Source organism: Callionymus lyra, chromosome 1, assembly GCF_982586985.1.
Source record: "Callionymus lyra chromosome 1, fCalLyr1.hap1.1, whole genome shotgun sequence".
NCBI lineage: Eukaryota > Metazoa > Chordata > Actinopteri > Syngnathiformes > Callionymidae > Callionymus > Callionymus lyra.
The window spans coordinates 31,512,338-32,041,985 of NC_141818.1; the positions used below are offsets into that span (position 1 = coordinate 31,512,338).

The 529,648-nt window shown below is 43.0% G+C and overlaps 51 protein-coding genes, 1 long non-coding RNA gene, 1 other non-coding gene and 2 pseudogenes across 74 annotated transcripts in view; 25 read left to right on the top strand and 30 right to left on the bottom strand.

The window, feature by feature from the left end:
• Positions 1 to 5,091: 5,091 nt before the first annotated feature.
• LOC148088984 (homeobox protein OTX1-like) lies at positions 5,092 to 8,717 on the bottom strand. Its single transcript, XM_087782958.1, has 4 exons — positions 8,678 to 8,717; positions 7,057 to 7,220; positions 5,955 to 6,106; positions 5,092 to 5,896 (listed from the first exon to the last, which is right to left on the bottom strand). The coding sequence occupies exons 2-4, from the start codon at positions 7,151 to 7,153 to the stop codon at positions 5,228 to 5,230; spliced, it is 918 nt and encodes a 305-aa protein (XP_087639084.1). The 5' UTR covers positions 7,154 to 7,220; positions 8,678 to 8,717; the 3' UTR covers positions 5,092 to 5,227.
• Positions 8,718 to 21,731: 13,014 nt separating this feature from the next.
• On the bottom strand, positions 21,732 to 26,069 carry LOC148088985 (uncharacterized). The gene is made up of 13 exons (XM_087783105.1): positions 25,998 to 26,069; positions 25,907 to 25,937; positions 24,942 to 25,480; positions 24,579 to 24,879; positions 24,310 to 24,348; positions 24,146 to 24,246; positions 24,008 to 24,069; positions 23,668 to 23,828; positions 23,361 to 23,516; positions 22,935 to 23,288; positions 22,108 to 22,127; positions 21,942 to 22,051; positions 21,732 to 21,867 (listed from the first exon to the last, which is right to left on the bottom strand). Exons 1-13 carry the CDS (start codon positions 26,067 to 26,069, stop codon positions 21,732 to 21,734), a joined length of 2,082 nt encoding a protein of 693 aa, XP_087639231.1.
• Positions 26,070 to 26,363: 294 nt separating this feature from the next.
• b3gnt2a (UDP-GlcNAc:betaGal beta-1,3-N-acetylglucosaminyltransferase 2a) lies at positions 26,364 to 29,808 on the bottom strand. 2 transcript variants are annotated; one of them, XM_087801927.1, is made up of 2 exons: positions 29,692 to 29,808; positions 26,364 to 28,019 (listed from the first exon to the last, which is right to left on the bottom strand). In XM_087801927.1, exon 2 carries the CDS (start codon positions 27,999 to 28,001, stop codon positions 26,832 to 26,834), a length of 1,170 nt encoding a protein of 389 aa, XP_087658053.1. In that variant the 5' UTR covers positions 28,002 to 28,019; positions 29,692 to 29,808; the 3' UTR covers positions 26,364 to 26,831. The 2 variants fall into 2 exon arrangements, with proteins under 2 accessions (XP_087658053.1, XP_087658052.1); XM_087801926.1 differs by having other exon boundaries at positions 26,364 to 28,054.
• A 102-nt stretch (positions 29,809 to 29,910) lies between these two features.
• commd1 (copper metabolism (Murr1) domain containing 1) lies at positions 29,911 to 33,409 on the bottom strand. The gene is made up of 3 exons (XM_087801928.1): positions 33,223 to 33,409; positions 31,361 to 31,645; positions 29,911 to 30,382 (listed from the first exon to the last, which is right to left on the bottom strand). The coding sequence occupies exons 1-3, from the start codon at positions 33,394 to 33,396 to the stop codon at positions 30,278 to 30,280; spliced, it is 564 nt and encodes a 187-aa protein (XP_087658054.1). The 5' UTR covers positions 33,397 to 33,409; the 3' UTR covers positions 29,911 to 30,277.
• Positions 33,410 to 38,467: 5,058 nt separating this feature from the next.
• LOC148088988 (uncharacterized) lies at positions 38,468 to 40,038 on the bottom strand (annotated as a pseudogene).
• Positions 40,039 to 40,112: 74 nt separating this feature from the next.
• On the bottom strand, positions 40,113 to 40,782 carry LOC148088989 (uncharacterized). The gene is made up of 2 exons (XR_015710458.1): positions 40,237 to 40,782; positions 40,113 to 40,172 (listed from the first exon to the last, which is right to left on the bottom strand). It is a non-coding gene; the product is annotated as an uncharacterized LOC148088989 (long non-coding RNA).
• Positions 40,783 to 42,271: 1,489 nt separating this feature from the next.
• On the bottom strand, positions 42,272 to 49,576 carry LOC148088990 (uncharacterized). Its single transcript, XM_087801929.1, has 4 exons — positions 49,369 to 49,576; positions 49,198 to 49,304; positions 49,053 to 49,079; positions 42,272 to 42,857 (listed from the first exon to the last, which is right to left on the bottom strand). The coding sequence occupies exons 2-4, from the start codon at positions 49,302 to 49,304 to the stop codon at positions 42,287 to 42,289; spliced, it is 705 nt and encodes a 234-aa protein (XP_087658055.1). The 5' UTR covers positions 49,369 to 49,576; the 3' UTR covers positions 42,272 to 42,286.
• Positions 49,577 to 69,340: 19,764 nt separating this feature from the next.
• Positions 69,341 to 73,624, bottom strand: LOC148088991 (uncharacterized; annotated as a pseudogene). Its single transcript, XR_015712962.1, has 4 exons — positions 73,032 to 73,624; positions 72,861 to 72,967; positions 72,492 to 72,518; positions 69,341 to 71,322 (listed from the first exon to the last, which is right to left on the bottom strand). The product of XR_015712962.1 is annotated as an uncharacterized LOC148088991 (transcript).
• A 1,405-nt stretch (positions 73,625 to 75,029) lies between these two features.
• LOC148088992 (uncharacterized) lies at positions 75,030 to 82,822 on the bottom strand. Its single transcript, XM_087801930.1, has 4 exons — positions 82,745 to 82,822; positions 82,571 to 82,677; positions 82,424 to 82,450; positions 75,030 to 75,695 (listed from the first exon to the last, which is right to left on the bottom strand). Exons 1-4 carry the CDS (start codon positions 82,772 to 82,774, stop codon positions 75,086 to 75,088), a joined length of 774 nt encoding a protein of 257 aa, XP_087658056.1. The 5' UTR covers positions 82,775 to 82,822; the 3' UTR covers positions 75,030 to 75,085.
• Positions 82,823 to 85,249: 2,427 nt separating this feature from the next.
• Positions 85,250 to 117,640, bottom strand: usp34 (ubiquitin specific peptidase 34). The gene is made up of 76 exons (XM_087801932.1): positions 117,139 to 117,640; positions 112,375 to 112,465; positions 111,159 to 111,669; positions 110,719 to 110,769; positions 110,490 to 110,639; positions 110,358 to 110,425; positions 109,730 to 109,922; positions 109,602 to 109,663; positions 109,413 to 109,494; positions 109,262 to 109,354; positions 109,068 to 109,193; positions 108,569 to 108,698; positions 107,339 to 107,469; positions 106,540 to 107,264; positions 106,257 to 106,468; positions 106,080 to 106,198; positions 105,895 to 106,022; positions 105,741 to 105,830; positions 105,366 to 105,461; positions 104,891 to 104,973; positions 104,674 to 104,828; positions 104,314 to 104,427; positions 102,450 to 102,549; positions 102,227 to 102,389; positions 102,042 to 102,168; positions 101,825 to 101,975; positions 101,658 to 101,758; positions 101,335 to 101,550; positions 100,445 to 100,570; positions 99,822 to 99,944; positions 99,291 to 99,374; positions 99,096 to 99,182; positions 98,835 to 99,035; positions 98,682 to 98,764; positions 98,574 to 98,614; positions 98,388 to 98,512; positions 98,175 to 98,327; positions 97,934 to 98,038; positions 97,768 to 97,853; positions 97,396 to 97,700; positions 97,160 to 97,323; positions 97,012 to 97,077; positions 96,015 to 96,161; positions 95,851 to 95,907; positions 95,708 to 95,785; positions 95,080 to 95,174; positions 94,843 to 95,015; positions 94,567 to 94,790; positions 94,451 to 94,504; positions 94,300 to 94,389; positions 93,683 to 93,747; positions 93,527 to 93,602; positions 93,408 to 93,455; positions 93,229 to 93,294; positions 93,044 to 93,124; positions 92,884 to 92,969; positions 92,639 to 92,807; positions 92,506 to 92,580; positions 91,496 to 91,801; positions 91,389 to 91,433; positions 91,057 to 91,161; positions 90,843 to 90,990; positions 90,466 to 90,770; positions 89,754 to 90,083; positions 89,530 to 89,687; positions 89,387 to 89,465; positions 89,199 to 89,325; positions 89,034 to 89,141; positions 88,869 to 88,973; positions 88,130 to 88,254; positions 87,941 to 88,064; positions 87,801 to 87,880; positions 87,589 to 87,729; positions 87,382 to 87,522; positions 86,499 to 86,655; positions 85,250 to 86,423 (listed from the first exon to the last, which is right to left on the bottom strand). Exons 1-76 carry the CDS (start codon positions 117,179 to 117,181, stop codon positions 85,846 to 85,848), a joined length of 10,806 nt encoding a protein of 3,601 aa, XP_087658058.1. The 5' UTR covers positions 117,182 to 117,640; the 3' UTR covers positions 85,250 to 85,845.
• Positions 117,641 to 118,092: 452 nt separating this feature from the next.
• xpo1a (exportin 1 (CRM1 homolog, yeast) a) lies at positions 118,093 to 127,024 on the bottom strand. The gene is made up of 26 exons (XM_087801933.1): positions 126,734 to 127,024; positions 126,513 to 126,554; positions 125,558 to 125,688; positions 124,450 to 124,551; positions 124,296 to 124,368; positions 124,174 to 124,235; positions 124,052 to 124,096; positions 123,770 to 123,951; positions 123,572 to 123,620; positions 123,391 to 123,510; positions 123,173 to 123,301; positions 122,948 to 123,106; positions 122,465 to 122,647; positions 122,255 to 122,393; positions 121,874 to 122,055; positions 121,643 to 121,799; positions 121,128 to 121,291; positions 120,932 to 121,066; positions 120,680 to 120,863; positions 120,513 to 120,619; positions 120,132 to 120,326; positions 119,865 to 120,033; positions 119,665 to 119,799; positions 119,433 to 119,592; positions 119,275 to 119,371; positions 118,093 to 118,610 (listed from the first exon to the last, which is right to left on the bottom strand). Exons 3-26 carry the CDS (start codon positions 125,681 to 125,683, stop codon positions 118,464 to 118,466), a joined length of 3,201 nt encoding a protein of 1,066 aa, XP_087658059.1. The 5' UTR covers positions 125,684 to 125,688; positions 126,513 to 126,554; positions 126,734 to 127,024; the 3' UTR covers positions 118,093 to 118,463.
• A 694-nt stretch (positions 127,025 to 127,718) lies between these two features.
• Positions 127,719 to 131,534, bottom strand: fam161a (FAM161 centrosomal protein A). The gene is made up of 7 exons (XM_087782973.1): positions 131,342 to 131,534; positions 130,344 to 130,588; positions 129,056 to 130,273; positions 128,723 to 128,890; positions 128,495 to 128,594; positions 128,262 to 128,383; positions 127,719 to 127,972 (listed from the first exon to the last, which is right to left on the bottom strand). Exons 1-7 carry the CDS (start codon positions 131,495 to 131,497, stop codon positions 127,750 to 127,752), a joined length of 2,232 nt encoding a protein of 743 aa, XP_087639099.1. The 5' UTR covers positions 131,498 to 131,534; the 3' UTR covers positions 127,719 to 127,749.
• Positions 131,535 to 133,874: 2,340 nt separating this feature from the next.
• Positions 133,875 to 138,433, bottom strand: cct4 (chaperonin containing TCP1, subunit 4 (delta)). Its single transcript, XM_087801937.1, has 13 exons — positions 138,163 to 138,433; positions 137,300 to 137,352; positions 136,954 to 137,043; positions 136,777 to 136,885; positions 136,195 to 136,459; positions 135,790 to 135,922; positions 135,513 to 135,652; positions 135,353 to 135,449; positions 134,875 to 134,985; positions 134,687 to 134,817; positions 134,217 to 134,451; positions 134,040 to 134,153; positions 133,875 to 133,965 (listed from the first exon to the last, which is right to left on the bottom strand). The coding sequence occupies exons 1-13, from the start codon at positions 138,272 to 138,274 to the stop codon at positions 133,951 to 133,953; spliced, it is 1,605 nt and encodes a 534-aa protein (XP_087658063.1). The 5' UTR covers positions 138,275 to 138,433; the 3' UTR covers positions 133,875 to 133,950.
• Positions 138,434 to 138,593: 160 nt separating this feature from the next.
• On the top strand, positions 138,594 to 143,091 carry pus10 (pseudouridine synthase 10). 3 transcript variants are annotated; one of them, XM_087801934.1, is made up of 18 exons: positions 138,594 to 138,677; positions 139,314 to 139,449; positions 140,017 to 140,247; positions 140,326 to 140,412; positions 140,475 to 140,509; positions 140,566 to 140,680; positions 140,745 to 140,806; positions 140,873 to 140,918; positions 140,999 to 141,081; positions 141,142 to 141,227; positions 141,295 to 141,420; positions 141,485 to 141,541; positions 142,169 to 142,245; positions 142,306 to 142,361; positions 142,415 to 142,532; positions 142,591 to 142,733; positions 142,816 to 142,915; positions 142,976 to 143,091. In XM_087801934.1, the coding sequence occupies exons 1-18, from the start codon at positions 138,616 to 138,618 to the stop codon at positions 143,027 to 143,029; spliced, it is 1,674 nt and encodes a 557-aa protein (XP_087658060.1). In that variant the 5' UTR covers positions 138,594 to 138,615; the 3' UTR covers positions 143,030 to 143,091. The 3 variants fall into 3 exon arrangements, with proteins under 3 accessions (XP_087658060.1, XP_087658061.1, XP_087658062.1); XM_087801935.1 differs by having other exon boundaries at positions 141,017 to 141,081; XM_087801936.1 differs by lacking the exon at positions 138,594 to 138,677 and adding an exon at positions 138,724 to 138,746.
• An 876-nt stretch (positions 143,092 to 143,967) lies between these two features.
• akt3b (AKT serine/threonine kinase 3b) lies at positions 143,968 to 157,243 on the bottom strand. Its single transcript, XM_087801938.1, has 14 exons — positions 156,717 to 157,243; positions 150,562 to 150,871; positions 149,558 to 149,683; positions 149,312 to 149,423; positions 148,931 to 149,075; positions 148,735 to 148,866; positions 147,632 to 147,697; positions 147,496 to 147,564; positions 147,303 to 147,425; positions 147,106 to 147,234; positions 146,819 to 147,033; positions 146,432 to 146,519; positions 146,256 to 146,358; positions 143,968 to 146,028 (listed from the first exon to the last, which is right to left on the bottom strand). Exons 2-14 carry the CDS (start codon positions 150,605 to 150,607, stop codon positions 145,943 to 145,945), a joined length of 1,440 nt encoding a protein of 479 aa, XP_087658064.1. The 5' UTR covers positions 150,608 to 150,871; positions 156,717 to 157,243; the 3' UTR covers positions 143,968 to 145,942.
• Positions 157,244 to 167,557: 10,314 nt separating this feature from the next.
• On the top strand, positions 167,558 to 172,385 carry LOC148088999 (uncharacterized). The gene is made up of 6 exons (XM_087782982.1): positions 167,558 to 167,610; positions 170,078 to 170,243; positions 170,317 to 171,713; positions 171,776 to 171,968; positions 172,034 to 172,094; positions 172,264 to 172,385. The coding sequence occupies exons 2-6, from the start codon at positions 170,084 to 170,086 to the stop codon at positions 172,319 to 172,321; spliced, it is 1,869 nt and encodes a 622-aa protein (XP_087639108.1). The 5' UTR covers positions 167,558 to 167,610; positions 170,078 to 170,083; the 3' UTR covers positions 172,322 to 172,385.
• Positions 172,386 to 173,850: 1,465 nt separating this feature from the next.
• LOC148089000 (sperm acrosome-associated protein 5-like) lies at positions 173,851 to 176,159 on the top strand. Its single transcript, XM_087783345.1, has 4 exons — positions 173,851 to 174,031; positions 174,734 to 174,898; positions 174,971 to 175,034; positions 176,096 to 176,159. Exons 1-4 carry the CDS (start codon positions 173,851 to 173,853, stop codon positions 176,157 to 176,159), a joined length of 474 nt encoding a protein of 157 aa, XP_087639471.1.
• A 761-nt stretch (positions 176,160 to 176,920) lies between these two features.
• Positions 176,921 to 179,165, bottom strand: LOC148089001 (small integral membrane protein 28). Its single transcript, XM_087782990.1, has 2 exons — positions 179,005 to 179,165; positions 176,921 to 177,345 (listed from the first exon to the last, which is right to left on the bottom strand). Exons 1-2 carry the CDS (start codon positions 179,101 to 179,103, stop codon positions 176,938 to 176,940), a joined length of 507 nt encoding a protein of 168 aa, XP_087639116.1. The 5' UTR covers positions 179,104 to 179,165; the 3' UTR covers positions 176,921 to 176,937.
• Positions 179,166 to 181,076: 1,911 nt separating this feature from the next.
• On the top strand, positions 181,077 to 197,306 carry LOC148089002 (uncharacterized). The gene is made up of 10 exons (XM_087801939.1): positions 181,077 to 181,215; positions 182,123 to 182,267; positions 182,643 to 182,803; positions 182,867 to 183,021; positions 185,157 to 185,334; positions 185,398 to 185,522; positions 185,638 to 185,766; positions 196,365 to 196,499; positions 196,581 to 196,700; positions 196,868 to 197,306. Exons 1-10 carry the CDS (start codon positions 181,155 to 181,157, stop codon positions 197,093 to 197,095), a joined length of 1,437 nt encoding a protein of 478 aa, XP_087658065.1. The 5' UTR covers positions 181,077 to 181,154; the 3' UTR covers positions 197,096 to 197,306.
• A 177-nt stretch (positions 197,307 to 197,483) lies between these two features.
• On the bottom strand, positions 197,484 to 202,182 carry ltv1 (LTV1 ribosome biogenesis factor). Its single transcript, XM_087801945.1, has 11 exons — positions 202,029 to 202,182; positions 200,098 to 200,229; positions 199,608 to 199,787; positions 199,456 to 199,543; positions 199,256 to 199,382; positions 198,499 to 198,715; positions 198,312 to 198,439; positions 198,102 to 198,253; positions 197,967 to 198,019; positions 197,706 to 197,906; positions 197,484 to 197,646 (listed from the first exon to the last, which is right to left on the bottom strand). The coding sequence occupies exons 1-11, from the start codon at positions 202,029 to 202,031 to the stop codon at positions 197,533 to 197,535; spliced, it is 1,395 nt and encodes a 464-aa protein (XP_087658071.1). The 5' UTR covers positions 202,032 to 202,182; the 3' UTR covers positions 197,484 to 197,532.
• A 748-nt stretch (positions 202,183 to 202,930) lies between these two features.
• capn9 (calpain 9) lies at positions 202,931 to 209,361 on the bottom strand. Of its 2 annotated transcripts, XM_087801965.1 has the most exons (20): positions 209,071 to 209,360; positions 208,392 to 208,461; positions 208,209 to 208,327; positions 207,229 to 207,362; positions 206,984 to 207,152; positions 206,837 to 206,920; positions 206,681 to 206,766; positions 206,551 to 206,625; positions 206,333 to 206,493; positions 205,681 to 205,838; positions 205,346 to 205,554; positions 205,086 to 205,122; positions 204,946 to 205,026; positions 204,462 to 204,519; positions 204,171 to 204,235; positions 203,703 to 203,771; positions 203,558 to 203,636; positions 203,317 to 203,433; positions 203,182 to 203,246; positions 202,931 to 203,115 (listed from the first exon to the last, which is right to left on the bottom strand). In XM_087801965.1, the coding sequence occupies exons 1-20, from the start codon at positions 209,275 to 209,277 to the stop codon at positions 203,089 to 203,091; spliced, it is 2,070 nt and encodes a 689-aa protein (XP_087658091.1). In that variant the 5' UTR covers positions 209,278 to 209,360; the 3' UTR covers positions 202,931 to 203,088. The 2 variants fall into 2 exon arrangements, with proteins under 2 accessions (XP_087658091.1, XP_087658082.1); XM_087801956.1 differs by having other exon boundaries at positions 206,837 to 207,152; positions 209,071 to 209,361.
• Positions 209,362 to 210,820: 1,459 nt separating this feature from the next.
• taf5l (TAF5-like RNA polymerase II, p300/CBP-associated factor (PCAF)-associated factor) lies at positions 210,821 to 216,893 on the bottom strand. Its single transcript, XM_087801978.1, has 5 exons — positions 216,775 to 216,893; positions 216,197 to 216,338; positions 214,211 to 214,315; positions 213,289 to 214,043; positions 210,821 to 212,264 (listed from the first exon to the last, which is right to left on the bottom strand). The coding sequence occupies exons 2-5, from the start codon at positions 216,333 to 216,335 to the stop codon at positions 211,467 to 211,469; spliced, it is 1,797 nt and encodes a 598-aa protein (XP_087658104.1). The 5' UTR covers positions 216,336 to 216,338; positions 216,775 to 216,893; the 3' UTR covers positions 210,821 to 211,466.
• Positions 216,894 to 219,434: 2,541 nt separating this feature from the next.
• Positions 219,435 to 228,323, top strand: nup133 (nucleoporin 133). Its single transcript, XM_087801991.1, has 25 exons — positions 219,435 to 219,703; positions 220,848 to 220,963; positions 221,182 to 221,285; positions 221,357 to 221,590; positions 222,097 to 222,267; positions 222,322 to 222,477; positions 222,535 to 222,605; positions 222,671 to 222,818; positions 224,075 to 224,225; positions 224,285 to 224,439; positions 224,496 to 224,587; positions 224,652 to 224,803; positions 224,861 to 224,955; positions 225,610 to 225,834; positions 225,892 to 226,014; positions 226,071 to 226,170; positions 226,238 to 226,489; positions 226,773 to 226,906; positions 226,980 to 227,138; positions 227,198 to 227,333; positions 227,392 to 227,510; positions 227,592 to 227,672; positions 227,749 to 227,813; positions 227,950 to 228,038; positions 228,123 to 228,323. Exons 1-25 carry the CDS (start codon positions 219,573 to 219,575, stop codon positions 228,257 to 228,259), a joined length of 3,396 nt encoding a protein of 1,131 aa, XP_087658117.1. The 5' UTR covers positions 219,435 to 219,572; the 3' UTR covers positions 228,260 to 228,323.
• Positions 228,324 to 228,418: 95 nt separating this feature from the next.
• Positions 228,419 to 231,164, top strand: ccsapa (centriole, cilia and spindle-associated protein a). 2 transcript variants are annotated; one of them, XM_087783001.1, is made up of 4 exons: positions 228,419 to 228,499; positions 229,162 to 229,496; positions 229,853 to 230,136; positions 230,269 to 231,163. In XM_087783001.1, the coding sequence occupies exons 2-4, from the start codon at positions 229,169 to 229,171 to the stop codon at positions 230,407 to 230,409; spliced, it is 753 nt and encodes a 250-aa protein (XP_087639127.1). In that variant the 5' UTR covers positions 228,419 to 228,499; positions 229,162 to 229,168; the 3' UTR covers positions 230,410 to 231,163. The 2 variants fall into 2 exon arrangements, with proteins under 2 accessions (XP_087639127.1, XP_087639134.1); XM_087783008.1 differs by lacking the exon at positions 228,419 to 228,499 and adding an exon at positions 228,522 to 228,564 and having other exon boundaries at positions 230,269 to 231,164.
• A 105-nt stretch (positions 231,165 to 231,269) lies between these two features.
• Positions 231,270 to 234,544, bottom strand: cdc6 (cell division cycle 6 homolog (S. cerevisiae)). Its single transcript, XM_087782996.1, has 12 exons — positions 234,484 to 234,544; positions 233,430 to 233,720; positions 233,162 to 233,362; positions 232,899 to 233,098; positions 232,686 to 232,834; positions 232,459 to 232,565; positions 232,253 to 232,392; positions 232,096 to 232,196; positions 231,952 to 232,013; positions 231,697 to 231,875; positions 231,495 to 231,635; positions 231,270 to 231,407 (listed from the first exon to the last, which is right to left on the bottom strand). Exons 2-12 carry the CDS (start codon positions 233,710 to 233,712, stop codon positions 231,318 to 231,320), a joined length of 1,653 nt encoding a protein of 550 aa, XP_087639122.1. The 5' UTR covers positions 233,713 to 233,720; positions 234,484 to 234,544; the 3' UTR covers positions 231,270 to 231,317.
• A 774-nt stretch (positions 234,545 to 235,318) lies between these two features.
• wipf2a (WAS/WASL interacting protein family, member 2a) lies at positions 235,319 to 245,176 on the bottom strand. Its single transcript, XM_087802003.1, has 8 exons — positions 244,742 to 245,176; positions 240,119 to 240,241; positions 239,087 to 239,219; positions 238,724 to 238,879; positions 237,852 to 238,475; positions 237,082 to 237,318; positions 236,917 to 237,018; positions 235,319 to 236,835 (listed from the first exon to the last, which is right to left on the bottom strand). Exons 2-8 carry the CDS (start codon positions 240,173 to 240,175, stop codon positions 236,792 to 236,794), a joined length of 1,353 nt encoding a protein of 450 aa, XP_087658129.1. The 5' UTR covers positions 240,176 to 240,241; positions 244,742 to 245,176; the 3' UTR covers positions 235,319 to 236,791.
• A 735-nt stretch (positions 245,177 to 245,911) lies between these two features.
• Positions 245,912 to 246,589, top strand: mrpl21 (mitochondrial ribosomal protein L21). The gene has a single exon (XM_087783017.1). The coding sequence runs from the start codon at positions 245,917 to 245,919 to the stop codon at positions 246,484 to 246,486; it is 570 nt and encodes a 189-aa protein (XP_087639143.1). The 5' UTR covers positions 245,912 to 245,916; the 3' UTR covers positions 246,487 to 246,589.
• An 885-nt stretch (positions 246,590 to 247,474) lies between these two features.
• On the bottom strand, positions 247,475 to 249,383 carry c1h6orf120 (chromosome 1 C6orf120 homolog). Its single transcript, XM_087783027.1, has 2 exons — positions 249,315 to 249,383; positions 247,475 to 248,181 (listed from the first exon to the last, which is right to left on the bottom strand). Exon 2 carries the CDS (start codon positions 248,131 to 248,133, stop codon positions 247,588 to 247,590), a length of 546 nt encoding a protein of 181 aa, XP_087639153.1. The 5' UTR covers positions 248,134 to 248,181; positions 249,315 to 249,383; the 3' UTR covers positions 247,475 to 247,587.
• Positions 249,384 to 249,903: 520 nt separating this feature from the next.
• On the bottom strand, positions 249,904 to 259,921 carry npepps (aminopeptidase puromycin sensitive). The gene is made up of 23 exons (XM_087802013.1): positions 259,606 to 259,921; positions 257,972 to 258,056; positions 257,822 to 257,899; positions 257,642 to 257,763; positions 257,461 to 257,568; positions 257,182 to 257,382; positions 257,020 to 257,116; positions 256,912 to 256,945; positions 256,317 to 256,431; positions 256,071 to 256,235; positions 255,329 to 255,433; positions 255,201 to 255,261; positions 255,034 to 255,143; positions 254,903 to 254,966; positions 254,705 to 254,844; positions 254,503 to 254,637; positions 254,203 to 254,422; positions 253,263 to 253,405; positions 253,138 to 253,194; positions 252,533 to 252,640; positions 252,291 to 252,446; positions 252,152 to 252,199; positions 249,904 to 250,724 (listed from the first exon to the last, which is right to left on the bottom strand). Exons 1-23 carry the CDS (start codon positions 259,879 to 259,881, stop codon positions 250,578 to 250,580), a joined length of 2,775 nt encoding a protein of 924 aa, XP_087658139.1. The 5' UTR covers positions 259,882 to 259,921; the 3' UTR covers positions 249,904 to 250,577.
• Positions 259,922 to 260,442: 521 nt separating this feature from the next.
• mrpl45 (mitochondrial ribosomal protein L45) lies at positions 260,443 to 263,766 on the top strand. Its single transcript, XM_087783036.1, has 8 exons — positions 260,443 to 260,525; positions 261,869 to 262,055; positions 262,119 to 262,236; positions 262,684 to 262,782; positions 262,867 to 262,915; positions 262,994 to 263,143; positions 263,214 to 263,387; positions 263,547 to 263,766. The coding sequence occupies exons 1-8, from the start codon at positions 260,466 to 260,468 to the stop codon at positions 263,634 to 263,636; spliced, it is 927 nt and encodes a 308-aa protein (XP_087639162.1). The 5' UTR covers positions 260,443 to 260,465; the 3' UTR covers positions 263,637 to 263,766.
• Positions 263,767 to 264,002: 236 nt separating this feature from the next.
• Positions 264,003 to 276,340, bottom strand: gpr179 (G protein-coupled receptor 179). The gene is made up of 11 exons (XM_087783469.1): positions 275,487 to 276,340; positions 273,741 to 273,849; positions 271,750 to 271,846; positions 271,427 to 271,632; positions 270,802 to 270,870; positions 269,086 to 269,195; positions 268,786 to 269,024; positions 268,533 to 268,671; positions 268,370 to 268,472; positions 268,163 to 268,303; positions 264,003 to 267,788 (listed from the first exon to the last, which is right to left on the bottom strand). Exons 1-11 carry the CDS (start codon positions 276,338 to 276,340, stop codon positions 264,633 to 264,635), a joined length of 5,223 nt encoding a protein of 1,740 aa, XP_087639595.1. The 3' UTR covers positions 264,003 to 264,632.
• A 7,969-nt stretch (positions 276,341 to 284,309) lies between these two features.
• socs7 (suppressor of cytokine signaling 7) lies at positions 284,310 to 296,578 on the top strand. Of its 3 annotated transcripts, none has more exons than XM_087802046.1 (10): positions 284,310 to 286,105; positions 288,092 to 288,159; positions 289,034 to 289,138; positions 289,332 to 289,466; positions 289,560 to 289,705; positions 289,806 to 289,974; positions 293,681 to 293,809; positions 294,704 to 294,839; positions 294,914 to 295,079; positions 296,098 to 296,578. In XM_087802046.1, the coding sequence occupies exons 1-9, from the start codon at positions 284,652 to 284,654 to the stop codon at positions 295,032 to 295,034; spliced, it is 2,463 nt and encodes an 820-aa protein (XP_087658172.1). In that variant the 5' UTR covers positions 284,310 to 284,651; the 3' UTR covers positions 295,035 to 295,079; positions 296,098 to 296,578. The 3 variants fall into 3 exon arrangements, with proteins under 3 accessions (XP_087658172.1, XP_087658182.1, XP_087658191.1); XM_087802056.1 differs by having other exon boundaries at positions 294,914 to 295,056; XM_087802065.1 differs by lacking the exon at positions 289,332 to 289,466 and having other exon boundaries at positions 284,311 to 286,105.
• A 412-nt stretch (positions 296,579 to 296,990) lies between these two features.
• On the top strand, positions 296,991 to 297,062 carry trnaw-cca (transfer RNA tryptophan (anticodon CCA)). The gene has a single exon. It is a non-coding gene; the product is annotated as a tRNA-Trp (tRNA).
• A 362-nt stretch (positions 297,063 to 297,424) lies between these two features.
• Positions 297,425 to 305,936, top strand: sp2 (sp2 transcription factor). Of its 2 annotated transcripts, XM_087802077.1 has the most exons (9): positions 297,425 to 297,500; positions 298,818 to 298,894; positions 299,338 to 299,382; positions 299,452 to 300,180; positions 300,305 to 300,523; positions 302,742 to 303,039; positions 303,170 to 303,347; positions 304,131 to 304,324; positions 304,451 to 305,936. In XM_087802077.1, the coding sequence occupies exons 1-9, from the start codon at positions 297,494 to 297,496 to the stop codon at positions 304,549 to 304,551; spliced, it is 1,848 nt and encodes a 615-aa protein (XP_087658203.1). In that variant the 5' UTR covers positions 297,425 to 297,493; the 3' UTR covers positions 304,552 to 305,936. The 2 variants fall into 2 exon arrangements, with proteins under 2 accessions (XP_087658203.1, XP_087658211.1); XM_087802085.1 differs by lacking the exon at positions 299,338 to 299,382.
• A 1,058-nt stretch (positions 305,937 to 306,994) lies between these two features.
• abcc10 (ATP binding cassette subfamily C member 10) lies at positions 306,995 to 318,762 on the top strand. Of its 2 annotated transcripts, XM_087802026.1 has the most exons (22): positions 306,995 to 307,245; positions 308,043 to 308,242; positions 308,297 to 309,623; positions 310,964 to 311,191; positions 311,266 to 311,422; positions 313,384 to 313,538; positions 313,591 to 313,670; positions 313,732 to 313,903; positions 313,966 to 314,064; positions 314,185 to 314,374; positions 314,436 to 314,513; positions 314,885 to 315,043; positions 315,109 to 315,232; positions 315,333 to 315,519; positions 315,587 to 315,930; positions 316,670 to 316,839; positions 316,899 to 317,059; positions 317,146 to 317,399; positions 317,472 to 317,617; positions 317,686 to 317,783; positions 318,306 to 318,418; positions 318,493 to 318,762. In XM_087802026.1, exons 2-22 carry the CDS (start codon positions 308,067 to 308,069, stop codon positions 318,629 to 318,631), a joined length of 4,557 nt encoding a protein of 1,518 aa, XP_087658152.1. In that variant the 5' UTR covers positions 306,995 to 307,245; positions 308,043 to 308,066; the 3' UTR covers positions 318,632 to 318,762. The 2 variants fall into 2 exon arrangements, with proteins under 2 accessions (XP_087658152.1, XP_087658161.1); XM_087802035.1 differs by lacking the exon at positions 306,995 to 307,245 and having other exon boundaries at positions 307,598 to 308,242.
• Positions 318,763 to 319,263: 501 nt separating this feature from the next.
• aplf (aprataxin and PNKP like factor) lies at positions 319,264 to 326,287 on the top strand. 2 transcript variants are annotated; one of them, XM_087802098.1, is made up of 10 exons: positions 319,264 to 319,464; positions 319,760 to 319,831; positions 319,961 to 320,118; positions 320,199 to 320,367; positions 320,434 to 320,545; positions 321,163 to 321,308; positions 321,384 to 321,613; positions 321,739 to 321,858; positions 321,923 to 321,969; positions 325,848 to 326,287. In XM_087802098.1, exons 1-10 carry the CDS (start codon positions 319,372 to 319,374, stop codon positions 326,030 to 326,032), a joined length of 1,332 nt encoding a protein of 443 aa, XP_087658224.1. In that variant the 5' UTR covers positions 319,264 to 319,371; the 3' UTR covers positions 326,033 to 326,287. The 2 variants fall into 2 exon arrangements, with proteins under 2 accessions (XP_087658224.1, XP_087658233.1); XM_087802107.1 differs by having other exon boundaries at positions 319,396 to 319,464; positions 319,961 to 320,098.
• LOC148089020 (prokineticin receptor 1-like) lies at positions 326,281 to 329,340 on the bottom strand. The gene is made up of 2 exons (XM_087783597.1): positions 328,913 to 329,340; positions 326,281 to 327,012 (listed from the first exon to the last, which is right to left on the bottom strand). Exons 1-2 carry the CDS (start codon positions 329,338 to 329,340, stop codon positions 326,316 to 326,318), a joined length of 1,125 nt encoding a protein of 374 aa, XP_087639723.1. The 3' UTR covers positions 326,281 to 326,315.
• Positions 329,341 to 331,576: 2,236 nt separating this feature from the next.
• Positions 331,577 to 333,633, top strand: snrpb2 (small nuclear ribonucleoprotein polypeptide B2). Its single transcript, XM_087783043.1, has 7 exons — positions 331,577 to 331,637; positions 332,465 to 332,544; positions 332,611 to 332,783; positions 332,850 to 332,981; positions 333,070 to 333,105; positions 333,183 to 333,271; positions 333,333 to 333,633. The coding sequence occupies exons 2-7, from the start codon at positions 332,481 to 332,483 to the stop codon at positions 333,490 to 333,492; spliced, it is 654 nt and encodes a 217-aa protein (XP_087639169.1). The 5' UTR covers positions 331,577 to 331,637; positions 332,465 to 332,480; the 3' UTR covers positions 333,493 to 333,633.
• Positions 333,634 to 334,469: 836 nt separating this feature from the next.
• kif16ba (kinesin family member 16Ba) lies at positions 334,470 to 347,224 on the top strand. Of its 4 annotated transcripts, XM_087802120.1 has the most exons (28): positions 334,470 to 334,707; positions 335,790 to 335,859; positions 335,924 to 336,037; positions 336,128 to 336,244; positions 336,496 to 336,593; positions 336,828 to 336,937; positions 337,005 to 337,147; positions 337,322 to 337,490; positions 337,557 to 337,685; positions 337,976 to 338,151; positions 338,220 to 338,285; positions 338,363 to 338,422; positions 338,478 to 338,597; positions 338,956 to 339,007; positions 339,116 to 339,253; positions 339,925 to 340,007; positions 340,072 to 340,160; positions 340,354 to 340,386; positions 340,567 to 340,620; positions 340,774 to 342,045; positions 342,105 to 342,239; positions 342,299 to 342,404; positions 342,514 to 342,558; positions 342,721 to 342,768; positions 345,196 to 345,318; positions 345,521 to 345,610; positions 346,056 to 346,139; positions 346,858 to 347,224. In XM_087802120.1, exons 1-28 carry the CDS (start codon positions 334,661 to 334,663, stop codon positions 347,014 to 347,016), a joined length of 3,930 nt encoding a protein of 1,309 aa, XP_087658246.1. In that variant the 5' UTR covers positions 334,470 to 334,660; the 3' UTR covers positions 347,017 to 347,224. The 4 variants fall into 4 exon arrangements, with proteins under 4 accessions (XP_087658246.1, XP_087658263.1, XP_087658254.1 ...); XM_087802137.1 differs by lacking the exon at positions 342,514 to 342,558; XM_087802128.1 differs by lacking the exon at positions 340,354 to 340,386.
• LOC148089023 (uncharacterized) lies at positions 342,775 to 345,285 on the top strand. Its single transcript, XM_087802160.1, has one exon. It carries the CDS (start codon positions 343,337 to 343,339, stop codon positions 344,798 to 344,800), a length of 1,464 nt encoding a protein of 487 aa, XP_087658286.1. The 5' UTR covers positions 342,775 to 343,336; the 3' UTR covers positions 344,801 to 345,285.
• Positions 347,225 to 348,262: 1,038 nt separating the features above from the next.
• On the top strand, positions 348,263 to 356,076 carry LOC148089024 (uncharacterized). The gene is made up of 5 exons (XM_087802172.1): positions 348,263 to 348,353; positions 349,699 to 349,740; positions 349,814 to 349,913; positions 349,993 to 350,171; positions 350,240 to 356,076. The coding sequence occupies exons 2-5, from the start codon at positions 349,738 to 349,740 to the stop codon at positions 355,514 to 355,516; spliced, it is 5,559 nt and encodes a 1,852-aa protein (XP_087658298.1). The 5' UTR covers positions 348,263 to 348,353; positions 349,699 to 349,737; the 3' UTR covers positions 355,517 to 356,076.
• Positions 356,077 to 357,064: 988 nt separating this feature from the next.
• Positions 357,065 to 359,903, top strand: mrpl4 (mitochondrial ribosomal protein L4). The gene is made up of 9 exons (XM_087802208.1): positions 357,065 to 357,262; positions 357,885 to 357,966; positions 358,126 to 358,297; positions 358,825 to 358,876; positions 358,969 to 359,086; positions 359,162 to 359,268; positions 359,337 to 359,446; positions 359,504 to 359,577; positions 359,713 to 359,903. The coding sequence occupies exons 1-9, from the start codon at positions 357,215 to 357,217 to the stop codon at positions 359,856 to 359,858; spliced, it is 909 nt and encodes a 302-aa protein (XP_087658334.1). The 5' UTR covers positions 357,065 to 357,214; the 3' UTR covers positions 359,859 to 359,903.
• On the bottom strand, positions 359,879 to 368,237 carry hyls1 (HYLS1 centriolar and ciliogenesis associated). Its single transcript, XM_087802195.1, has 12 exons — positions 368,113 to 368,237; positions 365,166 to 365,276; positions 364,992 to 365,081; positions 364,791 to 364,852; positions 364,461 to 364,642; positions 364,339 to 364,394; positions 361,500 to 361,654; positions 361,385 to 361,430; positions 361,268 to 361,319; positions 360,360 to 360,441; positions 360,270 to 360,296; positions 359,879 to 360,081 (listed from the first exon to the last, which is right to left on the bottom strand). The coding sequence occupies exons 2-12, from the start codon at positions 365,263 to 365,265 to the stop codon at positions 359,953 to 359,955; spliced, it is 981 nt and encodes a 326-aa protein (XP_087658321.1). The 5' UTR covers positions 365,266 to 365,276; positions 368,113 to 368,237; the 3' UTR covers positions 359,879 to 359,952.
• LOC148089027 (uncharacterized) lies at positions 361,663 to 364,296 on the bottom strand. Its single transcript, XM_087802184.1, has one exon. It carries the CDS (start codon positions 364,060 to 364,062, stop codon positions 361,723 to 361,725), a length of 2,340 nt encoding a protein of 779 aa, XP_087658310.1. The 5' UTR covers positions 364,063 to 364,296; the 3' UTR covers positions 361,663 to 361,722.
• A 1,195-nt stretch (positions 368,238 to 369,432) lies between the features above and the next one.
• Positions 369,433 to 381,183, top strand: col9a1a (collagen, type IX, alpha 1a). The gene is made up of 32 exons (XM_087783053.1): positions 369,433 to 369,613; positions 369,886 to 369,960; positions 371,304 to 371,342; positions 371,404 to 371,466; positions 371,813 to 371,866; positions 371,935 to 371,970; positions 372,307 to 372,330; positions 372,409 to 372,462; positions 372,628 to 372,681; positions 372,777 to 372,809; positions 372,997 to 373,053; positions 373,951 to 374,004; positions 374,209 to 374,262; positions 374,351 to 374,404; positions 374,529 to 374,582; positions 374,650 to 374,703; positions 374,775 to 374,828; positions 374,887 to 374,940; positions 374,999 to 375,052; positions 375,118 to 375,162; positions 375,620 to 375,673; positions 375,770 to 375,823; positions 376,168 to 376,221; positions 377,436 to 377,507; positions 377,566 to 377,601; positions 377,673 to 377,717; positions 378,981 to 379,013; positions 379,314 to 379,460; positions 379,529 to 379,583; positions 379,918 to 380,106; positions 380,548 to 380,625; positions 380,702 to 381,183. Exons 1-32 carry the CDS (start codon positions 369,539 to 369,541, stop codon positions 380,905 to 380,907), a joined length of 2,064 nt encoding a protein of 687 aa, XP_087639179.1. The 5' UTR covers positions 369,433 to 369,538; the 3' UTR covers positions 380,908 to 381,183.
• Positions 381,184 to 381,547: 364 nt separating this feature from the next.
• On the bottom strand, positions 381,548 to 386,595 carry ptp4a1 (protein tyrosine phosphatase 4A1). The gene is made up of 6 exons (XM_087802222.1): positions 386,430 to 386,595; positions 383,746 to 384,397; positions 383,589 to 383,681; positions 382,891 to 383,021; positions 382,552 to 382,626; positions 381,548 to 382,467 (listed from the first exon to the last, which is right to left on the bottom strand). Exons 2-6 carry the CDS (start codon positions 383,848 to 383,850, stop codon positions 382,350 to 382,352), a joined length of 522 nt encoding a protein of 173 aa, XP_087658348.1. The 5' UTR covers positions 383,851 to 384,397; positions 386,430 to 386,595; the 3' UTR covers positions 381,548 to 382,349.
• A 1,669-nt stretch (positions 386,596 to 388,264) lies between these two features.
• Positions 388,265 to 390,814, top strand: lgsn (lengsin, lens protein with glutamine synthetase domain). The gene is made up of 4 exons (XM_087802247.1): positions 388,265 to 388,290; positions 388,353 to 388,989; positions 389,057 to 389,223; positions 389,621 to 390,814. The coding sequence occupies exons 1-4, from the start codon at positions 388,273 to 388,275 to the stop codon at positions 390,812 to 390,814; spliced, it is 2,016 nt and encodes a 671-aa protein (XP_087658373.1). The 5' UTR covers positions 388,265 to 388,272.
• A 10-nt stretch (positions 390,815 to 390,824) lies between these two features.
• LOC148089031 (uncharacterized) lies at positions 390,825 to 399,763 on the bottom strand. The gene is made up of 5 exons (XM_087802234.1): positions 399,673 to 399,763; positions 397,252 to 397,736; positions 395,916 to 396,080; positions 394,456 to 394,580; positions 390,825 to 393,795 (listed from the first exon to the last, which is right to left on the bottom strand). The coding sequence occupies exons 2-5, from the start codon at positions 397,687 to 397,689 to the stop codon at positions 391,791 to 391,793; spliced, it is 2,733 nt and encodes a 910-aa protein (XP_087658360.1). The 5' UTR covers positions 397,690 to 397,736; positions 399,673 to 399,763; the 3' UTR covers positions 390,825 to 391,790.
• Positions 399,764 to 399,840: 77 nt separating this feature from the next.
• On the bottom strand, positions 399,841 to 416,978 carry myom2a (myomesin 2a). 5 transcript variants are annotated; one of them, XM_087802255.1, is made up of 37 exons: positions 416,842 to 416,978; positions 416,101 to 416,217; positions 413,984 to 414,076; positions 412,865 to 413,000; positions 412,638 to 412,792; positions 412,484 to 412,576; positions 411,288 to 411,376; positions 411,184 to 411,222; positions 410,944 to 411,108; positions 410,676 to 410,837; positions 410,441 to 410,582; positions 409,400 to 409,599; positions 409,280 to 409,333; positions 408,584 to 408,711; positions 407,020 to 407,203; positions 405,408 to 405,582; positions 405,133 to 405,254; positions 404,686 to 404,873; positions 404,485 to 404,611; positions 404,004 to 404,182; positions 403,824 to 403,938; positions 403,600 to 403,759; positions 403,422 to 403,528; positions 403,262 to 403,306; positions 403,061 to 403,197; positions 402,844 to 402,988; positions 402,717 to 402,776; positions 402,316 to 402,383; positions 402,122 to 402,235; positions 401,956 to 402,043; positions 401,852 to 401,890; positions 401,590 to 401,695; positions 401,370 to 401,533; positions 401,268 to 401,304; positions 401,180 to 401,202; positions 401,057 to 401,112; positions 399,841 to 400,766 (listed from the first exon to the last, which is right to left on the bottom strand). In XM_087802255.1, the coding sequence occupies exons 2-37, from the start codon at positions 416,199 to 416,201 to the stop codon at positions 400,113 to 400,115; spliced, it is 4,650 nt and encodes a 1,549-aa protein (XP_087658381.1). In that variant the 5' UTR covers positions 416,202 to 416,217; positions 416,842 to 416,978; the 3' UTR covers positions 399,841 to 400,112. The 5 variants fall into 5 exon arrangements, with proteins under 5 accessions (XP_087658381.1, XP_087658389.1, XP_087658398.1 ...); XM_087802263.1 differs by lacking the exon at positions 416,842 to 416,978 and adding an exon at positions 416,544 to 416,671; XM_087802272.1 differs by lacking the exon at positions 416,101 to 416,217 and having other exon boundaries at positions 416,842 to 416,918.
• Positions 416,979 to 422,372: 5,394 nt separating this feature from the next.
• Positions 422,373 to 439,052, top strand: LOC148089033 (hexokinase-1-like). The gene is made up of 18 exons (XM_087802300.1): positions 422,373 to 422,603; positions 424,782 to 424,944; positions 429,579 to 429,727; positions 430,257 to 430,376; positions 430,460 to 430,555; positions 430,616 to 430,715; positions 431,713 to 431,896; positions 431,973 to 432,128; positions 432,205 to 432,438; positions 432,519 to 432,823; positions 433,030 to 433,178; positions 433,253 to 433,372; positions 433,628 to 433,723; positions 436,001 to 436,100; positions 436,411 to 436,594; positions 436,665 to 436,820; positions 437,795 to 438,028; positions 438,092 to 439,052. Exons 1-18 carry the CDS (start codon positions 422,541 to 422,543, stop codon positions 438,240 to 438,242), a joined length of 2,760 nt encoding a protein of 919 aa, XP_087658426.1. The 5' UTR covers positions 422,373 to 422,540; the 3' UTR covers positions 438,243 to 439,052.
• A 5,389-nt stretch (positions 439,053 to 444,441) lies between these two features.
• On the top strand, positions 444,442 to 453,993 carry zbtb45 (zinc finger and BTB domain containing 45). The gene is made up of 6 exons (XM_087802312.1): positions 444,442 to 444,645; positions 446,876 to 448,109; positions 448,425 to 448,559; positions 449,150 to 449,290; positions 449,348 to 449,621; positions 449,713 to 453,993. The coding sequence occupies exons 2-6, from the start codon at positions 447,075 to 447,077 to the stop codon at positions 450,126 to 450,128; spliced, it is 2,001 nt and encodes a 666-aa protein (XP_087658438.1). The 5' UTR covers positions 444,442 to 444,645; positions 446,876 to 447,074; the 3' UTR covers positions 450,129 to 453,993.
• A 2,582-nt stretch (positions 453,994 to 456,575) lies between these two features.
• Positions 456,576 to 462,223, bottom strand: dla (deltaA). The gene is made up of 11 exons (XM_087802325.1): positions 462,024 to 462,223; positions 461,643 to 461,945; positions 460,975 to 461,035; positions 460,647 to 460,904; positions 460,096 to 460,156; positions 459,885 to 460,015; positions 458,960 to 459,129; positions 458,653 to 458,869; positions 457,770 to 458,550; positions 457,599 to 457,704; positions 456,576 to 457,371 (listed from the first exon to the last, which is right to left on the bottom strand). Exons 1-11 carry the CDS (start codon positions 462,093 to 462,095, stop codon positions 457,366 to 457,368), a joined length of 2,166 nt encoding a protein of 721 aa, XP_087658451.1. The 5' UTR covers positions 462,096 to 462,223; the 3' UTR covers positions 456,576 to 457,365.
• An 11,321-nt stretch (positions 462,224 to 473,544) lies between these two features.
• Positions 473,545 to 475,758, top strand: LOC148089036 (cdc42 homolog). Its single transcript, XM_087783064.1, has 3 exons — positions 473,545 to 473,836; positions 473,965 to 474,023; positions 474,824 to 475,758. The coding sequence occupies exons 1-3, from the start codon at positions 473,569 to 473,571 to the stop codon at positions 475,304 to 475,306; spliced, it is 810 nt and encodes a 269-aa protein (XP_087639190.1). The 5' UTR covers positions 473,545 to 473,568; the 3' UTR covers positions 475,307 to 475,758.
• Positions 475,759 to 477,500: 1,742 nt separating this feature from the next.
• On the top strand, positions 477,501 to 485,661 carry arhgap19 (Rho GTPase activating protein 19). 4 transcript variants are annotated; one of them, XM_087802336.1, is made up of 11 exons: positions 477,501 to 477,556; positions 478,708 to 478,985; positions 479,288 to 479,368; positions 479,673 to 479,882; positions 479,946 to 480,172; positions 480,238 to 480,390; positions 480,463 to 480,660; positions 480,725 to 480,826; positions 482,402 to 482,515; positions 482,635 to 482,736; positions 483,517 to 485,661. In XM_087802336.1, exons 1-11 carry the CDS (start codon positions 477,513 to 477,515, stop codon positions 483,571 to 483,573), a joined length of 1,566 nt encoding a protein of 521 aa, XP_087658462.1. In that variant the 5' UTR covers positions 477,501 to 477,512; the 3' UTR covers positions 483,574 to 485,661. The 4 variants fall into 4 exon arrangements, with proteins under 4 accessions (XP_087658462.1, XP_087658471.1, XP_087658481.1 ...); XM_087802345.1 differs by having other exon boundaries at positions 482,635 to 482,727; XM_087802355.1 differs by having other exon boundaries at positions 482,407 to 482,515.
• Positions 485,662 to 490,632: 4,971 nt separating this feature from the next.
• The window catches only part of LOC148089038 (slit homolog 1 protein-like), a 48,562-nt gene continuing 9,546 nt past the window's right edge, over positions 490,633 to 529,648 (top strand). Inside the window, exons 1-26 of the mRNA XM_087783719.1 lie at positions 490,633 to 490,832; positions 511,092 to 511,163; positions 511,452 to 511,523; positions 511,846 to 511,917; positions 518,784 to 518,855; positions 519,580 to 519,651; positions 519,719 to 519,790; positions 519,848 to 520,011; positions 520,075 to 520,222; positions 520,276 to 520,347; positions 520,664 to 520,735; positions 520,894 to 520,965; positions 521,049 to 521,192; positions 522,688 to 522,851; positions 522,925 to 522,948; positions 523,100 to 523,244; positions 523,832 to 523,906; positions 524,221 to 524,364; positions 524,443 to 524,586; positions 525,365 to 525,531; positions 525,595 to 525,733; positions 525,856 to 525,924; positions 527,402 to 527,473; positions 527,538 to 527,609; positions 528,774 to 528,845; positions 529,283 to 529,446. Of these exons, the coding sequence (XP_087639845.1) occupies positions 490,633 to 490,832; positions 511,092 to 511,163; positions 511,452 to 511,523; positions 511,846 to 511,917; positions 518,784 to 518,855; positions 519,580 to 519,651; positions 519,719 to 519,790; positions 519,848 to 520,011; positions 520,075 to 520,222; positions 520,276 to 520,347; positions 520,664 to 520,735; positions 520,894 to 520,965; positions 521,049 to 521,192; positions 522,688 to 522,851; positions 522,925 to 522,948; positions 523,100 to 523,244; positions 523,832 to 523,906; positions 524,221 to 524,364; positions 524,443 to 524,586; positions 525,365 to 525,531; positions 525,595 to 525,733; positions 525,856 to 525,924; positions 527,402 to 527,473; positions 527,538 to 527,609; positions 528,774 to 528,845; positions 529,283 to 529,446 (2,755 nt within the window). The remainder of the gene's footprint in view (positions 490,833 to 511,091; positions 511,164 to 511,451; positions 511,524 to 511,845; positions 511,918 to 518,783; positions 518,856 to 519,579; positions 519,652 to 519,718; positions 519,791 to 519,847; positions 520,012 to 520,074; positions 520,223 to 520,275; positions 520,348 to 520,663; positions 520,736 to 520,893; positions 520,966 to 521,048; positions 521,193 to 522,687; positions 522,852 to 522,924; positions 522,949 to 523,099; positions 523,245 to 523,831; positions 523,907 to 524,220; positions 524,365 to 524,442; positions 524,587 to 525,364; positions 525,532 to 525,594; positions 525,734 to 525,855; positions 525,925 to 527,401; positions 527,474 to 527,537; positions 527,610 to 528,773; positions 528,846 to 529,282; positions 529,447 to 529,648) is intronic.

A 529,648-nucleotide genomic window follows, 5' to 3' on the forward strand; every position in this document is an offset into this window, starting at 1 on the left:
TACTGCTCTTTTTTCATTGTACCGCTCACTGTGATGAGGTTCTCAGCACCAACAGTGGGGATGGTGTTCCTCAGGTTGAAGGCCTCTCCTTTTTTACGTCTCATGATGGCTACATCATTGTGACCAAACAATTCCATTTTCATTTAGTCTGATAATAAAACAGATGACGAGAAATGTTCTTCGTCCACATGAGCCTTTGCAAAGGCTGAGCAGGCTTTTGTGGACCTTATCTGGAGAAGTTGTGTCCTCCTTAGTCTGCCTCGAGATGTTGCCACCAGCAGAGCTCAGCTTCCCCAGGATGGCCTTGGTGCTGATGCTTGTTCCTTTTCAACTCTCTCTCAATCCTCCTGGACAGCACAGGTGTCACTTTTGGCTTCCGTCCTTTCAACAGTGAGGTGTCTTATTTTTTAATAATACTTTTCACTGTGGCTACTGGAACTTGAGAATATTTAGATACAGCCTGTTAGCCCTTTCCTGACTTGTGAGTAGCCACAGTAAATGGGTGTAGGTCCTCAGAGAGCTCCTTTGTTTTAGCCATGGTTGTCTCCAAACCAACTGAAGAGAGCTGCTTTTTTCCTCTTGAGTTAATTAAAACGGCTGTTGGATCTTTATAATTTGCATATCATTTTGGACATCCCACTTTTTGTTTAAATGTTAATAAAAGATGAGAAATAGTTTAATAATGCCTCTTGCACATGGTCTTTTTTATCTATAAAACCTCCAAAATAATTTTCGGATCATAGAGAAACTGTTCTTGCAAAAACTCAATGTAGAAGACTAAAATGGTTTTAATTAACAACTCTCACTGCTGCCACTGTCACTGTGGATTTTGTGTGTAAGAAAAAAATGATGAGAAACAGATCCTCTTTTTAGTCATGGTAACACAACACAATGCCACAAACAAACCTAATTGGTTAACAAAGATGAAGTTCATAAAAACATTGACTCTACAAAGTTTTGGAATTCAAACTAATACTTTCGACTTCACCAGCCTGTCAGAACCTGCAGCCTCTTTGTGTGTTAGTGCTTGTGTGTGTGCGAGTATGCATGTGTGTGTTTCAGAGGGACTGTGTGTTATAATTGCCCAGAATCAACAGTTCTGGTTCCGCAGGTAACTGTCAGGATGAATTTAATCTAATTTGCAGGTTTGAAAAAAACAGAAAAAACATTGTAATTTTAATGTCAGTTACTTGCTATGAGTGGCTCCGCTCTGGCTCGGGAACATCTCAGAGGGAAGACCCTCAAGAGGCCTTGTTGTCCGAGACAACGTGCCACTTTCCATCTCATGTCTACTGACAGAAAACGTATCATCTCTGGAAGCTTCCATCAGCAGGTGACTGAACATCACAGCTTGTCTGTCACTCTGCTCGTCAGATGTTCTCTTCTGATCTCTAGGAATGTAGCATGTCTCAGTCAGATCCTACAGTGTCTCCTCGGTCATCCAGGAGTGACTCAGGGTAGAAACAAAGCTCCGTCCGTACAAGAGAACAAGTGAGTAATGAAGCTGAGACACTTGTCCTGGCCCCCCCGCTAAGTTCCAGTCCACTCATCCTCTGAGAGTTGTCCGCTCACCCGTGCAGATTGCAGAGGAGGAGCATGAAAGAGAAGAGGTGGGGGAGGGAGGTCTTCAAACGATTTCCCCCTCCTCTTCACTTAGGACTCACCAGGGGTCAAATTATATACATGGCAGCAACAACTTAAAAAAAATGGGGTGCACACACACACACACACACACACACAAAGCAACAATCACATATGTTTACACAGTTGTTCGCATCACGTTATTAACATTATAAATTTTGTCATTTCATTTCGTTACCACTGATTATCAACTAAATAAAATGTCAGAACATTTAAAAAATACTAATAAAACGATTGCACTCACTGACATGGATCTGCTCCGCGTCAACCCATCCATCTTTTCTATCCTCAAGAAGACCTCCGTGTCTCAGTTGTACATCTGATCTTTAGGTCGAAAAATGAGTCATTTCTATCACTTCTTCTTCTTCAGTCATGGTGTACAATTGTTTGTTTCCTTACCTACAGGACGCGACTCAAACATGTCAATGCACTGAAGAAATCGCAGGACACATAAATCTGACGTCAATCAAAATAAAAATGAATCATCCTAACAAGAAAGACAGTGTTTAGTCTCAAATAGGAACGATGACTGAATGTAGATGGGCAGCTCTTGCTGATAGAAAAAGGTTATTTTATTTTGTAGATGATACGAATGCATGGAGGGAGAATTAGCAGACTTCATGTGTAAGTGAATAATTCTGTTGTTCAGTCTTTCTCATGCACATGCAGATGTCAGGTTCAGGTTGGATATGAGGTCAACCTCAGGTGTGACCCCCGATTCTGATTAAAGGTCATTCCGGCTGTCTTCTGACCCAGAAACGGTCCTGCGGCTTGTTTACGCCCGATTGACTCTAATCCCAGGTCCACCTGTCAGTCCCGCCTGTCACAGCAGCACCGAAGGGTCCGGATGCAAGTCTTGACTTGGTTGAGAACGTCAGCGAAGGCCTGAGAGCCCGAGGAGCGAAACTCTAGCCTCAGACCCTCAGAGGGTCATGTGACCTCCTCCACAATTGGCCTTCTCCGAAACAAGACAGTTCAGTAGCACACAGAAAATAAATACAGTAAAACAAACCATCTATATATTCAGCTCATGATAAGATTCTATACGATATATTCGGCTCATGATACGATTCGATATATTCGGTTCATGATACGAGACGATATATTCGGCTTATGATACGATTTGAAATTATATATTCGACTCATGATACGATTCGATACAATATATTCAGCTCATGATACGATTCGATATATTCGGTTCATGATACGAGACGATATATTCGGCTTATGATACGATTTGAAATGATATATTCGACTCATGATACGATTCGATACAATATATTCAGCTCATGATACAATTCAATACAATATATTCAGCTCATGATACGATTCGATATATTCGGTTCATGATACGAGACGATATATTCGGCTTATGATACGATTTGAAATTATATATTCGACTCATGATACGATTAAGTACAATATATTCAGCTCATGATACGATTCAATACAATATATTCGGCTCATGATACGATTCAATACAATATATTCAGCTTACAAATTATAAAGTACTGTTGATTATTGGTACAGGGATGTGAAAAATATACAGATTTATATCGGTATATGATTTTTTTTTTCTTTTTTCGTCACTACCCAATTACACATGATTGAGTGCAAAAAAAGACCAACAAATTAAAGTAGATTCTCCTATTTACATGTAGAAACACAAACAAAGCAACAAAACACAACACCCATGTATGAGATGTACATACACAACACACTTGGGAATAGGACACACTAGTGTTAGTCGCCGTGGCAACTTTTGACGTTTGGGATTAAAACCTTTATAGATAAAAAACTTTTGTTGTCACAGTGAGAACCAAACTTCAAAGAGTCACAATCTTCCTTTTGATGACACACACCCTGTGTGTATGTGTGTGTGTGTGTCTGTATGTGTGTGTGTGTGTGCAGCAGGAGTCTCGGACATGTCGGAGTTGTTGTCAGTCTGCGCGAAGGATTAGCTTTGGCGGCAGCGCCGACATGGCGATCGCTAATCCCTTGCCACATGCTAATCTATTTACTCTCATTGCGGCGAACGACACATGAAAGAGCGAGAGAAGATTCCACTGAGCAGTCTAACACACTTTTGTTTTACACACTCACATTTGCCTTCATTTGCTGTGAGCGACAATCACAAAACTGCTGTTGAATACAACAACTTTAGCCTAAAGCTAATGCTAACAAAACAGCAGTCTCATAAACGTTGACCATAAGGGAGCGACACAGCTCATTTTGTATATGTGCGTGTGTGTTGTGAGTCAATTGTTTCTATGCCGAAACACAGACACACGAAGAAACCAAAAAAGTGATGTATGCTTTTTAAGTGGAAAATGAAAAATCCACAAATATGTTAACACAACATGACTTTCTTAGGTAAAAACAAAAGAAATACACAATAAACAAAAACACCAAAGACACTGACTACTACTCACAACTACACACACATTCACTCACTCACAACACACAGATTTGTTTGACTTAAATTTCCCTCCTGACTTCTTCATTTCTGCTGGTTTATTCTAGTTTTTTTTTGTTAACTGAAATCACAGAAGCCTCCATTTTGTTTCTGGTTTAGAGCCTTAGGGCCGCACTTGTCCTTAAACTCACTTCCTGTTTGAATCTGCATCAAGCTGCTGCTGTGTGTTTGTGTTGCTCTAGTGTTTGTCCAGCTGTCGACTGATGCTGCCAAGACTCAGTAGATTTACATTCTGATGAGTGTTTTCCTTTCTTTCTCTTTTTTCTTTGCATGTTTATTTTTGTTTCGTCTTTCTTTTTGTTTTATGTTGTAATATTGATGCTTGAAACTACCATAGATATTTGTGTTTGTTTTTGTGCAGTACGTTTTTTCGTGTTTTGTTAGTTTTTTTTTTTATTTTATTCATGGCGTGTTTACCTTGTTGATGGTTCTTCATGAGCTTGTTTGTCTTCCAGAGGAATTCTCTTGTTTTGAGATTTAAAACTTTTTTTTTCTTCAATTCTTCCTTAATCACAACTCATTGGTGTGTTTAGACATGTGTTTATAGTTCTACATCATTTGGTGCTCCGCCCTCTAACTGCTTCGCTACTGGTTTAAACCAAGGCGAGGGCTTCGCACCAATTTGTAGAGCCTGAAGTTATGAAACATATAACTCAGGGGATTTGTGTGTGTGTTTTTCATGGAATCATGTTTGTGTGTTCATAGATTTGTGTGTGCGTTTATTTGTGCATGTGTTTATTTATTTGCATGTGTTTCCCAGATTCAAGTGTGTGTTAAAGGGAATACTTGCAGCGGCGTGTTTAATGGTGTCTCGGGTTTTCATCCGAGCTTCAGTGAGTCAAACATGAGTCAGAAGAGCAGCAAAACTAAAGAAATAAAGAATGAATCAGTTCTCTCACAGACGACAAATGTTGTGTTACAAAAACTTTATTAGAAAAACAAAAGTATGCCTGAACACGGTTGCGCACATTCTAGTCAGTGAGTGCCGCCCCGGAATCCCGAGTTTTTGACCTGGAGGTAAAGAACCGTAGCAGCATGAGACATCCCTATGTCAGAGTTCACATAAATCCACAACACTAGGAACATAATCCAAGAGAGAAAGATCCTTCGTCACAGCACTTGAAACCGCCACGCTGCCTGCTCCTTGTAGTCCAGACAGTCGGTGGCGCTGAAGTTCAGTTTCCAGGCCGCTGGCGGCTCCTTGTAGTCCAGACAGTCCGTGGAGCTGAAGGTCAGGCCTGGGGCACCGTATGTCTGGTGGTGGTGCGGCGGGTGTTGGTGGTGGTGGTGGTGGTGTCCTGATGCCTGGCCGAGGTGGTGGGCGTGTCCGGGCATGGAGCCGCCCGTCATGGCGTTCAGCTGGTGGTGGTGGTGCGAGTGCACAGGTGTCAGGTAGGAGCCGCAATCCACACCGCTGTAGTAAGACCCAGACGCCGAGGCAGGATAACCCTGGCTGTAGGCCGCAGGGCTGTAGGCCACGGAGTATGAGCCGGCAGTGGACGATACGGAGCGCTGCATGCAGGAGGCGCTGGTAGGAGCAACAGGGTCGGAAAGTGGTACTGGAGCGGGCGAGATGGGGGCCGGACTCCAGATGGACGACACAGGTGCGGAAGAGGAGGAGCTGACGTGGCCGGAGGTGGTTGCTGGGGGCGTGAACTGCCCGCTACTCTCTGGGCTGCTGCTCTCTCTGGACGGAGACGACTTCTTCTTCACGGGTTTGGACTTCGCTGCGCTGCTGCTCTGCTGCCGACACTTCGCCCTCCGGTTCTTGAACCACACCTGCAGAGGTCAAAGGTCAGGGAACAACTCATGAAACGGTGAGGGTCGGAGATCAGACCTGGACTCGGGACTCGGGCAGGTTGATCTTCAGAGCCACTTCCTCCCTCATGAAGATGTCGGGGTAACGAGTCTTGGAAAACAGAGACTCCAGGATGTCCAGCTGAGTCCGAGTGAACGTTGTCCTCTCTCGCCTCTGCTTTCTCGGGTGAGCTGCAGACACAACCACATCTTCATCAGCACCACTAGTCTTGAAAGCCACCAATTTCCCCCTCTTCCCCGTCAACATCATTCTCATAACCCTCATCCCTCTGCACCTTCATCATCATCATGATCTTCATCATCCTCGTGACCATCATTAGTCTCCTCATCTAACCTTATCATCTGCACCTTCATCATCATCATCATCATCATGATCTTCATCATCCTCGTGACCATCATTACCCTCCTCATCTAACCTTATCATCTGCACCTTCATCAGCATCATCATCTTCATCATCCTCGTGACCATCATTACCCTCATCATCTAACCTTATCATCTGCACCTTAATCATCATCATCATCATGATCTTCAACATCCTCGTGACCATCATTACCCTCCTTATCTAACCTCATCGTCTGCACCTTCATCATCATCATCATCATCATGATCTTCATCACCCTCATGACCAACAGTACCCTCCTCATCTAACCTTATTGTCTGCACCTTCTTCATCATCATCATCATCATCATGATCTTCATCATCCTCGTGACCATCATTACCCTCCTTATCTAACCTCATCGTCTGCACCTTCATCATCATCATCTTTATCATCATGTTCATCATCCTCATGACCAACATTACTCCTCATCTAACCTCATCGTCTGCACCTTCATCATCATCATCATCATCATGATCTTCTTCGTCATCGAATGACAACCATTACCCTCCTTACTTTCATTATCGTCATGAAAAAATAATTATATAAACTGTCCTCACCCTTCATCTAATCCTCATACTTTCATCATAATCATCATCCTTTTTAATTAAACTAATTGTCCATCATCATTATCATCTTCACTGTCATCAAAAACACATCATTATCGTCATTATTATCAAGTCCCTTTCAATCATGACGTCATCATCATCATCGTTAAAAGCTGCTAAACTAAGAAACAGTACCAGGGTATCCCATGGACGGGTGCAACAGGTCCATGGCGGTTCCGCTGAGGCCCAGTCCGTTCATCCCGTACGGGGCCTGTTTGAGGTATGACATCATGCTCGGTGGTCGGTGGAGGACGGGGCTGCGGTCCTGTCCGGTCCGGCAAAGGTTCGGTGCCGCTGATCTGATGGACATGAACACAATTAAACACGAGCTCAATATGATAAAAACAGATTCGAAATAGTCTGTAACTTTCTAATAAACCCTTTTTTTCACAAACACAGAGACTTCTCTGATTGTATTTGATTTGCAACATTGGTTGAAATAAATTCTAATTTTATATATTCGTTCTTGTGTATTTTGGTCCGGTGCGACATCGACGACATTGCTGATGGGAAATTGTTGAACTGGATCAGAACTTTGTTATTAAACAATCCATCGTGACGATTTTGTATTAATACAGGACAACCAAGGAAGGAAAAAAAACACAATTAATAAAAAATGTTACAACGTTTATAATCGACAATATGTAATTTAATAATTTAAATTTCCGTTTTTAAAATCAAAATTGAATGAACTAAATATTTCCATACCGAGACTCACAAAACACGAGCGCATAAACTTTAAGAATTAAGAGAAACGTACACGGATAAACCAGAAGAAATATTTTTACTTTATCTTAATAATAGCTCTTACATTACCATCACTTAAATTACAAACTCTGTGTTAATATTAGCATTTTATCTATTTTTAAGGCAATGTTGCTAAATGTTTATAGTATTTATTTTATCCTGACTGTATCGCAGACGTTTTTCCGAAACGTTAAGTGTAATTGTTTTGACGACAAAGACGAGATCAGAATTGAGACAACGACTTTCTTTCTCATTCACACTTTTCTGTTTCTGCCAGCGGGAATTCAACCTCTGACTTTTCTAACTCGACAAAGGAGATTTAATCTGTTGAAGACGTGACGGGGGATTAAATTAATCTTTCAAACATTCTGAGAACTAATTTAAGCAGATGTTGGTCTTAACGAAGAATACATATAAAAGACGTGATTTCATTTATTTTCTTGAGTTAAACTGAAAGATATAACTCGAGGAATAATTTGAGTCATTTGTTAACCACTTGATTGATTATAATGAAATTATATTCATTACTTTGTGTGTTCGTGCTGTTTTTTGAATTTACAAAATTAAATGTCAATAAATCACTGCGATATTAAACAAATACAGGATTGTTTTAATTTCACTAGACTACAATACTTACTATATAGAGCAATAATTTCAAAACATTGTAAAATTAAAAATATATAATTTCAATGACAGAATCTTTTCGCTTTGGTTTATTAATTTGGGGGATAATAAAATAAAACTAAATGTGTCTTTCGCCCTGAAAAAGAGATTAAATACATGAACTTTACCAGAAATAATATTTAGCGATAGGAACCAAGATTAGTATCGGAAGTTAAATACAGAGTTTGATGTTGGTTATGTGAAGTTAAAAGGGAAGAACAATCCGAGTATTACAAATAAAACACTCCGGATACTTAAATTCCAGACTGAGAACGAAACTACTTTTTCTAAAAGTTTATTTTATCATCAAAATAACAATCTTCGCGATCAATAACTTCCGTCTCACCTCGAATCTTCTTTTTTAAATCCCGTCACAGTTTACAAAGCTCCAGAGAGTCCAACATCCACGCGCTCTGTCAGGTCCTGGACTGGGTCAGGACCGACTCGCTGCCGTAACATCCGGGTTCTGCTCGAGTCTCAGGTGAAGGACACGGATTGACGCCGCCGTCGTCACGAGCCCCTCTAGAGCTGTGACATCATAGGCTCCCCTCGGGCCTATGTGCCAATCACTGCGCCGCGAATGATGAGGCCCCGCCCACATGGCCAGGAGACGCGTCACGTGACCAAGAGAAAAGTTTTTGCGGCCTGTGAGTTGCTGAAGGAAAATCGACTCTAAGAACACTTTGAGCCCGAAATACGTTTCTGTCGATAGTGAAGAAAGTGAACAACTTAAGTTAATACTTTTTTTTAAAATTTTTTTTATAAACAGCTTGTCAGCCTTTTTTTTCTTTCATTTTTGACCTGTTTGTGTCTATGTTGTGTCTTAACAAACGAACGCACGCAAGCACATAACTGAACTAAATGTATTCGCAAATAAAACAGTTTAATTTTGATTAAATATACATAATATTAAAATGTGTGTGTTTCTTTTAGCTTTTAATATATTACTTTAAGTTATTCGTATTTAATCCAGATTAAACTGTTAGACGGTTTTATTGGCGACGTTGTGTGTTATCACGTTCGTTCGTTCATATGGTTCTCTCTCTTATGTGACATTCTATTGCTTGTTTTGTGTTGTATTATTTTATTATTTTATTCTGTACTGAGACCAAAAAAATATATACAACGTTGTATCTGCAACATTGGCAATAAAAGTTTCTAGTTCTGATACAACCAGTAAAATATACGATAGAAAAACAGAAATAAACGCCAAGGCAGTCACTCCGCGGCGTCAAATTATATATATATATATATATATATATATATATATATATATATATATATATATATATATATATATATATATATATATATATGTGTGTGTATGTGTGTGTGTCATTATCCATTATTCGTGGATACATTATTCGTGGATTGGTTAAACTGTTTTATTGGCGAATATATGATTTAGTTCGTGTAATTACGTTCGTCAATTGACGTGAAGTGAATTATCTCAGAATTGCATTTAAATGTCTTGAGAGGTTACGGACCAAAAGTTTATTAAACTTAAAAGTCCTTCTTAATGAACATTAACGACGAACAAACTTTTTGGTGAAATAAAAAAGGATAAATTCTGTTGAATTTGATTGTATATTGTTTTATTACGTTAAATTGTAAATCCGTGTTTGTTTGTTTTTTGCAAGATTTGTTGCACATTTTTTTTAGGATAAATTTAAATTGGTATGAGTGTATGTGCGCGTGCATGCGTGTGTGTCTTCAAAGTATCAAGATATCAAACAGTCATTGTCGTAAGACAGTTTTTCTGGACTTTAATCCTATACTTGCAGGAGTATTTTCTTAATACTAAGCCTGTAAATCCAGGATCAGCCCACCAAGAGAGCTGTGTGTGTGTGTGTGTGTGTGTGTGTGTGTGTGTGTGTGTGTGTGTGTGTGTGTGTGTGTGTGTGTGTGTGTGTGTGTGTGTGTGTGTGTGTGTGTGTGTGTGTGTGTGTGTGTGTGTGTGTGTGTGTGTGTGTGTGTGTGTGTGTGTGTGTGCGAAACTTGGCGTGGTGTCGACACTTATAAAAGCAATTTCCAATTCATGTTGCCGTAAAGGTCTAGAAAGCTTCATCCAGGAGAAAACAGGTGAATAAAAATAAAAATAATGATTTAAATGTGTAAAAATTGCAATTGTTAGCAAATGAAGGGACAAAATAGTTGCAGGAGAAAAACGACTTAAATGTAAAACAGTTTTATTAAATCAATGTAGTGATAATTAAAATATTTTAAAATAAGATAGACAGTAAAAAAGTTAAAAATTAAGTTTACTAGATGAAGTTTGCAGTCTCTCAAACACGTCACCTGGAGAAGAAGAAACACACAATAGTGTCTTCAAAATAAAAAATGAAAATTTTAGGAATAAAACATTTTGACCAAAGCAAAATTAAAAAAACAAAAAAACAATTCCAATTTAATAAACCATATTCTCCTTGAGACTGTCTCTTTCTCTAGACCCCCTCCTCAAGACCAGTTCACGCTGTAGACCACCTTCTCCATTAGACTTCCAACCTGTTCATTACAGATTGTTTGAGTGTCTTATAGTCACATGATGTCCACGTCCAAAGAGACGACTGATAACATCTCCGCCTGTGGCCTTGAACTCTGCAGCGAGTTTATTCTGACTCATCCGACAGTGTGACTGTCAGACCTCAGGAGCAAACAGGATATGAGAAAAGGAGTCTCCAGCTGTCAATCACAGTACAGAGGGCCCGCCCCCCTCGTTACACAAAGTGGAGGAACCAAATACCAGAACAAATGTGTGTTTGTGTGAGTGTGTGTGTGTGCGTGTGTGTGTGTGTGTTCGTGCGTGTTTGTGTGTGTGTTTGTGTATGTGTGTGTCTGAGTTTTGCTATCAGGGTGTGTCTTTAGGTTATGTTAGTGTCGTTCCGAACACGTCCATCTTATGTCTCTCAAAATACCTACACTTTTGTTTGTGTCATATAAAAGCGTTTCTGTTTTACTATTCTTATGTGCCAGGAGGTTTTCCAATGTGTGTCCGTGTGTCCGTGTGTGTGTGTATGTGTATTTTTTAGGAATGGCCTGGTTTCTTTCACTCACGGTCCCTCGACCTGCAGGAATTTAGTCCAGGTTCTGACCTGGTACTGACTGTTACACAGGTCCTGCCCCTGACTCCGGTCCTGGTCCAGTCCAGATCCCGGTTCTGTTCCTGACTTCATGTGAATGTACTGCAGTTTTTGCTGCTGTGGACTCAATCAAATGTGGGACACTGGCTGGGGCCTATTCGTTGTCTCCTACGTGGGACTGGGAGGATCAGACCGGGCAGTGAGTAGCACTCTGGTTTCCTCCCACAGTTCCCAAGCACCCTGATTATTAGACGACACTATCAATTGGTTGCTTGAAGAGTCGCAGGTTTCAAATCTCATACATAGATGGTTGGATGTGCCAAGCCAGCTGCTAACATTATTTGTTCCAAAAATGTGTTCTCTAAAGAAGCGTAATTGTCAAGGCCTTGGTGACCGGCGGACCACCTTCTCCTCTAGACCACCAACACCATCTGTGGACCTCTGGACCACCTCATCATACCACAGCCTTTTACTGTGGACCAACCCTTCTTCTAGTCCAACTCCTGTTGAAGACAACCACCTGTTCTAGACCCTGTCCTTATGTAGACTACCATCTGTTTCTTGAAGACCACTTCCGCTAGACCACCACCTCTCCAGTAGACTACCTCCACCTCTGGACTACCTTCAACTGTTGATCAAAAACTCTCAAGACCAGATGAACTATAATTACAGTCTACATAGATTGTACGGAGAGAGCTGCCTGTACGAAGTGAATCTCCATCATTACATGGAACATGTTTTCAGAACTTCAAAGAAGACGTGATGTGAGTGAACAAGGAATGTTCGAGTGACTTTAATACTTATACGTGTCAAGACTTCTAATCCAGCTTGTTCTGCAAAGAGTTATAATGGCTTGTCGGGCTGCTCCCGGCATTTCTTTCTTGTTTGCTTTAGATCACAAGTCCGTGTTTGACCCCGAAGGTTGACGAGCCTGAAGCAATAATCCCGGTTTTAATAAGTCCGTCTTAAGCTGGGGACGAGAAGAAAGGAGCAAAGGGAGGAGAGATATTAAACCCTGTGATCACAGGCAGCTTTTCTTGTTTGTTATCCCTCCGTTTTACCTTTAATCCAATACTTGCTAATCCAATTTGTCCGGCAGAACTTTGTCTCAGATGGTTATAATATATGTGTCTTTAAAAAGTCTTAACGGTTCTGGCACTTCTGGCCTGAACCTGCTGCAGAAAACGGATCCAGACACTGCTGAAGGAGTAAAATCACAAACACAAAGAGATTGATTTAATTAGTTGGAGTGGGTCGCTGCTCCAGAGTCGCCTTGTGAGCCAGCAGAGAATAGACGGTGGTGAGAGGGGGGGTCGAATGGTGCAGGGAGGGGGATTGAAGGGTAGTGGGGTGAGGGGGGTGGGGGGATCTGGCAGAGCATCTTAAGTCCCCCCAAACTAATCTGGAGTGCAGCGCTGCAGTGAAGGCAGCTGGTGGAAGGACAACGGGAATTCAGATGATCGCGCTGATGAAATTGTGTCGAGTACCGACCAGAACCGACTCGCTCCCTCTGACGGACACAAATTTGACCAAACAGAGAAAAGTGAGATCATGATCCATCATCATTCATGAGCATCATTTTCGAGACAAAGCAGGAAATCCGAGGAAATTTTCTTTTATAATAGGCAAAATGTACTGGATCAAAATAAAGTCCTGGAACAAGAGTTTGATTCATGCTGCACTTTGCGCCCTGACAAGTTCAGAATAAACTCTTTTGATCCAGTTGGTATTTTACCAGCAACTGTAATCACATAGTGACTGCGAGTGGCTTTGGAGAACCGTGATGGACCTTTGGAGGTGTCGTCAGCAGCTTGTAGAAGCAGCTCCTCGGCGGGTTCATGTGACGACCGAGTCCATTATCATCTCATGACAAAAGCCAAAAGGCATCAGCCTATTAAGCGGCGGTCCGATGTGAGCCGCGGCCCAGGAGCCTTTGTTGAGGCGCCGTGCTATTAAAGGGTCGCGGTGGGAACCTGCAGCCGTTCACCTTTCATCAGCCCGCCTGTTGTTGGCAGTCGCGGGGGTCGGCGCACTAGGGCGGACGATAACAGGGCGACTTAAGGTGCGAGTGATCTCATTACCACGAGACCCCGAACGTGAGCCCCCCCGTGTTCCTCCCTCTCCATACATTGATGAGAACTTCCCAAATCTGCAGATTTTCAGAAAAGTTTACTCATCCACGCCCCCTGCTGCTCCCTCCCTCTCATCTTTTCTCCAGGCATGAATGGGCAGCCAGGTTGAAAAGCGGCGAGGCCCCGTCGTCAACAAAAACGCTCAGATTTCTCATTTAGCGGTCTTTATGCAGCGAGCGCTATGAGGTCCTTGAAGGTGTTGAGAACTTAGCCGGAGCGGTGGATCAGACAGCTGATTAGCATTCACTCGGGCCTGGAGTGGTCCTGCTACTCTGCCGGGCCCTGAGGCGGCGGACTCCGCTACGACACACTCTTTGTGTCTTTGTGTTCGGCAAGATTCTTTCAGAGCTACAAGAACTGACTTGAACTTTCTCGCCAACAAGAGGATCATGGGAAAAGACGATATCTGGACTTTGACCAAGAAGAGAAACTCAATAGCAAATGTGGTATCCACCATCTGGAACCAGATCAAGAGCAGACCTATCAACAGTAGAAATAACTGCTGCTATGGCAGTATGGATCATTGATCGTGCCGTTACATGCATCTAAATTTTTGCGAAGAAACTTGACCCATGTCAAAGATTACACCTTTGTAGGCCACTGTACTTTGATACTGGAATATATTAGACTGAAACTCTCCCAAGAACTGTTCTACGATATTCACAACAACATGAGACATGTTCTACAACTTGCACTACAATATGTTCCAACATATGCTCTTTGGCATGTTCTACTATATGCACAACAACATGTTCTGAGACATGTTCTACGACATGCACTGCAATATGTTCCGACATATGTTCTTTGACATGTTCTACTATATGCACAACAACATGTTCTGAGACATGTTCTATCACATGTTCTACTACTTGCACTACAATATGTTCCGACATATGTTCTTTGACATTTTCTACTATATGCACAACAACATGTTCTACAACTTGCACTACAATATGTTCCGACATATGCTCTTTGACATGTTCTACTTTATGCACAACAACATGTTCTATCACATGTTCTACAACTTGCACTACAATATGTTCCAGCATATGTTCTTTGACATGTTCTACTATATGCAAAACAACATGTTCTGAGACATGTTCTATCACATGTTCTACGACTTGCACTACAATATGTTCCGACACATGTTCTTTGACATGTTCTACTATATGCACAACAACATGTTCTGAGACATGTTCTATCACATGTTCTACTACTTGCACTACAATATGTTCCGACACATGTTCTTTGACATTTTCTACTATATGCACAACAACATGTTCTACGATATGCACTAACATATGTTCTGACATGTGTACTGTAACATGTTCTATGATATGACTCCGATGACTTCGTTGAACGAGGCTCGATCAAGGTCGATCCTTGCGGCGACCCGACTCTCTTACACTGCTCTTGGTTCAAGGCGGCGCCTTTGCTTTCATCAACTGACAAACTAAGTGGACCCGACTGAAGTTACATCTCCGAAGTGAATCCAATGCTCGAAAGCTAATTTAACAAGACTTCTGTTCTCGGTCAGATTAAGGAGAGAAACGGCAGAGTGAGTAAATCCAAAACACTCGAGAATCCGTCATTAGCCGCGGCGCTACCTCCTTTCATTACCCAGTTTATCGGAGCACCCAGCCATGAGATGCTGCTAGTTCACGCCCCCTTGAGCACAAAGATGTGTTCTACATTCACACAGTCATTTAACTTCTTTAATTATTCTTTAAATTACACTTGCAAATAAAGACGGCAGCGGTTTCAGGAAAAAAGAGCAGCGTTTTTAATGATTCCTCTTCACATCACGACGGACTAATCTCTCCGAGACAAAATGAAGGCAGAAGATTTTCTGGGCCGCGTAAATGGAGGCGCGGCGGTCGTCGGCGAGGCGGCCATTCTTGACCAGATGTTGCAGAAAACTCCAACAGTCGGGCTGGACGCTGAAAAAGACCCGGGGCGGAGAGGCCGGAATAAATTAATTTATAATTTCTCCGTCTTTGATGGAATTAGCTTGGGCGCCAGTGCTGGGTTTCTTTCTTTGCTTCCCTGACGGTTGAGGCCACCCAGAGGAGACGAGTGATGCGAGAGCGAGCAGTAATCCCTCTGTTTGTCTGGGCCTCGACCTCTGCGCCATTATCCCTGAGGATTTAAGGCAAACTTTTATTTGTTGGTTCTCTGTCCCGGCTCCAGAGCTCAGGACACCCCCTCCCTGGGTCCCATGTCCCAGTGTGAGCGGATTAGAATCCTGCAACAATGCTGGTTGCCGGGCAGTGGTGGACCCGGCTGCTCACCAGCACATGGCCACTAAAGAATGTGACCTACGTGAGGGCGAGGGGGCAGCACCTGCACTCCGAGTCGAGCTGGTCCGGCCACAGAACAGCAGATGTACCACAATCTGGACAAGAACTACGCCCTCCCCCTTGTTCCCTCTCACACGTACACAATCGCTAGACAATGTAGCTGAAGAGCTCGTTTCAAAAAGAGCTAAACAAAAGTCGGACAGTAGGGGGAGCCTGAGAGGCACATGATGGCCGTAACTTTCTTCGGAAGGAAGGAGGAGTGAAGCCATTGTTACTTCATAATGGACTATGCTCTCGTTCGCCGAGATTTCAAACGGAAGAGAACTTAATGTGTGGAAACTCCAAAATAATAACCTAAAACAGTGCCACAGGTTAAGCCCCGCCCACTTCGTTTTTTCTGGTGTTTCAATCTTGTTTACCATAACCACACCCACTCTCCTGTGATTGGTCAAGCATGGAGGTTTGTCATCGTGTGTCAATCCTGGAAATAAACTTGTTGTATAAACAAAGCGTTACCTCTTGTTTTTGTAAAGTTTTTTACAAAGTAGTAAATTCAAAACATGGTCATGATGAGAGACTCACCGCATCTTGAAGAGGAAGACATTTGAAACATGTGAGTCAGGAGAGTTGGGTTTCCACATTACTTTAGTAGTAAAAGGGTTAGATCCAGCAAAAGATGAAAAAGACACAACGTCAAGGGTAAATAAAAGGGTTACATATTCAACGGATTAAATGAAAATGATGTTAAAGGGGGATTTAGTGTCACGAAATATTAATACAAATTCATAATTTCATTAATTTAATTCCTGATGGAGATCTCCAGTGAATTCTATCTAATCTAATCTAATGTAATTGAATGTATTCTAATCTAATCCAATATGATCTAATCTAATCTAGAGTAAGTGATCATCTTGTAGAAGCAATGTAAAAGGGTTCATTTTAAGTATTATCAGGGTTAAAAAAAAAGTGAATATACTTGTGTCAAAAGAATATCAGAACCAGAAAATGCATTTTTAAAAATGTGTCTTGAGCAAGTATTAAGTGGTTTACAATTCTCACACATTTAGGAAAGAGAGGCTGTGAAATCGTTAACAGTATGAAGTTTCAAGAAAGAATAAGGAAGCTCTGTCCCAGTTGTCGCTCCATAATTAGCTTCCTCAATTAGCTGTAGCGAGTTTTGCCCCCCAGGGGGTCGTGTTAGACGAGTCATATTACAGGAGGATCAGCAGGTCGTCTGGTCAACTCCCCAATAAGTGCACATTGTAATCTTCATTGTCTAATTAGTTTTGTCATTGCATGGAAATAAAATCACACTTCTGGATAATATACAGGGTTTTCACCAGGATTTTTTCACGGCGTAGGGGGACCAGCCGTGCGGTGAGTGCCTCAGGGGCGAGTACAGTATTAACACTACACTAGTTCCTGCATTTTGAGAGCCAAATTTTGTGAAATAAAGGCAGAGTATAAAAAAAGTTAGTAGGGGGCCCCTTTGCTGAAAACGGCGCTGGGGAGAACCCTGCTATAAATTAAATAAATAAATAAATTTAATGATTTCTTAAAAAATCCTAAAAGGTTTCCAACAAGAGGCGCTCAAGGGCCATGTCAACACATGGTTAGCATCTGAATGCTAATGACTGTTGACTTCATGAGATCGATGAGTGAAAATGAGGTAACAAACTCACAGAAGGCCATTGATCACTTATCAGTGGCGCTTCATCAATAACATGATCGTCAGTCAGGTCACACACCAGGTGCTGATCAATCGACTAATCGATTAGACTGATCGTAACGAGAAGAAACCCCTTCCTGTTTGAGAGGACACAGAATCCATTTACCATTTATGATTCATGTCACTCTTTGCTATAATAGTCAACCCTTTAAAAAAAATGATCACATTTGAACTCATTTCACTTCATTCAAACATGAAACCCTTTCACCTCAAAACCAACATCTCAAATTGAACTCCTTTTTAATTCTGTCTCCGATCCTCAACCCTGTAATGGATCAGCAGTTCAACCACTTCACCATCTGCTCACATGACAAAGTAATATTCATCCTTTCATGGGAAGTCATCCTTTCACCTGCATCTTGGGGACATGCACTCCTTCATGTCTTCATGGGGATCATTCCACTCATCCTTCATCTGCCTTTTCTTCGGTGTTGCCCTTTCAGACATTGTTGTGCAGTGGGATAAGATGTGAAGATGGTGGGGGGGGTTAAGCTTCAGGATTATTAAGGGGAGAGTGAGGAGGAGGAGAGGAGGAGACATCAGAAACATGATTAGAGATTCTTCTCTGCTATTTCTTCACTACCCTCACTTAACTCTATTTCTTACATGTGTGTCTCCTGTCTCCTTTACTCTCTTTGTTATCTCCTCTAGTTTCTCCTTCACTCTATTTCTCATACCTCCTCTCTTGTCTCCTTTACTCTCTTTCTCACCTCCTCCTCTCTTGTCTCCTTCCCTTTCCTCGTTATCTCCTCCTCACTTGTCTCCTCTCTCTTTCTTACCTCCTCCTCTCTTGTCTTTTTCACTCTCTTTCTTCTTTCTTACCTCCTCCTCTCTTGTCTCTTCACTCTCTTTCTTATCCCATCCTCTCCTATTTCCATTACTTTCTTCTTATATCCTAATTTGTTTCCTTTGCTTTCTTTCTTACCTCCTCCTCTCTTGTCTCTTTCACTCTCTTTCTTATCCCATCCTCTCGTATTTCCATTACTTTCTTACTTATATCCTAATTTGTCTCCTTTACTTTCTTTCTTACCTCCTCCTCTCATGTCTCCTTTCCTTGCCTCCTTATCTCCTCCTCATTTCTCCCCTTCACTATCTTTTTTACCTCCTCCTCTGTCTCTTTCACTCTATTTATTACCTCCTCCTTTCTACGCTACTTTGCTGTTTTTACCTCCTTTTCCTTTCTCTCCTTCAGTCTCCTCTTTACCAATGAACTATTGATTTAACATGGATATATTGAAGCTGATGCAACGACATGAAATAAACCAGAAAACAAGAAACATTCTTGACATTCACAATTTTACATCAAATCCCCCAAATTCAATTAAGATACATATGCATGTAAATAACATGTACCACATATTAAAAAGGACACGTATAAACATGCTAAGGGGCCATTAGATACCGACCAATGACACCTCTCTACCCAATTCACTGTTCGGACTTAAACGTAATTCGCAATTTCGATGTTATTCTTCCTGTGACATCTCAGGCTGAATAGAATGTGATACAGTTAGCATTTTGAGCCACAAGTCAATAATGTTGCCCAAGATCTTTCACAACAGTTGCCACTCACAGTAGCTTGTCAATGACGGTAGCGTCCACCAACAGCTAATTACACTTTTGTGTCTTGTTGAAGTGTTAGCGACTTTGGAGCACAAATGTAATGTAAAATCATACAGACTAAGAGTTGAATCCCTGATGTCCTAAGATTTGCTCCCTGCTGATTACCCAGCATGCCCTGCAGGCATATTTACTATCTTAGCTCATCTGGTCGGAACCTGCTAAGAAACTAATTACCTACATTCTAGTCATTTCCATGTTAATGTTTTGTTTGTTGCTATTGTTGAACACCACAATAGACACTCATGCTAATGAAGGTCCCACTAACTGTTGCCTTTCTCTGCCGCTAGCAGGCTGTGCCACTGCCCCCCAACCATCCCCAGCGGGGGGCTGCAGCTAAAGATAAGACAGTACTAGTTGCCAGAGCCAACTTTTTTGATGATCTGATAAGTGACTCATATATCATCAAGACTATGAGGTTTTTCCCAATGTGGAGCCTTTACTCAAAAAAAACTTAAAAAATTTCAGGTCTATTTCTAAGCTTCCATTCTTGTCCGAGATCCTTGAGAAGGTGGCATCTGAGCAGCCTTAATTGTTCCTGGACCACAACAACATCCATGAGAAGTTTCAGTCTGACTTCTGCAAACATAACTCTACGGAGACAGCCTTACTGAAAGTGTCCAGTGACAATCATGTCGGTTGACTCGGGTAAATACACTGTTCTGGTTCTCTTGGATCTGTCCTCAGCCTTTGACAGATTTGATCACTAGATCTTGCTGAGAAGACTGAGGGGTAAAGTGGGTCTTTCAGGGTCTGTGTTACAGTGGTTCTACTCAGGTATGAATCAGGGATCTGTTGTGTGGAGTCCCTCAAGGTTCTGTTTGGGGTCCTTTCTTATTTTTGCTGTACTTGATTCCCCTCGGTAAAATCATTCAGTGATTTCCTGATGTGTCTTACCACATTTTTGCCGATGACATCCAGCTCTACTGCTATTTTGATCTATGATTGAGTGAAAACACTTTGCAGCTAAATGTAGACAAAACTGAAACTCTGGTTATTGCTCCTGATGATAAAGCTCCAAGGTTGAGTCAGTACTTGGGTGACTTAGGTCATTCTGTCAAACTGAGCCTGAGAAACCTGGGTATATTTGACAAAGACATGTCTCTAGTTCAACACTGCAGAAAACTGACCAGAAACTGTTTCCTTCTAATCTCTCAAATTAGGAAAATGGTGTCACAAAACGATCTGGAGCTTGTAATCCAGGTGTTTGTGTCTTCTCGTTTAGACTATTGTAACCGTTTATTTTCTTGTCTTAACAAGAAGGAGCTGTCTCGCCTGCAGTTGATACAAAACTATGCAGCAAGAATTCTGACCCGCTCTAGTAGATTAACTCACATTTCTCTGATCCTTAAAACTCTTCACTGGCTTCCCGTTTCTTTCAGGATCAACTTTAAAATTCTGGTTCTTACTTTCAGATCTATTCATGGTCAGACCTTCCATCAGTGATCTGATCCAGCCTTACACCTCAGCTCGGGCTCTTTATTTCTACAACAAAAAAAAACACAAATATTGAATAAAATAAAAATAAACTTTTAAATAAAGAAACTCAATTCAAAAACTGGCTTAAAAAAACAACTATATATATAAAAGCACTTAAACTAAATCTTTCTAATGAAACAACAAAAGCGAAAAGCAGACATGTTAATGTACATCAATAAAATTATATATTTGTAAAATAAATAGGATCCGAAATGCAAATATATTGTATTTCTTTCAATCACCTCATTGACAACTACCATTGATCTAACCTTTTTTAAAATGTTAACATTAGAACAAAACATGAAAAATATAATTCTTCAGGTAATTTGTGTTTTTATACATTTTCTGTTTTCAGTAATCTGGATTTAAAATAAAACACAAATAAAAGCATAAACCATGTTCACAACTATATTTTTAATTAAATACAATTATGATAAGCTGTTCGCACCATGGCAACAGAGGGTGACTTCACAGTGGGGTGAACAGGTGAACAGTTGGACACATTCCAAGGTCTCGGTGGACCACTGGTGGTCTGGGCAGGTTAAGAGTCCTGGTGCCCACCTGGAAGGAAAATGAGTGGCTGCAGCCTGTAATCTGAGCGAGTGGTGGAGGATGGTGAGGATGATGATGTCATGGCGAGGACGGACCGACGCGCCGCAGCTGACCTCATCACCGTAGTGTTCATGGATCAGTGGGCCTCTCTTATTGAATTATGGGAAACGAATCTTCAATCCAATCACGGTCTCAAAGTCACACTGGTCATGTGACTATTCAGAGAGACACACGAGCCCAACAAACACAAATGTAAACATCTCTATGTGGATCGTTTTCTCTGGACCAGCTGAGATCTGGGTTCTCATGAGTTTGAGCTTCTGATGGTAATCTGGGTCTCACTTTTGGATTAATGTCTTAATGGCTGCGTTTTTCTGACCGTTGGAATCTTGAGGGGGGTTTTGGTTCTGTACATCTAATCCAAGACTTTCAGGTGAACCCAGGTTCAGGTCCAGTTGTTGAGAGACGGATGAAGAAGGTTAATGAGCAAGTGATAACAGCAGTCATTTTACAACAGGGGGTCAAAGTTCAGACTGGTTCCTCTCCTCATCTCGGGCCCGAGAGAAGGATTGATCTTTGGCTCCTCCGTGAGGCCCCGGGCATCCTTCGAGCTTAAGGGCCGTGCACCTGTGCTGCCGTGGGGCCTGAGAATCACAGATTAAGATAATGTTTCCATAAAAGTCATAAAATATTCTTGAAATATTTCTAGTACACGTACCTGGCTCGTAGACAAAGAGGGATGGTCACAGATTGTGGTCTAGAAAGTCCATGACTGAACCCACCTGAAGACTTCCCCACGTCGGTTTGTGGGGGGCTCACAGACTGGAGCTAACCCAGAAGCAAAAGCAGGTCAGAACATTCCAGGAGGATTATTCTCCAGTTACCTTCCTCGGGTAATCGACATCTGCCCCGTGATGTCAGACTCAATTAGTGAACAATTAGTGAAGGACGACCAACACAAGTAAATACACGACGACAAAGGGAATTATAGGACAGAGAAACAAATGAACATGAAGAGGAAATAAAGAGGAAATCATCCCTGACGGTCATGGTAAAGGATGAAGATGTGCGTCCAACATTCTTAAATGGCTGCGATTGTGTAACACTTCTTTCCTGGAGGACAAACCGCCCTGCTTCACTGGGAGGATGGATCCTCCACAGGCCCACTTCTCATGTTCACAAGCTGACCTTCCCGCTGGACGTGAGGACGACCAGCACTCAGGGTGCCAGCAGGGGGAGTCACACTGCAGGCGGTGGTGGTAACGTGTGGTTAGCACATCTGTATGGTTGAAATAAATACATGTTTAGATGTCAGCTTCCGCTGTGCATGACGTCTTGTCGTTCAGTAAAGTTAATACCTTTATGAAGCTTTAAGAATTTTACTTAAGTCTGCTAATCAAACTCATTTGAAATGGATATGTCTTCCAGCAACAAAGGTTGGCTTCACACCTCATGATTCTTCTACTGCTGACTCAATCATTGCAAGAGTATGTTTGAAGGTCAGATGATTGATAACCAGCAGGGACACCAAAACATTTCTGCCGAGGAAACTAAACATGCAAATGCTTAAACATTACTTTGTGTCGCGATGGGTGAATTATATAATTTGGATTGGAAAGACAATGTACCGGGAAATAAAAGGAATGTTAACAAGATCTGAGACTTTAATTCAACCTTGTCAACATTCAAATCAACAAAAATTAAATCTTGCATCCGTCTTTCCGATCCATGTATCCATCCTTGGGACCTAGCGAGCTGAAGTGCAGGAGTGGCAGATCGGCGGGACGCTGCCGGGGATATCTGCCCGAGGACCGGCCCTCTCGCGGGCCCCGGGCCGGCAGCGGGGGAGGCACCAGGTCAGATGGACCCAAGTAGTCCTCTTGGTATCTCTGGTTGTTGTTTGGGTCTTGTAGAGAGACGCTAGCGCTCTTGACTAGAAAGTTTCCACGGCGATGACGGTGGAATAACAGGCTGCCGAAGACCAGCAGGAGGAGCAGCAACGAGCTGAGTAGGAAGAAGAGCACGTAAACTCCTTTAGTCTCCGCAGATGGTCCCGAGCTGCAACCTGCAGCAGAACAAGTCAGTCATGTGCTTCTGACTACTGAAGACAGTTACATGTCTAAATGACCTTTCGTACCTGAAGTCTTCAAGTCCACACAGATTGTTCCTCCAGAGCCCAGACGGGACTCGTCCTTGAAGCCAGGTCTGCAGGTACACGAGTATGAACCAAAGTGGTTTTCACAGTCTGCGTTCATGTCGCACAGAGCAAGTTGAGTCCCGCACTCGTTAACATCTAAAACAGACAGGGAGGTTGTTACTCCTTTTTCTGACGACATAAAGGGTGGGTGATGCTCTAAACTGCTGTACCATAACCTAGAGAAAAACTGAAATGCACATTCTGGGGTAAAAGTATTGCAAAATTTGCTTGTTTCAACAATGTTTACCTATAACAGACACAGAGATGATGTTGGCCTTTTTCTGAGCTCCGCTGATGTCGGAGGGAACAAGGCTGTGAAGAGCTGAATGAACAGAATTGTGGATCAATGACCCACTGAGCTCTGGACCAATGTTCAGCCATAGGATGTACAAGACTCCTGAATTTAACCTGCACACATAAAAACATCCAACCATTGTGTCAGAGTTGAAAAGTGTCATAGCAACAAATGGGTAAAAGAACTTGTGGGTTAGGTGCAAGATAAATAATGGCCGCGAGGGATTTGAATATTAGGTGAAAAGGGGAATAAATGTAACAGGTGTGCATCGGGTCCTTTGATGTAAACTGACCTCTTAATCCTTTTGGCCACAATGGACTGAAGCATATGTTCAGATTTGAAACACTTGTGGATCTAGATGAACAGAAAGAGTCAACAGGGGTTCAAGACTGCTACAGTTTGTTACAGAAAGCAGTTTTGCCAAACATACTAAAGTCTGGACGGAATAGAGAAGAGACCGGGAAATGGCATCCCAAGACTCCCCCAACTGGGGAGTGAAGTTCACCTCCACTGCCACCTCATACAGATAACCTGTCGAGCAACAATACCAGTTAAATGATCATGACTGCATCACATCTCAGAGTGAATACTTACTTCCAGGAAGATGTGATTCGGAATCATTTTGAAAGGTCACTAAAAGAAAGTACAAAAGGTGTAACTGTGACATGGAAATGCGTTTCTATGGGTTTGATTCTTCCCAACGTGAGGGGACTTCGGACATACCCTCCAATAGGTATGGCTGAACACAGTTAGGGGTTTGTTTACAGGAATTGATTGAGAGCATTAAGAGCACACATTGTACCAAATGTTGGGTTACAGAAGTAAAGGGTCATCCTCGTGGATGTTGAGGTGAATGTACTCACACTTGCTGCTCTGGTGTGACAACCGTTCAACTTTATTTGGCAGTGGAATAGTTGGCTCCGGCTCAGGAGCCAAAGTTGAAGGTCCCATTACCAAAGAAGTCGCATCAGATGCAAGTTTTGAATAGCCCTCGGATTCTTTATCCTCCTCTAGTGTGTTTGAATGCGAGTGACCGATGGGGATAGGGTCATCAGTTAACTGAGCTTGAGTTACTCCTCGGCCAGATCGAAAAGATCCTGCTGTGGAGCCAGGCTCAACAACCTGTTCCGAGCCAGTGTCGCCCTCAGAGTCATCTTTGCCTGCCTGGGTGAAATCACATACACTTAATGACCAGAACTTTGTCAGTAGCAACTCTAGGTTCCCACCTCCAGTTCAGCCCCATCTAGAGAAGGTCTTGCCACCATGGTAACAAGCTCATAGTCATTCTGATCCAGGGTTGGGGACGGGTCTTCTAGCTCATATGCTTCATGAGATTGTAATGCTCCCTCTTCTTCCTGGGGGTTGTATACCGATGGTGGTCCAAACGCCTGGTAGCGACCATTAAAGCCACGATAGTTCTGACTGGGCGACCCACCAATGAGCAAGACAATGTACAGTGTGTTGGAAGAGGATGTATACTTTGCCTCCCGCCAGCACCCCTGCAGAACCTTGTGGGTTCCCGGTTGTCCAGCAGGTTCATCCACATGGATTTGATCCTGCTTGAACTGGCAGACATCATCAGTCGTCAGGTCTTCCAGTTGGAGGTGGATCCGTTTTCCAGGATCCACCCGGATTGTCCAGTTGCACCAGAGTGCCGGGTTGGAGCAGAGGTAGTCCGGGGAAAAAAATTCCCCCTTGTCGCCCTGCAGCAGTTGGTGGCAGCTTGGCAGCGCGAAGAAGGCGTCGGGCTCATCGGCAGGAACATCTGAGAGGGGCATATGTGACAATTATTTAAGATTTGAACTGACAAAGAACAGATGCAGCGATGAGTTCACTCAGTGGAATTGAGTCCAAAAAACGAGCAGAGTTGGACAACAAGGACGGTGCCAGTGGAAAAATGAAAATAAAAAAAGGGTTTTTTTTAAAACCAGATTAAAAATGAAATCAGTCGTACTTTTTATTTGGCTAAAAACCACCTCTATATATACCCTATACCCTGGAGATTAAAAAAAAAATATATATATAAAGAAAAAGTCCTTAAATTCAAGTTTAATCGACAGCAGAAGTATTTTAGAACAGGGTATGTTCCAGAAAGCAACACTGGGGAAACGGCTCTCAACGCAAAACCACGTCAAAACTACTTGCTCTTTTCAGTTACTTTAACGGTGTTTAAACTCGTAAAAGTTCTCACCTGGAGGATCTTTGTCTTCTTCTGTCTTCACCTGCAACAAACACAGTTTCAACGTGAGCTCTGACGTCATACGAGCTCACCTGCTGCTCACCTCGGCGACACTCTGGGTCCAGAACATTAGCAGGTAGAGCAGAAAACGACAGTTAATTCTCTTTGGAGTCATTTTTATTTTGAATTTATTTTTTTTTTTTTTTTTTTTCCCCTGTCGCAGCGAGTGAAACACTTTCAACTTCACTTCAACTGTGAGACGTTTCCTGTCGGCGCAGCTGGAGGTCATCAGCTGATTGAGTGTCTAAGCGAAGCTGGGCCAGCAGATGGCGCTGCTGCACTGGCGCGCACACGTCTGCGTTTCAATCGTTGCTTTTCAGTTAATAAACTTAAGGAAATATTGATAAATGGTTCCAAATGTGTGTGTGGATCAGAAAATAGACAGTTCTAAGGCGCTCTGTGGCTCCGTGAAAGGTTTTATTGGCTTAAGTGTTACATAGGGCCAGCAAAACAAGCCTTGAAAAATAAATAAACAAATAGTCAATGATTAAGTTTAAAATGCACAGTGTATAACTTTAGCAATGCACAATTATACAACTTATAAATAATAAAACAAGAAATATGATATGAGTTATATTAAACAAATGTTTGTTTACTTGAAAATGAGAAGAAAAGGAGGTAAATACATTTATACAAATCTCCCCAACAATACAGAAAAAACTATGAAAGATATTTAAACAAAGAAACAAATACTAAAACAGATGATAAAAAAAATTGGGGGGAAAGTTTGGATCATCTGCATTAAAATAATTTACTTTATTAATTTAGATTACAAATAATTCTGTGGTGCAAACAAAAGTTACTTCAGTGTCGCGGAATTCAGTACAGAAAAAGTAAACAATCACAATAACAACTTGATGTTTGTTATGACGCAGACTCACTGACAGTCTAGTTCTGGGTGCATGATCCAGGGCCAGATCTTCAACATCTCCTCAGGAGTACGACTGTGGACTATCATCAAGCTTCGGTAGATGCAGAGGTTGTCTCTGTGCTTCCTGTCGATATCGAAGGTCTTGAAGCCGTGGTGTTTGACCGGGACTAGGCCCAGTTTCATGAGGCACATCCCTGTGTAGACGTCGTCGATGGGGAATAGAACGACATGCTCCGATGCACTGCGGAGGCGAAGCGCCAAGTCCCCAGAGAACAGGTACCCTCCTCCGCCGGCGTATGGAGGGTACGTCCCACAATAAAAACTTTCAGGGATGAAGTACTTGATCCTTTTGTCTCTCTGTGGCAGGGCGTCACTGATGACGTCACCGATAAAGAGGTCCTTGGCCTTATGTGTTTGGAGGTTCTCCAGGTAATCAAGGATTCGATAAGTATTAACGAAAACGTCGTCGTCTCCCTTGAGGACAAACTTGGCGTCGGGACAACTTTGGCTGAACCATTCAAGGAACAGAACCTCTTTCAGGGTGATGTTGAGGAAGGTTTCCCTGAAGTCCCACTGAAGGACGTCTCCATGGAAGTCTGCCTCGTGGTCTAGCATCCCCTGGAGGTCTGGGAAGTTGTCTTCGGGTAACGTTCTGCCAAGCAGAAACACTATGGTGATAGTACGATTCGCCAGCTCGCCAGCTTGGCCCCAGGTCTCCCTAATGGCCTGGCGGCGGTCGAAGTGTGGAACAAGCGACTTGATGGCCATCAGCAGAAAAGGTCTGTTAGCACAGGTGTGAGATGGGTGGATCAGAACGGGGTAGGTCCGGCAGCGCATGTGAAGGAGAAAGTCCTGAACGGGCCTCGTAAGTGAACTGTAGTCCAGGACCAGAGTGGCTACCCTGTGGTCTGGATCACAGGAGCTGATGGGTCTGGTGTATTTTGAAGGGCCTGGTATGGTGACAGGATTGGAAGTCAGGACAGGCTTGTGGACCAAGTCCAGCAGCTGCTGTTCCCGGTTCCAGAAAGACTTGCTGTAACTATAAGGTCGCCAGAATCTATTTAATGAGGCCCTGGCCTTCCAGGGGTTGAGTTGGTTGAAGAGGGCCAGCAGGATGAAGACACAGAAGTTGAACGTCAAGACCGCACACAGAGCTCTGACCCTCCAACAGGTCATGGTGCCTCTCGGGTGGACCTGCGAACAGCATCTCTGTCACACCAGAATCCAGACTGAGCAAACAGAGGAGACGCAGAAACATTCTCATTAAGATGACACAGAACTTTTAGATTCCAAACTCGGTCTACAGCACTAATCCCCCACCATACCCCCACCTGCTGACAGGAATCACATGTTTCATATTCAGCAGAACACATGACCTTTGTTTGCTGCTACAGACCATTCTGTCTTATAAAGACCAGAACAAGTAAGCAAAACATAAAACCATGCTCAGTCAGGAACTATACCATCTACCTCAAATATTTCTAAATAATATTATACAATTTTAATACTGATGCTGAAAAAGTAATTTTATTTGCAACATAATTTAAAGATGTATTTCCTAACATCCAATGGTTTTGTTGTGGTTGTTTCACTTTAGAGTGGAAGAACTTACATTCTACTCTTCAACACATCCTAAAACATTTTAATAAAAAGTATTACGGATTGGTAAATTAGCTACTACTCACTGGTGACAGTTGCAGAGGAGATCTCTGGAGAAGCTACTGTGTTCAGAGGATGACCCACTGTCATCAGTGAACAGAGAAGCAGATGGAGAAATCTTTGTATCCTTTGTCTTTGTTATTTTTCTTTGATCTATGTTCTTTATCTTTAGACTTAGATTGATGTAATCTTGCACTTTTTTTTATGAATATATCATCTGTGCTGCTGTGTGTTAATTGGAAAAACAATTTCCTGAAGGAAACCTCCAGAGGGATCAATAAAGTTTTTTCCATCCATCTATCTATCTATCCATCTATCTACTAGATAAACTTGCAAGTCAGGCATTCCCTTTAAAATATCCTTCATTTTATTTGTGTTAAAATAAAACGTTTAATCTCTCATATTTTAATGGGTGATAACTTATCACTGATAAGGGGAGTTAACTATCAAAAGGGTAAATATATCTATTATTTAACTTTAATTAAGTTTTTGTATGAGAAAAATATTCAGCAAGTGTTACGGGTTGGTTTGTAAAGTCGGACATAAATGACGATCTTTACGTTAGAAATTGAACTTAATAGTTAACTTGATAAACTTAACAGTTTAGTATCAAGAGCATGATTTTAGTAATTCAATTGATTTTTAATTTAAATTAACATTATTTTAAAGAATGATTTAAAATACTTATATACACATTGAACTATATATAAATCACAACACTTCAAGTGACACGTGTGATCATTTGAATTTGACAGATTTTTACGTCGTTTAAAGCAAATTAATTCATTATTAATTTAAATACATGCCTTTCTCCCGTTGCACCTCTGGAGACAAACATGATCGATGTAGCGATTGTGGCTAAAAACGATACTAATCGTTAGTTGTTTTTTTTTTACTTAATATAGAATAATGATTGTGTTTTTATTCGAAAGTCCACCTCACTATGTTGACTCAAATCTTTCTGAACAGACACACGAGGAAGGATCGTTCCGAAACTCCAGGAAGGACGTGACATCTAGGAATGACGTCACCATGCGAAACACCGAAGCTACTTAAAAAAACACCGAATCAAGCGAAATATTTGAATTAAACTTGTCCATCCATAAAACAAATAAAAGTACGTGCTTTTTTCCCAGGTGAATCCAAAGTGCTTCTCAGATGTAATGACTTAAAAAATAGGAGCCAGAAGAGCAACGTGAATACAAACCTGCCAGTCTCTGTCCTTGGAGACATGGAGACGTCAGTCCGGAGATGTTCGGGACGTTTCTCTGGACTTCTCAGATACCGACACCTGGAGGCTCACCGCGGACAGCCTGGTCACGTGACCAGCGAGGGCGGATCCTGCGCTGGAGCTAGCACGCACACACACACACACACACACACACATTTATGTTACACACAGAGAAACAATGACAAAAACCACGAATACACAAACATACAGATCTTTTATTCAACACAAACAAAATGTGGGCGAACTAACAAAACAGGTTTAGCTAAAAGTTTATTTCTAAAGATCAGCCAGGAAATATAGCAGAGTGTGATTTGACAAGTACAGTATATATTTTCGAGTGACCACGGAACAGGAAAATCAATTAGGAATTGAAAAACAGCAGCGATGTTCTCACACGATGTCCGCTCACGTTCAGTCGTGACATGTGATCAGTTTCATACGACAAGAGGGAAGCTGTGGGGTCACGAGCGCGAGTCTCTTTTTTCTGTTGCAGATCCACAACACTGCCGTCAAGTCCTCGTGTCCTCAAACTGCGGTCGGCACTTCCCTCTGGCCGTAGACTTCAGCTGTGGACGATGCGGTCGATGCTCTCCTGAATGGCGGCCATCTTTCTCAACGCCAGGCTGAGCTTGGCTTCATCGAACTCCAGACAAATTAACTCGGAGTCCTGCCAAACAGTAACATGGGCAGATACCATATTAACAAGTTATTGTCAGATGTCATCATATCATTTCTTAGAAAAAGATACTAAAGCAGATGTTTAAATGTTATCCTTTTTAGAACATTAGAGCAACTAATGTCAAACATGCAGTACATTTCTCATCATTAGCATGTTTAAAGTTATCACTTTATAAAGTTCTCCCCAGTCTGAAATCTGGGCGAACGAGAGGTTACGAGCCATTATGACGTAATAATGGCTTCACTTCCACTCCAGCCAGTCATCACACCCCGCTTTGTTCATACAACAAGTCCCTTGGAGGTGGAGACTTCCTGGTTTGATGTTTGGTTTGATGTCCAGTGTTTTCAGTGGGCGGGGCTGCAGCACATTTTCTAATGTAAATATTTTAATTCGTTTTGTACAAACACACACCTACTGACGAGTACACTAGCAGGTCGAAAATCTATTTAAGACACACATTCAACACATTAGTTAAACTTTAAAGATGGTGAACTGTTCGACTGTTCATCTACTGAACACTGGGGGGCGATATTAGACCATCCAATAGTGAATTATTTACTTCAAACACGTATAAAAGATGTGATTATTTGTAAATACAAAATCAATAAAAATAAAACCAGATAAAAAGAAAACTTCTATCTATCTCTCCATCCATCTATATTACACAATATCACATGATATAGTATAAAATACAATTATATAATAACATGTACACATACATACCACAATGTTATTATTATCCAAGTACATGTGTACCATATACTAGTTTAATGTCAATATAACCGTACAATCCTCACACTTCCTCATCCATAGACTCATTTGAAATATTTATTATTATATAATTTATTTCATGAATTTACATTTGCACTTTGTTTCATTTCTGTCTCCAGACTGTTGAGTCCAACACTACACTTTCCTCAAAAATAATTGGGCTCATCGCTGTCAGATTTGACCTTGAGTTCTCACCTGCCCTGTACGACCCAGCTCCAGTTCCATCAGAGCCACCGGACCGCTCTGTGTCCGATCCCCCCGGCTGTGGGCGGTCTGCAGGTCCACCCTCCAGGAGACGCCCCGGAGCGCCGGCTCCCAGCGGCTCTGGGCCACCAGGCTCTCCCTGACCCGGACACGCTGACTCTTCCAGAATTTGGAGAGAGCAGCAGCCTGCTCTGTGGTGACCCCGCCCTGCTTTCGGGTCTGGGCCGTGAGGAAAGCCTCCAGCTGGGTCTGGTCCATGTCGGCAGTGGCGATGGACTGAGCAGAGAACACAACAAAATCATCAACAATCTACTTTCAGCAGCAGCTGCTCTCTCACTTCACACATTCAACTCTCACTTATGATCAGCGTTACTTACACTTTAAACAAATGTTTACTGCATTTAAACATGCCATTGTGGAGCCTTTACTCAAAAAGCCAGACTTGGACCCAAATAACCTCAGTAATGTGAGGTCTATTTCTAAGCTCCCATTCTTGTCCGAGATCTTAGAGAACGTGGTTTCAGAGCAGCTGTAGTTGTTCCTGGATCAGAGCGACATCCATGAGAAGTTTCAGTCTGGCTTCTGCAAACATCACTCTACAGAGACAGCCCTACTGAAAGTGTCCAGTGACATCTTGATGTCGGGCGCAGTGTATCTGCCAATCAAATAAGGTCTGAATCAGCAGATCTGTTGTGTGGAGTCCCTCAAGGTTCTGTTCCTTTATTGTTTTTGCTGTACTTTTGTATCCTTCAGAGATTTTCTGATGTTTCTTATCACATCTTTGCTGATGACATCCAGCTCTACTGCTATTTTGATCGAACTGAGCCCCAGAGGCTGAACAGGTTAGTCAATTGTTTGCTAGAAATCAAACAATGAGTGAAAACACTTTTCAACTAAATGTAGACAAAACTGAAACTCTGGTTATTGCTCCTGATGATAAGGTTCCAGGGTTGAGTCAGTACTTGGGTGACTTTGGTCAGTCTGTCAAACTGAGCCTGAGAAACCTGGGTGTTGTATTTGACAAAGACGTGTCTCTAGTTCAACACTGTAGAAAACTGACCAGAAACTGTTACAACTGAGAAAAATATCGAAACTTAGGAAAATGTTTTCACAACATGATCTGGAGCTTATAAACCATGCGTTAGTGTCTTCTCGTCTGGACTATTGTAACAGTTTGTTTTCATGTCTTAACAAGAAGGAGCTGTCTCACCTGCAGTTAGTACAGAACTCTGCAGTGAGAATTCTGACCCCAGCCTCCTCCTTACATCACTGATCTGATCCAGCCTTACACCCCAGCTCAGGCTCTGAGGTCTGTGGATCAGAATCTACTGATGGTTCCTGAACACGCTTCCGGACCAGAGGAGAGAAATCCTTCCAGGCTGTTGCTCCTAAGCTTTGGAACGATCTTCCTCTCCCTCTGTGCTTGATGGATCTACTGACTCCTTCAAGAAACATCTTAAGACCTTTTTTATTTATGCAGACTTTTCCTTCATTTTCTGGGACTCCTGTGTTTGTCTTATGTGTCTTGACCTTTTAAAGTATGTATTTTAACTGTGTATTGTTTGTGATTGTTAAAGCGCTTTGTGACACTGGTCTATAAAGGCGCTCTAGAAATAACTATCACTTACTTACTTAATATATTTTTTTTCTTCATTCTCGCCCTACGAGCGCCACCAGCTGGACACTCGTAGATTTGCCAGCACGAGATGAACGCAGCCCAATATCCATTCACCCAGAGCGATCACGTGACTCGTTCTAACTCGAATGGAATGGGAAACAATCGACAAACGACTTCGTAGATCAGGCTCTGTCTCGCGTTTAAAGGAGTGTGGCTCTAGTCCATTTCTGATCACCTTCAACAAGCTCCTCATCTTGTCGAGCAGCAGCTGGAACTTCTCCTGGGACACGTCGGAGAACAGCTGTTCCTTCAGCAGATCCTCCGTCATCTCCCCGGTGTCGTAATAAACCATCTCAGCGATTCCGTTCAACAAACCGCTCAGAGACTTCGTCGCCTCCACGTCCGCCATGGCTCCTGCTTGAGTCACGTGACGATGAAGTACTGACTTGTGGGAAATGTAGGCATGGAATGTTGCAGAGAAAGTTAGTTGTACACAGATATTCAATAATTGATCTCTTTGTGTGTGATTTTACAAGAAACGTCGCACCTCGTCATCCGCATGAAAAGTATTTGTGACTCAACTTTGTCTAATCTTATAACCCTTGACACGTTTTCTACGCCATTGAGAACATTTTCCCGGATAGATAAAGAACTGTGAAAATAAGACAACACTATTAATAACTAATAATAGGGAAATAAAGTGCCACTTTTTAACTTGTTTTTGGTAATCAATTAAATATTTTACCAAATAATCTTTTTTTTTGTTATTTTTTAGTGAATAATAATAATTAAAAACAATTGTTATAACAACAGTACATTAATATTTAACTATAATATTAAATACAATACATTCAGATTGACACAAAGTAACAAGACTAGCCAATTGTCGCTTTATAAACAAATTTACAAAACGAACACAAATTGTTTATAATGCAAGTGGGTATAATGTTCATTATTAATTAGACACCCCGTTTCGATGTGCTCTGAAAATAAAGCAACTGAAACAGCACTTCTTAATTTTCACCGCTGGATTTTTGTTGACTTCAGATAAAACACTTCCTCATCTCACCTTCCTTTTATCTCCACCCCACTTCTCTTCTCGGTTGAAATTACATTTCACTGTGGCATGTGAAAACTCTTTGATCAAAATCCACATCAAGAGAGTTCCTCAGTTGACTCTAGTTCATGAGCTTTTAATCGCATATATATGTGTTCAAAACCTGACCTGATGTTGTAAGTGACAGATGTTTCAATGTCACGATAATAAATATATAATTCTACCATCTCAATGGAGGAAAGCTCGGTCAGGTCGTGGTAAACAGGGCACAACCGTTAACCATATATTATTTTACACAAATTAAAATGTCCATTGTAATAGGGAGTGGATGAAGGCAGAATCACAAATGTTTATTGCCAATGTTGTAAAGACAACATGGGATTTGTTTGCGGTGTCAGTACAAAATAAGAAATAGAAAAACAGAAACAAGCACCGGGGCAAAAAATGTTAAAGTGCAACTAATGATAACATTCCAACTCTCCTGACTCCCATGTTTTAAATGTAGAAGTCTTCCTCTCCAAGGTTCAGAAAGTCCGTCATCATGACCATGTTTTGACCATGATTATCATTTTCTAATGTCAATATTTCAATGAAAAAAGAGTTTTGTACAAACAAACACTGATGATACAATCGAGTCCAACATCTATTTAAGACACACTTAAATCAACACATTAGTTGAACTTTAAATACAGGGCAAGCAGCTAAAAGGTCTTCTTTATTTTCACAGTCTGTTGAATTAAGATAAAACATTTCCTCATCTCACCTCCCTTATCTCCATCCCACTTCTCTTCTCGGTTGACCAAAGGCATGTTTGACCATCAATCATGTGACATGTAAAAACTCTTTGATCAAAAGTATTAAAAAGAAAAAAAAAGAGTTCCTGTCTTCCTGAGTCCGCTCTGTTCCATCACAATGTCATTTGCAAACATCATAGTCCATGGTCCTCATCAGTCTGTCCATCGAAACCGCAAACAAGAACGGACTCAGAGCCGAACCCTGATGGGAGGTGCAGTCAGGGTAGGCACACACTGATCAGCCTCCACAAGCGATGTCACATCTCCATTGAGGCAGAGAGACTTTTAAAACTAAAGGATATAAGGTGGAGAAATTATTCATTAAATCATATATTTTTTTAAACATCTTAGTATTGCCAAAGATGACAGATTGTGGCCAATTGGATGGATGGATGGATGGATGGATGGATGGATGGATGGATGGATGGATGGATGGATGGATGGATGGATGGATGGATGGATGGATGGATGGATGGATGGATGGATGGATGGATGGATGGATGGATGGATGGATGGACGGACGGACGGACGGACGGACGGACTTAAGCCACTCTTTTGGGTTTATATACTTGTAAATCTGACACTCAAGGAGTCATTGCCTCACCAACCACGAAGCTCACCGTCACTACACGTCACTAATGTAGTCCCACCTCCGCCTTGAACTTCTCTGTCACACCTTCAGCATACTTCTCTGCCACTACAGACTTCCTCGTTTTCCAGATCAACAAAGGCACACTACAGCTCCCGCTGACCTTCTCTGTATTTCTCTACCAAATTATTAAAGCAAAAAATGACTTGTTTGCTACTCTGTCTCTTTCTCTCTATATACTCCTGCACTCCCCCTTTTACCACCAAGTCTCCTTATCTATTTTCCTTCCAGACGACACACCAAGTACTCTCCTACCTGATTACATTAGCTGTAGTTGTCCATTAATCTGGGAGCCGACCAGATTCTTTCTCAACTCCTCCCTGAAAACCATAGAACAATCCTCTATCCTATTTGCAGCATCCACCACTTTGTCCTTTGTTCTGCCTTTGTCCTCTTCGTCTTCCTTGTCACCAGATTCATCCTGCAAACCACCATTCTATGCTGACCTGCCACACTCTCACCAACCACTACCTTGCACTCACTGATCTTCTTCAGATTACATCGTCTATACAAGATGTAGTCTACCTGTGTGTCCTACCTCCACTAATAAGTTACCCTATGCTTATGCCTCTTCTGGAAAAAGTAGTTACTACAGCCATTTCCAAAGTCTACCACCATCTGTCCATCTGCTTTCCTGTCCTGGATATCAGACCTGCCCATCACTTCTTCATCACCTTGTTTTCCTGCACCAACATGTCCATTGAAGTCTGCACCAATGACCAATCTCTCACATAGAGATTTCCACTGTTACCCTGTAGGTTATTGGCACCAATGGCGGTCATTGTGTTAGAATGGGTCTCATCATACCTTTCTGGGTGCAGTTTTAGTGTATCTGCCAATCAAATTAGGTCTGAATCGGCAGATCTGATGTGTGGAGTCCCTCAAGGTTCTGTTCTGGGTCCTTTATTGTTTTTGCTGTACTTGATTCCCCTCGGTAAAATCATTCAGAGATTTCCTGATGTTTCTTATTACATTTTTGCTGATGACATCCAGCTCTACTGCTCTTTTGATCCAACTGAGCCCCAGAGGCTGAACAGCTTAGTCAATTTGTTCTGAATGTTTCGTATCAGATGAATAAATGCCGGGTGAGTGTCTGCTCACAACCACCGCTCCGATTAGAGAGCCAATAAGGACACCAGATTTGTCACAAAGGAGTTATATTTCAATGATTCATCCAGTGAATGGTATCTGTAAATAACAACACACACATATTACAATATATACAAAACAAATACTGTATATGTTGACATTTACGCTGTATGAGACTAAATGATTATTAAACAATCAAATCTCAATAAAGGAAAAGCGTTTAATATAAACAAAGATGTCATCAAATCGCTATTGAGGCGCATCTATAATCACACACGAACCGCAGCTGCAGCCGCCTGCACAAACACACAACCACGCGGCTGACACACCCCCCACGTGCAACGTCACGCATGTAAACATTAACTTAGCCCGTTTACAACACTATAAGTTAGACTTACTTCTTCACGAACGCATTCTTGGCTGGACTTTCCGTCAAACAGGAGGGACAAACTTTCCACGAGTCAATTCAACTTTCTAATCGTGTCACCTGAATATAGGTCCAACCGAAACATACACACATTTTGTTTTGGAACAGGTTTTACGATGGATGCGCTTCCTCACACAACCCTCTGCATTTATCCAGGCTTGGAGCTCAAAAATACACTGGCTTGTGAGGCTCCATTAAAAAAAAAGAAAATCAAAGATTAAAATAAGAACAAGAGAGATGTTAAATGATAAGTAGAAACAAAAAAAAGGAAAATTAAACAAAGAGGGAGAAAAATAGCAAAACAGTAAAGAAACAACAAACTTTGATTTCAAAAGCAGAAACTTTATTGGCAGCTCATCAACAAACAAAAATTTGGCTCCATATGTGCAGAGGTTTGGTTACATCATAGTCTCCGACAGTGGCCCCCAAATGCTGTCTGGGGACTGGTATCAGTCTGTGATGCATTTGTTTATTGACCAAAACAGAAAAAAAAAAATTTATAGAATCTTGGTCTTTTTGATTTTAAATCGTCTGAAAGATGTTTTATTTTGAAAAAAGTTAATGTTTTTGATCCCACATTAGCCTGTGACTCTTGACACGTCAAGACCCTTGATGTTAATATCTGTAAAAGGGTAAAATGAGTGAAACGCAAACTTTATATAATTTTTTTTTTACTGTTCTGATCTATAGGTCCTTAAAATTACTGCAGACATGCTAGTGAGGCAAAAAGCTAAAAGCTAAGGCTAAAGGATCCTCTCTGTCATGTTTATGTCATTCGTGTTTTATTTTGAAGGTGTGTTTCCGTTTGTTTGTGTCCTGTGTGTTTTCTCTTGACAGCAGCTGGCAGGTGCGCGGCTGGGGATGATTGAGTGGCGGGTTCTTCCTACTGATAAGGAGCATCCCTACCCGGAAGAACTTGCCAGAGTATTCAGTTTCCTGACCAGGTTGGCAAGCTTTGATCTCGCTCAGCGTTTGAAGTCTGAACTCTTGATCCTATGGGAACCCCTGACGTTGTCTGCTCTTTACTTTACTCACGTGAGTCTTTTTGTCCTTTTGTTTTTAGATGCTGTTCGAGACCCCGATCTCCAGCCGTGCCCTGCCTCCGTCCCGAGCGTCTGTTTTGTTTTTTGTTCCGGTCCGTTCCGACCGTTTGGATCATTAAAAGACTTTTATTCTGAGCTATTCCTCCGAGGATTATTCGCACTTCCGCATCTGGGTCTCCTGTCCTGCTCGACTCATGACACTCTCTATGCGAAAACCATCCTATAGCCCAAACCACGTGAATATGCTCGACTGGGGCTCCTGCTGCGTCAATTGTAGAAAGGTTTGGTGTTGGACCGCACTGGTGACTGGCTGCGTCGATTCTTGAGAGGTTTGGTGTTGGACCGCACCAGTGACTGGCTGCCCAATATACTCGGGGATTCACCACATTCTGCTTCTGACCCCCTTTGAGGACTCAAAGATCTACTGCTGCTGCTCGTGTCCATCTTTTGCTGATCCTGACTAGACAGTGGCCAGCTACCCTGACTCTGCTGACTCTCATCCGACACACAAAACTCGTCCACGCCGACGTTATTGAAGCAAGGTTTGCACTTATCCAGCAAGCAGCGGTAGATGTTATTAGGGCCAACACTCTCTGCAAGGTTCTCAAGGGACTGAGCTAACTTCTCCTGAGTGATGGGTGGATGATTCGCCGGTTGGAAGATGTTAGAGAACACAAACACACAAATCGGCCATTTATTGATGACCTCGATACTCTTGAGGATGTTGTGTTAGCTGTTTTTGTTGGTACATGTTCCGTCACACGGGGAGGACAAGGTGTAGAAAAGGAGCAGCTCAGAACCATCTGGCTTGTTCCATGAGGCTTCTGTAAACCTCTGCAGGACTCTGGACTCCGCATGACCAATGATTGGTTTCGTAGACGTGCAGCGCTTCACATCACAACTTTTCAGAACCGTGGCAGCAATCAGGCGATTGCTTTGGTAGACGTCGCAGTCTTGGAGAATCTTGTTCTTAACATTTGTAGCATCGTCATCGATTTGACTGACGTCATACCAACTGTTCTGATCCTGGGGGACCCTGACGACCAGACTGAAGATGGGACTTTTGCTGTTGGAAGAAGAAGAACATGATGTATAAGTATGATTCAGCACCTCTCCTCTCTGAACCCCTTCACAACCTCCAGATACTTCAACCGAAACAAGATTTCATCTCCCGAAAAAAAACCAAATGTTTTCAGTGGGTGAGGCTTAAGATCATTTGTCAATATTTCAATGAAAAGAGAGTTTTGTACATACAGACACTGATGAGAACAAGAGGTTTCAATATTCAAGAGACACTTAAATCAACGCTTTAGTTGAACGTTAAGATGACGGAACTAGTTAGAGAAGATAAACCATGTGTGACGTGACTTCTGGTACAAAACTATATCAACCTTCTGGGGGTCTAAAGCTAGTGGGAATTCAAAATGGTGAACAGAGTAAGTAAGTAAGTAATTTATATTTATAGAGCGCTTTTCTAGAACAGGGTCACAAAACAATACTCCAAATATATATACTCAAAAGATCAAGATAACACAGAGAACAACACAGAAGTCCCAGAAAATCACTTTTCTCCAGTGGTATGAATACAATAAAAAAAAAATGTAATGTTGCCATCAAATCCTTCAAGAGTTTCGAGAAACCAGATGAGTTCATGTACCTTCACTAGTCGCCTGATTTTAGATTTTGAGCCGACGTCAGCAATTGTTACTACGGGTGTAGTTGAAACAAATTTACACCCTCAACGCGTCACATTTATTAAGTCTTGACTAAACAAACATTCATTTTTGATGCTTTATCTATAGCGAAATTAAGGGGAAAAGACAGTACTTTAAATAGAAATCAAAGCAACCAGACACTGAATATATTCTCAGGTAAAAACAATGTTCATAACAATGAAAACTACCCTTGAGAAAAACAACAGTGAAGTTAAAACTAAATATATACAAATAATTTTGTGAGGGTTTAATTACTTAATTATTAATTTCACGTCATTTTCTCAACATTATTTTAGTTCAAGACCTGTTCAGCAGCTGGTTCACCACCTCTCTCAGGTTGTTCACATCCACGGCAAGTCCAGGCGCCAGCAGGGCCGCGAGTACCAGGACCAGCAGACCGATGGGTGTCATCTGAGGAGAGTCCAGATGACATCAGCGAGAACATTCAGGAGATAAAGGAGACGTCTAGGCTCACCTTCTCTGCTGCTGAGGACGAGTGTGTGAGGACGAGTGTGTGAGGACGAGTGTGAGGACGAGAGTGTGAAGACGAGTGTGTGAGGACGAGTTTGAGACGACAAGTGTGTGACGACGAGTGTGAGACACCTTTTTAATGAGACTTTAATGAGAAGACACTTGACATCAGTATTGACCTTATTTGTCCAGGGCCGGTCATGTGACCTCGACGGGCAGCATATCATGACTCAGCAATTTAAATTATGACTTAAATCCTAACCAAATCTTGTTTTTATTTTTATTTTTCTCACTTCTTCTTCTGCTTCACATATTTTTTTTATATGTATTCTTTCATTTTAGTTGATACTGTCTTCAATTTCTTGTTAATTGTTGTTTTTTTTGTCGAGCTTTTTAACTGAGTTGTATTTGATGTGATTCATTTTTTTTAAAATTTGAATTACATTTTCTTTAAATGTTTTGTGAAGGAACAAAGTGCCTTTAAATCTAAATCCAACCATTAGAACTGAACACATGCACCAACATTCTAAACTTCAAGTCAAGAAACAATATAAACGATAAAATAGTTTAATGTTCAAATACAGAACTTGTACTAAATGAAGATAATACATTTTAAATACTTTGTAACCTCATAATCTTTTGTCCTTGAAGCACAATGTTGCTTTTCAAATATATTTCATCAGACTGATCCAAAAATGTATCTTGTATAAATGACATTGTTTATCTTTTCTTTTGTAACTTATGTGACTTTTTTACGTTGTATTGAATATTCTATGTTTTCTATTTTACTCTGGCGGACGTACAGTTTTTATTACTTTTACTTTACTTTACTTTTCATTGTTTCTTTTTTCTTTTGATGTAATATTTTAATTTTTCATATATTTTTCTTCTAAAACAAATCAATTGTTACTGTCAAGTTATCTTTTTCTATATTTAAATGGTTTATTTTAGTTATCATTTTTTACCCTGTTTATTATTGCTGGTCCTTAGTTCATTCATTTTTTAAATCAGTTTATTAGAGTTTCAAATTTTTTCCAGAACATTTTTACAGAAAACTGATGAGATGTGATATTTTCTTATTAAGATTAACAATACTGTTTATTTATGTATATATTCTGTGTTTTTCTTGTAAGGAAATGTTGCATATTCTAGAAAACAGAAGTGACGACTATCTCTCTGAAGATGAAGGCGACAAACATGGAAGCCAAGAATCCGCAGCAAATGATTTTATGTTCAACTTTTCTAGTAAGCTCAACTGATGTCGCAGGACGATAACGCTGCTGTTTTTTGTTCTGAACTCATGACTCGAGGAAAAGGAAGAAAATAATTGCGATGCCATGATGTCATCGTTTTGAAAAAGTTGTGGTCGTACAGAGAAAGACTCGGATCTTTCTCGGTTTAAAAGGATCCAGTTATGTTTCTCATCAGAGCTCGACCTTAAGGGGGGCATAGACCACTTTGAGAAACATAGACTGATCAAAAAATAATTTTATTTTGTAACTTACACTTGTTACTTAAGTGTTTTGTGCGTTTAGTATTTACTTAAACGACGACTAAAGTGTAAATGTTGAAGTCTTTCACTCCACGATGCAGTAAGTATCACTTCATGACCATGTTTTGAACTTACTACTTTATAAATCTGGGCGAACGAGAGGTTACGAGAGCAGAGTCCATTATGACATAATAATGGCCTCACTCCTCCTACAGCCAGCTGTAATCACGCCCGCTTTGTTTATACAACCAGTCCCTTGGAGGTGGAGACTTCCGGGATTGATGATTCGCAGTGACACCTTGATGCTTGACCAGTCACAGCAGAGTGTATGTTTTTATAGTAAACAAGATTGAATCTCCAGAAAAACAAAGTGTTTTCAGTGGGCGGGGCTTAAGATAATTTTCAATGAAAAGAGTTTTGTACAAACACACACTGATGATACAATAGAGTCACACATCTATTTAAAAGACACTTAAATCAACACATTAGTTGAACTTAACCCTTAAACTAAAACTCGACCTTGAGGAAATTAAATTTCACATTTAAATCTGTTCTTATTAATTTATTTTCTTTCTCTTACACTGTCGGAGATACAAAACCCCTCCACGACATTGTCAGTCAAGCAACGTCGGCACTGCCCATCAGAGCACCGGTAGATGTTGTTGCCGATAGACGTTGCGAGGTTCTTCAGAGACGTGGTCATCTCAGTGGGGGTCAGGGGTCCACGGTTTGGAGGATGGAAGATTTTGTTGAATACCAGAGCTCTGTTGGTCCACCCGTTGATGACCTTGATGCTCTGGAGGATGTTGTACTGGTTGTTTTTATTTGTGCAGATTCCGTTACAAGGAGAGGAGGAGCAGTAGAACACCATCAGCTCCTGATCTGAAGGCTTCAGGTTGAACATCTTGAGGACTCTGAACTCTGAGTGACCTATGATGGGCGACTTGGTGTGACATTTGTGGGCATCAACAGGCTTTAGAACAGTCGCCGCCACCATACTGGCGCTTCTATAGATGTCACAGCCCCAAAGAATCATGTTCTTCACCGTCTGAGGGTCATCATGGATCGCATCGTTCTGTCCAATCACTGAGCCCGGAGGAACCGCCACAGCCAAAGTGAAGGTCGGAGCATCGCTGTAAGAACCAGAACCAACGTTAGCTATACTTATGAATGTATATGTTTTTGAATTTACTAGAATTTACATTTATTCAGTTTGTTTGTTCATTTCTTTTTGAAGTTGTACATTTGTTTAGATGCTTTTTAGTTTGTAAATGAATGTCTCGAGTGTCATAGTTCTGTTCTAATTTTCTTATTTTCAGTGTATTTTCCGGGACTTGTTACTGTTCACAGAGGAGCGGTTGCAGCAGCTGCGGACTTCCTAGTGCTACCTGTGCTGTGTCTCAAATCGCATACTTCTCTTAGTGCACTGGAGGTTAGTATGTATCAGAATAGTGTACGTACTAACTAGTAACAAATTCTCCATAGATAGTATTTCTCGAATCAAACACTGCCGCGACGCACTAAAAGGAAATGACGCGAAAGCTTCTTCTTCTACTAATATTTAACGATGATTTCAACCAGCTGTAGGAACACTATCGACACCTGCTGGCAGCACGTTTTGTTTGCATCAAGAAATATGAGATTGAAATATTTGCGAGATATTTACACCGGTATTAGCAGCGACGACATGTCATCCTCCTGCTGCTGGCTGAAAATGTACCTGTAAGTATATGTATATATATATATATAATTGTTTTTAGCAATTAAACACTTAAAACAATTAAAGAATAAACAGTTAAAGACTTAAACACATTTTAATAAAGACATTCAGAAAATAAATTAAAATAAATAATCAACAAACTTAAATAATCACCTAATAGACAGAATATGAACAAAAAAAACAACAAACAAAGTTAAAGCAAAGGTGAGATTGATGGAGGGAGTTGCGAGGGAGTTGAGTCTCCTGACAGTTTTCTGGCCTGAAGACTGCGCAGTCTTCTGCCTGACGGCTGCAGGCTGAAAAGGCTGTGGGACGGGTGAGTGGGGTCACCAGCAATCCTGATGGCCTTGCTGGTGATGCAGTTGTTATAAATGTCCAGGAGGGGGGGTGGGACACACCAATGATCCTCTCAGCTGCTCTCACAATGCGTTGCAGCTTCTTACGGCAGGAAACTGTGCAGGCGCCGTACAACACGGTGATGCAGCTTGACATGATGCTCTCGATGGTGCCTCTGTAAAAGGTGAGCATCATGGGTGGTTGGGCTCTTGCTCTCCTCAGTCTGCGGAGGAAGTACAGGAGCTGGTGGGCTTTTTTGGCCAGTGATATTGTATTGTGGCTCCAGGACAGATCTTCAGAGATGTACACACCCAGGAACCTGGTGCCGCTCACCCTCTCCTCTGCAGCTCCGTTGATGGTTAGTGGTGGATGCTTTGTCCGTGTTTCACGTTTTAGACTTCTGATTCGAGTTTGTTTTGCCTTCCCGGTTTTGACCCTGGTACGTTTTCTCGTTTTTCTGCCTGCCTGTGCCCTTGACCTGTTTTTCGAATATCGTACCTGTTTGCTGTGTATTTCCTGAACTACCTGTGACGATCCCTCTGGCTGTTTCTAATGAAACTGTCAAATTTTGACGAACGGACACTTTCTGCTCCTGGGTTTCCTTCCGCACCCTGACAGAACGAACGATCCAACATGAACCCGGCGGAAAGTACCTCCCCCGAGTTCGGCGTGACTTTCTGTGAGCAAGTCGTGAAGAACGCTTCCTCCCTCGCCGAGCTGAGGAACGGCATGGAGGCAATGGCCACCCAGCACGTTTCCCAGCAGCAAACGTCGGGTCATCAAGTGGCCACGATGGTGGCACAGATCCAATCTCTGGGCGAACAGATGGCTTTGCTCTCCGCCAAGTTCCTGCTCCCCGGACCTAACCTCGCTGCCAGGACTTCCACGGCAACGACTACCCCGTCGCCGCTGCACAATGAGTCGGACACCGTCACTGTCATTGCCGCACCATCCACCGGCGCACTCAACAGCCCGTCCCTTTTCTCCGGTGACTCCAGCGATGTGAGTGGATTCCTTGTTAAGTGCAGCCTGCATTTTGAACTGAACTCTGCTGCATTCCCGATCGAGCGCACCAGGGTAGCGTACATCGTCTCTCTGTTATGCGGACGAGCGGAGGCCTGGGCCACAGCTGAGTGGAAGCGACGGTCGGCCATCTGTGACTCCGTGGAGGAGTTCACCAAGGCCCTGGAGCGCATTTTTCAGCGCGTCCCTCGGGGTCAAGAGTCCGCTCGATCTCTCCTCCGTCTGCGCCAAGGGGCGCAGCACGTGTCAGACTTTACCATCCAGTTCCGCATCATGGCAGCGGAGAGCAACTGGCCTGACTCCACGCTCGCGGAGGTCTCAATCGAGGCCCTCGCTCCCAGGATCCGGGTTCACCACATCCTGCTGTCACTGCCGGGGACCCTGGACGAGATGATCGAACTGGTCACCCGCATCGAGACTCGTCAACGCGTCGAGGAGCCCCGGGGCCGGGCACCGCTTCTACCATCCAGCGGCTCAACTCTGCCCACGCACCGCGCCGTCGTCTGCCCCGTGCAGTCTGAGGACATCGAGGAGCCTATACAGATGGGCCGGTACCATCTTCCCTGCCACGAGAGAGAGACGCTCCTACGCATGGAGGAGCATCGCTGCCTGTACTGCGGGGCCGAGGGACACCGTGCCAGGAGCTGTCCGGTAAAAGAGAAGACCCGTCCCTGAAGAGGGTCAGGACGGGTCCGGCACCACCATCTCCTCATCCCTCACGTCCCACCATTTCTCTGACTGTGAGCCGGTACGGGCACACCTGGTCCATACCGGCTTTCATCGATTCAGGAGCGGACAGCAACTTCCAGAGGGTCTTGGGTCTCCCCTGGCTCCAGCAACACCAGTCACGGATCCAGTGGTCTCCTCTCTCGGTGGTCGGGTCGGGTGGGGGTTGGGTTGTGACCTGCAGTGTTTCACCTCTCTTTCTCTCTATTCTGCCTGTAGGCTCGTCTCTCCTCCCAGCGCGCCTAACCTCGTCGCCGATCCCTCCTTCGTCCCGCGTGAGTACCATGACCTGAGGGAGTTGTTTTCTAAGACTTGTGCCGTAAGTCTACATCCTCATCGGTCCTATGATTGCGCGATTGAACTCTTGCTGAGCCGCAACAAGGGCGCTTGTACTACCTCTCTCTCCCTGAGACTGAGGCCATGAACACTTATATTTCGGAGTCATTGGCGACAGGCATCATTCATCCCTCTTCTTCCCCGGCTGGCGCGGGTTTCTTCTTTGTAGGCAAGAAGGACGGGTCCCTCAAACCATGTATTGATTACCACTCGCTTAATAACATCACTATTAAGAAACCCTATCCCCTTCCGCTAATGTCATCTGTGTTCGAGACTCTTAAAGGGGCCACTGTGTTCACCAAATTAGACTTGCGCAACGCCTATCATCTCGTTCGTTTTACCGGCGTTTCATCAGTAATTTCGCTGCTGTCTGCTTTCCCTTACATTTTCTCACTTGAGTCACAGTCCTTCCGGTGGTCCCCGGCCGCCGAGGAGGCGTTCCGGGAGCTCAAGCGCTTCTTTACCTCTGCTCCCGTCCTCCGGCAACCTGATTCTCGTCTCCAGTTCCTGGTCGAGGTTGACGCTTCCAGCACTGGGCTGGGCGCGGTCCTGTCGCAGAGATGCGCTGCAGATGGCAAGACTCACCCCTGTGCCTTCTTTTCCCGCAAGCTCACTACCGCTGAATGGAACTATGATGTGGGAGATCGAGAGCTCCTCGCCATCAAGGGGGCTCTGGAGGAGTGGCGTCACTGGCTGGAGGGGGCGGAGAATCCGTTCGTGGTTTGGACAGACCACCGCAACTTGGAATATCTGAGAAATGCACGCCGGTTGAACCCACGCCAGTCCCGGCGGTTGTTATTCTTCGCCAGATTCAACTTCATGGTAACTTACAGACCTGGGAGGAAGAACTGTAAAGCAGACACCCTTTCCCGCATGTTTGACCCCACTGACTCTGAATCTGTCCCTGCCCCAATCTTGAAGCCGACGTGGGGTCACTGGTTTGGGAGGTCGAGGAGCGAGTCCGGAGAACCAACCGCCGGACTCCTCCTCCGATTTCCAGTCCATCTAACCGTCTCTTTGTGCCAGAAAACCTCCACAAGCAGGTCCTCCACTGCTGCCATGCATCCAAGTGGTCCAAGTCACGTCGGCATTTGCTCTTGTGCAGAGGTGCAAGTCCACCTGGTCTTTACTCTGCTGCAGAAGTGATAGAGACGGTTCCAGCAGCCGAGATTATGAACGGGTATTACTCCCGGTACTTCCTTTTGCCGGGGGTCCAGTGTGGGCCTTCATCCAACGGTCTTCTGGTGGATGGGGGCCCATACTGGACCTCAGCTATTTGAACAAGTTTATAGCCACCCGCCCGTTTCGTATGTTGACGGTAAAATGACTGCTGACAGATGTAAATCCAGGAGATTGGATGACATCTATTAACCTGACCGATGTGTACTTTCATGTTCCGATAGTCAAGAGACATCGGAAGTATTTGCGTTTTGCCCTCAAGGATCAAGTGGTGGCAGTTCACACGGCAGTGCGGCTGGGCTTGCTGCATATGAGGGAGCTCCAGAGATGGTTTGGTCGTCTCAAGCTAGACCCTAAGCGGGACCGAGGTCGAAAAGTGAGACTTCCCACTCGGGTTTTGCAGGATAATCAAGTTCTTAGAACTCTCTAGCCAACCTCAGACGGAGAGATCCATTAGGTTGCGTCCTTCATTACACTCAGGTGTTCACAAACGCATCTCTGACATGGGGAGGAACCTTGGGTCAGACCTACGCTAGCAGGATCTGGAACAGACACATCAACTGGCTAGAGTTGAAAGCAATTCACAACGTCCTGCTTCACCTCTCTCCCCAACTGTCACAGTCCAATGCCCTTGTGCTATCAGACAGCTCCACCGATGGCGTACGTGAATCGCTAGGGTGGAGTCAGATCCCCAGCCCTTCTGAGTTTGATTAGCACTAGAAGATTTGGCTGTGGGCAGACCGTCACCTGCTCTCTCTCAGAGGTCAGCATGTGCCGGGCGCTTTGTATGTAGTAGCAGACAGACTGTCAAGGGGGGCTGTCCAGGACAAATATGGTCTGTCCGAGTTAGGCTACTGTTCGCCTTCCCTTCGCGGGGTCTGAGGCTAATATTGGTGGCGCCGTACTCCCCGGCTAGGGGGGACTCTGATGGCACCCCATATATATATATTTATTATATATTCATATACTTACAGGTGCATTTTCAGCCAGCATTAGGATTACACGTCTTCGCTGCTAATACCGACATAAATATATCTTGCGAATATTTTGTTTCTCATATTTCTTGATCCAAACAAAACATGCTGCCAGCAGGTGTCGATAGTGTTCCTACAGCTGGTTGAAATCATCCTTAAATAGTAGTAGAAGAAGAAAAAGTGTGTAGCAACAGTGTTTGATTGGAGACATACTATCTGTCGCGAATGTGTTACTAGTTAGTACGTACACTATCCTGATGCATACTAACCACCAGTATACTAAGAGAAGTATGCGATTTGAGACACAGCCCTCGGCTGCAGAAAAACATATCAACATTACATTTTTTTCAGGGGGGCAAACTTTTCAAGCTAAAAACATATTGGCTCTGGGACTACTCGCACAGTACAGAGAAATAATTAAATAACTAAAGAGTGACGGTTGATCCAAAAATAAAATTAAAAAATAACAACCAACAGCAAAGTTTAGTGCTGTGTCCATGTATTAAATTAAAGCACCACAGCTTCACTTCTACTAAAAACATAATGTTAGGTGTGATGTGTGATCTGTTTGATACTTGATGAAGCCCAGATGCTGAAAAATCTCTTTTTTGTCATCATGACAATATAGGTTATTTAGTCATTCTACAGGAGCCTTGTTTTTAAAAGGTACAATAAAAACAATACTGAACTTTCACCGAGCCCATGCCGCGGGTCTGACAGCACAGTACTTTCACAGTACTAGGAATTACTGACTGTTTCGCTTTTGGGTTCCGCAGTTTCTGCATTCCTCACATTGGCCAGTAGAGAAACAAAACTATGACATCGAGTTTGTAAAAATAAATGTCTATTTTTTTTAATTCATTTTTTCATGAGTTAGCTTTATGTTCTTTCGAGTGTGTTAGCAAAAAGAAAGTGTTTTCTTTGGTTTATAAATTATTCTAGAATTATTTAAATAATTTAATTATTTTTTGATTCATGAGTTTGTAAATGTGTTCCTAGTATGTTTTGCAAGTAGGGATAGAATTAAAACTTACTTGGACCGTGGAAACTTTGGCTCGTACCTGTGTGAAGACAAGATTTGATATAAAAAATACAATTTTGTAGGTTGACAGTAAAACTAAAAAAGCATTTAGTTGATAAAAGATGATTGGATGATAAAGATAATTCAGGGGTCATGACCTGTTCAGCAGGACGGTCACAATCTTGTTCAGGTCGTTCACATCCACGGAAAGTCCAGGCGCCAGCAGGGCCGCGAGTCCCAGGACCAGCAGACCGAGGGGGGTCATCTGAGGAGAGTCCAGATGACATCAGCGAGAACATTCAGGAAATTGAGGAGACGTCTAGGCTCACTTTCTCTGCTGCTGAGGACAAGTCTGTGAGGACGAGTGTGTGAGGACAAGAGTCTGAGGACGAGTGTGTGACGACGAGTTTGTGAGGACGAGTGTGAGACACCTTTTTAATGAGACTTTAATGAGAAGACACTTGACATCAGTATTGACCTTATTTGTCCAGGGCCGGTCATGTGACCTCGACTTGCAGCATATCATGACTTAGCAATTTAAATGACGTAATTCTAACCAAATCCTGTTTTAATTTTTTTTTCTCACTTCTTCTTCTGCTTCACATATTTTCTTATATTTATTCTTTCATTTTAGTTGATACTGTCTTCAATTTCTTGTTAATTGTTTTTGTCTCTTTATTTGAATTACATTTTCTTTAAATGTTTTGTGAAGGAACAAAGTGTCTTTAATTCTAAATCCCTACATTAGAACTGAACACGTGCACCAACATTCTAAACTTCAAGTCAAGAAACAATATAAACGACAATATAGTTCTATGTTCAAATACAGAACTTGTACTATATGAAGATAATACATTTTAAATACTTTGTAACCTCATCATCTTTTGTCCTTGAAGCACAATGTTGCTTTTCAAATATATTTCATCAGACTGATCTAAAAATGTATCTTGAATAAATTTCATTATAAATTACAAATAAATCAATTGTGTCTGTTACTGTCAAGTTATCTTTTTCTATATTTAAATCTTGGTTTATTTTAGTTATCATTTTTTACCCTGTTTATTATTGCTGGTCCTTAGTTCATTCATTTTTTCAATCAGTTTATTAGAGTTTCAAATTTTTGTATTCTGTAATGTATTCTGGGTTTTTCTTGTAAGGAAATGTTGCATATTCTAGAAAACAGAAGTGACGACTTCCTCTCTGAAGATGAAGGCGACAAACATGGAAGCCAAGAATCCGCAGCAAATGATTTTGTGTTCAACTTTTCTAATAAGCTCAACTGATGTCGCAGGAAGATAACGCTGCCGTTTTTTGTTCTGAACTCATGACTTTCGAGGAAAAGGAAGAAATAATTGCGATGCCATGATGTCATCGTTTTGAAAAAGTTGTGGTCATACAGAGATCTTTCTCGGTTTAAAAGGATCCAGTTATGTTTCTCATCAGAACTCGACCTTAAGGGGGGCATAGACCACTTTGAGAAACATAGACTGATCAAAAAATAATTTTATTTTGTAACTTACACTTGTTACTTAAGTGTTTTGTGCGTTTATTTTTTCTTAAATGACAAATAAAGTGTAAATGTTGAAGTCTTCCTCTCCAAGATGCACTAAGTTCCTCATCATGACCATGTTTTGAACATATTACTTTATAAAGTTGCTCTTAAATCTGGGCGAACAAGAGAGAGCGGAGTCCATTATGACATAATTATGGCTTCACTCCTCCTCCAGCCAGCTGTAATCAGACCCACTTTGTTTACACAACGAGTCACTTGGAGGTGAATACTTCTGGATTTAATAACATGCCATCACAAATGTTGATCCTTGACCACAACAGAGTGGGTGTGGTTATGGTCATTTCAATGAAAAGAGTTTTGTACAAATACACACTGATGATACAATAGAGTCACACATCTATTTAAGAGACACTTAAATCAACACATTAGTTGAACTTTAAGATCTGAATCATTAACCCTCAAACTAAGACTTGACCTTGTAGAAATTACATTTCACATTTAAAACTGTTCTTATACAAGTTGAGCGTATTTGACATTTATTTTCTTTTGTTTTCTTTTTTTTACATTTTTCTTTTTTGGTGTCGGATCATCGACTACGTTCTGGATTAAAACCTGTTCAGGAGGTCAGGAGAACGGGATGACGCTGTGATTCACGTTCTCGCGAGAGTCTGATGTGAGTGGAAAAAAAAAAACATGGTGGCCCCCTCTCACTGATCAAAAACAATCACTAAACGCTATAATTTGAAAGAAAAATAAACCAACCGCAGCCACGGAATCCCTCGAACAATTAGAGGATTTTATTGACGCTCTTTATTACGGACAAGAGAACATGGGAGGCCGAGGGAAAAGTTCGAAGGGAAAATCCTCCACACCAGCGGCCAAGCGGCAAAGATCTCCAGACTCGCCTAAAGTTATGGATTCGCCGACCCAGACGGATTTACCTTCATCATCACCACCACCGTTCTACAGAGAGGTTAGTGACAGTCTAATGTCAATAAATACAACCCTTAACGCTCTGGAGTCACGGATCGCCCTCGTGGAATTACTCCACAAAGACTTTCAATTCATAAAAAATAGTTTAGAGTTCTGTCATGACCGCATTGAAACGCTTACGAAAGAACAAATAAATCTAAAAGATAACGTCACCTCTCTAACAAAAGAGATGACCGAAATAAAAAAAAGAAAACAAAGAACTTAAGGAATCATTATTAGACCTCCAAACCCGCTCCATGAGAGACAACCTCATATTCACCGGGATACCTGAATCGACGGCACCGACCGACCCAGAATTGGCCCTAAAAAACTTCATGACGGACAATCTGAAGTTACCCCCGACACAGTGAGTAAAATCAAACAAAATCTGACTATAGTGAGTGTATATGGGCAAACAAGGACGACCCAGACTTCTTTCACACCTTGTTCTCTAATCTAATTGATTTGCCCTGTTCTAATCTTATTATAGGCGGTGACTTTAACACTGTGCTCAATCCAGTCCAGTACATGGAGGAGTTTGGACTGGCTGATAGCTGGAGGCTAAACCACCAGCATGAGAAAGGATTTACATACTTCTCACAGGTACATCGCACTTCATCTAGAATAGACTTCTTTTTGACCAGTAAATCCCTACTATCAATCACACCAGAAACAAAAATCCATCCCATAATTGTAAGCGACCATGCACCAGTCTCACTTTGTCTTAATATCCAACCTCAACTGAAGTCTTCCACTCGATGGAGGTTGAACACATCTCTACTGAAGGATAAAGATTTTGATGATTATTTTAAAAAAGAATGGTCCTTCTTTCTAGAAACCAATGATACACCAAACATCTCTGCGTCCCTCCTCTGGGAGACGGCTAAAGCTGTGCTACGCGGAAAAATAATCTCCTTCTCTTCCCATAAGAAGAAGACTGAAGAACAGAAAGAAAAAGGTCTAGAGACCAAACTAAAAGAACTTGAGGTAGAATACTCAGAAAACCCAGCCGACACTCTTCTGTGTCTGATTAGGAAAGTTAAACTGGATTTAAATGATATCTTGAATAAAAAGGTGAAATTCCAAATACAAAGACTACGTCTAAATGAAATCCAGCACAGCAACAAATCGGCTAAATATTTGGCAAATTTAATTAAACAAGGAAAAGAAAAATCAACTATTTCCACCGTAAAAGATAGCAATGGAAAATATGTTAACTCACAGAAATTAATAAGGTGTTTGAAGACTTTTATAAACGACTATACAGTGACGATTTAAACCCAGACACGGACAATATCAGCAAGTTCCTTAATGGGCTAAAAATTACCACACCTATCTAGAGAACAAGCAACAAGTTTAGACAGGCCAATTTCACCAGAGGAAATTTACATAGCTCTTAATAAAATGTCCATTAATAAATCTCCAGGCCCTGATGGTTTTCCAGTTGAGTTTTACAAACACTTCTGGCCAACTATCTCAAATCTATTCATTCGAATGTTGACAGAATTCACATCAACAACTAGAATTCCCTCGTCAATGAATACAGCTATGATCACACTACTATTAAAACCAGATAAAGACCCCTCCAACCCAGCTAACTACAGACCCCTTTCGCTGATCAACACAGACATTAAAATCTTTAGCAAAGTGCTACCCTCTAGAATAGAACGAGTCATGACAACTCTAATACATCCAGATCAAACGGGTTTCATCAAAGGTAGACAGTCCTCTGAAAACACAACACAACTATTCAAATTAATACAAATTTCAAATAAAAGTAATGCTGATGACTTTGTATTATCACTAGATGCAGAGAAAGCTTTTGATAAAGTTAACTGGAAATTCCTCTTTTCATGTTTATCAGTATTTGGTTTTGGGGAATCATTTACAGGGTGGATCAGAGCACTTTACACTTCTCCAATGGCCACAGTCACAACTAACGGGATAATTTCAAAAAATTTCAGATTAAATAATGGCACTAGACAAGGGTGTCCCCTGTCACCGTCTCTCTTTGCTCTCTTCATCGAACCCCTTGCAGCTTTAATCAGGGAAAATAAAACAATTTTAGGAATACCAACACCAACTAGGGAACACAAAATAATAATTTATGCAGATGATGTGCTGATCTTCCTTAGGAAGCCAGAGTCTCCTCTTAAAGAATGTTTTGACATCATCAAATCCTTTTCTAGTATCTCTGGTTATACTGTGAACTGGTCAAAATCAACTATTTTACCACCTCTTAAGGCTAAATCATGTCAGTCAATGTTAGTTTCTCCTCACGATCTAACAGTAGGCAACATAAAATATTTAGGAATCAGTATCTCCCCAAATCTATCAGAATTGTTCTCCTTGAACATCTCTCCACTACTTCAAAGGATACAGGATGATTTAAGTCGCTGGACGAAATTACCATTATCACTTATAGAAAGAATAGAAACAGTTAAAATGTCATTCCTGCCGAAAGTCAACTACCTATTTACAATGATTCCCATCACACCAAACTGTTCCTGGTTCAAATCACTGAATACTGCCATTATCAAATTCTATTGGAAAAATAAAACTCCAAGAATAAAACTAACTACATTGCAAAAACCAAAGACACAGGGGGGACTTGAAGCCCCTAATTTAGAACTCTATCACCTCTCCTACCAGCTAAAATACCTAACTCAATGGCTGCATGGTCCAAAATCGGACTCTTCCTGGCTCGACACGGAACAGGCTCATTGTAACAACCTCTTATTGTCAGATCTTCCAATTATAACTCAAACTATTAAAAATCACCAATGCTTTAATACTCTAACGATAAATACAACATTAAAAGCTTGGTGGAGAACCTTAAAAATCACCAAATCCCAAAAAATAGCCCCTTCGATACGTTCACCCATCTGGCAAAACCCAGACTTTACGATCAACAAAAAAATGGTAAACTTCAGCAGCTGGAAGGAAAACGGTGTTACACACCTGCACCATATCGTAAAAGGTAACTCGCTTGTTGGGTTTTCTGAGCTTGTTGATAAATTTAATATGACAAATTCACATTTCTTTGAATATATGCAATTGCATTCTATTATTTTACCAATAGTCAGACAAAATATGGCGACTAAAGACTCTATCTTAGTGAATAAAATACTAAACATCCCTAATACAAAGAAAATAATATCCAAAATATATTCAGTACTGAACCAGGCAGACACCTCCATATGCATACCAACCTCAAAATGGGAAGAAGACCTGGCTATGAGCACAAACCCTGATTTTTGGAGTCAAATATGCCGGCGGGTGGGGCCTGTGGGGCCTTGGGCCTGGTGGCGGTGGCCGCTGGTGCCGCGATGGCCCCGTGTGCCGGCGTGGGGGTGGCCCGCTTCCGGGGGGGTCTTTGGTGGTGTGCGGGGGTTGGTGCTGGCGGGTTGGTTGGGGCGGTGAAAGGGGGGTTGCGTTGGGGGCGGTGCTGGGGCTGGTGGGTTGCTGGTTCGGCTGACGGGGTTGGCGGGTGAACCGTTAGGGGTGGGGGTGGGGCTGGGGCTGGCCGGGTGTTCTGGATGGCCCTCCGGCCCTGATGGCTTCACCTGGTCTGTTGTGGGGGGCTGTAGGGGCCTGTCTTGGGGTGGGTGTCTGCTGCAGCGGTGGCTGTGGACCTCTACTTGCCCTGTGTGGCATGTGCTGTGGTGGGGGAGTCTGTCGCCCTTGGTCCTGGGGGTGCGTGGCCGGGTAGGCGGTCTTTCGGGGGCTTCCCGGGTGGTGGGGCTGCACACTGGGCAGGGACATGGTAGGGGGACGGCAGACGACCTGCTACACTCTCACCCACCACTACTTAGCAGTCACTGATCTTCTTCAGATTACATCGTCTATACAAGATGTAGTCTACCTGTGTGCTCCTACCTCCACTCTTATAAGTTACCTGTTGGGAGAATATGTCAAGTTCTCGATGCCTGGACAGACAACAACCAGAGTCAAAACTTGTTACTCGCGAGGGGAGACACTCAGACCGTAGAGACGCTCAAACAATCTCAGTGAATACCAACGATCTGTGTCTCCCTCACTCTTTTTATTTAGTTTCACAGCTACGTCAGCCACAACCAGGCAGTAACAGGTTTACAGATACGATGAACGATGATTAGAAAGAGCACACGCGCTGGCGGGAGTTGATCTTCGGTTGGCAAAAATAAGACAAGAACCATCTTCAGTTTGTGGATTAAACGTCATGGTATGTGGTCTTATCAGTCATGAGGCACAGGTTTTTATCAGTCATGAGGCACCCGACTTGTGAGGGGCACATTTTGATCACTTAAATTCTTATTATTAACATTACCCTATGCTCATGCCTCTTCTGGAAAAAAGTATTCACTTCAGCCATTTCCAAACTCTACCACCATCTGTCCCTCTGCTTTCCTGTCCTGGATATCAGACCTGCCAATCACTTCTTCATCACCTCATTTTCCTGCACCAACATTTCCATTGAAGTCTCTACCAGTTCTCTTCACTTCTTTTACCACTTATACTATTTAACATCACATATTCAATTTCAAGCTTCAGACTCATCAGTCTATCTGACTTTATCTGACTCTTTATACTTCCTAACAGACTCCTCTGTTAGTATATACTAAACCCACTTCATTTGTCTTCCCATCAATACCATAGTAGTACAAGCTTCTCGCCTCGCTCCTTTTCCACCTGGTCACCTGGACACAGAGTATATCCACCTTCCTTCTCTGCATCATGTCAATCAACTCTCTAGCTTTTCCTGTCCTCGTCCCAATATTCAAAGTCCCTACTCATAGTCCCAGACGTCCTTACCACTTTTCTCTCTGTTTCTGAACCCGCCTTCCTCCCCTCCTCCTTCAACACACAATTGCCCGATTTCCACTGTTACCCTGTAGGTTATTGGCACTAATGGCGGTCATTTTTAACCCAGGCCTCGACTGAGCCGGTATGGTAGTCATAGTTTCGATTCGCATGTTTTGTTTTGGAACAGGTTTTACGACAGATGCCCTTCCTCACACAACCCTCTGCATTTATCCAGGCTTTGGGCCAGCTCAAAAATACACTCGCTTGTGACCCCTTAAGGCTGCATTAAAAAAAAAGAAAATCAAAAATTAAAATAAGAATAAGAGAGATGTTAAATGATAAGAAGAAGAAAAAAATAAGAAGGAAAATTAAACTATGAGACAAAAAAGGAAAACAGTAAAGAAACAACAAACTTTGATTTCAAAAGCAGAAACTTTATTGGCAGCTCATCAGCAAACAAAACATTGGCTCCATATGTGCAGAGGTTTGGTTACATCATAGTCTCCGACAGTGGCCCCCAAATGCTGTCTGGGGACTGGTATCAGTCTGTGATGCATTTGTTTATGGGCCAAAACAGGAAAAAAAATATTTATACAATTTTTGTCTTTTTGTTTTTAATCATCTGAAAGATGTTTTATTTTGAAAGAAGTGAATGTTTTTGATCCCACATTAGCCTGTGACTCTTGACACAAGACCCTTGAAGTAAATATCTGTAAACCAGTAAAATGAGTGAAACGCAAACTTTATATAATTTATTTTTTACTGTTCTGAACCATAGGTCCTTAAAATTACTGCAGACATGCTAGTGAGGCAAAAAGCTAAAAGCTAAGGCTAAAGGAGCCTTTCTATGCGAATTCATCCTATAGCCCCAACCACGTGAACGTGCTCGACTGGGGCTCCTGCTGCGTCGATTCTTGAAAGGTTTGCTGTTGGACCTCAGGGGTGACTGGCTGCGTCGATTCTTGAGAGGTTTGGTGTTGGACCGCACCGGTGACTGGCTGCGACCGCGATCTCGGCTGCGTGATCTACTCCGGGACCGCGAGGACATTTCACCCCATTCTGCTTCTGACCCCCTTTGAGGACGCAAGCTGATCTCATCCGACACACAAAACTTGTCCACGCCGACCTTATCAAAGCAGCGTTTGCACTGATCCTGCAAGCAGCGGTAGATGTTATTACGGCCAACACTCTCTGCAAGGTTCTCAAGGGACTGAGCTAACTTCTCCTGAGTGATGGGCGGACCTTTCGCCGGTTGGAAGATGTTAGAGAACACCAACGCACGACTCGGCCATTTATTGATGACCTTGATTCTCTGGAGGATGTTTGCTTTGGTAGACGTCGCAGTCTTGGAGAATCTTGTTCTTCACAATTTCATCATTGTCATCGATTTGACTGACGTTGTACCCACTGTTCTGATCCTGGGGGACCCTGACGACCAGACTGAAGATGGGACTTTTGCTGTTGGAAGAAGAAGAACATGATGTATAAGTATGATTCAGCACCTCTCTTCTCTGAACCCCTTCACAACCTCCAGATACTTCAACCGAAGCAATGTCAATCAGAGATTACAGACATGATCTTTCTACTCACACTTATGTCGACTAAGGGTTGGGACTATTTAATGTGTTCCTTTTGAGAGTTATAGGCGAAATAAATAAATGGGTGAATTATAACTTTAACGGCTCTGCTGCGGACAAAGTTCAGGGATGCAGCAGATCTTTGAAGGGCAATTCATGTGGAAAACCAACTCTCTTGTCTCACATGTTTTAAATGCTGAAGTCTTTATCAGCAAGATGCAGTAAGTCCCTCATCATGATCATGTTTTCAACACATTACTTTATAAATTCATTATCAATTCATTATGAAGTAATTATGGCTTCACTCCTCCTGCCAGCTGTAATCACACCCGCTTTGTTTATACAACTAGTCCCTTGGAGGTGGAGACTTCTGGGATTAATGACATGCAATGACAAACTTTGACACTTGCCCAATGATATCAGAGTGGGCTTGGTTATGGTAAACAAGATTTCATCTTCGAAAAAACAAATGTTTTCAGTGGGTGAGGCTTAAGATCATTTGTCAATATTTCAATGAAAAGAGAGTTTTGTACAAACAGACACTGATGAGAACAAGAGGTTTCAATATTCAAGAGACACTTAAATCAACGCTTTAGTTGAACGTTAAGATGACGGAACTAGTTAGAGAAGATAAACCATGTGTGACGTGACTTCTGGTACAAAACGATATCAACCTGTAAACCTGTGTAAAGCTAGTGGGAATTCAAAATGGTGAACAGAGTAAGTTAGTACGGAATTTATATTTATAGAGCGCTTTTCTAGACCAGGGTCACAAAGCACTTAAACAATCAAAACAATACTCCAAAAAAATATATACTCAAAAGATTAAGATAACACAGAGAACAACACAGAAGTCCCAGAAAATCACCTTTCTCCAGTGGTATGAATACAATTTAAAAAAAATTGAATGTTGCCATCAAATCCTTCAAGAGTTTCACTTGTCGCCTGATTTTAGATTTTGAGCCGACGTCAGCGTTTGTTACTACGGGTGTAGTTGAAACAAATTTACACCCTCAATGCGTCACATTTATTAAGTCTTGACTAAAAAAACATCATGGTTTTGTGTATTTAAAACGATTAAACTGTAGAACACTCACTTCGAGTCCTGGAGCGTCGGCTTGAATCTGCAAAGAAAAGAAAAGAGGTTTAGCAAACTTGGTTTCTTATTAAGTAAAGTAAAAATTGAATAAATAATATAATCTCAGGTTTTTAATAACATATTCATTCATTTTTGATGCTTTATCTATAGCGAAATTAAGGGGAAAAGACAGTACTTTAAATAGAAATCAAAGCAACCAGACATTGAATATATTTTAAGGTAAAAACAATGTTCATAACAATTAAAACTGCTCTTGAGAAAAACAACAGTGAAGTTAAAACTAAATATATACAAATCATTTTGTGAGGGATTAATTACTTAATTATTAATTTCACGTCATTTTCTCAACATTATTTTAGTTTTGTAGACCTGTTCAGCAGCTGGTTCACCCCCTCTCTCAGGTTGTTCACATCCACGGCAAGTCCAGGACCAGCAGACCGAGGGGGGTCATCTGAGGAGAGAGATGACATCAGCGAGAACATTCAGGAGATTGAGGAGACGTCTAGGCTCACCTTCTCTGCTGCTGAGGACGAGTGTGTGAGGACGAGTTTGTGACGTCGAGTGTGAGACACCTTTTTAATGAGACTTTAATGAGAAGACACTTGACATCAGTATTGACCTTATTTGTCCAGGACCGGTCATGTGACCTCGACTGGCAGCATATCATGACTCAGCAATTTAAATTATGACTTAAATTCTAACCAAATCTTGTTTTTATTAATTTTTTCTCACTTCTTCTTCTGCTTCACATTTTTTTTATATATTTATTCTTTCATTTTAGTTGATACTGTCTTCAATTTCTTGTTAATTGTTGGGGTTTTTTGTCGAGCTTTTTAACTGAATTGTATTTGATGTGATTCATTTTTTTTTATTTGAATTACATTTTCTTTAAATGTTTTGTGAAGGAACAAAGTGCCTTTAAATCTAAATCCAACCATTAGAACTGAACACGTGCACCAACATTCTAAACTTCAAGTCAAGAAACAATATAAACCAGGGGTCGGGAACCTATGGCTCGCGAGCCAGGTGTGGCTCTTTTGATGATTGCATCTGGCTCGCAGATTTCGGCTTTTCAGATAAAACATAAAATATTATCACTTGTTTCAGGGGTGGGCAATACGTCGATCTACTCGCAACAGCTTCGCGATCGACGATCGCGTGATTTAATAAAATATGATATAAGAAAATAGTAAAGAGAGCTCTGATTGGCTGCTGTGCATATTACTCAAATGGTTATTGCGCCAATTGGTTGAAAATTTGATTGACATGCACAGCAGCCAATCAGAGCTCCCGTCTCTTCCACGGAACGCACGGAAAAGATCATATGAATTGAGAATAAAAAGAGCAAAACGTGCGAGAGTCATTTTACGCAATTCAGAAAAACGATATAGAATTATAAGCTTGTTTTTTTTAAATAATATATCGAACAAAATAATGCGCGTTTGATCGCTTCAGGTTCTTCTCTACTAGAGTCACAGAAACATGACGTCAGTTCCATCAAAGTTAAGCTGGAGGGTTTAAATGAAAGCGCAACAAATGCTGGTTTTCCTTTTGTGATCGAGTCCTTAAAACACACTTGCATTAATACACCATCACATGATGACTATTTGTAAATTACCTTTATCTCACGAATATAATAAGAATACGCTCAAACCCAAACACATTAAACAGGTGCAGGTGAGACACACATTCTAATGACGTCAGAGACGATCAGACAAAGCGATGATGATGTGAAGTTACTGATGAACAGTTTTATTCTCGTTAAACTTCATCTGAAATTTAATTAATCCACTTGTGTGATTCATATCAGACATGTTTAAAATTAACAAATATAAACCGTTAGTTTGAATTCATGTTTTCATTTGTTTTTTCATGATCACAGAAATGGAGAAATTTTAGTCTTGTGCTTCATTTAAATATGATGGACATATTGAAATGGAGGCATGGAAAGGGATGAACCCGTCTGAATTCTTTGTTGATTTTGATGAACAAAGGAAAAGGGCTTGAATTTGTGTCAAGCACAGATTCTTACATCTGAATATTATTTATATGGCTCTCACTGAAATAAATTTCCAAATATTCTTCTTTCATGGCTCTCTGAGTCAAAAAGGTTCCCGACCCCTGATATAAACGATAAAATAGTTTTATGTTCAAATACAGAACTTGTACTAAATGAAGATAATACATTTTAAATACTTTGTAACCTCATCATCTTTTGTCCTTGAAGCACAATGTTGCTTTTCAAATATATTTCATCAGACTGATCTAAAAATGTATCTTGTATAAATGACATTGTTTATCTTTTCTTTTGTAACTTATGTGACTTTTTTCCTGGCGGACGTACAGTTTTTATTACTTTTACTTTACTTTTCATTGTTTCTTTTTTCTTTTGATGTAATATTTATACTTTTTTCATATATTTTTCTACTAAAACAAATCAATTGTTACTGTCAATTTATCTTTTTCTATATTTAAATCTTGGTTTATTTTAGTTATCATTTTTTACCCTGTTTATTATTGCTGGTCCTTAGTTCATTCATTTTTTCAATCAGTTTATTAGAGTTTCAAATTTTTTCTAGAACATTTTTACAGAAAACTGATGAGATGTGATATTTTCTTATTAAGACTAACAATACTGTTTATTTTTGTATGTATTCTGTGTTTTTCTTGTAAGGAAATGTTGCATATTCTAGAAAACAGAAGTGACGACTTCCTCTCTGAAGATGAAGGCGACAAACATGGAAGCCAAGAATCCGCAGCAAATGATTTTATGTTCAACTTTTCTAATAAGCTCAACTGATGTCGCAGGACGATAACGCTGCTGTTTTTTGTTCTGAACTCATGACTTTCGGGGAAAAGAAACAAAATAATTGCGATGCCATGATGTCATCGTTTTGAAAAAGTTGTGGTCGTACAGAGAGAGACTCGGATCTTTCTCGGTTTAAAAGGATCCAGTTATGTTTCTCATCAGAGCTCGACTTTAAGGGGGGCATAGACCACTTTGAGAAACATAAACTGATCAAAAAATAATTTTATTTTGTAACTTACACTTGTTACTTAAGTGTTTTGTGTGTTTAGTATTTTTTTCTTAAATGACAAATAAAGTGTAAATGTTGAAGTCTTTCTCTCCAAGATGCACTAAGTTCCTCATCATGACCATGTTTTGAACTTATTACTTTATAAAGTTGCTCTTTATAAAGTAATAAACCCTCAAACTAAGACTTGACCTTAAAAAAATTACATTTGACTTTTAAAACTGTTCTTATACAAATTGAGCGTATTTGACATTTCTTTTGTTATCTTTTTTTTACATTTTTATTTTTTGGTGTCGGATCATCGACTACATTCTGGATTAAAACCTGTTCATGAACTTTTCCCTGTGGATCTATTTTGTTTACTAAAGACTTGGACTTTCTAATCTTTTAAATGTAGAAGTCTTCCTCTCCAAGCTTCAGTAAGTCCGTCATCATGACCATGTTTTGAAGTTAATCATCATTTTCTAATGTCAATATTTCAATGAAAAGAGAGTACAAACAAACACTGATGATACAAACTTTAAATACAGGGCAAGCAGCTAAAATGTATTCTTTATCACTTCTTTATTTTCACAGTCTGTTGAATTCAGATAAAACATTTCCTCATCTCACCTCCCTTTTATCTCCATCCCACTTCTCTTTTCGGTTCACCGAAGGCATGTTTGACCATCACTCATGTGACATGTAAAAACTCTTTGATCAAAAGAAAAAAAATGAGTTCCTGTCTTCCTGAGTCCGCTCTGTTCCATCACAATGTCATTTGCAAACATCATAGTCCATGGTCCTCATCAGTCTGTCCATCGAAACCGCAAACAAGAACGGACTCAGAGCCGAACCCTGATGTAGTCCAGGGAGGTGCAGTCAGGGTAGGCACACACTGATCAGCCTCCACAAACTGTCACATCTCCATTGAGGCAGAGAGACTTTTAAAACTAAAGGAAATAAGGTGGAGAAATAATTCATTAAATAATATTTTTTTTTAAACATCTTAGTATTGCCAAAGATGACAGATTGTGGCCAATTGGATGGATGGATGGATGGATGGACGGACGGACCTACAGCACACCTCACTGCTGTCTCACAGTTGGCATACATGTCCTGCACCAGTCTAACATACAGTGGGGCAAAAAAGTATTTAGTCAGCCACCATTTGTGCAAGTTCTCCCACTTAAAATAATGACAGAGGTCTGTCATTTTCATCATAGGTACACTTCAAATGTGAGAGACAGAATGTGAAAAAAATCCAGGAATTCACATTGTAGGATTTTTAAAGAATTTATTTGTAAATTATGGTGGAAAATAAGTATTCGGTCAATAACAAAAATTCAACTCAATACTTTGTAATATAACCTTTGTTGGCAATAACAGAGGTAAAACGATTACTATAGGTCTTTACCAGGTTTGCACACACAGTAGCTGGTATTTTGGCCCATTCCTCCATGCAGATCTTCTCGAGAGCAGTGATGTGTTGGGGCTGTCGCCGAGCAACACAGACTTTCAACTCCCTCCACAGATTTTCTATGGGGTTGAGGTCTGGAGACTGGCTAGGCCACTCCAGGACTTTCAAATGCTTCTTACGGAGCCACTCCTTCGTTGCCCGGGCGGTGTGTTTGGGATCATTGTCATGCTGGAAGACCCAGCCACGTTTCATCTTCAAAGCTCTCACTGATGGAAGGAGGTTTTGGCTCAAAATCTCACGATACATGGCCCCATTCATTCTTTCCTTAACACGGATCAGTCGTCCTGTCCCCTTAGCAGAAAAACAGCCCCAAAGCATGATGTTTCCACCCCCATGCTTCACAGTAGGTATGGTGTTCTTGGGATGCAACTCAGTATTCTTTATCCTCCAAACACGACGAGTTGAGTTTATACCAAAAAGTTCTACTTTGGTTCCATCTGACCACATGACATTCTCCCAATCCTCTGCTGTATCATCCATGTGCCCTCCGGCAAACTTCAGACGGGCCTGGACATGCACTGGCTTAAGCAGGGGGACACGTCTGGCACTGCAGGATTTGATTCCCTGTCGTTGTAGTGTGTTACTGATGGTAACCTTTGTTACTTTGGTCCCAGCTCTCTGCAGGTCATTCATCATGTCCCCCCGTGTGGTTCTGGGATTTTTGCTCACCGTTCTCATGATCATTTTGACCCCAAGGGATGAGATCTTGCGTGGAGCCCCAGATCGAGGGAGATTATCAGTGGTCTTGTATGTCTTCCATTTTCTGATAATTGCTCCCACAGTTGATTTTTTCACACAAAGCTGCTTGCCTATTGTAGATTCACTCTTCCCAGTCAGGTGCAGGTCTACAATTATTTCCCTGGTGTCCTTCTACAGCTCTTTGGTCTTGGCCATAGTGGAGTTTGGAGTCTGACTGTTTGAGGCTGTGGACAGGTGTCTTTTATACAGATAACGACTTCAAACAGGTGCCATTAATACAGGTAAGGAGTGGAGGACAGAAGAGCTTCTTAAAGAAGAAGTTACAGGTCTGTGAGAGCCAGAGATCTTCCTTGTTTGAAGTGACCAAATACTTATTTTATACCATCATTTACAAATAGATTCTTTAAAAATCCTACAATGTGGATTCCTTTTTTCACATTCCGTCTCTCACAGTTGAAGTGTACCTATGATGAAAATTACAGACCTCTGTCATCATTTTAAGTGGGAGAACTTGCACAATCTGTGACTGACTAAATACTTTTTTGCCCCACTTGTACTTCTCTGCCACTACAGACTTCCTCGTTTTACAGATCAACAAAGGCACACTACAGCTCCCGCTGACCTTCTCTGTATTTCTCTACCAACATTCTTAAAGCAAAAAATGACTTGTGTGCTACTCTGTCTCTTTCTCTTTATATACTCCTGCACTCCCCCTTTTACCACCAAGTCTCCTTATCTATTTTCCTTCCAGACGACACATCAAGTACTCTCCTCTCTGATTACATTAGCTGTAGTTGTCCATTAATCTGGGAGCCGACCAGATTCTTTCTCAACTCCTCCCTGAAAACAATAGAACAATCCTCTATCCTATTTGCAGCTTCCACCACTTTGTCCTTTGCTCTGCCTTTGTCCTCTTCGTCTTCCTTGTCACCAGATTCATTCTGCAAACCACCATCCTATGCTGACCTGCTACACTCTCACCCACCACTACTTAGCAGTCACTGATCTTCTTCAGATTACATCGTCTATACAAGATGTAGTCTACCTGTGTGCTCCTACCTCCACTCTTATAAGTTACCTGTTGGGAGAATATGTCAAGTTCTCGATGCCTGGACAGAGTGAAAAACAACCAGAGTCAAAACTTGTTACTCGCGAGGGGAGACACTCAGACCGTAGAGACGCTCAAACAATCTCAGTGACAACCAACGATCTGTGTCTCCCTCACTCTTTTTATTTAGTTTCACAGCTACGTCAGCCACAACCAGGCTGGAACCGGTTTACAGATACGATGAACGATGATTAGAAAGAGCACATGCGCTGGCGGGAGTTGATCTTCGGTTGGCAGAAATAAGACAAGAACCATCGACAGTTTGTGGATTAAACATCATGGTATGTGGTCTTATCAGTCATGAGGCACCGACTTGTGAGGGACACATTTTGATCACTTAAATTCTTATAACATTTCCCTCCTGTTGATCAAATTGGAGCTCACTTAGGAGGCAGCTGAAAAAAACAGTAAAAAATGATATATGGTGATGAAAAGGTACAAAAAGTATAAAAGAATAAAAAGTTTGAAAGGATAAAACAAGCAACAGGAGAAACAGAATTATCTTGAACACAATGGGACAGAGCAAGAGTTTAAACATACAAATATTTAACCACTCTAAAATTACCTTTTTACCAGAAAAGAGCTATAGAGAGAATTTATTGGAGAAAACCAGGACCGTAGGTTTGGATGAGTGGCGTTACATTTTCAGGCAGCCGGCCGAGACTCTACCATCAGAGTTCACTCACCACCGTGCCAACCGCTCTGTCTCGTCGCCTTACATTCGTTACTGCAAACAAGAAGGCGGGACGTATTGTCTTGTGATCGTGGCAAGATACGAGTCACCATCTCCGGTTACGGCCTGGTACATTACCTGGGTCACGTAGGCTTGAACGTGAGCTGTCACTCTAGGGGACAGGTTAATCAGCAGACGATTAGCTAGAAGTTTGAAAAGAGGAATGCCACACAACACAACAAACATAAGCAGGAGCACGATACCAAGGACGGCGGCCATTGCAGACATCACAACATCTTTCAAATCACCAAATATCTGTGTAAACCAAGCTGTTACTGGGTTAACTGAGAAACCTGAATTTTTGTGGTGGTTCTTTCTGAACTGTTTCAGTTCTTTCAGTGCCAAAGAGAGAGAGTGCCATTCTTAGCAGTGTACATAGGAACAAAAGTACAACATTCAGCATCAATAAAAGAGCATACACCAGTTTTTTCAGCGAGCATCATGTCTAGAGCAATACGGTTCTGGAGAGTCATTAATGATGCAGCAGGTTTTGTCTAGCCATATGTGTGGTGATGATTTCAGTGAAGTTTTCGAGCAAAAGGATTTTTGTGATTTAACAAATGGAAACTTGAGGTATGTCAGTCAAAAGGATATCAAGATGGTTGGTAGACCTCTTCCTTCGTCGAGCTGAGGTGGCAGGTGAGACGGGAGCTTTGGTGCCTTCCATTTGAGTGTTATTGGAGGGAGAGTCATCTACAACAATTTCACTTGAGTCTCTTAAACCGATTATATACGAACAGGAGCCAATCCAGTTCTTTGAGAGGAAGGCACGAAGAGTGTTCCCGCCACGCCACCACCACAGCTGCAAACGAGTTCTGCTTGGGACAAAAGATTGGGGAAAAGGGATTGTATGGTTACACAAGGGTTGAGAAATGTTGCCAATAAACTTGCAATTTTTACCACCAGAACAGTTCATTTTTGAGTAACATACGTATTGGACCCGGTTCTCAATTCTGGGGACCCAAACTTGCGGAGGACTAAGAGAATAATGCAAAGTCAAATGTTTAGCACTGTACTTTGAACATAATCCTGTGAAAGTAGGTTTTTGACTCATAGTCAGATTCATGGTACATTTCACGTTTGTCTGGACATCAATTATTTTTACAGCTCCTCTTCCTGGCATGCAAACCACACAGTCTTTTGTAATAGATTTAGCCACATCTAAAACGGCAGTCAAAGGTTGTGGTCTCAACCTCTATTAATGTATCGATTGTTTCTTCACCTCTATGTGTGATAGCAGTACGCACTCTAATCAATTTTCTGTTTCTGAAAATAATAAGGAATAAGGAATTTGGACAATTTTTTTCACGATCTAGGGTATCTAGGGTGATTCTGGTGCCAGTGCTTCTTATAAATGATTCTACGTGACCTTGAGGTCTCCCTTTTTCAGAAGGGTCTACAAATTCGAGCTTAGGTCCGGTGGGCAACACTGGTTTTGGTCTGTGGATTTTGTAGAATATCTCATCACTTAGTTGTGTCAGCAACTTCGGAGAAAATGCACAAGTTAGGGCAAACAATACAACAGAAAAGGTTATTGCAAACATAATTCCCAAACAGCCTATTAGTTTCTTGTATCAAATGAATCAAAGAAGAGGGGCGATGTGGTCAGTGCCTAGACGGTCCGTCTATCAGAACACTGTTGTTGAATCAAAGAAGAGGGGCAATGTGGTCAGTGCCTAGACGGTCCGTCTATCAGAACACTGTTGTTGAATCAAAGAAGAGGGGCGATGTGGTCAGTGCCTAGACGGTCCGTCTATCAGAACACTGTTGTTGAATCAAAGAAGAGGGGCGATGTGGTCAGTGCCTAGACGGTCCGTCTATCAGAACACTGTCGTTGAATCAAAGAAGAGGGGCGATGTGGTCAGTGCCTGGACGGTCCGTCTATCAGAACACTCTTGTTGAATCAAAGAAGAGGGGCGATGTTTGCAGTGATTCAAATGAATCCAGCCGTTTCGTCATTAAACTTTTACGGTGGTTTTGTTGAACGACAGAGTCTGAGTCAGTTGGAATGTGTCAATCAGTCCAGTTTCGACCTGTGTCTTTCATTGCTTTGATTAACTTATTTTTTATGGTGCCATTAGTTCTTTCCACCAGTCCTGCTGACTGTGAATGGTAAACACTATGATTTTTCAAATCAATCTTGAACTGGTTAGCTAGTCGTTTAATTACTTTGTTTACAAAGTGTGTGCCATTATCACTTCGGATGAATTTTGGAATTCCAACTGTAGGAATAATGTGTTTACAGAGAGCTTTTGCTACTGTGAGTTCATCTGGTGTTTTGGATGGAAAGATTTCTACCCATTTGGAGAAAGCATCAATTATTATCAGACAATATGCAAATTGATTTACAGGTTTTAACTGTATAAAGGCCATGTGTGGAATGAATGACTTGGTTCTGTCCTCTAGGGGTACGTCTGTGATCTTGAGGATTGTTTTTGATGCATAAAATGCATTTGCTGAAAAAATCTTTGGCAAAATTTTGAAACCCATGTGCATGATAAGTTTAGTGAATAATATCTTCCCCCGCGTTTGTCTCCCACTGTTTTGTATAAACATGCAGATTGTTGAAAGCATATCAGCTGTCATAATAAATAGTAACAGCAGCGTCCTTGAAATGGCGGCAGGCTTGAGTAAGAGCAATGATTTCAGCCTATACCCCATGCTCATGCCTCTTCTGGAAAAAAGTATTCACTACAGCCATTTCCAAACTCTACCACCATCTGTCCATCTGCTTTCCTGTCCTGGATATCAGACCTGCCAATCACTTCTTCATCACCTCATTTTCCTGCACCAACATGTCCATTGAAGTCTCTACCAATTCTCTTCACTTCTTTTAGCTCACTCAAGAATGTTTCCTTCTCCTCTAATTCACATCCCACCTGTGGGGCGTAGCCACAATAATATTTAACATCACATATTCAGTTTCAAGGTTCAGACTCATCGGTCTATCTGACACTCTTTATACTTCCTAACAGACTCCTCTGTTAGTATATACTAAACCCACTCCATTTGTCTTCCAATCAATACCATAGTAGTACAACTTAAAACCTGAATCTGAGCTTCTCGTCTCACTCCTTTTCCACCTGGTCACCTGGACACAGACTATATCCACCTTCCTTCTCTGCATCATGTCAATCAACTCTCTATCTTTTCCTGTCCTCGTCCCAATATTCAAAGTCCCTACTCATAGTCCCAGACTCTTGCCTTACCACTTTTCTCTCTGTTTCTGAACCCGCCTTCCTCCCCTCCTCCTTCAACACACCATTACTGATCCGGTATGGTAGTCATAGTTTCGATTCGCATGTTTTGTTTTGGAACAGGTTTTACGATGGATGCCCTTCCTCACACAACCCTCTGCATTTATCCAGGCTTTGGGCCAGCTCAAAAATACACCCGCTTGTGACCCCTTAAGGCTGCATTAAAAAAAAAAAAAATCAAAGATTAAAATAAGAATAAGAGAGATGTTAAATGATAAGAAGAAACAAAAAATAAGAAGGAAAATTAAACTATGAGAAAAAAAAGGAAAACAGTAAAGAAACAACAAACTTTGATTTCAAAAGCAGAAACTTTATTGGCAGCTCTTCAGCAAACAAAACATTGGCTCCATATGTGCAGAGGTTTGGTTACATCATAGTCTCCGACAGTGGCCCCCAAATGCTGTCTGGGGACTGGTATCAGTCTGTGATGCATTTGTTTATGGGCCAAAACAGAAAAAAAAATATTTATACAATTTTTGTCTTTTTGTTTTTAATCATCTGAAAGATGTTTTATTTTGAAAAAAGTGAATGTTTTTGATCCCACATTAGCCTGTGACTCTTGACACAAGACCCTTGAAGTAAATATCTGTAAACTAGTCAAATGAGTGAAACGCAAAGTTTATATAATTTATTTTTTCCTGTTCTGATCTATAGGTCCTTGAAAATACTGCAAAATAGATGCTAGTGAGGCAAAAAGCTAAAAGCTAAGGCTAAAGGAGCCTCTCTATGAGAAAACCATCCTATAGCCCCAACCATGTGAACGTGCTCGACTGGGGCTCCTGCTGCGTCGATTCTTGAAAGGTTTGCTGTTGGACCTCAGGGGTGACCGGCTGCGTCGATTGTAGAAAGATTTGGTGTTGGACCTCACCGGTGACTGGCTGCGTCGATTCTTGAGAGGTTTGGTGTTGGACCGCACCGGTGACTGGCTGCGTCGATTCTTGAGAGGTTTGGTGTTGGACCGCACCGGTGACTGGCTGCGTCGATTCTTGAGAGGTTTAGTGTTGGACCGCACCGGTGACTGGCTGCGTCGATTCTTGAGAGGTTTGGTGTTGGACCGCACCGGTGACTGGCTGCGTCGATTCTTGAGAGGTTTAGTGTTGGACCGCACCGGTGACTGGCTGCGTCGATTCTTGAGAGGTTTGGTGTTGGACCGCACCGGTGACTGGCTGTGTCGATTCTTGAGAGGTTTAGTGTTGGACCGCACCGGTGACTGGCTGTGTCGATTCTTGAGAGGTTTGGTGTTGGACCGCACCGGTGACTGGCTGCGTCGATTCTTGAGAGGTTTGGTGTTGGACCGCACCGGTGACTGGCTGCGACCGCGATCTTGGCTGCCCCATCTACTCGGGGACCGCGAGGACCGTTCACCCCATTCTGCTTCTGACCCCCTTTGAGGACTCAAAGATCGACTGCTGCCGCTCCTGTCCGTCTTTTGCTGATCCTGACTAGACAGTGGCCAGCTACCCTGACTCTGCTGAGAGAAAATCTCATCCGACACACAAAACTTGTCCACTCCGACGTTATTGAAGCAAGGTTTGCACTTATCCAGCAAGCAGCGGTAGATGTTATTAGGGGCAAACACTCTCCGCAAGGTTCTTAAGGGACTGAGCTAAATTCTCCTGAGTAATGGGCGGACGATTCGCCGGTTGGAAGATGTTAGAGAACACCAACGCATGACTCGGCCATTCATTGATGACCTTGATACTCTTGAGGATGTTGTGTTGGCTGTTTTTGTTGGTACATGTTCCGTTACACGGGGAGGACGAGGTGTAGAAAAGGAGCAGCTCAGAATCATCTGGATTGTTCCAGGCAAACTTCTGCAGGACTCTGGACTCCGCATGACCAGTGATTGGTTTCTTAGACTTGCATTTCTTCGAATTCCAACTTTGCAGAACTGTGGCAGCAATCAGGCGTTTGCTTAGGTAGACGTCGCAGTCTTGGAGAATCTTCTTCTTCACATTTGTAGCATCGTCTTCGATTTGACTGACGTCGTACCAACTGTTCTGATCCTGGGGGACCCTGACGACCAGACTGAAGATGGGACTTTTGCTGTTGGAAGAAGAAGAACATGATGTATAAGTATGATTCAGCACCTCTCCTCTCTGAACCCCTTCACAACCTCCAGATACTTCAACCGAAGCAATGTGAATCAGAGATTACAGACATGATCTTTCTACTCACACTTATATCGACTAAGGGTTGGGACTATTTAATGTGTTCCTTTTGAGAGTTTAGGTAAGGTAAGGTAAAACTAAAATAAATAAATGGGTGAATTATAACTTTAACGGCTCTGCTGCGGACAAAGTTCAGGGATGCAGCAGATCTTTGAAGGGCAATTAATGTGGAAAACCAACTCTCTTGTCTCACATGTTTTAAATGCTGAAGTCTTTATCAGCAAGATGCAGTAAGTCCCTCATCATGATCATGTTTTCAACACATTACTTTATAAATTCATTATCAATTCATTATGAAGTAATTATGGCTTCACTCCTCCTGCCAGCTGTAATCACACCCGCTTTGTTTATACAACTAGTCCCTTGGAGGTGGAGACTTCTGGGATTAATGACATGCAATGACAAACTTTGACACTTGCCCAATGATATCAGAGTGGGCTTGGTTATGGTAAACAAGATTTCATCTCCTGAAAAAACAAATGTTTTCAGTGGGTGAGGCTTAAGATCATTTGTCAATATTTCAATGAAAAGAGAGTTTTGTACAAACAGACACTGATGAGAACAAGAGGTTTCAATATTCAAGAGACACTTAAATCAACGCTTTAGTTGAACGTTAAGATGACGGAACTAGTTAGAGAAGATAAACCGTGTGTGACGTGACTTCTGGTACAAAACTATATCAACCTTCTGGGGTCTAAAGCTAGTGGGAATTCAAAATGGTGAACAGAGTAAGTAAGTAAGTAATTTATATTTATAGAGCGCTTTTCTAGACCAGGGTCACAAAGCACTTAAACAATAAAAACAATACTCCAAAAATATATACTCAAAAGATTAAGATAACACAGAGAACAACACAGAAGTCCCAGAAAATCACTTTTCTCCAGTGGTATGAAAACAAAAAAAGGCGTCAGCGTTTGTTACTACGGGTGTAGTTGAAACAAATTTACACCCTCAACGCGTCACATTTATTAACTCTTTACTAAACAAACATCATGTTTTTTGTGTATTTAAAACGATAAAACGATAAAATTGTAGAACACTCACTTCGAGTTCGGGAGCGTCGGCTCGAATCTGCAAAGAAAAGAAAAGAGGTTTAGCAAACTTGGTTTCTTATTTAGTAAAGTAAAAATTGAATAAACAATATAATCTAAGGTTTTTAATAACATATTCATTCATTTTTGATGCATTATCTATAGCGAAATTAAGGGGAAAAGACAGTACTTTAAATAGAAATCAAAGCAACCAGACACTGAATATATTCTCAGGTAAAAACAATGTTCATAACAATGAAAACTGCCCTTGAGAAAAACAACAGTGAAGTTAAAACTAAATATAGACAAATCATTTTGTGAGGGATTAATTACTTAATTATTAATTTCACGTCATTTTCTCAACATTATTTTAGTTCAAGACCTGTTCAGCAGCTGGTTCACCACCTCTCTCAGGTTGTTCACATCCACGGCAAGTCCAGGCGCCAGCAGGGCCGCGAGTCCCAGGACCAGCAGACCGATGGGGGTCATCTGAGGAGAGTCCAGATGACATCAGCGAGAACATTCAGGAGATTGAGGAGACGTTTAGGCTCACCTTCTCTGCTGCTGAGGACGAGTGTGTGAGGACGAGTGTGTGAGGACGAGTGTGAGAGTACAAGTGTGTGAGGACGATTGTGTGAGGACGAGAGTGTGAGGACGAGTTTGTGACGTCGAGTGTGTGACACCTTTTTAATGAGACTTTAATGAGAAGACACTTGACATCAGTATTGACCTTATTTGTCCAGGGCCGGTCATGTGACCTCGACAGGCAGCATATCATGACTCAGCAATTTAAATTATGACTTAAATTCTAACCAAATCTTGTTTTTATTTTTTTTTTCTCACTTCTTCTTCTGCTTCACATATTTTTTTTATATTTATTCTTTCATTTCAGTTGATACTGTCTTCAATTTCTTGTTAATTGTTGGTTTTTTTTGTCGAGCTTTTTAACTGAATTGTATTTGATGTGATTCATTTTTTTTTTAAATTTGAATTACATTTTCTTTAAATGTTTTGTGAAGGAACAAAGTGCCTTTAAATCTAAATCCAACCATTAGAACTGAACACGTGCACCAACATTCTAAACTTCAAGTCAAGAAACAATATAAACGATAAAATAGTTTTATGTTCAAATACAGAACTTGTACTAAATGAAGATAATACATTTTAAATACTTTGTAACCTCATAATCTTTTGTCCTTGAAGCACAATGTTGCTTTTCAAATATATTTCATCAGACTGATCCAAAAATGGATTTTGTATAAATGACATTGTTTATCTTTTATTTTGTAACTTATGTGACTTTTTTCCATTGTATTGAATATTCTATGTTTTCTATTTTACTCTGGCGGACGTACAGTTTTTATTACTTTTACTTTACTTAACTTTTCATTGTTTCTTTTTTCTTTTGATGTAATATTTTTATTTTTTTTCATATATTTTTCTTCTAAAACAAATCAATTGTTACTGTCAAGTTATCTTTTTCTATATTGAAATCTTAGTTTATTTTAGTTATCATTTTTTACCCTGTTTATTATTGCTGGTCCTTAGTTCATTCATTTTTTAAATCAGTTTATTAGAGTTTCAAGTTTTTTTCATGAACATTTTGACAGAAAACTGATGAGATGTGATATTTTCTTATTAAGACTAACAATACGGTTTATTTATGTATGTATTCTGTGTTTTTCTTGTAAGGAAATGTTGCATATTCTAGAAAACAGAAGTGACGACTTCCTCTCTGAAGATGAAGGCGACAAACATGGAAGCCAAGAATCCGCAGCAAATGATTTTATGTTCAACTTTTCTAATAAGCTCAACTGATGTCGCAGGACGATAACGCTGCTGTTTTTTGTTCTGAACTCATGACTTTCGGGGAAAAAGAAGAAAATAATTGCGATGCCATGATGTCATTGTTTTGAAAAAGTTGTGGTCGTACAGAGAAAGACTCGGATCTTTCTCGGTTTAAAAGGATCCAGTTATGTTTCTCATCAGAGCTCGACCTTAAGGGGGGCATAGACCACTTTGAGAAACATAGACTGATCAAAATATAATTTTATTTTGTAACTTACACTTGTTACTTAAGTGTTTTGTGCGTTTAGTATTTACTTAAACGATGACTAAAGTGTAAATGCTGAAGTCTTTCACTCCACGATGCAGTAAGTATCACTTCATGACCATGTTTTGAACTTACTACTTTATAAATCTGGGCGAACGAGAGGTTACGAGAGTCCATTATGACATAATAATGGCTTCACTCCTCCTACAGCCAGCTGTAATCACGCCCGCTTTGTTTATACAACCAGTCCCTTGGAGGTGGAGACTTCCGGGATTGATGATTCGCAGTGACACCTTGATGCTTGACCAATCACAGCAGAGTCTATGTTTTTATAGTAAACAAGATTGAAACTCCAGAAAAACAAAGTGTTTTCAGTGGGCGGGGCTTAAGATAATTTTCCAATGTAATATTTCAATGAAAAGAGTTTTGTACAAACACACACTGATGATACAATAGAGTCACACATCTATTTAAGAGACACTTAAATCAACACATTAGTTGAACTTTAAGATTTTAATCATTAACCCTTAAACTAAAACTTGACCTTGAGGAAATTACATTTCACTTTTAAATCTGTTCTTATTCTTTTCTTTTCTTTCTCTTACACTGTCGGAGATACAAAACCCCTCCACGACATTGTCAGTCAAGCAACGTCGGCACTGCCCATCAGAGCACCGGTAGATGTTGTTGCCGATAGACGTTGCGAGGTTCTTCAGAGACGTGGTCATCTCAGTGGGGGTCAGGGGTCCACGGTTTGGAGGATGGAAGATTTTGTTGAATACCAGAGCTCTGTTGGTCCACCCGTTGATGACCTTGATGCTCTGGAGGATGTTGTACCGGTTGTTTTTATTTGTGCAGATTCTGTTACAAGGAGAGGAGGAGCAGTAGAACACCATCAGCTCCTGATCTGAAGGCTTCAGGTTGAACATCTTGAGGACTCTGAACTCTGAATGACCTATGATGGGCGAATTGGTGTGACATTTGTGGGCATCAACAAGCTTTAGAACAGTCGCCGCCACCATACTGGCGCTTCTATAGATGTCACAGCCCCAAAGAATCATGTTCTTCACCGTCTGAGGGTCATCGTGGATTTGACGCGCACCGTTCTGTCCAATCACTGAGCCCGGAGGAACCGCCACAGCCAAAGTGAAGGTCGGAGCAACACTGTAGGAACCAGAACCAACGTTAGCTATACTTGTAAATGTCTACGATTTTGAATTTACTAGATTTTACATTTATTCAGTATTTGTTCATTTGTTTTTCAAGTTGTACATTTGTTTAGATGTTTTTTAGTTTGTAAATGAATGTCTCGAGTGTCATAGTTCTGTTCTAATTTTCTTATTTTGAGTGTGTTTTCCGGGACTTGTTTCTGTTCACAGAGTAGCGGTTGCAGCAGCTGCGGACTTCCTAGTGCTACCTGTGCTGTGACTCAAATCGCATACTTCTCTTAGTGCACTGGTGGTTAGTATGCAAACATTAAAGACATTAAACACTTAAAACACTTAAAGACTAAACAGTTAAAGACTTAAACAGATTTTAATAAAGACATTCAGAAAATAAATTTAAATAAATAATCAACAAACTTAAATAATCACCTAATAGACAGAATATGAACAAAAAAAAACAACAAACAAAGTTAAAGCAAAGGTGAGATTGATGGAGGGAGTTGCGAGGGAGTTGAGTCTCCTGACAGCCTTCTGGCCTGAAGACTGCGCAGTCTTCTGCCTGACGGCTGCAGGCTGAAGAGGTTGTGGGACGGGTGAGTGGGGTCACTCACCCTCTCCACTGCAGCTCTGTTGATGGTTAGTGGTGGATGCTTTGTTCACCCACGCCGCCTCAGAGATCATGATTATGATCAAGACAGGTTAACACAATGTTGTTTGATAAGTGTCTCTCTCACAAACAACATGGCATTTGTTATGTCTTGTGTGTCTTTCTTGGTGTTTCCTGTTTTTATTTTGAAACCTTCTCCCTTCTGTGTCTGTGAGTTTCCTTTCCGATCCCTCCCCCTGCTGATTGTTATTGTCTCCACCTGTCTTGTGTTCTCCCGTTCTGCAGCTGCCAGTGATTGCTGGCAGCCTTCATATTCTGCTCACTCTCCCTCAGTCTTTGTCGGTTCGTCACACTTGCTGTCCCATGTTTTTCTAGTCCGTGTTTCATGTTTTAGACTTCTGATTCGAGTTTGTTTTGCCTTCCCGGTTTTGAACCTGGTACGTTTTCTCGTTTTTCTGCTGCGCCTTTGACCTGTTTTTCTGATATCGTACATGTTTGCTGTGTATTGACTTCCGCGACACCGACTACCCCGTCGTCGCTGCCCAATGAGTCGGACACCGCCACTGTCATTGCACCATCCACCGGCGCACTCAACAGCCTGTCCCTTTTCTCCGGTCACTCCAGCGATGTGAGTGAATTTCCTTGTTAAGTGCAGCCTGCATTTTGAACTGAACTCTGCTGCATTCCCGATCGAGCGCACCAGGGTAGCGTACATCGTCTCTCTGTTATGCGGACGATCAGAGGCCTGGGCCACAGCTGAGTGGAAGTGACGATCGGCCATCTGTGACTCCGTGGAGGAGTTGACCAAGGCCCTGGAGTGCATTTTTTCAGCGCCTCCCTCTGGGTCGAGAGGCCAAGGGGCGCAGCACGTGTCAGACTTTGCCATCCAGTTCCACATCATGGCAGCGGGGAGCAACTGGCCCAACTCCACGCTCACGGAGGTCTTCATCGAGGCCCTCGCTCCCAGGAGCCAGGTTCACCACATCCCGCTGACGGGGACCCTGGACGAGATGATCGAGCTGGTTACCCGCATCATGACTCGTCAACGCGTCGAGGAGCCCCGGGGCCTGGCACCGCTTCTACCATCCAGCGGGTCCACTCTGCCCACGCACCGCGCCGTCGTCTGCCCCATGCAGTCTGAGGACATAGAGGAGCCGATGCAGATGGGCCGGTACCATCTTCCCCGCCACGAGAGAGAGAGGCGCTTGGAGGAGCATCGCTGCCTGTACTGCGGGGCCGAGGGACACAGTGCCAGGAGCTGTCCGGTAAAAGAGAAGACCTTGCTGCATATGAGGGAGCTCCAGAGATGGTTTGGTTGTCTCAAGCTAGACCCTAAGCGCGAACGAGGTCGAAAAGTGAGACTTCCCACTCGGGTTTTGCAGGAAATCAAGTTTTTGGACCTCTCTAGCCAACCTCAGACGGAGAGTTCCATTAGGTTGCGCCCTCATTACACTCAGGTGTTCACAGACGCATCTCTGACATGTTGGGGAGGAACCTTGGGTCAGACCTATGCTAGCAGGATCTAGAACAGACACATCCCCAGCCCTTCTGAGTAGATTAGCACTAGAAGATTTGGCTGTGGGCAGACCGTCACCTGCTCTCTCTCAGAGGTCAGCATGTGCCGGGCGCTTTGTATGTAGTAGCAGACAGACTGTCAAGGGGGGCTGTCCAGGACGAATAGGGTCTGTCCCAGTTAGGCTACTGTTCGCCTTCCCTTCGCGGGGGAGTCTGAGGATAATATTGGTGGCGCCGTACTCCCCGGCTAGTGGGGACTCTGATGGCACCCCCAGTATGTATGTATACATACATACATACATACATAAACATTTAAGGGGGGCAAACTTTTCAAGCTAAAATCGTATTGGCTTCAGGCCTCACAATCGCTCTGGGACTACTCGCACAGTACAGAGAAATAACTAAAAAGTGACGGTTGATCCAAAAATAAAATAACAACAAAGTTTAGTGCTTTGTCCATTTATTAAACTAAACCTGAACACTGGATTGAACCATCAAATAAGTTTTCATCTCATTAAACAAAATCATGTTAGGTGTGATGTGTGATCTGTTTGATACTTGATGAAGCCCAGTTGCTGAATAATTTATTTTTTAAAGGGCACCAAATGACCATCATGACAATATAGGCTATTTAGCCATTCTACAGGAGCCTTGTTTTTAAAAGGTACAATAAAAACAATACTGAACTTTCACGGAGCCCAAGTCCAAGGCAGGAGTCTTGGTGAGTTCAAGTAAAGGCTTTAGCTGCAGCGACTCTCTCAGTTTGAATGTTCACTCCAGGGTTCAGGTTGACTTCAGTGCTTGTGTTTTCAGTAGACATGGATGGCGCTGCTTCCTGCTCGCTCTCCTTGTTACTTTTTCTTGTCAGGGTATACAAGACAACAATGACTCTATGAGCAACTGTAACCATTGATGCCAAATGATAACAATGACTGTAGTGGAACCTAATGACCACTTGGGTGTGCTGTTCTCTTGAAATTGATGGATGTGTGTTGAGAGATCGAAGAAGATAATAAACATATTTTGAATCACGTATTGCTGTTAGCACTGTTGTGTGTTTTAACGTGCAAATAACTAAAGAGTTGAGCTACAACATTGAACATTTACATCACCTGTAATAGGCGTAACAGCGCTTTGGCTTCGTTCGACAGGACAGAGGGTTGACCACTCTTATGGAAAAAAAAACCTTCCTGCCAGGGCGGGCACGGCTCACCCTGGGGGCAAATGCCCGCCCATGCCGCCGGGTCTGTCAGCACAGTTGTAATGGGCTCGCTAGCCTAGCAAGCTAACTCTCCAAACAGCTTTGATCAGCTTGAGATTACTCATGAGGTTTAATGGTAGTTTCGTGAAACTGTAAAGACGGTACAAACATAAGGCAGGTATTAATAAAGCTAAACAGTAAGCATACAACGGTAAATCTATAATCCAACACATGGAAAATAAAGATAATACTTACAGACGTTGCTTTAACAAACAAGAAGATGAAGAACTAAATCTTAATGGAAGAGCTGATCAAACTGTTGTTCCTGCATGCTCTCTCTACGTGAATACGTGATTTCCGGGAGAGCAGCCTTCTATGTTTCACGCAGCCGCAGCGAGCGAGAGGCTGAGCGCCTCAGCGTCGGACCTGCAGCTCAAACACCCGAACTCTCTCCTGCTCATTAACGGGGATTTCAACCATGCCTCACTTTCCTCCATTCTTCCCACCAACACACAATACGTGAAGTGCCACACCCGGGAGGACAAGACTCTGGACCTTTTATATGCAAATGTAAAAGGTGCCTACACCTCCATCCCCCTACCCCCCCTCGGCCGCTCTGATCACAACCTGATACGTCTGCGACCTGAATACACTCCCATGGTGAGGAGACAGCCTGCACAGAAAAGAACTGTTAAGATGTGGAATGATGAAGCCAAGGAGAGGCTGAGAGACTGCTTTGAGTCTACAGACTGGAGCGTGTTCTCTCATGGTGATGACATCGACACCTTCAATGACCATTCCACGGATTACATAAAGTTCTGTGAGGGCAACGTCACGCCGACCCGCAAGGTGCGGTGCTTTGCCAACACCAAGCCATGGGTGACCCCTCAACTTCAAGTTCTGCTGAACAAGAAGAAGAGGGTGTTTGCTTCAGGGAGCAGAGAGGAGCTTAAAGAGGTCCAGCGAGAGCTCAAGAAGGCGATCAGGATGGCCAAGGAGGAATACAAGAGGAAACTGGAGGAGCAACTGGCGCAGGGAAACACAAGGGATGTGTGGAAAGGCCTGAAGAACATCTCAGGTCATGGCCAGAGTGGAGCCAGAGCCACAGCAGGGGGAGACCAAAGATGGGCCACTGAACTTAACCAGTATTTCAACCGGTTTGATCAGGGCCCCCCTCCCCCCTCCATCTCTGCCCCCCACTCTTCACAAACCTTTTTTCCCCTGCTTCAGCCCCCTCCCCCCAACTGTTCTCACCTCCAAGCCACCTTTCTCCCCCACAACACGCCCTACTTCAGCTGCCCAACCCCCCACAGCCCCCTCTCTCTGTTACATCGGAACAGGTGAGGAGAGAATTAAGGCGACTGAAGATCAGGAAAGCTGCTGGACCAGATGGACTCAGCCCCAGACTGCTCAGGGACTGTGCTGATCAACTTTGTGAGTTGGTCACACACATCTTCAACCTGAGCCTCAAACTGGAGAAGGTCCCGGTCCAGTGGAAGACCTCCTGTGTGGTTCCGGTTCCCAAGGCGGTGCACGCGAAGGAACCAAGCCACTTCAGACCAGTCGCCCTGACCTCCCATCTGATGAAGACCTTGGAGAGGCTGGTACTCCGCGAGCTACGCACGACGGTGAGCTCTGCGTTGGATCCGCTGCAGTTCGCCTACAGGCCAAAGATGGGGGTGGACGACGCCGTCATCTACCTGCAGCACCGGGCACTGACTCATCTGGAAGCCGCCGGTAGCACTGTGAGAGTCATGTTTTTTGACTTCTCAAGTGCTTTCAACACCATCCAGCCGGCGCTGCTAAGGAAGAAGATGGAGGACGCAGGAGTTGGGACACAGCTGGCAGCATGGACGATGGACTACCTCACCAACAGGCCGCAGTATGTGAGGCTGCAGGACTGCAGGTCTGAGGTGACCATCTGCAGCACCGGGGTGCCTCAAGGGACAGTGCTGTCACCTTTCCTTTTTTCCCTCTACACGGCGGACTTTACCTATGACTCCAGCAGCTGTCACCTCCAGAAGTTTTCTGACGACTCGGCCATTGTGGGCTGCGTGTCTGGGGGGGGCGAGCTGGAGTACAGGTCAGTCATCAAGGACTTTGTTGACTGGTGTGAGAGCAACTACCTTTGCTTAAACACCGGTAAGACAAGGGAGATGGTGATTTACTTCAGGAAAAAGTCCCCACCACATCAACCGGTGAGCATCCAGGGCTCGGACATTGAGCTAGTGGACAGCTTCAAATGCCTGGGTGTTCACCTCAACAATAAACTGAACTGGTCCACACACATCAACGCCGTGTACAAGAAGGGCCGAAGTCGCCTCCACCTCCTGGGGAGACTGAGGTCCTTCGGAGTGTGCAGACCACTTTTAAGGACCTTTTATGACTCCGTGGTAGCCTCTGCTATCCACTACGCTGTGGTCTGCTGGGGAGCAGGCAGCACGGACCGGGACAGGAAGAGACTGAACAGGCTGGTCACGAGGGCCGGATCTGTCCTGGGCCGCTCGCTGGACTCGGTGGAGGAGGTGGGAGAGAGGAGGACACTCTCCAGACTATCCTCCATCAGGGACAACGCTCTTCACCCACTGCACCTGACCGTGGAGGAGCTGGCCAGCTCCTTCAGTGGCAGGCTCAGGCACCCCCAGTGTAGGACGGAGCGTTATAGAAGGTCCTTCATCCCAACTGGTGTCAGGATATTTAACTCTCTACTTTAAATATCCTGATGCTAATCCGTAGTGTGTTTTTCTTCTTGTGTGTTTTATTTTATTATTTTTTTTGTTTTTATTTTTATTTTATTTTATTCTATTGTATTTTGTTAATAGTGTTAAATTTCTAATTTTGTAAATAATTTGTATATTTTTAAGATCGTTTTTATTTTATTTTGTATTATCTCTTTTATTTTTATTTTTTTCCTTGCACTTTATTTTTTTAAACTGCGCTGTTGTAAAAGTGTGTTTCCCCTCTGGGGATGAATAAAGCTTTTCTATTTCTATTCTAATAACGTCCAGCAGCCCCTCCCTTATAGCATTCCCTCTTAAAGGTACAGACACGTATCCCACACGCGTTAAGAACAACATACACTTTCAATGCCAGGGGCAGAACAACAGTACTTTCACAGTACTAGGAATTTCTGACTGTTTCGCTTCTGGGTTCCGCAGCTTCCGCATTCCTCACATTGGCCAGTAGAGAAACGAAACTATAACATCAAGTTTGTAAAAATAAATGTCAATTTTTTTTAATTCATTTTTTCATGAGTTGGCTTATGTTTCTTTCGAGTGTGTTAGCAAAAAGAAAGTTTTTTCTTTGGTTTATAAATGTTTCTAGAATTATTTAAATAATTAAATTATTTTTTGATTCATGAGTTTGTAAATGTTTTGCAAGTAGGGTTAGAATTAAAACTTACTTGGAACGTGGAAACGTCGGCTCGTACCTGTGTGAAGACAAGATTTGTTATAAAAAAAATACAATTTTGTAGGTTGACAGTAAAACTAAAAAAGCATTTAGTTGATAAAAGATGATTGGATGGTAAAGATAATTCAGGGGTCATGACTTGTTCAGCAGGAAGCTCACAATATCGTTCAGGTTGTTCACATCCACGGCAAGTCCAGGCGGCAGCAGGGCAGCGAGTCCCAGGACCAGAAGACTAAAGGAGTTCATCTGAGGAGAGTCCAGATGACATCAGAGATAACATTCAGGAGATTTAAGGGGAGACGTCAAGGCTCACCTTCTCTGTTGATGAAGACGAGTGTGCCATCGAGCCGTTGTCTTGTACTTTATATGATGAGTCAAATTTCAGTTTCAGTTTATTTATTTGAAAGGACAATGGCACCTGGCCAATAGAGGGCGCCAGGGCGCCGCCCTCCCGCCGATATGGGAGATTATCCTTTTCTTTTCTAATATTTTTTTATATATATGCTTTTTATCATATAGTATTTTTTAATTCAAAAATAGTATTTTTTAGTCTTTTGTGTGATAATGATTAGTTGATAGAACATTTTAGCATTGAAAGCTTTTTAATCGTTTTCAGAAAGTTTAAAAAATATATATATAATTTGATCAGCCCTGGATGGAACTCCATCCAGTGAGTAGATTTTCCTAAAGCCTGGTTAAATCATTCTAATTATTCACAAATGAACAGAGTTTTACAAATATATTACATTCTCTATTAATGTTTTTATCTTTATCGTCTCACAGACGAACACAGCAGTGAAAAACTGGCAGACATTTTGTTGCTTGGCAACCGTTTAAAAAACACAGCATAGGGTGAACGTATAAATATAAAATACAAGAGCACCACCTGAAAAAAAAATGTCACCAGCCGCCACTGAGTCAAAGTTGTTTTGATTGTTGGAGAGAAAAACTAAAACGCCATGAGATGATTCGCTATGAACAGAGATGTTGCTCAGCTTCTTCACACAGTCACATAAGACCAAAAATAAAAGAAGATTGATAAGTGGAAGTTCATAAACTAAACATGCACTAAACAGAAGTTTGTGTTTGTTTTCGGCACAGACCCTGTGATTTGTGCTGATGTCAACACAAAACAGGGTAAATATGGAGTTCTACATCCTGCAAAATAAAGAAAGACATTCTACGACCGATACATCCTAGTCTGGTTCTGCTGGCAATAAATTAACCGACTCCCTGTCCCTCACAGGAACTGTTGCGGACCATACGGAAGTGCTTCTGTGTGTAGAAGCGCAGAGAAGCCAGCGTGTTAGTGTCGTCCTTTCTCAAGTTGAACTTGAACGTACACAGAGCAAGTTTAGTTTAGGCATAAAAAACCTCAGAGACTGGATGATCTGAGCCGAGAGTGCTGAGCTCACTCAGTTAGTAATAGCAATGAAGTCACCCTCGGTGCCTGGATCCACTAGTGCCATTTGCAGAAGGTGTCCACAACAAGGACATTGTGTCATGGTGAAAACGCAGAAACCTGGTGAGGGGGCTTTACTCTGTGGCCCCAGTGGATGATCTGACTCGAGCGAGGCAAGTTCACTGTACGATGTTGACGCAGTCTCGTTCGTTTGAGCCTAGAGTCCCAGAATCTGTCAGGAATTGGGGGATGAAGACAAAGAGTTGTTGGTGGGAGTGGAGACACCTGTAGGTCCAGGCCCTGGACCAGTTTCACGTCCCACGTCACTTACCCAGGTCGAGCAACGAGAGAGGTGTACGTCACTACAAGTGGGCATTATCGGCGACAGTGACAACCTCGCTGTGAAGCAGTTTTGGAAGACGTGTGCAAGTAGGGAATATTTTCAGGGCTTTCTCAGTGGTTCTCCCTCGGTCATACAGACCACTTTCCGAGTTCGAATACTGACTGTTCAGAGGGAGTTTTATTATATTATACGGAACCCATAGCGACAGCTTGTAGAGAGCGTCTCACACATTCATAGAACCACAGTTATAAAAAATGATAACTGGTGGTTTCTGTTGAGAAACAGGTGGATTAATAACATAATAGCATGTCAGCTACTATCCCACAAAACGTATCATTTCAATGTAGAATTCTTGAGAAATGTATAATTCAAAGACAGGTTTATGGTGCTGGCATAAAGGTGAGGACAGTCTTATTGATCTATTAAATAAAATTCGTGCATCATGACTCTCAATTCTCACTCATTTTCTGAAACATCCCTGAATCATTTCCTTCCTGAATCACCCCTGAAGAGAAAGATCACGCCACTAAAGCCATAATGTATACATTTATTCTCACAACATTCAACGTTTCCCCGTCATAGAAATGTATAAATTACATATTAGAAATGATAGTGAAGTCATTTCATTGTAGATTTACATTTTAGTCTTTGACAAAAATAGTGTTACGGGGTGGTTAGCCTCTAGCTAAGCTAGCAAGAATGACATTCAGTTTAAAATGTCCTTCACTTTACATTTAAGTTATAAAAAAGGCCTTTTGTAACAGTCGCACCTCTCAGGTGTTACAGGAAGTCAACGAGTCTGAACCAACCAGAGAATAAATGTGACCAACTTTTCTGTTTGAGACCTTGACTTGTGATTTTGAATCAAAGAAACAGGGTCTTTGTAACAGGGCTTGAACAGTTACAGAGGGGTGTGTGAAACTGATATCATGAGGCTGAAGTGCTCACAGACGCACAACTCAAAGTAAACACACACCACAGCTTGAAAAAAAGACGCAGACATAAGATTAAAAAACTTACACCTCCCTCAGGTGGTCATAATGTTGATCACAAAAGTCTGCAGGCAAACTCAATTTATCGATTTTCAAAATAAAAGTGTGTTTATTCATTTATTCTCTGACAAAATAAAATCAGGAGGAATCATGACTCAGCAGAAAACAGCAGACCGGAATGTTGAGAATAAAAGCTGGTCTGACACGCGAGTCGAGGGGTTGCAGTCTTTAAAGCACCGCTTTGATATACTCATATATACACATATATATATTTATACATGTATATATATATATATATATATATATATGTGTGTATATATATATATACATATAAACTTCTTTATATATTTATAGTTTCATTTACACCTTCAGACTCTTCAGAATCTTTTGTGGTTCCAAGTTTTTTCGCCCGGACGAGGAACCTCCCGAAAAGCGAGAGGTCAAACTTCCTCCTCCGAGCGGCTCAAGTACAAAACTGGCACGAGCGTCGTTTACAGTAAAAATGCGATAAAATTAAATTAACAAAGTTGGTAAACGTCCTCGTTTCAGCACAAATTAAAACTTCCAAACCAAAGCTTATTAAAAAAAAAAAGTTGACCGTCTTGATCCGACTCAACGTCTCGCCGTCACGGAACCAAAGCGGTCGCTGAAGGGCAACAGAAGTGGGGGTGATGATGTCACGATGGGGACGGGCCCTTGGCCGACAACTTGGTCACCATGGCGATTGTGGCCTCCACCGTCCTGTGCAGCATGTCCAGCATGTCTGGTGGGGGTGTGGCACAGGGGAACTGAGGCCCCTCCCCCGCTAGTCCCAGAGCGCCTGTGAAGGGGGCGTCCTCCGCGGCGCCCTTCTCTTCCTTCACCTCAGTTTTGCCTTCGCTAGGACCCGCCCCCTCTTCTGTCACATGATGCTGTTCCACCTGCCCCTCCCCCGGTTCCTGCAGCAACGAGGACGAGGAGGAAAAGGAGGATGACGAAGAAGATGAGCCCTCCATCTTCTCCGCTTTGGGGGAGTCCAGGTTGGCAGAGGTGCTCGGGGCAGGGTCGGGGGTGGGGGGGTCTTGTTCCGTACCAGGGTCGATCAGGGAGGAGGAGTCTCTGGTCTCCGTGTCAGAGGTGCTGGCAGGTGTCAGCGCCTCCTGATGGTCAGATTTGGAGTCGCTGCAGGCCTGAAGAGGCGACACAAGCGGCGAGCCCTCGCCGGCACCGTCGCTGCTGACTCGGCGCCGCTTGACCGGCGTGGCACCTTCCTCCTCTGTGGACACACAGACGCCGGTAACTCTATGCAGGGGGTCCCCGTTTCCACCAACACTGGACCCGACAGACATACCTGACGTCTTGTGCTCTTTGGCCTCCAGCTCTAGGGTGCTACGCTGAGTCACACACAGACGACAGCGGCCCAGGAGCTCCTGCAGGGCCGAGCCGAGGCCCGGGTCCAGGTTCTGTGGCGAGTGGACCGACAGCAGCAGCACCAGCGCACGCAAGTCCTGACGCACAAATAGGAGACATGAGGGTGGTGAAGTGTGTGCATGTTTTAAAGTTTGGTTCAGTGTGTTTGCATTCAGTTCAGTGTGTGTGTCTTTGGTTCAGCGTGTGTGTGCCTTTGGTTCAGTGTGTGTGCCTTTGGTTCAGTAAGTGTGTGTGCCTTTGGTTCAGTGTGTGTGTCTTTGGTTCAGTGTGTGTGTCTTTGGTTCAGTGTGTGTGTCTTTGGTTCAGTGTGTGTGTCTTTGGTTCAGTGTGTGTGTGCTTTTGGTTCAGTGTGTGTGTGCTTTTGGTTCAGTGTGTGTGTGTGTGTGTGTGTGTGTGTGTGTGTGTGTGTGTGTGCTTTTGGTTCAGTGTGTGTGTGTGCTTGTGGTTCAGTGTGCGTGTGTGTGCTTGTGGTTCAGTTTGCGTGTGTGTGCTTGTGGTTCAGTGTGCGTGTGTGCTTTTGGTTCAGTGTGTGTCTTTGGTTCAGTTCATTGTGTGTGGTTCGGTTCAGTGTGTGTTCATTTGGTTCAGTGTGTGTTCACTTGTTTCAGTGTGTGTTCATTCGGTTCAGTGTGTGTTCATTCGGTTCAGTGTGTGTGCGTGTGTTCGGTTCAGTGTGTGTGCGTGTGTTCGGTTCAGTGTGTGTGCGTGTGTTCGGTTCAGTGTGTGCGTGTGTTTGGTTCAGTGTGTGTGCGTGTTTGGTTCAGTGTGCATGTGTGTTTGTGTCAAGTGTGTTTGTGTCTCACGGCGTTGAGCAGGCTGCTGGTCTTGTTGAGCTCCTGTTGATGACTCAGCAATTCTGGCTGTAACCGACTTTGTTCACTCATTAGGTTTGTGACCAAAACACTGATGAGGTTGGAGCAGCTGGAACCAGTGAGCACCTGGACCTACATTCACACACACACAGATTAGGAAAGACGTAGGTGATGGCTATGTTGTGTATCTGGCGCCACCTTGTGGAGGAAGCAGGTGAGGAAGGAGTACGTCAGCGTGTTGTTGAGGAACATCCGCTCGTCCACCAGGATGCACTTGATGTACTCGCTGAACGCCGGGTCATCACAGAGCAGCTTCACACACGTCTTGGCCAGAAGAGACTGACACACACACACACACTCTCAGGTCAACACGGAGTCAGGTGCTGGTCATGTGACAGAGAAACATCTACCTGTGACTGACACAGTTCCGTCCACAGTTTGGGGAACAGGGCGAGGTGCAGGGGCAGTCCTTCGAAGGCGATCAACACACCTGAGGAGACGAGACAAGAGTCAAAAACACTCCCGACTCCGCTGGACCTGGAGCACGTACTGAGCTTGACCAGCGCGTCGGTGAACTTCTCGCAGTTGATGGCGACGCGGCAGAGCAGGTGGACGAACTGGTGGTAGGACAGGAAGTAGTCCAGCAGCATTCGGTCGTACACCTCGTCTTTGCCCTGAGGGTGAGACACACGGGTGAGAGCCGGGGGCGAGGTGGATGGGTCATGTGACCAGCAGGTACCTTGCTGCTCTCCACCATCGAGGGCAGAAGACACATGTTGAGCTCTGGCCGCGGAGGTCGGATGTTGTTTTTGGCGCCCATCAGCTTGATGTTCTCCCGACAGGGCAGGTAGGGACCGCACGACACTGCGGGACCACGAGTCAGTTTAACCCCAACACACACATCTGTATGATTACGCTTTTATTTTGAAACTTTTTGAGTTTAACGTTCAAACTGTTTTTTCATTGACATTATGTTGCTCATTTAATTCTTTTTCGGAATAATTTAATTATATCAAAGAATATATGTATCTATTTAAATTCAATCTAAAATCGTTGGTAGTGCCAGCAGACAAAACCAATTTACCGAGCTACTAAATCAAATTCAGCCAATCACGCGACAACATTTTTGTATTATTATATGTTAAAGGGTGCAATTAAAAAATATATAATTTAGAACATTTTTTTTTTAATTATAGGAATTCAAAGTTTACATTAAAAAACATGCATTATGAAAGTTTTGGATTTTTTAAAATTCAAAACAAATTGAATCATTCAATGAACAATTTATTTAATTCAATTACTTATTTTAATTATTTTATTGAAATACTTTTCTGTCAATTACAATGTTAAACTCATGCTTAGGCCTAATAAAACTACACAGACTGGTCAATCCAGACGATCTGAGTTAATAAACTTGCAGTACAAGTCTGCGCCACGTGGGGCACTGTTGCCTCAGGACCAGTGAAGAAGAGACTTACTGGGGATGTTGCTGTGGTGGTAGTTGCAGTGGTTGTGCTGCAGGAAGGGCACCAGCGTGTGCAGGAAGTCATGAGGGTTCAGGAGGACCAGCTCCTTCAGCACGTCTGTGGGAGAAAAGCGAGTGAGTCGTGGCGCCGGCGGGACGTCATGAAGCGTATATTTACCCAAGCATGCGGCGCGGAGCTCCGGGGGGCTGTAGGAGTTGAGGAGGGTGAGCAGCTTGTGGGCGAAGTCAATCCTCTCCTGCCACTGGATCAGAGCCTGCTTCACATCTGCAGAACACCCGCATCAGCACACCTGGACACCTCAGGTCCACCAAAAACGCTCACCTTTGCGCTGCAGGTACGGACGAGTGGCTTTGAGGACGGACAGGAAGATGGACAGGAGCTCCACCAGGTCTCCGGTCACGTGACACGCCGTGGCCTCGTGGTACATCATGTGCAGCGTGTTGAAGGACTGAAGGACAGAAGAGCTCAGTGGTCAGTCTGCAGGAGCGTCTCCGGGTCCACCCAAGTACCTCGGTCATGAGGATGAGTCCTCGGTTGAAGACCACCAGCAGCCGGTCCTCGTCGTTCTCCAGCAGGACCCTGAAGGCACTGAAGAGCGGCGCCCGCGTGTCAGAGGAGAAGGTGGTCATAATGTTACGGGTGAGTGTCAGACCTGATGAGGGTGGTCCAGCAGGAGCGACCGTCCAGGCAGCGGAGGTAGCAGCTGATGGTGGTCTTCTTGAACTGCTTGACGTCGTCCAGCTCTTCTTCCCTCATGTCGGCGCGGAGAGCCACAAACAGCTGCATCAGGTTGAAGAGCTCCTCCACCGCCTGCAGGGGGCAGCACAACACTCTCAGAACACCGGACCCACTCGCGCGGCAGCGGCGCTAACTGACCCCGGGGTACTGGCTGGCATGCGGCGTCAGGTTCTTGAAGGCCCACTGGATGTTCTGGTGCGAGGCCAGCTGGCGGGTGAAGGCGGGCGACTGCTCGCAGCACATGCGCAGGATCCCGTAGTAGGCCGGGAGCATGCCTCGGTTGAACAGCACCACCTCCTGGTCGTCGTGGTCGGCCAGGATGTAGTTGAAGGCGATGTTCTTGGTCACCACTGCGTTCTGGACCACGAGCCGCACGTTCTCCGCGCAGTCCACGCACACGTTGTACCAGAAGGAGAGGAGAGCCTGCTTGTTGTGGTTCGTGGCGATGGCCGGTTCTGACAGTTTGGGCTGAATTGGATGAAGAGGGTTTGTTAGGTTTGTGTTTGTTTCTATAAGAGTGTGTTTGCTTGTGTTTGTTTCTTTAAAAGTGTGATGGTTTGTGTTTGTTTCTTTAAGAGTTTATTGGCTTGTGTTTGTTTCTGTAAGAGTTTATTGGCTTGTGTTTGTTTCTGTAAAGTGTGATGGTTTGTGTTTGTTTCTGTAAGAATTAATTGGCTTGTGTTTGTTTCTGTAAAAGTTTGATGGTTGGTGTTTGTTTCTGTAAGAGTGTGATGGTTTGTGTTTGGTCCTGTAAGAGTGTGTTAGTTTGTTTCTGCAAATATGTGTTTGTTTGTGTGTTTCGATGTGTGCATTTTGTGTACGTGTCACAGGACTGTTCAGAAGAACGAACCTGAAAGAGGTTCCACAGGTCCATGAAGTACCCGGAGAACATGAGCTTCTCCGTCTTGGAGATGAGACAGTAGGTCATGAAGCTGAAGTATTGGACCAGCTTGGTGGTTCCATGGACGCTGGCATCCACGTACAGCTTGGCCCGCCCCTGAAGACCCAGCAGCAAGTTGTAGACCTGGTGCAGGACCACAGTGGTGTCCGGGGAAAGCGGCAGCTCGCGGGTGGGCAGGTGAAGAGAGCGCGTGGAGCGGAACATCTGACGGAAGGAGTTGCTGGGAATGAGGGACACCAGGAGGTACGCCGCCGCTGAAGGAGGAGAGTGAGTGTCATGAGGAGCTGACCAGCGACAGCACTTCCAAAGCTCAACCTGGTACTCACAGGTCCTGACCCGCGGGTAGTTGTGGGCCAGCAGGAAGCGCTCCACCCAGTTCTCCATGTTCTGCAGGACCCAGCTGTGGGCCAGTTTGTTCCGCGGCGTCTGCACAGCGAGCCAGTCCAGACACTGGGATGGGTTGTACTCAATCACCTGAGTGGAACCGTCAAGTCAGCATGTGGGCTTTGAAGAGCACATGTGCTAGTTTGGAGCAGTTACCTCCCAGATCCTCTGGAGAATGTAGGAGGCGAAGGATGGCATCCCAGGAGGACCTCCGGCAAACTCCATCAGCATGGTCAGCAGCTTGAAGAACGGATTAGCAGCCTGGGAAGGACAAGAACGTTCAGTAGATGTGCATTTATGCGAGTATTATTTGCCTTATTTATGTAAGCTACAATCATGAATGTTGGTTTGTGTGAGTGAGTATTATGCATGTTTGTTTGTGTGAGTGAGTGAGTTTGTTATCGAGTGTGCATGTGCATGTGTGAGATCCTAAGCAATGTCAGGAACTGCAGGTAGAAACTTGTACTTGGACGTCAGGATGGTCTCACCTCGGGGGTCAGCTTGGCGATGGAGGTGAAGAGCATGGACACGATCTGTGGACAGACGACAGGTCAGTTATGAAGTGGACACAGGGAGCAGAGACTGGTGGACGCACGTGTTCAGCCAGACGGTTGTTGTAGCGACAGAGGCTGAAGATGAGGTTGCAGGTCTGCCGGATGTTGATTCCGTCTCGGATGTGCTGGAACATGAAGGGGAATCCCTTCCCTCCAGTCAGCGCCGCCATGTCGCTCTGAGACAGAGACAAGTGTCTCTCGGAGCGAGACTGCTCCACCAGCAGGGCGATGAGGGCGATCATCTTCTCCAGAGCAGCAGGACGATACTTCTCCTCCGCCAGAGACAAGATGTCCTCCTCCTCGTCCTCCTCTTCCCCCTCCTCCTCAGACAGAACTTCCACCTGTGGCTGAGCCAAGAAGTCACATTTTAAAATCACGATATTCTTTTACACAATACTGTACCGATATTCAATAGCACTGTCGATTAGTTAAACTAAAGATTTATTTGTTGACTTGCAAATCATATTTAATGTGTAACAAAGGTTTTTATAGTTCAATGATGTGTATGTGAGTGTATGTAAAATATAAAATTGTTTTATTTTTTAACAATTAATATGCAAACATTCACATCATTTGTTAATTATTCTGTTGCAATTCAAACTTTTCAAGCCAATTAAACCTCCGGCCACTAGATGGCAGCAGTCATTCTGTCCTCTGCAAGATAAATTATCTTTGATTCTTAGGACGAGAGGATTCAGTAACTCCAGCAGCTTTTAAAGCTGATGTTTGGACATATTTTGGTTTCAAAACAAATTAAAGCAGTCACGACTTTTGTCAAGAGTCATGTGGTCTGTAAATTCTGCAACACGAAGAATACTCGACAATACTACAAATATATCCTTGTTACTGCAGTATCAAAATACAATCGCAATGTATTGCATCGCTTCCCTTGTATTGCGATACCTATTGTATCATCAAATTCTTGCCTTGCAATTCACAACCCTGGCACACACTATGGAAGTAGGGAAAGAGAGTTATAAACACTGATTTATGGCCGCGGTGGGTAGAAAGGAACGTATAAATCAATTTAACCAAATGTTCCAAGACTCACATTCTCTGGGCCTTTGGTCCCCATGTAGAAGTGTACCATGATGGAGATGGACTGGAGCGACAGCAGGAACTGACTCTGCAGACAGAAACATCGTGTCAGTCACACAGTGTGATGATGAAGGTCCAGTACCGACCTCTTCCTCCCCCATCTTGGCGAACTCAAAAAGGAAGGCGAAGTATTCGGTCAGGTGTTTGCTGTGTGGCTTGACTCCGTGCTCCATGATGCACAGGAGGGTCTTCACAAAGCGTGTGACGCAGGAGCGGCTGCCGATGTCCTCCACCGGCCCGTCCATGTCGTCAGAGCTAACAGAGACCGAGAACACGAACCACAGGACTCAGCCGTTTTCAGAGAGTATTCCAATGACCGTGCAGGACATACCCGTCCTCCATGCCGGGCTGCAGGTACATGTGGGCGTGGACCGGCCTCAGCCTCTGGATGACGTGAATGCACAACCTCTGGAACATCTGGAGGTGAAAGACAAAGACGAGGTTGAGCGTCATCAGCTCAGCTCAGGGACGATTTCAGATGGTGGACTCGCCTGTCGGACGATCTGGTTGGGACACTTGATGAGGATCTGCATGGGCCACCAGTTGTCGTCCGCCATCCTGTCCAGAAACCACTGAGGGGTTGCCAGAGCCACAAACGTTTGAGGACCAGTCAGGGTTTGAGGTTTGAAAGTGTAGAATATCAACACATCCACTGACTAGAGGGCGCCATACTCACCTCACAGGCTGCCTGACTATTGTTGAACTGTTTAGTGAGGAGTTCGATCCACTGAAGCATCGTCGGCTGAAACCAAAAGAGGCAAAACTAGTCAATTAAAACTGAACAAGGGTTATTTGTTAATAAATACGTTTTGGGATAATTCAACAGTCCACTCCACCAGCACACAAAATACCAACCTTCTCTTTTGAGTGGATGAAGGTCTCCAGGACGAACGAGGTGCTGAGCTGAGAGAAGGAGACACTGGTTCAGAGCAGCACAACCATCAGAGGAGAGCTCACAACAGAAGAGTTCATACTTTGGCCGTCATCAAGGAGATGGACTTGGGGTCCGGCAGTGTGCCTGGGATGCTGCTGCAGAGCTGCCACATGAAGCTGAGGAAATCAGGAGGAGGTTGGTGAGCCAAGAGATGTCTCGGATGCTCCACAAAAACCCATTTGAAGAAGCCACCTACCCGAAGTACGTGTGCTCAAATATGTTCTTGTCCTGCAGGAACTGCATGTTGTCATGCCAGATCCACTAGAAGACATGAAAACATGCGTGAGATACTTCTTCCAATGTTCAGCCAATCGTGCGACCGGTAATTGATCACATGACGACATGGAAGCATAATGGCGGATTCTAAATCAGAGGTTTTATACCAACAGAATAGAAAAGGCTAAAATTAAAATAAACTGAATTTGATTCATTTGGAAATATTCTATTTGTATACTTCATTTGTGTAATGAAAGGTTGGACTTTTTAAATGAATAAATCATGGAATTAAATTATTAAATCAAAACAAATGTAACCATTTTAATATAGAATTTGTTGAATTCAATTATCCAATGCTTAAAAAACATTTCAATGCAAAATGTCCAATGATAGTTTCAACCATTCAATATTCTGATGGCAAAAAACTTTTAAAGTCTATCTAAAAACCAGACAGTAAATTATTTATTTTTGTTCACAGCAAGTTCACATCAAATAAAAAATACTGTGTAATATTTTCAAACGTTTTTTTAAAGAAATATTAAAAGGAAAAAAAGAAAGAGTAGCATGGTCCATATGTTGTGTTGTTCCTGTGGTTACCTCCAGGAGATCTGGAGAAACATCAAAGCTGAAGTCCTTCTCCTCCTCCAGCTCCACCCTCTTGTAGAAGAGCATGTAGGCGCTGTGAGTCTGCCGCACACAAACACATTGGTCAAACACAACTTCAGCCTGCAAAACGACAACTCTTCACCTTCTCGAATGAGAAGTCCATGAACTTGTCGGTGACCGAGTCGTAGGTTTTGGTCTGAAAGACAAAGAGCGGTCAGAGCAGGTCGCACAGGAAGGTCAGTGGGTCGCGGGAGGTACCGTCATCTCTCCGCCGAAGCACTCGGACGCCAGCTGGGCCGAGTCGAACGGCTTGACCTCGGCGTCGTTGAAGAGATACCACTTGTTGTTCTTGTAGGCGTGAGGGTGGACAATGTCTCTGATGAAACTGTAGTAGTGGCCGCCGTCCGCGGTGCCCGTGTGCACGGTCACGCCGATCAGGTCGTACTCGTAGCTCTCGGTGACCTTCGACTCCTCCCGAAACCCTGCAGAGACCCGAATAAGTGGACGAGGAGGAGATGCGACTCTGGAACAAACCTTCTTTGCGCTCTCCTTTGCCCATCAGGAAGTCCTCCGTGTACGGTGTCATGTCCAGCCGCAGTGGGAAGGAGAAGTGGGTGTTGACCTTCTCCTTCATCATCGTCACCATGTTGAACGTGTACCTCATGGTGTTGAAGCTCAGGATGCGAGGAAGCTTCTTGAAACAGGCTCTGCAGGAGAGAGAAGCTCAGAGAGATGCCCGATCCATCAGTGAAGGTCCACAGACGCACTCACCTCTTCTCTGCTCGGACCTTCTTGCCACACTGAGAGCATGTGTACATGTTGTCTCCCTCCAGAGTGTCCTTAATAGTCACCTCGTCCAGAGACTCCTGAACCCACAACAGAGGTGAGGCGTTGATAGACATGCAGGCAAACACACACTCCAACAACAAACAAACACAGAAACAACCATATGCATAAACTACACAAAATAGCAGAAAAATGACACATCTCGAACAGATAAACACAAAAAAAAGATAGAGAACAACAATTGACAAAGTCATCAACAAAGTATATAAATAACAAACAACAAAACAGAGATAAAAAAGAGTGATACAAAAAGAAAAAACATGGGTATAAAACAACAACACACAAAGCCAAACAAAATCACGTATAGAAAAAGAACACAACACAATCTCAACAATAAATACAATTACAAACCAAAAAAAAAATCACAACCGAAGACAAAAACACACAAGGATAAAAAGAAGAAATACACACATGACAAACAAAGAAACACTTGCACAAAAACAAAGATAATACACAACTACAAAAAATATTCATAACCAAAGACAGAATGACAAACAGAGTGACATAGAAACAAAAAACAAAATACAAAAAAGCCGACAAACCACCAACTCACATAGATGTTCTTCATGTCGGCCACTTGACATCGGACTGTGTAGAATTCCTCGGCTGTCTGACTCACGTGGTCACAGTCCTGAAGAAACAGCAGAGGTGAGCGAGGAACGTGGAGTCACATGACCACCATCCACACACACTTACCAGAGAAACCACATTGTTGGTGATGACACCTCCAAACAAAGTCTTCACAGTGTTTTTCTGAAACAAAAAGGTGCATTTAAAAAAATAATGTCATGGACCAAAGCTGGTCACAACAAACAGCCCAACTGGTAAATGTTCAGGAGAACGAGTAGAGTCTGTTTTACCAGGTCCTGTGACATCTCTTCGATCTTGGTGATGAGGTCGGTGAAGAACTCCGTCATGTCCTTTTGTTCACCGGTGTTGAGCGGCTGCTTGTCCATGGTGTAGGTTTTACAGAAGGGTCGAGGGTTGTAGGCTTTACGCTCGCTCTCCTAGACACACAAAGCATCATGTGAACATTGATACAGTAGGGGTGTGTATTGGCGCGATATGCATTACGATACAGAGACAACAATACGATACATCGCGATATATTGTGATACAGCAGGAACAAGGATATACAATATATGCAGTTTAGCCTGGACTCCCATGTTGCAGGATTTACAGACCACGTGACCCTTAGTGAAGACGTAGCTGCTTTCATTTGTTTTAAAACCAACATATTTCCAAACATCAGCTTTAAGAGCTGCATGAGTCCACTGTATCCTCTCGTCCTCAGTCAACACACGGATCTCACAGGACTTCATCGTTCATTTAGCTACGGGAAATAATGACCGCTTCATTTAAATTGCAACACAAAAATAAACAAACGCTGTGAATGTTTTCATGTTAATTGTAAATAGATGAGAAAATTAAATGAATGTATTTTTTTCAATATTTAAATAAAACGAAATGTTTGTAAAAGTAAATGATACAAATAAAATATAATTCAATAGCCAAAAAAAAAAGAATCAATACAGTGCTATTGAATATTGATAATGTATTGGGGAAAAAATAAGATATTTTCTTACATCCCTATAATGCAGTGATTGAGAAAAGCCTTCTCATAACACCATTTTCATCAGAAAAAGACAAAGTACTCCCTCATTCAGTTTTGATATTTTTGTTGATTTGGAAAAAGAAAATTGAACTGTAGGTGGCTGAAAGGGAAATTGAATCCTTACTTTAAAACACTATTGTAGTTTAAAGTCAAAATGTTAAAAACAAGTGCATGTGCTCAGCGGAGAACAAAATAACCAGATCAGATCCCTGTCAGGGAGCTTGTGTGTCTCTAGCTCTCACCATCAGATACGTGAACATCTTCTGCAGCTCCAGCAAGGTGGTCTTGTGCTTGATGTCCTCCGCGTACTAACAAAGAATTAGAGCATTAGTGACAAACAAAATCAAAACACACACATACAGACAATCTCACATCATCCAAAACAATGACCTTGGCGGTGAAGACGGCCTGCCGCGCCTCCGGGATCATGTAGAGCTGCTGGATGGTGGAGGCCAGGTAGCAGGTGGCGCCGAGGTTCGTGAGACCAACGAAGCGGCACTCGGCGCGGACGTCGTCATGCGGCCAGTAGTCCCACTTGTACGGTGCGTGAGAAGCTGTGGGCAGAGGTTTCATTTTCATTGTCAAAACGTTGCAACTTCCTGTCTGAGCGCGAACGGTGGTCTCACTCTGCATGTGCTGCGACATGACCCAGTTGTGCAGCAGCCGGTAGTTCTCCACCGAACCCTTCACCGTCTCCACCAGGAGGTCGTAGGCAGCCGCCCTGGCCGCGTGGGACTTGCACTTGGGCTGCGCTCGGTCGGCCAGGCTGGGCAGCAGGAACAGCAAGTTGTGGACGTCCCTGAGGAACTCCTGGCCCTCGCGGGAGAACTTGAAGGGGGGCTTGTGCTTCAGGACACTGGTGGCCAGACGCAGGAGCCCAGTCAGACCGTCGTCCTCTATCAGGCCGTCCTGCTGGTCCAGAATCTCCCGGCTGCGTGGCGGAATAAACAAAAGTCAAGACCCGTTTCACAGCTAGAAACAACTCCCGACCATCTGACCTCCTGATGCAGTCGGCCAGGTGTCGGGCAAGGGCGTCCAGGTCCAGCAGTGTGGTCTGTACAGGTCCGGCCAGAGATGGAGAAACCTTCTGTGGATCAAACAGACAGATGCTGGAAACATTAGCAGACAAACTTTGACAAACTTGTGTCACTCAGGTGTTCACACCTGGCCGGCGTCCTTCACATGGATGTTGTCGATGAGTTTACACAACAGCCAGAAGTACTCTTTGCAGCCGGTCCTCAGTAGAGGCTCCTCCTCGTAGTCCTCTATCTGCAAAAAAAAAAAAAGAGCGAGATGAGCAGAGAGAGAGGTAATGGTTGAGATTACAGAGTGAGAGAGAGTGTGGTCAAAGTGAGATGGTACCAAAGTGTGAGATGAGGGACGGTCGATTGTCAAACAGACTCACCCTCAGAGGTTTGAGTGCCTGGGCGTCGGGGAGGAACTTGAGCAGTGTGGAGGCAGCGAGCAGTAAGAAGGACCTGTTGATGGACTCGCCCCCCTCCAGCCCAGACAGGGAGAGCTTGTAGAGGCCGTTACAGGCCTCATGTCTCACTGCAGGCTGCACAGCAAAAACATCGGTTCAGAACAGACACTGGGACGCCAGAGTCGTCTAACTTACCTCTGGCACCAGCAAGGTGAGCTTCCTCAGCCAGTCATGAAGGTGATCGCTGTCGGCCAAGCTGGACTTGACGCTGGAGGAGCAGTGGGCCCAGCTGACCAGCAGCCACATGGAGTAGTGAGTAACTGGAGGGAAACTGCTCGGTTAGGGTCCAATAAATTAACTCAGGGTTAAAGACGCGCTCACCTTCGTGTCGGGACCTGTGGTCCGATTGGGCCTTCAGAACCCTGAGGAGCAGAAGACCAGAGTTGAAGTTTTTGAGGGCAGGTGTAAAACTCGGATGATGCGGCTCACCTGTGTGCGATGTTGTCGTAGGTGTAAGCCACGTTGATGAGACGCTGAATAAGGTTGGTTTCCTGCACCAGGTTCAGAAACACCTGTGAAAAGACTTGTGGTTAGTCTCAACATTTGATCCAAGATCTGGGTAGGACTTGTGTGGTCAGGTACCTCGGTCAGTCGCGGGATGTGTAGGCCTTTCCCATGCTCCACTGTCGATTTGCGGGACTTTCCCGGCCAGGCCCGCTTGCGCTGGCTCTCAGCCAGACCAGACCAGGAAAAGACGTCGTGGTAGGCCAGGTCCAGGTCGGCTGGGTCCACGGCAAACTGGCAGATGAGCTTCAGCAGGCAGGCCAGAGAGTCCAGCAGCCACTAGAGGAGACCAGCATCAGCACCCACTCAACAAACTGCGTTCTGTTGCATCAGGCTCACCACCGTCCAGGACTCCTGCTCTCGGGGTTCCAGCATGCCCGAGTTGAAGATCTCCAGCAGCAGCTGAAGTCCTCCCGATGACACAAACTGTCCAGACAAACGGAGAGCCTCAGTATGTCTGCAGTTCAGCATCCAACTCAGACCTGAACATGGTTCTCTGGTTGACTAGAGGTGACCAACAGGTGAGAACTTTACCTTGCAGCTCCAGGTGTTCTTGCTGTTTTCGATCTGGTCCTCACCAGAGTCGTCAGAGTCGGGGTACAGGTCGCTGTAGCTGCCCTGAGAACAACCGGAACACAAAAGAATGTGTTCAGACACCGCTGGAAATGTAGTAAAGTCCTATGTTCCTAGACGTTAACTAGAATTCTGTGTTCAACAGCTCGTTTTTTTTAGCGCAACATGAACTCTTTTTTTTTTTTTCTTCCCATTCCTCCACTATTTCGTTTCTACTTATTAATCTTCTCACATCATTGTTTCATACATTCCTTCAGTCTTAAAAGCACAAGAACACATGTCTCCACCTCTGTGTTTTATCATCAGTCTAAGAAATCCTTGGATCCTTGGAAGTTGCCTTCAGGTGCAGTCAGAATTGAAGAAGATACCACTGTTTTTGATTGACATTTCTCTAGCTGCCAGTCACAAAAAGTGACCAAATATTCATCCACAGTTCTGCCAGCACTTTAACATTAACAACTTTAACAACTGAGAAGACACTTGGTCTCTTACGGTGGACTCTCTGTGGATGCGGCGGTTAGGTTTCCCAAGAGCCTCGATGATCTCCAGTGCGTACAACAGCTTGTGTGGACTTTTGATTCGTAGCAGCTCCTTCCAACACAGCTCCTCTCCACTCTGCGGTCAAACACAAGAACTTTGAATGTCAGGAGCTCAAACAATGTCTTGATAAATCCAATTTATAGTAATAAAAACATCTATAGAAATCATTCCACAATATGAAAAGTTTTCATTTAAAATTTAAAATGTTGCCTTTATTTATCTCCTGGGGTTTTTAAGAATAAAATCATATTTTGGAGAAATGAAACACCATAATATTTATATTAAAAAGTTGGATTTGTTTGTCTTTTATATTTTAAATTAAAAAAATAGTGTCATTATGATTGGCTGAAAGTTAGAGTAAATGGTTAACCTGGCACCATTGTACTAACATTTTCAGACTGAAATAAAAATGTAAAAAATATGAAATACATTTTGAAAATTATTCATTCAAACATTTAGAATTGTTGTAACCAAAATATCAAACGTATATATTCTATCTAGGATCCATGTTCTAGACAAAAAGTGTAGTCTGCAGTATTTAAGAAAAAAGAAAGAGGAACAAAAACGGGACTGACCGCTTCGTCCGAGATGTTCTGGAAAGCCTGGAGCATCTTAGGACATGTGGGCAGCAGCATCAGCAGCTCCCAGACTCTGCGGGACAGATTCTCAGCGTGGAGGTGGAGCTCCTCCCCTCGAGAACTCTGCTCACAACCAGAGGTGTAGAACATATGTTAGAGGTCGCAGAGGATAACAAATCTTATGCTTACAACAAAAAATTAATTGATAAATAAATGCAACAGTAATAAAAAGTTCTGTTTATTGTCATGATATTTAACTGCATCATGTTATACTTTACTTTTTAGCACTGTTCCTTTATATTTTCAATAAAGTTTGTAAAAAATATTCAATGTTTCACTTAGTTTTTCTGTTGCCACTAGATGGCAGCAGTCTTTACATCCTCTGACCATATCCTCTCATCCTCAGTCACTGCCGGATTACACTGCATTTCATTGTTCCTTTCGCTGCAGTCAAGTACTCAAACAATACTAAAAAAATATACTTGATCGTACAGTACTGCAATATATCATAATACATGCACTTGTATTGTTATATGCATCGTATCGCCAGATTCTTGACAATATACACCCCCCCCCCCACCACCATAAAAGTATCATTATTTTCATGTTCTGAAACCTTTTTTTAGGCAACACTGCAGTTTGAAGTCCGCATTGTTCAGCAGCACAAGCTAGAAAATAAACAAAAAACTTCCCATGAAGAGGTTGAACCCACAGAATGTGTAATATCAGAACTGAGTCACAAGCGTCCCAAGTGAGGCCCACATGAAAACAGCTGAGGATCAGGGCACCAGGACACCCATTGTGCCATAAACTGGCTCAATTTGACTTCTGCTACAGAGGACTTATGACATAGAGCGTAGTCTACTGCCAGTCTGACAGGAACTGACCTCGGGACTCTCCGTGGCCTTGCCTGCTCCGGGGCTGGGTGGTTTGAAGCAGGCGAGCATCTCCAGCAGGTCGAAGAGCGTGGTGAGGTGTGGTTCCTGCAGCAACAGTAGCATGGGGATGTGCTCCTTCTGAGGGGGGGGCAGGCATGAGGCCGGTAGCTGGACGCCCTCCCCCTTTCTCTCTCGGCGTGGGGCGCCCAGAGACACGAAGACCATCTGCGGGGTACGGTTAGACGTAAGAAGAATTCACAAAATATCACAAGTGATGCGTAAAAGACGAACTGAAAGGACCAGAACCGGACCCTGTGTGTATCAAAGAGCACCTGCATGTCCTTGAAGCCCAGTTCGTGTAGCGTCTTCTCGTCGTAGTCTGTTGTGAGCTCATGTCCTGAGGAGATCATCCTAACTGGCCCCATTAGACCTCCTGCAGGAGAGACCAGAACATTCAGGGACCTGAAGACATGCTTAGGAGCAAGTGAGTCACTCTGACCCGAGAACTCTCCAGGCGGACGGCTGCTCTGCCCAAACTCCTGCAGTTGAGCCTGCTGGTTCATCTGCTCCTTCTGAAGGTTCTCGTACCAGTGGGTCACCTCGGCCCGGAGGTCCGCCACCTGGTCACTCGGGTACATTTCGATGGTCATCTGGAAACACCAGAAGAGAAGGTTGTGAAGTTGAACAGAGCCTTCTGGAGCATTCTCAAATCAGACCTTGTCCGGGAGTCCTGCAGGCTGACAGACGATCCTCAGTGGCAGAGACTGTTTGTCGCTCAGAGCCTTCAGGTGGCTGCTGATCCCCGTCCCCTCGATCTGCCACTGACGCAGGTGGTAGGCAAACCTGACAGAGACCGGTGTGAGTCAGCGTGCATATTCATTGGGTCAGGTCAGAAGCTCACCTGCGTCTAAAGGCCTCCAGGTGGGTCTTGAGCATCAGCAGGCCTCGCTCAATGCTGGTCAGGCTGGAGTCGGCGTCCTTCTCCAGGTTGGCCGAGGCCTTTAGCAGGCTCTCCATGCACTTCCTAATGAACTCCTGCTCCTTCTCCAGACCCGTCTTCCCGGCTGCACACAAACTCGGGTGAGTCACAGGTGCCGACAGATGAGGTGCTGCTGGTTACTGACCGTTGATGTAGTAGGAATTGATGTACTGGATGGCAGCGCGACTGATGTCGGCAGACTGAGCTCTCAGAGCGATACCCCACAGTTGGTCCATCCCACAGAGCTGAAGAAGAAACACGTGACAGTACAGAAAAAGGGACTAAAATACAATCTCCATGTCATGATGACAGGCTAGTATAGCTGTAGTTGGTCATCACAAAAATGTCTAGTTTTACAGTGACTGACTTAAACTAGACTTGAATGTCACTGTGACTGACTTAAATGTCACGGTGACTGACTTTATCTAGACTTGAATGTCACGGTGACTGACTTAAACTAGACCTAAATGTCACGGTGACCGACTTAAATGTCACGGCGACTGACTTAAACTAGACTTGAATGTCACGGTGACTGACTTAAACTAGACTTAAATGTCACGGCGACTGACTTAAAATAGACTTAAATGTCAAGGTGACTGACTTAAAATAGACTAGAATGTCACAGTGACTGACTTAAAATAGACAAGAATGTCACGGTGGCCGACTAAAACTAGACTTGAATGTCACGGTGACTGACTTAAACTAGACTAGAATGTCACGGTGACTGACTTAAACTAGACTTGAATGTCACGGTGACTGACTTAAACTAGACCTAAATGTCACGGTGACCGACTTAAACTAGACCTAAATGTCACGGTGACCGACTTAAATGTCACGGCGACTGACTTAAAATAGACTTAAATGTCAAGGTGACTGACTTAAAATAGACTAGAATGTCACAGTGACTGACTTAAAATAGACAAGAATGTCACGGTGGCCGACTAAAACTAGACTTGAATGTCACGGTGACTGACATAAACTAGACTAGAATGTCACGGTGACTGACTTAAACTAGACCTAAATGTCACAGTGGCTGACTTAAACTAGACCTAAATGTCACGGTGACTGACTTGAATGTCACGGCGACTGACTTAAACTAGACCTAAATGTCACGGTGACTGACTTAAGATAGACTTAAATGTCACGGTGACTGACTTAAAATAGACAAGAATGTCACGGTGACCGACTAAAACTAGACAAGAATGTCACGGTGGCCGACTAAAACTAGACTTGAATGTCACGGTCACTGACTAAAACTAGACTTGAATGTCACGGTGACTGACTTAAACTAGACTTGAATGTCACGGTGACTGACTTAAACTAGACTAGAATGTCACGGTGACTGACTTAAACTAGACTAGAATGTCACGGTGACTGACTTAAACTAGACCTAAATGTCACGGTGACTGACTTGAATGTCACGGCGACTGACTTAAACTAGACCTAAATGTCACGGTGACTGACTTAAGATAGACTTAAATGTCACGGTGACTGACTTAAAATAGACAAGAATGTCACGGTGACCGACTAAAACTAGACAAGAATGTCACGGTCACTGACTAAAACTAGACTTGAATGTCACGGTGACTGACTTAAACTAGACTAGAATGTCACGGTGACTGACTTAAACTAGACCTAAATGTCACGGTGACTGACTTAAACTAGACCTAAATGTCACGGTGACTGACTTAAACTAGACCTAAATGTCACGGTGACTGACTTAAATGTCACGGTGACTGACTAAAACTAGACAAGAATGTCACGGTGACTGACTAAAACTAGACAAGAATGTCACGGTCACTGACTAAAACTAGAAAAGAATGTCACGGTCACTGACTAAAACTAGACAAGAATGTCACGGTCACTGACTAAAATTTCACGGTCACTGACTAAAACTAGACAAGAATGTCACGGTCACTGACTAAAACTAAACTAAAATGTCACGGTCACTGAATAAAACTAGACTAAAATGTCACGGTGACTAAAATTGAGTCCATGTGTCAAGGTACCTCACAGCTGGTGGCGTTATCGAGAGCGCTGGTGGCCAGACGGGCCAGATTACACAGGTGCTGGAAGAGGTTGAGGCCCGTCATGCTGATGGTCTCTGGCTTCAGTTGAGGCATCTGTCCGCACAAAAAAAAAAAAAAGATCAGAATTTACTTAAATCTTAACTGTATCACTTCAAAACATGTGAAAAGCAAATCAACTACAGGGTTATAACATTAGATGGTCAAACTTCAGACTAGAGATGCCTTGACAGAAACACCTCAAATGTCTTTTCTTGGATGAGAAAAGGTTTGAATCTGGGTCTCTCCACTGGACCGGAAAGTCTCTTTAGTTCAACCTGAAAATGTCCTGGTCCCTCTCACCTTCTCCAGGAACAGGTGCTTATAGGTCTCCATGCCCATTGCGTGCTGGTCTTTACTGCGGACCTGGTTGAGAAACCAGTGCAGCGCGTCGTCATAACACTCCGTGTCCTCCACCAGGCAGTGCCACAGGATGTCCACCTGCTCCAGACTCAGTCCTGAGGGACACACACACTTGAAGACAACGACAAACCAGATGGATCAGAGACGCGACTCTTACTGAAGTGGTCTGGAGAGCCCAGTGTGGAGAAGACGCACGTGAGGAACTGCAGACGCACCTGGACCTCTGCACTGTGGCTATACCTGCAACACCACTCAAATTATTACACTTTGAAAAGATAAATAAGAAAACATTAATTCATATCATCTTGTTAGTAAATAAAATACATTAAAATTAACTTTAAGGTTCAACTAGAACAAATAAAATGTCTATATTTATTCACATTAGCTGGAAAAACAAATGATTAATCATTTTGTGAACAAAACCCAACAATTTTGAGGAATAAAGAAGAAATATGACTAAAACAATAACACAACAAGGTATAGTGAAAAGAAAACAAGAGAAATACATCACAGAGGAAAGGAAGATAAAGAGGAAAAAGGAAAATAAAACCTAACATGTTTAATGTTAAGAAAGCACCACCAAAAGTGTTATCTAGACCTGCAGGAATTGTGCGATCTGTTGTGTAACTCACAGTGCGAACTTGTGTCGCTGTTCGCGAACCTCCTGTATGTAGTGCTGCAGGTTGTCGAAGAAGAGCTTCATCATGTGGAGCTCCTTCTCAGCCCACCTGCAACAAAATCAGAGACTCAGAGTTGTGCCTCAAGGCTGCTTTTCTACTGACATCGCCTGGTTACACCTCGAACATTTCATTTTTCTTTTATGGAAACACTTAAACTTTACAAAAGATTGGATAGATTTCACTAAAATCATTGAACTATTTAACTAAGACAATTGAATAACTTTTATAGGAAAACATTTTTTGTAAGAATAGAAATTTCAGACTTTTAAATGACGTTTTTACAACAGACAAAAGCAGTTTTTATTGTGAGCATTCAGCGGAACTCACATGGTGATCCAGTGCGTGTCGTAGCTGGAGCCAAACTGCTGGAACGTTCCAAACAGCTTTGGCAGAAGTCTCAGAGAGACGACGATGGACCTGGTTAGGCATGAAGAATGTTAGCCGACTGTCTTTGGGGTCATCGCCGTCAAAGGTCACTCACCTGTGATGGGCCAGGTTGTCAAGGCAACCCTCGATGAAGCGCATCCGGATCTGCCGGTCGGTGAACCAGCAGACGAGCGAGCAAAGCAGCTTTTCCGCCTCGTTGATCAGACCCTCCGACAGGTGAATCTGAAACATGGTGTGAAACAATGAGCAGGTTCAGCGAGGCGAAGATGACACACGTACCGCGTCCTCATCCTGGACTAGGTCCCACAGTAACGTGTTCCCCTTCTTGCAGACGTTGTCCAGGTTGATGTCGTTGACAGACAGGCTGCTGGAGTACTGGTGCTTGTGGACTGACGGGCCTGCAGGGGAGCGAGAGACTCAGAGGGGCTCAGTGAGACGGCATACGAGCGCACTCACCTTGCACCAGGTGCTCGTGGTATATGGAGGCCAGGTTGGGCAGGTGCTGCTGCAGGTGCGAGCTGAGCTCGGCGTGGGAGTTGATTTGGACCAGTTCCTCCTCACAGCCCGACTCCTCTCCGTCGAAGTCGGCCATGTTTTTCTCCGACTTGGCGCTTACCTGGGAGCTGCTGCAGCTCACATCGTCGGCGCTCAGCATGTCCTCCATGGGACTGGGAAAGGACAGCAGGAAGTTAGGAGCAGGTCTGGATGCAACGTCTCAGCGGATGCAGGAGGTACTGACCCATCATGATGATGGTGATGAGGATGATGGTGGTGGTGGCTGTTATGATGGTGATGGTGCTGGTGGTGATGCTGCGGGCCAATGAAGCGTCTGCAGTTGAAGATCTCGCTCCCCATGGCCTCCCCCAGGAAGTCTGCAGGCCGGGTCAGACAGCCGGGCTCTTGTGGACCTTTAGCCACCTGGGCCGGGCTGAGTTCTGGAGGCGGCTGCTGAGGGTCCAGACCTTCGGCCAAAGTGGAGGAAGAAGCCGAGCACGAGTCCAGTATCCTCATCTGACTGTCCAGTGATGTGCCGGCCATAACAGCCGTCGTCTCCGCAGTGAAGGGCAGTATCTTAGGCTTGGTTCCGCCCCCTGAAGCACCTGGCCCCTGATTGGACCCTTCACCGAGCGCCTCACCCGCCTTCCTTTTCCGGGACTCGGCTTGGTCCCGGGCCTCCTTCTGCTCCCCGGCTTCAGCAGCTGACCGGTTTTCCTCGTCGTCCTCCTCTTCGTCTTCATCCTCATCCTCATCATCATCGTCATCCTCCTCTTCCTCCTTCAAGGCTTCGCTGTCCGCCATGTCATCCGAGTGCATCTCACTTCCCGGGCTACCCGCAGACTGGCTGGCCCGGCTGGAGGCCGCTTCGTTACTGGAGGCCTCGCTGCGAACACTGCTGCTGCCTGGACCGCTGCTGCCCTCCTCTACACTGTTGGCCGTCTCGTCCGAGCTCCCCTGCATCGACTCCTGTTCACACGCACGCACATGTCAGTCTAGCCGGGGCACTGGGCAGCACAGGGCAATTCTCCCTGCACATTTACCTCGGAGTCCGACAGCCTCTGCTGGTTCCTCTTGCTCCCAGTCATCATCTGGTCCTCCATCTCCAGGTCGCTGCCACCGCTGTGCTGAGTGTCGCTGTTGTCGCTGCTGTCTGGACTGGCAGGCGGAGAACCTGCAGGGACACAAGTGTTACTGCCCAGACTCCAGAGTATTAAAAAGATTTGTATCAATACACTTCAAATATTGTATTCATTTATATTACATTTCTGTCGGGATACCGTCATAGATACTGTGGAAGTAATAATAACTCCTTGGTTGAAAATCTGGTGAAAAATATACTAAAAAAAAAAGGGAATGTTTTTTTATCATATAATAAAAAAATATTTTATGTTTTGGGGTTAATGGTCTACAATCAGGGGTGTCAAACTGGTCCAGAAAAGGGCCAGGGTGGTGCAGGTTTTTGTTCCAACCAGTCAAGCACACGAGTTAACCAATCAGGTGTCGGCTTAAACAAGCAACACCTGACTGACAATTAATTGATTACTGTCTTCAGACGCCTGATTGGTTCAACTATATGTGCTTGACTGGTTGGATCCAAAACCTGGATCTCGGCCCTTTTCTGGACCCGTTAGACAACTGTGGTCTACATCTTTTAGAAGATATAGACTATTATTGATCGTAACTTTGGATGATTATTGATTTGTAGCATCATAAACCTCAAAGCTGAAATATTATGTTTTAATTATCTATTTGTCCAAAATTCTACATTCAAATTTTCACAATTTATTATTTCAAATCTTAAACCCGCCCTTTTTTTTTTGGGTGACAATATAAATGTAAATTTGTCCTAAACAATCAATGGCACGATGTAACGTTGCGCAGACTCTCTAAATTTGAAAGCTTGAAAGTTAATTGTGTGAGAATCGCTTTCAAATGAAATGTTTAAGCTGTTTTATACGGAAATTGGAATAAAAGTTTTGAAAACAAATGTAGCTTGAAAAACAGATATCTGGGATCTCTGAAGTAAGCAACTGTGTCAACTTGATAAGACATTAAGATCAAGTGCAAAAATGCAGACAGACATGTCATAATACAAAATCAAGAATAATAAACTCAGACTTCTTGTGGACAAAAACTAAACTCCAATGAGTAGAGATGTGACCAAAACCAGAAAATAACTGACTAGAATGAAAAAGGCTTTCGAATATACAACACAACAGCATGCAGAATGCTACCAGGGGCCCTTTCTACTCAAGTCAAGTGACACACACCTTTTTTGGCTCCCATGGGAAGGTTAGTGTTGAGCAGCGAGGCGAAGGAGCTCTGCTTGGAGAGTTGAGCTTTGGCAGCGAGCGCGTTGTTCCACAGAGCCTTGATCAACATGGAGGCCAGGTACAGCGTCTGCAGGGAATTTACATATTATTACACTGTAAGAACTAAAATGAAAATGACACGAATGATCCAGCCTAACTGATGAAATTGCACTCTTTATTATTCATTCTTAGATTCTATTAATTTTATTGGACAACAAACGTTCACTCCTGGACCTTTAATTGTTCTGTGAGATGCCAAGTCAATGTCTTCCAACTCGGGTAAAGAAATTTAAATCAAATCAGTTACTTTAAAATAATAACTTGGTTACAGTTAAAGGTTGTTTTCAAAGTAACAAGTTACTATGGAAGTTAACTTGTAAGAGGGAACTTTGCCATATGACCACACATAACTGGAAAATTAGACATTTGAATATATTCTGTTATAAGGGGTGGTCACCTGCTCGGTGTGGGCGCTCGGGTGCAGGCCCGACACCAGGTCGAGAACATGTCTCAGAGGCACTGGGTCCAGGTTTTTGATGAGGCTTGGAAAAAGGTCGTGGATGTAGCGGCTGCAGTGTTTAAGCTGCAGGAAAGAAGAAAACCATGACCGTGAGTCTTTAAAAGCTGGACTTGTCTTGAGTCGCAACTCACCTGAGCTGCAGCCCAGATGCAGTCCACGTGCTGCGTGCTGAGTCGACCCTCTGCAGCCAGGAAGTTGAGGATGACTTGGCACTGTTTGATGATCTGCAGACACAGAGTGAGTCAAAGAGGTGGATCTCCTTATTCGCGACTCCCGACTCACCTCAATGTGCAAATTAGGTCCAAAAATGTGTTCCACCACGTTGTTGTGGATCAGCCAGTCCGCCAGCTCCTTCGCGATCGACCTGTAGATGAAGGACACAGAGTTACTCCTGTTTTTTGTTTTGCATCAGAACTAAGACCAATGAATCATACAAAATGAAAAAGGGAACATCATCGTCTGCAAACCTACGTTTCAGTATCCGACACCAGAGACTCGTTGTTGCAGACATCGTTGAAAGTGTGAAGCTGGTTCTGGAACAAAACATTCATGCATTAATTCAGAACGACACACTTGCAGTAGGAGGTCAGATGACTCACGGTGATTTGGCTGAGTCCAGCCAGCCTCATGGTGAGTGTCGGCGACATGAAGTACTTGAAGGCAAGGTCCAGACTCTCCTTGTCGAAGCACAGCGTGCTGTCCAGCGGCTCCTTCACCGTGCTCCACATCAGGTCGGCCATGTTCCTCGCCGCGCTCTGCCGCAGCTCCTGGTCCGACAGTTTACAAAGGTACCTGACAGAGGCGAACACGCACAAACAAACACACACACACACAAAATCTTAGTTGATTCATGAAACGATTGAGTCAGACAATTAATATCACGAGAATTATGGCTGTTCAGCAAATCACATGGAGACAATTCGCTCTTTCAGGGTCATGTTTGGACACCAGACAGCAGTTGCCATGGAGACAGATGTTCTACCTAGCAACAAAACTGAGACGCTCGTGTGGAAATAGACTGATGCATTTTAAGATGGTGAGGCTGCGACGACCCTGGCAAACACAAGTTAAGACATGAAAAATGTCAAATTGAGATAAAACTACAAGATCTTTCAAGATGTTTGAGAGCAGAAGAGGAGAAACAGAAGATAAAATAAGAGAGGAGGATGGTGAGATAAAGAAAATGAATCAGAGGGTGATGAGAGAGAAGAAGCTGACACGACTTACCTTATCACAAAGGTGCGGAACGGGATGATATGCTGCATGACGGCAGGGATGTGTAACCAGATCCGGATCTGTGGGTAAACACGTGACAGTTGACCTCAACAAAGTTTTACTTGGACGCACACAAACACTCACGTTGGACACTATGTTGATGAAGGCGTGGGCGAGGGCGAACGGCAGTGTCTCCGGCGTGCCCGACTCGAAGCAGTCCTTCATCAGAGAGAGGCCGTGCTTCCCGCAGAACAGACACACGTAACGCAGCAGGTGCAGAGGCACTTCCACATCCTGGCCAGCAGTTGGGGTAAAACTGAGTCGTGCTGCTTGTGCAAATTAAACATCAGCGTTTCAAAAGAGTTAGACTTACGTTCATGTCACAGAAGGAGCCCAGAATGTTGCTCTCGTGCGCCGAAATGTCCTGAAGACATAAAAGGGACAGAAGTGAGTCTGGGGGCGATCACATCAACAGGATGTGCTGTTGCCATGGGAACAACTGGCTACTTATTGTTGTGTTAAGGTGTCGACGAGTTCATCAGGTAGAGGGAGGTAGAGAGCGAGGAGAGATACAAAGAGTGAAAAAGGGTGTGAGACAGAAAAAGAGTCAGATCAACAGAGAGAGAAACAGACGTAGAAAGATGAAGCGAGAGAGACTGGAAGTAAAAGAGAGAAGGATAAAAAAAATGAATGAAGAAACAGAGAGCGAGCGAGAGAGACATTAAGAGAGAGGTAAGAGGTCGTTGTGTACGTCATGTGTCAGCCGTTAGATGTTGCGGTGAGTTGTGTGTCAATGGTTTCAGGGGTCCTGACCTCAATAGTGGGGTGTGTGTTGTGTTTGTAGGCAGTGTAGAGGGGGAACTGGATCTGGAAGATCTTGGCAGCACACAGCAGCAGTTTCTCTCGTTCTTCAGTATTCCAGGACATGAAGGGATCCAGAGCCTCGCTGCTTCCGGCGCCGGCCGCCGCATCTCCATCCACGTCTACAGAAGCTCCAACAGTCTCCGCGTGAGCCCGACCCGCCGGGGCTTTGATACCGTCACAAGCCGTCTGGACTTTATTCGGATTGGGGTCTGGTGTGTCTGCGTCCTCTTCCGCAGAGTCCCGTTCTACATTCACCGGTTCATCCTCCCCGGGCGAGGCTGGCTGGTCACCGGGTATTCCACCATCCCACTCTGCCCCGGTTTTCTGTGGGTGGTCCGGTGAGCCGCACAGGCGGTTTCTAAGGCTGCTTATCTGGGCCACAACCAGGTTGATGAGCGCATAGACCAGCTGGTTGAAGACCTCCAGGTGCTTGTACTCCTTGAAGCAGCAGAGACATTGTCTGGAGAGGAAGCAGAGGTCATATGTCAAGTAGTCTCAAACTAGAACACTTGTTGCCCTTGTATCGTTATATGTAACACAATACATTTGTAGTATTGTCGAGTACTTGACTCTGGTGTTGCAGAATTTATAGACCACATGACTCTTGAAAAAGTCGTAACTGCTTTCATTAGTTTTGAAAAATATGCCCAAACATCAGCTTTAGAAGCTGCTGGAGTCGATTGTATTCTCTTGTCCTCAGTCATCTCTAGGCAATTGCACAAGTTCATTGTTCCTTTAGCTGCGGAGGCAAAATGACTTTTTCCACCAACCGGATTTCATTGCAAAATTAAAATGTTAATTGTATATTGGAAAAGAAATGTACACACAATTTATTGAAATATAATCAATACATTAAAAGGGAAAGAATGGCTAAATAAAAAAATTGAATTAAATTTTGCTGTCGAATATCAATAGAATATTCTATTTTAAGACAGATAACTGATAACTTTTAACTCTACTGTAGCACTTGAGGACATGTATGACGAAAATTGCAATCTAAATAAAATGTATTATTATTATTATTATTATCATGAAAAAATATGTTGCGGTGTTTAGGCGTGTCAATTTCTTATTACACTATACTGAACCATGGTCAGGGGGACAAAGGTGAGGTCACAGCAGGTCGCGGGTGCATGACCCGTGAGGCAGGAGCAAAGAGACTGACCTCTGTGTCCAGGAGCTGATGTATCCCAGAACTCGCAGAGCATGGTCCTTCTTCAGCTGGAAGCCTCCGTCACTGCCGTCTGCATCTGATACTGAAGACAAAACACACTCCGTTATACCTTCTTATTTTCTTTTTAAATTTGCAAACATTAAAAAAGAAGAAAAAAACAGCAGACTTCAAATAATGTGACATGAAAGTGATGCTGGTTAAAAAGACATAAGGGCTGCAGCGATAAGTTAACTAAGAGGGAGTGAGACAAGGTCAACTGTTTAGAAAGGGATTTAATGAGAGTGAGAAGACTAGTTGAACAGTGTTGTAGCAGCAGGAATGCACTGATCTAGTGATAAGATGATCGTGAAAATGAACAGAAGGTGTCATGGCTCAGTCACACATTGATCGAACTTGTACTAATCCTTCAATCTCAACCTCAATCTCTGGATTAATAGATTCAAGACCACTTTGGGTGGACCCCCCGCCTCCCTGATTGCAGAAGAGGATTTCATGTTTAGTCTCCATGCAGCAAATCCAGAGAGGTCAGAGGTCACAGGAGGTGGCTGCACATGGAGCTGCCAGTCTGTTGCAGCTGACGCACCCCCACACACGCCACCCCACAGGTTAGAGGCTGTAAACACTCAGCTGTGCGAGTTCTGATCGACCAAGATAGACTTTACGATCTTTGTGAAAAGTCGGTATCGGAGTTGGATCCCCGATTCTTGTGACTTTTAGCTCATGAATGTTCCAAAAGTTTAGCAGTTCAACTACAGGATCCAGCAAGGGTGGATAGAGGAATTACAAAGGGAAAGCTGGTTTAAATTAAACTTAATCCAAGATCATGGATCTCAAACATAGATGAGAACAATCGCCAATAATGAAGGGCAGGATGGAGATGGATCCAACTAGCAAGAAAAACCAAACCCATGGGTGATGCATTAATCTGACCAGACTAAAAGGGTTATACCAGAGTTTTGATACAGTTAAACATATCTGAGCAGTCTTTTTAAAGTTTAAACTGGAAGAAGTAAACGTGATGACGCCATTATGACCCAGTACAACGCAGGAAAAATGTTTTTATTCTTTATTCTCACCTTATTCTAAAAACCAAGAAAAAATAGTTTTATTACGGGTTTTTTTTTTGTTCAGGCAATGCCAGAGGTGTGTCTCAAATCGCACATTTCTCTTAGTGCACTGGTGGTTAGTATGCATCAGGATAGTGTACGTACTAACTAGTAACAAATTCTCCACAGATAGTACGTCTCAAATCAAACACTGACGCTACGCACTAACAGGAAATGACGCGACAGCTTCTTCTTCTACTACTATTTAACGATGATTTAAACCAGCTGTAGGAACACTATCGACACCTGCTGGCAGCACGTTTTGTTTGGATCAAGAAATATGAGAAACGAAATATTCGCAAGATATTTACGCCGGTATCAGCACCGAAGATGTGTCATCCTCCTACTTCTGGGTGAAAATGCACCCGTCAGTATATGCATATATATATATATATATATATATATATATATATATACACACACACACACACATGTATATATACACATATATATATTTATATATAAATGACGTAACTTCCGTTTACAACGTCACTAAGATGGCGGCGTTTAGGGAAGAAAGTGTCCATCGATCCATACTTAGTTTTGTGGGCGTTAAAGTACGCCAATTTAGTGTGCATGGAGCACAACATTTCACATACTAAGAATTGAGACGCACTTGTGCACTAGAAATACTAAGTTTTAGTACACAAGAATGCGATTTGAGACAAAAAAAAAGGTTATAGTAGAAGGACCTAGAAACTTAAAGTGAAAACCATAAACGTCCTACATTATCAACGTAATCGTGTTACCTAAACAAGCAACACTAAAACTATGATGCATCAAATACACCAGAAGGAGTAAATTGTTAACAGAGACATGTTGTTACTGATGATAAAATGACACTTTGCCTTAAATCCTAGCCTCAGCTCCGCCTGAGGTTTTGGAGTAACAAAAGGTTTAGAGAAATCTGAGACAGAAATCATGCAGGCTGTCCTGAACAACGCTATAGAATTCATAGAAGAAGATGGAGAGAAAAATGAAACACCTTTCTGCAGCTAGCTTATTGCTACCATGACTTAGTCTCCCAACATCCAAGACTCTCATTTAACAGGGAGATTTTCCTTGATGAGGAATGGTTCAAATTTAAACTTAACAGATTTTATTTAACAAAAAATACAGAAACCTCTGATAACTATTGGAACAGTTGTAGATGAACTGCAGAAAAACAATGAGAAAAAAGATGAAATGGTTGATAAATGTTGTACGCCAAGTTTAAGTTGAAAGCTACACTAAACAATGCCGTGTACAAAATATGTGTACCTCCTCCCGCTTTAGGAAATCACATTTTGTAACAAAGTCAATGTCTTAAATACTGCATTATCTTGAAATAACATTAAAAAGTTATAGGCCTTTTATAGTTCGCTTGGCAGCCTCACTTAATACACGCATAAATGCAACCAAGATGTCATTTTACAGACGTTCTGAATATTTTTAATAAAACATATTGAGAAAAAGGACAAATAACGAAATAAATGAAATTTAAAAAGTGCGTCTTAAGCAGCAACATATAAAATAAGAGGAAAACGTCATTTTCTCTTTGAAAAAACTTGCTAAAAACCTGCTCTCAAGTCCTGTTTATCTTGTTGTTGTCGTTATTGTTAATTAAAGACCTTCAGATGAAAGAATCGACTTACATGAACATATTCCCATATTACATATAAAGACATAAAACCTGTGGGTTTTGTATTAAACACATCCACTGTGGACCAGGTTTCAGGAAGATGTGGACTTAAAACTATGGCAAAAATAGGTGTACAAAGAAAATATTGATTATACTAAACTATTGATTTATTTTGTAACGATCAATATTAAACACCATATTCATTTCTTATTAACAGTTAACATGCAAAAATATTCCCACATTTTCTTGCATTTCCTTTCTTATTAAATACAAATTGGTTGGGTTTACTATACTATGACAATTTTTCTGCAATTAAATTATTTTAAAAAAGCCAAGATGTAATTTTCTCTACAGTATCACAATATATTGTATCATTGCCAATTTATTGTGATTAGGGATAGTGTATATACACACAATGAAATATAGCCATATGGATGTTTTCTATGCAAGTTTCTATTGTTTATTACACAATACTGTTTCAATATTTGACATATTTATGCGTTACCATATGGTTTATAGTTAAATAGTGGTTTTTTTTTTTTTTACAATTCACGATTACCACTCAAATATTCGTACCATTCTGTTGCAATTAAACTTCCAGAAACTAGATGGTCATCCTGTCCTCAGCAGCTAAATTAAAATCTTATGAGATCCTGGCGATGACTGAGGACGAGAGGATACAGTCGACTCCAGCAGCTTTTAAAGCTGATGTTTGGACAGATTTTGGTTTCAAAACAAATGAAAGCAGTTACGACTTTTGTCAAGAGTTATGAAAAATTCTGCAACACCAGAGGAAAGTACTACAGCAATACTAAAAATATATGCCGCCGGTCCAACAGGGTCGCAATATAATCCCAAAATTTAAAGTATTGTTGCATTGTATTGGCAAAAAACACATCACCAACAAGTGCAGATACTTTATGTGGAGTCTACTGCGTAGAATGAACAGTGTCTCAATGTTTTAACCAGACTTAGCTTGGGCCGACAGCTGTACTTTGTTCTATCTATCAACTGCATTTGCAAGTTTTTAAAGACCAGAATGACTCCATTATTTGCCAAGACAATAAACTTGTGGTCACCAGCCACTAATTCAACATTAAATCGAAGTAGTTCCATCCGAGTGTTCATGAATTAAAAATAAAAAGAGACTGTTTTATTACTGTTAAAACACCTGCACTCGAGAAACGAACACTCGATAGTTTTTTAATTAAGAATTTCGAGACCAGGCCTGTTAGCATTTCTGCTCAACTGCTAGCTCTGGGGTTCAGATGTACTTTCGCACTGGAGGATGGAATCAGAAGATCGAACCCCGGATTCTCACATCTGGTTCAGATCCTGTCGATACAAGATCGGCTATGAAACGAGAACTAAGTGTTGCTGTGATGCATGTTCGCCTAAATCGACTTTGTTGGCGAACTGAGCGTCGAGCTGTGAACCAAAACATTCACGATTACTCAGCAGCTTCGGGTCTGGATGACAACTAAACCGCTGGTGGAACACCTTTAAGAGTCTATAGTGGACGCACACCTTGGATTTCACGACACAAACGGACACACACACCGACCTGACAAACACGTCAAACAAAGTCAGGCGGCGAGCTAACTAGCATAAACTAGCACAACTAGCACCAGGAGCTAACTTCCAAAACAGAGCCGATGTGCAACGATAATTAAAATTTTAAAATATTTAAAAACGGGGTTTGTTTCAAGAGGACAGTTTTATCTTCATGCATGCGTTGATATTGTAACTTGTTGTTGCGATGACAACAAAACAATATTCCGGAGCTAGCTTTTGTGGAGGTTTTTTTTTTGACACACAGGCCTTATTATTTACAAGAACAGAAAACAGAAATAATGGAAATAAACACGAAATAAGCATCGTATTGTTTGCCGAATAATAACCTAGCAATAGAGCTTGTGGTCGTCATTGTCAGTGTTGGAAACCAGAGAATGAAGTTAGATTGTTGGAAATCACAGGTTAACTCATGATTTTCAATTAAATTATATTTATATATGTATATAAACTTACTCTCGTTCAAAACGTCCACCAGCTCAGAGCAGTTCTCACACATTGTTCACGAAAGGGCAGATCCTCAGACCATGGCCCTGGGGCTGATGGAGGCGGCTGCAGGCTGCTGACTGGACCCTCCTGGACCCTGACCGCTCCGTGTTCAGCCTCCCCGCAGCTCCCTCAGACGGCCACAGGTCCTGGCAGATGACCGGAGTCTGATGGAGACCAGGGCGAGCTTCCCGGGGCTGCTGTGTGTTTGGAAGCTGGCAGTTAAAAAACACGGGCCCGTCTGAGAGGTGATCGATGAAGGTTAGTCGGCGTGACAAAAGCGACGGGTCCTGGAAAGTACCGCTAGCGATGACCATTTGGACGAAGCGAGAAAAGTCTGGGATGAAACACGGATCCAGAAGTCGAGTCACTCTCCGAGACAAGCAAGACTTGAGAGAGTAGACACAGCAGCCATGATGAAGGAGGGAGGGGGCGACGCAGCGTGGAGGCCACTCGGCTCTTTCCGCCGTCCTCTTTTCGTGGTTCGGGTGCATTCGGAGCTATCGCGACATCTACGGATCAAGTCTCGTAGACAACCTCAAAACACGAGGTCAAGAAATATTTTCAATAAAATCAATGAATGTTGTAAACAAAAAAACAACTTTGTCATCTTTAACATTCCTAAATTAACATAAAAGATACTATGTGTAGCCAATAATTCGAGCCTTTTGTTTAAATGTCCAGTCTAGGTAGACAAAATCATTCCCCGGGAGGAAAGTCTGAACGTTTGGATCTAATTCAGGAGTGAAGGAATGAGTGTAAGGTCATTGAGCTCCATGGTCTTCTGACTGGACATTAAACTGCATCAAAATAACCATTTGTCATGAATACACTTCCGTTCTTAAGTGACTTGACATGTTAAAAAAAAAAAAAAAGTGTCATGAAGGACTGGAAGTTTCATAAAAAGACGTTTAAAGAGACAAGTTTTGTAAAAATATGCCACTTTTTATTCTCAGAGACATTTTACAAACCGTGATCTTCACACAACAGTCCTTCATTTAGAGGAGCAGAACCCTTGGGTCCACTTTTGAAAGCCGAGAAAGACCATCCGACACAAACCCAAAACAAAAGAAGCAAGGAAGCTTTGAGACTACCTCGACATTACATTCGGCAGAACCTTCTATGTTACATATTCACAAGCGCGGAACTCAAAAAAGAACCTTAATTCTGGTGTAAAAGATCAAATATAAAGCTTTAATCAACAGAAACGGCGCTCACACTCTTCATATAAAATAATTGCGGGGGGAAACTTTTCCTTGTTGATGCTCCTGGTCTCAACGCACAGTCCAACCGCCTCAGTCGCACATCTCCTCAGCACGCTCGTGAGGGTTCAGGATTCCAGGCACCAACATCTGCTGCTTGTGTTTCTCCTCCTGAGCCTGACGTAGTGCTGCTTCCCGCTCTTCCAGGAACAAGTCTGATGTTTCCTCACCGGCGAACTCCTGCAGGTGAATAAGAGTCACAACATAATTATTTAAACACTTCTTTAAACCAAAGTCACAGGGCCATGTTAGGGTTGTTATATAGATATAATTTTATCGATCCCTCAGAAGGTTTCCTTTGGGAAATTGTTTTTCCAAATAGCAATACAGACAATAATTCATAACAATAAAAATAAGAACAAAGTTGCTACAAAAAGAAAGTACAAGATGTCACAATCTGAGTCAAACATAAAGAACATAGACCAAAGACAAATAAAGACAAAGGATACAAAGATTAACAGGGAATAGAATGTTACGATACTTTATACTTTCGCTCCAGTCCTGCCCCCAAACTCAGAATTGTACAATCTAATACCCCGATGAATGAATGAGTCCCTGAGTCTATTAGTTTTGCATCATGGGAGGAGCATTCGTGCACTCCATCTGCTTCTCTGCCCACTGATGACAGTGTTCAGAGGATGACTGTCATCCTCAATGATGGACAGTAGTTTGTCTCATTAGATCTAGGTTGTATTCTGCTGGAGGACATGTGTTCTGGACTTTGTTTAATGAGCCATCATCATCCAGCACCAGTCTGGACATGTGCCAACTCCTAGTCTTAGGGCTTGATAAAGGGCACTTGTAAATTTGGTCGACAGGGGACCACCCTAAGCTTCTAACTTACCTTGATCTGCACGAGGAAGTCCCGCAGGTGCTCCTTGAAGGCCGGGATGTCCTGGTTCAAGCTGAACATGCCAGTCACAAACACCTTCACTTGGGCGCTGAACAAACATCACACGGTTTAGAACACAAGAGATAAAAGATACTAAGCACTGGACTTACTCCTGCAGGTGAGGGAAAGCGGTCTTCAGTAAGCTGGCGATGTACTCCTGGACGTGAGTCTGGTTGTTGACTGTGTTCCCAGAGCTAAGGGCCACGCTGACCTTCCCCTTCTCCACTAGGCTGAACATGTAGGCCAGGATGGTTGCATGCATCGTCAGACCTGCAGAAACAAATTACAGTAAACAAACACAAAAATAGACCTGATCCTCCTCATGAGTCATGAAGATGTTACCTGCAGTGTGTGAGGTATCAGTGACCACAGAGAAGATGTGCTGCAGGATGTCACAGAAGTATGTCTGGTAGAAACTTTGACATGCGGCTTCCTCTGCTGACACTTTCTGTAGCAACGTGTGGAGGATCTGGAGACCTAAGAAAACCACAAGATCTGGTCAGAAAATCCAAAAATCAACAGACCACCATTGTCCTGCAGACCTGTGTCAGCCACATTTCTCATGGTGTGTTTGAAGGCCCAGATGATGGAGTCCAGGATGAGCTTGAACTGAGCCGGAGCGATGGCTAGGAAAGCCGGAAAGCACTGAGATGTTGCAGCATGAAGGAGGTAGAAGAAGTCTGTCCTATGCTCTGGGAACTCCTCAAAGTCCTAAATTAAGACAAATTACTAGTTTCAAGCTAAGGAAAGGGAACAAGTAGTTGAAGGAGAAAACAAGAATAAAGTGCATCCCTCAACAAAGTACAAACCTTGTTGATCATGTTCAGGGTGCACTCAAAGACCGCGTTGAAGATCTTGGGTATCTCAGCAGTGATGTGGACCCCCAGCTTGTTTACAATGGCTGCCATGGTGCTCAGTACCTCAGGCTCCCTGGCAGCTGGGACGTTTCTCTGATAGTCAATAAGAACAGCCTCAAGCAATGGCGGCACAAAGTTCTCAGCCACCTAGAAACAGAAAAAGGGCACATTGAGAAATAGAGATTCTAAAGATTTGGAACTGAATAAGTCTCTAGGATTTGAAGTAAAAAAAAAAAAAAAAACGTCCTATATTTACACAGTGTAGTTGCCTGACTTTGGAACTCATTGTAACTAATCTACATGGAGACACTAAGAAGACGCTGCCACACTAACCATCTGAGGGTCGTTTGAACGACTGACCCAGCCGGAGATTAGCTTCAAAGTCTGCCTCTTCACCGTCCTCATACTTCTGATCAGCGGTTGCTTCGTCACCATCTCTCCTGTTCAGGACAAATGTGATTAAACATTCACCCGCCAGAGTCTCGGGTTTAGGGACTGACCGTTTGTCTGAACAGCAGATGAGATGTTTTCACTCAGACACTTGTAGACGTTGAGCATGTCTAGGTAGATTCGACCCAGCTGGACCACGAATGGATGTCCGACGGCCTTGCATGCTCGTACGTTGGTCTTCAGGATGCTCCCTAGCTGACGGACCGTCTCCGCGTCCTTGAGAATGTCTACGTTCTACAGCAGGACACAAGAGTCAGGGTGGGGTGATCACCAGAGAGTGTTGGCAGGAGATATTAAGTCACCTTGGTGGCCTGCTGGATGATGCTGTCCCACACTTGGTTAGGAAGGTTCATATACTTCTCTATAAGGAGCTCCTGAACTGCCTGGTCTGTCTGAGCTCCAATCATGTAACCGACCGCCTCATAGAAGGTGTGGACCTGCAGGCAGACAAGAGTGGATCAGCCCGAGAGGTGGTTGATGGAAGACCAGGAGACTCACCTGCTGAGGCTGTAGGTCACATATGATGGTGTTGATGTTGTTGAGGATCTCGTCGATGAAAGGCATCACCTCGCCAACCTGGACCTGGACAAAGTGCCGCCGACACTTTTGGGCGATTTTGAGAAACGTATCACACGCCATGTCCTGAACACCATCATGGGTCTCTGTGAAGAAAGCAGTCAAGCCAAGTCAAGTCAAGTCTTCCCTGAAATTTAACAGCAGTTTACAGTCCAAGTTTACACCAGTGTCTGTAAAATGTTATAGAACTCTTGTAATATAATCTATAATATTTAAGTATATATATATATATATATATATATATATATATATATACACACACACACACACATATACACTGTTTTAGTATATACTGTATATACAATAACAAAATATTAGGAAACTCAAATCTTTCTTGAATCAGTTTGTTGATGAAACAGATTAAAATGAATTAACTTGTGATTCATAAAAATCAATCCACAGTAACGGTAACTCACAATAAAAAGCTGAAAACGTACCGTGCATGAACTCGAAGAGTTTGTTGACGACGGTCTTGAGGAACTTCCAGTGGGCTCTTAGGAAGCGCGGATACTGACCCACCACGTACATGATGTTGGAAGCAATGATGGCCTTGTTGTCCTTTCCTCTCTTCTGCTCACACAAGCCAAGAAGGTCCTGCAAGAACACAACTCACAGGTTAGAAACAGCACACAATGAGGGCTTCAGAGGAAATAAAGAGAGGGACACACCTTGATGACAGTGACCAGAAACCTCTTCTCGTCCTCCTCATGCATGGCTCCACTGATGGAGCCGATAGCCCAGCAGAGTGTGTTCAGGTTCCTCCACGACCACTCTGTGCCATTCACCTGGCTGTGCAGCTTGTCCGTCATGATACGTTCAGTGTCTGAGTAGTCCAGGTGAGTCAGGTAGACTGTGGAGACCAGTAAAAAAAACAGACTACATTAAACTTTGATTATTTTGGTGAACCTTTAACTTGTACTTCACTACATAAGATGGTAATGATCTGGACTTTAATGCTGCTACATTCCTGATACAGCGCATATGGGCAGTGACAAGATCACTTTTTTGTTTCGAAAATGTACCGTTAATCCTTTTTTTTTTAAACTCACCCAGCGTCTCCCTCATGTTCTTGTACAAGTTGATAGCATCTGTGTCCTTCATGAACTCTCGCACCACCTCGCCCTGGTCATTCTCTACCACCAGGACTTCTTCTGGTTTGGCCATGCGACTAACCATCAGCAGCCGGACCTGCCATAAAAGGAGTAGGAAGTAGAAAAGCAGCTGCAGGACATGACTTACAAAGGAACAAGGCATCTCACCTGCGATAGAACAGGCAGGTAGAGGTGTCTGCGTGGGGGGACATCAGATAGCAGGGGGGTGCTGGAGGTGGAAAAGGGGCTTTCTTTGTAGAGCTCAGAAGACAGATGGTTCCAGTACTCCAGACAAATCTTGAAGATCTCCACATCCTCCACCTCAGACACCAGCAGCATGTAGTGGAGCGCCTGAAGAAACATGGTTATCAAACAACACAAGGTTAAACAAATGCAAAGTCCATGACAAGGGAGAAGAAGATTGGAAAAACTATAATCTCATGATAGTTTAATTGGTTGATATTCCTATAAAAAAAAAAAAAGATTTTTCCTTTAATAAATACTTAAGGATGGAATGATTTTTTCCCCACACAAGATAAAAAAAGAAAATTCCTTCAAATATAGTAAACAAGCAAATCACACAATAGGCATCACTACAACTTATGTCAAGTGTCGAAAAATATATATTTGTTAACAGCATTGAACCTTTACCTCCATGAGCGTCTCTCTGAGGTTGGGTCTTTTCTCCACCTGGTGGCCATGCTCCTTCAGAAAGGTGCAAAGGAATAAACTCAGGTTCTGGATGAAGTTCTGCTCGTCATCCTTGCCGTTGGCGTAGGCAATCCTGATGTTGGTGTTTAAGGGCACCATCTACAAACAAACACCAGACATTACTAAACAGTCTAGAAAGCCAGTTGCTGTCTTTCTCTAAATTACCATCTTGAGCTGAGTCATTGTGAGCGAGAAGAGGGTGGTGAACTGCTCCTCATACTGGTTGACGCTCACCCCAGAGATTTCCGTCAGACACTGGAGTGTCACGTTGCGAAACATTGGAACGTTCAAGAACTGTAAAGTGTGTTTAAATAGGCTGCAAGTGAGACATTGATTGGAAATAATAACATCAAAAATTAGTGAGGTACACAATAGTTGTTCACCTTCGACACCAGCGTTTGGATGAGTTTGGTCTCAAAGATGTAGCCCAGCGGGATCCAGTTGAGAAAACGCAGCAGTGTCTCTAGCATGGCGTGGACCAGCGGGGCATTCTGGGAGTTTTCCTGTACAGCAGCAGTGTCAAAATGAGGCACAAGAACATGGCTAGATGAAATATTTTCTCACCATCACAAACTGGCACAGCTGGAAGATTTGGGAGAACTCGTTGCACATGCTAAAAATAAAACAAGGACAATGAGAGCATGGGAGATACTGCAATGCATTTGGAACAAAAGCTTCAACTGTGTTTGACCCAGTCACTCACTGGTAGTCACCAACACACCGAAAGTCACAGAGATGCATCCCCACAGTCATCACACTCACCTGTCTTTCAGGTGCTTGGCTTTCACTTGGGTCATCTGACCACTAGAAAAGTCAAAGACTTCCTCACTGAGCAACTTCAGAATGATCATGTTGTTCTGACAGAGGCTCTCACTGGTCCGGCTGGCGCCCACAATGTCACTAATAAACGTGGGCCAGTGTTTGGGCCACTCCTGCTTCAGGATCTGAACAGAGAAGATTTGTTTACCCTCTATACCATTCATGTCCCTTTAAGGCAACTAAGGACAGTTGAGCTGAAGTCCATCAGTGTAAAAGATCATGTACCTGCACGAGGATCATGTTGAGCTTAGAAATGTAAACTCCCTCCTTCTGTGGAGAACAGAAGACAGTCAACAAACACAGTCAACAAACACAAATTCACAATAGACTCCTCCTCAGAGCCTCACCTCCATGTTCACTGGATCAGAGGATGTCTTGATGATAAGGCCAACAACATACTTTTTGATTCCTGCAGAAACATTGTGTTTACAAATGAAAAATCTTAATGCCGCACTATTGAAGAGTTTACCATCACACTGGTTTCGAGGAAGAATCTTCCAGCGAGTCTTGATGACAGTTTCCAAAATCTGTAAAGCGTAATACTGAGAAAGACACAATTGGAGGGTTAGTCACCAAACATACATCTTATAATGTGACATAGCAAGGGAGAAGAGGAGCCTCACCTTGGTTTTGATGTTCTGAGAGAACTCCAGAATGGTGTCAACTCTGGTCCAAGCGTCAGGATGGTTCTTCAGGTTGGTCAGTACCTCCTGGGCAACACGTTGCTGCGAGCGAGAAAACATTACTTGACCACACATTAATGCAGAACCTTAAGCTGTATAGTGTTACTCAAAAGTATAATTTGAGATTTTCAAATCAGAGTTACTACACTGTCAGAAACATAATATAAACATTAACAGTTAGAGTTTAATACAAAAAGGCTTTTTCTGTTGCATCAAACATCATGCCTATTAATGAAGAAAAAAGACAATAATAAATTATATAATCAATATAAATACATTGAAAACCAATTATGAGGTTCTGAAATGAAATACCATAGGCAGCATGCACTTAAAGCATTTGGAAATGTACAGTGATTACATCCGTTAGGGAGCTCATTTCACACGAGTGCAATATTTTAATGTGCAAAACTTCAAAATTCAAGTGTTAGACATAAAAACAAACTTTCAAACTAGAGTTAGAACAGGAAAAATGCATTTAGTCCTGAATCACAACCACATGGAGGTTTATACGTTTCACCAAATTAAACTCTAAGGGGTTTGTGTTTTATGCAGTTTGGCACAAGAGAGGTGAGAAGTGAATGATGAAAATGTTTCACTTCAATCGGTTCTGTCTGTTGGGGCTCTAATCTGTAAAGGAGGGTTAAGTAGGCGTAAGCAGCGGCCGGTGAATAAGACCATAGGAGGAAAAAGACCTTTAATACAGCCACGCTTTAACAAGCAGAGCTTTAAGGTCAGTGTCCAGGGGCGACAACAATGTTCCCAGAAGAAATTGTGCGTTCTCCTAATCAGCCTTTTGTTAAAAAGGCATCAAAGAATGGAACGGGCTCCCAGAAAATCTAAGGAACAAAGCAGATTTTCATCGCTTCTCACAGGCTGTCAACTGGCTTTTAGACCACCAGTCCTGCTCGAACTTACAGTATAACCTTACCGTTCTACCCTAGAGGTAATAAAAATAACATTTATGTCATTCTTACCCAATTTGCTGAAACATTGAAATGGTCACAACTACGCACATCAGCAACTGATACTTTAGTATAGCTATCCTCACCTGGGATCCAATGTCGTGGTACATCGAGTTGACAACATTGTCGAGCAGGTTAATGTCAAGTTTCTGGTTGAAGTCCAGCAGCTGTCCTGCTGGGTGGTCGGCCAACATGGTCATTTCTGCTGGCATAGAGACTAAGGACAGAAAACAGTAGAATTAGTGTCATTTAAATAACCAGGTACATTTTTCTCATCAAAACATTCCAGGGAAGTGTCCGGAAGGTAATTTGCCATTACACGTGAGCCAAAAGAGGCAAGAGTGTGGAAAACCAGGGGTGAAAGTTTGTATGTGCTTCAGTCGAGAAAAGTCATTGCAGACTTTTCTGCAGCTAATCTTTCTAAAATCAACTTCCTGAATTGTCTATTTTACTCTAGAAGTAAAAATTGATTGGGCAACGACGGTGGCCCCGTTCTCTGTTTATTTATCAGACTTAATAGTATTTCTACTATTTGGATCTATTATTATTTTGGCCTAATTCATGTTACACACCACCAATGCCAAGAAGAAACACAAACCACCTTCCACAGCTAACTACCCACTTTAAGAGAGTAGTTCACAGTCATCAGTGTTCATGCTTTATATTTGTCCTTATAAATTATTTTGAATAACTATCCCAAAAAATCCGTTTTACGTTCATATCAATGATTTGACGTACAAATAATTGTAAGTCGTCATTCAATGTATCCAGCGAACAACCGTGAATATCCAGGCCATTCATATTTCTACCTTTCCATCAATTCATTCAAGTAAACTCGACTAAACTGAATATTTCATTAAACGTAAAAAAAATGTAAGGGTTGTATTTCAACGTTTAACTCGGTCTACAATGCGGAAGAACATGTTTCTACCCAGCATGACGTTGTTTATATATTAGCTTAGCAACATTAGCTGCCGCTGAAGGGGCAGTAACTTTCCACTGCTCAGGGAGGGAGATGGTGTCGCTCGATCGGTTACTTACTGGGTTGGTTCTGTCGCTCCGTCCAAGACAAAAGTGAAGCTTCTGTAAATCAATGACGATAAGTGTAATATTAACAGAGTTGATTTATAAAAGTGGCTCAAATACATTTAATTTTTTTTTAAATATCGCATTAAAACACACCATTAAGCAGATATATATTGTTAAGATATTACTTTAAAATACAATTAATTAGAAACCAGATTAAAAAAAACAAAACCTACGTTTCTGTGGCTATTGTCGAGTACAGTCCAGCATGCTAACAGCACCACGGCGTGCTAACGCAGGAGGGCACGACTCTCCGGGCTGCTCAGCTAACAGAGGAGCTAACCAGGTTCACACACGCGGAGCTAAAATCCCTGGGCTGGAGAGTCTCAGGTTTTTATTTCTGGTTCTGTTCGGACATACAGTAGAAGAGCAGCGGGGCTTTGATGCGTGCCTGTGTGCTCTCTTACAGCCAAACGAGGACCGGCTGGAACCGGTTGTGACCGGGATGTTCATGCTCGGTGCCGCGGCCTGCAGCGCCGCGTAAAATTTGGACTTAAGCTCCGCCCATTCTGAACCTGATTGGCGCATATATTTATGACGCCAGTGTTTATCAATAAGTCTCTGACATTAAAGTACAACTAAAACGCTAGTCTGTCTTGTTATGCTTCCATTGAGTATCTAAAGACGTTTGATTTCCTCCCAAAACTAGAGAATTGACTGGCAGATTAAGTGTTGTAGTTCTGATCAAACTTAAGTTGTTGTCATAAACAAAGTGTAAGTAAGTAAAAGTGTAGTCCAGTTCTAGAAAATGTTGCTAAATATTAAGTGAGTCACAATCTTGTGACCACCGTGGCAATTTTGGTGTCGAGCTTTTGAACTCTAATCCAGAGGTCCTAAAAACCGCCCATGTATGACACTCACTTAAAAGTGGCAGGCGTCACAAGAGGGATATTAAATGAACATATTGAAAAACATTAATGCTAATGTCACTTTAACTACACAATGAATACATGCAATATCGTACGTGTCTCCAACTTTGCTTTAAATTCAATCCGTCAAACAAACTCACAGAAGAGTAAAGATAAAAATGTTTATTTTTGTTTCTATATGGAGCCATAGGAGCCGACCTAAAACAAATACACAACTTTTCATCGCTCTCTAGTTTCACATCCTCACGTATAAAACTAAGAATCTGTAAAGAGAGCAGGTGAAGCCGTTGTAACTGTGGGCTGGACGTCACTGGAAGCTTCTTTCACTGTGCACCAGCATCCTCGTCCTCCTCAGAGCAGCTGTGGTGGTCATCAGAGTAGTGCCGACTCTGGTCCGCGTCGGGGCGCTCGTCGTCATCCGAGCTGCTACGATTGTCCGACGGGTTGTCCGACTCCTCCTTCCTGTCCGAGTCTGTGTCTCCATCATCCGGGACAACTTTTCTGAAGCGACCAGGCTCAAAACAGACTTCTGCTTCGTCTTCCTCGCTGATGGAAGGATCGACAGTGACAAACGATCAGAATATTGTGATATGCATTTTGGAAAAGAACAAATGTTTGACTCTGAGAAACTCATTCTGCTTCTCTCCTGGATTAAACATACCAGTGGGACCAGCATCACCAGCCTGATAAAGGACCAAAGAACTAACATCTCTGCAAACTTTCAAATGACTTATGGTGAGCATTACTCGTGTACACAAGTGTTCACATCAAACTCAAATTGTGCATTAAAAGCGGGTTCACTATGTCTCCAGAAACCAACAGGTTTAACCCGTACCTCTGTCTTGAGCAGGACTCTTTGGGTGCTGAACCGGCCTTCTCGATGATAAAGTCCTCGGTCAGGTCGCACCTGTGCAGCTTCTCCGTGAAGTGTTTTTCAGCAGCCAGTTTGGCGTTTTTCTGATTAAGAAGTCACATGGAGATCATTGACATTCGTCGGTCAAGGTTCATCAGACAGTACACACTCCAGCACTGAACTCTTCTGAACAAGGTCCAGATTCTTTGAATCACCTGAGCAACCTGCTCCAGCAGCAGCGGCCTCCCCTTGACTCTCTCTTGGATCTCCTTGATCTCCTGCTGGTACTCCTTCCTCCGCAGCTGGTCTTGTTTTCTGGAAAAAGGATGTTGTGTGATGCTGCGTCAATTCTCTTCCATTTTTTATACTTATAAATGAAGACCATGAACAATGGCTTGGAGGTAGTCCTCCAGCAACTATGTATCCAACTGTGGTATTCTTACCTAAATTCCTTGAGTTTGTTCTGATGGGTCTGTGCAAGAGTGAGGTGAGGATCGTTGGCCTGGGCCCGCTTCAGCACCTCCCTCTGCAGCCTCTTCTCCTTCTGCTTCTTCTTCTCCTTCCAGCGCTCCTCTGCTTCCTCCATCTTCCTTCTCTGCTCCAGGGCCTGTCTTCTCAAGGAGACAGTCCAGTCAGGAGGAACGGAGTAAAAGGGAGGGTCAGGAAGGGTTCCAGAGTCTCATTCGTCAAAGGGTAAAAGCTAGAGGATGCTATGGGCTGGACTGGGTGTCACTTCGTCATCATTCATGAAAGACATTGGAGTTCCGCAGTAGTACCTCACTGCTTCATATCTCTTCTTGGTTGCATCTGTGACCTTGGCAGGAAGGGCCTCAAGGCTGCCTGAAAGGGAGGAGCAGAGGCTTGAACTCGGGGTCCGGGGTGAGCCGGGGCCGAGGTACGGCCAGCGATTCATCTTCGGGCTAGTCTGGTCTTTTTCAATGTCGGCCAAAATACGTTCTCGATGCGAAGAGATCTGCGACGTTTTTAATTCGAAGGGCTCACAGGCTGTTGTTTGCTTCACGTCTTTACGCTTCTCCATGTTTCTCTTGAAGCGTCGGTATCTAGCATCAAAATCGGGGACCTCTTTGTTTATCTGAGGGCGGTGGGAAAAGGAGTCCTCCCCGGAAGCCTTCCCTCCATCTTGAGACGTCTTGCGAACACCCAGCCTACGAGCAAGCATGCTGTGAGGCATGGATGCATTATGGAGCGTCTCCTCGGCTCGCATGTGTATCTTAATGGAGCGATAGAGGTCCTCCTCCTTCATTTGCTCTCCCGACGCTGCGGCTGCATAAACAGACTTGGGCACCGGCTTGGCTTTGAAAGGTCTGACCTTCTCCTGGGAACCAGCCTCCGAGGGCTGATGCTTCTGCTTCTTCTTGAGCTGCTCTCTCTCCAGGAAGCTAAACGGCTTCTGAATCTTTCTCATTCGCTGTTCCTCCTGCTCTTGCATTGCTTTGCGCCGCTCTAGGCTTCGCTTCTGCAACTCCTCGTATAGCGGTAGATGAACGTGTGCAGGCACCGGACTGGCCCGGAACTTAGTCTGGCACTCGGTAAGCTCCTGCAGCTCCCGCTGCAGTTCTGCATTCTCATGTTCCAGCTCCGTACGGCTCTTGACGCGACGCCTTTGACTCTCTGCCTCTCGTAGAGTCATGTCGAATGGTCGGGGCATCGTTACTCTGTGCGTCCAAGCCTTCTGACGTCCTTCCTTCTCTCTAATCCTCCTTTTCACTTTCTCTTCATCCATCCTCGGGCTCTCATTGGCAGGCAGTGAGGAGGTGGACCGATGGCGGCGACTGGGCGTCAACTTGAAGTCCTGCCACATGTTCTTGATGTGTTCTTTTGGAGAAAACTGGAGCCCCTTCTCCACATCGTTGTCCAGAGGTTCCGCTCCATCCGAAATATCGGATTGTCTCGAATCTCTTCGAAGCTCGACGGCAGACAAGGATTTCCTCAAATGGCGTTGGCCCGATGAACCAGTCATTGCAAAAGATAACCTGGTGGTGGAGAAGATCACATGAACATTGATTGGTCGTGTTCTGATTCTTCCTTCTTTAGTCCTCTTACTTGCGTTCAGCGTCCAGCCTGACCACGTCCAGAGGCCCCAGGGCCTGGAGCTGAAGCTTGTCGTGGTACATGTTTTCCAGCTCAGCCATGGTGCGCAGATGGGCCTTCTTCAGTTCTTCCAGCTTGCTGTAGTACTCTTTATTTGAAAAGAAAATCTCATTCAGGTTTAGACGTTCTCCCGCTTCTCTGTGGTCTCCTATAATGTCTTCGTCACAATAGTCTGAGCACGAGTCCTCGTACTCCAGCTGAAACAGTCAGGGGGGAAGAACACATCAGTACATGACGAAAACGTTGCAAAACAAAACAGGTGATCGATCTCAGAGGCACATCAAAAACTTATATTAGTGTAAAAACAAGATAGCATGTACAAAAATATACTAGGAAAACAATGATGTCTCATGAATTGGCAAACCTTACCTTTAGAAGTCAGAATGACTGCATCTTGAACTATATTTGCTAACAAGTACATTTAAAATGTCCATCTTTTAATACACCATCTATCACAGTTGAAAAACTTTAAATTGTATTGATGGGAACATGCTCAAAACCCATCTTCTTGGATTGTATGTGAAGTCTTCAAGGAGATTTAAAGAGGAAACGCGTGTGGGAGGGATCTGGCAGCAGATCAGGACTAGTTTGTTAAGCGTATTATCTGTGGTTGTGGCGCAGGAACATATGTTGGCGCAGATTGACACGACAGTGCGGCTCACCTGAGAACCTTCGTCAGGTAGCAGTGTCAGAGTCTGTGCCGTTACACATCTGACGAGATCAAACGGAGTGATCAGTCTAAACTGTTCTTTTTTCATCACTTATCTTTCAGACTTACGTTAGCCCCCCGCGACCCCCATAGGAAAATAAGCGGCATAAATGTAATGAATGAATACAAAAATAAGCTTTAATAGTTGTCAAATACGTCAATAAAACGATTAGTTAGTACCCAAATAATGCTTGATGTCATCAAACTGTCTTTGCGCTACTGAAAGAAAAACGGTTTGTACCTCTTTCTCGTAGTCGCGGTTGTCCACGTGATGTGACGCCGAGAAGGGCAGACCTCTCTCGCGCTCGTACGAGGCGAGCGGCGCCCTCGTGTGCGGGTCCACCGGGGTCTTCAGACAGGAGGTGACCAAAACATTCGCCCGGTGAGGGTTCGACATCACTGCGAGGTGAGATTTGAGCAGGTGTGAAGTTAACAGTCGCTCCCAACGTCTGTCGGTCAGCTGCGCCGTTGCTAGGTGACATGGCGTTGGCTTGAAACGGAAGTGACGCAACAGAACACAAATGAGGTCCATGTATCCTTTGGTCGTTGGGTTTCCACTCAAAAGCTGATATACTCATAGTACACATTTAAATCTTTACATTTCAGTATGAATTTTATTGTGTCGTTTTCAACTTTTGATATATATATATATCTCTTTTTACATTCTTACTAAAGCAAAAACATTCAGTTATAACAACTCTGGAAAAATCTTACCACCTTTTGTTGAGGTCTGGACAGACGGCAGCGCTGATGTGTCATCATTCTCTTCAGCGAGAGGAATGTCGATCAAACATCGATGACGTTCGATGATCATCTTACCTTTCTGGGCGCAGTTTTAGTGTATCTGCCAATCAAATGAGGTCTGAATCGGCAGATCTGTTGTGTGGAGTCCCTGAAGGTTCTGTTCTGGGTCCTTTATTGTTTTTGCTGTACTTGATTCCCCTCGGTAAAATCATTCAGAGATTTCCAGATGTTTCTTATCACATTTTTGCTGATGACATCCAGCTCTACTGCTCTTTTGACCCAACTGAGCCCCAAAGGCTGAGCAGCTTAGTCAATTGTTTGCTAGAAATCAAACAATGGCTGAGTGAAAACACTTTACAGCTAAATGTGGACAAAACTGAAACTCTGGTTATTGCTCCTGATGATAAGATTCCAGGGTTGAGTCAGTACTTGGGTGACTTAGGTCAGTCTGTCAAACTGAGCCTGAGAAACCTGGGTGTTGTATTTGATAAAGACATGTCTCTTGTTCGACACTGCAGAAAACTGACCAGAAACTGTTTCCTTCAACTGAGAAAAATCTCTTAACTTAGGAAAATGTTGTCGGAACATGATCTGGAGCTTGTAATCCATGCGTTTGTTTCTTCTCGTCTGGACTATTGTAACTGTTTGTTTTCATGTCTTAACAAGAAGGAGCTGTCTCGCCTGCAGTTGATTCAGAACTCTGCAGCGAGAATTCTGACCCGCTCAAGTAGGAGAACTCACATTTCTCCGATCCTTAAAACTCTTCACTGGCTTCCAGTTTCTTTCAGGATCAACTTTAAAATTCTGGTTCTTACTTTCAGAGCTATTCATGGTCAGGCTCCTCCTTACATCAGTGATCTGATCCAGCCTTACACCCCAGCTAGGGCTCTGAGGTCTGTGGATCAGAATCTACTTATGGTTCCACGCACACGGCTCAATACCAGAGGAGAGAAATCTTTTCAGGCTGTTGCTCCTAAGCTTTGGAACGATCTTCCTCTCTCTTTGCTCTTGATGGAGTCTACTGACTCCTTTAAGAAACACCTTAAGACGTTTCTATTTGTTCAGGCTTTTCCTTGAATTTCTCGAACTCCTGTGTTGTTCTCAGTATTATCTTGATCTTTAAAGTATGTACTTTTTTTGAGTATTGTTTTGATTGTCTAAGTGCTTTGTGACCCTGGTCTTAAAAGCGCTATATAAATAAATATTACTTACTTACTTATAGCGTATTTGTCAATAAGGTAAAGCAAATAAGCATATTTTCACTGGTAGTAGGCCATTAAAAACATTTGATCTTCTCAACAGGTCAAAGTAATGACAAGTATGAAGGAGCAAACTAAAGCTCTAGCGCCACTATTCTGTAGTGACAAATCAAAGGCTCATTTTCTTTAAAGCATCGACAGGACTATATGGAATGTCCAGACTTTATATTGTGAAGGGCTCATGCCTTTCTTTTGAGGTCACAATTAAAGGGATTTCTGGCCAAGAGTTCTGACCAGCAGCAAATACGACAGTTGCCGAAGCTAGGCTCAGGCAAGGGAGGAGATGGACGGATGAAACTTCAGTGATAAAGGGACTATTTTGGGAGGGAATGGGGGACAGAGGCAAAGAGAACCATCTCCATTGATGCTGGACATCTGATCTCAGATGGTTAGCAGCAAAGAAACAGTAACAAATGTTTCTCTTCAAGAGTCTTAGCTTGTTTATGATTTAGAAACATGTCACATGAAACCATCTTTGTATACTCATTTGTTACCAGTGTAATAGTTATATTACTTGTTTAAAGCATTTAGACTTTTTTTTCCTTGAATACAATTCAAGAAATGATGCAAACCTTCAATGGAATGTTTCAATTTATACTTAAAATATATAGAAAATGAAAAGTGTGCAAGAACACTGTTCTACAAGAAGACATTTTAACTTTTCATATGGAAGGAGATCCTGGGGCAGAGACGGGTCTCCTTTGAACTGGAATAAATACGTGACGAGTATGTAGATACTGAAGGAAAGATTAAATGGAAAACGCAACAAAGTGACAGTAACAAGCATCGACTTTTATTAACTTAGACGAGGTAACAACAGGAGCACGCATCGGCAGAGTCTTGTCATCTATCTGGTGTTAACCTGCAGGGAAAGAGATAAAGACTTAAAATCTGTCAAAACTATGGTCAACCAGAAAACTGGCCGAGGGTTCTCACCACGTCATCAATCTTGAGGATGCTGCGGACCGTCTCCGTGGCCAGCGTCAGTGCACTGATGGATACAAGCAGCGGCTGCACCACCAGCTCTTCCAGGATGTTTGAGATTCCTCCCTGTCAGGAGAGAACAGTCTCAGATGATGTTCACACCGACCTACTGGAAGATTGTTGACTCACCTTGCGGACGTTGATGCCGGCCATCTTGTCTCCTTGAGCGTGTTTGTTGCGGAGTTCAGTCACAGTGCAGATGGGGTTGAGACCTGCGTTCTCTGCAAGCGTGGAGGGGATGACTTCCAGGGCGTCTGCGAATGCACGCACACAGTACGCCTCCATGCCCGGCAAAGTACGCGAGTACTCAGCGAGCCTCAAAGCCAGCTCGATCTCTGGAGCGCCGCCGCCTGCGATCAGAGCCCTGCAGAATGAAATTGTACAACTTAGTATGAAAAGCTTAAAAGCTAACTCATGCTAGCTCTTGAATGTAAACGTCTGGTGTGCCACAATATTAAATGTCTGAACATAACTTAATCTGTTGTCACATAGACAATCAGACACAAGTTAAATGTTCATGTTTCTGTTCCTCTGTTCGTTGCGCTCCTGCAGCAGGAAGTGATGTCAGGGCGCCTTTGGCAGAGGAAAAGCTTCCTCACCTCTTCTTGACCAGACAGCGAATAACACAGAGCGCATCATGGATGGAGCGCTCAGCCTCCTCGATCACCAGCTTGTTGGAACCTCGGACCACGATGCAGACCGTCTTCCCCGGACTGCTGCAGCCTGTGATCTGTGACAAGAGAGTTAACGCTAGTCGCTCCACATGAAGTTCCGAGTGTCAGCTCACCTTAATCAGCTTGCCAGATCCATCCAGGTTCACTTCTTCAGCCAGTTCGGCAGTGCCCAACATCTCCGGGGTGAAGTGGTCGATGTGTGCGATGGGCTTTGTGCCAATGGTCTAAGAAAGCAATGTGAAATGTGGTTACCATCTTCATCTCACTGCTAATAAACAATCAGATGTCACCGTTTTAAATTTCAAGCCTCCTTCACACCTCATTTTTAGATACCATGTAAAATTCTGTCTCAAAAAAAACTGTTGTGACTGTAGGACCTACCGAACATGGATCAGATTTAGGGATAAACAAGTCAAGAAAACAGTTACCAGCTGTAAATTTGTCAAAAGTCCTAACACATTAGTGTCAATGTCTAGGTGTTTTTAGATTGTAATATGTAAGATATTTATCATCTCATTTTTAGAATCGACGTCATTTTAGAGTTCCAAATGTTGGAACGTTAATACATCTAGTTTAGTTGTTGTTGCGGACCTTGCAGATGAACTCAATGTCCTCCCTCTCGATATCCTTCACGACCATGATCTTCATCTTGTTGAGGAAGTGAATGGCGAGGTCGCTCAAAGCGTCCCTGTTGAGTGACGAGAGAGGTGGTCAGCAACGAGTCTTCCGTCAGTCTGGCGTCAGGTCTTACCTGAGGATGGACTTCTGGATCAGAAGGACGTTGCAGCCAGCTTTCTTGATCTGCTTGACCAGGTTGAGGATGTAGGCGCGCTCCTCCCGCAGTACGCGGTCCATCTGGGCGTAGTCGGACACTACGATCTGGTTGTCCATCTAAAGATGAGCAGGCAGTGAGTCGAGGTATCTACTAAATATGATTCAAAAATAATGTTCCCGGTTTCAACTCTTTTACCCACTAGATCACACTAGTCTGATGAAGGTACACTATAAGCATTTTCGGCAACACTCACGTCAGTTTTAGGTGGTGACAGGCAAAACTGGATAAGTCCAATCTTGGCCTTCTCCACACGGTTCACTCCGGTGCTGGCCACCCGCTGGGTCAGAACCAGCCCATCCACCAGCTCGCAGTCGTCAATGGTTCCTCTGAACACATGAAAAAAAAAAAAACATTGATTCATTATATAATGTCGACCATATTCATTGTGACCGGGAAATTCTCCCGTCCATCTTTTCAACGTATATGATATGAGAATCTAAGAGTGTGTGAACGCCTCCACATCCAGCCTGTTACAACAACAGACCGAGGAGATTGGTGGCGATCACGTTTCTCTACCTCTGTTTCTTACGCTACTGCAGGAAGTGATGCAGGAGCGACTTCGTCAGAGGGAAGGCAGGAGAACACAGAGTCGTCTTACCCGAGCTTCTTGATGACCTTGATGTCCTGCAGGTCGACCCCGGTTGCAGTGGTCGGGTCGATGACCCTCATGACGGCGTCCACGCTCATGGGCGCCAGCAGGCTGGAGTATTGCGACACCACCTTGGAGCACAGCGACGTGGTGGCGCTGTTGAGCAGCGTCTCACGGTCACTCAGCTGCACTGGACGGCTCATGGCTGTCAGCACTTCCACACCCTTGTCCACCGCTTTCTGGAAGGACTCGGAGATAGTGGTGGGATGGATTCCTGGAGGGGAGAAGATCAAGATCGGAGTTAAATTGAATTATTTTTATACCACCATCATGTAAATTTAACCACAAAAGCAACTGAAATTGATGCCAGCATTATTTTGAACATTAATACAAATCAACTGTATTTGTGTGTCTGGTATCGTTATCTCTAATAAAGAAAAATGTAGGTTTGATGGACAATTCTTATTTAATGTAAACCTTCCCAAGTTGTCTTCCCATGGCTACTTGAGTTGCGTTTAAGTAGAACTGCAAAGATGCTTCAGGAAAGAAACTGAAACCATCAGATACAAAGCATGCAATATCTCCTCTCACCTCGCTGCAGCAGTTTAGAGCAGGCGTCCAGAAGAGCTCCAGCGATGACGACCACAGACGTGGTGCCATCACCGGCCTCGATGTCCTGAGCTTTAGACAGCTCCACCAGCTGCAACAAAAGAGGACCCGTTTGGTGTCAGATATGAACAGAATCCAGGTCTAGAAGGTCAAACACACCATCTTGGCGGCTGGGTGGAGGACTTGCATCTGCTTCAGGATCGTGGCTCCATCGTTGGTAATGGTCACGTCACCTTTTTCATCCTGGATCTAAAAAAGACAAAAAACGGTTCAGAATTCTGGACAACAAGAGAAACAAGGTTTTTCATCCTGAACATAGAATCTAATCATTTAAAGTGTTACCTGACGTGCAGAGAATGACAATCATTTGTTCATTATTATCTGTCATTTTTATTTCAAGACCATTATAATTTTCTCCGTCAAAGTGAATCACCACCAAACATCAATTTATCACTGAAAATACTTATGCGACACATTTTTCATATTAAAAGTGATTCGAACCAACCATCTTATCCATTCCTTTGGGTCCAAGACTTGTTCTGACGGCATCAGCGACAGCTTCGAACAATAACAGTGAACAATTAGTGCAACCAAAACTCAAACAGAATGATAGGATACACTCTTTTTTTATATCAAACATCCGAGTCACCAACATATAGTTTTGTTTATTAAGGTTGCTTAATTTGGCTTGAACCAAGTTATGAGGGACTGAGCTGAGCCAGAAGAAAACTCCCCACAGTTACAAAGGTTTCAGTATAGAGTGTCTTTGAGAGCAAAGACAACCATGAGTCTCTGAGTGGAACGGTTTATCCACCAAGAGAAGTCAGTAGATGTTTTCAACCAGCAGGAGGCCCTTGCACATCCTTGGGCAATAACATCGCCCAATTAATTTAGGCTGCTAACACTAAAGGAAGTGGACGCCATTTTGAATATATATAGTACTACTAAATATTATTATGAAGCACCGATTCCTAAGATGAAGTGATGACCTACAGGTTTAAGAGGTCTTTGTGTTTGGTAGCAGCATGGATGGCTGGCTGAGGGCGTGGAAGGATTCTGGAGTCATAAGGAAGAAGCAACTAAACGGGGGGGTTTATTCATTTCCAGCCAATATTGTGGGTGTAGTCAAGACATAAGACATTATTGGGGTCTGCTGAGTCATGACACTAGCATGCTAGCAAGTGGTAGCACAGTGAAGAACAAAAAGCGATGTAAGCATGATGCGTTAACAAGGTTTAAAAAAATAAAGGACTTTATTAGTCATTGGATACCGTTAGACTAGTGGTAATTTTGGAATAAAGAGTTTAAATAAGACATTTAAGTTGCGGGAAAATGGTTTACTGAAAATGACTTTAAATGGGCTTTTACCTTTGGCAGCTGAAATATTGCTGAACCGAATTTGAGCCGGTTTGTCGCGGTCCACGTACGCCCCTCCATTGTGTTTGCCTGCCGGTCTCAGGCCCATGTTCATCTCGGGCATCTTGAATTTATGGTCGACTCTAGTTGTCCGAGAGAATCTTCAGAACACTGCGGATGTGTTCTGGTTTTCAAAAAGCCTCAGTTAGGCTTCGGATGGACTCGGATTAACGTTGTGCCACACGACCCGGTTCAGAAGCTTCCAGAGCTGCCGGCTGAGGAAGACGAGAGAGGAGCGTCAGACGTGACGTGCGCAGACTATATGAGTCGATTGTCGATTTGAGCGCCGGATCAAATCCGAACACACGATTTATTATTAAGATCTAAACAGTGAATAAGTGGTCAATTTATTGATCAATAAATGAATCGCTCTTAATGTAATGATTAAATATATCCATTTTATAAATGCATAAAATATCTGTTGTTGATTGCTTTTGCCTGTTCAATAAAACGCAACCAGAAATCAGGTTCGTACATTATTTGCTCATCAAACCAACACAATATCTCTATATTCATTTGGAATATTTATAGTTTAAGTGAGTTTAAGTTAAAGTGCTTTTGTCCCTCGTTAGCTTAGCAGTACTACCATAAAGGCGGTGGTACAACGCTGAACGCTAAGCTAGCCTAGTGGTCAGCATGCTTTAGCAGATGTGTGGATTTTGCAAACAAGTATAAATCTTGCTACTTTGACGTAATAAAGTTTCATCGAAATGTGTAGAGTCGAAATCCATGCATCGCAACCGACTTAAAAACCCTCATCAGTTTTCAGCAAAACATGGTAACATTAGTATATGTTTTGATGCGAGTCTTGGCTCTATCTGCACCTCGAGGATGACGTCATTTTGATAGATAATCTATCTTTTTTCCTTCGACAATACAAACAAAAAATTTTATACGTGTTCGGACACCAGACTCTGGTCAACCTGCATTCTTGTTAGTTTGTCCTGCAGCATAGATGGTGTTAACTGCACTAATAATTCATTAGAAGACAAGAGTGACAGCTTAAAGAGGACCAGGAACAGGATCCTCAATGAGTCGCTTCCCTTATCCGGGTGGTGGTAGGTCTGATCTAGATCATGTGACGAGTCTCTCTTCCCTCTCAGGTCTGAAACCATGCTTCCGCTTAAGGAGAAGGACAAACCCATCATCCAGAAGCTTCTGTCGGCGGGCTGCTGCGCTCGCTGCATCCTCAGATTCTGCTGTGTCAACGTCCAAGCGGCCTATAGGAAACCGCCAGATGTGAGTTTGTAAATGTCGCACACAAAAGTGATGTTAGTCAAAGTTTGAATTATTGGACACTTTAAGCACACTCTGACTTGAAAAGTCATCATGTAGCACAAACATTTGCTTATTGCGCATCAAAATCCCTTCCATCTGAAACCGTTTCCTGCCATTGGAAGTCGACATTTTAATTATAAATATATGGATGAAAACCGTTAATTTTGTAGGTCATGATCTTGACAAGTATTTAGTGTACTTTAAATTGGAATGAATTTTAAGGTTCTTTTAGTTGACTTGAACCAACCTTGGTGGGTTGTATTGTCTTTTAAAGTATGTATTTGGTGGCCAAGTAAAGTGAATTTTTAACTCTATTGTTTTGTTGTTTAAGTGCCTTGTCATCCTGGTCTGGCAAGGCGCGTCACAAATAAAAATGACTGACTTAAATTATATTTTCATTTTGAGCTTACCTTGTGTTTTCCCTGTTGTTGTTGTTTCGTTTTCCATGTGGTTTGCATGAAATGGTTATGCAGGTAGTATTTAGTTATTAAGACCTGCATTGAGGGCTTACTTTTTCTTTTACTCCAGGAAACTTTGACTTGCCTGAAAACATTCATTGGAAATGGAGAACTCATCGAGGATCCCTCACCTTCAGGGGCCGCAGAACCTCCGCCCAGAGATGAAGCAGCAGCAGCAGAAGAAGAATCTAACGATCCACCATTTAAAAAAGCCAAACTTGAAGTTGACCTCACACCACAGGTGTGCGTGTCTTGTCTCGGGGCCCTAGAGCACATGTGCAACTCTACTCAGGCAGAAAAGGTGAGACGATGAGCATCACAAGCTAGTTTTTAAAAGAGTGCATTTTAAAACTTTTGCTGAGGCTCAACCTCTTCTCAGATCGCAGAAGCTGTGAAGATGGAGAAATACGAGTTCGATGCAATGATGCTATCTGTGTCGCTGCCTGCTCAGCTGTGTGTGCGGGAGGTGTGTATATATGTGTGTTTCTATGACTTGTCAACTGACCGTGTGTCTGTCCTCGCCTGCAGCGCTCTTGTTGGCTCTTTGTGAAGAGCGACATCAGGTAATTTATGGTCTTCCACCACTTGTGAGGTCCTCTCACACGACTCTCCTCCTCAGAGCCAAGAGTTGCGTTCTGGACCAGGACGACGTGGTTCAGGTGAAGGAGGTCTACAAGTGGGTCATGCTGAGCCTAGTGGCCAAGGAATTGGGCGGCGTTGCCATGGCAACTAAGGTAAACCAACTCGTCACTTTGTTGCAAGTATGTACGAGCTCAGGATGTTTGCAAACCTCCTCAGGCCCCATTAGAGGTCACCATCGCCTTTACGCACCCGGAGACTGACGCAGACTGCCACTTCCTGTGAGTCCAGCTTAAAACCCTTAAACCTGATTGTCAAACTAAATGTCACTCTGTGAATCCTCCCAGAGCCTCAGAGTGTTCAGACTGTTTTAAACCCACTAAGAACAAGCAGGTGAGTGAAGCAGAACCTGGTCATGATGCTGCATGTGGATCGTCTGTGTCAGTCTGGCGCCCTCTAGAGATCAACATCAGTCATTAACGTGTCTGCAGTCGGTGTTCACCAGGATGGCGGTGGTCAAAGCCCTGGACAAGATATCAGACATGAAGTTCCTCAAGTGAGTCGAGGTGACAGATGTTATTGTAGTAAGAGCTTTTACTGACGGTCCTGTTAACAGACACTTCCCGGCTCCGCCCCCTCGGCCGGCCTCCAGCTGCTCGGCTCAGGACGTCCAGTGTCTCCACACGTCCGTCTACATCGCAGGTTCAGCCACGGTTGATCCCGAGAGAGGTGTGTGCGTCTCCTGCTTTGACAGTGATGTGGTGTTCAGGCAGGTACAACAAGTACTGTCGCAGCCTACCGCAGACGCCCTGGCTCATCAACGGCGAGAGGAGGATGGAATCGTCTGTGGAGGAGCTCATCTCAGCACCGGTGCTGGAGGCCTTCAGGCCGGACGGTGGGTCGGCCCGGTTCTTTGTAAGCATTCAGAGGTTTAACAAGCTCCAATGCTTTCTGTCTAGGAATCAACTTCTCTTCTTCTGGACGAGAGGATGTTGATGTTCGAACTCTGGGGAAAGGTGAGACGTCATGGCATTCACTTGAGACGTCATTAAAAAAGTCTTCACTTCAAAAAAGTTTTCACTTCAAACGTAACTGGAAAAGTCACGGTGTTCACTTGAGACGTCATTAAAAAAGTCACGGTTTTCACTTCGAACGTCACTGGAAAAGTCACAGTGTTCACTAGAAGACGTCACTAGAAAAGTCATTAAAAAAGTCACGGTTTTCACTTCGAACGTCACTGGAAAAGTCACGGTGTTTACTAGAAGACGTCACTGGAAAAGTCATTAAAAAAGTCACGGTTTTCACTTCGAACGTCACTGGAAAAGTCACGGTGTTTACTAGAAGACGTCACTGGAAAAGTCATTAAAAAAGTCACGGTTTACACTTCGAACGTCACTGGAAAAGTCACGTGTTCACTAGAAGACGTCACTAGAAAAGTCACGGTGTTCACTGGAAGACGTCACTAGAAAACTCACGGTGTTTACTAGAAGACGTCACTAGAAAAGTCACGGTGTTTACTAGAAGACGTCACTAGAAAAGTCACGGTGTTTACTAGAAGACATCACTAGAAAAGTCACGGTGTTCACTAGAAGACATCACTGGAAAAGTCACGGCGTTCACTAGAAGACGTCATGTCGTTGCAGGTCGTCCATTTGCGATGGAGCTGGTGAATCCTCACAGGAGTCGACTGAACCAACAGCAAATGCTGCAGCTACAGGAGGTTCTGGTCACATGACTCTGTCAGAAACATGCAGGAGTCTGACGGAAAGCTTTCTTTCAGAGGGTCAACAAGTCTTCAGAGAAGGTTCGAGTCAGAGACCTGCAGATCGTCAGCAGGTGAGACCTTCTGTGTGTGTTGATGACAGAAGATGAAGTGTGTTTGTGTCTAGAGATGCAATGAGTCGGATGAAGGAAGGAGAGGAAGACAAAACTAAAACGTACACTGCACTCGTCTGGACGCAGAAACCAATCGACAGCTCTGACATCGTCTTCATCGACAACGTTAAGGTGGGTTCTTTGGCGCCCTCTGGTGGAAACTTCCCTATAACCCATCATGTTTGATCAGGACCTGACACTTGACCAGAAGACTCCTCTCAGGGTTCTGCACCGTCGCGCTCTGGCTGTGAGACAGAGGGTCGTCCACAGCATGAACACTCGGTACCTGGACCAGCACCATTTCTATCTTGGCCTGAAGACCCAGGCTGGCACGTATCCTCCAGAGCATGGTTGATGGTGTGTGTGTGAGAGCACGTGTTCATTGAAAAACGGGTTCCTTTACGTTCTGATTCAGCTACGTCAAAGAGTTTGTGCACGGAGACTTTGGGCGCACCAAACCAAACCTTTGCGAACTTTTGCAGACGGATGCAGATATCCTGGAGTTGGACGTGGAGGTAAAGGGGGCAGGGAGGTCAAGCAACCAATATCTTGACATCCACTCATCTGTTTTTCAGTCCGTAGATGTGGACTGGCCTCCTGCGATCCCAGACCCAGAGTCCTGCTCATGAACCTGACCAGCACAAATTCATTCTACAGTTGTGGAAATAAAAACCTTTGAAAATATTTGAAATGGGCGACTGCAGCTTCTTTATTTTATAAATGTATATATATATTTAGCTTTACGTGCCTGGCGGTACCATTAGTGTGTTTGTGTGTAGCTTGATGGCTTCTGTTCAACAACCGTGACGTTGCACCATGGGATTGTTTGTTGCTAATGCTAGCAGCTATGGTTAATAGATTAGTTGGTTGTTGTGTTAAAGTGATAGTTCACACAACATTCACTCATTTTCTCCTCACCCTTATGTCGACTAATGTTGGGATTATTTTAATAAGAGTAATCTGTTCCTTTTTAGAGTTAAAGACAAATGTTTGTTCATTTTAATGTAGTGACTGGAGCTCAGTTGTTTCAAAAAGACACTTAAAAACATCCAAATACCTCCATACTGCTCGTCTGTAATGTCCCTCTTGTATTGAAGCCTCAACCTTAAGCGTGATGGCCGAGCAGCATCCACTATAAACAATCTTAAAATATAGACTTGTTTAATATTTTCAGGAACATTCCTCATGATGAGGCTTCATTCCAAGAGGGACGTTACAGACGAGCAGTATGGAGGTATTTGGATGTTTTTAAGTGTCTTTTTGGACGAAGAAAAGTACTATTTGCTAATTAAAACATACCATTTTGTCTATAACTCTTTATAAGAACAGATTACTCCAAAAAGAATCCAAACCATTAGTCGACATGAGCTATCATGCCTCGTATTAGATATCATTTATCATTTTTCTAAGTTTATCTTTGTCCGTTGCTGTGTTGCTAGCATATTGACCCTAGCAAACATCAATAGCTCGATGAATTGTAACCATCTTCTCAAATATTCCCTGACCCAGTTCCCCCAAACTAGGTTCACCCGTGTGACTGGTCACGTGACAGAAAACAAGAGTCGACTGACCCTGAACTGTATTCTTTTAATGAAATTGAAAATAAATACTACCACGGCAAAGCAAGTCCACTACTGGGGTCTCGCCCGAATGTTTTGGTAAGAAAACAAACAAGCAAACAATAAAAAAAAAAGAAAAAAAAAGAAACTCATCATCGTCGTCCTTCAGCTTTTTCCACGACAGACTGGAAACACGTCTAGAATGACAAACATAAATAAAAGCGTCTACGGTACAAAACCCGAGAGTAGCAACCACGACAGGACCTGATGGAGTCGTGGAAAGTCAACCGCTTTCCAAATCTTCTTTGTTGAAAAATGAAAAAAGAAGAAAGAGCGTGAAAGGAAACAAAATGGCGGCACAGTTACAGTCACGTCCTCGCGCATGAACACAGAATCATTCGCACGGGTGGCGGAAGGGGGTCCTGGTTACTGAACCCGTCAAGACAGAAACCTGAAACAACCCGACGTTTTTTTTTATTTTTGAAATGGAAGTTTGACGTTCGGGACAAATAAAAAACATGTTGCATATTTACACGATGGAGGCGACGACGCAAGTACGGCTCCAGTTGTGTGTGCGTGTGTGTGTGTGTGTGTGTTGCCGCTTCTCAAACCTCTGACGTTGTTAACCATATTAAAATCTACATACAACAAATTAGCATGTAGTGCCATGGTCTCTGCCTAGGAACTGGGATTTGAACCGGCAACCTTCTACCTTGATAATCATCAATGCTAACCCGCCGGAAATCCCCATTGTTCAGTCGTCCACCAGGCCGAAAGATAGCACGCTCACCAACGCTTACTTCCTGCTCGCCCTCAAACCCTCGCGCCACTACAAATGGAAGGAGCCAGAATCTGTCTGTCGGCATTCCATTTTCCTTCAAGTCAACTTATTCCATACTGGTATCTGCTAGCTCCTGTGCTAACTAGCTAACATCCCTATTAACCTTTGTGCTCCAGCTAAACACTCCAGCGATCCTGGAGCCATATTTCACCCCTAAGCTCTCCTCCTCGTCTCTCACAGATGACAGAGCCAGCATCACGTGGTACAATTATGGATTAAGGTTGGTGTTCTGGCTCAGGTCCTGCAAACTAGTCATTTTAAAATCATGTGGTGACTGTTCTCTGTGTGTGTGTATGTGTGTGTGTGTGGAGGGGTTTGTACTTCCTAAACCGTTTTATGTCGAGACCTTCCTGATGTCTTTTCAGCCCCTCCTGCCAATTATGAAGGAACTCAATGTGCATTAGTTAATCTTATATTCACTGTTATTTTACTGACTACTGACGCTTTCCATTCGTCTCTACAATTTGAGGCTACAGATTTTATATTCCACTTAGTTCTGTCTTTATAAATGAGAAGCGGCTATGTGTGTGTTTGTGTGTGTGTGTGAGCAGCTTTTTGTGTTTTCCTGCAGCGTCTAAGGAAGCGTCTTGGGCGGGGCTTGGCTCAGCAGCATCACAGCGGTGTCAGCCCGACTGACAACTGGCAGTTTAGTGTTTACAAAAATAAGTTAAAAAGTACGACAAACACAGAGACGATGGGGCCGAACGCACACTCATACAGTGTGTTGTTGAATGGCATGTGTGTGTGTGTGTGTGTGTATGTGTGTGTGCGCGCTTGTGTGTCCATGCAGCCGACTCCGCCCCAGACCGAAAACCAAACATCTGCACACGTAAGGCAACGTTTTTGGTCTTTGTTCCCTAAAACGGCTCTTTCAAACCAAGTGCAAAAGAAAAGAAAACAAGAAGAAGAAAACGCGGCGACGGAACACTGACGAGATCAATAAATAACAAAAACATTGCCTTCGACCGCCGGAAATGTAGGAGACGTTATTTTAGCGTGGGCGGGCGCTGGAGTCCGGCCCACTGTGCAAAAAACCTCTTTTTAAAGTCCAGACCAAGACTTCTCCCGTCTGCCAGGAGAGAAAGAGGGAGACTGGGATTCTTTTCCTAAAATGGCTACGTGTTTTCCTGCGGCGGGAGCGCTCACTCCCGCCCGCTGGCCGAGTAGGAGAACTGCGGGAAGTGAGGTCGCCGCTCGTTGTCGGCTGCGTCCATCCCGTCCTCGTCGTCTGAGGGGACAAGATTTAAATGAGAATATTTATCTCTACATTTTATCGAGACTGATCGAGACTGATCAATACCTCCGTTTCAAGACTCGTATACAGCAGTCAATAATAAATCGTAAATTAAACATTTTCAATATTCATTCAATTGTGTAATTGCATGTATTTATTTCTACGGATATTCGTTTTTTATTCTTTTACCATTTTCGTAAAGAGTATGTTTGTGTGCTTACATTTCTCCGGCGGGGTGATGGTGATGGTCTGTGCTGTGAACTCCTCGTCGAAGTAGCGAGTGTCCGTCTCGGAGGACACCTGCGGCTGGAAGGGCGGGACCAGCTGCGGGCGGGACAGAGACAGGGGTCAGACGGGGTCACTCAGGTGATGATGTCATCGTCCCGCTTCATCTCACCTTCTTGTCGTAGACGTCCTGCCAGTCCACGTTTCCGAAGTAGCTGTGTCTCATGATCTCCTTGGCGTCATCAGGGCCGCCGCCCAGCCTGTCAATCAAACCTCATCAGCGCTTTGAACTCCGCTGAGCACACAGACACACACTCGCTCGCTTCATCTAGAAATAGCTCATCAGGTGAACGAGTTCGTCGACAGAAGCTGCTGCCGTTTTCGTCTACAGATGAGGCGACACACACACACACACACACACACTCAGCGGTTGCAGCACAGTTTTGTTCACCCGTGTCGTCTTTGTGACCGTTTGTGTCTTATTGTTTGTGATCTCTGGTCATGTTTTTGTTTGTCTGTGTCTGGGTGTGTGTGTATAAGTCTATGTCTGTGTGTGTACCTCTTGTTGGGGTCCTTGATCAGCAGGCCTGACAGCAGTGACTTGGCGTCTGCTGACAGCGTTCGCGGGAACTTGATCTCCTCCATCAGGATCAGCTCGAACAGTTTCTCGTGGTCTTGGTTGTAGAAGGGCAGACGTCCGCACATCATCTCGTACGTCACCACCCCGAGACCCCACCAGTCCACCGCCCGTCCGTAGTCGTTGTCCTCCAGAACCTGAACATAAGACCCCGGTCAGTATTGCTCTCGGCGACGGACACCAGGGGGCGATGTTTTCGGATAGCCAACCTCCGGTGCCAGGTACTCTGGAGTCCCGCAGAAGGTCTTCATGGTGGCCGTGTCCGTGATTCCCTCTTTGCAGAGACCGAAGTCTGTGATCTTGATGTGCCCGTCCTTGTCCAGCATCAGGTTTTCCAGCTGCTCACAGAAGTCAGAGGTCACGGTCGGCTCGTGAGTCGGGGGGGGGGCTGGTGTCGGGGACTCACCTTAAGGTCGCGATACACGATCTTTGCAGAGTGAAGATAATCCAGCGCTGACACAATCTCTGCGCCGTAGAAGCGAGTGCGGTCCTCCGAAAAAACCCTTTCTCTCGACAAGTGGAAAAACAACTGCAGAGAGAAAGCAAGTGGCGATGATGTGGTGAAGCTGGACGTGAAGACGATCCCTGCGTGGACTCACCTCTCCACCGTTCACGTATTCCATCACGAAGCACAGGCGATCCTTCGTCTGGAACGAATACTTCAGCGACTGAAACACAAAGTTGTGGGATGACCGTCGAGCCTCGGCGTGGTCACGTGACCCAGGCGACACTCACCGTCAGGAAAGGATGCCGGGTGTTTTTTAATACTCGACTTTCTGTCAGCGTGTGAGCGACCTCGTCCTGCGAGAGAAACATCGAGGTCAGCATCTCAGAGGGATGGAGGGAGGCAAAGCAAGTGCCATCAGAATATTGACATTTTGAAACTCTTAATTTTTTAATTAAAATGATTTTTTTTAAATAATATATTGAATAATCAGTATATTGAGAGCTTTTTTTTTATTTTAAATTATTTTAAATGCATTTATTTTATTATTTGACGATAAAAGGTTGAATTTATTTAAAATAATGTATTCAATCATTTCGAACATTTTCTTTACATGTAGTTATTATGATATTCTGATTCCAATTATATATTTGAATTCAGTATAAAAATGTTGGTAAAATAGTTACAATTAATTGAAAAGGCTACAAATCAAAAGATATCAAACTTTGAAAATGTATTTTTGAATGATTGGAATTACAAAATCAATTTATTAAAATAATTTTCTTTTAAATTTTTTTTAACTTCAATTACTCAACCTTACAATATACAAATGAATAACACACACACTGCAGAAGTGCATGAATTATTACCAAATAACTACTCAATTCTTAAAAGGGATTTTTATAAAAAGGGTTAAGAATATTGAATATTGAATTCAGCCCCTAAATGAACAATTAAATATAAACATTTGCATGCAAATTTCACTTGCACACTCAAAAGTTTCTTGAACTTTATTGTTAATTTTTTTTAGGGGCTAGAAAACAAATGTGATAAATGAAAAATGTTTTCAAGGTGAAACCAAAACAAAATCAAGACTTTAAGTTTGAATCTGTAAAAAACAAGTTTTCTTAAACAAGTTTGTCATGCATCTCTTTCAAAAGCTCAAACCCCTTTAATTAATGTTCATCATGATGAATAATCGCTTGAGTAAAAGTTATTTTTGAATTGATTGAAACTACGACATTAGTATTGAAACCACTTTTTCATACTTCCAAAGTCTGCCGGTTCAATCAACCATCTTGACCTTCCACTAACTCTAGACCCCCCATGAGATGGAACCATCTCTGCACCTAACACAACAGTGAGCAGCAGCTGGTTCTGTGGAACACCTGACCTTTGCGATGATGACCTCCTTCTTTAGGATCTTCATGGCATAGTAGGTCCCACTGGCTTTCTCCCTCACCAGGATAACCTTCCCGAAAGTCCCCTTCCCCAGCAGCTTCAGATAGTCGAAGTCGTTCATTGTCTGCACAGGCAGGGAGTCGCAGGTGAGATTCAGTGACGACCTTCGTACCTTTCTTGACACGGACCTTCCGTTTGTAGTGGCTGATGGACGTGTCCATCTCCTCCTCATTGACGTTCTCGATCTGGGACGTGGGGCTGCACAGGATTCCCTCCTCCTCCTGCTTGGCCAGAGACTCTGCCACCATCTGGATGGCTTCTGCCCACTCGTCCCTGGACACACGACACCCACAGTCAAACATGTTTCCTAGACGCTCGCCCTCAGAAGCAAATCATCATGAACCCAACGCGTTCATGTTTGGGCCTCCTAGCAGACTTTTTTTGACCTAAAAACTAAAATACTGGAGATTAAAAATAGCCAGACATTTCGTCGCTCGGGCAAATCTTCCTGCCGCTATATATAATTCTGTCAGCCAGTGACGAAAACGAGGAGTGACGAAGACTCTCACCTCTCGTCGGGCGTGTCCACATGGAAGGTCCTCTCGATGACGGTGGTCCATTGCAGGCAGCGGATGATAAAGGTGTTGGGTTTGGGTCGCTCCGTCTTCATCAGCTGACATTCTGTGGATCACAAGCCAGTGAGCTCAACCTAACAAATATGGAGCTAAAAGACATTTTAGATCAAAAATAAAAGTGTATCTTTTATATAAAATGATCAATAATCCGTTGAGAATGATGAGGTGTCAGTTTCTTACTGGCTACAGAGAAGTTGTTGAGCGGGTACGCCAGGTCGGAATCCTGTGGCTTGTCCTTGTAACCGATGAAGGAGCCGTCCGACTTCAACAGGAAGTAGCGTGGCCTCCAGTTCTTTATGTACTCACCTGCAGGGAGGAAGTGACATCATCATGCAAGTGACCCAGAACCACACGTTTCCAGTCACGACAAAGGAATGTTTCTAATGATTCCCTGTCAGCAAATATGGAATCTTATGTGTTATTTAGGCTGACGATGACATCAAGACAACTGCCCTCCAAGATACAAACACACTCGTGTAATCAAGAATAAGAAAAGATCAATTAACCACAACCGGAAAGGAAAACACAACATTCCCTCTATGAGAATAACATCACCTCTGAGTCCTAAAAGTGTTGTTCTGTACAGTGAACCAACAGAAGGAGATCTGGATCACAGTGGCATCTGGGACATCTAGTTGTCCACATTGATGACAAGCAATCACAATCAAAACAAGCGTGGACTGTTTAGCCGTGGTGTTGACGGTCGACGCCATCTTTGTTGTGTTGCAGGAGCTCTCTACTCCCCCCTGAAGGAGCAGTGTCAGCAGGAGTCTCCACACCAGTGAGTGGGTGTGCGAAGTCTGGAGAGGCTGTCGCAGCAGGGAACAATCGGAGGACTGGCGGGACTGGACAGGAAGGAACTGGAGTGTGAGGTCATGCTCTGGGTGGTCAACACTCTCACGCTCGCTCAAAAACCCATGTGACAGGAGATCATGTGACACAACATCTCAGGGAAGGAATCATCTTCTGCTCCGTCTGAACTTGTTCATCTCCATCACCACCATAACTTCTGCTCCTTTTGAGGAGATTCTTTTCATCTCCTTTACTACCTTTATCTCCTCAGTCAATTTACATGTTGTCCTAACCTCCTTCTCCACTCCTCCTATTTTTCTCCTTCTCACAAATGCTCTTATGACCTCAATTCTGACCTCCTGGTGCTGCACAGAGTGTGTTCGGGTCCTCACCTCTCTTCTGGACCCAGCCTTCCTTGACGACGTTCTGGTCGCTCATGGTGGCTTCTCCTCGTCACCAGTTCTCCCAGTTCTCCCAGTGTGCAGACCCTAGCGGCACAGTTGTTGCAGGGGGGAGGAGGGGGTCCGCCGAACCTCACCACCTCTTACTTCCAGGCTCCCCGATTTCCTGGTCTCTTCCTTCCTTCTGTCACTTCCTCAGCCCTTCTCTCCGCCCAGCGACCCAGTCTTCTGCGAGGTCCTTCTCGTCTGTCCTTCACAGCGGCGTGGCGGGTGTGTGGAGCGGCCGCAGCGGCGCGTCAGTCTGGGAGGAAACCAGAAACAGAAAGCAGGTCAGTCAACGATTCGATTTCACACCACCAACTCACAACGCATTGTTCCTTACACTTCCTGCTTCCTTACCTCTTCCGATTTACATCTTATATCACACACACACACACTCGGCTGGATTAGAACGTTCCACCCAGGAGGACCAGAAGGTCGTTCGTGTTGGTTAACCTCCAGGTATCCAGAACCATTCCTTGAAGTTGGGATGTGGCCTCTTCTGCAGGAACACTGAGGTGTTCGACTGACAGACCTCCTCTTTCTACATTATCCTTGGTCTGCCTAATCCCAGGTGAACACGGCACTGTAGGAGACAACCTGACAGGAGCCACCTCAACTGAACCGGGCACCCTTGATCCAATTGGCAGTTCCAGTTTGTTTCTTTTGGAGGAGGCCAAGGTTACATTTCTAAAAGGAGCAGTCCTTCCAGGTCACACGTTGGAGCCATGAATCCATACAAGTCAATAAAATAAACAAAAAAAATCAGGCTACACATCTCGGTTCTACACAGGGTAGTTGGACTAAACGTGCGTTCTCGCCCAAATACTAGTTGCACCCGAGTAGTTGTTGGTTTTCCCGGGACAAAAAAAACATCTCTCAGGTTGAACTGAGAAGTAGGTCAATCTGGTCGGACGTATACGTTTAGTCGAAGGACAAAGTCAGATAACCAAGTTTTTCAGTTACGGTCGTTTTGCCTCGTAAATCTGGGCTCCGATTGGTTAATGGCCTGAAATATGTCAATATGAAAGTCAGTAGGCAGTGAACGTGGCTTCATCATTAGACTGATGGTTCAGTGATGTCAAAATGACGGACAGGTGCAAAAGGTTTATTGATTAAAAATAAACAACCGAGATTATAAATTTTGTTGTTTCAGAAAAGAAGTCGCTTTTCTTTGTTTTGCTAAAATGATTAAATGTCTATAAATACAATTACCTCCAAAAACAAGATTTTTGACCAATCCATCAAACATGAGCTGTGGAAAGTATCAGAAGCAGAGTTCATTCTGAAATAAATAAATATTTGCACAACAGAGTCGTTGGCGAGAGAGGAACATTGGTAAGAACTTCTTCAACGGTACTATGATGTTATATTATGTCCTAAATTATATTATCAACTTAACACGTTTATAACCTTGATTTGGTGGTTGAAGCTTAGATCTACAACAGACAGGTCTAGTGGTAACATGCAGGTTAATCCATTTGTTAACTGGATTATCCAGTTAAGTCCAACAAAGACAAAAGAATATCCCACTGTCCTCACAGACATAACGTGCATCTCTCTTCCTCCGTCACACTCGGCGTGAACCTAAATATGAAGATACAATACTTCGACTGTTTACTGTTATTCTGCTGACTCATGTGACGACTGTCCTGAACGCTGTGACTCACCACTGAACCAGATCATCTTTATCACGTCACGTTCCGCGTCACTCCTCATCCTCATTAAGGTCACAACCGTTACACAAATCTGAAGCCTCGGAACACACATGGTCGGATGTCCGGTTAAGTCAAGAATGCATGACGACCTCGGCCTCCTCGTTGAAGCCACATGGAATAGCAGCAGAGAAATATTGCTCAGTAACTTTCGCACTTCTACAGACTTTTGAACACAACAAGAACGACGACAACCGATACAATCCTATAGTTATAATCACACCTTTCTTACAATGGCATCAAGAAGACTTGGGAAGTCATGTCGTCTATACTGGACAAACAAGGGATGCGCTAGTGGCTGAGTTTAGACTGTATTTTTTAACTACGAGAATACACTCCATCAGAAATGTAAACACAATGGGGTCATGGGGTTACCTAATTTCCCGCTCTACATACAATACAAACTGTCCCATGCGTGTTCAAATGGAGTTGAACACTACAGTTATCCACACCAGCCTTGATGGCATCAGCCTTCCGTTGCGTCACAACATTATATCAGGACAATATCTGACAAAGCGATTGTGTGTTGTACAGTGAGAGTTTAGCGTCGGTTCAGGAAGTGTTTTGGATGATAAAGATTTTTCCTTATTTGGGACAATCGTGAATAACCATAACTTTCCACCCTCCGTCTTCGCAAAAGCCGTTTTAGGGTGACATAGAAAGAGACTTAATAAGTTCAAGAGTATTTTCGTTGACAACCCCGTCAGCTACTTTGAACAACTCTGTAAGAATATATGAATTGCCAAAGACACACTTCTAAGGACATGAGTCACGTTCTGAAATCTGTGATCCCAAACTTACATTAGTTTTTTTAAATAAACTGTTAGCCATGAGACAGGCTTCAGTTGAAAGGATTAAAGAGGCCTGGGAACAGTATCTAAATTGACACCAGACCAGCAAGAATCCATTTCGATGCTTGTAAATAAAACCTTTTGTGCTCATCATTGCCTCTTATAGTTTGAGATGGTACATAGAGTCCCCATGACTAAAGCCAGACGGTCTTATAGTCATCCAGATCCAAGCACTCAATGTGACAGGAGTTTGGGCACAGGCAACGCACATCCACGTGTTCTGGATGTGTCCACATCTAGAGGCATTTTGGATGTTTTTCAGACGTCATCTACTGATACTTAGAGGAACTTTGAACCAAACCCAATCTTGGCTCTTTTTGGTACCACAGGAGACGATGTTGCGCGGCTTACTTCAGCCACAAGGAGGACCCTCTTTCACACTACTGCTTGCCTGTATTGCCATTTTGTCCTGTTGGAGGGATACTGCCCCGCCCACCTCATCTCAGAGGTTAATGGATGGTATGTCATGTCCGAGTATGGAAAAGATACGTCCTTCAGTATTCTCCAAAACTTTCATTTAATTCCTAAAATCTATGTAAATATCTCATTATATCTTTATTACGTTTTTTTCTGTCCACACAGTCACCTTGCACACACACTTGCATCTTTATGATGACATTAATGAATTGAATTTATGTTGCAAAGCCCGACCTCCTGTTTCTGCTTTTGACACGATTACATTCGCTTTGAGCCTCAATGATCTGATGATCGTAGTGCAGTAACGTATGGACTGTCGGCCTAAGAAGAAGGTGAGTTATGAGGGTTTTGTTCCTGGGATTTTATTTTTTCCAATTCTATTTTATTTAATGTCTATACTTTCTATATCAACAAAGCTGCATTTGACCGAATATCTTAAAAACGGTACTTGAATGAGGAATCTTGCGGTTGATGATTTTAAAGAGATACGAAGCTGATATGCTTTTCTTCAAACGTTCATGTCAGCCAGCACATAAATGAAACATGCAGCCAACATATCAATCTGTCAGCATTCAGAAAAAGGTTTAAACAACGAAGTAAAATAAAACTCTACCAAAGGGTCGCTGCACCATTTTCTTACCGGTCGCTTCAACTGCCATTTATATGTAAAGGAGAGTTTCAGATATCAGCATGTTGTCTGAAAAGAAAGCCATAAACATGCCATTTCTGCGTGAAGGAGCATGGGCATCAGAGACTCAGAGTAGAGCTACTGCTTCACCATGTAATGTAAGAGACTGTTTTGGGTTAATGATGCAACATTAAAGCTTTCCCATTTGACAACTTTGCTGACCTAATAATTCACACGATTCTTGTGATTTTTATTTTAACAAGGACCTGCAAGTAGCAACACCACAATATTGTTACAAGTGTCAAACTTGTAAAAGAATACGCATCTTTAATTGTTGTTGCCACATTTGGAGGAGCTGTTGTTTTCACATAATTTTGATAAACATTTTCTAGCAGTAGAAGGATATAGAAATAAATATGTTCAATTATGCTGTTTTAAGATTGAATCAAAAAATGATTCATCTACGTGGAACACTATGAATCAAAGTTGAAATAAAGTAAACTAGCCACAATACCCAGCCCGGAAAATTAAATTAATTAAAGAATATATACCAAGGATACTAAATGTTGCATTTATGCTAGTGATGTAAATTACTCCTTAAATAAGGAACATATTGGCCATAACAGTTACGGGTGCAGGTGTCCAAATTGTGATACAATATGTTTTTAAAGTGGCTGGAGTAGCTTGGCAAAGGTATATCGACCCGACCGCTGTATCCCCGGTTAACTTTGTTCACCTTGTTTTCGTCACCTCTATACCCCAATATAGATGACGTAGAACACATGTCCTAGTTCATCAAGAAATATCTTTTTACAGATACATTTTCAGATCAATCAAGTACACACGCCACGAATCTCTGACAACATTTTCAAAGTTTTAACTCAAAAAACATTTGATGAGAATCAAATATTGATTGGAATCCCAATAATAATCTACGTTATACAGAAATCTGTGAGTCTGCAAAAATATCTCTTAAATTGATCAATTCGCACATCTTTTTCTTTTTTTTTACCCGTCGATAGCCTCGTCACTTGTAATCTGACCAGCCATGTTTACTGAAATTTCACTTCCGCTAATTTCATGAATTTAATCTTTGGAAAAACATCGTAACTGTGCTTCATGTTTCCATTACTGTGTATTTATACAACGTTTGTTCAATCTGGGCTAATTTGTTTTTTGTATGCATGTTCTGAGAGCAGCATTTTTTTTTAATGATTTAATATAAATAATAATAAACATTTTTTCAGTTTCTTTGTTTAACATGTTTTCCATTTATACCATCTTTTTTTAATTGTTTAAATATTAGAGGGATTAATAAAGTATAATAAGCTAGGACATTTGTTATGACATTTAAAGTAAAGGGGGGGTTGAACAAAAAGTTCAGACCTAAAATATTTAACTCTTAGTATTAAGGAGTTGAGAAATCAGGGGAATTTTCGCTGGTTTTAATTCTCCATACTTGTTATAGTTATCACCAGAAGATTATACTTACATCATTGGAATCCTCTTTACAAAATAACTGTCATAGAAATCAATTCATCTTTACAATTTTACACGCATACCCATTTCAGGTCTAAGATATCAACATGTTAAATACATGGTGCGATTTTTAGCCAACCTGTCAATCATTGTGTGTCATTCTCTTCGTTTAACCCCCTCGTGTCCAGCCCCCGGAGCTCCAGGTGTGAGGCAGGATGGAGCTCCTGTGCGACGGACATGTTCACCTGCGACACCAGGGTAGCCGGGTCGATGCCCTCTGCACATCGTGGCGGGGAAACAAGCAATGACAACAATAACAATGGCCGACACCCGCGGCTCCTGTCTGTGTCAGACGCCGGCGGAGGAGCTCCTCGGTGCGGGGGCCACAGTCCCCTCTGCTCCCCCCCCTGCAGCCCCCCGGCTCCTGCCCAGCACACAAACAAACAAACACCCAAACAACAGCTTTTGTTTGAAGGGCGTGTGGAGGCTTTATCTGTTACATAACAACATCCGCTCGTCTGCCCCGCTTCGTTTAACCGTCGGACACGCGGATAAACGTTCGTCTGGCCCCCCGGTGTCCGGCCAGTCTCCGACGGGAGAGCAAACACGGACATCCCGGCGGTTCGGTCGCGTCCGCCAGACTGGCCTCGGCGGTAGGATGCTGGCTAGCCGGGGATGCTAACGGGCCAGATAGCTAACTGGTCGCTGGTTAGCATAGCAACATGGTGTCCATTTTAACGGTAAAAAAAAACCCCCACAATTTAGATGTTTTTCATTACAATACGTATTTTAAAGCGGGACTCGACCGCGGTCGCCATGTATTGGCGAGATGGGCCGCGGCCAGCCCTCCTCACTCCCCTCCCTCCTGCAGCATCCCGGCATCGCATCACTCCCAACGGCCACTTAGCTTAGGATGCTAACCCCCGCGTCAGTGAGCTGCGGGCGGATCGACGCCACGCACCGTCGCCGGACCCCCGCCGGAACACGACCCCTCGCTCCCGCGGCGGCACTCTTCACCTGGTCTGCGGTGGATGACGGGACGCCGCCTCCTTGACGGGCACTGGAGCATCCAACGTCCCTCAGCGGCGGAGAGCGGAGGAAGCATCCATCGCCGCTGCTGTCGCGTCCAGACCGAGGAGATGGGGATCGGTTCCCAGACGGAGGCTGGAGGGATGCACGAGCTCGCTGAAGAAGGGTTGACCCAGTGGGCTCCGGTACCTCCGCAGCTCCGCTCCGAGTCTGCACGTCACGATCAGCCGGATCTGACTGGGAGCGCTCCTGCTGCGTTCAAGGACCGCGGGACACCCGGGGGCTGAGTCAGATGATGTGGGAAATGGATGATATAATGTTCTAAAAATCTATTTGGTCTCTAAAGACGAGAAGTCATGACATCATCGATGAGCTAAGACTTCCATTTCTCGTAAATTAACGACCACGTTCTCATGTTGATTATATTCCTTTTTTTTGTTTAAATTTAATACCGAAACGATATTTTTACTATTGTAAACGAGCTCGAACATACAAGTGAAGTTTATTAGTTGAACTACACAGTAAAGCTTTTAGTCACACCTTAAATCAATTGAGATATTATTGATACCTATGATTGGTATCTTAGATTAAAACATAAGCAACGTATAAGACACATGTGTTCAATGATACATCAAATTAGAGTAATTTATTATTTTGATAAATCTGTGTTCATAGAATTGCTGACTGACTGCGTCTGTTTTTAACAACTCAGCTCGGGAACTCTTGGTGTTTTCCGGCGAGCACATGAACGCATCATCTGTCTCCTCATGGCATCCAGGCTTTTGTTGTCTCCCCTCCCTCGCCAAGAGTTCAGTCGTTCCACCAACAATTCACGACCATCTCGTCCACAGTCTCATCACCCCACAAACTCATATCACCGAGCACTTGCGTTTTCAAAACTATTCTTATTGAATCAGACATGCGTGTATATGACCCCCGAACCCCACCCCCCCTCCTCCCCGGCGTCTCTGTGAAAGGATGCTTTGTCTGGGGGACCTGGTGGTCTCGGTCTGTCTGCCAGCAGGGTGGAGACTCAACTGCTGCTTTGCATTAATCAATTACAGGAATAATGGCGTCCCACTGAAGTGACAAAAGAACATATCAGAAAATAAATCAGAGCTCGTTCTGTACACATGAGACCCCGAATGTGTCTTAAAAAGAAATCTGAACATCCCATCACTCCTTTTTAAATAATCCTCTTCAATGATTAAAGAACTGTATTATAAACATGGGGAATATCCATTAAGTGAGAGAAGCAAACAATGTAATTATTTGTCGGAAAATATAATTAATATCATGAAATTCATTTTAGAAAATGTATATAAAAAAAAAACTTTAAATCAATAATGTTTCTTTTTAATGAAGAAATATAGATTGATTATCATTAGATAAATTACTTGTTTATCCAAATCAGTCATTATTATATCGACAGCATATAGCGATAAATCCCCCCATTTTGTGTCGACAGCTTGACCCTTTCTAGGGAATCTGTTGTCACTCTGGTTCTCAAAGGACACAGAATATTTATGATTAAATCTCACACATGTTCTTGTAGGATAATGTAATGTGTTCTCTTAATATAATAACTCGGACCCGAGGTATACGTAAAATTACATTATTTTTGGCACGTGGGTTGTGGCGGGAAAGTTGGGGAAAAGAAAGAAAAAAAACGTTGAAACACAGTGCGCTGCTCCTGACCTCTAGTGGACACAAAGTGTATGTTCGTTCAGATATGTATGGTGTGAGCGCAATGACGATGCCGCGTGAGGTTTTTAAATTACATTCAATATAGTTTGGATAAAATCTACCAAAATATATGTTGGAATCGAAATTTGGTTTATTTTAAAATATCTATTTTTCAGCGGCCCCATCAGTGTGACAAATAATGGGCGTGGTTATTGTGTGACGTCAATGAGGGAAGTTGCCAGCTCCATCTCATTGACTTCAACTGTAAAAATGAGTGAAAATAAAGTGATTTAAGCGAGGATCAGACAGATTTTTTCACTACGTATATGTTGAAGATAATAAAACATCACAAGAGATTTGCAGCTGAACTGAACTGAACTCTATATAGAATCTTAATGAGATTTTGCAATATTTTGGTTTGCTTACTATTTTCATACTCAGTTGATATGGTTGACATGTAGAGGACTAATATATGCTGGTAACAAAAATAATATCCAAATAAATCAGATATTCGTCTTATCATAGTTAATTAGCATACAGTAAGTAAGTAAGTCATTTGTATTTGTAAAACACCTTTCAAATAGCAGGGTCCCAAAGCACTTAAACAACAGGACAATACACAATTAAAAATACATACACATTTCAAAACTTTAAAAGTTCAAGACAACTCATTGACAAATAACAACAGCCACCCGCCTCTAACCACATAGATAGGGTCAATCTGACCCGCTTAATAAAACCAAGTAAAAATGTCAGTAGAAGAGCTATTAAAGAAATACGAATTCAAATAAATCTAAATCAAACAAATACTAATATTGTAGAGGACAGGAGAATTAAGTGTGGATTGTTGAATATCCGATCCCTGTCCTCAAAAGCTGCACTAATTAATGAACTTATATCAGATAAAACAATTGACTTATTATTCTTAACTGAAACTTGGCTGTCTATAGATGATTACGTATCTTTAAATGAATCAACACCACCCAGCCACACTAACTTTAACGCCCCTCGACGCTCTGGTCGAGGAGGTGGAGTCGCAGCCATCATCAACTCATGTCTGTCAACCTTTACTAGACCACAATGTGATTTCAACTCTTTTGAAAGTATTATACTTAGCGTATCTAATACAACCTTGAGATCAGGTCAGTCACTTCTCTTTGTTGGAGTCTATCGTCCCCCTGGACCTTATTCTGAATTATTGTCTGAGTTCCCTGAGTTCTTGACCAACCTGGTGCTTAAATCAGATAAAGTGATTATTGTTGGTGACTTTAACATCCATGTTGATATGGTCCATGATAGCTTAGCTAACAGGTTTAACTCTATCCTGGAGTCATTTGGTTTCTCTCAGTATGTACATGAACCGACTCACTGCTTTAAGCACACATTAGACCTTGTCCTAGCATACGGACTTGAAATTAAAAATGTTATTGTCTCTCCTTAGAATTCAGTTCTTTCCGACCATCAATTAATAACCTTTGACTTCATTTTAAATGAGCCAAGTCTACAGAGCAGGAGCACTCTCAAAAGATGTCTGTCTGAAAGTGTCGTTACCAAGTTTATGGAAATAATTCCCTCAGTGCTCAGTAAAATGCCTAGCCTCAGTGTGTCAAGAAACTCTACCCATAGTCACCCAGACATTGATAACTTTGTGGGCAGTTTTACAGACTCGTTGCACAATACGCTTGACTTAATCGCACCACTAACTCAAAAGACTGTTAACAGAAGTAGTCTTGCTCCCTGGTATACTCAGGAAACACGTAAATTAAAACAGGATTCTAGACGACTAGAGAAGAAATGGCGTTCATCAAAACATAATGAATTCTACCAGGACTGGCAGGATAAGTTAAAAATATACAAGGCATCTCTTCGGAAAGCCAGAGCCAGCTACTACTTATCACTTATAGAAGCAAATAAGGATAACCCAAAGTTCTTATTCAGTACTGTAGCCAGGCTGACAAGGAGCCATCAGTCCATTGAGCAGTCCATCCCTTCTCATCTTAGTAGCAGTGACTTCATGAACTTTTTTAATGAAATAATTGTAACTATTAGAGGAAAGATTCAAGACCTCCTAGATTCTTCTAATACAACCAGTGCAGCCTCACCGGTCACAGACACTATGACTGATACATACTTTGACTCCTTTCTACCAGTGAGTCCTCGACAGCTGTCCCAGGTTGTTTCCTCCTCAAAGTCCACAACATGTCTTCTCGATCCTATTCCCACATGGCTACTTAAAGAACTGTTCCCCTTACTTAGCACTTTCATACTTGACATTATTAACTTGTCAATAACATCAGGCTATGTGCCTCAGATTTTTAAAGTTGCAGTAATTAAACCTCTGCTTAAACAACCCACTCTCGATCCAGAGGTCCTCACTAACTATAGGCCTATCTCTAATCTAGTATTCATTTCAAAACTTCTGGAGAAAGTGGTAACGAGTCAGCTCTGTGATTATCTCCAGGACTATGATCAATCTGAGGTGTTTCAGTCTGGTTTTAGGGAACACCACAGCACAGAGACCGCCCTGGTAAAAGTAAGTAACGACCTACTGATGGCCTCTGATCAGGGCCATGTTTCAGTTCTTGTTCTTCTAGATCTCAGTGCTGCATTTGACACTGTCGACCACCAAATCCTTCTACAGAGGCTAGAAAACCATATAGGCTGCTCTTAACTGGTTTAAATCTTACCTGTCGGATAGAACGCACTATGTACATGTCAACCACCTCTCATCGACACACACTAAGGTCAGCTATGGTGTCCCACAAGGTTCTGTTCTTGGTCCAATACTATTCACGATCTATATGCTCCCACTAGGGGACTTGATTAGAAGACACTCTATAAACTTTCACTGTTATGCTGATGACACCCAACTTTACTTGTCCATGAAGCCAGATGAAAGAAATCAGCTAACACAATTACAGTCCTGTATTACAGATATCAAGTCATGGATGACCAAAAACTTCCTCCTACTGAACTCGGAAAAGACTGAGGTTTTACTAGTTGGTCCGCAACATCTCAGACAATCATTAACTAATGATCTAGCTTTACAAAATGGACTTGCTCCTGCTACTAGCACCACTGTAAAGAATCTGGGTGTATGCTTTGACGAGGACTTATCATTTAACTCACACATAAAACAAATCTCACGGACTGCTTACTTCCACCTTCGTAACATTTCAAAAATTAGGCACTTCCTTCCTTTAGATGCTGCTGAGAAGCTCATCCATGCTTTTGTAACCTCCAGGCTGGACTATTGTAACTCTCTTCTCTCAGGATGTTCTAAAAAATCTCTCAGAACTCTTCAGCTCATTCAGAACTCTGCAGCTCGTGTCCTGACTAAGACTAAGAGGCGCGAACACATTTCCCCTGTACTGTCTTCCCTACATTGGTTTCCTGTAGAATTTAGAATACAATTTAAAATCCTTCTCCTAACCTATAAAGCCTTACATGGTCTAGCACCAACATACATTAAAGATTTAATCCAAACTTACCAACCCTCAAGGACCTTACGATCCTTAAACTCTGATCTATTAGTTATACCACAAATCTCTAAATGTAGATTTGGAGCCAGGGCCTTCAGTTTTAAAGCCCCTCTGCTGTGGAACAAACTACCGGCTTCAGTCCGGAGGGCAGACACCCTCTCTATGTTTAAAAACAATCTTAAAACCTTACTTTTCGATAAAGCCTTTAACTAACTTGACTGTTTATCTTTAGCTGTCATAACTAACAAAACTGTTTATCTTAGCTGCTATAGGCTGAGAATGCTGGAGGAGTTTTAGACACCGAGCTCTGTATATCCTTCTTTTCTCGCCGGGGCCGTTCTGGCTTGGCCGATTCGGGTGTGAGGGGCCCGGCGGGTGGGGCCTGTGGGGCCTTGGGCCTGGTGGTGGTGACCGCTGGTGCCGTGATGGCCCCGTGTGCCGGCGGGGGGGTGGCCCGCTTCCGGGGGGTCTTTGGTGGTGTGTGGGGGCTGGTGCTGGCGGGGGTGGTGGATGGGGGGTTGCGTTGGGGGCGGTGCTGGGGCTGGGGGGTTGCTGGTCCCGTTGACGGGGTTGGCGGGTGAACCGTTAGGGGTGGGGCTGGGGCTGGCCGGGTGTTCTGGATGGCCATCCGGCCCCGATGGCTTCGCCTGGTCTGTGGTGGGGGGCCTGTCTTGGAGTGGGTGTCTGCTGCAGCGGTGGCTGTGGTCCTCTACCCGCCCTGTGTGGCATGTGCTGTGGTCGGGGAGTTTGTCGCCCTTGGTCCTGGGGGTTCGTGGCCGGGTTGGTCGGTCTTTCGGGGGCTTCCCGGGTGGGGGGGGCCACACTGGGCGGGGCCACGTTGGGGGGACGGCGGAGGCATTGGGCGGACCCATGTTACCGTAGAGACCATGTACCGCCCATGCAAGTGATGCTGTACCCCTGGGTGCTGCATGGTGGTGGGGGCGGGGGCTGGGGGTCAGTACGTGTGATGGGCGGGGCCTCTGCACCTTAGAGACCGTGGACCGCCCATGAAATACTGCTGGCCCCCCAAACTTCCCTCATGACATGGGGGAGCTGGGCTGTGGCTGTTGGGGACGGTCTACAGTTCAAAGATTGGGGGCCGTTCCCGGACGGCTGCAGCCCCATTACCCCCGCCCTGCCCGCACAACCATGGCCCCCCTGTGACCCGGGGGACTCTCACCGGAGGACCTTAGCCGGTGCCTGGCCATTGCTCCCCCGGGCTCATGCGATTGCACTCGACCCGGCTACTGGCCGTGTCCGCAGGGTATTGGGGGGGGCTCCGCTGCCGCTGCTGTGGTGGATCCCTATCTCCTTGGCTCGGTCCCCTGCTATGGACTTGGTGGCAGCCTGACGGTCTGGGGGTCTTCCGTGGCCCGGCCTGGCCCCGGGGCTCTATCCCCTGACTGGTTCTTCTGGCTGTCCCTCTGCCTCCGTGCCTGCGCCTGGTGCCTCCCCCTCTTTGCTTCCTCGGTCGTCCTCGCCTGTGCTTGCCCTCTCGCGCCCCCGGTGGTGGTCCGCCTTCTCGCTGGTGTTTGGGGTCGGCTCTGGTGGTTATCTCGCCTGCCGGGTCCTGGTCTCCCGCGGGTTCCTGCCGCGGCTTGGGCCCCCGTGTCTGGATCCTGCTAGGTATGTGCCCTCTGGCCTGGCTATTTCAACCCCCCCTCCCCCTCCCCTTTATATATATTCACCCATCACCGGAGTCTGTATACCTGTGTATTGTATAAATTTGTCCCAAACCCACACCTTTTTATTTCTCTCCCGGAGCCCCAGGGATCCACCTCCAGAGCTGCTGTTGATCCAGGGATCCACCTCCAGAGCTGCTGCTGATCAGGATCTTCACCAAGTCATCAGATCCCGAGTTCTCTCCAGTACCCCCATGGACTCTCCTACACTCACTCACTCTCACTCACTATAGCCTCCCTCACTCCTCTCCTTATCCATCTGTCTACCCCCCCATCCTTCCTCCCAGCCGGTCAAAGCGGCAGGCCGTCAACAATGAGTCTGGTTTCTGCCTTCTAAAAGGAAGTTTTTCCTCGCCATTGCTCACTGTACAGCCCACTGTACAGTGTTTTGTTTCTTGCTCTTTGTTGAATTGCTGGGATCTATTTTTCCCTAATCAACTGTAGTCTTATTTCAACTGTATAGTGTCTTGAGATAACTTTGTTATGATAAGACACTTTAAATAAAATTGAATTGAATTGAATTGAAATAAAGCAGCCTCAAGATAGTTAAGAAAAAACCTTCACAAATAAAAAAGGTCGTAAGATGTTTTCTCAAGGAGTCGGTAAATCCTTCAAACACAGAGGGAGAGGAAGATCGTACCAGAGCCTGGAAGGATTTCTCTCCTCTGGTCCGGAAGTATGTTCAAGAACCATCAGTAGATTCTGATCCACAGACCTCAGAGCCCGATCTGGGGTGTAAGGCTGGATCAGATCACTGATGGAAGGTCTGACCATGAATAGATCTGAAAGTAAGAATTTTATTTTATTTTATTTTTATAATATTTTTGAAAAAGTCTCTTCAGACTCAGGAGATCTTCGATCGTCCAAGCGCACCGTTTTTTCTGAATTGTCAAGTTCAACTGGTGCCACCTCATCCAGTATTTCAACACAATGATGAGTAAAACAGTGAATCAAATTGTCCAAGTTAAGACAATCATTGAAGAAGTCTATAATTTGCCCTTTTTGGTGAGTGGGTTCAGAAACATTTTTCTCAAAAGTAAAGGCATTAGTCAAAGTTAAAAGTTCTTTAGCAGAGCCTTCAAAAGCACAGCAGCAGGACCAGACAGACGGTAGACTGACACACAATAAAAAGGCCTTGAAGAACCACCAAGATCATCTGAGACTCAAAGGAAGTGAATTCCTGAGTCTGAATCACTTTTCATGAACAACTATCTCTATAAACAACAGACAAACCACCACCACCACGACAGGGACGTGGCTTCCCTACAACAGAGCAGCCAGCAGGACAAAGTTCATTAAGATTAATAAACTCTTCTTCTCTCTGCATGTCTCTGAAAGACACAATAAATCCAACGCTTCTCTTGTGAGGAGATCATTCAGAGAAAAGGATTTGTTTGCAATGGAACGAGCATTCAACAGGCCGATACGCAGCGCTGATGATGTAATCCGTCGCAACAGAGGCAAATACAGAATATAACAGGAAAATTAACAGAAATAAATAAAACCATACAGAATTAACTTAACATGGTCTTGGACTTCTAGTATCACAACAGATCGGCGCGTCTTTGAAGCAAAAAGCTTCTCAAACTCTTTCATGAGTCTCTTTAAAGCATCGTCCATCGTTCATGTCCTCATCAAAGAAGAAACGACCAGCGTCTTTGTTTCTGCTGGACATTAAAGGTGTCCACGGTCCTTGACAAAACTTTATGTACGATAGAGTCTCCCTCTGTCGCTTCCTGTTCTGAGGGTTTGAATATTCTTTCATAGCAAATCACCGAAGGATTTCATCACAACTTTAATCTCTTAATAAAAAAATTGTTGTCAACTGTTGAAATCTTGAATTATTTTATTGAAATGTCTTCTTTTTTAAAGACTGAATTATTTTGACTAATAATTCCAATTCATTATAATTCAGCGAAACATGGTGGCGCTACTTTACTAATATATATTGAATGTACAAAATGAAACTATGTGCAAAAGAGGTATTGGAATTTTTTTTTCTTTTTTAATTCCACCTTTTAATATACAAATTATGTAATTCAAATAATTTAAATAAAATGAAAATAAAAAATAAATTCCACTTTACAATATAGAAATTTAATTAAATAATCAGAAAAAGAAAATTAATTTCTTTAGAAAAAAACAACATTTCAATAAAGAAATTCACATTTCACATGTTAAATTCAACTACTTAATGTTCTGATTGCACTAACATACTATGACAAACTATATTGCTGTGAGCAGTGGTCAGTACCTGACATGAGGGTATTATGGCCACAGAAGAGAAGAGAAACTGGGTTTGATGGTTCTGGTCATGTGAGCAGCGGGTCAACTCAGGTTTCCTAGGAGGGGTCAGTTTTCAGGTTTGTCCCTGACAGACCGAGAGCAGCGGGAGGGCAGGAGTGAGATATCATCGAGACAGAAGGCGAGGGAACACGGCAGGTGAGAGGAAATGTTCAATTACCTTCAACGTCGCAACTGATGTTTGACTCGTGGGCAGAAAGTGAGCGTCGACCTGTGACCATCCAACCCTGGGACTCTTCAGCACCGTTATGGCTGGCTCTGGTGTCGCACTCAGACTTCATGAGTTCCGAGACTCTCAAGATGACACACATAGAACCTGGTAAGAACATAGTAACACACGTGCACACGGACAGCGACACACACATCAAATGTCTCCACAATTGGCTACACACATGCAGAGATTAAAAATGTACATACAAACACAAACAGGTACATGTGCATACAAATGGGAAGGTGCACACACACATGAATAGGTTAACACACACAAATGAATATGAACCAGACAACACGCACACCGACTCAGAGGAACAAGTACACACTCGATAGGGTCCACACACACAAAACATTAGGTATGCACAAAAGTTACACATACAAATGGATAGGTTCACACAAACAAACACATACACACACTACACGTTAGCATACATTAACAAATGGTTTTGTTCACACACACAGACAAAAAAACAGTTAGACAAACAGACACACACACACACAAAAACACACACAAACATACACGTACACACAAAGCAATAGGTCCACACACACAAATCAACAGTAACACACACACAGACAAATGAGACACACAATATATAGATGAAATATTTCATCTATATATTTCACAAACTCATCATCAACTATACATGTACACACATGCCAAACATTGACCCACAAACATGATCACGTTGCTGCAGGTCACCACGTCAGGGACGTGATGTTCTCGGCTTCTACCCTGGACAACTGGGAAGAGTCCACATGCTGCACTCCGGCGTTACACACAGGTGAGGGTTGTCAGATGTTCGACAGGGAAACACAGATGATTTGTAGAGCTATCCCATCACAGGATATACTGTATATATTTCCTCATATACACAGAGTGGTGCAGTTCACTCCTTCTGCCTATAGGGGACATGACTTCCTCTCAGTCTCTTATCATGTCACAGACTTCCTGCTCCTCAGTCAACTGACCCTCAGCCAGGATATGACATCAGAATCCTCCGTGCACTGACCCCAGATCACCAGGCTGCCGTTGAACGACGGCGCCCCCCACTGACCACGTATGAGCAGCATTTCGGTCCCAAACTTCCTCAGTGACCACGTTGACGGCTGTAGTGCGTAAACTTGCGGACACTGTGATGTCATTGTGATGAATTAAAACGTGTGCAGTCTCTGAACCCACTGTGTGTGTGTCCCTTCTACGCCATGTTCTTGTGTGTGTTTTTTCTGTGATGTTTTACGACAGTGTTTTTGTGACAACATGTGCGTTTCAAAAGAATGTTTGTCAGCGCATGTTTGTGTGACGGACGTGTCCTACATGTCACAGTGTCAAAACCCTTCACTCTCCGACCCTGACTAGACCAGAAAAACCCGATGAGAATGAGGAAGGGGGACAAGTCTAGCTACTCGCTCGTCCTCTCACACAGCTCCTACTGAGGAGTGCCGGGTCACAACAAGAACTCCTTCCAGAGGTTCTGATCAAACGTGCTGAGTCGTCAGTCACGTCAGCTAACAGTGAGTTTCGATTTACACACTTGAAGTCAGTCTGGTTCTGGTTGTTTTCTGCAATTTCTTTCTTCTTTTAGACTATAATCTTTCTTTTTTTTCATTTGTATGTTAACATTTTACTGACATATCAGAACAAAGGTTTGTGCGACTGAGTCGCTACAAATTTTTCTAACTGCATGAATCTTCTATGAATGGAACACTTAGTTTAAGGTCTGCCATATTGCTTGAAATACTTTGTTATTATTGTGTGTGTGTGGTAAAATCTGCCTTAAACACTGAGTTTGTAATGTGTGTGGTTGGTTAAATGTGTGTGATTCAAAGATGTTGTGAATCTTGTCATTTTGTCACGAGATAAACGTGTGTTTTATACACTATGTTTGTCTGTTTTAAACATTGATGTGTGTTTGCGTTGATTTGTGTTAGAGAGGATGTGATGGTGTGTTTGTCACCCTTGGATCTTCTCACTCATGTTGGTGACATCAATGACCTGCAGGGGAGAATTCTTGAAGCATCCCGACTGACAACTTCACCACGTTTGTCTTGATTGTCGACTGCTGTGATTGACCCGCAACATTGTCTCTGCAGAAAAATTCCTCGCAATTCTAAACAACTGGCTTTACTTCCTCTTCCTTCTAAAATGCTTCAAATATTGTATTTAGTCTTTTAGTCCTCAGTTTTTCAATCCTGTGTTAATGTTTATATTTGAAGTATCTGTCGTCATATGTTTTCATGTATTTACATTATGATATACATCTTAAATATTTTGTATATGTTGTTTAAAATGTATTTCTAAGATGATGTATTTGTTGTATAGTATATTCTTTAACTATTTAAGTATTTATTTATATGTTTATAATTTTATTAGTATTTATATTAGTATTCATATTTATAATTTTATTAGTATTCTTTATTAAGAATATTTGTTGTATAATACTGTATTCATTTTAAAGATAGTGCATTTGATGAATAATGTATATTTTAAGATGTTGTATTTGTTGCGTAATATACATTTTTAATATTTATTTATGTAGTATTTGCTCTGTGATATATATTTCCTCAAGCAACCAACTTAACGCATATGTTGTCGGGGGCGTCACGCGCCTGCTACTGTCACCCGAGGCAAACAGGTCTGGGGAGAGGAACCTGACATAGAGTAGTTCAAAAACCCCTTACGAAGATTAAGATAATTGGATTTTAGTTTCTTGAAATCCCGAAAAGCCAGAAAAGGAAAAAATGCGACCCCCTTCTCATGGGTTGACCACCTGAATGTCACCTCTCTGATGAGGTAGCCTTGGAAGGTAGCCTGTCTTCTTATTAAAGATACAAAAGATACGGATCCTGAATGTTTTTTGTACGTATGCTCTAAGTATCCACCCTTTTTGGACGCCTTGGAAGGGGTGCTAGAAAAAGCCCCCTCTGGGGAGTTCCCTCGTCCTGCTGGGAGACTTCAACGCCCATTGTGTTCAACAGTGAGACGTCGAGTGGCGTGATCGGAAAGAACGATCTACCTGATTAGAACCCGAATGTGGCATTATTATTGGTCGCACTTGGGACACCAAAAATCACATAGTCATGTCTTGGACACTCTCTTGTCAAAAGAGGGTTGGAGCTGTCAACCGATCACCACCAATCACCACATCGCATGGTCATCATGGGACAGTACCTCTGGATCGGCAGACTGGTGTGGTGATCCTCTTTTTAAGAGGGGGGATTAAAGTGTGTGTTCTGACTTTACTCAACCTCCCTGGATAGTTATATTCTGGGGTCCTGGCAAGCAGGGTCCGCCGGATAGTCAAGCCTCGTATTCAGGAGGAGCAAGGTTTTCTTTTCCGTCCAGGTTGTGGAACTATGGATCAGCTCTAGACCCTCAGTAGGATCCTTGGGAATGGGATCCTTAAGTCATGGAATTTTTTTTTTAAAATATATATATATATATATATATATATATATTTGTTGTATAATGTACATTTAGAAAATGTTGTATTTCTTGTGTAATATATTTATTTTCGAAGTTCGATATTCATTCATTTATTCATTTTCTACCGCTTATTCCCACTTTCCTCATGAGTTTGTCTCAGTTTCAACGGGCCAGAGGCGGGCAACACCCTGAACAGGATGTATTTTAAATATTTGGTTGTATTTTGTGTGTATGAGTATGTGTGTATTTGCTGTATTATATATATCTTAAAGAATGTGTATGGTAAAAGATATATTTAGAAAGTTGTATCTTAGTTGTGTATCTTAGTATATTTTTACTCTGTGTGAGTGTGAATGGATAAACGTTTATTTAAAATATGTAAATAAGCATATATATGTATATATTAAGTGTGGAGCAAAGATATACATTACTTAGCTCAAATAGTTCTCCTAAAAGTGATATAGAAAGTACTCACCAGGCCTATGTGCTGATGAAGGAAGCAACGTTTGTCCATTGTGTCATCGTGTTCCTCTATCTCCCTCTTCTCACCTGTAGGTGAAGATGAAGCTCGGCCTGTTGGTGGCGCTGTTTCTGGTGGCTCTGGTCCAGAGCTTCTCAGAGGCCCGCATTGTTTCCAGATGTGAGTTGAAGAACGAACTTGGCAGGCTACTGGTCTTGCCCCCAGAACTCAGAGGGATTAAGGAGAAGATTCTGACCAGAGGTGAGGTCAACGCCTCGTGCTCGGACCTCGACAGGTCGTGTCTCCGTGTTCACTCTCGCTCGCTCTTCCACAGTCATCTGTCAACTGGAGAGAGAAACACAACTTGACACCAAGTGGGTTCAGGCTCGGAGGAGAAAGAGGGACGTGGAGTACTTCGAGGAGGAGATGAGGAAGCTTGAGGAGGAAGGGGAAACCATGCAGCTGGAATCAGAGGAACTCTTAAAAACCCAGAAACTCCAGAAAACTAATGATGACACTAGTTTGCGGTTTGAGGAACTGAAGAGGATTGTGGCGGGTTTCACCGACAATGACGTGAAGGAGAACGCAAGAGAAGAAATGCTGAAACTTCAGGAAGACGTGAGAGACATGGAGGAAGAAGTGGATCGTAGGGTCCTCAGCCAGCTGGACCAAGATGAGGTGGGCACAGCAGAAGACAGGGACAGCCTGCAGGGTCTCACTAAAGGAGACAAAGATGGGACGTTGAAGAAAAACATGGATGGAGAAGAGAGAAACACAGCGATGAAGGTTCTGAGAAACATGGAGGAAGCGGTGGAAAGGAGGGTCTTCAACGATCTGGATCAGGATGAGACTGAGGCGGCTGCAGGAGAAGACTCGGGAAACACACAGGGTGAGGACTCACGTCTGGCTGCAGAAGATGAAGAGAGGACAACGACGAACAACATTGTCGGGGTTGAGAGAAACATGGTGGAGGACACTCAAGAAGACATGCAGAACATTGTGATTGATCGACTGGATCAAGACGAGGCAGTCGCAGCAGAAGACCTGGGCATTATCCGAGGAGTGGACTCACTTACAGCAGAAGACGAAGAGAGGATATTGATAAAGAACATGGACATAGACGAGGTGGAGAACACTCAAGAAAACCCAGAGAAGAGGGTCATCAGCGGAACAGATCAAGGCGAGGAGATGGAGAACGCCAGTGAAGTGGATCGAGACGAGATCAAAGAAAAGATGACTGGAGACACAAGCTTGAAAACAGAAAAGGATTTGCAATCAGTAAAGAATGAGCTCACAAGCCTCACCCTCGAGGAGTTGACGAAGATCTTGATGGATAAGATGAACGCAGCAGGGGATGGACCAAAGCTGGAGGACAAAAGCGACATGGACGAAGACACGGTGACCAACAAGGGGAGCCAGGAGATGGACAGGAGTGACGCGAAGATGGTTTTGGAGGAAATGGAGAGGAAAGTCGCCCATGGACTCGACCAAGAAGAGACTCAGAAGGAGACACCGGAGGAGACAAAGGAGTCGAGCAGGATGGACGAGGGAGAACCAGATCTCAATGGATATACAAGTCAGGTCTCAAATGACGAGGAGATGATGACAATCGAGCAGATATATGAAGACGAGTGGGATGGTGTGGAGGACTCAGGCAGGAACACGCGTCTGGAGGAGATGTTGAGGAGGTTGATCGAAGAACCGGAGCAAGACGAGAAGAACCACGTTGAGGTAAGCAGGGAGTTCACAAGAGGTGGATACTGGAAGTGTTGAGAAGGATCATCTGTGTGCAGGATGGAAAAAGTGGGGTGAAGGTAGAGGATCAACCAAGGGACAAGAGGGACACGAAGGAGGAGAAGACTCGGAGAAGGAGGAGCTTGCCTAGTCAGAGGAGGCGACTCTTTGGGATCTTCCAGCTCTCGGACCGTCTTGCCTGCTCCTCCGGTTCCAGTGGGAGCAGCAACATCTGCAATACCCACTGCACCAGTGAGTCTCCAACGTCTTCTCCCCGCGTCAGATGACTTCTGACATCATGTTTGTGTCCTCAACAGACTTCACCGATGATGACATCAGCGACGACCTGCAGTGCTTCGTGATGATCAGAGCCTGGATGTGAGTGTGACGCTCGTTCTGCAGTTACACTGTTCTGACACTAGGGGAAGCCAGAAACAATTGGTTCATTCTGAAGGATTTCTGCCTCAACAAAAGTTGCCTCATGTCAAAGTTAACACAAACAAAAACTGTAAACTCACCCACTTCTCTGACGTCTGTGCCTCTACAGGCTCCTGACAGAAGACACTTGTTCTGCTGACCAGGACTTCTTCCACGGCTGCTCCTGATTCAAGCCACAGCTTGTGAACCACGGAAACTGCTGCTGATTGACGGAGTGCTCTTGAGCCAGAGCAACACAACTTACTAGTGTGTTTGTTTGTTTATGATGAATCGAAATCAATAAACATTTAAAATGAAGCTTAGGTTCCAGCATTTCTACATGACACACACTCGCAATGATACCTACTACACAATATTTTATTACAACAATCAATAAACACACACTCTTACACGTTCTCACACAATCACAGGCACGAAGTGACCTCAACTCACACAACAAACACATACATGGACAAAAACTCACAAAACAAACACAGACCCTCACTGCCAGAAACACGCACATACAGAGACAATAGCTCACACAATAAAAATACACTAAACATTCTGTAAAATCACACAACAAACACACACAGAAATAAACTTTAAACTCACACAACAAACACACACAGAGGCATACTGTAAACTCACACAACAAACGCACACAGAGGAATACTGATATCTCACACAACAAACACACACAGAGACATACTGTAAAGTCAGACAACAACCACACACAGAGAAATACTGAAATCTCACACAACAAACACACACAAAGACATACTGTTAACTCACACAACAAACACACACACACATACTGTTAACTCACACAACAAACACACAGAAATAGACTGTAAACTCACACATCAAACACACATAGAGGAATACAGACATCTTACACAACAAACACACACAAAGACATACTGTCAACTCACACAACAAACACACACAGAGGAATACAGACATCTTAAGCAACAAACACACACAAAGACATACTGTCAACTCACACAACAAACACACACAAAGACATACTGTAAACTCACACAACAAACACACACAGAAATAAACTGTAAACTCACAAAACAAACACACACAGAGACATGCTGTAAACTCACACAACAAACACACAGAAATAAATTCTAAACTCACACAACAAACACACACAGAGACATACTGTAAACTCACACACAACAACACAGACTCATACTGACATCTCACACAACAAACACACACAGAGACATACTGTAAAGTCACACAACAAACACACAAAGTCGTCCTTCAAGTTGCTATTCTAGTTTGGGGCGAACATTGAGACTCTTGAGTTGACTTTAGTTTAAAGAAGTTATGAATCATTGCTGTGTCCTCGAACAGCGACAGACTCGTAAACACTCTGTTTTCGTTGGAAGACTTCTCTGTCTTGGTGATGTTGACTGGTGCCTCCAGTTCTGAACATCATTTTCTTCTCCTTTTCTCTCCTCTGGGCTCTTCCTGCTTTTGTCCAGCTGAACTAAATCTGGGCTCCCGGGAACACTCTGGCTTCAAATTCATCTGATCCATTCACCCGAGCAGAAACGAGACACCCTGGACTAGTTCTGGGCTCCAGATGACGTGAGAACAGGCGTCGGCCGGACACAAAAAAAGACGTTTCTCAACAGTGATCTCAGAGTTTTGTCTTCTTCTTTGTTCTGGCGGGACAATAAGACCACGTGATTGGTGGCCGATGACCCTCCGAGGGTTTAAGTACCACGCAGACTTTCCCACACGGATAGTTGGCTGCAGGATGCTGGTTCTTCTGGTGGTTCTCCTGGCGGTGGCGTCAGCTGATCCATCACATGATGAAAGATGCACTATCAGGAAGATGCTGGAGGAGTTAAAGATCAAGACGGACTTGGTGAAGAGGAGTAAGTACAGAGAAGGGTCGGTGGAGGGAGGTTTGGAGTCGGACATCAGCGGTCAAATGGTTGGAGGACGTCAAATAAACGCCTCTTGGCAGGATTTGTGTGGTTGCCAATATGCGAGAGCTACTTGTTTTTTTATCGTAGATTTACAAAGTTTACATCTAAAGAAACGTGTGTTTGAAATAGTTAAGAGCACATAGTGTCGCGGAGTAACATAAATTGTGTTTTTAAAAAGTTGTTTAGTTTTGAAGGGGTTCCCTATCTGAAATAATGTAAATTACTTTTATATCATCTTGTTGAAGTACACTTAATAATAAATATGAAGGAATAGAAAAAACTCATTTTCAATGTATTACTTAATTATTCAGTCAAAAAATAAAGTATAAAACTGTATTTGCTAAATTTCAAGGCACGGATGTTGTGAAAGTTCGATTTTTTAATAAATTAATTTATGAATTTATTTAAAATAATAATCTTTACGAGACACATAGTCTTATTGTTTGGAAAAATTGAAATAAATTTAAAAAAGTTTAGATATTTTTTTAATGATTTTGTCTAACAAAGAACCAAGTAATGAAGCTGTACGATAATTGTGAATTTGAATCAATATTCACACGTTATTTGATAATACATCAGTTTATTTTTGACATAAGTCTGCTTTCTACACTGTGAACTTACTCTCTGTCACTTCTTGTATGTTTCCAGTCGTCTTCTATGCAGACCAACGCAATGGTTTCAACAAGACCGCTGTGGAGCCTCTTGATGATGAATCTGGAAATAAACGATACGGTACCTTCCAGCTGATCGACCAGCTGGTCTGCAGAGGCGGCGTCAGTGAGACGCGAGACATCTGTCATGTGGAGTGCAGCAGTAAGTAAAAGTCAGTTTAAGAGTTTAAGAGTTTAAGAGTTTAAGAGTTTAAGAGATGTGTTTGTGTTACAGACCTTGTCGACAATGATCTGTCGGACGACATTTATTGCTTGTATAAGCTCTTGGAATACGCCACGTGAGTTTGGTTTCTATATTTCTGAGCATCCCAGTTTATCCCCAGTGAAATCTGAGGTCCTAACAAACGAATTGGGGAACTAGTTGAAGAAGCTCTAAATATGGATGAGAAGACACATTTCAGCCGACGTGACTCGTTTTTGAAAATACTTTTTCATGGTATGATTACACTTGTAAAATAAGATAAATGAAATAGTTTATAATAAAATAAACTATGGACTAATATGTCTATAATATGAGATCAGTTTAACCCTTCTGTTATCTCTGGGTCAAGGTGACCCGGGGGCTGAAAACAAATGCGTTTGTATTATCCATACGTTGCCAACCAGCATTCCTCTTTATTTGGGTGGTTGTGTGTGGGCGGATGTTGCGTGGTTGGGGGCGTGTCTAGAGTGCTTTTGTTTTGGTGAGGAGGCGAGCAATTATAGCGCATGTGTTCATGAAAATCCGGTTGATTAATCATTTTCAATGAATAAACCAGTCAAGCCAGCAAAGTTGTGGTTCCTCAGAAGGCTCTCCTGTGACAATCTTCATCTAAACCAGTGATTCCCAACCTGTACCAATACCGCAAAGGTATTGCAAGTGGGCCGCAAAATCGTTTCCAAAATGGTATAATTGTTTTGTGGGAGGGTGGTTGTAATTGAATAAAAATAAAATACACAAAATCATTTTTTTAATGTTAAAACTTGCACAGCTCCCAAAATGCTTTGCCATCCAGGCATCATGGGAGTTGACGGCACCATAAGTAAAGTCGATGCACAAATGTCTGTGATTGTTTTAAGTGTTGAATCTCACATTTGTAAAATACTCTAGCTTATTAGAGTATGTTTAAATATGCAGTACTGTAACAGATGAATGATACGGCTGCTTGTCGGACCAAGTTGATACTTTCTAGAGGATGGTACACAAGATGGTGGTGGTAATGTTACGCATGTTTCTGCAGAAAAAACATCAATACGACGGACAAGAAACTCCAGTTTTTGCTGAACAGGTCAGTGAATTCTACTGATGGTTTGTTCGCGTGAAAGACGAGCTGCATCGCTAAACGTTTCCTTCTTCCAGGAGCTTACGCTTCCAGTTGATGGCCAATGTTCCAGATGGCTACTTTGAGCGCTGCGACCACTAGAGACAACTCTACGATATTTATGTTGATCTCTGTTTCAAGCTTTACAAGACCCAATAAACACCAATGTAGCCACCAGTTGTGAGTTCCTCCAGCGTATCTCAGTGACGTTCCAGAAGATGCTGAATTATTCTTACTTTAGCCCACAAACGTAACTTCTTCAGGATTCCCTGCAGGTCAGGTCAGTAACACTAGATCATCTGTGGAGATTGATCCTGATAAATAAGGAAGTGAAGATATTTGCATCTTCTTAGCTACTTGTTGACTCTTTCATGGAGATCAACAGCGCCCTCTATTGTCTCAGGGTTTTATTTTCAAAGTAACAGTAGCTCTGAAAAACGAATCTGACATCTCAAGCAGAGATGACTGAACAAGCGTAAACATATTTCTTTGCTCAACGTTTAATCATCACAGAGACTTTTCAGATATTTGGAACATGACAGAACATGACGGAACATGAACGATGAACTCCAGCAACATGTAAAAAAAAAGCCCTTTTCAAAAATGTACATGAGATAATGATCGAAAGTGAGGAAACTTAATCGGTCGCTGCTGAAGCAGACCAGGTCCCTGCCAGTGATTCTGAGCAGGGTGTGCGGTACTGGTGAACACCTAAAGAGGTCTTGACTTGAGAGGACCCTCTTCGTCGATGATGTTTGGTGGGGCCGAACTGTCAAGATGTTCTGTCTTTGTTCTTTGAACCGGTCGTTCACAGGTGACTTGAGCTGGACTACAAGACTCTGGTTTCATCAGAGAACAACACAGACAGAAGGAGGTCCAGTCACACGAAGCGCCCGCTGTACTGGAGGTCGGGACACAACTTGGCCTCGAGATCTTCGATCCTGATGGACTCCACGTCTTTGGAGCTGGAGAGGCTGGCGGCTCGCGTGATCTTGGTCAAGGTCTCCTCGTACGGCGGCGGGAGGTACACCATGACGAAGACGCCGTCGGACCCGTCAGAGCTGGTGCTGGTGTGGCGCTCGGCGTTCCTGGTCAGCGAGGAGAGGAACTCCGCGCTGCTCTCGGAGTCCTGCAGGTCCAGGGCGATGATGTTGGCGAGGCTGAGTTTGCTGCGGGAGCATCGGCGGTACCCGAGGCCCACCAGGAGAGCCAGCAGGAGGACGGAGAGCAGAGAGAGGACCACGTAGACCACAAGCTCGGCCTTCGGATCGTCGCCCAGAGTGTATCCCTGAAGAGAGAAGAGTCGGTACTTTTGAGTGAAACATCGAACCAGTTCAGCACATTAGCACTTCAAGAGTGTCAGGTTTTTGTGACGTCCCTCTAGACATCCTTAACTACTTATCAGGAAGTAGTTTTACTGACGGAGTGACAGCGTTATGAAAACTGAGAGAAACAGTGTTCAAAGAACCAAACATGAGGAGTTTTCCTTATTTTAACTTTTCACCACGTTTAGCTGGTTTTGCTAAATTTAAATTATTTTCCCGTTCTTTTCTGTCTGGATTTTGCAGCTCAGCTCAAACTCATCTCCACGAGTCATGAGTCCGACAGCAGGAGTTTGAGTTTCCCATTTGTGCTGTTGTGACACTTTGTGTGTATTGCAGTTGAAAGGTACCGACACCTTTCAACTGCAATACTTATATCTGATTTGTTGTGTTTTGTTTATATGTTTGTAGAATTGTTGAAAATGTGATGAGTGACAAAAACACAGTTAGTTTCAACATTTTTCATTGGAAACAAACCAAAAAAAAGACAAAACGAGATCACATACACAGAAAAAAATATATAAACAATAATGCAAACATAGAAACACACACAACCAATTAAGTGAGTGTCACACACAACATCCTAATAACATGGTAATAAGTCTAAAATCAGGCATGAATAATCAAACTGATGACTTTGAATGATTGGTTTAGCTGCTGTGTTAGGTCTTAAAAATAATATTTATTCACGTTTTTGAGTGAGAATTAAATGAGAACAACTACCAAATAAGTGTCTCATTAAATTAAACAAACACTCTGAGTTCAAACAATCTGTGTCTCACTCCCTCTCAAAGAACTCTGCACCTCGTTCTTTGCTCTCAGAAACTGATTTCATTCATCTCAGTGATCAGTAGTTAGACACCGACAGACTGGAACAGGACCAGGTTTTGTGATGTGAGGATGAGAGTAAAACTGTCTCCGGTCATCTGGAAATGGTCTCCATCACCATGACAACGGCTCAGTGCGGAACATCAGCGCTGGAACATCTGCTCAATGCCCCAAATTCTCTCATGACTGATCAGACGCTCACTTATGACGCACCAGATTTGACACTTTACATGCCTAATCCGGGCGCCGACCGCCAAAACAGCAGATCTCAGACGTCTGGCGCGATGAACTCGCTGCGCTGTCTGGACCGTCAGTGAGCAGGACTGGCACGACGCTTGACGAGTCGTCGTTTGGATTGGAAATAACTTGAATCAACAGTTTCATTTTGTGATTGTAAGTTAGTGATGAATATGTGGTGATCAGAATTGTGATGTGTTATTTGTTAGATTTTTGCTTGTTAAACTAGGATTATTATTATTATTACATTATTACATATTATTACACTAAGCTACAAAACATTTCAAAATAAATCAAATACATTTTCTGTAATGACCATTTCAACTACCTAATTGTATTTCCATTTTTTTTGTCTCCCATGACTTTTCTCAATTAAATTAAATTACTATTGTATTGTCAGATGTATTTTGTCTTCATATTTAAGTGCGACGCAGTATTTGAAAAAGTAATTACAATCGACGACTTTAACCATTTAACCAAAAGTACAATTTAGCGTGTTTCACTCGTATCACAGTTCATCCAATCAGACCCCAAGAGAGAAGAACCAACATCGGTCTCACCGTCTTCTCCTGGGTTGACGGCGCGACAGTCGCCCAGTCGTACGAGCCCCGACCCGCCGGGCCGAACCTCAGCCAGCTGCTCTCCAGTAGAACCCTCATGATGGACCCGAGAGTGAGCCGAGTGTCTAACTGTGCAGGCGCCGGTTGCCGCTGTGAGTGGACCGGGTCCAGGCGGGTCCTGGTCATGAGGGGAGGAGTCCCTAGATTACAAGGCCGCTCACGTGCTCACACAGGCGGCGAGAGGGGATTTAGAGACCCACATCTGTGTGTGTTGTGACAGTCCGGGAGGAGCTGGGTTTGGGTCTAATCTGGGACACGTGGACTCGACTGCACGAGTCAAACAGCTGGTGGTTTTCGCCCGTTCCAGGCGAGATTACTTTCCCAATGAAAAGGCCCGCTTGGTTCACCTAATGGAAGGGTCAGCTGTGGTTCTGAGGATCTGGAGGTCCAAGGTCCAGATACCTTCAAGATAGTGTATGTTAGTCGATGACATCGTCAACCGACCCAATTAAACTCCCCATTAAAGGTCAGTCTACAAATAGCCTGTCGTTTAAGTGATGACATCGTCACTTTTCGACTGGCCTGTGGTTTAAGGTAAGGTAAGGTAAGGTAAAACTTTATTACGATGACAAATAACAATACATGATGCGTTGAATCATCGGATTGCAAAGTAGCTTCCATAGTGTTTGGTGACATCGTCAGAGTGTCGTGCGGATTCATCTCGTCTGTGCGGCGATCGAAAGCATCTACAGGATTATAATCCAGATTAGAATTCAGGTTTCCGTGCGAGCGTTGGAAGAGAGTCACCGCGAGGACAGAAGCAGGTCATGGAATATTCCTGCTATTAATTTTTTCGCTTACTCATCCTGCTGCCACCGCCAGACGGCACGTCCACTGCACGAGAACAAAATGACCGGTCAACACAAGTTTGGTATCTGAAGACAATCATGGTCAACGCTATAGTTACGAGACAGTGAGGGACAAACATGTCAGCACGAGAATACATAAGAAACCCTGATAACCTTCAAAGAATTTAGTCTCAACCAACACTTTCTATAACTGAAGATTCGGAGCCAAATGTTATTGCTTTATCAACAGAATCCAATGATTCTTCCGTCGTTCCAGCCGTTGACATCTGCTGGTCCTGGACCCAGTAGGACGACGAGAGGATTTTTTTTTTCCCGGCAGGATTAAGAGTCAAATGCTGATGCAGCTGTAATTACGGCTCACGTGGCCGGCGGTCGCGCGGGAATATGAGCTGCAGGGGATCACGGGACCTTGTGGGAACCTCCGTGACACCAAAGACTCTAATCTCAGACACCAAAAAAATGTTACACAACTTTCCATCTGCCAAACAACCCATGTTGTTGAAGCAATCGCAAGTACACAAAGGAGAAAGACTTCTGGGTTAATGGAAATACCATATAGGATTGAGATAAAGATTTATATTATAAATTAAATCATAAATAAATCATAAATCATTTTCAGACCCGGACCGTTTCCTCATCATTTAAACTTTTCTGTATTCGATTAGTCAGACGTTCTATTGTGGCGAGGCTAACCTAGCTAGACGCCTCCAACATGAATGATGTTTATAATTTCAAGTCAAGTTCTTTTATTGTTAAATATGCATGCCCATGATGCAAAACGTGAATACTTAACAAAATACATTAAACACTTAAATCAATTAAGACTTAACAGTTAAAGACTTAAACAGACATTAATTAAGACATTCAAGAAAACAAATAAAAATAAATAACCAAGAAAATGAAAAAAGTATCAACAAACTTAAATAATCAACTAATAAACAGAATATAAACAAAAATAAATGTTTATAGTCGAATTTAATTAAATTAAAAAAATAAACAAGCCTATAATAAAGTGAAAAATAACGAAATATGAGAAGAAAACCATATTTACCACAAAAAGTTATCAATAAAAACATGTATTAAACGGACATTTATTTCGGAGGCGTCAGACGCCGTGACGTCATGAATCAAGGTGCGACAGGTTAGGCGGGTTGATTGGGTCAGAACCACGCCGCCTCCTCAAAACACACAGAGCGTAAACAAGACCGGAACAAGACACATGAAGTTTCTAAGGCAGGTATTCGGATGAAACCTTTTTAAATCCCGAGGGACACTGTGGACATGTGGAGTGTTGCGTTCACGGCACTAGCGGTTCTGGTCCGCGTCGCTTCTGAGCTTACCTGTGAGTTTTTCTTTACACCTTCATGAGAATGTTCTTGTTACTTGTTCTGCTTCTATTCGAGTCACGGTAGCATTGCGTCATCGTGAGTGGAGTGACGCGAACACGCTTAACCAAACAATGGGAACACAACCCATCTTTTAAGAGACCATTTGGGTTCAAGATGATGTGTGAAAATCTCCGAGTGAACATCTAAACAGAACTTTCTGTTGTTTTTTTTCCTCGAACAAATCCGAGTTTCGGTGAATGTGTATGAACTTTGAACTGCTTGGGCTATAAAGTAGATGATATTGTAAACTGCAGGGAGTGCTAAGAGTGACTCCGGAGAGTGTAGGGCAGAGGTGGGATATTATAATTCTTCTTTTTATTCTTGTATATATATGAGTTTTTTTCAAAACATTTCTTCAATTAACTTAAAAAAATATTTTGAGGGATTAGTATATACTCGAAAAATGACACACAAAAAGGAGGGAAACAGTAAATAAGTGTTATGTAAAAATGTAAACGAATAATAAATACAAAATACACTTTTTAATGCATTAGAACCATTTATACATGATCATACTTTGACTTTACGAGGGCCACATAAATACAGTCAAAGGGCCGCACCTTTTCCAGGTCTGTTGTAGGGTCATCATAGATGAAGGAGGTGAAGAAGAAAGTGCAGGCAGGGTAGAGTTGTCCAAGCAGCGTGGAAGCTGCGCAGGACTGTTGTTCAGTGGAAACCAGCAGATTCAGATATGAAAATACAGAACCAGTGTTCAACATGCAAGGGGCGACAACAAATATGGCGGCGCTCTCAGAAATAATGGTTTACACAGAAGTGTTTGTTGTTTATTTGTGTGGTAAAGTTTTTTTTGTTAAGTTTCTGTTCTGTTCAAACACTCACACTAAGCTGTCTTTTTACCAGTGCCGGCTCCGGGGAACCTTTCGGTTACATGCAAAAACTTCCAGGTGTCGGCCAATTGGAGTTACAGCGATGAAGAACCTGGAACAGAGTTTGTGGTGAAGGCCATAGCCTGGATTGAAGGATCCCCTGTGGAGACAGAATATAGGTGAAATACAAAACAAAGAATGTTTGATAATTGCTTGAAAGACGTATTACTTAAATTTAAAACTGAAGGTTAAAGCAATACATTTTATGTAACTTTAAAAAGGTTTACAACTACAAGTAAAGTCCTGTGATGATTTAATGTAAAAAATAAAAACTTTCAGTCACTAAAATGTTATTTTCTGACTATATAAAGAGGGGAAAGAGGCTGACTTTATTTGTATGAGTTAAATATAACTGGAAATAAATCAGACATTTAATTAAAAAATACATGGGCAATTAAAAAAAAAAAATCAAAGCGTCGACAAGGAGCCAGAATGTTGGTTGACTGACAGATGTCCATCTTGTTTTTTTGAGTCATTTTTTTCCTCCTCTGAAGAACTGCACATCGAGAGTTTGACCTGAGCTCAGAGGTCAGAGGTTCACTGGCTCGGCTCCTGCTTCTCCACCAAGTGAACGTGTCGGCGAAGCGTGGCAGTAATCATTCTAAACAAATTAGCCTGACGTTTTCCTTCGACTCCAATTTATCTGTCCACAAATGTGAGTCAACTTCCAATCCAGGCACAAGCGAGTCCCAGTTATCTGACCCAGTTCTGCTTCCAGGTCACCTGGACTTTCCTTTAGTGAACGTGACACGAGATGAAAACAACTCTGCCATCATCACTTTCCAGAATCCACTGGAATTCTACGAAGAGCTGAAGGCTGCTACAGACGCGGAGTCGGCCGAGTTGGAATACTACGTCAAAATAGACCAAAAAGTAAAGAACATTTTATATTTTATTTTAAAACATCTAAAGAAGACATTTGAGTTTGAGATCAACATATTTGTATGAGACAAGAGTTAAGAATGTCAGAAGTTATTTCCTGGTATTTACATTAAGATGTGTTAAACAACACAACAAGCTGTGATATAACACTGTTTCTATTACACCACAGCATTTGAACCGAGCAAAAGTAAAGGAACATTATATGGAATGCCAGGAGTTGCCATAATTGAGTAATACAAAAGTGACTGTAAATGGAAACAGACGTCAAAAACAAGTCAAAATATATATTTAAAATACGTTCAAATTGATATTTATAAACAAATGTAAATGTTTAAAGGGAAATAAATACACACATACATATGTGTATATAAAAGAAAATACACATAAACAAACTATTTTCCACATTTTCAAAAAGTTTATTCCCAACAACTCTTTTCCCTGCTTTTGTATTTTCTCCTTGGTTTCCCCCTGTCAATCTCAGCCTGAGACATTTGGTGGACATGAAACCCCGCCCCCATCACATTGTAGAAATTAAAAATAAGCACAACTTGTCGGCCAACTTTGCTTCCAAAGCCGTCGCCATCCAAGTTCAAGTTATTTTATTGTCAAATATGCATCCAGCCGCACCTCAAACGCAGTTAGAGCACTTGATGTAGGTAGAAACGGTAGAAACCAAACCACGCCAAGTAAAATCCATAGAGGCCGAATTTCTAGAATTTTCAGTTTTATACTTGTGTATTTATGTCCATTATTGATTTTCAAATGATGGCACTCCTGGCATTCCATATAGATATTCTTGAAGTAAATAACTTTGGCGACATAGACCTAGCCTGCAATAACTGCATCAAGCCTGCGACCCTTCGACATCTGTTACATTTTTAATTTGTGACGATATTCCAGACTTTCACTTCAGCCTCTTCCAGTTTTCTCTTGTTTAGAGATTCTGTCTGACCTTTGAGTCGTACGGCTGATGAGTAGTTTGGCTTTTGGATGTAGCAGTCTTCCTTGAACACACCTTTGGAAATGAATCTATTCATGCACCTGGTCAACAAGAAACACCTTGTCACATGTTCACATAGTTTAGCCTACTTTAAAAACGGGTGTGTTCAAAAAAACGCACCTTGTTGAGCAGGTCCAAATGTAAATACCATGAAATGAAATCTGATGTCTCTTTTGATTGTCGACTCGCATATCGATGTCACTGAGACACTTCATAATACAACAATTGGTGTTGTATAAGGTGGTAAGGCACATCATTCAAACACGTTCAGTAATTCATAAAAAAGTTGAACAAAAAATTTGCTTCACCAAAAAAACAAATAAATGTCCCACTAAGTTAAAAAACGTATATAATTAAACTAAAAAAAAGCATAACATCCTTTTAAAAGTAACTTTAAAAGCAAATACATAAAGTTCTAGATAAATCTCATAAATTCTGTTTAAAAGACAACTCTGTTTAAAAGACAACTCATGTGTAATCTTAGACTCTATTGTATCATCAGTGTCTGTTGGTACAAAACTCTCTTTTCATTGAAATATTGACAATGATTTTAAGCCCCGCCACTGAAAACACATTGCTGTTATTGTTCATACTTCAACCGTGTTTCATCAATCCCAGATGTTTCCACCTGCAAGGGACTCATTGTATAAACAGAGAGAGGCGTGATTACAGCTGTCTAGAGGAGGAGTGACGCCGTTATTACGTCATAATGGACTCCGCTCTCGTAACCTCTCGTTCACCCAGATTTCAGAGCCACATTATAAAGTAACATGGTCATGATCAGGGACTTACTGCATCTTGGAGAGGAAACCTTCAACTTTTGAATAAGTCAGAATAGTCATTTTTATATTAGTTGCCCTTTGAATAAAAAAATGTATATGAGTTCAATAAGCAATTAAACCAAAAAAGCCCAAAATTCTGATTTGAGAGTAACTTTCTAACAGAAAAGTGTATTGTGTATATATATATACTGTGTGTGTGTGTGTATATATATATATATATATATATATATATATTAGGCATATATCTGTCTAGATGAAGCTTCAATAAAACACTGACCATTCAAATGAAAAATGGAGTAACTGCATGAAAAGGTTTGAAAAATAGCAATTGTTCTTCAACTCAGACATATAGACTTTGGAAATGCGAGAAGGGGGTGATGGTCTGCAAAGCCACCATTAAACGCAGCGGGAATTTCTGTGTGACACTGATCAATGGAACGTTGTTCAAAAACCGCAACAACCCCAAGAACCCCATTACGTTTAAAGACTCTGAACAAGTTTGTGTCAAGGAAGTGGAGGAAGGTGAGTTGAGTGGAAAGAGTCCTGAGATAAATCCCTGAATGATCTGTCATGAATCTATTTCAGATTACCTGGCTGTGACTCTGGTAGTCTTGATCGTCGTTCTGGTGGTCATAGTGACCGTGTTGGGTTTGGTCATCTGGAAGGTGAAGGCCTGGACTTTAAAGCCTGCACAGCTTCCTAAAGTCATTGTGAGTTCTTCCACTGGCTTGTTGACAAAATGTTTGTTTCTTCCTGTTGTTTAACTTTTCACTGTTGCATTAACCATTTGCTGTACTTAATCTGTACTTGATCTTTTACCGCAAGACAACAAAGTTCGACGTGGTCTCTTCGAAATGGTCACATCAGAACCACTATTACGACCCGGCTCTCACTGCACCCCCCAGTCCAGAAGTACTGACGGTCATTGAAGGGCAGGTGGATGACCGTGAGCAGGTGATTTTGAACTACAATATAATAGCGCCCTCCAAGTTCCAATTTACCCAATAACCCACTCTTTCTCATCACTTCCTGCATCATATTTATCATTTCTCATCACTTCTTGCTCGGAATTAAACCCTTCACATCACTTCCTTCACCGTATTTAACTCTTCACATCATTTCATTCTCTGTATTTAACTCTTCACATCATTTCATTCTCTGTATCAAACCCTTCACATCATTTCATTCTCTGTATTTAACTCTTCACATCGCTTCCTGCACCGTAGTTAACTCTTGACATCACTTCCTGCGCCGTAGTTAACTCCTCACATCGCTTCCTGCACCGTAGTTAACTCCTCACATCACTTCCTGCACCGTAGTTAACTCTTCACATCGCTTCCTGCACCGTAGTTAACTCTTCACATCACTTCCTGCACCGTAGTTAACTCTTCACATCACTTCCGGCACCGTAGTTAACTCCTCACATCACTTCCTGCACCGTAGTTAACTCTTGACATCACTTCCTGCACCGTAGTTAACTCTTCACATCGCTTCCTGCACCGTAGTTAACTCTTCACATCACTTCCTGCACCGTAGTTAACTCTTCACATCACTTCCTGCACCGTAGTTAACTCTTGACATCACTTCCTGCACCGTAGTTAACTCTTCACATCACTTCCTGCACCGTAGTTAACTCCTCACATCACTTCCTGCACCGTAGTTAACTCCTCACATCACTTCCTGCACCGTAGTTAACTCCTCACATCACTTCCTGCACCGTAGTTAACTCTTCACATCACTTCCTGCACCGTAGTTAACTCTTCACATCACTTCCTGCACTGTAGTTAACTCCTCACATCACTTCCTGCACCGTAGTAACTCCTCACATCACTTCCTGCACCGTAGTTAACTCTTCACATCACTTCCTGCACCGTAGTTAACTCCTCACATCAATTCCTGCACTGTAGTTAACTCTTCACATCACTTCCTGCACCGTAGTTAACTCTTCACATCACTTCCTGCACCGTAGTTGACTCCTCACATCACTTCCTGCACCGTAGTTAACTCTTCACATCACTTCCTGCACCGTAGTTAACTCCTCACATCACTTCCTGCACCGTAGTTAACTCTTCACATCGCTTCCTGCACCGTAGTTAACTCCTCACATCACTTCCTGCACCGTGGTTAACTCTTAACATCACTTCCTGCACTGTAGTTGACTCTTCACATCACTTCCTGCACCGTAGTTAACTCTTGACATCACTTCCTGCACTGTAGTTAACTCCTCACATCACTTTCTGCACCGTAGTTAACTCTTCACATCACTTCCTGCACCGTAGTTAACTCTTCACATCACTTCCTGCACCGTAGTTAACTCCTCACATCACTTCCTGCACTGTGTTTAACTCTTCACATCACTCCCTTCTGTGTATTTAGACTCTTTACATCACTTCCTGCACCATAGTTAACTCTTCACATCACTTCCTGCACCGTAGTTAACTCCTCACATCACTTCCTGCACCGTAGTTAACTCCTCACATCACTTCCTGCACCGTGGTTAACTCTTCACATCACTCCCTTCTGTGTATTTAGACTCTTTACATCACTTCCTGCACTGTAGTTAACGCATCACATCACTTCCTTCTCTGTATTTAGACTCTTTACATCACTTCCAGCACCGTAGTTAACTCTTCACATCACTTCCTTCTCTGTATTTAGACTCTTTACATCGCTTCCTGCACTGTAGTTAACTCTTCACATCACTTCCTTCTCTGTATTTAGACTCTTTACATCACTTCCTGCACTGTAGTTAACTCTTCACATCACTTCCTTCTCTGTATTTAGACTCTTTACATCACTTCCTGCACCGTAGTTAACTCTTCACATCGCTACCTGCACAGTAGTTAACTCTTCACATCACTTCCTGCACCATAGTTAACTCTTCACATCACTTCCTGCACCGTAGTTAACTCCTCACATCAATTCCTGCACCGTAGTTAACTCTTCACATCACTTCCTGCACCGTAGTTAACTCTTGACATCACTTCCTGCACCGTAGTTAACTCCTCACATCACTTCCTGCACCGTAGTTAACTCTTCACATCACTTCCTGCACCGTAGTTAACTCCTCACATCACTTCCCCGTAGTTAACTCTTCACATCACTTCCTGCACCGTAGTTAACTCTTCACATCACTTCCTGCACCGTAGTTAACTCTTCACATCACTTCCTGCACCGTAGTTAACTCCTCACATCACTTCCTGCACCGTGGTTAACTCTTAACATCACTTCCTTCACCGTAGTTAACTCTTCACATCACTTCCTGCACCGTAGTTAACTCTTGACATCACTTCCTGCACTGTAGTTAACTCCTCACATCACTTCCTGCACTGTAGTTAACTCTTCACATCACTTCCTGCACCGTAGTTAACTCTTGACATCACTTCCTGCACTGTAGTTAACTCCTCACATCACTTCCTGCACTGTAGTTAACTCTTCACATCACTTCCTGCACCGTAGTTAACTCTTCACATCACTTCCTGCACCGTAGTTAACTCTTCACATCACTCCCTTCTGTGTATTTAGACTCTTTACATCACTTCCTGCACCATAGTTAACTCTTCACATCACTTCCTGCACCGTAGTTAACTCCTCACATCACTTCCTGCACCGTAGTTAACTCCTCACATCACTTCCTGCACCGTGGTTAACTCTTCACATCACTCCCTTCTGTGTATTTAGACTCTTTACATCACTTCCTGCACTGTACTTAACTCTTCACATAACTTCCTTCTCTGTATTTAGACTCTTTACATCACTTCCAGCACCGTAGTTAACTCTTCACATCACTTCCTTCTCTGTATTTAGACTCTTTACATCACTTCCTGCACTGTAGTTAACTCTTCACGTCACTTCCTTCTCTGTTTTTAGACTCTTTACATCACTTCCTGCACTGTAGTTAACTCTTCACATCACTTCCTTCTCTGTATTTAGACTCTTTACATCACTTCCAGCACCGTAGTTAACTCTTCACATCACTTCCTTCTCTGTATTTAGTCTCTTTACATCACTTCCTGCACCATAGTTAACCCTTGACATCACTTCCTTCTCTGTATTTAGACTCTTTACATCACTTCCTGCACTGTAGTTAACTCTTCACATCACTTCCTTCTCTGTATTTAGTCTCTTTACATCACTTCCTGCACTGTAGTTAACTCTTCACATCACTTCCTTCTCTGTATTTAGTCTCTTTACATCACTTCCTGCACTGTAGTTAACTCTTCACATCACTTCCTTCTCTGTATTTAGTCTCTTTACATCACTTCCTGCACTGTAGTTAACTCTTCACATCACTTCCTTCTCTGTATTTAGTCTCTTTACATCACTTCCTGCACTGTAGTTAACTCTTCACATCACTTCCTTCTCTGTATTTAGACTCTTTACATCACTTCCAGCACCGTAGTTAACTCTTCACATCACTTCCTTCTCTGTATTTAGTCTCTTTGCATCACTTCCTGCACTGTAGTTAACTCTTCACATCACTTCCTTCTCTGTATTTAGACTCTTTACATCACTTCCTGCACCGTAGTTAACTCTTCACATCACTTCCTTCTCTGTATTTAGACTCTTTACATCACTTCCTGCACCGTAGTTAACTCTTCACATCACTTCCTTCTCTGTATTTAGTCTCTTTACATCACTTCCTGCACTGTAGTTAACTCTTCACATCACTTCCTTCTCTGTATTTAGACTCTTTACATCACTTCCTGCACCGTAGTTAACTCTTCACATCACTTCCTTCTCTGTATTTAGACTCTTTACATCACTTCCTGCACCGTAGTTAACTCTTCACATCACTTCCTTCTCTGTATTTAGTCTCTTTACATCACTTCCTGCACTGTAGTTAACTCTTCACATCACTTCCTTCTCTTTATTTAGACTCTTTACATCACTTCCTGCACCGTAGTTAACTCTTCACATCACTTCCTTCTCTGTATTTAGACTCTTTACATCACTTCCTGCACCGTAGTTAACTCTTCACATCACTTCCTTCTCTGTATTTAGACTCTTTACATCACTTCCTGCACCGTAGTTAACTCTTCACATCACTTCCTTCTCTGTATTTAGTCTCTTTACATCACTTCCTGCACCATAGTTAACCCTTGACATCACTTCCTTCTCTCTATTTAGACTCTTTACATCACTTCCTGCACTGTAGTTAACTCTTCACATCACTTCCTTCTCTGTATTTAGTCTCTTTACATCACTTCCTGCACTGTAGTTAACTCTTCACATCACTTCCTTCTCTGTATTTAGTCTCTTTACATCACTTCCTGCACTGTAGTTAACTCTTCACATCACTTCCTTCTCTGTATTTAGTCTCTTTACATCACTTCCTGCACTGTAGTTAACTCTTCACATCACTTCCTTCTCTGTATTTAGTCTCTTTACATCACTTCCTGCACTGTAGTTAACTCTTCACATCACTTCCTTCTCTGTATTTAGTCTCTTTACATCACTTCCTGCACCGTAGTTAACTCTTCACATCACTTCCTTCTCTGTATTTAGACTCTTTACATCACTTCCAGCACCGTAGTTAACTCTTCACATCACTTCCTTCTCTGCATTTAGTCTCTTTACATCACTTCCTGCACTGTAGTTAACTCTTCACATCACTTTCTTCTCTGTATTTAGACTCTTTACATCACTTCCTGCACCGTAGTTAACTCTTCACATCACTTCCTTCTCTGTATTTAGACTCTTTACATCACTTCCTGCACCGTAGTTAACTCTTCACATCACTTCCTTCTCTGTATTTAGTCTCTTTACATCACTTCCTGCACTGTAGTTAACTCTTCACATCACTTCCTTCTCTGTATTTAGACATCACTTCCTTCTCTGTATTTAGTCTCTTTACATCACTTCCTGCACTGTAGTTAACTCTTCACATCACTTCCTTCTCTGTATTTAGACTCTTTACATCACTTCCAGCACCGTAGTTAACTCTTCACATCACTTCCTTCTCTGTATTTAGTCTCTTTGCATCACTTCCTGCACTGTAGTTAACTCTTCACATCACTTCCTTCTCTGTATTTAGACTCTTTACATCACTTCCTGCACTGTAGTTAACTCTTCACATCACTTCCTTCTCTGTATTTAGACTCTTTACATCACTTCCTGCACCGTAGTTAACTCTTCACATCACTTCCTTCTCTGTATTTAGACTCTTTACATCACTTCCTGCACCGTAGTTAACTCTTCACATCACTTCCTTCTCTGTATTTAGTCTCTTTACATCACTTCCTGCACTGTAGTTAACTCTTCACATCACTTCCTTCTCTTTATTTAGACTCTTTACATCACTTCCTGCACCGTAGTTAACTCTTCACATCACTTCCTTCTCTGTATTTAGACTCTTTACATCACTTCCTGCACCGTAGTTAACTCTTCACATCACTTCCTTCTCTGTATTTAGACTCTTTACATCACTTCCTGCACCGTAGTTAACTCTTCACATCACTTCCTTCTCTGTATTTAGTCTCTTTACATCACTTCCTGCACCATAGTTAACCCTTGACATCACTTCCTTCTCTCTATTTAGACTCTTTACATCACTTCCTGCACTGTAGTTAACTCTTCACATCACTTCCTTCTCTGTATTTAGTCTCTTTACATCACTTCCTGCACTGTAGTTAACTCTTCACATCACTTCCTTCTCTGTATTTAGTCTCTTTACATCACTTCCTGCACTGTAGTTAACTCTTCACATCACTTCCTTCTCTGTATTTAGTCTCTTTACATCACTTCCTGCACTGTAGTTAACTCTTCACATCACTTCCTTCTCTGTATTTAGTCTCTTTACATCACTTCCTGCACTGTAGTTAACTCTTCACATCACTTCCTTCTCTGTATTTAGTCTCTTTACATCACTTCCTGCACCGTAGTTAACTCTTCACATCACTTCCTTCTCTGTATTTAGACTCTTTACATCACTTCCAGCACCGTAGTTAACTCTTCACATCACTTCCTTCTCTGCATTTAGTCTCTTTACATCACTTCCTGCACTGTAGTTAACTCTTCACATCACTTTCTTCTCTGTATTTAGACTCTTTACATCACTTCCTGCACCGTAGTTAACTCTTCACATCACTTCCTTCTCTGTATTTAGACTCTTTACATCACTTCCTGCACCGTAGTTAACTCTTCACATCACTTCCTTCTCTGTATTTAGTCTCTTTACATCACTTCCTGCACTGTAGTTAACTCTTCACATCACTTCCTTCTCTGTATTTAGACATCACTTCCTTCTCTGTATTTAGTCTCTTTACATCACTTCCTGCACTGTAGTTAACTCTTCACATCACTTCCTTCTCTCTATTTAGACTCTTTACATCACTTCCTGCACTGTAGTTAACTCTTCACATCACTTCCTTCTCTGTATTTAGTCTCTTTACATCACTTCCTGCACTGTAGTTAACTCTTCACATCACTTCCTTCTCTGTATTTAGTCTCTTTACATCACTTCCTGCACTGTAGTTAACTCTTCACATCACTTCCTTCTCTGTATTTAGTCTCTTTACATCACTTCCTGCACTGTAGTTAACTCTTCACATCACTTCCTTCTCTGTATTTAGTCTCTTTACATCACTTCCTGCACTGTAGTTAACTCTTCACATCACTTCCTTCTCTGTATTTAGTCTCTTTACATCACTTCCTGCACCGTAGTTAACTCTTCACATCACTTCCTTCTCTGTATTTAGACTCTTTACATCACTTCCAGCACCGTAGTTAACTCTTCACATCACTTCCTTCTCTGCATTTAGTCTCTTTACATCACTTCCTGCACTGTAGTTAACTCTTCACATCACTTTCTTCTCTGTATTTAGACTCTTTACATCACTTCCTGCACCGTAGTTAACTCTTCACATCACTTCCTTCTCTGTATTTAGACTCTTTACATCACTTCCTGCACCGTAGTTAACTCTTCACATCACTTCCTTCTCTGTATTTAGTCTCTTTACATCACTTCCTGCACTGTAGTTAACTCTTCACATCACTTCCTTCTCTGTATTTAGACATCACTTCCTTCTCTGTATTTAGTCTCTTTACATCACTTCCTGCACTGTAGTTAACTCTTCACATCACTTCCTTCTCTGTATTTAGACTCTTTACATCACTTCCAGCACCGTAGTTAACTCTTCACATCACTTCCTTCTCTGTATTTAGTCTCTTTGCATCACTTCCTGCACTGTAGTTAACTCTTCACATCACTTCCTTCTCTGTATTTAGACTCTTTACATCACTTCCTGCACTGTAGTTAACTCTTCACATCACTTCCTTCTCTGTATTTAGACTCTTTACATCACTTCCTGCACCGTAGTTAACTCTTCACATCACTTCCTTCTCTGTATTTAGACTCTTTACATCACTTCCTGCACCGTAGTTAACTCTTCACATCACTTCCTTCTCTGTATTTAGTCTCTTTACATCACTTCCTGCACTGTAGTTAACTCTTCACATCACTTCCTTCTCTTTATTTAGACTCTTTACATCACTTCCTGCACCGTAGTTAACTCTTCACATCACTTCCTTCTCTGTATTTAGACTCTTTACATCACTTCCTGCACCGTAGTTAACTCTTCACATCACTTCCTTCTCTGTATTTAGACTCTTTACATCACTTCCTGCACCGTAGTTAACTCTTCACATCACTTCCTTCTCTGTATTTAGTCTCTTTACATCACTTCCTGCACCATAGTTAACCCTTGACATCACTTCCTTCTCTCTATTTAGACTCTTTACATCACTTCCTGCACTGTAGTTAACTCTTCACATCACTTCCTTCTCTGTATTTAGTCTCTTTACATCACTTCCTGCACTGTAGTTAACTCTTCACATCACTTCCTTCTCTGTATTTAGTCTCTTTACATCACTTCCTGCACTGTAGTTAACTCTTCACATCACTTCCTTCTCTGTATTTAGTCTCTTTACATCACTTCCTGCACTGTAGTTAACTCTTCACATCACTTCCTTCTCTGTATTTAGTCTCTTTACATCACTTCCTGCACTGTAGTTAACTCTTCACATCACTTCCTTCTCTGTATTTAGTCTCTTTACATCACTTCCTGCACCGTAGTTAACTCTTCACATCACTTCCTTCTCTGTATTTAGACTCTTTACATCACTTCCAGCACCGTAGTTAACTCTTCACATCACTTCCTTCTCTGCATTTAGTCTCTTTACATCACTTCCTGCACTGTAGTTAACTCTTCACATCACTTTCTTCTCTGTATTTAGACTCTTTACATCACTTCCTGCACCGTAGTTAACTCTTCACATCACTTCCTTCTCTGTATTTAGACTCTTTACATCACTTCCTGCACCGTAGTTAACTCTTCACATCACTTCCTTCTCTGTATTTAGTCTCTTTACATCACTTCCTGCACTGTAGTTAACTCTTCACATCACTTCCTTCTCTGTATTTAGACATCACTTCCTTCTCTGTATTTAGTCTCTTTACATCACTTCCTGCACTGTAGTTAACTCTTCACATCACTTCCTTCTCTGTATTTAGACTCTTTACATCACTTCCAGCACCGTAGTTAACTCTTCACATCACTTCCTTCTCTGTATTTAGTCTCTTTGCATCACTTCCTGCACTGTAGTTAACTCTTCACATCACTTCCTTCTCTGTATTTAGACTCTTTACATCACTTCCTGCACCGTAGTTAACTCTTCACATCACTTCCTTCTCTGTATTTAGACTCTTTACATCACTTCCTGCACCGTAGTTAACTCTTCACATCACTTCCTTCTCTGTATTTAGTCTCTTTACATCACTTCCTGCACTGTAGTTAACTCTTCACATCACTTCCTTCTCTGTATTTAGACTCTTTACATCACTTCCTGCACCGTAGTTAACTCTTCACATCACTTCCTTCTCTGTATTTAGTCTCTTTACATCACTTCCTGCACTGTAGTTAACTCTTCACATCACTTCCTTCTCTGTATTTAGACTATTTACATCACTTCCTGCACCGTAGTTAACTCTTCACATCACTTCCTTCTCTGTATTTAGACTCTTTACATCACTTCCTGCACCGTAGTTAACTCTTCACATCACTTCCTTCTCTGTATTTAGACTCTTTACATCACTTCCTGCACCGTAGTTAACTCTTCACATCACTTCCTTCTCTGTATTTAGACTCTTTACATCACTTCCTGCACCGTAGTTAACTCTTCACATCACTTCCTTCTCTGTATTTAGTCTCTTTACATCACTTCCTGCACCATAGTTAACCCTTGACATCACTTCCTTCTCTCTATTTAGACTCTTTACATCACTTCCTGCACTGTAGTTAACTCTTCACATCACTTCCTTCTCTGTATTTAGTCTCTTTACATCACTTCCTGCACTGTAGTTAACTCTTCACATCACTTCCTTCTCTGTATTTAGTCTCTTTACATCACTTCCTGCACTGTAGTTAACTCTTCACATCACTTCCTTCTCTGTATTTAGTCTCTTTACATCACTTCCTGCACTGTAGTTAACTCTTCACATCACTTCCTTCTCTGTATTTAGTCTCTTTACATCACTTCCTGCACTGTAGTTAACTCTTCACATCACTTCCTTCTCTGTATTTAGACTCTTTACATCACTTCCAGCACCGTAGTTAACTCTTCACATCACTTCCTTCTCTGTATTTAGTCTCTTTACATCACTTCCTGCACTGTAGTTAACTCTTCACATCACTTTCTTCTCTGTATTTAGACTCTTTACATCACTTCCTGCACCGTAGTTAACTCTTCACATCACTTCCTTCTCTGTATTTAGACTCTTTACATCACTTCCTGCACCGTAGTTAACTCTTCACATCACTTCCTTCTCTGTATTTAGTCTCTTTACATCACTTCCTGCACTGTAGTTAACTCTTCACATCACTTCCTTCTCTGTATTTAGACTCTTTACATCACTTCCTGCACCGTAGTTAACTCTTCACATCACTTCCTTCTCTGTATTTAGACTCTTTACATCACTTCCTGCACCGTAGTTAACTCTTCACATCACTTCCTTCTCTGTATTTAGACTCTTTACATCACTTCCTGCACCGTAGTTAACTCTTCACATCACTTCCTTCTCTGTATTTAGTCTCTTTACATCACTTCCTGCACTGTAGTTAACTCTTCACATCACTTCCTTCTCTGTATTTAGACTCTTTACATCACTTCCTGCACCGTAGTTAACTCTTCACATCACTTCCTTCTCTGTATTTAGACTCTTTACATCACTTCCTGCACCGTAGTTAACTCTTCACATCACTTCCTTCTCTGTATTTAGACTCTTTACATCACTTCCTGCACCGTAGTTAACTCTTCACATCACTTCCTTCTCTGTATTTAGACTCTTTACATCACTTCCTGCACCATAGTTAACCCTTGACATCACTTCCTTCTCTGTATTTAGACTCTTTACATCACTTCCTGCACCATAGTTAACCCTTGACATCACTTCCTTCTCTGTATTTAGACTCTTTACACCACTTCCTGCTCTGTATTTAATCTTTGGCATAATTTCCTGCTCATTTTTTTTTAACCTGTTTTGCCTCGTCCAGACGAAACACCTCTTTGAGGAGGAGCATGAGGCTGAGAACGCCTCTGGCTCTCTGGTGGTGACGGGGCAGGTGGACCTGGGGGACGGTGACCAGGTGACTGTATACAACACAAGATCTGAGCTGCAAACGGCGCTGGTGAGTTCCTTTTAGTCTGACCCACCTGGTAACCAACGCACTACAACCTGCTCGGTTATGAACCTGTCTGCGTTGCCGCAGAACGACGATTCATCAGGATCGTTGAAAACACAGTGGGATTACATGAAGAGGGAGGAGACCTCGTACGACCGGCCTCACGGTCTGATGGAGCCGCAGGTGAATGTGGATGACACTGAACAGGTGACCTTGCATACCACAATAATGAAGCACTTTAAATGGCTGCCTCATCAATTTCTACACCGTATTTAACTCTTCACATCATTTCCTTCTCTGTATTTAACTCTTCACATTACTTCCTGCTCCGTATTTAACACTTAATGTAATTGTGCCTGTTGTGCCTCTTTAAGACATCAAGAGTCACGTACCCTCCTGGCTGGTCGCACCAGGACCAGACTTGTGACTCGTCTCGCACCAGCCCTAAGGACATCTTGATTGTCTTAGATGAGCCTGAACACCTCTTCAACAAGAATCCTCAAGTCATCGATGATTTAGCAGATGAGTCGCTGAATATGGAGGTGGAAGAGTGTCATGAAGAAGAAGTGGGAGAGTCGTCTCCATACGACCAGCCTCACTGACGGAGCAGTAATGAAGGACTTGAGCGCCATCGGTGACGAACAGGACTGTTGTGTCCTCCGTGTTTTGGACTAGACCTGCTCCAGATGATGTTTGTGTGTGTGTGATGTGTTTAATGACCTCCGTCTTTGAAATTCATCTGCATATCTATACATTTGTGAATTATCACAACAAGTCAGTATCTTGTGTAAGTCGAACGAAGTCCAAGTCTCAGGAGCACTTGATTTTAACGCCAGCGTGTCTGCTGCCGTCAACGATTCACTTCAATTCTACTGCCACCTGGAGGAACCTCTGGCAGCTGCACTGGTGACAAATCAACTGTGTGTGAATTTATTGTGTAAATAAAGTTTTATTTTTTTCCAAAAGTGGGTTCCTCAGCAGAACAGGAAGATTTGTTAACGTTGTTTAATAACATTTCAGAGTCTGTGATGAACAGAAGCTACGACAGCTTCAGACCCTGAACGTTTCTCCGCAGGTTCAACATCTGCTTCTCCTGTCGAGCTTTCTCCTCCTTGAACGCTGTCTTGTTGGCCTTCTTCTCTACCCTCCGCTCCTGCACACACACACACACACTCAGCTCCTGAGACTCGAGGAGACGTCAAACTAGCTCACCTTTCGTTCCTCCTTGATGACTTGTTTCCTTGCTCGCCGCTCCTCCTTGCTCTCCTCCTTGATGCGGGGCTGGGTCGAGACCCGGGGCAAGTCCGAGTCGTTGATGCGGGTCATGCGCTCCGCTTGTTTGCTGGTGGGGCCCCTTGTAGGAAGGACATCCAGGGGGATCCCGGTCTTGCTGGACACTCGGATCGGCTTCAGCTGGAAGGAGAGTAAAATAAATGTCTCCCGTTTCCATGGTGACCGGAAGATGGGTCTCACCTTAGGAGGGTCTTTGATGACTTTAGGTCTGTTGTAGATGTTGGAGTATGTGCCTGGAGAGGGTGTTAAAACACCATCTCGTCAAGTCTGACTGTCCACTACGCAGAAGAGCAAGAACAGGGAGTTTGAACTCACTGATGATGGTCTCACAGTCCCACTTCTCCTCTGGTGCCGTCACCACGAGTGTTTCCACCTCCTCTTGGTCCTCTGTGTCGTCGTCCTCCTCCTCCTCCTCCTCCATCACACACTGAAGTTCTTTTGGACCCAAGTCGTCGGGCCGTAGAGACCTGTGAGACGGACGGAGTCAGAGAGCAGAACTAGGCTGCAGGACCGTGGTTCACTCACTCCCTCTCCTTCTGCCTGAAATAATCCTTGATCACTTCCTCTAGACGCTCGCTGTCCGGGTTGATGAAGCCTTCCAGCTCGGCATTGTCCAGGGCGCCGATCTCGTCGTCGTCAAACTGCTCAAAGAACTGAAGACAAACACGGACGTGAGCGACAGATTATTCATCTTAAAGTTTGACCAACTGACCTTCTCGAAGCGGTCGTCCAGCAGAGTCAGCTGCTCGTTCCTCCTCATGACGGACGACGTCATGGAGTATTCTGTGAAGCGACTCTTCGTCTCCTCGTCCATGAAGAGGAACTCTTTTGCTTTTCCTCCCTCCTCATCCTCTGAAAACGCCCCTTCTGAGTCAAAGTCTTCTTCCTCGTCCGTGTCCTCCCACTCATCATCATCTTCACCTTCATCTCTGTCACACAATCAAAAGCTGTGAGGATCAGCTGCTCTCCTCCACGTCTCTCACAGAGCACTAGTTACACATCAGGTCATCTTCTCCACCCAGAGCGTAAACGCCTCTTGTTGGGGCATAAAAAAAGAGACACTGGCATGTCCTGGATCTGACCCACGGACCCGAAGTAGGAGTGACAAACCAGTGACAGCAGTCTTATACCCGAACCATCTCTGCCATCATCTGAATCACTCCAAGAGGAAAGAGCCGTCGATGTCAACAAAACAACCACACAATTCTGCTGCTTCATGATTCTTTCTATGGCAAAAAGAGTTGTGTGCGTTTGGGTCGGAACCTCGAAAGTCAACACAATAGAGAGGATTGTATACAAAAAAGAGAGACCAACAAATACAAAAAACTCAAGAGTTAAAACAACAACGTTGACTGAGTCAAGACTGACAACCAGGAGATGGACACATATCCAGAGATGAAACAGCAACAGGCGCCCTTTAGCGCCCTCCTGAGTTCAGATATGACAAGACACACATACAAGTCACGTACAGACGGTCTGTTGTTGGATTGTTGGCCTTCAGGATGAAATCATCCTCTAGGATGTTGTCTGGGTCCTCGTAGTTGAAGTCTTCGTCCAGAGCCGCAACAATGTCCGGGTCCATGTCCAGACGAGGGCCTGCAGATGACGGAGGATCCAGAAACGATCAGAACTGTGAGCTAAAGCAGCTTACGGTTCCGAAAGACAGTACCTGAGATGGGAGCAGCTTTGTTGAGAAGACCGACCTTCTCTTCAAACTCGGAGGCGAAGACTGACGACGGCAGGTTGATGGAGGACGACTACAACACAACCGTTGACCTTAGATGGGTGGTCATTATCTTATAGCTCGTTGAATCAACTTACGGTTGCACTCTCGGATTCGTCTCTGTTGGGCAGGAGGGTGTTTTTATCGGTGTGGGCAGAACCAGATGCCACCATCTCCACCTGATCTGCAGAAACCTTCAGGTGCTGAAGGTAATCATAGTCGTCGTCGTAGAAGACGCCAAACTCCCGCTGCTCCTCACGCCGCTTCTCCGCCTCGCCCTGAGAGTCACACAGTAAAATTAGGATGAACAATTACAAGCTATTTAATCCTGCCAACACCACAATGATGATGTCATCCTGATCAGTCGATCAAATGACGAATATACGCCAATTTATTTTAGTAATAATGTTATATGATTTATATTCATAACTTCACTGCAACAATACCAATGTCACCGCAACTACTGGATTTGTCCAATTCATCTCAACACTGTAATGTCTGGAACTTCATCCAGAAACGATGTATAATCCAGTGCATCTCAGTGAGACGTGACTAGGCTTCTTAAATACTCAGCAGACTTTGTAGTACCTTGTTGGCGGGCAAGAGGACATGCTGTGGTGCCTTCTCATCGGTGACCAGCGGATCCCTCTGACTTCTATGGACCAGATGAAAGGTCACAGCCTTCTTCTTCTCAATGAAGAGTTTCTTCTTCCGGTGAGGCTGCAGAGACAGTTGTCAGTACATAAGGTGGTACATGTGTACATAAATAAGTGACTACATTAAGATGAAGACAACTATAAGGTATATAACGTGGTAAATATGTACATAAATAAGTGAAGAAAAAAGTAAGGTACATCGCGTGGTACATGTGTACATAAATAAGTGACTACATTAAGATGAAGACAACAAAAGGTATATAACGTGGTACATGTGTACATAAATAAGTGACTACATGAAGACAAAAGACAACAATAAGGTACATAACGTGGTACATGTCTTCATCTCAATGTAGTCACTTATTTATGTACACAACAATAAGGGACATAACGTGGTAAATATGTACTTAAATAAGTGACTACATGAAGATGAAGACAACAATAAGGTACATAGCGTGGTACATGTGTACATAAATAAGTGACTACATGAATACAAAAATAAGGTACATAGCGTGGTACATGTGTACATAAATAAGTGACTATATGAAGACAAAAGACAACAATAAGGTACATAACGTGGTACATGTGTACATAAATAAGTGACTACATGAAGACAACAATAAGGTACATAACGTGGTACATGCGTACATAAATAAGTGACTACATTTAGATGAAGACAACAATAAGGGACATAACGTGGTACATATGTACATAAATAAGTGACTACATTGAGATGAAGACAACAATAAGGTATATAACGTGGTAAATGTGTACTTAAATAAGTGACTACATGAAGATGAAGACAACAATAAGGTACATAGCGTGGTACATGTGTACATAAATAAGTGACTACATGAAGACAACAATAAGGTACATAGCGTGGTACATGTGTACATAAATAAGTGACTACATGAAGACAAAAGACAACAATAAGGTACATAACGTGGTACATGTGTACATAAATAAGTGACTACATGAAGACAACAATAAGGTACATAACGTGGTACATGTGTACATAAATAAGTGACTACATGAAGACAAAAGACAACAATAAGGTACATAACATGGTACATGTGTACATAAATAAGTGACTACATGAAGAAAACAATAAGGTACATAACATGGTACATGTGTACATAAATAAGTGACTACCTTAAGATGAAGACAACAATAAGGTATATAACGTGGTAAATATGTACATAAATAAGTGACTACATGAAGACAACAATAAGGTACATAGTGTGGTACATGTGTACATAAATAAGTGACTACATTGAGATGAAGACAACAATAAGGTATATAACGTGGTACATGTGTACATAAATAGGTGACTACATTGAGATGAAGACAACAATAAGGTATATAACGTGGTACATGTGTACATAAATAGGTGACTACATTGAGATGAAGACAACAATAAGGTATATAACGTGGTACATGTGTACATAAATAAGTGACTACATTGAGATGAAGACAACAATAAGGTATATAACGTGGTACATGTGTACATAAATAAGTGACTACATTGAGATGAAGACAACAATAAGGTATATAACGTGGTACATGTGTACATAAATAAGTGACTACATTGAGATGAAGACAACAATAAGGTATATAACGTGGTACATGTGTATATGAATAATTTACTAAATTAAGGTAGAACTTGCCTTATTGTTTAACAAATATAACTCACGGATTGTTATGAGTGAAAACAAGCGCAAATATAATTTATAAGAAATGTATAACGTAAACTTAAAGCTAAAGTAAATTATAAACGGGTTGTATATCTCTTTCCAACACAAGTCTGTTTACATGCTAGCGCTAGCTAGCTAACGAGCAACATTTGAGAAAACCACATCTTACCATGATTCAATCCTTTCTGTTGTGATTTAAAACGAATGCTTCGGTTGAAGATTCTTCGAAATGTCGACTGTTACCAAAAGTAACGCGTTAAATTCCCCCAAGTGTCACAAATTCTGCCCCACGTTGTAGCTACCATGCTGATCCACACCGTGGAGGAGACCACCGAGCGAAAGGACGGGGGGGGACAAAACCAGTCACAAATCCGAGAGAGAACTGTGAAACCTATTAATTCGACTATTTCAAATTTTCATACTTTCAACTATGACTATTTGTATCAGGTAATACGACGGTAACAGCGCTGATTATACATTTCACACATTGGTTCCACCCGCTCGCGTTGATAATAGTTCAGTCTTAAATGTTTTCACATTCCCGAATTCAACCATATTTATTCCTTTTGGAATTCCAATAATTGTACCACAATATTTAAAAAATAAATACAATTAAGCTTCACTGGGTGAAAGTGGTAGATCAGAATCAGAAAACTATTATTGCTGGTGATGATTTGTTTTACGGTTAAGACTGAATACAACATAATTAAACAGATGTAATTGTGATGAATAAAATAATATCTATAAAATGTAAGTGATAAACAAAACATTTAATTTGTAAAATAAAATATATTCAAGTGAATAATAATTCCTGTCCATTCTTGTTACATGGTTAGCTGAATTTATTTGAAAATAAAACAAAACGTAATATTCGTTTATATTTCTACTTCTGTGAGTATTTTATGGGAATCTTTTTTCTTGTGTGTTCTTGTGCTGTACGGACATTGTTTTGTTTTTGTGCACACCTGTATAGTCCATGTTTTCCAGCATTTCTTCATCTACTGACATTTTTTCTTATTTTTATTGCATGTTCATGTTTATTGTAGATTCAAACAAGTCTTCAGTAGACACTTTATAACTTTCAAAACTTTATTAATCACCCCCTGTGGCAGAAAAACAACTGCTGCTTTAGTAAAAATAAAATAAAAAAAATTCAACGTTCGGAATCCCTGGTCCAGTCTCACGATGACGACCTCAGTTTGTTCTTCCAGCGGCTCATAACTTCCACTTTACACGTTCATGGACAGCATCAGGAACTGAACAGACAGAGACGTAAACTTTTAACATTTTTCCTTTGTTTATGTTGGATACGCTTGACATACCTGCATGATGTTCATCTGGACCCGCCCCCTCTTCTGCTGCGCCTCGTCCACAGCCTTGAACACTCCTGGTGAAAACAGCATCGAGTCAGTTAACCTCCTGGCCACAAGGGACAGTAGCTTCCCACAGTTACGTACTGAACATGTTCTCCAGGCGCACAATGCAGGTCAGGTAGTCGTCAAAGTCGATGTCGTAGCGCTCATCAGCGAATCTCAAACCAAGCAGTTGCAGGAGCTTGTTGTTCAGCTGCATGCCTGCACACATGCACATCCGGATTCTACCATTAAACTTCAACGCACAACTTTACCGGAAACTCACACTCTTGGGATTCTTTTAAAGTCACTTAACGTTCACTGTATCCGAAGGTTCACAACTGACCTGCAGCTTTGAGGGCACTCCGGAGTTCAAAGGACGACATCTTTCCAGATCTGTCCGTGTCGAATGACAAGAAGAGCATCTACAGCCACAGGAACGACAACGTCAAACACACAATCATCATCGCAACCCTCGCACTGACACTCACAATCCACTTCTTCATCTTCTCCCAGAAGACCTTGAACTCCTGGAACTCCAGCTTCCCAGTGTTGTCCACCTGAGAGCCGGAGTCTCAGGAAAACAGACGGAACGCCACACTAATGCTAACACACCCATTTATTAAAAGTTGTGTTATTCACATCAATACTGAAATGTCAAAAAAAAAATTATTGTCTGCAGTAGTGAATACGCCACAAAAAAACTATGTATTTAATTTATATTTAGAAATATTTGTAATAAAATAAACATTAGAATAAAGAGATTTCATTTTTAAACGCCAATATAATTATTTTATTACAAATCAAGCAGGCAGATAAAGGTAAAATAAACATATATTTTGAACACATATGAAAGATATACTTAATATTTAAATGCATCTCCATTTAAAGTGGAAAGCACAGTATTTTAGTGACTTTTCTTTTTACAAGTAATAATAGATTTGGTGGATGAAGGATACGTCCATGAGGTTGATGATGCTGTGGCAGGTGCCCAGAGTCAAACCTTCAAACTGGATCTCTCGACCTGGAAACACAAAAAGAAACACAGATGTTAACAATGCTAAGGGTCAAAGGTGTTATGGATCAAATGAATTCACTTGAAAAGTATTTAAATCTACACTTTTAGCACTAACATTTGAATTTTATCTCATTTTATATTTCATGTGTTTGCTACGGCTGTTGCATCATTGTATGTTGGCTCCATACACAACGCTTCTTGCATATCTTTCACGTTTGTTAGTCAAACTCACGTCTGCTCAGGACTCCGTTCAGCATCTCCATGAGTTCTCGGGCAGAGATGGCCTGATCCTGCAACACAAGAGCATCATCATGTGAGGATGGCTCACTGCTGCGCCCCCTGTTGGCCCAACAACACTGGCGAGTGTGAGGCGCCCTCTAGATGTTAGTGAACGATGTAAGTACAGTGTAGTAAATATAAATAAATAAAACATTTTGGTTGATTAAAAACAAAGTTGCAAATAGTTTTGTTTTTTTTAAATTAATTACCAACACCTAACACTTAACTTTAAAAGAGTACTTTTACAAGACTAAATATATATATATATATATATACACATTTATTTTTTACTTAAATAAAGTTATAAAATGGATTTTAAAAGCATATTATGCATAAGAAATACATTTTGGACAACTTAATGAGTTTCTTCGGTTTGGTTCAGTCCAGTGGTCGTAATGTTACGGCTAAGTGTGTCAATCATCTCTCCGACATCCTACCGATCCGGCGAGCTGGTCGAACAGTCGTCTCAGTCCCTTCTCCTCTTCGGTCTCCTCCTCTGGGGAGCTGGGCATCGGGGGCTGAGAGCGGGCGTTAGCAGCGTCGATCTGTGCTCGATTAATAATGTCTAGTTACTCACATCAGGCAGGTCGGCGTCCACTTCACTCCCCATTTCACTACAGAGAGAATATGATCAATTGTAAAAAATACGAATCAAACCGTTTAAGCTTGAAATGTTGTTGCACTATTATTGCTTTCCGTAACATAAGTGCTAAAGGGAACTAAATATCAGGTTTGATTGATTTTTTTAGCTAAAAAATCCTGGCTCTACTCAGAGTCTCTGATGGATGACAATAGCTGCCACGCTGAGCTGACGGATGTTCATGGTCTCCCACTCACAGAGCGTTGGCCTTCTTCTCAGAGAAGATGCGGATGAGGAAGTCGGCCTCGTGGTTGGGCTGGAAGGTGGTGGGCACCAGCAGGTACTTCCCGGGCTGCAGAGTGAAGCGCTCAGACACCTCACGCATGTTGATGTAGGTCCTGCTGCGAGCCTTTGACCCGTTGTAGCGAAAGAAGTCTTTCCCCTGCTGGTCCGAATCATTGGGAGCCTGAGGTGACAGAGGCGAGTCAAGACTGGACTAGAGGCAGAGGATTGAACATGTTTGGCTCCCTCTAGTGTTGGTTCAAACAAGAGTCGACAAAAGTGGCTCGGCTCAGGTTTCACCATGACCGACCTCGTACACAGCGAAGCCGATGGTCTCCAAATCCAGACCCTCCTTCCTCAGCTGGCGTCGGTTCTTCTGCATCAGAGCGATGACCACGCTGCACACGTCGTCGTCGTCGTCGGCGTCCTCCAGCTCCAGCTTGAACTGAGGGTTCGTCCAGAACGTGTCTGAAGAGAGAAACAGGACAAGAACCACGATGAAGTAGGCAAGCATCAGAAGATTGACTGCTTGGATTTAACTTTTCAATGAATGATTCATTGAAATTACATTTTTTAAGCATCCAATTATTTTACTTGATACGACTTTCGGCCAATCATGAGAACGATCAAGCAGCTCTCTGATCTTTTGGTTTCGTCTAGAAGCACTATTATACCGACATTATTATATTCAATTTAAAAGGCTGCAAATTAAAACTATTTAATTTAGGAAAATCTATCTTTTAATTCTTGGGATTAGAATATCAAACAATGTGTAAAAGAAAATTAATTTATCTTGAAAATATTGTTTAAATCATGAAGAATAAACAATTTGATATTAAAATATTAAAATAATTAGATTTATTTATATATAAATAAAAAAAATTAACGATTTAAAAAAATGTCAACATTTTCAACTATTTCATATTCGACAGGATGCTCAGTACTAGTTAGCGTCTGCTCACCGATGAAGTTCCTGCAGCCTCCTGCGGTGGAGCCTCGGATCCAGTTGCCCTCGAACAGGTTGACCTCCCAGTGGCGCTTGGTGTCGTCTGTGAGCGAGTCCGGGGTCATGTTGCAGATCTCCACCTTCGTGTAGTTCTGTCGGAAGTCGTCAAACTCCATCCTGGTGACATTAAGACGTGATTGTTGGCACTCCGTTTTCCTCCCTTATCCCACTCACCAGAATTCTCCGTCATCTGAATTCTGCAGGATCCTGTTCTTGTCGGCGCGGTCCAAATAGTCCCACTCTCCGGACCTACGGGGAAACCGTCGTCAGCATCAAGTCCAGGACCGACATGTTCGGAACCTACTTGTCGCTCCAGGGTCCGTTCCACTCCACCTGACCCCAGGGGTTCCGAACCCGGATGAGTTTGACCTTCTTGCCGCGGTAATTGACCTGACCACAGACACACAGCGTTAGCACTCGTCCAGACCGTTGTTACAAACCATCCAGCGGGGGGCGCCACCTCCTCGAGGCCGGTGATGGAGTAGGCGTGTCCCATCACGAGGCCCGTTGGCAGCTTGTGTTCAGATTCTGCCGAGCTGCTGGTCTGTAAAACACAGAGCACAAAGGTTACAGCAGGTCGGAATCCCAGCTGGCCGGGGGGACTCACGTCGATGGAGCAGCCGAGCATGGAGCCTCGATCCAGAGCTTTCTTCATGATGCTGAACAAGTTGTTCGGGGCGCTCTTGGTTTCGTACACTTCTCCCACGCCGCCGGTGAAGTCCTCCATGGCCTCCATGGTGCTGCCGCCCTTCAGCGACTCGTAGCTGCCGTGGAGCCTGAGAGGAAGATGAAGAACATCCGTCTCTCCTTCTCTCCGCTACAGCCAACATCACCAGCAGAAAAGGGGTTTACTTGGCGTAGGCCTTCTCCAGCAGGGCGCTCCAGAACTCGTCGTTGGAGGCGGAGTGAAGCAACACCAGAGAGTTCCTGACCGTCGGTAGACGGTCGTCCACAACCACGTCCATCCACTCGTTGTGCTTCCAGAACTGAGCGGACACACGAAGAGGGAATCAATTCAACTGCAGCTACATCACCTGTCCAGCAGGGGGACCCATCGCCTGTTCAAAGGTTGGGTTGTTCAGAGAGTTGAGAAGGATTCTGTCATCCTAGTTTGAATCTGGATAAAACCTTCATATCTATTTAACTGGTGCGTGGAACAAGTCCTGATGCTAACACAGGGTGGGATTTAAAGAACGTATATGTGGTTAAAAAAAAAAGAAAGAATTGGTCAAATAATCCATTAATTTTTTTTATATTTTGCACTTGGTTTTTTTCTGCCAACAATTAACGCTTTATAATAAAGTGAATATTAAAAATATCTTGAAATAAACCCCAGATAGAATAACAAACCAAAATAGTATATTTAATATTTCTAATTATTTTTTATAACCCTTCATAAAAACTTTTTCTGTGAACTACTTTTTTCAATTAAGTTCGATCTGGAATTTTGTTTAAGAGTTTAAAAAAATATATCCATAATGCAGTTGTTCACGTCCATTTGTCATGACATCAGTCGTCACGGAAGAAATCATAAATAGAAGAGGATGAACAAAAAAGACTAGATGGACCACTAACTGATTCATATTCGTTCTGCTCATCTGGATTTGTTCATCTTAAAGACGAGGATCTGGTTCAGGAAGATCTAATCAAATGTTGCTTTGAGAAACCGATATAAAAGGTAAGAAGGATTCCCTGATTCTGGATCACAAAATAACTGATTTCACGATCCAAAACATTTGATCTGGATTACATTTCTTGCCCCAGAGGTCAGAGGTCACATGATCGACACCATCACTAACGAGGTGCTCGTTTATACGTTTCCCTTCCCTTACCTGGAAGTGGAAGATCCCGGCATAATTGCGGTCAAAATACTGGTCATGAGGCACGACTCGAGCCAGAGTTTCCTTCTTCAGCGTCAGCGACGCGATGGCGGCCAAAAGCCAACAGTCACCTGCGACAGCAAGAGGGTCAGTCACGTGACCGGCAGGGGGGCGCCTGGCGAGAGGAGGACTCACCCAGCTGGCCCTGACAGATGTCGGTCCTGTTGGCGTCCCCGACGATGAACTTGGGGTTACTGCAGATTTCCTGAAGAACAGGTCGGCCGTCAGGAGTGAGAGAGGTGCGGCACACATTCCTGACGCACACGCCGCCACGCCACACACAGGCAGCTCAGGTATTCACCTACATCTGACGCCCCGCGACCATCGAGCGTGATGAAGTCACACCTGAGACACGATGACTCGGGCGCAGTTGTGTTACCGTAACACCCCACAATACTATAGTGACTGGAATACTTGCATTTTGTGCTGCAAAAATCAACATTTATGAAGCGATGAAGGAACATAATCATAGTATCGGGGGTGTGGGGTCCAGATGAGAGCCAGAGGGAAGACTTCTGTCTGATCACTCTGAGGATGAACAAGATCCTCGACATTCTTCTGCTGCTGATTGATTTGTGGAGAAAGTTAGACTTTATTTACTTTTCCTGCACAACCGGTCCGGTCGCTTCTATGAGTCGCTCGCAGATTACATTTATTCTGGATATAAAAACTAAGAGTTCTGCCTCGTAACGTCTTCACACTCACCAGCAAATAAACATGTCCTTTATCTTCTCGGACGTTTAATAGTTGATGGAAACAACGGTTAGTGTCAAACACCTGCTCATCACTCACGGCGTCAAAGAGCGTATCTCACCTTCGGTCTCTTCCACTCGAAGCTGACTGGAACCGACTGGCTGTAGAACAGCGACGCGTCCTCGGCAGGGAAGTCCGGATCCTCGAACAGGACCCCTCTCTGCAAACACTCGTTCCTCAGCTCCTCGTACGACCTCCCGTCCGACTGCGTGTTGACGGGGCGCTGCGAGCCCGAGCCCCGGCCCGAGAGAGTGGACTGCAGAGGCATGCTGACTCCGGTCTGGACGGAGACGGTGTGTGATGGACGTCAGGCAGAAACTGGAGTGAGCACGAGCCGTCAGTCGGTTCACACCCTCCACACTGAACTGGTTTCTCCAGGTGAACCTCGCCCCCGTCGGCTCTTATCGCACGGTTGATGGGCTCGGCCAGCTGCCGGGCGTGACTCACAAGGATTTAAAGATTCCAGGATCAGTCTACAATCATTCCAGATTTTCCAGAATGTTTTCTTTTCTACAGTACTTTGGTTATGGCACCAATATCTGGTGCACATTATAACCGTAATAACATCAAGCCTATAACAACAGGACTATTTTTAACATCCTGGCACGTCAACATTTTTTATGTTTTACACACAAAAAGATGAAACAGTGGATTTATTATTAGATTTTTTTTACTGTCTTTTACTGACTTACAATAAAACATTTATCACTCAATGTGTTTATTACATAGAAATATGATTATTTTTAAGTGTTAGAACATGTTGATTAAGGTCTTAAAGTTAAAGAATATATTCGGAATGACATAAATGACATGAATTCAATTAGTTACCATTGGTTCGCAGAAAATTGTAATGAAACCGGATAATATTGGACATTCATGAAAGTAACAAAGAAGTCATTCTTACTTTACAAGAAGTATATTTTCAAGCGTTTAGTTTCATAATAACTTAATAAATCGGCTTTGGCCAAGAAAACAAGTAGATGCGTCAAACCATCGCAATTACACAAAATTGTTTCATTCATCGTTAATATTAATATTAAAAAGCTGAAGATACTCGATGTGCTTCGTTTCTAAAATGTATAATGGTGATAACATTGACGTATACAATCATGTTTTTGTAACTTTAATAACAGCTTTTGTCTCACATTACTGTGGCTCACCCTCGAGGACATCTTCTTCAGCTGTTTGATCTGCAGCCGCCTGCAGGTAGAGTTAGCATAGTTCAACTTCAAAGTTACATTAATATCAATGAAGACCCCAGAAAAAAAGGTCAAACTTCCCGGTCCAACAAACACCTCAGTCGGGGACCGCAAGTCCAGGATTGAAGAGTGGGTCGAGTCACAGCTTCATCTTCCGTGTAGCTCTCTGGAATTTAAGTCTGTGTCATGTTCTGAACTTCATGTCGACTCGTCTACCACAAGGCTGGAGTCACATCGAGCTCCTGATCAAAGGACTTCAATGAAACCATGTGCGTCATAATTGTTATTCTAGTATTCTCAGGTACATTCAAAACCATTATTGTTCTGTAGCGATCGGTCGATACGTTTGTGTCAATGCTCCAATGTCCTTATCGGGAATCAAACATTATCCAACAAGTGGCACCAAGAGAGTCACCCATGCAGGTCTTACTGCTGGTGTCACAGAAAAGTCGATGGCGCCAGTGTCACCGTGAATAATGCGGGACATTCAGGTCAAGCCAATCTTTGACGTCAAAGACGTCGCAAATGCACAACAGTAACGTAAAGTTGTACTAAAAGCATCATCGCGAGTTTCGTAGTCGTCGAAAAAGTCTTGATAAGGAAAAAAAAAGATTGTATAAATTCTGTTATTTATTTGAAACTCAACAGACAGAAGATATTTTTTCAGGAACAATGCTCAAGTTGCAAAAGTACAAATTATTTACAGGCTCAAAGATTGCACGTCTCCTCGCAGTATCGATGCGCTTGAAGAACTTTGAGGCATCTTATCGTGACTTTAAGAAGATTCTGCTGCTAACCGAGCTCGGGTTAACTTATAAGACAAAAAAAAGTGTCGTTTGTATATGATAAGACATATGAACGGGAAATGGAAAGAAACTTTATACTTTATTTCAGACTGAACCAAAATGCTTTATAGGAAAAGCACTTTTCTGAAAAACGCACCAGATGTAGACAATTGCTGCCACCTAGTGGATATATAGCAACATTAGCTTGCGTCATTACACTGCTAACAGTAACAATGTTAGCAATTAGAAATGTTACTCTTACTAAACAGGGTAGTTCAACTGGATTCAGATGAACAATAATAATTGATAGCCATGTGCATGTGGTTTGATGTCGTTGAAGGGGTTCCGACAAGTAAGTCACGATAATACTGGTGGTAAAACAAAGTCGTTCCTCTATGTGTTGTAACAGAAAGCATGAGCCGGTCGCAGGGAAACAACAGTGGAAGAACGACATGTCAGTCAAAGACCTGGTTCTACTGCTCCGTCTTCTCCTGAGCCGTCCCAGTCACTAGCAGCAGGTTGCAGGCCATGAACTGCACATTCAGCACATTGCTGGTGTTCCCGGTGTACAATCCCACCAGCTCGCTGGACGAGCCATCAGCGGGGGTCCCGCCATGAGAGGAGCGGATGTCCCACACCCGCACAGAGTTGTCCATGGAGGCCGACGCCACCAGGCTGCTGTCGGGACTGAAGGACAGACTGCTGACGCTGTCCGTATGTCCCCGCAGGTCCTTGAACAACGTACCCGACGCCAAGTCCCACAGCTTCACCCTCTGGTCCTCACCCGCAGACGCCAGGTACTTCCCATTAGGAGAGAACGCCAAGGAGAGCACCGGGCCGCGGTGGCCGGTGAAGAGCCGCACCGATGCCCCCTGCTGGGTGCTCCACAAGCGCACAGTCTTGTCCGTGGAACCCGTCGCCAGGTAGTTTGAGTTTGGGTGGAACTTCACACAGTCCACGTCGGCCAGATGGCCGGCGTAGAGACGCAGTGGGTAGGTGCGCGAGAAGGTCCACAGGCGCGCAGTTCGGTCGTGCGAGCCGCTAGCAAAGTAAAGACTGCAGGGACTGACGTCCACGTCCCACACGGGGTAGGTGTGTCCCTGGTATAGTACGGAGTTGGTGAAGCTGCCCAGGTCCCAGTAGCGCACAGTCGTGTCCTCGGAGCAGGACAGCAAGCCAGTACTGTCCGTCAGGAAGGCGGTCTTGTACACGGGGCCACTGTGAGCACGAAGCATCTTGATCTCGCTGCCAGAGCCTTCTTCGTCGTCCCCCTGAAGAGAACACAGTCATCAACTCACACTCCTGCAGAGACTCTGGACTCAAGATGTTCTCACAAACAGCTGCTGCATTGTTAAAGTGATAGTTTACCCAAAATTCAAACTTCACTCTTTTCAGAGTAAAAAAATGCATCCTTCTCTGAAATGATGCACTTAAAAACATCTAAATACCTCTGAGGAGCTTGTCTGTAACGTCTTCATCTTGTATTGACAAGGACCCATCCCTCAAAACAACCTCCTCGGTAAAGGTGACCTGAACAGCTAACATGATGCTTTGCCGCCCAGTCATATTACAGCTGCGCATCATTTTTGACAAAGACTTTTGGTGCAGTTATTAGCACCTACCACTAAATTCTGTTATTGCGATTTGAAACACTGTCTGTAGCGATAATGTACTTAAATATGCAATACTGTGCACAAACGGGGCCTAAGACCACTGAACTCACAGCGCCACAGTAAAGATGGACTTTGAGTCGAGTTCAACTGCTCAGATAAAACACTGGTTTGACTTCTGATGCAACTTGTGAAATCAGTTTGTTGTTTAGAGGACAGAGTCAAAGGGAAGTGGAAGATCAACATTCAATAAAATGGAGTTGTCAAGTCATTTTTATAAACAATATATATATATATATATATATATATATAAATAATATTACTTATGAGAATTGACAACCTTAAACTGGTCTTGAAGTTTAGCATCATCCGTGAAAACACATCAACCAGTTCATTACAAACATCCTTGAAACTCGATGAACAGTCAAAGTCATTTGTGCAAACAGACGCCGATTTATCTTCCAATCATTAGCTCGTCTTTGGTTCAGTAGTTACTTCTGAATGTCTACGTGAGCAGTGTTAGGTTTCACTTAATGACTTCATGCAGGCTTAATCCAGCTGCTGACTGGCTCATCTAGTTATCATAGACCGAGTAAAAGAAGTTTCTCCGACAGTTGGACAGAGGTATGAACAGGCATTTTAAATAATCAGACTCAGACGATAGAATGAAGTCGTCTCTGCTCACCTCCTCCTCCAGGACGTCACAGGCCAGGTGCACTTGGGACACATCGACCTGATGAGCTTTGGCCTTCAGCTTACGAGCTCTCAGGCTCCACAGTTTGACGGCAGAGCTGTCAAAGCCGGCGGCCAGTAGGCGACTGTCGGCTGAGACCTCGGCCGTGTTCAGGAGCTGCTCCGTGTGATGGAAGGCGTAGAAGCATACGGTGGTCAGTGACGGCGGGCCTTCTCTCACTTTCTTGATGGAGTCCTGCAAGGCCTCGAGAGCCGCCTCGCTTTGCGGTTTTCCTGGAGGGACCTCCACCCCACCCGCACTCTCCGGCCCTTCAACACCTGCCCAGGTGGGCGTGGAGTTTGCGATTGTCCCTTGGGGCCCTCTGTAGAGCTGGTAGTCAGTCTTTTTGGCGGCTGACACCTCCACCAACAGGTGAGAGCTCAGCACCCTGCAGAGGGCGCTGTTGTCCTCACTCTGCAGGTAGCGCAGCAGGTAGCTGAAGGCCTGCTCCGACAGGTGAACCACAAACTTGTGCTCCAGGAAGGCGCTCAGCTTGGTGTTAGCTGCGATGTCCTGAGCGGTGAGAACGTGTGGCAGCTGCTCAACCACGCCACGCTGCTCGCCGTCCTGAAGGAAGGCGCCGTGGAAACGGCTGTAGAAGCCATCTACTGCCCCCTTCAGGCCGCTCCTCACCATGTCAAGGTGAAGGTAGACGAAAAGGGGGAAGAGAAGGCTGCTCACCTCTTTGGCCCAAGGTATCTCCGTCTCTGCAGAAGAACAACAGTTCGAATTATCACTATAACCCATCAGTCACGTAGAGCCTGTAGGATCTATCTGCCCGCATGAATGAAATTCCTGAGCAGAGCACATACCAACGAACAAAACAAACATACCAAACTTCACACACAAACACAGAGGAATGTGGACAGGGTACCTGACAGGAAGGAGCGCAGCCTGGAGTACTGGTTCTCGTACTGATGTGGGTCAGACTGGCACGGTGCCGCCGAGACGACATTGGGACATCCAGACTCAGCCTGCACTGCTCACACACAAAAAAACATCATGAAGACAACAGCGCCATCAACTGGAATTTTTGTCACAGCTCCCAAGGATGTCAATGTTCACCATTTTTGCCACACGTGGAATTGAAGCTAAATGTTGTGGTTTAAAGTCAGAGATTTATGATCTCTTTCCATCAAAGATGTACTTTACAAGCATTAGAGGATTCCGTCTCCATTCAATCGCCTCCTAATCCCACCACATCAAAGCCCTTCAATAGTTAAAAAAAATACTGTAGAGCCACACTTAATATTATCTAAAACATTATAGCCAACATGGCAGATAAACCACAGAACTTTATTAATGGTTTTAATCATATTATCTTAACCATTCCTCGTTTATCGTTGGAGTTAGGTTCTAGGACAAACCACAATAGGCAAGTTCAGCGACGTTGAGCCATTATATTTGTTTGGTAATATGCCAACATTTTAAAACAACATGTTTAAGTACAATAAACACTTAAGCATGAATAAAGTTAATGTACTCCTCGTATATTTTAACAATGATTAATAAAAGCTTGCGAGTCATTGGTGTCAATAAAGTTTAAGACTATATAGAAAGCGTCGACTCTCTCCCTGCTCCCACATCACATGACTTTAACACACACACCTCATTGGTGAACAGCAGCTCTGCATGACTCTGTATACATTTGTGAGAAATGATTGAGGGAAAGGGGGAGAAATCTGATTCATAAAGCAAGTACATTTCTGCGCAGATTTTCACATCAAGGTCTACGCTACAAGGAACCTACTCCTGATTCATGAAGGAAGTGGAACATTAAGATCTCATCGTAAACATGAGTATTTAAATCATCTAAAAGTGAGAGCAGATCATGGCAAGTTTTATGAAGCGAAGATGCGAATAATTGTGCGTGAAGTGAACTTTAGAAACCAAATTAATTTTCTACCCTTAGCTGTGGAGTTCATAAAACGGATGCGTTGCTGTAACTAAATGAGATTTTGGAGGTTTGAACTGCTGCGATCGCCGACTATGTTCGGGTATAACGGACGAAGACTCGGCTGATTCTGAAGCAAATATTTAATATCAAACCAACTTTTCTGTGGTCAGTGGACCAACAGAGAACATATCCCGGATGAAACGTAAATGATTCAACTTGAAACTCGGGTCAAATGGAGGCACAAAGGAAACACTCGAATCACAGGAGTGATCTCAAAGTGAAAAAATATCGCCCGCTGACGAGAAGGTTGCTCGCATTATTGAGGAAACCTCTCCGTCAATATATATAACTCATCATTTTTTAGATATTTTAACCTATTATTAGCCGAAATTCTTATGTATTAAATATACACATTTCTAAAACACTAATCACGTAGAAAGAAAATGTCATCTATTGAGTCAATTTAAAGAGATAATTCACAATCATGAACATAATATGGAGTATTGTTCACATAAAGCACACATGCTCAGGAGCAGGTGTAGATTTTGAGTATTTTACACAAGATCGCTTTTACTAAAATATTGATAAATGTCAAATTCCAGTAAATTTCCCACTATTCACGTTTTACACAAATGAATTATGCTCATGCTTCATGAATGAGACCCAGTGTGTTTAATAACCTTAATTTTAATAGTATTGATAAGATCCAACTTTCACAGACGTCCAGTAACAACAGATCATTTGACAAACCAGAAGACAGAATGAGTGTCAGTGATGACACAATCGGATCATCTTGAACACAGCTGAGTGCAATATGAAATGAATGTAGCTGTGTGAAAGCATGGACTTAAACCTGTATCTACAAGTTAAACCTCAGTCTGTAGTGTGTAGAACGCCTCTTCCATACTATGGAAAAGCCGAGTCGCTGTCTACCGAGTTCCAAACTTTAAATTCCAATCTCACCTGTGAGGCTCGCCGCCATCTCCTCCGGGGACTGGAAAAGTTTAGCTCCTTTAAGGGATCCGTCCATGTCAACATACTGCCTCCTCTTCAGGTACTGCGCCACAGCAAACTGGATCTGCTCCGCCCTGACCCGCTTCATGACCTGGAACCAGAACCGTCGTTAGGGTCTCGCACCTGCCGCCGATTTAACACTTGATGAGTGTGAGAGGTCAGCAGAAACATGTGCTCTTCTGCCATATTTAATGCAACTATTGAAGTCAGCACACGAACCCAGACTCGAACCTTCTCTAATGACACTATATAGACACTACATTGCTGCTGCCACTTATTTCCCTCAAGTTTGAAAATAGTTCGATTGCTTCATCATTATCCACAGCCATTATGCATTGAATCACATTTTTTATACACTTTTTTTTTAGATGCAAAGGCGTCATTTTCATCCAAAATCAACGGTGTCGTGTTCGAGGTGTAGCGGGGAAGCTGGCCAGCTAGCTGCGCCTCTGGCGGAGGCCCTGCTGTTCTCTGACGTTTCGCGAGATAAATCCTGTTCATAAACCAAATAAACACTCGATACTCACTGCATTACGTGGAAGTCCCTCCTTTGAGCGCAGTTTCTGAGTCGAAGCGGGTGTTTTCAGTCCACCGCCGGCGTCTCCTCCATCCCGGTGAGCCGCCAGCTACATGGTATCAGCTAGCCCCGCCGAGCTAATGGGACCGGTGATCGACTAGTACATCCTGACGCTCCTGGAGCTCGATTGGATATGTCTGGACCTTCATTTTCATTTAAAGATTACATTAAGTGATTTAATTTTTTTTTAGTCATGTTATATTGCTCTGTTGTAATTATACTGGAACATGGCTTGGATAAAGTTGCATTTTATTTTATTTTTAAAATACATTGTTACATAATTACACAACGTGTTAATTTTCATCATTGATGCCAAATTACGTAATTTATATTTTTTTGTTCTGTTTAATTACACGGTAGAAATGTAAAAATGTATATTCAGTCATTTATCGTATTATATTTTTCTTCTCCGTGTCCACCAGAATGCATCATCTCTAAAACACCTGCCTGTGGCGTCATAATCCAGCGACTTTGCCGCGCGTTTTTGAGCTGTTGGCGATGTTTTAATAAAAACGTAAGTTTATTAAAAGAAAATAACACACTTAATTCAATCAAATCGTTGTTCTATGAATGTGGAAGACCCTCTCTCACAAGTACGTGTATTACAAAACACATTTTTAAAGTGATTTGAATACGAGAAACGATTTACAGGATCATTGTAACAATCAGTGATGTTTTGTTTCCACTGGGTGTCAGTGTTGTTGTTGTTATAGGAAGTCTTGGTAGATAGTAATGAAGACGCGATACTAACTAAAACAAAACCTGTATTATTAAAACGTTTAGAGCTTTGTGAAAAAAATATGAAAATATGAAATGTTTGCCAACAGACGTTGAATTAGATTTTCCAACAATTAGTTTTAACAGCATCAAAATCAGAGGATTGAATCTTAAAAGCCATCAAATTTCAAGCACTATTAATTTTTGTCTATTTTCAATGTAAAAATTAAATGTGTATAAAGATTCAATCTAAGAGAAAATCAGGGTAAACAATTCAAGTAAGTAAGTAATAAAAAATAAAAAATAATAAAATTCAGTGTAAGAAAATCAGTGGAAAAAAACATCCGCGCAACCAAAGAGTATGGAAGTAAATGTCTTGGTTTGATTTGATATGATTGAGTTTAAATTTTTAAAAACCACCAAAGACGACGTCGACGTCTCTCTTTTTCCGATGTTCTTTTTATTTATTTATTTATTTTTCTTTATTGATTTACTTTACATGGAGAATACCTTTTGAACATTGAATTTTAGTCAATTTTAACATTGTATTTTACTTATAATAAAATACATAGTGGAAAAATACCAGTGCTTGAAATTTGATGTTTTTTTGATTTTGATGCTGTAAAAATTCAGTGTAAGAAATGATTATTCAAATTCTGATGGCACACATTTACTTCCATAATCGTTTATATACAATAAAAGTTATTGTAGAACAAATCTGCTTGTGTGTGTTTCTTTGTCAAGGGTTTAATTTAGTTGCCATCAACACTTTATATTTGTAAATACTGGAATGTGATCTGAGCAGTGATCGATTGTCTCTGTCTGGTTGCTAGAGAGGTTAGTGGGCATGCGCGGCATCTTAAAGCCGCTCTATGCGATTTTTAGTCGAGAGAAGTCGGTGGACTAAAGTGCTAGTGTTTAGCCCGACGGGAGACCACATTTCCCATGAGCACTCGCTAAAAACGTCGCAAAAGTTGCCATGTCCCGGTTTTTAGCAGAATTTTATGTTTCCAGACTTCCATTGTCTGAATGAAAATGAATGCCGATGAGGTAATGAATCAGATTGTGGATAATGAAATATGATATGACGGCTTTGTATTGACGTAACTTTAACTTTGTTTTTGAACCGTAATCACACCAACCAGTGTGCTATGTAGCATGTTCACACCATCCCCAAGAACTTTTACAGTGAAAATAAAACTCACACAAAACACCTTAAGTCACGGTATTCGAGTCATTCAACAATGCTGTGTCTCAAATCGCATACTAGCGTACTCAAAGTTAGTATTTTTAGTGTGTAAGTGCGTCTCAATTGTTAGTATGCGAAATTTAGTGCGCCATGCACACTAAATTTGCGTACTAAAACGCCCACAAAACTGAGTATGGTTCGATGTACACCATCTACCCTAAACGGCTTCCATCTTAGTGACGTTGTAAACAGAAGTTACGTCATATATATATATATATATATATATATATATATATATATATATTTATATGCATATACTTACAGGTACATTTTTAGCAGCAGTAGGAGGATGAGACGTCTTCGGTGCTGAAACCGGCTTAAATATTTCGCATATATTTCGATTCTCATATTTTTTCTTTATTACCTTTTCCAAAGTTTTCCACAAGTTATTTTAGTAGAAAGATATTAAGGTACCCAAAACGAATCAGTGCTGCTTTAAAGGGATTACTGATTTCAATATTTTTGCACATTTCACTATTAAAATAATCATTATTATTATTAATAGTGAAATGTAAAAAATATTATTCAAGCTATAAAAGATCTGATTTTCGTCATTTGCTTACTGCACGGAAACATCACTCTGCTTTACAAAACGCTTTCAAGGTATTCTGTCTTTACTACGGAATCGTTGTGACGTCATTAAGCGTGCGACGCTCCCGCGCATGTAGGCTGCCCGGATCCCATACCAACAATCTCATTTCAACACTTTTCAGTTCGTTGGCTTTTCTAGTAGTACTAGTGGTAGGCGTCGTCTTCGACCCAGTCAGGGTCCCGGTACCGATATGTTCTCCCCTCGAACCGCCGTCGGCTCTGTCCGGCGGCCGCAGCAGCCCCGGACCCCCGTCAGGAGGAGCGTGACAGCGGCGAGCAGCAGCTTGATGTTCTCCCAGCGCAAGACGCCTCTTTCGGCGAGGTTAGCTTTAATGTTCCTACTTTTATGGATCAAGAAAAAACCAAACACTGCATACAATATTGATGATTATTTTAAAACCTTTCTATGTTTAAATTATAATAACATGAACTCTAACCACAAAACAGACATGAGGGGAAAATAATAATTTAATGTTATCAATGAAATATTCGGCATTAATAAAAAAACATGTTCTCATTAAATGTATGATTATTCATTGGTCACTTGAAAGTAAGAATGTGTGTAAATATGTAAAGCTCTATTGATTTATATGAAACAGTATTTTCAGACAGGTATTGTAAAGACGAGTCCAGTGAATCAAGTAAAGTTTTCCTGCGATAAATGTAAACAAAAGTATGGATTATTAAAACGGGTGAAAATACACTCATTTCTTGTCAACCTCCACAATAATAAGTCAATAGAGGTGTGTTTTAGGTGTGAACTTTTCGTTAAATCCAACTTTCAAAATGTCCAAACTTGCTTAATATTTAACCAATAAAAAAAGGTTAGTATCATTTGAAAGCTTGTTAAACAAAGAAACAATGTAATATAATGACATTAATAATTTTATAAGCAATTATTCATGTTAAATTAGAAAATGTGTCTCTCAAAATATGAATATATGTAAACAAATGAATAGTCCAAATCAAATAAACGGGCAAAAGTTGTTTGTTGATGCGGTTTCTTTTGATTCATATCATGAAATTAACTGAACTCGACCGAAAAAGAAACAATGTTTGAATCAATCAATTTAAAAGACACTTGACAGAATCGCAGATAAATGTATAACTTATATTAATATAGTGATTCAGATTAATATTCTACTCGATTTGTGGTGCATGTATTTGACCAATACTGAATTTTTGATATTCTTAAAACACTTGGACATGTTTTCTACGTCATCAGTGTTGTTGTATAGTGGTGACGGAGTACAGCGCTCCAGCAGATATTCGTTTTAATCGATCAAAATAAAACACGCATGCCTATTAAAGGTTACAAGCAATTACATAAACTTCTTAAAAAATCTGACGTAAACATTTTTTAAATTTCTTCCTGGCCACATCCTTTTGAACATCTGCACTCCAGGAGGCGATGCAGGTGAAAGAAAATGTTTGTAGAACAACTCAGATTTTTCTCTCCTCCTCAGAGGAACACCGACTCGACCTCATGCTTTCCCGACTGCAGAGACTCTTGGTTACGACGTCCAGACCTTTGGATCCTCGCTGCCCATCAAAGTGATGGAAGCACTGACCATGGCAGACGGTGTGTTTCAACTGGAGCAACAACTTATCTTTGAAAAATATTTGTTGTTCTCTAATGTTGTTGTGTGTCTTGTTCCTCTCTTATATTATTGAAAGCCTGAACGGTTGTGGGTGTATTTTTATTGTCATGTTAATCTTTTGCATCTGAATACATGTTGTTGAGTTCCAAAAGGCTCCTTTAAAAAAAAAAAAATTATGTGTTTGTGTGTGTGTGTGTAGCTGAGGATCAGATCTCAGTCAAGGTAAGCGAGAGTGGCTGGGCCTGGATGGTCTGTGGAAATCAACTCATCGTCTGGAAGATCTGCCAGACCGCAGTCGCCAAGGTAACCCGCTCTTCATTGTTTGAATCGTCGTTGGTCTCAGAACGTGGAGGTTGACACGTGTCCTCCTGCAGCTGTCCGTGTGTAAAGAGCTGCAGTTTCCCGACACGCAGTACGACTTCACCGCCGACCTCATCGCCGTATCTTCCCCCGGACCTCTGGAGTCGGCCTCCGTGGCGTCCATCTCAGTCCTGGCCGTCACGGCGGAGGGTGTCGCTCGCTTTTGGCCCAGTCTGGCCCAGGAGGGCAACTACAGCGAGGTGGACGTGGACCTGGGCGACTTCTGCAACTTTGTGGTGGCTGTCGAGGTGAGTGAGAAACTATGGAAGTACCATCAGAATTAAACCTTTCAAATGATTCAAAATGTTTAGTTAAAATGTTAGTTTTTTAATTTCATAATTAAAATATTGAAAGGTAGACTTTATATGAATGCATTTCAAAAAGTTTTTTATATTTGATTTTGTAATTCCAATTATTCACAGATACACTCTCTAAATTATATTATTATTTTTATTTACAGCCTAATTCAATATAATCTAAAAATCTAAGATCGTACTGAGATCGTTGATTTAAGTTTCAGCCAATCATGCGATGTGCAGACAATACAATTGAATGTATTGATTGGAATGACAATATCAAACTGGAATGTTTTAATTTTGTATTTCAGTAAATTAAAAAAAACAATTCAACCTTTTATTATATAATTATATAATTTGGTTATTCAAGTTTCAACATTTAAATCCAACTGTTCAATATTCAATGGTCGTTGCTTTCAGTTGCTCATACAATATCTCTTTTTTTTTTACTCCTCCAGTTCTCTGGCTTCGTCGTGACGTCGGTCAGGAGTCGTCTGCTGCGAGTGATTCCAGACTCGTCAGGGAAGCTCCAGTGTCGGCCTCTGCAACACGGTCAGGGCGTGTTGTCTGGAATCGGACGCAGAGTCTCCAGCCTCTTTGGAATTCTGTCCACAGCCAGCAGCGAAGACGTGAGTTAGGCAGCAAGATGATGTAGTCGGTGGTCATCTGACTGTGTTCTGTAGCTCCACAGCGTGCAATGGCTGGAGGGCCAAGGCATACTCTACACGCTGAGCAGCTCCAGCATCTGCAAGTGGGAGCTGGAAGACACGTATGAGGAGCTGACCTACACCTGGGACGCCCGGAAAGCCCTGCAGGAGAGCATCGCCGACGCCATTTGGGTGAGAACTCTGCATGTGGTGGAATCCGTCACTTAATGACACATGACTGCCTTTCAGGGGTCTGAGAGCAACTACGAGGAGATGAAGGAGGGAGTTAATGTGGCTTACCTGGACTTAAAGATGAGCAAGTGAGTGAGAATCGGCCACTTCTTACTTCCACATAGACACAGCACTGACCACTTTCTGCTTTCAGTTCTGGTCTGGTGGTTCTGGCTGCAGCCTGGCATCCCGATGATACACCTTGCCTGGCCTATTACTGCCTGATCACCCTGCAAGAGAAGGGCGAGTCCTTCTCTAGTAACTTCAACGTCGAGGTCACCAAGTTAAATCCCCCCTTCCAGGTGAGTAAGTTGGCAGGAGGCGCGTACATTTCCATGCTCCGTTCATTCCTGATCAGACGTGCACGATCGTCATTTTTGTGATCGATAACCATTGATGTTTTTCCCATAACAACTTGAACTCAAACAAAGGTCACTCTTTAAATGTATCACATAGCTTATCATATAACTAGATTAAAACTGAGCAACATTGTTGAAAAGTAAACGTACAAAAATTCCAAAACAAACTATACAAATCTCAAAGTGTTAAATAAAATAAATGTCTAACTAAAAACGAGTTAACACAGACAACCGTGATCTAATCAAACGCACAACATAAACTTGACCTATGCCTTAGCATTTCTGACAGTAACTGCTTAAATCCTCCTGGTTCTGTTAGCTCTTGTTAGCGCCTGAACAATGATCTGAGGACCAACTCTCTCTGGAAATTAAAGGGCAACTAAATTGAAACTCCACCTCTCCTGACTCGCATGTTTCAAATGTTGAAGTCTTCCTCTCTAAGATGCAGTAAGTCTCTCATCATGACCATGTTTTGAAATGATTTCTTTATAAAGTTGCTCTGAAATCTGGGTGAAGGAGAGGTTACGAGAGTGGAGTCCATTATGACGTAATAATGGCTTCACTCCTCCTCCAGCCAGCTGTAATCATGCCCCGCTTTTTTTGTACAACGGGACCCTTTGAGGTGGAGACTTCTGATTGATGATGCGCGTTTACAAACCTCTATGTTTGACCAATCACAGTAGAGTGGCTTTGGTTACGGTAAACAAGATTTCATCCCAAGGAAAACAGTGTTTTCAGTGGGCGGGGCTTAAGATAATTTTCTAATTTAAATGTTTTATTCAAAAGAGAGTTTTGTACAAACACACTGATGATACAATAGTCACATATCTATTTAAGACACACTTAAATCAACACATTAGATAATTATGTCTGAAACTTTTTACTTCACAGCTGACTTTATTTGTGAAATTTGTAGTTTCTAGAAGCAATTTTGTTTTCTGTGTGTCAATCTGTCGATTGAAGTGATTACTGCTCAGTTAGTGTTTTGCTACAAATTATCCTACAGTATTGAACGCACCATAGCAATCCCAATTTCATTGAAGAGTGTGTTTTACAAAGAAAGTTGACATCGAGTTTCTTTCTCATCCACGCATTCATTAGTTATTACACTTATGGTATACTTCTAGAATAAATCAGTTAGTTCTATCTTTCCGTCTTCGTGTAGGAATAAAAAATGGCATCATGTGATTTTTCTTCAGAGTGAGGAAGATCTGCTGGCCACTCGCCTCCTGCTGGCCTGGTCTCCGGGTCTGACCGCCTTCATCTACAACTCGGAGCTGGTGTTCGCCTGCTCCACAGGAACCAGCAGGGCGGTGCTACCGGACGAGAAGATCACCTTCAACTCTGCGGGTGAGTCTCGGTGAGTGACGTGGCCGCGATGGATCTTAACTGTGTGATGTCATCGGAAGGCGACAGCGTCCATGGTGGCGGCTTCTGTGCCGGTCTGCCCGTCTTCTTCTCCAGGAACAGCGGCCTGGTGGCCGTGGTCGGGCGGGAGACGGAGTCCATGCTGCCCGAGGACATGGAGGACTCTCTCTGCATGTCCTTGGCTGCAGCTCCAGAGGTCGTGCAGGTCATCGTAGATTTCTTCTTCCACACATCTGACATTCTGTGTTGCAGGTGTCGGTGATGGAGACCCCCGTTAGAACAGAGACCGTTGCCCATGAGGACAAGACCAAACTGCTGAAGGCGGCGTTCCTGCAGTTTTGCCGGTAAGTCATCAGCTCGCCTCAGTGGTGGACCGGACCGTCACCGCCTTGTCTGTCCCCTCGTCAGCAACGACCTGGTGGGTGCTCAGAACCTCACGGACCAGCTGTTTCCTGGCGATGAGGCTGCAGAGCTGGATTCCACGGTGATCCGCATCGACCTTGACCTGATAGACGACTACCCGGCTTCAGACCCGCGCTGGGCCGAGTCCGTGCCGGACGGTGAGGAGACGAGCTTAACCGTGACACGACAGAGTTGTAAAAGTCTGCGTCCAACAGAGAGCGCCGGCTTCCCACTGACATCCCTCATCATCCTCCACCAGCTGGAGGACAAGATGAAGGCTCACGGGTGCTTCATGGACTTCCTGCTGCAGGTAGGTGCAGAAAATGAGTAATTCTCCAGAAGGTAGATGCTCGAGCGTTTAACCTCCTCCAACAACACTTGGATGCAGGAAGTGATGTCATAAACAACCAAGATATCTGTCATTAACCCACTTGAGTGAATCACTTGTTTCTGGAACCCTGAACGCTAGAGATGTGGTGTGTATACGATACGATGTATTGTGATACTGTAGTAACAAGGATGTACTTGTAGTATTGTCGAGTACTTGACTCTGGTGTTGCAGAATTTACAGACCTCATGACTTTTGACGAAGTAGTAACTGCTTTCATTTGTTTTCAAATCTAAATGGGTCAAAACATCAGCTTTAAAAGCTGCTGGAGTCCTTTATATCCTCTCGTCCTCAGTCATTGCAGAGATTTAGCAGAATTAAAGTGTTCAAGTAGCTGTGGAGGATGTAGTGACTGCTGCCATCTAGCGGTTGGAAGTTTAATTGCAACACATAAATGATCAAACGCTGTGAATATTTGAACATGAATTCAAATCAAGAAAATCTTAAAATTTATTTTAAATTGGTTTCCTGTTTCAAAATCGTATCAGCCAAAACCATTTTCTTTTCATCCCCCTTATCTTTTGTTTCTCCATCCTCCTCTTCCTCATCCTTCGTTTCTTCTTCCTTCTCCTTGAGGTGGGCCTGCTGGACCGCTTGAGTCAAGTGACGGTGCGTTCGTGTCCGATGGCGACGCGTCTGCTGCTGTGCGAGCACGCCGAGAAGCTGCAGGCGGCCATGGTGCTGAAGAACCACCACACCAAACACAGCGATCTGGTGAACCGGGCCATCGGAGCGGCTCTGCAGAAGAGCGGCACCGGCGTTCCCTCGAGCCTGACGCCCGCCGACGTCTTCTTCAGAGAGGTTCGGAAACCCTGACGAGTTCTATCGTGGTCAAGCGCTGACTGGTTTCGCCTCCAGGTGTCCCAGATCTCCTCGGTGTTCGACGGGCTGCTGGAGGAGGAGGAGCGCTGCCTGAAGGAGAACCCAGTGGAGGCAGCACAGTGGGCCGACTCCGTTTTGAGCGTCAACGGCGTCATCAAGGTGATTGAAATACGACTGCAGAAAACAAACAAAACAAATGTATCGTTTGTGTTCAGGACACGCTGCAGGCGGCCGGACACTACCGGGAGTCCAAGTCATCCGTGTACCGTTCACCCGAGAACACTTCTTCAGAGCCAGAGTTCATCCCGTGGACTGGTCGGTTTCTCTCTCCGTCTTTCTATCCATGGTTCTGTCCGATAACCAGGATTTTCTGATCCCACAGTTTCCTGCGTCCGCAGCGTCATTGCCCGCCAGCATGAGATTGTTCTGCGCTCTGTATACCCTCAGGCTGACTCTGAGCTGCGTGGCGTCCTGTGTGAGCAGCTGGTGGCGCTGTTGGACATTTACCTGGGCGGCTACGTGGCTCAGCTGTCGTCTCTGCAGCAACAACGACCCCCAGGGGCCCAGCAGGAGCGTTACAACAGCCTGGAGCTTGAGTACAGCCAGAGACGCTCAGAGCTGCTGACACCATTGTGTGAGTCCACACACACATATACAACAGCTAGATCTGTTACACACACACCTACTGCAGCACACGACCTCGTCTACTTACACACATACCGAGGTTAACACAACCTATTTGCCAGCTACACACCAGTTACACACACACACACAAGATCAGTGACACAAATTAACATTTAATGTCAACACAACAACAATCACTGCAACTGTCACACAACTACCTTAGGAAATGACGCACACATGAGGCAACAACACACACATGTGCGATTCTTTAAGCCTGTGTCTGTGTGCTGCAGTGGAGTTGGGTCAGTACCAGTGGGTCGCCGCTCTGGCAGAGAAGTATTGTGACTTTGACATCCTGGTCCAGATGTGTGAACAGACCGACAACCAGAGTCGCCTGCAGCACTACATGAGCAAGTTTGCAGACCAGGTACACACACACACACACACACACACGCAGTAGCCAGCAGGGGGCAGCACTGACGATCAGATGTGTGTCGCAGAACTTCGCAGACTTCCTGTTCCGCTGGTACATGGAGAAGGGCAAGAGAGGGAAGCTGCTGTCCCAGCCGGCCGCTCAGCACCAGCAGCTGTCGGGGTTCCTGCAGGCCCACGAGCACCTGAGCTGGCTCCACAACATCCACGTGCACGACTACCAGAGTGTATGTGTGTCTCTGCCCGTGTCCGCCGACCACCGCTCACCCTCCTCTGGACTCTGCAGGCCCACCGGACGCTCCAAAACCAAGCCGACGCCGAGACCCGATACTTTGTGAAGAAGAAGACGCTGCTGGCTCTCAGCAAACTGACCGCTCTGGCGTCTGACCTGCCGGAGCACGAGGTGGACAAGCAGGTGGAAGGTAACGACAACAAGAGCGACTTCACCAGAACCCCACTCTGAACGCCCCTCTGGTGCAGACATCGTTGAGCAGGAAAGATTCCTCCTGCACCAGGAGACTCTGCCACGACAACTGCTGGAGGACAAGCAGCAGAACATGGACACGATGCCCCTTCTTACTGCACACAACCTCATCCAGGTACACACACATGCGACACACGCATGTCCTCCAGGCACACACACACACACCACCTATGTGACCTCTCTCCGACCTCCTCAGCTGTACATCTGTGACGACAACAAACGAGCCAACGAGTACGACTTCAAGAAGGCGCTGGACCTGCTGGAGTACCTCGACCAGGTCACTTCCTGTTCCAATTTCTGTATACTGTCCACAATGTATTGCTTACATTTCTTGCATTTCCGTGTCTGAGCAGCAGGACGACATCGATATCGAGGTGCTCAAGTGTGAGATCTTCGCTAGAGCGCTGCGGAGAGACGAGTACGACACACACACACATTTGCACACTCTGAGTTTTTTTACTACAAAAATTAAGGGTTTTTCAAAGTTCTATCTGCACCTAATTGTAAACAGTCTTTATGCTGGCTATACCTGCCTAACTCTGGTTTGGTCCCAGTTGGTCTTCCGCTGATGGAAACGATGATCCTCTGGAAGCCGCTCAGGACAGTATCTTCGTCAAGATCCTCCTGAAACTCATTCAGGAAGGTGCGTTCCGTCCTCCAGGTTCAAACCTGGGCAGATAATTGATTCATTCTTTATGCCTAAGGATGTCACTTTTCCTCCATCCAGGTGTGCCTCTGCAGACGTACCTGCCCAGTGTGAAGGACCTCCTTGATCTGGAAGACCTCAGCCAATTGAGGACGAAACCATATTTTGAGTTTGTGTTGCGGGCAAACTATGAACATTACCTTCAGGCTCAGATGTAGCTGCAAAAAAAACTCTTTCCTGTAAACGTTTTTCTAAATAAATTGTTGATATTTTCAATTGCAACGCTGTTTTCATGTCAAATGGTTAACTTCCGGTTGGGTTTATTTTGAAAGTGATGACCGGAATAGGTTTTGTTTTGTCGCGCTTGACGGCTTCGGTGTTTCTGACAGCCGGTGGTCGGACCGTCGATTCTTATCCGACTTGACAACACGGACCGGGCTTTTCGAGACGATCTGTGGGTGAGTCGAGCCAGTTCGGACCGGGATCGGTGTCGTTGTGTAGATGTTAGCTTCGCTGTTAGCGGGTGAGTTTGTTTGCTAGCAGGTGATGAACGGCGCTCGCGACTGCGCTCGCGGACGGAACCGGTCCAGATATTGTTTCAACAACAAGTGTTGAAACGGATGTTAAGCTCGAAACTACATAATTTGTGTTGCGATGAAACGCGACAAAATTGTGTTGAGATTCTCCGTCGTCGCCAATAAACGGCTAATTTTCATACATTGTTTTCCCCCTTCGTATTCGTGTTTGTCAAAGACAAAGTGATGGTGTGAGTGTGTTATGTCATGTTTTTCGTGTTTCGGTGAAGGAACACCTCATTTGTGTGTGTTTGTGTGGGCGTTGTGTAGTGGAATTGGTGGTGCGTTCATGGACCTGCAGCGCCATTGACACTAATGATCTAAATCCTGCTCAACTGCGAGTAATCTGTCAGTGCGGGGCGGGGTCGGTAGGGGGCGCGCTCTCCAGGTAGCTCGCGCCACAGGTGGTGTGACGTGGCCGCTAAAATAACAGAAATTCTTGCTTGTTTTATAATAGCAGTCGTATCCCAGTTTAACTCTTTTGTGAAGGTTGTGACAATAACAAGATGCAAAAAATAGTTCTGAGTCTCCAACGTCTCCTGCAGCGGCGCCATGATGTCCAAGAAAGTCCGGACCGAGTACATGAAGAGGTTCCGGGAGCCGAAGTGGGAAACCTTCTCCAAGTGCTACGAGGACTCGCTGAAGTACCGCCTGACACGGCGGGTGATGGAGCACACGCACAAGCCCTGGTTCTGGGAGGGCTGGGACGGCAGGTCCGACTCCAGCGGCTGCTCCACACCCAGACCCTCCCGGAACAAGGTGGTACCTCTGTCCCTGCCCCGCTCCTCCTCAGAGGGCCAGCAGAGACTCTGTGAGCTGGGTGTCAGACGGATCTCGGATGAGGCCGATGGGACGGGCGAGGACGCAGTGGCGCCCCCTGGTGAGCGACCAGCGTGATCTGTATTGGCAAGAATCTGGAAACATATGACGATTCAGGGGAACCACGCGATATATTTGTCGAGTACTTGACTCTGGCGTTCACTCCAAACACCAGCTTTAAAAGCTGGAGTCGACTGTATCCTCTTGTCCTCAGTCATTGCTTGGACTTGTTTCTTTAGCCGTAGAGCATGTAATGGCTGCTGCCATCTAGCGGCCAGAAGTTTAATTGCAACACAAAAATAAACAAATGTATCTCAATTGTAAATAAAAACATTCAAATGAATTTAAAACAATATTAACCATAAAATCAATTATTGTACAGATAACTGTCACAACAGAAACTTGTCTTCCTCACAGCGGATGCCATCGACGATAAAATCCTGGAGCGAGCCTTGGACCCGCCACTGGTGGACCCGACCCTCGATAACGGGCCGGTGGGGTCCACGTCATCCGACGGCGAGCCGGTGAACCCGCCCCCAAAAAGACGGCACCGCCGCCGAACGCCTCGCTCGGAACCGGATCACCAGGACAACAAGACGAATGGACGCAAGCAGAGGGCCAAGAGTCAACCGCCCAGCTGCAGCCGGGACACCTCGTGGTCGGCGGTCAGACCTGATTGGCCCGAGAAACCAACGACCCAGGTCAGACCCGAGAACCTTCAACCCGAGTGACTGGGTTAAGTGGAATGAACGAGTTACTTCTTCACTCTGACCGTGTCACTTGAGCCTCTGCAGTCACTAGACACGCCGTCAATAATAAATGTCTGTTCGCAGCGACATTCCGACCAAAGCTCGGCGCTCCGGCGGGCCCGGTCTGCAGACCTGGACAAGATCCACCGCTTGCACCCGGCAGCGTCGTCGGACGATCGCTGGATGACCGAGTACATGAGGTGCTTCTCTGCCCGCCTCAGGTAGAGGCGGCTGCGACTGTTGACTGACAGGTGTCAATCACACCGAGGAGCTGAGCGTGAACGGGTCACATGATCATTTCCCATCAGCGCCGACAGTCTGCGAACCATCAGGGACGTTTCTGGGCTCCGTCAGATCTCAGAGACGTGGAGAAGGTCTTCTGCTCTGGCAGCTTTTTCTTAATGTTTTAGGTTTTTAAACAGCGCAACCTTCAATTTAAGGTTTTAAGATTGTGCAATAACTGTTACTCCAAAAGAGGACGTTTTAGATTAAAAAAAAAGATAAACTTGAGAAAATACATTCAACTAGTTTTCTATATTTAATATCACTCGAGGGCTTTACTTTTCTCCACGTTGAATGTTCAGGTGTTTTAAGTTTCAAGGAATTAAACATCATTCTTGACACCAGCAAGAAACACATGGTTAAGGTGAACCTTTTTTTTTTTTTTAAATGGCAACAAGGCTGCTGGATATATATATAAAAAACTGCAACAGCACAATTGACTAATAGCTGAGTGACAAGCTTAGCTTAAAAAAAATAATTTTGATTTGCGTTTAATGGTTTTATGGTGTCGATTGTAACAATGCTAGCAATGCTACAAGCTAGCTCCTTTGGTGTCCTCCTTCAGCTCATGTTTACATACAGCATGCTCAGTTCCACTGGAAACCAAACGAATGTTGCGACGACTTTCCTCACCACGATGCATTTGTGGACTGTTAACGACGCACCTGGATGTCAAGTTTTTCATTAAAGTTTTGATGTGAAAATAAGTGTCATTGATTAAAGAGCTGATTGAAAAACATCTGTACTCTTTATTTACAGGAAAAGCAGTTTCAATAGAAACTTAAAAATCATTAAAGGCTAAAAACTTTGAACCCCACCCCCGTAAAAAAGAAAAAACAGGCGAGATGCGTTCAAGGAAGTCCGGCCGCCAGGATGCTGCCCAATAGGGCTCGATCCTTCAGAGCGTTCTCCACGTCCTTCTCCTCGATCTTCATGAAGATCTACAACAGTGAAGGAATGAGGTGAGAATCTTCACAGAAGATGAAAGTAACGGATGCAAAAAAAAAAACCTCCTCCATGAAGGTCACCTTCGTTTGTCGCGCCTCTCGGGACTTCTTGAGGGCGAAGATTCCACGACTCTCCAGCAGGGCGCACAGCGACAGACACTCGCTCTGACCGACTCCGCCAACCTGTCTCTGCGCACACAGCCGACTGTGGACCTCGTGAAGCTGCGGAAGACGAAGCGTTTAGACGTCTTCGTCCGGGTACGTGTCACGTCCCGCATCTTACCTTCCCGAGCGGAACCTCCTTGCTCTTCCCGTGTCGGGTCAGCAGCAGCAGACAACAGACCAGGAGCTTCTGCTGCAGCGGCAAACTCTCGCCGTCCGACGCGCCGCCCTGGGACGCCATACGGTCGCCGTAGACCTCCGATAGGACGCGGGCCACCTGTGGCAGACTGACCCGTGTGGCTACAAACAAAGTTCTCGTGAGAAAACCAAACTTGCCAATTCATGTTTTTTTTTTTTTCAAATCACCAGGACTCACCTGTAGGCTCCGCCCCCTCAGGTGTCTTCCTCTGATCCGACTCCACGATTTCAACGGCTCGCCTGCAGCAACAAACTTGATTCAGTCACTTCTAAAAGCATCTGCCAAAGTTGTGGAAGAGGTAAAAAAAAAAAAAAGACGCACCTGCAGATATCCAGCGCTTTCCTGGCGTCTCCTGAAACTGCAGACACTTTTCGGGCACAGAACTGAACCGCGGAAGCGTCAAGGACTCCATCACTCGACGCCTGAGGAAGTCGATGCGTCAGCCTCGTTCAGAACACTCGATGAGTCGGAGACTAACCTGTGAGAGCCGGTCCTGGACAATGGCGGCGAGCTCCTGGCGGCTGTACGGAGGGAAGTTGAGCAGCAGGGGGCGACAGTGGGGGCGGGCCTGCAGACGGGGGAGGACTCTGTCTGTGAGGTCCAGAGCGTTAGCAATACCTGTGAAAAGGGAACGATGGGAATTTAACTCTGAGAACACGACAGGAAAGGACAAGATTGCCGTACCTATGAGACAGAGTCGGGACTTGGGGAGGTATGGCCACTCGAAGAGGGTATAGAGGACGTCCTGGGTTCGACTGTCCAGCTGGTCCAACTCATCCAGAACCAGGAGTCTGAATAAGATGACAGAAGTCAAAAACTGAACTGAAGTCTGGATCTCAACGAAAACCTTTGGTGAATTATAAGGGGTTCAAGAATCTCACTACCCCTTATGGCACAGAATCAAGACTTACACAGACGGTCCTGCCGATGTCAGCAGCTTCTGGACGCCGCTCTGACCCCCCGTGACCCCGAGTTTGTTGGCGAGCAGCGTGAAGATGGCGTGGGAGCTCCGGACGCTCATGCAGTTGACGACCACCGTTACGACGGACGCCAGCTCAGCCTGGAAGGAGCGGTCAGTAAATAGCAGGTCCAACTGTGGCCACAGGGTAGCGCCAAAAACTCACCTCCATCTCCTTCAGGATGCAGTTGAAACAGGCCGTCTTCCCGGTGCCGGGTGCTCCAGAGATGTACAGACTTCCGGGTCGGCGTTGCAGAACTTTCTCCCGAAGGAAGCTGCGTATGCTTTCTCGTTCATCCTCGCGGGCCAGCAGTCGCTCGGGTATGGCGGTGTGCAGCGCCTGCTTCACGCCGTGGAACCGCGACTCTGCACCGACACACGAGCACGTTAGCAACAGCCAAGACAGCAATGAAGCTCAACTGTTCTTACTCTCAGAAAAGAGTCGTTTCCTCTCAGCGGCGTGACGAGCAGGACTCCCGGCCGGAACCTTTAGTTGCTGAGGCGACGACTGTAGAAGCTGGCGACGGGCGAGAATCGGCGAGTTCTCGTCGAAACCGAGTTTGCGTGGGGACGCCAGAGACGGCTTGCTCTGCTTCGGGGGCGATGCCAGCAGATTGCAGTTGTTGTCGTCTGCAATGGGAAGTTTCACGTTTTATTGACGTCGTCATCACAATCAGTCAAAAACCTCTAGACTCACTTGTGCGTTTCCTGGGACTCAGTGGAAGGCGGGCAGGTGACGCGGGGAGTGGGATCTTCCGTGGGGACATGGCGGGAACTTTTCGGGGCGACAGACTTGTGTTCTCAAGATCTCGAGGCGACAGTAGTGCTGGAACTACAGTCTTCTGTTGCTTGGTCGGCGTCCTAGTAAACTCTGGTTCTGTGTTGGGGTCCGGTTTAGTCTGTGTAGCGGGTCGGACAGATCTGCGGCGAGGAAACGCCAGCGTGGGCTGGACCGAACCCCGAGAGCGTGTGCTGGGCATCCTGGAACCTGTAGAGACCAGATGAGCTCAGCTAGTGGTCGGAAACTGAGGACAAGCCAGCTAGGTTGTCCTGCAATTGACCTTTGTCAAAGCTTTGTGTGTCAAATAAGATATATTTTTTTATCTTTATATAGTTGGTTTGTGCGTTAAAAAAAAAAGGTTTAATCAATAACAGAACAGATTTTAAAAACTTTGAAAAAAGTTACGTTCTTTAATCAAACAGAGCGCTTTTGTTTTGGGAAATGATTAACTGTATCTAACAAGTAGTGAATTCAAATTATTTTGACATTCAAATTTTAGCAGCAAATGTTCTCTGGAAAACATTTTATTCAGATGATTTACTCGCCAATGGGCGCCATCTTGAGTCTTCTGCCGAAACTAGTTTTACAAACCTGGTTTAAATGTACTTAACCTCGATTAACCTCGTCTCCAGAGCTTCGAGTAAATCTAACAAAGACATTAAGATCGACCGTGTTCGTCTCCGTAAAAATTACTCACATTTACGTCTTAAAAACACTTCAAGTAAAACGGGGTTATTAACAAACATCTGAGAGAAAAAGTCTTATATTTGGACCGGCAAGCATCTAAAACCGCAATAAGGAGGAAAAGGTTTGTAGATTGATAATAAAATAAAATAAAAGTTGAAGTGAACAATCGAAGCAGGAAGCGCCATTTTCAGCAGCTCGAGTTTTTCCAATAATTAAATAAAAACTAAAATATTTTTGTTCTACTAACAACAACCGAACAGTTTGTATTTAAAATCTAACTTACCTGATCGGGAAGCAAATAACAATCTGGTTGTTGAATCAACTTTCTGTGTCCGAGTCTCTGCTCCTTCTGCTCAACACTGAACCAAACAAGCGCCAAATCTCCGTCAGCTGTTTCCCGCGACGCGCCGATTGGTCGAGAGCTCCCTCCGCGCTGCTTCTGTCGACGCTCATTGGCTGCGTGTTTCGGCGGAAGTGACGCCGTGATAGGGGTAAACCAGCTGTCTGTGGCGGGAAATTCATCTTCAGCCGCTTTTGGCGGATTGTTACATTTCCCGGGAAATTTTCTGAGCTCAGTGAACGGCTTGGCGGATATTTAAACACTGACGTCACATATTGGCCACGTAGAGTAACATTATTTCACTCTTCGCGGAATCTTAATTCTCAAGAAATTAAATAATATTTACGTAGAAATACAGTTATGACAATTTTACTTTTTGGTGGTTTGTAGCACTTTCATAAGAAAGTGATTTGGACATTAAAATAATGTATTAATTTAAACTACATCCAAGATATGAGTTTCACAACTGAACAGAGTTTTTATGTATTGACAAAAAATCATATCAACTTATTTTATTTAATGTTTCAGGTTCACTCATTTATTTATTCAGCTTGATATTTAACACACGTTAACAACCTAAACCAAAAATTACTACATATAAAATGTTTAAAAATATTGCTGGTGTGATTTGAGATAAAATAAAAAAGAGCTGAGCCAGAAGGCAACAACATAAGATTATTTTCTCACCTCGACTGTCATCTTCAGCCGGAGCTCGTCGATTAAAGTGTCTCGGGTGTCAATGTGTTGATGACGGAAAGAAGGAAAAGTGAAAGCGTCGCCCCTTTTCCCCACAGGAATATATTTATTTGAGAAGATAAAAACAAGTTGATTAACATGAGACACGGAGGCTCGTCGTCGACGGATGAGGTGAGAACCAGAGGACGTGTTTGTGCTCAACTCCCTGGTGTTTTTTTGTCTCAAACCCAAATCAAAATGAAACCTCACAAACATCCCATCGGCCGAGTCGCCCACCGGTCTTTAGTCCAGAGAAGTGCTACCACTTGTACCCCACGTATAATCATCTCCTATATTACAAACTTTACAGGATAAAAATAGATCAATAACTATGATTAGCCGTCCTGCCAATGTACAATAATAATCTTCTGCAATAGATTCTGTATGATCCGCCGTCATGGATGGCAAAGATGAGCACTGGTACCACCGGGGCGTGTAAGGCATGGACCAGCAGGCGGCGCTGCCTCACTCCGACCAGTTAGTGTTTCAGTTTATTAGTGTTCAATCGAAAAACTCTTGATTTTTTTTAAATTAAGACAAGTTCTTTCTAGAATTAGTTAACGTAGCTTCTTCAGTTTCAGATTTGCGAGTGGTGGTCTGGTTCTTGAGTGAAGTGCCACCGCCTGCCTCTGTTCTGTCAGTTCTCTGGCACTTAAGTGTTTTTACTTTTGGTTACCAACTCCATTTAATCGGTTTAACTGATCTTGCATAGCAACTACTCCTCCTGGCACCCACAGCCATACACTTTCAGATCAGAAGAGGGCGCCATTGACACTTTGGGATGGCAAAACAAACTTGCCATCCCAGTAAACGGCTTGATACTCAGTCACACAAATGTCAGGAATGTTTCTTTCTACCGTCAACCCCCAACACCGGTGACATCTTCTCCTCGCCAGAACATCGATTCATTTCCAGTTGGGGGCGACATTATCGAACATAAGAAAAAGGGAGGAATGAACAGTTCCATCAAAAGTTGGCAAAACATCCAGGAATGACAATAATTTAAAGGTGCAGAACGGTGCGCGCTTCCTCAGCTCATGTTTGGCACTCGAAGGCAACTGACGCCCCCTTGTGGCACTGACGGATGGCTTGTGAGAAAAAAAAATACAGACCCAAAAAATATCCCCACATTCATGGCATCAGTGGAATCCATCTGCTGAGAACTCAAACTCCTTAGTGTTGGTTCTTACACCAAAGAAAAAAACACCCAAAAATGATAAATGATGGAAAAGCTTCTGTCAGAAAAATGGAATCACCCATTCAAAAAAAAAGATGGAATGCTTCAGTTGGTCCTGATATGTCAAAGAAAAGTGCCCCAGCTCAGGTCAAAGGTCGCAGCGGTCCGAGTCTTGCCTGCTAGTGTTTTTTGTTTTTTTTTTCGTGCAAAGGTTGAGGCGAGAGGTCGAACCGGCCTGCTGCAGTGGAATTAAGGTTCCGGCTGGTGCTGAAGGGTATGAGTGTGTGTGCGGCGCCGGTGACTCGCCTCCGACTCACAGTTCAAGTCCTGACGGGCTCCTCACCTGCTGATGGGTGGTGCGGGAGGAGCTCCTCTCACGGTGGCTGTGGAGAGAGACAGAGGTGAGGAGGAGGAGGAGGAGGAGGAGGAGGAGGAGGAGGAGGAGGAGGAGGAGGTGCTCGTACCTTTACCGTTCTTGCTCGGGTAGACTTTGCTGAAATGTCTGTACTCCTCGGGGGGCGGCAAGTCTTCAAGCGGGTGGAAGTTGAACTTGGACTCAAAATCATCTGAGGACCAATACCAGAGTGAGACGGACCATCACACGACAAGTGGGAGGTGCAGAGACTCACCAATGTGGGACTTTGAGGAGGGGATGGAGGAGTGGCCGTTCCTGATGGGCGGCGGCGGAGGGGGGGGTCCTGCCGGGGTGCGGGACGAAGACAAAGAGGAGGAAGACGACGAGGTGGGAGGAGGAGGAGGCTTGACCACTCGACTGGGTGGATCGGAACTGTGGCCACGGTACGGTGGCGGCGGAGGAGGGGCTTCTCGTCCTCCGTTGCGGGCGCCAGAGTGAGGAGCCTGTGGAGCTGAAGGAGGAGAGGGGGATCAACGTTTGGACTTTCAGCTCGTTCATCTCACTTTTCCACATCCTTCCACCACACTAACGCCAACTGAAGTAATGCCAGTAAACACACCTTGAAGCATAGACTCAACTTTTATATTCTTTGACTGTCCATCTATACAAGTGTTAAAAGATCATCTTTCTTGCACTACTGTGAGTTAGCACAGGTCATGCTTTGACTAAAAAGCAGAAATGACTGCGTAAGGAAATAAAATATCGCATTTATTTTACTAAAGAGTTTCAATGTTTCCCAACATTTTGAGAACATATAAACAATAACCTTCTACCTAACCTAACCTCAAGGAAATACTTTCCAATTGTAAACATTGATTTTCTCATCTCTGCAGAAAATAATTTTGTAATCTTTGGTGCGATGCTTTATGAAGTTAGTGATGTTGAATCTTGAATCGAATATTGAAGATAAAGTTGTGCAAAAAGTCAATGTAAACATCAGTTTAGTGAAGAAACGCTGACATGTTGCGTTCAAAGCGGACGTACCTGCCCTGCGTCCGGGGGGGTCTCTGGTGGGGGGCTGGGGTCTGCTGGGCTGCTGCAGGGAAGGTGACAATGACGGGGGTGGAGGAGGGGCGTGGCTGCGTGCCTGACTGTTGTGTTTCTTGGTGAGGGAGTTGTGCCGCTGAGGCAGCTCCGGCGCTCCGTCCACATGCGAGGGCCCGTTAGAGATGGAGGTGTGTGGCCGGTAGGGCGGCGGGGGTGGAGGCGCTGATGAACCACCGGTCGGGGGTCTGCTGGCACTGGTCGGGGTGGGACCCCTGTTGGGTGTGGGTGGCAGGGGCTTCTCGCGGTTGTGGGAGGAGGAGGAGGACTTGGGAGTGGGAGGGGCATTGCCACGACCTCCTCTGTTGAAGGGCGGCGGAGGCGGCGGGGCAGAGATGCTGTGCTTCATGCCGCTGCTGGAGGAGGAGATGCTGCTGCTGTTGCTGCTGGACGTCCTGGAGATGTCTGGCAGTGACGGTCTGTGGGAGCGTTGCTGCTCCGGAGGGGACGGCTTGTTGGGCGGGTTAGGGGAACTGGATCGGCCTGTGGGGGGACGAGGGGCTGCCGATCGTGAGCCAGGGGGCCTTAGAGCAGACCTGCCCACAGACCCACCTGAAGAACCGTCTGTAAGGAAAAGAGACACGGATGAGGACGAGAGTGAAAGACAAGAGCAGAAGAGGACCCGAGAAGAAAGTGCGGGACACAAGGTTAAGATGAGATACAAGAGTAACGTGAGGATTGACGGGAAGATGAGGAAGGCGAGGATATGAGAGAGGAAGGAGAGAGGATACCAGGAAGGCGAAAGAAAAGAGGTCACGAGGAAGGAGAGGAAAAACTTTTCCAGCTGTTCTAGACAAACAAGCTTCATTTACCTCCAACTGGTCGTAACTTTGGCACACCACCTTGAAAAAGACCTCCCATTCCCATCGGAGCTCCGCCTCCAAATCCTCCTCCACTGCCGCCGCCGCCTCCACCGCCTCCACCGCCTCCACCGCCTCCACCGCCTCCACCGCCGCCGCTACTAGATTCTGGAGAGAAGACGAGAGTCATCATCAAGATATTGGCAGGAACTGGACAAGCTTGCCTTAAGGGTAGTTTTAAGCTGGGATTCAACTGAAGCTTGTTTTGCTTTTTTTTTTTTTAACAATTATGTTTATATCTTCAGAAATGTAACCACCAATCCAATGCCTGATATTGACAGTCATTTTAGTGATCCTGCGTGTCGGGAGACTTACTTTCTATCTGGGGGGCACTTCGGTCGTTGACGCCGTTGACCTTCTTGAGCCTGGCACCTTTGCAAATGTCTGTCAGGAGCGCGCCACGACCTTTGGTCTCTGAGGAGGAGAGTTTTGGAGGCGTCGTGTTGGCCTGTGGAGTAAAGTAGTTAGTAACGCGTTCCTCTGACCGCTCCACTCACAAGCAAATGTGTTGTGACACAGTACGCGTCTCGTCCTCGACTCGAGGAGGGAGGCATTCAATTGTGTATCGTGTGTGTTTGAAGGAGAAGCCACAAAAAAAATGTAGGAAGGGAAAATACAATGTAATTATGTGATGTTGTTATCAGTGAAATAATAATAACTTTTTCATCCAGACATTTTACTTTAAATATCATTTGCTCAAAATTGTCCAAATATTTTTGAGGAATAATAATCACAAAAGGAACTGATGAAAAAACAAAAAGGAGGATAATTTCACTTTTTAATAGAACTATAACAATGAACCGAGAAATTACTAGATAACAATTATTAGTGTAATTTCAATTGTTAGTCTGCTGTTCAGTCTTTGTGATATTAAAGAAATATAATTATTTATATTACTTTATTTTAATAAATATTGAAACGTGATAATAAATGAATATATGATTTATTTTGGGTAAATGGCTAATGTTTAAAGAAAAAAACCCTCATTAAATGAATAATTATAGCTAATTAGTTGTCAGCTTTGTCTGAAGTTTTCTGATGGCATTTGAACACATCTTCTCATCTAAAGCTTGGAGCACCTTTGGTGTGACATCACTGAGGTGTAATCCAAACGATTACCGAGTAACGTGAGATGAAAATGTGACATGAGTTAGAAGCCATGCATCTGGTGATATCACGTGAACACAATAGTGACGAGGGTGTCGTTGCGAGTAAAGTTGGGTACGCCCTGATGAAGACGTGTCCGGACCGGTGAGCGAAACGTGACAAGCTCACGAGGGTGCGTGATCAAAAATCAACTTCTGGGTGGAATAAGTGTACAGATTTGCTCAGATAACTGCCGCTGACCTGATTGAAGGTGGGAGGAGGCGGGGGTCCCGGAGGAGGAGGAGGAGGGATTGGCATTATGTCCGGCTGTTAGGCTCCTCGCTGGAACAGGTGAGAACGAGGGTCTTCACTCAGGCAACGACACTGCAGAAACACGCATTTAAACACTTGAGTATTGGTTGTTGGTTCCCTGGTGAGGAGTAAGATTTTTTGTTTGTGGCATTCAGACTTCTGCAAGATGGGGATTGCCCAAAATGAACTGGCACATAAGTGATAGTTCATCAAAGTTCACTAATTTTCTACAGACACTGATGTCGACTGAGGGTTGTCAATACCACAAGCACTTCCAGTCAACTGTCTCAACTAGAAGAGCTCACAATATTTACCCGCAGTACTTCCTTTCATGGTTGCGTTTAAGCTTCCGCTACAAACAAGCTAAAATGTAGACTTTTATAGAGTTTTTTCAGAATAATTCCTCATGCTGAGGGTTCAATACAAGAGGAGCACCAGGGAAGTATTTGGATGTTTTTGTTGTCGTTTCGGTGAAGATAAAGACACTGGTTTCTTCATTAAAATGGACATACAAAATTTTTGAATATTTTTCCTTTTGTCACATGTGTCATTTTCATCATTTCCTGTGATGCACACTGACATATATATTCATTGACCAAAAAGAGAAGAAAACCCACACACTTTAACACAGATAGGGTGTCAAAAAGCAAAGAAGGAAAGCCTATGTTAAACTGTGAATTTTAGTTGTCAAACATATTGTCCACCCCTAGCTTGTACGCGCTAGTGTTAACAATAGCGAGAAGATTGTAGCTACTCAGTCTCATGAGAAGCGTTCTTACTTTACATGGACCAATCCGGGTCACTGTTGGTTATGTAATCTTACAGGGAGGAAACAATTATCTGGCGTCACAGAGATCCATCATCCGGGAGAGACTCAAGCAGCAGACATTTGTCAAGATGTCTCCTGTAAAGGGAGGAGGCCCTGGGGCAGACCCTGCTGGACTGCTGCCCCTGTGACCTTGGACAAGGAAGGGGGAAGGACAAAACTTCCAGTTGGTCAACTATCAGGGTAATTCTGCGCAACTTGATAAGGTTTTTCAAGCATCATAAACGTACACAAAATCCGGGACGATACCTTTTTTCCAACCCTTAGTTAGATGTTTAGATGCACGTCATGTCAGAGCTGGACATGATGCCAAACGTTCCGGAACACTGTGGAAACACAAGTCTGTTCCCAGCAGAACATTCCTGAAGGAGGGACGCGGGTTGCTGAAGCAGCCTCTGGGAAACGTTTGAGCCCGGGAACCGGCAGTCGCCCGATACACGGCTGAGAATAGTTTCAGTGTGTGAGTAAGCCTGCTCAGACAGGTCGGGGCTGTGGAAACACAGCAACGCCTCTTTTAAAAAGAGAAATAACAACCCGAATATCACAAAAACACTCACCTGCTTTGTGCAGTCGTCTTTTTTTCACATTCATCTTTTTCATCAGTAATGACGTGTTTAGATCATACGAGGAGAGGCCAAAGTACACAAGCGATTTTTGACCACAATTCTAGTTATTTGCAGGTAATGTAGGTCGCAGGTCACCTTGAGGAAGAGGTTTACTTCTGCCTCTGTGAATCTGGAGTGACGACCACTTTGACGTAACTTTCTCTGCAGAACTGCTTCACTCGCCTTAAGCCTGAAGGCTTCTTATAGTTAAGAGTTTAGATCATAAAACAATGAAGCACAATTTGAACATTTTCTTGTTCAAATTTGAATACATAAAAACGCCCCAGGGGTTTCACCAGTGACCCGCTTTTGAACTTCAAATATTTATTCAGATACTTCTGTCTTTATTAATCACATTTATTAATTTATTGTAAATAAATCAGTAGAATTATCAATTATACAAATATCGTGGAACCAAAGGTCAGAGATTTTTGTAAATCTCAGCTTTATGGCCATCTTTTGTTGCGCGTCTGTGGTTCTTACAGCACTAATAAACCACCACAGCTGGAACTAATAACCTGTAGATCCCCGAGAGGAAGCACTACGTTTCTGTAAACTTGGAGGCTGTAAAGTGTGTCACAGCACATGACTGCATCTCCCCAAACCAGTTCCCGGCCGAAGCCTGCTGTCGGCTCCTCACCCCGCCCGCCCGTCACCCGAGTGTCAGGACAAGTTTTCACTGCAGGAAACCAAAAGGAATCTGACCAAGCGAGCTCTCGGGTGGTCACATGGTCCGAACAGAGGAACAGTAGAAACCCTGAAGGGGTTTGTTGCTCCCTCATTTTCTATCAAATTATTCAACGTACTCTCACACCACTCACCTGAGGAGGTGTGCGAAGGCAAGAAACAGAAAGTGTTGGTTTCTCCTGTTATGTGAAGACATTGATCGATGATCGTCATCAATTCCTGGTTATACAAAGAACGTCTTTGTGCGCTTTAGGATGAAAGTATAATCTCAGAGATAATCCATTATTTAAAGACTTCATTCAACATGTTTTCTCATGTTGGAGAAACTAGCAACAAGATCTACAGAGTCTCTGATGGATCGGGACATTAAAAAACTCTAAACCTAAAATATTTTGGTTAATGCGGCCATATCGGACACCACTAGTCAAACCTAATCTTGTTGAACCAATTCTTTTAAAACGTATGTGTAACACGATGTGTCTTTCTGTTACATTTCTAATATTTATATTGTTGCAGTGTTTTCGATGTCAACATTTGACCTTGAAACAAACATACAACCAATATTTGTCATCAATCAAAAGATAGTTGACTTGTTGTGAGCATCATGAAGATCAACAATTCAAACAAAAAACGCTGAAGCTCATCTAAAGCAATGCAACCAGGAACAGACATCTTGACTTTTTTTTTTTCAATAAACACATTCTTCTCGATGCAAGGTCAATCTAAGATGGGAAGACTAGATGTTTATCAACACAGCACATGTTATATCTGACCTTAAGCCAAAGGAAAAGATGGTGGCAAAAATGCCACACATAAACCCTCGAGCAAAAACTGAGGGCACCGTGACCAGTGTGCATTACATCTAAGATGACATTTTAATGCAGAATAAGTTATAATAGGAGATTAAGGGCCTACAGACAAGCATTTCATTTTTTTCAAAAAAATATTCCTAATGTTTTCAATATGAGGAAGACCACAACAGAGTGCCAGTCGGTACATTAGAATGGACATACATTTTGCCAATAAATCTTAAAAGAATAATTCCAAGTTACTCGACATGAGGGTGAGTAGAAAAAATGGGTGAAGTTTGACTTTTGTGTAAACTATCACTTAAGGACGTGTCAGATACTGAATTAGTGACTTGGAGATGGTTCCGTTTTTCTATCGATTATTTTGTGTCATTTTATTCAATTCTTTTCATCTGCCTGGCGCCACAAAACAAATAATCCACATTGTGTTTACAACACTAGCAATAACATCTGATTCTGACTAGTTTCAACCTTGAAGAATAAATGTTCTGTTCTTAAAGGATTAGTTTCAGTCTTTGTTGGTTCTTCAACATAGATTTTTTTAAAGGATGTCTAAAGCATGGCTCTTAAACTTTTTGGCAACTGCGAGCTACCGTCAATCGTAGTTTTGGGTTAGGGTTAACCCTTTAGGAAAAAGCCTGCACAAATAAAAAGGTTTTAAGATGCTTCTTGAAGGACTCCAACAAACTCAGGTTATATTAATCTAATGACATTTTTGTTTTTTAATATTAAATGGGACAAAACTAAAGGCAACACCGTATAAAAGACAAGATTGTCATTTATGAACATTTTTAAACAGGCCCAGTGGTACTCCTTCTGTAATGTTAGTGACCAGTTAAAAAAAAAGTATGGTTCTGTTTTAATGATTATAGATCAGCCGTCTTTGATAGATCTCTGAAGGCTCATAATCCAGGTTATCACAACTCTTAACTTGGATCTGTGAAGGATCATAGATCTCGTCTTTGTGATCACTAAAAGTATAGTTATTTTCTTTGATGGCTCATTGTTTGGTTTTAGACTTTAAACTCTAATTTCTCTGACAAATTATATGGTTTACCAGTGATCTCAATTTTCAATAATACATTTTAAGTAAAGAGCTGAATGAGTGGAAAGGTCACATGCAGGCATACGACTTGTTTTAGAATTGAAGTTTTAAAACACCCTCATCACTCACCACAAACAACATAAAATGCTAAGAAAAAAAATCCACTGAGGAAACCAACACATGATTGTGAAAGACACCACCTGAAGAAGGTTTAAAAACAGGTTGTAAAAAAATCAACAGGTTTTGAACGTTGACCCTCGTAATCTGCATTATCCCTCACAACAAAAGTAAGTGGGTCAGGATCTTAAAGTTTGATCCTCAAAAAAACGAGAAGAAACGTTTCTCCAGATGATGGTCCGGAGCCAGAAGCCAAAGTATCAGGAAGTGACTCGTTTATGGTGCAGGAAACATTCAAGGCCTGAACCTTAGTTTTGAGCGTTTAAACTGACAGCGTCGATACACTCAGAGTTCGCCATCACACGCTCACACACAAACTCATTGGAAAGATGCTACAACAGGACACGACTGTGAGCACAAAGATGACAGTGTCGGTTTCATGACAAGTGAATCGAGATAAACTCAGTAAAGTTAGCTGCTCACCTGAACTCGGCGCCTGTCCTCAAAAACAACATGAAGGAAACAATCCGTCCCAACAAGACCTAGAGACGGACCACCGCTTCAAAAGTGCGCAGGAAACGCGACCCCGAGGACCGGTGAAGAGAGTAAACAAGTCGCAGGTTCGCCAGCTGAGGCTGCCTGTCGACTGCTGGTCAGATCGGCTACACTGTTAGCTTAGTCGTTAGCATGGAAGTGTTTACAGTCCAGCTGTCAAACTTGCGTCCACAACATGTCCCGGCGAGGACAAGTGAACTCGGTAGAAAGCACAGGGACTTCGAGCGCAGACTTCACGACTGTTTCGCAATTCAACTGAAAGTTTATCCGCACTCTGGACCTGCGAGCGGAGCCATTCCCTCCGCGGACTGTTCTGTCGGCTCCTTCAAGGAAACGGGCCGAGAGGTACAAAATGGAGGGAGGTAGATCCGCGGTGCGTTCATGACGCTCGGAAATTATCTTTCCAAGTTTTAAACTTGGCAAAAAGTTACGAATAAACACAGAAGGCATATTTTAAAGATAAACTCCAAAGCAGTACGACTTATACTTTAGTAAGGGTTAGTGGTTGTTGACCATCTACCTGAGTTATTATTTAGAATGTAAACGAATGATTAATTGATTTGATGTTTTTAAACATTTGCCGGGAAATATCAAAACATTACTAACTCATGTTCACTCAGCTATTGTAATAAAGAAATAAAATACAAACAATTATTTATTTAACCTCACTCTAATTTCGTTACACTTTTTTAAAATAAAGTTTTTACTTTTAAATACATTTTCTGATATGAAAAATGTACATTTTTATCAACAAGCAATTAAAAACGGGACTGTGATTATTTATAATTTATTATTAGATGTTACAAAAGATCCCTCCCTCATGCTTTACATGCACTTTTTAATTTTCGTTGCTATCTTTTTAATTATTTATTTGTCTTTTTATACGTTTTGTATGTATTTATTTGATTCTATTTATTTGAATTTTTTTTATTAATTGGTTTTTATTTGTTATGGCTGTGGCCAAAATAATGTATCCTCCGGGGGATTAATAAAGTATTTATCGATCTATATATTTATCTAATTTCATCTGCATTAAGAACGTTTGCAGTAGTATTAGTGAGTGCTTTACGCATGCGCATTGTCACCAAGCACTTCCTGTCAAGATGGCGCTGTCTAGAGGATGCGCTGCTCTCTGGAGGACGTCGCGACACCGACTCTGTTTCCCCACTGTTGCCCGAACACAGAGCTCCGGAGCAGTCAAAGTGGTCCCGCGGACCTCCCTGTCCAGTCCGCCTTGGCCTGAGTTCAAGCCGGAGCCGGAGGAGGAGCAGCGCGAGCGACACGCCGCCGTGGTGAGCACCGTCAACCAGCGGATCCAGCAGCAGGACTTCGGCCGCCTGTTCGCCGTGGTTCACTTCGCGGCGCACCAGTGGAAGGTCACCGCCGAGGACCTGATCCTGATCGAAAACCACTTCGATGCGGAGTGTGGGGACAGGATCCGAATGGAGAAGGTACTGCTGGTCGGCGCGCAGGACTTCACGTTGGTGGGTAGGCCGCTGTTGGGGAAGGACCTGGTCCGGGTCGAAGCCACGGTGATCGAAAGGACTGAGTCGTGGCCCAGAATCCACCAGCTTTTCTGGAGGAGACACCGGTTCGAGCGCAGAAGGTTCATGACCCCGAAGCAGACTGTACTGCGGATCAACAGCATCGAGCTCGCACCCAGACTGACGTGAAGAACCCTGTTGGGATCTGGATGGACCAGGATTGTTGGAAAAACATTTCACACTCTTATATTTTTGTTTCAACAATGTGTTAATAAATAACGATCAACTACAATGTGTGCGATCACTGGACTAGAACCGAGCCAGACAGTACCACCATGATCAACTGATGTTCAGATGGTTAGTCATTAATGCCACATTTTGGTTCAGATTATACTTGAGCCCAACAACAATCTGGGATGGATAAGAGATAATAAGGATATAGCCTGTTCTATCAGCTAAAAGATAATATCAGGTTTAAATCTGATTAGTCTTTGAAACACTGTTGTGTTCAACTCCAAATCTGATAATGGAAAATACTGATGGGCAACAAACCTCCATTTTTAACATTTTCCTGACAAACTGAAAAACATCCTCTTTAACAAAGAATAAATAAAAATAATAATCATGGTAACATGACTTTGGCTTTATCTAGATGATTCATATGGAAAACATTGAGGATTTAATATGGGTCAAGTAAAAACAATGCTGTTTTAATATGCGAGTAAAAAGTAACATTGCTAAAATGTTTAATCCGATAACATTAGATTATTGTGAAAGCCTGGTTAAAGCTAAACTGTATTAATATATTACCTGAACCAGTCCATCTTAAATCTGATGGTCATTTAAGGTCTGAAAATATATAATCCCATTAATGATGTATACACAATCCTGTGTTACGGATAATCTGGATGAGGTTATTTTATAAGAATCATATTGCTCAACGTAAAAATCGTTCTGTTCAGATTATGCATTTAATTGTTGACACTTCTCCGACAGTGGTCCAGACATAAGCACTCCTGGAGGTGGGTGGAGTCTCCTGGTTCCAGCTCAAAAACAAACTGCATTGAAACTCAAAACATCGTGAACAGGAAGAACCTGAAGACCCACCTCGATGATCCACCAATCAGATGTATTCATTCCGGACTAATCTGAGGAATGACTTCAAATTAAGAGCGTGTTAAGAACTGGAGCCACTTTATTAGACTTGTTGCGACTGAAGGCACTGGTGGGTCAATTCACATCTTTAAGTGCCAAAACATGAAGTCCTGAATCTAACAAGTAAATTCAGGATCAGAAAAGGATCTCCAGCACGATCTTCAGAAGTCCAATCAGGATGGTCCAGAAGACAGACTCCTCCTCTTGGTACTCTTCCTCCGTCACCTGTGGCGACCGCTTTTGCTGCTGCCCGTCGTCCTCTTTGCGGTCGAAGGGGTCCTCTGATATGGTCTGGTCGTAGAAGACCCTCATTTCAAACTCGCTCTCCAGGTAGGATGGGTGTCCATAAATCCCGATACCCACTGGTCGGACAAAGTCCTTTGGCACCACAACCACGTCCGGCCCACAGGTCGCCGACTGCAGCTTGTACGTGTCAAAGCTGGGCCGCAGTGTCTTGTCGGACACGTAGAGGTCCGCATCGCCTGCCAGGCTGCGCATGTGCAGGACGATGCGACCATCGTGGTTGAGCCGCAGATAGCTGTAGTTGCCTGCCCCGATGTGGCCCTGGACCACATGCAGCAGCACCCACTCCTCAAGAATCCCCTCCTCAGCTGAGCTCACGAGGCTTCTGGTCTGGGTCAGCAGCAGGACCAGAACCAGCGTGCTGAAGCTCAGTGTCATGATTCAGTCATCTGTCAATCACTCTCCGCCTGGACAACACCAGACCACCTGGAATCAAAATGAGAAGAGGTGATGGTTCGACCGACCTGCACATTGGCCCTCAAATACGTTCACATTTGTGAACCTTTGCTAATCGATAAAATATGAAATGGAAGAAACTCTGTCCCGTGACCTCTGGTGGTCGACAGTGGAACAACAAGTTGACCTTTTTAAAGACAGAATAATACAATAGTGATATGTGGGTCACGCTTTGCTAAAGTGATTCAATGCAGGTTATCTGACATATAATCGACACATTGTAAAGTAAAAACAAGGAAATTACAATAGTAACAAGAATCAGCGTTTACTTTTTCTCAGAACTGAAACCATATAAAGTCTAACATGTTGCAAATTACAATTTACAAATTGGAGATAAAAATGTGAGATTGTGGAACATGTTTTAACAGTACGCCTTTGTCGCTTTAAGGCAATAAGCGATGATAAACGGCTGTATTGATGCGTGTTTTAAAACGTGTGGGAGTTTGCGGTCCTGCCGTAAGTGGGTTCCTTTAAGAAGCCTCCGTGCTGGATTATAAATAGTCTGTTGCGGTTTACATTTTCAATCTGTTCCAACCTCATCGCACAAAGCGTGGGAGTTACTTTGAGCCAACGGTTGGGATCCGAAACGTCACATTTATCAACTTAAATAACTTCATTTCCAAAAGTCAATTTCTTCTTTGTGCCCCGAGTCTTACAGACTTTGGACTGACACGCGAATGCATTTGTTTGGCACTTATTAACTCGACCTTTGCATCTGTTTTGGAAGTGATATCTGAACGTGTTTTTTTAATTCTCAAAACAAACATGAGGACGTCTAATGCTAACTGCCGCTGTCACCTGCCACACTTGTTAGCTCACTTTTACTTCGAAAGCTTCTCTTCTTCATAAAAACACACGCGGATCACTTCTTTTAACTTTGTTATAATTATTACACCGCTTTAAAGATGTTAAAGTGACATTTGCTTCCTTATTATCATAAATAAGCTCATTGCATTAGCACGCTAACTGTAATGCTAACCGGAGCCAAAACCGGGAAGTTCCCAGAACATTGAAATAAATAGAGTTCGATAAAAAGGAGTGAATTAAAGAGCGAATTGACGTAACAGAAGAGATCAAAGAAACGAGTGGCTCTGTTTACTTACTGCTGTCATTCCAGAACCAGAACCATCTTCCTCCTCACAGCAACCTGCTGGAACTAAGTTCTCTTCTTCGCTGCTGCTGCTACAAATAGACGAGAGCTGTGGCGCCCCCTGCAGGACATGGTAGTCCTCCTGCATTGAAACATCGACCACTCGTTCTCAAGTCTGAGCCTCTCTCGCCTCAAGAGCGCATGGACAATTTGTGAACCAAAGCAGTAATTTGTAGTAAAAATAGATATTATTAGTAGATCTCTGTATTTCTGGAACTTAAGGCAGTCTTCGGGTCCCTCAGGGAAGCGGCTAAGAAAAGTCTGCCATATGCTCAGATGACCCACAAACTACTACACACAGAAGAGTCAGCGCGTCTGAAGTGACATATTCAGAATTCTCTCTCCATTTTAATGAACACCTGTAGTTTTTTTTTTCCAAACAAAATAAATCAAACAAACACTCCACATATAGAAAATCATCTGCAACAGTTTTCTTCCCCAGGAAACCATGAACTATCCTCAAGACACACTCACTCAACATTTCTGTAACTTCCCTCAGCAACCGATCACGTTTTCTTCCCCAATGATCAATAAAATTAGTGTTTCTCCTTCAATTACATGATGGTTTCATGACATGTTTATTCAAACAATGGTATTTCCGCTCAACTCAAATGAGCTTGAATCAGACAAGAATCACACCGACACAGCCAGTAGGGGCCGACAGACCAGATTAGAGTTCATTGATCACCATTACGGGGCGCAGAGTGCACGCACCCTTGGACATGGATTGAAGGGATGGTCAGGGGTGTTACGACCTGTATTTAAGATATGTGGAGAGACACTGTCCACAACTTACAGGGTAAAGGAAGTTTAGTACCGTACTAGCGAGTCTAACCGCTCGTTTCCTCTTCAGTGCTTAATAAACAAGTCAACAGCTTTTCTAACCATGTGAACGCCGACTAATCACAGGGCCTTTGGGTTGGTTTTGAAGAAACAGACGTAAACAAAGCAGCAAACAAACGCAGATTCACAGTTGTCTCAGCTACTGGGGGGGGAGTTTTGGCGGTCGTGCGTGTGGACAGAAGGATTTAACCGTTTCTGAGCATCGCTGCAAGAGAGTCTGTGTTTTCAACACCTTCTCACATTCTTGGCGGCGACTTCTTGTTTCAAAGTGTTCATTTAGAGAAACAAAGCCAGCGTTCTGGAGAGTCAAAGGGGAGGCAGCCATGATGTTTGGGAGCGGTGTTGGGGGGCCAGGCGGGGCAGGAGTCGCTGATCAGACAGGGGGCGCCTTGCGCCGCAGTAGAAACTGGTGGATGTCGTCTGCGTCGCGCTTCAGCCAGGCGGCGTTGAGCAGGATGTTCTCGCAGCACTGCTGCACGGTCCGCTCCGCTGACGGCGCCGGGTGACTGTCGAAGAAACTCTAGACGCACAAGAACAAAAGGGTCAGCGGTGAGCCAGTCTGCTAGCTTGTTAACATGTCGCTAATACCAACGTTAGCACAGTTATTAGAAAGTCGAAGTTAAGGATCTATTTACTAACTTGACTTTCAGGTTCATAAGAAAGTAATGATTGTGGTTTCAATTCAAAGTTTATAACCACACGCATCAGATTAGTCAAGTTCTTACAAAGCAAGTGTAACGAGCCACATGTGTCACAATAGTAATAAACATCAGGAGCCTCTTATACTAAGGGGTTTTACACACAAAAAAATGTCAAGTCATGTCATGTATCAATAATGAAAAGTGCGGTACAACGTTCATAATTCCCACAAGGTCTGTAGGTCGCATATGCATCGCATCAGCTGCATGTCAGCCTCACTAGTCACGTTGAGACGTTCACATCAGAGTTAAATTAACGATCAATATTGATCATAAAATAACACAGTAGTTAACTTATTAATATGTTCTCATTCACCAAATTGGTGATCTGTATTGATTAAGACATCATCATTCATTTTATAATGAATAATTGAAGCTCCTTTTTTACGCTATTCAGAAAAATAAATAAATTATGAGCTTGTTTTTATAATACAACAAAGAAAATGATTCACGTCTGATGCGTCAAGTCAACAAAAGTCATGAAGATTTTTGTGAAACAGCGTTTGATCAAAGTGAAGCTGCAGAATGAAAGGAGCTGAACCCATGTGATCACGTGATTGGAGCCATCTCTTTGAAAAACACACCTAAATAAATACACGGTCACATGGTTTGTTCTTTTGTACACAAAACGTTTTTATTTTATAAATGTTATAAGAACTCACGTGTGTGTTGCAGTTGAGTCTCACATTTATATGAAACTTAGAAGATCAGATCATCTTCATCAATACACAGTACTTTAAGTTACTGATTTACACTTTTATTCTTGTTAAACTCTTTTTGAGACGTCTCAAATAAGCCCCTGATCATCGGTTAATAAAGTATTCACGTTAATAACTGTATATAAAATATAAACATCTACACCGGAGCTCATCTGCACTATTTAAATGCAAGTATGTGGTCCATATCAGACATGTTTAAATTAACGAGTATAAACAGTTAATCCAGTTTACATTCATGTTTTCATTCTGACCACGGAGAGAAAAATCATGACTCTAATTCATTTAAAAATCATTAAAATATGTAAATGAGGGCGTGGAAAGGGATGAACAAGTCTGCGATTAATTCTAGGTTGATGGGATGTACGAAGGAAAAGTGCCTAAATTCGTGTCGCGCACAGATTCATACATCTGAATATTTTTGTGCTGCGTCATCTTCTGGATTTCAGCTTCCGGACATATTTAGTAGAAGTTCTACTACGAACTTCTTAGAACTTCTTAGCCCCAGATGTTTGCCAGAGAGGAAAACTCACCTTCACTTCAGCCGCCATTTTGTCGATTGCAAATCCATCAACGGTGAGCTGCACACACACACACACACAAATACACAACTCAATACAGGTTGTCGAGAACAAATTGGTGCTTCGCGAATCACTCCGCTCCAGGTCTCACCTTGACGAGCCGCGATATGAGGAAGCCGCCTTGATACCGGTTATAAAGTTCTTCCCAGTTGTCCTTGACGAATTTCCAGGCAGCTCGGCGTCCTTGTTTACCACTTCCTGCCACGCCGCCGATCACCGACACCGTGTCCTGAGGACGGACGTCCTCCTGAGGCGAGACGGAGAGAGCAAGTGTCTTGAATGTCAGAGGAGGGTCAACGCTGCATGTGTGTGTGTTTGTTTGTGTGCGTTTACCGAGAGGGCAAAGGTTAGCACTTTCTGGATCAGCTCAGGAGAAGAAATGGCTCCCAGTACTCGTTCTATACGGTTCTTCTCTTCCTGCATGTCGGCCAGTTTGTGAAGCTGCGACAGAGAGATATTTCCAACATGAGTTTGGAAGAATCTGGATCAGAGCCAGTAAAACAAACAGTCTTGTTGAACGAGTGAATGCTACATTTGGACTTCAGTACTTCGCTTCATCATTTATCTGCGTTATGATTTCTGAGTGTGAGCAGGAAACGGAAAAAGGTTCATATTCTCCTGCAAGAATCCACCATGAAGTCTGGATAAGTTTTCATATTAACCTTTTTTCAAAGCTGGTAGAACACAGAGAGAAGTAGTGAGTCCCAAACTGTGCACTTCTGCACTGACACTTAATATTTTGAGTACACAAATGTGTTCCCACAGTGTGTGAAAATGTAGTTTAGTGCACTGTGAGCACTTAATTGGTGCACTCATACAGGCCAGAGAATGTGTGGACACTTTCCACCCTTAACGACCGCCATCTTAGTGACGTGGATGATGCTAAGCGAAGCAGATAAAGATCTCCGCGTCAGATCTTAACAGTAGAAGATGCTGACCTTCAACATGGTGTCGAGTGTTGCCCCGTCTCCGTGCTTCAACACAGTCAGGTACACCTGAAACACAAAACATTACTCAGGAAAAAAAGTCGTCACACCGAAGGTCAAAACAAGTCTTTGCGTACCGGGCTTCTGAGGTCGGCAGCGAGAATCTGCTTTCCTTCCACGTGATCCTTGAACCTCCGTCGAGCTTCCTCCAGCGTGGGTTTGTGTCCTGCCTTCCCCAGCTTCCCCAGAACCAGACTTCTCAGCAGAGCATCCAGATGACCTGAAGCACAATCAACTGCTGGACTGACAAAGTGGTTTCCAAAGTTTTTAATAATTGAATAAAGAAAATTGAGTATTTTCTAAATTAATAAAGTATTTTTTGACACATACAGTTGATTCCAATAATTCAGAATTGTTGTCTTTTTTAGTCTGTAGCCTTTTAAATACTATATTAATATATTATAATGGACGAATTATTATAAAGTGTATTTATTTATTATTTATTCAGTATAAGATGTTATGTTGATTTTAAAGGCTACGAATTTAATTCATTAAGACATTTTGAATCAAATGTTTCTTAAACAATCACATTTTTGTAGTCAATCATAAAAAAATAAATAAAATACATTTTAAAATTGAATTATGTAAAAATATGCATTTTCTGATTTTTAATATATATATATATATATATATATATATATATTAATGAAATGCCTAAAAAACCCAACAGTTTCAATATAAAAATTCTAAATATTAGAAATGTTCAATTCAAGTGTTCAATATTCTGATGGCGCTGACACACTTGCATAGATACGAGTGTCTTAGCAGTCATTTGTGCTGGAAAGCTTTTCTCGTTTTCTCATTCAATTTTTTATTCAACAGCTTGACTTTTGATCTGAGAATCTTCTACACAGCTCATCTGGAATATTAATAGTCAAGTGGATTACAGGATGCCTTTTATGGTAATCTGGATTATGTGTAGAAGCGGTTCTGCTCCACTTTCATCCAGGTCAGCGATGACTTGTTGTATGTGACACAGAGTGAACACGAGGTTGTGTGTCGTCTCTGGCATCTCACCTTCGCCCGGCCTGTTGTCCCAGCCCAGCTCCAGACCGATGGGGGTGAACAGGTCCCGGATGAACTCCTGAATCTCCTCGTGGAAGTCGGTGTGGGCCAGAAGAGAAGACAGTACGCCAAGGTTGCAGCTCAGATCACTCCACACAGTGTAGTTGGTCTCGTTGACGAAAGCCTCCATCAGCTTCAGGACCTCCACGGTGCTGATCATCCCGGCACGAGACTGGCAGCAGAGACATGTTCAGATCCTCCAAACAAAGACACACCAATGCTGGTGATGGACGATGAGTTCAGGGTGCTTACCAGAGAGAAGAGGTCGTTCTGGAGACCCAGCCTGTCCACAGGCTGTAGGCTGCGGTCTCTGATGGCCGGCAGGAGAGAGTCCAGCATGGCAGAGCTATACTGGATTCTATAGAAGCCCACGGTTCCGGGGTTGACCTGATAGAGAAACTCCCTTCAACACACATTCAAACTCAACAGAGATGAACTCGCGGCAGGTTCTGACCTTCACCCAGTGCTCAGGAGGCACGCCACTCAGGGTGATGGTGGTCTCTGGGCTGTCCAGCAGAATCTTCATCTTGCAGCACTTTGGGTCCTGGCTGGTACAGATGCTGATCGGTACCATCCAGCTGGGACACTGCTCACCTGGAAAACCAGAGGTTACCATAGCAACGCTTTCATCATCAACAGAACAGACACCAACCATCGTGAGGTCCGCTGGCACAGAACTTTTTTTGGGACAGCTTGAGCACACGGTCTTCTCCTCGCTAAGATGACATCACAAAATTAGACTTCCTTCACCCGCGTCATGTTCGGAATATTGGTAAACCTTACCTGCTCCTCGTTCACCTCGATGATGGGGAAGCCCATCTGTTTGGTCCACGAGCTCATCACGGCGGCGATGGGCTTCCCGCTGGCGTTCTCCAGACACTCCCACAGATCCTCTGGGAAGCATCTCACCGGTCAGACATCAGAGTCAGCACTTGTGTTCAGGTACATACCTGTGGCGGCGTTCTTGTGCTGGAACTTCAACAGGTAGGCGTTCATTCCTTTTTTGAAGTCCTGTGATGTAAAGCACACGGATCAGAACACATCGGGTCACTGCAGACACCAGCAGAACTGAGCCCACCTCATCTCCGATGTAGTTGTGCAGCATGCGGATGACGGACGCTCCTTTGCTGTAGGAGATGGCGTCGAAGATTTCGTCCACCTCTGATGGGTGACCCACGTTTACCTGGAGAAGGAGGACCATGTTCAAGTACCCAGAACACTGTGTTCAACAGTTTGCTATATGTTTAATAATACAATTCATCACTTATATGAATTACTTATATTATCACTCAGAATAGTGGAATTAATCATTAAACATTTTTTAATAATTATTAAATAATTTCAATGTATAAATTGACATTGTTAATGAATAATAAAAGGTTTTATTAATATATTCACATAGTTTGATAATTTAATTCCAAAAAAAACAACAACTGATTTTCTAATTCTAATATTTTAAATTCATAGTAGTGTAAAAGTGCCACCAGAAAATACCAAGAGAAAAAAAGGCTACATGAACGGAAAATATATATTTTTAATTGAGGATATATTTAATAGAAAATTAATTATCATAAATAGTATATCAAATGGTTTGTAAAAAACAGAAAAATATTTTGAGAATATTCACATTATTGAATTAATTATTCTAAAAGGAAAGTAAATGATAAAAAAAAACATTTCAATAAATATTGTAACGAATATACTAACACGAACCTTGTCTTTTGGGAAAAAACATGAACATTTCAGGGGAAAAAAAATGGTATTCTTGACATGAAATGATTAAAAGTTCTACGAGTTGCAGACTGATAATTCTCAAGGACCTCAATGGGGTGACTGCTGTCCAGCGCATCCAGGTCCAGTGCACGGGTGTAGTCGGCGGAGACAAACTGGGTCCAGATGTCGTACTCCGGGAAGCAGTGGTCCACGCACAGGTACTCGATCCAGGAGGCGAAGCCCTCGTTCAACCACAGGTGGGTCCACCACTCCTGCAGACCACGCGTCGTTCAATGTAGGAAATTATTAACGATCCGTGCAACATCGACAACTACTGACTGATGTCTAGTTACCATAGTGACCAGGTTGCCAAACCACTGGTGTGCGAGCTCATGTCCCACCACTAGTGCCACCCACTGTTTGGATGAGGAACAGGAGTTCTTTGGATCGATGAGCAGCGCCGTCTCCCTGAAACACAGAGAAACCTTCTTAAGCTTGGTTGAACAATCGACGTGATATCACCTGAATCAAAGTAGCCCAGGGGTCACGTGTGGCCCTTTGACCTAAACTCGTTTATGAAACATTTTTTTAATTGTATTTTATTTATAACTAGTTATTCTTAAATGTATTCCTAGTCATTTCTCAAGTTATTAGAACTTATTTTTTCTTGTCTTTCTCATCTTTATACGTCAAAAAGAACTGAATGTAAAATAAATGCATCAGAAATGTAATACCGTTATATGATGTGGACATTGTAATGGTTTAAATTTTAAACAAAATGTATTCTATACTTTTTAATAGAATTTGTATAAACAATGTACAACAACATCCTTTATTTCAGCACTTTTTGCACCCGTTTTTCATATTTGCTGGTTTTGAGCCATTTTCTTACAGTCACTTTAGAAAATATAATCGTCTCCCCTTTCCCTAGAAAAAACATCTACACACCTGTAAGTAACAAGGCCCCAGTTTTCCATGGCACCTGGATCAGAAAGTTCAGAGGTCAGCGTTACTACCGATTCACTGCCGACTCATCAGATAAACGTGTGCACTCACCAGCAGCAAAGTCAGCTATGGCTATGAGATCGATTTTCGGTAAAGGGTAAGGAACGTTGAAGTAGTCGTTGTAAAAAGGAAGGGTTCTTGTCGCCACCTGGAGAAGAAACGGGCGTCAAGATGTGGGTCGAAGCCGAAAATCTCCATTACGTCCATGCTCACCTCCAGCGCAAACTTTCCCTGCTCCGCCTTCCCCACGGGCGTGTAGACTCGTACCGTGATACCGTCCGACGACTGGCCCTCGACGTAGTCGTACTCCCCGATGACGAAGGCCAGCAGGTACGTAGACATGATGGGCGTGGTGGCAAACTTCACCTCCACCAGTGTGTCGTCCTCTAGATATGGCTGACGTTCGATGGCGTTCTGAAGGAAAGGATCATCGGGTTTTATAACTCTTGAAGACGGAATATTAAGGACTCAGATTCTACCTCCTACACTCACCATATTGGACAAGGCCACTCGGTCCTTAGGAGCAATGAGAGTGATGTCGAATGTGGCTTTGATTGCTGGCTCGTCCCAGCAGGGGAAAGCTCGTCGAGCGTCTGTGGCCTGAGGAGACACGCTTGGACGTGATGAACGATCTCAGAGCTGTGCAATTCTTCCAGGTAATAGTTGTTCTTACCTCAAACTGTGTGACGCCAGCATAGCGCACCTCCCCCGCGGATGTTGTGTATTTACTTCTATAGAACCCTTTCATTTTATCGTTCAACTCTCCAACGTAGTCAATCTTCAAGGAGCCAGAGCCTGGAGGCAGCAAAGGTTAAGTCACGATAGAGAGGAAGACTTGTCTGAGCCGGTGTACCTTTCTGTAGCGTGCTGGGAAACGACAGCGTCACCTTCTCATCCTCGTTCTGGTAGTTAAACCCCGTCGCACTGATTTCTAAACATCAATTCTAGGTTAGGTTTTTAAACGAGTAACACATTTAATACATGTTAAAACACTTTAACTCACCCTCTCCTCCCTGTGGTGCAAAAGAAGCAGTGATGATGTCGATGTCAGCGCAGTTCATCACAATCTGGTTCGTGGCCTGAGTGACCTGGAAACGATCCAGATTTAAAAATTAGCCTCAGAGAGCACAGATGGCCAATTAGTCACCCTGAGCAACTGGGACACACAGAGCCCAAAACATAACAACAGTGGACTGCGAGGAGACCCGATGACAACTGGCCCCGTCTGGTAAGATATTTGTCACCAGGCAGTACAGAAAGAATTAATGATTAACAATATTGGATTTATTATTGAGCCCAAATGGCCTTCACCTATCGACTCTCACGGTTACTCACAAATATTCACCTGTAAACTATTCAAATCTATTTAAAACAAAGGAACTATAGGTGCGGACCTGATGGGAAAAGCTTAAAAAGATTACACACCCCTTACACACAATGGGTCTCATTCAGGAACAGCGAGTAAATCTCTGCACAGTTTCATGTCTCTGCTTTTTACTCAATACAACAATAAATCTGAATCATCAAGGCGGGGATCTGATGCAGAGTTATTAGGATAAATCTCTGCACACGAATACATTTTATTTAGCCCATTATGAGCATAAATTCCTATTTTATTTATTTATTCATTTATTTATATAGATAATTCACAGTCATGAACACAATCTGGATTTTTCTGGAAGCTGTCAATAGTCAACTCATTTAACTAAATGTGATAGATCTTATTTATTCTTATGTTCAAATCCTGATTTTAAAATGAATCTATTACAATGCCCATTATGAATTAAAGAACGTGAGTTAAGTAATATTGAATTCCAAAATCCCGTACATTTCCTCGCTGATCGGTTAAAATCTTGACAAACGAGAGGCTACAAGAGCGGAGTTCATCATGACGTAATAATGGTCTTCACTCCTCCAGCCAGCTGTAGTCACGGCCGCTTTGTTTATACACCGAATCCCTTGGAGGAGACTTCAGGATTGACCAATCGCAGTAGAGTGGGTGTGGTTATGGTTAAAAAGATTTAATCTCCAGAAAAAAAGTGTATTCAGTAAGCGGGGTTTAAGATTATTTTCTAACGTCAATATTTCAATGAAAAGAGAGTTTTGTACAAACAGACACTGATGAAAACAAGAGGTTTAGGATCTATTTAAGACACTTAATCATCACATTAGTTAAACTATAACACAGTCCTCGTCATCAAAATGATAAACTGTTGTTAAAACAGCAACGTTATGATTGTTTTTGAGTCAAAAACACGAACACGCTGCATGATCGTCACTAACCAACAACACAATTTGTCGCGAATAAAAACAAGCGTGTTGACAGGCGAGGCTAGCAGCAGGTGCTAAGCTAACATGATAGTGCAAGTCTTCCTCTTGCTTGTTGGGGGTCTTAACACGTCGAGCGTTTCGACCCCCGAGTCTTCACTCAGACGGAGACATAGTGAATGAAAAGCTGACGGGAAAACATCCGAGAGCCTTCATTCCGAGCTGAAGCTGTGCGCCTTTGGCTAATGATTAGCGAGCTAGAGCTACCTTTATCAGGGTTAGTGGGCTATAGCTAGTAGTCATGTTAGCTCCTCGCATTACATAACATTTATTAAACATGCAGATAATCCACGCGGCGATCACACGAACCTCCACGGTCGCGTCCAACTTGCCCTCGAAAGTGAAATCGACCAGGTCTGGCTTCAGACTCAAGCCGTAGTTGACCGGGTACACGTCAGTCGGTAACCGCACGAAGGGCCTCCTGTCAGGCATGGTTCCTGTGGTGTATCCGGGAGCTGGTTCAATGGTAGACGGACGCGCCGACAGTAGTATCCGGGCCGAGAAGGAAGACGCGGCGGTGCGAGCGGAGCAGGAGGGACGTGTGAGCACTGACAGCGAAACCCAGCGGCCCAGGAGGAGCAACATCAACCGGATCACTCTCAGGCGGATTCTCTCCCTCGGTCGCCCAAACAATTCAAGACGTACGTCGATGACGTCATCGCGTCACAGAAAACGTTCAGATGACGTACGAAAGCTTTACATCGCGGGGCTTCCCAAAAAATAATAGCGACGTAATTCCTTTAAAGAATCCTCCAATTAATTAAACTTAAATGTAAACCAACATTATTAAATTATCAAAAATTAGCTGTCAAAATATTTTTTGCCTCCGTTTACTAAACCTAATTTTTGTCATTGTGATTTAGTGGAAATAACCAGAATAACTGAATTTGGACCGTTACGTCATCAGCGCTGCTTCAATTCGTTGAAATAAACACATCTTTGTCAGATTTTTGGTAGCGCTATCCGATTCAGTTTTAAATAGAAACACAGGACAGAACCGCTACACAGTCAAATTCGCACGATAAATTCTCATTATTGTTTTTTTTCCCCAAAGGCGATATATACGTGTATTTATTTGATTGGACTTCCGCGTCTGTCTCACCCCTCGGCTCTAGGTGGCGGTAGTGTTCCGTGACGCTAGTTGACAGCCGCTGACAGTGGAGACGAACATGGCGGTGCCCGTGAGGAGGACGCTTGTCCTGCTGCAGCGGACATGTGCGGGTTTGAAGGTATTGGAGCCATTAAACACCAGTTGGTGGTCATATTTATGTTTGTGACTATAATATAGTCTTCATCGAGTTGTGCCTGCTATCACTCTTGTCCCTCTTGAGAGATATGGTTTCCTTCGTAAATTGGAATGTGTTTACATTTTTACAGATTGATTTCTAAGAAACCAATATTATCAGACAGGACTCGTAAAGACTACGATTTTTATTATTATTATTATTATTATTATTATTATTATAAGTATTATTTTCCTGTGGTAAGAAAGTAATTGTAGCAGAATGGATGCTTTGGCACATGTTTTTCTTTTTCTTATTTTGTATTATCTCATGTGATTCTTTTATCTTATACTGCCACCAAAAATCATATGTTGGGTATACAACCCTGGCAATTCACTTTTTTGCTTATGTTTCTTAATACCGGTGAAAATGCTCTAATTTCTCGTCAACATCCTTGATACTTTAAGTCGGAAGAGTTCAATATTTTAGGTGTGACCTTCTTGTTGATCCCCACTTTCAAAATGTCATGACTTGCTCAATATTTACTTCATTTTTAATTGGCTGGTATCATTTTAAAGCTTGTTAAACAAAGAAACAATGTGATTATGATTTTAATTATTTTAATCAAGTAATGAATGTTAAATTAGAAAATTTGTCTTAAAATATACATAGAAAATCAATCAATCATTTAATGAAACTCATGAAGTTAGTGTTAGAAGTGACGGAAAACATGAACCTTAAATAATCCAACGAATCTCGCAGGCAATCGGCAGGTCCTGGAAAATCTGTGTTTGAATCAATCAATTTAAAAGATAATTGGGAGATAAATGAGTTCTGAGGAGTTCTGTCTAGTAAAAAATGTTGTCAGAGATTTGTGGGGTGTGTACTTAATCAATCTGAAAATGTAGATATTAATGGTAAACTATGAAATGTATTCTACATCATGAGTATTGGTGTATAGTGGTGACGAAAACAACATGAACCCAGTTGAAACGGGCGTACAGCACTCTGTCTATCTAATTTCTCGAAGGAGATCTCCAGAGGGATTAATAAAGTCTATCTATCAGCTATTTGGTTTGTACGATCAAACGTGAAACTCGCCGAGTGACCACTGCTGGTATCCAGGAAACGGAAATTCCACACATGCCTTAATCAAGTGAATGACAGCCATGGTCGTGCTTTACTTGGTTCCACAGTGAGAAGTTGTGAAGAGTTTCTAAAACATCTGCTTGTAGCACGTTTACTTTGTTTCGGTATGTTCTTCTTAATACTTACTGTTTGAAGTATTTGAAATGTATCCCTTGTTGTATTCTGCAACAATCACTAAAACCTCTCTTGTCTTCTTTCAGGATGTGAACCATTACCTCCCTCTTCTTCTACCAGTCCGCACAAAAAGTCGCTTCTATGTCCCTCAACCTTTTAAAGGAAAGGACAGTAAGCAGCTGAGTCACAAAGAAATGGAGGCGAAGGCTCGCGCTGCAGGACTTGTGTACCCCAAGGAGTTGAATCAGAGGCCCATCGACATCTCCAGCACCCGTGAGCCTTCTCTTCCTTCACCTCTATCATTTACTGTTTTAATCTGACCTGCTGTTTGTCCAGCTGTGGTCTTTGACCCGTACCTCCCTCCAGAGGGAGATGCCCGTCTCTCTACGGTGACCAAAGATGGACTGAAACAGAAGACACAACGGCTGAAACAGGTCGCAAGCGCGAAGATAGCGTGAGATTCCGAACCCTTCTCTTTCAACTTTAACTTTTGAAGGAGGGAATGTTGTTTGTGATGTGAGTGGGTTGAGACGAGGGAGACCAGAGATGCAAGAGGGTGAGCATTTGATAATTGAAGATTGTGGAGGGAAGATGGTTGAGAAAGTTGGGTGAGGAAGATGAGACGGTGGATAGTGAGACCCTTTGTTGATGCGGGTGAGACTTGTGAGTGAGACATAATGGCGTGGATTGTGAGACTGTGGGGGTCAGTGGTTGGATGATGAGAGTGAGGCACATAGCTGTTGAATGTTGAGATTGAGAAGGGTGAGATTTTTCTATTAAGATTATTGGATTCAGAAGGGGCGAATGTGAGGTTGAGAATTTTGGAATGTGAAGATGAAGCAGTTTGGTCAAAGGGATGAAACGGCTTGACTTTGGGTTTTCAGCTTCTTGTTTCTTTTAGGCTCAGCACGATCAAGAAACACGACACTAATTTCAAAACCAAAGAGTTTGCTAACCAAGCTCAAGAGATTTTCATCGAGGCTCACAATGCCCTCTCTAGGTGAGTGTGTGGAACTGCATCTGAACAAACCGATTCTAGTAGATCAAAAGTTGTCGACTCTGAGGTTGACATTCTTTTCCGCAGCTTCAACAAAGAGACCCTTCACAGACTGGTTACAGAGAAATGTTACCCTGTAAGTCTTTTTTACCGTTGACCCTCCATACTTTCCCGAGTATCGGCTCTCACCATCCCATCCCATCTGGCCTCACAGGAAATGACCCGGGGGAACCGCCTGAAGACTATCCGCTGGAGCTTCAACGGTTCATTAGACCCGCCGAAGATAGTACATGTGACCTGCAGCAGCATGGTGAACAAAGAAAATTTGTACGGGCAGGTGACTGTTCGCATGCACTCCAGACAGGTACGTGCTCATACCGGAAGAATTTTTTTGTGTCGACCCACTTTGGATGTGAACCGAGACTCTAACTTAGACGCTCGCCATCTACGACCGCTTTGGGCGGCTGTTGCTGGGCGATGAGGACCAGCCCAAGGACGTGCTGGAGTACCTAGTAATAGAGCGCCACCTTGTGAACCCGAATGGCTGCTGGAGGCTACACGGCAAGATTGTGCCGAGCTGGGCGCCTGCCAAGGACCCCATCATCAAGGTAAGCCCATCAGGCCCCATAGGCTTTAAGGGCTCCGCGTACTAATCATGACCACATGCATGTGAACATAAAGTGACTCCTCTGTCCACTTGACGAAGCAAACAACTTTGCCTGGTGTAACGACACACAAGTGACTCCTGTGGTCTTTCTTCTGTGCAGACTTTAATGATTCCTGGTCCAACGCTGGGCCCTGGAGAAGAATTCAACGCCCTCAAGTACCGAGTTCCCAAACCCGAGGCGGTGCAGTGAAACAAGTAGCCCAGCAGGAGTCGCTGCAGGCCAGCAGCTGCTCCAGCTGAGGTTCACGTCATGTCTTCTTGTCGTCAAATAAAGTAAACTTCTGGACTTGACGAATAAACTGAGTGGTGAATTCAAGGAAGTTGAGGCTCAGACTCATGCCAAAGAAAGAGTTTTCAGTGACTGCACAGACTTTTCTTTCAGGCTTTTATTTTGAAAATGCAAGCAACGTCATTTTGGTTCAACATCTTCAGGGAAAAACAATAAACATAAATGAATCACTACAAGTAAATATTTTAACAAATTCTAATTGTGAGATAACATTTGTACAATTTTAAGTTTAAATACATATATATATAATTATTGGGACTATAACATGGGACTTTTCCTAGTAAACAAGTCTACTTCAGGAAAAAAAAAAAAACATGTCAAAATTCATGGTCGATTGTCTAGAGCAGGACACCTTCGTTCTCTCCTGAAGGAACAGAGTTTCTACTCTGACAGAGAGTTTTGTCTTATGAATCAACTCTTTTCTTTCCCTCATTCCTCCCACAGAACCCGGGCCTCAGACTTACAACAGACGACATGTGGGCAAAAAACATGGCCCTGGAAATTACAAAAAGATAGTTGAGAAAATAGTCTAAAACGTCCCATGAGAAAAGTTGTTCAAAAGAAACCGCCACAACGCTAAATAATGGGCCAGAGTCAATGTTTTCTTTTATCGTGGTGTTCATTTTAAATGTGATGGTTTGATTAATAATATGCCAAAGCAACATTAGAAAGATTTTAAAAAAAAAAGAGAAAATAAATCTTCACTTGAGATTCTAACTAGTATTTCAAGAGTCTTCAGGGAGAATAAATGTATGGGCTGCGATATGCTGAGGCGTCAACGTAAACATGCAGGCGTAAGTCAAGGTGGATTCACTGGGGACAGCAGGAAGAGGAAATAAACTATGTTGAGCACTGTTAGCAAAAATAAAGTCTTCTGAGAGAGTTTACAAAACCAGCTCACAGGTCAGGAGGAAATATGAACGCCTCGGCAGCGCACTCTGCGTCATCTTCCTCATCTTCTTCTGGAATATTCTCCGGCTCCCACGTGAACACATCAGAGTTATTGTCTGTGAAGGAGCTGGATCTGCTGCGGGTCAACTCCCAGGGACACAAGGCATCTCTGCGGCCGAGGTTTTCTTTTGAACCGTCAGCTGTGGATTCAAAACCCCCTCCATCGGTGGACTCCTGGATATCCATGAGGCTGTCGCTGCTTGTGATGTCTACAGTCACCTCAGGTTTGGTTTCCACTGATGGAATCTGTGGGGCAACACTTGGACTAATAGCTCCTGGTTCTTCTGTCTCCCAAGGACAGACATTTGCCCTCACACTTTCCTGTTTGATCAAGGTCTTAGGCTTCTCTGTTTCCCAGGGACAAACATCTGCCTGAGCACTGTCTTGTTTTTCAAGAACTTTGGGTTCTTCAGACTCCCAGGGACAAACATCTGACCGAAGACTTTCCTGCTTTTTCAAAATGTTGGATTCTTCCATTTCCCAGGGACAGACATCATTCCGATCACTATCTTGCTTCTTTAAAACATTTGGGTTTTCTGTTTCTTCCGCTTCTGGATTACTGTTCTGTGCTTTTGGAGAATTGTTTTTTGGAATTTCCTGCTCTTCCGTCTCCCATGGACAAACCTCGGTCTGCACTTTGTCCAGTTTCTCGGCGTTCCCTGACTCCCACGGGCAGATGTCTTCCTTTGAATTGACATGGAGCTTTGACAGGTTCTCGGATATTTTAGATACCCGAGTTTTGACAATCCCTGGATCACTGGTTTCAAATGGACAGACGTTGCTTTTCCCCTGCAGCTTAATAACTTCTGACGAAAGACTATCTTCTTTTCTGAGATTGCTTGGCTCAGACGTCTCCCATGGACAAACATTCTCCCGAACACTTTCCTGTTTGACGACGGTACTCTTGCAATTCTCTTTACTTGGGACAGGCTCTGTCCCTTCGTCCTCTGTCTCCCAAGGACAAACAGTTGGGCGAACTGTGTTTTCTGCAACTGTTTCCAGTTTCTCAGTCTCCCAAGGACAAATATTTACTCTCATCTCTGGCCCTTGTGACATCGTCTTTGAAGCAATTGCTTTGGAATGTATTTTGTTTGCTTGTGCCTCTACAGTGCGGCTTGGTAAAGATAACGTCTTTGACACACCCTTTGGTTGGCTTTCTGGTTGTTCCTGATGATCCGTCTCCCACGGACAGATTTGAGCCTTAACGGTAATTTGAGAGGAAACATCTTTGTTGGTCGGTTCATTTGTTGTGACTTCGTCCCACGGACAAACGTCTTTGAAGTCTGAAGGTGGATCAGGGAATTCCCACGGACAACGCTCTGCTGTCTTGACCACCTCGTGCCCAGGTGCAGGTGAGCCACCGGCAGCGTCAGCGTAGACGGCAACCTTTACAACTTCCTTCCTCGCAGGGACTTTTAGTGACCCTTTTGTCACCACAGGATTCACATTTTCATAAACGGCTTCCGTTGGATTGTCCCAAGGACAAACATTAGCATACTCTTGTGTGATGATTGGCAAGGATGTTTCAGAAGCTTCCCAAGGACATATGTCTGTGGAAGGTGGAAAAGAACCTTTTGAAGGATGGGAGATAACAGGAATCTGTTTCCTTAGGGTCACTTGAGTTCCAGACTGACTAAAACCCGATTGCTGTTGGGATTCCCACAGAGAAACGTTTGATTTGACGCTCTGTTGCCTCTTGGTTTCTTCAACATGTTCTGCAGTGGATGGATCTTCCCAAGGACAGACGTCTACATGAGAGACATTGCGAAGTGGTCTGACACGATAACTTCCTTTTCTGTGGGTTGAAGGAGTCCTGGAGCTGCTCGTGGTCTCCCAGGACGTCACACTGCGTTTGCTGTTTTGTCTCGACAGAAACACATTGTCATAAGTGCCGTCTTTTTGGTCATCTGCGTCCCATGGACAAATGTTGGATTTGATCATCACCAGCCGCCTGGGGCTTCGGTCCGAGGAGTCACTTGATGACAATCTGACTGCATTTTGCTTCACCAGACAGGGTTTCCCATCGATGGTGGTCATACTTCTCTTCTGCAGCGTCCTCTTCTCAAAGCTTGGACGACGGCTCGATGATCTAGATCTTGTAGAGGAACTTCCCGGACTCTTTTGGGAAGCAGAATCTTCTCTATTTAAAAGTCCATCTGTGGTTGGGGATTCCATCGATCCCATCATGGACTTCACATGTAGCCATTTGGTGTTGTTTCGGAAGGAAAAGCCGCGCTGATCCGTCGTCACCCTCGGCCTCGGTGACCCCGGTGCACTTGCCGATGCATGAACTGGTATTTTGTGAGGCTCACCTTTGTCCTTGGGTTTTTCAACAGGTGGATAATGTTCCCATGGACACACAAGAGCGACTGGGGAAGATGGCTTTTGTTCTTCGCTATCTTGAGAATTAGCATAGGTCACATGTTTCTGACTTTTGTCCATTGAAAGCTCCTTCTCTAACTCCCAGGGACAGACTTGTGATTTGTCGAAGGACTCTGACTGCAGGGCGCTTCTGGTCTGGTCGCTAATGGAGATACTTTGCCTGGATTGTGAGACCAACGTGCTGGATCTGACTCTGGACATGCTCTCGATGGAGGCGTTGTCGGTGGAAGTGAGACTCCAGGTTTTGTGCAGCTTGGTATGATCGGGGTGGAGAAGGTTGGTGTCGAAGCTGAGGTTCTGGGCACTAGCCGACTTACAAAACCCAACTGGGATATCCAACGAGTCCGTCTCTGATCTCTGGGAAGCCCTTTTTTCAACATTTGCCCGGAGGAACGAGTGATTCGGGAATGCTTCTCTCTCGTGTGAGTAGTAATCGCTCGGAGACCTGCGCAGTGATGGTGCTGGAGACTTGATGGAGCTTCTGTAGCTGATGTTATCGTGCGTCCTGAAGGACCCACATGGGGTCCCTCTGCTGCGGAACGAGCCATCTCTGTCGTCGCGGCTGCACTGCCGGCTGAGCGGGATCTCAGCGATCTTTTTAATGATGGACCTCCCCAGCGCACAGCGAGAGCTGCGCTTCTTCGACAGGTGAGGATTGTTCGCTGCCATCTTCCTGGTTTTGTTGACCTCTAACTGGCGGTACAACTTCTTCAGCTCGTCCTGGAGCACATGAATGGAATGGGTTTGGGGGGGACAAGGAGATCAAGTCAGAGGAAGGATTTATGTTAAAGACAGTTTTGGGGGGGACAAGTGAAGGATGGATCTATTTCGGTATTTATAAGTTCATTTAGTTTTAGTTTTATTCTTGTCTCGGCCTCATTACACAAGAATCCAACTGTCTATGAAGCTAATGATGTCTTCAAAAATATATGTGTTTACGTTGAAGCTTCTTTATACGTCACATATCAACACTAAAATGATTCTGCAGTGACTCGACTGCATTGATCAACCCTCACCCAAAGGAGGAACGTTTAAAATGATTCTTATTTGGCCTGAACTTGAAGAAGTCGTTCTGAGTGGGCGAGTGCATTTACCCGAAAGTCATCAGGGTCGACGCTGCGCTCGCTCCAGGCCGATTTGAAGCTGCTGTTGAGGTAGGAGCGCCGCAGGTCGACCTCCTCCTCGTACACCTCCGCCGCAATCTCCTCTCGACCAGACTTGGACCCCAGGAGTAACTGTGGCACATGAAAACCTTGCAACTTACTTGACCCGCTCTTTGAGACGGAAGTGACGGACTTTACCTTCGGGAGGAAAATCAACGCCAGCGTGACCGTGATGGTCACATGCGTGTGTGTGAACGACAGCAGCAGCATCCAGTCAGGGTGGAGGGAAGGGAACGTGAACCTGTGGGGAACCCAGAGGTAATTTTTCATTTCACCCAAGGTTGGCAAGTGTCTAATGTACCTGAAGAGATGGAACATGGAGGACAGGAGCAGCTCGTTGTGGATGGCGATGCCCATGTATCGAGGCTCGTGGAACGCTGAAGGGACCGGACGCACCGCAGTCCAGAGTGAGCTGCCCCAGCACAAGAACAACAGCTCAGCTGCAACAAAGAAAAACGTTGTTAGCACAAAGTTGCCTGCAGGTTGAATGAGTGCACTGTCAAACTCTGATGTTGCTGGGTCTCTGGGTCCTCTCTGTCTACCCTGAAACTCACCCACAGCCATCATGTAGTCCCAGCGGTCAAGGTAGCACGAGGTAAAGCCCTGCCCATCTGCAGTGGTGGTTGTGAAGAAAACAGGGATGTTCCGGTCCCGGTTCTGCAGAACCCCGACAGTCCAGGCACACAAGAACCAGCTGACTGTCATCAGCATGACTCCGAGGATCCTCAGAAGATGGAGGCTGGACATGTACGGTACTCTCTGGGCAGTGCGGGACAGGAACACTTTCAGGACCCTGCAGGAGAGCGGGTTGTGAGAATGGTCTCGTCCTCAGTTCCAGTGCGTCCGTGACGTACCGGTACATCTTCAGCGTGATGGTGCCGTAAACGATTGAGAAGCCCATCATGCGTACCCAGCGCAGCAGGATACACCTGAAGGTGCTGGGCTTGAAGTAGAGGATGAAGACCTGCAGGGACCAGACAGGACTTCAGAATGAGAAACAGACTTCCCTGTCACCTGTCAAACAGCTGATCTGTCTGTTCTTCAACAGGTCCAGAGAGCTGCTCTGTAATCCATGAATTAAAGTGATTTTGCTGCGACCCACGTGGATAAAAAAAAACTATGTGAGCTCTCACATGGATCAGCGCACGCACACACACACACTCTGTTGATGGGATGGAACATATATCGAGACTGTAATCAACCAACAAGCAGACTGAATACACTTTTACAGCGCGGTGGCCATCATCATCATCATCATCATCATCATCATCATCATCATCATCATCATCATCACCATCATCATCATCACCATCATCATCATCACCATCATCATCATCATCATCATCATCACCATCACCATCATCATCATCATCATCATCATCATCATCATCATCATCATCATCACCATCATCACCATCACCATCACCATCTTTATCATTATCATTATCATTATCATTATCATTATCATCATCATCATCATCATCATCATCATCATCATCATCATCATCATCATCATCATCATCATCATCATCATCACCATCTTTATCATCATCTTTATCATCATCATCATCATCATCATCATCACCATCATCATCATCATCATCATCATCACCATCACCATCACCATCATCATCATCACCATCACCATCACCATCACCATCACCATCACCATCACCATCACCATCACCATCACCATCACCATCACCATCACCATCACCATCTTTATCATCATCACCACCATCACCATCACCATCACCATCACCATCACCATCACCATCACCATCACCATCACCATCACCATCACCATCACCATCACCATCACCATCACCATCACCATCACCATCACCATCCCATCGCCATCGCCATCGCCATCGCCATCGCCATCGCCATCGTCATCGTCATCGTCATCGTCATCGTCACCATCATCATCATCATCATCACCATCACCATCACCATCACCATCACCATCACCATCACCATCATCATCATCATCATCATCATCATCATCATCATCATCATCATCATCACCATCACCATCACCATCACCATCACCATCACCATCACATCATCATCGTCATCGCCATCGTCATCGTCATCGTCATCGTCATCGCCATCGTCATCGTCATCGTCATCGTCACCATCATCATCATCATCATCACCATCACCATCACCATCACCATCACCATCACCATCACCATCATCATCATCATCATCACCATCACCATCACCATCTTTATCACCATCACCGTCACCATCACCATCATCATCATCATCATCATCACCATCACCATCACCATCACCATCACCATCACCATCACCATCACCATCACCATCACCATCACCATCACCATCACCATCACCATCACCATCACCATCATCATCATCATCATCACCATCATCATCATCATGTCTACCGTGTCTACTGTAACAACGGGAGTTTCTAAAAGCTTCAGGTTTTGTATGGAGGTCTCGCTCACCAATGACACCCGATTGTTCCATATATCTTTGTATATCTGGACCCAACGTCTTTGATAGTGTGGTTCGCTGCCTCGTGTTTTGTGTTCACTCACCGGGAAGTAGAGAAGCAACGAGCCAAACAAGATCATCTCCAGCAACAGGAGTCCCGAGGCTCGGATCCTCTGAAGAAAAACAAGAAGACAAATTAAAAAACACCCCAAAATTAAGAAAAAAGTTTTAAAAAAAATCAACTATAAACTAAAGTAGTTTGATGAAAAAAACAATAAAAAAAAGGTAAAATAGTAAACTCAAGGAGCTAGGATAGTAAAAAGTGTGTATTAAAACTACATTTTAAAAAAACGTTTGTTACACCACATACACTACTGAAATTGTAGTAGAGAAAATATCTACATAAACTAAATACAAAAAAATTCCACTGAAGAACAAATAGGTTCATAAAAGGAAAAAGCAAGGAAAATTGTGGTAAGAGAAGGAGTTGAAGTAAAAAAAAAGATAATTTAACTAAATTATTTAGAAAAAGATTAAGATGTATCTTAAATAAGAAAAGACAGAAATGAAAACTTTAAAAAATAAAAAATCTAAGCTGAAAGTAAAAAGTGGTGTGAGATCTAGTCATGTGACAGTTTCAGTATGAGGTCAGAGGTCATTGAGACAAGAGGATGATTGTGAACTTTGCTGAAAACTCAAGCATCAGTTGCCCATGATGTCATCACTCACGCGGTTCCTGCGGTGGCGATACGCCGCCATCATGCTGATGAAGACGAGGAGCATGAAGACGCCCTGGACGGCCAGAGTGCCGGTCCTCAGCAGCCAGTCCTCCTGCACCCAACAGGGGGAGCCATCCAGGCAGCTCCTGCAGCCAGGCCAGCAGGGGAGACAGATGGGCACGGCCGGGTAACAGGTCGCGTTGATGACGGCGCCATCTGCATCACACGCACACATACACCAGAGTCACACCTACACAAGAGCTGTTGATGGGCAGCAGAGAGACCGTCTGTTGCCCCGGCATGCCAGGATATGAAACCAGAGTTAAACCCCACCTGAATCCTCGCTGCTTGTCCCGGGGTCGTAGTAGCCCTCCTTACAGCGGCAGCAGTACTGACCCAAACGGAACCCTTGTCCTGGGATCGGCACACACTGGATGATGAAAAATCGATTCATTGGACGCCTCTAGAACTACCAACACTGAGCACTTGTTTCTGTATGTAAAGACTTTCTAAGCAGAGGTTTTGATTTGTCATTGTTGGTGTCAAGATGATATTGAAGTTGTAAATCAATTTGAGAAACTTGTTATCTCTGTTCAGTTTTTGCTGTGTAACTAAAAGTGACACCTATATTAAAACACACACCTATATTAAAACACACACCTAAACTATAACACACAGAAACATATATATAGACAACAAAACACTTACATTACTACATAGCTACACTATCAAACACCCACACTAAGAGTGACACCTATACTAAAACACACCTACACTATAACATACACTAAAACATATATCTACACAACAAAACACACACTTACATTATATCACAAATACAGCACAACACACCTACACTATAACATACGCAAAAAACACATGTCTACTCAACAAAACACACACTTACATCATAACACACCCACACTAAAAGTGACACCTATACTATGCAGCAGCTTTGAAAGTTGATCGTTGGACATATTTGGTTCGTCAAAAGTCGTGCGGTCTATTCTGCCAGAGTCAAGTACTATAAAAAATACTACAAACATATCCACGTTACAGTATCGCGATATTCTGTATCCCCTGTATCGCATCACATGATTATTGCTGATAAAAACTCATTCAAAGAAAAAAATAATGTTTTCATCAACATCTAAATAATGTTAGAGTTTCAGCTCTGTTAGCATTTAAATGATTCTAAGCTTGGTTAGGATCTTTTTTGTTGTTGTTGTGAGCAGTGATGGTCATTGATCATGTCTATCTGAGGCTTTCATATTTTAGTCCAAACACTGGCAGTTCAACAATCTCTGTCTCACATTCGACCTTCGCCGTCATAATCGCGCACACACCCAGACGCACACACACACACAAATGCACAAACACAAACCTGGTGCTGCCCTGTGTGTTAATCTAAGCTAAAAGCTAAATGGAAACATAAAACCTGCCCTGAGAGCTTTAACCTTTTCTAGAAAAATCCCATCCAAACTCTCTCACACACACACACACACACACACACACACACACACACACACACACACACACACTCTCACACACACGAGCTTCAGCTCTAATGGCGCAGCCTTAACATTAATGTGATACGGATTAAATTTAATTCTCTGGAGAGTTGCGGCATATTTTTCGTGTCTGTCAGCCAAAGTTCATCATGTCACGTTCAAAGTGTGTTTCCTGTATTTGTCTTATCACATTTACACGCTGGCAAATTACAGACCAACTGCAGACAAAAACTTATCTTAGCGTTGTTTCCTCTCAGCCATCATTACAAGATTAAAACTGGCTTAATTTGAGCCTAAATACTAACACATCAACATAAATGATCAATTAGTTTGTCGTGGGTTCTTACACTGCTGAATGAAAAAGATTCTAAAAAGCAAACATGTTGCGTAAAATACATTTCAAAATGAATCCGTCATGCTAATCCCGATGAGCTAATGTCAACGCTAACATGAAACAGAAGTCGCTAGCAGAGTAGCAGCGCTAACATAGCTAATCTCTAATGGCAGGTGATGGTTCTGAGTGACCCAGAATAGGATCGTCGCTGAGCCGGCGGGACAAAAGGTGCCCAGTGGATTTTGGTATTTTTGGGGAGAGTCCTGTTTGTGTGTGTGTGTGTGAGACGGGAAAGTGTGTCAGAGGTGGGATTATCAATATAATCCATCAGATCATCTGCTACCTCGAACAGCAGCGCCACGTTCACAACCTCTCAAAGTTCATAGAACCCGAGAAGTCTGTTGTTTTTTTCTGTCATTTTTTGTCACCATTAGAGTTTCTTTTCAACTTTTGATGACATCACCAGCGCCGGGGCATACCTCCATGGTAGTGCGGTTGCACTCGTGTGAGTCCGAGAACCAACCCGGTTCTGAGCTGCACTGGTCCAGGTCCATGTTCTGGATGTCCACGTCCACTCGGATCACTCCCCTGATGGAAGAATGAACAAATATCAGTGTGTTTGCCGAGCCTGGAAATATCTTGTTAAATCAACTTGACTTGTTGTCAAGTTAACATGCACTAATGTGTCCATGTAGGTTCTCATTCATCCAGGTCATGGTTACTAATGCTAAAACACACATCAAACAGATGAACACACTAAAGCCAGACCTGCACTAAAACACTAATAAAAAAACAAGTAAATACTTAATATTCAATCACCCCCTACACAACAACACACTCCTGCACGGCTAAACAATTAAACACATACTTACACTACAAAAACATCTACACTACAACGCACTCACACTAAAAGTGACACATATACTAAAACACACACCTCCACTATAACACACTCATAAACATATGTCTACACAACAAAACACACACTAACATTATAACACCCCCACACTAAGTTACACCTTTACTAAAACACACACCTACACTATAACATACACTAAAACATATATCTATACAACAAAACACAGACTTACATTATAACACACATACAGTATAACACACCCACACTAAAAGTGACACCTATACTAAAACACAAACCTAAACTATAACACATACTAAGAATTTTATCAACACAACAAAACACACACTTTTATTTTAACACACCCACACTAAAATAAATACCTATAATAAAACACGAACATACACTATAACACACAAAACCATATATCTACACAACAAAACACTCACACTAAAAGTGACACCTATACTAAAACACAAACCTACACTAGAACACACACAAAAATGATGTATCTACAAAACAAAACACACACTTACATTGTAACTCACGACACTACACCTCATCCACACTAAAAGGAACACGTATATCAAAACACACAAAAATACACACAAAAACATATATCTAGACTAAAGAATACATACTTATATTACAACACAGCTACACTATAACACACCCACACTAATAGTTACACCTAAACTACAACACACAAAAACATATAGCTACACAACAAAACACACACTTGCATCATAGCACACTTACAGTACAACACACCCACACTAAAAGTGACAGCTATACTAAAACACACACATACACTATAACACATACCAAGAAATATATCAACACAATAAAACACACACTTTCAATATAACACACCTACACTATAATACGCCCATACTAAAGCATGAACATACATTATAACACACAAAACCAAAAAATCTACACAACAAAACACAAACTTACTTTTTAACACACATACAGCACAGCACATCTACACTATAACATACACAAAAAACATATGTCTACACAACAAAACATACACTTACATTATAACACACATATAGTACAACACACCCACACTAAAAGTGACACCTATACTAAAACACAAACCTACACTATAACACACACAAAAACAAGTATCTACAAAACAAAACACACACTTACATTGTAACCCTCCTGCACTACACTGCATCCACACTAAAAGTGACACCTATACTAGATATATTGTGTATAAATAGTGTGTTATAGTGTAGATAACGCAAAAACACACTAAAACATATATCGAAAAGACACCAAAAAGAAGATAAATCTAACAGCCCAATGCATATCTATCTATATCAACATGTTTTCGTGTGAGTCCAATGTGTCACACCTGAACTCTGGGGTCAGGTCCGGTTTGAGTCCATAAAAGGAGGTAGACAAGATCAGAGTCCAGTTGGGCACAAAGCGTCCATCTGTACAATCAAGGTAGGGGGCGCTGTCCCAGCGAACGCCACTGCGGTTGCTAACATAGCTGTCGCCGCGCCCCCACTTGGGCGTATCCAGGGTGGTTAGGTCGTTGAGCAGCAGCCTCTTGGACAAGGGCGGTTTGATGGAGCCCGGGAACTTGAAGGCCTTGAACCAGCCATCGTCTGGGGCCGGAGGTGGCAGGTGCAGACTGTCCCAGGATCTAGACCAGTCCTGGAGGACGATGGCAGGGTTCTTCGCTAGGGTTCCGCGGGAGGCGCACAGCACTAGCTGTGGCGCCGGAGCGGTTGGGTCTGCATCAAAGGTGAGGAGGGCCCGCCTGATGGTCTGGTCCGCCTCCAGGAGAGCCCGGACCAGTGCGTGGTACCACTCCATCTCCTCCTGAACTGTGCTTTCGTGCAGGTCGCTGGCCTGGAAGATCATGTTGAGAAAGTTGGCCGTGTTCGCCAGGGCATCCAGCGCCGGCCTCAAGGGTGCAATGAAGCTGTCTGGTAGCGCCCCCACCTGGCCTGGCGGACTGTAGGCCCGGGAGCAGCGTGCACCCTCCAGGACAGCACCATCACCTGTCATCAGGAAGGTTTCCACTGGCGTCCAGTCGTCCTCCATGGTGGGCGTGGAGGAAGTAGCGTTACCTGGACTCCCCGTTGAGTTGGCGACCGAGTCAGTGGTGTTGTCCGCCCCTGTCATGACCCCAGAGTCTGGGGTCACCTGGCCTTCAAGGAAGGACGGCGTCAGCAGGAGGATCCACACTGGACCCATCGCGAGGAGCAGCCGTGTCATGTCGAGGGTCTCTTCAACCAAACCCGGGCACACGTCGGCTGGATCTCAGCAAGCATCCGACAGGAGCCGTCGCTCCGCCGGCGGCCTGAGCGCTCCATCATCCGGGTCGTCAGAGGTCCAGGGGGTTCAGGGGGTCTGGGCCCAGACGAAAGTTTGAGTGAGGGAGGGGGCTCTTAAGTTGGGAGGACAGGAGAAGGCTGCCCCTTTCCCCGACTCTCTGGGACGTCTGATCCTGAAGAGCGCTTCACTTCCACTGATGACAGCTCCCCCTCCTCACCCACCTCTCTCCTCCCTCCCCGCTTCACTCCTCCCCCTCCGCCTCCCTCTCCCATTATCTAAATCTCTTCCCCCCCCCCACTCATTCACTCACTCACACCCCCACTGTACTGACCAGTGATGGAAGGTGATGAGGGAGCGAACAAAGTGTGTTTGAGTGTGTGTGTGTGTGTGTGTGTGTGTGTGTGTGTGTGTGTGTGTGTATCGGTATGTGTGTGTTTATGAATGTTTGTGTGGATCTGCATGTTTCTATGTTTGTATATGTTTGTGTGTGTGTGTCTGCAGGAGTGTGTGTGTGAGCATGTTCGTGCATGTGTGTGTGGGTTACTGGATGAAAACGCTGATGTGTGTATTATATTAACCTCTCTCTCACACACACACACACACAGGCACCAGAGGGAAATACCACTGTCACTCTAACTAGTTAACACTCAAGTTGGTATTCGTTGCATTGGGTGTGTGTGTGTGATGATGATGATGATGCAAGAATGTGTGATTTGGTGACCATGGCAACTGGTTTTTGAGGGTCGCCCTGCTGGTCTTCTGAAGTACCACGACATAAGGAGGCGACTCTCACACACTGCGTCGTCACAACAGGAGTGTGTCAGTAGGTCTCCTCGAATAAACACAAATACCCGCTGAGTTTTACTCAATAAAAACAAATCAACAGGTCGTCCACGCATGAGCGTCTCCCCGACTAACAAATGCCCTATACTGACCCCTAGTGGACACGTGTTAAAACTGCAGCGACAAAAAGTCAAATGAATGATTCTGAACCAAATTAATTTCAGATACGAAAAGAGACGAATAACTCAGGGGACCCGGCAGCTTTGTACCCGTGGCTTAAGTCCCACGTTGGTTCATTACAATGTTTCATTGGTAGTTCGGTACGTTTTTAAAGTATTTTCTGTGTTTTTGGTCCAGTCTTTACGGCCAAACAATATGGTTTAAGGTGAACGGAAGTAGTTTTATTGTGAAAGTGTGCCTGCAGTTGGTCAGCGTTTGGTTCCCCTGCTGGTCATCCAGAGAACTGACGCTGACACACACAAAAGATCATATTTACATTTGTGTTACATTGAAGCTTCTGATAACTGCTCCTCCTTTAACCCTATATTCACTACCTTCACCTCCTTAAACATCTCTTTAACTATCCTCACCTCCTTCTCTGCTCCTCCTTTAACCCTATATTCACTACCTACACCTCCTTAAACACCTGTTTAACTATCCTCACCTCCTTCTCTGATCCTCCTTTAACCATATATTCACTACCTTCACCGCCTTAAACATCTCTTTAACTATCCTCACCTCCTTCTCTGCTCCTCCTTTAACCCTATATTCACTACCTTCACCACCTTAAACATCTCTTTAACTATCCTCACCTCCTTCTCTGCTCCTCCTTTAACCCTATATTCACTACCTACACCTCCTTAAACACCTGTTTAACTATCCTCACCTCCTTCTCTGATCTTCCTTTAACCATATATTCACTACCTTCACCACCTTAAACATCTCTTTAACTATCCTCACCTCCTTCTCTGCTCCTCCTTTAACCCTATATTCACTACCTACACCTCCTTAAACACCTGTTTAACTATCCTCACCTCCTTCTCTGATCCTCCTTTAACCATAAATTCACTACCTTCACCACCTTAAACATCTCTTTAACTATCCTCACCTCCTTCTCTGCTCCTCCTTTAACCCTATATTCACTACCTACACCTCCTTAAACACCTGTTTAACTATCCTCACCTCCTTCTCTGATCCTCCTTTAACCATATATTCACTACCTTCACCACCTTAAACACCTGTTTAACTATCCTCACCTCCTTCTCTGCTCATACTTTAACCATATATTCACTACCTACACCTCCTTAAACACCTCTTTAACTATCCTCACCTCCTTCTCTGATCCTCCTTTAACCATATATTCACTACCTTCACCTCCTTAAACACCTGTTTAACTATCCTCACCTCCTTCTCTGCTCCTCCTTTAACCCGATATTCACTACCTTCACCACCTTAAACATCTCTTTAACTATCCTCACCTCCTTCTCTGATCCTCCTTTAACCATATATTCACTACCTTCACCTCCTTAAACACCTGTTTAACTATCCTCACCTCCTTCTCTGCTCCTCCTTTAAACCTATATTCACTACCTTCACCTCCTTAAACACCTGTTTAACTATCCTCACCTCCTTCTCTGCTCCTCCTTTAACCCTATATTCACTACCTACACCTCCTTAAACACCTGTTTAACTATCCTCACCTCCTTCTCTGATCCTCCTTTAACCATAAATTCACTACCTTCACCACCTTAAACATCTCTTTAACTATCCTCACCTCCTTCTCTGCTCCTCCTTTAACCCTATATTCACTACCTACACCTCCTTAAACACCTGTTTAACTATCCTCACCTCCTTCTCTGATCCTCCTTTAACCCTATATTCACTACCTACACCTCCTTAAACACCTGTTTAACTATCCTCACCTCCTTCTCTGATCCTCCTTTAACCATATATTCACTACCTTCACCACCTTAAACATCTCTTTAACTATCCTCACCTCCTTCTCTGCTCATACTTTAACCATATATTCACTACCTACACCTCCTTAAACACCTCTTTAACTATCCTCACCTCCTTCTCTGATCCTCCTTTAACCATATATTCACTACCTTCACCTCCTTAAACACCTGTTTAACTATCCTCACCTCCTTCTCTGCTCCTCCTTTAACCCGATATTCACTACCTTCACCACCTTAAACATCTCTTTAACTATCCTCACCTCCTTCTCTGATCCTCCTTTAACCATATATTCACTACCTTCACCTCCTTAAACACCTGTTTAACTATCCTCACCTCCTTCTCTGCTCCTCCTTTAAACCTATATTCACTACCTTCACCTCCTTAAACACCTGTTTAACTATCCTCACCTCCTTCTCTGCTCCTCCTTTAACCCGATATTCACTACCTTCACCACCTTAAACATCTCTTTAACTATCCTCACCTCCTTTTCTGCTCCTCCTTTAACCCTATATTCACTACCTTCACCACCTTAAACATCTCTTTAACTATCCTCACCTCCTTCTCTGCTCCTCCTTTAACCATATATTCGCTACCTTCACCACCTTAAACATCTCTTTAACTATCCTCACCTCCTTCTCTGCTCATACTTTAACCATATATTCACTACCTACACCTCCTTAAACACCTGTTTAACTATCCTCACCTCCTTCTCTGATCCTCCTTTAACCATATATTCACTACCTTCACCTCCTTAAACACCTGTTTAACTATCCTCACCTCCTTCTCTGCTCCTCCTTTAAACCTATATTCACTACCTTCACCTCCTTAAACACCTGTTTAACTATCCTCACCTTCTTCTCTGCTCATACTTTAACCATATATTCACTAATTTCACCTCCTTAAACAACTGTTTAATTATCCTCACCTCCTTCTCTGCTCCTCCTTTAACCCGATATTCACTACCTTCACCACCTTAAACATCTCTTTAACTATCCTCACCTCCTTTTCTGCTCCTCCTTTAACCATATATTCACTACCTTCACCTCATTAAACACCTGTTTAATTATCCTCACCTTCTCTGCTCCTCCTTTAACCCTATATTCACTACCTTCACCTCCTTAAACACCTGTTTAACTATCCTCACCTCCTTTTCTGCTCCTCTTTTAACCATATATTCACAACCTTCACCTCCTTAAACACCTGTTTAACTATCCTCACCTCCTTCTCTGCTCCTCCTTTAACCCGATATTCACTACCTTCACCACCTTAAACATCTCTTTAACTATCCTCACCTCCTTTTCTGCTCCTCCTTTAACCCTATATTCACTACCTTCACCACCTTAAACATCTCTTTAACTATCCTCACCTCCTTCTCTGCTCATACTTTAACCATATATTCACTACCTTCACCTCCTTAAACACCTGTTTAACTATCCTCACCTCCTTCTCTGCTCCTCCTTAACCATATATTCACTACCTTCACCTCCTTAAACACCTGTTAAACTATCCTCACCTCCTTCTCTGCTCCTCCTTTAACCATATATTCACAACCTTCACCTCCTTAAACACCTGTTTAACTATCCTCACCTCCTTCTCTGCTCCTCCTTTAACCCGATATTCAATACCTTCACCACCTTAAACATCTCTTTAACTATCCTCACCTCCTTTTCTGCTCCTCCTTTAACCATATATTCACTACCTTCACCTCCTTAAACACCTGTTTAACTATCCTCACCTCCTTCTCTGCTCATACTTTAACCATATATTCACTAATTTCACCTCCTTAAACAACTGTTTAATTATCCTCACCTCCTTCTCTGCTCCTCCTTTAACCCTATATTCACTACCTTCACCTCCTTAAACACCTCTTTAACTATCCTCACCTCCTTCTCTGCTCCTCCTTTAACCATATATTCACTACCTTCACCTCCTTAAACATCTCTTTAACTATCCTCACCTCCTTCTCTGCTCCTACTTTAACCATATATTCACTACCTTCATCTCCTTAAACACCTCTTTAACTATCCTCACCTCCTTCTCTGCTCCTCCTTTAACCATATATTCACTACCTTCACCTCCTTAAACATCTCTTTAACTATCCTCACCTCCTTATCTGCTCCTCCTTTAACCATATATTCACTACCTTCACCTCCTTAAACATCTCTTTAACTATCCTCACCTCCTTCTCTGCTCCGCCTTTAACCCTATATTCACTACCTTCACCTCCTTAAACACCTGTTTAACTATCCTCACCTCCTTCTCTGCTCCTCCTTTTCCCCGATATTCACTACCTTCACCACCTTAAACATCTCTTTAACTATCCTCACCTCCTTTTCTGCTCCTCCTTTAACCATATATTCACTACCTTCACCACCTTAAACATCTCTTTAACTATCCTCACCTCCTTCTCTGCTCATACTTTAACCATATATTCACTACCTTCACCTCCTTAAACACCTGTTTAACTATCCTCACCTCCTTCTCTGCTCCTCCTTTAACCATATATTCACTACCTTCACCTCCTTAAACACCTGTTTAACTATCCTCACCTCCTTCTCTGCTCCTCCTTTAACCATATATTCACAACCTTCACCTCCTTAAACACCTGTTTAACTATCCTCACCTCCTTTTCTGCTCCTCCTTTAACCATATATTCACAACCTTCACCTCCTTAAACACCTGTTTAACTATCCTCACCTCCTTCTCTGCTCCTCCTTTAACCCGATATTCACTACCTTCACCACCTTAAACATCTCTTTAACTATCCCCACCTCCTTTTCTGCTCCTCCTTTAACCATATATTCACTACCTTCACCTCCTTAAACACCTGTTTAACTATCCTCACCTCCTTCTCTGCTCATACTTTAACCATATATTCACTAATTTCACCTCCTTAAACAACTGTTTAATTATCCTCACCTCCTTCTCTGCTCCTCCTTTAACCCTATATTCACTACCTTCACCTCCTTAAACACCTCTTTAACTATCCTCACCTCCTTCTCTGCTCCTCCTTTAACCATATATTCACTACCTTCACCTCCTTAAACATCTCTTTAACTATCCTCACCTCCTTCTCTGCTCCTACTTTAACCATATATTCACTACCTTCACCTCCTTAAACACCTCTTTAACTATCCTCACCTCCTTCTCTGCTCCTTCTTTAACCATATATTCACTACCTTCACCTCCTTAAACATCTCTTTAACTATCCTCACCTCCTTATCTGCTCCTCCTTTAACCATATATTCACTACCTTCACCTCCTTAAACATCTCTTTAACTATCCTCACCTCCTTCTCTGCTCCGCCTTTAACCATATATTCGCTACCTTCACCTCCTTAAATACCTGTTGAAATATCCTCACCTCCTTCTCTGCTCCTCCTTTAACCATATATTCACTACTTCCACCTCCTTAAACACCTGTTTAATTATCCTCACCTCCTTCTCTGCTCCTCCTTTAACCCGATATTCACTACCTTCACCACCTTAAACATCTCTTTAACTATCCTCACCTCCTTCTCTGCTCCTCCTTTAACCCCTTTACCTTCACTTTTTTAGCCATGTTTTACCAGCTCCTTCTCCTCACTTTCTTAAACATCTATTTCACCACCTCTCTTCACATCTTTCAACATCTCTGTTTTCACATACTGTGCTTCTCTTTCCATTAAAATCTCTTTTATTATCCTCTCGTCCTTGACCTTTCCTCCTTACACATTTAATTCATACCATCATATATTTCTGCAAAACCATCGTCTTCTCAACCTGCCATGTAATAACCCCTCCTCCTTTGCTCCTCAAATCTTCTTCACCTCCTTCTGTGCTCCTCAAATCCCCTTCACCTCCATCTGTGCTACTCATATCTCCTTTACCTCCTTAAGTGCGCCTCAAATCTTCTTCACTACCTTCACCTCTATCTGCGCTCCTCAAATCTCCTTTACTGCCTTCACCTCCTTCTGGGCCCCTTTATATCACATTCACCTCCTTCTGTGCTCCTCAAATCTCATTCACTACCTTTGCCTCCTTCTTTGCTCCTTGTATCTCCTTTACTACCTTCAACCCCTTCTGTGCTCCTCAAACCGTATGCACCCCCATCTTTGCTCTTCATATCTTCTTCACTACCTTCACCTCTTTCTGTGCTCCTCAAATCTCATTTACCTCCTTCTTTGTTCCTCATATCTCCTTCACTACCTTCACCTCATTTGCCCCTCAAATCTCCTTGACTACCTTTACCTCCTATTGTGCTCCTAAAATCTCCTTGACTACCCTTACCTCCTTGTGTGCTCCTCAAATCTCCTTCACTACCTTCACCTCCTTCTATGCTCCTCAAATCTCCTTCACTACCTTCACCTCCTTATGTTCTCCTTATATGTCCTTCACTACCTTCACCTCCTTCTATGCTCGTCAAATCTCCTTCAATACCTTCACCTCCTTCTGTTCTCCTTAAATCTCCTTCACTGCCTTCAACTCCTTCTATGCTCCTCAAATCTCCTTCACTACCTTCACCTCCTTCTGTTCTCCTTAAATCTCCTTCACTACCTTCACCTCCTTCTATGCTCCTCAAATCTCCTTCACTACCTTCACCTCCTTCTGTTCTCCTTAAATCTCCTTCACTACCTTCACCTCCTTCTATGCTCCTCAAATCTCCTTCACTACCTTCACCTCCTTCTGTTCTCCTTAAATCTCCTTCACTACCTTCACCTCCTTCTATGCTCCTCAAATCTCCTTCACTACCTTCACCTCCTTCTGTTCTCTTTAAATTTCCTTCACCTCCTTATATGCTCCTCAAATCTCCTTCACTACCTTCACCTCCTTCTATGCTCCTTAAATCTCCTTCACTACCTTCACCTCCTTCTGTGCTCCTCAAGTCCCTTTCACCTCCTTCTACTCTTGCCTTCTTTTTTTCTCCATCACAAACATCTCCTTTTCCACCTTCACGTGCTACATGTCCTTCACTTCCCGTCATTTGTCATTTTGTTTATTCTCTTTATGTGAATAATTTAATGATTCCATGAAGATAAAGGACTGATGGTGAAACTCTTCTTATATATACATATTACTGAGTCATCAACTGCGTGTTTGGAGGTAAAGAAGCTCAAACGTAAAGAGATGTTCTCAGTCTCACATCTTCTCTTTATGCTGAGAAGCGACAGATTGGCGGAGCTGACAGCGGTGATGGTTGCGGGGCGGAGGAGCAGCGGGTGGGGCCTGAACACGGAGCAGACTGACCGAGCACTCGCCGCCTTTATTCCGCCAAGATCAGCCCGCATGTCTGACCCGGGGGTCCGCCTGCTGCCGGGGGCTCGGTGCGCTCGTTCCCCCGCCGTGTGACGTGTGGATGCCGACAGGACGAGGATGCTAATCGGTTTGTTTTCTGGCTTCTGCGCTCTTCTGTCTGTGGGAGGCAGCGGCGGCTCGGCCCGTTCTTTCTGAGCGCAGCGAGCGATGTGAAGACCGCAGCCATCTGCCCGATCCAGACCCGACGAACCACTATGAACAACACGCAGGATATGTCGCCGGATTTCGTGTTGATGCGCCTGGTTTCCGCGGCCGAGGATGACCGCCTGGACGCGGAGAACGGGAATCTGCCGCCGGGAGGAGCGGTGAGGGAGGTCCTGGCTCACAGCGGCGTCAAAGCGGGCTTGGACATCAGCCGGGACCCGACGTCGGGCCTCGATCATCCCGGCCTGAACAAAGCCCAGGCGACGAGCGGCGACGCCGCACCTGACACCGGGATGATGGAGAACCGAGTCCCGCTGTCTGCGCCCGCTCCGCCGCAGAGCCCCATGGAGGCCCCGGGCTGCGAGTTCTTACCCAACCCCGGCCTGCGGCCTCAGCTGCTCGTCTTCTCCGATATCATGCGCAACGGAGAAGGGATCTTAGATCTGGACCGTCGGAACCAGCCGAGGGATGCTCTGGACCAGAGCCAGGGTTCTGGCTGCTCCGGCCCAGTTGTCAATAACAACCCGGCCCAGCGGCAGAGCCTGCTGGACCGGGCGTGGGGGGCTCATCCCCCGGTGTCTGCAGAGATGCAGGGGGCCGCCGAGCTGTGCCGCCGACACCGGCTCATCTCCACACCGCCCGAGTGGCCCTTATTGTCGGACGGACCGAACCCCCTGACCGTGATCGACTCCAGGTGGGGGTGCGCCACCCGGAACCGAGAGGGAGCCGTGTTCGAGCTCGCGCGGAGGTTCGGGGAGCTGGGGGTCGGCGCGGTCCCCAAGATGCTGTTCAAAGCCGGGGAGCTCCCGCAGTGTTCGTGTCAGGGGGCCCACGGGCCGGGACGAGGCCGGGTGGAGCCCGGGGACGACCCGACGGAGACCAGCGACGCTTTATTGGTCCTGGAGGGTCTCGGGAGCGAACATGTGGTGGGACTGAGCATGGACGAGTGTCCCGAGGAGGAGACGGAGGATGAGAACACGCGACGCGAATATCTACTCAACAGGAAGCGGGAGATAGTCCAGAAGATGTCAGGGACCTTCTCCATCGGGAGCTTCCAGGCGGAGCTCCGGAGACAGGTGGACGAGATGGCACCAGCGGCGACCGCCAGCCTGGAGGTGACCCGGGAGAACGTCACGGCTCCACAGGTGAGCCCCGGGGATGTCCCTGCACCCCTGTCGGCTCTGTCGCCGACACCCGTCCAGAACTCACCCTGGGCCACGAGTCCGAACCTGAGCCAGGCATCGACACCCAGGAGGCGGCCCGAGAGATGCTCCAGTGCCCCGAGGACTCCCACCGGCAGGAGCCAGGATAAGACCCTCAAAGTTCCCGGGAAGTCCAAGAAGGGTTCTTTAAAGATCCGACTGAGTAAACTGTTCCGGACTAAGAGCTGCAGCGGCTCCAATCACCTCCTGGACAAGAGGCCGTCGGTCACATACTCGGTGTCTTCAGCTGGAAGCTTGGTCGACATGGCGACCAATTCCGGGCCCGAGCAAGATCCAGACAGGTGAGCACAGACACCGGCCTTGTAGGTGGTCTACAATAGTTCTGCTCAAACTGAAACACCTCACTTGTCTTTTCACTTCCTGCAACAATCACTTAATGTTTCTGGGAACACACCATGCATGAGTCTTAGAGAAACAAGATGTTTGTCTGACCAGCTGACCTGCAGTGTTGGTGACCCACTTCCCTCACAGTGCCGGGGTCACTGCACCAAATCAAGTCTGTGTGAAGAAGAGGCAGCTCTACTCTGTCTGGTGGAGGACTGAAGTCTGCAGCTGGTTTGACGTTTTCACAGTCGAGGCCATTTTTAAAGTAAAACCTTCAAGAAACTCAAAAACACAGAGTGGATCGAGCTGACAATCAGAACTTCATCTTCGTCAGTTTACAGCAGACACTGTTTGTGTTCAGCTTCAGCTGCTCGTGGCACCGTGACCATGATGTTTCCTCTCTTCTATCCTCATGTTCCCTCACTTCTCTCCTTCATACTCCTTCATAGTCCCTCACTTCCCCCTTTTATTTCCCCTCACTTTTCTCCTTAACTTTCTCTCTTTTCTCTCCTTCATATTCCCTCACTTTTACCAGTTTATTTTCCCTCACCTTTCTCCGTAACTTTCTCTCATTTCTCTCATTACTACTCCCTCACTTCTCTCCTTCCTTTTCCCTAATTTTTCTCTTAAACTTCCCCTCACCTTTCTCCTTCAAGTTACCTCACTTCTCCCCATAATGTATCATCACCTTTCGCCTTCATGGTCCCTCGCTTCTTTACTTTATGTTCCCTCACCTCTCTTTTTTTTCCCCTCACTTCTCTCCTTCATGTTTCCTCACTTGTTTTCTTCATGTTCCCTCACTTCTCTCCTTCATGTTTCCTCACTTGTTTTCTTCATGTTCCCTCACTTCTTTCCTTCATGTTTCCCTACCTCTCTTTACTTTCCCTCTCTTATCTCCCTTATCTTCCCTCACTTCTCTCCTTCATGTCTCTTCACTTCTTTTCTTCATGTTCCCTTACTTCCCTCTTCATGTTCCCTTACGTTTTCACTTTCATGTTCCCTCACTTCTCTCCTTCATGTTTCCTCACTTGTTTTCTTCATGTTCCCTCACTTTTCTCCTTCATGTTTCCTCACTTCTTTCCTTCATGTTTCCTCACTTCTCTCTTCATGTTCCCTCACTTCTCTCCTTCATGTTCCCTCACTTCTCCCCATTATGTTCCCTCACTTCTTTCCTTCATGTTTCCTCAACTCTCTTTTTTCTTCCCTCACTTCTCCCTTCATGTTCCCTCAACTCTCTCTTTTTTCTTCCCTCACTTCTCCCTTCATGTTCCCTCACTTCTCTTTTCAGTTTTTCTCACCTCTCTCTTTATTTTCCATCACTTATCTCCTTCATGTTCCCTCACTTCTTTTCTTCATGTTCCCTCACTTCTTTCCTTTATGTTTATTCACCTCTCTCTTTATGTGCCCTTACTTCTCTCTTCATGTTCCCTCACCTCTCTCGTTCACCCACTTTTTTCCCTTCCGTTCCCTCATGCTACCTCAACTTTCACCTTCTTGGTCCCTCACTTTATGTCTTAGTTGATACTGGAGCAGACTATCTGAAAAGTGAGTCAGTATCTTAAACCTGGAGGTGCTGATCCACATCTCATAATTGTCCTGGCACACAAGGTTGGAAACAAAGTCCTCCAGTTTGAATTTGAATCACTGCCACTTAGTTGCGACTATGTTGGGTAATAACAGCTCACTTGTCAGGTGACAGTCAGGTTAACCAAGATAGTTACTATGCAGGGACAGGAAAATGAAGAACGTGAATAAAACCAAAAGGGTGATGTAAAATAAAGCAAGTGCCGAGGTGATGATAGTGAACCGTACTGTTTGGCATGTGGCTACACTAAACAGGAAGTGAGAACAAGCTTGGTGTGTGACTTCTCCTGCGGCTAACATCACTCGCTCTCTTCTTCTCTGCTGCATGCTAACCCTCTTCCTTCACTTCCTCTGTGCAGCTTGAACCAGCCCAGACTGACCCGGGCCCACAGTGCCTTCTCCCCCGCCTCCCTCTCTAGCTTCACAGGTAAGTCTGCTCTCTCTGCAGCTTCCCTCTTCTCTGTGCTCTAACCATCTAGTCAGAGTGACTTTCTACAACTGTTGTGACGTGTCGAACCCAAATCTCAGCGCCAACTCAGGTTTTGTGCCCTCGTGTGACTCGAAATAGTTACCGGATCGCATGACCAATAGAGACGTATTAACTCTTATCCGACAACTTTCTGAAGCTGATACAGATCGAAGGAAATTAGATCAAAATGAGAAGTTTTCTCAGGCTGCGAACCACAGAGGTGCTGACACCACGTTATGTTTCTATTTCCTGTTTCGACGTCCGTTAATACTATTGAGGGAAAAAGGCTACAGTTTCACGTGAAAAAATGTAAAAATATAAACGTAGTCTTGGCAAAAACATGAAATACATAAACCAACTTCAACTGGTCACAGTTGATAATAAATAATAATAATAATAACATCTATTTGTATAGCGCCTTTCTACACTAGTGTCACAAAGTGCTATATTCCCCTATTCACACACACAATCACACACTGATGGGAGTAGGCTGCAACGCACTGCTCCAGCTCTGCCATCAGGAGCAATGAGAGTAAAGTGTCTTGCTCAGGGGCACAACGCCACAAACTCGTCCGGAGCTGGGATTTAACCCGCAACCTCTCAGACCGCGAGCAACCGCTCTACCATCCGAGCTTTTAATAAAGATATTAAAAATGTTGTAAATTCATGTAAAAAACTCCTGATTGTAGAAAATGGATAACTGGACAAAGATTGGAAAAACAAATAGAAAAGCTATTATAAATAATAATTATGCAACTATTGGCACAACAAAAAGTGTCTTCAACTAAAAAACAAAACTGTTGGAATGACAAAACCTGCACGTCTCTCCCAGGTGAGACCGTCTCTCTGGTGGACGTGGACATCTCTCGGCGCGGGACAAACACGCCACACCCCCCCACGCCGCCGCCGCCTCCTCGCCGGAGTCTTAGCTTGCTCGGTACTGCAACCATTCTCTCTCCCTTGACCGTATCCACGTCCCACACCTGGTCCCTCCTTCTTTCCTCCCCCTCTTCATCCCGACCCTGCTCGACTGTACTTGTTCTCGCATCCTCTTTCTGACACTTCCCTCACCTGCCTCCTTCTCTCGCCTCCTTCCTTTCGTCCCGGCCTCCTTCCCTCTTATTCTCTAGATGACATTGCGGGTCCTCAGCCGGGGCCCTTCCTTGTGAGTGTCATGGGGGCCTCCCTGCAGTCCCTCCCCCTGCCTCTCCCCCCTCCTCCTCCTCCTTCCCACGCCACCATGCAGCACAGTCTGAGTCTCAATGGTAAGACGGGACACCGGGCGGCGACAGAGAGTGGAAGGTCTGACCCGAACGGTGGTGTGATGACGCTCTGATCTTCTGCCCCCCCCCCTGTAGACGCCTTCCTTCGCGCTCTTCCACACTCCAACCAATCACAGGCTGACGCCGCACCTACAGCCAGACAGGCCCCGCCCCCAATGCTGTGCGCCCTACAGAGATCGGAAGCTAGCAACTTCACCGCCAGTTTACGAGAACTGGAGAAGGTATAACCCCCCGTCTCCCCCAGACCCTCGCCTACAAAAATGATGTTGCTAATGGTTTTCTTCAGCAGAGTGTTAAACGTTCATGTTTCAATCGTTGCAGTGCGGCTGGTACTGGGGTCCGATGAACTGGGAGGACGCAGAGATGAAGTTGAAGGGGAAACCCGATGGCTCCTTCCTGGTCCGGGACAGTTCGGACCCGCGATACATCCTGAGTCTCAGCTTTAGGTCGCAAGGAGTCACACACCACACGCGCATGGAGCATTATCGAGGTAAGGGGTTCGCCTCGGGACTACCAACAGGGGGGGCTGAAGCATAACATAGGTGTCAATTTAATCAATTAGAGTTTCAGTTGACGCCGCCGAGGCTTTCGAGCAGGCGTACGGTGACGTCACAGTATTGATCGGCTGATCAGAGAGCTACAGCTACTTGTTCTTAGCTGAACGAACTGAAATATAGCTGCTTGTGTTGACTTACAACCCACAATAGCTGATGGAGGAGAATAAATTAACTTGGTTGTAGATCTACTATCGAAGCCCGTGTCGAGTGTCTGTGATGCAACAGCTCTTTATACTGCCTTTCTGGAGGGATGATTGACTCCACACGGTTCTCATTTCTGGGAGTCAAAGAGGCAGCTGACGCTTCGGGCTGGTGGTCCGGCTGCATTATTGTGTGTCGATCATTGATATAATCACGACTTTCAATGTGACGTTGCTGCTGATTGAAGGATGGCTGTGGTTGTTCCTCCATGTTTTGTTTTTCGTGTCTTCTTTACTAACTTTTGATGCAGGGAGCGTGTATTGTTGCCATGGTAACCACACAGACTCATAGAGGGATTTTTCAGTGATGTGCTGATGTTGTGTTCATTTGATGATGCTCTATATGTCTTATTGACCTATAACAACCCGCGGCTCCAGAGCCGCATCCGCTCTTTCAGCCTCTGATGCGGCTCACTGAGTTTTTTGAAAATAAGTATTGGTATAGTTTGGATATTTAATATAAATATTTCGTAGAGTTTTTTCCAGTGATGCATACAAAATGTGCAGCCCTCTCATTCACTCTACCTTATATTTGACAACAAAGGTATTACGGTAAAAGACATAACTGTCGCTGAGGCTCGCGCTCACATCGGTCCCCCTACCTCACCCGTCTTAGTCTTAAAGGAACAGTAACACGCACAACAAATCTTACAGTATTTTACTTTAGTTATTTTTTTATTTGATCAGAAATGTAAAAAATGATTATGATAACTAGTCTGTCTTAAATCAGGGGAAACATGGAACTGTATTAAATTAAATGTGTAAAAATCCCAACAATGCATGTTGCAGTCTTATTTCTGTTATACTGGATAAAAACAGATGTATTTTTACCAGCAAAATCCACCTTGCCCCCACTTTTTGGTCCTGAGCCAGCTGTTGAGAATCAAATGGAGTAGTTGACAATTTTCAGTGTGCAAATTAAACATATTAGACATGTTCAATCTTGGCTGTTTTTTTCCAGGAATATTTTGAGATACAAGTTTTTTCATTTAACGACTTCGTTAAAAATGATGTTTTTTCTGTTTGTTTCACAAGCTTTCCAATGATACCCACGTTTTTAATATATTAAGCATGTTATGACACTTTGAAAGCAGGATTTAACACAATAATCCATAACCTTCTTAATATGTATCACAGATTAATATAAATATAATGAATTAATTCCACTTATATCAGTCATTTTATAAGACCTGTCTGATGATACTGGTTTATTATGAATTCATTCATCTTTAAAATGTTACACTCGTAACTATGTCATGCTGCTGATCCTTTGTAAAGGATGTTTTATGAGCAGCTCATGATGTTAGCTCCCATAAAGTTTGAGCTTTTGCAGCATTAGCTTGCACTGATGTGTGTACGTTTACTTTGGTCACGCTAAGAAACTTCAGCTGCTCTGTATCTTAACCAACACAAACTTTGCCAGCAATTAATCCTAGTTAGCGTTTGTTTTAGCTTTACTCTAGCTTTTGTAAAATATTTAGCTCATGCTTTAGATAAATGATAATATTATTTAAGTCCTACTTTTGCCAAACGATTGCTAGTAAAGTAACTACCTGAAGAAACATGTTTTCATTTAAAGAAAGAAAACGAATAGTTTTCACTTAAATAAAATCAAATCTAACTGTATTCAAGATAAGTTAGTAGTTGTTACGGGTCGTTTACGCGGCTTAATCCGTGGTCACATATCTGTCGTCAGGTTGTTCAAAGTGTAGAAGAAGTCAGTGTGTGTCTGCACTAGTAAAAATAGCAACACGCTTATGTAACGCTGGCGTGGGACGGTGCTCATCCACACGTGGGATGCCGGACACTTCAACACCTCAGGCCTCGAATGCATACATCAGGTCACATGACCGGGTCACGCTGACGCTCGTGGATTTGTGTAATCCCTGACACACAAAAAAGACAGTGGGATTATGAGCTGTGGTTTGTTCATTGTTGAGTGATAAAGACACTGGTTTATAATATTATATAATAATATAATAATATAATATTTATAGTATTATAATAATACCTTGTTAACACATTTTACTGTTACTTTTTAGTTTATTTCTATCTTTGTTTTTTATTATTGGAAGGTGTTTTGTGTTGTGTAGTTGTTAATACTTGTGGTTGTGTTTCATTCATTCGTGTGGGTTTTTGTAGTTTGGTTTCAAATAGTCGTGACTTTTAAACTTTTACTTTTCAAGAGTAGCTTGTTTTGTGCTTTTTATTTTGTGTGTTTAGTTGTGTTTTCAGAAGCTTTGTTGTTTACATTTTGTTTCTAGTTTTTTTTAATTATTATATGGACTTGGAAGTATGTTGTTGTATTCATGGTTTTAGTGTTGTTGATGTTATGTTTGTGTCTATGATTTTAGTTGTGGTCATGGTGTTTTTTGTGTTTTTGTGGATGTGCTTTAGGCTGTTGTTGTTTCGAGTTGCTGGTTTGAAGTTTTTCTGTTTTTACTTGTGTTGCTTTTCCTGTGTTACAATTATTTTTGCTTTTTGTGTTTCTAGATGTCAGTGTAGTTGTTGTTTGTATTAAACAATGTATGGCGTCTAAATCATGTTTTTTTGGATCCAAGTGATTACATTTTTTACAATTAGGTTTTCAAATGTAACATGTGTTCTGTTGGTAAATACCAAACACACAATCGTAGCAGCCGTCTATAAAAAGACACAACAACATTGACAACTATGGTCTTTAAGTCTATCATCGCTGTGACTGAGCCATCGAGTCATGCCTAGAAACACATTCATTATTCAGACTCACAGACGCGGCCGCCACAACACATTAACATCAACACATCATGAGCGCCTGAACGCATCTTGGCTGGATGAATACACGACACACAACAACACACACTCCTTGGATCAACAACAACTTGCCGTAAGAGATGAATAGGTCTCCGCACTTATTGTTTGTGTGTGTACATCTCAGCAGGTGTGTGTATTTTCTTTTTTCATTTCAGGTGTTGGTCCACGAGTGTGTGTTTGTCGTAAACGATTATGTATATCTTTGGACACACTTTTGTTTAAACAATCTTTTCAGTTGTGTTATGCGTTTGATTTTTCTCTTTGTGTTCAAGGTTGTGTTCTTAAGTTCGTAGTAAAGTTTGAGTTTAAGTGAGTTTTGTGTTTCTTTCAATAGTATTTTTAATTCGGGGAGGAATGTGTAGGTAGTTGTGTTTCTAAAGGTGTGCTTTTGTGTGTCATGTTCACGTGTGTGTACAGGAGAAAGTACAAGGCTTGTTTGTGTGATTGCGAGTGCAGTTTCATGCACAAAATAATTGTGTCAAAGTGTTTGCAGTGTGTGTTGAGATATACAGGAAGTGTGTGTCCAAGTCAATATTACTATGTGTTTGTAGTTCATAGATATTCACAAGTGTGCATTTAAGTTGTGTGTGTTTATTGAGACCCTTCGATGTTGTGTTGTACTGACATGACTACGCCCCCCCAACAGGGACCTTCAGCTTGTGGTGTCACCCCAAGTTCGAGGACCGCTGTCACTCTGTGGTGGAGTTCATCGAGCGCGCCATCATGCACTCGAAGAACGGGCGCTTCCTGTACTTCCTCCGCTCGCGGGTCCCAGGTGAGCCGCGACAAAGTCACGTGTTGTTGAGTGGACACAGGTGTGTGTCTGCCTCTGAAGAGTTATGTGTGGCTACAAAATACAATGCTGTGTCTCAAATCGCATACTTCTCTTAGTATACTAGAAGTGAGTATGCATCAGGATAGTGTACATACTAACTAGTACGCAAATTCTCCACAGAGTGTTGAGTACGTCTCAAATCAAACACTGCTGCTACACACTAACCGGAAATCACATGACAGCTTCTTCTTCTACTACTATTTAACGATGTTTCAACCAGCTGTTTGAACACTATCGACACCTGCTGGAAGCACGTTTTACAAGTTTGGAAAAAGAAATAAAGAAAAAATATGAGAATCGAAATATTCGCGAGATATTTAAGCTGGTATCAGCACCGAAGACGTGTCATCCTTCTACTGCTGCGGAAAATGCACCTGTAAGTATATGAATATATATGCATATATATATGACGTAACTTCTGTTTACAACGTTACTAAGATGGCGGCCGTTTAGTGTGGTTAGTGTCCATCGAACCATACTCAGTTTTGTGGGCGTTTTAGGACGCAAATTTAGTGCGCATGGCGCACTAAATTTCGCATACTAAGAATTGAGAAGCACTTACGCACTAAAAATACTAACTTTGAGTACGCTAGTATGCAATTTGAGACACAGCTAATGTCTCCGTCCAGGTGTTTTTGTGTGTCTATTGAAGTACGAGTATTACATAACTGTCTGCGTTTTTTTGGTGTATGTGTGAGTGTGTGTCTATTCATGTGTGTGTGTGTGTTGTGACAGTAACAAAAAAAACAAGATTCAAATCACGACAACAATAGCAGTCAGTGGAGTAACACACTGACTCACAACAAGAGTAACAAGTGTGTGTCTGTGCTGCAGGTCTCCCCCCCACACCTGTGCAGCTGCTGTACCCCGTCTCTCGCTTCAGCAACGTCAAGTCGCTGCAGCATCTCTGCCGCTTCTGCATCCGACAGATCGTCCGCATCGACCACATCCAGGAGCTTCCACTGCCCAGGTACCCGTGAGCAAGCCCGGCCCCTGGCGACAAACCCGCAGTGACCGGTGGTTGTGTGTTTGTGTTCCCTACAGACCGCTGATCTCCTACCTGAGTAAGTTTTATTACTACGATCCGGAGGAGGAGATGTACCTGTCAATCAAGAGCATCCGGACCGTGGTGGGACTAGAGCAAGAAGCCGAGTCGCAAACGTAGCAGCAGAGACGCCCTCGCTCAAGTGAGTCTTGGGACACATAACACGTGAGTAACTGCACCTAAAAACAAGTGTCTAAAGCACACCTGGGCAAAGTGCGGCCCGGGGGCCACATGTGGCCCTTTGACTGTATTCATGCGACCCTCAAGAGGTCAGAGTAGAACAGACATTATTTCCGACAGCTTTCAATTTAATATTGAGTTTATTATTGTATTAACTCTAAATATATATATATATATATATATATATATATATATATATATATATATATTTTATTCCTTTCTGATTTGTTTATTTTTACTTTTATGAAAATGTCTTGCCAATCAAAATTATTGACATCATATTTAGAGAAATATTTTCCCATCATTTTCTTTTACTAGAAAGGTTCATAAAAGTGTTTTGACATAGCCAGGTTTATTTTATGCTGATATTTCTTTCTTTACTATTCTTACTTGCTTTGTTTTTTCAAAGTTTTTCATATTTTAGCTCTTCGCTCCTCTCCTTTGGATTGACGGCCCCTCACAACAGTCACTGTATATAATATGGCCCCAGAGGAAATTTAATTGCCCACCCCTGGTCTAAAGCGTTCTTAAAGGCTGAGAGCGCCACCTAGTGCCCCCTTTTTTGAACACACTAAAGATGGCCACAGAAGAACTAAGAAGTCATGATAAAGGAGATATTAATAACAAGTTTAAATTATAAATAGATTACATTTTCTATACAAATACATTATATATATATTTTTAAATAAACAATTGAAGAATAAGGAAGATACAAATTAAAAGTGAGAGTTCAACCAACATTTTAATTTCACTAATTTTCTATTCACCCTCGTGTCAACGAATGGTTGGGATTATTTTCAGAGTAATCAATTCCTTTAGGGTCACCTTGACCCAGAGATAATATATTATGGTTTAGGAAGAACTACGCTTGATTCAGAGAGACAGTGGGATGTTAGTGAGGGCAGCGAATAGGAGAGTGTGAGACGAACAAACACATGGTCAGGAAGTATCATCGCAGAAGAGTTGAAGCTCTGGAATCACGAGGTTCCTTCTGCTCTTGCAGGTTTTTCACATCGAGGACGTACCACTGCTGGTCTGTGTAGGAGTCCCGGAACGTCTCTGTGTCCCTCTGGACCGGGACCGGATGGAGCCGCCTCTCTGTGGACTTTTGGAAGACGAGGACGTGTTTTTGCTGCAACATGCGAGGACAGGAGAGACGTTCTCACGTGCGGGACCGACGGACGTTTGCTGGGTCTTCTTTGTTTTTGTAAAAAAAAAAAAAATCAAAAAAGGAAAAAAAAGAAAGAACGAAAGATGTCGACGCAACACAGCAGACCCGGACTCTCGGCGGAGCGCTGGGTTCTCCAGACGTCTTTTATTTCCCGGAGTGACAGTTGCTGTCGTTAGATTAATTAATTTATTGTGACTAAAGGTTCAATTCAAATGTTGGAGTTTATTTATGTTGAGCTGCTTCTCTCTTGAGTTTCGTCTCTGAAACATTCGTTCAGTTCACTTTTCTTTCAAATAAAGACTTTCTCAATTAACCTGCTCGCGTGGTCGACATGTGGGGACGCCCCCTGGCGGTGAGGAGCCGAAGCTGCTGCCCCCGCGACCCAAACCCAGATAAGCTGAAGAAGACTTAACGTAACGAAAGAAAAAGTGGAGTCAATAAAACAAGGTGATAATACGTGGAAAAAGGAGAGACAACAGCGAACAACTGGAGTGAGAGACAATTGCAAGAGACATAAAGGAGGACAGGAAGAGAACGGGAATAAAAAGTGCGACATGAGAGAGAAGAGGTTATGAGTGAAGGGAGTGTGATATCAGAAAGATAGAGATATAAATAATAATATGGACCGGGCGGGGAGACCAAAAAAAGCAAAAATGTAACGTCTGAGGCTCATTAAACACCTTTTTTATTTTGAATTCAATGCGATCGAAATCGGTTTGATATCAGACCTCGTGGCGCAACGGTAGCGCGTCTGACTCCAGATCAGAAGGTTGCGTGTTCAAATCACGTCGAGGTCAAATTTTTGTTTCGAGTCAGAAGTTGCTTTTGCTCCTACACAGCGATGTCAGCGCACAACACGTTCAACTGGCGGATTATATTCACTAGTCGCTCTAATTCTACTGGAGCTGCCTTTTTTTTTATCAACCATTGGCCGTCAGGGACGTCAATCAAGTGTGACTCCTCCCTTCATGGGCGGGCTGTCGTGAACAAGGAACGCCTCCTTTAGTGGCTAACTCAGAAGCCCATTGGTTAGATGAGCTGTAGACTCTTGACGCATTCAAATGAAACAATATGATTGGTTGACTTGAATTTCAATCAACAAAATGCCCGATGCCTATTGGTGGGAGCAGATGTCGATCAAGTTGTCCTAGAGCGGGGATTGGCGCAGAGACGCGGGCGGATTCCTCCTCGGGCTCGGTCTGGAGGCTTGCGGAGAGCGAATGTCGTCATGAGCGGTGGGTAGGAATTACTACATTGGCGTTTCTATTTCATTCTTCTTCGTTAAAGGCGATATTGGAACCCGCGCGCGAATACGCGACTGCTTCCATTGTGCATCAAGAGATATTGTGCTTAAAGTCGTATGGTTGTGTGAGCCATTAGACCGACGCACTTCCGGGAAAAGGGGTTGTCTTGTTCTCTAACGTTATCAAAGAGTTTGAGTGGCTAGCTACGCGTCAGCTAGCCAAACATGCTAGCTGCTACAACGCCACATAGTCCTGACCAACAAACAAATCTTTTTATTCTTGAAACTCTGAAGTATTCTCCTCTCATCCACACACACGATGAAATACGCACTGGCGAGCTACGAGCCTCTTTATGCTGCAGCGACTGGAGTATTATCATATAGCTGGCTTAGCTAATGCTAGAAACACATCAAATTAACTTTCTTTTTTTATTTCAATTGTCATTGTCAAGTTTAAAGGTGCAAATCTAAGATCCAGTCAGGTTGAATGGTACAAAAATATTGGAGACATCATTTCGATCGGTTGAAAAGTTTGTGTTTTTTTAATTTTATGCTTGTTTAAAAAAAATCCGAATTAAGTGGGATTCTATATTAAAACCTTTTGATATTTCACATGAATGTATTCACGATATATCCTGTCATAATATAGTTTGAATTACTTGGCTGACTTAGTGTATAACCGGCATTAAGTAATACATTTACCTTCAAGAAACATCTTAAGACACTTTTATTCGTGCAGGCTTTTCCATGATTCTCTGAGACTCCTCTGATGGTCCCGGTGTTGTCTTGACCTTTTAAGCATCTATTTTTTGGGTATTGTATTGATTGTTTAATCGCTTTGTGACCCCGGTCTAGAAAAGCACTATACAAACATTACTTACTTACTTGCGTCTTTATCCCACGACTGCATTTCCTAAAGCAATAGAGAGGATTTCTACCTTCCTGCTCATGCCTCATAGTTTGGAGCAGAATATATAGCAGATTAAGGCTAAGTGTAATAAAGGAAACACTTTTTACAGACTTTAATGTGTCATAATGGGATTCTGAATTTTAGGAATTATTCGATTTATTGCCATTTTGTGACGCTTATACCTGGTATCGGGTGAAAGCAGCAGCTGCATGTTAATTTGAAATGTTCATTATTTTTTGTTATTAAAGAAAAAAGAACTCAAATTTAAACTAACCAAAAATACATTCAATATTAGTCCTCTGCATGTAATAAATGTCATACATTCCAGCTATAGTTTCTACGTTTCCTCTTTGTTTTTTTTCTCTTTACAGAGTGTATTTTCTGTTTCATTTTCTTCAGATCTACAAGATAACATGGCCACCACCGTTGCTGTCAGTCCCAGTGAATATCTCCAGCCCTCACCTGTGCCCTTAAAAGTATGTGACCAATAGTCAAACTTTTATCTTCTGACTTAAAAATAAATTTGTAGAATTATCTGCACTGAAAGTGTCGGGAAAGTGCATGTGTTGTTCTCGGTCCAATAACGTGTGACACTGAAACTCCAACTAAAGAGATTAGCTCCTCTGATATATCTCTTACAAGTGATGCAATGATTGTTTTAGAGCGAAGGAGTCAAGAAATAATAGTATTATTTAATATTAAATAAGTTCATATGTAAATATAATTATGTTAACAATTTCCCGAAGGAGATCTCCTGAGGGATAAATAAAGTTCTACCTTACCTTACTCAATATATATATATTGGCATTTGTTTAAAAAAACAACTTGGAAAAAAACAGTTATGTATGGTCTAGTCATTAATGGATAAACTTAAAACTGAAACTGAAAGTGTTTCTAATGCGGAGTGTGTCTTCTACAGCTGGACGATCAGACATATGGATCACAGGAATCCAAATCTTTGCCGGTAACATTTTGGTTTATGAACGTGGTGTAGATTATGTGTCATCTGAATCGTGTCAAATCTGTTCTGCAGGAACCCTCTCCTCTTGCACTCCTAGCAGCCACATGCAGTAAGATTGGCCCTCCAGCCGCTCAGGCTCCTGTCACCGTTCCCCCGCCGCAACCCCGTAGACTCCTACCCATAAAGCCAGCCCCCATCGCACCAGCTCCCCCAAAAAACCTGGGCTTCCTGTCTGCCAAGGGCAATGTGATCCAGCTTCCCGCAGGTCTGGGCTCCTCTAGTGCTGGCAGTCCAATTGTACTCACCATCCAACAAAGCCCGGCACGGGCAAACACATCGGCGTCCAACATCCAGTACCAGGTGATGCCGCAAATCCAAGGCACCCAGACAATCCAGATGATGCCACAGGGAGGCCAGATCCAGCTCATTCCAGGGACCAACCAGGCTATCATCACCACTCCCATGGCTGTACCAGCGCCCGCAGCTGCACCCATCACCCCACAAAAGAACGTTGCCATCAAACCCTCGCTCAAGGCTCAAAAGTGCAACAGCACCAATCTGGTACAACTGCCTGGAGGACTCACGCTGCCACTCAATGTTGCGACAGGAGAAGTGGGAGGGGCTCAGATCATCACAGAGACGGCAGCAGCTCCTTCCACACCAGGAAAGGCTCGGCGAGGTCGGAAGAAAAAAGTCGTCATGGCTTCTCAGCAACTTGCTCAGGCTCACCCGCAGCCCTCTTCTCCTCCCCCTGAGCAGATGGAGACCATTGTGATAGAAGCCAGCGACAACATTATTCAGGTACTTGACCCTTGTGTGGCCTCTGGGTCAAGGCGACCCGGTGGTGTGTCTTCTTTTCCCTAACTGCTTTTGAATGCACCGTCCAGGTGTGTCAGCTGGTCTACAAGTGTGTTTCTGTGTCCAGGCCGGCAACAACCTGCTGATCCTGCAGAGTCCAGGTCAGCCGGCTGTGGTGCAGCAGGTCCAGCTGGTCCAGTCCAAACAACAAGAGTCCACGGTGGTCCAGATCCCCCAGCAGGCCCTGAAGGTGGTGCAGGCTGCCTCAGCGACACTGCCACAGGTGCCACAGAGACAGACGACCTCCAGCTTGCAGTTGACAACACCTGAGCCGACTCCCACTCAGGTACTGTGACTTGGAGGTTGCTGGTTCTATCCCAACTTCACTCAGTCATTTTTTTCCACCTACTTTTTGCTGTATTTATTGGTTCCAAATAATATTTAAAATATTTTGGGATGTTTTTATAGAAAAATAAGTAATATTCTTACTTGAATGTTTAAACTAGTCTTTTACAGCTGCCCACTCTGACAGGAAAAGTGGGCGTGGTTATGTGTGACGTCGTGAGGATAGTTTGAAATAGAAATGAACATGTTCAAAATACTCTCCGTTAATATGATTGACATGTAGAGGAAAATTCTATAAATATATGCCGATCACATAAAATCCAATCAAAATAACTGAGTCAGATATTCGTCTCATCAGAGTTAATCAGAAAACAGTTGTCATCCGTCGCAAATATGAAATATAACGGTAAATAAACAGACAAAATAAATTTCTTCTTTGCTAAATTAACCACCAAACATGCCTAGATATGTATAGAAGCTATATGGTTCAGTGAGCAGAGAAGGTTTAAATCAGTGGTTCTTAACCTTGTTGGAGTGTCGAACCCCACCAGTTTCATATGCGCATTCAGCGAACCCCTCTTTAGTGGAAAATAAAATATGATTTTTTTTTAATTCAAGACATAGATATGTATATGATATGTTATAAAGTATTAACAAAGAAATCACACGACGTACTACCACGACAGTTGCACGTTGACTACTGAACGCACTAAATTCACCGCAGCACGGAAAAATAGTGTAGCATGATCATCTGCAGCCAGAGAAGGCCAAGCGCGGTGTGTCATCACGAATTTATACGATAATTCGGGTGTGTCCGGACCTCCGCTGCGGAGGCTCTGCCGAACCCCTGGGACCGGCTCACAGAAACCCTAGGGTTTGATGGAACCCAGGTTAAGAACCACTAGTTTAAATGAACTTGGTGATATTAAAGCAGCGTTTCTATAGGGCTTAATATATAATAGAACTTCAGAACTAATAGACCTGTGAAGGACCGTAACTTAAAACCGCTGATTAGATATGAACTAACGATACACATTTGAACTTACGTCATCACAGACTTCTAATATCACGAATGAAGCAGAGCTCACGTTGACTGGCGTGTTTTTGAAGCGAGAATAACTCTTTCATGAGTCTCTTTAAAGTGTCGTCCAACGTCATATCCTCATCAAAGAAGAAACGACCAGCGTCTTTGTTTCTGCTGTAGATTAAAGGTGTCCACGGTCTAGAGTCTGTCTCCCTCTATCGCTTCCTGTTCTGAGGGTTTGAATATTCTTTGATAACTTCCTCTTGACATCTCTAGTGTAAGTGAATATTTCATAATCAGGATTACATTAAATATATGTTAGATCCAGAAGTGTGAAGAGAGATTGGTGGAACTCATGTGTTCTTTATTTTTTGAACATCTAAACAGTGATGTTTCTGGTCTCATGTTGTGAAGCTCTGCAGCTCCAACCACTGAGGCATGTAGTGGAAAGTTGAGCGGTTTTTGAGAAGCATATGATCTGGAACGTCCGCTGGAAAATTAGTGCAAAACACCTGTTCTTGGAGAAGGTTCATGTGTTCGCCTAACTTCCTCTGGCACGAGCACTTCACCTGCACCTTAACTCCTGATTACTCCTGGTGGTTCAGATGGTACACTGCACATGTACACTTTTTTGTACAGCCAGTGGACTTGTAACTTACTGTGTGTGTTATTGAATAAGTAAGTCAGTGGGCATACCTTTGTTAGCTAGTATGTGTTAGAAATAGCCTGGATGTTGTGAATGCATTTGTGTGATTGTATTATTTGCGTGTGCGTGCATGTGTGCGTGTGCACATTAATTTGTGAATTAGATTGTGTGAGTGTTTAAGACTAATACATGTATGCATGTGTGATAATGTATATATAAATTAACATGAATTGTTGTTCAGGTAAGCGTGTGTGTGTATGTAAATTTAATGGCAGTGTGAGTGACTAGATTTATTATGTGTGTGCGTCGAATGCAGTGTGTGTGTGGATTAACGCTTGTGTGTTAGTGAAATTTTTTCTGCGGCTGTGTGTGTGTGCTTCTGTGAACTAGTTAGTTTGGCTGAGGTATATGTCAGTTTGCAAGCATGATGTACCCCTTGGTGTTTGTCAAGTATCCTCCTATTTGTGTGGTTCATCACAAATGTGATGTAAAGGTCAAAGGTCGTGTAGTCCGCCGTGCTCATTTGCTCGCTCGTCTCCTCCGCAACAGATCATGTTCAAAACAGCCAGTGGCGAGTGGCAGTCCCTTCAGCTCCAAGAAACCACCTCAATAGCAACGTCCCCCACCACAGCTGCTCCAACCAACACCTCACCACCTCCCCTCGCCACGGTCAAGAGGGTGCAGACGGGTGCGAGAAAAGAGAGGACGCTGGCGAAGATTGCCCCGGCAGGCGGGATGATCGCTCTGAACACGCAGCAGCTGTCGACGGCAGCTCAGTCCATGCAGACCATCAGCATCAATGGAGTCCAGGTCCAGGGAGTTCCTGTGACTATTACAAACGCTGGAGGTGAGCTGGATGTACCTGGAGATGTTTGGAGGATGCTAGAGTAGAATCATCAGTTCTCAGAAACATCTGCTCAACATTTCCCTGTTTATCATGGAAATGTTGCATCAATCTTTTTTTCTGTCTGTTTCAGGTCAGCAGCATCTGACCGTCCAGGCCGTGCAGGGCGGTGGCCTTCAGCTCGCAACTGCGACGGGCCAACAAGCGATCCAGGTGGATCACACGCTGACTCTGGAGCTTCCGAGCCAGCCGGGGGAGAAGAAGAGACGCATGGCCTGCACCTGTCCCAACTGCAGAGATGCAGACAAGAAGTGAGTTTGTGTTTAAGGTTTTTACTTTGTGTATTGTATCTTTCTGAGGGTTTTTTTGTCGTGATGATAATGACTTTTAACACATTTTTCGATTTTTGACTATTTTGTCGATCAGTCTTTTGCTTTTCTCAGGATTTTTGTTTCTGTTGGTTTAAATGATTACCTTAAGAATTTGATTTAGATCACTTTATCTTTGTTCTAGAGGTGTTGTTACGTTTTTTAAACGTGTTTTCCAGTTGACTTGAAATTACTTGCTACACTTTCTTGTAATTGTCAAGTCTACGGTCAGTTAATTTTTTTAAACGTATATATTTTTATACTTTTTACAGTTTATTTTTCCTATTTAACTTTTTTTTTTAATTGATTCAAATGTTACTTATTTAACGTAACTTTTCAAGTTCTATGAACGTTTGCTCCATTAGAGTTTTTCTGGCTTCTAAATATTGTTTTTGACAGTTTTTTTACTAATATTTTATCCGTTTGGATTTCAGATTGTTTTCTAATTTGTTGAAATTCACTTAATGTTTCCTTAGCTTAAAACCCTTTTTTTTTATATATATAATTTTGGAACACAAGCTGATTTAAGGACATCAAGGAAAAATGGAATGGTCACATGACTGTGATATTTTTGTCATCAAAAGAAGAGCAACCTTGAGAATAAATAAGTTCACTGGAACCGGGTTCTGATTGGTCAGTGACTGTTCAAGTCTGTGATCTCGAGCCCAAAATGCCGCAAAGATTTATTGTCTTTGGGCTGAAGCAGCTGCTTCTGTTCCCCTGCAGGCCCGGGGAGGTTGGCAAACGAAAGCACATCTGCCACGTACCAGGATGTGAGAAGACGTTCAGGAAGACGTCGCTGCTCCGAGCTCACGTTCGTCTGCACACCGGCGAGAGGCCGTTCGTCTGCAGCTGGATGTTCTGTGGGAAGAGATTCACGCGTAGTGACGAGCTGCAGAGGCACGCCAGGACACACACGGGTGCGTCCATGTCCTGTGTCAGGATCCTTAATGTTGTCTCTGCTGTGTTCAGTGTCTGTCAATCTTAACTGAATTAACAGGAAAACTCATGTTACTCTCTCTTGTGCTCTCCATCGCCCCCTGCAGGAGACAAACGCTTTGCATGCAGTCAGTGTCAGAAGCGCTTCATGAGGAGCGACCACTTGACGAAGCACTACAAGACTCACATCAACACCAAGAACCTGTGAGCATCTCTGAGGACTGTCGAGGAGACTGTTCCCACAAGTCTCTTGTCCCACAGTGGGACACCCCTACCCCGTCCCTCAAGGACTATGTAGGCGTAGAAACGGATGCTTCCTGGTGGACTACTTGGATCGGCTCCCTGAGGAGAAATCGGCTGAAGCCAGGAGTAGATTTTTTTTGTTTCCCAAAACGTGAGTTCCTCTCACGACAGAACATTATTTTAACCATTTAAGAATCGTGGACCATTAGGAAAAAAAAAGTTTACATCCCTTTTTATTATGTAAATATTTGTTGATAGTAATAATATTAATAAACTATTTATGACTCAAGTAGATGTTACTAATGAACAAGGACACGACAGAGGCGAGAGGTCCTGGCCGTGCCGGTCCTCGACCTCTTTCAAGGTTCGGGCCAGAAAGCAGCTCGGGCCAGAACTGACTGTGCCTTACCACTTACATTTGAATTCAGATCAAACCAAGTGCTGCAATCAGGTCAGCTGACTGAATTCAAAGACACTAGTTCCACCTGAATAGTATTATTTCATCGTCTGAACAATGAGGGATTGCCTTCTTGTGGCTCACTCGCGAGACATTATTTGTCTTTTATTTGACCTTCCTTTAGACTTCTGAAACCTGCTCAGTGTTTGTGCTCCACCTTACATGTTTGTTTGAAATGTATTTCCTCAGAAAACTGGCTCCAAACGTTTGACGTCAAGTGACCCTTTGTTCCAGGTTCTGATTTATGGTCCTGACCCGACAATCACCTGATAAAAAAAATCTAAAGCTTTCTCAGGCTTTAAAATTTCATTTTTTTTTTTTGTGTTCCACTTGTGCTGGAAGACGATTTGCAAATCAATTTCAATAAAGTTGTGTTCCACTTCTGCTCGCATGCCAGATGAAGACTGAGATGAAGAATTAGTTTGGAGCATGTGTGCTTTGGTGGTGGAATGAGGCCAACATGAAAGCCTGCCCTGTGGAACACACAGTCAATCTCTAAAAAAAATCCCAGCCTGTGGAAGTTCAAATAAGGAAATCGCTGAGGTCGGCACATCTACAGATATTTTACTGCATTTTGTTTGGTTTTTTTAGATCGGGTTTCATTGGCTTCTCCTGTTTGAGGATCACATTGTTCCATGTGTGCAGCGGAGGGGTGGGGGTTTGAGGACTTCACTGGTCGAGGTCACTGAGCTCAGAGCAGAAGTGGAACATGTCCTGGTGAATCCAGAAGTTGCTGCAGCACTTGGTGTAAAAACCCTGTAAGATATTTCCAAGTGAAGATGCGTTCTGTCGCTGTGAAGGATTTGTACAGTTGAAACATAAAGGCTTCATTCCTGTTCTGTAAAAAGATTCTAAATGTTTTTTTAAATTAAATTAAAGATGCCTTAGACCGCCTTCCTCCAAAAGATTTGTCATCACACTGAGTTGAACCTTTTTCAACTAATGTGTTGATTTAAGTGTCTCTTAAGTTGATCTTGGACCTCTATTGTATCATCAGTGTCTGTTTGTAAAACATTTGAAATATTTACATGAGAAAACATGCTTAAGCTGCGACCACTGAAAAAATGCTTCCTTTTTCTGAAGATAAAATCTAGTTTACCGTAACCACACCCACTCTCCTGTGACTGGGTATTACTTTATAATGGACTCATCGTAACCTCTCGTTCGTCAAAATAAGGGAGAACGTTATGAAGTTATCACTTTAAAACATCATGATGAGGGACTCACTGCATCTCGTGGGCTCTGTATTTATGCTCTTGCACTTACAATTCGTGCTTGAATTTATAGGAGGATAAAAACTTTTTCGACGCTTTAAACAATGAAATGACAAATTAAATTATTTTTCCCAACCTATTGGGATTTGTCATTTATCAAAAATCTGCAAAACCATAATGTGAGTAGAATGTGGGAGAGGTGTCAGCATTTTTTAATGTAAATCATTTTTATTCTGGTTCGTTTCAGATGCTCTCAAGCGTGTTTATTCTTGTTGTAAACAAAACAACTTTATAACAACTATTATGAGTTATAACATTATACTTGTAATAGCTTTTAATAATTCCCTTTATTCATGTTGTTTGATTCATCCAAAGACAGCGTAACGGTTTCTGCTAGCGTCTTCAAAAAGAACGAGGAGGGCCACATCTGATGAAGTGAAAACAAGCGAGGGCCAAAAGTGAACATTTTCTATATTAGCGTTTTCTGAAAGGTGGTGTTCAAAATAACTTACTTGCTTCTCAACCTGAACTTGAAGATAAAACCTTCCACCAGACAGACAAGAAAAAAATATTAAAACTCATCATCTTCACTTTTGTGTTTCACACTAGTAAGTAAGCAAGTAATGATTATTTGTAAAGCGCCTTTCTCAGACCAGGGTCCATCAATGCTTTAACTTTGAAGGTCTGATAAACGCGTCACCTTGGAAACACGAGTTTCCGGTTGTAAGCCGGTAATTTTTAACGAGGCAAAACAAATAAAAATGTTTTCGTTTTCATTTTCATTTCTAAATGTTTGTAGCTTTGCAACGACACATGTCGCTATTTAAATTATACTACAAAGTGTTAAATTATTTTATCGTTCAATAAAGATAAATATGGACGTCGCTGCTAAGCTAACTGGTTAGCATGTTTACATTAAAGCAGCTTTCGTTTTCTTGACCTGGTTTTTCTTCAAAGTCCAGACTGACAAACTCGGGAGTGGTTGAAGGTTCGTCATCTCATTTTAAAATGAATAATACTTGTCATCATTTCGTTCAACTGATCTACTGTTCTACCTCAATTTGCTTTAAACTTATTTACTTTGTTAGTATGTTGTTTATCACAGGTTTGTTACCTGTTCAGTTTCCACTAAAGTTGATGTTAACAGCCTCTGGCTTTAAAGCAACTGGCTTTCTTGTTCATCCAGACTGGGTCGTTGAACAAATACATTCAAATAAATCAAAACAAACGAAACACATCCAGTAAGGTATTTTATTGTTGATCTTAGTAACTCTCCTCAGCTAATAAAACGCAACATTTAACCAGATTCAAGGTGAAACGTTATCATTTATTTGCATTGATCTTGTACATAAGCCACGGACACTGAAAACCCTGGAGATGAAATCTTGTTTACCATAACCACGCCCACTCTGCTGTGATTAATCAAGCATCGAGGTTTGTCACGGCGCGTCATCAGTCCCGTAAGTCTCCACCTCCTGTTGTATAAACAAAGCGGGGCTTGATTACAGCTGAGGATGATTATAGCCATTATTATGTCATAATGGACTCCGCTCTTGTAACCTCTCCTTCGCCCAGATTTCATACAAACTTTATGAAGTATTAAATTCAAAACATGGTAATGATGAGGGACTTATTACATCTTGGAAAGGAAGATCTCAACATTTGAAACATGTGTTTCATTTGAGTTTATCACAGTAAAAACTGATTTTCTGGACACTGCAACATTTATGCTCTCCTGACGTCTTGTCAGTCATGTTCACCGACGTTCTTCTTGTCAATCTCCAGAAATGACCTTCAGCTGACGCAGTTATGAAGGACTTTTGGCCTTCAGAGCTGGTCTCGGGACTCTGCCACACTGACCGCCAAAACCCTCTGCCGCTGTTGCAGGATGGACACGTGGGCGCCTGCTTTAACCAGCTGGTGCTGGGAGCTCTACCTCACGCCATCATGGCGGTGTTCAGCGCTTGCTACCTTGCCACGGAGAGGTAGTTTCATATCCTTATCACGGGAGACTTTTTCTAACTTTTCCTACTCTTTAGAACTAGCCTCCAGCAGACGTCGCCCCCTTGTGGCTGGAGGCTGCGTCTGGTCGCGTCGGGGCTGGTCCTGTTGCTCTTCACTGTAGATGTCGTCCTGGTCTGTGTCCTGTGGCAACCAGACGTCTACCTGGACGTCCTGGCTGACAGCGTTGCCTTGCTGGCCTGGCTGGTCCACCTGATTGCCCTGGTGGTCCTACAGAGCAGCGTCCTGAGACTGTCCAGAGGTCCGTCTCTCCTGCCCCTCCTCGTCTTCCTCTCGACCCCAAACCTGGTCATCACTTTGATAAACTACTCCATGGATTTGAAGCCGGACTCACCGCTTGACTTTACTCGTTTTGTGCTGGCCTGCAGCCGGACGCTCCCTCTGCTGACGTACCTACTGGCTTCTGTGTTCCCGTGCGTCAGTGATGCCGGTTACCAGCTCTACATCAATGCAGGGGAGGGATCTTTGCGGCTCCCTGAACGTCCGGACACGGGAGAGATGGTGGCCGAGGATGGAAGCGGCTGCATGTCCCGGCTCTTCTACCTGTGGCTGACCCCGCTCCTCAGGCGAGGTCGTCGAGGAGAGCTGAATAAAGCGGGTGACGTTTATCACCTTCCGTGGTCGCTGCGGACAAGTGTTCTGTGTCGACGTTTTCACTTGTGCTGGGAGTCTTGTCGGAGCAACCTCGCGGTGGACCAGGACCCATGGCCCGCCCCGGTCAGTCAGTCCCAGCAGCAGCAGGAGGCCCTGGACCTGGAGGGCCACGTGAGCCTGCTGAAGGTGCTGCACCGGGTGTTTGGTTTGAGGTTCTACTTGCTTGCTCTGCTGAAGATCACGGTGAGCATGCTGAGGTTCTGTGGACCGGTCCTGCTCGGTGGCCTGGTCAGTTTCATGCAGGAGGACGGTGCTCCGGTCACCACGGGTGTCTTGTATACGCTGGGGCTCTTCAGCAGCACGCTGCTCAGCTCTGTCCTCCAAAACATTTACTCCTTCCAGCTCTCCAAAGTGTCTCTGTCCGCCCGGGCCGTCCTAGTGTCCGCAATCTACGCCAAAGCCTTGCGTATAAGATCCAGCAGCCTGGCGGGCTTCACCATCGGAGAAGTGGTCAACCTGATGAGCACAGACACCGATCGCACTGTCAACTTCGTCAACAGCTTCCACGAGCTGTGGAGCTTACCTGTGCAGTTCGCTGTCACGCTGTACCTGATGTACCTGCAGGTGGGAGTGGCATTCCTGGGCGGGCTCGCTGTGGCTCTACTGCTGGTGCCGTTCAACAAACTATTGGCCTCCAGGATCCTCTCAAACAACCAGGAGATGCTGAAGCACAAGGACAACCGCGTCAAGGTGAGTTTGCTGCTTTTATTGACCTCTCATAACCCTTGTGTTATCTCAGGGTCATTGGTGCCCGACTTTTGTGACCATTTCTTCCCTAACGGGGTTTACTAATCACAAGTTTAGACATTTTAATGAAAGAAAAAACTTTGTGATGAAAAACTATTTGGTTGAAATGTTTTTTCTTAGCATTGAATATTTTCTTTATGTCAATAATTGACACATTAAAAGGTAAACTATTTTTTTAAATTAAATTAAATATTGATTTTTTTCCATATTAATTGACTTTTTTTTTCACACGGAGTTTGATATTTTCATTCCAATAACAGAAAAAACAAATGTTCTTAATTTTTAGTCTTTTAAATACTGTGTCATGTGATTGTTTGGTTGATTGGTTGTTGCATTTTACATGAATGGATGAAATTTTGAAGTACCAACTTTTTTATATTGAATTAAAGAGGCTATGATTTAGATAATATTGAATTAAAAAAAAATTACTATCTAATAATTGAAATAATAGTGTTAGGGGTTTTTGTGTTTCCATGAACCGACCCCTCCCCAGCCTTGTACGTGGTGATGGAATGAAGGACAGACACATGGATGAGTTTAAGAAAAATGCTTGTTTAGTGAATTATGCAAAAGTCAGAGACAAACTTACGTGAACACGGGCGCTAGCAAGCAGAGAGATCTATCGCAGACGTCTTCGAATGCCAGAACGCAAAGATCAGACAAAATGGTGGATCTTTATAGTAGAATATTCAGGTTAACGCCTCTAGTCAAATGTGAATGTAGGATTGGTCAGTAAGTGTAAACATTTGATTCTAAGATGGCCGGTCGCACGTGATCGTAGTGGAAATTTACCAAAAGTTGTTGTTTTCAAGAATCTGTTCCCAGCGACTTGTGTCCTTCAGAGTGAATTCTCAAACAGGTGTCCAGACGTCCTGGAATCTGGGATTGTTTAATCTTTCTGTGTGTGCAAGGCTTTGTGACCTCGGCCTTTGAGTTGTGAACCTGAGTTTAGTTTAAGTGAATGCAATGCAAGAATAGGATTATTTAATATGAATTAGATATGTAAGATTATCAGTTAATCAAGTGACTATTTGAAATGTGTGTTAAATCTAGGTGATTGATTACAGTAAAGTTGTCATTTCCTTACAATAGTATCAAACTATAAGTGTTAATGTAGAGATAATTTAATTAAATGTTTTAAAAAACATTTTTAAAATCCCAGTTTAACATTTGAAATGTTAAATTTAAGCATTCAATAATCTGACTGCACTGATATACTTCTATAAACCTCATGCATAAGAGAACCCAACGCATGAGTTTCCGCTCTTTCACTCTTGTTTCAGCTAATGACTGAGATCCTCTTTGGAATCCGCGTAATCAAGTTCTACAACTGGGAGTCCCACTTCGTTGAGAAGGTGTCTGCCTGTCGCAGGAAGGAGCTGTCTCACCTGAAGGCCCTCAAGTACCTGGATGCCTTGTGTGTGTACACCTGGGCGGCTCTGCCCGTAGTCATATCCATCCTCACCTTCGTCACCTACGTGCTGCTGGGCCACGAGCTGACGGCCCCGAAGGTACAGAGACACTTTTGTCAGGTGAACGGACCTTCATGTTTGGAGGTGACTTTGATGACTCTCCCTGTGTTCAGGTGTTCACCACTCTGGCGCTCGTGGGGATGTTGATCGTCCCCCTCAATGCCTTTCCCTGGGTACTCAACGGAATCCTGGAGGCCAAGGTCTCCCTGGAGCGGATCCAGCGCTTTTTCAAACTCAACAACCAGAACCTGCAGACGCACTACGCTCTGGGTACCTCGTTTACCTTCATTTTGAATCAGTCAGAGATCAGACGTGGTTTTTGTTGAGCTGTTCATCAGTTTGATCGTAAACTACACCAAAATCCATTCATCCATTCTCATTCATTTATCCATCAATTCATTCATTTATCTATTCATACACTCATCAATCCATCCACTCAGTCATTCATCCACTCATCCATTCATAATCCACTTGTTCATTTATCCCTCCACTAATCCATTCATCCATCCATCCATCCATCCATCCATTCATCCATCCATTCATCCATCCACTCATTTATTCATCTACTCATTCACCCATTCATCCACCCACTACTCCATTCATCCGTCCACTCATCCACCCATCCACTCATCCATCCGTCCACTCATCCATTCATCCGTCCACTCATCCACCCATCCACTCATACATTTATTCGTCCACTCATCCATTCATCCACTCATTCATTCCTCAAACCCACTACTCCATTCATCCGTCCACTCATCCAATCATACATTTATCCATCCACTTATTCATTCATCCATCCCCTCATCCACTCATCCATCCATCGGTCCACTCATTCATTCATCCATTCACTCATTCATTCATCCATCCCCTCATCCACTCATCCATCCATCCATACACTCATCAATCATGCACTCAGTCATTCATCCACTCATCCATTTATAATCCACTTGTTCATTTATCCCTCCACTCATCCATTCATCCATCCATTCATCCATCCACTCATTTATTCATCTACTCATTCACCCATTCATCCACCCATGAATTCATTCATCATCCATCCCCTCATCCACTCATCCATCCATCCACTCATACATTTATCCGTCCACTCATCCATTCATCCACTCATTCATTCCTCAAACCCACTACTCCATTCATCCGTCCACTCATCCACTCATACATTTATCCATCCACTTATTCATTCATCCATCCCCTCATCCACTCATCCATCCATCCGTCCACTCATTCATTCATCCATGAATTCATCCATCCATCCCCTCATCCACTCATCCATCCATACATACACTCATCTATTCATCAACTCATCCATTCATCCATCCATTCATCCATCCACTCATTTATTCATCTACTCATTCACCCATTCATCCACCCATGAATTCATTCATCATCCATCCCCTCATCCACTCATCCATCCGTCCACTCATCCATCCATCCATCCACTCATACATTTATCCGTCCACTCATCCATTCATCCACTCATTCATTCCTCAAACCCACTACTCCATTCATCCGTCCACTCATCCACTCATACATTTATCCATCCACTTATTCATTCATCCATCCCCTCATCCACTCATCCATCCATCCGTCCACTCATTCATTCATCCATTCATTCATCCATCCCCTCATCCACTCATCCATCCATACATCCACTCATCTATTCATCAACTCATTCATTCATCCATCCACTCATCCATTAACTCATTCATTATCCATCCATCCACTCATCCATCTACTCATTTATTCATCTACTCATTCACCCATTTATCCACCCACTACTCAATTCATCCATCCACTCCTCCATTCATCCAGCCAATCATCCATTCATTCATCTATCCACTTACAAAGCTATCATCATCTACCTAGTATCAACCATGAACATCCATCCATCCACTCAACCTGCACCATCCATCCATTAATCCATCCATTTACTCCCTCCAACTCCATAATCCATTAATTCATCCATCCATCCACTCACTCATCATTCATCATCCATCCATCCATCCTCTCACTCATCGTTCATCGTCTATCCATTAACTCATCCATCCATCTACTCATTCATTCATCCATCCACATAAATTGGGTTTGAATTGTTCTCAGAGTAATCTGTTCCTTTTTAGGGTTTAAGACCAAAATGTATGTCGATTCTAATGTAGCGCTCACTTGACTTATATCTATCCATCCTGAGGTCACTCTTGTTTGGTCCCCAGTGTCTCCTGAGGACAGTCGCACTGCAGTCCTGCTGAGTCTGGGGACTTTCTCGTGGCTTGGGTCATGTGACAGAGACGGTGATGGTGTCAGCGAACAGGACGAAGCTGCTACAGGAAGTCTGATGCTCGACAGTCTCAGTCTGCTTATCAACAAGGTACGTGTGAGGAACGAAGTCAAAGTGGATTCTGACCTGTAGGCGTGTCCAGGGCTCCTTGGTGGTGGTGGTGGGAAAGGTCGGCTGCGGAAAGAGCTCATTGTTGGCCGCTCTCACGGGAGAACTCAACAGGTACGTGTGTGTTGTTGTCTTTGTGTGAACCCTTGAACACCAGTGTTTGTGGTGTCGTTAGACGGAGCGGGGTGGTCTTCGTGGCAGACCAGGACTCTGGCTTTGGTCTGGCCTCTCAGGAGCCATGGCTTCAGCACGCATCCGTGCGGGACAACATCCTGTTTGGGAAGGCGATGGACCCGACGTTCTACCAGGCTGTGATCCAGGCGTGCGCCCTATCAGAGGACCTGCTCGTACGACCTACACGCATGACCGTGACCTGTGGTGATGTTGCTGATGCCGGTGTGTGTTTCAGGTGCTGCCCAGTGGAGACGCGACGGAGGTCGGGGAGAACGGAGTGACTCTGAGCGGAGGACAGAAGGCCCGTGTGGCTCTAGCCCGGGCTGTTTACATGGTGAGACCTTGATGTTCATCTATGGAAGCATACAAGTGACAAATTATTGAAACCTTGTTTGAAAATATTTGATTCAAATGTTGTTGTGTCCGTCCAAACAGTTGTGCTTGTGACCTGCAGGACAAAGACATCTACCTTTTGGACGACCCTCTGGCCGCCGTGGACGCAGCTGTAGCCGAACACCTCATGCAGAAATGCATTCTGGAGCTTCTCGGAGGAAAGACCAGGATTCTTTGCACTCATCGGATCGAGCTGGTGGGCCAAGCGGACCTGTTGGTTCTGATGGAGAACGGGAAAATTGTGAGGACAGGTGAGTGTGCTGGCGCTTGAGGAAACAATTGTGATCGCCAACAAACCTGCTTCTTCTCCAGGTACTCCAGCAGAGATCCTCCCTCTGGTCCAGGCTGCACCCCAGCGATCCAAGAGTGACCCTAAGGCTGCACAGACGGGTTTGTTCTCATAATAAAATCATTTAAGACTCTCAAGCTGGTACTGCTAGTTATGGTGTAAAGTGTCATTTAAAACTCAAGTTGAAAATGTTCTTTTAAACATTATTGATTTACTTATATTACACATCTGCAAATTGACCATTTTACTTTTGACTTTATTCATTTAACGTTTGTTAGTGTGTAGGAAGCCTTAATGGGAGTTCACTGTAGTTCACCTACCGTTCTAATAAATCCTCTGTAACCGTGTGGACAAAGACAAGGAGCTTCATTGTCACTCACCTCAGCTTGTTACAACATATTGAAATATTCTGTAACTAGTGCAAGTGTGTTCAGGTATCTCTCAGGTATGACCCTATTTTTCTCATCCACAGAGGTCTCCTCATCCTCGCCTGTGGAAGATCACTCCGACCCATCGGGGGAGGAGCAGAAGCAGCAGGGAGGACTTGCCTGGAAGGTTTACCGGACCTACTGGACGTCTGTGGGCGGCGTGATTGCCTCGTCTGTCCTGGTGTCTTTGCTGTTGATGCAAGGTTGATGCAACCTGTCGCCCGTTCACACGACAGCCTCTGGTCTGAGACCTTGATCTCCGTTTCAGCCTCCAAGAACGTGTCCGACTGGTGGCTCTCCTACTGGATCTCCCAGCTGCACCACAACTCCTCCTCCTCCAACTCCTCTTCTCCTCCTGGACTCGTACTGCTTTTCTCTCCAGGAGCTGTGATGTGAGTCACTAGACTACTGTTGATCAGCAGGTGGCGCTGCGATGTGCTCTACACTCTCACTCCCATCAAACTGTTGCCTGATCCTGACGTGTCTCCTCAGGTCTCCTCTGTCTTTCGTGGAGACTCGGCCCAACATCAGCTCGGACATCCGGTTCTACTTGACCGTTTATGCGTCGGTCGCCGTCGCCAACACCATCTTCACTGCGGCACGTGCCTTCCTCTTCGCCTACGGAGCCGTCTGTGCCGCCAAGTCCATCCACGACCGACTCCTGGACCGAGTCCTCAAGGTCAGACATGACACAAGGGTCTTCATCAGAAGGTTAAAGGTCACTGACCCTCGTGTCTCCCCTCCAGGCAACTGTGAGCTTCTTCGACGTGACCCCACTGGGCCGGATGTTGAACCGCTTCTCCTCTGACCTGTACAGCGTGGACGACAGTCTTCCCTTCATCCTCAACATCTTGCTGGCCAACATCAGCGGCCTGCTGGGCACGCTGCTGGTGGTGGCTCTGGGTCTGCCCTGGGTACTCCTCCCTCTACTCCCTCTGGTCCTGCTATACCAGCGCACGCAGCTCTTCTACCGACACACGTCCCGAGAGCTCAAGCGTCTCAGCAGCCTCACGCTGTCGCCGGTCTACTCACACTTCTCAGAGACTCTCACTGGACTTGGAACCATCCGAGCCAGTCGCAGCCGCGCCAGGTGAGCTAGTCCTGTATTTCTTTAGAATAAAATCAAAGAAAAAGGTAAGAGAAAACAACCGTGTCAGTCAAATGTAAAAGTGTTCAAACATTTTATTTTTGTTATTAACATTTTTTGTGATTGACAACATAAAAAATGTTTTAGGGTTTAGGTATAGTTTTTTTTTTTTTGGAGACTTGACATTGACTTGACTTGAAAAACATTGATGGACAAACAGAGTCAGATTGAGTCATTTAGAAAGAAATGAGCAAACAAGAGGAAATATTTTTTTTAATATTTTCGAAAAACTCCAATGAAGAGAACACACACAAGAAATATAAAAACAAAATAACGCTGAAACATAAATATAAATATATACCTAAGTTAAAATAAAATCAAACTAATCTTAAACGTAAAAGGATTTTTGAGGAAAAAAAAAAAAAAAAGATGCATGCAGTGACAATATTCATTTTTAAATTAGGAAATAGGTCACTTTTAACTGTTTTTAATTGAAAATATTTGTTATAATTTAAGCCTAATTTTCAAGTACAAGTTCTTCAAGTGAATGTATGTGTGTTAGCTGATAGTTTAGTTTGTAATTTCCCAATTTTCAACCAACACTAACACAAAGTCCACCTTTCTTTTACAAAAAATAGTTTTTTTTTTAAGCTTTTTTTTCCTTCAAGCAACTTAATTGTTAAAATATTTGTGAAAATTAAAATGAAAGCAACCTTGTATTAATTTAATTAATTGGCTGAAGGTTTGAGGACGAACTGGCTCGTCGTCTGGAGCGGAACCAGCGCTGCTTGTTCTTGAGCAATGCTGCCATGCAGTGGTTGGACATACGTCTGCAGCTGATTGGCGTTGTCGCGGTGACAGGGGTCGCAGCTGTCGCCCTGATCCAGCACCAGTTCGGCTCGGTGGACCCAGGTGAGGCTCTAGAGGAGTACCAGAACCGGTCCGGTGCTGACCAGGGTGTGTGTCCGCAGGTCTGGTGGGTCTCGCTCTCTCCTACTCGCTCTCCGTCACGTCGCTGCTGTCGGGTCTGATCTTCAGCTTCACTCAGACGGAGATGCAGCTGGTCAGCGTGGAGCGTACCGAGGAATACTCCAGTGGTCTACCCATGGAGCCGCAGCAGAGCAACTGTTGGGTCAGGCCTTGCTCACTTACTGACCTCTACAGGAATAGAGCGCCCCCCTCTGGTTGTTAACTCCTCCTCTCCCCTCTGGACTGCAGCCCCCCCCTTCATGGCCAGAGCAGGGCCAGCTGGACTTCTGTGACGTGGTCCTGGTCTACAGAGATGGACTTCCCAACGCTCTGGACGGTGTCACTCTGTCAGTCCGACCTGGCGAGAAGGTCGGGATCGTGGGAAGGACAGGGTCCGGCAAGTCCTCACTGTTCCAGGCTCTGTTCCGCATGGTGGAGCTGAGTGAGGGTCAGATCCTGCTGGATGGGGTGGACGTCAGCATGTTGGGACTGGACCAGCTTAGGTAGAGCCCCGCTGGATTGAGAACCCTGAGAGGTCAGTTTTTGTCTGATCAGAAGATACTTCTCCTCTGCAGGTCCTGTCTGGCCATCATACCCCAGGACCCCTTCCTCTTCAGTGGGAGCATCAGAGAGAACCTGGACCCCTGCGAGAAACATGAGGACCAGCAGCTACTGGATGTCCTGGACCAGTGCCACCTGACCCCCGTTGTCCTCAGGATGGGTGAGAGATGGGTCAATAACCAGACACGAGTCTTTGAGTCTGATTCTAACTGTGCGTGCGTGTGTCAGGCGGTCTGGACGGGCAGGTGGGGGAAAGAGGAAAAGTCTTCTCGGTGGGTCAGAGGCAGCTGGTGTGTCTGGCCAGAGCTCTGCTGACTCAAGCGAAGGTAGGACAGGCGCCCAGGTCCGGTCTCGTTTCGTCTCCGACTCCATCTATGAGGCCTGCATGAGGCCAATACTTTTAAACCTGACCCTGTAGAAATGTTTCTAATGACGATCAAACTATTTTATTGCTGATTCAACCTTATGTATAACTTGTTAAACATCTCTATGTCCTTTTTTCTTCTTTATGGCTATTTTTTTGTTGTTGTAATAAATGCTTTTAAATCACATTTAATAATTAAAATTGAATTATACATTTAAATAATAAACAACTTATTTTATAGTAACTCTTTTTTGGCATTTGATATAATTACAGTATATAAAACATACAAAAATAACTTTTGAGAATCTTTCAATAAAATCAATTTTTAAAAAGAAATAAAATGCATAAAATAAACTGTAAGCTTATAAAAACAATGTCCTTTTTCTTAATTCATTTGAAAACAACGCCTTCTTTCTGTTGGCTTGAAGGGCCCTTATAACAGTCGCAGTGGCCCCTGAGCAAATGTATTTGATCCCTGGTCTAGATCCTATGTATCGACGAGGCAACAGCCAGCGTGGACCAGAAGACCGACCAACTGCTGCAGCTCACCATCAGGGAGAAGTTCCAGGACAAGACGGTTCTGACCATCGCTCACAGGCACGTGGTCATTTTCTCTGTCATAACATTATGACCGCCTGCCTGTTAAACGCCACGCTTTGGTGTGTCTCCAGGATCAACACCGTCATGGACTGCGACCGCGTGCTTGTGATGCATGCTGGGAAGGTGCTGGAGTTCGATTCCCCGGCTGTTCTTTATCAGACGGACAAGTCCATCTTCCAGCAGCTGGTCGGGGACCAGTTGATACAATGAGCTACACTACTGCGAACTGACACGTGTGACTTCATGTTGTGTGATCATAATGTGATCACAACTCCAGGTTGTGTTTTTTTGTCTTTTACATGTTTTCTATGCTATTAAAAGCATTGTTGCCAATTATATAAGCTTTTCGAGTACCGAGCCTTCTCTGCTGCCGCCCCCACACTCTGGAACTCACTCCCTCAATCCATCAGGAACTCTGACTCACTCCAGACTTCCAATCACTCCTCAAAAAGTGTCCTTTCTGTTATCAAAATTGCATGTGTATGTTTGTACAGCGTGTTTGTGTGTCTCAAAAAAGCGCTAAATAAATAGGTTTATTTTTATTATTAAAAAAAACAGTGCTATCAGAAAAAACTCAACACATCTCTTAAATTATCAGCCAATTTATTTTCCTAGTTTGGAGAACATTTTATTAATTACAGTTTCTAAATGTAATATATTGGGAATATTCTCTCTGTTATTCGAATTATATAATAAAATGGTATTTAAAACGGGCATGTGGTTGAATTAAACAAATGTTTTTAATTATTTATTTTTTTATTTTTTAACTTAATTCTTATTTGCAAAACAACCAGTATCTACAGAATCTCGATGTACGCGCATGCGCTACTGCTTCCCGGAAGTTTTGAAAACGAATGGCGGAAAGCCTCCGACAGAATGTCAACAATGCTAAACTGAAAGCCGTTCACTCCTCAACTTATAAACAAACTTAGCGGCTGAAAGGTGACACCATGTCGAGGTTCGAGCTGGTTCCGCTGGACGGCGGGGCTCCGGTCCATTTGTCGCTGGGAGAGACGCGGCTTGGTCGAGGTCCGCTGCTGGGGGTGAGTGTCACATAATTCTAATTTCTAATTCTATTTTTAAACTTAATAAATGGCAAATGAAGATTTTTGAAAGACTAACCAGGGGAGCTAAAAAAAAAACTGGTACTCAAGGGTCAAATACAGGGTTGTAGCTGTGACCCCAGTATGTGACGTAAGCACGTCAATCAAACCTGTTGTGAAGTATTGTGATCTGATCTCATGTGTTCTCCCACATTCCTGTCAGTCACCAGAGTGAGTTGTAGATGAGCTTTTTGATTCAATATTGTCTGACCTTTGCCCTTCGTGTGTCTGATAGATCAGTGACAAGAGAGTTTCTCGTCATCACGCCATCCTTGACGTCACAAGCAAACAACTGCGGGTCAAATCAGTGAGTTCTGGAAGGTCGTGTTCATGTTGGGTTCGGTCCTCTCCACGACATGTTCATACACAGTGACGGTGCTCATGACAGCCAATTATTAAATAATAATATTATAATCATCTTTTCATGTGTCTACAGACTCATGTGAACCCGTGTTTCCTTCAGTCGTCGCTGGACGATGACCCTCGACCTCTTGACCAAGACTCCTGGGTCTGTCTGTCACCGGGCGACTTCCTGTCTCTGCTGCCCGGACGCTTTGTGTACCAGTTGGCCACGGTGGGCGGAGACACACTCAGGTCTTACCCACAACCTACTCAACACACACAGACACACACTTATTAAGGTCGGACTTGATAGAAGTTTCTGTCGACATCAGAGACGTTCCCTCGTCAGATGAAGACCCGTCCGGGTCAGAACGGGGTCAGAAACCAGAGGACAGTCGAGGTGCAGACGAGGAAAATCGTGCAGACGAGGAACATCGTGCAGACGAGGAACATCGTTCCGACGCAACAAGTGGACAGTCGGACGAGAGCGGGACCGCTCTGGTCAGTGAAGATAAACTGTCCGACAAATTAGTTTCTGTTTGTTTCATGTTTTCTTTTTTTGACCAGATGAGTCCACAGGGTGGCGCTCTCTCCCGTCCTCCCCGTCATGTGGGTCAGAAAAGAGTCCTACCCGAGTGGATGATGAAGTCTGTATCGCCACAGACCTCCAGCCCGAAAGGTAATGTCGTTGAGATGCATTAACCTATGGAAGTGCATCAGTGCCATCGGAAAATATTCGATTTTTTTTTAAATTGAAAAGTGTTTTTTGAATTATTTTCTTTGAATAATTAAATACAATACATATATATGTAAAGGTTGGATTTGTTTCACCTGAATATAAATAAATATGTAATTAGCCTATTGAATGGATTTAAGATATTGTTAAAGTCCTTTTTTCACACATAGTTTGATTTTTTTCATTCCAATAATTTAATTGGAAGCCTTTAAAATTAAATGTAAAAATGGCACTATTACACCAGCCGCTTATATTGTATTTAAAAGGCTACAAATAAAGGGACATTGGAATTGGAACAAGTACTTTTTAAATTATTGTAATATCCAAATCTATGTATTTAATAAATATACATAGAGTTTGATATTCCAATATTAACCCTCCCTTCGCTCTTCCTATGGCCCAGTGGCCAGGGAGGTCGTTGACCTTGACCCAGAGGCTACACAACTGCTAAAAATAAACATTCTTTGCTTAAAAAACAACATTTCAATAAAAAATGAAAGCTATAACATTTGATTCTGATGGCATATACTTCCATATTAATGTTATGTTGTTGTGTCCAGCCGTCAAGAAGCGGAAAGAACCTGCCGCTGTGGTTCAAAAGATCACGCCCACAGTCCAACCGGTAGAGGCTGGGCTCAGTGAGGAGGAGGAGGAGAGGCCGAGGAAGAAGAGAAGAAAGAGTGATGAACTGAACGCTTCTGAAAAAGTTGAGCAATGAAAAATCATGATGATTATTTTGTTGATTTGTCGGTGGTCACATGGTGCGCTGACTTGTCGACAGGTTCGTTCAAAATCAATCCAACATGATGAAGAAGCGAGTAAAGGAGGAGATGATGTCCCCATTAAGGAGGAGGAAGGCTGGGCCACGGTGATTGACAGGAGAACCAGTCCGGGAACCTCCAATGGCGCGTGCAAGACGGCACCCGCCGCCCAAGTGCCCACGAGCAAGCCTGCAGCAGCATCGGCCACAAGACTGCGGGCGCCGTGTCCGTTCGGGAGTAGCTGCTACAGGTGATGGCGGCTGCTATGTTTCTCTGTGGATGTCTTTTGAACTGTGTATTGTTTTTATTGTTCAAGCGCCTTGTGACCCTGGTCTGTAAAAGGTTCTTTACAAATAATACTCTGTTGCACTCCAGGAAGAATCCCGCTCACTTCCAGGAGAGCAGTCACCCCGGAGACTCGGACTTCGAGGAGGAGGAGGAGGAGGTGGACGAGTCCCAGCTGCCCGAGTGTCCGTATGGCACAGAGTGCTACAGGTCACATGATCACAGAGCGGCTGACATGCAGGTGGCATGATTTCTGACTTTGTTTTTCTCACAGGAAGAACCCTCTTCACAGGAAAGAGTTCAGACACTCCAGGAGGCCCGGTACGTTCTCTACATTTTCTTAATGTTTGTTTCATGTCTTAACAAGAAGGAGCTGTCTCGTCTGCAGTTGATTCAGAACTCTGCAGCGAGAATTCTGACCCGCTCAAATAGAAGAACTCACATCTCTCCGGTCCTTAAAACTCTTCACTGGCTTCCAGTTTCTTTCAGGATCAACTTTAAAATTCTGGTTCTTACTTTCAGAGCTATTCATGGTCCGGCTCCTCCTTACATCACTGATCTGATCCAGCCTTACACCCCAGCTCGGGCTCTGAGGTCTGTGGATCAAAATCTACTTATGGTTCCACGCACACGGCTCAGGACCAGAGGAGAGAAATCTTTTCAGGCTGTTGCTCCTAAGCTTTGGAACGATCTTCCTCTCTCTTTGCGCTTGATGGAGTCTGCTGACTCCTTTAAGAAACATCTCAAGACGTTTCTATTTGTTCAGGCTTTTCCTTGAATTTCTCGAACTCCTGTGTTGTTCTCAGTATTATCTTGATCTTTAAAGTATGTACTTTTTTGAGTATTGTTTTGATTGTTTAAGCGCTTTGTGACCCTGGTCTCGAAAAGCGCTATATAAATAAATATTACTTACTTACTTACTTACTTAATGTTGACTCATAAAATCATCATCCTCATAACCTGTACTGTGTGTCCCCTGATCTGGATGAACTGCATCTTAATATGGATGAACAGCCTCTTAGTATGGATGAACAGCCTCTTAATCTGGATAAACAGCATTTTAATAGGGACGAACAACCTCTTAATCTGGATAAACAGCATTTTAATAGGGACGAACAGCCTCTTAATCTGGATAAACAGCATTTTAATAGGGACGAACAACCTCTTAATCTGGATAAACAGCATTTTAATAGGGACGAACAGCCTCTTAATCTGGATGAACATCCTCTTAATCTTGATGAACAGCCTCTTAATATGGATGAACAGCCTCTTAATATGGATGAACAACCTCTTAATCTGGATAAACAGCATTTTAATAGGGACGAACAGCCTCTTAATCTGGATGAACAGCCTCTTAATCTTGATGAACAGCCTCTTAATATGGATGAACAGCCTCTTAATATTGATGAACAGCCTCTTAATCTGGATAAACAGCATTTTAATAGGGACGAACAGCCTCTTAATATGGATGAACAGCCTCTTAATCTTGATGAACAGCCTCTTAATATGGATGAACAGCCTCTTAGCATGGATGAACAGCCTCTTAATCTTGATGAACAGCATTTTAATATGGATGAACAGCCTCTTAATCTTGATGAACAGCCTCTTAATATTGATGAACAGCCTCTTAATCTGGATAAACAGCATTTTAATATGGACGAACAGCCTCTTAATCTGGATGAACAGCCTCTTAATATGGATAAACAGCCTCTTAATCTGGATAAACAGCATTTTAATAGGGACGAACAGCCTCTTAATCTGGATGAACAGCCTCTTAATCTTGATGAACAGCCTCTTAATATGGATGAACAGCCTCTTAATCTTGATGAACAGCCTCTTAATCTTGATGAACAGCCTCTTAATCTTGATGAACAGCCTCTTAATCTTGACGAACAGCCTATTAATATGGATGAACAGCCTATTAATATGGATGAACAGCCTCTTAATATGGATGAACAGCCTCTTAATCTTGATGAACAGCCTCTTAATATGGATGAACAGCCTCTTAATCTTGATGAACAGCCTCTTAATCTTGATGAACAGCCTCTTAATATGGATGAACAGCCTCTTAATATGGATGAACAGCCTCTTAATATGGATGAACAGCCTCTTAATCTGGATAAACAGCATTTTAATAGGGATGAACAGCCTCTTAATCTTGATGAACAGCCTCTTAATATGGATGAACAGCCTCTTAATCTTGATGAACAGCATTTTAATAGGGATGAACAGCCTCTTAATCTGGATGAACAGCCTCTTAATCTGGATGAACAGCCTCTTAATATTGATGAACAGCCTCTTAATCTGGATAAACAGCCTCTTAATCTGGATGAACAGCCTCTTAATCTTGATGAACAGCCTCTTAATATGGATGAACAGCCTCTTAATCTTGATGAACAGCCTCTTAATATGGATGAACAGCCTCTTAATATGGATGAACAGCCTCTTAATCTTGACGAACAGCCTATTAATATGGATGAACAGCCTATTAATATGGATGAACAGCCTCTTAATATGGATGAACAGCCTCTTAATCTTGATGAACAGCCTCTTAATATGGATGAACACCCTTTTAATATGGATGAACAGCCTCTTAATCTTGATGAACAGCCTCTTAATCTTGATGAACAGCCTCTTAATCTTGATGAACAGCCTCTTAATCTTGATGAACAGCCTCTTAATCTTGATGAACAGCCTATTAATATGGATGAACAGCCTCTTAATATGGATGAACAGCCTCTTAATATGGATGAACAGCCTCTTAATATGGATGAACAGCCTCTTAATATGGATGAACAGCCTCTTAATATGGATGAATAGCCTCTTAATCTTGATGAACAGCCTCTTAATATGGATGAACAGCCTTTTAATATGGATGAACAGCCTCTTAATCTTGATGAACAGCCTATTAATATGGATGAACAGCCTCTTAATCTTGATGAACAGTCTCTTAATCTTGATGAACAGCCTATTAATATGGATGAACAGCCTCTTAATATGGATGAACAGCCTCTTAATATGGATGAACAGCCTCTTAATATGGATGAATAGCCTCTTAATATTGATGAACAGCCTCTTAATCTTGATGAACAGCCTCTTAATATTGATGAACAGCCTCTTAATCTGGATAAAGAGCATTTTAATATGGACGAACAGCCTCTTAATCTGGATGAACAGCCTCTTAATCTTGATGAACAGCCTCTTAATATTGATGAACAGCCTCTTAATCTGGATAAACAGCATTTTAATAGGGACGAACAGCCTCTTATTCTGGATGAACAGCCTCTTAATCTTGATGAACAGCCTCTTAATATGGATGAACAGCCTCTTAATCTTGATGAACAGCCTCTTAATATGGATGAACAGCCTCTTAATCTTGATGAACAGCCTCTTAATATGGATGAACAGCCTCTTAATCTTGATGAACAGCCTATTAATATGGATGAACAGCCTCTTAATATGGATGAACAGCCTCTTAATCTTGATGAACAGCCTCTTATTCTGGATGAAAAGCCTCTTAATCTGTATGAAGCGCCTCTTAATCTTGATGAACAGCCTCTTAATATGGATGAACGAACTCTTAATCTTGATGAACAACCTCTTAATATGGATGAACAGCCTATTAATATGGATGAACAGCCTCTTAATCTTGATGAACAGCCTCTTAATCTTGATGAACAGCCTATTAATATGGATGAACATCTTCTTAATCTGGACTAGGTATATATTAATCTTCATTAAATGTCTCTCAATCTTGATAACAGTCTCATAATATGGACAAACGGTTTTATAATCTAAGTGTCTTTTAATCTGAATGAAATCATAATATGGAAGGACAGTTTCTTAGTCTCGACTAAATGTCTCTTAATCTGAACAGTTTTATATTCTGGATTTAATGTCTCCTTATCTGTATAAATATCTCATAATATGGATGATCTTTATTTGGGTTAACAGTCTTATAATCTGAACAGTTTAATATTCTGGACTAATCTCTTTTCGTCTAGACTAAATGTCTAAAACAGTGTTTTAGTCTGAATGAGCAGTTTCATAATCTGGAGTAAATGCTTTGTAATCAAGACTAACAAGATTGTTTTACAACGTATAAAATGCAATAATATACATTCACTCATAGACCAACTTTCACAATCTGGATTGTTTAGTAAAATCTACTGTGTTTTCCACCTGGACGACCTCTGCAGCTCGTTCCACTCGCACCGTCGGCAACAATCCCGCGGATGACGAGGACGACGAGTACGAGAGCAGCTTCATCGACGACAGCGACGACGGAGACGGAGACTCGGACTACGTCCCCGCCGGCTCAGACGAGGACGACGTGAAGCGGCTGCAGAGAGAAGCTCGCGACTTCCTGAAGAAGAGGAAGTAGATCCTGATAGTCATCATAACACGTTGAATCTTTGATGTCATTCAGTAGAAGGTTTTTTTATTTATCCTCTTGGTTTTCTTGTGTTTTTTTTCCTTTAATGTGGATGAAGTTCATGTCTTTGAAGCACTAAAACACAACTCAAAGATGAGACATTTTTGATCTCGTTCTATTATTTGCATGAACCTGCCAATGAATAATAAACTAAACCATGCAGTGAGAAAAATTAGAGTAAAATAAAATTATTTTGAGATCAAAGTCTGTATTTCCTGTCCTGATAAACCCATCATTTCCGGGTCCCGTCCACGTCCTCGTTCACCTTCAGCGAGGACGTGCGCGTCTCCCCTTCTTCCATGGACTTGCTGGCGACGAAGGTCACCAGGGTCAAGGGGAACCTGCCGGACCTCTTCAGGTGCCGCCTGTTGTTGCTCACGCTGACGAAACACAGCGTGTTGATGACCCCGTTGCTCATGGCGATGCACTCGATGATGTAGAACGCCACCAGGGAGTTCCGGTCCCGCGAGATCAGGGCCGGGTAGAAGTCCCGCAGCAGGGCGAAGCCGTAGTACGGAGTCCAGCACAGGACATAAGCCACCAGCACCAGGATCAGAACCACCACCGTCCTCCTGCGACTGTGGAGACGTTTGCGGATCTGCTCCGTCTGGAAACCCGGGACGTCCTTGAACCAGAGCTCCAGGGAGATCTTTACGTAGCAGACCGTCATGACGACGACGGGGCCCAGGAACTGCAGGACGAACACCAGCAGGAAGTAGGAGCGGTAGTAGACCCGCTGGTCCGCTGGCCAGATCTGAGCGCAGAAGGTCTTGTGGCCATGACCCCCGGCGTTGGGGTAGGTGGTCTGGGACGCCATGTAGGCGGACGGGATGGCGAGAAGAACGGGAACCATCCAGACGGTCAGGACGACGCAGCAGGCGGTCTGGTGCCTCATGCGGGGCTTCAAGGGGTGCAGGATGGCCATGTACCTGGACCACAATAATTAAGATTTTTAAACAGTATATTTTTACTTTACATACATTTTTTCTTTATTTTAAATTCTTTTTCATTAACAGTTCATGTGGATAAATCCTGGAATGATGAATCATCTTCTGTAGAGAGCTTGACCTCCTCAGGTCGACGCGCTTGTTTTGTATTCAAGGTTGAGCTCGTGATGGATGTCTGCGCTGGACGCCGCGGTCGTGACGGATGTGATTCAGACGCGGATCAGCAGCTTTTATTCGGGCCGGCAGTGAATCCCCCGCGCGAGGTGAGAAGGTTGAGAAGCCATTTCAGCTCCTTCACTTGTTCGGTCAGCAGCAGAAACCACTCTCACCCGAAACCAGCGCAGGCGAGAGAACATGGAGGCGATCGACGCTTGGCGTTACCTGTGGGATTATATTCTTGGATCATTGTAACTCTAAACACTTTGTTTTTCTGGAGATTCAATCTTGTTTACCACACCCACTCCGCTGTGATTGGTCAAACATCGATGTTTGTCAGGGCGCTTCATAAACCACGGAAGTCTCCACCTTCAAGGGACTCGTTGTATAAACAAATCAGGGTGTGATTACAGCTGGCTGGAGGAGGAGTGAAGCCATTATTACGTCTTAATGACGACTCCGCTCTTGTAACCTCTCATTCGCCCAGATTTCAGATGGGGGTGAACTTTATATAGTAATAAATTGAAAAGATAGGGGCGCACGGTCCGCTTCCAGGCCAGACCAAATCGTGACCTTTCTTAGTTTAGTTTGTATGTTCTCCCCGTGTTACGTGGGTTTACTCCGGGCACTCCAGTTTCCTCCCACAGTCCAATTCCAGTACAGAGGTTGATCGAGAACCTGGGGAAAATTCTTCATAGTGTGTGGTTGTCTGTCTTTGTGACAGACTGACATCCTGTCCAGGGTGTCCCCTGCCTCTCGCCCAATGAAGATGGAGTTCAAAACATGATCATTAAAAGGGACTCACTGCATCCTGGACAGGAAGACTTCAACATTTGAAACTAGTGAGTTGGGATATATTATAGTAACAAAATTATTTTTTTAGAGGGTTTAATTTTTTCTTAACGTCCGATAACTGCAGATATTAAAATACAGAAAACAATGTTGGATGTGTTTCTTATTCAAGAAATTAACACTTGAGTTTTCACACTTTGTCCGTCTTAACTAGTTTTTTATCGCCACAGAATTTGAATAAATCATTATTTCTGCGTCCACGGCGTTGACTGACATTTCTCAGAACCTAGTTTGTGACTGAAGTGAAGTCTCAGGCGGTGAACACGTGGTCGACGTCTTGTCTCCACCGCAGTTGTCGAGTACGATTTCTCACGCCCCGGCCTGAACAAGACCACGTCTGTTCCCGCGTGTTGTCAACGCGGCGGCGGCTCTTCCACCGGGTCGAGCTAAGATGCTGAGCTCATAAACACGGAGGTGAAGAAAAGATGAGCCAACTGTGAAAGAAGCTGCCGTTTTATTCTGTAACCAGGAGGTGAAGAAGAGGAGATGAAAGGAAAATAAACATTTTAGAGCAGGGGTGGGCAAACTAGGTCCTCAAGGGCCGCAGTGGGTGCAGGTTTTTGTTCCAACCGATCAAGCTGCACATTTTGACCAATCAGGAGTCTTAATCAGTTGATTGTCAGTCTGGTGTTGCTGGTTTTAGCTGAAACCTCATTGGTTAACCCTGTTTTAGAGTCTGCGTTTGGAGTTAAACCCAGTGTTTGTCTTATGATGAGCAACAGCCAATATTTCCAATATATTGGCATCGCGGTGCTAATGGCTACACTATACTTTTGACGAAAGGAACCAATTCAATGTTTTGAAATGAATCTATGATTTTATGGATCCATGAAAAATGGCGCCTGCAGGAAAAGCATCAAGAATCTGGGGGTACCTGTCGACGGCGATGGCCAGCAGAGCGTTGGTGGACACGTAGAGCGACACCGTCCGCAGGTAGTTGGTGGAGGCGCAGAGCAGCAGGCCGTGATCCCACGACAGCTGCTTGACCACGTAATAGTCCAGCAGGAAGGGGCAGCACACGGCCGCCACCAGCACGTCCGACACGGCCAGGTTGGCGATCAGCAGGTTGGTCAGATTCCGCAGCTGCTTGTATCTGGCTAAGCTGGCGATGAACAGGCAGTTGCCCACGCCGCAGACCAGCATGATGCCCACCAGCACCACACCGATGACGATGGTGGCCACGTAGAACGTCCGGCCGCGCGTCGTGTCCGGAATCTCCTCCGGGGAAATATCGTAGTCCAGCACTTCGCTGGACAGGTAGTAGTCGGCGAGAGTCAAGTTTCTGTCAGTCGAGTGGTTCATCTTCGATTGGCTCAGTGTGCTCGGACCATCTTCGGTTACATCCTGTTAAAAAATATAGTTAAATCGTTGTCGTAAGAGCATCTAAAGGTAGCCATTAGGTTTTTTATGTTTCACGTTACAGTGTCCGTGAGATACGACAGCGCTGAGCTGAACTTAGAATTTGTGTCTCACTATTTAAAATATAATTATTAATGGAATTAAAGAGCAACTAGTTATAAACTCTTATGTTTCAAATGTTGAAGTCTTCCTCTCCAAGATGCATCTCATCATGACCATGTTTTCAACTTATTACTTTATGAAGTTCTCCCCCGTCTTAAATCTGAGCACGAGAGGTTACGAGAGCTGAGTCCATATGACGTCATAATGGCTTCACTCCTCCCTTGGAGGTGGAGACTTCTGGGATTGATGACACGCGGTGACAAACCTTGATGCTTGACCAATCACAGCAGAGTGTGTGTGATTACGGTAAACAAGAGTTTAGAACTTTAGATTGAGAAAAAAACAGTAGACCGTGTTTATAAAACTAAATATCTTCATTAAAAAAGAGTTTTGTACAATAGTACACATACAAGAGATGTCCAATTTAAAAGACACTTAGTTTCCCTTTAATAAACTCACAATGCTCTTGAAGGGCAGACTGGGCCTCTGAGAACCGGGCAACAACAGCCTCCGAAAAACCGCGACGGAACGCTAATATTCAAGTTACATAAGACTTGTTCCTACTTGTTCCTGTAAGATTGATTCTTGTTTAAGCCTTTATATACCTTTAATGATGTTTCACCATGAATATGTTTCAACAACAATTTCTATGATTCATTTAAAAAAAGAACCTTTAGGGTCCAAGTTCGGAGCAGGATGACTCCATTAAGCGTGAGTTCATACACGGTTGAGACGAATGTGTGACTTTTGACCGATGGCTGAAGAATCTGACGCTGCAGTCATAACAGACGCACATATACTGACAACAAACACGCTGGTAGTGTGTATTTACTCACAACTACACACAGGATGAAAAGCTTGAATTTTAGTTGCTGGTTCAAATGATTTCAACCAAAATATAACTGATCATTTCACTGAGAAAAACATAGGAATCTATCATAAAAATAGAATTCACTTTTGTCCAGTTAGAGGTTTATAATACTTTATTATATTTTCAAAAACCTGAATTTATTCCAAACAATACCGAACTTACATTTAATCAACTCTATCTTACGCAACATAACTGTCTTTGTTTCTTGAAAATAGACAGAAAATATCATTAAAATGTAAATATGGTGAATCAAACTGACCTGTGCGAGTCTCCGCGCGCGCTCAGCTGCTCTGACTGAGGAGCCAGTCGCGTTCACGCGAGCGCACGTTGACGTCACGGTAATAAATCACCTGTGAGAAGGTGCGCAGGAGCAGTAAACAGTGTTCTACATATGTTTCATGATTTCAACTTGACTGACGTGTAACAGAGTGGGTAACCAACATAAATACTCCATTAACTGTTAACTAGTATTTTCCTGATTTATTACATTATATAAATAATATATAGAGTAATCCAGTTTCTCGAATTCACATTTGAAAATGTATTCCCACAAAATGAATCAAGAAATCTTCTTCCATCATCTTTTTAATCCTTGAATCTTTTCCACAAATATTTCCCATTTTGGTATCACATATTTCCATATTTATTTACTTAAAATTACCTTTTTTAAATACTATTACTCATAAATAATATCATGTATTACCATATACTCCTATTTCTTTCTTTTCAATTATCCTTTGGTTTTCTTGTTCCATTTAAATAAATTATTTAAAGCTGCTAATCCAACATTTAGAAGGTGGTCATCTTTGCGGTATTGTTTTATTTTTGAGAAATTAAGAGAAGAGAACAGGAGACGTTAAATTGACAAAAATCCACAAATGGAACGCGACAACTATTGCCATGGGAAACTATTTTTGAACATAACGACACAGGATTGTTATTGTACTTTCCGCCTTAGTCGTATTTGCGCAGTCGTGAATCATTTACCTGCAAGTTATATTACTTTAATTTCTTCGCTAGTTTGTATGTATATAATCAACACGACACGATCTCACTTTTTTTCATTTGAAACTGTTAATATAATAATCAGAGCTTAAGTTGCATTATAACTTATTTTATTTAATTGTGTTAAAATGTTTCATTGAAATGACGTCTTCGATGGTTGTAGTTCTTCTCCCTGCCGGCGGGTGGCAGTAGAAAATCTCATCAACATCTATTTACTGTTTTACTTCCGGTAGGTTTCTGCGGCGTGAGCGCTGAAAAAGTGGTGAGTTGAAGCTTAAAACGAAACATTTTTGTGTTATTGAGTTAAATTATTTATAAAAACGGCAATAAACTACCCAATAATGTCTGGACATAATACAGTTGGGGATTAAACAGCATCACCTCAAGCTAATGATGCTAAGCTAACAGTATGAATGGTCGACAACGCTACGTTCTCTTTTTATTGTTTTGGAAGAACTTTGTTACTAGCATCTTGTGTACAAAACAGAACCAATACTCCAGAAATAATGCTTAAAAGTTAGCATTTGCTAAACGTTATTTTTCTAATATAATCTTGGGGTTTATAATTTTCTTCTTAATTCTTAAAAAAAAAATCAGGAACGACAAATTTGTCCACCTTTTATTTGTTTTTAAATCTGCTTGAAATTGTCACATCAACTCGTTTTATTGGCTCAGTTTAAGCGAAGAATGAACAAAACAAATTCATATATATGCGTTTTTACATTGAAATTGTATAACACTCTTTCACGTGGATAGAAAAATTATGTCTTGGACTGATTTAATGCAGATTTATATATTACGATAGTTTTTCGTGAAGTTTTCTCCCCCTGTTGTGAGTCCTAAATAACCTTGTCAAACACCAGGCGCTGAATCACACAGTTTACTCATGTAATTTTGGAACTACTGTTTTAAAATTAACACGAAACAAAATTGAGTATGTTTTTTAATTTCTAAACTTCTATCAAATAAAAGCAGTGAGTGTATTTCTAAACAAAAAATAATAAACTATATTCCAACTTTTAAAGAAAAATGTGGGTCTTGTATTGTTGAATATCATCCAAACTATTTTTTTTAATCGTGTGTGTCTAGATATTCAGACTCCATCATGGACATCCGACCAAACCACACCATCTACATCAACAACATCAATGACCGAGTCAAGAAAGAAGGTGAGCGTTTTTTGTCCCTCTGGTCTGGTCACTCTGGGTGTTGAACATGTTTTTCTCTCGCCACAGAGCTGAAGCGCTCGCTCTATGCGCTCTTCTCTCAGTTCGGCCAGATCGTCGAGATCGTGGCTATGAAGACCATGGCCATGAGGGGTCAATCTTTCGTGGTCTTCAAGGAGCTGGCTGCCGCGACAAACGCACTCCGACAGCTTCAGGGATTTCCCTTCTACAACAAACCTATGGTCTCTTACACTGCCCTCTACTGACTGGTCGTGCAACAGCTTCTTACTCCATCTGGTCACTTTCAGAGGATTCAGTACGCCAAGACGGACTCGGACGTTATCAGCAAAATGAAGGGAGCCTACAGTGACAAAGAGAAGAAGAAGGAAAAGAAGAAGAAGGCGCAGGAGACGTTGACAAATGCAGCAAAGAAACCTGCTGTAAGTTTTCCAGTTCAGATGATGCACACATTAGTTTTCAATTGACTCGGTCGCCACATGTTTCTGAATCATGTGTTTGTCTTCGCAGGTTGCACCTGTCCCGGTGATGTTGCCTGTAATGAACGTACGTCTCTTCAACCCAGAAATAACATTAGTCATGCTTAAACCATCACATGGAGTCAAGACTTTATTTGCTCTCAGGTTCCAGACAATCCTCCAAACTGCATCCTGTTCCTCAACAACCTTCCGGAAGAAACCAACGAGATGATGCTCTCCATGTTGTTCAACCAGTGAGTGGTGACATTGTGTCTCGTCAGTCTCTGTTCTCCTCTAACGTCTGGCTCCCGACAGGTTTGCTGGGTTCAAGGAAGTCCGTCTCGTCCCCGGGAAACACGACATAGCCTTTGCAGAGTTCGACAGCGAGATGCAGGCAGGGGTGGCCAAAGACGCGCTGCAGGGATTCCGGATCACGGCCACCTGCGCCATGATGGTCACCTACGCCAAGAAGTAGTTTCCTGTGACAAACAAAGACTCTTGAGTTGTGATGCTGTCGACTTTTTCTCTCAGCGCACACATTTTTGTTTTTTTGGTTCCGTTTTTTTTTTTATCGTAATTTTCAGATATTTGTTTAAAAAATAAATGTAAAAAACTGTGTAGTTTGTCTTCTTAAGTTTGATCGCTGGAACAAATCTGGGATGACAATGAGTTCCTCTGAATCTGAGACCATGGTAATGGACTGACATTTCTGTGTGGAGTTGCTCCTTCTCTCTAATTCTGAGATAATGGAGATATATTTTCTGCTATTGTATGCCCAAAAATGGCAAAACAACTTGAGAATGAATTGAAACTACCGTCTGATCATCACTGACTATTCAATGAGATCTTTTTCCTTTGGGCTGCACCATCAAGGGTCGCCACAGCCAATCAACCTCCTCCGTCTAACCCTGTTCTCTGTATCGATCTCTCTTACAAACCAACTTCATGTCCTCTTTCACTCCATCCATAAACCTTCTCTTTGGTCTTTCTCTAGACCTCCTGCACCAGTATCCTTCTACCAATATACTCACTATCCCTCCACTGTACATGACCAAACCATCTCATTCCGGCCTTCCTGACCTTATCTTCAAAACATCTAACATGTGCTGTTCCTCCATCTTCGTCGCTCGCAAAGAGAACCTCAACATCTTCATCTCCGTTACATCCAGCGATGCTGCTTGTTGTTTATGCATCTTTTTTTCTTTTATCTACGACTAAAATATTAAAGTAATTTCTAACTTTAGAATACAAGTATTAAAGCAAAATATCTCTGGGTGAATTTAATAATTTCATTTTAATTATCGTTTATCTTAGTTAATAAATCATATGAACTCAAACGATTGTTTGATTTTGTCGTAGCGACACTTTTGGCTCCTCCAGACTTCCGTACTCGGCAATGTTGTTGTATCAGCTGCTGCTAACCGCTGACGTCACTGTGACTTGATCCTGTTCTTCTTCCTGGACTCACTCCATGATAACACCGAGTCTAGCCCGCTTTTCACTCCCGGCGTCCACGTCTCCACTCTCGGTTATCTCTGCGACTTTTGCCCCCTGTCAGAGTTCTGCGGGTCGATGCTGCTGTAGCAGGTTAGCCGAGGAGCTAATTGTCAAATAGTATCAGAGAGTCCGAACCGGGATGAACGATGGCGTCGGTTCGGGTGGCAGTTCGAGTCAGACCAATGAACCTACGGTGAGATTTATCAATGAAAAATGAAAGTGACGTTAGTTTTTCTAATGTTTGTAACAGCTTATGAGTGCTAAATGGTTTTAGCATCTTTAGTCAAACAAAGTGAAATACTGATAACAAATATTATCATGAATCATTTTATTCACCAAACAATAATGATCCATAAAATTACACACAGACACACACATATATATATATATTACATTGCATTGGTCTATTTGTGAATACCTTAGTAAGAATCTAAAATATTATATTTATATATTTATAATATACTATTTCTATGTGTCACCTGCCCCTGAATGAGCTTAGTTATCATTATCTAAAATATAAATCCATTAACTGGTTATCAATCAACCTCATACAAGTCAAGAATGACCTTTCACATACTTGTGGGTTCGAATAAAATATGATATGTTTTTTTATTGAAACAGTTTTTGTTGAGGTAATACAGTTTTTTGTCACATTTGACACATTTAATCTAAAGTTAAACCCCAGCACGGACAACTAAACAAACAGTAACCTGCTTTTAGCTGTAGTCTTACAAAATATTGACATTTGTCTGGAAAATATCATACAAAATAAATATGTAAGTTCAAAATACATATGAAGGTTCAGAATAAATTTTAAGGTCAGGAATCAATTTAAATAAATCTACCATTTAAGTGCAAGTGTCAACTGTAGTGTTATAAATTACATCATGTGGAAAAGATTAATTTATCTTTAATAAAAGCTCACGATACAAATCAAATTTAATAGATTTTTGTTTACCTGTTTACCATTTTTTTTGTCACCTGTTATTGCTTATAAAGTTTTATCTTGCATGGAGGAGGTCACATGACAAGTGTGAGACGATCAAAGATCATCATGACCGGAACAAGTGTCTGATGAATTAAGTTAGTTAAAATTGATCTTCATTTCTGTCCTTTGTCGTGTCTTAGAAGTCGAACTGGGTATTCCTTTATTCAAATTCACAATGTGTTTATAAACTGAAAGAAATCGATGAACCTTGAACCACAAAAAAACAAGTTACCTAGATGTAAAAGGGGCTTCTGTTCTTACCTGCTGCATCATCTTCCTGTTTTCAGAGAGCATGACCTGACAGCAAAATGTATCATCAAGATGGAGGGCAACAAGACCACCATCAGCAACAACAAGGTCCAGTGTTGCCCTTATGTAAGCAGAAGGTTCTGTTCGTCTCTAACCCAGCTGGTCTCCACAGAACGCCGATGGAATCGCGGGAACTTCAGCAAGAGACCGCACTAAGACCTTCACGTACGACTTCTCCTACGACTCAATGGACACAGAGAGCCCCAACTTTGTCTCTCAAGAGAAGGTTTGTTGAAGGCCGCTGTATTCTTTAATGTCCTCTGATTTGTTGGTGACTTGAGCTGCAAGAATCCTCCACTGTTGAACATGTTCGCAGGTCTTCAGGGATCTGGGCTCGGACGTGCTGAAGGCAGCGTTCGAGGGGTACAACGCCTGCGTCTTCGCCTACGGTCAAACTGGGTCTGGAAAGTCGTACACCATGATGGGGACTGCGGTGAGGAACTGAACCTCGCATAGATCGAAACCCGCTTCTCATCCTCACTTGTGTGCATGCACGTGTTTCTGTGTTAAGGTTGTGTTTTTATTTTTATCTGTGTCTGCTGTTTTGTTGTCGCTGTGGTGTGTTTTCTCATCACCACAGTGAAGCTGGTCTTCAGAGCAGGACCACGTGCCTGAATCTTCTTGAGTTATAAAGTGGTCTTCTGGCAAGTTTTCTTGTTAAACTTGTGATGTCTTTGTTTCCAGGGCGACGCTGGACTCATCCCCAGGATCTGTGAAGGCTTGTTCAGTCGCATCACAGATGCCATCCGATGGGATGAAGCTTCCTTCCGTACAGAAGTCAGGTGAGAGGTTTCTAAGAGAAGATAAGACAGTGAGACATTTAGAAATGCCTGAGAACTTGAAATCCATACTGTGTTTTTAGTCCTTTCTGTGACACTCATTTTTTGTTATAAATTACACCATTGTGGTTAAGATTAATTTATCTTTAATAGATTTATGTCAAAGGTTGAAAATATTTATTTGTTTTGTGAAATGTCTTTTTACTGAGTTTTGTGACGGTCGTATGTTTCTGACAGTTACCTGGAGATCTACAATGAGAACGTGAGAGACCTGCTGAGGCGAAAGTCCTCACAGACCTACAACCTGAGGGTGAGGGAACACCCGAAGGACGGCCCGTATGTGGAAGGTGAGCCGCAGCTGCGTCCGGGAAGAACGAATCCAAACGGAGTGAGTGACCCACCTTTTGTCCGCAGACCTCTCGAAACACTTGGTGCAGAACTACAGCGACGTGGAGGAGCTGATGGAGGCGGGCAACATTAATCGCACCACGGCCAGCACGGGTATGAACGACGTCAGCAGCCGCTCTCACGCCATCTTCACCATCAACTTCACGCAGGTCAGTTTGAGTAAAATATCAGACAAATTCCATCTCAAAAGTTCAGCTTCAACATCGTTATAGCTTCAAATGGATCCAGTTGTTGGCTTGTCCATGAGTGAGTGTGGAGACTGGCGGACTGGTCCCCAGTCACGATGACTTGGTCGGTCTGGCTTTCAAGTCTTTGTCTTACAGGCCAAGTTCGATGCGATGATGCCCAGTGAAACGGTCAGCAAGATGCACCTGGTGGATCTGGCCGGCAGCGAACGCGCTGACGCCACCGGAGCCACCGGCGTCCGGCTGAAGGAGGGAGGCAACATCAACAAGTCCCTGGTCACCCTCGGCAACGTCATCTCCGCTCTCGGTCAGACGGCCTTGAATCTTGAAGTCCCTTTGAGAGCCCGCTGACCTTTCGTCTTTGCTTTTGTAGCCGACTTGTCTCAGGACCAGAACACCAACCAGAAGAAGAGGTCCATGTTCGTCCCGTATAGAGACTCTGTGCTGACTTGGCTGCTGAAGGACAGTCTTGGAGGAAACTCCAAGACCATCATGATTGCAAGTGAGTCACATGACCGACCTCCATTTTAAAGGGCAACTAAGTCACAAAATGTTGAGTACCTTATTTTGTAATGTAAATTTTAAATTACTTATTTTAAATTATATTAAATTTTTATTAAAGGAGAGTTTTGTACAAACGGACACTGATAAGTACAATAGAGGTCCAAGATCTATTTAAGACACACTTAAATCAACACATTAGTTGAACTTTATAAATGCAGAAAAACAAGGGCCTGACGGTATTTAAAGAATCTCACGCACACTCTTGAATCATCTGATACTTTCAAACAGACGTCTCTCCTGCCGACGTGAACTACGGGGAGACCCTCAGCACACTACGATACGCCAACCGAGCGAAGAACATCATCAATAAGCCGACCATCAACGAGGACTGCAACGTCCGGCTTATCCGAGAGCTGCGAGCCGAGATCGCCCGCCTCAAGGCTCTGCTGTTGCAGGGGAACCAGGTGAGGCTTCAAAGTAGAGTCAGGTTTCTCCTTCTTCTCATCAACAACTCAAAAAACTCTTCCATCAGATCGCTCTTCTGGACTCGCCCTTGGCTCTCAGCATGGAGGAGAAGCTGCACCAGAATGAAGCTCGGGTGAGCAGGACCTTTAAACATCTCAACCCGATGATGGTTTAAAGAGTTCCTGAACATGCTGACCTTTGATCCTGCAGGTGCTGGAACTAACCAAAGAGTGGACCAACAAATGGAACGAGACCCAGAATATCCTGAAGGTGACATGTTTCTCTCCTCACACGGGAACACTCCTGACTCCTTCTGTGCCCTCAGGAGGAGACACTGGCTCTGAGGAAGGAGGGAATCGGCGTGGTGCTGGACTCTGAACTCCCTCATCTCATTGGCATTGATGACGACCTGCTGAGCACTGGGATCATCCTGTACCACCTGAAGGTCAGAGGTCACTGGCACAAAAGCACACACAAACAAACACAGCTTCATTGATTATTTGAGATTCATGATTGAAAGTCCTAAAATCTGTTTGATAAATAAAATAATAAATACATTTATACATTACAAGAAAAATACATATTAAGGATCAATGTAAAAATTTTAAAGATGTATATCTATAATTCATCCCTTTTTCTCTGCTCATTGATTGGGTTGTTGGGGCATCAGATGTAATCTAGAGGAACCACCTCCAATTTATCTCAGAGATTAAATCCCTCCAGACTTTTCTGCGTCTGCCCCAGGGCTTCCTCCCAGTTAGTCAAGGCGACATCCTGACTAGAACTATGACCATCTCCTGCAGGAAGGTCGAACATTTGTGGGTCGAGAAGATGCCTCGTCAGAGCCGGACATCAGTGAGTAAAAACCGTTCCCTGCAGAAGAACAAGTAGACAACAGTCCGTCCTGTTAGTGAGAGGCGAGTGTCACTGATGCGTCTGTGACGCTCCTCTTTTCTCTGCCAGTGCTGCACGGTTTGGACCTGGAGAGCGAACACTGCATCTTTCAGAACCAGAACGGAGTCGTGACTCTGTTGCCACTGGACGGAGCCCAGTGTTCGGTCAACGGCGTTCAGGTGTCGGAGCCGACGCCCCTCAACCAGGGTGAGCCTCGACAAACAATGTGACCGATGACAAACGTGCAACATTAACTATCAACTAATCACTAAAACAATAATAACAACAAATCACAATTACTTATTGTTTGACAAGAGATGAGAAAAATGGATTAGATTAGATTGACTTTATTAATCCCTCTGGAGATCTCCTTCGGTAAATTGGGTTTCCAGTTCAGACATTATAAGAACAAGAACAAAGATCAAACAATAGAACAAAGTGCAAGTATAAAGAACATAGATCAAGAGGAAATAACGCAAGTATAAATATGAGCTAAACTATGAAGAGTGAACAAAAGAACATGTACAAAGAATGAAACAACAATGGAAAAAGAACAGAATAAAACCACACTATTCAGAAAATTATGAACATAGTCCAAAAATGTATTAGATTAGAAAAACTAAAAACCACAATGACAACATTAAAAAACAACAAGGAAAAAGGAAAAAAATGTCACAAAGATTCTTAAACTACAAATAACAAATACAAAAAACAATAAATATCATCTCAGATACTTGGATAATAAATAAATCTAAATAACTTCACAAAAATATTGAAAACAAATATATAATTAACAAACGTCAGAGATGGAAAACCAACAACATCCGGTAAAACAAGATGAGACGACATGACAACAACAAGATTTATGTCTGCTTCAGGCGCAGTCATCCTACTAGGAAGAACCAACATGTTCCGCTTCAATCACCCCAAAGAAGCCGCCAAACTGCGAGAGAAGAGAAAGGTGCGACGACGGACGAGTGTTTAAGAGTATTTTAAAGCTCATATTGTGATGTTTTTCCCCACAGAGTGGACTTCTGTCCTCCTTCAGCCTCTCCATGAGTGACCTGTCTCAGTCATGCGAGAACCTCTCCACCGTGATGCTCTACAATCCGGGGTAAGTCTCCACACCCCTGTTGGACCCGCGACCTTTCAATAATCCTCCAGTGAGTCGTGTTCATGAGGTCTCCAGACTTCCATTGAAACATGTTGACTTGTCAAGTCATAGATATTGAAGCAGTCGTCATAGTGAGCTGGTGTGAGTTTTCAATGTTGACTCAGTAATGACCTCTACCGTGTCCTGTTGACAGTCTGCTCCGTGACAAAGGCCCCGTCTTCCTCAGGTAGACTCCACTTCCTGTCTGACACGTGTCCTGACCCGTACAGTCTGTCCCCCCCCCCCCACAGTCTGCTCACTCACCCCCCTCGTCTTCATTTAATGTCTCAGCCGAGTCCTTGTTTTGTTTTGCTGCGTGTGACATTCATGTCGCTGACATGTCGCGCTGACGAGGAATCTGTTTCAGGCTGGAGTTTGAGCGGCAGCAGCGAGAAGAGCTGGAGAAGCTGGAGCTGAAGAAGTGAGAGTGCTTTCTCTTTCTTGGCCTGTCAAGTTTTGTTAGTTTTACTCGAGTCCATTCTTCTTCAAACCATATCTTATCATTACGTTTCAGTTTATACGTTTTTCTGACATTTGAGTTCAGTTGAATTCAGAGTTGATGTGCTGTTTGAAGGCGACTGATCAAGGAGATGGAGGCGAAGCAGCAGAGCGAGAAGGTGGAGCTGGAGCGGCTGCAGCAGGAGGTGGAGAGTCAAAGGAAGGAGTCGGAGGAGGTGCACCGGCGCATCCTTCGCCAGGAGGAGAGTCTCCGCTGCCGCAGCCAGGACATCGAGAGCCGCCTGCGAGACTTCCTGGTGGAGAAGGAGCGATTCGAGGAGGAGAGGCGCTGCGAGGTCCAGGAGCAGCCGAGGGGTGACGCGGAGGAGGAGATGGACGAGGAGCAGCGGAAGCAGGAGGAGACGGAGATCTACCGCGAGCTGGAGAAGCTGAAGCGCGAGCGGGATGAACAGAGGATGCGTCTGGACACCGAGAGGAGGCGGCTGGAGGAGCAGGAGCGTGAGCAGCTCAGCCTGGTGGGCAGACTGGAGGAGCAGCTGAGGGAGAAGCACGAGGTGGCAGTGACGCTCCTCACCCGGGACGACGCGCGGCGCCTGGAGGACGAGTGCAAGTCTCTGGCTGACATCAGGGAGGAGCTGTTGCACGCCAAAGAGGCCGGGGAGCGGCCAGGTTTGGAGGCAGGAGATGAGGTGGCCGGGGAGGCGCAAGCCCGCTACACTGACTTCAAGACCACCCAGGTGAAGGAGCTGGACCACCTAGAGGAGAGGGTCCACCAGCAGCTGGAGCAGCTGAAGGAGGAGGTGGCCTCCGAACGAGCAGGTCTGGAACTGGTCACCAGAGGCGTCAGAGAGCGGCAGCAGCAGCTGAAGGAGGTGCAGGAAAAGGGCATGATGGATGCTACAGCACTGACCCAGGAGGAGCAGCTGCTGAGGCAGGCGGAGCAGCGGCTGCAGTTCAAGGAGCGTCAGCTGACCGACCTGGACCGTGGACTCCTGCCGGCGCTGGCGGAGGAGAAGCAACGAGCCAAAGAGGTGCTGGAGCGCCGCGGCCCACCCGGCATCGACAACACCCTGTACCAGGTGGAGAAGGAGCTGGAGGACAAGAAGGAGAAGCTGCACCTCCACCTTCACCGGGCGCAGCAGCTCCAGCAGCTGCAGGAGTCGTACGAGTTCACGGCCAATGTGGCACGGCAGGAGGAAAAGGTGCGGCGCAAGGAGAAGGAGATCCTGGAGTCCAGGGAGAAGCAGCAGCGGGAGGCCATGGAGCAGGCGGTGGCCCGGCTGGAGAGGAGACACTCCGCACTGCGACGGAGCATCTCTGTGGAGTCGGAGGGTGAGGAGCAGCGGCTCAACAAGAACGTGAAGACCACAGACCGGGACCAGCAGAGGTCAGTGTGGGCGAGCCCGTCAGACCCGAGAAAGACCCTGAACACTGCTTCCTCTACAGAGTGGAGCGAGAGATCCAGAAGCTGAGGCAGCGCATCAGTGAAGGCGAGAGCAGCGAGGAGCGCTCGTGTCACAGCAGCTCGCCGGTCGGCCAAATCCAGAGTCTCAACACGCTGCTGCCCCTCTCTGACGACCGGTACGACGCCGCATCACTGCGACCCGCGATTGTGTTACTGACCCCGTGTCCCTGGACAGGATCAACACCTACATCGAAGAGGAGGTCCAGAGACGCCTGCGCAAGCTGAACCTGATGAACGGCTGCAACAACACGGACCTCAGCCAGTCCTGCGAGTCATCCCGGGTGAGTTCAAGTCTCCTCGTTGTTTAAACAGCCTCCTGGCAGGACTGGACCGGGGTTGGACAAACGAAGCCAAATCGTTTTTGTGACTGAAATGTAGTTTAATCCACAGGAGGCGGAAGTTAGCGACTGTAGCTCTGATAGGTTAACATTAGAGGTAAGACCACGCCCGCCTGGTCCCCTTGATCTGCATGACCCCCTCATGGACCCATAATAATCTGGTTCTGGTTCTGACTTGATTTGGTTGATCCCGTCTAATCCTCCCTGCACCGATCGCCTCGTGTCTGTCGACACTTGAACTTGAGTTTGTCTCTTCCAGGACGACCAGAAGCTTCACAGCGGCGACGCCCGAAGGCTCAAATACGAGGTGAGACACAAACCTTCAGCTCTGCTCGTCTGCATGAACGATAATTCCACAAATGCATCAACGATTTTGCTGCATGACGTCTCTTGACTCTCAGTCTATAGAAGGACTTCAGACAGAGGTGCGTTCAAGGAACCGTGTTATATAAGTTCATCATTGCAACAAGCTAATGGTTGAGCAGTGGTCAGTTCTGTGGCCCAACAGACAAAATCAATCAACAGCCTCGTAATGACCTCTGGTATAATTAACTAAAAGTTAAACAAACAATAAAATATTAGTGTTTAAAAGATTAAAGGAAAAACTATTTCAAATTGAAAAGACAGAAAAACATCAGTTATCTCTCAAAAGACGGAAAGTTAATCCTAGAGTTTGTTATTTCACCTAATTTGCATGGGACTCTTCTCCTGTCAATCATCTGTCAATCTCAACATTCACGGACCCTCGAGGACTTCTGACCTGGTAGTCACGACTCCCCTTCTGCACACAGACTGGCGTCTTTTGGAGATCTAGCTTTGCTTCAGGTTCTCCTCCCAACAGTGCCTCTCTGGAAGAACCAGAAGAAAGTCCAAACATGGATCTGGTTCTTCCAGAAGACGATGTTGTCCATCCTGGTGGAGACTCGTCGGATGACAAACTTATTGGGCATCTGACTGATAGTTCTGGTGGAGATGAAGCCTTCAAGATGAAGACTGAGGAGAGAAAACCCTCCTCTGGAGATCATTCTGAGGAGCCACATGAGATGGAGCCAAGAGGGTCTACGGGCAGGTTTGGTTTCTGGTACTACAAAGAAAGGTTGTCAGAGGTGTACAGGGACGCAGCCCGTCGAATACAGGACACCCGAGACATCATCCGGAATGTGAACGTGGAGGAAGTCCGGCTCCTCATGGCCCAGTATTTGAATCTGCCGCTCCTCCAGCAGATCCTTCAGGCCCGTCCAGAACCTGGGAACACCTTGAACAAAATCAATGTTATCAACCTCTCCAAGGACCTCAATTGGGATGCCGGTTCAGATGAATCCTCGTGGCCTGGAGGTTCTGTGTCTACCGAGAAAGACAGAACGCCCGAGGTTTTCCATCAGAGGCTGGTGCGTCTGCCTGCAGCTCTGGCTCAACTCAAGTCCTCCGGAGACTTGCTCGACACCGTGAGCTCTCTGGCGCCCGAAGTGGGCTCAGTTCGGAGCGTCTTCTGGATCCAGACGGCAGATTGGAATCAACCCATCCCCAGAGCAGTTGCTCTGCTGCTGTCCGATGAGTCTCTCACGGTGGTGGCGCCCTCTGGTGACCGCCTGTCTGTCCGTCACTTGGGTCTCTCAGAGATCCGAACCATCCAGATCAGTCTGGCGGGTCAGCATGTCCGCCTGATGGGTCTCTCCGACGACCCCTTGCTGGTGGTCTTCACCTACAACAGAGGTCTTTCTCAGCAGCTCTGCCAGGCTCTTGTGACAGCGATGAGTCCAGAGAAGACCTCCGTGTGCAGAGACCACCCACTGCTCGCCGGCGACCTCATGAGTCTGTCTCTTGATTGGACAGCCAGTGTACCTGACATCCACCTGGAGGGGAACATCTGCGTCTCCTCCAGGTTCAACCGGGTTCTGGCGGACCTTCTCTACATCGTCCACGGGAACATGGCGGCTTCAGACCGACCGACTCTGGCCGACGTCCGCCCCCTGCTCTACACCAGTGTGGAGGTCAAGAGCTCCATCTTCCAGTTGCTCCTGACCGACTCTCACCTGGCGCTCCTCCAGGAGGACGGGGTTTTCCACCCGGCGCCCCGGAACTCCAGCCTGATCCCAGTCCAGCCGCAGGTCCGGCGCCTGGAGCTGCGGCGCCGAGCCGACATCAGGTTCCTGCTGGTGAAGACGAGCGACGGCTGCTTGGTCATCAACGTGGTCTTCCAGACCGGGCTGGAGGACGAGTCCAGTTCCAGGCCAGGTCGTGTTGGCGGTCCTGGACTTCAGTGCGACACGTGGAAGTTGTGTTTCGGCTGCACAGAGGATGCCGTGAGTCTGATCCGACAACTCCGTGAGCAGCGCTGAAGTTTGGAAACTCCTTCACTCTAGAAAAAAAATACTTTAGAGTTCGTCTTCATCTGTTTAAAATCCTCAACATGACCACCTCACACACGTGCTCGGAACAGCGACCCTCGTTGGTCATTCATCAAAAAACTGTAGGTCTTCCGCTTCGCCACTAGATGGAAACGGTGAAGATTCAGTAGGGTTGCAGCTCACAATCACTCCAAAACTGTTAAAAATAAAACATCTTTAAAACACTTTCCTTGCATGAATCGATCACTGAGTGACACATGACTCCGAGTCACGCTCGGATGACCACCAGGGGGAGCTCTAGAATCACTCCCACAGAAAGAAGCTCTTGATGAATGAACGAGCAGATGCAGGTCTTCATGTCTTCTCTGTTGTCCCGGCGAGCGCAGCAGCTGGTGTCTCGCTCCCTGCAGTCCAACGTGGACGCGTGGCAGGAGCCGCTGAAGGTCAGCATCCCTCGCTACGTGCTGCGGGGGCAGGGCAAAGACGAGCACTTCGAGTTCGAGGTGAAGGTGAGTCCACATCTGTGGGTCAAATATTGATGGGCTGACGGGGCTTCTTAAGTAGAATATACCCAGAGGCCACCAGAGGGCGTTCCTTGATCAGCATGTTTGAACTGAACTTTGAAAAGTTAGACACCGCTTAACGAAGCTTCATCAGACCGTCAGGATTCTGAGGGCTCTCTTCGGTCTGACCCGTGTCTCCCACCACTAGATGGCAGTGATGGACGACACCTGGAGTGTGTTTCGACGCTACAGCCGCTTTCGGGAAATGCACAAGAGCCTGAAACTCAAGTACCCGGAGGTGAGATAACCGCCGACGCTCATGGGTAGATGAGTGTGTCTTGACAGGAATCTACGATGCGTATCACGATAGAGTGAAGAAAAAGTATTGCCCGAGTACTTGACTCTGGCTTTTAAGAGTTTACAGGCTCCTACTCATCGACATCGTTCAATTAGCAGTGGAGGATGTAATAACTTCTGCCATCTAGTGGCCGGAAGTTTAATTGCAACACAAAAAGGAACAAATGCTGCAAATATTTTCAATTGTAGATTTAAAAAATATATATATATTTACACACACTTAATTGATATACATACACCATAAAATAACTATAATGAATAAAATATGATAAAAAATGTAATCAGTGCCGTAAATATTTGGATATTTAAGTATTTTTTGATGTCAGTTTGTGGTTTTGACAAGTGTTTGAAGCCATTTTGACCGACTCTACTTCATTGTCCCTCAGCTCGCGGCGCTGGACTTCCCTCCGAAGAAACTGTTCGGAAACCGAGATGAGCGGATGGCGGCTGAGCGCCAGACTCACCTGGAGGTACTGAAGTCTCTGACCTTTTCTGCTGACGGAGGAAGTTTATCATGTACGAGTGTCTCAGAGCCATCAGAACATTCCATGCTTGAAATGAACATTCAAAATATTGAAAAAAAAAATGTATTAAGCATTTTATATTTTTTATAAAATTTGAATTTGTCTTTTTGAATACTTAGACTAACATAAACATTGAATTGAAATATTTTCCAAATGAATATAGTTTTTTAAACCTAGTGTTTGATATTCTTTATTATAATAATAAATATAATCTCTATTTATATAGCGCCTTTCTAGACCAGGGTCACAAAGGGCATCAAAGGAATTAAATTCCTCATAATTTAAAAAAAATCTTAGCCTTTTTGTTCAATATTTTCAAAATGACACTATTAGAATTTCTAAAATGTACCAATGGTTATTTACATTTTTTTAGAATTAGAATATTAAACAAATTAAAGGCGTTCATTTGAGTATAGTTGAATTTTCAAATACAATTTATAAAAACGAAACAAATATTCACCGTCTGTATGTAGAAATAATTCACCTAAATAATTTAATAATATTTAAAAATAAACATTTAAATAAAATTGAAATACAACAATTCAGTGATGGCTCTGATATAATGTACTTCCATAGACTAAATGATCACGTCTTCCTGCTGTGACTCTTAAATAAATGTCGTCGGCTGAAAGGAAGTCAAAAATAAATTCTGTGTTGTCCTCAGCGTTACCTGCGACGGCTGTTCAACGTCATGCTGTCGTCGTCCCGCTCGCCGCTCCGGAGCCACGTCGACGACGGTCGTCTGTCCAAACACAACGTGTGCGAGTTCTCGCCGTTCTTCAAGAAGGGCGTCTTTGAGTGCAGCAGCCACGGCACCGGGTGAGACGGACGTCCACGCCGGAGTCTTTTTTTTTTTTATATTTGGAGGAAGAAACCTGCAGGTCAGTTTCTCATCCTGCTCTGACGCCGACTGTTGCGGTTCCTGGTCGTAAAGTTCTATCATCTTTGTGTTAGTTTGTCATAGCAAGAAACAATTATTTTTTGTAAGAAACTATTCACAAGTTAAAAAGAAATAAAAGCTTTTTTTGTGAGACTCTTGAGTGTTTCATTTATAACGGCAAAAAAACAGAACCTCTCATGACCTCTCGTGACCTCTCGTGACCTCTCGTGACCTCTCGTTCATCAGCAACTGTCGACCCAAAGAGCAAATCAAATTTCCGCTTTTATTTTCAAGTTGAAGTTGGAGAACACGCGTTGCTCCGAGGCACTACGGGAGTGAAGGGAGAGACTGGCGAGTTCGTGCAGTTGTGTCACCATGGCAACCACTTTCGATGGCTCTGGTTCTCGGTGTCAACACATCAATGACAAGATACTCTCTTTGTGATTCGCTGATGCTGACTCAGCGCCGACGCCCGCCACGCCCGAGCGCTCCCATGACTGAACGTCGTGTTTTTATGTGTTTTGGTACAAACAAGTCTGGTGAGCAAAACAAACCAGCCAGGCTGAGAACATGCGTCTCTGGGTTTTGTTCACCAGTGAGGGGAGGATAAAGATGGACCAGAGAGAATTCAGGTGTGAACCGTGTGTCCAACTGTGAGGAGGCCCCGGGTCAGACCCAGGACACCCACACCAGAGGAGAAAGCACAAAAGAAGCAGATGTTCTGAGGCTAAAATAAACGTTTTGGTCACAATCCAACTTTTCTTTTACGGAACTAGTTTTGTTTCTTTATGATTAAATAAAAATAAAAAAGTTATTTCAATAAAAAGATTTGAAATACTTGAAAACATTTCTTCACTTCAAATATTTTTTTATTGAAGCAACTTTATTTTACTAAACATTAAAGAAACAAATCTACCTCAATATTGTTTCACCTTCAGTGCACGAGCAGGTTCTCTTCCCAAAGTAATTTATAATATTAATAATTCTCTAAGATGAACCTGATATTCACCATTGAACTTTGACCCATAGCCATCTTTAATGATTTTTACTCTGGGACTGGGTTTAAATCTTGAATTAAGCTTTATATTCATGGAGTGACGTCCCTGAGAAATCATGACTGCGTGTTTACGTGCTGCTGGGTGTGAGAGTGTGTGTGTGTGTGTGTAGGTGTGTCTCCAGGAGCTGAACTCGTTTTTCTTCTCTCAGCGTCGACAGAACAAATATCATGGACTCTGAGAGAGTCAGACAGTGAAGACTACAGCCGGCTCGTGGACTCACAGGTCAGTCACTCTCCCCTCTCTCCGTCTCTCCCTCTCCGTCTTTCTCCCTCCCCTCGACCTGTCTCTCCCCCCTCACCTTCCTCCCTCCACCACCCGCTGTCAAGGGTCAGTTTCTGTCTCTCTTTCTTAACATCTGTGGCGTCGCAGAACGACTTCAGGTCTTGACAACTGAGCCACGTTATGTTGGATTTTAATCTGGACTGAGAATGTTGAGTCCGACTGGAGAGGAACTCCGCAGTTTTGGATCATCTGAACTTGGCTCTGATACGAGTCTCTCATGTGTCCCGGGACGACCCGGTGTGTGCTGTGACTGCACCAGACAGCTGGTCATTGTCCTCCGAACCTTCACTGACCATGTCTGGTAAGAGTCCTAGAGAGCGCCCCTCCTGGTGACTCACGGGCACTACGAAGGTCAGGCGATACCACTCTGACGTAGGAGCACCTTGATAAAAAGCTGGAGGTCTTGAATGTTGTCTCAGTGGCCGGACAGTGAGGTCGAAATCTCAGGTTGTTCCTCTTCCTTTTGGAACCGGTCTACTCTTGGTACTTCTATGTGGGATCTGGATACTTTTTTACTTTTCTTTGGACTATTTTCCTGTTTACTCCGGGTACTCCAAGCGCATTGGTGCTCAGGCTTGGGTTTATCCGTAGAGGACGTGGGTGCGGTCGGGAAACACCTGTTGGACTCTGGATCGACCAGTTTACAACGACTTACATTCCTGGGTGACAAAACCATGCAGATGAGTTTCAGTATTTATTGAAATGACGCAGTCGGATCAGAAGACACTTTAGAAATAACCATGACTTAATAACTTACTAACACACTTTCGTTTTCAAACACTCATGCAGCACAAACATCTCTGCAAACACAACACAGTCTACAGACAAACAAGTGAGAGACAAAACACACACTTTTTAAGAGGATTGAGGAATTTCAATCATTTTAACTAAATCAACAGATAATAAACACATATTTAATAATAATAAACAAGCAACATAAACAAGGCAAACATTTGATGATTTCAAATAAAAAACGATTGTTATTAAACATTCAAGGTTTATCTGGGTTTTAATTGTTCCATCATTTATTTCTGAGTGGTTCAGTTTTGCCAAATGTTTGCCACTGGAAATGTAATAAACCAAGTAAAATAATTTTTCTAAATTGATGGAAATTTTAATAAAAACGTCTATATATATATTTTTTATTCATGCGTAATAATGTTGAGACAACTCAACATAGAATGTTTTAATAATTCCTCTTTGTGCCTATAGCTGGGCCAGCAGAGGGCGCCCTCTAGTTTAGTCCTGCGGATCAACAGTTCACTGAGTTTCTTTCTTCCTGCAGGTTTGATCCTCGCGTGTGAGACCTCTGTGGACCAGAACCATGGTACGGTGAAGTCACCCAAGTTTTTGGTCTGGTTTTGTTTGTTTGCCGACGTTAAATGTGTGTGTGTTTGTAGTCGACTCACCGGCGAGGGCGGAGCTTGTCAGATGCTCTGACACTTGAGGATTCGGGCCCCGGCTCTGCGCTAAACCCGGACGACCAGCGGCTCAGAGAAGGTAAAACTCTTTTTTTTTTACCCCAAAACATCCTAGCCTTCCCAACACACCGCTAACAAGGATGGTCATCCATTTTCAGGAGAAGAGCTCGTCGGTGCGACCATCAACTTTGACAACCTGTCCAAGAAGGAAGTGATTGACATATTGAAGCGCATGGAGCCGTACGATGACAAGGTCAGGGTCCACACCAAGACTAAGAGGAAGAATATCAGCAGGAGCCTGGAAAATCTGGACGAGATCCACAGAACACCAGAAACCGTGGGTTTTGTTAGATGTTAAAAAATTCTGACTTACCTTGGATATGGTTTTAATTCTTTGGTCTCCAGATGTTGAACGACTGCTACAACAAACTCTACAACTCCAAGATCAAGAAGTTCATGAGGGACGACCTGCCAGGTGTTAAAGCAGCAGGATCAGCTCAATCCGGCTCGTCCAAGGTCAACGTCAGGCAAAGCTCCGGATTGCCACAACTCGGAGTGGACTTTGGTCTCAACCGGAAGCACCAGGATGATGACGAAAGCTATTCTGGAGGTCAAACGGATGGAAGCAACCTCAACCTACCTTTGGGTTTTAGTAGTCCAAGTCCCCGCACCACCAAAATCCCTGGTGTTGACGCTGGCAATGCCAGTTCCATCAATCTTGACTATTCTTCATCTGGAGAACTTAATGGAAAAACAGTCAACACTCCAAAAATAAGTGGCAACGCTGCACTTGATTTACAGGGTCCACAGTATGGAATCAGCGCCCCCTCTGGGAAAGCTGGTCACAAGTATTCCGGGAAACAGAAACTCCCAGGTCTCAACTCTGACAGTACGTTTGACTCTCCAGATATGGGCGTCTCTGGAGCTTCACCAGGACTTCGCCTCACAGGTGATGTGCCACACGTTAATATTAAAGGACTCGAAGTTACTTCGCCACACAAGAAGCATAGAATCAGTGCTTCGGATTTAGACCTCGATCCCCGGTCTGGACAGTTTGGGATCCAGGGCAATGGGGGTGTTGATGTTAAAACTCCTGATCTAAGTCTCAAACACCCCAAACTAAAAGGAGAGGTTCCCGATGTAAATCTACCCAAACATAAAGTAAAAGGACCCGATCTTGCGAGCCCCACTGTTTCAGGACCATCGGTCAAGTACAAGGCCCCAAAGTTCCAAATGCCCAAATTTAATTTGCCCGACATTGACATTCCTCATCTGAATGATGACTTTGATGTTCCAGATGCAAAGTTGCACCGACCAGACATGGATCTTGATCTTCCCACTGGCAAAGTAGATGGTGACCTGAACTCCCCGTCAGGTAAACTCAGGTTTCCCAAACTGAATCTCTTTGGCACGTTACCAAAGAAACCAGAAGGAGATCTTGATGTGGGATTGGGGTCACCGGAGCTCAACCTCAAATCACCTAAAATGCATAGTGACGTAGACCTTGATGCCCCAAATCTCAAATGGAAGTCCCGGAACAGTTTTGGCATTGATGCTGATTTACCAAACACTAGTTTGAATGCACCGAGGGTGAAAGGTATACATAATGGTCCTGACCTCCCTAGCATTGACCTTAAATCCACTGACTGGGACATGAATACACCAAACATTGGCTCACCTAAGGTAAACTTCAGTAAGCCCAAAATAAAACTGCCCACATTTAGCGGACCTCAAATTGGCGGTGTCATGGAACGTCCAGACTTTGATGGATCACATCAAGCTAATTTGAACATGCCCAAATTTAAGATGCCTAATTTCAAAGGACCTGATATCAGCGGCACCATGGAACATCAGGACATGGATGTCAGTGTGCCTGATTTTGATCCCAGGGTTCCAAAAACTGACCTGCCAGAATTCGATATAGGTGGTTCACCAAAGACTAAAATGAGGATGCCTAAATTAAAGGTGCCAAGATTAAAAGGTCCTCACCTTGATGGTAATCTGGAAGGTTTGGATGTGAATCTGCCTGATGTGGGATTAGATGGTTTAAAGATGGACACCCCTAATTTACGTGGAAAAACCCCTGGTCTAGATGTCAGTGGTGGAATTGATGCACCTGACCTCAGTGGTCCAAATGTCAACCTAGGAAAGCTGAAAATGCCAACTCTTGAGGGACCAAAGTTAGAGTGCCACGCACCTGACTGGGATCTTAATGGTCCCTCAAGTAAACTAAAGATGCCAACGTTTCAAGGACCAGGTTTGGACATAAAATCTCCAGGAATTGATGCTCCCCACATTGACATGCCCGACATAAAGCTTAAATCTCCTAACTTAGATGTGAAGATGCCAAATCTGTCTCCTGGCTCACCCAAAGCAAAGTTCAAGTTGCCCAAATTTAAGAAGCCAAGATTTCCCAACCGGAAAGGACCAGATTTAGAGGGCCCTGATGCAGATTTCAGTGCTAACGTGGGAGTACCAGATGGTGGGGTCTCTGGTCCATCATGGAAAATAAAAAAGCCAAACTTTGATATGCCAGACTGGAAAATTGGGAGTTCAAAGATGGAAAGCCCGGACATGGATCTTGATTTACCCACTATGAACATGTCTACTCCAAATACCAGTGGTCTCAATTTTGACGTCAAAACCCCTGACCTGGACCTTGGTGCCCCAAACATAAAAGCTCAATCTGGAAATCTTAATTTGCCAAAATTTCAAAAACCCCAAATGGAATTTGGTGCCCCAGACTGGAACCTAAAGGGTCCAAAGATAGACACTGGGCTGGGTAACCATGATTGGGACGTTAAAACGCCCAACCTCAAAACCCCAGATATGGATATTGCGTCCCCCAAATCAAAATTTAAGTTCCCTAAACTAAAGATGCCCAAATTCAACCTTCCAAGCATGAAAGGTCCAAAGATCGATCCTCCAGATGTGGCTGCAAACCTCAGAGCAGGGAAATTTAATTTAAAAACTCCCAAAATGGAAGGGGATTTGGATTTACCAGATGTTAACCTGAAGGGTCCCAGCGCAGATGTGAAGTTGCCTGATGGGAAACTTGGCTCCCCCAAATTCAACATGCCTAAGCTTGAAATGCCGAAGTTTGGTCTCTCTGACATCAAGGCCCCTGATCTAGATGGCAACTTGGATGGTCCAGATTTTAACTTAAGTAGACCGAATGTTGATCTAAAGCTGAAAGGCCGCAATGCAGAGCTCCCAGATCTTGATGGTCCATCTTTCAAAATAAAAAAGCCAACCTTTAGTAAGCCACATTTTGGATTGTCTGATCCAAAGATTGATGCCCCTGATTTCAACCTGAAGTCTCCAGACTTTGACAGTGATTTTGCTCTTGGGGGTAAATTACCAGAAGTAAACCTGCCTAAAGTTGATCCCAAGATACCAAAATTGGATCTGAATTCTCCAGATTTCAACCTCAAAAAACCATCAGGTAAACTAAAAATGCCAACTCTGCCAAAATTATCTGGCACATTGCCAAAGGGACCCGATGTTAATCTTAACGGAGCTAAATTTGACATTGATTCACCTAAAGCAAAAGTGAAAATGCCCAAAATGAAGATGCCCAAGTTTGACCTCCCTGGTCTGAGAGGACCAGAGCTTGATTCAAAGTTCGATGTTCCAAATCCCGACATCGGTGTTCCATCTCTAGAGTTGAAGGGATCCCGGCCTGGTTTAGAAATACCTGATGGGAAGTATAAAAAAAACTTTAAAATGCCTGACTTGGGATTTTCCGGTCCGAAGATAGACGGCCCAGACTGGGACCTGAAGTCACCCGACATCAAAGGGCCAAACATGAGCTTAGATTCTCCAAATCTGAGAATGAAAAAACCAAAGATCAAAATGCCTGATTTGGGATTTACCAGTCCGAAAATAGACGGCCCAGACTGGGACCTGAAGACACCCGACATCAATGGGCCAAACATGAGCTTAGATTCTCCAAATCTGAGAATGAAAAAACCTCACGTTAAAATGCCTGACTTGGGATTTTCCGGTCCAAAGATAGACGGCCCAGACTGGGACCTGAAGTCCCCCAACATCAAAGGGCCAAACATGAGCTTGGATTCTCCAAATCTGAGAATGAAAAAACCAAAGATCAAAATGCCTGACTTGGGACTTAACGGTCCGAAGATAGACGGCCCAGACTGGGACCTGAAGTCACCCGACATCAAAGGGCCAAACATGAGCTTAGATTCTCCAAATCTGAGAATGAAAAAACCTCACGTTAAAATGCCTAACTTAGGATTTTCCGGTCCAAAGATAGACGGCCCAGACTGGGACCTGAAGTCACCCAAAATCAAAGGGCCAAACATGAGCTTAGATTCTCCAGATCTAAGGATGAAAAAACCTCACGTTAAAATGCCTGACTTGGGATTTTCCGGTCCAAAGATAGACGGCCCAGACTGGGACCTGAAGTCCCCCAACATCAAAGGGCCAAACATGACCTTAGATTCTCCAAATCTGAGGATGAAAAAACCAAAGATTAAAATGCCTGATATTGGATTTTCTGGTCCAAAGATTGACACCCCAAACTTGGACCTTCAGGCGCCTAATATCAAAATGCCAAAAGGACGAAACATGAAATTAAGTTCAGACCTAAAGCCACCTGAGTTCAATATTAAAGATCCCAAGATAGGCCTACCAAGCATGGAGTCTCCAGATTTCAAGTTAAAAAAACCTCATCTGCACACACCAAGAATTCCTGACATGGATGGAGACCTACCTAGAATAGATTCAAGTGGAAGGATGAAGATGCCCGACATAAATCTCTCTAAACCAAACATCAATCTTTCAGGGTCTAGACTGAAAGGACAAATGATTGGGGGTCCACACATGGATATCAGTGCCAACCAGCCGGGCCTAAACTACGATCTGTCAGATACAAAGTACAAACCAACATCCTTTAAGCTTCCCCAGGCAGGAGGCCTAGATCTAAACAGGTCAGGGCCTGATATTGACTTCGGGGCATCAGACAGTCGCCAACATCTGGACTTCTCTTCTCCGAATGTGAGAATGAACATGAAACCACCCACGTATCAGGGAAATCTTCCAGATCCAAGGTTTAGAGCCCCAAGTGTGGACCTGGACTCACCTGACATGGGTTTCCAGAACAGGAAGTTCAATCTCAAAACTGCAGACCTAGATGTCGATCACCTTTCAGTTAATTTACAGAACCAGACATTCAAAAATCGCAGGTCCGATGTCACTGGTGTCAACATGAAAGGGCCTGTGCTGGATGTAGATAGGAAATTTCGCCACAGCCTTCCTCTAGTGGACGGCAACGCCAGCGACTACATTGACTTCAATCGTTCCGATCTGAACATCGACGACTTTACTGGAGAACACCATGTGTCCCGGGCTAAAGGTGGTAAATTCAGCTTGCACCCCCCCAACATTAGGACAGACTCAAGGAAGTCCGGGCACACTGCTGGCGACCTTCACGTTTCCTCTGGGCACCAGAGACTGCTTCAGAAGCCACCTGGAGGGTCAGATGGCCCAGACGGCTACTATGTCACAGTTTTCCCTAAACAAACAGATAAGCAGCAGTCAACAAACCGCAAATACAACACACTTGGCGGTCTGGACTTTCACCCGTCTGACATGATGCTCGAAGTTCCAAATGCAAATGATGCAAAAGGCTCCACCTTCTTCTTCTCCAATCTCATATGAACAACTACAGTCTTATGATGAAACTGGTTTTGATGCAGATTGTTTTGTTGCGCGTGTTCCTCTGACGTCGCTGTCTTGTTGAAAGAGCTACACCAGCACTTATTCACCAGCAATGATTTATAATGAACACGTTGAAACTTCAATTTAATTTAGAAAATCAAAAACTTAACTTGTTGACCTGTTACATTTGAATCGCAGGCTAAACATCTATTGTCATAACTAGCGCTAGCATAAGCTACAATAAAGTCTATGATAGGAAACAACCCGTTGTTAGATTGCTGTTGTGACCCATCGTAGTCTGTTGTATGGAAACATTTTTGACGATGTAATTGTTTAAAAATGCCATTTGATCAAACTTCCAATTTTTTCTTTGATTCTGTTATTTTGTCGCGGACAGAAATGTGTTAATGCTTTGGAGTTTTATTTAAAGTAACTCAACTTTGAAGGCTTGTGCGAGCGGTTTTGTACTTTTGTATAACTTCTGTACAGTATTGTTGTTATTGGAACTTCCCCTGTTTGTATTATAATTGCTCCATAAATTGATGTATAATAATAATTGAACTGGCAATTTCACGTGATTATTTTTTTGTCAAGTCTGTTAGGCTTCTTTTTTTTAAATTGTCGTCATTATTTTTAAATTTGATTCAAGATTGAAAGTAAACTTACATTCATTGGTCCTATACAAAGAGAGATATAAACTTTCACCACATCCGAACAAAGGACCCGGTTATCAAAGATATAACTTAAAAAAAGATAAAAAAATAATAATATTAACATATAATAAATCAATTTTAATACCAATACATAGATAAATAACAAGCAAAGTAAATATTATGGAAGTTCCTGTACAAGTCACTCCCATGTATGAAATCCGTTTTATCTTTTAAATCCTTTGTTATCCTTTTGGATTGGTAAGGTAAGGTAAGGTAAAACTTTATTGATAATACATCAATATATGAATCGAAATGACAGATTTATATTTAACAAGCCATGTTTTTCTGCCCAATGTATACATTTAATGATTGTATTCTAAACATACTGTACTTACACTTGGGTTTATTTTTCTTTTATTAGAAATGACTTCTGATACGTTGTGTAGATAATTTTTAAAAGCATATACTTTCCACGAACACGAAGGGCATCCATTTATCCATTCATGTTTGCGGACCATTTTTTGTTCAATAACTACACTATTGATTTTATTTCATATTCTTTATACGTTATTGGAAATTGTGGTAATTCCCAGAAAAGCCTAATATTTATAAGTAAAACAGGACATTTGATCTCTTACAAAGAATAGAGATTCGTACGTAATGTATTCGTTATTCCAGGTAGTTTTATAACATTGTATTTGCGAGACAAGATACATTTTGCTAAATATATTATAAGTAATAAAGTTCCATATGTAGTCGGGTTCTTTCATACTTTTTAATAAGAAAATTCTCATTAGATTTAAATAAAAAAGGTTTAATAGCACACTTATATCTCTTAGGTGATAAAAGGTGGCCAAAGCTTGTTCTAAGACGATGACGCGGTCGGTGACGTCACTAAAACGCGACGTCGTCTGACCTCCAGTCTGTCACGCATTTGAACACAATCTAGTAAAAGATTTTAGTTTCTGAGATGTTAAAGTGGGGTCAACAGTAGCGGAATCTGTCGGATCATCTCGGGCGGACTCTGGCCAAAATTTAGCCCGACATGCTTCGCGTTTCTCTGTCTGTGTTTGGCGGAAGAGCTTCTCTCAGGGTGAGTGTGTGTAGCATGCTAACAGATCATGCACGTCCATCAGTCTGTTTAGGATAAAACACGTTTTATGTTGCAAAAGAACCCTTAGGAGCACCAACAACCTTGTTATACCGGAGATATATCAGATAATATTCTGTAAAAAATCCTGTATCATTCAGGGAGTAGATTACCAAAGTAAGTCGATCTTACTAAGTGAAAATAAAAAGGTTTCTTTCTTAAATATAATTACTAACCATGTTTATTGTTTCCATATCTCGATTTTAAAGTTATATAAACGTCACTTGTTTAAAATAAAATGTGAGTTCTGTGATAATAAACCAAACTTTTATTTCATTTGCAACTAATGTTTTTTTTTTTTTTAAATGACAACGTTTGCAGTATTTCTTTTTCCCGATTAACATCATTGGAAAGGAAAATATTCTAGACAAACAAAAGATATGAGGTGCAGTTGATGTAGTTTCAACATCATCTGTCACAATAGAATTGACAAAATCCTTCATAAAATGTCTCACTGGCGACAAGTGTAGTTTGAAAAAATGTCGAGATTGTTTCAAAGTGAAGATAATGTAAGTCACAGTAAGAAAGTGGCAGAAGTGATGACTTCGAGTTTCTTCCTCCTCAGTTGTCCTCGTCATTCGCTGCTGAAAATGTTCTTCCAACCAATTTGCTTCTTCCAGCCAACCTGGTGGACCCGAGCCGCATCAGTGAGTCATCTCGCCGTTTTTGAAATAAATCTGTTTCAAATCCGTTTTTTATATTTGTGTAATCTTAAATTACAAGCAATGTTTGTGGATTATTTTATTCAAGAGCAGAAACTTTCTAACTAGTTAGGAAAATGACTTCTGTGGCCGTTTTTCCTTCAGAACGTCCGCCTCCTCCTGCCGACTGCCCCCTCCCCCTCCTGAGGAAATGTGAGGTTGCCGTGGCGAAGCACCTGTTGCCCGCCCAGACCTGGGTGGACTCTTTGGACCTCCAGAACCCTGAACCTTTGGGACTAACGGAGCTTCACCCCGACGTCTTCGCCGTGCCCCCTCGGTGAGAACGGCGTTGAGAAATTACTCAATTTGGGAACTCGTTGTTTAAACAAGTGATTCGGTAGTTGTTGGTTTCTGGTGACGCAACTTCCTGTTTGAAGACAGTTTGTTTTTCATTGAGTATTTAGTGACCCAAGTCTTGCGTGTGAATAAAGCATCATTCATAACTAGTAGAAAAGGCTATGTAAACTTGAAAGTATTTCATTAGCATTCCAAGTAAAAATGAGGAAATGATGGCATAAAGGAAAAAGACGGGTTTAAAAAAGTTAAAATAAACTTAAAGTTGCGGAGAAGAAGAGAATTACAAGTTGTAGTAGTAATTGTGGTGCGAGTAGATGAATGTGAAAGGGGAAGGAGTAGAAACATGAGTTGAAGAGTTTTCAAATTCAAGTGAAGGAGGGACAAATGGGAAGAAAAAGAGGAAAAGGAGAGAGCGTTGTATCATTTTTAAAAGGGAAAAAAACATTTGATTAAATCCTTAAAATGAAATGAGTTGCATGTAAACAGAAGTGTAATCGTCTGCTGCAGGCTGGACATTCTTCACAGCGTGGAACTCTGGCAGAGGAACTACAAACGCATCGTGAGTCGACTCTTACTCAGTCGCTGGGTTTCAGTCACATGATGAGCTGTCATGTGACAGTGTGGTGTTAAAAAGCTTCTGTTGTGGTCCAGAGCTACGCTAACACCAAGTCGAGGTCAGAGGTCAGAGGTGGTGGCAAGAAGCCGTTACAGCAGAAAGGAAGCGGAAGAGCTCGCCACGGCAGTATCCGCTCGCCGCTGTGGAGAGGAGGTGAGACGTCGTCTTCCTGGACACCTTTGACGTCGAGCTGAGATCTGTGTGATCGGACCTCCTGTGCGCCCCCAGGTGGTGTCGTCAAGGGGCCGAGAGGACCCAACAGCTTCTACTACATGCTGCCCATGAAGGTGCGAGTGCTCGGCCTGAAGGTGGCGCTGAGCTCCAAACTGGCTCAGGTAGGTCTCGACATCCACCGCGGAGTCACGCGACCAGCGGTCACCATGTTCCCCCATGTGGCCGACAGAACTTCCTGTACGTGGTGGACTCTCTGGACATCCCTTCCCCAGATCCCCAGTATCTGCTGGACGTGATCCGACAGAAGCACTGGGGCGACTCGGTGCTGATCGTGGACGTGTGAGTTTCATCATCAACGTCGCGCCTCACAGGTGTGTAACTCCGGTTTCCTCCCAGCGATGAAGAATTACCTGACAACATCCTCCAGGCCACAGAGTCGCTCAAGATGGTCAACGTCATCCCGGCCATCGGTGAGTTCCCCTTCAGTCTCCTCTCGGATTGTTCGTCCATCAGAGACTCAAAATGTAGCAGCTGGTAGTGTTAGCTGCACAGTGGCTAAGAAGTCTTGTGGATGCGGATGAAAATAAGAGCTCTGGTGTCTGCAGGTTTGAATAATCACAGTCTGCTGAAGCACCAGGTGGTGGTGCTGACTCTGTCCACACTTCAGTTCCTGGAGGAGAAGCTGCTGTGGCACGACCAGCGCTACAGGCCGCTCTACCCCTACAAGCTGCCCTACTCCGACTTCCCCTGATGTGTTTTGTAGCAAGTAAATAATAAAAATGTGCTTCTGTAAAAAACAGTTTATTTAAAAAAAAAAAAAAAAAGGTTAAAAAGGCACAAAGAGGTCAGAATGGATGCCGGTCTGGGATCAGACCGTTGGCCAGGTCTGTGCGAACCCGCCAGCGCAGCGACGAGCGCTTCTTCTCCGTCGGCACCGTGAACGAGCTCGGAGCGTGAACTCTGTGCGGCTTGATCTGTTGACAAGAAGACACAAGGTTCAGTTCAGCGACCAGAGAGCTGCAAGTGTGCACTCCACGTCACAAACTCATGACCAGAGCGACAGGTGCACACGCAGCCACTTGTTGAGACATCGTCATGTTTGTTTGCACTCGTTCAGCTGCGTTCACGACAGACTCAAGGTCGGCGGTTCGAAGGCTCTCACCTGAGGAGGCTGGTGCGCCAGTCGCTCCTGCAAACACAACAGATCTTCACACACTGGAGCAACATCCGGGTCAGAGAGAGAGAGTCTCACCTTGACGGCCCAGCGCAGCTGCCGGTGATCCCTCTCGCCGGGGACCTTGAACAAGTCCCACAGCTGCTTGTACTGGAAGTATCTGCAGGGACGGTGAACGATTGAAACAAAACGCCAGGGGCCTCATGTACTAAGGAGTCGTACGTACAAAAAAAACATGCGGACCTAAGCTTGTTTTAATAATGTAACAAAATGATCAGCGTCTGATGCTTCAAGTCTTTCTTTACGAGAGTAACAGACGTTCTTGTGAAACAACATCACGTCGAGTGATCCAAGTGAAGCTGCAGAAAGAAAGCAGCTAAGGTTTTCCTCCAGTGATCACGTGATCTCCTTAAAAAACACAGTTATATAAATACACCGTCCGTATTTTAATATAGTTTTTAATTTGTAAACAAAACACTTTTATAAATGTATTAAGAACTTGCGTGTGTTGTGCAGCTGCAACACATTCATATGAAGCTCAAACGATAAGACCATCTTCACATCATCAATACTCGCTTGAGTTACTGATTTACACTTTTATTTTTTAAACTCCATTTTAAGATGTTTCAAATAAGTCACTAATCGCCTCTTTAAATTATGTATTTGCGTTAATAACAGAGGGTAAAAAAATTAACATTTCCACCGGAACTGCTTATTTCTTTTTTTGCAAAAAGGAACAATGGATGTTACTGAGGACGAGAGGATACAGTCGACTCCAGCAGCTTTTAAAGCTGATGTTTGGACATTTTGGTTTCAAAACAAATGAAAGCAGTTACAACTTCGTCAAAAGTCATGTGGTCTGTTAGTTCTGCAACACTAGAGTCAAGTACTCGACAATACTACAAATACTTGTTACTACAGTATCACTATATATTGTATTGCAAAAAGGTTAAATGTGTGTGTGTGTGACACACATGTGTACTCACTTGGCCACCGGGTCAGTCTTCTTGTGCGTCTGCGTCATAACGGGTCTGATAACTGGAGAAAGAACATCATCAATGTCTGGACGTTCAACTCTGACTCTCTTAGAACGAGTCACTCACACGACTTTGGTTTGGGTCGAAGGTCACCGTCGCTGCGACTGTGTGTCTGTGGACGAGCAACAGAGAGTGAGACTCCCGTCGGGGGAGACGACACAGCCGACATAGATCCACTGACCAGCGCTCGCACGTACGACTCGAAGGCGCTGAGGGAGTTCTGCTCCGTCTCACAGTCTCTCTCCTCAACATCATCCTCACCGACATCCAGCTCCGAGTCCAGACGGTCCGACACGTGGAGCTGCGACAAACGATCTTCCAATGAACTGGCTGCACCTGCGCACACGTGTCCAAATACAGAATAATCAGGGGGGCACTGGGAAATAAAGACAGGGATCTTTAAACTATAAAATCATGATCATCTCTAGTGATTTAAAATGATTTTTTTTAATTAATGGATAAAAGCCCAGACTCTTCAAAGTTGCCGGCGTCGTTGAGCTGTGCTGGTCTTCTGGTGACGGGGATCGTGGCTTTCCCTGTTGTGAAGGTCTGTGGCTCTCGTCCCCCTCCACACACCTGCTGGGCTCCCCATCCAGAAACCGGATGACCTCATCGTTAGACGACTGGTCCTGAATCTGGACCTGATTTTCTGCTCCTTCATCATCTTCGTCATCATCAGCAGGGATGCTGCCACAGCACCTCACCTCCTCCAGACCTTCAACGTCGCCACACTCGGCGACGTGCTGCTGGTCCAGATCCTCGGGCAAGTAGGTGCTGTAGCCAGAGGTCATCAGACTGGGAGCTGGACTTTCTTGGACTAGACTTTGTTTTATATCAGTCTCCTCGAGAACTTCATCGACCATTTCTTCTCTCTCCTCCAACTTCTTGTTCTGATCATCGGACCAGAAGGGGTCTTCCTCTTTGACATCATCATCATCCTCTTCCTCGTGGTCTTCAGCAAACTTGGCATCAGTTTCTTCCTCAGCTGACATGAGTTTGACTGACTCACCAGGACCGTCACCTTCACTCATGTTCTGGTCAGAGTAGCGAGACCCCTCGTCTTCACTGTCTTCCTCGCTGCCGTCATACTCGTCGCTCAGGTCGTTGCCAGCACCAGGTTGGAAGTTCAGATATGTCTCCCTATCACCAGACGTTTCGACCTCCATCTGTTCTTTTTCCACCTTCTCCACTTCCAGACGACCTCCCTCAAACCAGAATAAAGAGCTCTGGGAGTCCTCTTCTTTCTCGCTCTGGTCTTCACTAGCGTAATATTCTTCGCTCTCTTCCTCTCTGCCACGATCGTCTTCATCATCACTACTGTCTGGTCTAATGTTCAGGCTCTGGTCACATGAAGTTGTGAGGAGCGTCTGACAAGGGTCTTCGTCATCTCCAAGATCCACATCTTCAGGCAGTTCTAGAGGACTCTTGTCACCAGCTCCAGCTCTGATCACGTCTTCTCCACAGTCTCCAGTGCTCTGGTCTGCAGGTACATCCGAGGTCTGCTCAAGCATCTCCACAGAGTCATCACTAGTTTGATAATTGCTGCTCTGATCCATGTTCTTTCCTGAAGACCCCTTCGATGACTGAGAAAGATCTTCAACCTGGTGGTCAATCCAGAAGGAGTTGTCATCACCCTTCTTGTTTCTTTCCTCTTTTGGTGCCTTCAGGAGAACAGTAGGATCTTCTTCCTCCACTTGTACGTCCCGTTCTTCACTGGACAAGGACTTGAGGGAGCTTTTGTAATTATTATCTGCCTTACAGCTTTCCTCTTCATCTCCGTCATTTTCACCTCCATGCTCTTCATCATCCATGTCTTCTCCACAAAGAATATCTTCACTTCCATGGTCTTTACCACCCTTTTCCATTTCACTTCTGTCTTCTTCCAAGCTCTTCTCTTCTCCTCCATCCCACTCATCTTCACTACCACTCAACTCTACTTCATTTCCTTCTCCGTCGCTTCGTTCTTCTCCGTCGCTTCGTTCTTCTCCATCGCTTCCTACTTTTACTTTGCTTCCTTCTTCTAAGTCGCTTCCTTCTTCTCCGTCGCTTCCTTCTTCTAAGTCGCTTCCTTCTTCTAAGTCGCTTCCTTCTTCTCCGTCGCTTCCTTCTTCTACTTCGCTTTCTTCTTCTCCGACGCTTCCTTCTTCTCCATCGCTTCCTACTTTTACTTTGCTTCCTTCTTCTAAGTCGCTTCCTTCTTCTCCGTCGCTTCCTTCTTCTAAGTCGCTTCCTTCTTCTCCGTCGCTTCCTTCTTCTACTTCGCTTTCTTCTTCTCCGACGCTTCCTTCTTCTCCGTCGCTTCCTTCTTCTCCGACGCTTCCTTCTTCTCCGACGCTTCCTTCTTCTCCGTCGCTTCCTTCTTCTCCGTCGCTTCCTTCTTCTCCGTCGCTTCCTTCTTCTCCGACGCTTCCTTCTTCTCCGACGCTTCCTTCTTCTATCTCGCATCCTTCTTCTCCGTTGCCCCTTTCTTCACTTTCTTCTTCTTTACTTCCATTTACTCCTTCACTTTCTTCTTCTCCTCTTACTTCCCTGCTCTCCTCCTCACTACCTTTAATCTTCTTGATCACATTAAGTTTCTCTCCGATAGTCGTCTCTCTCTGTTCCCGTCCTGAAGTCACTTTAAGAGGATCCTCATCGAACACCTGCTGGATCTCCACCTCCTCTTCCTCCTGATTATCTTCATCAGACCAGAAGGAGGATGAGAGAGAGTTCTCATCGCTCTCCCTCCGTGTGTTGGGGTACATGTCTTCAGCAGAGTGAGCTCGAGCAGATTAGTGAAGCAGAGAATCTCCTTAGAGGATTAACGAGGGCTGCTGAAATAGCACCCCCTGGTGGCCACTAGAGGAAATGACTCCAAACGCTCTTGTTCTTGAAACATATGTAAGTTATGGTTATTTGTAAAGCGCCTTTCTAGACCAGGGTCACAAAGGGCTTTAACAATCAAAAACACAGTTTAAATATATACTTTAAAAGGCCAATATGAGGATTTCTTTAGCCATTCTGGTGGATCGGACACTAACCAGAGTCGTCGCTGTAAACGGACTCATCACAGACGAGTCTCCCACCCTGAAGTTTCCTGCAGCGGAGGAAAGAAACATTCATATTTTAATTTGTCATGTTAATGCTCAAGCTCGGAACAAACCTGAGGACTTTTCTCCGGAAGACTCTACCGTCTCCCGTGCCAGGGCCGCAGCTGAAACTGTCACGGGACATCAGGGTATCGTCCGAGTCCGGCTCCACTAGTAGCCTGCTGGGGGCGCCGTGAGGTAGCTGCAGTTTTGGAGCCACAGAGTGTTGAGCATAGGAGTTGCAGCGTGCCGTTTTCTAAAAGAGATGGTTTTGAACATCACACGTCTTCTATCGCTGCTTCAGATCACAGTTGTAATTATATAACTTGTGTCCTGAGCCAACACTTGTCCTTTCATCAACCACCTCGCCCATGCAGTAGAGAAAGTTGGTAAACTTTTGTTACCCGTTTGTCTGTGTCGTCATCACTGTGGTGCAAATAGAAGCTTTCAGGGGAGATGTGGCCCACTAGCAAGAAAACAGACATTTTTGATAGAATATTAATTGAGGAGTTGAATCATCGCCATTAGTCAATGAAACGTGTTTCGATTTGGTAAGAACAACAATAACAGAGCGGAAGAAAAACATTTTCAATACGTTTCCTCACCTTTCTCTTTGGTGATAGCAGGGGGTGTTCTAGTTGCCCTGCTTTCATTTTTCTCAGGAGAGGTCAGGCTCTGGATGAGAGTGTCCAGATCTGCCACAAGAGGGAGACAGTTACCAGCATTACATTATGACCACCCTGACCTTTGAGCCATCAGTCATTGCGCGCATGTCTGACCTCGCTTGACTTCCTGCAGTCGGTGCCTCGGGATGTTTGTGTAGCCCAGAACGGCTAGCTGGTCCTGAATTTCCTCTTCAGAGAATTCCAGGTTTTCCATCTTTCATTGGTCTGTGTTTAAACGTTATAAAGAAAGATTTAAAAACAAAACAAGAGACAAACACAGCACTCCCAAGATGAATAAGAAAACAAATAAGAATGTCTTAAAATGTTTCTTGTAGGAGTCAGTAGATCCATCAAACACAGAGGGAGAGGAAGATTGTTCTTAAGCTTAGGAGCAACAGCCTGGAAGGATTTCTCTCCTCTGGTCCAGAAGCATGTTCGCAGAAAAAGTGAGTCAGGCGTAGTGATCATGTTGAGATGTACAGTGCCTTGCGAAAGTATTCGGCCCCCTTGTACCTTTCAACATTTCGCCACATTTCAGGCTTCAAACATAAAGATATAACATTTTAATTTTTTGTCATGAATCAACAACAAGTGGGACACAATCGTGAAGTGGAACGAAATTTATTGGATAATTTAAACTTTTTTAACAAATAAAAAACTGAAAAGTGGGGCGTGCAATATTATTCGGCCCCTTTACTTTCAGTGCAGCAAACTCACTCCAGAAGTTCAGTGAGGATCTTTGAATGATCCAATGTTGTCCTAAATGACTGATGATGATAAATAGAATGCACCTGTGTGTAATCAAGTCTCCGTATAAATGCACCTGCTCTTTGATAGTCTCAGGGTTCTGTTTAAAGCGCAGAGAGAACCATGAAGACAAAGGAACACACCAGGCAGGTCCGAGATACTGTTGTGGAGAAGTTTAAAGCTGGATTTGGATACAAAAAGATTTCCCAAGCTTTAAACATCTCAAGGAGCACTGTGCAAGCAATTATATTGAAATGGAAGGAGTATCAGACCACTGCAAATCTACCAAGACCCGGCCGTCCCTCCAAACTTTCATCTCAAACAAGGAGAAGACTGATCAGAGATGCAGCCAAGAGGCCCATGATCACTCTGGATGAACTGCAGATAACTACAGCTGAGGTGGGAGAGTCTGTCCATAGGACAACAATCAGTCGTGCACTGCACCAATCTGGCCTTTATGGAAGAGTGGCAAGAAGAAAGCCATTTCTCAAAGATATCCATAAAAAAAAAGTCTCGTTTAAAGTTTGCCACAAGCCACCTGGGAGACACACCAAACATGTGGAAGAAGGTGCTCTGGTCAGATGAAACCAAAATCGAACTTTTTGGCCACAATGCAAAACGATATGTTTGGCGTAAAAGCAACACAGCTCATCACCCTGAACACACCATCCCCACTGTCAAACATGGTGGTGGCAGCATCATGGTTTGGGCCTGCTTTTCTTCAGCAGGGACAGGGAAGATGGCTAAAATTGATGGGAAGATGGATGGAGCCAAATACAGGACCATTCTGGAAGAAAACCTGTTGGAGTCTGCAAAAGACCTGAGACTGGGACGGAGATGTATCTTCCAACAGGACAATGTTCCAAAGCATAAAGCCAAATCTACAATGGAATGGTTCACAAATAGACGTATCCAGGTGTTAGAATGGCCAAGTCAAAGTCCAGACCTGAATCCAATCGAGAATCTGTGGAAAGAGCTGAAGACTGCTGTTCACAAACGCTCTCCATCCAACCTCACTGAGCTCGAGCTGTTTTGCAAGGAAGAATGGGCAAGAATTCCAGTCTCTCGATGTGCAAAACTGATAGAGACATACCCCAAGCGACTTGCAGCTGTAATTGCAGCAAAAGGTGGCGCAGCGCCACTGGCGCTACAAAGTATTAGCGCAAGGGGGCCGAATAATATTGCACGCCCCACTTTTCAGTTTTTTATTTGTTAAAAAAGTTTAAATTATCCAATAAATTTCGTTCCACTTCACGATTGTGTCCCACTTGTTGTTGATTCTTGACAAAAAATTAAAATTTTATATCTTTATGTTTGAAGCCTGAAATGTGGCGAAATGTTGAAAGGTTCAAGGGGGCCGAATACTTTCGCAAGGCACTGTATATATCAGAGACAACTTATCCTAAAATGAACATGTCAGCAATTAAATGTGTGGATATTAAAGTATTCACAAACTTATGTCTCCGTTTCTCACCGAATGATTATAGTAAGTAAGTAATTTTTATTTGAATAGCGCTTTTCCAGACCATGGTCACAAAGCGCTTAAACAATCAAAACAATATTCAATAAAGTATATATTCTAAAGATCAAGATAAAACTGATAACACAACAGGAGTTCCAGAAAATCAAGGAAAAGCCTGAACAAATAAAAACGTCTTGACCCCGTTTTCTATAACCATTATCTTTTTTACACAATTTGTATATAATAAATCAAAAGGTCCTCGTCTAATTGCTTCAACTCTACTATATGAGATGTTGTTTTTTGGAGTCAACAAACAACAAGAGGAATAGAGAGACATTGAGCCGAGTCATGACATCATCATCATCATCATCATCAGACCTGCTGTCACAGATCCATCATTTTTAAATTCAACAACAGTACACTACAATTTCTCAAAATCACTGGGAACATCATCTCTAAAATCTCTGGACTCAATGCTACATTTCAAACTCATGGGCTGTGAGATAAAACTAACCAAACAGGTTATCTTGAGTTCAGAAAAGAAAGACATTTCCTTGATTTATCATTTTCCTTTCATACATGTTTTTTTATTGCTTCCGTTTTTGTGTGAACATTTTATTATCATTAGATCAAATATACACAGATATTATGTGTACGTCGTAGTTCGTCTTAATCGACATTTAGATTTTTATGGAAACTAAAGTATTTCCACGTACCAATGTTGAAATGACACCGAAACCCACAACGGAACATTTAAATGGGCTTGTTTCCAGAGATGCTAAAAGCTAACAAATGCTACACAACATAAACGAGCTTAAATCAGAAAAGTAAAAAAATAAAAAAGATTCGCACCTGCTCGTATGTGGCTCAATGATTTGTGAGAGTTGATCTCGGTTCCGACAGCAGGGAGTCGGTCCAAAGGATTTGTTGTTTACGAGCTCAGGCTCGGCACCAGGACAACAGCCGTTAACTTTAAAAGTGACGCCACAGCGCCGCTTCTTCTTCTGTAGACATGTGTCGTCACAACGACTGGTGGCCGGCGGGGGAACTACACACGCTTCGGAACGAGAGGACGATCTTATGGAAGTAAATGGGTTAATATCTGTTCAATATTTGGTTGTTCTTTTATTACGTTGTCTAGTTTGTCAGAAATGTGTATTGTTTATTTGTCCCTATTTTGTTTGACATGAGAAAATGAACATCAAATATATAATTTAAAACGTCCAGTAGCAAGTAGTTAAGAAGAGTAAAATTAAGACAAAAAATGGTGCAAAAGTTAAATAAATAAATAATTCCACTTAAAAATTTTTGCCAAAGTAAAGCAAAAGTATTATTTTACAAAACATACATCAAAAGTTAAACACATTATTAGTGAGAATATATAAAAAAGTTGACTTAAAATACGATCACAAACTAAAAGGCAAATCAGTTAATAAAATATTTAAAATTAAAAAGAAACACACACACACAACCTTAACAGCTAAAACCTTAACAGCTTAAAGCAGTTTTAGTGTATCTGCCAATCAAATGAGGTCTGAATCGGCAGATCTGTTGTGTGGGGTCCCTCAAGGTTCTGTTCTGGGTCCTTTATTGTTTTTGCTGTACTTGATTCCCCTCGGTAAAATCATTCAGAGATTTCCTGATGTTTCTTATCACATTTTTGCTGATGACATCCAGCTCTACTGCTCTTTTGATCCAACTGAGCCCCAGAGGCTAAACAGCCACCAGCTTAGTCAATTGTTTGCTAGAAATCAAACAATGAGTGAAAACACTTTTCAGCTAAATGTGGACAAAACTGAAACTCTGGTTATTGCTCCTGATGATAAGGTTCCAGGGTTGAGTCAGTACTTGGGTGACTTTGGTCAGTCTGTCAAACTGAGCCTGAGAAACCTGGGTGTTGTATTTTATAAAGACATGTTCAACACTGCAGAAAACTGACCAGAAACGGTTTCCTTCAACTGAGAAAAATCTCTAAACTTAATTAAATCTTTATCGTTTAATTAAAGCTTTTTATTATACAAGAAAGAGGCTTCTGTCAATCAACCAAGGCTCCAGTGAGACACTTGACTGTTTGATCATGAAGTTAAAGTTGAGATGATCCCGCCTCCATCTTCCTCCTCCTCATGCATAATCAGCTGCGTCTGACCTCCTCCTGCAGCCGCCGTGGTTTCATTCACGGAGGACGAGCGGCAGGTGGATCGTTCCGCAGCTCTCGTTTTTCAGGGTTAAAAAAGGATAAAGGGCTCCTGCATCCTTCCTAGTCGGCCCCGGGACCATCATGGCTCCATCTGGACTCCATCAGGAATCTCTGCTGGTGGTTTTACTGCAAGTCTTGCTGATCTGCTCGGCTCAGGTGAGACTCGTCTCCTTCACTTTGTGGGCGCCTGCTTCTTTACAACGCTTGAGTTTAGGAACATTTCTTGTCATCACACAAGCACCAGCTGGTGTCAATAACAGCAGCTTTAATCTTCTTGTTCACTTTAATGGAACTTTAATGGCAAATCAGGTTCAGTTTCACGACCTTCGGCCTCTCACACTCACACAGTGAACAAAGAGTCCCATTGTGTTCAGCATCTTCTCATATTTGTTTTAAAAACTCCTACGTTTTCACATTTGTTATTTCAGAGGGGACCCGTCGGTCCCCGAGGGGCGCCAGGACCTCCTGGAATCGCCGGTGTGCCCGGAGTGGATGGCATCGATGTGAGTCGACTGTTTTTATGTCTTGAATTTGGGTCAGCGAAGTGGATCAGGTTGTTTCTGGGTTAATCAGCTCAGTGAGACCAAACACACACACACACAGTTTTGTCCGTCCAAGACAATCTTGAGGACCCCAACTCACTGTACCCCACAAATGTATAAAACCTTTTTGAATTCATCGCTATGACAACAGTGTCGATGGTGATCACTGGATTATTTTCTACAGCAGCAAAACATCATTTCATAGGCTCTGTTAGGGACTGAACTTTTCCACTGTGCCTCTTACCCCGTGTAGCTGGGATACACCCCAAATGGGAAATGGTGTGAGAAAGAGATCATGAAACCTAAACCAGCTTTTGTCTCTTAGTGCGGCTGGTCCACGACCTCTAGAGGTAACAGTCTAGAGAAGAGTACAATAAATGTGGGAGGTGACAATAAGAACAAGGAGACCCTCAATAAGTTCTGTGTTCCTCACGACTTGTCAGCACTCATGTCCTCCTGAAACCTTTTACTGGACACTCTTTGGCACCTCCTTTATCCTTCAGCATCCATTTTTTCTATCCTCCAATAATTTGACCCTCAGTTACAATATTTCAGAAATGATTATCAACATTATTAAAGTTTTTGAAAATATAATTTATTATATTATGATAAACTGCTTTTTTTTTATTCATCCCTGTTTTTTTATATCCTTAATATTCTAATTAATTTACATAAATGTTTTTTTTTTTTTTCAATTTTAAAATTGTTGTTCCAGCCAAGTTCGTTCATAAAATACGCTCAAAGAACTAAAAAACACTTTGAAACTAAAGGGAATTTTTCTAAAAACAAAAACAATCATCGACATAAATAAATAGAAAAAATGTTGTAAAACAAAACAAAAGAAAATAAATCACCAATACTAAACAGCCACAAAATATGGACTAATTATGAATTCGTTTTTTTTTAATCCTACCTGGTCATTCAATAATGTCATTTTTTTAAGTTTTAATTTTCAGAAGAATAAAACAGGAAGCTAACAATTTGAGCACAAAAATTAAAACCTTGACTGTCATTGATGTTGATCAAAAGAACAGGGGAAAAAAGACTGTCCCAATAAAATATAAGAACATAGTCATAATAACGTTAAAAAACATAAAACACACAGTAAAGCAAGTGGAAATAAAACTATAAAATCAAACAACAAAATGTTAAAACTCATTGGACAGTAATGCTTTTAAATTAAATGATTTAACAGATGATTTAACCTAAAAAAGGTTTGATACAATTTAAAAAAACCTTTTTTTTTTAAAGTAATTTAGCACAAATTTAAATGTGTTTCAATGAACAACTTCTGCTGTCTCCAGGGTGAAAGAGGAGTAGATTCCAGAATCAACGGCGGCCCAGTAAGTCAAACTTTAACCCTCCACCTTCCTTCCCATCGAGCTGACATCAGCTGTTTCTCAGGGTCCGGACGGAGACAACGGCCGACCGGGAACTCGTGGAGCAGCGGGCATCCCGGGCGCAGACGTGAGTGATGGAGGCTGTTTTGGTTCAGTGTGTGGATGTTGTACAGCAGAGGACCTCCTTACAGGAACAGAGGTGCCTTTGAGCTCCAGAATGGACTCAGTGTGTTCGCTGCCGCCCCAGACTGAGAGAGCCACGAGATCCTGCCTCAGATGAGAGGGGAAGACCACACCTCACCTGGACGAACACTCGTCTCTTGTTTTGTCAGATCCGGGTCTACAGGCCTGGACCATCGTAGAGTGTGAATGGACTGGTACAACTTGAACTCGACTGTACCGGCGATGAGGATGAGATTATGAACCGAAACCTTTTTATCTGTAACGATTATTCATTTATCAACTGTTTTCAGGGACCTGTGGGGCCTTCTGGAGATCCAGGCGTTGGAGGGTTAAAGGGAAAAAAGGTAAATTATGTTCTCTTATAATTCTCTTCAGATCCAAACTTGTCATCACATCGCTGTCTCTGTTTTAGGGGGATGCAGGACAACGAGGACCTTCTGGAGAGCCGGTAAGAATCGCTTGTCATGTTCTCAGATGATGGACTCTGTATGGTACAGATGACAAACATACAACACAGTTCCTCAGTCTAAGATAAGTTCCTCTGTCTAACATAAGTTCCTCAGTATAAGATAAGATACTATATCATTGATAAAGACTCTTATTCCTTAATAAGTCTGTAAACCCAAGATTGAATCGAGCAATAGCTGCACAGCTTTTAATCAGTTTAATCAGAGTCATAACATTACGACCCTTAATACTACAGTAGTGGACCAGGGAGGGAAAATGCTGACTAAGCGAACTCTTCTCTTACTATCTTAAATCTGAGTTTTACTTTCTCTTCCAGGGAGTCGGACCTGACGGGCTCGACGTGAGTGACATTAAGGGACATCATGTCCGATAATTGATCAGGGACTCAATTCACTCCGGATGTTTTTCTCTCAAACAGGGAATCCCCGGAACAGACGGACTTCCGGGCGAGATGGGAAAAGCCGGCTCAACTGTAAGTTGTTTTTATAGGGAAAGGTTTAACAATTAAACAATGACAACTGTGTTTTAATGATTCACTTGTGGAGTTCTTATTGTTTTTTTCTAAACACTTACTATATAATCAGCAGACATCATGGCCCACTGTGACCTCTTAACCTCCATTTTGATTTTTTTTCAGGGAGTGAGAGGAAAGAGGGGTCAAGTGGGAGCTGCGGGTGCAGCTGGTGCTCGGGTAAGTGGCTCTACATGAAGATAAAAATGGATAAGACGTTATATTGGAATTCAATAGAGCTTCTGTGCGTCTGACTGGACGTGGTTCTCTTCCAGGGTCCTCCAGCCGTGTACCAGGGTGAAGAGCTGGTGAGGAGTCCATGTATTTTTTTTTTTTTACCAGATATGACCTATTTAGTGTTTTGATAGAAGATTAACGGACATTTCTAAAATCAAATCTGACCTCACTAGCAAACTATAGTTAGGAGAGGTCTTTAGTGGTGCCACTGGTGGTGCCCCTCTTCCTTGACCTCAAACAGGTTGTGGTGTGTTGCAGTGTCCAAGCGCCTGTTCTTCTGGTCTCAACGGTCACTCTGGTATGTCGGGCATGAAGGTCAGTAAAGGTCATGGTTTGACTCACTTTTACTTTCTGAAATTCCAGTGATCAAATCGTAATATAACTTATTTTGGGATTTAAACTATTACTTGTGAATTGTTCACACAAGCTTCGGAGTTTTGAATCTTGATCTTTAAAATATTTACTTTATTGAATATTGTTTTGATTGTTTAAGCGCTTTGTGACCCTGGTCTAGAAAAGCGCTATATAAATAAGAATAACTTACTTACTTACTTATCCTGGTATTGAATTTTTTTCTGAAGAACGATTTAAGGTAAACTAATGTCAAACTTCAACTCTCCTGACTCACGTGTTTCAAATGTTGAATCTTCCTCTCCAAGATGCAGTAAGTCTCTCATCATGACCATGTTTTGAACTTACTATTTTATAAAGTTCTCCCCCGTCTGAAATGTGGGCAAACGAGAGGTTACGAGAGTCCATTATGATATAATGATGGCCTCACTCCTCCTCCAGCCAGCTGTAATACACGCTTTGTTTATACAACAAGTCCCTTGGAGGAGGAGACTTCCAGGATTGATGACCTGTGGTGACAAATCCTGATGTTTGACCAATCACAGCAGAGTTTCAGTTTCAGTTTATTTAAAAGGACAAGAGTGGGTGTGGTTATGGTAAACAAGATTTAATCTCCAGTAAAACAAAGTGTTTTCAGTTGGGGCTTAAGATCATTTTCTAATGTCAATATTTCAATGAAAAAAGAGTTTTGTACAAACACACACTGATCATATGATAAAGGTCTAAGATCTATTTAAGACACACTTAAATCAACACATTAGTTGAACTTTAAAATATTTACAAATAGACTTTTGTCAGCTTGTGACTACTTTTTTTGTATCATACAAGATCAGGTTTCACTGATCCATCTTTCGTCTGCAGGGTCACAAAGGGGTCAAGGGCGAGTCTGGCGAACCTGGACGACAAGGTCACAAGGTAAACTGGGAGAGACTGAGACTTCTTTTAGAGTTCTCAAGTGGAGTCTTGAAAGCTCTAATGGTCCAAGTCCTGCTCAACATCATACAATAATATATACATTTTAATTTTACATATTTATAGTCATAGCTAAATTCTAAAAGGGAGTATTTGTCTGACTGTTGCTGGTTCAATTCTCAAGGCGCCATTATTGTGTTGCTGCAGGGCGAGGAGGGCAACCAGGGCATGCAGGGGGAAGTTGGCTTTCAAGGACTTCCGGTACAAAAACGTCACATTAGCAGATTTTTTTTGTAGTCTCTTGGCTAATGCTAACATGCTAACAAGTCGCTCTGCTGAACGATTTTAGGGCCCAGGTGGAGCGAAGGGCCTGCCAGGAATTATGGGCTCTAAAGGCGACCGGGTAAGTTTATCTTGATTTGTGGGACAGTGTCTTTCCACTGGTCTCCAGTCATCTTTCGTTACTAGTACTAGGGCTCTCAGCACACACACAAGTCATTTATTTCTGCGCTGTGCTTCTACACCAGGGTGCCCGTGGGAAGTCTGGGGAGCCGGGTCCTCGAGGTGTCCTGGGTGGACCAGTAAGTTCCACTAAGTACGCTTTAATTGACCCAGGTCACAAAGACTAACTGACCTGTTTGTCTCTAGGGTGATCCTGGTCAGAGAGGGAAGATCGGGCAGACCGGACCTGGCGGTATTCAGGTGAGGAGGTCTCGGGTCAGATCCAACCACACTACGAGTCATGGTGGCTAACTCTCTGGTGTTCTCGGCAGGGCGAGCGAGGACCGATTGGGATCAGAGGAATGCCGGGACCAAAGGGAGGACCTGTAAGTTTCTACAATCCTGCAACAAGCCAGTCTAGTCTTAACACCTCTCTGGAAACAGGGACTGCCTGGACCAGATGGTCGGGAGGGGATCCCAGGTCTACCAGGGTCAAAGGTACCTTCTTCCTTTTGAACAAACATGTTCTAGAGACTGACTCTCTGCCGTCAATCAGGGTCTTCCAGGTAAAAACGGGGGTGCAGGTGATGGCGGAACTCAAGGTCTTCCAGTAAGTACTGACCCTGAACCTCTCTGGTGATCTCCACAACTGCTAACTGGAGCCTGTCTGTGCAGGGTTTACCAGGAGCCTACGGTCAGACGGGCGTGCAGGGTTCAAAGGTGAGCAGAGGGAGCAAAACAAAATACATATTTTCAACTGATAAAATATATAAAAAGATAACAAAGACATAACGATCTAAAAACAAAGAAACAATAGTTTTTGGCAAAAAATGTCAGCTTGATCATTTCTATTTATTTTTGAATAACTGACTTTGATAGGTATAGTTTTGTTTTTTATACTCACTTCATTCTTCGACATGAAAAAACGTTACTCGTAGCTAATATTTTTCTAATAATTCCGTTCTTAGCTCCTGTGCATCAAATGTGCTTCACCTGTTGGTTGCTAAAAGCTAGCATCACACCATATTCTAGACTCGTCAACACCAGACCAGAACCATCCAGGAATATTATATATTTACACGATGGCATCATCCCTTGTATTATTATTGTATTATATTATTATTTGCTAAAAATAAAAAGTTAAAGTCTGGTCAATGATATTCTGTTCTGTTTCCAGGGCAACGGAGGTGACCCAGGGGTCGTAGGACTGATGGGATCCCCGGGAAAACAAGTAAGTGATTGAGATTTATTTGGTCGTTGTAAAATAAAACGAGATTCTCCTCAACGAGGCGAAGTCACGTTTTAACGGCATCTTGTTTACCCACAGGGCGAGCGTGGCGAGCAGGGCGAGGTGGGTCCTGTCGGGCCCAGAGGAGGACCGGTGAGTCTGAGTCTGCTTTACTCATTACACATTTTCGTAGTTGGATTAAACTTCAGACTCTGATTCAATTAAACCGACTTTTTGCATCTGTTTATATATTTTTTAAACTATTAATCAGCCTATAAATAACTACATTATTTATATTTGAATTTCATCACCAAAGTCAAAAGTATAGATGTTGTACAATGTACAGATATAATAAAAAACACATTCATACAAAACTTTCTTAATAAAAAAGATGGAAGATTAGTTGTATTTTTAATCTAAATGAACATTAATCTCTATTTACTATATTTTCTATTTAATGTTCTCATCATTATGATACTTAAAACATCTGTCTCTAGGGTGAGCGCGGGCGGATAGGAAATGAAGGACCAGCAGGACCCCCTGGAGCACGGGTAAGCCAGTGAACACTGAAACAGAAAATCCATAACTGAAAAAGAAAAGCTGAGGCGTATGTACAGCAGATCTAGAACTTACACTTACCCACACTATAGTCTAACACATAATGTTTAAGTGACTCTGGTAAAGTCATAGCCCAGGTATAGTATTCTTCCTAGTATTTTAGAATCTTACAGTATGTGTACACTGTTCAGTCTTATTTTTTGATATGTAGTACAACAAACCAGAAACCATGTAAACTTTGGATTCATTAAATATAGCTGGTGACTTTCCTAAATGTAGCCAATAGCACGATGGCATAGCTTTTAAAATACATGTGGAGCTGTTTGATAAACGGATTGCACAATCCGGCTTAAATAATGTTTTTTTCTTCATAAAGGCAAGAATTATTCCTTTTGCCATCTTGTTTGTATAACCTTTGCATAATTCTGAGCAGAATTGGAAAGTGAAAGTCAACTTCATCCAACTTTTAATGTTTTTTAAGTGTGGTTTCATAGGAGGGAAATAATCCTTCAGCTCGGATGAATTCCAGAGTGAATCCCCACTTATGAATGTGATCCCTAGTCGCACCTTTGATATCATACCCCGGCACGTTACCTATCATAACCTCTGACCTTTGACCGAGGTAGAGCAGTAGACCCTGACAAGGATGCGGTTTGGGTCAGAAAGTGATTGGCTAAGAGAATCTAATGTCAGCCTTTGTCGAGAAATCGCTGCCCATTCTGCTCCGGATTAGCAATGCGAAGAAGGCCTGTTAACTTAATCCATGCTTTCTAAACTCCCCGGCCGATCAAACTACACGGTCACAAGTCTCTGGCTCCAATTGAGCCCCGACATGAAACAAGAGGATCGTTCAGCAACAAAAACCCTGTTCCTGGCTCAGACAGCCACCGTAGGGACACAGCGTTGGAGTCGCTGTTATCAGAGAGAGACGTGTTTTCGGAGCTGTCGAGCGGCGACCAGCATGAATGGCTTCTTGTCTAAGTTGAGGTCCAGCTCTGTGGCCCGGGGGGGATTTGGGGCAGGAAAAGAAGCCGAGGGGCCTCAAAGAACTCTCTGTTCCCCAGGAATGCATGTGTACCTCGGTCATTAACCAAAGATGGCCGAACTTGTGGGAGGTGGGGCAGCGGGATGACGCGAAGCTGCTGGTTTGATGCTGAACAGACTGGTTTGTGTTGGGTCGTTTATTTTTGTTCGGGTGTTTTCACAGGGAGGGAAAGGTGATCCGGGCTTTCCAGGACTTCCAGGACCTGCCGGATATCGAGGCCAGAAAGGCGACAGGGTGAATATCTAAGAAATATTGATGCCTGGAAACATACTTCATCGATCTTCTCCTCCAGGGCGGAGTCGGACTCGATGGACCGAAAGGAGAGCAGGTGGGTTTCAGTACTTACCACTGCATGCACGAAATGGCCTTTTGTTTTGATCATAAACCTGTTGCTTTTAGGGACCAGCTGGAGAGGAGGGGACGTCAGGAGCCAGAGGAGAGCTGGTGAGTGCTGATGCTTTTTTTAAGAAACGTCCACGATGTCAAGAACGAAATATTCACTCTTTCAGAACTTTGTGTAGTGACTGCTAAAAGGAGTATAATCCTGGAGAGGCTCCTGAAGCGAGTTAAGGATGTCTCAGCTAGTTCAGTTCAGCTCCTGGACATGGGAGGCGTTAAACTGGGGGGAGGCCCTAGGGCAGACCTGGGATGTGCTAGAGAATTTCTTATTTGGCCCAGGGAAGTAAGGGCTACTGGAGGATAGTACGTTAAAATGAACCGGACACTCAGAATCTTGACCCAGATCCAGCCAGATGATGCTCTTCTATCTGTTGGACTCAGATTGTCTGCTCATAAGAAGCTCAGACCTGGCAGAAAGAAACTCGTTGCAGTGTGGTACCCTGTCCACTGGGTGGTGTTTCAGGGAACGCCAGATTTGATTTATCACCTTGAGCAAGGCATTTAAGGACATAGACATGTATGCATAGAAGCCGCATCGACTGCCGCCGCCCACTAGAGCGGTGTGTATACAGGGCGGCCATCTTGGTACAGTGCCACTGGCACCTACGTCTATAGAGGAATTCTGCGTTTACACTATAAAGTGATCATAAATCGTTCATTTGTCAAGCTTTTTTCACTGGGTTTGTTTTTCAAACCTCAGACCAGATAGATAGACATTATTACAAGGAATATTTTACTACAAAATCTATAAAAAAAAAACATTTTGAATATAATGAATTTGATAGATCAAACAAATGCACACCAAACCGTTGGGAAATCTGTCCAAAATTCAGCGAATAATTAACAGTTGTTAATGATGTTAAGTCAAGTTCTTTTATTGTCAAATATGCAGGTATTAAGACATACAGCATAAATGAAATTGTGATCCTCTCTGACCCACGATGCAAACATGTATACTTACCAAAAGACATTAAACTCTTAAAACAATTAAAGATTTAAACAGACATTAATTAATACATTCAAGAAAATAAATAAAAATAAATAACCAACAAAATGAAACGATAAGATGGCGGCGCTTTCTACACATCCGTCTACAGTTGATGCAGCGTCTATGTATATATGTTTATGTTTAAGGGAATCAAACTCTCTTGGACTTTAAAGTGGAAGTGTCACACGCAGAGATGAAGGTGGTTGAAAAAGAGTATTAAGAAGATGATCAACACAATATCTACATTTATTTCTATGTTTCCTTTGTAAACATGCTTGAGAATAAAACTTTTAATTATTGTTTGGTTTCGCTTCCTCCAGGGCGACCAAGGAGAACCAGGAGAGAAAGGCTCTGTAAGTACATATCATGTCAAATGACTTTATTGTGTTTGCAAACTTTTAATTGTAAATGTGTATGTTAAAAATGAAGTTTTTTTCCATCAGCATTTATTATTGATGTCGATCGAGGAACTCACCTTCACAGATCTTAAATCAATAAGGAAATGTAGAGAAAAATAGAAAATAAATGTAAAATGTGAAAACATGCCCAATAAAAAGTGTAATGGAAAATAAAACTGACGGAGAAAAAGAAAGCAACATAAAAATGACACCAAACTTTTCACCTCAAACATTAGTGACATGTTTCTATCACAGAATGGGCCCCCGGGCCAGACCGGCAGCAAAGGACCTGAAGGTGGTCGGGGGCAGCAGGGGAAGGAAGGAAAAGCAGGCCAGTCGGGACCTCGAGGCATGCAGGGAGATATGGGTTTACCAGGAGTACTTGGTGTTCAAGGACCAGCCGTGAGTTGTTCTGTTGGACTCAGTTACTCATCGAAAAGTTCCATCGATGGTGTGTTCTTTGTGTGCAGGGAAAACCTCCCACCGACACACACATCAAGCAAGTGTGCATGAGAGTCATGCAAGGTAAGTAGAATTGTAAATGGACCTCTAGATAGAACTATCTTCTAGATGGAGAGAGTGCCTGATCACATTGTTCCAGCCGTGTTTGCTCAGCTTGTCGTAGGTAATCCTCGACAGAAGCTGGAGCACAAGCATCCAAGGTTTGCGAACTAAACGCTAATGTGCTGTATGGATTCCAAATCCTACCCAAAAGAACGTGTCGTTTTGGTTCACTCAACTGTTGGTTCTATAAATCAAGAACCAACTCTTACGCATCTTGCCGTACACATCCCACGATCTAGTTCTGTGAAGTACAACAACTATTGTGACAACATAACTTTGTTCTCTAATTCCACAGAGCAGCTGGCTCAGCTAGCCGCTAGCCTGAGAAGACCAGAGTCCGGAATCTCTGGCCTACCTGGGCCACCAGGGCCACCTGGACCTCCTGGTCAGACTGGAGAAAACGGCTTCCCTGGACACAGCGGTTCAAGAGGACTGCCCGGTTTGAAGGGTCCACCTGGAGTATTTGGCCGCAAGGGACCTAAAGGTAAAAACTGCAGGGCACAGACGGGTCATAAAGTTGCAGAAAGTGTTTATCGGAAAGGTTATTAGGTTTAATAAGCTGTCCGGGAGTTGGGTAGTCGGGAATAACACGATAGGTTAAAAAAAGAGGAGTCGAACAGAAGCATTAGTCTACGATGCACGAGAGTTTTGATTGATGAAGCTAAATGGTAGCTTGTTGGGGAGAAGCTTCAAGGAGCACTAATGTTACTGTGGTGTCAACAGCGGTACAGTTAAATTGTGTGTGTGTGTGGGGGGGGTCTTGTAGCGGCGTATCACCAACATTCATTGGTTACCTGAGGGGTGGGATGTTGAGGAGGACTGCAGGTGGATTTTAGGCAGCAGCATCAAGGAAAAGAAGGGGGTTGTTGGACATATCGTACAATGTTGTTTTGTGTGCTTAACTTGGACTTGGTTCACCTGTTAGGTGACCATGGAGACAGGGGGGACAGAGGACCAACAGCCAGAGGCGTCAAAGGAGCCCCAGGTGCTCCTGGTCTGCCAGGTAAGTTAACACTTTTAGACCAAAGTCTGTGATGTAAAAGTAAAGACATCACAAGGTTTTCGATGTCCGTTTCCAGGTGAACCCGGACGACCCGCTTATGGATCGAACGGTCGCGATGGAGAACGAGGACCGCGGGGTGCTGCTGGTCTTCACGGTGTTCCTGGACCCCCAGGCCCTTCCGGTCTGAACGGATACTGTGAGTCATCGCAGTGTGTGTTGCCGATGGTGGCGGCGCCGGTTTCAGCCAAAGACTCTGGCATGAAGGGTCCGAGTGACATGTGAGGCAGATCACAACTGGACTGAGATACTGATCTTAGGAAGGTTCTTCTTGGACTTTTCTCATCACAAATCATGAAGTTTGACTTCAGTCACTGTGCTGTAACTTTCCTGAAACGGTCCTAATCCAGTCAATTCCTTAATGTAAATGTGTTAATATGCAAATTACACTGCTGGACGAAGTCGCCTGTTTGCTGTTATTTCAGGATTGTTGCATCACTTGTGAGGACTATTCAGTGCTTTTATTTATTATACCAGGATGAGGGCGTCGTCTGAGCTGTACAGAGGGAATAAACACATTTTGATAACGTTTGGCATGTTTTATGTGCACAAGCCAGTTACAAAAGATGTATTGGTCAGTCACAGCCTGTACTCGTCCAAAACCTTGACTTGTTTTCAAGGCAACTTCCTCATCCATCAGGCTGCTGTACCTTCTTCTTAAATCCGAACTTTCTAGTACAAATAGTATTTTAACCATTTATTTTATTGGATATTTTTTGATTGTTTAAGCACTTTGTGACCCTGGTCTTGAAAAGCACTCTACAAATATTACTTACATGTCTAGAAAGAAAAACACTTTTACAAAAGACCAATTTCAAAATAGTTCCAGAAGGTGTTGATCAGACAAAAGAGAACAAAGTCAGTCTTCAGTGTATCATTTTAATGTACTCTCACAAGTTGTTGAACAGGTACAACTTTGTCGCCCACGTAACTAAACCGGACACCCACGGATAGTATAAATAGCCAACTAAAATAACAGTACACATTTCCAAATAGATAAAATCATCAAGTATCCAAGTCTTAAGTTACTGACATCAAATAAAAAAGGCATAAAATTAATCGTTGGAAGTCCAGTTTGAAGTGGAAAGAAAAAGGATCAAAAAGCGTCACATTGTGGACATGGCAGTTAGTAAACACATCAGTGAGAAAAGAAGAGTTCTTAAGTTTCGTATGAACCGAAGGGCGTGAGAGTTTAAGACTTCCTGCACGAGACAAAGGCAACGGTTTGAGTAGAAAAATTAAACCTTCTCCATATAGTCAGGCCAATGTTCCTTCTGCTCATAAGGCATTTATGGACGAAGTGTCTGAACAGTATGAAGGCGAAACTCTTTAAAATCCAGCAAATTAAACAGGTTGTTACTTCTCACGATATTTTAGCACATTCTTTAACGATGTAAACGGACTGGTCAATCTAGATCTTTGGGATACCTTGACGATTTTAAACAATACACAACTCTGCCCTTTATTTTTAAAAACAAAATCCCAGTTCAAGCAACTGTTTTTTTTCTTCCAATGAGCAGCTGTTAGGGGGCTGAGGGTGGGAGCCAAATAACCATCTATGAGGCGCTCAACAATAAAAACACTTCCACACAACGACTACTGAACAAACAAGCCTGCAAGCTAGCACGCTGGACTCTTCTTCTGTGGGTTTGGCGTTGCGTTTGGCTCTACTGGATGCAGCAGTTATTGCGATGGCCGTTGGAGTCTTTGAAGCGAAGGCGCATCTTTGGACGATATTTTTCCAGGTAGAAGAGCTGCTTGCTGTTGAACGCCCCGCGGCGCTTCCTGAGAGACGAAGGAAGACGTGAGACAGTCATTCTTCATTACGCCCGTCACACCAGCAGTAGTAACAGGTTTAAAGAAACTCACTGTCGAATGAACTGGACAGCATCTTCGTACTTCATCCCACATTCAATCAGAGCCAGTGCCACCAGAACTGGAGCCCTGCAGAGGCATACAAAGGTGAGACCACCATACTAAAAACACTCAAGTGTAAGAAGACAAACCCTTAAGGTTTACTTATCAGAATCATATGAGTGAATAGACACATTTAATTTGACCATAATCCAAGAAAATACTTTGCCTTGTGTTCTTTAGAGCGAAACAATCCTCTACATTTTAGTCACAGGATTTGACGACCCGACGGCTCATTGACCACATGATTTGACTGGAGATGTCAAACAAGCTTCAAACATTGAGGCGTCTCACCTCCCCAGTCCTGCCACACAGTGCACAGCGATGCAGCAGCCTGGCTCCTCCCTGAACTTCAGCTTCAGCAGGTTGAGCCAATCGTCCACGATCTGGTTGGAGGGAGGGGCACCGTCGTCAAAGGGCCAATCCTGTGGGACGAGAGGGAGGAGGGGGAACTACGTCAGCGGCTCGTTTTCTTGGAAACCAAAACAAAAGAAGTGTGAAGGCAGAGCCTGCAGCAGGGAGGGAAAATGTTGTTGATGGGGGAGGGCTTCTGGGTGTTCCCTAGTATCAGTGTCCTGGAAATGAACGCTGTTGAGTGTGAGCAGTGTCGCTAACATTTGTTGCAAGAATCCTCAGTAGTAGTCAGTTGGACTTTAGACCCGATACAAGACCTAGTTTCCTTCACCTGACTGAGCCGTTGTCACTATGCAGCTTCATTAGAGTTCATCTCAGATCAGCATTCAAATAAACTAAAATCATCATGTTCAGTTCACTCCAAAGTGTTGATCAACCATCAAAGATGAGGGTTTCACATTAAATCCAAGACTGTTGAAGCTCTTCTAGAGGATTTGAGACCATGTCAAGGAGCCCGATGGTTTGGACATGTAGTGAGGAGATACTGTTTGACCCATACTGTCACAAGACGATGTGATTCATGAATAAATGAGGACTTCATGTGAAAAGGAGTAACAAGAAAAACCATAAAGCCTCACCAGAACTTGTATTCCTTCCTTCACCACCAGGGTGGCATCATAGGTGGCTTCACACACTCTCACAACAGTGGTCACACCATACTTCTTCAGTTCCTGAGAGGTACAAGCAAAACAATAAGAACATGAACAAAAAAAACAAACTCAAAAAACAACTCACCTCAATAAACTTGTTCAGCGTGGCATTGGTTGGATTGTGGGTAATGAGAAACCTCATGTTCTTGTAGGTGATCTCCACCGGGGCGGGTCTGTTCATTCGAGCCATCGTGTAGGAGTTGAAAAAAAACTTTACGGAAAGATCCTCCACAGAGTAAGAAACACTAATGTAAACACGTAGAAGAGGAATGTCAAAGAAAATTGTCCAAAAACACAAATCCTCTGCTCTTCTTCCAAAGTTGGCGAAGTGAAACAAAAAGGTACAAATTTAAGGACTGTGACGTGTGAATTGGAAAGATGGGGATGTCTGCAGCCAAAAGATGGCGGACGAGAGAAGGAAAAACTCAAAACACTCTTTGGAATGGAAGAAAAAGAAAAAAGGGAAGACTCCAACAAGGCCAGTTCCACCTTGATTCTGGCAAGGCAGAGCCGACAAGGGCAGTGTGCAGCAGGTAGAGTTACCCCATCCAGGCCAAGTTATCGCTGGTGCTGAGAGTCCTGCTGACGATCAGGGGTCTCTCTGGCTCAAGTGTGTCGGATCGATTGAGAAGTTTGGCCGTTCACTCGTCTGCATCTGCGACGTGCTGAGCCTGGCAGTAGTCTCCACTGCCTTTCAGAAACTCCATAAATGTGTGACCCAGAACACCACAGAACTGCTGCAGGACACAGATAAAGATGGGGTTAGAATCTATGAACAGGCCCATACGACAAGAGTACCGGCACTCTCGCGGCGGCCCATGCCACTTGAATGATCATCAGAATGGGATCAATGTAATATTGCGTGTTTTCAACAAAGGTTAATTGTAGACAGGCGTGCGGGATGAGGCGTACTGAGAGGGATCCCATGTAGGGAGACCAGGAGAAATAAAAACAGTCACCAAAAAGGGCACAGGTGAAATTTATCGTTTCAGGATCTTTTAGTCCTTTAATGCATCAGGACCTTGTTGGTAATGAAAGGGATATAAGCCGCATGTGGGCTCGAACTTTTGTTGATTGGTGAAAACAGCAAGATGAAGAATTAAGAAACCAAATCTAGCTGGGATGACAACAAGTAAATGTTCAGCTGGCTTTCAACTTTTTTTAAGTCCTATTGTATGAACAGGTCATCGAACAAAAAACTAGTGTTGCTAGTGTCTTTGTAGCTACTACAAGCTTTGATACTAAAACACAGATCAAAAGCTGCAAAAGTTAAGCGACAGATTTACCCGATTATGCTGAAGAATATTGGTGAAAATACTTAAACCGATAACATAAATGTACACCTTTGTATGATGCAATGGGTCTCTTTATATAACCTGTTTAAGTCCTGACTCATAACAACCACGTTCTACATGCAGGATGTGTCATTGTTGACATTTAGGTCAAATATGGGAGGGCTCAACTAGACGTGGGACCTTTACACGGCAAAAAAAAAAAGACTGAAAAACACTCACATAAGTAACGGAAAATAGAGAAAGGTGAATAAGGTGGTTTTTCTTTCAGGGGTTTAAAAGTTCAAATATTTTTCGGGTACAGAGACAACCTCCTCAGAGAACAAAGCAATTCAAGTACACTGTGTAGAATTGGGAAAATAATGATTCAAGATTTGTTTAGTGCAGATCAGGTTCACTGGAGGGTGTAAGACTCAACCAGTTTGTGATATAATAACATACTAATAAACAAAACATATTGACTTAGCATGTCTCTTCATTTTCTTTTTAGAATAACGTCAACATACCAAGTTTATTTGTAAGTCAACATACATTTCATTAATTGAAAAATAAATCAAACATTGCTTTGAAAATCACTAAAAAGCTTCTTCCTACACAACAAAGGTTGACGTCTGGGGTGATTGTCTCAAACATGTATCCAACCAACTCGTTCATAGTGTCAAACACTCTTCGAGTTGGTTAGTGGATCTTAAATGGACCTATGTGTTCATCTTTAATTTACAATTTAAGTAAAAAATAAACATTCTTTTGAACAGACAGGGGTAATAAAGATGGTCGCAGCAAACAAGTGTAAACCGGATAAGACCAGAGACGACAATTGTTGAACAAAAGATGGGTTTAGTTGCTCGTAATGTGTTTCAAAAAAACCAAAACATTGACTCTAAGGTTAATCTAAACCATCCCCGGGAAAACACATGTACAATCGTTTGTTTTTCACGATCTTCTAAACGTAACCATGGATCATATTGCTGTAGCAACGTTCAAGTGGTGGGTCGGAACTAACAAAACAAAAAGGTAAAAGATAATCAGATATTTTGGGATAAAGTTAACGGTCCTTTGTGTTCCAACACACCGGCGCCATCACAGTCCCGGGCCTCGAGGGCACCAACGAGCCGGAGCATCACACGACACACTCGCCGCTTGTACCGATACAATAACACGGTGGGCGAACATGGCGCTCAGAGACGGGTTCGCAGTGAAACACTAAGGGACGGAATTGACAAACAAAAGGACGTAGAGGGCCTGGTGTTAATCCTTCTCGAGGGTTAGCAACAAGCTAACTCCAGCTGCGCACCCGCCGGCTTCATTGTCAATAAAACATTATTAAGTATAACACCAAAGCTCTATTGGTTCATGACAATATGAATATATTGCAGTTTTATTTTATCAATTAGCGACGATTTTAACAATATCGCGAAGGCCGGTGCCTGTTGTTTTAGAGAGGGGAAGAAGAAACAAAATGGACGCGGGTACTTACTGGGATATGCTTACTCATTGAAGATTGTAACTTAATCATACAGCCGGTCCTCAGAAAAACGTGTTATACATGAATCGGTTCTCAACCATATGTGTCGGTGCTGCTTCTCCGAGGGGAGCCCAAGTCTCCTGGTGCCGAAGGTCCACTTCAGCGGAGAGAAGAGACGGAGTGGAGTCCGCGTCCTGTTTTGGAGTGTCGAAATAAAATCACGTAGTCAGAATCTCAAGATAACAATAAAATAATACATTTTAAATCACCCCCCTGTGCGTTATATTTTCTTTTTAAATTATAATATTCTATTTTTTATGTTCATTGTTGACCATTTTATCAGTTCGACCGTCGCGCTAAACAAAAACAACGTCTTATTCTGAAACTTTGCTTTTAATCGTTTCAGTCATTTCAGGCATTGAACTCTGTGAACTTGATAGATCTGAACCGCACCCTGACTACATGAGGTGTTGCGTCCAGACACGCGTCCAGATGTTGCAACCTTTCGCGACGACCTTCCACAGCCGGGCAGAAACATGTCCCCGAAAATACTTTACAATGACCCTCATCCAAATGGCGAATAGATTTAAGTATGTGTTCTTTTCAAATGTATACGAGTTTTTGTCATTGTTGTGACTAAAAACAAATGAATATAGTAATTTAGAGGATCAGGTTCTCATGAATGACGTCCACCTGAGGGAAGATGTCATCTCCATCATGTCCTATTTGGATACACAAGAACCTTTTTCTTCCTATCAAGAACAGTTATTTTAGTTCTCTATCAAAACAATAATAAAAATAATATCAATTGATATTAAAGGGCTAATCAAACAAAAAAAAAATCAAAAAACAAATATAAAACCAGGATATTTATTAAAACGTACAAAGAAACATACAAAAAATAGCAGTTTCGCAAGAAATATATGAAAGTCTAAAGGGTAGAACTTCAAAGTTCTACTGGAAATAAATGTACTAAGACCATTTTTAGAACAATTTAGGTTCCTTCAAGTTGTCAGGTTAAGAGCTTCACTTGGTTTGCGAGTCTTGTATCTCATCTACTGCAAATAAAATTGTCATTCAGCTCCATTTCTGCCCATCTTTTACTATCCTTTCTGATCAGCAACTTCAATTAAATCATTTTGGATCCAGTTCAACAAGTTACAAAACAACTTTTTTTTTCTGGCATAACCGTAAAATAAATCATGCATTTTAATGTGTCTACCTGAATCTTCATGCTGTCAATGAAGCTCACAGTATCTGGAGGTAGATGTTATCACACGATCAGAATAAAAGGCAAGAGAAACAATGATGAGACGATTGTTGCTGAACAGCCACACAGAGGTGAGGCACGTTACTGATTTATTCTCTGAGCTTCATTGAGCGATCAACAGTAACAATACTTTTAGAAAATACAAATACAACCAAATGAATAAAATGTCTCATACTAAATATGCATCTTTAACGCAGATCAGTGTGAAATATTAATATGCGTTTTATTTCCTTTTTTATTAACATGATGCATCATAACCGCACGCTTGACCAGTGGAGTTCATTGCCCTTGTCGCTTTTGTCTCCTGTTGTGTTTCTCTGGAACACAAACTTTGACGCTTCTGGAAACAAAACCGCTAAGCTCATCACTTTCACAAAGAAAAAAAAAATTAAAGCATGTCAATGGTTCCGCCCTACAGCCAATCGGCAGCCGGCTCCAGCGTGGACCAGCACATACCCGTGTATGTGTGCTTGTGTGTGTGTGTTTGGACGGTCAAAAGAATCTTCCAATCCGTCACCATTGTAGCAATTGTGTATAAAAATTAATGAGACGGTGTGAATGAGTGCCGGGGCCGCCGACAGAAACATGAATGAAGATTGTCAGGTAACTTTTGTGTTGGTGCTATAATATGCAAATCAATCTGTGTTCCACTTTTGTGTTCCAAGGAAAACCAACCCAAAGACCAGGTCGATGGCTCAGGGATGAGTCTGGGTCAGAAAAAAGGGGTGAGAGTAACAGGGAAATACTCTTCTCCTTTGGACTGGGGGCGGAGGCAGAGTCCTTCTATTATCCACACCCAGACAAGCACCCCCCTGCCGACAGAAAACCCAATACTTATCTCCATAGGACCTATGACCCATAGACCCCTGGACCTACCTGAGTCCGCTGAATCTTCCATGGAGGACTGGATTGTGGGCCCAAAGACCAGAGTGTCGTACAAAGCAATGGGGCCCCCAAGGCAGACTTTGGAAGAGTTGAAGAGCATACTGAAGGAGACTCCAAGGGTTCTAGAAAGATGCGATGGAAAGCCTGGTAGTCCGTACACTTACTTGTATGGTAGCGATGGCAGCCAATCAGATGGGGGACAGAACGGCGAAAGCTCTCAAACATTTAGCACGTTCAAACCTCTGACTGAGGCTTCCAGAAGGGCAACCAAGTCCAGAGGAGGCACCCCTATTCATCAGCCCACCAGCATGGATTCATCCAGCTCGTTCAGGTCAGAACCAAACACAAATAGTCAGCAGGGGGCCCGAGGACACATGCATGCCAGCGGCAGCAGAGGAGACACTGGACATCCCTCAGGTCGGTTCAACTTGGAGGCGCTTCGTAACCTCTTTCTTTATTCCGCTATTGACTTGAATTTTTGCAGATAACAGTGGCCAGAGCTGGGAGATGTCGGGGAACCATCACTTCGTTTCGGCCATGGAGCAGATTAAGCAGCACATCGCCAGAGAAAACATAAACTTTGTGCGATTCGAGGCCACTGATCTGCATGGAGTATCAAGATCTAAAACTGTTCCTGTTCGCTTCTTCCATGTAACCAAACACTCATCAGCTTTTGGCTTTGTAGCAGTTAGCCAAGCTTAGCAAGTATTCTGTCTTGTACCTGTGTGGGTGTTTCCACTGTGTTCTACCTGTAACCAAATTATTTTTTAACATATTTTACATTTCGAAATCTTCAGTGGTCAGTTCATGTTGAAAGTGGCCCATGTTAGGAAAGCAGTTTACCTGGTTACCGATCTGTAGTGAGGTTACGTTATCAGGTAAGAAATGTTGTCCACCTAACTAACAGCGACTGTTTTAGTTGGCCAGGAAAGTGGATACTTGGACAGTTGTTACAGTATCTAACCTTGTCATCTTTTACACTGAAGACAGGTGGTCTTCTTTTTGTTAAGAAGAGAGATCATTTATCCCTTTCTTGTGTTATTCTTAGGAGAAGGCGGTTTATGGTGTCCCGATGCCCAGAAGCTACTTGGAGCTCACTCTAAGTCCAAAGAGTAATGAGGTGGACCATGCCAGCAATGCCAACTTCAGCAGCGATGTGCTCCTGATTTCTGACCTGTCCACATTCAGGGTTCTGCCTTGGGCCGAGCAGACCGCTCGAGTCATCTGCGACCCCTGCACTGTAACAGGAAATGCACTGCGCACCTCACCACGGCTCATTGCCAAGCAGCTCCTGGGTCAGCTTCAGACCATTGGGTTCTCTATATTCTCCTCCTTTACCTATGAATGCAGTATCCTGGGGGCTCCTGACCGCATAGGCCCAAAGACCCTTTTGTTTCCTGCCACCACCCTGCTCAGCAACCATGATCTGCCGTTCATCCAGCAGCTGTTAGATAGCATGTACTGCATGGGTGCAGATATTGACAGCATTGCTTCTGCTAGTGGTCCTGGCCAAATGGAGATTAACCTAAGGCCTGAGTTTGGGATCGCTGCAGCAGATAGCGCCTTCACTTTCCGCACTGGCATCAAAGAAATGGCCCGTAAACACAGCTACATCGCAAGCTTCTTCACCGATGATGGCATGTATAATGCTGGAGTCCTCTCTCACAGCCTGTGGGATGCCAACGGGAGGCGGAGTCTGTTCCAGAGCCAAGAGAAGCCAAACGAGTTGTCCGAGATGGGCCGTAAGTGGCTGGCTGGACTCCTGACCCACTCCGCTGCTCTGAGCTGTTTGATGTCTCCGGGTTTAGGATGCAGAAGTCATATTGCCAAGACCATTAAAGACCCCAAGCGAATTCTCTACGCCACTTTTGGCTGCAATGATAACAGCAGCTCCTTCAACATTAAGTGTCACGGCGGCCGTGAAACGCACATCGACAACAAGCTAGGCTCCGCTATGGCTAACCCATACATCGTTCTGGCGGCCACAGTTGCAGCGGGACTGGACGGAATACGACGCAACCTGGTCATAGAAGGTGGGATACATAAAGCTCCTGGTCAGCAGAAAGAGTACAAAATTCCCGTGAAGCTGGAGGACGCTCTAGATGCGCTGGGGGATGATAACATCATCAGGTCTGCTTTGGGAGAGCCATTCGTTCAGTACTTCATTGCAATGAAGAAGTTTGAGATCGAGACGCAGGAGCTGGATGATGAGAGAAACAAATGTCTGGAGTATTTCATTTGAGGATCTTAAAAAGTTAAGATGTGTTTATTTGACAAAATCATGATATCCATTCGAAAATAAAGAAATAAATCGAGCCCTGATGTGTGTTTTGTCTCTGCTTGATTTCATATGTTTAGCTTGTTTATGGAGGATGTCTTGGCCTACCTCCTCCTACCAGCAGAGGGCAATATCTCAACGGCAACACTCGGCAGAGAGCTTTAAAGCTGTGAGTGCAAGGAAACACATGTCGACTGGAGTCACTGGAGAGACCTACCTGAGTTGACAAGTTTGCTGAGTTGATCTTTGACAAAGAGATGAAGCTGCCGGCAGCGAAGGAGTAGAAAGTTGAAGTCAACAAGATGAAGCTTCCCTGAGGGTTCTTTCTTATTAAACACCTTTTAAAAACTGTTTTTACACGTATTTACAAGTTTTTTTCAAACACTGAGCATGTTGTCCCACCCATGAAGACCCCAAAATCTGAGTTTACTCTATAATACTGCAACCTCTAGCGGGAATCTTCTGAATAGACACACAACTGTAGACCAAGATCAACAATAACAACATACAGCAGGTCGTGTTATACTTAGTTGTAATCATGATATATTATCTGACTGGAAAGAGCCTTAATAAAAGAAACATTGATATTTAATTTAAATATTGGAAGCTAATTTTACGACATAGCCCGTTTGTCGTTACAAAATAGATAAATGGTCATTTTTAACCAGCAGGAGGTAGGAAGAAACCCAGACAAATGTACATGTTATTTTCAACAGAATAGTCTCTGTGTCTACATTTATGAGCTTTTGACACTTGATTCCACAGCTCATTGAGATATTTGAAAGACCAATGTTCAATATTGATTGTTGACAAGAAGTGAAACTGTCCACTGAACAATAATTGTGCATCAGATCACAACAACTTGTAAGACCCATGTTTTTTGTTGTTGTTGTTATATATAATAAAGAGGCGAACGGCCTGAAAACCTGCCATGGCCGGTTCACTTGTTCTTGTGTATGAAGCTTCCCATTCGTTGCATAAAACGTCCCAATTTTTTCTCCGTTCCACTGTGAGACCCCGAATAGCTGGGATCTTGCCTGCTGAGCGAGGAGCTCTTTTCTTTCTCAGAGGCATGCAAATGTGTCGTCTTTGAGGGTTTATTGGCAGAGACATTTTCAGAGCTGCTTAGCAGGAGCTCGTAGCGGCTGTAGGCTTTCTCCCTCCGAGTCTGGTGGACCATTATGGCCTCCTCTTCCACATTACTTCTGGACCCGCGCTCTTGCTCTGGTGCTGGATTTGCTTTTTTCTTACTCGAACGCTGCGGAGACAACCTGTGCATGGTGAAGGGTGACGACTTCGGCCTTTCACCCTCTGCACCTGGAGAGTTCTGTGACCTGCCGCTGGTCTGACCTTTCTTTGCTGTTTGTTCTGCATGTTTGACAGCTGGGGGTGCTTGTGAGTCCGTCCTTGGCTGCTGGCTTGGTCCTGAGTGATGCAGTGATTTAACTTTTGTTACTGGTTTGTCTTCTTTTTTACTTGCTCTCCGTTCTTCTGACGCGGGACACGTTTGCGGCTTTAACCTCAAGGAGTTCTTTCTCTGCAGTGTCACTTCCTCACGCTGCTTCTCACTTTTAGGTTCCGATGACACCTTTGGAACTGTTTTGGCTTCTTTAGTTAAGGACTTCCTTCTTTCTCTTGAGTTGTTAGAACTCGATGTTTTGCTGGTGGAACTGTGATTATCCTTGAGAATGTCTTGACTCTCTGGCACATTAGGCATGAGGGGCTTCACCTGAGTGGCAGCTTTTCCATCTCTTTCTTCAGTCAGAACGGCCATCTTGTCGGAACTGTTAACACCCTCTCTCTCTTCCGGGATTTCACTTAAGGACTTCATGGTTCTTGGGTGCTGCATGCCCAGTGTTCCCTGCAGCAGGTGAGATTTGAGAGCGGGGTCGTTGTGTTTGCTATTCAGCTCTGCGGCTGATGTGGTTCTCAAAAGTGGCTCGTTCCAGTCGTACTGTGATTTTCGCTCTGACATCGATTTGATGTCGAAGTAAGAAGTGGCCCGGGTGCCATCATTGACAATGTGCTCTGTTTGATCCCCTTCTTTGTTGGGATCTCCTTCTTTACTAGAGTTCGGATTGCTCTGCTGCTCCTGCCTCGCATCTAGACCTCTTGAAGAGGTGAGAAGCTTTGGTCTCTCTAAGGTGGCATACATAGACCTCAAGGACTCCTGGCTTTGCCTCTGGTTGTTGTAATCCTGCATGCTCAGCCTTTTCTGCCTCATCTCCTCCAACCTGCTCTTCACGTCCCGGGACCGGCTGTGAATCACTTGAGTTTGCTGCTCATTCAATCCTGTATGACTGCTGTAGGGAGACCCCACGGGGGAAAATGCTCCAGAATTATCTAGATAAGCATCACGTTCAGTCATGTAAGTGTCCATCTTCCATTTGTGGAGGGATGTTTCAGAATTGAACGGGATCAGGTTCTGATCTGGACCATAGCGGCTTTGATGTCTGTTGTATTGATGTGACAGCCGGTTTTGCAGTGTGGGGTCCATGTGGCCTCTCTGGCCGTTATTTTCAGGTAGTCCAACATCCTTCGTTCCCATCCTCATCCGACTCAAAGAGTTCAGCTTCTGCAGCTCACCTCCATAACTGTGCCCCCTCACCAGAGTTCCCATCTCGGGAACGTGGGATTGATGCAGCCGATCCTGCATGCTGATCCCACGCGTCAACGGGCCTTGACTGTTAAAACCATTGTCCTGAGCAATCTTCAATCCTTTGGATCTCATTTGGACCTGATGTGGAGACAGCTGGCTGGAGTTTGGGCTGTGCTGCTTCAAGACGTCAGCAAGTTGCCGGTGGGACGGCCTTTCTTTGGACAAGATGCCAGGAACTGTGGAGCGTGCGTACAGGCGTCGGAACTCCTCATCGTATGAGGCAACCAGCTGACCAGTGACGACCAAGACCATGCTCAGATTGATCTTCTCGAAGGACCACGAGTAGCTAGGAACAGAAGAACCACAGTAAGAGAAGAAGAAGGAGCTGTATTTAATGAGCTTTGGGAAATAAATAACATGTGTATAAAAGTCTTAATTAAGCCTCACCCAGGAAGCGACTAGGGGTGGGAGAAAATATAATATATTTCACGATATTCAACAGAACTGTATTGAATTTCATTTTGACTGCATTTCTTTATGGTTCTTTTATAGTTTATATTTCAATAAAGTGTAAGTAAATCAAATTGAAATTCCCAATTAACACTCAAATAGTCACAGCGTTTTAGTGTTGCAATTAAAGCTCCTGTTGCTAGGTGGCAGTCATCATTACATTCTCAGTAGCTGAAAGAACAATCAAATCGGGGGTGACTGAGGACGAGCGGATACAGTCGACTCCGGCAGCTTTTAAAGCTGACGTGTGGATACATTTTGATTTCAAAACAAACAAAATCAAGACTTTGTCCAGATGTAATTCTGCAACTCTAGAGTCAAGTACTCCTTCAATACTACAAATATATTCTTCGTCCTACAGTATCACAACATATCGTATCACTGCCAAAGTATCTTTACATATTGTTTGATCAGGGTCATTACATTACACACCGCTAGTAGCAAATAATTCAAAAGTAAATTGGCAATGTTGGACCATACGGCCAGTTCTTCTCACCTGTAGGTTCCGTACAGTACTGTGCGACAGTCCACCAAGATAAACTTCTGTTGCAGGATCCCGTGAAACTTCACAGCCGACTGACACTGGTACTGTGGCCCCGACACCGTCCGCACCCGAATATTCTGAAACCAGAAAGGTTTTAAAACAAACTCTAATGAACACGTGACAAACTCGCCGAGCGGCAATAGTGTTGACACACTGTCTTGCTCCGTTTAGAAGACACTTCCGCAGAACAATGGGGAAGACAAGTAAACCTTCACTAAAATCGGTGACAAGTCAAAAAAAAAACCCAGAGGTGTTATTTTCTTTTGTGTTCAGATGTTTGTGTTTATACCCTTTTTGTTTTCCAATATTGTTATCAACAATCTTCAATGTTGTGTCTCCTTCTTTGGGTGTCATTCTGCTCTCAGTTGATTTATTTTAATTTGTTTTTCTTTCCTCCGAGTTTATCTTTTTGTGTCTTTTTATTCATCATGGTAATATTGTGAATTTGTGTTTATCTTTGTTTTGTCGTTTGAGTGACTGTGTTTTTGTTTATTTTCAAGATTAGTGAACGGAAGTTTTTGTAGTTTTTATTGTTTGTTTTGAGAGTTTGAGGCGGGAGGCTGGGGACACCCTGGACAGGACACACAACCATTCACTCGGAAACTTTCCCCCAGTTCCCAGTCAACCTATGTATGTTTTTGGAGGAAAACCGGAGTGCCCGGAGTAAACCCACAGCACACAGAGAGGTCACGTGTTATCACCCTCCCTTGCTGTGAGCCATCTCGTGCTAACCACTGCGCCAAAGTGTGCCCCCAGGTGAATAATTGTGTTGTGTTATCGCTTGACCCGTGCACGTCACAGTGTTGTTCTTATGTTGTAACTCCCTCCTCACATCTCCTCGTTACACTTCAATCTTTTCTTAACCTGACAAGACCAAACGTGTGCGTCACTTCTAGTGTAGCTCATGATCGTAAAGTTGCCTGCAGGGTTTGTTCAAAGTTTCTGTTTGTGTGACTTCATATTTGAACAGTCCGAGTGTCGCCGTCACGCGGCAGAGCAGGAAAATCAAGCTGCTGTCAGCGCTCAGGTGTGCGTCGCTCAGGTGTGCGTCGCTCAGGTGTGCGTCGCTCAGGTGTGCGTCGCTCAGGTGTGTGTCACCCAGATGTGTATGGCTCAGGTGTGTATCGCTCAGGTGTGTTGCTTAGGTGTGTGTAGTTGTGGTCGGCGTGAATATCTGAACTAATCCAGTGACGGATAAAAAGGTCAAGTCAGAGGTGCAGCAGCTCACTGGAATGTAGAATTTCCGATGTTGGAGGAAAAGAAAGTTCTTCTGATCTGCAGCCTCAGCGGAATAAAGTCGCTGGTTCAAATCCAGAGTTGTAAATATTACAAAAGGGGAGACCCTTCAGGCCCCTGCCTCTCTAATCCAGGTAGCTTGGAAGTGTGTGTGCGTCTGTGTGTATGTTCTCTACCTTCAGGTCCTTGATGTCCACTCCGACCCGCTGGGCCATGGCCCTGAAGCTCCTGTAGTTGGTCTGGTCCAGCAGGATGTAGATCATCACCCCCCGCAGAGTTGCACTGACAACCTCTTTGAAGATGTCCACGTCGGTGAAAACGTCCATCGCTATGGCAACCAGCTGAAACATAGCATCACAAACGAGATTGAGATAGAGTTGAGAAGAGATGAACAAACACACAGTCATGATGACAAACATGCAGCGACTAACAAACAAGTACGGATTAGAATGACACACACAATAACACACCAACAACAGAAACGTGCACGCACACGTGAAACTTCACTATGAACTCTAATATTAACATTAAAGTTTATTAACAGACAAACCACCAACCATGAACACACATATCAGTGACATAGTAATTTACACTGTAGGAAACACACAAACTGAAGATCAATGAAACAACAAACACACAAAACCAAACCATATTGCGACACGTCAACATCATCACACAGCTACACAATAACATCTGGAGTCAGGTTAGACGAGCGCGTGGTTGTGTATTCGCCCACGGTGACTAACAAACAACCCGAGGAGTTAACTTTTGCTGTTTCCTCTGTCAGGGAATGGAACCACAGACCTCTGCGAATGTTGCTCAGCAGGTTTGTTAAGAGACACAACTGCCGCCTTGAAAACACAAACATCAATTTTGTCTTTTCTAAGTCCAGAAACGAACAAACATCCGTCAAGACGTAACACAGATGATTAGATGTTTGAGTTTCTGTCCAAGTTGTGTTGTTGTGTGAGTTCAAGTCCCTGGACAAGCTGCTGTGTATGACTTATTTAATGTCATGTGACCTGAGCTCCATGGCAGAGGTATGCTTCCTCTCCCAAGGTAAAAATGTTGTCATGAACGTCTATGTCGGCAGAAACACTTTTGTTCCTCGTTGGGCGTTCGGTTGACAAATTGAAATAAGGGCATCATCGCGGTCACGTGACCCTCCTGTGGCTTCCGTGACCTCGAAAAAGGTAATGAAGACGGCAAACATTGACTCTTGATTAAAAAACAGGATGAGAACGACTACACAACATGTGCTGCTGACTTGCCTGAAGTCACAACTAGAGTTAATCAGTAATCCGCCTGTGTGTGTGTGTGTGTGTGTGTGTGCAGCAACGCCTACTATTGTGTGTAAAATAAATGTCTATTGTGCAGCGTTGCCATGGTAATGTAGAAAATTGTGCCTTCTACTGTCCAAGTTCAGTGTGTGATTGTCACTTGATGTCACTTAAAGAAACAGTGTCTTTGTAATGTAATTGTGAGAGGTGATGAAGAAGTTTGACCTCTCACCTCACGGGCCTCCTGGATCTGCTTCCGGACCACCTCTTTGATGGAGGGCGTGTTCTCTCGCGGCGGGTGGAAGAGCAGGCTGATGCTGGTGTCGGCGTCGTTCAGCGTGACCTCGGGCCAGCCCAGGTCCAGGTCCGGTATCTCCTCGTCGGACTCCGTGGGGAAGTAGGTGGAGGGGCTCAGGGTGTCGGTCGTCTGCTTGGTCTCGCCCTCCTCCTCCACCAGGGGGACCTCCGCGTTGTCCAGGATGAACCAGACCTCATCGTCCGACAGCAGGTGGCTGAGCTGCTCCGCCCGAAGGAACTCCTCGTAGGCCTCCTTGCCGCCGCAGAGCAGGGCGTAGATGGCGAGGCGGTACGACTCGCGGTAGTGGGGCTGGATGTACGCCGGCGCTTCGTCGACGTCCAGGGAGGACAAGTCCGACAGATTGGACTCCATAGCTCCCTTGCCTGGTCCTATTCTAAGGAAGATGTCGAGTCCTTCACCTGAGACCGGCAAGAGAACAGGAGTCAGTGAACCCGCAACCTCAGTCACGTGAGGAGAGTTGACGGGTCTCTGCGCTGACCCCGGTGACCGGGGTGAGTCGTGATTATTGAGAACAATATAAATTAACTAAATGACAAATAATATAACATCTTAGAGTTAATTTAATAAACATTTAAACTTAAAACAGCAAATATTCAAGAATAAAGGGGAACATTTAAGAATGAAAGTATTTTAAAATGAGTACACCCGCTGTAATATAAAAGAAAGTATACTCTAGAAATAAATGAACCAAAAATATAAATAATAATAATAATGCAACTGTTCAAATTATAAATATGAAATACAAAACTAAATAGAGAAACAATATTAATTTAGTAATTTAATTTTAGTAATTTATATTTATAGAGCGCTTTTCTAGACCAGGGTCACAAAGCGCTTAAACAATCAAAAATACTCAAAAAATATATACTAAAAAGATCAAGATAACACCAAGAAAAACACAGGTGTCCCTGAAAATCAAGGAAAAGCCTGCACGAATAAGAAAGTCTTAAGAATATTGATATTCTATATAGAAAATCAGGAAAAAACCTGCACGAATAAGAAAGGCTTAAGAATATTGTATAACAAAGGACTTTAAAAAACATTTCAGATGTAAGAAAGAATGTTTTGAAACAATCCTGTTGGCTGTTAGCTGTTAGCTGTTAGCTGGCTGGGCTGCAGTGGTCAGTGCAGAACTAGACCTGCTGACAAGGTCACATGGGGTCGAGCCCCAAACTCACTATTTTAAACTTAAGTGATGGATCCCGGCTGGCAGTACTCATGATACACATTCTACTGCAACTGGAACTGAGTCTGCCCCAGGGTCTCCTCCCAATCTAACTGTAAGAAATTGGATCTGTTCTTTGGGTCTGAGTTTGGATTTAAACATGTTACAGTTGTGTGTGTAGGTTGCAGGCTTGATCGCCGATGTTCCCTGAGGAACAACGGTGACAGCATTCCTTCCACTTGTTGAACATACAGACTGACAGCTTCTCACGCTTGTGTCGAGCTACACGTTTATTATCAACTTTTAATCAGAAAATCTTTTTCTTCATTAGTCTTTTTAGTTTTCTTCAACACTTAAACTCACTCATTATTTCATGATCAGGTTTTTAAACTGTTGGTATTTTACATTTGAAAACATTTATTTAATATCAAACTTTTTTACCTAATATTGTAGTATCTTTCCCTTTTTACACATTTACCTATTCTTTCAAATACTCTAATGACATTATATTGATTCCATGTAATCAAAAAATTAAAAAAGTTCACTTTAATCGATAAAATATATTTTCATATTTTCCCTGTTTCAGTTTAAATTTTAATTTATTATTTCGTTTTAAATCAACAAAATTGTCATAACATTTATATATTATATAAGTTAACACCTTGGAGATTATTTTTTTAATGTTAATTTATCCATACTTACTAAATAAACCTTGAATCTGTTGCAAATGTGTAATATGTACATGATTATTTTATCCTCAATACCTTTAACTTCAAAGTTTTCTACCAACATATTACAGGTTTATTGTATGTTTTATTTATTAAATTATTATTGTGACTATTACTGACTTTCACACCTAATGTATTTAAAATACTATTGCACATTCAATTCCATTCTTTGGTTTCTGAAACAAGTTTTTCAAACTAATTTCCAATTCTTCATTTTTCTTGGCTTTGACATAATTCCCTCTGCTTCATGAATCATCAACATATTTGTGGAAATTAATTTTGTTTGATCATGTTCCAAACACACCCCACTCCTCCCCCCCTGTCGGACCATGTGATCGTTCGAGAAGGAACCTGAAAGTCCGGTGAGATACAGGAGACGTGGACAAACATAAAAAAGTGGATTTCAACGACAAATCTTCCCTCCTGATAAAAGATTCTTACCTCATCAAGTGTCCAGAGACATGAACAAGAGTGAAACACCGCAGCAGCTATGAGGTGTCTAAGCCGGTCCTACCTGCCCGGGGAGGAGGCCCCGCCCACCAGGACTCACCTGGCTCCAGAGCAGGTTTGTCTGCGCGGATCTGGATGGAACATGCAGAGGAGGCGGAGACTCGAGCTGCAACCTTTATTCTCTGACAGAAACAATCCAGTCCACTTCATCATCATCATCATCTACGTTTTACTTCCTGACCAACATGCCGCACGCCACACAAGGTGCCCGAGACGTTCCACCACTGCGGTGGAAGGTTATGGCTTAAAAACACTCTGCACAAACATCTAATCCGATTTTTATTCGTCATCCGTGTTTTACTTTTTACCGAGCAAAGCGGCTGAGGACCTCCTTAAGTGTCGCGGTTTCGTGGCTCGCGACAGTCGCTCTTCTACTTTCCAGGCGTCGGCGACTTCATGAAGCGAGGTGGGGTTGGCGACTTGATGCCACGAGACGGAGTCGGAGACTTTGGGGTTGGAGTCGGGGACTTGGGGGTCGGGGTTGGAGATTTTGGAACTGGGGTGGAGGCAGGGGTGGGGCTCTTGACAAATGGTCCTGGGGTGGGACTCTTGACAGAAGGTGCCGGGGTGGGACTCTTGACAGAAGGTGCTGGGGTGGGACTTTTGACAGAAGGTGCTGGGGTGGGACTCTTGACGGAAGGTGCCGGGGTGGGACTCTTTACTCGAGGGGCCGGGGTCTGGGACTTGGATGGGACTGGGGTGGGAGTCTTAGAAGGAGGGGCGGGGGTGACTGCGGGTGTGGGGACAGCGCTTCGTGGCTGCCCCAGTTTGGGCTCTGGGATCTGCTCGCCGTGCTTGTAGACGCTGACGGTGATCTCCACGAACTCGCCGCCGTACTTGTTGCGCACGTTGATGCTGTACTTGCCCGAGTCCTCCGGGGTGACTTTGTTGATCACCATGCTGGCGAACTTACCGCCGTCAAAGGTGATGCGGGTGTGCTCGGTGGAAGCTACCTCCTGCTCATTCTTGAACCAGGTCACCTCGGGCGTGGGTTCTCCCCACACAGTGCAGGTCAGGCTCAATGACTGGACAGGGGGTCAGAGGTCAAAGTTAGCAGGTGTGTCAGATTAGTCAACCATTTTCTCTAGTTCTACAGTTACTGTGATAGAGATAATCACAACTATAATGGCAAAAGTTTCTCCCTTTTCATTATCACCAATATCATCATTGTTGTTGGATGACAAAAGTAGAGCATTACTTGTCCTTCCTACTAAAGTGTCACTACTTCATCGAAGGACAAAAAGCCTCCACTTTATCACCATTTGTCTGGACAAGATGGACTTTTCTCCTCCTCTTCAGTGTCTGTCTTACTCACCTTCTCCTCCATGATGGTGACCACGTCAGGCAGACCGCCGACGACTCTTCCACGATCTGACCAGAGAAGAAAAAACAAGTTTCAAACATCATCTGATAACGACGACAACACACGTTAACTCACTCTTCTCAGCGAACGCCGCTGCCCTGCAGGAAGAGAGAGGAAGTGGAGTTAGTGAATGAAGGTCGAAGGTGCACATGTGAGAACTCACTTTAGTCTCAGGTACTCCTCGTAGGCGTCGGTGTAGGCTGAGAGAGAGAGAGACTTTGTCAAAATTAAAGTTCAACTACCAAGTCAACAAACATCAAACAACCTTGTCCGGAGAGGTCGAAGGACCTGGTGTGTGTCTGAACCCCGTCTGAGATCTCGATGGAGTAGTGACCCTTCTCTTTATCGGAGGGGTCGCAGATCTGCATCCAGGCCATCTCGGCCGTCCCACCGATCCGCATCTTCTCTGAGGACGCGATCTTGCTTTCCCTGAACACACACAAGTCAGCGAGAACAGAGGGAGATAAGTATCGCTGGAGACCCACTTGTGCTTCCAGACGGTCTTCATCTCCTCAGTGTAGTAGCTCATGTAGCACTGCAGCCTGATTCCTTCAGGGGTGCACTGGAGCACCAGCTCGGAGGCCGACTCGCCTGCAGAGCACACACACAAGATGTCTGTTATTGACTGTTCATATTAATCACTGGTTCATTGGTTTGACCCACAGCTTCACATCTTCATGACATTGAATGAAGAAAGGTGAGGTAGAAAGAAAGGAGGGGGAACGGTGTGGGTTGAGGGATACGTACCTGCGATCTTGGCGATGGCGTTGATGATGTCATCAAAAACTGCAGAAACAAAAGTGCAGAATCATCAAAAACAGATCTATGAGAAGAAAATTAGGACCGCCTACCTTTTCCAGAAATGTCAATCACAGAAGTGTCTTTGCTACGGTCATCACCCAGGACGGCCTTGTACACACCCTGGTCCTTCCTGGAGAACTGAGGGGCAAAAACACACACACACTGTTATACATGACTTGACAGGATTCTAAAGTTTGCTGCTAGACGTGGCGTCACCAGTGGGATGGGCAGAGCGCAGGCACCGGACTGGACGTTGGGCGGGGTCTCTGGGACAATCTCATCATCCTCCTTGTACCAGTAGAAGCTGGTCTCCTTTTTCACGTTGGCAACCTGGAAAAAGAGAGAAAATTGAGACTCAAGCTCAGGTTTGGGAAGCAGTGGTGATGAAATGTAGTTGGAAATGTTGCCACCTTGCAGGCGAGCAGGACGGTGCAGTCGTCAGTGACAGTGAAGTACAGGTACTCTGAGAAGTGAGGACCTGACAGACAGAATGGGAGAATCAAAGGATGGAGGGATAGAAGAAAGGGTGAAAGGAAATAAGCCATAATGCTCATGTCATGACATACAGATAGATGTTTGAAATGAAAGAAACAGATGGATAAAGTGATAATGAAAAGATTGATAGACAGAAGGAATGATGGATAGATACAGAGGCAAGGACGGAAGGATGGATAAAAGAGGAATAATCAACGAGCAATAGTTAATATATGTAAGAAGGAAGAGGAAATGTAGAAGGAATGACGGTGGCATCGATTGATGGTGGAAGGTTTAGGAAAAAGAAAAGAAAAGAAAAAGTTTGTAGCTTGTGTACCTTGTTTCCTAATATGCTCCTTCCTCTGGAATTCTGCTTCCTTCAGTGCAGCTTTGAACACTGCAACACAATCACGTTCCGTCAACAACCACTACAACGACAACAGCAGGTAGCGTTGGGGCCTCACCGTCTCCCACCAGCACCAGCGAGCTCTGAGCTTTGGCCTTGCCGTCGTGGATCTGGACTGTATAGGTTCCCTCATTGGCTCTGGTGAAGTGATCCACCGTCATCTGGATCACCCCCGAGCTCACGTCGTGGCTGATCTTGTGCCCCTGACACCCAAAAACAATACTTAGGTTAGACCCCAAATCCAGAGCTACGTGATTTTATACACCTCGACCCACCTCGCCGCTGGTAACCTCCTTGTCGTTGACGATAAACCGGTAGGACACGGAGGGCGAGAGCTTGACAGCCTGCAGCCAGAAGCGAACATGTCCTTTCTCCAGGATCTCGTAGTTCAGTCCGTGTTTCAGGGGGATGACTGCAAAGACACAGACGTGTCAGCACGAGCAATCATCAAGAATAACAGATGATTAAATACTCACTGGGATGTCTGATGGCGTGACTAAGCTCCAGCATGGTGTTGAGGGCTGGGGAGAGACAAGCAAGGACAGCAGGCACAAGTCAGGAGAGGAGGGGACATTGGTCGTACAGGAACTCCATCATTTCTTAACACACTAATAGAGAGGCAAGTGGTTTACGTACCATCTTCTGAGAGTGTGTGACTTGCAGAGACTCCATCAGTGTCAGTGACGACCACAGAGTATCGTCCCAAGTCGTCTTTGTCTGGGGTAGTGAAGGTCAGTCTGGCGCTGAACACACACACACATACCAAGAGAGTCAAAGGACTTGAAACCCATGAGTCAATGTTCAGACTACTTACGTCCTGCCCTTGCTGCTGACTGACACTCTGGGACAGTCTCCAATGGGCTTGTAGTTCTTGGACCAGACAAATGAGGAGGTCTCGCTGATCTCGCAGGCCTCCAGGGACAGGAAGATGTCCCCTGTCTCCCCATCCACACCAACCTCAATCTCCTTGGTGCCTGCAGTAGGATGTGGGTTACGTTCTGTTCCATTGGTGGTCACTCTCTGCTGTCCAAGACTCACCTGGCAGAGCTCGGGCGCAGACCACCTCTGATTTCTGCGAAGGTTTCCCTACGCCACTGCTGTTGACGGCACGGACTCGGAACACGTAGGACTCGCCCTCCTCCAGACTACCCACCTGCGACGAGATTAGGGGATTTGAACCACTGCTGTTGTTTATCAAACTTTGTGACTGTGTCTCACCTGGAGGTAGCGATGGTTCAAAACTTCTTCGTTCAGGGTGACAAACTCATTTGAGCCTTTCTTAGCCATGTCCACGAAGTATCCTGTGACAGCACCGGAGCCGATATAGACGGGCGCTTTCCAGAGCAGGACCAGCGAGTGTGCTCTGACTTCGCTGAAGCTCAGATCATAGGCTGGACCTGATGGGATATCATCCAATGATGTCAAAAGAAGATTCACTGAATCTCAAACACATTTGTATGCTTGTACAGGGAAGGAAAAATATTTTTTTCTTAATCTAGGTAAAGAAAGGATGGAAGCACTTAAGGGATGGAAAGAAAATACAGAAGAAATTAACTAGGTTAGAAAGATTATGAAAAATGAGGAAAGGGAAAGGGGTGATAGGAGGATTAGGGGGAAAAGGGAATAAAGGAAGAAAATGAGAGAAAGAATTAAAGGATGAAGGAAAGGCTAGAAGGAAATAAGGGTTGGTAGTTCTCACCCGGTTCGTCCATAGTCCATGCCTCACACTTCATAGGGTCGCTGGGGGCAGATGGGACGCCCACGCCTGCCATGTTTGCAGCTTGAACCTTGAACTCGTAGAAGGTTCCTTCGGTCAGATTGTCAACCTGAAACAGATGATGTGACCATGTGACCATTCGACTGTCGATGTGGTTCAAGCGAAGCAGCCATTGGGACTCACCGTGCAAACCCGCTCGGTGAATGCGTTCAGGTTGACCTCCTTCCACACCAGTGTGTCGGCGTTGCGCTTGTCCACGTAGTAGGCGTTGACCTTGGAGCCGCCGCAGTGTTTGGGACTCCTCCAGGCCACAGTCATGGAGGAGCCGTCACAACTCAGCATGGTGATGCCGAACGGAGCGCTGGGGGTCGCTGGAGGATGAAGACTGGGTCAGAAACGATCTTCAGTTTTACCATCACTACAACTAGATTTCAAAAGCTGGGGAAGGACGTGTTGTCTCAGTGACACTCGGACGTGAGTTAATGTGACCCGTGACTAAAGTGAGAGACTTCAGACGTTACATACCGAACTGAAAGCTCCGGCCTGGCAGAACAACAATGTGGACTCAAGTTATGTTGATAGAAACGTTTTCACAGTTTGTTGCCAGAGATGAAGTTGACCTGTACTCACCAAGCGCCGGGTCCACAACGATGACAGAGGACTCCTGAGACTCTTCGCTGAGGCCGAACACGTTCACTGCCTGGACACGGAACACATAGCTCTCCCCAGGAGTCAGACCGTGGACCACAAACCTGAGGATGGCACAGGCAACATATTTGAAGGTGTCGCTGCTGCACGTGGCCACCAGGTGGTGTAGTTCAATCAGTGCAATAGCGGCGGAACATAAGAGGGAGTTGGCAACATGGGACACTAGACAGATCCTAAGATGGTACCGCGTCACCCACCTGTTGTGCTTGAAGGGCTTGTGGTTGCAGGGGAACCATTCTTTGGACCCAACCACACGTCCATCGATGTAGTATCCCATCAGGTCATTCACAAGCTTCGGGGAGTCCCAGTGGACAAACACGGATGACTTGGTGTTCCTGGTGGCGACCACCTGACCCGGAGCGGATGGGACTCCTGAACTCAACAGAGGGAGATAGAGATGTTTATGACTGACTAGAGGTTAACTATTCATAATTAACGACCAAACAAAATCTCCAACTGTGGAAATCTAGGTTTGTTGTAATTCATGATAATCAATCAATAAAATAATCTACAACTGTTCAACCACACCAAGTCTGTTATAATGTACAACTGTTGTAATTTACCACCTAAATAATCGAAACTGTTATAATCTATGACTGTTATAATCTTGTAATTTACAATTGTAATTTAAGATTAAATTAATCCACTACTGTTATAATCAATGACTAATTTAAGTAAGTAAGTAATTTTTATTTGTATAGCGCTTTTCCAGACCAGGGTCACAAAGAGCTTAAACAATCAAAACAATATTCAATAAAGTATATACTTTAAAGGGCAAGATAAAACTGATAACACAACAGGCGAGACAGCTCCTTCTTGTTAAGACATGAAAACAAACTGTTACAATAGTCCAGGCGAGAAGAAACAAACGCATGGATTACAAGCTCCAGATCATGTTCCGACAACATTTTCCTAAGTTTAGAAATTTTTCTCAGTTGAAGGAAACGGTTTCTGGTCAGTTTTCTACAGTGTTGAACAAGAGACATGTCTTTATCAAATACAACACCCAGGTATCTCAGGCTCAGTTTGACAGACTGACCTAAGTCACCCAAGTACTGACTCAACCCTGGAACATTATCATCATTATATTAAGGCTAAAATAATCTACGACTGTTGTCATTTACAACAAAAATAATCTGTTTCATTCATTGACTGTTAATAATAATAATTCTTATAATCTATGACTCATGGTACTGTATTTACTAGTGAAGTTCTCTACTATTATCACAATCTATGGCTGTCATCTACAAACATTTTTACCCAGAAATCTTGTCGGTTTTTTGACTCGCTTCATCGACTTCGCCACGGAAACAAATCCTGTTTTGTTCTCACATTACTGGAAATAAAGCTGTTTCTCATCCTGTCACAATCCAACAATGTTATCATTCACGACACGCAACGATTCTGACTTTTACTCGCAACCACATGAGGCCAAAATAAAAATAGGCCGAGGCAACATGACACCAGAATTACACAGGTGAGTTAAATTGTTGTGACACTCCACTGAACTCACGGTGAACTTCACTAAGGCACTCATCTTTGTGTTTGTGAAAGTGAGCAGCCAAATAAAATGCTGTGTCAGCAGAAACTCCACTCGTGCGCAGTCACTATACTAGTCACTATACTTACCGATGAACATCTCGGCTCCTGTAACAAACGCGACACTGTTTGTGTCTTATCTGATCAAAGTGTTGTGAGTCACTTCGACTCAAGAAAGAAAAATATATTGTGTGTGTGTGTGTGAGAGAGAGAGAGAGAGAGATAGAGAGAGAGAGAGAGAGAGAGAGAGGTCACTGCTGCGGCTCTTACCATCCATGTCAACCTTCTGGACGGGGTCTGTCGGGGCTGATGCTTCGCTGCAGCCGTACAAGTTGACCGAGTAAACCCGGAATTGGTACTTTTGTCCCTCTTGCAAATCAAAAACGGGGTAACGAGGCGACTGAAGTTTGACCCCAGTGTCCACTCGCTGCCACGCCCCTGTGCCCGCCACGGACTGAGGAGAGACGTTAGTGAGGGTTCCACCAGAATCCCACGTTTCATCTCAAGGTGTTTCACCACCAGCACACCAAAGCCAGACATCTACTGGTTCGCTGTTGCCACGAAATAACATTTTGAGATTAAAACACGCATATATGAAACATGTTTATAATTGAAGAATTTATAAAGAAGGAAAAAATCAATCATTAATCAACATAATCATCCATAAATCATCAATTTAGCCAATATGAGACAATTTTGATAATAACTGTTTCTAAAAACAACTGTCATAATCTACAACTGTCATAATCTACAATTGTCATAATCTACAACTGACGTAATAGAAAACTGTCTTAATCTTCAACTGTCGTAATCTGCAACTGTCATAATCTACAACTGTCTTAATCTACAACTGTTGTAATTGAATAACTGTCGTAATATACAATTTTTGTAATCTACAACTGTCGTATTATACAACTGTCGTAATTTAATAACTGTAGTAATCTACGATTGTTTTAATCTACAACTGTCATGTTAAAAAACTGTTGTAATTTAATAACTGTCTTAATCTACAACTGGCGTAATCCATCAATTTTCGAAATCTACAACTGTTGTAAATTAAAACTATTGTAATCTACAACTAACGTAATCCATCAACTGTCATAATTTATAACTAACGTAATCTACAACTGTCATAATCTACAACTGTCGTAATCCATCAACTGTCGTAATCTACAACTGTCGTAATCTACAACTAACGTAATCCATCAACTGTCGTAATTTACAACTAACATAATCTACAACTGTCATAATCTACAACTGTCGTAATCTACAACAGTTGTAATCCATCAACTGTCGTAATCTACAACTGTCGTAATCTACAACTGTTGTAATCTACAACTGTTGTAATTTACAACTGTCGTAGAATAAAACTATTGTAATCTACAACTAATGTAATCAAATACTGTCATAGTCAATACTGTGGTAATATGAAACCTTCGTGATGTACAACAGTCGTAAAATAAAACCTTCGTGATGTACAACTGTTGAAAAATATAACCTTCGTAATGCAACAGTAATCCACATCCATCAGGATGTACAAAATAATCCTTGACTGTCATGATCTATGCTGTCACCACATCTATCGTCGTGGTCATAATCTTCATCTGACAAAATCCAAAACTGTGGTTAAAACTATGTAACTGTCTTAATCTACAACTATTGTAATCTTCTCTGTCGTAATCTACGATCGGCATCATCCATGACTGTCAAAACATAGATAGATGTTTGGCCTTGGTTTGATGGTTGAAAAACAGGACGCAATGGGTCTCGCCATGTTGGTCCAAAACGTGGTCAAGAGAGTTTCTGTGACATCAGCCACAGGAGCGACACGCACCTTCTCGATGACGTACCACAGCGGAGCGCGGCCGCGAGGACTCGGCGGCGTCCAGCTTAACACCACGTACGATCGATTAACTTCGGACGCGTGAACGTCGGTGGGCTCTCCGGGAATGGTAACGTAGCCTGAAGGATCGACGGTGATGGAAACAAACTTTTTTTTTTTCAGATCTCTTAGCGTGAGAGAGAGCCATAACATTATGACCACCTGGATACATCAACCCTCTAGTGACCAACGCCAGTAAGGTGGTCATAATGTTATGGTCAGCTCCCATGATTGTTATGTTAACTTCTTTAAAGTTTTAGTGTTTGTTAACGGGATGTTCGGAAAAAAGTTTATTTGGGAGAAGGAGTTAAAAGAAAGACACCGCAGCAGTTAAAGAAGAAGTCTTTGGAACGCTCTTAGTTAGTTAAGATTATAGAAGACAAGTTTAAATAAGGGACATAATTACACTGATTTAAAAGTGAAGAGAAGATTATGTGATAGAGGAAAAGGTGTGATAGGAGGTGGAAAGATAAACTCAGGGGTGAGGCGGAAAAACAGGGGGAACAAGAAGGTTGTGTTGTTGTTCACAGATGTGAAAAAAGAACATGCGGCCATAAAAGTCAAAGGTTAAGATGAAGTTTGGAGAGGATCAAGTCGGAGGAAACGTGAGTTCGGAATTATCTAGTTCATAGATCTGGTCCATGGTACCTTCCAGATCATCGTCTCTGACCACGACGTCATAGATCCCCCGGATCTTAATCACTGTGAGTCAACGACACAGCGTGAGGACACTGGTGTGTCTACGGGGGGGTTTACCTTCAGCGCTACCTTGAAGACGCTCGCTCTCGGCCGGGTCCAGAGCCGTCACCTTGTCCGACTGACGGGAGGGCCTGCTAATGCCGGCGCTGTTCACGGCCCGGACCCTGAAGTGGTAGGAGTGGCCCAGGCTCAGGCCGTGGACCGGGTATTTGCAAACCTTGACCGGGGCGTCGTTGCACTGGACCCAGGTGCCGGAGCCAGACTCACAGCTGCAGACAAGACATTTCAAGGAAATTGTCAGCAATTTTGTCTGGCGCCCTCTAGTGGCGGGGAAAACATTTTCATCCTTTTTTAGATTTAAAGTGAAAAAATCTTTTGTTTTCTACTCACCCTCACGTCGACTAAGGGTTGGTATTATTTAAGGGGAAATATGTTCCTTTTAAGAGTTATAGACAAAAAGTACAACGGTCAAAGCATTTTCTTATTCTTCATCTCTGTCAAAAAAGACACTTAAACATCCAAATACCTCCATACTGCTCGTCTGAAACGTCCCTCTTGTATTGAAGCCTCGACATGAGCATTGCCCCCCCCCCCCCCAAAAAAAAGTGAAAAAAGTCTATATTTTAAGCTTGGCTAACAAGCCAAAGCTAAAGCTATAATAACAGGAAACATTCTGCGCCTATTATCGCACCTGCTCTCAGTGGAGACAATGACATGGATTTGGGAATATGGACAAAGAAAAGTGAGCTCTGGTTCCAAACTGGTCTATACATTTATACGGACGGATTACCTTACCTTACAAATAATCCTAACCCTAAATCGACATGGGGGTGAGTATAAAAGAAGTTGAACTAAACCTTTAACTTCGTGGGACCTTTGATGTTGTGACACTTTTCCGTGTTGTCTCTGGGTCAAACAAATGTGTTTGTGGTATTCCTTGTGTTGTTGAGGTAACACAACTATTAATACAAACAGATCATAGTCTGGTATTTTTCAATATTCTTTTGATATTTCTACCTTTAATTCTTATGCATTTATTAAAAAATAAATTTCAACTAAAAAGCAATTACATTTTGCATTTCTCTTCTGAGTGTGTTTGTGTTTACTAACCGGTCCACAAAATATCCAGAGATTGGCGCCTCGTTGACGGTGTTCGGGGGCTTCCAGGCGACCAGGACGAAGTCAGAGTTGATGTCGAAGGCCTTCACACTCATCGGGGCTCCAGGAGCTCCGGCAGCAGAGGGAGCAGCATCTGGGCGAACGTACAGGAGACAAGAAATGAGACGTGAGGTGAGTTCACGAACTTGGCGCTTGTTTTTAAACTCTGAAGAGAATAAAGACAGACCTGAGACGAACAGGTAGGCGCTGTGCTCGGCCGTGCCGTCCTTGGTGAAGATGCGCAGCGTGTAGAGACCTTCGTCATCCTTGGCCAGCTGAGGCAGAACCAGGCGAGCGACGCCGCCTCCCACGGACATCTCTGCCAACTTCCCCGCCTTCAGAAGTTTGTCTGGGAACAGCAGGGGGTTAAACGACCATCAACACCATCTTAAAACCTCATTTTGCTGGTCATAATGTTTGGTCAATAAGGGAATTTCCTGGCGTGTCTCTCTCACCGTCTCTATACCACTGGGCGAGCGGTGGCAGGTTGGGCAGGTCGGGTACGACGACCATGGAGCACACCAGACTCGTGGACGTTCCCTCCACGCCGAAGGTGACGCGGAAGCGGTCGAGCAGGGTGACCTCCAGCTTGCTTTGCTGAATGTCTTTCAGGTGAGGAACTGAGGGAGAACACAGGAAGAGGTTCGGATCTTCACATCACGCAGATGGCCCTTCTGGTTGGTGTTCGGACTCACCAAGACCTAGCTGGCAGGACTCGCCGAATCCTGACGCTCCTGAGGGAACAGACTTCAGGTCAGATAAAGAAACAGGAGAGAAATGAAGAAGGAGCGACTCCTACTTTTCACGGTGACTGTAGCTTTGCTCGTGGTGACGCCGTGTGGGTTGGTGGCCACGGCGCTGTACTCTGCGCTGTCACTCACAGCACACCTGAGAAACATCAAATCGTCTGTGGTCAAAACAGCTCAGAGACCTCAGATGGTGTGAAGAATCCTACATATAGTAAATCAACAGAGCAAAAAACTATCCAAAAACTGTTTCCTTCAACTGAGAAAAATGTCTAAACTTAGGAAAATGATGTCACAACACGATCTAGAGCTTATAATCCATGTGTTTGTGTCTTCTTCGTTCGACTATTGTAACAGTTTGTTTTCATGTCTTAACAAGAAGGAGCTGTCTCGCCTGCAGTTGATACAAAACTCTGCAGCGAGAATTCTGAGCTGCTCTAGTAGAAGAACTCACATTTCTCCGATCCTTAAAACTCTTTACTGGCTTTCTTTCAGGATCAACTTTAAAATGTTGGTTCTTACATTCAGATCTATTCATGTTCACACCTTCCATCAGTGATCTGATCCAGACTTACACCCCAGCTCGGGCTCTGAGGTCTATGGATCAGAATCTACTGATGGTTCCTGAACACGCTTCCGGACCAGAGGAGAGAAATCCTTCCAGGCTGTTGCTCCTAAGCTTTGGAACGATCTTCCTCTCCCTCTGTGTTTGATGATCTACTGACTCCTTCAAGAAACATCTTAAGAGACTTATTTGTGCTTAATTTTCTTGGGGCTGCTGTATTCGTCACATGTTGTCGAGACATTTTAAAGTATATATTTTAACTGTCTATTGTTTTTGATTGATTACGCGTTTTGGGACCTTGGTCTAGAAAGGAACTTTACAAATAATAATTACCTCCTTATTGTTCTACTGAGTCTAGGATCTAGAGGACCCAATCTCTCTCTATGCAGATCAAGGCGTGGGCGAGTTGTTACCATATTGAGATACACTTCCTCACGGCTACACGTCCTCACAGGCCGATTGATCTGCAAGAACATGAGCCTACAGTGTCCTGGGCCAGCTCACACACTAGCGGACCTTCTTTCCACTGAACTCTGTCTTTACACTTGCCCTTTCCAGGGCTAGCTTCCTGGGAGTGGCTGGCTGAAAAGCTCAATATCTCCAGAGGACGTAGCTGGCTCCCTAGGAGCAGCTGGAGGTCGAGGATTTAATGGCCACAGTCCTTTGACTATGAGGGACACTCACCTGCTGATGATCAAACTGTGGACGCCATACTTGTTCTCGATCTTGTACTTTCCCGGGGCGCTACAGGGGTCGACTGGGGCTCCACCTTTGTACCTGCGGGTCACACGAGTCACGTTACCTGAGCTGGCGACTCGCCGCATCCTAACTCTCTCACCATTTGACGATGGGACGTGGGTTTCCCTGCACGGTGCAGAAGAGCTTGACCGGGGTCTTCTCCCACACGGTGTGGGGCCGCAGGGCCACCAGGAAGTCGGGCATCTTGGGGAAGGGGTCCCCAGAGTCATACTTCTTACTCATCATCTCCTTCACCTGCAGACTCACACCAGAGACTCAACTTTCTTCTCAGGAAGAGACGACGATTACTGAAGGACCTTGACCGACCTCTCTCTGTATGGCAAGGTTGTCCACCTGGACCTTCGTGGCGATCCTCATTCGATGAAGCTCCTCCTGGATCACCGCCAGGCCTTTTCCAACCTTGGTGCTCACACGCTGGTACTCTTCTGTGTCCTCCGCATTCCTGCGCACACACACTACGTTTCAGAGACTCACACTGGTCAGCTGAGGTCACGTCAGGTGAGATGCTGTCGAACATGTTGCAGCTTTGACTCTATTGTTGTTGTTTATGTTAATGTCACACTTCAGACTCTCTGTTGCACACTTAAAGACACACACTTAAAGACATACACTTTAAGACACACAGTTAAAGACACAAACTTTAAGACAGACAATCTCACAGACACACAACCACACACACTCCTTCTCACACACTCACACAGACAAACACTTAAAGACACACGCACAAATACACAAACTTTCTCTTACATGCTTAATGACACACACAAATGCACACTCTCTCACACACACTTAAAGACACACAAACACAAATATACACACACCCTCTCAAACACACTCTCACACACACTTGAAGACACACATTATCACAGACACATAAACACACACACTTTCTCACACACACACAAAAAACACAAACAAACACTTAAAGACACACAAACACAAATATACACACACCCTCTCAAACACAAAAATGCACACACTCTCACACACACTTAAAGACAAACATTATTACAGACACATAAACACACACACTTTCTCACACACACACAAAAAAACACTTAAAGACACACAAACACAAATATACACACACCCTCTCACACACACAAAGGCCCACACTTAAAGATACACATTATCACAGACACAGAAACACACACACTTTCTCACACACACACACACAAAAACAAACACTTAAAGACACAAATAAACACACACTCTCTCACACACACAAATAAACACACTCTCTCACACACACTTAAAGATACACACACACAAAGACATACACTCACACACACGCACACAGACACACACTTAAGGACACACACTTGCTAGAGATGCCAGCAGCAGCTCGGGCGCCTCTACTGGGTCGTCTTGACTCGGGTCAGCTGTCTACTCTCAGGTTTCCTCAGAAATAGTTGCTGGACTCACCTCTGCCGGAAAGGAGGGACGGTGTAGGCCGGTTCCGCCATAGCCTCTGTGGCCTGAGCCTGGACCTTGTTCACTGAGGAGGAGCTGGATAACCTGTCGTCGAAAAGTCGGTCAAAATTAAACTTCCATCCTCATCCCCTCTAGAAATTCTAGTCTGAGGTGGTCGTATTGTTTTGGATGGTGTCTAGATGGCGCTGCTGAGCTCAATGTGTAGTTCAAGCTCCTGTCAAACTGTGGACTGAAGCTCACAGGTGGAGGGAGTGGGTCACATGGTCAGATGTGACGGAGAAGACGTCAAGGTAACCAGAACCGTGCCACAGACCCGGCTCTGATGCCAAGTTGGGACCTGAAATACACTTGTTAAAACCTCCCAGCAGATGTAGGGCCTGTGGAGACGACGATGTCATCAGAACCCGACCCATGTCGGGTTCGAGACAGCCTGGTCTGTTTGTTGAACATCTTTTTAAAAAATAAGTTACTGAACAACTCCAAAACTATGACAGACGAAAATGATTTAAAGGGCACCTAATGTGAAAATCCAACTCTCCTGACTTATTCACGTGTTGTAGATGTTGAAGTTGTCCTCTTCAAAATGCAGGTCATTCATCATGATTTTGCTCCATTTTGAAGTTATAACTTAATAAAGTTCTCTCTCGTCTGAAATCTCCCGAATCGAGATCACCGTTTAGATTAAACATTCTGACATCACTCTGGTGAAATGTCCTCCCCAAGAAGCCCTAAATCAGTGAAGTAGCTACATGTTACTCATGAAACAAAATAAATATTTATGTAAACATGGTGAGAGTTACTTCTGCCTTTAGGTGTTTTTGTAATGAGTACATTAAGCAGCAAACCTTATTTTTATTATTCGTTTTTTGTGTACAAAACGGGAGTTTCAGGGGTGAGTTTGAAATTTGAGTCCTTGAATGCAACTCATGTTTTTGTGACCAATCAGAGCAGAGTGGGCGTGGTTTCTTGGACTATACTTCTTCTCAGCTGAAACGGCGAATTTTAAGTGGGCGGGGCTTAAGCGTATTTTCTAATGTAAATATCTTGATTAAATTATAGTTTTGTGCATAAAGAAACATACCGATGAGTATAATAGAGGTCCTAGAACAATTTAAGATACACTTTAATCAGCACATTAGGTTTAAGAAACAAACTCTGACATTTGATAGACTTAAAAGAAAAAACCTTTAAAATTACATGTGAAAAAGTCAACGGTAGAAAAAAAAAGAAATCAGCAGAAAAAAACACACAACTTTTGAAAGAGAGGATAAAAGCAGGACTTAACTTAAAACAGACACACACAGAGTCGAGCAGACAGATGGAGTGAAAGAAAAGAAGCAGCTCAGCATCAGCAGCTACGAAACATCAATCTGGTTGCGATGACTCGTCTCCATGGTAACAGCATCACTGTCTTAGAATCCTCATATTTGACTAAAGTCCTTTTCAAAAACATACATGTGCTCTAACGACAAACCGCTCCGTGTCATCGGGATATGAACCAACGACCTACGATTCTGACTTTTAAATTAATTCCAAAATCGAATTTGTTTCTCTTCTTTGGAAAAAATCTTCCAGAAACATCAAATTCTGTAACTTTTCGTCTCAAAGCTTCGGCTTCTCTACTTTTAGCAGGTGTTTTCCCCGGGACTTCCACAAGGGGCGACAAAGATTTTGTTTCATGATAAAGTATATACTTTATTGAGTATTGTTTTGATTGTTTAAGCGCTTTGTGACCCTGGTCTGGAAAAGCGCTATACAAATAAAAATGACGTACTTACTTATAATCAATAACTTGACGAATTAAAAGTAAACTGTCATATTAGATTGATGGAGGGAGGAGCAAGTGTAATAAATAAAACGTTTACCAGAATATGTCAATCAATCAAAGTTACATTTGTGTGAAATATTTAAAAAAAAAAAGTTATTGTTTTAAATGTCGGAAGAGAAAAAGTGAATTCTCGAACTCAACGAACTTTACAACATTTCAGCGACTTCTTCGCGTGAAAGCTCGTTCATGCTACATCTCCGGGCTAAGCCGCTAGAAGCGAGCGTGCTAGCTTTCTCTGCTAGCAAAGCGGTGGCGGCGAAAGCTCGGGGGCCGCTCGTACCTCTCGGTCTGCTGCTTGACCACTCGTCTGGAGTGATGGTACGCATAATCGGTTTTAACGTGGCTGCTCTTCCTCTGCCAGGCTTTGACTTGGGAAGCCATGACTCTTCAAGGGGACCTTGTGGGGAGGAGGGAGTGGGGGGGGGCAAACGTGTTAGCCAGATCTGTCGCCATGACGAGTCACGTATGCTGCCCTCTACTGGCCACTTCCCGGCACGCAGTAGAAAAACATTTGAGAAATGGAATTATCGACGCACACCTGAGACCCTCGGCTCACTCCACAGCTCCAGACAGAGCCCCACAAAGAGGGTCAGGGCCCCTCTAATGCCCCGGCACGCCGGGAGATTACAGCGCTCAGCGGGGAGATTATCGGACCATTATCTGATATATCCGGCCCTGGAGTCCTCTCGTGATGAAAAGAGCAGAAATGTAGAAGCGACTTACCCGAGAGATCAGCTCAGAGGTGCAGACCAGACCCTGGAGCTTCTTGCACTTGCTGATGGTCACAAGAATATTCCCTCTGAGCGCAGGAATGCTTCGCCCTTCCTCCCCATGTAAGGACCCTCTTAGGACTATATATAGACTTTACCTCCTCATTTCTACTGCATTCTGCCGCTCCTTCACTTCCCTCACACCTGAAGTTTCTCCTCAAAACCCTCTTTACTCGCGCGCCTTCAAACTTTTACTTTTACTTTTTTTCTTCTTTTTTTTTTAAATCCCGTGACACTTACGATACACTTACTTTGAAATGAGAGGAAACTCTTTGAAAAGATGCTGAAGTTTTCCCTGAGTTTCCGGAGCTCAATCCCGCAGAGACCTTTTTAGGCTCCTGATCCTCCGCGACTGTTTATTTTTAACCTGCGACGCAGCGAGACCCATAATCCCCCCCGCGGAGGAGCCCACCGGCTATTTTAGGAGGGTTCTGGTCGAACCGTAGTCGAGCAGCTGACGCTCGCTCTTCTGTCTCCTCAGACGTTTATAACCTCAGGACGACACAACCAGGGACTCAGACTTAGAGGTACAAGCCACATCAAAGTATTAAGTAGTTCAACGTTAAATGCCAAGTTGGCTCGATATTGACAAAAAAAAATTTACATTTTAGTTTTATTGTTTTAGTTATTAGTTATTAAATGCACTATTTATTACCCATTTTTTAATTACAACTGTTATGGAGAGCATATTTTGTCACAATCATCCATATCATGTTACTTTACTATTTAGATATTTTTGATTTATTCTAAATTCTTTCTATATTTACATGGAATCTTTCATAATAAAAACGTTGTAATATAAACGTATTGAATGCGCTGATGGTCACCAAATTCATGACACTTATGCAGTACTTCCATATCAAGTTACTACACTCATTAGTTTCTCAATTTTCATCCATACATTTTCAAAATCACCATTTCTGTGCAATATTTCACATACATTTTGTAATAGCTTTGTAATTACAACTCTGATGGTCACTAAATTCATATCATTTATGGAGTACCTTCATATCAAGTTACCACACTCATTACTTCATAAGTGACATAAATTTGGATACCATCACAATTGTAATTACAAAGCTATTACAAAATGTATGTGAAATATTTCATGAAAATAGTGATTTTGAAAATTTTAAGAAGAAATAAAAAAAACGAATGAGTGTAGTAACTTGATATGAAGGTACTCCATAAGTTACATAAATGTGGTGACCATCAGAGTTGTAATTACAAAGCTATTACAAAATGTATGTGAAATATTGCATGAAAATAGTGATTTTGAAAATTTCAAGAAGAAATTAAAAATACGAACGAGTGTAGTAACTTGATGTGAAGGTACTCCATAAGTGACATGAATTTGGTGACCATCAGAGGTGTAATTACAAAGCTATTACAAAATGTATGTGAAATATTGCATGAAAATATTGATTTCAAAAAGAAATGTAAAAAACTAATGAGTGTAGTAACATATATATATGGAGGCCCTTCTTTAGTCACATGAACATGGTGACCATAAAAACTAAGATTAAAGACGAGTTATAAAGACGGGAATTAAAAGAAGTCCACCCTCACGCCTCACTTGAGGACGTGTTGTGCATAGAGATCCGTGTATTTTCTCAGGACAATATGACGAAATATTAAGGTTCAAACGCGCTTGTAGTCAATACAGCAGGTGACTCTGATTAGAAAAAGGTAAGATTTGTAATTCAACACCTTAGCGTTCCCGAGTTATTAACGCGCAAAGATCGAATCTGCCAATATCGAGCCAACTTTACTTAAGTTATTTAGCTATGTATTTATTTAAAGAATACTCAAGACATATTTAAAATTACGCTCATGGTATTAGTAAAATATATAGAGCAGTAAAATATCTACTTCTCTAACGTTTAGATTTTCATAAAAAATAAAAATATGTATTGTTGGTAGATGTTTTTATTAAATGACTAATGGTAGTCAGAGAAAAAACTAAAATAAACATTTAACGAGGAACATCTATTTAAAAAGATAAATGGTTGAATATGAAAAGAAAAGCCTTACATTAAAAAGAAAATCAACTTGTTAAAAAAAAATGGAGATTTAATGCGAAAAAAAGACCAACATTTAAACATAACTATCGCTGATCGTTCGTCAGAAAATTCAAAACCGGGGACTACGACCCGAGGCAGTGATTTTTAACCTTTTTGGAGCCGCGGCACATTTTTTACATTTACAAAATCCTGGGGCACACCACCAACCAAAATGACACTCTTACACAGTAATATATATAGTTAATATGTTTTTTTTTTTAAATGTATTTATAGTATAAATACATTAAAAAACATATTAACTATATGTATTCAAACATGAATTCAAACTAACAGTTTATATTTGTTAATTTTTAAACATTTCTGACATGAATCTCACTAATGAGTTCAGATGTGCTCCAGTGTAAATGTTTATATTTTACATACATGGTTATTAACAAGAATACTGCATTTACAGAGGCGACCAGCGAATTATTTAAAATTTAAATCATCTTTAGATGAAGTTTAACGAGAATAAAACTGTTCATCAGTAACTTCACATCATCACCTGCACACACCTGTTTAACGTGTTTGGGTTTTAGCGTATTCTTATTATATTCGTGAGATAAAGGTAATTTACAAATAGTCATCATGTGATGTTGTATTAATAAAAGTGTGTTTTAAGGATGCATCTTCGATCACGTGATCACATGAGGAATTTGTTGCGCTTTCATTAGAACCTGCAGTTTGACTTTAATGGAACTGACGTCATGTTTCTGAGACGCTAGAGAAGAACCTGAAGCGATCAAACGCGCATTATTTTCATCGATATATTATTAAAAAAACAAGCTTTTAATTCTATATCGTTTTTCTGAATTGCGTAAAATGACTGTCGGGAAGTCCGCACGTTTTGCTCTTTTTATTCTTGATTCATATGAACTTTGCCGCGCATTCACTGGAAGAGGCGGGAGCTCAGATTGGCTGCTGTTCATGTCAATCAAATTGACAACCAATGGGCGCAATAACAATTTGACTGACATGCACAGCAGCCAATCTAAGCTCTCTTTACTATTGTCTTATATCATATTTTATTAAATCAAGCGATCTGCGTCGCGATCGACGTTTTGGACACTGATGTCTTAAAGGGACAGATGCGCCTTATAGTTTATATATTTTTATAAACACTGGTTGAAAATCACTGACCTAAGGGACAAAGTTGACCCTACATAACCTGTAAATAAAAACAAACTCGCAACCATAATCTTGCACTGTGATTGGCTGATTTATTTAGGGAATACAACTGAAAGAGTTGACGAACAAAAACAACCGGAAACAACAGTATGATAATAAACAATGAAAGTAAATGGATCATTTATGAATGTGTGTGTTTATTATCTTTTCTCCCCATTCAACGTAAATCTTATTGAGAGGAGTTTGTTTTCCGGGTTATTTATGTCGCGAAATGCTTACTGCACATGCGCAATAGGGGTCAACGCCGTTCAAGCTTATCAACGCTTTGCTTCCACCTGCCGGTTTTGACTGTGAAGTGCATCCACAAGGAGCGTCACAAACCAATTGTTACTGTTTAATATTTAAAAAAATATGTATGAAAGATTATAATAAGATACAAAGTAACAAATCAAATAAAGAAGGAACGATTAATATAAATCTTTTAATGAAGGTATAATAAAAATTAAAACAAAAGTCAACACACGTATTGTAAATGTAAACTTTCTTTATTCACAATCACCTGGAAATAATGGTAAAACACATATATTTAGATATATATATATAGAGACAGAAATAACACTTAGTTCAAGCTGAAACATTCAAGCATTGACTTCTACACGGGGACTCGTCCATAACATTATGACCACCAGTGTGTGGCTCAGCTCTGTTACATCGCAGCGACACTTGTGGACGCTTGTCAAACTCGTGATTCAAAAATAAATGAACAGAGAATGAGTTGTGTGAGTCCAGGACCACCGCCCCCCCCTCTGCTGCATACTTGTGCTGGACTCAAAGAGATTACTGGAGCATGGTGATGAGCAGGAAGTTCAGGGGCCTCGGCGGAGGTTTAAAGACAAAGAACACATGAGCCGAAGTGTCTTCAACATGTCCAGTGCTTCACTCAAACTGTAGCTGAGACGCTTTCAGAGACATTCCTACACCAGAGTTGTCAAGCACTCTCTGATACTTCCTAAACCGTCTGTTACATTAGTCATATTTGGATCCCCATCAGTTATACTGGGTCAAAATGTAGCTCGAATAACAACAACATAGTTTGTGTAGCTGTTAAAATGGAATGACCCTCTGCCAGTGTCACGAGTGAAGGTGACCCTCCAGCAGCCATGACAGCAGCGTCACTGATCTGTAATCTGTCTTTCTCTTCAACAGAGTCACACGGTTGAAGAAGGGAGGGGAACAGAGAGAGGGGTGGGAGGTGGTCACTTCCCCCCCTCGTCGATGGATGGACTCGTGACTCGGACATGAAGCGAGGGAAGTCCTACCTCAACGAGACGAGGACGTCAGAGTCAGCAGACGATGAGTCAGACGCAGAGCGTGATGACGTGGGAGGGGGTGAGGGGGTGAGGGGGTGAGGGGGTGAGGCGAGGGGTGAGGTGAGGAGGGGGGGAGGAAGAGGAGCAACTTGACTTCATCACGACACGAAGTTTCAAAAATGTTTCCATGCAAACTTGGAACACAGGGTTTTTGAGTTGTTGCTCATCAGCATCAGCATCATCATCACTAATTGTTGAAAATATAGATCTACTTCTTCTTCCTACTAAAATGTAAGATAACTTGATAGACATATTAGGAATATTCACATTTGAATGAGAAACATCTTAAGACGTTTTATTTGTTCAGGCTTTTCCTTGATTTTCTGGAACGCCTGTTGTGTAATCAGTTTTATCTTGACCTTTAAAGTATATACTTTATTGAATATTGTTTTGATTGTTTCAGCGCTTTGTGACCCTGGTCTGGAAAAGCGCTATACAAATAAAAATGACTTACTTACTTACTAATTGTTGAAAACGTAGGTCTACTTCTTCTTCCTACTAAAATGTAAGATAACTTGATGGACATATTAGGAATATTCACATTTGAATGACATGTAGTTAACGTGTTAGGGGTGAAGGACACACACTGTTGATAGCACAGAAAGTACTGGAACAAAAACATTAAAGAAGAATAAAAGGCCATATTTGACTTTGTTTTTGACTTATTTTAGCTTCTCTAAGAGAATAGTAATGTTCTACTGCACTTTAGAGTCTATTATCTAAAAAGTAGATCACTCAGCTAGAGTGGGTCTAATGTTAGTTGAAGGTCAAAACGAAAAAAGTGGATTAGATCATTCTGGAGCGTCGTCATCCAGGAGAGACTCAGTGAGGCGCTGGGCTAGACAAGTGTTATGGAGCAGATCTTTTTAATCGGTGTAAAGTAAATGTTGCACACACACGTCACTGCCGTCATCACCCTGACATCTCACAGTCGTGTCGTGACACACAAACCGAGACTCTCTCCCGGTGCTGCAGCAGGAAGTCGCTGCCCGCCCCGCCCTGGCTGCCCTGGCAACGTGTGAGACGTGCGGGACCCGAGGGGGGGGAGGGAGAGGAAAGGGGGGGCTTTACTACTTCCTCCTTGTGCGTGCGCGTGAGAAGTTCACGTCCTCGGCTCAGCCAATCACAGCGCGGAGCGGGGGCTGAGCGCGCGGATCCACCAGTCCCGGTACGAGCCGCCGCTCAGAGGGGAGGAGACAAAGGGCAGACCCGGCCTCCGAGTGTCGCAGACCAGCCGGCTCTCCTGCTCCACACCGCGACTCCGAGCTCCCGCGACTCTCTCTCTCGGCTGCAGGGTCACCAGGACTGAGAGGACTGAGAGGACCCGCACCAGCGACCCGCTCTCCCGCACACGCACACGCGCACGGACCCAGCCAGCGCCCGCGCAGGATGATCGCCGCGCAGCTCCTGGCCTACTACTTCACCGAGCTGAAGGATGACCAGCTCAAGAAGGTGAGGATCGACGGCGGGCACCGTGTTTTCCCAGCGTGCCAGGGCAGGAGGGAGGGGTTGGGATTGAGCCCCCCACGGGAGAGAGGACGAGGGTGTGGAGGGAGGCTCGCTATCAGGGGGCCCGGACCGGGTGTCCTTGAGCAGGGCAGGATGGTGCGGATCCAGAACGGTCCAGAGGTGGAGGAGGATCATGCTGTCACGATGAAGGGGTGAACAGAGACCCTTCAACAGGTGGACCCGAGGGTTCCGACCCTCGAGATGAAGTGCTACTAAGAATGTATTGGCAAGAGTTTGTATATATGATATGTATCACGATACATGTGTGACGATATGATATATTGCGATACAGTCAACAATAATAATATATTGTTTCTTGCAAAGAAAAACACTTTCTCTGGCTTTTATAACAAAGAATAATCAAATACTTTCTCGAATTAAATGGAAAGTGCTTCTAAAAATATGAACAAAAAATGTAAACTTATACAATGAATGTCCTCTTGACCTTTTAAAGTATGTATTTAAACTGTTTATTATGTTTGATTGTTGGACCCTGGTGCTTTACAAATAATAATGACTTACTTACAATTTGTTCAGGCTTTTACTTGATTTTCTAGAACTCCTGTTGTATTATCAGTTGTATCTTGCCCTTTAAAGTATATACTTTATTGAGTATTGTTTTGATTGTTTAAACGCTTTGTGACCCTGGTCTGGAAAAGCGCTATACAAATAAAAATTACTTACTTACTTACTTACTTACTTACTTACTTACAATGAAGTGTATTAACCGCCTCAAAACAACCTGGAGCAACATGCAATATCCAGTATCTGTCGGTGTGTAATCTACTAACTTTAAACTTTCGTTTTGAAGACAAAATGAGTCCAAACATCAGCTTGACTCTGGTGTTTCCTTTCACCGGTTTTGTTGTTACTTTGGCAAGAAGGAAATGACGAGTGTTGCCAACTAGTGGCCAGAGGTTTAGTTGCAACACACACATGAATAAACGCTGTAAATATTTGAGTGTTAGTTGTAAAATAAAGCTACATTTTTATTTTATTTTTATTATTTGCCTTACTTATTTTTACGATTAATTATTAGTTTAGCTAAACATTTAAAAAAGTAATTTTTATGAAAGTATTAGAATCTGAAAATGTTATTGCCAATGTTGTAAAAGAGCACATTATTTGTTTTGTGGTTTCGGTGCAGAATAAAAGAATGAGATAAGACAATGCAACAATAAAATAAGAAATAGCAAAACAGAACCTATAGGCAGCCATTCTGCACGCCTAGTCTAAATGATTTTGTTGTGCGATAAGAATCTGCTTTTCTTTGACTTAGTAGTAAAAAATAATAACTGGGATGATTAACGTGACAAAAGTCATTATTTGAATTTTAAACATCTATTTATCTCCATCTTGCAAATCATCCTAACCTTTGTGTAGCCAGACGACAAACTATTGATAGATAAGGTTGTCCATAGGTGTGAGTGTGTGTGTGAAAGGTTGTGTGTGTCTTTGTGTGTCCTTAAAACGCTGGCTGGAAATTAACTAAATATTGCCATATATATATATAATGCCAAAAAATAAAATTGGGAACCTCCTTACCAACCAGGTCAAAACCCTTGAATTAAACAATTAAAATAACCGTCTTCATCAAGATTGTTGTTTGATAACAGACACGTGTTTAAATCCTAATTAAAGCAAAATTCTGTTTTAAAAACTGCTGGTTTGACTTTAAAGTAAAAAAAAAAAACATCACAACAATGTCTTCTTTTTTTGTCCAGTTATGTAATGTGTAAAAAATAACAACGGCCTATCACCAAAGTAGTTCTTGTCAAGGAGCTGCTGCTGGCTGACATGGAAGAAGTTCTGCGTTTGATCTCTGAGTGTGAGTCAGCGATTGATAAAAAAAACTCTGCTGGGGACTCATTAACATTGTGGAATTCTGTCAGTTATTAAAAACCTGTCGCTCTGGCTACATCGTCATCGTACTGTTTGTTCAGGTCGCAGCCCGTTTGGGAAGTTAGTCATGTGACTTCTAGTGTGGGTCACGTGATGGAAAACTCAAGCATGGAGTATTTTATTTTGAAAGACTTCCACCCCAGTGTCATTTCAACACGTTGTACGAGGCGCGTATTCGTATTTGTATTTATGCTCACATGATGTCTCTTTTCACCTCAGATCGACAAGTACTTGTACTCCATGCGATTCTCTGACGAGACGCTGAAGGACATCATGAACCGTTTCCGGAAGGAGATGGATTACGGCCTTTGCAATGACACCAACCCCACCGCCACGGTCAAGATGCTGCCCACCTTCGTCAGATCCATCCCCGACGGTTCAGGTAAGGAAGCTCAAAGACCCCTGTGGGCAACACGACCCATGTCAGACCTCCTCCCCGTGCTAGTGCTCCAAGGCAAAATAGCCTCAGTTGAGAATATACACAAGGATCGTGGCACTCCAGGTCCTGGTATACCGGTGCATGGTTGGAAAGTGCAGTCGAATAGTTTGCCTACAAAAATGTATAATCATATCCATTCCTCTGGAGGTTTCTGTTAGGTTTTTATTCATCGTGGAAATGAACAAAATCAACCCAAAATCAGATTCTGATCCACGAACTCAGAGCCCGAGCTGGGGTGTAAGGCTGGATCAGATCACTGATGGAAGGTCTGACCATGAATAGATCTGAAACTAAGAACCAGAATTTAAAATTTGATCATGAAAGAAACTGACAGCCAATGCAGAATTTTAAAGCTCAGGGAAATGTGAGTTCTTCTACTAGAGCGGGTCAGAATTCTCGCTGCAGAGTTTTATTATAACTGCAGGTCCTATGGCAGGATATTTCTGCTTAGAGGGAAGTCTTGTCTTGATCTTTTGATTAACGGAACTCAAATTGTGGTAATGGTGTATCAAGCAACAATGAACTAGGTCTTTCATGAGCCCTATGGTGTCTTATTTTTTTTAAGAACCCCTCTGGTCCTCTTTGGAAAGACCTACAAGCCCCAAAACCAAAGACTCGTGCAACAGTTACTGCTCAATCTTTGGTGAGGGTTTAGGTTCATACTTCTACTGGGTCAGTGCAACCAGTGAGCGCTCATGTATGTTATATTTAAGTCTTCCTAAATACTGATACAAGTCAAGCCTCTGGAACAATCGGTCCTAATCATGGACCCTCTGGAGCTCCAGAGCGGGGGCTGGCGTCTGACTCTCTGAAAATGTGCTGAGGTGTTGAAATGTGGTCTGCTGCGACTCGCAAGCCCTCTTTGTGCTCCGGATTTGGCTTTTGTTTTAGTTGCTCTGAGGGAGGGCTCGATCACACTGCTCTAATTTAACGGCCATCATCACACCTGCTGGAACAGAGGTTTCAGACCTGATGTTGTGTCACAGCGGGTCTTCTGTTCTCCACTCAAGTCCTCTGAAGGATTGTTCCGTGTCATCGTGTCACCTGGTCCCAGTTCGAGCTATTCCTGGACACGTTGACAGAATCTGATCTGATGGATTCTATGCTTATCATCCGTTCTTATCCACAAGTTAACGCTACTTCCTAGTAACGGCAGGACTTGCTTTAAAGCATGATGTGTCGACCTGTTAAACCTGGTCTTCAATTGAAGCGACTCCATTGTGATGCTTAAAGATTTACTTCTGTAGTGACTCAGATATGCCAGTGCTGTGTCTCAAATCGCATACTAGCGTACTTAAAGTTAGTATTTTTAGTGCGTAAGTGCGTCTCAATTCTTAGTATGCGAAATTTAGTGCGCCATGCACACTAAATTGGCGTACTAAAACGCCCACAAAACTGAGTACTATCCACCCTTAACGGCCGCCATCTTAGTGACATTGTAAACGGAAGTTACGTCATATATATATGCATATATATTCATATACTTACAGGTGCATTTTGTAAGTATATGCAGCAGTAGAAGGAACAGACGTCTTCGGTGCTGATACCAGCCTAAATATCTCGCGAATATTTCGATTCTCATATTACCAGCAGGTGTCGGCGATAGCGTTCAAACAGTTGGTTGCAACATCGTTAAATAGAAGTAGAAGAAGAAGCTGTCATGTGATTTCCGGTTAGTGCGTAGCGGCAGTGTTTGATTTGAGACATACTATCTGTGGAGAATTTGCGTACTAGTTAGTATGTACACTATCCTGATGCATACTAACTTCTAGTATACTAAGAGAAGTATGCGATTTGAGACACAGCACAGGTGTATTGTGGGTAATCTTCAGCGTTTCCAGTCATCTGAGTGTAAGCTCAGCCAATCATGTAGTACCTTGTTATTTCAGTTCAACCCAGTCCAAGAATACTGCTTTTGAAACCCATTCAAGAATCTAAATGTCTCATACTTGCTCCTGTTTTATCCTGTTTCATTCTAATCACTGGAACTATCTGAAACACAAACGTGGTTCCTATGCTGTTGTCATCAATTGCTCCACCAGTGTTTGTACATGAACGAGTCAAGGTGACTGACTTTCTAAAGCAGGAACTCTGCACACACTGTTCTTGAGTCACAGGTATGATGTGAGTCACTGAATCGGATTTGTAAACTACTAGGGGTTGTGTTTTGTAGACGATCTGAAGATACAATACGCATCACCATACTGAGGAAATGAAATAATACATTGTGATATATCGCAAAACTTTCGCATCAAGGATATAAGTGTAGTACCTGGTCTGGAAAAGCACTCTACAAATATAAATTACTTACTAACTTACTTATATTTGAATCCAAAATATGTACAATCGTCAGCTTTAAAAGCTGATAGATTCAACTGTATCCTCTCGTCCACGGTCATCGCCAGGATCTCATGGGATTTCATGGTTTCTTGAGCTGCGGAGGAAGTGATGGATGCTGCCATCTAGTGACCAAAACTTTAATTGCTATCCAAAAATTAACAAATTCAAATATTTGCATGTGAATTGGAAATAAAAAATACACAATTTATTGACCTCTAAACCCCAAATGAATCAACTTAACTCTTGATTAAAATATAATGGAAAAGATTATCGCGAAATGTATATTTACCAACACACCTAACATCTACAAAATCGTGCCCCCTAGTGGACACCATTAGCAGACGTACAACTTTTGAAATGAGTCCTTGTCCGTGTTCTTGAGATAAAGCTAAAGTCATGTAGCGGACGCTGTGTAAATGTCAACATACACACACAGGAATAACAATCCCATGTCCCGACAAGAGACGGGGCGAGAGGGGGGGTCTCTTCTTGCTGGCTTTAAAAATAGCAGCTGGACGTCTACATGAGGTCAGAGGAAAGGTCAGTGCAAACGCTCTCACTGAACTATGCCTGTCGTACGAGGAAACAAGCAGACTTTTCAAGTATTAGAAGGAGACGTTCAAGGTCAGAGTCGTGAAAACCTATAACGGTGCGAGCAGTGGTAATGACCGTTAAAATCACCTTTTCCTGCTACAACTTTGGACAAAAGTTAGAAAATAAGTAATTTATTAAATAATTTAGTTTGAGAAAGGCAGAGAAAAACTATTTCATACAAAAGTTACTTCGCAAAAAAAGCTTAAAGAAGAAAAATGGTTGGATAGAACATTTGAAGCAAAATTGATAAACGAGAGGTTCATATAAAAACTAAGAGAAGTATACAGGATAAAAAACAACAACTCTATTGAAAGTAAAATATAGTAAGTAAAGTAAAGGTTCTTTCTATAGCGCCTTTCTAGACCAGAGTCACAATTTAAGTTAAAGGTGATGAAAGTCTCCATGACAGCCAATTAAAAGAGCTTTTATAATATTTTTATGATTTTTTTATTTTCTTTTATTATCTCCTTATTGTGTAAATCCAAAGTTCACAAAATGTGTCAAACATATAGTTCACATATTAATAGATAAAACAAAAAGTAAAATATTTTTTAGCCATAAACAGTAGTCAAGGTGCAACACAGTACATACATGAGGTGAAGGAGTTTAAAATAAAATCACACAGGAGCAGAAGCTCATTCCTGACGGGTCAGGGTCAGAAATAACGGGTGACCGTGAGACAGCAGTGCGGCCGATACCTGCCTGGGATCAGATTGCCACCTCAGAAGTTCGATCAGAGGATTGTGTGTGTGTGTTCAGATCTTCTACTGAACGACAACAGACTCAGAAGTGGACACTTTTGTGACCCTTCGAAATATAGTCCCTCTCTTTAAAATCATAGTCGGGGAAACTACACGCCCTGGTGGTCCACAATGACTATTACACTTAAACTGCTGATTTTTTTATTTGATAGTTATTTACAATATTTTTACGAATAATAATTTTAAAAGTGTTTTAACCAATTAATATATAATATGATGATTTCGTTTGGATATTTCAACTAATCTTTTTATTTTGAAAAATTAACAATTTTAACAATTTTCGAACATTTTTTTTTTTACCGAAAAGTAAATTAAATAATTACATACTTTTTATCAGTGAATTATTTTTAAATTAATTAAAGTAGTGTAGGAAAAAAAACATGGATTTTACCGAATGTTTGTGCATATATGTTAAAGCAGCTCTATGCAATTTTAAGTCGAGCGACGCCAATGGACTAATGTGGTAGTGTTTAGCTCGACGGGAGACCACATTTCCCATGAGCACTCGCTAAACAAAAGTTGCCATGTCCCGATTTGCAGTAGCTGGACGAATTTTCTGTTTCCAGACTTCTATTGTCTGAAATAAGAATGGATACTGATGAGGTAATGAATCAGATTGTGGATAATGAAATTTAATAAAATCACACAAAACACCTCAAGTCACGGTAGATGAGTCATTCAACTAGTTTTAAGCTGAATGTCAAAGTTATTTTAGTACAAAAATATGAAGGTACCAAAAACTACCCAGTGCTGCTTTAATTGAATGAGGTGATTGACGTGGAATATGATAGTAAAAGTCATGATAGTAACTTCACTTCCTCACACTCCCAACAGGGTCACAAACCACACAACTAAATTGTGTTTCATTTTTCTAAACGACAGAAAAAGGCGACTTCATCGCTCTGGATCTCGGGGGGTCTAACTTCCGCATCCTCCGCGTGAAGGTGACGCAGGACAAGAAGCAGCCAGTCCAGATGGAGAGCCAGGTCTACGAGACCCCCGATGACATCATCCACGGCAGCGGCACTCAAGTGAGTCCCTCTCCTGACCGAAGCGAACAGACGAGGTGGTCCAGCTGTGCAGCCACTCTGACGTCACATGACCCGACAGAAGCGTATCAAAACAGCCGGCGCTCGCGTTGTAACTCGACCGGCGAAACACTGGCGGCACAGAAGAGACAGACGCTGGATAATGAAAAGACGACAGCTGCGGAGAAAGAGTCGTAACCTGAGAGCTGAACGGATCTTTTTAACGATCGCGGGCCCTCGCAGCAGACAATCGCACACGTCAACAAGAGACATAAACACACTGAGAGCAACGAGTCCACAAACAATGACAAAATGAAAGAAAGCAAAGTGAATTCAACAACAAATAACCAAGAATCTCTCTACACAACAAGTACACAATGAATCCCATATAAAAAAGTGTGTTACTCAACACCAATAATGTTCAAACAATAAAACATTTTCAAAGTGTAATGAACTGTAACAAGACAGTTGATTACGAACTATACGATCCAAGTGGATTTGTCGTCAATAACTTGATGTTGTGTGTCATCAGCTGTTCGACCACGTGGCAGATTGTCTCGGGGACTTCATGGAGAAGCAGAAGATCAAAGACAAGAAGCTTCCCGTGGGATTTACCTTCTCGTTTCCGTGCGGACAGAGCAAGCTGGACGAGGTTCGAGTGTTTTCTCTGGCGAGACGCTAACGTCTCAACAGTGTAGACTAACAAAACCGCTGAACTGTGTGCTTGCTCTACAGGCGGTTTTGGTGACCTGGACGAAGAAGTTCAAGGCCAGCGGTGTGGAGGGGATGGACGTGGTGAAGCTGCTCAACAAAGCCATCAAGAAACGAGGGGTGAGTTCCACGTTTTCCCCCCTCGACTCAATCCATTTGAAATGTTCAAATTCTCTTCAGGACTACGAAGCCGACATCATGGCGGTGGTGAACGACACCACCGGCACCATGATGACCTGCGGCTTCGATGACCAGCGCTGCGAAGTGGGCATCATCATAGGTGAGGGTTTGAAAAATACACTGTTGTGAAGTCAATCACAGAGTCGTACCCGCGGCACCAAAATATACTGAATTGATGAATACTAAACAGAGCAAAATACCAACTGTATCAAATATTTGATAAAATATGGATTAAAATATATATATTTATATTGGATGTTAAGTGGATGCAAGTTTTATTCAATTCTAAATTACGTTGTTTTAAAGAAAAAGACGAGGGTTCGACTATTTAGCTGCATCACATTAAGATTTGAACAACAATCATGTTAAAACAACTACACAGGGCTTGAACCCGTTGGGATCTGAACATGAATCCATAAATTATAATAAAGGATTTCAATGATTACATTTTCCTTATCATGTGTCTGGGGCGTACTTTGGTTCTGGTTCCTGAACCAATAGCAGTTTTACAAGATTAACTAACAAAAAGCAAATGACATTACACGTATCCTAAATATTTAGTGGAAACAAGAGACAAAACAATTTGTAGATTCACTGGTTTTTACTTAGAAGATTTTTCTTCTACTTGTGTTTTCTTGGGAATAAGGTATATGAAAGAAACTCTGAGGCTGATGATGCTTGAACACAGTTTAAAAGCATCTCACTCTGGATTCACACTGGCTGGTCACTTCACATCCGGGTCAGAGGCTAATGTGAAGAGAGGATCAACGTAATCGTAAAGATTAGTCAGTCATTAACTAACCCCCATCAGGCTACTTGTTTAACTAGCCGACATAATAAACCCATAAAAGAAAGCTACACAGTAATAAGTTGGCATCACGTCGATATTTTGGTCCAACCACGAAGAGCTGGATGATGTAGCTGGGGAGAGGAAAGTCTGGGCCTCCCTGCTGAAGCTGCTGCCCCCACGACCCCAACCCGGATAACCTTTGTCATCAGTATAGCAGTACGCTATAGGTCTTTGTGGTCTTTGTGCCCTCAGCCTTATTGTTGCGATCCTTTAGCTTCAGGAGTCATGCAGGTTTTCCTCCTTATAGGTACAGGAACCAACGCCTGCTATATGGAGGAATTGCGCCATATAGACCTGGTGGAAGGGGACGAGGGCCGGATGTGCATCAACACAGAGTGGGGGGCGTTTGGTGACGACGGGTCAATCGAGGATATCCGCACGGAGTTCGACCGTGAGATCGATCGAGGCTCCATCAACCCCGGGAAGCAGTTGTGAGTGTTTTCCTCAAATCCTTGGCACTCCATTGACTCTCGTCAGGTACTCAGGGTCTGATTTCTTCGTTTCCAGGTTTGAGAAGATGGCCAGTGGGATGTACATGGGAGAGTTAGTGCGACTTATCCTGGTCAAGATGGCCAAAGAGGGTCTACTGTTTGAGGGGCGGATCACCCCTGAACTCCTCACGAAAGGGAAGATTGAAACTAAACATGTTTCTGCCATCGAGAAGTGAGTGACACCCTCTTGGTTGAAGCTCCGAGGCAGCTTACCTTTCTCAAGCATTTACATGAAATACTTCTTTCAGGACCAAAGAAGGCCTAAAGAAATGTATGGAAATCCTGACAAGGCTCGGCGTGGAGCCCTCTGACGAAGACTGTCTAGCTGTTCAACACGTGTGCACCATCGTATCCTTTCGCTCCGCAAACCTTATTGCATCCACGCTGGGCGCCATCCTTTCTCGTCTGAAGGACAACAAAGGAGTCGCACGTCTCCGCACCACAGTGGGCATCGATGGGTCTCTGTACAAGATGCACCCCCAGTGAGTAGATCACGAACCTCCTCAGTTCAATTTTGAGTCCAATAGAAATGCAAATGTATCCCATGGCATCTTCTGAACAGGTATGCTCGCCGCCTGCACAAGACGGTGCGCCGCCTCGTCCCCGACTCGGACGTACGCTTCCTGCTGTCTGAGAGCGGGAGTGCGAAAGGCGCTGCCATGGTAACGGCGGTGGCGTACCGACTGACGGAACAGGCGCGACAGATCCAGCAGACGATGGCGGAGTTCCGGCTGAGCCAAGCGCAGCTGCTGGAGGTGAAGAAACGGATGCGAGAAGAGATTGAAAGAGGCCTGAGGAAGGACTCGCACCAGGAGGCCACGGTGAAAATGTTGCCCACCTTTGTACGCAGTACACCTGATGGCTCAGGTACTTACAACGTGTATTTCACAACAGTACTGCATTACAAGTTGCAAGAACACAGGCATGTTTGGATGTCTTCAAGGACACCGTAATAGCAAGTTTCCAGGTTTAAAGAGCAGATTTTAGGGCGACAATAAGATTCTGATCTAGAACCTTACTATGGGAAACTAACACTAATCAGTAAAACTATGCATTATTATCCAAAACTACAGAGAACGGAGATTTCCTGGCCCTGGATCTGGGAGGGACTAACTTCCGCGTGCTACTGGTAAAGATTCGGAGCGGGAAAAAAAGATCAGTGGAGATGCACAACAAAATCTACGCCATTCCCATAGAAGTCATGCAGGGAACGGGAGAGGAGGTGAAACACTTTCACAGGTCTAGATGTCCTGCTTTTGAATGTCCATCTCTTCACGATATCAAATTGTTCTCCAGCTGTTCGACCACATTGTTCACTGCATCTCCGACTTCCTGGACTACATGGGAATGAAAAGCGCTCGCCTCCCGCTGGGCTTCACCTTCTCCTTCCCCTGCCACCAGACAAGCCTGGACGCGGTACGTTCTTGACGCACCCGCCTTCATCTGCACCATGTAGACCTGGTCGTGTAGATCTTGTAGATCTGATCCATTCTAAAATGACAATACTTTTTACAGAAATCTGTGTATGCAAGTTGATTACTTCATTGCACCCAATCTCAATCTGTGTCAGTTCACATTGAGAGAAATGTATTCAGTGTTCCAGTTGCTTCTGCTTGAAGAAACAGGGTGTGCATATGGAGGTGACCTTAAACCTTCTCTATGACCCAACAGGGAACCCTGGTGACATGGACCAAAGGCTTTAAAGCTACAGACTGTGAGGGCGAAGACGTGGTGGAACTTCTCAGGGATGCCATCAAAAGGAAAGAGGTAAATCCGATACAATTTCAACCTTAATCCTACCCCAACATACCGGCGATAATGTCTGCTGGAGTGTGCTGTTCTTATGTTCTTATGCTCTTGAAGAGTTCCTCTGCATGGCTTGGTTTCCCTCTACAGTCTGATCACGAGTATGTCATTGGTATTGGATGTAGCATCTAGTTGTGCATGTGATCTCATTATGAGAGGAATGATTCAGGCCAACAAATAGCTCAGATTTTCTCAAGAACAGTTTGCAGGATTTGATATTACGGATGCTTTTCACAAGGTCTGCGGATTATCTTAAGATACACAAGTGTGAATTATTCAAGTCTCTGGCAGTCACAGGAGTAGAACTCCTGTAGCTATAATTCCCCAAGTCGCCTGTGAAATGAGGCTTTCAACCGTCTATTTAGATATAACTAGCCATATATGTTTTTTTTTCATTGTGGCCTTTAATTGAATAAAATACTTATAAAGGTTGAGAGAAGACAAACTGACGTGTGGATAGAATGTTCAGTTCGATAACATCTACCGGTCAAAACGCAACACTTCACAAACTCGGTCTATAGACATTATTTTACATGATTTATAGGCATGTTAAGTGATTCTAGCGATTATTCTGATGTTATATGTTCATTTCACAGAAACAACAGGAAGCCTGATTTGCATAGATAGTACAGATCCACGTTTGCTACTTTTGAATAATTTTCTTATTTAATTTTTTTTTAAATATATGTATTTTTATTTTTATGCTTTGGTGGTAAACAGGCAGACAACCTTTGCCCATCACTGCCACAACATGCATGTGTTTTTCATTCAAAGAAGCAGTGCATTGTGGGTTACATACAGCTCTGAAGGGGACATCGATGTTCACTCGATCCCTTTGTCCTCGAGGGATATTTTCCAAAGTTCACTTCGGCTGTTCTGAGAATCGGAACGACCCTTAAGATGGCGGCGGGGATTCCCCCGGGGGGCGCTGCTGAGGGCAAGTGAGCGAGGGCACATGAATCGAGTATTGAAAACTGTACGTTTTTGATTGTTATATTCTACTCCCACCTACATTCTCTTGCTCTCTAAGAAGGTCTGGTTTGAAAGATATCAACATTTTAGGGCCAGATAAACTTTTACCTGGTAAGATTGTTCAGGGAACAGGAAGTTAATGTTCCACTAGTTTTTATTGTAAAGAACCCAAAGCACGAATAAAAGTGTCTTCAGATGTTTCTTGAAGGAGTCAGTAGATCATCAAACACAGAGGGATAGGAAGATCGTTCCAAAAGGAGCAACAGCCTGGAAGGATTTCTCTCCTCTGGTCCTGAACTGTGTTCAGGAACCATCAGTAGATTCTGATCCACAGACCTCAGAGCTCGAGCTGGGGTGTTAGTCTGGATCAGATCACGGATGGAAGGTCTGACCATGAATAGTTCTGAAAGTAAGAATGGATCCTGAAAGAAACTGGCAGCCAGTGAAGAGTTTTAAGGATAAGGGAAATGTAAGTTCTTCTACTAGAGCCGGTCAGAATTCTGAGTTTTGTATGAACTGCACTGAACTTGTTTAGACACAATAATAAACTGTTACAATAGTCTAAACGAGAAGACACAAACACATGGATTACAAGCTCTATAAGCGTCTATTTGTAACAGAAAAAGTGTGGCGAATGTAAAAATGTATTGTTTTCCATCATGTGTGGCTTTCAGGCACCACTACAATCCAAACACTTTTTCTCTTACAAACTGACCCTGGGCCATCAGAGAAGGGAAAGGTTATGTGGCCCTCACAGGCAAAATGTGGAAACCCTTGCACCCTCAGTTAAAGGTAGAGAGAGATTTCTTGGCTTCTCCACCTACTATCAGCTAATATTAAAACCTTTCAGTGACATCAAAGATGTTTCGAGCGAGTTCTGATCTGACTCTCGTCTTTCTAGATGGAGAACCCGGTGAGTAGACAAGGAGAATATCTAACAGACGGGTGGTTTTGGTAACCGTGGCGGCATGTTTCCAGGGGTGTCTGCGGTGTGAGGATTTTTAACTGGATGCTCTTCGGGTGTTGGGAAAACCGCAACCTTTTTATGTTGTGTTGCATTGGCAGGTGACGCACGAACGGAGGGGTTAAAAGTTCAAGGCGTATGAAACTGTTGTGTACATTTAAAAGATGACTTTAACTCTACGGTCTACGGCTGAAACAGCCACTGGTGCTTTTGCACGCTATAACAAGACGCATGGTTTTATCTGGCGGATGAATAAATCACTTAATACATCTAAATGCATTTTACCCTTCTGCACCTGCCAGGAGTTTGAGTTGGATGTGGTGGCGATCGTCAATGACACCGTGGGAACAATGATGACCTGTGCGTACGAGGAGCCCACCTGTGAGGTGGGGCTGATCGCAGGTGAGTTTTGGGCTCAATTTCCTTGGGCGATATTTCATTTTTTTTTATGAATGTCACAAAGTTTTTTCATGTTTAATTTATCCTTGTAGCAGTTTGGCTTGTATTATCACTGCAAGGTCATCAGTTTGAAACCAAATGAGGACCTTCAGTAAAGTTTATGGCTCTAGAAGCTAAAAACCTACTTGTAACGCCAAATGTGGAAACATTGAACGATAAGTTGTAACACAGAGGTTATATTTTCTATATGATTCGAAAGCTTTCGTTACGTAGTATTCTCTGGCTCAACAATCGAGAATATGTCTTCACTCAGGGACGGGCAGCAACGCCTGCTACATGGAGGAGTTGAAGAACATCGAGATCATCGACGGCATCGAAGGACGCATGTGTGTCAACATGGAGTGGGGGGCGTTCGGAGACAACGGATGTCTGGATGACATCAGGACCAAGTATGACCAGGCGGTGGACGAGAACTCGCTCAACGAAGGGAAACAAAGGTCCGGTGAAGCCCCAGTCGAGACTGCGTGGCTCAGAAATGGTGACGATTGGTCACTTCTGCGTCCTCAGATATGAGAAGATGTGCAGCGGCATGTATCTGGGCGAGATCGTCAGACAGATTCTGCTCGACCTGACCAAGCGTGGCTTCCTGTTCAGGGGACAGATATCGGAGACGCTGAAGACCAGAGGCATATTCGAGACAAAGTTCCTGTCACAGATTGAGAGGCAAGTCCTACTTTTTCCCCCTCACACAAATACTTGTTGTATTTCCCAGAAGAAAAGTAAAAGGGTAATCCAGGTATTTAATTTGAACTTGTACTGCTGCATCAGACGTACTCAGAGTATAGTATCCATTCAATATTGACTAGGGACAATTATTGATTTATACCTTAAACCAGTCATTTTTCACAATGAAGTATATGCGTCCGAGCTACAATATTATGATTTAATTATCCATTTCTCTAATTCTACATTCAAATGATATGATAGTTTGTGGGATCGTCCACATGTTCAAGAAGAGATCAGTGTCAGTCTATGATTGTTACCCATGGAAAGTATTGATTTATCACAATCTTAAATTTGCCTTTTAAATGAGCTGAAACCTATTATCTGGGTGATAATCTAAAACTTGTTATAAACGATAATTTGATGAATAAAATAATGAACTAGAAACAATGAATAAATTAATGAATGACAAATTCGCAATTTAAACAGTACAGAGCATGACCCTGATCATTAAGGATTATGAGGCAGGCGGAGCGAAGCTGACCCCGTCTGAAATCTTGGCGAAGGAGAGGTTACGAGTGTGGAGTCCATTATGACCTAACAATGGCTTCACTCCTCCTTCAGCCAGTTTGTAGGAGGTGGAGACTTCCTGGATTGATGACAGGCGGTGACAAACCTTGATGTTTGACCATAGCTAAGTGGGTGTGGTTATGGTAAACGAGATTTTGCCTTTCAGTGGGCGGGGCTTAAGATAATTAACTAATCTAATATGCAATATTAAAGAGACACTTACATCAACAGTTAGTCCTTTAAGTGCACCTGAAACAAAACATAGTTTGAGGCTCACTCAACGCACCTATTGAGGTGAAGCGAGACAGAAGTGGACGTCGGCTTCTGGCGACAGCTGCGAGGTATCGGGTGACTCCTGACTGCTGCTGCTGGCTGACCTCTGACCTTCGCCTCCCTCTCCGCAGCGACCGTCTGGCGCTGCTGCAGGTCCGAGCCATCCTGCAACAGCTGGGTCTGGACAGCACCTGTGACGACAGCATCATCGTCAAGGAGGTCTGCGGCACCGTGTCGCGGCGCGCCGCTCAGATCTGCGGCGCCGGGATGGCCGCCGTGGTGGACAAGATCCGAGAGAACAGGAAACTGGAGCACCTGGTGGTGACCGTGGGCGTGGACGGGACGCTCTACAAGCTGCACCCACAGTAAGACGCGAGGAACATTCACGGTGACCAGACAGAAAACGCTCACTTGGAATCTCTCCACAGCTTCTCCAGGATCTTCCAGCAGACGGTGAAGGAGCTGGCTCCCAAATGCGAAGTCAACTTCCTGCTCTCGGAGGACGGCAGCGGCAAAGGCGCCGCCCTGATCACGGCGGTGGGCTGTCGTCAGAGAGAGATGGAGGCGCAGCAGCACTGAGCCCGACCCGCCCGCCGCTCCACAGTGACCTTCATCACCATTCTGTCCGCCGACCCGTGCAGCCGTGACTCCACCCTCCACCCCACCCACGCCTAACCTGACGTATTTATTTATGCTGCACCCATTTATTATTTACGTGTTTGTACATTTGGCTAGCTTGTCAATATCCGATTGAACCGTAGGTGTGCAATATGTGTGAACTTTTATTTTTATATTCAGGGCAGATATATAATAAAGATGTATTTATAGAGTGGAGGCCACTATTAGGGTTTTGCAAACTCGAGAACAACTGCACTTTACTGACGGAGCTAAGGACTGGCGATGAGCTTTGATTCCGGCTCAGTTAGGAAGGGCTTTCAAGAGTCACGGCTGCGACATCCGGTCCACTACTAACCCCTTTTGTGTCGCAGTAACTCACAGTCTGTGTTCCAGCAGTGGTGGTCCTCCAGAGCAGTGGTTCTCAACTAGATTCACAACCTGAAAAAATACTTTAACCTTTTTCAAGAAAGCACTGATTCACATCTTAGCAACATTTTTAAATTATGATTTACCGCACAAGATTTCAGATTCCAAGTTTCTTATCCCGGCATGACACTAGTTTTTAAATACCAACTGATATGTCACTTAATGTTTATGTTGATGTTGGGGGGCCGAGGGGGGTCCTCCACCCAGTCCAGTTGAGAACCACTTCCCAAAAGAGAGGACCGAGAGAGTGTTTCCGTGTCCTGTTGTGTATACGAGTTTGGTGTAGTGACCACAACCTCTTCTGCTCACTGTTTGTGCTTCAAATAAATGTGTACAAAAGGTGGAGACCACGAGAGCGTTTGTGTGCATCAGTGGTTCTGCATGCCTTACATTTAGACGACTACAGATGTGTCGGTAGAAGAGTAAGTAAGTAAGTAGCTTATATTTAAAGAGCGCTTTTCCAGACCAGGGTCACAAAGCCCTTAAACAATCAAAACAATATTAAATAAAATATATACTTAAAAGGTCCAGATAACACAGAGAACAACACAGTGAACTCCTTAAATTATATTTTGTTGTTGAGAAAATCCTGCAGTCGCTGCTTTATTTAAATTCTGTTCGGGAATAAAAAACAAATTATTCTCCCAGATATTCCTTTTTTAAATACAGGTTGAATGGGCGAGATTTTCTAGTCAACTTTGATTAAATCTAGGAAAAGCCGAGGGCCGTATGCAACCCTTCGAAGGCAGCTCTAGGACGTCATGTGAATTAAACTCGCCAAACCTGAACCCCATCGAGAGAATCTATGCGGCATTTCCAAGAGAAAGAAGAGAGACACGAGACTGAACAATGCAGCAGAGCTGAAGGTGCGATCAAAGCGTTGTGGTCTTCCAAGACACCCGAGCAGCAGCACAGGCTGATAGCATCCATGCCAAGTCGCATTAACTCATGCAAAACGTACATATTCAACACACAACACCATCATCTACAGTTCAAAGAACAGTCGCACACACACAACATGACACACCTTTTACAAACAACGTTCATCATTAGAGCTGACTTTCAAGTTTCAATCAAATAAAAACACTTGACAAACATTAACATAAATCCACAGGCATGGATACACAACCCATAATGCTCACACAACTTCCTCACATCCAGCTAAATGGATGCATCCGAGGGAGAAATAAGACACCACTGTCCACTGCAGATATCAAATGATCTCCTTGTTGGAAACAAAGTCCCAGCAAAATGAGCAATAAAATAAACGAGCCAACAAAATAAAAAAATCAGACCATAATAAATAATTAAAGAACAGCTCTGTACAATGAAATTCAGTTGTGTGTCCCCACAACACTGGCGGTCAAAAATACAATCAACAATTCAAATAATAGAATAAAAAGTGTAATTAAAAATAAATAAATAATAGTTATATGTCTCCAAAGCTGCTTCTTGCTTTCTAGGGCAACAATAAAACTTATTTTTGAACGAACCAGGGGAAGAATTGAATGAAATACACAAAAAACGAAGCAAATAAACTGTTTTGATTGTACAAGGAAACATTTTAGACCCATCAGAAATAATATATTGAGAAACTTCAGAATTATACTTGTCTCCAAATTGTTAAAAAATAAATGTACCTTTTAATTCAAGTTGATCAAACAGCACTAGAGTGATAGACTGGTGAAAATATTGATGAAAAGAAATTATAAATATGGACTTGCAAGTGTCAGGAGTTTAAGATCATTAAATAAGGAAAAGATAATTATGAGATAACTGCATGATAATTATAACTATTAGAAAATAAGACTTATAATTATATAATTTATGTAATTAAGATCATTGTATCAATAATTGAGAATTTCCACATAAAAAATAAATATGAAAATATCTGTACCATTTGTCTGTTAAATACTTAATTGAAATACTACAGTTTAAAGTTCTTGTAGGATAAATTCAATATATGTTTCCAAAATGTATACAGAAATGGCTATATAATATATAAGATAAGGTTCTTTCAATCTTTATAAAGATCTACATCTAACAAAGGACAAGAAAAGAAAACACTGAATTATTAGAATCTTTGATGGAATGGATTCATTACTATTATTATTATTTGTATTCTATTGTTTTTTATTTGGGGGAGGGGTTAACGATTTGGTTAATCTTACGTACAGAAACACTACAACAAAAGGCTGTCTTTACCGAAATAATACACATCGATATGGGTTAATATTTAACCTTTTACTTCAGAAATACACTCTCAAAACAAAATCTAAGGATTGATTCAAATGAGATTAAAATGTCTTTGTTCGCTGTTAATATCATATAATTCGCGTTAAATTTTAACAAGTCAATACTAGAGTAATTATTAAATACTTTTTCAGGATATAAAGTAAGTAAAGCAATAATAATAAGATTGCTAAAACCTAAGATAAGCTAATAGAAAATGCTACAACTATGATTCATTGGCAGAATTTATATTTAAAAAAAAAATGTTTATGAGAAACAGGTTTTTCCAGTGGGCGGGGCTTAAGGACAATTTTGAATGTCAATATTTAAATTACAAAAGAGTTTTGTACAATATACACATACCTTTACTAATTACTTCTTTTACTACACCTTCAAGGGGTTTTATTTGTATTCCTATCACCAGGAATGGAGTGAGATTAGTTACCGATGCCAAGCGAGGCAACAAAACAATATGATAAAAGATGGATAGACAGCATCAATAATGATGCAATATTAATAAACACACAATATAACTTGCCCTCGACTACAGGAAATAAAAAATAAAAAGATAAATAGCAAAGATAACATAAAATAAGACCACGTTTTGGGTTCATTCTCATCCGGTCAACAATCAATAAAATAGATTGGATAAGATGAACTACTTAATATACGCCTCAACAAATAAGTTCATAAGTTAGTTGATAATTGATCATTAATAAAAAGCTTAGTAGCATTATTAGCTACTTCCTTCCTCATGACTTATGGAAATAAAATGGCCCTGGACTTCCTCCTCGTTGTTCAAGGAAATCAATTAAAAAAGGCACATTATCTACATTAATGTTAAATCTGTAATTGTATTGGAGTAAATTATGCATTTGGATCATTAATAGTGAAATGATTCAGACCCTGCAAAGAGGATTTTTCAACTATTCAGAGTCAGAATCATCAGTGAAGTGTTCCACCAATGTTCTCAAACAATTGTGCCAATTATATAGCTTTGCGTTATCTAGCTGACACTTTGCTTACACATAGTCGCCATCAGGTCAATCTAGTGTTTGGCTCGGCCTGTCCCGGGTGTCCCTCCCACCTGTGTGTCTGCTCCTCCAAACACAACTGGTTGACCATTAGGTTTGCATCCATGCAGTCATGGGTATCTTGTGTTTCGATATGTGAGTCAGCGGCCATTATTTCAATCAAGGGTTGTTCTGTCGTTAAGACAGACAAAGGGTTTGAAAAAGTTAGGAAATGACATAGATCAAGACCAACTGATACAGGTCTGCATTGGCCCACCTATAAGATTCTCACATTCAACAGATTCTATACACAAACTTGTTCTTTGCCTGTGAACCAAGGTCAGCCCTGAAGCTACAAGAAACATTAAACATAATGACAAGTTCCGGCCTTCACTTGGTGAGGTCTGAACTGTGAGTCCAGTGCTAACAGGGTTTTTTTTACAAGTTTTCTGAAGACACAATAAACAAATAAAATCTACTTCTTTCTCCTGATATTCTTTTCAACTGTTTAACCTCCTCACTAGCTCCTCCTGAGTTGTTGCATACTGGCAACACGTTTAGAACTTCCATGCATGATAATACTACACGTGTGTGAAAGTGTGAGTCCCTTTAGTAAGTACGTAAGTAAGTAATGGTTATTCCTAAAGCGCCTTCGTAGACCAGATCCACAAAGTTCTTTAACAATTAAAAACAATACACAGTTAAAGTATATACTTTAAAAGGTCAAGACACATAAAACAAACACAGGAGTCTCAGAAAATCAGGGAAAAGCACAAATAAAAACATTTCTTAAGATGTTTCTCTGGTCCGGAAGCGTGTTCAGGAGCCATCAGTAGATTCTGATCCACAGACCTAAGAGCCCGAGCTGGGGTGTAAGTCTGGATCAGATCAATGATGAAAGGTCTGACCATGAATAGCTCTGAAGGAAGAACCAGAAATTGATCCTGAAAGAAACTGGCAGCCATTGAAGGATTTTAAGGATCAGAGAAATGTGAGTTCTTCTACAAGAGTGGCTCAGAATTCTCGCTGTTATTGTGTGGAAGTATTCAAACTTCAACTTCATATACAAATAGGTGTGTAACACACAGGTCTATAAAAAGTAGGAACAGCCTGTGGGTGAATGTATCATACTACTACTGAAACAGTGGAGTGCTATGAGTACTTGAATATATTAATATGTTATATTTTATTTACAAGGATCACATGATCATGTTCAACTTTAAGGTTAATTCTCCAGTCACACGCACACATTGTTCAATAGGCTGTAAAATTATAGGTCATAGATCAATAGCTACCTAGTACAAACCTAAACAAAGGACATTGTGTGCATTACTACATGGGGTACTACACATACAGACAGAATTTTCAAGTATTACGTTGAAACGAATGGAAGAATCCATTGCAAAAAGCATATACAAAGTGGTATAAATATTTAAAACAGTTGACAATACTCTCCGGTATTTGGTACTATTGTACCTCCATCGTCTAGAAGATGCCGTGGGTTTCCAGAGCTGCCAACTGTCCCTTCCTCACACCACGTTGTTTTTTTTCATCAACTGATCAGAAGCAACGAAAGGCGGGTCTTAGCATCTTTTACTACAGCAACACACAACCCAGAGTTGTTGAGTCATTGTAACATCACAACATTAACACAACAGAGCTGATATCTTATGAACTTCAACCTACTTGTAGTTGGGATTTCTCCATGGGGCGCACCTTAATTGAAAAACATAAACTTGCAGTAATTTCCTCAAATGGAATTCAGAAGTAGGAAATAAGACTTTACAATTAAATCAGCTGCAGCTTTGTAATCCTTCAATGTCACGGCCATGCTGTTTAAAAATGCACGTTTGTTATTTAACCATTTATTTTGTTATTATTCATTATGCTGTGCACTATCTTTTGATATTTTTTATTTTTGCCATGTTAATAAAGTTCAGCATTTTTTTTAATGACTAGTTTAAGATGCTAAATAATAAAATACCATAACATTTGAATGTAGATTCTTAAGTCAAATTGTATGATTAAAACATAAAATTTAAGATTAATGGTGTATGATGCAAGAAATCAATAATTACAATAAGTTACAACCAATGACTGCCACAGATCTCTTCGAGAAGGTACAGACAACTATCAACTATCTTATTTTAAACATATACATCAACATTATGGAAGCATCACAACATTCATAACTCTTTTGTGAAACTTGGCATCCCTGGATTCTTTTATTTCTGCATCAAACCACGTCATCATCGGTTAAAAAACAAGGCATGTCAGTGTCTATGTCTTAAAACAATAGATTTCCATAAAGCATTGACGGATGACAACAGTGCAACATCTAGAGTCTTTGTGCTTCAGACATGTTGTGCAGCTGAAGAGTGTGGGTGGTTCTGCACAGGTGTGTAGTCTTCTGTGTGTGTTTCATGTGAAGGAATGTGTTACTCCCCGGAGGGCGTGAGCGTGTGCACGTATTATTTTTTCTTGCAGGGAACTGGATGTTCGCGCAATAACCCGGACGGTGTAGCTGGTGCCGATCAGGGAAACAACAACACATCCTGATCCGAAGCTCGCTGTGCGTGCGTGTGTCTGCGTGCGTGTGTTGTTGTGTAGCTCTCTCCAGTCTGGCTGCGTGAAGTCTTCCTGCTGCATCTACACCCCCCGACACACACCACGGCTGTCACTGCTTCCTGCAGGTTCGTGTCCTCGACCCGCTGGCTCGTCCGCCCGCCACACGAGTAACGACCCGACGGGTGTTTGTTGTTAATCGCTTTATTGACGGGTGTTAGCCGTGCTAGCTGTCGTGCTAACTTCACTTGTTGGCAGCAGCTAGCAAGTTGTGCTAGCATTTGTGAAACACCCCACTAGCTCGCTCTCCGCCTCGCCCGTGCACCGTTTGTTAGGTTATCGTGTGTTTTATTGTATCGTGACGTGTGTTTAGTGTGGGAAAAATAAAAAATAAAATTCGACCACGAAGCTAGGAGGCTAACACGAAGCTAGCGCTAGCTAGCGCGGTGGCTTGGCTCGTGTCAGGAGCTAGCTACGGTGGTTCGCGTTCGGTCGGAGTTGTTTTTTTTGGAGTGTTGCCAGTTACCGACACAGTCGTGTCTGTGAAATGTTCTGTTTACTAGAGTGAACCCGCGAACTGCAGTCACGCAGGTGGCGCTGGGAACCCACGCGAGACTCGAGTCCGCGAAACATCCGACTCACCTGTGTCACGTGTGTCACCTGGTCGTGTCACCAATGCTCCAGGAGGAGTTTTAGCAAAAGTCCGCAGGGCTACCAAGTTTTATTTTTAAAAAAAAAGGTGTTTTTAATGTCGAAATATACAACTAATAAGTCCTCACCTCCATGACAGCTCGTCTTTGACCTGTCACGTGACTGAGATGGTTGATATAGATGGTTAAATTATGAATGTCTACATTTAAACGTGAAGACATTTAGTGGGGTAGAAGACTACATCTTCTCAAAGAGAATTGATTGTAACTTGCGTAAAATTACTACATATTATAGCATCATAAAGTCATCTTTGACAATGACATTGTTTGAAACAATCAATATATACTGTATATGACATCTAATAATGAAAAAGAACTAAAATAAATGACTCACAAACATGCATTTTAAACAGTACCAAGTATTCATTAATGCTCTTAATTTTAATACCGGAAGTCTGTTTCCTACTTCTGAATGGTGTTTGGGGAAGTGACTAAGTGAAGCGAGAAACCCGAACTATAGAAGGCTTTGACAGCGTTGTAATGTCGGCGCTGTTGTGTTACGATGACTTGATATATCTCTGTTGTTGTGCTGTAATGAAAGATAGATTCCAAGACCCGCCATGTGGCTTCTGATTGGTTATTATTGCATCTAACTTCTGTCACAGAAGAACCAAATACATAAGAATATCAGATTGGTGAGTATAAGCGTGAGAAATTGTGGCTTGTAGTGCGAGTGACTGTCACTCTTGAATCGTGACACTTGGCAGCCTTGAGACATGATTGATTTATTGTCTTTACCTTAAGTGTGCTCAACAAGTTCATCACGTTATTTACTTTGTGAGTTCAAACATTTATATTTGGTCGAAATAAGGCAAAACAATCTGACGTAAAATAACGATTTGTGATGTTCATAAAAGTATAATCTCCGGTAAAAAGCTCATATTTATGGCTTATTAGTGGCACAGTGAAGAAAAAAATAATTAAATAGGCCCGATCTTGGTAATGGAAGTGTGTGTTTATATACGATGATGTGATTTCATCAAATGAAGAAACCCATCTCAAGGATTTCATTTAGCTGTCTGTCTGATGGAATACAACAGAGACCGATGCGCTCAGGATTGAGGGAAGCTCTTAAAGCAGACGAGTTAAACCAGCACTGGCACCATTCATTGCATTAAGTCGGAACAATTATTATTACAACTCATTCGTTTCAGATGTTTAGGTGTTCCTCATCCTTTTATTGCTTTTTTTCATGATAACTCAGAATATTTAAAATCACAGTATTCCATTTAGAATATTATGTCTGAAATCAACACTCAAGCACCAATAAATACTTGTTGAAGCTTTCTATAGTTTAAATTTTCGTTAAAATTCAAAGTTGTCATGTGTTTGTAGAGTAGAGCTGTATGTTTGACACATATGTTTGTCACATATGCTTTGTCTTCACAAAAGATCCCCACTGAGAGTGGTTTTCTTTATTGTTGTGTCATTTTCCCACAGTACTAGTAATACTTGTATTATTGGGCTGCTCCTTAATTCTTAATTAGTGTTCAACACAAGTTCTGTGACTATAATGAAATCTGTATCAATGTTGTCTAATGTAATGGACATTTCATAAAATGCTCTATGCTCCGAGTGTAGTCGTTGCCTAATTGTCAGAAAGTGTTTGCCGTGTCTGATGTCTGTCACCTGTGCCGTGTGTTTGCAGGTTGAAGGTGACGTAGCAGAAGTTCAGCGGCTTCCACCGGACTCATGACTGTTTGATTGTGCACGGCCCCACCGTGGCCCATGCACTGTACCCGTTTCCCTTCCTGTCCTCCTGCTCCCTCAAGCTGACGCAAAATCCCAGACACCTCCCCCCCCTTCCCCACTCCCATCCCATACCCAGCGAGTCCCCGCCTCCCCCCATGGCACCCGGCACTGAGACGGTGCACTACATCCACCTGCACAACTCTAGCCAGTCCGTCCTCGAAGCCCTGAGAACGCAGCGCCGCCAAGGTCTCTTCTGTGACGTGACCGTTCGCATACATGACGCCTCACTGAGAGCGCACGCCTGCGTGCTGGCGGCCGGCAGCCCCTTCTTCCAAGACAAGCTGCTGCTGGGTCATTCTGAGATCTCCGTTCCGCCCCTGGTCCCCGCAGAAACGGTCAAGCAGCTGGTGGATTTTATGTACAGCGGATCTCTGGTGGTCCTGCAGTCTCAGGCGCTCTGCATCCTTACCGCAGCGAGCATCCTTCAGATCAAGACGGTCATTGATGAGTGCACTCAGATCATCTCGCAGAGGAAGGCAGCGGCGGGAGCAGCTAGTGCGGCGGCGGCTGCCGCTGCTGCCGCTGCAGCGGCGGCCGCCGCAGGAAGTGGAATGCTTGGCGCAGTCCTGCCTAAACAAGAAGAAAGGGGGAAAGGAAGGGAGAGCACCGGAGGCGGCAGCTGCTCTGGAGGACCCGGAGGGGCCTATCCAAACTTCTCTAACTTCATGGCTGAATGTGGAGGTGGGAGCATGGGAGCGGGGATGGGCAGCGCCAACATAAACGTGGACGAGAACGGGCCGATGGAGCAGGCCAACACGGTCAGCTTGATGGCGCTGGGCGACATGGGTCCCGGGTCCATGTGCGGAGGAGACCCGCTGCTCATGAAGCAGACTTCCAGCTGCACTCAGGACGTCAGGTACAAGCTGCGAGACCTGTTAGCACAGACCGCCAATGGAGCCAGCACAAGTAGCACAGGGAACCTCTCGGCCAGCTGCAGCTCGGGCGTGGGCAGCGTCGACAGCATCAGCAGGGAAAGCCTCCGTGGTAACACGGCCGACCTCTCGGATGACCTGGTGATGGACCGCTACAGCGAGGACGAGGAACTGGACGTCAGAGAGCGAGGAAGAGACGGAGATCGAGACAGGGGGGCGGGCCACAGCCGTAAGCAGAGGCAGCCGCTAAGACTCCAGGTGGGGGGATAAGGGGAATGGTTGCCATGGTTACAGCTTTCAGGCATGCAGAGCTGCAACGGTTTGCTTTTCCTTTCCATTTCTGCTTTTCCCTCATCTCTCTCTGCATTGGCGTATACTGCTGAGATGTTTCCATACTTTGCACGATGGAGCAGCTCCTGCTTAAACACTGTCTGTAGTTTCTTAGTTCTTGTTCTATGGACTTCTACATATTGACTGTGAGTTTTTAAGTTATTCATGCAGACTGGCAGCTATGTTTTTCCTGTAGAGAAGTCCGTTTATTCTTTATGCCGAGTTCTCATACTGTGTATGTAGGTGCTGGGAGGAGAGGGAGTCGTGGTGAAGGATGAGGGGGTCCAGGACCAAGAGGGACAGGTCTACACCCTGGAGGACGGACAGAGAGACGGACAGCAGCAGGGGAACCAGGAGCCCATGGCAGGCTACGGTCAGGTGGGTGAATCGACAATGGCTCCAAATGAAAGTGTCGATCATGCAAATGAAGTTTCTGAGCCAGCGTTCGAGCACCGACGAGGTCCACAGAGTGAGTAATTCTAGAGGTTGGCGCGGAGAGAAACAGAGGATGCAGCAGCTTGCTGACTGCACCATCAACATCTGCCACACAGTCAGAGATTCAGCTCTCAAGTGCTGCAACTCCTCCACTCACAGCTCCTCGAGAATGCCAGCCTGTACTGATGCGGCTGAGCGAGATTTCACGCCATTGAGGAATAAGAGGAAGTTTCTTAATGCTCCGATAATTCACCTGTAGTTTAAAAGTGTATCTAAGGCTGAGAAATGGATCAATTCTGATCAAAAGGATGATGTTCGACCAGATTATTGTCAAACTACCAGCTGCTACTGATGTCAAAAAATAGTCTGCAGAGTTAATTGTTTGTAAATATATATTATTTGTAAACTGTGTTTTTTCATATTATCAATTCAGGACGAACAGAAATAAATCTCATTATTTTTGTACAATTGAAAACATTTGCAAATATAATTGTATATTACAATTTATTTATTGTTTGTTTTGCTCCTTCCAGGACTTCTACAATGAGCAGGCTGTGTTTTCTGACAGCTTCTGGTCGCAGGGTGAGCCTGCCCAGGCCATGACTTTTAACCCCAGAGGAAGAGTTAACAAGCCACTGACTCCGCCCCCAACATCCCAGGCCATCAACAATCAGGTGAGTTTTCACGTCACGTCGACGGACCTCCCATGACTCGGATCGTTTCCTCTCCAGCTTCTCTTCAACTACCCGGTGAGTCAATCTCAGCCCGCGCCCTACTACGTGGGCGGACCCATGGCGGGGATGGATGGCATGGCGGGGACGGAGCCCCCTCAACAGGCCCCGCCTCCCGCGTCCATGACCCCCGCCCCTCCTCCCCCCGCGTCCAACTGCAACGCTGGCCCTTCCCCTTCCTCGCAAGGCTCCGAGACCTCGTTCGACTGCACGCACTGTGGCAAATCTCTACGCTCTAGGAAGAACTACAGCAAGCACATGTTCATCCACTCTGGTGAGACCATCGCTTCCTTGAGAAATTGAGACTTCAATTTAGAATTGTGTTTGAGTGACATACAAATATGAACCGATCCCTCCGTCTATAGGTCAGAAACCTCATCAGTGCTCCATCTGCTGGCGCTCCTTCTCCCTCCGTGACTACCTCCTCAAACACATGGTGGTGCACACCGGCGTCAGGGCCTTTCAGTGTTCCATGTGCGGCAAGCGCTTCACCCAGAAGAGCTCCCTCAACGTACACATGCGCACGCATCGGGCCGAGCGCACCTTCCAGTGCAACGTGTGTCACCGGGCCTTCACCCACCGCACCTTGCTGGAGCGCCACGCCCTGCAGCACGCTCACCACGCCCCCCAGGGTCAAGGACAGGGGCGTGGCGCCGACATGACCTCACCTACCAAGCACAGTCCTCCGGCTATGGGGGGACCCTCAGGTATGGCTGGCACGGCCGGGATGGTGGGCGTCATGGCCAACATGCCCACCCACGGGGGGGGTTCCTCCACCTAAAGAGAGAGAAGACCGGATGGGGGGGGGGGGGCGCAGGGGTCAAGCTAACTCTTTTTGGGTCCCAACAGCCTTGAAAATTATTCAGGGGGGAAGTTTCTAATTGTTCTTAGATAATATTTCAATCAGGGTTCCTACTGTAGAAGTGTCTCCAGGAATTTGCACTAAAGTAAATAAGTGTAACATGCAAATAAAAGCAGTTAAATTCAGGGAAAATATCGATCCCTAGTTAGAACCCCGTCATGCTAGTGGTAGTAGACCAAAAATATTTTTTTTAATCTGGAAGCTCCACCACCAACAATCACCAGAAAAGTATTTTTCAAGCTGGGTCATGTGTAGGAACCCTGTGGTAAAGATACCAGAGAGGAACCAAAGAGGCTGAGGAGTTCTGGGGTAGGTGTTTAGGTGGAGGAAGAGGGTTGGGGGGGGAGGGGGGGAGGCCGGGAGAATAGAAAAAGCAAAAAAAATTGCCAGGGGCCGACAGTTTTGGGGTTCAGCTCACTTTCAATTCATTTACTTCTCTATACCTTCTCTACTTGATACTTGAAGTGATGATCTAATAATGACAATGGTGTGTTTACATCCTGCCCCTAGTGGCTGACGCAGGTGCCTCCTAAATTAACAAAATTGCACAAAAGGTTTTGAAGTCAGACCTCTCCATAAACCCTGACACGTTTTACATATGACAGAAATGGGAACAGGAAGTTGGAAGTAGCCGCATGCCGTAGTCTCGCCGCTAACTCTACATCCGAAGATCGCTTCGTTATTTCATAATCTGTTACACCTTTTTGTAGATTACCGCTGCTCGTGAAATGTGACAATGTGTAGCATACAAGAATAGCTTTATTGACGTTAGCTAACTAATGCTAATCTTGTTCACAATAATAGCTTACAGTGCTATAGTGTTAACATTAGCCTGCTAAGCTAGTGTCCTTAACAACACACAACTGAATCCACCTCAAATAGAGCATGATTGCTAACTGCTAACAGTGGCTGCTGCTCGTTGTTTCTCTTCCTAATACGACACTTTTGTTTTCACCTGATGGATGCTTAGACTCCAGAATTATCTTTTTAAAAATATATCGCGAACAAAATGGACTTAACTTCCCCTTTAAGTACCAAATATATGGACTGGACCAAAAATAAAAGTGAAACTTTTGAGTTTAGTTGACTTTAGAACTAGAAGCCAGGACGCTTTAAAACTCCTGCCATTATTGTGTGAAAGGACTTTTGAGTCACTTGAATAAAGTAGATGAACTGACAGTGAGTGAACCCACGAAAACCAACCAGCAGCAGACAGGCCGACTGGCAGCGCAGGGGGGTGAAAGTAGTAAAGTAGTTGAGTCGAGTGCGACTACAGCAGGGAGAAGGAGGAAGATGCACGAATGAAATTCACCTTCATCCATCAGACAGCCTTGAAAGAGTTTCCACAGGTGCCACCGGTCGGGCCCAGGATCATATACCTCGTACCAGGACGAGCTTCGGCGGCTCGGAAGGACACTATTTGAGAAATGTTTGGGTAACATTTCAGCACACACACATGTATACACACACACGCCTACAATTACCTCGGTGGTCCAAAGACAGACATTATGCTTCTTTAAGAAACATCAGATGAAGAAACAGTGAAAACTAAATAAATCCGTTTGTTATTTCCAGACAAAAAAAATTCCTGTATATCGCTTAGCCATTGTTATTCATGTGAGTCAGAAACAAACAAAACAAGAACGTGAAAGAGCCATTTCTTCACAGCAAGTTTGACAAATCAGTAACTTTTTATCAGGATTTTTATCGAGTGTTAGTGTTAGTCTTTTTCAGGCACTAGGTCAAAACCTAATCTGAAAAGTGTTTGTTGCTTATAAAAAATAAAAAAAAGCTTTTCTGGCAGCACTATTTAAAAAAAAGTTTTCTATTAAAATTGAACCAATCAAGAAAATGTACAATCACCCCTTAAAGTTTTGACAAAGTCAAAGTGTGACCACGGAAGTTGTCACTTTAATATTTATTACAATTTGATCTCTATGCACAATTGAGTTTGCACTTCATGTTTGGTGGATGTTGTCCTCTCCAAAACTATTTGGCCTGAGATTGTTGTTTCCTTTATTCTTAAAAGAAATCGTTCTTGAAAAGAACATTTGTGTTGTCCCTGCTCTTTTGTTTGTAAGTTGAAGAGATAAAAAAAAAAAAAAAAGACTTTTTTTTGTAGTTTACCAAGTTTTTGTAAGAGGCGGGGATGTACTTTTGTTTGACTCCACGTGCACTACAGTGGAGGCATGTGTGAGACCGTCCAAGATGGTGTGTCTGTTCAAAGCCCCTGTGGAGTGAGATTCAGTTGTACACATGTACACACTAAAATTGAGAGACCATCAGTAAAAAGAACTAGAACAGTGGATCCAAACATACAGAAATAAGGTGTTCTATGCTGAAAATCAACCAGATTACACGTGCAATGGCAAAAACTCATGCCTATTGACATGTCAAGATGGTTGTCTTGGTCACGTCTACTGCAAAAAAAATGAGCCTGCAAACTAGCGACATATCTTAACGGGAAATAGTAGCCCACATAAAACTGGTCCACGGAGCACAAAAGGTTGGTATCTTTTGCTATATTATATACTAGACTTCAGATTTCTAGCTCCTTTATTGCCAGATGGACCTACTATATAGACTCCGAGTGGATTTTGATTTAGCTACACTCAGCAGACACAACTGCTAGCACGGAACACGCCTCAGATTTCAGTTTCCTATTATTCCGTAGTTTCACAGCCTTCATAGAAGAGGCGGAATCTAGGGCCTGAATCACTGAATCCTTACTTTTCACTCCAAAGGGACTTCAAACATGCATGTCAAGGCTTTATACAGTGTCTCACACACGCAAACACTCTGGTCTCGCAGCGTACCTCTCGTCTGCATGGTCTGTTCGCAGTAGTGGGTGTTGGCTTGATACCCCAGACCAAAGCAAGAGCGCCATCGTGTTTCAACCAAGAGGTAATTCAATAGCTGACGTTGGAACAATGACCATCGACAGTCGTTTCAAACTGTCGCATCCTAAATGCTACTGCGAGTGTGTGGTTAAACTTCAAGTACATCCCCGCCACAACCCCTACCTGGACCCCCCAGTGTTTACGAGATGTTACTCGAAAAATCACTCTAAAATGAGTTTTTGTTTGACGATAAGCGAGTGAATCCGTCAAAAGTTAGACTTTGCTTAAAAAAGAGCCCATTTAAATGTGGAAAAGCTGCTGCTTGACCCGGCGGCGCACAGCGACCTTTGACCTCTGACCTCTCGAACAGTGCCACCTCAACGTTGTGTATAAGACAGATTTTAAAAAAGAGATTTAAGCTAAACGGCGACTCCTCAAACTTGGTAATAAGCTATATTTTTTTTCACGCCAAAACATTGGTGTTTTTTTGTTGTTGTTTTTTGGAGCTATTTACCTCATTTGTTATCGGTCGCCGCGACAACGCGCACTGCTCCGGGTCAAGTGCAGCTTTGAGCTGTTTCCGAGGTGTGATCGCTCCTCAGAGATGGTTTGGGGTGCATCTTGTCCGAGGTGGACCCTTGTACAGTACTGTAATATTTGTGCTTCAAGCCCTGTCAGCGCTTCGTAACGTACTGTGTGATGCCTTTATGTTCGGGATAAGTCGGGAGGAAGTTTCTTTTTTCTACGAGCTGAAAGATGCTAGAAGAAGAAACGTTTTCATAGAAATCACTTGTCATAGTAAAGCCACATCTTTTAAGTGTAAAAAGACTAAAGGCATGATTTAACTTTGTTTTCTTAGATGTTGTACTCCAGGAACTAATTGCGACTTTAAAAAGTGATTTTAAAGATTTTCTTTCTCCAAATAAAAGTCTTCTCAGACTCAACAGCCTTAAGTCTTCCTTCCTCCCCTTGTCACATGTTTTTTCATGAAAGGTTGTTGAGGTCCAGGTACAGTCTCGATGAACTTAAGGGATGCATCACCGGATTCAAGATCTCTCCTCTAACCGTCTAGACTGCTTCTCTGCTCCCTCTGTTCTCATAACATTCTCTCTTTTCTCCTCCCGTTCTCATCCCCTGCTCTCCCTTCGTCCCAGCTAATTGCAGAAGAAGAACATTCACAAAGAGTCTGGTTCTGTTCAAGGTTTCTGCCTCAGAGGCAGATTTTCCTTGTCACTGTTGCTCTTGTGATTCGCTGTTTTCCTTCGATTAGTGTTAAATAACTAAAGTTATCTCATAAAGATTAAGAAATTATTACCAATACGCAGCAAATGTTTTACAACCCCCGTCAGGAGGTAAATATACAATTTTGTGTGTCCAAGTCTCTCCTGCTTTAAGTATTATCAGTCAATGACTCGTAGTACACCGTGTCATTTCCTGCCGCTTATGGTCAGGGGTCTCAAACCCCTCCTCGAAAGGCAGAGACGGTGCAGGTTTAAGATCCAACAGATACAGTTGAACCAGTCAGGTGTCTGAAGACGGTAGTCGGTTGATTTTCAGTCAGGCGCTGCTTGATTAACTCAAGGGAACAAAAACCTGCACCATTTTGAGACCCCTGCCTATGGTGGTCACGGAGCCAGGAGCCTATCCAAGCTTCTAAGGGCGAGAGGCGGGGGACGCCATGAACAGGACACCATTCTCATACACGCACTTACGGACAATTTCCCAATCAACCTCTGTATGATTTTGGACTGTGGGAGGAAACCGGAGTAAACCCACGGAACACGGGAGAACAAACTGCAGAACTGTCATCTCACACATCACAATCGTATCCCAATGAATGATGCATCATACAATGACTCTATTGCACTTGTATTGAATCATGTCTGCAACAGTGATTCAAGCATGGCTGGGATCAATAGCAACAGGTGCAGGCCAGTGTTCATAATGTTACAATCTGTTTTGGTGATTTAGTTTCAGTTCTCGGGTTGAACGTTCCAGTTCTGTTTTCACGAGTGAGACTTTGAAAAGATTTTCTTTCCAGATCAGGTTTCGGTGGATGGTGAGTCACGTGGTGTCTTTGTTGTCACATGTGCAGAAGTGCGGACGTGTGCGCCGCGAGGGAAGCGCTCGGCTGTTCTTTCAATAGTTGTTGTCGGTCGTCACAAACTTTCTTTGTGTCTCTTAACGAATCCTGACAACGAATTGATTCCACAATCTGGGACTGTCCTCTTATTGATTATCTGCTGTTACACTCGGGTTCTTTTGAAGTACTGAAGCCGGTCCAGCGGGCATCTGTTCCTCAGCAACATCTGTTCCCGTTGCTCCCTCTCTCCCAGCATGCCGGGGAACGGTGGACCTTTTGTGTGGCCCTTTGTCAATTCCATCATTGTCTGTTGCTATAATGGCGCAGTGTTGCTTACCCCCCTACAGGGGCCGCCCCACGAATGATTTACAGTCGCCCCTGGCCGCGGACACAATCGGACTCTTTGTTTGGCAATTAAAAAAAGACTATTTAACAAGGTAATTTAGCTTACAGTGACTCGTGTGAAACGCTTCACCTACTGGAAATACCAACGCACCGTGTGACATCATATTAGCAACAACCAACACTCAAGCTAGCACAGTGCAAAATATTTTTGCGACGTTACAACTTTATCACTAAAAAAAAACCCGTCTCTGATTTAACATTTCATCTTAAACATTCTTCTTTACATTCCTAAATATTTAACTCTTATTTGTAGCTTACTGTATTTTATCACGGTCTTGCTAGCATGCTATATCTTGGATCAAAGTTAAGGCAGAGCAGCCATATTGAAATTGAATCCGACTGGAGTAATGTGAGAAGCTTTTCAGGTGTGAACTTGGATACTTTTAGAGTTTTTAACTTATGAGTGAAAGTTGAACTGACTGGGAACTTCTGGTAAAATCTGATTCGCTTCAGCTACTTTATTTCAAAGACAATATCCGGTAAAAAAAAAAAAAAAAGATTTTGAAGTTCAGACTTAAATGTAGTTGTACTAACTTGTATGTAACTAGTATGTAAATTGAATTTAAGTTTAACCTCGGAGCGTTAACCGAGGATAGCGCCACTTGCTGGTTATTGTAAAGAAGGCTGCTAGGAACTTCAGAGTTACGTCAAGTTCAGTTTTCAGTTGTAAGATGAGTAGACTTTATACACGTCGCTCATGCTTTTAACATAAAAACACACTAGCCTCGTCAAAATCCCTTCAACATTTCCACAATTACGCAATAATATTAGGTTTTATCGCATCTTTTTATTTATTATTTTGGGGAAGCAAGTCACCCGACTTGTAGCTGGAGGGAGCAGAAGAGATTCTAGCGACATTGTTTTCAATGAATGGACTCCCGCTCCCGTCGCCAAGGAGACCCCTTTAAATTGTAGCTTTGAAAAGCCCCCCATAGGGTCTCCAGGGGCCAACGACAGATGTTACTGATTGACTTTGCCCACAGAGCCTAAAGTGTGTGTGAGTGAGTGTGTGCGAGTGCAGACGGAGCAGAACAGCAAGGGTTAGATTTCTTCAATATTTATTTGGAAAAATAGTCGTGGCTAATTCCTTCATTCAAAGACAGTAAAGGCGACAGAAACAATTTGTACAATCCTTCTTAAATAACATTTTCTTCATAATAAAAACAAAAAGGAAGACCTGAAGTGCCTTTGCAAACATCGTCAATACAAAGCAACTTAAATAACACACAAATATACAACACAAAACTTAAATTAACTTAAATTAAATCATAAATTTAAAACTTTTTTTTCTTTTTTAATTTATTTTACAAAAACGGACAATCTGTACCAAAACTTCAAATGAAAAGGCAGGAGAAGAACAATACTATGTCATAAATGGTTTTGGGGGCACGTGAACGCGCTCTGGTCGGCACAGTGATCCAGCTTACGTACAGTCAATCAGGCCAGTATGGCCGAACATCCACCGTTTGATGCAGTTCCTGCGCTCAGCAACGGCGTGTGGGTAAGAGAGGAGGCCTGGGTGCAAATGTTGCAAAAACAAAAAGGACGTGGCGACACACCGGCGCCCCCGCGGAGTAGTCCGTCTAAACTCTGGAGAACACAAAGCTACTTCGTCTTCAAAACCCCGCCAGTTCTTATCCCACAGGCCGCCGCCGCCTGCGCTTAAGTTTCCAGTCGAGAACCAGCTCACTCTGAATATCAGTTAAACGTCTCTATCAGCAGCAGTCTCAATGCGGGGCCCCCCACCCCCCTCCCCCCCAGTTAGAGCAGCATCCAGGAGTTAAAAACTCTCCCATACAGCAATCGAGCATCAGAGCCGGTTGACCCGTTACACCTGCAGGAGACACAGAGAGAGCTTTGTTGGTGACATCATCATCATGTGACAATCATGTGACCCCTTCATTACGTTATGTTAAGGTATGCTCTATGTTTACTTCAAAAAGTCCATCGACTGGAATCTTTTTAGTAATGGTCGAAGCCATTTTATCCTCTTTATTTAGTAAGATTCTGGTTGAGGCGTTCTAGGAGCTGTTATCTTAACATCAAAGCAGACCAACTCACCTCAGTTGCTATTATACATTCGTCCTTCTCCTCCGACATCACAAACACAGATTTGTACTTTGTGTCCGCACATGCAGACAAGTCTTTCTTCTCTGGAGCGTCGCTGCTGGAGGAAGAACACATGAGTCATTAGCGCCGTCGAATTTTGCCCAAACGAACGTACGAACCTACCATTTTAACCTTTTGCTCCGTTTCTCCTCGAACTCCAGCGACTCCACCGACTGACACCTGACCTCGCAGGCGGCGTCCAGCATGGCCTCTTTGGCCGCCTGCTCGCAGTTGACCTCGTGTACGAGGTTGTAGTCTGCGGAAGGCTGTCGGGTCTTGTAGCCGCTCCTGCCCGGCGAGGACCCCTCGTCGGGGTCGCCGCTGTGGAAGTCCATCTTCTTGTTGATGTTTTTGACTCCCGGCGTGGGCAGCATGTTGACCGCCAAGTCGCGGTCGCTGCGGTGGCAGTTGTTGGTCAGATTGTTAATGGTCTCTCCCTCCAACGGGGGCTCGGTTTGACCGCCGCGCGCGACTTTAGAGCGGTAGTAGCCCACCAGGACTGCACAGCCGGCCAGCAGCAGCAGCACCAGGGCCACGCCGGACCCCACCGCCATCCAGGGGACTTCAGATCCTCGAATGGCTGCATGTTCCGGGAGAAGGAACTGGCAGTTCCGCCCACCGTAGCCTGGGACACAGGCGCAGACGTACCGGTTGTTCCTCTCATGACAGGTGGCACCGTTGTGGCAGGGGTTGTGCTCGCAGCGGCTGATGGGCGAGCTGCAGTTCCGGCCCGTGTAGCCAGGGGGGCAGGTGCAACTGTAGCCGCTGACTCCATCCTGGCAGGTCCCACCATTCTGACACGGATACGTGGAGCACTCGTCCCCCGTGTGGTCGCAGTTCAGGCCGGTGAAACCATCGGGACACTGACACAGGTACGAGTTCACCAGGTCCACACAGCGGGCGCCTGCGGGCAGGGATAAGGGTAAGTCCAGGTGTACAGATAGTTCTGCATTGGCCAATTTAAGGGACCACAGGTAGATGATGTAAGAGCAGTCAGATTTCTCACCATTGGAGCACGGGGCGGAGGTGCAGTGGTCAATCTTCTTCTCGCAATTGAAGCCGGCGTACCCGGTCGGGCACTGGCACATGTAGCCGCCATCGGGATTGTCAGCACAGCGGCCGCCGTTGGAGCACGGCCCGTCTGCACAGGTCATAGCACTGAGCTCGCAGTTGTTGCCATAGAAACCGTGAGGACATGTACACGAGTAGGTGTTTTCCCTGTCCTGCGGGAGAAAAATTGAAAAAAAAATAATTCAGGAATGTCTGAGCAGCTGTCGACCAGAATCTATCTCCAATTCCGCGGCGGCGCTCACCGTGCAGCTTCCTCCGTTCCGACACGGGTTCCCGGCACATTCGTTGACCTGCATTTCACAGCTGGCGCCAGTGAAGCCGGGCTTGCAGGAACAGGTGTAGCTGCCCTGCCCTGTGTTGCTACAAGTGGCTCCATTCATGCAAGGCTTGTGATGGGTACAGTAGTTGAGATCTGTGTAGAAACATGCGGGTAAGCGTGGGAAAGCATGTGGAACATTTTTATTCCAGAACTCTGGCGCCTTATCAGCCCAAACTGCAGCCGACTCTAAACACGTGCAAGTCTAATGTCAGGTGATTGTCGCCGTTCATCTCTGATTATTGACAAAATAACTCAAAAACAGATGAAAATATTTGAAGAAATGTGATGTTTTTAAGCCCCAAAAAACTGAATTGATCTAATTAAAGAAATAAATTGACCTTAATTTCCAACATATTTAGTAAAGCAAAGTTCACAAACTTAGTTTGCCTTGTCGTCATGGAAACAGGGAAATTCAAGTGCAAACATTATGAATGGGGCATCAGAAGGTTGCCGTGGTAACAGCTTCAACCTCTGTCAGTAACTACTTCAGACCTAAGCTTGTAGAAGTGAAACTGGAAATAATAGTTCCATTATTACTTTCATTGTTCACCTTGGTTCTCTAAATGGATCTTCCTGCTGCTTCTTGAATGTTTTATGAACTTTTAGACTTTAAACCAGAAGAACTTGTTTAAGCCACACTTTCTACCGTCTCATCAACTGAAGCCATCTGTTGGGACTTTTAGATCAACTTGACATGTACGTCAATCATTGAGTTTAAAAGTTCAAATCTTAACTGTGATTCACTCAGACTCTGCATTGGTTGTAAGTCTCAATGATGAAAGTGTGTAACACAGTAACAACTTGATCGGTAACTTCTTATTTTCTAAACTTTGGCCGCCCGTCCTCACCTTGGTTACAGAAGAGCCCCCCCCAGCCCTCCTGACAGTTGCACTGCCAGGGCTGCTGGCAGGTTCCGTGCAGGCAGCCGGGGTAACGGATGCACTCGTCGCAGTACCGGCCCTTGAACCCGACCCGGCACCTGTGGTCAGAAAAAAACACACCGGTCAGTCGTCGTGGACCACACCTGGGCCAGACCCTTCTCAATGGGTGCTCACTCACTTGCACTCCCCGGGTTTCTCGCAGAAGCCATGTTCCTCGTCACAGCCGGGCAGGCAGATTGCTGAGGACACACACACACACACAAGTTAGAAGACAAAGGAGGAGAATGTCTCAGATAGGACACACTCCCACACAGACCCCCTCATTCCTCCCTCCTTTTTTCTTCCTCGCAGCGGGTCAAAACTCTTTTATTCTCTCAGCACACACACACACACATCACAGTGTCTCGGATTGGTGCAGATAAGAGTGGACAGCTGGCGAGTGTGTTGCCAGTGCTCGACAGCTGCTCCATTGTCTCCACTCTGCCGGCAGCTGCCCACTTCAAACAATACCTCCCCCGCCTCCACCAATCACAGCGCGGCCCGGCGACGCGGCGGCCAATCACACCGCAGCATGTAAATTTATGGCACGCGTGAGATTATTCCTAAAAACTTTCCTTAGAATAAATCAAGTGGTCGTGTGTAGGGAGGAGGAGGAGGAGGGAGTCGACGCTTCTAACGGCACTCGCTGCTTCTCATTAAAAAAACGAGGAGAAAAAAAAAAACACTCACGCTCGGTGCAGTATTTTCCCTTCCAGCCAGAGTCGCACACGATCTCGCCGCGCTCGCCGCAGGTGAAGTGTCCGAAGGCGTCGTCCCTGGGGCGGCAGAACACCGAGCATCCGTCGCCGTAGTAGTGCTCGTCGCACACGAACCGGTACGAGTACTTGAGCTCGGTCCTGCCGCTGGTGTGCAGGTCCTGGGACCAGTCGTCCCCCACCGTCAGGTGGCGCTGCGTGGTCATGGTGCTGATGACGCGCTCCGGGTTCTCTGCGAGGTGGCGAGTCAAAGTTATTAATCTGGGTCCGAGTGGGACAGAACCGAGCGTTGGGGTTCCTACCTGTGGAGAGGTCGTCTTTGGAGTCTGTGTGGAGAGCTTCGATGATGAGGGAGAAGGTCCCCTGAGAGCACAAATGGCTTCATGAGACAGGTGGCCAGCGAGAGCAGATGATAACATCAATACGTGCCTGAGGCCACGCTTACACACCCACACACACACACAAAGGTCCCCCAAAAAATAAAGATACAAATACTTATATCTTAAGACGTTTTTATTTGTTCAGGCTTTTCCTTGATTTTCTGGAACTCCTGTTGTGTTATCAGTTTTATCTTGATCTTTAAAGTATATACTTTATCGAATATTGTTTTGATTGTTTAAGCGCTTTGTGACCCTGGTCTGGAAAAGCGCTATACAAATAAAAATGACTTACTTACTTACTTACTTATATATAAATGAAAATATCTGTCCTATTTTACTTGACAAGTAATAGAAACATATATTTTTCGACTCAAAAGAAAGTATTTAAAAAGAATAAACAATCTGATTTAACTCGGTACAAACAAGAAGAAGAAGCGAGACTTCATTTTCGTATATGTTTTGAAATTCTGATCAAGATTTTCTTAAGACAACTGAAACTTTTCTCTCGCGCTCATCTGGCGCGCATAGACGCACAGATTCACTGGGGAAAAAAAGGGCGCGGGACTGAAACCCCAACAAAAAGTTCTTACCGGCCAAGTGAAGCCAAAGTTGATCCGCACCGGGTTGGTGAACGAACTCTCCGGGATGACTTCGGGGACCTGGAAGGAGTTGGACCCCAGCACCGGCGTCACCGCGCCGCCGTAGTTGCAGGGCGGCTCCGGGGACGCGTTGGGCTGGTAGTGCTTCAAGCAGATCCTGAAGAAGGTCTTGCACTCGCACTGCTGCTGGAACGACGACGTCAGACCTCCTTTACAGCAGTTCTTGTTGCCCTGAACCCCCTTCTTGTTGAGGAACTCCTGCAGCTTGAGCTCGAACACCCCGGAGCAGAAGCCCTGCGGAGGAGAACCAGCGTGTTATCACCCCGTCAGATGACTGACCCGGGACTGACCCGGGACTGACCCGGCACTTACCTGGCACAGCAGCGCGGACATGACGGCCACAGTCAACACGAAGGAGCGGCCCATATTAAATAAATACATCATAAATAAAGAATAAATAAGTGGTCAGGTTCCGTCAGTGGCTTTCATTCATGATAAATCCAGAACTGTCCGGTGCGTTAATCCAATGCGTCACAACAACAAAAAAAGTTTCCGTTTGTGTTGTTGATGTTGTTGCTGTTTGTGTCACCAGCGCTGCTCACTGGTCCAACATCTTCCTCCTCTGTCTGTGCGTGTGTCTCCAGCCCGGGCCGCCCGCAGCCGCTTATATACGGCCGGACACTTGCAATGGTAATAGCATGCAAATGGGGGGCCCCCCCTCTCCCCCCTCGAGCTGCCCCCCCACAATGGAGCTCTGCTGAAATGAGACTTTTTTCCCCAACAAAATGGCGTCCCGATAAATCACAACATTACTCTCTTTATTTTTTGGTTTGTTTTTTTGGTTAGTTTAGCGCCGGAGCTGAGACTTGATGGTGGATTATTGAGGTTCAACAGATGCGATGATCCAACATCTCCAGCTGTTCCTCTCTCTTGTTCTTCAGCCCCTCGTGTTCTTCATCTTTTTTTAATGACTTCTTACAGTTCTTCTCAATCCACACCTCAACTCTGCGTCATTTTTCCATTAAAAAAAACAGACGCACAAACTTCTTTAAGAAGAAAAAAAAAGTTGTCGGTCAAACTTTTGACTCATTGTTTCCTTTTTCTTTCCTCCTGTTTAAGACATAAAAGAAACATAACTTTGCAGAGACTTTAGCTTTTAGCTTTAGCATCTTCTACCCGTAAATACACAAAAAAAACACGCGCGTGCTGAAGAAAAGTGAGCGCGTTCGCGTGTCGCTCTGTCCATTGTGTGCGCGCTGAAGTTTCCTCCCCCCTCCTCCCCCGCCTCGCCCCCCTCCCTCAGCTGTATGGTAATTCTCTCAGCACCTGCTCTCCCTCAATAACGGCGTGCACGCGCATTCGCTGGCCGAGCGCTCACTCTTCTCCTAACACACGACCACTTCCGGTCTCCAAACTTTTTGTGGGTGAAAAAAAAGAAAAAGAAGCATGAAGCCGAAACATTATGAACCAACAGCTGTCGAAATAAACACGGCAGAGATTTAGTTTCTCAGTCAGGTTTACGATTGTATATGTTTTTATTTACTGTTTTTGGTTTTGTTTATTCGTGTGTATGTTCATTTGTGTGTGATTGCTATAAATATATGAATTTAAAGTGTCTATGGTTGTTTTCTTTTTGTTTTGTTTTACAATTGTATGACAGTACATCCGAACGGGGCTCTGTATATTCCCAACTAACTTTCATTTTAAGTTTCTTTTTGTGTAGTTGTTTTTCTCATTGAGTTGTTTGGGTTGTTTTATCTGACGTGGTGAGTCTGGACCTCTTTGCTGGAGTGGCTGACCCCGCGACCTCCAGTGAGAGATGGAAGGACAGCTGATGGAACCGATCTCTGGCTCGTGAACATCTCTTGATCCTACAGTGAAAGCGAGATGTTGAAGATGTCAGGATGGATCAATGTTTTTGGGGGTTTCTAAAATAATTGACGCCGTAAAGCAATAACGTGTCCCCGTAAAACAGTCCAGAGTCTCCTCTGGGTGACATAATCAGTGTTGTGTCGGGGTCTCTATCGGGGAAAGGGTGTGTGTGTGTGTGTGGGTGGGTGGGTGGGTGTGGGGCACAGGTTTATTATCAGAGCTGGTTTGGTTGCTGGGTCGTAGAAGGTAATAAGTAACTACGGGTTAAGGGAAAGAGAAAGGAAGGAGGCCGAGGGGCCGAAGCAGAGTAATGTTGATACCATCGATGGATTTTAGACTCGTTATGAACCTTTGCTGTTGTACATCTATGACCACTTGTTTCCTCCCAGACTTCCTGTCAAACATAGAACGGTGGCACATGTTTCTGACATTGCTAGTATGGCATTAGAATCGTAGTCGCTGAATAAACACATTCTAGGAGGTAATGTGACACAAATGAGATTTCCATGTCAACATTAGAAAAGAATGTCAATATTTTGACAGAAGTAGGATATTGATATTAGTGTTTGGAAATGACTTAAGAGCAGTCGTACAACATGACTTGTGCGGCATTAGTAGTGTAGCGTTGGTACTGTGGCATCAGTAGAGTAGCACAGCATGTTGTAAGTACCTAGGCGCAAGTATTTTGACAGAAGCTGGATATTGATATTAGTGTTTGAAAATGACTGAATGAATGAGGAACAGTCGTACAACATGGCTGGTGCGGCATCATCAGTGTAACCTCCGTACTGTGGCATCATAGGGTGGCTTCAGTAGAGTAGCGCAGAATGTTTAAAGTACCTTGACGCGAGTATTTAGACAGAAGCTGGTAATTGATTTATGTGTTTGCAAAGGATTTAAGAGGAACAGTCGTACAACATTGCTTGTGTGGCATCAGTAGTGTGGTACAGCATGTTCTAAGTACCTTGGCTCAAGTATTCTGACAGAAAATGGTAATTGATTTCAGTGTTTTCAAATTAATTAAGAGGAGTTGTGCAACTTTTCTGTTTATGTGTGTGTGTGTGAAAAAGGGCAGTGGGTGGTACGTTGCAAGTCAGTGGCATCAGTAGTGTGGCACAGCTCACACACACGTTGTAAGCAGAGTTGAACAACATTGATCTGTGTGTGTGAGTGAAAGAGAGGGTAGCGGGTCCTCTGTAGCAAGTCATGGCATCAGCAGTGTGGCATCAGTAGTGTGGCATCAGCAGTGTGGCATCAGTAGTGTGGCATCAGTAGTGTGGCATCAGCAGTGTGCCATCAGTAGTGTGGTATCAGAAGTGTGGCATCAGCAGTGTGGCATCAGCAGTGTGGCATCACTAGTGTGGCATCAGTAGTGTGGCATCAGCAGTGTGGCATCAGTGGTGTGGCATCAGCAGTGTGTCATCAGTAGTGTGGCATCAGTAGTGTGGCATCAGCAGTGTGGCATCACTAGTGTGGCATCAGCAGTGTGGCATCAGTAGTGTGGCATCAGTAGTGTGGCATCAGCAGTGTGGCATCAGCAGTGTGGCATCAATAGTGTGGCATCAGCAGTGTGGCATCAATAGTGTGGCATCAGCAGTGTGGCATCAGCAGTGTGGCATCACTAGTGTGGCATCAGTAGTGTGGCATCAGCAGTGTGGCATCAGTGGTGTGGCATCAGCAGTGTGTCATCAGCAGTGTGGCATCAGTAGTGTGGCATCAGCAGTGTGGCATCACTAGTGTGGCATCAGCAGTGTGGCATCAGTAGTGTGGCATCAGTAGTGTGGCATCAGCAGTGTGGCATCAGCAGTGTGGCATCAATAGTGTAGCATCAGCAGTGTGGCATCAATAGTGTGGCATCAGCAGTGTGGCATCAGTAGTGTGGCACAGCTCACACACACATGTTGTAAGCACCTTGGCGCAAGTATTTAGACAGAAGCTGGATATTTACATCAATGTTTGAAAATTACTTAAGAGGAAGAGTTGTACGACATTGCTTGTGTGGCATCAGTACTGTGGCATCATTAGTGTGGTACGGCATGTTCTAAGTAACTTGGCTCAGTAGTTTTCACATAACCTGGGTATTGATACCCGGGTTTGAAAATTACTTAAGAAGAGCAGTCGTACAACATTGCTTGTGTGGCATCAGTAATGAGGCACAGCATGTTAGTGCTTTGACACAAGTATTTTGACAGAAGCTGGATATTAATATCGGTGTTTGAAAATGACTTGTGAGGAGGAGTTGGACAACATTGATCTGTGTGTGTGAGTGAGAGAGATTGTAGCGGGTCCCCTGTAGCAAGTCGTGGCATCAGTAGTGTGGCATCAGCAGTGCGGCATCAGTAGTGTGGCATCAGTAGTGTGGCATCAGCAGTGTGGCATCAGTAGTTTGGCATCAGCAGTGTGGCATCAGGAGTGTAGCATCAGTAGTGTGGCATCAGCAGTGTGGCATCAGTAGTGTGGCATCAGTAGTGTGGCATCAGCAGTGTAGCATCAGTAGTGTGGCATCAGCAGTGTGGCATCAGTAGTGTGGCATCAGTAGTGTGGCATCAGCAGTGTGGCATCATTAATGTGGCATCAGCAGTGTGGCATCAGCAGTGTGGCATCAGCAGTGTGGCATCAGTAGTGTGGCATCAGTAGTTTGGCATCAGCAGTGTGGAATCAGCAGTGTGGCATCATCAGTGTGGCATCAGTAGTGTGGCATCAGTAGTGTGGCATCAGCAGTGTGGTATCAGCAGTGTGGCATCATTAGTGTGGCATCAGTAGTGTGGCATCAGTAGTTTGGCATCAGCAGTGTGGCATCAGTAGTGTGGCATCAGTAGTTTGGCATCAGCAGTGTGGCATCAGTAGTGTGGCATCTCATCTTGTTCTTCCTCTTTATGTTCTTCTTATTTTATTTTTTATGTATTATTTTTTATTGTTTATGAAAAATTGCTGGCTATTGGTAAAAAACAATTTCCCAAAGGAGACCTCCTGAGGGATCAATAAAGTTTTACCTTACCTTACCTTACCTTACTTAGTGTGGCACGGCATGTGGTAATTGATGCAAGTATTTGATGCAAGTATGGCACTTTGATTTTTAGCCAACCATCTATTGGACCAGATAAAATGACTAGGCAGGCCAAATATGGCACTCCGAGGCCACACACTGATTTAAAATGACTTACTGTCCACTAACATGAAGGGGTTCATGGGTTCGCTTCCCACCTGCCTAGAGTTTGACTAAAAAATATGTTGAAAAAAAATATATACAAAAGAGCGGCTTAAGCATTGGTACTATAGCACAGTTATTGTGCCGTTGTATGTGTGTATTTTGAATGGTGGTTAATCTAGCTTCACTTCTCATAAAATGTCCTTTTTGGTGTCCTGAGGTGTGTTTGACTGTGTGGTTGTTGACTCCTGACATGGTGCCTCTGGTGCCTCAGGAGCTGCTCCTGGTCCCGTAGAAGTTCCACTCAGAATTGTGTTGCTTTCATTTCCCTTGATATTTGCTGCAGGAGGAAGAAGCGAGAGGAGGGAGGAGGGTCTTCAGTGAAGGACCACGACACGCCTTCAGACGCGGACAGACCCTTACAAGCCATCTGCCACTCACTCCCCCTCCCCACCTCCAGAAACGACGTTTATTTCCCTGCCTCCAACCCCTCGACCGCGACCACCGCTGCCCCCCTGCTTGAAGCCCACGTCTCTATGTGTCCACCACCGTATCTACTACTGGAAGCATGCTAAAGGACCTGTAACGGTATGGGCCCTCTGGGGCCATATGGCGAGGGGGAAGCCAGGAGGTTTCTTTTTTTGGGGGGTCCCAGAAGAGGAGACACCACATGGTCACTCGTGGGAACGTAAACACGGCCCGCATCACACGATATCGATCATATGAAGCCTGATTGACGGAGGGGGTGATGATGATGAGGATGATGATGACGATGATGCTCAGATGATCGATCGATTCTCCTTCATACTGACGCATCATCGGTTCAGGAAATATCGATGGAGAAAAGCTTCGTCGGTGTGGTGGTCGGTTCTTCTCCATTTATGCCGCCAGGAAGAGGCGGTCAGTGAGGAAGAGGAGGATGAGAGTGGGTGGAGGTGTGGGTGGAGGGGAAGGAGGGGTCGAACCCACGCGGGGTACTTTCAGATTTCGTCACTTTCTCGAGACGTTGACGCGCGTCTCCACCTGGCGTTTACGCAACGCCGCGAAAAGTAACGTGCGACTCATTTCAAGGTCACAGGTGTACCTCGTCCAGCTGTTGGGCTGGACCGACCCGAGGATCCCACCGGATCCCTCCGTGGTCCCGTTGCCTCATTTGCATATGACTCGTTGAGATTAAGTTTATGCGAAGAAGTGGCGCAGTGATGGCGGGGGGGCACAGAGACGCGCCTGCCAGCGTGAGTGTGTGTGTGTAGGTGTGTGTGTGTGTATGGGCAGCGGGTGGTACGTATAAGTCGCGTGCCACTGTTTAGGAGAGCACATCTGCCGCAGCTCGAGCCGCACATATGCGTCCTCCTCCTCCGCACGTCATCGATCGGAATATCGATTGAACCATTGAAGTGATCCACTTTGTCAGGCTTGTATAGAAGCCTGAGCAGAAGTTTGCATGAGAGAGGTTTGTGAAAGGGGGGCTTTATGTTTCCATTCACAAAAAACCTGGTGAGGTGCAGTGTGGGACAAGTTGCTTAGTTACTGCAAGTTACTTGTTACTTCCGAAGTAACAGGTTACTAGGTTAGGTACATTTTTGTAAAAGAGGGATAAAGGGACATTTGTGTACAGCCCAGAGTAAGTTTGGACGCTGTGATTTATCGATGCAGACAACGTTCAGACACAAAAATCCTATTTATTTAATTTTCCTCTTGATCACACAAACCTATTGAATAAAATAAAATTGAAGAACACATCTATCTTTAAAGGTCATATTTTATTTCTGTCTGTCACTTTCTACTGCTAATTCTCGTATGGGGGTTACAGAGGGCCTAAATCCTATGCCAGTTTCTTCAGGCTAGAGGCGGGGGACACCCTGGAGAGGACGCCAGTCTCTTGCCAGGCACACAAAGACATACGCCAAGTCAGACACACACTCATATCTACGGACGGTTCCTAAATTAAAAAAACAGAGCAGACTATAGTCATCTGATCGAACCCACTATAAACTCCACAAAAATCCGCATTTATAGACATAAATATCAGGTGACAGACAGAAAACATGTTTTACTTTTGTCAATGAAACTTTGTTCAGTGAAAGTGTTCTTGAACGCACCATGAAAAGCGTAAATTATTTCTCTACCATGCATGCGTCTCATGTTGACCCCCACGACCACGTCGTTTTACCGGATGGAGAAGTTGTGGTGTTAGAGGGTTTTGTTCACAAGTAGAGGTAGGAGTCTATTGACTGATTCATCTTGAACAAGTTAACAGAAACAAATGCACTCACTCGTAAAAAAGAAAAGAAAAAAAAAGTAACCATTCTAAGTATTACTCTGGTTATCATAGTTTTTGTGGTCAAGACGTCCAGAGGTGTCTTTGGTGAACTGGAGCGACGAACACAAACAATAAACACGACATTTGTGACGACAAACATCAGCATCACACGTCAGATCTCTCCCGACAGAATATGGGCGTGCCTGGTGATTTATCTGTTTCTTCTTAGACAAATTGTCCTGATGAGCGATGAGAGAGTAAATGGAGCCTCACCCTCCCCCGGACCCCCGCCTCCCGGTCCTAACTCTCCCTCTCTATCTCAGCGAGCATCTGCCCAGACATTAACAGATGTAGGCACCTGCGTCGTGGGCCCACATATGCGCACACGTCCCCCTCCTCAAACCCCCTTTCAACCTTCTATGGGACCCGAGCCCACCACAATGGGGAGAGATCAGGGATGCAGTAACCAAATACTGCCTATCCCCCCAGGACATTTGCTGTGTTAGAGGCATTGTCAGCGCTTATATCAAGTGGCTGCACCAAACAATCTGCTGTATGACTGCTCATTTCAGACTGGACATAATTCAGGGGGACAGAGGATGGGGGGCGGCCAGGGCGGGGGGGCTCCAGAGGTGGCTGCCTGGATGATTTCTATGCCTTACATATGAAGTGGTGGCTGGTTCAAACAAGTGGTCTCAGGTTTGGAGGGTCCCGGGCAGCAGGTGCTAGCTGGACAAGCGGGATGAAAAAGGGGCTTGTGGGAGCAGGGCGGGCACAGGACCAGGTTACACATAAAAAGGTTTGTTTTTGTTCCGAGCAGTGGCCCCGACAGCCCGCCGGTAGGGCAGCGCTGGATAATGGCGCCATGAAGTCTCCCGTTTTCTATCTCTCAGCTGCTGTGGACGACAGAGGATCCAGTCGCACCTGTTGTCGTCCTCCATTGTGTCCGGCGGCGTCAGCTACACCTCAGGAATGCTCCACGTCCAGAGGCCGACCCGCTCGTCCCCGGAGAGAGCTTAGCCACGGTCCGATGAGGGGTGGGTGTCTGGAGTGTGCCCGGGGCAGGGAGGGAGGATCATGAACCAGCAGGGAGGCTTTAGAGTCCAGGCCAGGGAGAAGGAGAGGAGGGAAGAGAGGGAGGGGTCACTCTTCTAAAGCCACTGTCCTCTCCAGGGGCCTGTCCAGAGAGCCCTGTCCTAAATCACTGGCCCCCGGGGGAAGGCTCTCCATTGTGAGGAGAAGGCCCCTGCAAGCTGGGCTGCCAGCTGCCACTGCTGCAGCGTCATGCCCCCCCTCTACCCCACCACCTCCTCCCAGGACCCCTTCAGACCATGACGACGCTGCAGCAGTTAAAAATGACTCTGGAGTCCACGGCCATGTTTTCGGGGCAAACATTGATGATGAGGGACCCGGGTCAGTGGGCATACTGGACCTGGTCAACTCCGGGTCCCCCACACACTGAATTAAGATGACTTACTGTCCACTACGATGAAGAGGTCACGGGTTCGATTCCCACATGCCAATTCGTTTTGTAAGACGGTAGAGATGTCAGTGTTGTTGTTGATGTAGATCTCATAACCAGCTGAAGACTCCATCGGTGTCTCCTCCAGAGTTCAGAGATGAAATCAGACACTCGCAGTAGAGCTCCTGCTCCATGATGCTGCGTCCTCAGAGGATCGGATCAGGTCCTTCTACTTTGGTTGCCTTATTTGCATATGATGCGCTGAGATTCATGGGAAGAGAAGCAAACTCAAAAAAACACTGATCCAAACACATATAAACTATCACAAATACAAGCACATTCAGTACCCGCACCCAGTCTCTTCAGCAGTTCTCTCTGGTGACCACTAGAGGGAGCAGAAGGAAGATCTACTGAACCACATACTATTACAACCTCCCTGACTTTACTTCCCGATCTAGTGATAATAAAATGTTTTTTGTCCTCCAGAATATCCTGTGTAGTACTTCCTCGGCTAGTACAGCTCAAGTCACCAACCCCCACCCCCTTGTCCCTCCCTCCCTCATCAGGGCCCGGGGCTGGTTCTCATGGATGTCTTGGCCCAGAGCGGGACAGCAGGCGAGGGGCGGCGAGACAACACCCGCGGCACACGCCTGTTGACCGAGCCACAAAGCAAAAGTGTGTGACAACCCCTACCCTCCCACCCACAACCCCCCCTTGCCATTGTCTTGCCCGGGTCGCACAGACAAACCAGTCCTGCCCCCCCACACCCCCTCCCAACACAACACACTTATTGCTGCACAACACACACTTGTGTTTACCAGTCAGCTGATCCATCATCAGCTGGAGCTGCAGCACTGTGTGTGTTGGTGGTGGTCATGGGGGGGGGGGTTCACTCATTCACATGCAGACAGGAGCTCTGGTGGGGGGGTGGTAGGTTGGGGGCGGGTCTGGAGATGGTCGTGGGATGAAGCAGAGGAAGAGGAAGGGGCTGATAAGGAGTTGAGGTGCGGGGTGTCGAGGGGGGGGGGGACCACGGCTGCCGGGGTCAGGCCTGTGTGTCCTGGGAAAGTTGTGTTCTCCATTTAAGTCTGCACATGCTGCGGCCTTCTGGTGGCTGCGTGAATGTGCGCCCTGACAGATGGTCCAGCCCATAACTATAGAGTCGGAGCGGGCCGCTTCCCCCGGGGGAGGGGGGGGAGGAGGGGTGAGGAGGAAGAGCGCTCAGCTGATCCCATCAAAAAGAGAGATGAGGAGGTGTGTGTGTGTCGGGGGGTTAATCCTAAACTCTAAATTGAGTTAATGTATTTGTGCGGCGAGCAAAAGAGAGGCCCGCGGACCCCGAAAGATCCCGATTCTGGTTTATCGCCAGTGACAGCTGACCAGAGTCACGTGACCCGACTCGCCAGCATCCACCTGCTCCGACTCGTGGGACATTCCTTGATGTCCAGGTCAGCATCCCCGTCGTCCAGGGTTGAAGGGAGAATCTGCTACAGGTGTCAGCCCCCCGTTCCGGTCCAGGTTCTGACCCGTATCATCAGAGTGACAAACCTGCTTTTACTTCCACTTATACCCCCACAAATATTCCGTCTTCAGTACTAGTTCGTCAACAACCCCTTTTTCTACTAGTAAGTAAGAAAGTAAGTCAGCTTTATTTCTACACAACTTCTGCTTGTGTGTGTGTGTGTGTGTGTGTATGAACATGTAGGTCTGTGTTTGTTTGTGAATATGTGTGTGTGTCATTATTCTTTTTTCTGCCTTCCCTTTCAAAGCTCAGCAACACTTTGAGCCGCCCCCACAGAAACAACACACAGGGGTACACACAGACACACACAGTGGTACACAACGACGCACACTCCTGCTGTCTGGCTGTGATGTTGGCGGCTGAAGACGGAGGAGGAAGAGAAGAGAGAAGACTGAGGCTCTGAGCGAGTCTTACCTGTGAACAAAACCATCTGCTTCTTCTGCAAACGCTCCTGTTTCCTCCCAATGAGTTTCACCATCTTGGGTTTGCTCAGTGCAACCAGATGTTTCCTCCTGATGCTCAGGTGCTGAGAGTTCAGACGATCTTCGGAGTCAGCATCACCATCGTACCCAAAGTAAAGCAGTTTTTCTTCCTGTATCTGGAGTAAACTTGGCCATGTTCCAATACCTGCTGTTCAATCTATCATGATGAAAATAGTTGTACTCCTGTTCCCAGAGGAAACCAGTATACTTTCTTCTAACTGGGGTAAACCACTATAGATTCCCATACCTTGAGTACATCAGTTCATGTTCTTGTACCCGGAGTAAACTAGTTTGAATTCTTAGAATCCTTCTACCTGGGGTAAACTTGATTATGATCTTGTACCCAGAGTAAAGTATTTTATAGTGTTCACCTGGAGTAAACTTATTTATGGTCTTGTACCGGAGTAAACTCAATTATGTTCCTGTTCTCAGGGTAAACTAGTTTACATTCTTATACCTGGAGTAAACCACTTTACATTTGTGTACCTGGAGTAAACTATATTATGTTCTAATACCCAGAGTAAACTTGTATATATTCTTCTACCTTGAGTAAACTATTTTATGTTTGTGTATCTGGAGAAAACTAGTTTATGGACCTATACCCGGGGTAAACTAGTTTATGTTCGTGTACCAGGAGGAAAATCGATAATTTCCTCATACCTGGAGTAAACTAGTTTATGTTTTTGTACCTGGAGTAAACTATTTTATATTATTTACCTGGAGAAAACTAGTTTATGGACCTGAATCCGGGGTAAACTAGTTTATGTTCGTGTACCTGGAGGAAACTCGATAACTTCCTCATACCTGGAGTAAACTAGTTTATGTTTTTGTACCCGGAGTAAACTATTTTGTATTATTTACCTGGAGAAAACTAGTTTATGGACCTGTACCCGGGGTAACTTTGTTTATATTCTCATACTTGGAGTAGACTATTTTATGTTATTCACCTGGAGTAAACTCGATTAGATTCTTGTACCTGAAGGAAACATATATTCTTGTAGAACTAAACTAGTCGTTGTACCCGGAGTAAACGTGCCCTCTGTTGTACTCTCACGGTGAGAAGCTTCTGTCTTAAGCTGCTTATCAAGGCAGCAGATGTCAGATCATCAGAGATCCGCTGAGACTCTGGTCCCGGTTTCTTCCTCGCTGATGTTCTGACCCAGTGACCATGCTTCCTCAGGAGGTGGGCAAGCAGAAGCCCCGGCGGGTGTCGGACCCGGTGGTCGCGCCGGAACACCCTCAGGTCGCCCGCAGGATCAAGAACCGGGACTTCCCTCTCAGCGTGAAGCGGCGACGGTCCGGTTCGGCTCCGGAGCGGCGGGTCAACTGCGTCCTGGTGGGGGACCGGGGTGTGGGCAAGACCAGCCTGGTGGTCAGCTACGCCACCAACGGGTACCCGAGCGAGTACGTGCCCACCGCCTTCGACAACTTCACGGGTGAGTCCGAGGAACCTCAGTGACGTCAGCAAACGTATGCCTTAAAAAAAAAACTTTGATCACGTGACACTGCGGATGTTTTGAAGTAGAACATTTATACCTGATTTTGAAGTGTCACGTGGTTTCAGTGATGGTGGTGGTGGACGGGAGGCCGGTGAGACTTCAGCTGTGTGACACTGCAGGACAGGTGAGTGTCCTTCAGCAAATCCTCCTCCTTTCCTTTCTTACAATGGCTCCTCTTTATTTACACTAACAACATGCTTTCTTTTCATTTTATTTGCAATTTCTCATCTCCTTCCTTTCTTGTTGATGCCTCATCCTTTCTTTCCTCACCACCTCATTCACGCCTCGTTTCTCTCCTCTCTTCTTTCTCCTGCTCCTCTGTAGAAATGGGGGCAAGTCGATGGATCGATCACTGTAAGTTATTGATATTAGTTGGATTAGTCGTGTAGGCTCACTTCTGCACGCTCCCTCTCTCACAGTCTGTGGTTGTTGTCGCCCCCTACAGGACGTTATAGCTTAGTGGCTTTGAATGTCGCCGATAGAGAGTTTTGCTTTAACTCCTGTTTCTTTCGTTATGATGATCCGTCGATCATATAAACCTTTCCTAAACTTACACTTTATTGATCTCAAGGTCATATATTTGACTGTTTATTCCTCCAAATCCTTGAGCATTTTAATAATCTTGAAATCTCTGTGTGATGTAAGTAAGTAAGTAAGTAATAGTTATTTGTAAAGGTATTTCTAGACCAGGGTCACAAAGTTCTTTTACAACCAAAAACAAAAAACACCTAAAATATATACTATAAAACGCCAAGACACATAAGACAAACACAGGAATCCCAGAAAATCAGGGGAAAGCATAAATAAAAATGTCTTCAGATGTATCTTGAAGGTGTCAGTCACAGAGGGAGATCGTTCCAGATCTGATGTCATTTTGAGTGACAGCAGGAGCTGAGTGTGAACTGTGGTTCTGTTCTGGTGCAGGACGAGCTGGACCGTCTGCGGCCGCTGTGCTACAGGAACGCCGACGTCTTCCTCCTCTGCTACAGTGTAGTGCAGCCCGGGTCTTTCCGAAACTTGACGGACCACTGGCTCCCCGAGGTCCTCCACCATTGTCCAGGGGCGCCTCTGGTTCTCGTCGGCACCCAGCTGGACTTGCGGGAGGACGTCCAGGTCCTGATCCACCTGGCCCAGAACAAGGAGAGGCCGGTCAGCACCAGCGAGGGTCACCAGCTCGCCCTCCAGCTGGGGGCGTCCGCCTTCGCCGAGTGCTCTGCATTGACCCAGAAGAACCTAAAGGACACGTTTGACTCGGCCATCATGGCCAGCATCCAGGAGACGGAGTGCTGCAAGGAGCCGAAGATGACTCTGAGGAAGAAGATGCCCGACAAGATCGAGAGTCTTTCGGAGAGCTGGTGGAGGAAGATCAGCTGCCTGATGGGAGAGAAGAGCTGCGAGCTGAGCTGAGGGTCTGACATGAGAGCCTCCAGTCAAACAGTCTCACAGCAAAGCTGCACACAGAAGATGGCGCTGTGACCCGCTTTATCTCTTCATATAGGAAAAAAAAGCTCCTACAGATACTGAAAATCAAATTTTGTCTTCGGTGCAGGGAAACCTTTTAAGATATTTTTCACGTACAAACATTGGTCACACCAGAGTTTAGGAACTCTTAGTCAGATTCACATTGTAGACCACTCATAATAGAACATTCAACTTTATAAATGTTTTCTTCTGCTGACAAACAATTGTATTTTCATCAGATTATCAGGTAGGAGTGCTGTTTCTTGAATTCAACGATGAGAAAAGAATGTCACAGTATCCAGCGACAGCGTCGTTGACCTGTTGACAGATGGACGAGGATTATCAGGACTCGGTCAAACCCACTAAGGGAATGGAGATGGTTGGTGCCTGGAGGTGAATCTTTGGACGGAGGTTACCGACAGGTGGCAGCGTGAGAAGATTGTGAAAGAACATGTCAATCATCTTGTTAGTGTTTTCTCAACACGAACAAAGGCTTGTGTAAATAACATTTTTGAAAATGAAAATAACAAAAAAGAGTAAATATATTTTTGAATTAGAACATTTATTTCAATTTCCTTTTTTAGATTGAAAACCTCTTTAAGGTATTCAAAACATTTTAAAATTATTTTACTGTGATTTGTTTTTTCCTAAATAGTTTTTCTGAAATGTTTAATTTAATTGAAAAGTTTTCCTTGAGTACCTATATTTTGTAAATGAATTATTTTACGTTTTACATTTTAAAAATGACTGAATAAACTGTGCTGTATAGTTTGCTCTGTATTCAATGTACTACAACAGAATAAATGATGTTATAAATAATCTATATTACAATATATACAACTGTAATGTATGTTTACTCACACTCTTTTTCTGCATTGTCCTACACACTCCTTTACTTAGTTTGGACATTCTTAATTCTTCTGTAGTGAGGATTCTAACCTGGTGAGGATATTTTTGTGAGTCATCATCTCCTGGTGATTGTGTCCTCCAATCCTCCTCGTCCAACAACAACAGCCAACAGGCTCACGTATTGTGATGTCATCAATGTGTAAAGAGGTTTTAATGGCTCTAATCCTTACGCAGCTGAAGATCAGGTGGACTCCCTTGGCTGCTAATACGAGTAGACAGGACCGCGTAGGCCGGATAAGCCGGCATATGGAGCCGATCCTCAGTCACACACTGACCTGCTGGAGAAGTAAATGATCCTCACAAGATTCAATGAAGTCTTTTACTGAGACTCCATCCAGGGAAGCGGATCCATGACTTTGATGTGTGCCTCATGCGATCTGAAGATCACAAATGAGTCCAAACCTTTTATAAGGCCTCGTTGGTAAAGAAAGAGCTGAGCCAGAAGACACTTTTGAAGTTGAATTTCTATTATAAAATGAGGTCAGCAGCTTTATAGTGATTTATGATCATAGTTTTTCTGCAGGTGTGTCAACTCTCTTTTAGAGAAAATAAACATATTCAAGCCATGCGAATAAAGCAGCTCTGGGTAGTTTGGATACCTTAATGATTTTGTCCTAAAATATTTTAATAAAACTTGTGATGTGACGAAACAAAAACAAAGTTAAGTTATGTTATTTACAAAGCTTTCATATCATATTTCATTATCAACAATGTCATTATTACCTCAGCAATATTCATCCTTCATTCAGACAATGGAAGTCTGGAAACAGAAAATTCGTCCAACTGCTACAAACAAGGGACATGATACATTTTGCGACATTTAGCGAGTGCTCATGGGAAATGTGGTCTCCCGTCGAGCTAAACACTACCACATTAGTCCACTGGCGTCGCTCGACTTAAAAACGCATGGAAACCCTTTAACAACATACTTCATCAATACAAATTATAGATGTTGAAATATACAAACAAAATAAAGGGCAAATCTGCTGCACTTCAGAGATTGTTATTTTTTTGATTTTAATTCAGAGAGAGCACATTTAGCCACGCGCTGATCACTGTTGGAAATCAATCTTTTTATGTTTTATTGTCGACGTTTGTTTACTCGTCTGTGGATTCAAACCGACCAATCAGAGCCGTCAAATGTAAACCTGGGAGCCAATCCTACGCCCCCGTCACTAAACTAACCAATTAGCGGCGCCGTAGGCGTGGTCTGTGGAGCAGCAGCGGAGGATTCAAACCGAACATGGCTGCAGGTCAAGATGCCGATGAAAATACTCAAAATAGCAGGTAATCACACTTCAATTTCGGACTATTACGTGGTTTAGAAACCAGAGGCATGTATATACGATATGAGGGTACAGCTTAACTTTCTTTTGTAGTGGAGCAAACCTCTTAAATACTCGAATAAACGAGGTGTGTTTGTGACAAGTCGGTCTGACAGTGATGGTTAGCTTGTTAGCGCAGCTGATGTTAGCATGAAACGTTACTGCCATGAATTCAAATGATAGATTTCTCTTCGTGACACATCATTACGTGTTTAACACTTCTATTCATAAGTAAAAGGAGAATAAATACCGTATACTGTAAAATGACAAGTAATAAGTCATTATTACAGTAAATAAGTATTGTTAAACAACTCACATAAATGTGTCATAAAAAATGTGTTTTGTTGAAAGCAAATGATGACAAATGACTATTTAACACGTGAAAATATGTGTCTCAAGGGCCATAGGTGAGTATATTGTCTGGTTTAACACTGGACAGCACTGGCTGTGATTATTGTTTTCCTAGAGCTGACTTCAAACTTGTATTCATCAAATATTTTAACATTTTACAACTTGTGTGTGTATTTATTAAAAATAATCCTGCAATATGATACACATGGAAATACAGGGACATGATACAATATATTATGATACTGTAGGAACGTGGATATCTTTGTAGCATTGTCTGAGTACTTTACTCTTGTGTCATTTACAGACCACTGCTTTAATTTGGTTCCACAACAACATACAAGCAAACATCAGCTTTAAAAGTGGTATCCTCTCGTTCTCAGTCATTGCCTGGACCTTGCAGGATTTCATTGTAGCTTGAGCGGCGTAGGATGTAATGACTAGACGTTTAATTGCAACACAAACATGATAATTAAATGTAAAAGTAAAAAGCTGTGAATATCTGTATTTTAATTATAAATAAAAAAAATTTAATTTTAAACACATACGTTATTAAACTGTAAACCTACGATTTAATTATTATTAATTTTAAATAGAAAAAATTATACAGTGCTATCAAATATCGATACAGTATTGTTTAAAAAACAACATATATTGCTGTGTGCGTCATGAAAACACTTGGTCATGGCTTATTTTGTACTAATTTCATAATGTCTGTTATTATAACTTCTCCGTGCTCCAATCATGATCACTTCTGCTCACCAGGGCCTCAGTCTGTAGTATGGTGATCAGTCACAATGAATCCCTAGGGAGGTCCCGTGGCACCCGACCCCCTGGCGTCATTTTCAGCCCGGAGTACTTTGTGGAAAAACTGCGACACGAGAACCCAGATGTGTTTTTGGAGCTGGTGCTGAGCAACATCACTCGTCTGATCGACCTTCCTGGGGCGGAGTTCTCCCAGCTCATTGGCGATGATACCCCCAAGACACCGACTTTTGGCAACGGAGGCTTCTTCCGTTCTTTTAACTTTCTGAAACGCAAAGGTCAGTTCATTTTCTTTTCCGATCAACCAGCAAAACAAGCAACGATGAATAACATTGTCTCCCAAATCGAATGTAACGTATACCACTTTTTTTGAATGCAATTCACCTGTTAATTCAATTCAATTGTGCTAAAGAAATAGCAAATATATAAGTAAAACCCAAATAAATTAATATGTTTAAAGTAAATTAAATGAAAATCGAAATATACACTTGCATCTTCACGTTGATTCATTCCTTGGCCATCAGACTAATGATTTAGCTCTTTCAAAACAACATTGATAAAAGTGTTTTTTCTCTCGCAGATAAAGGCGCAGTGTTTGGGACTTCGCTGTCAGAGAGCTGCATCTCACAGATCTACCAGATGATCGAGTATCTGAGCAAAAGTAGGAAATACGAATGACACTGATTTCACATTTTAAATGATCAAAGGATTTTTTCTACCTGAGGAAATTGAAACACATCCTCAAGGATATAGGGAGGCTTTATGTTCATAACTATCATATCTGAAGCTCCCAGAAAGTCTGCAGTAGGGCTCTCCGAACACAGACCAGATTCACCTGCACATGTCTCAAGAGCTACACACACAAACGTGTAAAGTTACACAAGTTACAAGTCTAAAGATGGATAAAATAATGATGAGTATCACTCAGTTGACATTCTGGTCTTTCTTTGCTTGGCCCTTCTTAGACCTCCACGTGGAGGGTTTGTTTCGTGTGCCGGGCAACAGCGTGCGGCAGCAGAACCTGAGGGAGCTGCTCAACAGCGGGGCCGACGTCAACCTGAACTCTGGAGACTATCACCCCAACGACGTGGCCACACTTCTCAAGTCGTTCTTGGGGGACCTGCCCGAGCCGTTGCTCACTCATCGTCACTTCCAAGCTCACCTGAAGATCGCAGGTAGGAAGTGACCTGAGCTTGTGTGACCTCACAACTCCAGTGTCAACCGCTCTCTTTCGTCAGACATGACTCTGTTCGACGAGCACGGCAACAAGACCGCCGTCCCCAACAAGGAGCGCCAGATTGAGGCGCTGCAGCTGCTGTTCCTGCTGCTGCCGCAGGCCAACCGCTCGCTGCTCAAGCTGCTGCTGGACCTTCTCTACCACACGGCCAAGCAGCAGGACAAGAACAAGATGTCCGCCTTTAACCTGGCGCTCATGTTCGCCCCGCATGTCCTCTGGCCCCGACACGTGAGCTCCGGTCTGACTGATGAATCCTCTTCAACACTGCTTGCCAACTGTCTGTCTTCCTCCAGATGACTGCTGTCGACCTGGCAGACAAACTAAAGAAGCTGAACAACAGCATGTCCTTCCTCATCAAACACTCCCAGAAGCTCTTCAGGGCTCCTGCATACCTACGAGACCACGCCCGAGTCCACTTCACTGGGTCCAAGACTCTCCAGACTAAGGTGGTCCACAGTAGTCCGCTGCAGACCGATCCCCTCAGCAGCATTGGTATAAACCTGTTTGGTGCCCTATAGGATGACCTGGACCTGTTGAACCTCAGTGGCTCCCCTGTGTCTCGCACCCTCCTCCCGCTGAAGAGAGCCGCTCCACTGGAGAGCTCTGAGTGTCAGTCGCCTGGGCAGCACTACACAGAGGAGGCGCTGAAAGAGCTTTTCAGACACGTCAACAACAACATGCCCGACTCTGCCAAGAAGAAGAAACTAGTTCGACAGGTGAACACTAAATATATGTCATGATTATGGCTGGACGGTTGATTGATTCTGCTTCTGTGTCCAGCTGATCAAACAGACCACAACACCACCACCATCTAAAGAAGTCCTGCAGGTGCCTGCTGGCAAGAAGCACCCCAGGTCCCGATCCTTTGGTGGACTCATCAAGGTGTTTTCTTATTCTTCCTCATGATGTTCCCTCCCTTGTCTCCTCTGTGTTCCCTCTCTTGTCTCTTCTTTGTTCCCTCCCTTGTCTCCTCTGTGTTCCTTCCCTCCCTTGTCTCTTCTGTGTTCCCTCCCTTGTCTCCTCTGTGTTCCCTCCCTTGTCTCTTCTGTGTTCCCTCCCTTGTCTCCTCTGTGTTTCCTCACTTGTCTCTCCTGTGTTCCCTCCCTTGTCTCCTCTGTGTTCCCTCCCTTGTCTCTTCTGTGTTCCCTCACTTGTCTTCTCTGTGTTTCCTCACTTGTCTCCTCTGTGTTTCCTCACTTGTCTCCTCTGTGTTCCCTCACTTGTTTCCTCACTTGTCTCTTCTGTGTTCCCTCCCTTGTTTCCTCACTTGTCTCTCCTGTGTTCCCTCCCTTGTCTCTTCTTTGTTCCCTCCCTTGTCTCCTCTGTGTTCCTTCCCTCCCTTGTCTCTTCTGTGTTCCCTCCCTTGTCTCCTCTGTTTCCTCACTTGTCTCTCCTGTGTTCCCTCCCTTGTCTCCTCTGTGTTCCCTCCCTTGTCTCTTCTGTGTTCCCTCCCTTGTCTCTTCTGTGTTCCCTCACTTGTCTTCTCTGTGTTTCCTCACTTGTCTCCTCTGTGTTTCCTCACTTGTCTCCTCTGTGTTCCCTCACTTGTTTCCTCACTTGTCTCTTCTGTGTTCCCTCACTTGTTTCCTCACTTGTCTCTCCTGTGTTCCCTCCCTTGTCTCCTCTGTGTTCCCTCACTTGTTTCCTCACTTGTCTCTCCTGTGTTCCCTCCCTTGTCTCCTCTGTGTTCCCTCCCTTGTCTCTTCTGTGTTCCCTCACTTGTCTTCTCTGTGTTCCCTCACTTGTCTTCTCTGTGTTCCCTCACTTGTCTCCTCTGTGTTTCCTCACTTGTCTCCTGTGTTCCCTCACTTGTTTCCTCACTTGTCTCCTCTGTGTTCCCTCCCTTGTCTCTTCTGTGTTCCCTCACTTGTTTCCTCACTTGTCTCTCCTGTGTTCCCTCCCTTGTCTCCTCTGTGTTCCCTCACTTGTCTCTCCTGTGTTCCCTCCCTTGTCTCCTCTGTGTTCCCTCCCTTGTCTCTTCTGTGTTCCCTCACTTGTCTTCTCTGTGTTCCCTCACTTGTCTTCTCTGTGTTCCCTCACTTGTCTCCTCTGTGTTCCCTCCCTTGTCTCCTCTGTGTTCCCTCCCTTGTCTCCTCTGTGTTCCCTCGCTGGTCTCCTCTGTGTTTCCTCACTTGTCTCTCCTGTGTTCCCTCCCTTGTCTCCTCTGTGTTCCCTCCCTTGTCTTCTCTGTGTTCCCTCCCTTGTCTCCTCTGTGTTCCCTCGCTGGTCTCCTCTGTGTTTCCTCACTTGTCTCTCCTGTGTTCCCTCCCTTGTCTCCTCTGTGTTCCCTCCCTTGTCTTCTCTGTGTTCCCTCCCTTGTCTCTTCTGTGTTCCCTCCCTTGTCTCTTCTGTGTTCCCTCCCTTGTCTCCTCTGTCATTCTTTTTAACAAACAGCAAGAGCAATATACCAGAAGAAAAAAAAAAAAAAAAGATCTATAACCGATGATCTATAACCAGCGCAGAAATCGAGGCGACCAGGCGACAGCCGAGAGACGACTTCGACATGGGTCCCCCGACACAGTCACAGTGGGGGGACAGAAGCACGGGAAAGAAAACGTGGTCGTACAATCGGTATGTTTGTGTTTGAAGTAGCAACAAATAAAAGGTCAACATGTTTGTTAAACGTTCATGGTGATTTGTGTCTGTTCATGGTTTCCATGGTTACCTGGCTTATCCACTTGTCTTCACAGGTGAACAGTCCGTCAGGTGCGACACTGCTCGGCAAGTCGGGGCTGGTGGTGAAGAATCAAGACTTTAACTTCAACAAGCTGAAGCCCATGAAGGTGACGAAGGTCAGTCACACAGTTGACCAATAAATCAGTTAAAAAGGGAACTAACGTGAAAACGCAACTCTCCTGACTCTCATGTTTCAAATGTTGAATCTTCCTCTCGAAGATGCAATAAGTCCCTCATCATGACCATGTTTGGTACTTATTGCTTTATAAAGTTTTTTTCTGAAATCTCTCCTCCTCAAGCCAGCTATAATCAAGGCCACTTTGTTTGTTACAACGAGGCCCTTGGAGGTGGAGACTTCCGGGATTGTTGATGATCGGTGACAAAACTCAATGCTTGACCAATCACAGCAGAGTGGGTTTGGTTATAGTAAAGAAGATTTAATCTGCAGAAGAAGTTTTTCTGCACATTTTCTAATGTAAATTGAATGAAAAGACACTTTAGTACAAACAAACACTGATGATTGATTTAAGAGACACTTAAATCAACACTTGACCTTTAACCTCCGTCATGTGGCCTTCAGATCAACACACAATAAGGTGGCTTTTCAGTTAACCCCTCGACCCTCAAACTCCACAGCTGTGATCAACACAAAGGTCCAGCAGGAGGAGCTCTTGTCGATCTAACCCATTGCTCTGGTCCTACTTGCAAAAACTATTCTATTCTACTTGCATTCATTTTTGAAAAACATTCAAGTTTAAATGTGCTCGGGTCAATGTTGAGTGTGTGACGGGTTTGAGAGGTTCTGAAGTGTGTATTAAACCATGTTTGCATCATAACATGGAGGTACACTCGTGCTAACAAGTGTTTCACTCTCCTCCATCTCGTCTTCCTCACAGGACTCGCCCTCCGTGACCAGGATGTGCTTCTCTCCGACCCGGGAGATCTCGGTCTAGAACCTCTGGACCCACTCGGCCAGTACTAACCAAGCTTCACCGTAGATGAAAGATGATTCCTTCGCGATGATAGAATTCTTGTTTACATTTAGCACTTTAGCTACGTCACTGGGAAACATTTGAGTTGAAAAGTCAAACTTTGAACGATGCATTTACAAAACATTTTATCATCTCTTTCATTCGTTAAATCCACTAAAATGCAACTGTGGTTGTAAATGCAACAAGTTTATAATTCAGGTTAATATTTGAATCGGCTCAATCCCAAGCCATTCTACGTGATTTTCTTTTCTCTACATTTACTATTTTAAAACATGTTATATATATTTTATTCAGTTAAAATATAAGGAGCTCCAGGTTACACTTTTTAAATTCTTAGAATTTTTTTAAAACATTTTCTTTTTTATTTATGACTCTATTTCTAGATTTAAAAAAAAAAACATTTTAAAACCACATTTAAAACATATTTTTCAAGTAAAAAAAAAAAGTAAAGAAATTCTTGATTTTTCATTATTATTTATTTTGAAATAAATCCCATTTTTTAATATGGAAACAATATTCTATCGATTTCAATTACATATTTTAGTTAAATGAATCGATGATGGAGGGAAAAAAACTAAAAAAGTTACCGACATTAATTTTGTAATATTGTTACTGTGGGTCTACAGCTGTACATATGCTTTTATTGTGTTAGCCAGTGAAACCGCTAGTGTTTAATACTACTGCGTTTTGAAGGAGCAAACTGTTGCAGGTCGTCCAATCAGATATCAGCAGAGAAACGAGTGAGATTTGGTGAAAGTGGAAGAAAAGAAAGTGCAAGTGAGGGAGGGAGGGAGTGAGTGAACAGAAGCAGGAGTTTTCAGTTGTCATGAGGTCATTTCCTGTCTGCGACTTGAAATGATTGATTAAAGTTACTTTTTTAAAATGACCCGCAGAACACTTGTGTCAACGAGTGTCAGAGAACTTTGAGGTTCACACGTGTTCCGAATTTGATTGACAGCGGGGGAAAATCACAAATGACATTTGACCATATTTAAAAACTGTAGATTATACGAAAGAATATTGTTGTTCTGTTGTTTTAAAGACGAGAGCGTCGACGATATTGACGAAGGAAAGCAGGCTGGAATGTTTTAATGGCGACTATTTTGAGTGTTTAAAATCACTGGGACTAAAACTCACTGCAGGGAATGAAATCTGGTCGAAGATGAGGACTTTTCCAATGCGGATGAGTGGTTGCCGGGACTATTTTCATTTAGACAGGACCATTTTAGTCACACAAAAGACTTTTGTGGATAGAATGACTGGACTATTTACTCTTCTGTTGTTTAATGGGAGGGAAGAATGTTTGCTTGCAGGCAAGGACTATTCTAATGCAGCGCTGTTGATTTAAGACTTTTCTGATCACAGATCAAACTACTTTGACAATACAATACTACTATTTGCCTGCCTGTGAGACCTGGTCAGGTCTTTAAGAGCAGAATATGAGGCTGGTAATGCAGATGAGACTATTTGGGAGCAGACAAACATTGGGACTGTGGCAGGATTGTAGCTTCTTGGGACTATTACCACTAACGGTGAGCTAACCGGTGAGCCTAAGATGCTAACTAAAGTTAACTCCTACTACTCTAACATAACATGACGGAGGTATTTTGAGTCAAATAATTTCCCTGGTTTTGAGTCGTTTGGATCGGATCCTCGTTTAAGAAGGTGTGCGGACGTTGATGGAACTTTGAAGGAACTTTTCTGTTATCTGAGTGTGACTGAAGCATCACCACAACTACCACTATTATTATAAATATTATTGTTGTTGTTGTTGTTTATTAATCTGGGAGACATTATTGAGGTACAGATTCTTCATAAATGTGAAAACTTCTCCTGATGAATATGAATTTCTTTGTGAATATTTTCTGTCACATTCTTATTGGATGAGTTGAATCTTTTTTCTTTTTTTTTTTTGCTGGACATGTCAACTACTCTTTCTTGCTACTACTTCCATGCTGTCATATACGTGTGTTCATGTAAAATAATTTAAATCGCACATTTGACTCATGCAAACTTTTTGTATTAAAACCTTTTTTATATTTCCCAGGATTATTGGTCCCTGTTGTATTCACCTGCGTCCAACTTTGTCATTGAAACAAGATTGTTTTTACTTGAATTTTGTAATTTCTCTGTAAAAGGTTTAAACTGAAGCCTAAATCCCTGAATAATATTGGGTCGAAACTACAATTATTATACAGATATACGTTTCAGCCAATGTTCTAATAGAACGTGTGCGACAATACCTTGTTTTATTTTTTCATAAAGAATCTGGCGGTGCTTCTTACTTACCACTAGAGGGCGGCAAATGCCAGCAGAAAAAATATACCAACGATGTCGCTCATGTATGGAGGTAGATTTGTTTCCTAATTATTAAATTAAAAAATGTTGCTTCAATCAGAAAAAAAGTAACTTCAATCAAAAAACAAATTAAATAAAAAAGTTAATTCAATCAAAACAAATTTCCATAAAGATTTTTTGTTATTTTACTATTCAAATTGTATAAATAATAATAAAATATCAGTTTCAGGAAAAAAAAAAAGAAGGAAAAAATGTAACTGTAAACGCTGCTCATAAAAAAATAATACAAGTTAAATGGGTAAAATTAATTTAGATTATTTTTGTCCTCTAAACTGCCATGAGTTGCCACTAGATAAACTGCCATAGTATCCAATACATTTATCATCAGATGGACCGAGTTTGAAGATGAAAGATAGCGTGAAGTTTGTTTTTATTGGGCGACAAGTGATGACAAATCGCTGTAGGTATGAAAGTAGTTGATGCAAGTACATCTTGCTGGGAAGGATTATGGACTGTTTGTCACTGACTAGAATCAAACCCATTCAAACCCATGACTCCCACCCTCACAGTGAAACAGGAGAACTTGAGACATAAATGAAGCTAAACTGTTTATGACGTAACTTCCGTCGTACCCTCGACAGGCCTTCAGGCCTTCACTCCCAATGTTTCTTCAGATTCCGGGAAAAGAGGAAAAATTGATCGCCTGAGACAAAAGGATCTGTCGTGGATGTAAAAATCAATTCCGAAGCATCTGCAGGAGGAGCTTCCTCCCTCGCTCGCCCTCCAAGGGCTATTATGGCCCGAGCGACGCGGGGTCCCCCCCCCCTCGGCGATGTCAACATCTCATCCCTCCCTTTGTGGCAGATTACCGTTGAGTGACTCGTTCAATTGAGCACAAAGACGGCAGCCGTGCTGCGCCTGTGGCCAATTTGTTTTCCATCAGCGGTGATGAGCGGCGGCTCAAATGAAGTTGTCAGCGTCTGTGGGGAGGAGATGGAGCGTGGCCACCAGCCGCCTCCAGAACACATAGAAATACAATCACAGTCGGTGTCGGCTGCTAACAAAGCTCATGGAAATTGATTCAACGTAAAGTGGAAGCGTCGACGATGATTTAAAGCTTCAGGAGGTAGAGAAGCCAGAGGTTCTCCCATCATCTCATTTTCAACCACTTATCCATCATTCGTGACTTCCAGAGATCGGCTTCCCTGCCGTCCTTTGTTACCTCCGACCGCTGAATCATAAGATGGACCCGACCCAGGGTTCTGCTGCTGGGCCTGAGTCCGTCGTGCTGGAAACAATGTGATATATCGTGATACTGTAGGAACAAGTATATATGTGTAGTATTGTCGAGTACTTGACTATTGTGTGGCAGAATTTACAGACCCACATGACTCTTGACAAAAGTCGTATCTGCTTTTATTTGTTCTGAAACCAAAATATGTCCAAAAATCAGCTTTAAAAGCTGCCGTATCCTCTCGTCCTCAGTAATTGCAAAGCTCCATTGTTCCCCAAGCTGCGGAGGACGCAATGACCGCTGCCATCTAGCGGCCGGAAGATTAATTACAACACAAAATTGAACAAATGCCGGAAATACTCATTTTTTCTCACAAACACTTAACTTAAATAATAATAATATATTAAAAGCAATAGCATTTATTGAATTTATATATTTATTTATATATATATATATATAATCAATTTGATGATAGATGATTTATGGTTAATTATTATTTTTGATAAATTAAAATCATTCTACGTTTTAATTTACAATCAATGTGCAAATGCTTGGGGAAAACATATTCTGTAAAATATATATACGGTATATATGTTTCTATATGTATATGTATATAAACATTATATATATATATAAATGGACATGAAATGGATCTAGTGCCGTTGAATATCGATATATGATGTTGTGGACGAACCAATTGTGATATTGAAGTGTATGGATATTTTCTTACACTCCTAGTTGAAGGTTGTGTTTCAGTTTTTTTTAAAACGCATGACTTTCTAACTAACTAACTTAATATCAGCTCCAGAAGCAGCTGAGCCAACATCAGCACTTGTCAGGTCCGAGAACAAAGCAAAACTTCTGGAATGTTTAAGAAAAAAAAAGCTTCGTTAACAACCATTCAAAGAATTCCATCGGTCGGAGCTCATTGTTCAGCTGCTGCCACTTTGTTTGCGGCGCCTCCTTCTCACCGACTTACCTGTTGATCTCCGGCTGAACATCGTCGCCATCACATCATTCACGCAGTGGACAGGGGTCAACATGGCTGCCCCCCCCAGACCTCCTTCCAAACACAACTAACCCCAACTGTCCATTATGACCGCTCCAGTTGACCCACATTCCTCAGGCTGCAGGTCCCTTTTCCTGCTGCTGCAATAGTTCAATAACAGAAGCTGTCACCAGTGTTTCTGTGGAGACACACACACACACTTACACACACACCATTTGAATTTTTCACTGCCGCACAAAACTGCCTCTTGAGGAAGAGATTTTTTCCTCCTAGCTTTGAAAGCAACAGTTTTACAGCAAAACTACTGACACTAAACAACTACTATCACCTTTATATTTCTTTTACTGGTTTTTAGCCAAACGTTATGTGTAGTAAGTTTGTGTTTTAGCTGTTCATCATTTCACAGGTTCTTTAATTTGTTTGCCTTTTTCTATTTGATTCATTGTGTTGTGTTGTTTTCCTTAATGAAGTGTTCTTAGAACGGGTGCAACAAACTAATGATACTTCGAAATATCCTGATGTTTCTTGTCACAAAACTATATTGATTATATTCATTCATTCATTTTCTATCGCTTCTTCCCTTAAGGGGTTTATGGGGGGGCTGGAGATTATGGTCCTCAGGCGAGAGGTGAGGGACAACCTGGACAGGACGCCAGTCCGTCGAAGGGCACACAATGACACACAACCATTCTAAACACACTCATACCTACGGACAATTTCCCAAAGTTCCCAATCAACCTCTGTATGTTTTTGGACTGTGGGAGGAACCGGGAGTTCCCAGAGTAAATCCACGCAACACAGGGAGAACATACAAACTCCACACGGAAAGATCAGAAGTATAGTCCCTCCAGATCTGGAAGCGAACCGCCAACCTTCTTGCTAACCACTGCGCCACCGTGCGCCCTCTATATCGATAATAATCTTAATAATTTCATTCTATGTTTTCTTTTAATCGCATTTTTAATTTCTCTTAGTTCTTTTATGGTTTATATTTCGGTAGGTTGTGTGTAAAATAAAATAGTCATATTTCATTTACAATTAACATGTTGTTAGTTCATTTCATTTAACTTCTGGCCACTAGGTGGCAGCAGTAATTACGCCCTCGATGCTAGCTGAAGGACCAATACAATTACCAATACGCAAGATCATGAACGATGACCGAGGACGAGAGGATACAGTCGCCTCCGTGAGCATTTAAAGCTGATGTTTGTAGATCGTCATTGTTTTGTTAAGTGTTTGATACTTGTGTTGGTTAATGTCTTGTAATGTTTAATATTTGTTAAAACGAAAAAAGTGATACAACGAGGAACTTTATCTCAGTTTGTTCACAACTGCACAAGAGGTGTTTGGCAACAGCGCAACAGAGGCTCTATGACACCGATGGGCAAAAACAAAAAGCTTATCTTGTGTTTTGCTGCTTTAAGTAATAATTGTGACGATTTGTTCATTCGTGGTTTCCTCTTGTTTCTCTTTTTGTTGATTTAATTCCATAGTTACATTGTTAGGTGTTGTATTGGTGCGTACATGTCTGCAGACCATGTTTGTAACTTGTATTAGTTTGTGGTCTTAACTAGACAATATGAATGACGTGTAGAAACCAACACAACAGCTAATGATGAATTATAATGTTTATTATGCTCCTTGTTCAGATGTTAATGAAAACACATTTTAATTATGTTACAACATACATCATACACAATAAACCAAATGATTATAAATGTGAAGAGAAATTATAACAACTTGTCCAGGACAGTCACAGATACTTTCCACCCACTCAACACACACAAAGACACGGCAAATAAAAAACAACAATAAAAAAAACTTGTATAAATAAAAAAAATGCAACTTTCAGGGTCTCTCTACTGAGACGCTTCTCCGTTACTTTTGTGACGTTGTGTGATGGTCAGAGTTGCACAAACGTGACGTCACCAACGAGCTAAGCACAGGAGCGCTCCCATAGACACCGGATATGACGACACAAACCAAGATCACAATCTGACCGTGAACGCATCAGAGCAATAATAATAATAAATAATAAAATAAAAATAATTATACAAACTTACAATATCGTCAATGTTTATGAATGAATTAAAACGCTTGAAATATAAATATTAATATTAAAGATAAATAAAAAATAATAATCGAGCAGATGCTCGGATCATTTGCTGTAATGACATATGGTCGAGCGAGCTGGACTCTAGTAGAGAGGGAGGAGCTGTTATTTGAAAAGGTTCTGATGAGAGAGAGAGGGAGAGAGGGAGAGAGAGAGAGAGAAAGAGAGAGAGAGAGAAAGAGAGAGAGAGGAGGGAGTCTCCCCCCCTCTCTCCCCTTTCTTCTCCCTCCAAGTGTGTCTGCACAATGACTGGACGAGGAGCCGCGCGAGGAGGAGCAGCGCCGTCAGAACCAGAGGAGGGAGGGTCCACTTGTCACTCCTCTCCACGCTCCAGTGGCAACTTCTCACTCTCAACTTCCTCCCAGCATGTCCGCAGGAGAGAGCCAGAGCCGGGACCGGGTCCAGAAGATGCTGCCGCCGCCGCTGCTGCTGCTGCTGCTGCTGGCGGGGCGAGGAGGCGCGGGGGCCTGTCCCCCTCCCTGCAGCTGCCTGGGGACCACCGTGGACTGCCACGGTCTGGGGATCCACGCCGTCCCCAAGAACATCCCCAGAGGGACCGAGAGGCTGTGAGTAACACAACACTCGAGACCTTCACCTGCTTCACGAGACAATTTTTGAAATACAATCATTGAACATCCTGGTTCAAAGTTGAATCACAAAAGGATTCATTATTATATTATTGAAAAAAAATAAAGAGAAAAATCGTTGGTATTAAAATAACATTTTATTAATAGAAAAGTCCTGTGAAGTCCCAATAAATGGATGATTTTTACAAGTAAATCATTTCAACTAAAATAATAAAATAACATAAAAAATAAAGAAATGATCTTACACTTGCAATGTGTTTGCGAAATACTTGAACTTGGGTTTGAGAATGGAAGTCCTGGAGACTTGCTGAGGTCTCATACTGTTCCTTGTTCCACATGTTCTCCTTGTTTTATTGTTCTTTTCTATCTAGTCTTTTTTTGGTCTTGTTGATTTTCTACTTGCTCAAGTTGTTGTTCCTTTTCTTCTGGTTGTTCTTGTCCTTCATCTGGTCTTTCTTCAACATTTCATTTCCGGTTCTATTTGCTCTTCTTCACCTTGTTCTCTGTTTTCTTTCCTACAAGTTCTGTTTTTTCGTTCCATGTTTTTCTGCTTCTTGCATCCGTTCTTGTTCTTCTATTTTTGCTCTTTCTTTATTCCCGACTGTCTTCTTCTTCCCCGTCTTTTCTTGCTTTTTGCTTTTCTTTCCTACGATTTTTCTTTTTTCTTTTGATTCTCACTCTTTTTATACTTAATCTTCATCCTATTACTCGTGTCTTTCCTATCCATGTCGTTCGTCGCCATCTCTTTTCTTAACTCTGGTTCTTCTTGTTAATTTTCTTTTTCTACTTATTCTAACATTGCTTTGCACTTGTCTTTTTTTTCCTCTTACTCATTCTGTTTCTTCTTCCAATCATTTTCTTCTGCTTATGGTTCTTGTATGTGTTATTCTCCTACTTGTGCTGCTTTCATCTCCTCCTTGTTTGTGTATTTGTCATCCTGATTTTGTTGTTCTTGTTTTTCTTCACAATGTGTATTCATCCACTTCTTTTCATCGCCCTCCTTCTTCTTGTTTTTTAATCGTCGCTGAGTCAAGGTCATATTTTCACTACTCTGTTGATCGTCTCAGAGTCAAACTTTGTTCAGACTTTAAATCTGGCCCGTCTCAGATGCATTTTGACGAGGGTTGAGCGTGAAGTCCGTGGACCGTGTGTTTATTTCGGGCTCTGGAGAGGCTGCGTGTGAATTATTGATGACTGTCAGGGTGCGAGCACAGACACATTATCGTTCTCTGCTCGGCGTAGCGTGGAGGATGTTTCTCCTCGGGGGGCTGATAGTTTAACGATCAAGGACGGCGTTCAGCGGAGCGGGTGTGGGAGAAATGGCCCGGAAGGAATCACTGAGAGGGCGACTCCGCTGAAGGTCTTTGACCCACTAACGCTCGGAGAAGGAGGAGAGGATGTGTTAGCCTGCGGCGCCAAAGAGCTCTGTTTGTATGGATGAAACTTTATCGATCCACTTGTGACACAATCACATTATTTTGAGTTTGTGAGGAAGTCATTAAAATTCAAACTTCAATTTTTTACTCACCCTCATGTCGACTAAGGGTTGGGATTATTTTCACAGTAATCTGTTCTTTTACAGACGTGTATACAGACATTATAGACATACAGTATATTATGTATATGAGATATAGACAAAAATGTTTGTTCATTTAAATGTAGCGACTGGAGCTCAGTTGTCTTCATCTTCGTCCAAAAAGACACTTAAGAACATCCAAATACCTTCATACTGCTCGCCTGTGACGTACCCCTTGCATTGAAGCCTGAGGAAATTGTAGAAAAATTTAGAATTCTTTGATTTTTTCTGGAATAATTCCTTATGTCGAGGCTTCAATACAAGAAGGACGTTACATACGAGCAGTATGAAGGTATTTGGATGTTCTTAAGTGTCTTTTTGGACGAAGACAACTGAGCTCCAGTTGCTACATTAAAATGAACAAACATTTTTGTCTATAACCCTAAAAAGAACAGATTACTCTGAAAATAAACCCAACTCTTAGACGACATGAGGGTGAGTAGAAAATGAGTAAAGTTAGAATTTTGGGAACCATCACAGATTAATGACATCAAATTATGGGTCAAGTTTCTAGAAATGTCCTTTTTTTTGTGAAAAAGTTCACAGAAGTAAGAATTCGAGCGACGATGACTCCTCTAACTTCTCATGAGGTCACGTGTAAGTGACCCCGTCGCGACCCCTTCACCCCAAACTCGTCTCCTGCTGCAGGAATGTCGTGGACTCAGACGACAGCATTCATTAAACGGCTATTTGTCGAAGAGCTCTTCTTCCAATTAGCATGTAAAGTGAAGCTGGTGTGTGTCAGCTGGACTCTCGACCGGTGTGTGTGTGTGTGTTTGTGTGGCATTTACCCCGGAGACGTCCAGCAGTATGAGGGTCATTTATCAAGGTGACTGCTCCAGTCGGCCCCCACACCGATCCCCTGGACCAGCCATGGCAACAGAGAGAAATGGCTAGATGAGGCTCTGAGGTGTGTTTAGGTGTGTGAAGGGTTCACTCCACATTATTACAGTTTACACAGACCAGCGTCGTCTCCCTCCTTCCCAGGCAACTGAACTGAAGCTTCAGACGAGAAGAAAGGTGTGCAGAACAGACGACAGAAATACTCACCGCAGACAGTAAAGATGGAAGAAAACGTGATGATAGGAGTTAAAGGTTGTTGGTGTGTAACACTGAGTCGTCTTCACAGTGTTGGTTAAACCTGCTCAACTGTGACTGAATGTGTGTTTGTGTACATCTGTGTGTCTTTGTTCACGTGCCTGTGTGTTTGTGTGCGTCGGAGAGACGATTCTGCTCTAATAATCTGTTGTCTAGAAGAGTCACTCATCTCTGACCCCCCTTGACCCGTCTACCCCCCGCCCCCCTCTTTGTCTCATGGTGTTTTGGGGTCAACCTGCCGTGACTCATTTTCTGCGTAAGTTTTAAATCACAGTTGCTCCTGCAAGACAAGGTCACATGCTGCTCCACCCTTTACAGTTGTGCAGCAACACGACACTGACACACACATACACACGACACTGACCCACACACACACTCACACACACACACAGCTCAGTTTACCTTCACAAATCCCCGTGGGAAGAGTGACATCATCTTCACTCTCACTGCACCTGCCAGTCAAAGGCAACAAAGAGGTCAAGAGGTTAAACACATCCTCCAGTGCAAGTGCTTCTCTCACTCTCTCCACACCTTGATAGTTCACCACCCAGAGCTGCGTCACAGACAGTGTCTTGGTACTAAAACATTCAACCTCTCATGTGTTCATGTCTCATTCTACATGTTTCTACATTTCCACTGACAAACTTGCTATTTAAACCAATGTCTTCTCACTTTATAAACCAATGACTTTTTACTTTATAAAACAATGACTTCTTACTTTATAAAAATTGACTTCTCACTTTATAAAACAATGACTTCTCACTTTATAAACCAATGACTTTTCACTTTATAAACCTTCGACATCCCACTTTATAAACCGATGACTTCTCACTGTATGAACCAATGACTTTTCACTTTATAAACCTTCGACATCCCACTTTATAAACCAATAACTTTTCACTTTATAAACCTTCGACATCCCACTTTATAAACCGATGACTTCTCACTTTATAAACCAATGACTTTTCACTTTATAAACCTTCGACATCCCACTTTATAAACTGATGACTTCTCACTGTATAAACCAATGACTTTTCACTTTATAAACCTTCGACATCCCACTTTATAAACCGATGACTTCTCACTGTATAAACCAATGACTTTTCACTTTATAAACCTTCGACATCCCACTTTATAAACCAATGACTTCTCACTGTATAAACCAATCATTTCTCACTTTATAAACCAGTGACTTTTCAATTTATAAACCAATGACTTCTCACTTTATAAACCAATGACTTCTCAATTTATAAACCAATGACTTCTCACTTTATAAACCAATGACTTCTCAATTTATAAACCAATGACTTCTCACTTTATAAACCAATGACTTCTCTCACTTTATAAACCAATACGTTTTCACTTTATAAACCAATGACTTCTCACTTGATTAACTTATGACTTTTCACTTTATAAAACAATGACTTCTCGCTTTACAAACCAATGACTTCTCACTTTATATACTAATGACTTTTCACTTTATAAACCAATGACTTCTCACTTTATAAACCAATGACTTCTCACTTTATAAACCAGTGACTTTTCAATTTATAAACCGATGACTTCTCACTATATAATCCAAAGACTTCTCATTTTATAAACCAATGACTTTTCACTTTATAAACCAATGACTTCTCACTTTATAGACCAATGACTTCTCACTTTATAGACCAATGACTTCTTACTTTATAAAACATGACTTCTCACTTTATAAACCAATGACTTCTCACTTAATAAACCAATGACTGCTCACTTTATAAACCAATGACTTCTCACTTAATAAACCAATGACTGCTCACTTTATAAACCAATGACTTCTCTCACTCAATAAACCGATGACTTGTTACATTACAAACCAGTGACTTTTCACTTTATAAACCAATGACTTCTCACTTTTTAAAACAATGACTTCTCACTCAATAAACCGATGACTTCTTACATTACAAACCAATGACTTCCCACTTTATAAACCAATGACTTCTCACTTAATAAACCGATGACTGCTCACTTTATAAACCAATGACTTCTCTCACTCAATAAACCGATGACTTGTTACATTACAAACCAATGACTTTTCACTTTATAAACCAATGACTTCTCACTTAATAAACCAATGACTGCTCACTTTATAAACCAATAACGTTTCACTTCATAAACCAATGACTTTTCACTTTATAAACCAATAACTTCTTACTTCATAAACAAAGACTTCACACTTTATAAAACAATGACTTCTCGCTTTATGAACCAATGACTTCTCACTTTATAAACCAATGACTTCTCTCACTCAATAAACCGATGACTTCTTACATTTCAAACCAATGACTTTTCATTTAATAAACCAATGACTTCTCCTTTAATAAACCAATGACTTCTCACTTTATAAACCAACGACTTCTCACTTTATGAACCAATAACTTCTCACTTAATGAACTTATGACTTCTCACTTTATAAACCAATGACTTCTCCTTTTATAAACCAATGACTTCTCACTCAATGAACTTATGACTTCTCACTTTATAAACCAATGACTTCTCCTTTTATAAACCAATGACTTGTCACTTAATGAACTTATGACTTCTCACCTTATAAACAATGACCTCTCACTTCATAAACCGATGACTTCTCACTTTATGATCCATTGACTTCTCACTTTATAAACCAATGACTTCTCACTTTACAAACCAATGACTTCTCACTTTATAAACCAATGACTTCTCACTTAATAAACCAATGACTGCTCACTTTATAAACCAATGACTTCTCACTTAATAAACCAATGACTGCTCACTTTATAAACCAATGACTTCTCACTTTATAAACCAATGACTTCTCAATTTATAAACCTTCGACATCCCACTTTATAAACCAATGACTTCTCACTGTATAAACCAATCATTTCTCACTTTATAAACCAGTGACTTTTCAATTTATAAACCAATGACTTCTCACTTTATAAACCAACGACTTCTCAATTTATAAACCAATGACTTCTCACTTTATAAACCAATGACTTCTCAATTTATAAACCAATGACTTCTCACTTTATAAACCAATGACTTCTCTCACTTTATAAACCAATACGTTTTCACTTTATAAACCAATGACTTCTCACTTGATTAACTTATGACTTTTCACTTTATAAAACAATGACTTCTCGCTTTACAAACCAATGACTTCTCACTTTATATACTAATGACTTTTCACTTTATAAACCAATGACTTCTCACTTTATAAACCAATGACTTCTCACTTTATAAACCAGTGACTTTTCAATTTATAAACCGATGACTTCTCACTATATAATCCAAAGACTTCTCATTTTATAAACCAATGACTTTTCACTTTATAAACCAATGACTTCTCACTTTATAGACCAATGACTTCTCACTTTATAGACCAATGACTTCTTACTTTATAAAACATGACTTCTCACTTTATAAACCAATGACTTCTCACTTAATAAACCAATGACTGCTCACTTTATAAACCAATGACTTCTCTCACTCAATAAACCGATGACTTGTTACATTACAAACCAGTGACTTTTCACTTTATAAACAAATGACTTCTCACTTTTTAAAACAATGACTTCTCACTCAATAAACCGATGACTTCTTACATTACAAACCAATGACTTTTCACTTTATAAACCAATGACTTCTCACTTTATAAACCAATGACTTCTCACTTAATAAACCGATGACTGCTCACTTTATAAACCAATGACTTCTCTCACTCAATAAACCGATGACTTGTTACATTACAAACCAATGACTTTTCACTTTATAAACCAATGACTTCTCACTTAATAAACCAATGACTGCTCACTTTATAAACCAATGACTTCTCTCACTCAATAAGCCGATGACTTCCTACATTACATACCATTGACTTTTCACTTCATAAACTAATGACTGTTCACTTTATAAACCAATAACGTTTCACATCATAAACCAATGACTTTTCACTTTATAAACCAATAACTTCTTACTTCATAAACAAAGACTTCACACTTTATAAAACAATGACTTCTCGCTTTATGAACCAATGACTTCTCACTTTATAAACCAATGACTTCTCTCACTCAATAAACCGATGACTTCTTACATTTCAAACCAATGACTTTTCATTTAATAAACCAATGACTTCTCCTTTAATAAACCAATGACTTCTCACTTTATAAACCAACGACTTCTCACTTTATGAACCAATGACTTCTCCTTTTATAAACCAATGACTTCTCACTCAATGAACTTATGACTTCTCACTTTATAAACCAATGACTTCTCCTTTTATAAACCAATGACTTCTCACTCAATGAACTTATGACTTCTCACTTTATAAACCAATGACTTCTCCTTTTATAAACCAATGACTTCTCACTTAATAAACCGATGACTGCTCACTTTATAAACCAATGACTTCTCTCACTCAATAAACCGATGACTTGTTACATTACAAACCAATGACTTTTCACTTTATAAACCAATGACTTCTCACTTAATAAACCAATGACTGCTCACTTTATAAACCAATAACGTTTCACTTCATAAACCAATGACTTTTCACTTTATAAACCAATAACTTCTTACTTCATAAACAAAGACTTCACACTTTATAAAACAATGACTTCTCGCTTTATGAACCAATGACTTCTCACTTTATAAACCAATGACTTCTCTCACTCAATAAACCGATGACTTCTTACATTTCAAACCAATGACTTTTCATTTAATAAACCAATGACTTCTCCTTTAATAAACCAATGACTTCTCACTTTATAAACCAACGACTTCTCACTTTATGAACCAATAACTTCTCACTTAATGAACTTATGACTTCTCACTTTATAAACCAATGACTTCTCCTTTTATAAACCAATGACTTCTCACTCAATGAACTTATGACTTCTCACTTTATAAACCAATGACTTCTCCTTTTATAAACCAATGACTTGTCACTTAATGAACTTATGACTTCTCACCTTATAAACAATGACCTCTCACTTCATAAACCGATGACTTCTCACTTTATGATCCATTGACTTCTCACTTTATAAACCAATGACTTCTCACTTTACAAACCAATGACTTCTCACTTTATAAACCAATGACTTCTCACTTAATAAACCAATGACTGCTCACTTTATAAACCAATGACTTCTCACTTAATAAACCAATGACTGCTCACTTTATAAACCAATGACTTCTCACTTTATAAACCAATGACTTCTCAATTTATAAACCTTCGACATCCCACTTTATAAACCAATGACTTCTCACTGTATAAACCAATCATTTCTCACTTTATAAACCAGTGACTTTTCAATTTATAAACCAATGACTTCTCACTTTATAAACCAACGACTTCTCAATTTATAAACCAATGACTTCTCACTTTATAAACCAATGACTTCTCAATTTATAAACCAATGACTTCTCACTTTATAAACCAATGACTTCTCTCACTTTATAAACCAATACGTTTTCACTTTATAAACCAATGACTTCTCACTTGATTAACTTATGACTTTTCACTTTATAAAACAATGACTTCTCGCTTTACAAACCAATGACTTCTCACTTTATATACTAATGACTTTTCACTTTATAAACCAATGACTTCTCACTTTATAAACCAATGACTTCTCACTTTATAAACCAGTGACTTTTCAATTTATAAACCGATGACTTCTCACTATATAATCCAAAGACTTCTCATTTTATAAACCAATGACTTTTCACTTTATAAACCAATGACTTCTCACTTTATAGACCAATGACTTCTCACTTTATAGACCAATGACTTCTTACTTTATAAAACATGACTTCTCACTTTATAAACCAATGACTTCTCACTTAATAAACCAATGACTGCTCACTTTATAAACCAATGACTTCTCTCACTCAATAAACCGATGACTTGTTACATTACAAACCAGTGACTTTTCACTTTATAAACAAATGACTTCTCACTTTTTAAAACAATGACTTCTCACTCAATAAACCGATGACTTCTTACATTACAAACCAATGACTTTTCACTTTATAAACCAATGACTTCTCACTTTATAAACCAATGACTTCTCACTTAATAAACCGATGACTGCTCACTTTATAAACCAATGACTTCTCTCACTCAATAAACCGATGACTTGTTACATTACAAACCAATGACTTTTCACTTTATAAACCAATGACTTCTCACTTAATAAACCAATGACTGCTCACTTTATAAACCAATGACTTCTCTCACTCAATAAGCCGATGACTTCCTACATTACATACCATTGACTTTTCACTTCATAAACTAATGACTGTTCACTTTATAAACCAATAACGTTTCACATCATAAACCAATGACTTTTCACTTTATAAACCAATAACTTCTTACTTCATAAACAAAGACTTCACACTTTATAAAACAATGACTTCTCGCTTTATGAACCAATGACTTCTCACTTTATAAACCAATGACTTCTCTCACTCAATAAACCGATGACTTCTTACATTTCAAACCAATGACTTTTCATTTAATAAACCAATGACTTCTCCTTTAATAAACCAATGACTTCTCACTTTATAAACCAACGACTTCTCACTTTATGAACCAATGACTTCTCCTTTTATAAACCAATGACTTCTCACTCAATGAACTTATGACTTCTCACTTTATAAACCAATGACTTCTCCTTTTATAAACCAATGACTTCTCACTTAATGAACTTATGACTTCTCACCTTATAAACAATGACCTCTCACTTCATAAACCGATGACTTCTCAATTTATAAACCAATGACTTCTCAATTTATAAACCAATGACTTCTCACTTTATAAACCAATGACTTCTCTCACTTTATAAACCAATACGTTTTCACTTTATAAACCAATGACTTCTCACTTGATTAACTTATGACTTTTCACTTTATAAAACAATGACTTCTCGCTTTACAAACCAATGACTTCTCACTTTATATACTAATGACTTTTCACTTTATAAACCAATGACTTCTCACTTTATAAACCAATGACTTCTCACTTTATAAACCAGTGACTTTTCAATTTATAAACCGATGACTTCTCACTATATAATCCAAAGACTTCTCATTTTATAAACCAATGACTTTTCACTTTATAAACCAATGACTTCTCACTTTATAGACCAATGACTTCTCACTTTATAGACCAATGACTTCTTACTTTATAAAACATGACTTCTCACTTTATAAACCAATGACTTCTCACTTAATAAACCAATGACTGCTCACTTTATAAACCAATTACTTCTCACTTAATAAACCAATGACTGCTCACTTTATAAACCAATGACTTCTCTCACTCAATAAACCGATGACTTGTTACATTACAAACCAGTGACTTTTCACTTTATAAACCAATGACTTCTCACTTTTTAAAACAATGACTTCTCACTCAATAAACCGATGACTTCTTACATTACAAACCAATGACTTTTCACTTTATAAACCAATGACTTCTCCTTTAATAAACCAATGACTTCTCACTTTATAAACCAATTACGTCTCTCACTCAATAAACCGATGACTTGTTACATTACAAACCAATGACTTCTCACTTTATAAACCAATGACTTCTCACTTAATAAACCGATGACTGCTCACTTTATAAACCAATGACTTCTCTCACTCAATAAACCGATGACTTGTTACATTACAAACCAATGACTTTTCACTTTATAAACCAATGACTTCTCACTTAATAAACCAATGACTGCTCACTTTATAAACCAATGACTTCTCTCACTCAATAAGCCGATGACTTCCTACATTACAAACCATTGACTTTTCACTTCATAAACTAATGACTGTTCACTTTATAAACCAATAACGTTTCACTTCATAAACCAATGACTTTTCACTTTATAAACCAATAACTTCTTACTTCATAAACAAAGACTTCACACTTTATAAAACAATGACTTCTCGCTTTATGAACCAATGACTTCTCACTTTATAAACCAATGACTTCTCTCACTCAATAAACCGATGACTTCTTACATTTCAAACCAATGACTTTTCATTTAATAAACCAATGACTTCTCCTTTAATAAACCAATGACTTCTCACTTTATAAACCAACGACTTCTCACTTTATGAACCAATAACTTCTCACTTAATGAACTTATGACTTCTCACTTTATAAACCAATGACTTCTCCTTTTATAAACCAATGACTTCTCACTCAATGAACTTATGACTTCTCACTTTATAAACCAATGACTTCTCCTTTTATAAACCAATGACTTCTCACTTAATGAACTTATGACTTCTCACCTTATAAACAATGACCTCTCACTTCATAAACCGATAACTTCTCACTTTATGATCCATTGACTTCTTACATTTCAAACCAATGACTTTTCATTTAATAAACCAATGACTTCTCCTTTAATAAACCAATGACTTCTCACTTTATAAACCAACGACTTCTCACTTTATGAACCAATAACTTCTCACTTAATGAACTTATGACTTCTCACTTTATAAACCAATGACTTCTCCTTTTATAAACCAATGACTTCTCACTCAATGAACTTATGACTTCTCACTTTATAAACCAATGACTTCTCCTTTTATAAACCAATGACTTCTCACTTAATGAACTTATGACTTCTCACCTTATAAACAATGACCTCTCACTTCATAAACCGATAACTTCTCACTTTATGATCCATTGACTTCTCACTTTATAAACCAATGACTTCTCACTTTACAAACCAATGACTTCTCACTTTATAAACCAATGACTTCTCACTTTATAAACCGATGACTTCTCACTTTATGATCCATTGACTTCTCACTTTATAAAACAATGACTTCTCACTTTACAAACCAATGACTTCTCACTTTATAAACCAATGATTTCTCACTTTATGATCCATTGACCTCTCACTTTATAAAACAATGACTTCTCACTTTATAAACCAATGACTTCTCACTTTACAAACCAATGACTTCTCACTTTATAAACCAATGACTTCTCACTTTATGATCCATTGACTTCTCACTTTATAAACTAATGACTTCTCACTTTATAAACCAATGACTTCTCACTTTACAAACCAATGACTTTTCATTTAATAAACCAATGACTTCTCACTTTATAAACCGATGACTTCTCACTTTATGATCCATTGACTTCTCACTTTATAAACTAATGACTTCTCACTTTATAAACCAATGACTTCTCACTTTACAAACCAATGACTTTTCATTTAATAAACCAATGACTTCTCACTTTATAAACCGATGACTTCTCACTTTATGATCCATTGACTTCTCACTTTATAAACTAATGACTTCTCATTTAATAAACCAATGACTTCTCATTTATAAACCAATGACTGTTCACTTTATAAACTAATAACTTTTCACTTTATAAACCAATGACTTCTCTCCCTTTTTAAATCAATGCCTTCTCAATTTGTAAATCAATGGCTTCTAACTTTATAAATCAATGACTTCTCACTTTATAAACCAACGACTTCTCACTTTATAAACCAATGACTTCTCACTTCATGAACTCATGACTTCTCACTTTATAAATCAATGACTTATCTCACTCAATAAACCAATTAATTCTCACATTATAAACCAATGACTTATCACTTTATAAATCAAATACTTTTCACTTCATAAACCAATGACTTCTTACTTTATGAACCAATGCCTTCTCACTTCATGAACCAATCACTTTTCACTTCATAAACCAATGAATTCTCACTTTATAAACCAATGACTTCTCACTTTATAAACCAACGACTTCGCACTTTATAAACCAATGACTTCTCCTTTTATAAACCAATGACTTCTCACTTAATGAACTAATGACTTCTCACTTTATAAATCAATGACTTCTCAATTTATAAACCAATGACTTCTCACTCAATAAATCAATAACTTCTCACATTATAAACCAATGACTTTTCACCTTATAAACCAATGACTTTTCACTTATTAAACCAATGACCTCTCACTCATTAAATCAAAGTCTTTTCACTTTATAAATCAAAGTCTTTTCACTCCATAAACCAATGACTCCTTACTTTACGAACCAATGCCTTCTCACTTCATAAAACAATGACTTTTCACTTTATAAACCAATGACTTTTCACTTTATAAACCAATAACTTTTCACTTTTTAAACCAATGACATTTCACCTTATAAACCAATAACTTCTCTCACTTAATAAACCAATAACTTTTCACTTAATAAACCGATGACTTCTCCTTTTATAAACCAATGACTTCTCACTTTATTAACAGATGACTTCTCACCTTATAAACAATGACTTCTCACTTCATAAAACAATGACTTCTCCTTTAAAAAAACAAATGACTTTTCACTTTATAAACCAATGACTTCTCACTTAATAAACCAATGATTTCTCACTTTATAAACAAATGACTTTTCACTTTATAAACCAATGACTTTTCACTTTATAAACCAATGACTTTTCACTTCATAAACCAACGATTTCTCACTTTATAAACCAATGACTTCTCAATTTATAAACCAATGACTTATCACTTTATAAATCAAATACTTTTCACTTCATAAACCAATGTCTTCTTACTTTATAAACCAATGACTTTTTCACTTTATAAATCAAATACTTTTCACTTCATAAACCAATGTCTTCTTACTTTATAAACCAATGACTTTTCACTTTATAAAGCAATGACTTCTCAATTTATAAACCAATGACTTCTCACTTTATAAACCAACGACTTCTCACTTTATAAACCAATGACTTCTCCTTTTATAAACCAATGACTTCTCACTTTACAAACCAATGACTTTTCATTTAATAAACCAATGACTTCTCACTTTATAAACCGATGACTTCTCACTTTATGATCCATTGACTTCTCACTTTATAAACTAATGACTTCTCATTTAATAAACCAATGACTTCTCATTTATAAACCAATGACTGTTCACTTTATAAACTAATAACTTTTCACTTTATAAACCAATGACTTCTCTCCCTTTTTAAATCAATGATTTCTCACTTTATAAACAAATGACTTTTCGCTTTATAAACCAATGACTTTTCACTTTATAAACCAATGACTTTTCACTTCATAAACCAACGATTTCTCACTTTATAAACCAATGACTTCTCAATTTATAAACCAATGACTTATCACTTTATAAATCAAATACTTTTCACTTCATAAACCAATGTCTTCTTACTTTATAAACCAATGACTTTTTCACTTTATAAATCAAATACTTTTCACTTCATAAACCAATGTCTTCTTACTTTATAAACCAATGACTTTTCACTTTATAAACCAATGACTTCTCAATTTATAAACCAATGACTTCTCACTTTATAAACCAACGACTTCTCACTTTATAAACCAATGACTTCTCCTTTTATAAACCAATGACTTCTCACTTTACAAACCAATGACTTTTCATTTAATAAACCAACGACTTCTCACTTTATAAACCAATGACTTCTCCTTTTATAAACCAATGACTTCTCACTTTACAAACCAATGACTTTTCATTTAATAAACCAATGACTTCTCACTTTATAAACCGATGACTTCTCATTTTATGATCCATTGACTGTTCACTTTATAAACTAATAACTTTTCACTTTATAAACCAATGACTTCTCTCCCTTTTTAAATCAATGCCTTCTCAATTTGTAAATCAATGGCTTCTAACTTTATAAATCAACGACTTCTCACTTTATAAACCAATGACTTATCACTTTATAAATCAAATACTTTTCACTTCATAAACCAATGTCTTCTTACTTTATAAACCAATGACTTTTTCACTTTATAAATCAAATACTTTTCACTTCATAAACCAATGTCTTCTTACTTTATAAACCAATGACTTTTCACTTTATAAACCAATGACTTCTCAATTTATAAACCAATGACTTCTCACTTTATAAACCAACGACTTCTCACTTTATAAACCAATGACTTCTCCTTTTATAAACCAATGACTTCTCACTTTACAAACCAATGACTTTTCATTTAATAAACCAATGACTTCTCACTTTATAAACCGATGACTTCTCACTTTATGATCCATTGACTTCTCACTTTATAAACTAATGACTTCTCATTTAATAAACCAATGACTTCTCATTTATAAACCAATGACTGTTCACTTTATAAACTAATAACTTTTCACTTTATAAACCAATGACTTCTCTCCCTTTTTAAATCAATGATTTCTCACTTTATAAACAAATGACTTTTCGCTTTATAAACCAATGACTTTTCACTTTATAAACCAATGACTTTTCACTTCATAAACCAACGATTTCTCACTTTATAAACCAATGACTTCTCAATTTATAAACCAATGACTTATCACTTTATAAATCAAATACTTTTCACTTCATAAACTAATGTCTTCTTACTTTATAAACCAATGACTTTTTCACTTTATAAATCAAATACTTTTCACTTCATAAACCAATGTCTTCTTACTTTATAAACCAATGACTTTTCACTTTATAAAGCAATGACTTCTCAATTTATAAACCAATGACTTCTCACTTTATAAACCAACGACTTCTCACTTTATAAACCAATGACTTCTCCTTTTATAAACCAATGACTTCTCACTTTACAAACCAATGACTTTTCATTTAATAAACCAATGACTTCTCACTTTATAAACCGATGACTTTTCACTTTATGATCCATTGACTTCTCACTTTATAAACTAATGACTTCTCATTTAATAAACCAATGACTTCTCATTTATAAACCAATGACTGTTCACTTTATAAACTAATAACTTTTCACTTTATAAACCAATGACTTCTCTCCCTTTTTAAATCAATGATTTCTCACTTTATAAACAAATGACTTTTCGCTTTATAAACCAATGACTTTTCACTTTATAAACCAATGACTTTTCACTTCATAAACCAACGATTTCTCACTTTATAAACCAATGACTTCTCAATTTATAAACCAATAACGTATCACTTTATAAATCAAATAATTTTCACTTCATAAACCAATGTCTTCTTACTTTATAAACCAATGACTTTTTCACTTTATAAATCAAATACTTTTCACTTTATAAACTAATGACTTCTCATTTATAAACCAATGACTGTTCACTTTATAAACTAATAACTTTTCACTTTATAAACCAATGACTTCTCTCCCTTTTTAAATCAATGCCTTCTCAATTTGTAAATCAATGGCTTCTAACTTTATAAATCAATGACTTCTCACTTTATAAACCAACGACTTCTCACTTTATAAACCAATGACTTATCACTTTATAAATCAAATACTTTTCACTTCATAAACCAATGTCTTCTTACTTTATAAACCAATGACTTCTTCACTTTATAAATCAAATACTTTTCACTTCATAAACCAATGTCTTCTTACTTTATAAACCAATGACTTTTCACTTTATAAACCAATGACTTCTCAATTTATAAACCAATGACTTCTCACTTTATAAACCAACGACTTCTCACTTTATAAACCAATGACTTCTCCTTTTATAAACCAATGACTTCTCACTTTACAAACCAATGACTTTTCATTTAATAAACCAATGACTTCTCACTTTATAAACCGATGACTTCTCACTTTATGATCCATTGACTTCTCACTTTATAAACTAATGACTTCTCATTTAATAAACCAAGGACTTCTCATTTATAAACCAATGACTGTTCACTTTATAAACTAATAACTTTTCACTTTATAAACCAATGACTTCTCTCCCTTTTTAAATCAATGATTTCTCACTTTATAAACAAATGACTTTTCGCTTTATAAACCAATGACTTTTCACTTTATAAACCAATGACTTTTCACTTCATAAACCAACGATTTCTCACTTTATAAACCAATGACTTCTCAATTTATAAACCAATAACGTATCACTTTATAAATCAAATAATTTTCACTTCATAAACCAATGTCTTCTTACTTTATAAACCAATGACTTTTTCACTTTATAAATCAAATACTTTTCACTTTATAAACTAATGACTTCTCATTTATAAACCAATGACTGTTCACTTTATAAACTAATAACTTTTCACTTTATAAACCAATGACTTCTCTCCCTTTTTAAATCAATGCCTTCTCAATTTGTAAATCAATGGCTTCTAACTTTATAAATCAATGACTTCTCACTTTATAAACCAACGACTTCTCACTTTATAAACCAATGACTTATCACTTTATAAATCAAATACTTTTCACTTCATAAACCAATGTCTTCTTACTTTATAAACCAATGACTTCTTCACTTTATAAATCAAATACTTTTCACTTCATAAACCAATGTCTTCTTACTTTATAAACCAATGACTTTTCACTTTATAAACCAATGACTTCTCAATTTATAAACCAATGACTTCTCACTTTATAAACCAACGACTTCTCACTTTATAAACCAATGACTTCTCCTTTTATAAACCAATGACTTCTCACTTTACAAACCAATGACTTTTCATTTAATAAACCAATGACTTCTCACTTTATAAACCGATGACTTCTCACTTTATGATCCATTGACTTCTCACTTTATAAACTAATGACTTCTCATTTAATAAACCAATGACTTCTCATTTATAAACCAATGACTGTTCACTTTATAAGCTAATAACTTTTCACTTTATAAACCAATGACTTCTCTCCCTTTTTAAATCAATGCTTTCTCACTCTATAAACAAATGACTTTTCGCTTTATAAACCAATGACTTTTCACTTTATAAACCAATGACTTTTCACTTCATAAACCAACGATTTCTCACTTTATAAACCAATGACTTCTCAATTTATAAACCAATGACTTATCACTTTATAAATCAAATACTTTTCACTTCATAAAGCAATGTCTTCTTACTTTATAAACCAATGACTTTTTCACTTTATAAATCAAATACTTTTCACTTCATAAACCAATGTCTTCTTACTTTATAAACCAATGACTTTTCACTTTATAAAGCAATGACTTCTCAATTTATAAACCAATGACTTCTCACTTTATAAACCAACTACTTCTCACTTTATAAACCAATGACTTCTCCTTTTATAAACCAATGACTTCTCACTTTACAAACCAATGACTTTTCATTTAATAAACCAACGACTTCTCACTTTATAAACCAATGACTTCTCCTTTTATAAACCAATGACTTCTCACTTTACAAACCAATGACTTTTCATTTAATAAACCAATGACTTCTCACTTTATAAACCGATGACTTCTCACTTTATGATCCATTGACTTCTCACTTTATAAACTAATGACTTCTCATTTAATAAACCAATGACTTCTCATTTATAAACCAATGACTGTTCACTTTATAAACTAATAACTTTTCACTTTATAAACCAATGACTTCTCTCCCTTTTTAAATCAATGCCTTCTCAATTTGTAAATCAATGACTTCTCACTTTATAAACCAACGACTTCTCACTTCATAAACCAGTGACTTCACACTTCATGAACTCATGACTTCTCACTTTATAAATCAATGACTTATCTCACTCAATAAACCAATTAATTCTCACATTATAAACCAATGATTTATCACTTTATAAATCAAATACTTTTCACTTCATAAACCAATGACTTCTTACTTTATGAACCAATGCCTTCTCACTTCATGAACCAATCACTTTACACTTTATAAACCAATGAATTCTCACTTTATAAACCAATGACTTCTCACTTTATAAACCAACGACTTCTCACTTTATAAACCAATGACTTCTCCTTTTATAAACCAATGACTTCTCACTTAATGAACTAATGACTTCTCACTTTATAAATCAATGACTTCTCAATTTATAAACCAATGACTTCTCACTCAATAAATCAATAACTTCTCACATTATAAACCAATGACTTTTCACCTTATAAACCAATGACTTTTCACTTATTAAACCAATGACCTCTCACTTATTAAATCAAAGTCTTTTCACTTTATAAATCAAAGTCTTTTCACTCCATAAACCAATGACTCCTTACTTTACGAACCAATGCCTTCTCACTTCATAAAACAATGACTTTTCACTTCATAAACCAATGACTTTTCACTTTATAAACCAATAACTTTTCACTTTTTAAACCAATGACATTTCACCTTATAAACCAATGACTTCTCTCACTTAATAAACCAATAACTTTTCACTTAATAAACCGATGACTTCTCCTTTTATAAACCAATGACTTCTCACTTTATTAACAGATGACTTCTCACCTTATAAACAATGACTTCTCACTTCATAAAACAATGACTTCTCCTTTAAAAAAACAAATGACTTTTCACTTTATAAACCAATGACTTCTCACTTAATAAACCAATGATTTCTCACTTTATAAACAAATGACTTTTCGCTTTATAAACCAATGACTTTTCACTTTATAAACCAATGACTTTTCACTTCATAAACCAACGATTTCTCACTTTATAAACCAATGACTTCTCAATTTATAAACCAATGACTTATCACTTTATAAATCAAATACTTTTCACTTCATAAACCAATGTCTTCTTACTTTATAAACCAATGACTTTTTCACTTTATAAATCAAATACGTTTCACTTCATAAACCAATGTCTTCTTACTTTATAAACCAATGACTTTTCACTTTATAAACCAATGACTTCTCAATTTATAAACCAATGACTTCTCACTCAATAAACCAACGACTTCTCACATTATAAACCAACGACTTTCACTTTATAAACCAATGACTTTTCACTTCATAAACTAATGACTTCTCACTTATTAAACCAATGACTTTTCACTTTATAATTCAAAGACTTCTCACTTCATAAAACCATGACTTTTCACTTTATAAACCAATGCATTTTCACTTCATGATCCAATAACTTTTCACCTTTTAAAACAATGACATTTCACCTTATAAACCAATGACTTCTCTCACTTTATAAACCAATAACTTCTCACTTAATTAACCTTTGACTTCTCACTTTATAAACTGCTGACTTCTCACTTTATAAACCAATGACTTCTCCTTTTATAAACCAATGAATCTCACTTCATTAACAGATGACTTCTCACCTTATAAACAATGACTTCTCACTTCATCGAACAATGACTTCTCACTTTATCAACCAATGACTTCTCACTTTGCAAACCAATGACTTCTCACTTTATGATCCATTGACTTCTCACTTTATCAACCAATGACTTCTCCTTTTATAAACCAATGACTTCTCACTTTATTAACAGATGACTTCTCACCTTATAAACAATGACTTCTCACTTTATAAAACAATTACTTCTCACTTTATCAACCAATGACTTCTCACTTTATAAACCAATGACTTCTCACTTCATGATCCATTGACTTCTCACTTTATAAACCAATGACTTCTCACTTCATGATCCATTGACTTCTCACTTTATAAACCAATGACTTCTTACTTTATAAACCAATGACTTCTCACTTTACAAACCAATGACTTTTCACTTTATCAACCAATGACCAATGACTGATGTCACTTTTGATGTTTCAGGGACCTGAACGGGAACAACCTGACAATCATCACCAAGAATGACTTCTCTGGACTGAAGCACCTTCGAGTCCTGTGAGTTGTACTTGTTATTTGTCCTCTCACTTTATACATATTTATATATATCTAGTCAGCCTTATGTTTTCATTCTTCATCATCCTCCCTGTTGTCTTCATCTCCAACATTCTTGATCCATCTCCGTCCCTCCTCTGTCTTTGTCCAAACATCTGTCCTTCCTGTCTTTGTCGCCAAACTTCTCCACATAAGTATATCTAAATGCCATCAGATTTTCTTACTTTCCACATCCCAACTTTTCATGTGATTGTATTGCTTAAAGTGCTAACAACATTTTTCCTGTATTAGTCATTTGATGGAAAACCAGATCAGCACCATGGAGAGAGGAGCCCTGGATGACCTGAAGGTGCTGGAAAGACTGTGAGTACTCACATACACACATGCACACACACACACACACACCCACATGCACAGACACACACACATAGACAGACACACACATCCACACTTGACCTGCACACACACACACATACACCACACACACACACACACACACACACACACACACACACACACACACACACACACACACACACACACACACACACACACACACACACACACACACACACACACACACACACAGCACATGTGGGCTCTAGATTGTATGTTTGAGGCCCTCCTGAGTGCTGGATGACGAGGAAGAAGATGAAAACAATGATGATGATGATTTGTGTTCCAGGCGCCTCAACAAGAATCGTCTGAGTCAAATTCCAGAGTTGTTGTTTCAGAAGAACGAAGCTCTGTCCAGACTGTGAGTACAAGCCATGATGTTGCAGTATGATGATGTCACTTCCTGTCAGGGATACAAACCATCTAGAAGGAGTGAACACATTTTAGGGACACATTTTATATACACAACAATATCTTGTTCATGTTATGTTAAACAAATAGTATAATAAATAATACATATGAACAAGATGTGTATGTTTTTAACCAAAAATATATAATATAGTGGCTGTTAGACTTTTGTTTGATGGCAGTTTCTAATTGTGGTTCCATTAAGAGGAATTGAAATTGACTTGACAAATGGAAGCTATAAACACACACACACCTCACACACAAACAAGCACTCACACACAGACACACACTCTATCACTTTAGAGCTATTAGCACCTTTACCTCCTGCTGTGTTGATGGAGCCTGTAAATCAAACACATCCGTGAATTATCTGTCGCACACTTGCAGCAGTATTTAGTCGTAAATTATACCTTTTTTCACACATCGTCTTATTTATGTTTTGACTCCTGATCCTTGAGGATTAATCTTTACTTGGTCAAAATGAGTCACAAACAAAAAAAACAAATAAGGAACTGAACATAAAAAGATCTAGAAAAAAAAAGATAAATGAAATAGATCAGACGAATTAAATTAATATAAATACATTCGAGAAAATAAGAAAAAGGTTTTTAAAAAGTCAATAGTTTATATTTCACTAAGAAGTCCTTGAGGTAGTTAAGAAAACACTAAAATGTAAAAAACACCAACCAGGTCATGTGACTGCCGTGGTGAGAGAAAAGCTTATTGCTTACAAAACCTCACTTTGCTAGTTCAAGTAAGCCCCTCAGTCGTCATGGCAACAGCTGCTTAACGAGCTTGCTGTCATGATTGGCTAGGATGTCGCAGCTTCTTCTTTGTCGACTTCCTTTTGTGGGTTCATACAGGTTCCCCTCCACACCCATACTATTGTGTGTCTGATGTGTGTGTCTCAGCTCCTCCTTTCAGCCTGAGGCAGCGCAGAAGTGATGTGAGACGTTCACCTTGACCGACAGGTGAACCTGGTGGTGAGCAGGTCCGTCAGGTGTTCCTCTTCCCACCATGGATTTATGAGTCCCTGACCACAAATGTCTGGATCACCAGAGTCACTCAAGACATGAACAAATCTCTTGACGTCGTACAAAATGAGTTGCTTCACTTTCGTTACCTTATGATGACAACAATTAAACTATGATGACAACAATTAAACTATGATGACAACAATTAAACTATGATGACATCAATTAAACTATGATGACAACAATAAAACTATGTTGACAACAATTAAACTATGATGACAACAATAAAACTATGATGACATCAATTAAACTATGATGACAACAATAAAACTATGATGAAAACAATAAAACCTATGATGACAACAATAAAACCTATGATGAAAACAATAAAACCTATGATGACAACAATAAAACCTATGATGACAACAATTAAACTATGATGACAACAATTGAACCTATGATGACAACAATTAAACCTATGATGATAACAATTAAACTATGATGACAACAATTAAACCTATGATGAAAACAATAAAACCTATGATGACAACAATAAAACCTATGATGAAAACAATAAAACCTATGATGACAACAATAAAACCTATGATGACAACAATTAAACTATGATGACAACAATTGAACCTATGATGACAACAATTAAACTATGATGACAACAATAAAACCTATGATGACAGCAATTAAACTATGATGACAACAATTGAACCTATGATGACAACAATTAAACTATGATGACAACAATTAAACTATGATGACAACAATTAAACCTTTGATGAAAACAATAAAACCTATGATGACAACAATAAAACCTATGATGACAACAATAAAACCTTTGATGAAAACAATATAACCTATGATGACAACAATAAAACCTATGATGACAACAATTGAACCTATGATGACAACAATTAAACTATGATGACAACAATAAAACCTATGATGACAACAATTAAACTATGATGACAACAATTAAACCTTTGATGAAAACAATAAAACCTATGATGACAACAATAAAACCTATGATGACAACAATAAAACCTATGATGAAAACAATAAAACCTATGATGACAACAATAAAACCTATGATGACAACAATTAAACTATGATGACAACAATAAAACCTATGATGACAACAATTAAACTATGATGACAACAATAAAACCTATGATGACAACAATTGAACCTATGATGACAAAAATTAAACCTATGATGACAACAATTCAACTATGATGACAACAATAAAACCTATGATGACAACAATATAACCTATGATGACAACAATTGAACCTATGATGACAACAATTAAACTATGATGACAACAATTAAACCTATGATGACAACAATTAAACTATGATGACAACAATAAAACCTATGATGACAACAATTAAACTATGATGACAACAATTAAACCTATGATGACAACAATTAAACTAGCATGACAACAATAAAACCTTTGATGACAACAATTAAACTATGATGACAACAATTAAACTATGATGACAACAATTAAACCTATGATGACAACAATTAAACTATGATGACAACAATTAAACCTATGATGAAAACAATATACCTATGATGACAACAATAAAACCTATGATGAAAACAATAAAACCTATGATGACAACAATACAACCTTTGATGACAACAATTAAACTATGATGACAACAATAAAACCTATGATGACAACAATTAAACTATGATGACAACAATAAAACCTATGATGACAACAATTAAACTATGATGACAACAATTAAACTATGATGATAACTATAAAACCTTTGATGACAACAATTAAACTATGATGACAACAATTGAACCTATGATGACAACAATTAAACTATGATGACAACAATAAAACCTATGATGACAACAATTAAACTATGATGACAACAATTGAACCTATGATGACAACAATTAAACTATGATGACAACAATAAAACCTATGATGCCAACAATAAAACCTATGATGACAACAATTAAACTATGATGACAACAATTGAACCTATGATGACAACAATTAAACTATGATGACAACAATAAAACCTATGATGACAACAATAAAACCTATGATGACAACAATTGAACCTATGATGACAACAATTAAAATATGATGACAACAATTAAACTATGATGACAACAATTAAACCTATGATGACAACAATTAAACCTATGATGACAACAATTAAACTATGATGACAACAATAAAACTATGATGACAACAATTAAACTATGATGACAACAATTTAACTATGATGATAACAATTAAACCTATGATGAAAACAATAAAACCTATGATGACAACAATAAAACCTATGATGACAACAATAAAACATATGATGACAACAATTAAACTATGATGACAACAATTGAACCTATGATGACAACAATTAAACTATGATGACAACAATAAAACCTATGATGACAACAATTAAACTATGATGACAACAATTAAACTATGATGACAACAATTAAACCTATGATGACAACAATTAAACTATGATGACAACAATTAAACTATGATGACAACAATTAAACCTATGATGACAACAATTAAACTATGATGACAAAGATTAAACTATGATGACAACAATAAAACTATGATGACAACAATAAAACTACGATGACAATGATTAAAATATGATGACAACAATAAAACTATGATGACAAAGATTAAACTATGATGACAACAATAAAACTATGATGACAAAGATTAAACTATGATGACAACAATAAAACTACTGACAACAATTAAACTATGATGACAAAGATTAAACTATGATGACAACAATAAAACTATGATGACAACAATAAAACTACGATGACAAAGATTAAAATATGATGACAACAATAAAACTATGATGACAACAATTAAACTATGATGACAACAATAAAACTATGATGACAAAGATTAAACTATGATGACAACAATAAAACTATGATGACAAAGATTAAAATATGATGACAACAATAAAACTATGATGACAAAGATTAAACTATGATGACAAAGATTAAACTATGATGACAACAATAAAACTATGATGACAACAATTAAACTATGATGACAAAGATTAAACTATGATGACAACAATAAAACTATGATGACAAAGATTAAACTATGATGACATAAGTGGTGACAACAATGACATTCATGATGATATAAAGACATTCATGACGACAACAATGTTATTCATGATGACAACAAGACGTTTGTGACGACAACAATGACATTAGTGACGACAACAATGACATTAGTGACGCAACAATGACATTTGTGACGACAACATTAGTGAGAGTTAAAGGATGAGATCATATAGATCCTGGAACATCTCCATGGTAACTGATGTCCAAACATATCCCATTTTCTTCTATCCTGCAATAGGACTCTGGTGTGTGTTTATTCGCACATTAGTGTTCACGTGACCTCAGGTGTGTTTGATCATTTCTCACTTCACAACATCTAATTGTTGGTTTGCTTCTCTAGTCAAGAGAAACAAACCAACGGGCGACACAAGTCCTGAAAACCATTAAATATAAAGAACACTAAAGGTCTATCTGCCTGTTTAACATTGAGGCAGAAGATCCAAACACTTTCCTCCTCAGTGGTGGAATCAGTCTAAAGTCAATGTTACGAGATGATGAAGAGGTAATTAGACGTCGTAAACAAACTTGTTCGACAGTTGAGGGAATATATTTTACGTGGCGCAACTTCTCTGTGGTTTTAGTTGGGATTCCGGTTGACTCCCATTTCCTCCGAGATGCTCGTCAAGTATGACCTTTCTCTGCGGCGTCTGAAGGTTTATGGACGCATCTGTTCCTGCTTGACTTGCTTTCATCTGAGGCCTTTTGTGCGGTTCCTCGTCCAACTTTCTGCTCCGACAGGAAGTCGTGTTTTCTTAGCTCCGGCACCGGCGGGGTGTTTGTTCTGTGGCGGCGGCTGGATTTTCCCAGAAAGTTCTGCTGCTGCCCGCGGCTACGCTAACTGCTTCTGCTGTTGTTCTTGAGCTCAGCCGGAACCACGACCAGGGTCTTCTCCACGTGTTAGGAGCGGGAAGTTCTGAAGATCCGGGATGTTTTCTTTGTTTTTGAAATCTAAAGTAATCCACGCGTCAACTGAAAATATTTTTTGACTATATACTGTATATAAAAATATATAATGTTGAATTGCTTTGAACTTATTTTTTTTAATTTTGACTTCCTCATGTTTGTCGTGAGTTTTTTGCTGATAGTGAGTGTGTGTGTGTGTGTGTGTGTTTCTCTTCTCGTTCGTCTACACAATTCTCTGGTGGTTCAACTGACGTTGTCACGAGTTTGACGATGTAAAGTATTTTCAAAAATTGTTCTGCATCTAGTATTTATTTTAATTTCTGGACCAATCAGAAGTTAGGATACTGAATGACTGCTACAGAAAGAGCCAAAGAATACAGTTGATGATAGAGATGTTCAACTGGGGAGGAGGCCACGGGCCAGACCCGGGAAACACACTTGATGTGAAAAGGTCTGTGAGGTCGGTGAGAGAAACTTAAGCAGCATTCCTTTGACCCCGCTGTGACCCCAGGTGGCGCTGATGGAGGAGTCAGAGTGAGTGGGAAAGTTAAACTTTCTCACTGTGACGAGCGAGTGAATAAAAGAGGTTGAAGGAGAGCAAATATTCTGATGAGCCACTGTCTCTCTCTCTCTCACACACACACACACACACACACACACACACACACACACACGCACACACACACACACACACACACACACACACACACACACACACACACACACACACACAGACAGACCTACTTCACAACCAAATCTTGACGACAGAAAGTGAAGGAATTTTTAATAAGTCTCTGCTTTTGTATTTGTGTGTGTCTACTTGTCTCAATGTGTGTGTGTGCTTCGTCTTGAGTATTCGTGTGTCCCTATTGTGCATTTGTTTCTGCCTCCTCTTCTTTGAGTGTGTATCTGTATGTTTTTTCGTGTGTATCTTTTTATGTTTCTGTGTGTCTTCATTTTGGTTTGTGTGTTTTGTGCTTCTTGTTCGTGTGTCTGCGACTTGTATTTGTGTCCTTTTATTTCACGTGTCCCTCTGTGTTTGTGTGTGTGTGTGTGTTTCTCTTATATTTGTCTGTGTGTTTTCTCATGCAAGATTCATGAGCATTACTACAGATCAGCCTGGAGTAACATTCGTATACAGTCGAGCCTAAGTTTCTTGTAGCACTGTGAGGTCGTCTTTGTGGACCTCTTTAAACATACAAACACACACTAACACACACACATTTGGACGCTCGAAAAAATGTGAACACAAGAAGACAGTTTTTCTCTCTCACACACTCTCAGGATTGACACTTCTTTTCCGACTAAATTTGGATCCGGTCATGAAGCTGCACTTGTGTTCTCGTGATCTCTCTGGACCTCCAGACGCTCGGCATCATTACAGACGCTTTGATCACAATCACGACATCACTTCCTGTCAGAGTGGTTTCCTCTAGAGGCTGCACAGACGACAGTTTAGACAGAAATCTTTATTTATTTATTTTTTTTATGGTTCTTTGGTCCAATCAGAGTTTCTGATTCTCACACAAACATGACAGATAACAGGCGTCACACACTCACAAAAATACATTACATAAATACTCAAGATGACATCACACAAACAAAGAACTACACATGCAGTGAATTCACTTAAAGACACACAATCATGGAGCCGCACTGAAGACAAAAACACACACCAAAAACATACTGCAAACACAAAGATACACACTAGATAACAAATACAAAGGGAATAGAAAAAAAGAAGTTGATTTGTGTCTCAAAAATATTGTCTTGTCTGCAGAGATCTGAGTGAGAACTTCATCCAGGCGGTTCCACGAAGAGCTTTCAGAGGAGCCACTGAGCTGAAGAACCTGTGAGAACACACTCTCACACACACATGCACACACACACATCCATGCACACATCAGCACACTTACACTCAGACTCAAACACTCTTACTCACTCACACATACACACCGAAAAAACACGCACATTCACACACACTGATGCGCAGACACACACAAACACAAACTCACTCTAACACACACGTACATGCCCACACATGTAAACGCACACAGAGAAAACACACACACAAATACAAACATTAACATGCTCGAAAAAAACAAACTCTCATACACACTCTAAAAACACACACACGCTCTTTCTCTCACACACACGAATACACACACTAACACACACTCTTTCTCTCACACACACACTAACACACACTCTTTCTCTCACACACACACAAATACACACACTAACACACGCTCTTTCTCTCACACACATTAACACACGCTCACAAACACACACTCTTTCTCTCACACACACATGAATACACACACTAACACACGCTCTTTCTCTCACACACACACTAACACACGCTCTTTCTCTCACACACACACTAACACACACTCTTTCTCTCACACACACACTAACACACGCTCTTTCGTTCACACACACTAACACATGCTCTTTTTTTCACACACACACAAATACACATGCTCATAAACACACACTCTTTCTCTCTCTCACACACACACACACACACACACACACGCTCACAAACACACACCTAAATGCACTCTCTGTTGCAGTCAACTGGACAAGAACCACATCAGCTGTGTGGAGGAGGGTGCGTTCAGGGCCCTGCGCTCTCTGGAAGTCCTGTGAGTGTCTTCAGAACGGACCGTTCCGTGGTGCCTTCAGGGTCTGATGGTCTCCTGTGTGTTCCAGGACTCTCAACAACAACAACATCAGCAGCATCCCAGTGTCCAGCTTCAACCACATGCCAAAGCTGCGCACCTTGTATGTTCCCCCCCGTACTCCCAGCATGCCTCAGTTCTGACACTCCTGTCTCTGCAGCCGACTTCACTCCAACTCGCTGCGCTGCGACTGCCACCTGGCCTGGCTGTCGCCGTGGTTACGGCAGCGCTCGGCCCTCGGCCTCTTCACCCAGTGCAGTTCCCCTCCGGCCCTGCGGGGGCTCAACCTGGCCGAGCTACGCAAGAGTGATTTCGCCTGCTCAGGTACACAAAAACATACACAGACTCACACGTACACACACACAAACAACAAATCCTTTCTCTTAGGAAATGGTGGCTCGGCGTTCGTGCAGCCCTGCAGCCTGGCGTCCGGCTCGTGTCCGCCCATGTGCACCTGCAGTAACAGCATCGTGGACTGTAGGGGGCGTGGCCTCACCGCCATCCCCGCCCACTTACCTGAGGCCATGACGGAGATGTGAGTTGGACTCAGAAGCCTCTCGGACGAACGCTGACCTTCTTTCCCCTCAGACGTCTGGAGCAGAACGGGATCAAGTCCGTCCCTCCAGGAGCCTTCTCCTCCTACAAGAAGCTTCGACGGATGTAAGTCTCCTCCTCTTCTCCTCCTCTTCTCCTCCTCTTCTCCTCCTCTTCTCCTCCTCTTCTCCTCCTCTTCTCCTCCTCTTCTCCTCCTGGACCTGGAGAAGGAAGAAAATACGGAATATCGGAAGTGAAAGGAATGATTAGAGGTTGAAATTGAGACACATGAATCGATAAATAGGAAAGGGGATCATGAAGATAGACTTCCGGGAGGAAGAGGGAGAGATAAGGGAAGGATAGAAAGTTGGATTATTCTGAAGGAAGGATAGAACGGAGTGAAGAGAGATGAGAAGAGACGCTGATGATGTTTGTCTTGCAGCGACCTGAGCAACAACCATATCTCGGAAATCGCTCCTGACGCCTTCCACGGACTGCGAGCACTCAACTCTCTGTGAGTGACACGTCTGTGGTGCGTTCACTGGACTGTCCTTGCCAATGTGTGTGCGTGTGTGCGTGTGCGTGTGCGTGTGCGTGTGCGTGTGCGTGTGCGTGTGCGTGTGCGTGTGCGTGTGCGTGTGCGTGTGCGTGTGCGCGTGTGTGTGTGTGCAGTGTCCTGTACGGCAACAAGATCACAGAGCTGCCCAGCGGAGTGTTCGACAGTCTCTCTTCTCTGGAGCTGCTGTGAGTAACACACGTCAGTCAACAGACTCACAATCTACTGCAGGTTTGTGAGTGTTGTGTTGTGTTGTGTTGTGCGTCCGCAGGTTGTTGAACGCCAACAAGATCCACTGTGTACGAGCGAACACCTTCAAGGACCTGGAGAACCTGAACCTGCTGTCCCTGTACGACAACAAGATCCAGAGTCTGGCTAAAGGAACCTTCAACTCACTGCACAGCATCCAGACACTGTGAGGACACACACACACACACGGACGCAGGCACGCACACACATATACATACATGCACACACACACACACATGGTCGCAGGCACGCACACACATATACATGCATGCACAAACACCCATATACATACACGCACACACACATGCATCAACACAAATATACACGCACAAACACACACACACACATATACATACATGCACAAACACACATATACATACCCGCACACACACACACACAAACATATACATACATGCACAAACACACATATACATACCCGCACACACACACACACAAACATATACATATATGCACAAACACACATATACATACCCGCACAAACACACACACATATACATACATGCACAAACACACATATACATACCCGCACACACACACACACAAACATATCCATACATGCACAAACATACATATACATACCCGCACACACACACAAACATATACATATATGCACAAACACACATATACATACCCGCACAAACACACACACATATACATACATGCACAAACACACATATACATACCCGCACACACACACACACACACACACATATACATACATGCACAAACACGCATATATATACAGTATATACCCGCACACTTGCATGCATGAACGCAAATATACATACACGCACACATACAGACACACACATATAAATACATGCACAAACACGCATATACATACCCGCACACACACACACACACACATATACATACATGCACAAACATGCATATACATACCCGCACACACACACACACAAACATATACATTCATTCACAAACACACATATATATATATACCCGCACACACACACACACACATATACATACATGCACAAACACACATATACATACCCACACACACACACACACACACACACATATACATACATGCACAAACACACATATACATACCCGCACACACACACACACACACCCATATACATACATGCACAAACACACATATACATACCCGCACACACACACACACAAACATACATTCATGCACAAACACGCATATATATATATACCCGCACACTTACATGCATGAACGCAAATATACATACACGCACACACACAGACACACACATATAAATATATGCACAAACACACATATACATACACGCACACATGCATGCACAATAATTAAATAATTAAAAACATAAATTCAACAACATAAAAGTTTCAACATTTGACATTTTAAATTCAACCATTCAATATTCTGATGATACTAAATCACAAAAATGATTTTATGATAAAACACAAGAGTCTACACACTTTTGCACGCACAAAAAGTAATGTTTTATTACACAAACAGTGGAGATGAAGACACAAATATGTGAACACACAAACTCTCACGTCCTTTTACAAACCAACAACTTTAGGTGTTCACACTAAACTGGTTCCTGCAACACAATTGAACAAGACACACATCAAAGAAAGAAGTTGTGATCGTTACTGACGCGCAAAACTCCCATCAGCCACTTGGCTCAGAACCCGTTTGTGTGCGACTGTAACGTCAAGTGGCTCGCCGACTTCCTGCGCTCCAACCCCATCGAGACCAGCGGCGCCCGCTGCGCCAGCCCTCGCCGCCTCGCCAACAAGCGCATCGCCCAGATCAAGAGCGGGAAGTTCCGCTGCTCAGGTGCGTGGACGCGTGTGTGTGTGTCGTCGCTGTCGTCGGCGATTGTGTTGACGCGTCTCTCTTGTCTCCGCAGCCAAGGAGCAGTACTACGTGCCAGGTCAGTCACGTGACCGACTTTACTTCAGACGTGTCTATGGGCGTCTAGCTATACTCCTCCTTCCTTGTAAAAATATCAATCTTCACGAATCGAATGATACTTATGGACTTTTTTGAGTTGTGTCGACCGTTTGCGTGTCGTTGTGTTGCAGGTGCAGAGGATCGCCGTCTGAGTTACGAGTGCAACAGTAAACCTGTGTGTCCGGCCAAGTGTCGCTGCGAGGCCAACGTGGTCGACTGTTCCAACCTGAGGCTCACAAAGTTCCCGGAACATCTCCCGTCGTCCACGGAGGAGCTGTGAGACACACACACTACACACATAGCCATACAAATAGCAGCTCAAACAACAAACACATGAAAATACACACATTCATAAGAACCATAAACCTACAATTAAAAAACACCACAAACACAATCACAGTAAGACAATTTGCACAATAATGAAAAAAAAACATTTTCAGACACAAACACAAAAAGTCAATAATGGACACACGTGTGCACCAATCAAAAATAGACACACACATGTCAAGCAAGTGCATCAATACAAAGACACACAATGAAGTTTACCTCCAGCAACACACACAATAAAAGCATGGTGATTGTCATCATTATAACAAATCGTTTTATAAGAATTTTGGTCATATTAATTGATTAGATGTTTCATATTCGAGTTGGTTTGATAATTATTTAAAATAATACGTTAATTGATTTTCTCGACGGGTTGTCTTCCCTGTGGTTTCTATATTCGCCACTAGAGGGAGACACACAATAGTCAACTCGTGTAATCTTCAACTACTTACATGAAACAAGTCAAGTATCCTCCCTGAGTGTGTATATTGTGACACACACACACACGCTCTGAAGATGTTGTGTTATCGTGGCAGGAGACTCAACAACAACGATCTGTCTGTGTTGGAGGCTACGGGAGCCTTCAAGGGTCTGAACCAGCTGAAGAAGATGTAGGTCGCTCACCCATATTGGCCTTCAGCTCATACACTCTTTTATTATCCTCCTCCTTCACTTATGTATTCCTTTGTTATTATTATCGTTTTCTTTATTCTTTTGACAACATTTCTCTTTTTGTTTCATTTCTTTTCCACTTGTTTTGTCTTTCGTTTATTGATTCATTCTTTTCCGCTTTGACTGATTCTTTTTACATAATATTTTTTTTTTTCTATTTCTTATTCAGTCAAATCTCTGACACGTAACCATAAATACTTTCAGGCCTTCGTCACTTGTTTTCTCCGTCTGACTGTTTTTCTTGTCCTGTCAGTAACCTGAGCAACAACAAGATCTCGGAGATCGAGGACGGAGCGTTCGACGGCGCCTCGTCCGCGGTGGAGCTTCACCTGACGGCCAATCACCTGGAGTCGGTCCGAGGGAGCATGTTCCGAGGGGCCGAGGGTCTGCGGATGCTGTGAGAGCCTCACGCCTGCGAGCTGCTGCTGCTGCAGTCGCACAACTCATCTTCACTCTGTGTGTGTGTGTGTGTTAGGATGCTGCGCAACAACAAGATCCGCTGCATCCACAACAGCAGCTTCACCGGACTCACAAACGTCCGACTGCTGTCGCTGTACGACAACCAGTTGAACACAATCCTGCCGGGAGCCTTCGACGCACTGCCACACCTGAGTACACTGTAGGACGCACACAAACACCTACACAAATGCAAAAAACACCAGCATTGAAACACACAGACACACATATACAGACACACAACTTCACACATGCATGTTATACAAACACATATCCAGGGGGAATACATACACAACACTACCCATACGCACATGTTCACGGACACACAACTTTCACTCATACAAACATATGCGTTTGCACACAAAAACATTTTCAGATGCAATCACACACAAGCACAAAATTACACACACACACAAATGATAAAAGAAGACATGTTCACAAACACACAACTTTCATCCATACAAACGTATACATTTCTATACCAACACAAATAAAAATACACAACTACACACACTCACACATGGTCAAAACAAACATGTTCACAGACGCACAACTTTCACTCATACAAGCATATGCGTTCATACACAAACACACATCCAGCTACAAATACACACAACTACACACACTAGGTCAAAGCAAACATGTTCACAGACACACAACTTGCACACATACAAACACATAAGTCTATACACAATCACACATTCAGATCAAAACACACATAAGCAAAAAACTACACACACACAAATGATCAACGCGAACATGTACAAAAACACACAACTTTCACACATACAAACATATGCATTTATACACAAACACACATCCAGATACAAACACACAAAATAACACAAACACACATCCAGATACAAACACACAAAAGAACACAGACGCGGTCAAAGCATGTTCACAGACACACAACACTGACTCACTACTGACCCCTGCAGGAACCTGCTGTCCAACCCCTTCACCTGCGACTGCCGGCTCTCCTGGTTCGGGGCCTGGCTCAGGAGCCGCAGGATTGTGACCGGCAACCCTCGCTGTCAAGGCCCCGCCTTCCTCCGGGAAATCCCCCTGCAGGACGTGGCCGCCCCAGACTTCCGCTGCGACGACGGTACGACACACGAGGGGTCGCGCGAGGTCACGCTCCGCGTCTCACCCGGTCGTGTCTCCGCAGGTCCGGTGCTGGACGACAGCAGCTGCTCTTCGGCGCCACCATGTCCGTCTCAGTGCACCTGCATGGACACGGTGGTGCGCTGCAGCAACAAACACCTGGCGCTCCTGCCCAAAGGACTTCCTCGGAATGTGACCGAGCTGTGAGTCAGAGGTCAAGCTTTAGGTTGTGGAACTTTTATGAGGCGTCGTTTATAAGTCACACCAGCAGGGGGCGCTACAGCCACACCTTTGTGTCTGGAGGTTCAAATGTGTGTCCCCGCAGGTACCTGGACGGAAACCAGTTCACCAGTGTCCCCAAAGAGTTGTCGTCGCTCAAGTACCTGCAGCTGGTGTAAGCAACATTGTCGCACACTGTTGTGTGTCTGTGTGTGAGTCGGAACATGTGTGTCTGTGTGTGAGTCTGAACATCTGTGTCTAAACATGTGTGTCTGTGTGTGAGACTGAACATGTGTCTGAGTGAGTCTGAACATGTGTCTGTGTGAGTCTGAACATGTGTGCCTGTGTAAACATGTGTGTCAATGTGTGTGTCTGAACATGTGTGTCTGTGTAAACATGTGTGTCAATGTGTGTGTCTGAACATGTGTGCCTGTGTAAACATGTGTGTCAATGTGTGTGTCTGAACATGTGTGTCTGAACATGTGTGTCTGTGTAAACATGTCTGTCAATGTGTGTGTCTGAACATGTGTGTCTGTGTAAACATGTGTGTCAATGTGTGTGTCTGAACATGTGTGTCTGTGTAAACATGTGTGTCAGTGTGTGTGTCTGAACATGTGTGTCTATGTGTGTCTTAACGTGCGTGTCTGTGTGAACATGTGTGTCTTAACATGTGTGTCTATGTGTGTCTGAACATGTGTGTCTGTGTAAACGTGTGTCAATGTGTGTGTCTGAACATGTGTGTCTGTGTAAACATGTCTGTCAATGTGTGTGTCTGAACATGTGTGCCTGTGTAAACATGTGTGTCAATGTGTGTGTCTGAACATGTGTGTCTGTGTAAACATGTGTGTCAGTGTGTGTGTCTGAACATGTGTGTCTATGTGTGTCTTAACATGTGTGTCTATTAGTGTCTTAACATGTGTTTCTGTGTAAACATGTGTGTCTATGTGTGTCTGTGTAAACATGTGTGTCTTAACATGTGTGTCTATGTGTGTCTTAACGTGCGTGTCTGTGTAAACATGTTTGTCTTAACATGTGTGTCTGTGTAAACATGTGTGTCTATGTGTGTCTTAACATGTGTGTCTTTGTAAACATGTGTGTCTGTGTAAACGTGTGTGTCTATGTGTGTCTTAACATGTGTGTCTGTGTAAACATGTGTGTCTATGTGTGTCTTAACATGTGTGTCTGTGTAAACATGTGTGTCTATGTGTGTCTTAACATGTGTGTCTTTGTAAACATGTGTGTCTGTGAAAACGTGTGTGTCTATGTGTGTCTTAATGTGTGTGTCTGTGTAAAAATGTGTGCACCTGAACTTGAAAGTTTTTGTGTGTCTAAACATGTTTGTCTTAACATGTGTGTCTGTATAAACGTGTGTGTCTGTGTGCATCTGAAGGTGTGTGTCTGTGTAAACATGTGTGTCTGTGTGTGTCCGAACATATGTGTCTGTGTGCGTCTGAACATGTGTGTCTGTGTATACACGTGTGTCTGTGTAAACATGTGTGTCTGTGTGTGTCTGAACATGTGTGTCTGTGTATACATGTGTGTCTGTGTAAACATGTGTGTCTGAACATGTGTGTCTGTGTAAACATGTGTGACTGTGTGTGTCTGAACATGTGTGTCTGAACATGTGTGCTTCTGCACTTGTGTGTCTGCAGGGATCTGAGCAACAACAAAATCAACACCCTGCTGGACGACTCCTTCTCCAACATGAGTCAGCTGACCACACTGTGAGTCGCACACTTGAATCACCGCTGGACTGTCGTCTGATGCAGGAATGTCTTGTCTCTCCAGGATCCTCAGCTACAACGCTCTGCGCTGCCTCCCTCCTCTGTCGCTCAGTGGACTGAAATCTCTGCGACTGCTGTGAGGAAACAAAACTGTTACATGTTCACACAAACACACATCGATTTATGCCTCACTAACACAGACACACACATATGTATGTAAAACACACAAACATGAAATATGTAACTTTACAAACACTCACAAAGGATCTCATGCACACACCCACACTAACAAAAATCGTAAGCACACTCACTCAAGAAACCTTTGGCAAGCACACACACAAATACAAAACACACACAAGAAACCTTTGGCACGCAGTAACACAAAAGGAACCTCTTTCAACCACAAACATATTCGCACTCAGACATATACGTACATATATATATGAACCCTTTTGCATACACACACATAAAGACACACATAAATATATGAACCCTTTTGCTTGCACACACATACACACACAAACACACATAAATATATGAAACCTTTTTGCATGCACACACTTACACAAACACGCACACATATACAGTATATGAACCATTTTGCTTGCACACACATACACACACAAACACACATAAATATATGAAACCTTTTTGCATGCACACACTTACACAAACACGCACACATATACAGTATATGAACCATTTTGCTTGCAGACACACATGCACACACACAATAAACCTCTTGCACGCACACACCTACAAACAGACATAAGGAACATCTTGCGTACTAAAAAACAGAAGCACTCACTCGCACATACACACTGTCATCCAATATGAACCCTTTTTTCTTGCACACACATAAACAGACACACACACAATAAACTTCTTTAACGCGCGCACACACACACACACACACACACATATATATAAACAGACACACACACAATAAACTTCTTTAACTCGCGCGCACACACACACACACACACACACACACACAACCACACACACACACACACACACACATATATAAACAGACACACACACAATAAACTTCTTTAATGCGCGTGCACACACACACACACACACATATATATAAACAGACACACACACAATAAACTTCTTTAACGCGCACACACACACAACCACAACCACACAAAACCACACACACACACACACACACACACACACACACACACACACACACACACACACACACACACACACACACACACACACACACGCGGTTCTCCAGTCCACTGAGACGTTTGACTTGTACTTGACCCTTTCATCTCTGTTGCAGTTCTCTCCATGGCAACGACATCTCGGAGCTTCAGCAGGGAATCTTCAGTGACGTGACTTCACTCTCTCACCTGTAAGACTCACACACACACACACAGGCACACAGACACACACACACACTTTGATAAACATGGCAACTGCAGGGTCAGTCCAGACAGTACTAGGTCAGTGTGTGTGTGTGTGTGTGTTTTTGTGTATCACTGCTCAGAGTGCGATAATGATGATGACTTGTCGATGAAGAAAATCAAAGATTTTATTTTTTTCATTCAACATGAATTATTTCTGCGTTTGTCTCCAGAACCTTCCTTGACTTTCAAAAAGTTTCTGATGTAGAAAAAAAAGTGTATTTGTTTTTTTTCTTATTTGCAATTAATTCCCTCTGATGAAGCGCACGAGAGCACCCTCCAGTGGCAGAAAGAAACACTGCAACATCGCGTATTACTAAAGATAATAACAATGTAGTCAGTTTGGGGGTCTTTAACGGAGGGTCCCGACTGTCCTTGTCTTCAGGGCGATCGGGGCGAACCCGCTGTTCTGCGACTGCCGGCTGCTGTGGCTCTCGGACTGGGTGAAGAGCGGCTACAAGGAGCCCGGCATCGCCCGCTGCGCCGGACCGGCAGGCATGGAGGGCAAGCTGCTGCTGACCACGCCCGCCGACAAGTTCCAGTGTCTGGGTGAGCAGTTTGACACCCTGGGGAAAAAATATATATATATTGAATATTACCAGCACATACAGGGTCTTAAAACAGGGAATTTAAAATGGATATGTAATTAATTAATTGATGATTTAAAGATATTTTTATAAGGTCACAAATGGAAATGTTCAAATATGACAAGTGAAGGTCATTAAAAGAACGATTCATTGGATCATTACAC

Bases quoted from the DNA above. Each gene is read 5' to 3' on its own strand.
- sp2 (XM_087802077.1), top strand. The intron at 298,895-299,337 runs GTATGTGACCAA...TGTCTTCTACAG, and splicing joins CCTCACCTGTGCCCTTAAAA to CTGGACGATCAGACATATGG. The intron at 300,524-302,741 runs GTACTGTGACTT...CCTCCGCAACAG, and splicing joins CTGAGCCGACTCCCACTCAG to ATCATGTTCAAAACAGCCAG.
- LOC148089036 (XM_087783064.1), top strand. From the start codon at position 473,569: ATGCTTCCTCAGGAGGTGGGCAAGCAGAAGCCCCGGCGGGTGTCGGAC. The intron at 473,837-473,964 runs GTGAGTCCGAGG...ACGTGGTTTCAG, and splicing joins CGCCTTCGACAACTTCACGG to TGATGGTGGTGGTGGACGGG. The intron at 474,024-474,823 runs GTGAGTGTCCTT...GTTCTGGTGCAG, and splicing joins TGTGTGACACTGCAGGACAG to GACGAGCTGGACCGTCTGCG.
- LOC148088985 (XM_087783105.1), bottom strand. From the start codon at position 26,069: ATGACTCCAAAGAGAATTAACTGTCGTTTTCTGCTCTACCTGCTAATG. The intron at 25,938-25,997 runs GTGAGCAGCAGG...TGTTTGTTGCAG, and splicing joins GGACCCAGAGTGTCGCCGAG to GTGAAGACAGAAGAAGACAA. The intron at 24,070-24,145 runs GTATGTTTGGCA...CTGTTCATCTAG, and splicing joins TCTATTCCGTCCAGACTTTA to ATCCACAAGTGTTTCAAATC.
- socs7 (XM_087802046.1), top strand. From the start codon at position 284,652: ATGAACAACACGCAGGATATGTCGCCGGATTTCGTGTTGATGCGCCTG. The intron at 288,160-289,033 runs GTAAGTCTGCTC...CGTCTCTCCCAG, and splicing joins CTCCCTCTCTAGCTTCACAG to GTGAGACCGTCTCTCTGGTG. The intron at 293,810-294,703 runs GTGAGCCGCGAC...TCTGTGCTGCAG, and splicing joins CCTCCGCTCGCGGGTCCCAG to GTCTCCCCCCCACACCTGTG.
- b3gnt2a (XM_087801927.1), bottom strand. From the start codon at position 28,001: ATGACCTGTTGGAGGGTCAGAGCTCTGTGTGCGGTCTTGACGTTCAAC.
- ptp4a1 (XM_087802222.1), bottom strand. From the start codon at position 383,850: ATGGCTCGAATGAACAGACCCGCCCCGGTGGAGATCACCTACAAGAAC. The intron at 383,682-383,745 runs GTGAGTTGTTTT...TGTACCTCTCAG, and splicing joins CGCTGAACAAGTTTATTGAG to GAACTGAAGAAGTATGGTGT. The intron at 382,627-382,890 runs GTGAGACGCCTC...ATGCCTCTGCAG, and splicing joins TGTGTGGCAGGACTGGGGAG to GGCTCCAGTTCTGGTGGCAC.
- ccsapa (XM_087783001.1), top strand. From the start codon at position 229,169: ATGATGTCCAAGAAAGTCCGGACCGAGTACATGAAGAGGTTCCGGGAG. The intron at 229,497-229,852 runs GTGAGCGACCAG...TCTTCCTCACAG, and splicing joins GGACGCAGTGGCGCCCCCTG to CGGATGCCATCGACGATAAA. The intron at 230,137-230,268 runs GTCAGACCCGAG...GTCTGTTCGCAG, and splicing joins CCGAGAAACCAACGACCCAG to CGACATTCCGACCAAAGCTC.
- cdc6 (XM_087782996.1), bottom strand. From the start codon at position 233,712: ATGCCCAGCACACGCTCTCGGGGTTCGGTCCAGCCCACGCTGGCGTTT. The intron at 232,566-232,685 runs GTAAGTCTTGAT...CATCTTATTCAG, and splicing joins ACATCGGCAGGACCGTCTGT to ACTCCTGGTTCTGGATGAGT. The intron at 232,014-232,095 runs GTGCGTCTTTTT...TTGTTGCTGCAG, and splicing joins AAAGCGCTGGATATCTGCAG to GCGAGCCGTTGAAATCGTGG.
- LOC148088992 (XM_087801930.1), bottom strand. From the start codon at position 82,774: ATGGCACACTCGTCTTCATCAACAGAGAAG. The intron at 82,678-82,744 runs GTGAGCCTTGAC...GACTCTCCTCAG, and splicing joins CGTCTTCATCAACAGAGAAG to ATGAACTCCTTTAGTCTTCT. The intron at 75,696-82,423 runs GTAAGTTTTAAT...TGGTTCCTACAG, and splicing joins CCGACGTTTCCACGTTCCAA to TGTTGCTCCGACCTTCACTT.
- LOC148089024 (XM_087802172.1), top strand. The intron at 349,914-349,992 runs GTAAAACTCTTT...ATCCATTTTCAG, and splicing joins CGACCAGCGGCTCAGAGAAG to GAGAAGAGCTCGTCGGTGCG. The intron at 350,172-350,239 runs GTGGGTTTTGTT...TTTGGTCTCCAG, and splicing joins TCCACAGAACACCAGAAACC to ATGTTGAACGACTGCTACAA.
- LOC148088984 (XM_087782958.1), bottom strand. From the start codon at position 7,153: ATGATGTCATACCTCAAACAGGCCCCGTACGGGATGAACGGACTGGGC. The intron at 6,107-7,056 runs GTACTGTTTCTT...TTGTGTCTGCAG, and splicing joins CCCGTCCATGGGATACCCTG to CTCACCCGAGAAAGCAGAGG. The intron at 5,897-5,954 runs GTCTGATCTCCG...TGACCTCTGCAG, and splicing joins TGCCCGAGTCCCGAGTCCAG to GTGTGGTTCAAGAACCGGAG.
- mrpl4 (XM_087802208.1), top strand. From the start codon at position 357,215: ATGCTTCGCGTTTCTCTGTCTGTGTTTGGCGGAAGAGCTTCTCTCAGG. The intron at 358,298-358,824 runs GTGAGAACGGCG...CGTCTGCTGCAG, and splicing joins GTCTTCGCCGTGCCCCCTCG to GCTGGACATTCTTCACAGCG. The intron at 359,087-359,161 runs GTGAGACGTCGT...GTGCGCCCCCAG, and splicing joins CTCGCCGCTGTGGAGAGGAG to GTGGTGTCGTCAAGGGGCCG.
- c1h6orf120 (XM_087783027.1), bottom strand. From the start codon at position 248,133: ATGACACTGAGCTTCAGCACGCTGGTTCTGGTCCTGCTGCTGACCCAG.
- aplf (XM_087802098.1), top strand. From the start codon at position 319,372: ATGTCGAGGTTCGAGCTGGTTCCGCTGGACGGCGGGGCTCCGGTCCAT. The intron at 320,546-321,162 runs GTAATGTCGTTG...TGTTGTGTCCAG, and splicing joins ACAGACCTCCAGCCCGAAAG to CCGTCAAGAAGCGGAAAGAA. The intron at 321,309-321,383 runs GTTGAGCAATGA...ACTTGTCGACAG, and splicing joins AACTGAACGCTTCTGAAAAA to GTTCGTTCAAAATCAATCCA.
- LOC148089001 (XM_087782990.1), bottom strand. From the start codon at position 179,103: ATGAGGGTTCTACTGGAGAGCAGCTGGCTGAGGTTCGGCCCGGCGGGT. The intron at 177,346-179,004 runs GTGAGACCGATG...TTCTCTCTTCAG, and splicing joins CGTCAACCCAGGAGAAGACG to GGATACACTCTGGGCGACGA.
- snrpb2 (XM_087783043.1), top strand. From the start codon at position 332,481: ATGGACATCCGACCAAACCACACCATCTACATCAACAACATCAATGAC. The intron at 332,784-332,849 runs GTCTCTTACACT...GGTCACTTTCAG, and splicing joins CCTTCTACAACAAACCTATG to AGGATTCAGTACGCCAAGAC. The intron at 333,272-333,332 runs GTGAGTGGTGAC...GGCTCCCGACAG, and splicing joins CTCTCCATGTTGTTCAACCA to GTTTGCTGGGTTCAAGGAAG.
- zbtb45 (XM_087802312.1), top strand. From the start codon at position 447,075: ATGGCACCCGGCACTGAGACGGTGCACTACATCCACCTGCACAACTCT. The intron at 448,110-448,424 runs GTGGGGGGATAA...CTGTGTATGTAG, and splicing joins GGCAGCCGCTAAGACTCCAG to GTGCTGGGAGGAGAGGGAGT. The intron at 449,622-449,712 runs GTGAGACCATCG...CTCCGTCTATAG, and splicing joins GCACATGTTCATCCACTCTG to GTCAGAAACCTCATCAGTGC.
- LOC148089027 (XM_087802184.1), bottom strand. From the start codon at position 364,062: ATGTACCCCAACACACGGAGGGAGAGCGATGAGAACTCTCTCTCATCC.
- akt3b (XM_087801938.1), bottom strand. From the start codon at position 150,607: ATGAGCGACCAGAACGTCGTCAAGGAAGGCTGGGTCCAGAAGAGAG. The intron at 147,565-147,631 runs GTGAGTGTCGCC...TTTGTGTTTCAG, and splicing joins CCCGGCATCCTTTCCTGACG to TCGCTGAAGTATTCGTTCCA. The intron at 147,034-147,105 runs GTTGGCTATCCG...TCTTATGTTCAG, and splicing joins CAGAGTACCTGGCACCGGAG to GTTCTGGAGGACAACGACTA.
- LOC148088990 (XM_087801929.1), bottom strand. From the start codon at position 49,304: ATGACCCCCCTCGGTCTGCTGGTCCTGGGACTCGCGGCCCTGCTGGCG. The intron at 49,080-49,197 runs GTCATGACCCCT...GTCTTCACACAG, and splicing joins GTGACCGTCCTGCTGAACAG to GTACGAGCCAAAGTTTCCAC. The intron at 42,858-49,052 runs GTAAGTTTTAAT...TGGTTCTTACAG, and splicing joins CCAAAGTTTCCACGGTCCAA to CGATGCTCCGACCTTCACTT.
- npepps (XM_087802013.1), bottom strand. From the start codon at position 259,881: ATGTTGCTCCTCCTGGGCCGCTGGGTTTCGCTGTCAGTGCTCACACGT. The intron at 253,195-253,262 runs GTACGCAAAGAC...TTTGTGTTTCAG, and splicing joins CTGCCGACCTCAGAAGCCCG to GTGTACCTGACTGTGTTGAA. The intron at 250,725-252,151 runs GTGAGTTTTCCT...TTGTGCGTCTAG, and splicing joins AAATGGCGGCTGAAGTGAAG to AGTTTCTTCGACAGTCACCC.
- LOC148089020 (XM_087783597.1), bottom strand. From the start codon at position 329,340: ATGAACCACTCGACTGACAGAAACTTGACTCTCGCCGACTACTACCTG. The intron at 327,013-328,912 runs GTACCCCCAGAT...ATTGTGGTCCAG, and splicing joins CTGGCCATCGCCGTCGACAG to GTACATGGCCATCCTGCACC.
- ltv1 (XM_087801945.1), bottom strand. The intron at 199,383-199,455 runs GTACTGTCTTTC...CGTCATCTGCAG, and splicing joins CAAAGCTGCTCCCATCTCAG to GCCCTCGTCTGGACATGGAC. The intron at 197,907-197,966 runs GTGAGACCCATC...CTCTCCTTCCAG, and splicing joins TCATCAAAGACCCTCCTAAG to CTGAAGCCGATCCGAGTGTC.
- hyls1 (XM_087802195.1), bottom strand. From the start codon at position 365,265: ATGGAAAACCTGGAATTCTCTGAAGAGGAAATTCAGGACCAGCTAGCC. The intron at 364,395-364,460 runs GTTTGTTCCGAG...CCTCCGCTGCAG, and splicing joins TTCCGGAGAAAAGTCCTCAG to GAAACTTCAGGGTGGGAGAC. The intron at 360,082-360,269 runs GTGAGAGCCTTC...TCTTGTCAACAG, and splicing joins TGGCGCACCAGCCTCCTCAG to ATCAAGCCGCACAGAGTTCA.
- dla (XM_087802325.1), bottom strand. From the start codon at position 462,095: ATGATGTATTTATTTAATATGGGCCGCTCCTTCGTGTTGACTGTGGCC. The intron at 461,946-462,023 runs GTAAGTGCCGGG...TCTCCTCCGCAG, and splicing joins TGTCCGCGCTGCTGTGCCAG to GGCTTCTGCTCCGGGGTGTT. The intron at 459,130-459,884 runs GTGAGGACGGGC...GTTTCTACACAG, and splicing joins GGGGCTCTTCTGTAACCAAG to ATCTCAACTACTGTACCCAT.
- abcc10 (XM_087802026.1), top strand. From the start codon at position 308,067: ATGAAGGACTTTTGGCCTTCAGAGCTGGTCTCGGGACTCTGCCACACT. The intron at 311,192-311,265 runs GTACAGAGACAC...CCCTGTGTTCAG, and splicing joins ACGAGCTGACGGCCCCGAAG to GTGTTCACCACTCTGGCGCT. The intron at 317,784-318,305 runs GTAGGACAGGCG...TCCCTGGTCTAG, and splicing joins CTCTGCTGACTCAAGCGAAG to ATCCTATGTATCGACGAGGC.
- usp34 (XM_087801932.1), bottom strand. From the start codon at position 117,181: ATGTGTGAGAACTGCTCTGAGCTGGTGGACGTTTTGAACGAGA. The intron at 109,495-109,601 runs GTAGGTTTGCAG...CTTCATCTACAG, and splicing joins CTGGTGTCGGATACTGAAAC to GTCGATCGCGAAGGAGCTGG. The intron at 105,831-105,894 runs GTGAGTGACCTT...ATGCCTAACCAG, and splicing joins GACAACCTGGCCCATCACAG to GTCCATCGTCGTCTCTCTGA.
- wipf2a (XM_087802003.1), bottom strand. From the start codon at position 240,175: ATGCCAATCCCTCCTCCTCCTCCTCCGGGACCCCCGCCTCCTCCCACC. The intron at 238,476-238,723 runs GTAAATGAAGCT...TTTTCCTTACAG, and splicing joins AAAGTTACGACCAGTTGGAG to ACGGTTCTTCAGGTGGGTCT. The intron at 237,019-237,081 runs GTGAGTCTCTGC...ATTGGTCCTCAG, and splicing joins CTCCTCAAAGTCCCACATTG to ATGATTTTGAGTCCAAGTTC.
- LOC148089031 (XM_087802234.1), bottom strand. From the start codon at position 397,689: ATGGAGTCCAATCTGTCGGACTTGTCCTCCCTGGACGTCGACGAAGCG. The intron at 394,581-395,915 runs GTAGAGAACATA...TTCTGGTTTCAG, and splicing joins TGGACATCAAGGACCTGAAG to AATATTCGGGTGCGGACGGT. The intron at 393,796-394,455 runs GTGAGAAGAACT...TTCTGTTCCTAG, and splicing joins GTACTGTACGGAACCTACAG to CTACTCGTGGTCCTTCGAGA.
- kif16ba (XM_087802120.1), top strand. From the start codon at position 334,661: ATGGCGTCGGTTCGGGTGGCAGTTCGAGTCAGACCAATGAACCTACG. The intron at 338,152-338,219 runs GTGAGGCTTCAA...CTCTTCCATCAG, and splicing joins TGCTGTTGCAGGGGAACCAG to ATCGCTCTTCTGGACTCGCC. The intron at 338,423-338,477 runs GTGACATGTTTC...CTGTGCCCTCAG, and splicing joins AGACCCAGAATATCCTGAAG to GAGGAGACACTGGCTCTGAG.
- fam161a (XM_087782973.1), bottom strand. From the start codon at position 131,497: ATGTCGAACCCTCACCGGGCGAATGTTTTGGTCACCTCCTGTCTGAAG. The intron at 128,891-129,055 runs GTACTACTGCGG...CTCCTTGAGAAG, and splicing joins AAGAGATATGAAGCAGTGAG to ACAGGCCCTGGAGCAGAGAA. The intron at 128,595-128,722 runs GTAAGAATACCA...TCCTTTTTCCAG, and splicing joins AACAAACTCAAGGAATTTAG to AAAACAAGACCAGCTGCGGA.
- capn9 (XM_087801956.1), bottom strand. From the start codon at position 209,277: ATGCCTCTGCAGTCCACTCTCTCGGGCCGGGGCTCGGGCTCGCAGCGC. The intron at 207,363-208,208 runs GTAAGGGAAGGG...GTGTCCGCTCAG, and splicing joins CCGGGATCTTCCACTTCCAG to TTCTGGAAGCACAACGAGTG. The intron at 205,839-206,332 runs GTGAGCAGACGC...TTCTCTCTTCAG, and splicing joins AGGCTGCAGGAACTTCATCG to ACACGTTCTGGACGAACCCT.
- xpo1a (XM_087801933.1), bottom strand. From the start codon at position 125,683: ATGCCAGCAGAAATGACCATGTTGGCCGACCACCCAGCAGGACAGCTG. The intron at 123,952-124,051 runs GTACATGATCTT...TTCTCTGTTCAG, and splicing joins TCAACATGATCCTCGTGCAG to ATCCTGAAGCAGGAGTGGCC. The intron at 122,648-122,947 runs GTAAAGGTTCAA...ATGTTTCTTCAG, and splicing joins TCAGAGAGACGCTCATGGAG to GCGCTCCACTACATGCTGCT.
- LOC148089023 (XM_087802160.1), top strand. From the start codon at position 343,337: ATGGATCTGGTTCTTCCAGAAGACGATGTTGTCCATCCTGGTGGAGAC.
- pus10 (XM_087801934.1), top strand. From the start codon at position 138,616: ATGCATAAAATATCTGTTGTTGATTGCTTTTGCCTGTTCAATAAAACG. The intron at 139,450-140,016 runs GTGAGTTTGTAA...CTTTTACTCCAG, and splicing joins CCTATAGGAAACCGCCAGAT to GAAACTTTGACTTGCCTGAA. The intron at 141,421-141,484 runs GTGGGTCGGCCC...CTTTCTGTCTAG, and splicing joins GGAGGCCTTCAGGCCGGACG to GAATCAACTTCTCTTCTTCT.
- LOC148089000 (XM_087783345.1), top strand. From the start codon at position 173,851: ATGACCCTCCGAGGGTTTAAGTACCACGCAGACTTTCCCACACGGATA. The intron at 174,032-174,733 runs GTAAGTACAGAG...GTATGTTTCCAG, and splicing joins GACGGACTTGGTGAAGAGGA to TCGTCTTCTATGCAGACCAA. The intron at 174,899-174,970 runs GTAAGTAAAAGT...TTTGTGTTACAG, and splicing joins CTGTCATGTGGAGTGCAGCA to ACCTTGTCGACAATGATCTG.
- cct4 (XM_087801937.1), bottom strand. From the start codon at position 138,274: ATGCCCGAGATGAACATGGGCCTGAGACCGGCAGGCAAACACAATGGA. The intron at 137,044-137,299 runs GTTGGTTCGAAT...TGTCTTTTTTAG, and splicing joins CCAAAGGAATGGATAAGATG to ATCCAGGATGAAAAAGGTGA. The intron at 136,886-136,953 runs GTGTGTTTGACC...CTTTTGTTGCAG, and splicing joins TCCACCCAGCCGCCAAGATG to CTGGTGGAGCTGTCTAAAGC.
- col9a1a (XM_087783053.1), top strand. From the start codon at position 369,539: ATGGCTCCATCTGGACTCCATCAGGAATCTCTGCTGGTGGTTTTACTG. The intron at 374,704-374,774 runs GTGAGGAGGTCT...TGTTCTCGGCAG, and splicing joins CCGGACCTGGCGGTATTCAG to GGCGAGCGAGGACCGATTGG. The intron at 380,626-380,701 runs GTAAGTTAACAC...GTCCGTTTCCAG, and splicing joins AGGTGCTCCTGGTCTGCCAG to GTGAACCCGGACGACCCGCT.
- lgsn (XM_087802247.1), top strand. The intron at 388,990-389,056 runs GTCGGTTCAACT...GAATTTTTGCAG, and splicing joins AGACACTGGACATCCCTCAG to ATAACAGTGGCCAGAGCTGG. The intron at 389,224-389,620 runs GTAACCAAACAC...TGTTATTCTTAG, and splicing joins TTCCTGTTCGCTTCTTCCAT to GAGAAGGCGGTTTATGGTGT.
- gpr179 (XM_087783469.1), bottom strand. From the start codon at position 276,340: ATGGGTCCAGTGTGGATCCTCCTGCTGACGCCGTCCTTCCTTGAAGGC. The intron at 271,847-273,740 runs GTATGCCCCGGC...TTCATCATCCAG, and splicing joins GCAACCGCACTACCATGGAG to TGTGTGCCGATCCCAGGACA. The intron at 268,304-268,369 runs GTAAAGTCCGTC...CATGTGCCACAG, and splicing joins CGTTGATTTTCCTCCCGAAG to TTACTCCTGGGGTCCAAGTC.
- taf5l (XM_087801978.1), bottom strand. From the start codon at position 216,335: ATGAAGCGGGTCAGGGCGGAGCAGATCCAGTTTGCTGTGGCGCAGTAC. The intron at 214,316-216,196 runs GTGAGATTGGAA...GTGTGTGAGCAG, and splicing joins GATGGCGGCGAGCCTCACAG to TGCAGGCTGAGTCTGGATGT. The intron at 214,044-214,210 runs GTACCCTGTCCA...GTTCTTCTGCAG, and splicing joins GCTGCGCTCCTTCCTGTCAG to AGACGGAGATACCTTGGGCC.
- myom2a (XM_087802255.1), bottom strand. From the start codon at position 416,201: ATGGCTTCCCAAGTCAAAGCCTGGCAGAGGAAGAGCAGCCACGTTAAA. The intron at 414,077-416,100 runs GTACGAGCGGCC...TTTCGACGACAG, and splicing joins GTCAAGCAGCAGACCGAGAG to GTTATCCAGCTCCTCCTCAG. The intron at 401,305-401,369 runs GTTGTTTGATGT...TCTCTCTCTCAG, and splicing joins CTTCGACCTCTCCGGACAAG to CCTACACCGACGCCTACGAG.
- arhgap19 (XM_087802336.1), top strand. From the start codon at position 477,513: ATGGCTGCAGGTCAAGATGCCGATGAAAATACTCAAAATAGCAG. The intron at 480,391-480,462 runs GTGGTCCACAGT...GGTGCCCTATAG, and splicing joins CCAAGACTCTCCAGACTAAG to GATGACCTGGACCTGTTGAA. The intron at 482,516-482,634 runs GTATGTTTGTGT...TTGTCTTCACAG, and splicing joins AAAACGTGGTCGTACAATCG to GTGAACAGTCCGTCAGGTGC.
- mrpl45 (XM_087783036.1), top strand. From the start codon at position 260,466: ATGGCGGTGCCCGTGAGGAGGACGCTTGTCCTGCTGCAGCGGACATGT. The intron at 260,526-261,868 runs GTATTGGAGCCA...GTCTTCTTTCAG, and splicing joins GGACATGTGCGGGTTTGAAG to GATGTGAACCATTACCTCCC. The intron at 262,237-262,683 runs GTGAGATTCCGA...TGTTTCTTTTAG, and splicing joins GTCGCAAGCGCGAAGATAGC to GCTCAGCACGATCAAGAAAC.
- LOC148089033 (XM_087802300.1), top strand. From the start codon at position 422,541: ATGATCGCCGCGCAGCTCCTGGCCTACTACTTCACCGAGCTGAAGGAT. The intron at 424,945-429,578 runs GTAAGGAAGCTC...TCTAAACGACAG, and splicing joins ATCCATCCCCGACGGTTCAG to AAAAAGGCGACTTCATCGCT. The intron at 433,373-433,627 runs GTACGTTCTTGA...ATGACCCAACAG, and splicing joins ACCAGACAAGCCTGGACGCG to GGAACCCTGGTGACATGGAC.
- mrpl21 (XM_087783017.1), top strand. From the start codon at position 245,917: ATGGCGCTGTCTAGAGGATGCGCTGCTCTCTGGAGGACGTCGCGACAC.
- nup133 (XM_087801991.1), top strand. From the start codon at position 219,573: ATGTTCTCCCCTCGAACCGCCGTCGGCTCTGTCCGGCGGCCGCAGCAG. The intron at 222,478-222,534 runs GTGAGAACTCTG...ACTGCCTTTCAG, and splicing joins GCATCGCCGACGCCATTTGG to GGGTCTGAGAGCAACTACGA. The intron at 227,673-227,748 runs GTCACTTCCTGT...GTGTCTGAGCAG, and splicing joins TGCTGGAGTACCTCGACCAG to CAGGACGACATCGATATCGA.
- LOC148089002 (XM_087801939.1), top strand. From the start codon at position 181,155: ATGTGGAGTGTTGCGTTCACGGCACTAGCGGTTCTGGTCCGCGTCGCT. The intron at 182,804-182,866 runs GTGAGTCAACTT...TTCTGCTTCCAG, and splicing joins CAATTTATCTGTCCACAAAT to GTCACCTGGACTTTCCTTTA. The intron at 185,335-185,397 runs GTGAGTTGAGTG...AATCTATTTCAG, and splicing joins TGTCAAGGAAGTGGAGGAAG to ATTACCTGGCTGTGACTCTG.
- commd1 (XM_087801928.1), bottom strand. From the start codon at position 33,396: ATGGCGGACGTGGAGGCGACGAAGTCTCTGAGCGGTTTGTTGAACGGA. The intron at 31,646-33,222 runs GTGATCAGAAAT...TTCTCTGCTCAG, and splicing joins AGATGAGGAGCTTGTTGAAG to TCCATCGCCACTGCCGACAT. The intron at 30,383-31,360 runs GTGAGAACTCAA...ACTGTTTGGCAG, and splicing joins AGCTGGGTCGTACAGGGCAG to GACTCCGAGTTAATTTGTCT.
- LOC148088999 (XM_087782982.1), top strand. From the start codon at position 170,084: ATGAAGCTCGGCCTGTTGGTGGCGCTGTTTCTGGTGGCTCTGGTCCAG. The intron at 171,714-171,775 runs GTAAGCAGGGAG...ATCTGTGTGCAG, and splicing joins ACGAGAAGAACCACGTTGAG to GATGGAAAAAGTGGGGTGAA. The intron at 172,095-172,263 runs GTGAGTGTGACG...GTGCCTCTACAG, and splicing joins GTGATGATCAGAGCCTGGAT to GCTCCTGACAGAAGACACTT.